At 37.6% G+C, this 512,247-nt stretch overlaps 4 protein-coding genes and 1 long non-coding RNA gene across 16 annotated transcripts; 4 read left to right on the top strand and 1 right to left on the bottom strand.

Annotated features, from left to right (window-relative positions):
* The first annotated feature begins 4,732 nt into the window (after positions 1-4,732).
* On the top strand, positions 4,733-29,357 carry TASOR (transcription activation suppressor). Of its 4 annotated transcripts, XR_009278231.1 has the most exons (24): positions 4,733-5,231; positions 11,339-11,484; positions 12,595-12,687; positions 13,558-13,630; positions 14,647-14,738; positions 15,098-15,256; positions 16,337-16,464; positions 17,129-17,160; positions 17,789-17,894; positions 18,305-18,408; positions 18,518-18,621; positions 18,846-18,918; positions 19,052-19,126; positions 19,486-20,202; positions 21,254-21,693; positions 22,916-23,054; positions 23,874-24,802; positions 25,479-25,601; positions 26,161-26,320; positions 26,892-27,000; positions 27,155-27,333; positions 27,419-27,577; positions 27,945-28,143; positions 28,392-28,513. XR_009278231.1 is itself a non-coding variant. In XM_058844565.1 (23 exons), exons 1-23 carry the CDS (start codon positions 4,844-4,846, stop codon positions 28,778-28,780), a joined length of 4,917 nt encoding a protein of 1,638 aa, XP_058700548.1. In that variant the 5' UTR covers positions 4,733-4,843; the 3' UTR covers positions 28,781-29,357. The 4 variants fall into 4 exon arrangements, 3 of the variants coding, with proteins under 3 accessions (XP_058700548.1, XP_058700547.1, XP_058700549.1); XM_058844565.1 differs by lacking the exon at positions 27,945-28,143 and having other exon boundaries at positions 28,392-29,357; XM_058844564.1 differs by lacking the exon at positions 27,945-28,143 and having other exon boundaries at positions 28,218-29,357.
* Positions 29,358-30,444: 1,087 nt separating this feature from the next.
* On the bottom strand, positions 30,445-54,528 carry CCDC66 (coiled-coil domain containing 66). Of its 8 annotated transcripts, none has more exons than XR_009278232.1 (20): positions 52,125-54,527; positions 50,939-51,003; positions 49,196-49,218; positions 47,950-48,367; positions 47,051-47,186; positions 46,782-46,885; positions 45,732-45,850; positions 44,287-44,463; positions 43,356-43,487; positions 41,341-41,591; positions 40,894-40,978; positions 39,869-40,030; positions 38,267-38,414; positions 37,729-37,851; positions 36,720-37,198; positions 35,912-35,949; positions 35,381-35,664; positions 34,795-34,922; positions 32,113-32,254; positions 30,445-30,811 (listed from the first exon to the last, which is right to left on the bottom strand). XR_009278232.1 is itself a non-coding variant. In XM_058844569.1 (20 exons), exons 1-20 carry the CDS (start codon positions 52,176-52,178, stop codon positions 30,731-30,733), a joined length of 3,147 nt encoding a protein of 1,048 aa, XP_058700552.1. In that variant the 5' UTR covers positions 52,179-52,311; the 3' UTR covers positions 30,445-30,730. The 8 variants fall into 8 exon arrangements, 7 of the variants coding, with proteins under 7 accessions (XP_058700552.1, XP_058700551.1, XP_058700550.1 ...); XM_058844569.1 differs by lacking the exon at positions 32,113-32,254 and adding an exon at positions 51,503-51,642 and having other exon boundaries at positions 52,125-52,311; XM_058844568.1 differs by lacking the exon at positions 32,113-32,254 and having other exon boundaries at positions 37,729-37,812; positions 52,125-54,528.
* A 31,314-nt stretch (positions 54,529-85,842) lies between these two features.
* ERC2 (ELKS/RAB6-interacting/CAST family member 2) lies at positions 85,843-481,840 on the top strand. Its single transcript, XM_058844563.1, has 17 exons — positions 85,843-86,499; positions 124,308-124,724; positions 153,898-153,972; positions 161,542-161,697; positions 167,240-167,407; positions 192,028-192,195; positions 213,849-213,986; positions 218,543-218,683; positions 219,234-219,374; positions 228,800-228,993; positions 245,672-245,807; positions 282,564-282,724; positions 347,357-347,504; positions 360,795-360,926; positions 374,340-374,405; positions 423,928-424,118; positions 478,838-481,840. The coding sequence occupies exons 1-15, from the start codon at positions 85,843-85,845 to the stop codon at positions 374,364-374,366; spliced, it is 2,859 nt and encodes a 952-aa protein (XP_058700546.1). The 3' UTR covers positions 374,367-374,405; positions 423,928-424,118; positions 478,838-481,840.
* On the top strand, positions 127,072-141,859 carry LOC131581928 (uncharacterized). Its single transcript, XR_009278230.1, has 3 exons — positions 127,072-127,140; positions 141,486-141,576; positions 141,759-141,859. It is a non-coding gene; the product is annotated as an uncharacterized LOC131581928 (long non-coding RNA).
* Positions 481,841-496,379: 14,539 nt separating the features above from the next.
* WNT5A (Wnt family member 5A) lies at positions 496,380-511,373 on the top strand. Of its 2 annotated transcripts, none has more exons than XM_058845257.1 (5): positions 496,380-496,802; positions 500,409-500,542; positions 501,683-501,948; positions 506,664-506,956; positions 508,527-511,373. In XM_058845257.1, exons 1-5 carry the CDS (start codon positions 496,797-496,799, stop codon positions 508,983-508,985), a joined length of 1,158 nt encoding a protein of 385 aa, XP_058701240.1. In that variant the 5' UTR covers positions 496,380-496,796; the 3' UTR covers positions 508,986-511,373. The 2 variants fall into 2 exon arrangements, with proteins under 2 accessions (XP_058701240.1, XP_058701241.1); XM_058845258.1 differs by lacking the exon at positions 496,380-496,802 and adding an exon at positions 499,267-499,656.
* Positions 511,374-512,247: the final 874 nt, after the last annotated feature.

Raw genomic sequence — 512,247 nt, 5'->3', positions numbered from 1 at the left:
CAGTTTAAAAATACTGCTATCATGCTGGATTTGGTAAGCTTGTTTTAGTTCTAGCACTTTTAAAATGCCACTGCTTTTGAAAGGATGACTTTTGACTGTGGCAGGAAGGTGGTGGTGGAGGGATGGGGTGGGGTTGGACAATAAATTGTACCAAAAGGGATGGGTAAAATGTAAAATTATGAGTGTGAATTATAAAGAGGAAATATAAAATATATATATATATTATATATATATATTATATTATATATATTATATATATAATACTAGTTATCTATTTAAATAGATATATAAAAATTCAAAAAATAGATATATTTTTTATATATATAAATATAATTTATAAAGAGGAAGAATCATATATATGAATATGTTCAAATGATTGTCACAGTAATTCTGGTGTCCAGAGGGGAGTCTGAGAGGTTGCAGCAGAGGCAAGAGGCAGTGAAAAGCCTGAGGTGTCAAGTGCTTCCAGGATTACCATGAGGAGAGGGATGGAGACACTCATCCAGATCTGAGGCATGAGCACTCTGGATCTCACACTTGGGGAAGGTGAGTGACAAGGTGTCCTGCTCTCAAGAGCAGGATGTCAGTGGTCTGAGAGGGCAGATCCATCCCTTTGTGGCAAATCTTAGCAACCTGTTAGCTCTTCTGCTCCTGCTGAGGAGAGTCAGCTGTAGCTTATGAAAGACCTGATGGACCAGAAGCAATAAATGTGAAAGCAGAAATTGTGACTGAGAAAGAAAGGTGAGCAAAGTGAATGGCCTTGTGACCCTCTGAACTGTGTGGGTCCTCTGAGACTACAACACAAAATTGAACTGTCTGTTGCCTTTGTTTTCCTGGATTTGCTCTGCAGCACTGAAAAGAACAAAGCCAGGGAACATGAAGGTCTATAATGAACAACAGGTTTGAGATCCATGAAGCTCAGTACCAAGAATCAGTTGATAGAATCTGGGTAAGGATAGGGCCAAAATTGCAAGGGTAATAAAAATATTTCTCCTATTAAGCATGACTCACCTGAACCAGGGCTTCTGCCTTAGGAATGCTTCTGTGACAGTGGGAACCAGGTCGCTTGAAATTTCACAGTATTTCTAGAATTTGAAAGCTGTATCAGAGCTTTCAGATAGCAGTTTAATGGATTGTACTTTTTGATAAAAATGATATTTTATGGTGACACTGCCTGGCACTTAGACAAATCTTGATTCCCAGGATCTAACAGTCTGAAACCACGTTACACATATATGGAAGATTATTTGTTTCCTTTTAAAAGGGGGTTTCAGATACAGAATGGGCAGTTCTTCCATATTTAGTACTTCTTTATGAATACTGATTTTAAAATACTGTAACATGTTCTACAGATTGGTGCTGCCATCTGTTGGAAATAATGCTGTAGTTTCATGGCTGATCTGATTTGATTGCACAAAATTTTAAATATTTTAAGATGTTACATGTATTAATTAGAAAATTAAAGTATTAAAAAAATACAAGTAAGTATTTTCAGTCTTTTACCCGAGGATCACATATTTGTTAGGAAAAAAAAGTACTATGTGAACTTCTGCTACTAATTTCTGGTTTTACAGAGCTAGGTCAAGACTACTGCCCCATTTTGTCTCACCTTTTAATATCATAGGCCTATTTTCTCCATGGCTGGTAAATGATAGTAAAGCTCTTTCCAAGTATGTAGATTAAGTTTTGTTTCTGAGTTTTCCAAAGGTTCTTCTCTTTGCATGGTCTAGGAAGAAAGATTCATTATACAGTTATTCTATCCTTGATCTCCTGGCACCTGAACTTTAGTTGGCACAAAATTAGCTCTTAAACTTCTGAAGAAATTAGATGTGTTTTGCATCATTAGAGTAATAAGGGAAAGTAAAATAGTAATTTGTGGTTATTTAAATTGTAACAATATACTCTGATTAATTTCAAATTTCTAATTTAATTTTCAAATTTTACATTTTACATTTGCATTCATAAAAGGCTACTGAAGCAATGTCTGGAGGAAGCACACGAGTTTGCTCCTTGAGCATGCAACCCTCCCTTGTGTCTTACTTTGTGGCTCTTAATATGATCTAAATCTAATCACTAATGTGTTAAAATCATCTGATTTCAGAATCAAAGGGATTTGCAGCTGATTTGTACTGGGGTGGAAAACCACTTGGTGCAAGCCCAGGAATCATGGTCGAATGCTTGGCAAGTACCAAAAACCACAGAAACCAGAAACGAGAGAGAGAATAAGGTGACAGATTTTATAACCTTTTTTTTTTCCCTTCAGAGTATTCAAGTAACCTCTTCCTATGGTGTTTTTTGCTGAACCGTCATTCTGTGGACTGGGATTCTTTGTACATTTTTGATATCTATTGGCATTTAAGATGCAGTGTGGTTCAGTGATCTGGAATTGCTGGAGAATTTATCAATTAGTACTGAGTAATTTTTGTGATGATCTGTCCCAAACTTAGGTAATTAATACAGAAAAATAATTCTGTACAACTGCATAGACATATCTTGTTAAAGCAAGTGATGAGGAAAACTTTGTGTGCTAAATAAGCAAGACTTCAGAGATTGTTTGATCCAAACACCAATCAATTGAACTGCTTGTGTACCGCAGACATGCACAGGCTGAAAGTGATTTTAAAAGCTCTGCCAGTTCAAAATTGATAAAGCAATTTGACATGGTTGGAGATATATAATGGATCAACACGGCCTTAAATGGGACCAGATTGGTATTTCCATTTTTTTCTTGTATATGGAAATTCTATTTAAACAATGTAAAACACAGCAGAATTATTTCAATAATATATCAACACACCTGTAATATTCTCTTCACCAGCATTGAATTCTCACAGAGACCGAACATCAGATTCTTAGACATCGTATTCTCAGGAAGACAGTCTTAATTTAGCCACAGGATGAACACTCTATTTGTGGGGTTTATTACCTCTAGATAATGGAACACCATGTTTCTGCAGTTAGATAAATATTGGGTGTTATGTTTCTGTAATTGATGTAAATTATAGTTACAGATACTAATTTACCTGTTTAGACTTGCTGAGTCCCCAGACACTTCTAAGAACTACTAATAATTATTAGCTTATCTTCTTTTAATATCCTGGAGGCTACCAGGCCATTTGTGAGCAGATGGGTTATTTATATTTTCTGATTTACAGCTAAACTAAAAAGAGATTAATAAAATAAACAGGCCAGACTAAAATGCCTGTTCTTTGCACACCTTGCAAGCATGAAAACTTCCTATTTTTAAGGTAAGTGGCTGCTTTCAAGGTGACATATGTATAGCTACACTTCTGAGGATTGAAGGTAATTGGTGTAAGTAGCTAAGGAATATATGCATCTGTTCAACAACTACAGCACTTGTATACTTGTAATGAAGAAAACAAATGATGGGCTTTTAATATCTTGCTAGTTAATTATAAAACTAAAATCCTGTATTTGCATTTTCTAGTCACTGCAAGAATGGCTATTTTCAGCAGGCACTGTTCACCTCCGTGCATTCCCGGGAGCTGCCAAAGATAGCTTTTTGCTTTGGCTTTCACATTTTCACATCCTTCTTGCACCAAAAGTTGTGAGCCTTACAGGGACACTAAGTGCTCATCTTTTGGCCTCCAATATAGGTTATTTGCTATGCAACTGTGAAAGAATCCTGCTGAAGTAAATGAAGATTTTTTTTTCTTTTGCCTTTCATTCATAACCATGATATGTATTTTTAGTCTTCAAACGTGAAATGTTGTAATTTTGTCCAATGCCTTGGAAAAAACCTTTGAATCTTAGAGTAAGAAGTACACGCTGGCCCTCGATGCAGTGAACTTGTAGGTAAGAGTTGGGAGTTCGCAAAGAACGCTGTGCCAGCCCTGGAGCCGGAGCGCTCCTGGACCCGAAATGCCCAAAGCTAGAGCCCGCTCCCGAGCGCCGTGCCCCGGCCGCAGGGCGGGAGCCTTGTGCCGCCTGCGGCCTTCCCGGGACAGCGCTGTCCCCTCAGGGCAGCGCTCCTGCCCCGCTCCCCCTCACCCGGCCTCGGAGGCGGTGCCGCCGCAGGGCGGGAGGGCGGCGGGTCCCGAGTGGTGCCCGGGGGCGGGAGCAGCGAGTTCAGAGCGGGTCCCGAGAGGTGCCCGGGGGCGGGAGCAGCGAGTTCAGAGCGGTGCCCGGGGGCGGGAGCAGCGAGTTCAGAGCGGGTCCCGAGCGGTGCAGGGGGGCGGGAGCGGCGGGTCCCGAACGGTGCCGGTTTGTGGGAGCGGTGCTGGTTGGCGGGAGCGGCGGGTGGGGAGCGGTGCCGGTTTGTGGGAGCGGCGGGTCCCGAACGGTGCCGGTTGACGGGAGCGGGGCCGGTTGGTGGGAGCGGGGCCGGTTGACGGGAGCGGGGCCGGTTTGTGGGAGCGGCGAGTCCCGAACGGTGCCGGTTGACGGGAGCGGGGCCGGTTTGTGGGAGCGGCGAGTCCCGAACGGTGCCGGTTGACGGGAGCGGGGCCGGTTTGTGGGAGCGGCGGGTCCCGAACGGTGCCGGTTGACGGGAGCGGGGCCGGTTTGTGGGAGCGGCGGGTCCCGAACGGTGCCGGTTGACGGGAGCGGGGCCGGTTGACGGGAGCGTCCCGCCCTATCGCGTGGGCCCCGGCCGCGCCCTTATTTATAACGTGTGCCGCGAGCTGATTGGCTGGGGCGGGCCGGCCGGAGCCCCGCCCCGCGCCGCCGCCATGTTGTGTGGTGGGGCGGGGGTGGCGCGGGGGCCGTCGTGAGGCGGGCGGAGGGGGAGTCGAGGCGGTGCGGGCGCTGCTGGCGCTAGGCAGGGGCGCTGTACTGGGGAGAAGAGAAGGCGCGAGCTGCCGGGCTCGCTTCTCCGGAGGGAATGGCGGATGCCGTGATCCGTAGTGGCGGCGAGATAGAGCCGGAGCAGCATCAGCGGACGGAGAAGACCAGCGCGGGCGTCCTCGGAGCGGAGAGTAACAGAGTAGGAGCCGCTGAGGACACCACACAAAATGGCGGACGCTCTGAGAGCGGTAGCGATGGGGAGGCGCTGCTTGTGGCTGCTGTTGCTGCAGAGGACAAGGTCCCCACAAACCTCAGCATCAGTAGCAGTAGCCAGCGCAGGAGCAGCATCTCGACGGCAAATGAACAGCAGCAGCAGCCGCCCAGCGGTGTACTCGGGGGGCCGCCCCCTCTCCCTAAGCCCCCAGAAGACCAGCAGCCTTTTAGGAGGAATTTTCACATCCCCAGGAAGAGCAGAGAAAAGAAAGGTTGTTCCTTTCCTTCCCCTCCCTTTTCTACCTCGCTCCCTTCTCCATCTGATTCATCAGGCAGCTCTCAGACACCTCACACGGCTGCATGCAAACCCTGCGGTGTGGAGGAGGCTCTGCTGGCTCTCACTTGCGAGGCTGCTGGGGAGCCGATTTTAGTGGCAGGCTTTTACATTCTTTCCCTACCCCTTCTCTTTCCTTTCTCACTTTTATTTTCTCACGAGGATGAAACAAAACCAAAACAAAAACTCGGCTTGAATTTCAGACCTTTGCTTTAAAACGAGGAGAAGCTGGATGCGATCAGGGTGGGCTTGAGTTATCTCAGCTCTGCTTCTGGAGGTGCATTCGCATGTGGAGAAGATGTTTCTTTGAGACACCGACATCAGCGAAGATGGTTCGCTTTTCTCTTCCCCCTAACCTCCTCCGTGCAGGAGAGGGGTGTAATCCTGGTTAGGACAGACTAAGCAAACACAGCAGAGTTGTCCTTCATTGATGATACGCAGAAGACTCTTCTTATCTGGTGGAAGTTCTTTGTAGGGATGAAGGGAGCATCCCATGTTCTCGTGCCTCGCTTTGGAAGCGTTCTGCTTCCAAATATCCAGGGTTTTTTTTTTAGAAACTCTTCCTGTAAAAGCCTGTGGTATTTCTTGCTTTTCACAAAACTCCACTGGTTTCTGCTTCACTTGGTTTTTGTTAAGTGGAGTTGAAGACATGTCTGATTTCCTCCCTGAAGTTTCTTAGTTCTTGCTCTTTTGCAATATGGAGTCAGTAACTTAGTCCATGTCACAGAAATACTTGTTTGAATAGGCTTGTTCTTCAGAGAAGAGGGTAACATCTTGAAATGCTTTCTTCTGTAAGGAAGAGATGAAGGTAGGTTTATTTCATTATCCAGTCTTTTCTTTCCAGTAATAAAATAATTCCTTTTGGCAGTAATGACCCCTTTTTCTTCCTGGTCTTTCCTGTTACCACCCCACTCTGGGGTGATACAAGTCTGACAGAGTTTCATTGTAAAAAGAACTGGGTTGATTTGGAGAAAAAAATCTTTTATAATTCATCTGACAGAAAAATACCTGGTGCCTCGTGAACAACTGAAGTGTCTTGTATGTCACACCCAAGTGTGGTTACTTGTGAATACCTTTAAATGTATTTCAAAAATGTTTAGTACTTAACCAACGATATTTGAAGTTCCTCTTTAGCATTTAGTTCTAATGTGAATGAAAGCCTGCAAAATACCTTTTCAGGTCCTCTGATTCATCATTTGCCTATGCAGAGCCATCTGCAGTGTGCAAGAAGTTTTGGATTGTATAGTTCAAACCTCAGGCTTCTGTGGCCTCTAAGGTAGAAGACGAAGCCATTCTTACCTTACTTCAAAAACTGACTTGCTAATGTCAAGGGCATTTGATCCGTTCTTACCTTTTTTCCTTTTGGCCTGCAGAAAGGCTCTCAGGTATTTTGATCATTCTGATGACTTAGAGCTTCCAAAGCTCTCAAAGCAGACCCTGCTCCATTCAGTCCACAGTGCCAACGGGATTACAGCTGCTGAGTGTTGTTCTCACTGCATGGACTGCCAAACGTGCAGTTTGAGGACAACCAAATTGCTATTGGCATTTGTATCAGAAAATGATGCAGTTCAGTCAGTTCTGGAATTGAACTGGAAGATCAGCACTGTGTGGATCATCTGATGATGAAGTGGCATGTGCTTGCAACATCTTTATTGCTAGTGCTTAAATACATCTTGTTAAATTGAAGGATAATCTGAATGTCACCAGTCCCTCTGAAAAGAGCTCTCTTGGCTTGATTCTAAAGCCCAGCATGAAGCAATACACATGGAAGCTTTCACCATTATTCCGTGCCTTAGAATTGTCCTTGTTTTGCTTTTTAAACCACCATTTCTTTCCTGGACATACCATCCTGAGAGAGAGCTGCTGCCTTGATTGTGAAGTCTTAGTTGCTATGTACAAAGTAGGTACAGAATGACTTTGTCAGACGTGTTCGAGTTTGTTTGGAGGTTAGTTGTTCAGGTGGATTTTAAAATTTTTTTACACCAAAATGTGTTTCAGGAACAATTTTTGGTAACAGAGCAATTAAAAATTGAATCTTAAAAGCACAAATGTAAGAGAAAATTTAAGCTTTAGCTTCCAAAATGTAAGAGAAATATCCTAGAAAATTTAGGCTTTGACTGCTTATTTATCTTACTCAGAATTTATGTCCCCTCTTGGATACTTACAGTAGGGACTGAAAGTCAACAGAAATTCTTTGTAACAATCTGAAGAAATGCATCTGGAGGAAGGATGCCTCTTAAAAACAACTGTGATCAGTTGTTTGGACAGAGAATACTTCTTCTGATTTCCTTGTTCTTTTTCCTGGCATAGGAATTCAGGAAACAAACAAAAGGTTGGCTGCAACATTATTTTTTTAAGGTGTGGCTGCATTTATCTTCTGCCTTAGAAGTCTCTTGAAGGTTTGTTTTCTTGGTACATAGAGTTTAGCAATGGTGTTATGATGCTTTCTTGAGCAGCTTATCTACCATTGGTAGAGATTGTCGTGGCCTCTTACTCATTTGTCAGATCTTGAGAGGTTTCCAAGTTTGCTTGAAACTTGAGAGGTCCTTGATAGGATTAGGAAGGCAAATTTAAGGATAAAGCAGTGTAAGAGCACTTCTAACTTGATGAACTGTGTGAGTGATCCCCTTACCAAAAGATAATTCCAACAATGATGCTGACATTGCAGTCAGTGCCTTTAAGGGGTTGCTTGTTGATTAAAGTTGGATGTTTATTTCTGGAGTCTAAGTAGCAAATGACTGCTGTTTCTCAGGCTGAGTGGGGGAAAAAGGTCTTGCTTATACCTGTTAAACTCTCAGCAATACTTGCATGAGGGTCCAATACTTGCATTGGTTGGCCCTTTTCTACTTCATCATTTTGCCTTGTCTTTTGTCTCCTAACTTTCCTTTTCTTTGGTAGAGATGTGCATCTGCTGTTTGCTACAGGATATTTCTAGGTGGAGAACTCGCTCAGTTGCTGAACTTGGTAACTATTTAGGCCTTTTGAGAGCACAAGACATTTTGGGCTGAAAAAGTCCTAAGGGTAAAAATGTCACAGTTCATGAACATCACAGATTTTTTATCTTGCTCTTAAAAAATGAAGACTGAAAAAAATGAAGATTTTAAAGGGTGCTTCTCAATGAAGCTTTTGTAGCAGGAGCACTTGTGTGTGAAGAATGCTATCATTCTGCCAACTTAGCTGATAAGAAAATCAGTTATTTACTTATCTTCACTTCAAACTTTGTTCAGGATTGCTCAAAGAGGATGGCTCTGTCTTCATATTCTGACTTAAAGCAACCAATCCCAGTAACTCCAGTCTCAGTTTCCTGAAGTTGAAACATCAGACAGCTGTGAAAGAAAAAGTAGAGCCTCTCAGGCATGACATACGTCCAAACATCCAGTCCCTGTCCCTTGACTAGTACTTACTAGCTAAACTCAATTTCCACTTAAAAATAATTGCATATGTTCCAGTGCCCTGGATAGAAGCTGAACAAACCCTGTATTTATTTACTTATTTTTATCTATGTAAAACAAGCCAGCAAACCCCACAACAATAGATTATTATAAGGATGCTGCAGGTTAGTCCTTACTTTAATTACTGTTTAATTAACACAGGGCAGTAAAGGTTCAGCATAGCCCCATCAACTTTGTACAGCAAGCCTGGAAGATCTGTGCATGCACATGGCTGGTCTTTGAAGTGATGGAGGACTGCAGATGAGCTCAGTAATTTCATGGTTTGCCTGGGAGCACAGGCCTTGCTGACTGCTGTACAAGATCGAGTTTAGTACTTCTTGGTTTTGTTTTAATTTTGTCATGTTTCTGCACTCCTTCCTTGAAGTGAAGTACAGGCCCTTCTATGGTGACATTATTGTTTTAAGACCATCACTGTCCTTGAACACCACAGCTCAAGTGACAAAGTGAAAAGTACTGCCTGTCTCCTCATCTCACTGGGGTAGTGTTTCATGTTTTGATTGAGAACATGAAGTCTGCAGTGCCTCATGTTCTGGAAGAAAAAAACTGCAACAATCTTAAAAAAAACCACCTTATTTTCTATTTTCCACAATTTAATGATTAGGTAGGACTTTTCCATAAATGTGTTGTGAACTAAGCGTATACTAATTTGTGCAGGTTCTTCCTACCAGAATAGTGGGACTTGCTGGTTTAGGGCAAGTCTGTCTCAGCTCGCTCCCCAGAGCTTTCCACAGAGCAGATGATGTTTAAACACAAATAGGAACGTGGTTGATAATATTTGCATGTATGGCAAGATCTTAATTCATGTAATACCGTACCTCTTCCTAGATTTGCATCTGGGAAAATAGGTGAGACATTATGTATGGTTTGTGGTAGCTATTTCTAGCTCAACCTGCAATGCTTTCCACTTGTTTGGTCTCGAGATGGGAATGAGAGGCTGATTTTTACTGAGCTTGTGTCCTGGGAGAAGGAGGGAGAAGGGATAAGGTACAGTAAACACTAAGAAAACAGGAAATTTGGTCAAGCAACTGGCACAGATAACCTTCTGCCTTAACTGGCCCTTTTTGAGGCTCTGATAGTGTGTGAAGCCCAGATCTTTCTGACAGGGAGTTAGTGTGGTAGTGTCCAAGGGATATTTGGGGTGAAGCAGGGGGTGCTTTCCCAGGGCATGTGTACCTGCAGCAGGCTTGTTTCCTATTCTATTCATAAGAATTTATCTCTTCAGTACAAGAGCATTCAGTCCCAGTAATACTGAGAATTCTATTCACTCTCAATTCTGTCTCCTCACATACTGCTATCAGCTTTTCAAGAGTGAAGGTATCAGTACTAAAAAGGATTTTACATAAGTATGGTTTCTAAATGATTTTCATAACTTCCACACTTAAAAATTTGCTTTCTCAATGGTGGTGGTGTTGGAATCATTGCTTGAGTTCACTTTGCAGATGTGGTGTTGCTTTCAAAGGTGTGCAGCTTTTACTAGGTAACACAGAGCAGTTCGGTATTCGTTAGGAACATTTGTTTTATATTGAGGCTTATGCAGTAAATTTTTGCAAATGAGGGAAAGATTGCTGCCTAAATCTACTGCCGTATTATTTAATGAAATTGGAGAATATACTCTTGAAGATGTAATTAAATTTAATTTGTTGTAAGAGTGTTGGTAGATTTTTTTTGGTGAGACTAGTACTGTTGTTGTTCTTCCTAGCTGTTGTAAGTACAGTAAAAATCCTGCACTTTTGGTGTACGTTTTGGAAGTTACTTGGAGAATAAAAACCACTTTTTGTGTTGTAGTTCAGTTCTCCCAGAGATGTTATTTTCCTGGCCACTACCCTCAAAACCTGTGGTGCCATCCTCTGCTGGCTCACTCTGAGGTTGCTTCTGTGATCAGTTTGTTGCCTTGGCACCCAAACACAGATAGGAAGCTCAGGGACATGACTGCTTCCCTGTGGGAACTCGGGCAAAGGTTTGCCCAGGAGGGAATTGGTATAACAGCACATGAAGGGCTTTCCTTTTAAAGCAGGTATAGTAAAGGATGACATCATCAAGCATGAACACAGGCAGTGGGGCTTTTTAATAGTAGGAGCTTATCTGTCTTTAAATAGGATTGGATTTCTTCATATTCAGCTTAATTCCCATTAGCAAGCAAACACAAAACCTCATAATAGTTCTGAAGTGAGGCCAAGCTATGAAACTCTTGTTGAGCTTTTCATTAGGACAATTTGTTCCTGCTTCTTAGTTAAAGGAATTAATTAGTAAATTACAGTTTTAAAAGTTTAATTATAGTGTTTTGCAGTACATATCAGATGTTTTTCAAGAGGTAAATTCAGATTTGAGGTGCTTCCCTTACAAACTTCTGAGAATTAGTAGCTGTTCAAGAGCAATATTAAAAAAACATAAATGTGATTTTTTAAAAGATGCTATCATTCTAGGAATTTTTAAGGTAAACTTTCTAAAGTCTGCATTTGCCAAGTATTGTAGGTGTTTTGTATTTGGAATTGAATCACAAACCAGTAATCTTCATGCACAAACTCTCAGTGAAGTGGAAAATTTTGAATGTCTTCACATTTGTATTGGTGCTAATTATTTCTTCTCTTTATAGCACTCTTTCAGCCAGTACTTCCAGGTTCTCGAGAATTTGAGGATATTTTGAAGATTCTGCATTCTTCCTACTTGGATTCAAATTCAGTGTCCAAGTTTAAATATGAGAGAGCCAGCTTAGTTCACAGTGAACTGTTGGAAAAGGAAGTGAGTATGTTTGTGGCTTCTGCTTCTCAATAAGGTACCAGTCAAATGACATTGCTTCTTCTCAATCTAGAGGCAGAGAACTGGGCATTATTTTCAGTTACGTGGTTGTCTTTAATTGCAAACTCACATCCCCAGAAATGTAAGCAGCTGCTTTTCAGGCAAGTTTATTACTGCATAGTTTTAAACTCTTGTCTGCCAGATACTCCAAGAAGAATAAAAGAAAAATTGTATTTGGCACCCCTTAAATATCTGTTTTTAGCTTTCTAAAAGCTTCTTAATTTTTATTAAGGTATTTTAATAACCTGGAAAGATGTTGTAATGTCTTCTTTACAAGGCTGTTTCCTGTGAAAATTAATATTAAACTATGTGCTTGATATAAGTTTCCATAATCTCTGTAGTTTTGTTGTTTTCCAAAGATGTACTTTAACTAAAGTTGATTACTGATCTAGTAAGTGGAGCACCTTGGTTGAAGCCCTTCTGTTTTGCCTTGTGTAGTCTCTTAAATCCAGCCTTGGCTTGTTCTCGTCACTCTCAAATGAAGTTTTCATTCCCAGTGCCAAAAAGCTTCACATATGAAGTAATTGAATATATAATTTGTTGTGTTTATCAGCTTGAAGTTATAAACTAAACTGAAGCATTTTCTGCCATCACATTAATTGTTCTTGGTTACAGCTGAGAAATATTGGTAAAAACCACCTCAGCAGCAGTGAGGTGCATCTGCAAAAATATCTGCACAGTGTATGAGATCTGTCTTCTAAAAAGAGAAAAAGTCTTATTTCTAGAGTTTCAAAGACAATATGGAAGGCATTGGGCTGGGTGGTTCTAGCCAGTTTTGCTACAAAGATCAAATTGAAGCATTACTGCACAGGTTTGTTTGAGGAGTGCCTCTTAAAAAAAACCAAATACTTGGGCAGATTAAGCTAATTAGATTTCCCACAAATATAATGTTTTTGAAATCTAATTATAGCATCCAGTGATTTAATTTGGGTTATCTTTTGATTGTTTTTCTACACTTGGATCTGCTAACATAGATGGGGCCTTAAAACATTGACACTTGACTGTGGCAGCAGCAGTGTATGTACATGTGTTGAGAACTTTCTCTATGAACAGTTCACAGAAAAACGCAGAGAGCTGAGATACGATGGGCGCCTGGAGAAGGAGCTCTCGGAAAGTTACGCATTCCTCATGGTGAATCGGTGCCAGGTGAGGAATGAAACACTGCAGGGAAAATGCTTTCTTCAGCAATTAAGAGGCTTTGGGACTTTGGGTTTTTTTCAGGGTGTTTTTATTGACACAATATATAAGTTACTTTTGCAAAATTCAGCACTGGAAGGTGTAGAAGGATGGGAAAGAGATCTGATATATCACCGTTTAAATCCTCTATTCCCTGCTACTTAAGGTACTCCATTTACGTGTCTCTATATCTTCTCTGGTTTAGGCTCTGTTTTATAAATAAAAGGATAGATTTTCTGGATGGCATGTAAGTTTTTATTTAGTTTGTGTTTGTTTTTTTTTAATTGAGGAGGAATTTTTTGTGTTTTCATTGCATTTGGGTTTTGGTGGTTTTTTAGGTGTTTTGTGGTTTTTGGTTTTTTTTTTTTGCATCACCAAGATAACCTGTAATATTAGAAAATGAACATTGTCTTCTCTGTGTCTTCTTTGATCACATACTTTTAATCAAAGTGATAGAAAGGTGATTTCTGTGCTTTTATCTGCTATTATAGACTCAAGATTTCTTAAGCATGCAATCATTTGACAGGTATACTTCTGTTTTAAATATTAGAATTTTCTGTATTAAGGGCAAGAAATGTTCATAAACAGTGTTTGAGGTATAGGGAGGCTGTGTTTTTTTAAGATACAGGTGAGTCTATGTAGCTATTCCATATCAGAGTTTGATTTGCACAGTTTAATAATTTTATAGAGAATTCAGACTAGGCTTGCCTCTGTTTGTAAGGGTTGGGATTTTGTTTAAATCTCAATTTAAATTCTGTAATTGTAATTTCTCACTGTTTGTTCTGTTCATGTCCTGGCTTTCCTAACAAACTTGCTTAAAAAACTGTCTGTTCTCTTTAGATCCAGAGCATATGTGAAAAGGGGCTGCAGGTTGGCCACTCCAGCATCACAGTTCTCGGCAAACCTTCCATGGGTAACTATCTTTTGATTATAAGGGCTGGTTATTCAGTAGCAGTTGGTAGACAGTGTGATGTAGTTGTGTGAACTTTCAGTCCTTTTTCTATCACTGACTGCAGCAATATCACAGCAAGATGTTTTAGCAAAGGAAATAGACATCAGAACATTATTTCCTAGCTCTGTTTTTGAGTAGTTCAGCTTCCCAAAGGAAAGACCTAATTCTCATTTTGGCTTTAAGTCAAACCCATATCCCATGTCTTTCCAGTAAACCTGGGGGGGCAAAGAGCTAATGCAGCATGTGGCTGGCTGCCTCTGTGTTTGTCTGTAGGTATGTCCATTCAGGGATACCTCATGGACACAGTAGCTCAGCTCAGTTTTGATGTAGATAGAACTAAAATTCTTGAAACCATGAATCCAAGAAGAGTGTAGATAAATTGGAGACTTAGAAGAGTCACAAGGTGTTAAAGAATTTTGAGACTGCAAGACAGTAAGTTCATTTTGCAAAGCTTTTCAAATAGAAAATGAGGAGCTAATTTTGTCATCCTGTGTAAGAGGAACATGGTGCAGAGGTATCATAAATCTTGAAGGCAGACAATATGGATATGAATGAATATCAACATGAATACTGAAAGCAGAAATAGGTTTGGAGAAGAGCAAAGATTATGAGCATATGACTCTTTAGCTGGTAAAGAGTCTGGAGCAATTTGCTAAAGCAGTTAAATACAGACTTGGAATGAGAGGAACCTAAGCAAAATGTATGCTTTTCAGAGTATCTGAATTCAGTTACAGCTCTTTGATCTGAGGTAGTCAGCCAGACTGAAAAATGACGGTGTGTGTTTGCGGCCTTAAACGCTATTAAATAACTAAGTACAGAAAAGCACAAAGTTGTTTTACCTTTGCACTTGAGTGTCAGTTATATCTTTCTTCTTTTGTGTCCATTGAGCTTTAATTCCATGTAATGCTTTTTAAGCCTGTAATAATGTTTTATCATTCAGCATAATGCATTTTGGTTTATTTTTATTCTCTGCTCAGGTGTCTATATCTCCAAGTATGCTGATTTATTGAAGCGTAATCCTCTAGAATCTGGAGCAACTGGAGATGTGATTGTTTTTAAAATAATAAAGGTAATTTTATCTTGCTATTCTTGAAGGATTACGTTACTTACTGATGTAAGTAAACACAAGGGTGGTTTTAACCTTACTTACTTTTAATTTGTGCAATTATATGCATATAGAGAAACTAGACCTCTACTAGATTTAAAATCCAGTGTTTATATTAAGCTTAAATAAAGCATAATAAATTGTTACAAAAGGAAAAAATCTGTTGTTTTTCTTTTTTTAAAGTGTGAAAGTATTATACTTCTAGAAGTGGCTTTCTTAATGGCCTATTTTATTTTCTCTGCTGTTATTTTCTTTGGTACTTGAAGCAATTTGCCAGTTTCCAGGAAAAAGCTCATGCTGACAATTCTTCTGCTTTATTATAGGGAAAAATGAAAAGCATATATGACCACATTGGAATGAAAGCAATGGAATCAACTGTCAAGAGCGTGTTGGATCCCACCCCAAAGCATGAGTGTCATGTTTCAAAGAATGCAAATAAAGTCACCTCCTTGTTGGCTTACCGAGCCTATGAACTTACTCAGGTAAAGCTGGGCCTGTGTTACTTTCTGATATAAAACCTTCATAAACAGAACTTCTGAAATGATGGAGAGAAAATCGCTGAAGATGCAGCAAACCCTGAGCTTCCCTGTGAAGCTGCAGCTGGGTGCAGCCCACAGATGCCTGCCTTAGAAATCCCAGAACAGCATGGCAGCCTCTCCTGTTCGTTCCCATTGTGTGATCCTAAACCTCAGGCGAAGATCTCCCTCAGGCTAGGGTGGAGGTGGAATAGGAAATAACTGGGGAGTGTACAGGAGACTGGAATGGAGGCTGGAAGAGAGGACTTAATGTGGGGAGTTTGAAATGTAAAGGTACAACTGGTTTGTGGTCATTAAGTGAGACTCCTAAAAGAGAAAATATTGGCTAGGAAAGAATAGCATTTTTCTTTATTTTCCTTTTTTTTTTTTTTTTTTTTCCCTTCTTATTCTTCTTTCTAGATTCTCATTTTTGCAGGTGATGGAGGAAGACAGAATGAAGTAATTTCCAAGCATTTATGTTCCTCCAGGTGTTCTGCCTACTACTGCAGTAATTTTTGTTGCAGTCAGTTTATTCTACCAAGTCCACAGGTTTTGGAATCCTTACTTGAAAGCATTCTCTTCAATATTAGCAACTTCTTTTGTCTTCTGTAAATCACTGGGCTGGATACTGATGGCTGAATCAGATGGCTAAAAAATGAATGTATTTTTTCATTTCTTATTACAAATTTGCCTAAATTAACATTTTATATTAGAGTTTTGTAACTGAACTAAGGATAGACTCCAAAACTCATTGCAGTACTTACTTTCCTCTGAATTCTTTTAGTTTTTATTAGTTATCTTTTCTCTTACAAAGAATACTTTCAAGCAAATGTTGCATTTCAGGAATGTTTCATTCTTGATTTGCTTCTGAAGTACTGTCCATATCTAAGTGGTTGACAAAGGAGGGGAGAAGTACCTTAACTGATTGTATTCTATAGTACATATGAGAGGAGCATTTAAAAACTTCTTAATTTTAAATACCAGCTTTTAAAGAAATTGACTGTTGCTCCAGGCTTCTGTTTTAACACTGTCACTTCTTTTTCCCAGTACTACTTTTATGAATACGGCTTTGATGAGATCAGACAAAGACCAAGACATGTTTGTCCTTATGCTGTTGTTTCATTTACTTACAAAGATGATGTGGTACAAGGACCAAAACCTGTGCCCCCGTCAAGGTAAGCTAGGAAATGAGTTTTGGAAAATCTGCACATAGCATGGAGAATTCATAGTTTTTTGCAGTAGCTTTGAGTTTATTTAAATGAACAGTGCTGAAATGAATGGATGTGTGACAGGGACTTAGCATAATAAATATTTTTGATGCAAAGCAAGAGGTGGCAAAGTTGGTTTTATGCAGCAGGGTGGCCCCTGTGGGAAGCAGTTCTGCTGCTCTTCCCACCTGCTTACCTTTTGACCGGGTGGAATCCACAAATAGTGGGGGTTTTACCTAACTGAGGGAATTTGTGGACATAAAAACATTCACAGCATTATCTTTCTTGGTACTCTAAAATGATATCCTGTATATTTTCTCTCTGAGCCCTTCCCTGGTGTCTTAACTGCTTGTGGAGAGAATATGTAGATGGCCAATTGATCAGAGATCCACTGTGATAGCTGTGCTGATAGGAAGATGTCCAGGTGTGGACACTGTACTATGAAATTCTAAAAGCAGTTATCAAGGTATCTAAAGTAGTACAAGATGCTGCAGCAGTGGTAGATTGAGGTTAGAGAGGGAATTACCAGTCTTGCTATTTTGTTAGACTGATAAACTATCCTTAATGTAAAATTCAGTGGCCAGAATTCTGTGTTCCAGCCTAGTCATTCTGTCTGTCTTCTTCTGTTTAGAGCAAACACCTATCACACAGATACAAGTACAGGTAAGTATGAATTCCATTTTTTGGTCTTATGATACAGACAGGGAAGGTTTTGATGTTTTCCCCCATAGTTTTATGTTTGACCATTTTAGTTATGCTGAGTGTATACCTGAACTTTATCCTGAACCATGCTGGATGCTGATCCTGGATGATCAAATAGACATCTTAATGTGTAATGAACCACAAGTGAACAAAATCAAAAGTCTTTTGTCCCTCCTTTCCTATTCAGAGTGTAGTAAGAACTGATCTTCAGTTCCTGAATCTCCTGTTCAGTGGCACTTCAATAATAGGATTCTCTGTCATGCTTTGTTTTGAGCCTCATTCAAGCAAAATTAATATGTATGAAAGTGGTTAAGGTAAGGAAAAAGGATATAGTCCTCAGAAATTGGCATCAAGGGTGTGCTTATACTGACAAGTGTGGGTAACAAACCAACCTCCTTTACTCTGCTCAGAGCAGGTCAAAACATAACAGGGTTGATAACATCCTTTCTCTTACCTTTTAACATTATTGTCTGGTCTGGTATTAGTATGAAAATTTCCCTAAACTGGTTTTGGATATTCAGCAGCCTCTTCTTTCAGTCACAGCTGGCAAGCGATTTCACTTAGTCTTCCTTTCTCCATGTTAATTTAGAGAAACCTAATGTCACATTGTGGAGGGGACAGCTTTGGAATAAAGGCAAACTTGTGTGCCATGTTTCCCTAAAATCAGCAGCACAACTTTTCCTTCCATGCAAGCTGTGAGTATTGCCATTTAGACAGTAAGTTCAAAATACTGCTCAATTAAAACTCTTTTGAGTAGTGACTGTTGAGTTTTGGATATGTTCAGATGAAAATCTGAAATACTTACTAAGTGCCATAAATACATCAAACAAGACTTGAGTCATGTGTGTCCAGAACTTTCTTGAGTTCAGGCACGCAACTCTTTGCTGTTCACTGTTCTGTTGTTTGAGGGCTTGTTGGGGTTTTTTTCCATTGAAGTGACACACACTCTTCTGCAGGAGTAAACGCCCCTGGCTCATGAGATAGTCCAAAGTAGTTGTTCTTAAAAGCATGTATGTAGTAGTTATTATTTTATCAGTGAGAGTAGGAATATAGAAGGTAAAAAAAGAGGTCTTTATATTTATCTCCCCCCACCCTTTTTCTCCAGTCCTGAGAAGCTTGAGGTTGAAAAAGTTGTAAGCATTGATCAGTTGAAGAAAAAAATTTCACCAGCATTGTTCTTTAAAGAAACTTACCAAGGAGGAAAAGAAGGTAAATTGTTCTCGCTTAATTTCTTTAAATTCAGAATTTTCAAGTTTTCTGAATTACAGTTTTGTTTCTTTTTTTCTTACTGTCTCTTTCTCCCCTTGTATCGTGTCAGTGTTGAAGAGTGGCATGTACTGTAGCCTGTATGAAGTTGTGGAGAAGTCCCGTTCTGGGAGTCACTTAGAGGGTTTACTTCAAAAACTAGAGAAAGAGAAACTTGTGAGTGCAACAGATTTGACTATTCCTGTTTTTAAAAATAATTTTACTAGTTAGTAATTTGAGGCATACTACAAGATCCACAATCTCACTGGAATTGCTTAGCTGGCATATGCTTAAGTGTCAGGGCACTTCTCTGCCCATGACAGACTTATCTTACAGTCAGGAAGAGTGCTCATAGTAAACAGATGCCTTTGAAGCAGTTTGCTCTTTTTGCTTGAAAACAGGTCCTTGTGAAACCACTTGTGGACAGAGGATTTATTTTTCTTCTTTCTCCTTGGCAAATGATGTCCCCTTATGGTAAGCATACTCTGGGTTTGTGTTTGAGTTGGGTTTGTTTTGGGGTTTTTTTAGGGGGGTGGGTTTTTGTGTACTAGATTGACTTTTTGATGGTACTCTCCTTTTTAACTGTTTTTATTTTTTTGTGTTCTAGACAGCCAGACTGGACGGTCTCGTGTACTTCATGCATTGTTTCTGTTTCCAGAGCCGAGATGTGTAATTAGCTCAGGTAAGTTTGTTCACTGTTGTGTACAGCTTTATTTAAACAGAGATGATATTCAGTTGAAGACTTTGTAATATTCAGTCAGTGTGAACTAAAAGTAACAGTTTTCATTGGTTGTGGCCATGATGTTGGTGTTTAGAAATATTTGTTTCTTCACAAGAGCAAATATCACACACTGTAGGTTCATTTGTTCATATTTGAGAAAGTAAAACTTGTTGAAATTCTTGATATGGCTTCCCTGGCTTCTGAATTACATTCCAAACTGTGTTTCACCTGGTGTGTATTAACTCAGGGTATTGCTAACTAGTCATCATTTATTTATAGCTTCATGGTTTAATTGTGGATTCCCTTTTCTCCTATGGCAGAACAAAGAAGTGTTCTACATGGAACACAGAAAAATTCAGCTACCCTGGTTTTGCACGAAAAAAAGGAAGTCATTCCAGAATTCATAAAGTTGATTCAGGCTCTGCATTTTGCTTTAATCCAGTCCCGTAAAGACAACAGTGCAGATTTCAATGTTCTTGTGGAAAATTACATGCATGAGTACTTTAAAAAACTCTACAGTAGCCCTGGAAGAGGTAGAGAATTTATATTATATGAGTATTCAACACATCTGGATGACAAAACATTTCTGTTCTCTGCCCCAAGATACAAAGGTCATATTGACCCATGCTTGCAGAACTATATTTTTGGTTGTGAGGCCTATCAGCTCCCCGTTTCCAGAGCTAAGGAACTGATGGATAGAAATCGGAAGCCTCAGCGCTTCAGTCCCATCTCAGGTTGTGAAGCTACAGAAGGCTACTCTGACTTTGCCAAGGCAAAATGCGGGAAAGGAATCCATCCCAAATATCAAGCCACTGCTGCTAAACAAAAACTGCCTCCTTCTGGAGAATATGATACTGAAAAACTCAAAGAACTTATTAACTTGATCCAGTGTAGGAAGAAAAACGTAGGTGGAGATTCTGATTCTGAAGACCCCAGAATTAGAAGTGGTCTGAAAAGAAAGCTGGAAAAACAATCTGAAAATTTGCAGAAATACCTAAAACTGAGTGACTCTTCAGAGAATATTTGTCAGTGCGAAGGTAAGAAAGTCTTTGTTTAGAGTTCTTCTTTAAACATTGTTCTTCAAAGCATATTTAACATTTAATCATAATAGATTGAGTATTTTTTTGCATGCTGTGGCAATTTAATGCTTGATGGTTCATTTAAACCTTGGCCTGAGATCTGTCAGTGGAGATGAAGTTTGTTTTTTGTGGGTTTCCACTTTCTAGGAGAAAAGTTAAGGGGAATTTTCCTGGAAGTTGCTTTTGTTTTGCCTCTTTGGAAAGAAGGCAGACTTTCAAAGAGTTTACTTGCCTGTGGAGCTGTCCAAACACTTTCTAATACAGACCATTCAGCAGACTTGATATTGTTTTGTGTAGAGTTTGACTTTGCTGTAATTCTTTGTGTTTCCAATACCCTATGTCATACCTAAGAAGTTTAGATTGAAGGGAAAAACATAGTTAAGTTTTGAAATAGCCAGTAATGTGTGTTGTGGGACAAAGGAAACAACCCAATAAGGTTAAATTATTCTATACATGAAATTATCTACAGCCAAACCTCAGAGAAGCCTCATCACAGATACCTTCTGACTTAAGACCTGCCAGAAAAAACCCTTTGATTTTTGTTTCCCTGACCCTTTTCACAAAGCAATACAGAGACCTCCTGCAGAAGGGGGAAACGGGAACAGGGTGACATAAAGAGAGGATTTCCATCAAGCACCAGTCACTCTCGTGTATGTGAATCACTGGAAGGTGAAGTGACTGATCTTAGGTATCCTTAGATGTCCTCTTGAGGGGGACAAAAGATACTGACTGGAACGTGGGGATGAAGGAGGCAAAGGGTTCATGGTTGGGATTCCTGCTTGGAATTCTGTGAACCTTCCAAGGTGTTTTTCCATTGATTGTTAATGTAGAATACGTGATGAATGCATGTCTACATTTTTGTTAAAGTAAGGGTGATGCTGAACTAAAGTAACTGATGCTAAAGAGTGAGATTGTGGGTATGTGGCAGATGTTTGAGGGGGGATCTGCTTTTGTTTTTATTTTAAGACTGAGTAATGGATTTCTTTTCTCCTCCTCACCCTGTTTTAAGGGGGCAGAATGCTGGATTCACCACACTCTGTGTTCTCAGTGAATTCTGACCATGTTGGCCATGAGAGTGACTTCAGGCAGGCGGATGTGTCCGACTCTGCTGCCGACAGGCAGGGGCTCATCAAAGTGCTGCTGGAGATGCTGACCACTGCAGGCCACTGGGACCCAGAGGTGGAACAGTCTGTCAGCCAAACCTTAGCACTAGGCACCGATGAAGTTGAAGAGGATATGAGACAAAAATATGAATATGAATCCATTCCAGCTCAGGACAGAGATGATCAGGAGCTTCCTAACGCTGCTCAAGCTGACAGTGTTACCTTCAAGGACCCGGAGAGCCCGGCCATGCTGGAAACTGATGTGCCGTGCTTGCCCTACCCCATTGATGTCGGTCTGCAGCTCCCACCCAACGAAGCAGCCCTTGAGCACACATTACATTTACAAGTAAGTGAAGCTGCCAAGATGCTGACACTGAAAGTACTATTTTCATAAATATTATGAGACTACATGAAAAAAGCGTTCTATTTTTTTTACAGCGGCAAACACAGATAACTTTTCTGTGGAGCTTTTCTGTTTGGTAGGAATATAGATGGAAATTTTCTCCACTCTTAAGCATGTGTTCCTGGTTCTTTATATCTATTCTTTCTGTAATAAAAAAGGAGCAGAGTTTAAGCATTTCACTGCATGCTCAGCTCTCTTTGTGTGCTTTCTTGGTGCAGTGCTGTATATGAGTTCCCGTGTGATTGTTCCATGATCCCTGATACTGGTACTTACACACAAAGCCCGGTTTCTAAGTCACAGAGCAGGAATGAGTGTATCCTGCCTGTAATCTCCATGCTGTTTTGTTTCTACCCATCTGGAATGTGAGATGAAATTGGCTTGTTTAAGGGCCCAATGCTAGTTGTAGGCAGTGCCTCAGCAATGCCAGCATCTCATGGCTTTACTCAAGTATCAAAACAACAGCCTGGAAGGAGTGAGGGTGTTGCCCGATCCGAAGAAAACACAAACAACCGAAGTCGTTTATGCGGTGCTTTATTGAGGGCCCGGGAGCCTGTGGACAAGCGTCCAAAGACAGAGCCCCACTCCACAGAAAAATTACAGGGTTTTTTATATGTTTTCTACATGATTTCTTCATCATAACAATTTCTTACTTCTTTCACTACTTGGTACAATTATCTCTTTGACCTTTAAGTTTTGCCAAAAGGTACATTCCTTAGATTATCTCTTAGCTACACTGCTTACATTGCAATATCTGCTATACAGTTCATCTGCAGGTTACATGAGGCCTACCAAGCCTTAGCATAACTACTACTAATGTCAACTAATGCTAACTATTAACGTTTGCTACTATCTTAATAATACAGTTTATTGAATCAAATGGCAACAAGGGTGCAGCCAGTTCTTCCCTCCCTTCCTCTTTGCCACCCCCAGCTTCCATACCGTAAGGCCAGTGCTCAGGACTGCCTTAGTAATTTCGTGATAGACCAGGGAAGTAACCTCATGGAAAGGTTAACTGGACTAGACTGGAGTAGATTGATGGCAGAATTGCCAGTGTGCTGGTGGCTTCAGGTGTATTCTTTCTGTCAACTGCTCAGAATGTAAAAACTTAATAGTGAGCAAAAGCAGAAGAAGTTGTTTTGAGATGGGCATTTTGTTTGTTTTTTAGGAAGCAGGCACTGAGAGTGCCTTTGAAGACTACAGTGCCTGTCCTAGTGCACCTGTAGAACATGGCTATCACAGGCAACATCCCAACTCAAATAATGTAGGGGAAGTTGGAATGCACTGGAAACTTATCCCAATTACAGGTAAGATGTGTTTTAACTCCTCCTACGAATAGTGAGTGAAAATATATTTTAAAGGTTTGTATCTGGATTCATAGATCCGTTCTTGGATCACATGTTGGTACACAAGCACATCTGTAGCCTGTGCAGTTGTTTCTTGTATTTGATTAATACAGAAATCTGCTGGATGAAAACAGATACTGGTGGAGAATATAGATTTGGCTTCACATTGAAACAAATTAGAAATGTGAATGTTTTAAAAATAAACAAAACTATAGTTTTGAATAGATGGTGAAGAAACTGAGCTGGGGTTATGAGGGGCTTTCAGCACTCCTTGCAGCACCACTGAAGCTGTGTCAGTAATCAGTCAGACTGAGATCCTCCTCTTTCAAGAAAAAAACTTGTGCTCACAATTGCAAGATCAGGTGCAGCTTGCAGTCCAACTCCACAAGGTCATTTGTGTCTAAGCTTTTTAAAAGTGAGGATTTTAACCTAGTAGTAAGTGAAAATACTTGAATAATATGTTGCCCTGTTTGATTTCTAATTTAATTTTTAATTTTTAATGGAGTTTGTGCTTACTCTACCTTATCTCTGGGAAAGCAACTTGTATCCTGCTATTTCAGCAAACTTGGTCTATGTTTTACTGTCCTAGGAGCTGTGAGGTGTACTGTGCTTCTGTACCTCAGCAGACTGTAGCACTTGAGTATTGGGATTTAGGTTGGTTGGTGAGGAAGGCATAACAATAATGCTGTTTCCAGGCTGTGATTTGGAGGTTTTGGTGTATCAGCTGTGTGTCACTTTCAAACATGAGGTGATGATGGATGTTGAACTTTTCCTCTGTAGGTCTGAAATCACCAGAAGAGCCACTGGAGTACTTGCCACCAATGGATGCTCTTCCTAATGACCCCCGGGTAGTAAATCGACAGAGAAATTCTGATTATCAGTTGCCATGCTCTCCATTTTCAGACACACAGAAGGGGACAACAGAAGATGGACATTATGCAGGACAAGTGGAGAAACATGAAGATCAGGATGAGCTAACAGATCAGCCTTTTACAGCTAAGGATTCCATTAGAGCAGTAATAGAGACAACACTGTTAGAAGAATACAAGCTCTTTGCAAGAAAGATTCAAGAAATTTTGCAGCAGAAGAACATCGCTTATGTCAGCAGCGTGTCCACACGAGTCCTTTCTGCCCGGGAAAGGATAATGAGACTTTCTCAACACATCTGTTTGCAGGCATCAGAGATTTCTGTCCAAGAATATATAGAGAGCCTGAGTGAGAAGCTGAATAGTGTCATTTTGGCTTCTTCATGCATGAAGCAGACTCCCCCAGTTTATTCTAGTCCTGAAGCACTGGAGGTGGCGAGCAGCACTGCCCCCCAGCCTGTGCCTGACACGCTGGCCGTGTGCGGGGACAGCGACACAGCGCCGTTCCCAGAGCCGCTGTGCAATAACCTGGGGGGAGAGCTGCGTTCTCATGAGCAGCCTTCAGCAAGCCTCCCCCCAGGGAAGGAGAAAATGGGTCATGGGAATGCTAAACCAGAGGATCAGACTTCTTCTGGTGGTGAATTCATGGAACCACTAGAAAAGACTCAGAAATCCCCTGAGAACTTAAACATTTCAACTCAATCAGCTTTTACTAATTTTATAAGCCAGTTAAATCCTGAAGTAGTTAACAGTTTGGTCGAAATAATGAAAGATGTACAGAAAAACACTGTCAAATTTTATATTCATGAAAAGGAAGAAAGTGTTCTCTGCAGAGAAATCAAGGTAAAGCTGTTTGTGTTCAACCTTTCTCTAGTGTCAGAACAGGGTGTCTTTCAAATCCACTTGTATGAAACTGGACTCACTTTCACTGTGAAAGTAAATTGTGTAAGTAGGTTGTCCTGTCCCATTTCTTCCTTGAGCTTTTGAGGTAGTCTTGATTATATTTAGCTTTTACGTAAGTCTTTTTCTTGGAGCTGGAAGACAGAACAGGCTCTAGGTTGGTCCTTTCTGAAGATCCTGCCAGGGGGTGGCCTTACAGAAAAAAGGTAATAAGGGAAGAAATGATAGCTACCATTTTAGAAAGAATGCATGAAAAGTCACTCTGTGTGCCTTTGGGGTTTTTTCTCTTCCCCTCTAATTAATAATAGAGAGAACATTGAGAAATCACTGTGCTTCTATACTTTAATATGTAAGATGAAAGTTGTAAACTTCTGGCTTTCCTTAAAAGCTCAGGCACTTTGATAGTGTTAGTTGGCTGTGTGTGTGTGATTTGATAGTAATAACTGACTTGCTGAAACAGCTGCTTTGTGTTGCTTCTCATTAATGTATGGGAAAGACAAAGAAGCCAGTCCCTCTGGGATTCACTGAAAGGAAAACCTTCTTGCCATGGGTGTGATCTGGGCATTGTTTTTACCAAACTACCTACTGATTTTTTCTTTGTCTCTTTCTGTGGTGGCAGGAATATCTTAGAAGGTTAGGGAATACAGAGTGCCATCCAGAGCAGTTCCTTAAAAGAAGAGCTAAATTAGATAAACTGATGATCATTATCCAAAATGAAGACATTGCCAACCTCATCCATAAGGTATGTCCCACATAAGTAACAGTGTGCTACAGAAAGCTGTTGGCAATAGTGAGAGGAGCTCTTTTGGAGCAAGGCCGATTCCTTTTAACAGCACAGCATTCAACAGCATCCTCTGTTTAGCTGCTGTTTGAAGAGACAAAATGGTTGTAGTAAAAGTGGTCTTGTCCCAGCATTTACCCAAAACTTCTTCCACCACCATGCATGTGCTAATGCATATTTATTGTTAGTACCTGTAAAGCTGTACAGAGGCCTGAGTAGTTCTGCTTCTGGTTCTGTGATGTTCTAAAAGGAGGTGAAGGCAGGTCTCAGATGACCTGAGCTATTTCTGACAGCTTAAGACCCTGTGCTGGATAGAAAGTAAAATTACTCCAAGTGCTCAATGTCCATTTACCTTATTCCTGTAATGCTCCTGAGAGAGCACCTCCCCAGGCAAGAAAAAAACCCAGTAATTTTGTGAAAATGTGTTTTGGTGCCTGGCATTAGTAGGTAGGAGAGTTGTGTAGTTCCTTTTTCTGTGTGACCTGTGATTACACTTCTGATTTCAAATGTTTTCAAACAGGTCCCTGGGCTGGTGACTCTGAAGAAGCTCTCCTGTGTCAACTTTGCAGGGGTCGATAGTTTGGATGATGTGAAAAATCACACTTACAATGACCTGTTTGTGTCTGGGGGTTTTGTTGTGTCAGATGAATCTGTCCTTAACCCAGAGACCATCACTACAGGTAGGTGTGATCCTTCTGGGAGCTTTAGAACCATAATCCTGACATTTCAGTACCTGAGAGCTCCTGTACTCACCATAGTGAAGGATCAGGTCTTCCAATTTTGTGATGTACTTTGAGAAGAATTTCAGCTAATTCTGTCTCTTTGTTAGCTCAGTGGCCTTCTTGAAGAATACATGAACAGGGAGATTTTTTCTTCAGTTTGTATTACATTGTGTAGTTATGTCTGTGGAGCATTTTATTCCTCCTTCCATCCACAAAAATGCTATATATATTTTTTCTTTATTTGAAACTGAATAGTTAATGAAGTTAAAATATTTTAGCAAGGCAGAGCGTATATGCTGAGGTCAGCTTTTAAATACCACTGCTGGGCACCTGAGGTACAGAAAAGCAGCTCAGTTTTATGATACTGTTGTTGGCCAGCCTGGAAGAAAACTTGAAATAAGTGGCTGCTGTCTGTAATTGTGTGACTGTACTGTAATGAAAACAGAAAATAGCTTTTTGTATACACTAAAGCAGTATTTTCAGTCTACATACCACAAAATTTAACTTTTATTCAATATTTCTGTAACAGATAAACTAAAACAGTTCCTAACATTCCTGGAGGATCTCAGTACCCCAGATGGAAAATGGCAGTGGAAAGTCCACTGCAAAATACAAAAAAAACTGAAAGAGCTGGGGAGGTAAGTAAGATGCTATAATACCAGCTGTTAAAATGCTTCAGCTTTCATTATGTCCTTCAAAACACACTTAAATAGAACTTACTCTTATGTTTGTCTTTTGATGTTTAGATTGACCTTAAATTGTTTCTAATAGTGAGCTTTCCCTCCACTGCAGGATGAATGCCAATGCCCTGAACCTGCTCACTCTTCTGAACACCTATCAAAAGAAGCATTTGGTTGAGATTCTGTCGTACCATAACTGTGATTCTCAAACTCGAAATGCTCCAGAACTTGACTGTCTGATCAGGCTTCAGGCTCAAAACATACAACAGAGACATGTTGTCTTCCTAACAGGTAACCCCACATTTGTGAATACCTCTCCCCCTTTTTTGATAATAGGTGCTAAATATTAATACAAACCCTTCTTTTATGTATTTAGAAAAGAATCTCAAAACGCTCTCGAGTTATGTTGATAATGGCATAGTGGTCGCTGCTGTTGATGATTTTATGCGTAACTTCAAAAGTCTTGTTGGCTATCACAACTCTGTTACTGAGCAGAACCACCTTTCTCCCTGCAGTGCTGGCCAGAGACAATCAGGTAATGTCAAACACTCTTAAACTTTCCTTTCCAAACTGCATGTGTGGGGTAGAGGTTGTGGGACAGTGTGCCTTGACTCTGGTCAATGGCCACTACAGCTGGCAAGGAAAACCCAACTCTCCAGCTACTCTTTTTCTGTTTGAAATGATGGGGGAAAAGCAGTGGGGATGGAGCACCAGAGACCTTATGTGCAGAAGTACAGGCTAAAATGGTATTGGAGGCACTAGACAGGGCATCTGTTTTCAGGAGAAGTATAGATTTGTCTCTACCTGCTTTATCTACTTAGAGTAGATAAACTGTACTGAGATGTCAGTAATTGTACTCCTTTAATTGTCTGATCAAATACTCGCCTGCTGTGTAACTTTAGATGCTGTTTTGACATTGTCCCCTTTGGAGCTGGGAGTTGGGATTTCCCAGCACTAAATGTGAGCACGGTGTGCAGAAGCTTTTAGCACCGAGTAACTGGACACTCCCACAGAGGGTTAAGTGTGTGTGTTGAGTAAGTGAACACGAGTGGCAGAAGACCAAGACTTAAAGTGCTGTTGGACTGGCTGAAGTGTAACACTGTGAGTAGTGTATGGCCTTTTTAACCAAAGTTTGTATTTCAATAGAATAGGACTTTCTCTCTCTTTTAATGTAGTTCTTGTAGAAAAGGATGAAAAGGATGAGGAGGACATGTCTCTGGATTCAGGGGATGAGCTGTCAGAAATAGAAATCTGCAGTGATGCCTCTAAGTGTGATACTCATGTGGAAGCTTTGCAGACAAAGGCCAAGGGCCCACATGGAGTAGATGCTAAAGAAAGCTGCTTATCAGTTACAGAGTTATCTCCTGAAGCACAAACTGGCCTTGTGGGAAAGACTTACAAAACTGACTTGGAAGAGAAGCAGCCAATTACTCCAGTTTCTACAACATGCTCTGCTGAAGGAGAAAAACACAATGCAGTTGAACAAACTCCTTTCAGCAACTTCCAGGTTTATAGCAGACCATTAAACATGTCCCATCAATTCAGCCACTTTAATGTACTCACTCATCAGACTTTTCTGGGAACAACATACCCAATTTCTCCTGCAAATCAAAACCAAGATGAGAGCAATTATTTTCTATCTGCCTACAGTCAGAGCATGGATACAGAAAAGTCATCATCACTTGGTGGCTGGAATAGTTGCTGTGATTCTTCCAGGCCATATTCAGAACAGAAATGAACTCTTTAAGTCTCTTTTTCTAAGTTGCTGTGGACTTCTCTGTTTCTAAAATGTGGGATTAACGATTTCTATTTTATTCTGGAACAAAATGTTTCTTGTTCTTGTTATCTCAGATGTTTTCATGTTCTATTTAAATTCCTGATGGCCTGTCCCTGTTGGAACCATCTGAAAATTTAAATAAATGCATATATTTTTTAACGTCTACTGTACTTGAATTATCTTGTTTGTTGGCACTTTTAAGTTTCTACATTTGTATTTGACCTGTTACCTAGGCTTCAGTTTGAGGTCTGTTAAATGTAAAGCTGAATGTTTGCCTAATATGTGAAAGAGCCAGTTGTTCTCTTTTTTTTAACTGCGAGAGTATCCAAGTCATGTTTCTTTACATAAATATTAAAATTAATGTATTTATTTGACATCGATACAAATTTTGTACAATGTTTTTACATAGCTCTAAGGCAGTGTACTTATTTTCATGATGACATACTGGATTTTGGCTAAATACCTCAATTAGAGTAAACAATGGTGCAGTTCCATTACAAAAACGAAATAAACTCTCAATGCACAAGGGACTTGCTAACACATTGCTTTGTCTGTGGTTTTTCCATTGTTTGCAAAGTGCCTGAGGAACACCCAAGCTTGGTTTCATGCACAGCAGTTATCTGTGGGTCTCATTTGGTGCTCTGTGCCACTGCAGCACCATCTGTGTCCTCCCAGCTTTTATCTGGCCACTGTGATTACTGTAATGAGAGAAGGACAAACCTGGGTTTAATGATTGGGGGAGTTCAGTTTGGGTCAGAAAAATCTCGGTCCTCTCTCACTTCAGCTTAATGATTCCTGGGGCTTTTGGGCTTTTTTTTGTCTGGTTTTGTTTATTTGTTTTGTGAAGTAGCAAGAGGGTAAGTACGGTTTTATCTGTTTCTTAATCCTGCCTTTTAAATTTCACATCTGCTGAGTTCCCAACCTCTTCCCCTCAGCGATTCTCTCCTTTTGTTCATCGTGCTCTGCCCCAGGCTTCTGGAAGGCAGCAGCTCCAGTGAGCAGCTCTGCAGTCTCCAGACGCCCCTTGCTGCTGCACTGCTGGCTTTGCTGAGCCTCCTGCCTTCCACTGCTCATCCTCAGCTTGTCCAAAGTCCTGGGTCTGGGGGAATTTGTAATTTGATTTCAGTGCTTTTCTATGGGATGTGCTGTTTAGTGTCAGCGGAATGTTTGAAACTGCATAACTCTTAAATTCACAAAATTAGTTTGGACAGTTATTGGTTAAAAAGGGCAGTTTTAAACAAAAACAAAACCTGCAGACTTTTGCCTAAAGTTGCTTCTTTCCCTCTATAAACAGTGGATTGGTTTATTCAAGTTAAGAACCAGTACCAGATGAGTTTAACACTCGTTACCCTCCCCCCAAACATGGCAAGTAATCTTTTCAGAAAAAAAGAATTCCCTTCTATCAATGTTTTTTACCAGATTGTGTGATGAACTGTGGTCTGAACACCTGGGTGTACTTGAGTTGATATTCCCTGTGTTAGCCTAAAAGGTGGCTGAATATTGAATAATAATATATAATTATATATTATAGTATATATTTATAATTATATATAATTAAATAATTGAAATACAAGCAGTTTTGTATAGATAAAAACACCAACAAAGACGACTGAAGCCGTTCAGAATACATCTAAATCTTTTTATTTATCAAAATTCAGAGTTCTACAAAAACCCATGTAACGGTTTACTTCCATGTTTTTGGTAGTTTATATTAAATGGCCACATGTCTTCAGGTAGCATGAAAACCATTCTAAACAGACAAACCATCATGAGTTTAACATCACCCTGTAGTCTATCAAAATTCTCATAATTTAATTTTCGTAAAAAAGATAGAGGTGGTTCATAATTAATTACAGTAGCAAAGTGCTGTGCATTTCCATATTAAGAATTCAGAACACTCATATACACCTCTCAAAACGGTGGCATGAAGTTCTCTTGAGCTACAATGGGAATCAGAGTGTTCTCCAACTCCTTCTGCTTCTGCAGGAGGCCCTGAAATAAATATAAATGTGAATGTTTTGTCTTCTTCAAACAGCCTGAACTAATGAAATGTCATTGTTTCACAGTTAAAAACAATTTCCTTGTTAAGGGCCAATGGTTTTTAAGTACACAGCTTCAGAAGCAGCAGTACAGCCTCACAGACTCGGGGGCGAGGGCACTTGGACACCACTCACGTGTGACTGGAGTGGAAGCCAGGCCCGTTGCCAGGGATGTGCACACAGAGGGAAACTTTTCCACTGCATGAAAAGGAACTTTCTCATCCTTTAGTGAACAGTCTCTGCATGTGTAGTGAATTCCTGTATGAAGCAGAACCCAAAACCCTGGTGGGCACTGGCACTGATGATTTAGCCTTAACACAAACAATACCCTTCAGAGCAAGGGCAGCAGAGCCACTGGAACTAGAGCAGTGTCAGACATTTCAGGATAAACAGATTAACTGTCAAAGGGTTCAAGGATTGTGCTGTGTCAATGGTTCTTTCAAGTAATGCTAGAGAAAACCTGTCAAAAAAAAAACCTCCTGGAAATGTATCCTTGTCTATCAGGTCATACACGATAGAACTGTGTCAAGTACATGCATAAATTAAAAATAAGTATTTTTACTGTAATTAACAGGATCATATATATTGATACATCTGGCCTCTTGCTTCTCCATCTAATTTAGACTTGTTAGAAATAATTTGGTACCATGGAAGTTTGCTTTTTAAAAAGAAAAGAAAAGCTAATTATTTTTCTCTGAGTTACAAGGCCTTTCTCAAAGATAAGTTACAGGCTGCTGGCACAGCTCAGTACAGACCTAATGCAAGGCAGCAGCTCCTACAGCAATTCAGACACAGATTCCTGGTGGCACCAAAGGAAAGTCAGCAAAGCAGCCTGTAAGACTCCACTTTGGCTCCTTCTAAGGCAGCAGCTGCCCACTTTCAATCACTTGATGAATTGCTTTCTTATTAAACAGGATCTGCTTATTTCTATTAATGGGTCAGTGTTTTCAGTCTCTGTGTCAGTAATTATTATTTTTACTAAGCATTTTTTGCATTTAGAAGCGCATCACAAAACCAAGTTATAAAAGAAAGTGTCCTAAATAAAGCAAGAGCTGAGGACCGAGTAACCCTGAAAGCTGGCAGTTCAGTGTTTGTCACATGGGTTGCACAGGTACTGGAAAGGTGCTGAGCAATGGGAAATGCCTCCCCAGGGAGCTGTGGGGGAGTGTCCCCACCCAGCCATTGTCACCTGCAGCCCTTGGCAGCGCTGCTGCTGCTGCCTCGGGAACAATGGGGTGCTCTGGAAGTACTGACCTGGGGTGAGGGGGGTGTGCTCCTCTTTCTTAAACTTTGGCCCTTCTTTTTCACAAATAATTCACTTTGCTCGGCTTATCCACTGACTTTTGATTTCAGTGAGGAGAGTGAGTCTGTTGCTAGTTCTTATTCCTGCTGTGACCTGAGACATAGGAAGAGATTTGCTGTCTTGTAGCAAATGCAGTGACAGACTCACCCTCCCTCTGCCCTTTCTATTCCCTGGGTCAGCCAGTCCCACTGGGCTCTTACTGCACCAGCCCAGCTGTATTTAACACTGGCTGGGCGTGGAGTTCAAAGAGCAAAGACTGGTCAAAATTATGTGACCATTATGTGAATTCCCCCAGACAGAACAATGGCTAATATGTTGTAAATAAAGATCTAGATGTATGTATGTAGTCAGAAACTATCAATCCACTCTATATACACATATATAAATGTAAAAGACAAACTCCTGCCCTGTTCATACTTTCTCAGTGAAATAACTGATGTAAAACAGGTGTCATCAGGAGCAGTACACAGGACTTAGGTATACAAGATATACTGAAATGGAACAGTTCATGTTCTAAATGCTTTTTGCAGCTGACAAGGTATTTAAAAAGGAACTCCACATGTTTTAAGTTAACTCTCTTACAGAACCAAGATCCACTGAAAGACTAACCTTGCTTTTTAGCCACTGCAAAATTGACTGTAGGTTCATGTGGCTTCTCTAAGCTTGCCAACTTTAATCTGTTTAAATAACCATGGCTTTTGTATTCTCGGCAAGCGCAAGGATTAAATTGTACCTGGAACCCGGCTTTACTCTTCAGCAAAATGCCACTGGCAAGGGAAGTGAAATACAGAACATGGACCTGTCTCAACAAGGTGAACCACTGCAGGCTGTGAACAGCACAAGGACAGAGGGGCTACTGCAAACTGTAGCTGCTTCCCAAGGAGGGACCCAGCCCTATGCTCAGTGATAACCCTAACTGCTTCCCGAACACGGAGCTAGCCCTGGCCAGCTGGAAGTGAAAACTGCCAAAGTACCTGCAGAAAACAGTGAAGATGCAAAATCACAGGTTCTGCTAGAACAGATACGGAACTACAGAGCAATCAGTGAAGTAGGCATAGGTGGCCCATAAGTCTAAAGTGAAGATCTCTGTATCATAAGGGAAGATGTAGTTATTTATGTTAGTTAAATTGGAATGATGTGTTGTATTTGTAAACTGAAGATAAGAAAACCACAAGTTATGGAAGGCCCCAAGCCCCAGATCTGGGACTCCAAGATAAGTAAGTGGCAGGGACTGGTGTCACACCTGTACAAGTGTAAAAGTTGCTGTGGAATGAACAATAGTGGGAAGTGCAGATTGGGGTGCTGGCCCCTGCGTGCTCCTGGCACCAGCAAAGCTGTCTTTACACTGCTGTGGAGTAGATTCCTTTGGATCAGAAGCCAAAATACTTAACAGCTGTAGATATTTAACAAAAATGTTGATGAGCAGCGAGGAAGACCAGATCCAGTGAAACCAGTGTGGAAGCTGTTAGAAACTGGCAGCTTTTCAGTGTTCTTGGGTCACAACTTTTCTTACTGACCTGGGGAAGAGTCATGAGTCTTTTTCTGCACAAGGAATTTACCTACTGCTGAAACACCATGTGTAATGGCAGTGCTTCTGTCTTTCTAAAGCACAACAGGTAATCAACTACTGTTAATTTTGTTGTGCTTCACTGTCAGCTTGTCTTCCCTTTGTTTTGATTATTTACGAAATTTTCCTCTCTCAATGCAGAGAAAACTGCTGCTAGCAGTAAGGTACATTTGGTTTAGACCCATTCAAAAGCAAGGGAAGATACCGGTACATGTTTATTTTCAGTGTTCTTCACAAGGAAAAGGCAAGCTTGAAGTATTTTTTTTGTCTTGCAGTCCTGTCAGGCCATTTAGAAGCATGAAAGAGAAGTGCTCATGTGCTTGTCCAGACCTGTGGGCCACACCTTGCTGCCAATAGATGCAGTATCCAATTCACTCGGGCTTTAATGATAAGATGTCATTACAAGTACCTGACTACAAAGAGAACAATGTACACAAACACACAGAGGCTTTTATCTCAGGAGCTCGTGTGTCTGTGGCATTAAACTAATTTTAATTTTCTTTTCAGAAAACCTGGCTGATTGACAAATTCTGAATTTTCTTTTTACATGCTAACAAGTAGCAGCTGTCTTGGAAGGATTTTTTAAGTGTTCACACCTCCGGCTTGTAAATTACAGTATTCTTCCAAGCCTGACATGAGACCACCCCACCAACCCTTCTGCACCAACCCCAGTGTTCTGTCCTGACCTAGGAACTGCCGAGGGGAAACCTCATTAACAAATTCTAGTGTTGTGTTAAAAGCCTGTTCTTTTGAAACCGATACATTCCCTATAAACAGCCCTAACCATGGAAACCTGGACACCAAACAAAGTCATTTCTCTGCATTTCAAGTTTGCTCAGGCACTTCACTGTTTCATAGCTGATTTAAGAACTAAGGAGTCCACATTCCTTAAGGACTGTCCAAAGGTGGAAGCAACACGTGAAAAACAATATTAGTAAAATGCAACAAAAGTAGAGGACAGAGCTCAAAACATAAATCAAATTATGGAAATCAAATTAATGATGCAATAATTTTTCCTTCAGTATATATATACACATGCACAGTTACCCAATAAATTTTTGCTTACCTGTCGTAATTTTGACAATCCTTTGAGAATTGCTTGTTGTCTCTCTCTGATTGTAACTACATCAGGATTTAGGAGAGGATCTCTAACATGATCTGAGTTAAAAATCTGTTGTGGCATTTGGTAGGAATCTGAAAGCAAACGTATCAAATCAGTTAATACAACTCTTTATTAATTTTCTTCTCATTTTGAAGCAGCAGATTTTGAAAGTTTGTGAAAATCAAGAAATCAGGGGCCGGTTGCTATCAAGATTATAATCTCTATTTTCATGTCAAACAACATTTAGATTCCTAAATACCAGTCTCTGTCTAGTGAAATCTACCTAATGCAAGGAAGTGCAATCATACTTCATGAAAGGTAAACAAACATACAAAGAATTGATAATAGAATTTTTTTGTTGCTTTTCTGATATTTTGAAACTTTGTCGTTTGTTTTTTTTTTAATACTGAGTGTAATTTGGTTGCACAGCCTGTGCATTGCTGTGATTACTGCACAATTCAGTAAAAATCAAATCTGAAATTGGCTAAAATTGCAGCACTCCAGTGCAAGTCACTGTACCGTTTCTCCTCTCCCTGAACCATTTCAGTACCGTGCAGGTGTGGATGCTGGGGGTGCTGTGTGGAGGGCGGGCTCAGCGGTGCCGCTGGATCGAGGCAGTAAACCTCCCGTGTCCGCAGGAAGGGCACGAACTGCGCCGAGGGAGGTCTGGCAGCCTCCGGGCCGGCAGCGGGGGAGCGCCTCTGCCGGGAGCCTGCCGGGCTGTCCTCTCTTGCACCGCGGTGGTTGAACAGCAGGAAATGAGAAGCCTGCATCTGTCTCTGCTGGACCTGGAGTAATCTGTTCCTAACTGCTGGAACAGGTGGTGATTCAGATCTGTACGGAACAACTGAAGTTATAAAAAAGCCCAAACGATACTTCAGTAAATAACAAAGACTCTTTAGAGGACAGGATTTTTGTTCATTAACTTGGCTTTTATACCTGCAATCTGTATGGTCTTGAGTATTTTTAATAGCAGACAATTAGACAAACCTAAATTCTTTTAAAAAATCAGGAAACAAAAGCACGTGCATTTCAGTAATAATGTATTCCTACATTTCATTGATGCAAAGTACTGACGTACCTTTCTTCATTCAAGTGATTCTTATGAAATTTTTCTTCCTAAGAGAAAACCAAAAAAGTCAAAAGTAAAATAAAAATCTCTGTGTTTTTGATTTTTCAGAGCATGTTTGTTCTGAAATTCCAAAAGGACTGTTTGACCTGGGTTGAGTAGAAAGGTATTTATCGAATATTTCCATTTAAGAGACTGGTAGTGCCCATGACATAAATCAACAAATTACAGGAGGATTTGCTCCAATTTTCTGTCTTTTGGCAGCTCTACATACTATCAAAAATATTATGCATATTTTCCTATGTCCTTGGAACACAGGAATATATAAACCTGAAAGGTTCAATCCAAGATATTAAAGGAAAGGTCCAGAGTATTTGAAGGTGTGGGAAAGTGAGGTGTTTATGCATACAGAAAGTGAGCGAGAGAGAGGGCAAAAGAGAAGCCAAGAATATACTTGATAGTATTTTCTTGAAGACTTTTTTCCAGCCACAGGCTCTACTGATACAATGCTTACTGCAAATGGAAAATGACTCCACTAAGAAGGATGCATTTCTGTGGCAACGGAGTACACTCTCAGTAATCCATATTCTTTGCAGAAATAAACATTGTTTTCTTGAGCAGGTACTGCTGTACCTCACTGGTCAGCACAACACAATGACTGGACAAAAAAAGCAAGTCAGTGATGTCACTGTGTCCTATAGGACAAGTGGGAGAATTTCAATGCTCCAGTTACATAACTGAATTCCCACCCAGGTAAAACTGTGAGGAACAAGAGTCTTAAAAACACGTAATTGTTCTCTAAGGGCAGACAGTGACCCACCTTTCTGCCTCTGTGGCCCTTACTCTTCACAGCTGTTTCCTCCCGAGGTGAGAGAGACCTGGCTGAGTGTCCCCCCCTCCTTGTGCTGAGCTGCCCAGGGCTGTTCCTCTCCACCAGCTGCAGCAGCTCCATTTGGCGGCGCACTTTGTTCTCTTCCCTCTGTTTCTGTAGTGGTTTAGGGTACCTTTCTGAGGCTGGAATGTATCTTTTCCCAGGCTTGTTTATGTTCCAGTCAGGTCTTTTGCTGTATTTTTCTGAAGATTTAATGTGTCTTTCTTTTCTTGCATATTGCTCATATAGGTCACTGTAAATATCACCAGTCTCTTTTCCTGGAAGTTTATTTTTATCCATATACTGCATTTCCTTCTGGTATTTTTTGCTGTTAGAGGTTTCTTTATATTCTATGGAAATATCAGGTGATTCACAATGTGCAGTTCTTTCCTCAGCTGACTCAGTGTGTGCTGAAGTATTAAAACAATCTAAAAAAAAAAAGAAGTATCTTAACTCCAAGTCTGAGCTATTCAAATTGGTTGGCTTTTGTATATGTATTTGTATATGTATCAATCTAATGTTACTTATTTTATTTAAAAAATGGCTGCTACAGTTTTATAATGCTTTCTTATTCTTTTTTTTTTTTCTGGGGAAGACAGGACCTGTAGAAGCAAACTCAGTGAGGAAGAAATAAAATACAGAAGACTGGAGGACTGGAGAACCAAATCAAATTACTTAAAAAATTTGGGCCTGTATGGCTTGTGACTCTAAATTGACACTACATTCCAGACTATGGGATTTTTAACTGGTAAATAACAACTATACAGAAATATCATTTATTTTGAAGAATAAATAGCGATAAATAGAGGAATAAAATGGTACACTGTGATACACCAAGATGACAGTGTCTGTGCTAGCTTTATTCCTTGTGAGTAAAGTGATCTGGCTCAGTTTCACAAGCAGGGTCCCCCTGCCTGTCTGGAGGTCCCTCAGAGTAACTCAGGTGTGGGCTCTGTACCTGTCTGCACTGCCGTGTCCTTCCGAGGGGAAGCCTGCTGCTCAGGGGGACTCTCCACACCATCAGGGAAATCCGTACTTTGTGCTGAAATGCCAGAATTACAGTTTTCAAACCCTGTATCACCTGAAAAGTGGTAAAGTTGGTCCATTTAGTAACCTCTGTTCAATTGCTACAGAGTTATCAGGCTGTTGTGGTTTACAGCCCAAAGCAATACTGAGAACTCTGGTCCAAATCCCAATACTCTCCCTTTTCCACTGAACATCTGACAGCACACTGGTCTGAACATTCCTGTGCATTCCTCCCAATATCTCTGCATTTCTTCCTTTATGTAATACAGTATTTGAAACGTACTAAAGCACAATATTCTCCATAGGAGGTAACGATTCTATTTGTTTGAAAGGTAAATAAATTGTAATGCACTTTGGTTTGAGACTCAAATGCAGACAGGGAAACAAAAAACCAAAAAAACCACAAAACCCAGAAACAACTCACTTTCAACCACAAAAGGAACACGCAGGGGTGTGAGATTTATACTTGCCACCACCAGGATTGTTCTGAAGTGCTGAAATGTCATGTGCCTTCTGAGACAAGTCTGGAATGCGCTGTTCTTGTTTGGATCCCTGGGCTAATTCCTGAGCTTTCTCCACTGTCTGATAAAGCTCTTTGGCCTTAAGAGTTACAAGTTCCTTAAAAAAAAAAAAAAAAGTAAATATGTCATTATTTATTTTGAGAATAAAATCAACTGGATTATTTAATCACCTTATAATCCTCAAGGTTTATATGTATTTTTATCTAGGGAAAGTATTTTTTTTTTTCAAAACAAAAACTAGTTGAGTAAGTGTAGTACATAACCTATAATTTCTATGATTTTAAGTTCAGAACCTCTGCTGTACTAATGAAAGATCTTCAGTCTTAGCATTAAAAAGTGAGCATTTAGATCCTTCAAGTTATCTGGATATTTATTTCTCTTATAATAAATGCCTTTTTAGTAGATGCCATCTGATGTCAGCCATCTGTGACTTCCTATAACATATGGTTTAATGAAATGAAAGGAGCCTAAATAAAAGTAATGAACCCCACCTTACCCCTTGCATGGGAATGAGCCAGTAAAAGCTCCCCAGCAAATGTCAGTGGGTTACAGTTCCCTGACTCAGTGGGTTCAAGGTGCAGGAGACTGGGCCAAGGAAAATAGCATTTCCCAACTGTTATCAGGAGCTGATCCCACTCTCTCCTGCATTTGCAGTTGGAAAGAACAACTGGTGTGTCACACGTTTCAAAGGAGCTGAGCAATTACAGAGGAGGATGACTTTCCTCATGTTATACCAGTCTGTTCCAGCATCTGCAGGCAGATGCTACACATTTCCATCCAGGAAATGCAGAGAAATCAGGAATCCACATTTCTGCAGGCTTTGGAGAAGACTGTTTCTGGAATCACCTTGTCTTATGACACCATGGAATCTGCTATTGTTCCAAAGAGGAAGCAAACAGTAATAGCTCTACTGTGCCAAAAGGAAGAACAAGACATCAGACCAAGTGTTTAACCTTCCACAGAGGTTAAAGGAGAGATAGAAATGCAAAATCTGTATTTACCAAAGGTGAAAACGTACCTTTGGTTTAATTTTCATATGAAAGCACTGTGTAAAGCTCAGCAACAGCTATGCAGGGGAAAGATGGAGAGCTTGAATGACTTCTGAAATGCCTTTTCCAGACTACATCCTAAGAAGTCTTTAATTCAGACTGAAAGCACATTCACTCATATGAACTTCATGGTACTGAAGCACCTTAAAAGCATCAAGTTACCAATAACAATAATTGGATCACATACTTTGAGGTATTTTTTAATTTTAAATTTGCATTTTAAAATGGATGTTTCTGCACTATTTAATTTCTGTTTGTGCCAGTTCCTATTGTTTCTCTTCCTGAAAAGACCCTTGTTCAAAAAAGAATCTGGCCTTATTCTTCTATGGTGTTGCATATTTATTAATTAAGAAAGCAGAATTTTGATTTCGAATTACTACATTTTGGATATTTTCATTTTCAAAATGATGAGCAAAAATTTGCAAGTGGAGAACAAGAACTATTTTCCTCAAAGTTCACTGTTATCACAGACTATTTGCACTAAACATAATGCAAACCCCACCTCCTTTTGTTTTTGTTTCAGCATTTCTTCTTCAAATTGTTTCTGCAGTTGTGCTTTTTCTCGTGCCAGGCGCAGTTCTTCCTGTTGTTCTTCCCATTTTCTCTGCTCTTCCTCCAGTTGCTTTTTTTTCCGTTTTTCTTCCACCTGAGCCATTATTGCTTTCTGGCAGGATCAGAAGAAAAGGGCAAAGTAAGAGATGTAACATTTAACATATTCTAAGGTATTTATTAGTGTAGTTTTGTGTATGCGTAGAATTGGATTTGGACAAGTGAAAAAAAAAAAAAACCAAGCCGAAGACTATTTATTTCAAACACTCCTGGTTTTGTGTCTGGAAAACCACCAGCTCAATTGGGCAGTCTGAAATGAAATACTCAGATAGAAAAAAGGAGCTTTTTATGTTTTAGAAAATAATTTTTTTTTTCTTGTAAAGAGCTGGTGGTCTGATTTTCACCTTGTGCACATACAGTAATCCAGGGGTTTGATCCAGCAGAGTAACAGTGTGATCAGAACAGTCTCTACATTTATACTGAGACTCCTTCATACCGTGCTAGAGACACCAGCATGCAGACACATATTGTTAGAGTGCCACAGAGGCTAGGTAAATGTCAGTAAAGTAGATAAAAAACTAAAGGTTCATGGAGTGGGAATCTGTAAATATCAGATTTCTCCTCCTTATAACAGTGGAGACTGAAGGAAAATGCACACAAACCTGCTAGAGCTCTAAAGACTGAACTGTACATTTTTTGAGGCAGGAATTCAGTTACAGAAATCCAATAATCTCATGCAAATATTGAAAGAGAATTGCAGAGTCTGACTGAGGGAAATACTGCCAAACAATGCACGTCATCTAATGCATAAAAGTCAAGTGCCTCCCTGGTTTTTGGTATTAAATCCTTTAATAATAATATATCATTAATATATTATAATAATCAATTTTAATAATAATCCTTGCTTTACTCATGGGACACTACCTTTCATCCTTTCTTATAATTAAAAAAGTGTGAGGCTTTAAAACCAAAGTCTACCTGATGTTCCAACTGCTTCTGCCTCCTCCTGTCCCTTTCCTCAATCTGTGCAGGGTCCAGCAGAGCCGTCATGGAACGGAGGAAACTGAAGAAATGGACATGTCAATGTTTTTAATAATTAGAAAATAATCCTTAATACTTTCTTAATTAGAATCACTTAGATTTCATTTTCATATTGAGGTTATTCTGTTGTGTTAATTATAAATTAATATAGAAATTAATTAATAGATTATGAGATCCTTTTCATTAAGGAACAAAGTAAGGTTATTTGTGGTAAATTTCATTAATAAACAATGCCAACACTTGTGCCTCTCAATAGTGACACAACAGGTATTTTAAAAAAAGCAAAAGCCAAATGAATGTAAACGATTTTCTTTTTTAAATTTCTGAGGAGGTACAAGAAATGAACTAACTGGGAAAATAATTATGCTTACAAAGCTCACTCACCTGACTCTCTGACTTTGTTCCAAAGCACCATTTTTAGCAGCTTTTTCTGCAGTTCCCCTCTGTAAGGGCATGAGGTTGCCTAAAGCAGCAGGTGACAAACGATGAATGAAAGCAGTCGAGTCCTTGGGGTCAGGTGACAGGGAAAGACTTTCAGGCTTTCTGTGCATTCCATTTAAGGGTTGTTGTGCATTAGCACTTAAGTGGTTCTTAAAAGAATCAAAATGCATTTCCCATCTGTCATGCTCTTCAGCCTAAATAGGTATCAAGCAACAACAACAACAACAACAAAGTAAAAGCATTCAGTTATACTTTTCTATAAAGTGTGGTTAATAAAACACAATACACATTTTGTACACCAGGAACATTTGAAAAGCTACAATGCAGACAGCAGTTAATGCCTTAAGTGAGAAGACAAGTGTCTCAGTTACTTAAAATGCAAGTCAGATCACAGATTATAATGCTGATCCATACCTGGTCAGCACAAACATACTGCTACTACATTTTCATGAAAAAAAGGAACAGGTGCCTGCAGCCCTCCTTCCACAGCACACCTACCCAATTAACAACAAGGCAGCTAATGAAGAAACCTTTCCTAGCCCCTTCACATTAAAAAACTCAGTTTACAAAGGAAGCCTGATCCCTTCAGCAAGTTGGGAAAAGACAAGACTTGGTGTTGTGTGTAGGTCTGTAACCAGGCCTGGCAGCAAGGCTGTCTTTGTGGGGTAAAAAAAGGTAAGGCTATTTTCTTCAATACTTTCTGGAGAAGTGCTGGCTTTTTAACTGTTTTAAAGTTTCATGAGTGGTATGCGTACTAAAAAAATATTTCCAGGAACAGGATTTTAGCATCACTGTGACACATTGTACTTAAATTTTTATTTTGTCTCTCTAGTTAGGTTTGACTTGACTTTGCCTTGGGGAAACGAATTTCCTTTAGTTTTTTATGTAGCATCACTCCAAGAAGATGGGCTAAACATACCAACAGACTGAGAGTAGCCCAAAGACACCCAGAAAGATAAAAGGCCATCAACAGAACATCAACAAAACATCAGTGGCCTGATCTACCCTCAGACGCTGTATGAAAATCTATTTAGCTTCGGAGGCCAGGAGCTTCAGATCCAATGGTGTTAGCGTTCAGGAACACATAATCACAGAATGATTATATGTAGGTGCTTTTATTAAAGAGCTCTGGGTGTCAGGGGTACACACACCCAAATCTGACCCGACCTGGTTTCGAGCTGAACCTATTTTATACTCTATTATTATACAACTTACATATTAATTATTAAACTTACATTGTTCTATTGTATATATTGATTTCATCCAAGCATGGATTTCTAGTGATCCCCCTCAAACCCCTAACATAGTTTCTCATGACTCTTTAAACAATAATTATATCTAATCACATCTAACAATGATATCATTTATCATATACTGACTACACAGGTGCAGTTTCACATGATCTAGCAAGCACAAGACCTAACATTTTCCCAGGGCCTACCAAGCTTAACTTTCTAACTCCCCAAACTTCCTATGATTTTAAAATCTTTTATTATCAATAGGAAACTGAGTAATGAGGGTTGCTCAACTCTGGACCAATGAACTTTAAAACAGTGCATCTCTATTGAGTTTTGACTGTATAAAGTTTGGGGGGAAATAATGCAAAAGTGTGTGTGTTTGGAATATTTTCCTTGGCACATCCTGGCCAGAAAATAAAGTAATGCCTGATTCTCTATCACTTTAAATACAGTGCTAGAGGACTTTATTTTCTCCCCCATTTTCAGTGATGCTACCACTATCTCCATCCCTGCAGTAAGCACTTTAACACACCAGACACTGAAATACTCAACAGCCACTGGCTCAATGTTCACTCATGTGCATCCTTATGGTGAAAACCTGGACATACTACAGAAAACTCCATCTTTGCTGCCACTTCACTAATTACATTTTTTATTTCTTAAAAAAAATAAAGAGAAAGACTTCTCTTATTTCAGAATGTCCCTCTAAACCACAGATACCTTTGATAAATTAAGTTTTTCTTCTATTTTTTGCAATTTAGCTTCTTCCTTCTGCTTGTCCAACTCTTCAAGCCACTTCTTCTGTTGCTCATGTTTCAAAGCACTAAAAGGTTGCTCCTGTGGCACAGCTTCCTGAAATAAGATAACTGCTAGTTTTTTTACAAAAAAATAAGTATCTTGTCTAGCCACATAAAAAAGACCTGACAGAAAGCTCTGACTTTGGTTGGTGAGCAAAACTGGGCCTTTCTTTCACACAATGAAAGGATGTAAGTTTGTAACTGTAGCAAGTGTCAGACTGCCAATAGAATGATGAATTCTGAGTATTACTCTAACTTGACCCATCCGTCTCTCACTCCAGAAAACTGAACTTATTTGTATCATGAGTAGAAATCCCTTTTTCTTCCTATGGTTCACTGCTCAGTCTGTGTTCCACGTAGATTCAGCACCACAATCTAATTAGCAGTGATCTGTCTCAAATTAAGGAGCTACCATCTCCATTCTTCTGTTTCTGCTTCTTAACAGATCTCTGTATTATTTAACAAGCTCCAGTGGCACTGGAACTTCCAATGCCGCTTGACAAAAAGCTCTCTTCAATCACTGCCTACCAGCACAACTTAAGACTTTCTTCTTGAACCTTCTGCCATCAATATCTTTTATTTTATATAGGTTTCCACTTCTCCATTTCTTCAACACATACTTAAAAACTGATTAATACTGCATGTCACATCCCTAGTACTGCTCTTCACATCAGCCTTGAAGGAAATGCTGTCTTCAAAGCATTGATATTTTGGTAAACATTCATTCATTCAAAGTTATTTATACACAACAAAAAGGTCTAAGGAATTCTTCTAGTTTAAAAGAACTTATTGAGACAAACATTTGTTGTTCATAAATAAGTAAAAAAACTCCTGCATGCAATTTAAGACCTTACCCTGAAAGCCAATGCTGTACAACTACCAGCTGGCAAGTCAGAAGAAGTGAAATCAGAAGACTGCCCAGCTGGAGCTCTTGGAACATTCAGTGCAACTCCATCAACCTCTGTGGCTAAAGCAGCTGTACAGGCAGAGCTTTCCTCAGTGCCATGAACTGAGTCAGCTGGAAACACTGTCTGCAAATAAAGGGACCATTCTAAGACTTATGTTATAAACAACTATGTAGCTACAATTTATTTAATTGTCAAATTGCAATTGTTTGCAAATAATTTTTCTAAGTTTTAAAGTGCTTTTTGAGTACGGTAAAATTTGGAATCGCTTGTGAGCACTGTGAAAGGGGAAGTAAGGCTTTCACGAGATGTAAGCAGGCTCGTGAAAGATGTATTTTAAGATATTAATATTACAAAATGTATGTCCAAGATAGCTTAAACAGAGAGCAGAAGACCATGAAAGGAAATGTACCAAGCTTGAAGTGGCATCAGAAGACCACCCTAGACTGCTGATGTCAGCAACTACTGAATTATGCAAACGCTGTGGAAATCTGAAGCAAGATTGTAGTCAACGAGCTCAAAATAAATCTGCAAAATCATTTGAGGAAGTAATACAACTAACAGTATAAAAGCCTGCAGACTGAGGAACTGGGTGTGCCACTGGCTCTGCCATGCACCCAGCACTCTAACTTTTGATTTATGCTTTGTCCCTTATCATTTATTAAAACTCTGAAAAGTTAAGAGTGGGCTTTGTTTATCACACTTATTTAGTTCACCTGCTTTGTTAACAAAATTATACTTCTAGAAGCTGCTGTTCATTAAAATATCAGCTCAAATTTGTAACTAAGCATCTTTTATCCACTATTTATCAATTATGTAGATTAAAACAAATTGTCATGGGACAGAGTCAAAACTTTTTTAGGAATGCTGCGTGTGCCACAAGAAAGTGCAATTTGCTTTTGCTGTAAGAAATGATAGCAGATACAACCCTAACTTCTGTTTAACAGCAATAAATTTCACTGGAGAAGTCTCTTTTGAGTATAATGTATTTATCTAACACAGTGTTTTCAGAATAGCAGCTTTTTAAAAAGCTAGAAGTTATATTGGCTATGCTTATTATGTAAGCAATCAAATATATGTGAGAGCTCATGAACAATGTATATAATTATATAGCCAGGAATTACAGTTGAGATTATTCCCCCAAACAGAGTAAGAAAAGATTTATACTTTTTAGTCAGGAATCCAAATGGAGGGACAAAAATGGGTTGTTCCTGCTGTAAAGATCTTAAGCTGAGAAGTTACAAACTAGAGCAACAAGTGTGGACCAGGGAGCTGCAGCAATTCATGCCCTGATAGGGCTTAAAGCACCACCAATACTGGATTCTAGAAGATTTGTACAGAAAATAAAATCAGTGCTGTGGAAACTGTGCTCTTGTATTTATTGACAGCCTTACCTGGTCTGGGTCAGGTGGTTCCACTTTATGGGTTTTATTACTGCCAAGTTTTGTCCAGAAACAACCCACCTCTCCCTCCAAAGTTTCTTTCAGTTTCTTCTTCAATGCTACCTGTTCATCTTAAACAAACAAAATCAAACTCTAGTAAGAGTTCCTATTGCATTTAAAAAAAATAAAAAGACAGCAATGCATGTCTCCCCTGTCACTTGGACTCTGAAATGGACATGAGAGCTGTCACTAATCAGTCTGACCAACCAGTCATGACCTTGTTCTTAAGAGCAAAGTGAGGATGCCCAGGGATGCAGAGGTAACTTGGGAGTCTCTGAGAAGTCTAAAAAACACTGGAGTAACAATTTCCCAGGGAAAACTAACAAATAACCAAGTATATGAACTCTCTCCATTTTGTTACACCAGTCTTGAACTACTTTAATATTATTAAAACCAATGGAGCTATAATGTAAGCTACTGACAATGCAGAATAAAACCTTGAAACCAAATTGTCTAAATCCAAGTTCAAAACAAAACACAGCACTCCTCCATGTGAATAATAAAAAGCTTGATTTGTCAGAGAGATTCTACTGTATTAAACAGTTTTGGTTTAATATCATCACCTTGACTGGTGATGGGGCTGGACTGCAAACTGTCTCAAGTTCAAATTGCAATTTCACACACTCAGTCATGCTTGCAGATTGGGATGTGCTGTTCCCATTAAAAAACAAATTACTTTTTTAAATGATAATGGCTGTCAACTACTGTTAGAATGTGACAAAACTGCTGGCAAGTAGTGCCTAAAATACAAAGCATAACAATACATTTATATGAGATAATACTTAATTGGCAAATAAGGGTTTCTTGCAAGAATTTATAATCTTTGCATAAACTTCTGAAATTCAAGAATCTTAATCTTGTCTTGGAGACTTATTTACTTTTCAATTTGTAGCAACTGTACTGATACAAGTAAATTTAAAAGGGCATAAGGATTATCAAGTTTCTAGGCATCCTGAGTGTAATAAAAACTGATCAAAAATGTATTTTATACATCATAAATACCTAATTCCTTCTTCCATTGGGTCTTTTTAAATTCCAATAAGGCTTTCTCCCCTTCTCTTTCACCCAAAGTACTAAACAAGTCAGCAGGTTTCCATAAATCCTTTCTAGAAAAAAGGAGGGGGAAGATTTTTATCTAGAAAGCTGATCTGTTAAATTTTAGAGGTAACTTTTTAATTAGCATTTATGAACAATATTAAAGTTATTAAGATCATTTGACACAAACTTTTATTGGAGACAATTTTTGTACACAGTTACACAAATGTACCTACATCACTTTCTGTCCTGGCTGAAGATGTGCTTCTTGTTTCCTGCCTGAATCAGAGTTTGCTTCATCTGGAACTGGGGACACTTCACAGTCTTTTTGGAGTGATGCTATAACATTTTCCTCTGATGCCTCATTAGTAGCTGTGGTAGAACATAAATATATATAAATGTATATATAACCACTAAACCAGCCCTGCTTATATAGTTAAGGCATAAAAGTTACACCTTCACAGGGTATTTTTAAAATGCTAGACTCAGTAAGCACTTATTCTGGGCTAAGGGCTCAGAGTTTGGGACTCTAATTAATTGCAGGATGTCTTATTCTTTGTGCAAAAGCTGACGCCTTCACAGATCCACCAAGGGGAGGAAGGATGCAATAAAGGAAGATAAGCAACAGTTCTTACACTTAAGAGTAGAAGAACTGGGGAGGGAAAAAGAAAAATACTATTTAGCACTAATAGTCCAGTTAGGCAAAATGACACATTCATCTTTGGCCATAGGAAAATGGCAGAACTGCTCTTGAGACACAGAGGATGGCATGAACTCTTCACAAGCCAGAAGGGCCCTTCTCTTTGGGCTGTGGGTACAGTGCAGTTCTACGTTTCACTCCCCAGTGTAATAGGGTTCTTAATTTGCATGGAATAGTGACAACGTTTCTTGCTGGCATGCTCTTCAGAATATTGGAAATGTATTAAACAACCTTTTTCACTGTTCTAATTCTGAAATGCTTGGTTCCTCACAGTAACAATGTCATGTCCATAATGGCAAAGGGTACTTTGTCTGAGACCATCCAATGTAAGTGTAACATCTCTACAATGTGCAAATAAATTATGAACTCAAAGTTAAGTTTTCACATTTTGCTCAGTTTCCATGAAACAAATGCATCCAATGGCTGGTATCTTACCCACTTCCTCTTGCTTTTCATTATGAGTCTCAGAGATGCTTCTTCCTTCTTTAACAATCATCAAAATCTGTTGAAGCTGTGCTTGTGTTAAACACACCAAACTTTTTAAGTCTTCAGCTGATACATGTGGGGCTTGAGGTTTGTGTTTAGTTTTTTTCACAATACTAGGATCCTCTGAATCAGGATATCTGTTTGTCTTATCTCTTTGGAAGATCAAAGAGTAACCTTTACTTGTGGCTTCATGTGAGGAGTGTTTATCAACTTGCAGTTTTTCAGCTTTTGTCATTGATAAGCTTGATTCACTCCTTGGTTTTCTTAAATTTTCCTGCTTGATACAAGCATTTTGTGTTGGCTTCAAGATAAGCCCAGTGTGCTTTATTCTCAATGCCTGTTTAGGTGCTCTGGCTTTATTACCCATCTGTTAAAGTAAAAAGATTTCACCATCTATTAAATAAGGGGGGGAAAAAAAAAGTATCTGTAAAAAATGAAAACAAGATTCAAGAAACAAGGAAAATAAGTGTAATTTTTATTTTCTGTTCCATATGTAGAAACTCTGTATCAGCTAATGAAACATCTTAATGAGTACCAGGAATACTCTGGAAGAGGACACAGCACCTGAATTTGAGTACTTCAAAATGAAGTACGAAAAACAACTTTAGGAATGACATTTAAAGGAATTAACAAGTATTAATTCTGCTTTACTTTGGTGTTTCTGAAGCCTTGCACCTGATAGGTACATGTTTTCACCATGCAGCACTATTTCAACCTTGATTTTTCTGAATTAAAGATTTCTCCTTTCCAAGGTCCTTGGTGCAAACTTGCATTATTTCCTGCGTATTGGAACCTTTTTCTGCATTTTCTCCTTCCCAAACCCACCACAAGTTTACTCAGAGACAACGTGTATGACCAAACTTGAAATTAAACACACTTCAGAGCTCTGTTTTACCAGAATTTCTTTAAGGACTCTGAAAGTTCTGATTTAGGTGATTCCCTCTGCTGCTCTAAGTTGGCCAAGAAAACTAAAGCATTTTGAAAAGGCAAAAATAGTCACAAAACTTTTAATTCATCCTTTTGAACAGCTATTATAAATCTGAGAAATAACAGAATATCTCAAGTTAGAAGGGACTCATAAGCACATCTTTCTCTTTCATAAATATAATTGATTACAAGTATTTAAACAGTTCAATTTCTCAAATTTTCCATTAACAAATAATGAATTTGTGTGTTCTAAGGATTTTACACTTACCTTCATAGCAGGCTTTGATTTATCTTTTGGGAAACAAACACAAACATATGAAAGAAGTATTTAATAACAACTTCCTGAAAAACAATCTCAAGAAATTAGTGAAACTGTAGAGTTAATTTTAAAAATCAGTTAATTACAGAAATTATAGAAATTAGTAAAAATTATATTAATCTGATTTGTATAAACCAGATTATTTATTTCAGTATGCACACTTCAAAAGTATGTTGAAAAAAAATTAGACATATTTCAGTAACTATTTCATGTAAAAAAAACCTGTATGGTTTTATATACATCTAATCAAATTATTGTGCCAGTCTGACCCTCCCTTCACTGCTATTCAATGTTTCTCAGAGAGCCCTGTGGTAATGCCTTCTTTGGTTCCATGTTCTTGTTTGTCTCCATTACTCCCACACCTGTGTCCTGAATTACTCTTCAGTCTTCTAACTCACATCCTTAGAGGTGTAGTAATCTCAAAAATAGTAAGTACCATGTTAAATATAATACTTATGAATAAAGAATGTTCTAATATTAACAGAGGGAATGTGGTACTCAGGAAATCCTGCACACATGGCTATTTTTTTTGATTTTTTTTCTGTGTAAAAGAGAAAAGCTACCTCCAGTAGCAGCCTGCAAAATGTATACTGACTAACAGAATATATCTGCTTGCTTAAATGAACTGTAAAACCAAAAATAATGCTAGTGGAAAAAAGATATTTTAAAGAAAGAATGGAAAGCTGAAGAGACATCAAAAGATCACCTCAGACCACCTGCCCAACAGATCTTCAAAAACCACAACTGCTGATTATGAAGAAAGGCAAGTAGAAAATAAGTGAAAATTTGAGGAAGTGACATGCCTAGAATGGTATTAGAGACTACTGTTGGAGACCTGAATTTGTGCATTGCTTGGGGCGGAGACCCCTGCGCACTCAGCGCTGTCATTGCTCACCCTCTTATTGAACAAATTAATAAACTGGCTATATTGCTTGATGGATTGGCAGATCTGGCTGTTCATTTATAAGAAAAACACCACATAATGTCTAATTAGGCAGCTGTCTGGTAAATGCAGAAAACAAAATATAACTTAAATGGCATTTAATGGAGAATTTCTGTATCCTGACTATGTAGAACACTTTAGGAAAAGCAGACTCGTGCAGAAATGTATGCCTGACAAATCACAAAAAAAGAATTTATTGCAGATACATATGACTGACAAATCATAGAAACAGAGTTTATTAACACTTAATTACCAACATAGTTTTTTCCATTATATCTCAGATGGTAGTAGTGAGATTTGGCCTAAATAAACTGCTTATTGAAAATTAAAAACGTTAATCAGAAATACCAAAGCTACTTTAAAAATGTGATTGCAATGATGTCATGGTGTGTAAATTAAGCAGTTATTAAGCCTCTTTTATCCTGGCAAGTAATGTGCTATAAAGTTACAGAAAATATCAAATTATGCCAGCTGATACACAATAGCACTTAACTTTTTGTTTTAATGATAATCTAAGCAGTGGAGACTATTTGCAAGCTGTTTCCTGGTGCACAGACTATTCAGAATTCATTATCAACCTACTGTTCAGAATTGAGCTGGTGAGAGGAAGGACTTGTAAATAACAATGCAAGAACATTCCTCCTAATCTGAAAAATATTTCAGGAAAGATGGCCTTTATGTCTCTTGGATAGTAGGTTTAACTTCAAGAAGCTTTAAAGATTACTTGAGATAAATAATTAAGAAAATACCAGAAGAAGCTAAAATTAGCCTAGGCTTTCCATCCAGCACTTCAGTTTCAAGCTTCAGTCCATCACTGTAAAACGAGAGAGAGAGGGAAATCTGAAATATTAAGTAACCTGATAACGGTAAGATTTTTACATTAATAACAAGAACAATTGAGTACAATTGTATTGTACTGTACACAGTATTTACTGTTGTTCCAGATGGTCCTTCACATCCCAAACTGTTTTGAGAAGTTACTTAAAACAAAGAAATTAACGTGTTTTGAAGAGGGTAGTTTTATTGATACTGGAAAAAAAATGGATTGGCATGTTGCAAAAAACCATTAAAGGTAGCATTCAGTATCGTTATACAGAGCAATACTCCTCAAGAATTTAATAATCCAACAATATAAACTGGGCGCCACACAAATCTCTATCCAAATCTCCCAGAACACCAGCGCCGATCACAAAGCAGAGCTGTATTCTGGAAACAGCCTTTGGTTGCGCTTCCACTCACAATTCACCTTTGCAAGTGGAACAAGCGCTGTTACAAGCGTTTACGAGAGGAGAAAAACGTGGCGGTGTAAGTACCCAGCTCTGTCTTTCTTCGTGCGCTGGGACAATCCGACACGACGGTAAGCGCTCCAAAGTAACACTTCATCTTCACACTTCGTTATAAAAACGTTAACAAGGAAAAAATCCAGCGCAGTTCGAGCTCGCACGCAACTTTTCTAAGGGGCACCTTAGAAGGGGCACTTCAATAAGCGGAGCCGCCGCCCGGCCCGGCTCCGTCCCGCTTTGTGCCGCAGCCGCCGGGGACCGCGGAGGGTGCGCGCTGCCCTCGCTCCGCCGGAACGCGCTGTCCCGGGCATCCCGCCCCTCCACCGCTCCCCAGAGCCCGTCCCGAGGCCCTCCCACGGGAAGGGCTACTAGTCCCCGGCTCTGTCCCGCAGATCACTCCCTCTCCCTCGGCTGTGCGGCACTGCGCGCCCTGGCGCGGGACCGACGCGTTCCGCGGGGCCGGGCCCGCCCCTCCCCGAAGAGCCGCGTCCCACTGCCCGCCCTTATCCCAGGTCCCCGGCGCCGCCCGCCCTTACCCCAGGTCCCCGGCGCCGCCCGGCCTTACCCCAGGTCCCCGGCGCCGCCCGGCCTTACCCCAGGTCCCCGGTGCCGCCCGCCCTTACCCCAGGTCCCCGGTGCCGCCCGCCCTTACCCCAGGTCCATGGCGCTGCCCGGCGGCCGCGGATCCCCGCGGATCCCCCCGCATCGCCCTCCCTCAGCTCCGCGCCCCGCTGAAGGAGCCGCGCGCCGATTGGCTGCCCGCGGGGGGCTTCCACCAATGAGCACCCGCAGCACTGCGGGGCGGCGCGGCCGGGAGCGCCGGGGATAAGGCCCCGCACACCCCCCGGGCCCGGAGCGCTGGGATGGGGCCCCGCACGCCCCCCGGGCCGGAGTACCCGGGGATGGCATCTCGCAGCCCCGCCGAGGCTGCCAAACAATTGCTGGGCGATTATCCCCGGGCTTGAGAGCTGCGGAGTAAGTGGGGGCCAGGACGGCGCTCTCGGCACTGCGGAGTCCGGAGAGAAGAGAGCGCAATGAAGCTGAGCAGGGAGCGCCGGGGCAGCGGAGCACGGCGGAGCCGAGACACGGCCCGGGCCCGGGGCCGGGCGGCAGCGAAGGGCAGAGAGCTGCCGAGCGAAGCGGTGGAGCCGTGCCCCGCTAGGAGCTGTCCCGTCGCTCTGGCTGCCGTGGCCCGGCCCGGCCCGGTTTCTGCATCACGCTGCGGCCCTTGGCCATCGCCGCTGGGCTGCTGGCTTCCCACACCGCGCTGCAGGCGCTGCTGCGTGCTCCGGGATGGTTTGTGATGCTCCAGAAGTGCGTTTTAGGAGCTGGAGACTGAGCACTGCTGTTGTGGGTATACACCTTCTGGAATAATGGGACTCGTAAACCTGTAAATTAAACGAATCTACGTTTCGCAAAGGAGGATTTAGTTGTATTAAAGAGTATAGTCAGAGTCAATAAAATGCTTCAGAGCCCGTTATTTTACTATTCAAGATGGCATTTAGGCTTATGCCTAAGGCCAAATGCTTACTGAATTCCGTTGTTTCAAAGGAGGTTAAGACCTCAAGATCTGTCTGGAATAGTGCTGCTTCTAGATGTGGTTAATTTTATCTTGCCAAAGGTACCGTAGATAAAGGGGCAGATCCTCTGGTGTGTTCTCCAGCTGACGGTAAGAGAAGTGCTGCCCTTGTGAGATTGCACAGGAAATGAAGCAGTAATTGAGCAGCAGGCAGTTGAGGTGGAGTTTATTGTGTGCACAAAATCTCTGAACTTTTGTGCTTGTATTTCTGTAAAATTATCACTCATCAGACAAAATTATTAATTTTTCCCTCCAAATATTGCTTTGCAGCTTATTGTTTGGTACTTATCTATACATCACCTAAGAAGTCTTTGAAACTTTCATTTAAGGACTAGAACAAGGGAAGAAAACAACAGAAAGCCTGGAGTTTTTCTTAGTAGTGCACTGCTTATGAAGTCCTGTGAAGCACAGAACATACTAGATAAAAGCAGTGAGATTTCCCCCCCTGCTTCACAATGGATTCCCTAAATTAATAGATTTCCATTATACCTGCAGAATTTTAAATAGTATAGCCAACCACACCTGGCTTCTGCTTTTTGTAAGAAACAGCAGGTGGCAATATTTCAATTTCAAGCATCTTTTCAAAACTTTGTCATAGAGAAAATCAAAAGGACTGTAAAACAAGTTTCATGGTCCATTTAGATTTCTTTTTATATTTTGTAAATTATTAGTGTTTTGCTAGGCAAGTGATATGTTCTTTCAAAAAGCTGATAGTAGCTGATTGGTGGTTTCAGAACTTGGGTAAAAAACAGCTGTGTTCTTTGTAGACAAATCAAGACTACCTGCAAAACTTGTACTACACATATGGAACTGGATCTTTCAAAACTGGCAACTCTTTCAGGCATTTGGTAAAACACTACACAAAGAAAATTTTTGGCAAATAAGGAGATAGTAAATTTTGTAAAAGGACTTCCTACATGGTAAAAAGTATTAATTCCATTACTGCACACTTGGCTTTTTGTTACCATGAAGGCCAGGTAACCTTTTTTGCTTCCAGACTGCCTTGGGAATGTCATGTGTCATTCCTGCATTAAGAGTCAAAAGTCTAAAAATATCCCAAGTCCTTTAACAGAGCTGCAATTTCACAAGGAGTGCCTATGGAATGTTTACATATCGGAGAAGGACTGCATCAAAGTGTGCATTTATCAAAGATGGAAAGAAGAATACTCTGTGCCTCAGCAGGCCAGTTACCTGTCTTGCACTGAGGGGACATTGTGCTCTAATGCAGACAGCACAAATTTTAAGGCAGTCTATAAATTGACACATTTTCTTCTATGGGCATGGAAATCTTACCTACAAGCTGTAATTTAAAATGTTTTCTGAAAACCAACAAAGGAGTCTTTGAAGATAAATCCTGTTCTGATATACATTTAAAAAATGCTTCTGCTTTTTCACCCTTAAATATTTGTTACTCGTTGGAACCTTTCAAATTTAAGACAACTGTTTTATTTAAAACTTCTAACATAGGGTGCATCAGGGAGTAAAACTCCAGCCTTAAGCTGGTTTTATCTTCCTTGTATCTTTTCACAAGACATGAAATTAATTTCCTCCAACTGACATATTTTTGTAATATGTGGCTGCAGAATCTACATATTATCACTTGGCATTTTAGTATTTTGGACTGGATTCTTTAGCCACACATTCCAAACTATGGATAATATATCTGTTCATGACAGTAAGTCTGATTGCATGGACTAACTACCTTCTAACTTGTCATGCTTCCATATTATAATTACCTTTAATGGTTTTATTTACTGATTCTTTGTGGAATTTCATGTGGCTATTAGAATCCAACATAATGGACAGCATAGGAGTTGAAATGAAGAAATCTAAAGACCGTTTCCTTTACTGCTTGTCCAGAAATATTATTTACAGTGCTTATACCTTTAGAGAGGAGAATACAGGAGATAAACTTGTTTCTATAATGCAAGGGCTGTTGCAGTGCTTGCAGGAAAAGCGTTACCAGGCTCTATTTTATTTCCTGATAATCACCAGCATTCCCAAATCCTTGATTTATCGTTCTAGAAGACTGAATAAAATGTTTTCAGGCTACATGCATCTCTCCTAAGGATCATGAAACACTATACAAGCACTTCAATCACTCATTAATTAAACTTTTTAATAGCTCATATAAGCAAGGTAAGAGGATGAGATTTCAGTGGGAGGTAGGTGTTACAAAAGCCCCATCAGGTGTCTGTCTTGATCTCCAGACACATAAATACCATTAATATCTGGTCTTAATTGACTTAAGAGAACAAATCACATTGATTTTTCAATCACTTAACTCATGAGAGCCCCACTCAGATTGGTTGTATTTGTTTTCTAGGTGGATAAATGGATTGGCACAATTATTAAATTGAACACTGCTGATGATGCCTTGTGGAAGCTGGAACCATGGGGCTTTGCCTGGAATTCAATTTGCAAATGTATTTACAATGCAAATGCAGCTGAGAGGGTCTCCCAATACATTTCTTTGGGGCTTGCATATGGAATGTAGCCAGATTTGTATTTGGCCTTGTTGCTGCATGAGCAAGTGTTTTTTATAAAGTTGAATATGCTGCTAGTGTGGTTTGAGTCATTTACTTCTGTTTTTTACCTTACTTCTGGAAGAAGGGATTCCCAAACCTTCTCAGAATAATGTGACTTTCGTAGCAAGTGTATCCTTATACCTCACAGTGATGGGCAGAAATCATTACCCTTCCTCTTAATACTTGTATGTAGTTTCTCTACTCTACAGCCATTGCTGTAAAGTAAATCAGGAGTGTCCTTAAAGTTTCAAATTCATACATAGCTTTCAGGGCTTCTGGAGTTAAATGGGAAACGTAAACAGTTTTGGCCTTGCTTCCAATACGTTTTAGATAATGCAAATGGAAGTTTTTAGACTTCTTTCCTTGATTGCTTCCTGAAAAAGCAACACGATGAAGAGTAACTAGCAACTGAATGCAATCAAATGCCAGCATGAGATGATGTTAATCTTTAGCCAGCACACACTTGATGATTAATGGAATGAATGTGTGATCCGCGTGCCAAATAAACTGAGTGGTAAAATAAAAAAAAATCTTTAAAGAAAATAATTTGCTTTTTGATACTCCAGTTGATACAGGACTGCATGTTCTGATTCAAAACTATAGTTCCAAACAGGGGCTTATGTGATGTCCATAAATTAGTCTTTAAATCTGATATCATAGATACTGTCTACATACTGAGAATTTTATAAACACTAGAATATTTCTAAAATATATTCCTCTGTAGCAGAGAAATTCAGTTTCTGAAACCTGCCTTTGTTGCCAAGAAATGTGCAGGCCATCCATACCATACTTTTGTTCTCAGTAGGGGATTTTGCACATTTCCTTCCTTCATACAGATGGATTTAAATGATAGCTATTCTTGAGATTGTGTACATGGGCATTGTTTGCATAACCTGTTTGTGGCGTATATATATTTTTTTATAGTTATATTCTCAAATATGCACAGCTTAGGCCACCAAGAAACACATAAGGAATGTAAAAAAAATATGTTCTTACTGCATATATATTACTGAACAACATTTAACTGTGAGGAAAAACTTGGGAGTAAACAACCCACATTTATGTAAATTGAAACCTGCAGCAGTCTTTTTCTTTCATAACATGCAAGTGCCTGGGATTGATTGGGCTGCAGTCAGAGCAATGGGTGGTAAAAAGGCTGTTGCTCCAGTGGAGTTGTACCATATCAGAACAAGAAATCTTAATTTCCTCTTGAGATAAGCCTTTCAATTGGTTTCTTGGGCTTTATAGCATTTGACATAAGTATTGTGAATTATTTTGTGTATTTGGGTATCTCTTGCACACCTAAGAATGGTAACCTTTGCACTCATCTTTGTTTGCAGGAATTATTCAGAGATTACATAACTGGATCTTTCCCAAAAGGGCTTCTCACTTTTTAAAGTGATTCTGCTTCAAAAGGACAGGTATAGTTGCTGCATATCTGTTTGTGCACAGCACTTTCAAACTTCCAGAACCATAGTTCTCCTCATAGTCAGTTCCTGTACTGTTTCTTCACATGGAAATTTTAACTGAAAAAAAAAGGTCTCAAATCCATCACAAAAATTGTTTTAAAGTTTATGTGACTAAAAAAGGATTTCTATGTAGAGTTATGATAGAGCGGTATAAAGTGTAGAACTTACGTATGGTAAGGCAAAAGGTAATCAAGAAAAGAATGGATTGTGGTCTAAGGTAAGAACCTGAGGAACTGCAGATTTTTACCAAGTTTTCTTTTTACATTCTTACTAGCAAAGAAACAAAACCTCATTGTCCTTTACTGTAATACAGAGTGACTGTCAAAACATGAAGTTGTCATATTCGTTACAAATATATTCCTCAACAAATGTTGGGAAGGAATAAATTTTGCATCAAAATCACAGTATTTTCTGGTAATGAGAGATTAGAGTGCTATTTATATAATGCTAATATGTAGTGTCAACATTGGATTTAAAAAAAAATTAAATTAAAAATGATCAGCTTACTAAGTGGGGATGGACGAGTGTTCCTTTGGAACAATGTAACATCTTTTTGTTCCCCTAAAAATATATTTTGATGTAGTTTATAATTAAACACTATAAAAGCAAGGATTACCACTTAACATTTCATTTTTTGTCAGGAAAGCATCTCCTGCAAAATACTTACAAATGAGTCTCTTCTGCAGTCTTGACTGAAATGCATTATGCAGAAATCTGACAACTGCTCAGTACAATTTGCAAGCTGCAGAGAATTCAAAGTAGTCTTTGATGTCTAGGCAGAAATTCACTGTACAGCAGGGAGTTTAGGTTGGTTCTCTGCATTTTATCAGCCTATGTTGTGTTTAATTAAGACACGGCAAGCATCTCAGGATTAGCCTTTGACAGCTCAGAGTTTTTGCTCCAAGTTAATAAGCCTATTTTTTTTTTCCTCTCCCATTTTTCCCCTTCATAAAATTCCAATAGGTTGTCAAATTTTCTACTACTTTTCTTGAAGGAGCCTTCTTTTGGATAGAGACATCAAATTGCCACTGGTGAGTTCTTCAGCTTTTTGCACAGTAATTGGCCCATGTGAACTGATGAGATTTTACTACCTAGCAGAAGCATTTAATGTTATGAAATTAATATCTCACAGCAGGTATAAAATAAATGTCCAGTATGAGGACTGTGCTCACAAGGAATCAGGTATGGATTGGAACATACACCAATGAAAGCAAAATGAAAAACAAGAACCTTAGCAAGAGCAACAGAAAACAACCAAATAATTGAACTGGTAATGATATTTGTTTGTAATTGTTATCAAATATTAATGATTTTCATGAAACCAGGAAAAACTGTGGTAAATTAAATACTAATAAAGTAAAACTATATTATACTTTAAAAATTGAGAATGTCCTCTTTAAGAGACCAAAGGAATAGAGAAAAGAGGGAGAAAGTTAAGTCCTCTGCATACAAAAAATGGGTCAAGCCACTGAATTTTTTCTGAGCAAGCACTTGATCAGGGCTTATACATTCCCTCCCTTCTTTATTCTGCTTCTGTGTACATACACTTTTAAAGTGCAACTTACCTTAAAAAGAAAACATCCATAAATTAAAAACTCCTAAGATAAAAACAGCTATATACATCGAATGAGAAAAATTTTCATCAGAGCTTGGACAAATTGTTATGTGGAGGATATTCTAGGAGAAAGCACTGAAGCAATCAAACTTAAACCAGCTGCAGAAATAAAAAAGAAAATTATAGCTTTGGCAAATGAATGCTAGTAATTATATTTCCATCACTTTGTATTATACTGTTTGTCTTCTTGGGGTAAGATTTAACTTATTCAGTCTGAACCATTCTGATTGCTAGAACTTGGGCAAAGGGACTGTTCAGAAGAACCCCTGAGGGAAAGTAAAACCATGTGTTCACACTGTAATGGATCATATCTGAAAAGTGAAAGGTATGTTCTGAGCTCCTGGGGCTTTTGTGTTCAATTTTTAAACCCAAAATTTTCAGGGATTTTAGGGTGGACTCAGCACTGAGTTGCAGAGTTCCCTCAACTTGGGAAGTGAGGGCAGGTGTAAAGGGACTTATTTTTATGCAGGAAATAAATAGAGCCCTGACTGTATGTACAAAGTAATATTTTTTCTTCAAAACTGAATGTTTTGCATGCTTTTTTTCAAATTTCTCATTGGAGGGTAACTACAGAAATGCTGCACATGTTAAAATGGTCAGTGAGTGTATAGTAAGTACAAATATTACACTTTATTGTAATGTGACTTAGGAAAATAATTAATATACCATTGTGATGTTTAGGGAATATGGGATTATTTTGTGCATTTTAAAGTTTTGTTGAGATGATCAATCTACATTTAAATACATTTGTCTGATAACGGTAGGGAAGCACATCCATAGACACAGGCAAAAGCGAGCAAGCAGATATCTCTAGAGCCATTATCAGATGCTTTTGTATTTTTGTACTTTTGCCACTCTGATTAGCAAAAATCTTGAGTATCAGCAGACTGAATATAAAGATATTTATGCTGAAGGATAATTACTGGGGTTTTCTACCAAATTTCCTCATTTATCCTTTTCTTTTTACACTGTAAATTGTTGTTTTTGTAGCCATTTCCATATTTCTTGTCTTTCCCTTTATCAGTATTGGTTTCTTCCCAAAATTTCAGCCCATTCTCTTTTCCTTCACTGTTGAACTGTCAATTTAATTTTATTCATACTTATATTTGGAGGGACGAGTGATAAATTATTGCAAACATCACTTGCTGCATTATATGGAGTTAGAATATGAAGGAAAATGTTGTATGTATAGTTAGCACAATTTCCTGTTTGGTTCCATGCTTTTTTTTTTTTTTTTGTTTGGTTGATCATTTATTTCTTATGGCTGTTGCTGGAGTACATAACCTAAATGTAAAAATAATAATAATAAAAAAATGTCCTTTTCCTTGCCATTTTGTTAGTCCCAATGTATGACAATTTCTGTTGGGAAAGCAGAATTTTATATGCATTTTCCAAAGATACTGTTAACATTACAGGTTACATGTCATGGTGAACTTAATCCGTACAATATCATAAATGCTCCCAAATGGAAAGTTTTATTATGATTTTGCCTTCCCTCCTTCAGAATTTGACAGTTGTAATTACAGTTGGCAATAGGTGAAACTTCATTGACTTCTGTAGATTTATGAACTATAACCTAACAGTTCCACTTCCAGAAATTCCTTGGATTTCTTTCATATTTTATGCAGTACTTTGGAGATCTTTTACTGGCTAAATCATGCATTAAAAAGACAACCAAAACAGTAATTGCAGATTCAGCTCTGAGCAGAAGAAATAATTACAGAAATTGATTTGGTTAAAAACCATCAACTACACTGAATTCTTCTGCCTGTTAAATTCAACAATTAAAAAAAAGGCTTTTAGAATTGGAAATATTTTGCTTTTATGCTCATGTCTTGTTTTTAACCTGTCCAAACCTTAGTTATAGCTGAAAGAGAATATAAAGCATAATGGAGATTTAACAAAAAAGAAAAGAGTGACCTACTCTAATGTAATGCTTTCTGTCATCTTTTGTATGAGTATCCCATTTTGTCAAGTTTTCTAAGCAAAGTTCTTCAACTGTAACTTGCTTCTTAAACCAAGTTAGGCTTGATCTTGGATATATTTTAAAATAATTTTAATAAACCTCAACAAATGGTACTTGCTGAGTATTATCATTTTCATTAGCGCTTTAGAATTTCTGAGCATATAAATTAATTTAGTTGTAGTCTTTATCAGTCTTTGAAGAGAATGTTAATTATATTTGGCAATAATTGCTTTGCAGAAAATTGGGAAATCAGCCTGTATCTCTTAAACGGTTTATGATTCAGTCCCACTTCATGAGTAAGCTTTGCCAACTGTTTTGTTTTTTCAATGAAAGCTTTATATATGTGGGGGTGTGTGTACACATGCATACGTATATTAAATATATATAAATATATGGAGTTCTTATAAGTGTACTTACCCAAAAATATGAGTATTTACTGTATTTCTTTTCTGCTCATTCTGAAAGCTTCACACTGTTGAATTAGATAAGCTTGAATAGAAGCAGATTGGGACACGAGTAATTCAGGATATTCTTTTTGAATAGGCAACAGAGCTTTATTAAGAAAAGGAGATAAAACTGTTGTGCCATGGCTTTCAAAATGTTCTGTGCTTCTGCAAAACAATTATTGCCAGATATTATTAACATTCTCTCCAAAGAAAAAACACTTATCCGGCTACTACAGGACGAGCCTGAACATGCCAAGGGTGATGTGGAACCGTCACATTCCTACTGGAGCTCAGGTCAGGCTGGAGTTCCTTCTGTCCTGCTGTAATGCAAGAGCACATCTGATAGTGCTGCTGTAATATTCTGGAACAAATGAAATCTGCCAGCCATTATTCTAGTATCTACAAGTAATTGCTTCATACTTGCACAAATCTTCATGGGTTATAAAAAGTTACAAGTTTCTGAAAGGGAGTTTTGTAGTGTTGTGTCATACCTAGGTTTTTAATTGAGTATGCTTTCACAACATGAGTAATTCAAAAGCATATGTTATTGGATCATAATCATAAGAATGAGCTGAATTCTGTCACTTTTATGTACATTAAGTTGAAAATAACTGGGGTTTAAAAGGATTATTGCCAGACCAATAAACGTTTCAGAAAAGGAATCTATCTGGAAAGCTGCAAGTGTAGAGGCTGCACACTGACACAGTAATGACCAGTTATGTTTCTAACAGTGATTACAAATATTTTCCCTGAAATTTTGGATGATTATTCTTAGCCAATTGTATGTTTGTGAGTGCTTTTTGACTTATATTTTGGGAGTTAGATTACAGAGCTGGAAATACAGTGTGCTACTACTATCTTGTCAGGAATGCCCAAATGGAATTTCCAAAGATAGCCTGTGAAACTGCCCTATGGCCAGGAGCTCAAACACATTGATTGCTATTCCTGAATAATTGGGGCATAACCTCTTCTCTCCCTACTTCAGTCTTCCATTTGCAAAAAACACCAGTATTAATAAACTCTTTGATAAGATTTTTCTTCAAATATGTTAGATTATACTTTAAGTGGCATCTCCTTTTCATAGCATGTACACTGTTCTTGTTTCCAGTAACCCAGAAAAATGCAGTTTCATCTCATCTCTATGGCCACGTGGTGTTATGCAATGTGACTTTTGAAAAATTGTAATTTAATTTTTTTCAAGGTAAATAAATTCTTTTGTTCAGTCTCAGGGAGAAGTAAAACACTGAAAATAATATTATTAGAAAGGCTACGTGGTTCTTCATGTGTATGATAGATAATATTTCATAAATGATTTAAATAATTGGCAAATTGAAGGACTGAAGCTTTTCATAAAAGCTTTTCTGAAAGGGATTCCTTACCCAGACTGTGCTATAAACACATCACCTCTGATAGCTGCAGTATAGAAGGGGTGGTTGTCTGAAGGATATAGAGAGAGAGAGATGATAGAAGGGACCTGTTGCCTGTGTGTCTTTTTTCACTTCCATCTCTTTTCCTTAAAAAAAAGGAGTTACTATGTTTTCTTCTCTCATGCTAAGGAAATCAACAACAACACCTGAGATCTTTCTGAATGACCTTTGTATAGCTGTGAGGTTTGAATAAGCCAAATAACATCATGAGATTAAATTAAATTTTAAGGCCACTTGGGAGATGATAAAATGCTTACATATTTAACTCTTGATCTGGTGAAATGAAAAGAAGGTGATGTCTGTGAAAATTAAAACTTTTTGTCATGGGTGCAAAATTTTCAAAAAGGGAGAAAAATAAGGGCAGTGGGACTGTTGATTGCCTAAAAGGCTGAGGCTGCTGACCAATTTATGAGGAACTGATTTCTGAGAGTTCCAAGCTTAAAATAGATTCTACAGGTGCTTCAGAAACAGAGCTATTTCCATCTTCCTAATAAGTACGATATGGCAATGAAGACTTTCTATTCCCTCCTTCCATCTGTGTTCTACACCCATCTGTCATACTTCATCCCTGTTTAGATTGAAAATGTTCCTGATTTATGCAGTGTTTGTATTTACAAACTAAACAACCAATAGGCTGCATATGACAGAAGCTGTCACATGGATGGCAGCCCTTGGCAGGAGAGCCACTGTTACAAGAGGTCATTTTTGTTCTTGGAGTTGTTAAATTTTCATCTCTAATGTTTATCACAAAATAACTCAGAAAAAGGACAGTTGCACTCTAGTGTCCTTAGGACACACCACCTCTGAATAATAACAGATTGTCCAAAGGTTGTCTGGAAACAACTGAGTGACCAGATAATACTTCTTAAAATATAACTCAGGCTTATCAATAAATAGATATTTTTTCCTCTGATGACAAAGCCAAATGTCTGTTATTGTATATAACATATAGATGCTCTGTAGCCTTTGATGAGCCTTTGACACAAATGGAATTTTAAAGTAAAATTACACAAGAATTTATTTTAGATTTAAAAATGCTATTTGATCTACTGTAAATTTATCCAGTCAATTGTATCTCAGCACTTTAAAGTGTTGTCAAGAATTGTTCCTTTTTCCTAGAGAGATATGTATTTAATATAAACAATAATTTAGATACATGCTTACTTAAAGTATGACTAACAAACAAGTTGAAACTGCAAATAAATAACTTGGGAAACATAAAAATAGCTCAGAAGTATCCTTACTGTGTTCCTATAAAATATGATTGCATCAGGAGAGCAGCAGAGGGAACAGCATACACAAATGAAAATAATGTTTTGACAATTTGGTTTTTTTTGACAGCTTTCCTTCAAAACCAGACCATGTCTTATGAAAAGGGGGGATATAATGTTGAGAGATTCAGTAAAACAAATGAATCTTTAATTTATGTTTCTGCAATAAAAAATAGCACTGAAACTGCTAGAACAGTGCTAGGAAACAGTTCATCTGGTTTTTGAGTACAGGAACCGTGCAGCCTTAGGGATACTGCTCCACCTTGGGTTCTACTGTAAGAAGAAAATAGCAATCTCAGGGACAATATTGTATCCTAAATTCCAACAAACCCTGACTGCCAGAGGTGATTGGTGTAGGCATTATTATCCCTGTACTTGAGATGCTGACCATTGCTGGACCTGGGCTAATATAAAGTACTTCATCAGTAACTTGGTAGCTTTCACTATTCTCCCAGTATCTAGCCACAGCCATAATTCCATTGCAACATGGAGTTTTTTCTTCTACAAATAAAAATTCTAATGATTGCAGTACTTTATTCTGGTCTTTCCCCCACCTCTCTTATTCATATCTTCCGTAGGTTTTTTTCCTCTACTTGTGTCTTAGTCATTTCTACACCTCTGAAAGCATTCTACATTCCAAGCTGCTCTGCCAAAAGCATCTCTAAGATCCACGCAATTATATGGGTGGGTTTGGTGACCGCAGCTGAAATTTCAAATGGCAATATGCAGATCTTGAATATTTTCTGTTCTATATCAGAACTGCATGATTTTGGAACACCTCAGTTTGAGCTTCAGTAGCGTACAGGATTTGTCTTTTAATAACTCGGTGTAGGAGAACTGCAGTACCCCAACCGTCTGCTTTATGCTGAACTCTCTGAAGCAGCCAATTTTGTCTTCCAGAACATGGCTGCTGCACATGCTGGGTGCTGATTGCAAGTATTATCTTAATAGAATCACTTCTCAATATTTAAGAACATGACTCTTCTTTCAAAGACATGCTTTTGGGCTTTTATACCCCTGCTGGCTTCATCTCACCAGGAGCTACTTGTCAAATACCGTCCTTCAGTTCCACAGCTGCCTTTGCTGCTGTGTTGTGTTTATCAAAACATTGGGAGGAAGAAGAGGACTATAAAAAAACCCAACAATCTGCAGCTTCTTAATAAGCAAAGAAAGTAGCCTGGCAAGAAAAAGAAAGCCTGTGCTATAGTGTAACCAGAGTCTGAGAAGGGCCCGAAACCAAGATTCAGAGCCTTTGGACACCCTAATCTGCTTTATAGAGAGCCAATGAAAATTGAATGCAGGTAGGAGCCCTGCAAGAAAAAGTGTAACCAGAATATTTCTGCCAGGCATTTTTCCTTGCCTACCAACCTTTTGTGTTAGCAGGTATGACAGGAAAGCTCAGTAATGGGTGTGCTCGACAGGCACAATAAGAGGTCTTGGAGATCTGAGGGGGTTTATGTGCTCACAGCCTGAACTCACCTTATGCTCCTGAGTACCTGCTGCTGTACCAAACTAAATCCTTCATAAGCCTGATCTTCCTTCTTCACTTGTGTTCCTTATAATACATTGTGAATCAACATAATCTCTGCTCTGTAACGATACCACAGAAGTGCTATTTCACTCAATTAATATAATTGTAAACTATTACAAATTAAATAACTGTCAACTTCCAAAATACTTCATTTTCTCTAGATATGCTCCCATGTTCCTATCTTTTCTTCTCATTAAAAACCACAAAGTAGTTTAGATTACCTTTTATTTCTAAATTAACCCATCTGTCTGTCAAGCACAGGGCATGGAAATGTTTAGGATCCTAAAATTGCAACTGAACCTTAACACCAAAACCATGAATCCAATTAGCTGACATGAAAGAAGCAGACAAAATATTTCCAGTGAGATAAGGTTTGTGCAGAGAGGTAATACATTTTCTTAGACCAATTGCTGTAGCTGCAAAATATTTCTACTAATTTTCAAATGTGCTCCTCTTCATGGCTGCCTAGTCAAGGTATTAAAAAAAAATTAATGCAGGAAATAAAAATATATACTTGAAAATTGAAAATACATTTAAATAAGGAGCAGAGAAATTTAAATTAGTGTAAATAAGATGCAGAGAAATGTTATTTAAAATACTGCTGTTGCTACTTCTGCCTCCTGTTTTATCCCAAGGTCTCTCTGGTTCTTAATTAATGTTAGAGATGGTCATATAGAGCTCTCACACAGCAGTAGCAGCACAGTCTGCTCAGGGATCAAGAAATCATGCTCTGTATTGTAGTCTGATCTTTCATGGTTTATAAAAATCATTTTAACTGAGCTATACTCAAGTGATTAATGCATTTATCCTTCCCTTCACAATGGCTGCTGCTGTAACATATGGTTTGCCTCTCTCTTGTGTTATACATATTCACTTTCTGATTGCCCTGAAGATTTCAGAATAAATTCAGTACTGCAAAATACTGCTTTACCTAACATGAAAAATCATTTTGTTTAGAGTCAATAGTTCACTTGTATATAGGTGCCTGACATCCTGAAGGAGCAAAAAATGGAAATAAGCTGTATTTGTGAGGTTTTCCATTGCTTTTCCCTTACCTTCTCTGTGGCTGATAAATGTAGTGAAATTTTGCATTGCATTGCTTCCTCTAGCTTGTAATTTAACAAAAGAGTTTTACCAATACTTCTATTTGTTTCTATTGCCTGGCTTTTTCTGGGAGCTCTAAATCTGCTTCTCACAATTTATATATTGCTTCAGCATAGATGATGGTTTTCTTCTGCTTTTTTTCACATCTGCCAAAAGAATCCTCGATATAAAAGCATTGACAGGAGCATACATATTTCTTCACCCTTAAAGGTGAGTGAAGGACAGGGTAACAATTCTTTATAGGCTTCATTTTTCTTCCTGTTTTCAGATGCATAATTTTTCAGCTAAATCAAGTAAGTTTTTTTCCCAAGATTATGTCTAAGTGGACAGAAAAATTACAGGGAAATTGAAGTTGCTATGGTATGTTTAATCCATAGCCAGATTTGGTTGTAAAAAAAAAACCCAAATTATTATTTATTTCTATCAAGCTTAAAGTTCGACACTTTCCTGTTGTTTTTTTGTTTGTTTGTAATTTTTTGATTTGACTCTCCAAATAAAGTCAACCAAACATTGAGAAAGTTCACAAAAATGGACAAAGGAAATTAGTAATAGTCATGCATTATTTTTTTTATTTTTTCCTCTAAACAGTACTGTATCACTTGGTAAGAAAAAAACCCCTTGAATTTACAAGAACTTTATTATGAAAGCCACCTTCTCCCTCATGGCACAGTTACACCTCAGGCACAGTCATGCTCACGAATTGCAAATGCTGAGTCTTGCAGTCCACTAGAAATAGAAGTGCTAGACTGGCAGGGAGGAATTCCTGTACTTTAGCTGCCATTTCATACCCAATTGTAGGGAAATGTTATATAATGTTAAGCTGACCATTAAAAATATTTCTCCTTTCTGAACTTTTTTTTTTTTTTTTTTTTTTATTTTTTTTTAATATAGCTCAATAAATTATAAGTCATCATTTGAATTTAGTGTTGACCTCCATTACTGGTATAAACGTATTGGTATAAATGTCTGTTACAATGTGTGGTTGTGTTTCTATCCTGAAGTCACAGATTGCTTCATTAGAAAGATAATCAGCAAACTTTATGAGTGGAATAGGATGTAAAAGTGGGATTGGAGCAATGAAGAAAGCAGAAACTCTCAGGGGAGGAATGCAAAAAAGGCTCTACCAAGTTGATTCGTGGATCTAAAGCTTCCTCTAAGGAAAACACTTCATGTGCAATCATCAGGACTGAATACTCTTTTTTTTAAGGTGCATTTCAGGTTCTGAGGGGAAGTTGCTCATTAGATGCTTTTGCAGTCAGACATCTACCAGACAGGAGTAACTGTAACCTACACTAAATGTAACCTACAGCTACATCTCCACTAGTAATTCAAACACGTTCTTGGCACAGAAACCGAACTGTTGAATTGTTAGAACAGTCATATTTTGGGCCGGAGAAACTCCTATGCCAGTTCTCAAGCATGTTCTGGAAGTTGACATAAGGTTATGCATATTCTCAACTGGAATTCTTCATGGGACTAAGCTATTTTGGGAGTTGAGAGGGTCCAGAGGCACAAATCAAGATAATTCTAAGCCATTTCTTTTTCATACCAGAGAGCTGTTCTATAATGATTTAATTACATGTGCTTACATTGATATAGTTTACAGGCTGGTTCTAAGTGATAAAAATAAATGAGAAGAAGACAATAATCTCTCTTTAGTTCTAGAATTGGTAAAACAAGGGGACATAACCTCTTGAAGTCAGATCCTCAAGTAGTGTTTTGCTCAAATGTGCTCAAAAGTCCTGATATTTTACAACGTGAGGCTAGTAGATGATTGACATAGAAATACTGATAAAAGGATATTTTAAAGCCTATATTTAATCTTTCTTCAATTTTAAAGATCAGAAGTTAAGTGAAGTAGTCAGAATTGGTTGTGCTATTTGTTATTCTGTGTAACAGCACTGACAATCTCAATGACAAAATGGATATCCAATGGTTATGAGATCTTGTTGTGAGTAAAATGTTGTGTTTCTTGTTAGTCAGTTGGTCATGCAGCTCCTCAACAGAATTCACAATGAGCACAAAAGCAGGAAAGCAGCTGTAGGTTTGTTGTCAGTTTCAAAGCAGCCATACAAGGCTACTGTTTTTTAATTATTTTCATATTGTTCCTGAATTTGGTTGATCTAATAGGGCCCTACTCACTGCAGAAATTTGGTTCCACTGGGGACTGCTGTGGTGGATAGAGCTGAGCCCCCCAGCTCAGGCAGTTTTGGTCCTGCCCCTGTCCTCCCACCATGTGAATGTGATCAAGGCTTCAGTACTCAGCTGCTCAAAATTGGAAAAGCCTGTGCTGCCAATAAAAGGTTCCCTCACTGAATAACTGCTCTGTAGTTCTGCTCGGAGAAGGTGATGGACTGGGGGTGATAAATAGTCCTACAATACTAGTGTTTGTACCTGCCAAGTTTGCTGTAGAGGTTGAGGTTGTAAGTAGGGAAGGCGATGTGTTTCCTGCAACTGGAGAACTGGAGAAGAACCTCGGCTGCCTTGAGATGAAGTGCCTCATGTTGACACTTGTAAGTAAAATTTTAGTATCTAGATTTACCTTTCAGGAGTGAAGTTGGTATTTGAAAGCTTAATTCTTACTGAAAAGTCAGTTGGATTTTAGCTCTGATGTGTCTAAAATGATTAAAAATAACCCAAAATCATCATTTAAGACTTTACTAGTCAGTGTTCATTTAGCAGCATTTCTATATAACAGTCACTGTGTATATACACGTGTACAATAGTGCTAACAGTAATACAGTGTTTCCAACCAGGAAAATAAAGGGCCATTGATTTAAAGTGTTACGTGTAATTCAAGATGTTTAAGCTGTATTTGCTACATGCTATTAGAACTTCCTGGAGTTTGAATTTTCCTAAGAAATATTTTTAACTCTCTGACATACCTTGCAGAGTTGGTGCAAAAGCCTATTAATAGCCCTGTTTTGAGATGTGGAAGCTGGAGAACTTCTGTGAGATGGGTTTTTTTTTGCTATTAAATTATTTTAGTATTTTTCTCTATTTGTAGCTATGATATTAATGGTATCTGCCGGAGTGGCTTTATTTCTGTCCTGGATAGATATAAGCTGTGCAGTATACAATAAACTGCTAAATGATGTAATTACAAAAGAGTGTATTTTCCTTGTTTGTTTTTTGCTTTATAATACATTAGAGCAGATTCCTCAATGGCTTCTTGTGTGTTCAGGTATATTCAAGTAACACTTTTCTATCCTTTGGAAGGCATGTGATCATGTAAATTAATAACAAATAAATTATACTAATCATTTTTAAAACTATGATGAGACTGGGGTATTATGCCATGAGGGAAGCAAAACCAGAAGCTTAACATGTAGTGGAAACTATTTTGTAATTCAGTTTGACAGGTATTTGTAGGTGAATATATAAACTGATTAAGAGTTTATATATTCATCAGTCACTGTTACATATTCATGAGTTACTGACTGATGAGTCCACCACCTCTGTGGACTAGACTGGTAGGACCTCATTCTGAAATCGACAGAAAATTTAAATTTATTTCAATTATTTTGTTAGTTTACAGCTTTTTTGTTTCTCTTGGGTCAAATGCTTACTTGAAATCTGATCACCACATCATGGTAAAAGCAATATTTTTTGTTTTTCTAGTTCTGTAACCTTCAGTGTAAATCAAGTAGCACTGGGGAAGCACAGAGGAATCGAGTGGGGCCAGGTTCAATGGCTAAAGCTGAAATACATTTTCCTGGGTTTTTAAAGCACACACCTGCAGTTGCTTGCTAGGAATTATGCAGCAGGAACCAAGCTTCTATTTTTATTTCTGTTTTAAAAGAAATTAAGCACAAAATAACATCCATTTTCACCAAAATATGAAAGAGAGCTAGCTGCTGCTAGAGTCTTAGTACCACAGGTGAGAATAAAGAATTGGGAAGGATGAAGGGATGCACAGGAATTGAAGACAGTAAGTAACCTTATATATTATGTTATTTTGAATTATTTATACTTAGAATAAGTAAACAGAATGGTTATAATAAATGTTTTATACTTTTGTTTCCAAAATCAGTATAGCATAAATGGAGGAAAATAAGAGACTTGAAAAATCTGTATTTCATATTTACTTGACTTGGTTAGGGCCTTAATGTGGGGCTAATTGAAATAAAAAAAAAAAAATTGCCATTAATTTCAGTGAGGTTTCCACAGCTCCTGATGTGAAAGCAGAAAAAACAGTGAATATGCTGTGTTTTTAAGGTAGAAAACAAATAAACTGAGGTCTGCTAGCCAAAAATCTATTTGAAGATAGAAACTGTTGACAAGTGCAAACATTGTATGTTTATAATATAATATAAATAGTGGTTTAAGTTTTACGACAGACTGCTTTCCTCTAACAGTTGGCTGAAATATATGTCTAGTAGTTAATGGAAACCTCTTATAATAAATGAAAGAAAAAAATTGCTAGTTTCCTGATATGATCTTGCTCTTTTTGTGCTTAATGGCACCCACCTGCATCATGGCACTGAGGACAACACAGATGGTCCTGTGGTTAGACTGAAATGAGAGCTTTCATCAGCTGCAAAGAAGTTAGCCTTAAGGACACAATTGTTATTATCCTACCCTGTGGATTTGGATTCCAGCATTGTCTTGAATGTAAGGAATGAATGTTATTGAAGGGTTTGGATTATGTGACCCTGAGGTTCTTTGCATGGATGTTGTTTCTGCTAATACAATAAGTAGATTAGCTGTAAAATTCTGATTACTTCCCCCCCTTCTTTTGAGATGCACATTTTTCTAACAAGTCTTTCTGAATACAATTTGGCAAAATATTTTTTCCCCACAAAGCTCTCCAATGGTATTATACATGGTGGGTATAGTCTGTTCTTTGGCACTGGTAATGCTGACAGTCCCCTGCAGAGGGTCTGCTGCTCTGAGATGGGCTGTGATGAACTCTGCTATAAAGTTTATTGAATGACAGCAAGCTTAATTTATTGCAGTATTGTGGCAGCCTTATGGCAGCTTTCTTATTCCTTGGAAAGGCGATTCTTTGGCTACTGCTCCTCTGTTCAGGATGCTTCTGGCTTTTGCTGGCTATCACCTCAGTCTTTGCCAGTGAATGAGTCACCAAAAAAATAAGGCAGGACCTGATGTTCCTTGTCTTTTCATATAGACAGGAATGGTGTGACATGTTGTTTAAAAAACTGTCAGCAGCTGACACCACTTAGAACAAAAGTCCTGTCATCATTAACAGCACTGAGACAGAACTGGATTTTGCAATATTGAGACAGGTCTGTAAAAGATTCTTATTTCATACTGAATCCAAATGAAGGGCTAAGCTGAAAATGGACACTTCTTGTGCTCTGAAGCGTTCAGTGTAGTGACCCACATTTTGTAGTGCTTATCCATTTTCTTACAGATGCAGGCTTGCTAACTTTTGAGGAATACTTTGTTTGCTTTTCAGATCAAGTGAATTTGTTTGTATACAAAACCGTATCCCTTCTTGTCAATTTCTCCAGGAACAGGTTTTCTCTGTCCATATTTTTCATGGGTTTGAAACTATTTGAACAGAAATGTCTTCAAATACGTATGCAGGTTTAAAAGCAATTGAAGTTTGCATTTTAATAATGGTTATTCCATTACTTTGAACTCAGAAAAAGTATTTGCCCTCTATTGCAATTTATAGCTAAGGTAGGTGGGTACTGTTAAGAGTCCCTTTACTGGGGAAATACAAACCTGCTGGGAATGGCATTCTAGCATCTCCAAATAAATATCTGTGACAGCCAATTATTTCAACTGTCTTTGGATAATTCAGATAAAGTAATAAAATGATTATGCTGATTTTAAACATGATTGGTTGAAATCAATTTGATTTGGCATAGCTTTTAAGAGTAATTCCATAAAAGTTGTTCTTTTCAATAATGTTTAATAGGGGCATTTATAGGTGAATATGTAAGCAAGAGAGAAATAGAAATTATATTAAAGCAACTACAGATCTGAAGTGGTTCTTAAAATCAATGTGACTGCAATCAGATCAAGAGGTGACAAATAAAATGTTTGTGAAATTTTGTGCAGTGTAAGGTATGAAGGTCCATTGAAGCTAAAGCCTGAAGGTGATCACTTGCAATTGTATACCAAGTGATTAAACTAAAAAAAAAATTGAGAGGAGGGAAAAATAGAAGAGGAACAAACCCTCTGTTCTTAGGATTGAGAAGCCAGTTATGTTTATAGACGTTTTCTCACTCTCCTTAATAAAAAACAATAAAATCTCAGGAATAATTTTAATGCTGTTTGCAGTTTTCTTATGAATAAGGCTTTCAGGCTTTGCAAAGAAGCTAATCTGTGTTTGTTGTTTTTCTTTTTTTGCCCTGCATACTGCTTTTGAGAAAAATACAAATAAATGTGGATGTCATCTTAATTCTTTTACACTTAAGCCAAAACACAGATTCAGATTTCTGGGTTTTTTTTCTGTTTCTGTAAATGCACGCATATAGCAATGGATTTTTAGACACCATGTTCTGAAGCACCTACCTTTGAACATCTCTGGCCTTTGGTGAACAGCGGCGAGAAAGCAATTTAGGCTCTGCAGTTTTACGCAGCCATAGGTGTATTTTTAGGCTGTTTGACAGTGAGTAACGCACTCGCAGCCGTTCTCGGGGTGGGGACTGGAAGCCGCGGGCTGGCGGTGAATGGACAGACAGACAGACAGACGCTCGCAGGAATCACGGGCTGCGCTGCGTGTGCTGCTGCTGCTGCTGCCCCCGGCGGCTCCGAGCCGCGCCGCTGGAGCCCCGGCTCCTCGGGAATGCTGGGAATGTTGAGTCAGGGACTGGCAACCCAGACAGCCGGGCTCGCAGCTGACTGAGGGAGACTCGCTGAGGGACGGAAAGACGAGGGACAGGGGCACACGAGCCTCCCCGACTGCAGCAGGTTCCTTCTGGTCAGAGCAGGTTCCGCGGCTCCGGCTCTCCCTGCCGCCTCCTTCCTCCGCGCAAATGGGATGCCAGCTAAACGTGATGTTGTAAAATCCATGTGAGGACGAAAGGCAGATGCAATGATTTGAAAGGTGAGAAGCTTAAGCAAGAATATGGCTGAGATACATGACTGTAAATTTACTGTGATTAAGGAGATGCTGTATATTGCTTTTTATAACTGTCTGGTAGCTGAATCTGGAGATGAATTTGCAAAATAATAGGCTTTTTATATCGCTTTGGAAATACATTGTAATAAATGGGACCAAGTGCATATCTTATTCTGGTAACAGAGTGCCTCTCCCTACAGAATCGTCAACCAGAAACCTCTCTTTCAATTTCTATTAAAAGCAGCCATAGGACTCTATATTTTTTTTTCTTTTTATTCTTAGTGTTTAAAAATATTGTTGTTGTTAAAGTTTTCTAGGATAGATTTGATGAGCTTTGGAAATTCCTAGCTTTATACCTAAATAATGGATAATGTTTGGTGTTTTAAAAACCGTGTCAGGAAAAAGGTGAGAGATTTCTGTTCCCTTCTAGTGGCTGGGAAATGGAAACAGACGCTAACAGGATATTTTTTTTCAGTTATATAATTAATGAATACTTACTAGGGTCCCTCCTTTATGATGCTTGGTTTAATATCTTTTAAAGAAAAGATCATTTTAGGCTGGACAAGTGATGGATGTGATGCATGTGATGAAATCCACGCCTTACCTCACCAAGGATACATATATATTTTTCTGGGAGCACTATAGTAGTAATTTGATGGAGAAGGATTTTTATTATTTTTTTATTAGTGTGTGATTGATTTCTAGGCGACTACCTGCTAAGCCTCGTGATGGATGGATGGGAATCTACTCCCTTAGAGGCGAATTGCTCTTTCCCTGGTGATGGACAGGCCGGCCGACCACTGGCATTGGCAGATACGAGCTCGTTGCACACGAGCGCGGCCAATAAGTGCAGCCAAGGGGAGGGCAAATCCTACTTGCCAGGGTTAGTTTTCTGGTCGGCTTTCTAAATCACTGGTTTCACTTAACTGTTGTCCGTTCGCGATTTGTTTTTATTTCCATCCTCGAACCCCCAGCCCCACGTGCGTGTCCGGGGCGGCCGCCTCGGTCGCGGCCCCCTCCCCGCAGCGGCGCCGGGCGCAGGCCCCGCTCCGCTCCCCCTCCTCGGAGGGCGGGGAAGGGAGGGAGGTTCCCCTCCATCAAGTCGCTTCGCCCCTGGCCCTTCGTTTCCCCGTGGCCAAGCCGAGGACGGAGCAGCTCCCGCGTGTCCGCCCTGCCCTGAGGGGAGATGCTGGAGATGCGCTGCTGCTCTCCTCCTTTCCTCCCCCCGCGGGAATCGCAGAGCTCCACAGGATTGGGGGCGCGGGGGGAGCGCTCCTGCGGCCCTTCCCCAGCCCCGGTGAGGGCGAAGCATCGGGGACTGTCCTCCCAACCTTCCCGCCCGGCAGCGAGGGCTGAGGGAGCCCGGCCGCCCTCCCGGCCCGGCTCCCCGCGGGCGGCTGTGTCAGGGCTGCACGTCCCCACGGGCACCCCAGAGCCATCCCTCTGCCGGGGGGACTGCCTTGGACTCTCCCCATGGACAGGAGGGGGATGGCGAACGCTCCTACAGCTCAAGTGAAGGAAACACCAGCCATAACACCCCAGCAGCAGCAAAGCTTCCTCAGCCGCAGTCCCCTCACGGTCGCATCTGCCTGAGCAGTGCATTCCCCGTTTGTTCCTTTCCCGGAGGAGGAGGAGGAGAAGGGCCCTTTTTTTTTTTTTCAGGGTGTACTTCACACTGAGTGTGCAGTAGTGGCATATCCAGTTCCCTTAAGGAATATGTTTCTGTGGGAAGAGCTTTCTTAGTTTCTCCATGGAAGAAACTTACAGTCCATGCCTTGGCTTCGTGGGGCGGGTACCCAGACTAATCATTTAGTGTTAAGGGCTGTGTGTGAAGGTAACTCCACATCTCAGTGCCTCAAAGGAAGCATTTTTAATACTGTTAGTTTTGTTTGAAAGCTCTTTGTAAAATGGCTTTCAGAGGCATCAAGGTGAGTTAGCATTTTCACTTCTCCTGGAGAAATCTGGGAGGAAGGAGAGGCTTTCTGTCCAGTGAGTGAAGGAATCATAGTTTCTTCTTCCAAAGGTTTATTGAGATATGGGCAGTCCCTGGGGTTTATGGCTGTCCAGCTCAGGTTGAAATGACACGTTTGAGCTGTGGAGAAATCCCGTGCTGTGTTTTATGAGCACACCCAGGGTGGGGCAGATCTTCCGGTTAGGAACAGAGAAATTCCTTGTTTAGTGTTTGGGTGCCTTATTATACTCATTATCCTTGCTCTTGTGGTTTGCCAGCATTTGGAGGAGACCCATGTAACCACCTCTTACCCTGTGGGTGGTTCTTCAGCTCCTCTAATCTACGGGTGGTCAGTTTCTGGTGGATGGTAGTGTGAGATCCATTGTCCATGCTGGTTCCTCTGGCTATTCCTTGCCTGCTCTGAAGGCTGTAGAAATGTGTAGGTCATATTCTTAGCAGCCAAATACCAAAAGAACACATTCAACCATTTCAGAATGGCAAATATATGTGGTACTTAGAGAATTATCTGTTCAGCATGTATGTTTTTGTGTAAGCATGCTCAAGGTGATATTTTTTCTTTTCCTATAGAAAGATGATTGTTACTGACCTTTGAAGGATGACTAAGAAAAAAGAGTGGGTTTTTAACCCCTCAAAGAGGGTGAGGCAACCAGCCTGTGTATCACTTCCAAAGACAACATATGTTACCCCACCTGTATCTCTTAGGGTGTTTGTTATATTTTTATCCACTATGATAATTTGTTATAATCTGTTTAATTTAGATTTTAATGCCTGGGATGTATATATGGAGGATCTTAGATCCACCTAGGAAATATTACTCTGATGCTTTTTTTTTTTTAAAAAAAAAATAATCGTGACTCCTTATCTGTGATACTTGTTTGGTTTAGGATTGTGTTAAAATAATTTTGTGACTTAAGTTTTAATTTTTGAATGACCTCATATGTACTTAGCAATGATGAGCTTGCCTCAATTTATTTATATTTTGCAACACTAACTCTAGCTTATATTTTCTACTAAGTCCTGGCAAAAGGGTAAGAGCTATTTGAAAGTAAAATGACATTATAATTCCTTTTTGAGGATCACAGCTGAAACTAAATTCTGAAAATGAGCTGTGTAGTGCTGCTTCTTTTGAGTGATACTTTCACATTAAGAAAATACAAAGACATATCAGCAGGAACATCAGTTATTTTTTTTTCTGGAGCATTTTGTTTTTAGTCACTTTTTAAAGACATGATGTATTTTATAGAAAGAAACAATCTTTTATAGTCTTTCTGAATCGAGATGGATTTATGTTGGTTTGTTACTGCTTGTATGTAAGATGGAAAAAACCAAACTATTTCCTTGGAAAGCAGCAGCTGACTTACTTGTGGCAGTCCAAGGAGGGTTCTAAGCATGAATATCCAATGTTTCTGTGAGGAGATGAGGTGTCTGATGAATTAGCATTGTGCAATTTCAATTTTGTTGCTGCTTGGTGGTTGATTTCAGGGATTTTTTATGATTTATTTAGTAATAGTGACTTTTAGATTCCCAGCTTGGGAATATCTTACGTAGTCAGGTTTTGTTTTGAAGTAATGGCAACAATTAGGAACTACATCTCCTTTCAGTCTGTCAGGTGCTGAGCTCTGTCAAAGGAGAGAGGAGGAGCTGAGATGTTTTAGCTCTTCTCTGGGTAAGGCTCCATTACTGCTACACCATTTCTATTCATGGAGACTTGGAATTCCTTCATGATAATAGAAATGTGGACTTTGCAATGGACAGGTTATGTGTTGTCTCTTTACTTTAAAATGAGAATAATGGGGAAGATATGTAGAGTTGGAATTTCTGTGCTTTTAGGAAAGCAGAAAGAATGTGTCTTAAGAATTTGAGGTGTATGTCAGTTTCAAGTTGTGATTGGATGTGTGGGAGTCTTTAACATTTTGGATGTTTAGCAAAGCTGGAGCTTTTCTGTGAAATCTTAAGGTTTTTGAAAGGCAATAATTGGGTTCTAGATTATCTTAAATACTCATTCTAAGGCAGTCTTGCAGACTGGCATTCACTGGAAATGTTTCAGACTTGTTACCTTATGTTCAGACTAGCCACTTACGTGGCTTTCTTAATGACCAGTGCATGTTTTATTTGGTTAAAATACCCCACTTTCAGTAAATACTCTGATATTTTTTTTTAATACTTCCAACTATTTGTCCTGCTCATTATCCTATTCCTCTAACTGAAGACACAGTGTAGACTCTAGCAGCTAAATTCTACAAAAATTGAAAATTAAGAGATTTTTAAAGTGATTTAAAAATAAATTCTATCTCATTGTATGATGAATGTTGTGGGACATTGAATGGAGTAAAAGGATTGATGAAAGTGGTGTATATATAAATATATATTGTATAGGTACATGTGGAAATGATGTGCTGTAGTTTCCAGAAGTACTGTGGAGTTGGGGTGGGAAGCCACTACAGAAAGCAATATCTGTAGCGATTGCTTAGTTGGGTATAATGTGCAATTTATTTTGAAGGAAGTGAAAGAAATGTAACAAAAATCTCTGCCATTTCTGAATTTAGTCCAAAAGTGCATTTAGCACAGAGAATTGGTAAAGTGTGGGGTAGTTTCCCTCCAAGTGAATAACTCAGATCACTGAGGATGTTGAGTAATGGGACATAGTCTTCTCCATACATTGAGAGGTTTACAGAGCACATCTTGGCTTCTTCATTCCAATTCCTCATGGAGGTTTAATATATCTGTACTTGTGGTTACACTATTTGGTATGTTTGGATTGTTTCATTGCAAGACTTGGAGGCCACAGTACTTGAATTCTCGGGATCTGTTTTTTCTTTGTCAAATAGGAGTTGAGTCCTGCTAGAAATTTTGCTGATGCCTCTTCAGTTTTCAGTGTTATCTAAACACTTTTCATGGTTAGTAAAATTAATTTACTGGTAAGCTGCTTAGATATATATTTCATTACCTCTTGGCACATGCAGTGTCTGAATTATTTAATTACTTTATAAAACAGCACAGGTCTATGTTATTTCTGTGATGGTGAGGCTTTTGACTTCAAGTTTTCTGTAGTGCATTCTTTTTCTCAAAATGTATTGCTGAAATACACTTCTTACCACTTACGTTCTTTGAACAATTCAGATTAGTGGACAAATATGATCTGGTAAATAAAGCACAGTTCTTTTTGTTGACCTACATCCAATAATAGTGGAAGAAATGGGTACTCTCAGGGGCTTCTCTGGAAGACAGTTTGCTGTGTAAAGCAAGTTTATTTTTGATGGCTGAGTCTTGGCAGTCATGATGTACCTCAGCTTTCATTTATAGACCTCATTTGAAATCTGCTCAAACCATTTGTTTTTCCTTAAGGAAACAGTTACAGTAACATCTGTCATCAACTTCAAATGTTAAGTCAGATGCCTGTGAGGACTTATAAATTGCACTTGTGAACTGGTGTGATTGTGCTTAGCGGAGTGTGAGCCCAAAGGGGGCAGATTGGGCTGTGCTGTGAAGTTAGGAGCCAGCCATCAAGCGCTTGGGGAACTCTTCAACTCTTCTGGTGAATAAATAAATAAATAAAAAGGCAATTCCTGAAGTGCAATGTCTTCTAATGGTTCCAGGATGCTGATTCTATGATGAATTGAAAGCTAATCTGCTAAATCACTTGCATCACTTACAGAGCCTGTAAGTTCCTTGGACAGTTTTGATCTGATGTGGCTGAAGCACAGCCAGTTTTTATTTGGCATGGTACTGAAAAGTGCATACTCCTCTATCTGAGCAAAGAGAACAGAGGAGAGATGTTCTACAGGTTTTTGTGATGGTTTCAAAGCATGCTGAATACACAAATATGCATCTTGGTTTGCAGTTTGAGGAGGCATTTTCTAGAATCAAATAAATGGAAGATGCAGAATGGATATTTAGGCTTGCTAAATATCCTAGTATTTAAGTATTCTAAGAAACTGCTGGAGGCTGCACAGGTAGTCTTAATAGCTGATCCTATGACTATTTTGTTGCCTTTTTAATGGAATGGAAGCTTTGTAGCAAAAAAAAAAAGAAAAATATAGCTTTATTTTGAAAATCTGTAAGCCTGTGTTTAGTAACATTCCTGGGAGTAGCCTTAGTGAATTCAGTTTAAAGTACTCCATCGTGTGGGAGTCTCTCTGTTGGTTTCTAAAACATTAAGAGTTATAAATGCATCTTATAAGTATGACACAGTTTCAAATGACAATATTTTTAAGCATACTTAATGTGAAAATAGACAAATTTACAGGTCTAACCACAAACTCAGTCAATTTCCTTTTACACTATTTTCAGTTCTTAGATTATTTTACTAAAATGAATGTAGTCCTCGATATCCATTTTATATATATATATATGTATTACCAGCTGAACAGACTTCTGTTTCAAAGAATTGGTATAAATGATGACAGTATAGGAATGTCAGAAAAAGTCCAGTCTTTCAGATTTTTCCTAGAAAACTTTTAGGTTTTTTAAATCATGCTTATTTTTAAGCTATGCCTTCTCAAGAGGTAGTTCAGTCTTTAACTGTTTCTGTAAATTATTTAGTCATTCAACTTGGGTAAATGCTGACAAAAGCAAAGCATAACTGTGCTAATAATTAGATGTAACTTTCAAGTAATCCTTAGAAATGCTGTACACTTTTAAATTTTAATATTTTCCCCCAAAGTATACTATTTTAATAAAAAAATCAAGACATATGATTGTTGTTGTTTTTATTTAATAGTCATTAAATGAAAAGTGCCATTTGCCTGGCTTACCTTGTGCCTTAGAATAATCCTCCACAAAATACTGGTGTCTGTAAATGCAGGCTTGCATTGATAAATGAGAGTTCTTATTGAGAAGGGAATAAAAGGCAAGTGATTAACAATGGCAGGATGGAAGGCATGATGAATACAGACTAGGATGCAGAATTTAGCACACAGGACACCTGCATACCTGCAAGGACTGAAATGTTAGGAAATATTTTTCTGGAAAACCAAAAGCTTGCCAGGTCTTTAGAAATATCTGTACGCTGGGAAGGTCATTGCGGTGCGGGGAAGTTGAGAACCAAAAAACTGAAGAGGGACAAGCAGTGTTTTGGAATTTGTTTTTTTGTCCCTTTTTGCTTGTGATTCACACCATCCACCCTCCCACCCATCAATAAAAAATAGAATCCCAATGTTAAGAGCTGCATAGAGCAGATGGGCAGCAAAGCAGTGACACAGGGAGTGTGGGACTGGAAGCTTCAGGCAGTTAAAGCTGAGGTGTTTTAGTGTTTTACCCTGCACCTCTGAAACTGCTGTTGGTGCTTGTGCTTCATACTTTTAACAAAGGGTAGCACTAAATGTCCCTGCTTCTGTGGAGTTGAATCAGAAGGGACAGGAGAGTGAGGAATGCTCAGCACTGGCAGGTAACTTGTACAGACTGTACGTGGTTGTGTTTACCCAGATTTGGCAGATAGGCTGCCCTATAGCTTTTTATAAAGACACAGTGTGTTATCTGGCATAACAATTAAAATTAGATGTGATGGTTCTGCCCTTGCTTGGCTACAGGAGCCTTTTTTTTTTTTTAATGATCCATTTTCAGGTCTTTAATACTTTACACAACATCAGAAAAATAAAATGAAACAAATTTGAAATTTCTCACCTCTCAAGCATCTTAGAAACCCCAGGAAGACTTGTGATATGCAGGACTGCAGGAAATAATTGTTTCACTGGAAGTGTTGGAGACGAAACGTTAAGAATTGAAGTTTGAGCAACAGAGACCTAACTTAAAAGTTAGGAAAAAATGGAGGAGTCAGCTGGAGGAGTTTAAATACTACTTTATAGTATTTAAAGCCTATTATTAACTATTATGATGTTTTAAGACGATTGCAATGTCTCAAACATTGTAATAAAGAGTAAAATGCTTTGAGAGAAATGCGTGTCTCTTGAACACTAAGCTTGTCTTAAACCATGGAATTTTTATAAAAGAGTTAAAAAGGTATTGTTGACCCTTCACTGAAGTACATTTGAGAGAAATATAGTTGACAATCCTGATAATGGTGTCAGAACTGCTTGCTTTTCAAGATTTTTCATATGGCATTTTGAGCAAATATTTCAATTGGTGGAGTTTTCTGATTGCATGACAAGTATTCATTGCTGTCACTGCACCTGACAGCTTTATTTACCATATATATCATTAGATGCATATTGAGCAGCCACTCCTACTTTTGCCTTCATATTTTCTTCTTAAATTAATGTCTGTTAACTAGTGAAAAGACATTTATTGTGCAGACTAGAGTAAAAGGTAAATTGACATAAGAAATGCAGATTCAGGACACTGTAAGGAACCTAAATGAAAATGTTGCTTTTGAAGTTGTCATGTATGCTTTGCTTTTCAAGCTTGTGAGAAATAGTAGAGTAGCAGGAAGAAAGGGATTATTTTCTTTTTTGGATTAAAAGAAGGTGGGGGAGAAGAAGTAACTTGGTCAGCCTGGTAAGTAGGAAAAGAGAGTACTTTGTTCTTCTAATAGAAACAATGCTGGTCTTGTACTAACACCATATGAAGAACATTGTATTTATATTTTTTTTTTTAACTTTATTAAGAGAAGACATGCCTGGCTGCTTACTCAGATTAATGAAGAAAGGAAGGATATCTCTACAACAGATTTGGATTTTCTCTATCTAGTCTGTATCAGCTTGCTGGCTTTTTTTTTTCTTTTGCATCAGCACAGATAATAAAAACATTTAAAGAAAAGAATTTTTGTGCTGTGAGAATGTATTGTGCCACCAGGAAAGCAGTAGAAAACCTAGGTAAACCAAAGGAAAGTGCTAGAAATATTTCTGACTTGGTCATTACTTTTAATACACATATGCTCCTGGTCTTCTGTGTACAGAGATGCTTTTGTTGTGATGAGAGTATTTAAAAGATGTTATCAAACTAGAGAAATCATTATTGTTTCCTAGGATATGGTTTTATGGAACAGATCTTTTTCTGTGAATCTCCTTCCTTTTGTGGTGCCTCAAAGTACAGTCCTGGCAGAGAAAATAGTACTATTGTGTTCTATATCACCTTTGTTTTTTTTTTTTTTTTTTCTATTTTGGTTTATATGTGGGGAGCTGTAATGTACTGAACAGTTGTAGACAGTTTGGAATCAGATTAATTTCTGCACCTTACTGTCACCATATATTATTTGGGGAGGTTAACTCTAAAGGAGAGGTTTCCTTAAAGCTTTTGGTACTTTTACAAATGTCTGAGCTCTTGGCTCAATGTTAATATTGGCAAGTAGTTGTGCAAAGCTATTAAGTATTTGGCTGATACCCAAACTTCCTGCTGACTAGGTGTTTCAGGCCACAGGAGGGGACACTAAAAGCCTAAATCATCCCTCGGCATGTAGGAGTGTGTAACCAGTGAAAATCAGAGCTTACTGGGTACTGTGTGTAGTATTTCAAGGAAGCTCTGTAATTATGTTAAATGTAGAAGTAAGGATTTGGAAACCAAACTGAGATCTTCTAGTAGCATCACATTAGAACTCTATGCTCCAGGTTTCTATAAAAATAGAATGCTAAAAGACAAATGTGATGAGTTGTCAGACTTTAGCCACGTGGGTAATGTGAACCCACGATGTTGCTGTCTGCGGAGTGCAGGTGATCAGGTGGGGAAGGAATGTGGAAAATAAGGCAAGCTGAAGTTTGGAATGGGCATCAAGAGGGACTTTGGCATGAATGGTATTACATTTGCTGGGTTTTCAAGGCTGATGAGAGCATGGGGCAAAGTGTCTGGTGCCTGCTCTCCTGCCCCCAGCTGAGAAATACATGCTTAATTTTATGGATCCTAAAAGGATCCATATAAAACAGAGCTTTGTTTGCAAAGCAGAATAATGAACTCATGACTATAACGGTTAATTTTACATCATGTACATTAAAGGCATTTCTATAAAATAAGAAAATATTGAGCCATGCAAATGGGAATCTAATTGGGTCTGCAGACTGTCCCTACCAGACTGAACAAAGCTGGGGGACTTTTTTTTCTCAGAGAAGCTTTTAGGGGGATATGACCTTTGTGACTCCTTTGTCCTGGTTACTACAACACCTACAGCTTGGGTAAAAATTATTACTTGAGACTATTAGTATTCCTTCCTCCCTGTCCAATTAAAATAGCAATATAAAATAAATTTATCTTTCAAAATAAAATTGTTTATCTCTCACCTGTCCACTCAAACTTCAACTAGAATGGCTCCGTCAGCTGGTTCTGTGGGAAGATGGGATCTCTCCTCTCTCTTTTTCTTCAGGCAGTAGATGATGATCTGTGTGGCAATTGTTTAGGTCCTGAGGCTGATACTGCTTCTTCATATCTCCAAATCCTGATGTGTTGAGACACACAGTAAATCTTCCTGAAGCTAGGAAGGCTCCATGTATAAGCAGTAAAGAGCAGAAAATGATGTAGGTGCTTTTCTCCCCTCTTTCATAAAGAAATGGTGTATGGCTGCTACTGTCTCAGACTTTACAGCCGTAAAGGAAGGCTCCAGTTTTATCCTTAAGAAGTACACATGTGGAAAAGGCATATTTTCATGTGCTTGCCTTTTTCTGAGGTGTTTGCAGGAAAGCCAGTCTGTATAATTCAGGTTGTAGAAAGTAACAAATTGCAAATGAAAATGGAGAAACTCTTAAGAATTTCTTTAAGTCAGGGTTTTCATATTTTGGTCTGTGAGCTGTCCTTAGTAGCCCATTAAAATAATAAAATCAAGCATATCATCAATGTGTTTGTGTATACAGCACAGAGGTCTCTGTTTTGATTAGAATACTTCTAGGGGGAAAATAAATTGAAAATGCTGTGGCAGTAATACCACTTTGGTAGTGTTTTGCTTCTCTTTTTCTGTTACTTTCAGAATTATCACAAGCTTATGGAAGTTACAATGTTCAGTCACCATTTCAACATTATTAATGAAGTTTAGTGAGAAGTTAGCCTCCATTTGGATAAGGAATATGAGGATCCTTTTTTCAGTAGAGCTTAATGGTAGGCACTGGAGTGCTAAGCAGGATAAGTGCTCTCTGATATGAGATAAGGACTTCTAAAACCTCACACAAGTTGAGAAAAGAGAAACCACAACTAATATGCTCTAAAAGGCAAAACAACTATCTAAAAATGCATATCAGAGACATAAACAGAAGGCTAAGTAAGTTATTAACTAACTCCAAGCAAGAAACAGAAATTAGTGATTTATCAGACTGTACAATGAAAAGGAAAAACAGTGTGGATGTGATATAAGATACAATATTCTGTACCTCTCCTTCTGAGGATCAACAAATTTATCCCAAACCCCACTGCCTGGCCATGTGTCATATCTGCTGTATCTAAAAATATTTTCTTCTGTGCAGTTTAAATTGACACTGGCAGTTCCTGCTAGCAGTATTTCAGCAGACCAGACTGTAGTGTTGTTTTTGGGGTGTTTTGTTTTGTTTGTGCTTTTTTTTTAATTGAGTGAGCGAGAGGGTGGGGTGACTTCTATCAATTTAGCAGATTTGTTGTTGCTTTTGCTCAGGCTCTGCCTGGAGCCAGTGGAAGGAAAATGATCTTCAGCTCTGGTCTCATGTCTTTGAAGGAGCTATGGAATTATTTCAGGCAACTAAGAAGGATGCAAGGATGGATTTTTCAGAGGGCTTGATGAGTTGTTTGGCCAGAGGATGGCTGGCACTTCAGAATTAGGATAAGCAGTTGCATTGCCCCAGTCACCATGATGAGAACTTTTTTTTTTTTATTGGTCAGTGTGTTGAAGCTGAGACTGCAGCAGAAAAGCTGCACAAGTTCTTGTGGTGGATCAAGCTGTGGGTCATCTCTTGAATGCTGCATGGCAGCTGAAAAGAGGGACAGATTTGGACAGTGATGTTAAAATGCCAGAACTTGAAAAAGTAAATCTAATTCCTTTATACCGGTGTGCCTTGGGGATGAATTCTGGAGGCTTTAAGAGGGTACTTCTTAATATCAACAATAAATAATTTTCTTTATAAAAATTTCTTATTGTCAGTCATTTAAGTCCATTAACATACTAGCTAAGATCTGTTATTGGGCCCATGTTGTTCATTCCAACTTAGTTTAACAAGCTTTAGCTCAAAGTTTTCTAGCAAGAAAGAAATTGGGAGTTTTGTTTTGATTGAAATTAATTTGAAAATGCATTTTTAACTAATCATACTAAATACAAGATATATAGTAGATTTTATTTTTGAAGTTGCTACTCTAGGAAGCTATTTTTTCTGATATATGGTGATTACTTGTAAGTTTATTTTCTGAAATGAAAACTGAATTTTATAATTTTTTTTTTTCAGGTCTGTCTTTGGAGGAAAACCAGATTTTGCCTACTGGAAGAATGCAGTGAAACTGCCAGTATTTCTAGCTGGAATTATAAATTTAATATTCAACTTTAGCGTTACTAGTTTCTTACTAAATAGTACCTCAAAGTAGAAGAAAAATGTATGGAAGTGCAAGAACAATCAGCAACTTGGAAGGAAGTCCCGCCAGGTCTCCCCGCTTGCCAAGGTCCCCTCGCCTGGGTCACAGGCGAACCAGCAGCGGGGGAGGAGGGGGGACAGGGAAGACTTTATCCATGGAGAACATCCAGTCCCTTAACGCAGCCTATGCAACATCTGGACCAATGTACCTGAGTGACCACGAGGGTGTAGCTTCTACTACTTTCCCAAAGGGCACAATGACTCTTGGAAGGGCTACAAATCGAGCTGTGTATGGTGGCCGAGTCACAGCCATGGGGAGCAGCCCCAATATTGCTTCTGCTGGACTGTCACATACAGATGTCCTTTCTTACGCTGACCAGCACGGAGGGCTGACCACATCCTCACACCACCACCACCACCAGGTTCCTTCCATGCTGAGACAGGTTAGAGATAGCACCATGTCAGATCTGCAGGCTCAGCTTAAGGATCTACAGAGGGAGAATGACCTTCTCAGAAAAGAACTAGACATTAAGGACAGCAAGCTGGGATCCTCTATGAACAGCATCAAAACTTTCTGGAGTCCTGAGCTAAAGAAAGAGAGAGTATTGAGGAAAGAAGAAGCAGCTAGAATGTCAGTTCTAAAAGAACAGATGAGAGTTTCTCATGAGGAAAATCAGGTAATTAATTATGAAAATTTGTGTTGATTTACAACCAAGCACTTGATGTTTTGCTTTTGGTACTGTATCCAAATTTGATATTTGCCACAAGAATTATATGTCTTGGTATATCTGCTTCTGACTGCTAAACTTCAGGAAAGCGCACTGAGAATCCACATGCAGACTATAATTTCCTTCATGCAGCATCCCTTCACATTTTTTGATGGAGAAAATGATTGTTGTTACCCTTTCTCTTACTTTTGAAACTCTCTCTAGAGGTTTTTTTTTTTTTGCAACAACAATCTAAATGTTGTCTAGGCAACACTTTCTGAAGAGGTAAATGAGCCACTTTTGAAAAAGTATAAATAAACACCCAGAGGCATATTTTGTTTAAGCTGTACAGGGGCTTAACAGTTTTTAAGTTAAAAGGAGATAAATCCTCATATTCAACTTTCTGTACTTCTGCGTTACAGAATGAGGTGAAAGTTTTCAGTAACATTTCAGAGACCTGCATTGTAGAAAAGGAGTATCTTGTAAATATGTATTGTATTTCAAGTACTTCTATTCATGATGTAACATTATTTTCCTGAAGTTATAAAAAGATTCAAATATTTTAATCTGGATGGATAAATCCGTAAAGTCAGACTTAGAGACTTTGCTATATCAAATATACAGCTATATATACAAAACTATACAAAACAGCAGCACAGAATAAATAAAAAAAATGATCCTTCCTTTTTCCACACACTTTTTGGCTTCTGGTCTTATTTTAAAGCTGCTCCTTTTTAGACCATCTGTTAACTTTCCACAGACAAAAACACAGTCCTGTGTTTCTCTCACTTCCAGATTCCAAATCTAAACTTCTTAACTGGCAGGCAGCAACAACTGAGATTTTTAGTTTAGTACTAAGTTTGTGATCAATTAGAGCTTCTCAGCAAACTTTCCACCTTTTAGGCATGTCATGAACCTAAATATCTACAGAGCTGGCAAGTCTGTTACCACTTCAGTGGGAAACTGACTGGGTTGTCATCAGGAATTCAGTCCCATGAATTATTAGTTTGTTACTTTCTTGTATAACTTTTGTATCCAGACTGAAGGTAGTAGTTTCTGATTATTTATTTTTAGCACATGAGCTAGGATGCAGCTTGAACCAGTATTACCAAAAAGATGCATGGTGAAGGTTCTGTTTTTCACAAATGTTGTTGGTTAGATATTTTAATGGTGGTAGTTGGTGTCACTTTAGGAGGAGAAATATTCTAATACACTGTCATGTATTTCTTTTGGGAATGTCACATTAATATCTTATACTGACATTTGCAATTTGAATCTGCTGTTTAGAGACTTCATCACACAGCAATGAGGTTATGTTTTGGTTTTTTCCCCCTAAAAGCCAGTTTTCCTTATCTTGAGGGGAAAGTAAACTAGTAACTCAGTTATGAGTTCATTCATGTTGTATCTTTTTGACAAATACTCTTATCTTCTAACAGCAAACCTGGCAAAAACAATGTATTTTGCCCAATGTGTATATTTAACATGAATCCTTACTCTATAACACAATAACATAATTTGGGTAGCTCAGCATTCCATTGCTAACAGTGTCCAAACATTCACAAAAGAAGCCAAGTATATAGTGGTATCCCTCAGAGTATTCCTTATGATCCAGCTGCTGGTTTTTTGTGCTTAATAACTCAGTGGACTTTCAATTCAGCTAGTTCTTTTTGGACCTGTTTAAAATACTGGTATCTGCAGGCTCTTACAGCCCAACATACCTGTGAAGAACCACTGCTTTTTATTCGGTTTTGCACTAGACTTTGGCTGCTTTTGCTAGGATTTCCTGCTCCTTGAAAGAAGTAATAAATAGTTGATGTCTGGTGTCAGTCTCTGTGCCTCTTAGGACTTGACAGTGCCATCATCACATCCCTCCCTCAGTTCTTTCCCAGACAGGAGAATCTTACCATGTGTGATAACTCCTTGTGAAACAATAACATGTTTCTCAGACCTATTACATGTTGGGGATTTTTTTCTTTTTCTTTTTTGAGGTGAGGAGACAAACACATCTTATGTTTTTTGATAAGGTGTAAAATCAGTTGTGTTGATGTTGTAGTGTTTGCCCTTTTATTCTTTATGTCTCTCACAGGAATTCACAACAATTGGTTTGTTCTTTCCAGTTTGGGATGCATTTATTTTTGCTGCTGCTGAGTACTAAGCTAATATCTTAATGGAAACATTTATCATAGTTGAAAAAACCTCTCCATTAATTCTAACTAGTTTAGATCCCAGCTTGTTATGCTTAAAGGCAGGATTATTTTCACTCATGTGCCACTCTTATCTCCCTGAATTTCATCTGCCAGCCTCTATTTGCTTAGTCTTACAAAATTCTTCTTTGCATTTGGTTTTTGTCTTTACTGCCCTGAATAACCAAACACCATGAGGAAAATTAGTCATCTTACTGCTTGCTGTTCTCTGGGTTACTCAGGAAGTGTCAGTCAGCACAAAGCCCAGCCACAGGTTGCAGCAAAACTCCACGGGGACCTTCTGTCGGTTTTAGGAGTCAACCATGTGTTTCTGCTATTTCCTCTCTTGTAATCAAATATTTGTGCATAAAAGCACCCATCCTCTTATGCAATTGCTGCTTTCTTTCCTTGTAAGCATTTGGAGAGGAGCCTTTCTGAGGGAATGGCTTTGGAAGTCCAAGCTGGCTGTCAGCTTGTTTGTCACTCTTTTTCCAGAGCGTTATTGATTCTTTCAAACAACTAATTTAAATTGGAATCATCAAAAAGCTGTAGTTTTAAAGAACCAAAAAAGTGATGTGCTCTCTCTCATCTATCCTAAAAGAGGTCAGTCTGCCTTTGTGTGTCTGAGGTTTGCTGGCTTATAAAACTTTCCTGAAAACTGAGTTGTTTCATACTGAAACACTAAAAAATGTTTTCACACTGGCTGTCCATGATGAAAGTGACCCTGCCTGGATTCCTGGGTCTCCATGCAAAGCTTGGGAATTCCCAGGAGACTGGAGAAGGGCAAATCTACCCTCCTGACAAAAGAGAAGCGAAATGAGAGAATGACTGAAATCTATTTCATATTTTTATAGTGATTTGTCAAAAATAATGTCAAAGGATTTTTCTCGGATGACAGGAAAACACACCTTATGCACGATGGAAAAAAAGTAGCAACGTATTGATGTTAACAAAACTTTGTCTCAAAAGATTTCCCTTGAGTGAGTTGGTGGGAAGCATGACAGGAATTTGCTGCTATGTGGAGGACTATTTGATTGGAAGCCGATGTCAAAGAGTAATCATCAGTGAGTCATGGTGAAATTGGAAAGATTTCCAGTAGGTAGGGATCTGTCATGTGCTTGAGACTTTCATCAGTGTCCTAAAGGATGAATATGTTATCCATCCAGATAATGTCAAGACTGGAAAGGCTTAAAAACATCCTGGAAAGTAGGATTATAAATGAAAATATATTTGCCAAATAAATGAATTAGACTGAGGTAGTAGGATCTGTTTAAACAGGAAAACTGATAAAAAGAAACGTTTCTGGAAGCAGAAAGAGATCCATGAGAAAGTTATGGACAGTAACTTGGACATCCCTTTTTTTCTTTTGAAAGTTGTTATATTTTAGAATGTGTATGCTTTCAGCACCTGTACTTTGGTATCACAGCCCACATTTAGTTGTCTTTTGTTCTTTATATTCTTTGTGAAGAATATGAGTGGAATACTGACTGGAATTATGTATGTGTTGATATACGTAGTGACAGGATGTACTCTACATGTTTTTAACTATTTAAAGTGGTTCTTCATCTTGGAATCATCCATTTGCAATGTCTCAAACAGAGATTTTGTTGGGTTTTTTTTGCTAGGTAGCTAGTTATTCCCTCTGTTCGGACTTGAATAGAAGATCCTAATCATGTGTAATGTATAAAAGAGTTAGTGTAGAAGATTTCAGTGGAGAGCAGAAGGCCAGGAGGTGGGAAGTGCTGGGAAGACATTATTCTGCAATATTCATTTCCAAGGTTGTTGCCTGGCTGTCAAGAGGGAAAACTAATTTATTGATTTGGATTAGCTGCTTCTAATACCATACATTAATGTTTATTAGTTGATATGCTGCTTTTATGACATTGCAAAAACTGAATCACCATTACATTTTCTTAAAATGCATATTAAGCCCGTTTGCACAAAATAAATCTCCGTTTACCTACTTAAAAATGTCATCATTTACTACTACATAATTAATAAAAAATGGGCACTGGGTGCAATGAACAGTGGCTCTTTTTCAGTCATGGCATGGTTTTATGTTCTTGGAAATAAATGGGTGAGCGTGATCCTTTTTTCCCCTACAGAAAGCCAGGTAATTTTAATTGACTTAATGTGTTCTTTGCAAACATATTATGAATTTTGATCTTTTGAAGTTTAGTTCCTATCCTGATACTGCAGGAATTTATTTCTGATTAATGAGATGGAGAGAGGATAAAAAGGATAGTAAGCAGTTCCTCTGAGGCTTATAGTTTTGAATATAAAATTTTCTTGAAGCAGTTTCTTAGAATAACTTTTGTCCATCTGTAGCAATACGAATAACTCAGATGCTGCAATTAGCAGAATGGAGCTGATAAAATAATCAGCAGAGAAGGGAATATGTATTCATGATTAGAACTGTGAGTAGCTCCTCAATGTTACTTCACGTGCTCTTCATTTTCACTTTGATTCGTGACAAGTATCTAAATAGAACAATAAAAGAAAATATACTAAAAATATTCTGACATGGTGTTTCCCTTCTCTGTACTGATTAAACTGTGTTCCTAGTAAAACACTGATTAGGCTAAGGTATACATTATTAAAAAAATAAATATTTTTTAGATATTTTCTTTAAGCCCTTTGAAATTTTTGCGGGTTCATTGTAGTGGAATAGGCAGGGAGTTATCAACACTTGGGTTTAGTGTGGGTTCATAGATAGGTATTGCCTTACTTAATGTGTCAAAGTATGCACTTGATTACTAGTTAGAAAGGACCTTTTATTGTTTGTTAATACCAGATGTGGTCTGAGGAGGATTTTTTGGGGTATAAATAGTTTTCAGCCCATCTTATCGTGCAAATGTGTGAAACAGCAGAGATTTTGAAGCTTATTGTGAATATTAATGAAGTATATAATTACACAACTCAAAGCTAGGAGCCTGAGGAACAGAAATGTTGTGCTTGTAGTTTACTAAGCTACCTGAGGTATGTTTTCATATTAATAATCTTTAAAAAAAAAAAAGAAATTTGCTGTATTTTTACTAAATGGGTCTCTTCAAGAAAAAAATACGTCCAAAGTAAAATTTTAATATAGTGTTTGCAACCAATGAAAGCTTCTTAAGGTGTTTTAGGATGAGTCTGTAAAGCCAATAGGTTCATCACATCCATTCACCTTATTTTATGTTTTTCACTGTACTGTTGTTTCCTGCTTTCTTCAGCTTTTTAAAATATATTTGTCTTCAACTGCATGCATACTTGTTGATTTTAACTTTATTTTGCATGTTTCCACTGTTTTCATCACAAACTCATGTACATTGATGGCAATGTAGGTAAGTGCAAAATATTTCTTCTTTACTTCATTTATTAAATGCTGCAAAGCGCTTAAGCTTTTAACCACACAGAATAGATCAAATGGTCATTACCTGAATGGGAAAGTAGAGTGAAATCAGTGGGTTTTTTTTTATTATATTGAAAATAATAATATCTGTGAAATGGGAAGAGGCCGAAACAGCAGGACTCTTTCCTGAGGAGGGATGGGTGTAGTTGGTGAGGAGCAGTGAGTGAGCTGTGCCAGAAGGGTGGGTGTTGCCCTTGGTTGTTACTGAGGAGGAGGAGGAAAGGTTCCTGGCTCTGGTGAGGAGTAGAATTTGATAAGGAGGGGGCCATGATACTAAAGATAACCAGGAAAATTTCGAGGCCTGCTTTTTGAACTCACTCAAGTTTCCATTTAATTGTATATAGTACAAGTCTTAACTGCAAAAGCCTTCATTTAAATTGAGAGAATCACAGAAAGAGGCAGGGAGCTGTGCTTTGAAAATGAGATCTTTTCTACATATTTTGATTTGAACAGTGTAAATCGATGTATAGCTTTTGCAATTCATAGGTAGAAAGGCTGAAAGAATAGTCCAGTTAGAGTCAACTTTTTCTTGTGTGCAACATTAGCTTTCAGGTACCTGGTTACTGGTAAAGCATAATGGTCTTAACTAATTCAGTGAAGAAATGCACAAATACTGTGGTATTACATTCCCTCTGAATCCTCTAGAAGGTGGAGGTGAGCTAGTGGGTTATATTTAAATCATGATACACCAAAGCATAAATAAAATTTTTCAATCCAAACTTGAAAAATCACTGTTTGCAATCAACATGTCTGTAATAACAACCTGCTGTTCTATTAATGAGTAAAAAATTATACATAGGTTGTGATAATCAGAGTGATTTGCTTTCAGTGGTCACTGAATTTCTTACCTGAGTGACAGAAACTAAGCTGTATCTTGAGGGAAATCAAAATGACCAACTACCTTTTATTTGGAAGCCAAAATTCTTTCCACGCCATTCTGAAAATGTACCTTCTTGTCAGCCCAGCTCTCTGGGCTATGGAGTATGTGCTACCTACAGAAAAATTATTGAGGTTTGTGGTGAATTTAATGTTAATATGAATGCATTTAGGTACATATTATATTGTCTTATCTGTCTTAATATATATTTTGAAAAATCAAAAATAAGCCCACAACCTTTAATATTTCTGAAAATTTATACTGTGATGAAAATTGCAATATACCACTGGAATGATACTACAATAGTCCAGAAATCTGAAGTTCTTCCTAAAGAATTTGTTTTCAGAAGCTCATTGGGTTGTATGCTGGTGTAAGTTTTGCTAGCAAGAGAGATTTGGCATGATTTTTCATCATTGGTTAACCACCACTTCCTACATCACCCTCTGGTAGATAAAACTTATTTTAGTATATTTTAATATATTTAGTATATTTACTTTTAGTGTATTTTTCTATTTATAACTTGTACATTCATAGTGTGGTTGAAATATGGGAATGAATGAGCTGCATAACTGTGTATGAAAGATGTAGTGCTTTCCTTACACTTGAGAGATATTTTTGTCTTCAGATTCCCTGGTGCAGTAAAGGAAGGGGGAGGAGAGAGCTAAGGGGTAGAAATCACAGAAGTTGCTTAAGAAAGCCAAAGCAGGCATTCTTCATCCTGTTCAGGCAACTCATCCCTAGAAGAGGAAGAACTGTCAGACTGAGAACTTGAGCAATTAGATAAGGATGCTTGTGATAGACTTTTCCACCTGAATACACTGCACTGGCTTCAGGATGCAGAATTAACAAGCAGTGCCAGTCAGGCAAAGTCCAAGAAAAAATATTTATAAGTAACATTTTAGAGAAGAGATTTTTTTCATAAAGATGTATATAGATGTAACAATAAAGCATGAATTGAAGGCACCAGTGATTTTGTGTTAAATAGGGCCAGGGCATTATCCTTTTCAGGTCTCGTATAAAGCATTGGCCTCACTGTGTAGAGAAGTGGTGCACTGATGGCTAAACACAGGATCAAATATTAGAGGAAAGATTATGCAAATTTACAGGAAAACAAGATTATCTTTAGGAATATATTTTTCATATTTGTTTCAACTAGAGGATCTCCTTTTTTTTTTAATGTCACAGTGGTCTCAGAAGAACGTGGTAACTTGATCTAGTTGGAAACTGTATTTGAAAACCAAATTTTGTTCCCCAGTTTTTCTAGGTGTTCATTTCCCAACTGTATGGAATAACTCAGGGATAAAACATATTAAAATAGTGCCATATTTATTATATTAAATATTTTATGGCAAATTTTGTAACACAGTGTCACATAATTAATATTTTAAGTACATCTTAATTAAAACCCACTCAAAAAAGGAGAGAAGTAGTTTGGATATAGGAAGACACCTTTGTCTCACACCAAATTGGTACCAACTTCTGGAACTACTTTGTGCAGGTGCCCTTCCCCTAATCTTTCTTTCCAGCAGTCTTCTCTCTGCATTTGCTGCACACATCTGCCAATTCTGGAGATTGGCATTATTGTCCAGCTGGCTGGTTTATTTCAGGGTAACTTTTTGTGTCCTCTTATAGGTTTTAGACAATTGAAAATTTGTGAAGCTGAGCATTGTATTAGATACATTTTAAAAACAAGTCCCATTGTGTGTGAAATTTCTCTTTATATTCTGAGGAAGGTTTACCCTTAATACCTCTCAGGGCATTCTATCACCATTTGAACATCCATTAGGAATGGGTTATTCAGCTTGTAGAATTTTGTAAAAGGAGTGTTTCAGTTATATTTCATTTATTTCAAGTTCTACTTTGTGAGTTGTGACTGTGTTTTAATACCCCAACCCGAAAGTTTGTGCTTTGACAAGTGTGTGGTTTAATGCCTTCTGATCTCTGCCAGCTCATTCTTTTTCTGCAGAACTTTGGACTTGAGCAGGAAGGGGCACAGAGCACTTGCAAAATCACTTTATTTCTGTGCCAACCAGCAATTGCTCACGTTCTTCTCCTCTGCTGTTTTTCCTAAGTTGTCAGTGTCATGTTTAGGGTACTTCAGGTGTTTTACACTTGCATAGCTGCTTCATCAGAATGTTGCATCCTGATGATATTGTCACTGCAGTGAACAGCACAATTTGCCATTGAATTTCACTGTCTTGAGTAGGTCAATAGTGCATTTTAGCTCTAATACAGTGTTTGGTGTTTGCCCTGGGCAAAATATTTATATATATATCCATAAATATATTTCTTTCATTCTGTCTTTATATAATCTGAAGGGTTGGGGTTTTTTTTAGTGTCTTAATTAAGATAATTTTTTTCTACTACTGTGGAAATATGTGGTGTGGTTTTTTTTTCTCCCTAATCCTGGCTTAATAGTGTCTGCAACAAATTTTAGCCTTTAAGACCTTTTTTGTCATACTTTTTTCTAGAATAAAGAAATTATCCATTTTTAATAGTAATCTTAACAGATAAAGAATTCTAGAATGTGTAGAAACAAACAGATTTTACTGCAAAAACTATAGTAAATCTATTTTGCTATGAATTTCCTTTTGTTTTATTGACTAACTCATTTTAGCCAGATGGTAGAAAATTCAGGAAAAACACATAATGAGGCTTGCTGCTGTTTTTGTTTTTAATTCACCTCGCAAAAGGCTACTGGCAGGATTATGTGTGATTAAGAAGAGTGAGTCAATTTGTATAAACTCCTTGTTTATACCATTTACACATCTTACACGTTCATTATTATCCCCCTCTCCTCTGATGTGCTGTTCAGCTTTGACTATGCATTTTCTTTGACTCTTAAATTTAGTCTTCTGTGTCTTGAGGTAGGAATTCTGAGGACAGTGTGGCTACTCACCTCCTTTTCCCAAATTCAAAAGTAACTCTCCTCTTCATCAGTGCTTTCAATCCTGTGGTCATTAAAAGCAGTGCTCCTGTTTGACTGTGCAGGGGAAGAGCTGTAGCAGGCATCACCCCCATGTGAGAGGATAAAGAGCTTAGATGTGAGGAGAGAGGAGAAAAGGCAATGTTTCCTGTTCCCCAGGGTTTGTCCTTCCCTTTTCCCACATTGTCTGCCCATGAGGAAGGGCATGGATGGGGGAAGTGCTGTGCTGCAGGACCAGCACTTAACTGAAACAAGCATTTGGGAACGTGGATTTGGACACAATGGAAGAATTGTAGGTATTTCTAAGCCTTTAAAATAACCATTGTGAAATGGGTTCATCCTGCTGTCTTTGCAGTTCAGGGAAGAGGAACATCCTGACAGTCTGCAACAAATTCTTCTGAGAGAATTTACTTTCTCTAGCAAATGAATAAGGGAAGATAAATAATATCAGTTCAAGCTGTTGAACTTGCTGCTTATAGTGTGAATTTCCAGATGTACACAGATGATTCAAGTACTCAATCAGACATCAGTTTTTTTGGATGAAAAAACTTAAAATTTGCAGTTCATAGGCCATAGAGGAAGGAAAAAAATTTGGTGCAAATTCTGGAAAGAATAAACCACACTTGAAACCAATAAAAAAGCAAGACCCCACCAACAGTCCAAAAGAGAACTGTTACATGAAATAATCATGGCTTGAAATGTTCCTTTCTTTAAAGCACTAAGAAGTGCAGTTATTAAAGACTCCAAACAGAATGATCAGATGAACTTTTCTATTATAAAAGTATTCTGAAACTGTGAAACCTAATGCTTTAGCTGCGAAGCAAGAAAACCCAAACAAATTTGGTAAATAAGTAGTTTCTTTTAAGAAGTGATTCTTTCTTTGGGTGTGAATTGCATTTCCTACAGCTGTTATAGGAGAATAGGGAAGGGGAATATTCTCATGTCACCTGCAGAGGCAAACAAGGAACTTCAGATCAACACCTTTGCAGCTGTTAGATACTTAAAACCAGTGCAGACCATACAATTAAAGTGAACTTGATAATTTAGAATGGTTAACTTAACTAGTAGGTTGTTTTATAAAGTCATGTCCTTCTGCTTTTCTGTTGAATTTTAGCCAGAAGTTGATTGGTTTTGGACCAATATGTGTCACAACTCCTGCTATTCTGTGGGATAAATTACAACTTCAGGAGATTTCAGAGGCTTCAGAGAGGAAGTTATATTTCCTATAACATCAAATATAGATGAAGCTTTATTTCAAATAAGGTATTAATATTTTTTGTATTTCAATAAATTATACTGAAATGTTTACTTATCTTCTAGGGACACATGTAAAACAGCTGAAAGAAGAAAGGCAAGAACCCAGGAGAACCCAGCAGTATCTTTGACAATTTGCACAGTAATGCTGAACAAATGTAGTAGCACTTTTCATAGTGTGCCAGGGTGCACACTTCTGCACTTCACAATTCTATTTACCAGGCTGCTAGATAAGAATCTGAGGGAAAACAGAGCAAGTTGTGATAAATATTAGAATAAATATATGTATGCACATTTGCTCTACTGGTATTTTAAAATTCTGCCTGTGCACAGCTACACTGTAAAACTTTACATTTTAAATTGATAATTCTCATATATGAAGTAAGTCTCCTGATCTGTCTCTGTTGTTGAGATGATACAGCTTTTTCTTTCAATGTCTTTCCATTTTCTGATGTTTTTCTTGTGGACTGTTTTGCCTCAGCAATTTACTCTTTTTACCTATCTAGTACCTAAATAATGAAATAAGTAAGACTGTACACAGTCTCATGATTTTGGTAGTGCTATTCTATTTTAGTTTACAATCTCCTTTAAGCTGGGCAAAACCTGAATGACACAGCAAACCAAGAGGCCTTAGCAATGTTTCCTGTTAAAGGGGAGTGTTCAGTTCTTTGTACAGAATCTTTAAAATAATTTAGCTATGCTGTACTAAGTGTTTAAGGAGCAAATGCTTTAGAAGTGTCTGTATTTGAGAAGTAAATTGTGGAGGTTTTATTTCAGAAAAAAGCCCCTGTATAGCAGCTGAAGGAGTTCATGCTCTGTCATGTCTGGGCATCTGGAAATACTCACTGGATAAATATGTTCATTTTTGGATTTAGCCTCTTGGATCTAGAGAAAAACTTGACGTTCAGAAATGCTATTGGCAAAGGCTTCATAGCATCTAAGCATATGAATTTCATTCCTACATTGCTTTTGAATATGGATCTCTGCCATCAAATAACTTAATTTGCCTTTGTCAATCACGAAAAAGTATTTTTATACTTTAGTGACGGAGGCTTTGATTTTTCTGGTGTGAAATATCACATCAGCTTTCCATCAGCTCAGACTGTTTTAGTTGCATGGTTTCCTGCTGTGCTGTAAGAGATTCAGTGATTAAATCTTACCAAAACTGAACCCAAAGCTGACCTTTAAGACCACTATAAATTTCACTAAATAAATATTCTCATTTACCTTTTGCTAATATTATCCTGTATTGAAATTTATCTCTTTATAGTCATTGATTGCTAAAATATAAATTGGGAGGTTTCATGTAAGTAGGACATCAGAACCGTGATTATGCCTAAAGGGATACAGGAAGTGCTTTCTTTTTGGTGTATCTGATTCCTTACTGTGAATTTAATTTGCCTTTTTGTTTTTTCCACTTGTAATTGATGATCTGGAATTTGCAGAGTAACATTCTAAGTTGCAACTAACTCTATTCTGTTATGCTCTTGGTATACTAACTAACTTGCTCTTGGTATACTAACTCTTGACTAACTTTTCAGGCATGCCTGAGCATAAGTAGCTTTTCCCTTGATAATGGAATTATTACTAATGAAAATTGCACAAATGTCTGGAATAGGTGCTGGCACCTAGCACGTTGTGTGTCTAGCACATTGGATTCCTTTTCACAGCCCTTGCAGCATCTCTGTGACTTTTCATGGTGAGCCTGTTTTTTTTAAGCTGAAACATGAATATGTTAAAGAATGAGTGACATTATTTGCAATGAAGTGGACCAATATAATAAGATATTTCTTCTGACAATTCTCAGAGTACCACAGAAGTATGGAATCACTTTATACAAGTCTGTTTATTGAAATCCAGTTTTACATTGACTCTTAGATATCTGTAGTGTTCTTTGCTTCCATTAGATGGTTGGCAGCCTTTGGCAATTCCAGCATCCTTCTTTGTGAGATTAAAAATATCTTGACACACAAAAGTACTTGCAAGACTGACTGCTGCTCCTGTACTGAGAAACTAGCAATCTCAGGGGTTTGGGTTTTTGGTTTGGTTTGATTCCCTCCACCTTGTGGGGCATATCTCTTTTATTCCAGAAACTGTTACAAGATGGAAGAGCTTTTGTTGAAACTTTCAAGATTTTCACATTTTGTGCAAGCATGCTTAGGAGTTGCATATTTTTTCTGAGAACTTTGACTTTATGAACTAAAGCAAGATCTTAAGGTTTAAAAATTACAACATTTTAGTATTTTCTGGCTGTTAATATAGCAGAAAAGGATTAGAAACTGTTAGTACACCGTCCTGACTGTGCATACTGGAGTAGAACTTTCCACACAATATGAATAAACTAACATAACAAATTTAAAACAACAGGAGAAACAAGAATTGTCTATATTTACCTAATAAAACTTAGCATAATGGGAAAACATAGAACTCTTTTTGAAGCACAACCAAATGTTTTTTATAAAAACCCTCCAAACACTTCTGGGGAGAATAAAAGAGAGGAATTTCTTGGCCTTCATGGCAGAGGCTGAACTAGTGAAGTATTCAAACGAGTTTGTCACCCTAAGAATCAGGCCCTTCAATATTGTTCTTCACAAGTTCTAGCCACTTTCCCAGGAAAGTAACTATAAACCTAATTGTTTATACATTCCATTAAAGATATGCCTTTTGATGGATGTCTCTCAGGGCCAGTGCAGTTGGGAAGGTGCTGACCTGACTATCCAATCCCTGGTCATGGTTGGAAACCTATAAATACCGAAAGAACAAATAAATGAGAATTCTTTCACCACACCTCGAGCTGCGTCTGTGTGAATCGTTTTGTGTCCAACAGTGACACAAGTGTCTTTTATTTGTTTTTTTTGGTTAATTTTTTGTCAGTAGGGCAATGACAAGGCATTAGAAGGGAGGAAAAATATAGTTGACATGCAGAAACAGCCAGAACTGCTCTTTTGGGGTTTGGTACAAACTCAAATGTTTTCCTCATGTCTTAGGTGCTGTCTTAAGTGCCACATGTACAGGCTGTTTTATTTCCTGTGTTATCATGTTGCAGCGGCCTCAGGGAGGCAAAGAGTTAACATTGTTCCACCCCAAACCCCTTGTGAAGGGCGGCCCAGGAGTTCTGATTGGGTTTGAGTCCCTGGGGGGTTCTCCCTTGCTGTGTTTCTAATGGTCCCTGACCCTGAACTCCACCCTCAAAGGTGTAAACCCTCGGGGGTTCTGTCCCTCAAAAACCCCTGCTGTGCCTCTGTTCAGGGCTCTCTGTTCTGGACCTGACTTTGTTCCTATGCTGAATAAATGGTTTCATGAACGGGAGCCCGTCTCGTTGGTGTTTCATGCTGGTCCCCAGAACCCTGCTGCTTCCCTGGACGAGATCCTGAGGTTGCAGGCTGCAACAAATGGTGGAGAATGCGGGCATCCAGGAGAACAGCAGGAGCGGCTCCATGGACACCTCGTAAGTCCCCGGCTGATGGCTTGAGAGCCAGCGAGACCCCCGCCTTGGAAAGGAGGACTCGAGAGTACCTGGCAGGGAGACTGGGTTGAGAGTGCCTCGGGCATGGGGGAAGTAAAGGGATTACGGAGGTGGGGGAGCCGAGACCAGACGCTGAGACAAGCACCTAACATCACCCAACGAGACGTATTATGGACGATATCAAAATTATGGACGATTATATCAACATTATGGACGATTATGGACGGTATAGCTCTTCCAGTGGGCTGTTTTTGTCTTCTGTGGAGTTCCTTTTTTGGTGTATACCTTCCTGTACCTTCCCCTTTCCTCTGTTCCTAAGGGCAGGACAAAGGGTGAAAAAAGCTAAGATGGCTCGGGGTTGCTGCCGTCTGCCCGCCGTTCCGTGTCCTCCTTCACCCCCTGTCTTTCCATATTCCCCGTTCCCGGTCCGGGAAAGTCCGTCCCGGCCTCCCCCCCATCCCAAGATGGCGCCGGCCACGCGGTCTGGGATCCCTTGTTTCCCGCCTTGCTCCTCCTTTTCCGGTCCCGAACCTTCCCTTCCCGAACCTCCCAGTAACTCCTGCTTGGCCCCATCCCTTTGTTCGGTGCTCCACCCCTGGGGGCTGTGCTTTTCCATCGTGGGCAACACCTCCTCTGGGGAAATCGAAACTGTAACCGAGCTCCGAAAGCCAGTGTTTCACCCAGATCATCTAAAGAGGCGACGCCCACATGGGAGCCGGAGCCGAAGCTGGAGATCGAAGAATTCTGCCCCTCGTGAGAGGAGATCTAAGAGCTGCACCCTTCCTAACAAAGAATCCTGAACTGGAAGAGACTGAACAAAAAAAAATATTATGTTTGTATTAAGTACCATCACCGTTTAATTTGCCCGGCGTGGTCCAAGGTTTAAGTGTTTCTTTTTAATTTTGTTTTTTTTCTGTTTGCCTAATGTGTTTTGTGATTGAGCTATTGGTGTCCCACAAAGCAAAGTGGGTGCTCTGTGGAAGAGGTGAGATTTTAAGGTGTATGTTTGGAAACATTTTAAGCTCCTAATTAAAATTTGAAAAAAAAAAAAAAAAAAAAAAAAAATAAAAAAGGAGCAGATGTTGCAGCGGCCTCAGGGAGGCAAAGAGTTAACATTGTTCCACCCCAAACCCCTTGTGAAGGGCGGCCCAGGAGTTCTGATTGGGTTTGAGTCCCTGGGGGGTTCTCCCTTGCTGTGTTTCTAATGGTCCCTGACCCTGAACTCCACCCTCAAAGGTGTAAACCCTCGGGGGTTCTGTCCCTCAAAAACCCCTGCTGTGCCTCTGTTCAGGGCTCTCTGTTCTGGACCTGACTTTGTTCCTATGCTGAATAAATGGTTTCATGAACGGGAGCCCGTCTCGTTGGTGTTTCATGCTGGTCCCCAGAACCCTGCTGCTTCCCTGGACGAGATCCTGAGGTTGCAGGCTGCAACATTATCAGACTTCAGCTGCAATTGCTAAAATCATGTGTTGAGTCCTTAAGGTGGATTAGGTGGGAAGCACTGCAGTTTGTGGGTGAAACTCTGGTTACAAGGGAAGGTAGCACCACATCTCAGGACTAGAGCAGGGAGAGCCTGTGGAGGGTGTGTGCTGATAGAAGGAGGTTTGATCCTAAATGCCCAGTTTTTTCCTTCAGAGAGATGCCAAGAAAGAATTATCTTGATTAATGCCAACCTCAGGTGTACTGGAGACACAGGCAAACTCTGGGCACACCTCAGGGGAATATTAATTAGCACCAGCTCACCTACTGTTCTGTCTTGAGAACTTAATTGCTTTAGCCCAGATGAGAACAGTGATTCATAAAACAGAATTTAATGACTGTATTAGAAAAATGGTTGTGAATAAGAACATAAATTAATCCCTAGAGTAATTCCTTCTATAACATGAAATAGGGAATGTTTCTGCAAATTTAGCTTTATATCGCATACTAATTGAACTTCCTTTTTGCAAAATAATAATTCTGTTTGATTTATTTTTTTAACGTGTACAAAACTGCCTTCTTCCAACATATTAGAGCAATACTAGAATGTTCATTTGAACATTTCATTAGGTGGAGAGAGAAGTGTGTATTTGATGGGTCAAATCCCTTGGTCTCAACTAGTTTCTGTTGGGTGAGGTCATGTCTACCACTAAGAAATTTTATCACCTGAGCATTTGTCACCTGCCAGCTGTGCTGTGCAGCACGTGGGTGCTTGGCTGCTGTGCCTGGTGCCTCTGGTGGTTCCTGCTTGGTTTTGAGATACTCTGGGTATTGTGGAGGCATGGCAAATAGAAGGTAATAGTTTACCAAAAAAATTGGCAACATATGACTCATCTAAAATAAAAGTATTAAGTGATCATTTTAAGGTTGCCTTAATTTAAAAATGTTCATAACATGGTTTCAGAAATGTTTACTTGGAAAAATTTAATTGAGAAATGAAAAAGTTTCATGGGGTAGTCTGTGCTATATTTTAGCTGAATGCCTATAATTGAATTTACTCTGCCCTGAGACTGTTTATATTCTGCTTTCTGTGCACTGAAGTTGGTGGCATAAATACTTATATGGTTAAGGAATAACACGTCTGTCAGCACTGAATGAATGTATGGTGGGAGATGAGGGCTATGGAATAAAAATATTGGTGGAATTATAAATACATGGCAATAAAAATGAGAGTGAGTTGCAAAATTGTGAATGTGATTTTTGGTAGTTTCTATATCTCTTTGGCAACTGCTGCTGCTTATACTTTAATAAAGAAAAAAACCCACATCTAATAGCAGATAGGAGGGTAACTTGTGAGTACATCTGGATAGGCTTGGCACATGAAGGAAGCAGGGCTGTGTAAAGGCCCTGATTTTTCCTTCCTTGGAGTGAATGTTACCCAAACAATGCCACTTTTGAGATAAGCAACATATTTTCATATATCTTTTCTTGAGATAGAGAAGAATGTTCTCTTTAAAATTAGTTTGTGCAAGCTTGTACTTAATGCTTTGAAGGGAGGTTGTGAAAAATGCCTGGGGAAATTGGGAGCAGATCTTGCTAAATTTAGCTATTGAATTCATGCTGTGAAATTCTTTTAAGGTCTTGCAAAATCCTATTCTAAAGTAAAACATAAGTTTTGAAAAAGTGATGCAGTACACACTCTATAGCCTTACACTGCTATATTTTCAGGACTGTGAAGTAAGCAGGAAGAAGAAAGTTGGTAATTAATTGTATTTTGTATATTAATAATGCCCTATTTACTTGCTATTAAAATACTGAGAAAGTATGACCTAGCTCTCCTTTTATGAGTAAAAAATAAAACTTTTTGAAATATTATCTGTAAAAATCCAAATATTATTTTGAGTTTGTTTCTAAAGCTTTTTTCAAAAATTGTTGTACCCTTTCTACCGGGATCCTGTAGAAACAATTTCATAGAGCTTTGTTTTCTGATTAGATATTTATCAACACATATTGATTCTTTATGTATAAAGGACCTTCCATACAGCTAGGAAGCATATTGATATTGTTATATTGGTATGTGGAAATATAATAATATTTCAGCTAAGTGTAGTGCCAATGGCATATCTGGGAAGCTTATTTTTGTCAACAGTCCAATTCATAAAAGACTCTACTGAAACCCATATGTTCTACTGAAATATGAAATATGATAGATGATCTTATGTCAGTATTATCAGTTGGATCAATGAATGTCTAAAAACCCTTTTCCTCCTGTAAATGATGCTGTATTTGCTCAACATGTGCCTAAACCACCTTTCTTGATGAGAATAATTTACTTTTTTTAAAAAATAAAAAAAAATAGATGCCAACTTTTTATTAAAGTGCAGTTATTTTGGTGGTTATGCACAAAGAACAGGGAAGAAACAGTAAGAGGCCCTCAGGTTAGAGCTGGAATAGTTTATTAATTTATGGTATTTACAGAATACTGTAAAATGTGTAATAGGAGGAAACTATTCAGACTCTTTAATGGTGAAGTGTCTGGAGAGTTAAAAGCTCCTTTAGCTTCTACTTCACCGTTTATGACCTAATTCAAAGATTCATCTTTCCATGTGACAAAATTGAAATGGAACCTTTTCAACTTCTGGTGCCAATTTTCACTGTGCCAAATCCAACTTTCCAGCAAAACTACCATCTGCTTCACAAAGAAGTGGGGAGGCTTGAAGTCCTGCAATTAAAATTGGCATTTCAGCAACAGTGCTGTATTATTTTTATTGAATGTTTGTTTATTTAACAAAGTGGCATTCAGGTTTTCCAATCAGTGTCCCATTGTCAAGTGTGACATAAAGCCCATAGGAATAGACAGCTGCAAAGAAGTATTTAGATTTTCTTGGACAGACTGGAGGCAAATTTTTGACATATTAAATTTTTTTTTTGGTTATATTTATTGCTGCATTTTTGATGCAATGACATCAACTTCCAGTATCAGATTCACAAAAGATGGTTATCTTTTGGCTTCTCTCTTTATTTTCCCTGTATTGTCTCTTTTGAGACTTACAGGTTATTCTGTATGCATGTATGTGTAAAAAATTCTCTCTATAATGTGCTCAAACTTATCTTGACTATTTACCTGTTCACTGCTCCCATCTCACTGCCACTATATTGTGCTTTTATTGCCCCTTTCTGGGTCCAGTTTGTCTACAGATTACACATTCTTTGCTGCCAGGTTTATTATTTCTCAGAGAACTTCAATCTGAAAGTTCACCCTACAGATAAAAGCTCTTTTTGTCCTCTCTTTTCCCCCCTTGTGCCTTTTGCTGGCTCATGGCACGTTCTCAGTTCCTCACCGTTCTTTTCTCTGTGCTTTCTCCCAGCTCTTGTCCTGTTTTTGCCTCACAGATGTTTCCACATGGCAGTTGTGCCTGAGGTTGTCTATTCAGTTGGAGAATATGTCTTTGTACAGATTTGAGTGTTAGGCTTTGCTTAAATTTGTTTTAACTATTGTTTCTACTGGTACCATCTCCTTTCCATTGCTGTCACTTCCTCTGTGAATTACAGTGTAGGAGCAAAACCAAACTTCTGGAAGTGAAGGAATGTCGAGTGTTTGATAATGGCTCCTGGTTTCCTCTTGTCTTAATTTTGGTTTTGCTATCTTTATATTCCACTCTACATTTGTACGAGGAGGGAGGAATATCATGTCCCTGGAGTGACAGTAGAGGTGGGCTGTGTTTCATATGCAGCTTAAAAATAATTATTATGAGCCAACAGAAGTGTGTTACTGAATGTTGAGAGAAACAGCACGACAGCAGAAAGACAAAATATGAAACAGATGTACCATATGTTACTGTGCACTTGTTTTCTATAATAAAACCATGAGGCATGCAAGATAAGTATGTAGTAAAAAAAAGTAAATTTGGTTTCTTTTTGTAAGGGTTGGGGAAAGCCCCAAGTTTATATTTGATTCATTCAGAGGAACTACCTTTAGGTCTGAGCATAGTGTTTACTGTATTATAATCACTGATGGTGGGACTTTTTTGCACGTTTTTCTGTGTGCTTTTTGACAGTGGGGAAGGCATAAAATGGGCCTCAAATGCCCTCAAAAGCTGGTATAAATATTATTTTTGCAAGAGGGATCAGACTTCTAGGTGAAGAATTTATCAAATATACTTGTGTGCCACACAAGGTGTTAGGGAAATAATGGATTTTAGAAGGCCTAAATGGCTTTTATGCACTGGAAGGTGGATAGATGTGCTAAGATTTCCCTGCTGTTTCTGGCAGCCTCCAATTATTTTACCATAGCAATGGGTCGAAAATGGGTGTTAATGTTGCCTTTAAGGTTTGCATGTAGGAATTACCTGAATTACAGAGTATATTTATTGGTAAAGTATTTTGTCGCCTCCTACTTGGCATTTGAAAAAAAAAAATAGAAGAAATAGCGTTTTAAAACTTAATGCAAACTGATCCACTACTGAGAAATGAAGACACTATGGATTTCTGTGGAAATTTCTGAGGTCTCTGAGTGTGTCTGAAAATAAGAATGTTTTGTGAAGTCTTCAGGACATTTTCTACCTGTAAAAGAAAGGAAAGCTCCACAGTTTTCTCTTAACAGCCCCACCTAGAAAGCTCCTAGAAAGATCCTAGAAAGCTCCGCAGAAAAGCGACTTTACTTGAGTTAGTCTATAGAGTTTAGCCCTTTGTGTTTTAGAAATTGCAAATGTATTGAAATAGCAGATTAGAAACATGTTAAATAAGATCATCAGCATACTGATTTTTCTTGTTCTGTCTTAATTTTATGTGTCACAGCAATTTGTGAAACACCCACATTACTTTTATGTATGAGTAAAATAACTTGTTCAAAATGTGCCTCCCAGTTTCATATATGCAAGATATTGCACTTTGGTAATTTTTACAGAAATAATGTTAGAAGAGCTTCACTTCATATTTGTAGCTGCAGGTGAATATCCCAATGTGCAAAGTGATCTTGAAGTTCCTTCAAAGTTTAGCCTGATGAAGAGGACTTCACTCTGAAATGAAAGAGAAATAATCTTTGAAACATGTGCAAAGTACCTGTTAAGAAGGGCTAGTAGATTGGTACCGCTATAATGCTATGAATTTCCTATATAGTTAAGTTAAATTCTGTGAAATTTTGCATTTGAATAAAGGCACAAAACCTTATTTAGATGGGCAAAACTTCATACCCATCAATGATCTTTCTTCTTCATGTTGTTTTCAATACAATTTTTCTGTATAACTTGATTCTATGCTAAAAGCAATGACTCGACTTTAGATTTTTGAACAGATGAAGTCTGCATTATAGTATTATTATAGGTGCTCTGTAGTACCTTTAGGTCAAAGATAATTTTTATAGAAAGCAAATAAAAGGGAGCTCATCTCTTTTGTTAAGGGCATTTACCAAAAACTGGAGTCAAAGTTTCTGTATTGAATAGACTAAAATGCCATTTTTTGATATATGTATGTTTTAATGGGTAAAAATGAGGCCATTATAGAAAACCCCTTGGGAGTTTAAAGAGGTTTCATTTATTATCTAGGGAGGTCTGAATTTTGATGTGCTTAAAAGATTTTCATTGTATGTGCTTTTTTATACATGCACATATTCCACTGTGTAGCTGCTGTGCTGATTGACACAATAAAATAGAAAATAAAAAAAACCCTATTTATAATAATGATTTAATTTCTTATATTGCATCTGGACCAGTTTTTGAGAACAGCTTTTTGATCTGTATTGAGAGACTAAATTCTTTAGTAGCCAGGGATAAAGCTTTGTGCTGGATTCTCTTGGGTGTTAGCTCCTATTACCACCTAACAATGAGCTGGGTCTGTGCATTCCCAGTTCATCCAAGGTCACTGGTATTTCAGTTGTTCCAGTTATTTAAACTGTTACTTGCTAAGTAAGCAACTGAGACTCATCATCTAGGATGGTTTTGGGGTTTTTTTTCCCCATTTATTTTCCTTCTTGTTTGGTTTGTAAGACCTTTACTAAGTCATACACTCACAATCTTTTCTATAAAAATATTGCACTCAGCTTGTGTTTGAACTGCATTTAAACTCCATCTCTCCCTGTAAGTAATTAAAAGATTAATTACCTGTGTGGACCTGCCTTGTATCCCAAGCCCCTCCTTAATGAGAGCAGAGTGATCACAGTCATAAACAACAACATCATCAACGAACAGTGACATCATCTAGCAAATACTCCAGTCTGTGTTCCAGACATTCTTTCATCCTGGTTCTCTCAGCCAGAGAATCTGTCTCTAAATCAGGGGAAAAAGGACCAGGAGGACATCTCTGTCTGGAGCCCTGCCGACAGCAAACCTAAATTAATGTTGGCAAACCTGGAGCAGATACTCTCGTTCACAGGCAGCTTGTGGTAGCTCACTTCACAAAAGCTTTTGAACACTGAAAAAGTTTGGTCTCCCAACGGGAGCTGCTGCTATCAAATACAGGCATAATATCAAAGCTGCCATGTAGCTTCATTACAGGATATTTTAGGAGACAATGCATTTGTGTTTAGTAAAGGCAACATTTTATTATAGTGTTGAACTGTGCCATTTGATCAGGACTGTTCTGACCTTTATAGACAAAGCTTCCTTTAAGCGGGTGCCATTTGCTTTGGGAAGCACTCAGAATACAAGGCACCAGATATAAAGTACCCCAAATGGTTCCATTTTACCGTATACGTTTGAATTAAAAAAATAAAATTGAGTTCAGAGGGATGAAGACTGTCAAAAACGTTGTACAGTTTAAAATCAAAAGTCTAAAAGTGCTTCCTTTTCGTGTAACTTAAGTAAGCACATTTTGATGCTTCTTTTGTATGTCATGAAAATTTTGATTTTACTGCTTCCCAGAGTAAGAGCCAGGAAAATGTGCTGAAAAGTCTAATTAGCTTAAGCTATTGCAAATACTTGCATTATTTCTGCTGAAATGAAATTTGAATTCTGGCTGGTGGAAGTATGCTACATTTGGGTATTATTTATAACTGGCTACAGTGCACAGATTTATTTATTGAGTGGTTTTATCAGATGCTTGCATTGAAGCAGGCTTCAGGACAGAAAAATGTATCTGTACATCAGTAATAACAGCCTTCTGCTACTTTGTCTCATACAATTGAATTTAATACCATAAAAACTGTGAGCATATTTTCTTTTGTAGGTAGGTATGTGGTTATCAGTCTTTTGGCACTGGAATAACTTTCAGCACAGATTCATTTTGAAGAAACTTGAGAAGAGGATTTAATATAGAGGAATATACAAATGAAGTTGCACAATAAGTCTGAGTAGAGATGCTTGATTATTAGGATTTATTTTGAAATTCTTGGTTAGATTTAGCACATTTAGCCAAAGAGTGGTCTTAAACCAGGTCCCTGGTGTCTTGTCAGGCTACCCAGGAAAGAAATTATTGAACTCTTTGCCCTGAACTTACAAAGGTTCTAGCATTTCCATTCTAGATATTATTAGTGAAAAAGGTGATAAAAAGACTCTACAGAACAAAATAATTATGTGAAGTCTATTTGATTACAAAAGGCAATTAAATGTTTAATTTCCTTTGTTTTCTGAAGTGCCTGGAGCCATTTTCTCTTCTATTTAGTGATAGTTAAAAATAAATGATCCAGCTGGCTGAAAGCTTTTCACTTGGCAGGTAAACAGTATTACTCTCCAAGGAGGTCAGGATATTTTGCATTTCATCATTCCTGGAATTTGGTTTTTATGGTCCAGCTTGATTAAGCCTCCTGTGGCACTGGAAGAAAAGGAAGCACACTTCTTAAAGCTAGAAAATTGCTATTGACTAATTGAAGATCAGGACAATACAAATTTAATTTCTTTTGGTCCCTTTCTAATACTACTTCTACTAAACACAATACAGAGTAATCACAGAACAGTTAACTAGAAATATGCATTGATTATTTAATTATTTAATTGGCAATTGTCTTGCTTGTGCTTTAAGCCCAGCTGGCACCTGAGCCCCACACACCCACTGCCCTGGGAGAGCATTGGGAGGGTGAAAGTGAGATACAAATAAAAAAGAAATAAAGAGGAGAAATATCTAAAGGAGTAAAAGTGGTTTAAACTCATAGAGAACAAAGCATTGCGAGCTTGATTGGCCCCTCCAAACACTTTTCCTTGAGGACTATTTTTCCTTCTCTTTGAAACTGAAAAAACCAGCAGAGCCCTCAAGTGATTGTAGCATCTCCTAGTACCTTTCCAGAGGAATTTTTTGACTAGTGGATTATGTGAGTAGCCCCCTCTGTTTTTGTCTGAGAAATACCTGAGGAGCAGCAAGTTCTCCCCATGCAAGTACAAGTAATCAGCACAGGTTTCATGGTAATGTGCTGGCAGCTTCTGTGATGTGATGAACTGAGAGATGAAAAGGAATAGGGCTAATCCAAATACATGTTTACATTTTACTGCAGCTAACAAGCTTTTTATATATAAATGTGCATACAAGGAAAATATGTGGGCTTTGGAATGGATGGCCTTTGCCTTTTAAAGTAATCAATAATAACAAAAAAAATCCTTGAGATTTTTTAGATTTAGGTTTGTCAATAAATGTTTGTTATGATGAACTTAGGAAAATGGAAGGGTTATTCACATTATCATATCCAGATACTTATTGAATATGGATAACACTCAGGATTTCTACAGGCTCTGTGTATCAAAGGAAAAAAAAAATCCTCTAATCCTCTCTAAAAAGTATAATGTTTTACTAAGGTTTTTGGCAGTAGAAATGGCAGGGTTCTATTTTAAGGTACACTTTTCTATAAAGGCTTTTTTGCTCCAAGTTTCAGAGCATAAGTGGCCTAGACTTTTTTCTCTTAATAGATAAAATTCAGTATCTAGGACTGAACTTGTGTTTCCAATACAACTGAGAATATTAAAGAGAGGGTCAATGTAACAGATGAATCATGGCACTGATCAAGGTTATTTTAGTAAAAGGCAGTTGGAAAAGGTAAAAAAACCCCAATGAGTACCACTGACATGGCTTGAATAGACTGAATGTGCTGGGTTTTTTGTTAGAAGTGATAGCAAGTGGTTCATTATTCAACTGAATTTTGAATTAGGACTAAAGTTATATTAAATAAAAAGTATGAAATAGGCCTTTGAGCTAAGGCTCTCTGGTTCACTGTTGCAAACATCAATGAGGTCAGTATGTCGTGTTTGTGAGTACAATTGCAGTTTTAATGCTGTAGTCTTCTCATCTTGTTTCTTTTTTTCTTTCTTTTGGTAATAGAATAAGTGATAGTACAGAGGAATTGAAGCAGGAAGAGAAGGGAAAAAAGCTGTAGAATTAATTTCCTGTATTGTCTGAGATAATGGTTTAAGACTTGACAAAAGGAGAGTGTTCCATTGACCACCTGTTTGCTTCTCCCACCATGTGACATCTCTGTATGAGATACAAAAAATGATCATAGGAAAAAAAAAACTGCCTGTAATGCAGTTTTTATGGCCACCGTTTTGGGAAGTGTTCTTGTTAGGGATAAAAGGTAGTGTAATGCCTTTGAAGTTCCATTTTATTTTCATTTCTAGGATTTCTAAACTCTTTCCTGAACTCCATGATCACACTTTTTGATGTCTAGTCCTCTTCTCCTCCATGTCTTTGTACACAGTCTGGCTGGTTTTTTTTTACATCTACCTCATTGGTGACAGTTCCATACCACTGAGTGTGGCATCATTCCTTGGAGGAAAGGCCTTAATTATTTTTTTCTTGTGCTGTTGTTAGCAACTTTATCTTCCCCCTGTAGAGTAAATTTGAAATAAGTAAATTATCCTGTGATCATCAATCCACTTATTTCACCAGAAAGTTGATCTACAGGGTGCACTAAAGAAGACTGTTGTGTTAAATGCTGATTCTCTGTGCATCTCTAATAAAATGTCTCTTGATTGGAGTGATGCTAATGTTTAATTAATGGACTCTTCTGTTTCACATATTTTGAACATAGGGATATACCCAAGCTTGACTTCTTGGGCTAATAGATTTCTGACTGTAAAGATGTGAGATAATATTTACAGAATAAAATCTGCTTTTCCCCCTTTTTCAGTTGAAAAAACAAATACAGTTTTCTTTGTAAGTATAGTGTTACATTTAATGGCTTAAGATGCAGGCTTCTAAATTAATTTATAATAGCTGATGTAAGCTCTCATTTATGGTGGGTTGTATCCTTTACAAGAGCTTTCTTTGAATGGGGCTTTCTCGTCTGCTGAGTAGCATACAGGTTTGATCCAGAGAATTCTGGGGTAGATTTTACACCTCAAGGAGCATCTTGCATTACTGTTTACCTCAGAGGTGATGTAAGTGCATTTGCTTCTTTATAGATTGAGTGAGAAGGCATATTGCAAATTATGGGAGCTGTAGCATGTGAAATAGTAGAGAGCAATTCCCCTGCAATTAATCCTTTGCTGCTACAAATGATCTCATCTGTACAGCATTAGAGTATTTCAGAGCAGGATCTCTTCCAAATCTTAGTGTTTAGATGGCCCTGAATTAGAGAACAATAATTCAATATTTTATTACCTCTGGAAGCAGTGCAGTTGTTTGAAATGTCATCAATATTAATATTTCTGTGCAATTAGTATGTATAAAACTGTTCAAAACAGTGGAATATGCTATTTCTGTTACTAGGAATGTGGTGTGAAAATATCACCTTGTAGAGTGATGATTCTCGTCTTTGTTAGAGGAAGAATCTCAGATGGAGAGGTTGGAATCAGCTCTTCTGGATTTGATGCAAGAATACTAAGGACTGATGAGAGCAATAGCTGAGAGAAGGCATGACGAAGAGTAGTTTGAAATGTGGGAAAACAAAGTAACAATTATAAAGATCATATTGCTTGTCACACTCATCCCTCAGTGGTAGTGCTCTCATCGCCATCCAGGCTCTCAGGTTTGGAGGGGGAGCACTTCATTTTCCAACAGCTTTGCTCTTAAGAATCAACAAATAGTGGCCAGAGCAGGAATGCAATGATGCTTTGCTTCCCTTAGCCCTTATATATACAAATGTAAAGGTTATCCTGTAACCTTTACATTGAAATTAATTCACCTTTGATTATCTAATTTTTTAATACTGTCTTTAGTCTTACAGATTATTATTTAAGTAACTTGTGCAGTAAAATGTGTACTTTTTTGCTAGAACTCTCCTAAAATTCTAGGATGGAATCTGAATGGTGTCTACCAATAGAATAATTTATCTTACAATATCTAGGTTATATAAGAACATGAACCAAGTGTTGTATACTGAACCTAGGCAGTCTGGCTTCTGAGAGATTACTGCAGCAATGTGTGAATTGTGAGCTTGCTAGTTAATTTTAAGTCTTTCATAGAAGTCAGGATACAAATTATAATCAGTGCTGTGAAACAGAACTGAGAAAACACTGAAATGTTTTCCTTGAGAAACACCTCTAGAAGCAGCTGTATCATTAAATAATGATTGTCAGTGCAGTCTTTGAGCACCTGCATATCAGAAACAGCAACATTTGTGAATCTTTGCAACACCACAAAGTAAACATAATAAAGGATCACGGAATTTTCTAAGTCTAGGATGCATCTGAACATGAATTGAAAAGTATAAAGATATTATATAGCTTTTTACAAGGACTATAGCCCATATGTTTTATTCAGTTATTGACAGAAACTCACACTAGCTGAGCAGGATGCATGGAGCATTTTGGATGACAACAGGAGAGTTGATTCTATACTTTCACTTCCTTTTATACAGAATAGAGCAAATCCTCTCTGGTCATACAGTACAAAAACTGGGGATTAAGGGAGGATATGTTGAAGGGGATCACAAATCTGTACTTAAATTGCAATGAGTTTACATTATATAGCCAACAGATGTGTAAGCATGTGATGTGCAGAAACTCCCCCCCCCCAGCAGTTAAAATTAAATAAACATTTTGTACTTCCAGGTGGCCCTGAAATCCCTTACTGACCCCCAGATTTTGGGGTGTCTTAACACCAATGTGGGGTGATTGAGAGAAAGTCAGTAGTACTGGTGTGCTTGTGGAACTTAACACTGGTTTTTGTGTGGCTGTAATGCTTGGAGCAAAGAGCAGATCCTCAAATTGCTTTATTTATTCTTACCTTAATAATTGTTTTCTTTTGCATTTAGTTGAAAAGTATTTGCAGAGATTTAATAACTCCTACCTTTCTTAATACCTGTAAAAATTGAATTTTCCTACTGCATGCTTACTTAAAGCAGTGTGAAAAATGAGGGAAACATCAATGGACTGTTGGAGGAAAGGTAGCTAGTGCTAACAACTTAAAATTCAGCACTGTGGAATGCATTTGGCCTGAAATGACCCCAGTACCTGTTTATTTAATTGAAGTTGGCAACAAAGGGCCCCCTGAAGGCTTCTGGACACTTCAGGAGTTTGAACACCACTAAACATTAGCCCAGCATATGGGTACACTGCTATTCCAGTAATTAAGATTATGCAATGTGCTTGGGGGAAAAAGACTTCACCAACATGCAAGGAAAGGGTGAGGGATAAAAAAGTAGTTTAAAATAGAGTATTTACTGCATATGGTTTCTCCTCTGAAGTGTAATTGTGGATTTGTATTTTAGCTGAGAAATTTCTCATTGCAAAATGATGCCATTACTTTCATACATCTTTCTCCAAAGAAATAGACAAGCTTTCTAATCATGTGTAGAGAATGTTAGGTAGTAGTACTTAAAACTCGAAATCTGAAATACTTAAACGCTTCATGAGAAGTCAAGTGTAAGTATTTTGTGCGGTATCAGTTGTGGAATGGTGTTTAGGAGGCGTGCGGGGGTCGGTGTAGCCGGGCTGGGGGTGCAGGATGGGCACAGGGCTGGGTCCAGCTGCTGCTGCTCGGCTTCAGCGCTGCCCCAGCCGGGCTGGAACCCGCCAGGGACATCGGTTCTACACCAAACACTCGCTTCTGTATCACAGCTTGGAGCAAAGAGCCAGGCTTAACTCGATTTCTTGTGGAGGGATGATTTAAATCAATGTATACATCGAACCTGTGTGTGTGTATATCCACACGCGTGTGGTTTGTGTGTCCGCGTGTCCCCCCCACAACTGCTCCATTATGAGCGGGGAATTTATCTCTTCTTCTAACACAGCTGATTTGTGCTGTTAATGTTATTTTTGTGTCCTGCGGTTTCTGCCCCGTCTGTAGTGCTGTTTGTTGGGGCTCTGTGGGGCCGTGCGGAATTGAACTCCTGCAGGATTTCCCGGCCGGGGATTCAGCGCCACCTTGTGGGAGCGCTCCGGAGCTGCACAGCTCCTCTGGGCCCTGAGGAGACTCCGGTAAATCCACATTTCACAAAGTTCGCCGCGGAAACCGAACTTCTCCCGATTCTTGAAAGCATATGTTTGTTAACTGCAGGGATCTTTTCGAGCTCTAATGATTTCTCTTCCCTGCATATCTGCATTTCTTCAGCAAAGCAGGAAGAAATGTCTTTGCAGATGGTCATCTTGCTTTGTGATGCATCGTTTGTCACTGTTGGATCTAACTCTGTTATGAGTGGAGCCACTGAAATCCCTATATTGATTTTTCTTTTTCATTTTCCTTTAGCTGTATCAGAACACATAGTTCAAAAGCTCCTTTTCAAATTGTTTCAATGGGAAATGATTATGTATTATGGTTAATCAACTCACAGTACTATTCCTAGGAGTGGAAAAGAATTGAAAGCTGAAGAGCGCTCTTTTATGTATTTTACTGATTAAAATAGACCAGGGAGAGGTTGAAATTGGAACTTTTATTTCTGGCTTACTTGAGTTTGGCTGTGCTTGAAGTTGTCACGTGAATAACTTATATTCATATGATTTTTCTAGTGGCTACATTAAAAAAAATATAGTTAGAAAGTTACGAAATGGAAAGGTGGCAAGTGTAAGAAGGTCAGCACAAATGTTAAGGTGGCATCAGTGATGCTCTGCATTTTTCTCTTCTGTGAATGGAGATTTCCTGTATAGAAACTTCAAGCCCCCAGTTCAGATGTAAATTAAACATCAAGGTTTGCAATACAGTGCTGAGGTTTTGTCTGGTCTTCTAACGTTCCTCTTTTGTGTCTTTCAATATAGTGTAAAATAATCACCAAAATCTCCACTGGAGAGACTGTTGGAGTTCCCTGTACTGTTTCTTGGATATGATCTATGAAATGTAAACTTTTACAGTGTATACAGAGTATTAAAGTGCTCTGAGAAACAAGCACATATTGCATATTCTGTGAATAGTTTTTTATTTTTTATAACATTATTCAGTGTTTTGTGGCTTGCTGTTTGCTGAGAGTAGCAACCATATCTGTTATGACTTTATAATTGGAAACACTATTTAGACACCTTCCTTTATCTGCATTTCACTTTGGTAGCTTCAGCAGAACCAGCACTTTGTCCACAGAAATCCCCTTCCTTGGATTTTATTTCTTTAATGAAGGAAGTGGGATGTTTCATTAGAGGCAGACTACTAAATAGGAGAGTAGAACCCAGATCACTTTTTTTTTTTTTAAATCTAGGAAAAGATTAATTTTATTTTTTTTTCCAAGGTAATAATGAGCTCTCTGCCAGAAGCAGAAACTCTATAGCAAAAGTTCAAGCAGATAAAGGGAGGGTCTGAAGATCAAATACCACAAGTTTTTCAGTGTTTGAAATACGACCTTGTTTGCTCTCAATGCACTCCTTTTGTAAGCAATTTCTTGACTTGATGCCTGAAAAAAATTCCTTTAATGTACCCTGACCTCAGTTTTTGAGAAATAAGAAAGTAATAGGTCTGTTTAGCGTCCAAGATTTTTGCTATGCTATTATTTTGACTGAATCAGCAGGCTGCACAATACATTCTACTGTCCAAAAAGAAAGAGAAAAGTACTTGCCAAGTATCTTTTTGCTTATCAGGTTTTCTTTTAAAGCTGGCAATCAGAAACAACAAATTCTTAACTTTCTGTTCTTCATTAACTGCAATTTGCATGAAGGTTCACACTTAACTGGTGTTACAGAACACAGCCCCATGGATATGAAAGTAAGAAGACAAATATTCACAGCTTTTTCAACAGGTGCATTTCAGTTGTCCATGACTATGGAAGCAGGAATAGAGCTCAGTTCCCTAGGACAAATGCATATCTTAATTTACATGCAATCCTGCTTTTAAATTAAATACCCCCATTATGTGCTTTTTGTTTTAATTTCTTGGCCCACTGGGATCATCACTAAACCTTATTTCTCCTCTGGCCCTAAACCAGCAGTGAGGAATGCTGATCCTATGGTGTTCTACAACTGTTTAAAAACCACCCAGATAATTCTGTAGCCCCTGGAGTTTTCTGAGAGAGAAAACTGCTCTCCAGTACATCAGTAATCTATTCTGGAATCTGGCAGGGTAGCGCTCAGTCTGTTGCTGGTCCACAGGGGATGTATATGATTTCACTTTCAGGGAAGCTGTGTATTTTTTTTTTTTCTTTAAAAACCCCTAAAATATCCCTGCAAAACAAAAACATGCTCTTAGCTTCTTCCAACATTTGATTAATCAATTTCCATGTTAATAACAAATATCTAACCAATTTTATGGAATAAAAATTAACTAAAAACCTATAATTTGCAATATTTTAGTAGTTTTTTCAGTCACTTTAGTTACCTGTTTGTGACTTGCTGACTTAATCTGGATATGGTTGTTTCTGTACTAGGCATTGAATACATAGTACCCCACTAATTAAGAAAAAGCTAACTAAAAGAGGAATATAAAGCTATTTGATAAAAAACTTGATGCTGGACATTTCTATGGTAGGAAAAAAATCTGGTTTGTATGTGGAGACTTGTACTTAGAGATCAGAATATTTTTATTTTTATTTCCTGATTTATTTATTTTTTTTAAGTAAAACAAACAAAATTTCAGTCTGTACTAAATACACAGTGAAATATTTTGTTAGTGAACATCACTTATTCAGTTTTAAGAATTTTTTCCACAATGTTTTGAGAGCTTTGTGTATGTCTGCAAATATCTTGTCTAAATAAAACGTATTGAAAACCCGTGATAATGTACTGTTACCTTCTGAAAGCTTGTGATTATTACTTTAGGGGTGTATTTATTGTGTTAAAATATTCTTCACAGGAAAGCTTTAACAGCAGAGAAGGCAATCTCAAAAACCAAGGCTTCCAGAAAGTACTGGTCAGTGCATCAGAAGAATTGAAAACTTACTGTAGCCTCTAGATAAAAGGCTGAGGAGATAACTGGAAGTGTGTTTCATGGGAAACAGAGAGCTAGGAATGATGTGCTCTTGTGCTTTTTGGTTTTCTTTTCATCTTGTATCTGTTTGTTACCAGTGGGGCTTGTGGGTGAGATCAATGGGGGAGTGGAATTTTCTTTGTTGTTTGGACAAGGCCTTGAGTGTTTCCTCACTTTCCTGGAGCTGTGCTGTGGTGATGGGAAACTCAGAGGATGTTTCTGTTCAGTGATTGCAGTTACTCCTGGGGCTTGCAGTAGGACAGGGATTCTGCTCTTTGGTGAGCAGTGGGCAGTCAATACAAATCACAAATATTGATTATGTAGAGCCAAGGCCATGAGGGAAATTTTGTGTTGGGAGGGTAAAGGTTTATCATTCCAAATGATTTAAAAGCTTCCTTGGGAAACCTTAAGTGCTTCAGTCCTGAAAAAAAGGAGAAACTTTTTATGCAGGCAATAAAAGAGTATCAGAAGAGCTGGAGTTCATGAGGGCATTTCTCACAGTTATAGTTGCTTTATTTGTTATGGATAGTTTTAAAATATGAATACCTAAGACTCTGAGTATCCAGGACTTCTAAACTGTGCATTGTTCTTAGCTGGGTAATTAATGTTGCAGACAGAACTATTAGGAAACAAACAATAATCTGTGTTTCTTAAACTGACATTGATTTCCAGGCCTTGTTAAAAAGCATTTTGTGTTTTCCTCCTATAAATTGTAAGAAATAATCTGCAAACAGATTCTTCCACATGTGTTCATATTGGTCAAAATATTTGTTGCTGATGATTTTTCAGTCAACTAATGTACTATTTAGTGACTCTGGCACTACTAGCAGTATTTCTCGAAATGGAAGAGGCAGAAAAAAAGGGGGCTGGTCTTGTCATAGCAGCATAATTGCACTGCTTAGAAGTTGTCATGGTAAGGATCACCTAAATAGAAACACCTGCTTTTTGCTATGATACTGATGACAAAGGTTTTAATAAACTTCCTCTTTTTAATAACTAAAAAACTTGTTGTTTTTTTTTCCCCAACACGTATTTCTGCAGATTATTGCTCTCAAGTCTGGTTTGACTTTTTACATTTCGAAAAGTCCCTTCCTGTCTTGACCTTCTGGTTCTTGCGATTACAGGCTACAAGATGTGGCTCTTCAACATCTCTCAGCCCACAGCAAACAAGGGAATTGGGAAAGAAATGTATTTATAGGTTGTTCCTTAAAAAATAGGTGCAAAAATGCTCTGGAATTTGCAGCACTAAAACTTTTTAGCCTGCACAGGGATGCATTTTCATTCAATGACCTCGAGTCTTTAGGCAATACTTGTTTGTTCACCACAATACTTGGGTGAGATGACCTAGAGAAGCTAACCGAATAGTAGTGAAATGTGATACTTCAGATTAAATATATCTGTATTAAGACGTGGACATTTAAAGGCATATAACCAGATTCCTTTTTTAACTTGCAGAGCACAGGATGAGGGGCAAGCTTAGGGGAGTGATAGAGCAGCTTGGTGGGCACTTGATCAGTAACAGAGAAGGAAGAGGAGGAAAGATTTGAACAAGAAGCTGATGGAGGGGGTGTTTATTGCAATGTTTGCCTTCTGGAGCAGCTGTGCTGAAGTCCTGCTGGCCAGGATTTGGCTGGTATGGCCTGCTCATGGGACATAGAGAGTAAATCTTGTGGTTTCCTTCTCTTCTGTGCATGGCCTTTGCTTTTGTTTTATTAAACTGCCTTTACCTTCACCCACAAGGTTTATGTGATTCCCCTCCTGCCCCCAGTGCTGCTGAGGAGGAGAGTGATAGGGTGGCTTGGTGGAGTCCTGGCCTCCAGCTGAGGTCAGCCCACCACATCTGTGATAAGAAATGCAGATTTAAGTGTAGGTGACAATATTCCTTATTAGACTTGCAAAGCACGGTTGTAAGGGCAAGCTTTATAGAATTAGACAAGACACCAAATTTGAAGGCATAAAGAAAGAAAAAGTAAGGAAAGTCAGACAAGAATTCTCCCTTTTTAAATGTGTGGTTATATCTGCACACAGTGTTATGCAAAAGCTCTCTCACATCTCACGCTCAGAATTTTTCATGCTGAAGATTCATTGTGTGTGGTCAGAATCTCTTGTGATTCCTCACAAATTAGATCTGTCTTCTCCTTCCAATTCTTTCTGTCAGTCCTGTCTTACTCAGGCAAAATTCTAGTCAACTGATTTTCAGTGGTGTGTTTTGGATACCAGATTTATGTATTGTAATAGGCAGATGAGGAAATGCATGAGAGAATCCATTTTCTAATTTATTGTAATGAAGAAAATATCTCCAATTCCTTTTCTCTTTTTCTTTACAGAAGAAAATTAGGATTTGCATGCTTTTCTTTAGCAATACTTAGTTACAAATATTTGCAAGTCTAATGCTCATACTTATTTCAGTAGCACAACTAAATTTAACATACAAATTGATTTAGATGCAGTTCATAAGAAAGCTTTAAGTAGTCTGTTTCCTTTTGATGATAGAATCTCACACTGTGAAGAATTAAAATGGAACAGTGATAGATTATGGAAAAAATAAGGAAGCTTGATTTTAGAGAATGCAAGTATGGTTGGCAGGATAATTTGCTGTTATATTTGTCCAGGTGTATTGTTCAGATATAGCTCTAACTTTCTGTAGCATACAATTACAGAAGAGGATTTTTTTTTCTTCTGTATCATTTTATATTTCTTACTGCCAAGAGACTAGACTGTGTCTGCTGATTCAGCCCTGTCAATTCTCTCTTTACTGGGGTGGGAAAGAAGTAGGAGAATCAGGAGCTAAAATCCAGTGGACTGTGTTCTCGAAAGTGTTCTTTGCTTTTGGTGGCAGTGTGATGGTGCAAAGCACGAGAAGTTGCGTGCTTCTGTAGGTGGACATGCAATTTGAAATCAGTGAGTCTCCTTGTGAATTCATTCTCCAAACCAATCACCACGTTTGCAGCTTTGGGATGCTCTTCAGGCGTTTATGTGGCCCAAAGCACACTGAGGCAGAATAGATCTCAGCAGGCAATTCTTTTGGGTGTAGGTAGTTGGCATCGACGAGAGGAACTTCCTTGTGTAGAACGTGAATTGAAGTCTGGGAAGAGCCATTAGTTAATCTTCCTTTTATAGTTCTGTTTCAGTTTATGGGGCAATTCACAGTTCCATGGATTGCTTCATGGAGCTGGGCTGTGGAGAAGGATTGAAAAAGTTCTGAGAGAACTATTTATATACTGTCAAGAAATTGGCATGGAAATATTTCTGGTCAACTGGTCGATTTTTAATAGAAATTATAAAAAATGTGATAGATCTTGCACGTTTTTTTTTTTAAATCTTGTAAAGTTCTGTGTCTGTAATGACAGCCATGTGACAGATATTCACAGCACTCCTACATCCCTTCCCCTGCAGTTAATTATACAATTTTTTTCCACCCGCACAACATTTGTTCTTTCCTTTCCGTAGCAAGCTGCAGATACAAAAATCTGTGCCAGCAGAAATCTAAATCTGGTCCACCATGATCTAAGTCTTGAAGGTGTACAAAAATGGATTCTTTTATATCAATGTAGCAGTAGTCTGCCACAGTTGAGGCTGTTAGTTTTAACATAATTATGGAGAAGCAGCCAGGATTACTGTCATGCTTAGTGACAAAAGTGAGTCTGGGTAGAGCCCAAGGACATGCACAGGCTGCTGGGGGCAGAAAAGGATATTGTCTCATTTATCTTAACCAGAATTGCTGTTTGAGTTCTGATTGCTAATTATTTTTCTGTTGATCCAACAATTTCTGTTTCTTTAAACGCAGCTTGCATTTAAAAGTGTGTAAACAATGTGTATGTCAAGTTTACTTTTTATTTGTGGGTTAAAACATAATATTTTAGAATTAGTTTTCTTTTGCTCAGCTATATTTTTATAGACATATTGACATTTAATATATAGAGACTACTTGACTTTGGAAAACCATTCATTTGTAAATAGGTGGTAGCATGAATAAATATTGTCTGATTTAACATCAGGAGGATGTATCTTAAATCATTATTCAGATCAGGGAAAAGATTTAGACTGTTTCTGGGGTACTGGTAGTTACTGAATATTGCTGTTGCTTAGTTGTAGCACAGTAGTACAGAGAAGGTTCTTGGTCAGGTGTGAGAAGTAGGACAGTGAAATAATTTTGGAATCCAGAAGGTGCAGTAAGTCTTGGGGTCACAAACAGTTGGCACATCAGTAGGTTCAAAGTGAGGAAGTTTCTACCTCTAAAGGAGTTTTAAGTTTACTGGAGTTTATAACCTTATTGTAGCTAATTAAAAAGATGATGAGATTAAGAAAAGGTAATAATTGCCATTAAATAAAGGGCTCTGAATGAGCGGCCTACATGTGTATGCTCTCAACTGAATGTGTGCCTAATAAGATGCAGGTACTAAGAGAATTAATATCTGGACATACATTAAAGTAGTGCTTCTTTAATGATAGAACGGATTCAGAGTGTCTAACTGAATTCTACCCTGATAATACTTCTTTTCCATTTGAAATAATTGATAAAAAACATTTCAAAAGGTTGGTTTCTTAAGGTGATTTCAAAAGGTTGGTTTGTCAAGGGTTTGAATTTTTGATTTAGTTAAAATAATTGCTAAAACCCGACAGATTTACATGTACTTGTGTAAAACATGAAGGTAGCATCAAATGAAATGAAGTTTTGTTCTTAGTTTGGTGTCTGTGTTTTTGCTGTTTTGGATTTTTTTTTTTAGTGTGGTTTCTGTTGTTGTTCTTGTTTTTAGAATGTGGAGTTGCAGAACATCAATTAAACCTGAAAGGTCTGATGGCATGCTTTTAAGTCCCCTAATTCCTTCAGTTAAACGTCCTCTGGTACAAACAGTGAGACTGTTCAGGAATTGATACTTCTAAAAGCTCAGAATGCTGTGTAGGCAATGAGTAGAGGAAAAAAGATAATACGAAAAACAAATTGTCAGATAAAGACAATCTGAAATGAACATCATAAACCATTGCAATTTAGGCTAATTATCTGTATTCCAACCTTAACATGGGCAAAATCCATTTTGATTTTGATCTGTGTTGAGTAAGGAGTGCAATGTACCTTTGGAACAGAGATAGATCCCTGTACTCAGTTGTAGCATAAATATAGTAAGACAAGTTACAGTGTTCTGAAAAACCTAAAAGTGTAAAAGAACAGCAATGTCCAGTAGGAATGTTGTAATTTACCATGGGACTGATTATTTCAAATATATTTTTCTTTGTCACGTCTATTGAGTAAAGTCTGTCTATAAGTTTATATATTTGAGTACTGTGAATTTGTTGTTGCCTTTCTGTATAACTCAATAAAATTATTTTTTTCTGTTGAAGATACTTTTTGTTGAATTCAGTTCTTTCTGTTGAATCTCCTTTGCTTGCATCTGACCTTTATTTATGTTGATTTTGCTTCATTTTTTCATTTACCATGCTGTTCAGTTTTTGGATGCCAGAAGAACAAAGGTTTGTCCACTATTTGCAGTAAATTTATTTTTCAAAATTCGGTATTGCTTATCGTGAGTTATTTTGTTTGCTTTTGAGAGATACAGTAATCCTGTTTACTAAACTTGTTCATAGCTTTAGCTTCCAAAATGAAAAAAATGAAACCAACCAGCCCCAACTCAGCCCCTCCCCAAAGTCCCCTTTAATTATAGTGAGGGCTTTGATTGACTTTATAAACAGCAGTTCTGTTGAGCGCCTTGAAGAGCAGATTTATCTTTAGTCTATGAAGTAATTTAGAAAACATGGAATACTGAGTCTTTGAGCTTTGTAGGTACACCTTGATTGTTCTAATGGATGTGTCACTGCCTAGTGTTTGTGTTTGTTGCTGTCAATTTTATCTGTAGCTGACATTATTTTGTGTCTGTATATGTTGTCTTCTTTTTTCTTTCTAGAAGCACTTTAAAGATACCATTACAAATATTGTCACCTACATTTGATATTTTATATGGTCATCTGGTATACTTTCATTACTAATTCTAATGACTTTTTATAACAGCATACAAAAAACTTTAATCAAATACTAATTCTACATTCAGATCCTAAGCTAATTTTTTCTTTCTTCTTCTTTATTGCAGCATCTGCAAATGACAATCCAGGCACTTCAAGATGAGCTTAGAACCCAGAGAGACCTTAACCATCTTCTCCAGCAAGAAAGTGGGAACCGAGGGGCTGAGCATTTTACCATTGAGCTGACAGAGGAGAATTTTCGAAGACTTCAGGCAGAGCATGATAGACAAGCTAAAGAGCTCTTTCTGTTGAGAAAAACTCTAGAAGAAATGGAGCTCAGGATTGAAACACAAAAGCAAACACTAAATGCCAGAGATGAATCAATAAAAAAGCTTTTAGAGATGTTGCAAAGTAAAGGTTTGCCTTCTAAAGGAATGGAAGATGACAATGAGAGAACTCGGAGGATGGCAGAGGCTGAATCTCAGGTTAATCATTTAGAAGTGATTTTAGATCAGAAGGAGAAGGAAAACATGCATCTTAGAGAGGTAATGAAAAACTAATTTTGTTTAAAATAACTATTTTTGTTAAAAATAATCACAGAACTTGTTGCAGTTTTAGGCATATAATTAAAGTATTGAAGTGTTTTCTTTATATGCTCTAATTTTTTGATGAGAAGGATAGCATGCATTTGTTTTACATCTGTAATAAGTACTCAGCAGGACTGTATGATATTTGAAAGAAAGAATAAGAATATGGAAGAGAAGTAAGTATATTTGGGCTTATTGTTTCTGAAATGTTGCTTTGCAGACTTTCTTTATCCTTTCATTTTGACGAAGTGATATATCTGGCAAGTCAAGGCTAAACCTACTGAAGAGGGAAGTGATACCTGTTGCTGTTCTAACTGAAGAGTCATGATAGCATGCTACCTTTATATTGGATTTTTGTGCTTCTGGTGTTTGAAAAGAGTGTTTAAAATCATTTGCCCTCCATATAAACAAAGGCTTCTGCCTATGTGGATTTCTAATGTATTTTCATGTGGGGATACTCCAACTTTTTACATAAATATACCATAATGTCACATTAAAACACTGTGCTGCTGGCTGTGCTCTACTTTGAGAAAACCTAAATTTGATCCCAAGCCCACCTCCACCAGCTGCCCACATCACTTGTAAATGCATTTTTGGGACTGCATTTGGTATGATTGGATTAGTACAATTGAAAGAAAATCTGGCCTGGTGTCAAGCCCATCTGCCCCTTTAGATCCCAGCAGTGTTCTCGTGTGGCTCTGTCAGGCAAACAAGGCAGGGCCAGTCTTGCTCACTGATACCCTGCTGAGGAGGGTGAACATTTGTAGGGAGGTGGTGCACAACCTACACGCAGCAAGGGAAGTCAGGAGAAACACGTCTGTTCGCTTAGAAACTCAGCAGCAGTGTGGTCACGAAAAACATCAATTTGCCTGACAGATCAAAGTGCAAATGAAATTAGTGCAAGAGCTTAAGAATTAGTGCTCGAGATTAAGAGCAGCTATTTTCATCTAGAGACTGTTGTCAAAATATTTTCTTTGCTATGGACAAATTGTTTTATATTTCGCTTATGTTCTTTAACCTAGAATATGTATTTGAGGACTCAGTAGTTTCTGCTGCCCGTTTGAAACTTAGAAAGTGGAAAATCTCGTGAAACACTTCAGTAAAGTTTTCTTGTGAAGGTGTGGATCCTGAATCTTTTCACAGGCAGAATTTTAATTAAAACTGATGTAATGGATTAATGGATTCTGAAAGGAGTTGCATAAGGAGCTCATGATACTGAATTTGTGATGAGAGAAGGTTGGGGAATAAGTTCTATAAACTAGCAGACAAGTTTCTGGATTGAGGTCTGCATACACTCTATTTTCAAGGATGGGTGCTTGTATGATTGTATTTCATCTGTTCTATCAGTATGAATTAAGCTTGTGAGCCCTAATTTGCCTAGATATGGGACATGAGGAAATTTGAAGAAAGTTTCTAATGAGAACAATTATCAAGGGCAGGGAGAACTAAATTGAGCTCAAAAAATAGATAAAATGTAAGCTTCCAAGTAAAGTCCAATTGGCATCCAATTTACTGATTAGTCCAAGGCATGCTGAAAGGACATATTATTGCTGCCTATGGACTGTGCATGTTTTTCCTGTATTTATTCTGAATTAATTTGATGTTCCCCCAAGTTGTTCTCAGGGGCAGGGAAAAAAGTTGTTTCTCCTTCAGTTCATATGAGAATATTGAGGTTTTGTCTGGAGTGTTGCAAGTATAGAATGGGAATTACTGCTTAGGACATGCTGATATACCTTGGTAAGTGGTCAAGGTTTAAAATTTTACTAGATTTGTTGCCTGGAATCTGTCCCAGCCAGATTGGCAGGAACTGTCTAATGTTTTAGAGATTCTGGCTCACGATTTCCTTGTTTTTCTAAGAATTCAAGGCTTTGGGTGCAGTCTCTTCTCCAGCTCTCTTTCTGTTGCACATAGTATTTATAGGTTTTATTTTTATTTATTTTTTTAAGTTTCTGCATATTTGATGTTTGTTATAGGGAGCTTGGAAGTATGATGTGTAGGCTGTAGGAACTCTTTAAAAACAAAATGTTTTAGTAAGTGCGTGTTTGTTTATCCAGGACTCTGGATTTTATTGTTCTGGTGGACTCTTGGAAAATGTACAAAGTTTCAAATTTTTTCTTTTGCTTTCTTGTTATGGAAAGTTGTCTGCATGCTTTGAAGTAACATCAGACATTATGTATAGTTTAAAAGTATTATGTATTTGTTAAAAGTCCAAATAGATCAACCTTTGATCTTTACGTGTAGCTTGGTAAATCCTTGTTCTGCAGCGCTCATTTGAATTTCTGTCTCTGCTTTTAGTCTTCGTCCTGCACGATACAGGTTCTCAAGATGATAAAACAAAGGTTACTGGGCTGAATCTTCTGCAGCAGCCTGCCTGGTAGATTGATATTTTTTTCCCTGTACTAGTGTTTGTAGGTTTTCATCCTAAATGTGTAAATCACCTGGCAGAGTTACTGAACTTTTTTTTTTCCTCCAGGGAATGCTTTAAAAGTAAGCTAGAACTTGAATACATTTTTAATGAATTTAATTCATGAATTATTTAGTATTCACTCAAATTGTCTTAATCTTTCTATACCTTTAACAAAATATTTGTCATTTTAAAACATCATTTAAAATATTCTGCTTTCTTTATTTTTACAGGTTGAAGTATAGCTCAAGTGTTGAGTGTGTTTCTGAGAAACTAGTATTGGGTCACGTGTAATGTTCTGTTTGGTCAAATCCTGGATGGCTGTTTCTTCTCTCTAATTAGATTTGCTATTTTATTTCTGGTGCTTCTCTTGAAACTGTCTGTGCCACAGGAGGTTCAGGGGGCATTTCTTCATGGAAAGGGTTGTTAAATGCTGGAATGGACAACTTGGGGAAGTGATGGGGTCACCGTCCCTGAAAGTGTTCAAGAAATGACTGGGTGTGGCACTCAGTGCCATGGTCTGATTGACAAGGTGGAGATTTTCAAAGACTTGATGAACTTGGATGTCTTTTCCAACCTTAATGATTTGGTCATTCTGTGAAGCAAGGATGAGAAAATTCTGTGTAGCATCATATGAAATTATTCAGCAAATAAGGTTTTTGTGTGCCAGTTTACCTTTACAATGATTCTGCTGTAGTTTCCAGCAGAAAGAGTGCTGTCCATGAAAAAATGTTAATGTGGTGCAAATGAAGTTGAATATGGAAAAAATTAACTGAAGACTGCTGATTTTATACAGCCTCAACACTACATTAAAATGTAGTGGAGACATGGACTTCTCATAAGCCCTTTGCTGTTGGTATTTAATTTAAAATTTCTTTGGTTCTGAATTTTTCAGTTCATGAAATCTAATTGTGTACCAGCCTAGCTGGAGAAAGGTCAAGTCTTACATGCATTTTGCTGAGCTTTTGACCATATTTTCCCCTAATGCAGCCATAATTTTCTCTCTTATGCTGTTCATTTCTTAGTCCTTTAAAACAGTGCAAAGCTGGAATTTCTTCTTTTCTTCATTAATTTTGTTCATCTTTTAGATAACTCAACATGGTGGTGTAGAGAGCTATTAATAATCACTGGTGGGTGATATTTTGACCAAACCAGATGAATTAAACTACCAGAGAGAAACTGAAGCAAGTGGTTTTGAAATACTGGGAATTATGGGCAACCCCTCCAACACACTCATATCTGAAATGAATGTCAGTTCCCTCTCCTTGACCTGCACCCCCTGAGCACTGATCCTACAGGGAACTGCATTGTAAGGGAGGTGTTCTTTGTTATTCCACAGCTGCTTTTGTCTAGCTGGTAACTTGATCAAAGTTCACTTAACTAGGTAGAGATAAATAACATCTTGTTGTCTGTAAGCCTCTACCACCTTGTCAATTAATATTTTTTTTTCCATTTCACACAAGAATGCACATTACCAGAAATAAATATTCTACTGTTCTGATTGGCTGATGTCCAAGAATCATGCAAAAATTTCTTGTTTTTAAGCCACTGATTGTTTCTTGCCTTTCCCCCACCCACCCCCATGAGTAGCCTCAGCAGAATTTCATAATTATAGCTGCCTTCAAATATCTGGAATTTCTCCAGGCTTTAGATGGTATTTCTTAGAGAAAGTACAGGCGAGAGTCATGGAATTGGCTAGTGTACTAGAGGCAGAGAAATAACTCCAGAAAATAAAACAATATTTTTTTTCTTCATTTGCTTTCATATCCTTAGGCGATACAGAATAACTGTGATGTGTTGACTTTGTGGCTCTCAAAGATTGTACCTTCTTGTAGTGTGCAATCCATGCATCTTTAAAACTTTGTTTCACAGAAGCAAACTTGTGATGACAGTTTTACACAAGCTTTGTGTTTGAGGGCCTTAGAAATGGCAAATGTGAGGCCCATTATAGAGCAGGAGAAGGAGAATAAAGCTCAAGCTGGAATCCTGCACTTTTACAGGAATAGCAAAGAATGTCAGTGTCGGCAAGGTTCACTAAAATGTTGGGAAATAAGCTGTGCAAAAACTGGGGTTAGATTTCTTTCCCTGTATCAAGGAATTTAAAGTCTAAGCAATAAGCTTTCACAGGGATAGCCAAACTCCCAGCCTGGAGAGAGTTATAGGAAAGGTTTCCTTAGTTTCAGATTCACAAAGCAAGAGAGAACAAATGTAGCTCTGAGTACCGGTGTGAGCATGAGTTTCGGCTTCAGTTTGGGAGACTTAGCCTCTTAAGAGAATGTTGTGCTCTGTTTCATGCTTTCTGCCCAGATTGAACTTGGTTTTCCATCATTGTAAGACTGAATCCTATGTCTTTAATGAACTAAATTCACCCAAGTATTTTTATTAGTGTTTTTCAAAGGTAGATGAAATCGATTGTTGTTTTCTGAAAATAAAAAAGAGAATGGCTTTTGCTTTGATAAGGAAATTAATGTGTCCTGTGTGGAACAAAGTGGTCTTTGCAAGTAGACTTAAGGAACAGGACATTCTTGGTCTGTTTGTGGTTGAAAATTTGTCTTGAAGCCATAATGTCATACTATGGCTTTCTTCATGTTCAGAATTAAGTATCATGAAGATCACTAAATGTACATTCCTGTCAGAAAACACAAAATGCCTGCCTTAAAGTTCTTAAATTGGTTATCACATGTCTCTTCTAGAATTTTAAATAAACATTTGTTTCTCTATAACTTTGGGAGAACTGTAGGTAATATGGGGATTTTATCATGTGGAAATCTAGCACAGATGTTTGGTATTACTTTTTTTTAAACAGAGTGACCACACATTATTTACCCTAAGTACCATTAAGTATTTTTTTATTATTGCTATTAAAATCTTGCCTAGGGCAAAGTCCCACTAAGTCTCTAGTGAAGTCAAATGTTAAAATTCCAGCAAGTATTTTATTATATATACATACACGTATATTACACATGCCCTCTCTGTACAACATACAATTTCACTAAAACAAATTCTGAGATCATATAGGATTTTATACACACATTTTAACTCTTATCTTGCATGTATTCTTAAAATAATGTTGTTCACTGTTTAAAGTTACAGATTTTTCATATTTAGTAGAAAGAAGAACAACGCATCTCTATAATATTTTAAAATGTACTTCTAAACTTTCAAGGGGTTTTTAAAAACTTTGCTCTATCTTTGAACTCAGCTTGGTCAAATAACGAAGGCTGCTGATAGGATTTGAGCTGCCATCATGAATTAGTTATTGCATGTTTTTAAAGTTATTAATGGAGCAAAGTTCCTTCTTCCACTGTGAATAGAACAGATGCCTTGCAGACTTGGGGTGTTTACTGTAAATGTCTTACACTGGAGCCAGTAGTAATTTACTAAGGAAATGCTTTATCGACACCAACCGTTTTTTCCCTGAAGTTGGTTACACAGATTAACAACCATTCTAGACTGAGCTTTTTTATTAGGCTCATTAGTACCTCTTTCCTTTTATTTCTCCTGCCTCAACTCAAAATATTAATCTTATAATTTACTATAAAGACAATTGCTTTTTATCAAAATATCAATAGTAATATGTGTTTTTAAGGTGACCCCTTAAGTATGCAGAAGGACTCTGCAGTGTTGGCAGTTGCTGGAGACATGAGAAAGTAGACAGAACCTGATTATGCTCTAGAGAACAGTTGTTACTTCTAACATAGCCCATTCAGATTTTGCTGTGACCTGTGATATTCTTGCCAGGGTGCTCGCTTGCAATAGTTTTTATAAGTCCATAAATGATTGGAAAGCTTTGTTCATTTAGAAATCAGTTTCTTTAAAAGCAGGACTGACCTACATGACACCACCACCAGTAGTTTGGAATCTCATATATGAGAAAGCTGTCAGTAGGAAACTGCCATTTCTCATGCTCACAACTAAAAGAATTATTTTTGGAAGAGAGAAAAACCAGATCCATAAATAAGCTGGATTTCTGTACCTTTCTATGTATGGAGGTGATGAGTATTGATCCTGCCAGCATTCCTGGAAAGTGCATCCTTTTAGAAGGCAATCTGGGTACTGGCTTGAATTGCTGTAATTCAAGTATTGTCCCCAGATGTAAAATACTGTCTTTGCAAGGCTCTTTTCTCAGTTCACACATTTGCTACTTTCTGGTTCTATGTCAAGATTTTGGAGACAAGCCACAATGAAATAGAGAAAAATGATCAATTTTGGTTTCTTTCATATTCCCTGTTCTGTAAAAATGCCGCTACTAATTTCTGTGCCAGTAACTTCATTATCCTGTAATGTAATTACTTTTCTCCAGCTCTGTCTTCCTCTCCTTTTTTGTAGGAATGGCTGTAGCTTATGGAGGTGACTCACAGCTCTGACATGTTGATTTATTTTCTCACAATCAGAACTGAATTTCCAGGGAAGGGGAGAGCTGGCCACCCTCGAATTCCAGTGTACACTTGTCTGATTTAGACCCTCTGTGTTAGCTAAGTTGAGACTCATTTGTCTTAGGAAACGTTCAGGCAACATTCAGCCTTTTACCTGGACTGGAAATCCATGTATTGTCACATGAGCTGGAGCTCCAGAAAACTGCAAGAGGCCAATCTCCTACCAGAGTCTGTATCTGTATATATACATATATATGTATGAGCACGCTTTTTCCTTTACAAGGATGCAATGACTCAAAAGAAGAAAACGTCTTTTCATCTTGAAAAACAACTTCCTCCCTCCTTCACCCTCCCAGTCTGCTAAAAAAGAAGTTTTTAATTTGCTAAACATTTTCCTTGTACAAGTCTTAAACTCTGTGTAAGAAAATGAGTTTTGCCTTGGTGTGTGCTGGCTTATTTTAGTAATAAAAGTGAAAGTTTTATTGTAGGTAGTAGAACACAGCTAATAATGTAAACCCTTTCCAAAGTTTCACCTAAAACTCAGCTTAATGAAGGAAAAGTGCAATGTTAGATTAAATTATTTTACAAAACAATATTTCTGATTTAGTTAATAGATTATCATATCCTAATTTTATAGATGTAGTTATTGGCTTGTGAGACAATCCTGATAATAGGAATTATTTTTTGTTTTTTAACAGTTGAGGCTGGTATTTCAACATGATTATAATGCTCTCAATATATTTATGCACAAATACAAAATTTGATAATGGCTATAAATATATTCCATCTCCCTATAAAGACTGGACTAAAATATTGATGAATAACCTCAATGTGCTCTGAAAGACATATCCACCAAAAATGTGGATATGCTTGAAAGCACTGAGCACAAAAATCTGTAATTTTTTTTTTTTTTTTTTTTTTTTTTGGAGTCAGATGAGGTCAATGGGATTGACTGATTTAAGGGGAATAGGATTAGAATTGAGGGAATAAATGAATCCAGACTTGGTTATTGCTTAGCTACACTGTTAAAGGAAATAGTTTGCTGTAGCTTCTCCGTAGGTGGAGCCAATATCTTCATCTGCTTGTTTTATTTCTATTTAGCAGCACATCATCTCCTCCCTGAAACATAACCCTTTACAAAACAAAACAATCCAAATGTTTTAGAGCCATTTATGTCTAATAGACATAAAGTAGAGTATATTTAGAATAGTTACTAGTTTTGTATGTTCTTCATTGCCTTGCTTTTTATATATAAAATTTTTCATTTTATAAATAAGAATTGCTTTTTATGCAATTCACTTGAATGTATTCTTTCTAAGTACATGCTTTGTGTTCTCTCCTAGAGACCTGTGATAAAGGAAGATTTTTTACATAGTCCAAATTCCACTGATATTATTAAAAAAAAGGAAAGTAATGTAATTATTGATAGAGAAATGCTGTACATGATACAGAAGTCAGGCTGTACTGGTAACTGCAAACAGGTTCTTAGTGGTGTTCCACTGACTTTTGGCTATTGTATCCTCCATTAACCAAGTTCTTATGCTGCCATTGCTCTGCTCTGTTGTCTCATTCCTAATTCCATCCAAACCAGTATTTTTTGGTTAAGACTTCCCAATGGGGCTAGTAAAGGACTATTTATTAAAGGTAATGAGCTTCACACACCTTTATCCCTAAAATATGCATGTGGAGAATGCATTATTTTCATTTCCTAACAGATAATTAACATCTAGATATCTATTTTTTTGTAGTCACACTGCTTTAATTTGCTTTGGCTCTTACACATTTAATTTCCTTGAATATAAATTTATTTATAAAAGAACCTAGGTCTTAAGTTTTAGATTTATAACAATGAATATAAGCTAAGATGTGTGGGTTTAATTTCTTTAACTCATTATTTGATTAAAAACTAAACATTGGAAAAAATATTTCTCTAATACATGATCTTTAGAAGGAGAACGTCAGGAATTTCTCAGTTCATGAGATCCTTTCAGCAAGTTCCTGCAATTACTGAGTTAATTAAATTTCTACTTTTTCATTATCTGCTGAATTTTTGCCAGGTTTATTAACTAAAGCCATAGTCTTCAGATGCTGAGCAAGAAACAGTGCATTGATTCCAAGGTGTTTGAAAGTATGAGGGAAAATATGAGGCCCTAAATAATTCCTAAAAATCTGCCAGTAGCTAACTTGAAGATTTGCATCCTTCATGTAGAGCATGAAGGCACTAGATGGCTCTCTTGAACGAGGATTGTGTTTCAGTTCTGTTTTCACAGACAATCTCACCCTATTTGTTATATTTCATTGTTCATTTTACAATAGTAGTCAATGTAAAGACATTTTCACACAGATTTTATTTTAGTCTGTGATCTGAATGCAGTTTAGAACAGCGAAGTTACGAACCAAAGCAAGGAGACTGAAATGGATAATGCAGCTTTCTACAGAAAATCAGGAATGCAGTCTGAAGGGATTAGTGGAATTCGGTCCAAATGTGTTAGTCAAGGACTGTAATTTGATTTACAAAAGTGAAAGAGCAAACCTAAGGGGTCATTTTCCTCTTTGAATGGGTTGGAGTTTCACTGTATCTGCTCTGATACTGCAACAGCTAAAACACATCTGAAAGCACATTGGGGAGTGCTCATTTCAGGTGTTAGAAAGTTTTTAGCAGTGCTGAATTAAACCCCCGCCTCTCTCAGCTTGGGGCACCTGTGAGACACTGGGCTCCAGCATTATATGTTTCAATATCTGGAGGAAGAAACTGCCAAAAGAACGGGGATTTCATGGAGAAAGCACATTCATCTGCTACGCCTTAAGAATCATGGGCAATGTCATTGCTGATGAACTTTTCTTTCCCCAGATACAAGCAATTAAGCTTGTTGCTATTTGGTATTTCATAAATGATTGTGCGGGTGTCCAATAGATGAGAACACCCAATATATTGTCTCCTTAATTGTTGTCTTTACTGCCATCTATTAAACATCTGTTTTGATGAAGAGTTACAGTATCATTGAGGTGGAGAATTTTTCCTGATTTTCTAGTGCCTCTAGACATACATGCCACTAACAATTTTTTCCCCTTGTAGAGCTTTCTCACAAAGGAAGTAGAATCTATATTCCATTAAAAGATATATACCACTGTAGCAAAGGAGGAGGGATTTTTATTGCAAATGCATTGTTATCCCAACAAAAATGTTGGTCTGTTTCAGAGCCTTGGTGGACTGAACACCTGCGTGTTTCAGTCAGAACAATCAGTTTGTTCTCACTTGTTCCTGATCTGCCTGGAGAGAGTAATTTTCAGCTCTCAGCTTGCAAATGGCATATTTTCACATAGGAGGACATGTGGCAGAGAAAAGATTTTCTGCTGATAACAAGTTTCAGGAACCATTATCAAAATAATGTTACCTTTCAGGCTCTCAACAGCATTGTGAGTGTTTACAGAGGTCTTGGCAGTGCTTACTCCCCATCTGCATCATTAAAGCACAGCATGATTGGCCAGAAAAAGGAATTCTTACCAAGAGATTGGGAACAGAGGAGCATAGGCCCCCAGGAAAAAGTTCATTGTAACACCAATGCAGATAATAGAATTTATCAAAACAATAGTGGCTTCAGAATGGTAAGACAGAGCTTCTGGAAGGATTCCAAATTGGGGCTACTTTGAGCATTTGTTTCCTCTGTGTTGTTCAGCAGGAGAGGTTTCTTGTCTCTATCACACGTATCTGGAAGCCAGGTGGCAGATGCAAGATTTTTCTTTAATTTATTAACCATTTTTTTCTGAATGGCTTGCTTTCCAGCAAAGGCTAAAATAATACTGGTTTAAACATCCAGAAAACCTGAATGTTCTTTCTCTGAGTGTCTGATAGAAAAAATAGAATTAGAAAGCTTCCTAAAAACTTTCCTTTTATTTCTTTGAAAACAAATTATGAATTCATTATTAGCAGGCTGAGTGTTACCAGTATGTGAATTTATGGTGATTGAAATTCACAAACATCTTTCATTCAATGTTGTGGAGCTTTAGGTCTAATGTCAGATGCATTTGAATATTGCCTATGATCCCTTCCTGCTAGAATCATTGGGCAGAATAGCAGTGATGAACTCCATAAATGAGGGGAAGTGTAGGCTGTGCAATTACAAATGCTGCCAAGCAGGGTTTGGTATATGCATCATGATATTGTGATATTTGTGAAATGCTTACTAGTTATTTACAAAATGCTGACACTTGGAGCAGAAGCTCTCCTGGGAAGAGGAGCAAAAGAGCTGGCCTAACATGTTTAGTTTGCCAGCTCCAGGAGTTATGCAATCTTTTGGATAGATATCTACTGCAGGAAAGTAAAATTTAGGCAATATACAGCATGAAGGAATTTCTCAAGAAAGCTTGTTTTGTCAGATTGAAATAGGTTTTATACATTATTTTAATAATTGCATTTGCCATTATGACAGCTAAATTTATTTGACTGTGTTCCCTCCAGGTCAAAATTATGTATTGTGAGCTTGGCAGTCATTAGGGTTTCTGGTCTTTCACTGGACTTGAGGCTGCAGCGACTTGCAGCTTTATGAAAGAACAAGAACTGCAAGAACTCTTTCCAAGAGAACATCCTCCCCTTCTTTTCCAGAGCTAAATATTCCAGATCTAATGTATTGAAGTTTTGTCTACCATCCCTTTTCCATTTCACCTTGAAGGAGGAATTCACCAGTAACCGTATAAGCCAGTATCAAGATGAAACAATTGAGACTTTTCTGTGAGACTTTTGGCTCTCTTTGGTGTTTACTGTGTCTCATCATCAGGTGATTGTGATGAAGCTGTAATCAAAATTTTTGCCCAAGACAGGTTTCAGAATTACACTTTTAATCAAGCTATATGCTAACCTGTATTCCTTTTGACACACCTTGAAAAAATGAGAAAACTACTTGGCACTTTTAGGTATCAGAAAAGCGTTTTTGTTTGGAGCTTTGCAGCCCTTCTTCCCTGAACTGTTAGTCCTAAGAGCAGCTTTAACATTTTACTGTCTCTCTGAATTCCCCTTGAATTATTGTTAAGTATCTGTGTCTGAATACATTCAGAACTTTTCTTTCCTGAACTGTTACATAGTGCTTGGGCTTCACTGGGAGGGAAGCACCAGGACAAGAAGCTTGGAAAAAGTAAAGTTTACCAGCTTGTCTGTCCTCTGGATTTCTTTGAGATGTTTTGACTCTTTCTGTATTCAACTTCACACCCCCCTCCACTCTCATCTGTACCTGGGGCACAAAGCAGCAGTCATGCCTTGTTCTCCCCTCTTCCATGCTGGCAGTGCAGCCCTGATGCAGGTGCAGAGTAAGTGGCAGCTGTTTTAACTCCATTCCAGGTGTGTGAAGCACAGCAGGAACTTTGTGTGCCTGCCTGCCTCTCACACCTGCCTGGCTGCACAGCTTGGACTACACTTATTTCCCAACCTCCTCAAAAAATCAATTACTTGGGAATGACAGCTGCATCTAGATAAATACAAACACAAAATCCATGTCAATGTACAAGCTATGAATCTTTTCCAAGTGAATTTCCTGGCTACAGGAATATAGTAGTCCATGTAAGTAATATACTATGTATAGCATCTTATATAAAGTGATACTTGTGGTATTAATGGATCTATAAAAATGTTTTGGGGGATGATTTGTATATTTCTTTTGCATCATAGGAGTACTATGTAAAATGTTTAATGAAAAAGATAGATTCTGAAGACCAATACTTTAGACAAGTATTTTATTTTTTTCTCCAGTGTAAATTCAAACTTGTGTTTATTGCATCCATAAATGTTTTCTAATAATTGAGACAGTGATAATACCAATGCTTCTGTCATGAACGTTTCCAAATGCAAAAGTGACTTTTCTTTAGTGACACAATAAAATTTTTATAAATGTTAGAAGTAAATGGCGAGGTTTTGAGTGTAGGAATGTAATTCTCTATAGAACACCTATTTTGTTTGCAGAAATAAATTTGAACTGTCTATATTTTGCACTAATTCCATCTTTTGTGTGCCTTCAGAGCTCTGGATGTCAAAACTGTACCATCCAACATTTAAGATTTGAAGCATTACACATCCTGAGTCTTGGTGTAAAAATAAATTTAAAAATTGACACTTCCTGTGAAGGAGAGGCGATACATGCATGGGGCATGTTGTAACTCTGGAGTCCCTTACAGAACACATGGCACATGTGGAGATGTACTTCAGAAAATAGTTTTTCTAATGCTTTCTTGAGTGAACAGCCTATCAAAACCTTGCTAGGAAAAGGAAATATCTTTAAACATTTTCATTGTATTCTCAGCTGTGTTAAACCAGTTTATTAAGAGTGAATTTATGCACTCTGGTACCTGAACAAAGTAATTTGTATTGGGATTGTTCAATGTGATGACAGAACTGGAAGTCATTATTCCATTACACTTGTATTTCTTGTTGCTGGCAAGCTCCTGAAGGACATGAGATTTTAGATGTTGTCACACTCAGAGACAGAGTCTCACCTAACCTGGAAACCAGCAAGATAAAAAAGCAGGAAATGACCTGTAAAGAACAAAGTTCTTTGGGATTTTTAAGGGACTGGTTGGGGATTTCTTGAAAAGGAACTGAGTTAATGGTTGATTGTGGAAGAGGGAATGAAAATAATGAGGTGTCAATAATTTTTCATAATTGTCAACACTGCAGGTGATAACTGGAAGCAATATATTGCTTTATCTTGAAAGCACATGTCAAAAGCTGTTTTAGATGTCATTGTACCATAACAGCTGAGCCAAAATATAGTGTGCTTATATATGAATCTGTAAATCTTGTCTAATTTAATGCATTGAGAAATCAAATCTAACTTTTTTGTTCATTTTCTCAGTTGGGGTTAAATGAGAAAGCAATTCTTTGACTTTTTAGTGAAAGAAAGTCTGTCTTGCTTTAAGTGTTAAGATAAAATAGCACTGAATTAAAAGATGGTTTTAAACTATTTCTTTTTAGTACCTCATGGATTATTACAGTATGGGTTGTGATTTATTTATTTATTTTCAGTTGGCCATCTGTTCAATGCTTAATAGTAAGAAAACAGGAAAGGCAAAAATATCAGAAAGTAACTGAGAAAAGTCTTATACTGTAGCTTGGTGGGTGACATGTGAAAAATACAAGATCTTCACTGACTTAGACTGTGTGTACATTATCCTAGCAGTAGAAGAATAGCTTTGGAGCTCAGAGTTGGTACTGAGGATATTTTGGGGGTTTATATTGAATGAGTTTTTTTCATCTCTGCCCTTTTTTTCTGGTATGAAGATCGAAACTGAAGGTCTGTAAAATGTTTGAGACCTATTGTGCTAGAGATACTGATGGTTTACAGAACTATTTCTATTATCCTTTAGGCTGTAGTGTTGCTCTTTCATAATTCCTATTACTACAATGCATTGTTTAGTTTATGCACACCATGTTTATTGCCTAAACAAAAATCCAGAGCATGTGGAAAGTTCATTTTCTAGAGGTTTTGGAAAAATCTAATTATATGAGATAATGTGTTACGGTAATGCAAAGGCTTAAGTATAAAATACGTTCACTTGTAACCTGAGCAGTGCCCAGACTGCTTTCTGTTAAATGTTTTCTGTTGGAAATTACTGGCATCAAAATCTCAGCAGTTTTTTTTTTCTGATGAAGGCAAACCCTTTGAACAATGCTGTTTTTATGATTTTGCTTAAAGCCTTGACAAAATCTAATTTCATAACTTAGAATGTTCATGATGCTTTGTTTTCATGTAATATCACCAGAGAAGTAGTCTGAGAAGTAGATGTGAGATGTACCTGTTCCAAATTTTGCTTGGCTTCTTTGAATAGGCTCTGCTGGTATTTTAGGCTATTTGGAACTTAATAGGATGTGATCTTAATTTCTTTATGGTTGAAGGACACTGAGCAAAATTTGAGAAATAAATTTGAGAAAATAAAGACTGCACAAGATGTGTTCAGGGCCAGCACCTTTGAAGCTCAGTGAGCTTTATATGTATTCATGTGAAAATACAGAATTTATACTAAAAAAAAATGTGCAAAACTCTTACAATCTGCAAAAGCTGCGGGGAGAGTTTTCTTTGTGATACTTCAATGTGCCATGAAACTTCTAGTCCTCAAACTCTACTAAAATGGTAAATGCTTTTTCCATAGCACCTTGGGATTTTTCCAGAATTCCTGTAGAGAAAACCCAGTAGCTTTCCAGCAGTTTGACAGAAGCTCTGCATCCATGGTAATCTTGTGTTTCCCAGGTGGATATTTGAGGATGTCCACCCCTAGTGAAGGTAGTCAGTACATGTGTACTGAGCTGAGCTGCTCGAGAGTGGAAGGGCAGTACACAGTCTGAACATCCTCATTAAGCTGAGTTCCACTAGGAACACAAAGAATGTTCTGTAATTCAGATATGTTTCAATTTTGAGCAAGCACTTTGTATCTTAGTGCTGGCAGTATTAGAGGCACTTCTGAACATGTGCAGAAAGGAAGTGATGGATACCTGCAGTTCCTTCCACTGTTGCAAGGAAGTTTTCATGAAAATATTTTATTCTGAGTACCTATACTTAAAAATTACAGTTAAATGTCTGACAGACTTTTGAGCTATCCCACTTTCCAGCCATAAGAATATTCAGATCGTTTGGTTCAGATTTGAGATTCTCAGATTCTGAAGTCACAGGTCTTTGAATAATGAGAGAAGCCCATGAGGTTAATTGCATAAGTTGTGTTATCTGGAAAATAATTTGCCTGCTCTCCAGCTATTGCTGCTGTGTCTGAGTTCTTGCTGTGTTCTTAAGGCCTTACCCTGAGGCAAGATCTCTTCTCACTCAGGCTTGAAAGTTCTGGTCTACTATCACCTCAATCCATATTTAATGACCTTATAGAGCTAATCTAATAACAGAAGTACAGAGTCTGCTTTTTCTTCACCCGATATCTGCCGATAAAGTAAACTTTCCCAGTTCACATGGATATAGGTAAATAATGATTAACAGCCAAATATGGATATGAAAATCTGCATTTAGATGTTGGTAATTGAGCATGACCATGTTTAAACACTGTGCCTAGAATATTTGGTGTGCAAGTATAGGAAACCCACACAACTATCAGGAAAGACCTACCTCATGAGAAAGGCTGTTGAGTAATCTAAGGTAAAAATATGTCATATGAATCTTAATTATTGAAAAAAAAAAACAACATCCCAAACCAACACAACAGTCAACCCCATGAGAAATGCATAAGCAAAACAGCAATGTGTCAAAAAAGTGTCAAAAATTCTTTAATTCTAACCTCTATTGTTTATTGTGAATAAATAATTGCAGACTAATTGTTTATGACCAGACAAGCTGCGATAATTGAGTTAAATTTCCAAGAACTGTTTTTAAAAGCTATTCTAACAAATTTGGTCGCATTAATATGCTCAAAACAAGAGAGAAAGATTCAGTTCCTCTTCCTATAGGTACGAAAGAGAACCAATAAGTTAAATTTTGAACCATATTCAAGTCTGGTTCCTGAGCAAGCCTCATTAACTTGACCATTTCTCATTTTGTAACCAGTCATTGATTAATTCAAAAGAACCCCATAAAATGGTACTTATTCTGTATATAGGGATTGTTCTGTATGCATACATCTGCAGATGGGGAGAACATCAGGGTGTAGCAGAAGAACTAAAGGGGGGCCCTCAGGGTGGCCCATTCCTCACGGTGAACCACAGAAGTCCTACCAGCCTTTCTGTGGTAAGTTTGCTCCGTGAATAAATTATTTGTCAGTCACACTTGTATTTATGTTTGTGATCACAGAGCTAACAATTTGTGCATGTGTCTGGGAATATTTTTGTTTTCTAATTTTTCAGTTAAATTTACCTTATCATTATATTTTAATTTCTCAGTTTACTTTTTGTTTTAAGGGGTTGGATAATGGTATGAGCTACAGATCAATTTAGGGTTTTTTTTTCCTTTTCCTGTCTTGCAGGTTATTAACATCTGATAGGAAATGCATTGCATAGGAGGAAGGTCAGGAAAAGGAATTGACCATCCCAACTTGAAAGACTAAATTGGGGCAGGTAATGATGCAGTTCCTTGGCTTGTAATTCTGCCCATTTGATATGAGGCTATATGGTAGCTGCTTCTTAGAATGCTACATGGTAGATATTAATGAAGTAAAGTACAGAATCAAAATAATTTGACCTAATTGCTGTGTAAGAAAAAATAAATTAAACCATCATTGTATCATTCTCTCTCTCAGATCACCCTGTGATGAGCTCACCCTGTGCACCATCTTTTCCTCACGGAAAGCACGAACAATAAGAGGATCAGAAGAAGCCTGCGAAAAGGATTACATTGCACGCATTTTTTTTTTTTATAAAAATGTTCTTATGTTGTAAACTGTTCTAAAGAAAATGCTGTCATCCGAATGCAATAAGACAAAGGAAATTTACAATAAAAGTATATAAACCGTAGTTATTTTTAAGTATGTTTTTATTACAATTGCAAAGAAACTTTGATGTTAGGTTTTTCATAGAATAATGCACTTCCAGAACTGTGTTAACAGAGATATGGGGTGTGGAGGACTCAAGCAGTGAAAGAGACAAGTGCAAATAAGAGATCTAATGTGGAATGTTGGCATGTTTACTACTAAATGAAAATGTTGCATCCATTTCTTTTTTATTGCCTCTAAATACAGTAAGATCCTCATATTCATGGTTATAGTTAGCAGACTTGCACATGATTTAATCTGAAGTGATTTTGCTGTGGTGATGTCACTGGCTAGAGTACACTTGTGCTGATGTAAATAAAGAAAGAGTCAAACCATTGGTTCACAGAGACCTGCTGAGAGCTAAAGTTCAGCCCTGAAATCCAGTCTTCTGAAAAAAGGCACAGAGCAATATCCAAATAGAAAATGAATAATGCCTGTAAAGGGAGAATTTAGCATGCTGAGGTTCTGACTATGGACCTGTTCCTGAAGATATTGCTGTTAGGTAGGAGTGGATGCCAAGAATTTTTGACATTTGTGGGATAAGTCCATCAATTGGCAAGATATGTGAAGAAGTGATTTTGAAAATGGAGGCTGTGTGGTAAGACATAGGGGCCTAGAAAATCTGCCTGACTCTATTGTGAGAGTCCACAGAGAGCTGTAAATAACCAGATAGTATTTAACCAAGAAATAATGCAGTAAGTAAACTATGAAATAAATTGTTTCTGTAATATGTCAACAGAGTTATGTAGCTGGCAATTTTCCACCAGCTAACTTTTTATACTCTCTAGGTTTCAGTTCTCATTCCACACAGTTTCTCTCTGTACAGTTAACCTACCTCTTATAGTTTTTAACCCTTAAGCTATTTGGAACTCTTTGTTTTGAATTATCTTGTGCCAAAATGTCTGTGTTTATAAGCTTTGTTATCTGATGTCAGTAGAGCTTGGGTAATGGTTGTTATCAGCCTACTGCTATATTTAAATTAAGGAAAATCTGCCAATTCAGAGACTTACTGAGTAACTTAGGGTTTTATTTTTTTTTGTCATTTAGTGACAATTTGGTGCATTCTGTACTTGCTGAGAGCTTCTAAATGTAGCTTAAGCAGTGAATTAAAACGATGGAACGTGTATGAATGACATTTCTATCTAGAATTAAGATTTGGCATGTTCAGTGAGTCCTGTGTGCTTAAACCAGTGACAGATTCAAGCTCCCTAGTGATTTACAGAAGGCCTAGATCAAATTCCTCACAGGGATGTTTGGAAAGGCATAGAAAATAAACTGCCACATTTGAACGAATTGTTAGGACTGACCTTGTCTAAGCCTATAAAAACTTTCAGAAAGAAATACGAAATAAATGTGAAATCAAACATTTCAGGTGGTATTGAGGTTAAGAGTTGTTCTGTAGTGTGAAGGGAGAGTGGAAAGAAAAAAATAGTCAGTATGAGTTAGAGAATCCCCAAAGAGAAGTGTCAGCATTAACAGATGCCTAACTCCTGACAGAAGGATCAGAAGAAAAGTGTTAGAATTGACGGATGGATGAACCATAAATATATTTAAGTGAGGGGTGATCGCTCATTGCAGCCTCAGTGCATAGACATTTTCTGTTATTTGATAATCAGTGAGTTAAAAGCATTAATATTGTTGTTCTAATAACTGGGCTTAAAACTAAATGATGAAAGAAAATTATTTCATCCCCTAAAATATAGTACTCTTTAAGGTGGAGACTTGGAAAGGAACTATTGAGTGAAATCTTGTAGCTTTCACTTATTTAGCACTTTTTGCTCAGCTATTTCAGAGCTATATTATTAATATGTCTGTGAGATGCTTTTTGAAACTTGCTTGTAAGTAAAAGTCAGAAAAAGGTCGGTTCTCCTTTGTTATGCATATCACAGTCCATGTGTCAGCACACAGACTAAAGTTTGTTTTTCATTCTGAGTTTTAGGTCATAGAATATTCTGAAAAGAATTCATTTATTATACACTTACCTACATGTTTTCATTATGCTGATTTTGTCAACAGTATATAGACTGTGAAGTGTTAATGCATCTATTAAGTGCTAAATAGACATCAAGAATTTTTCAAATTTGCTTTTCTCTTTATGGCTAAGGATTCTTCAGCAACATATTGTGTTTTCCAAAGAAAATTGCTCTTTATAAGTGAAACTCTACAAATCAAATCTCCATAGTAACACTGGATTCTTCTGCCAGCCTGTGCTGTTGCAAATTTCCTCGTCAAACTGAAGGTAGTTTCACAGTTGTATAAAACCAATCTTTTTCATGTAGTTAGAATGGAGAAGTAAAGCAACACTTTTATTGGTCATTTTGCTTATATTATTGTATAGCCTTTCTCATTAACATTGCTGGTATTTTATACTTTTGATATTTGGAGGGGGAGCAAAAAATGTTCTGAGGTGGTATTTTAGCATGTAGTTGTACTACAGAGCATGTTTAGTGCAAGATAAACCTCTAAGAAATGGCTTATTGACTGAAATTACTTTAACAAGGTTCTTTTAGCATGTTGAGAATTCTGTTTCTATTCTATATATCTCTGCTCACCAATGAGATAACTGACTTTTGCCTGTTGTGGGGGATCATGAGCTAATTGAATCAAAATGGCATCAAAGTAATTTCTCTAGTTCAGAAGTATTTTCGTAAATAATGAGCTAGACTTGTTCACCCAACTTGCATAAATAAAAGGAATATATTGCCATTAAGACTCCCCTGGGGAGCAGTGCAGTGTTATCCCTGTGCTGCTCAAGGCTGGTCAGCTGAAGGTGGGCACTGTGTGTGGTCTCCTGATCCTGAGAGAAGGCACCACTGTGGATTCCTGACTGTGGATCCTGATTACTTCTGGCACATAAGGTGTCCCATGAGTTGTCTTTCACTGTCCTGGTGGAGAAGCAGTTCTTGAGTGGTACTGCTGGGCCTAGTGCAAGCATTAGTCTGGGTGGATGAGGTAGCTCTGCTGGAAACACCGAATGTGTGTTCTGACCTTCCTGCCCACCTTAAAAAGGGAAGTAGATTGAATAGATGATCAAAATGTTGTTGGAATGACTTAGTGAAAGGATGTGTCTGCTTGTGGATGGGAAATGTCTGTATGTTTACACATAAAATGGATGTGCATTTGGTCTTTTCATTAGTGATGAGTTGCAAGTTTTTCAGGACAATGGTAGTGGTGTGCAGCCTGGCATAAATATCCAGTGAGCAGAAAGGAAGAGGCTAAGGAAGAGGCTGTGGGCTCAATAAATTGTTCTGGTTTCCTACATAGATTGGGAAGTTTGCCACTTGGATGATTAAAAATGCCCATTTTTTGGAATAGCAAACGATATTGTGATATTTATACTTAGCATGGTGTGAAATGTATACAGGTGCATAAAGGTCCATGTAGATGTCTGTTTAATAATGCTGCTGGTCAATATGTGCAAATCCTGCAAGGGGAGAGGAATTTATGCGTAGGCTCTTTTATTCTGGAAGTTCAAAAATACTTAAGTTGAAACTTTTGGCAGCTGTAACCTCTCTGCTTTTTTACATGTTCTTCAGTGTATGAACCAGAGCTTGAAAGGGTTGATGGTGTCTGGTCTATGCATCCCATACTTGCCTTAGACTGAGTAAAGCTCTAATTTCAAGGTATAGGAGAAAGAATAAATGGTAAAGAGAAAGCTGCTTCACGGGTATGAATTGATTTCCCTGCAGTACATCTGGGCTGGTCATGAGCATTGCAATGTTCTATGCTTCACATAGAAGAGAGAATGTCTTCTGAAGGAGGACAGGCTGGCTAAGAGAAGAAAAAATTAAACCTTCATAAAATTCTCCTGAAACAAAGTACTACTCTGAAAATCCTTGAGCTGACTGTGCCTCTCTTTTGAAAAAAATATGACAAAATACGTTTATAATAGCAATAATTCCAAGTTTTTGAGTCTGAAAAGATACAGAAACCAGATAATTGCATAGCATGTATTTTTTTTCTCAGTATATATTAAGACACTTTTATTTGTTGAAACAATACCTGCTGTAGTAAGACCTTCTTCAATAGTGACTCCAAAAGTTATCAGAACAAGCCAAACCCCATGCCTATGTTGAGGTAAGTTTAGTGCCTGAAAAAAGTAAAAAATGGAAAGCACAGATAATGGAGGTTTGTTATTGCTGCCACTTCTGTTCGGTGGATTTTTTAAAATACATGTAATCATGTACAGAATGTGTGTTATCCTATGTCCACATGCAGTTTTCCTCCATTTGCTGGTGTTCTGCTCTTAACCTATGCAAAAAGCACTACATGGATTCGCGAAGTTTCGAAAATTCTCCTTTAGAGTCTGTTTTTAATCACAACAGATAATAGCAGTAATTTTGGTTGAGATTCTTTTGGTTTGGATCTCTGGAGAAAACAAAGCATTTGGATATATTTATAGTATCCGTGTGTTCAGCATTTATTTTGGGTACTGATGTACAGGGAAGTAATTTTTAAACTGTCCCTCCGCCCCTGGTCTATAGGTCTATATGTCAGCACATAGAAACAGGAAAGGTGAAGTCTGAACTGTGTGAGGAAGTGGTGTCTCTCTCCTTGTATTGCCTTGAGGTGAGGAAAAGGAGTAGAAAGAATTTCTTTACCCATTCTTAAAAAATTATCTGAGATATGTTGTTTCTAAGAGACAGCATCAGACACTTTTCACTCTGCCTTAATTTAAAAACAGATAAGGATCTGTTGTATCTTTTATGCAATGATAAAATAGGTGGGGTTTTTTTGTGTTTTTATTTTTTTGTGTGTTTTTGGTTTTTTCGTTTCTTTTTTTTTTTTGGTTTTTTTTTTTTTTTGTTTGTGGGTTTTTTTTTGTTTGTTGGTGGGTTTTTGGGGGTTTTTTTGTGTTTTTTTGTTTTGGGCGTGGTTCCCCACCCCGATCAAATTTTCAGTTCAGGGGTGAGTTTTTCTGTTCTGATAAAAATGGAATACTGGAAGAGGAAATTTGAACAGATGGATTTGAGTTACCAAGCAACACTTAGTTTCCCAGGCAATAGAAAAAGAATTGGAGCAGGTGCTAAGTGGATTTTATTCCTTTTTTTTTTTTTTTTTTTAATTATTGTGAGCTGATGTATGAGTTTCACTTTAACAGATTCTTGGCAAACCTCATAGAATGATAATCAATTAACCTGTGCAGGTTGTTTCTGATGTGACCTGAACAGTTCCTTTCTGTAGTTGTGGTAGAACACAGCCAGTGCAGCAAGGCTATTGTAGGGGACATTGCTGTTGTTTCTTCACTCCAATATTCTCATATACAATAATCTATTTTTCTGATTTTAATATGTTCCTGTTATTTCAGAGTGAAGTCAGTGTTCAGCATTCTGAAATGTTTAGACATTACCTCCTACCTCTTCCTTCTTGAGGAAGACTGACTTGGTTAGCAAATCTCAACTTGATAGGCAGAGCTGCATTGAATTTGTGGGTGCTTTAAATTCAATTTCTGGCAGATCCAAAAATAGTTTTTTTTTTTTAAAGTCAATGCAAACTAATTTCTTGCTTTCTTTTTTTGGTGGGATTGTGGTGTGGTGAGTTCTTTTGACAAGCATAAAATTTTAGCTTTAGGTTAAAAAGCATGCTATTTACAAGTTTGTTTTTTTTTTAAAAAACAAACCAAAATGCCACCTGCCAAAGCATGCCCATCACTCAAATTGTGTGAAAAATTGTCTTATCTCTTTAGGTTACTGCTCTTGTGTCCCTCTCTGCCATACATTTGCATAACCTAACAGCTCTATAGAACACTTGGGAACGTAGGGATGACATTTCCCTGAATATCTAGGGGAGATAATTTTGTTAACTGAGAGCTTTGACATTCTGTTGCATGACAATATGATAACTGTAATCTTTGTTAGAAAAGAATATAGAATTTTTCATCTATCAGTATCTCTTTTTCTGCAGGGCTGGTCTCAGTGCACGCGTTCATCACCCAGCCTGTTCTGACACTGCGCCTTGCCCCCACCCGGGTGCAGCTTCCCAGGAGCACATTCCTGCATCCTGTCACTGTCCCTCTCACCCATCCCTTCCTTCAGCAGTACCAACAGCACTGCTCAGCCTGGTGTTGTCTGTGAGCTTGCTGAGGCTGTGCTCAATCCCATTGATTGAGGCATTGGATAGTGTTGGTCTGAGTATGGGTCCCTGGGATGCCACAAAGATTGTCACAAAGCTTTATTTGCATTTTTAGAAAGCTTGCTATAGCACAGAGCCAATGAACTTGCACATTTGAAGTCTCATTAACTCTGATGTTTGCTGGCTTTGCTGATTAAGTCTAAATGCTAAATAGCCTAAGCCAGCAGTAATTTTAAATGCACGTTAAGTAAAACCCACCGATATTTAGAAAAGCACTTCCTGGAGAATGAGGGAACTGAAAATCAAACCCATAAGTTACTTTAGCTAGTGATTTCACCAGGTCCACATGAAGGGAAAGGAGACACGGAAAGGTAATGACAGTATATCCATTAATAAGTGAGGACATTAGTAGATACAACTATACTTTTCAAAATTAGAAAGTCCCATGCTAAGCAATTTGAAGTATTACTGCAACATGGGGGTGGGTCAGCACTCCTCTGGCATGGCTCAAGCTGTTTATAGTGATTGATGTTTTATCAATGTAAAGTTTATAAAAGGATTTCTAGCAGAAAAGTGAACAGCATGTTTGAAGTTCTGTGCATGTTAACACCAGCTAACACATTTTTCAGTAACCTTAAGAGCTCTGTGCAGTGAGCGTGTGAAATATGTAGTGTTTCTGGCTTCGCGTTGTCGAGTGTGACTCTGGTTTTGGCTGGACTATTTTGCTGCCATTTGAGAACTAAGCTCTTAATTTAATAATTTAAATTGTTTTTGCCTCTTAGGAGGCTGAAGAGGAGTGCTGGTGCAGAGCAGAAATTAAACAAGAATTGCTGGGTGTGTGCATAGGTTGGAAGGTGGGGAAAGCACTAAACAGGATATCACCCTTTGGCTTTTTTGTTTTTTTAGGACAGAATTCTTAGGTTTTGGCTTGTTAAAGGAAACTATCAGGAGGTTAACTGTATGAGTATGGGAGGATCTATTGGAAAACTGCTTTCCTCTATTGAGATGAACTACCCTACAGAAATGCCACAAGCACTGTGTGTTGGCACTGCTGAGCACCCTATCTCACAGTACCATCCACATTTATGTGGTTTTGGTATTTTATTATTTATGAAGAATGGAGCTGGCACACAGCAGCATCTCTACTGTGTGTTCTGGAGCTTGGGATTGTATTTGGTCATCTTTGCTGTGCCTTTACCCTTTTAAGCATTGCGTGTATGCTTTTGATGGCAGGAGCGAGGGAAGTCTATTCTTAGTTACACCCTAAGGTGGAATTCCATTATTACTTCACAGTTAGTGTTACACTTATTCTAAAACTGATGGGATATTGCTTTCTTTTTCAGCCTTATTAAAAAGTTCTTTGTGTGCTTAGGCTTCTAAATGGGAGGGAAGTAGTGGAAATAAGTCTTTAATGGATTTGTTGGAAAAGGATTTTTTAAACACTATGGATTACACAAAGGATTTATTACAATAAGGATTTTGCATTTTAAGAATTTGAAGATGTGATTTTAATAAAAGATAGTAGTCTAAAAAAAGATCCCCACACCCAAAACCAAATAGCTAAAAATCCTGGTTTGTAACTCCCAACAACGCTTCATTACTGTGTCCTGCTGCAAGTTAAGTGACTCTTTTTAGCGTGCCTGTGTTGCTAATAAATGACTATTTAAACGTTTAGTTTTAAAAAAAAGGCATATTTTTCCATGCAGTTTTGAAGCTTTATATGCACCAAAAAGAGAAAGTTTTTTAGCCAGGATGTTTCTAGATGTTTTGCAGAAGTGTAAGCAGCAGTTGGAATGCCTGTTTTCTGATTCTAATTGACTACCCCTGAAAACAAATATATGGCCTTCCTTTACTGCAGACATGCAAGCGTTTTGGTATGCATTCTAAAGAAAATGGTGAAAAGGGAGAAAACTGTTTATTATCAAAGTTTCTTTTTCTGAAAATATGTGTGAAGCAATAACTCTTCCCTTTTCCTAAATTTGGGGAAGTAAATTTGGTAAGAGGAAAAGAGATTAATGATACTGTGCAAAACCGAAATGATGCCCTAGAAGTTTTATTCCTTCTACAAAGAAAAGAAATAAATTTTCAAGAATTCTGGTAAAAGTGGAGTTTCAGTAGCTCCTTTCTAGAAACACTCTGTGTGCTTTCAATTACAAATTAAATTGTCTCACATGCATTTCAAGCTCCATGTACAAATTGTGTTTTCACTTGAAACTTTTTGTACATGGTCTCTTTCCAGAGGACAAACTTCCAGTATGACAATGCACGTGGTTGCTGAAGGTATTTTTGACATACAGGTGAAATAAAAGCTTAGTTTCTCAATGCTCAGATCATTTTTCCTCATAGTCTGTCTTTAGGTATGCTAGTAAGACTTCATAAGCCTCTCTTATATGCATGAGTTCAGGAATATATGGAAGTTTGGTTATTGCAAAGAAGTGCATTGGATTGTGATTCAATATGGTGGTTTTCAAGTGGTGTAAAAATTCCTCCTTTCTCCCTCAGACTCTTCTTTACATCTCCAAGTTTTCTAATGTGGGCCAGGGATGGTGTTAGACTCCTTGTTCAAGAGTAGTACTGAAGCCATTGAGATTATTGCTGGACTTGTCTTTCACGATAGACTACTGACCTTTGTTTTATAGTGTGGTGGTCATCCCTGATTAGTGCAATTTCTTTCATATTCATCAAAATTCATATCTGTTTATTTGAAATGACACGAGGAGAGAATTAGGCATGCATCTGAGTATTTGCTTAACTCTGAGCACTTAACAAATTTAAATACACCTAATTTACAAAGAAAATCTCTGCAAAACTTTTGTAGCTATCAGCCCTTCTTATTTCCTCTAATTTCTCATTTCATGTCCTTATATGGACATTTGAATTTCTTCAAGCTATAAAATTTGTTGGAATTTGACAAAATTTTTTCAATAGGCTTTCCCAGAGTTCAAATACCTATGATGGTTTAAGTTAGTGGTAAGACTGCTAACCTAATATTGTGGAAGGAGAAAGCAATGGCCAAGTTTGGATTGAGGTTCATCTTAACCTAAAAGCAAAGACTATTAAAGTAAATTTAATGTGAAGAAGATCTGACTACCTGCCAGTTTTGTGTGGGTACGTTAATCACCTTGACAACTAAACTTCATCAGGAAATATGAGGTGTGGGCATTTGGTTACACAGCAATATAATTAATTTGCACGTGCAAAGTGGTTACTCAGAATTACTACTATTTGCAGGCGTCATATAGAGGGTTATAAAGAAAATCTAATTTTATAAATGATTGCATCTCTGAGAGATTTTTAGTATATTCCTTGGTTTTTGTAGAGATGATGACACAAGAATTTTTTTTATGAATATAAGAATCAAGAGTTCCCTTCAATACAGTTTAGGTTAAAATAAACCATCCCTGGTAAGTTTTTGATTTTTCCCCCTCATTTTCTTATTTGTCTTCCTGGACTATTTTTTAAAAGAATTTGAAAACAAAAAATACATATCATTCCAGAAATGATGTAATGGATAAAAATCTGGTTTCCTGAGGCTATGAGAACTTTCTGAAATCTCTAGAATATTTCTTGCTTAGCTGTTCAGGCAAATTTGAAAGCCTCCAGATGACCTCAGTAAAACAATCAGGGTAAGGTATCATGCACATAAAGCATATCCTTAAATTAGTACCCCAAAAGTATACCCCTGAATCAGGTACCCTACATGAAAAAGCTCATACATAGAACAACATAAATTCAAGAACTGAGCCTTGTGGGAGTCTCTGAACATTTGAATCTTATTGGAAGAAAACCCACACAAAATAATAAAGTGGGAGTAATTTTCTGATCTTCTCCAGAATCCTAAAGTCTGCTTCATTTTACCATCAGGAATAGAGAAGAAAAGCTTTTAAGTCAGCCAGCATCAGATTGATTCATAAAGCAAACAGGAAAAGCATTATGAGGCAAGGCTTCATGCTATGATAGACATCTCGGAATACGCATCTTTGGCAGTCTATGCATCTTTGGCTAAGGGGGTGGAAACTCTGGTTTGTCTCCCTGGGCAATGTGTGGAATCCTGTTTATATTCCAGCTCAGTTTATATGGCCCTGGGGAGCAAAGTCTGGTCTTAGAATTAGCTGTAATTTTTGCTGATCTGATAGTGGTATGACTGGCCAACTATTCTTTTGTGTAACTGTATGACAAATTCATTACATAGTCTTATTTTTTAAAACATTTGTGCAGTGAAAGTACTTATTTCATCTAAGACAAATGGCTGGTGTTGATTGAGAGATTCCTTGCATAGGTGAATTGCAAAGATTTCTTTCTTTTTATTATATGGAGAGTTGCATTTAAATTAAAAAACAAAATAACCGAGGAAAAAGGTCTAATCAAAGCTACTATTTAATAAACGCAGAAAAAAATATCATAAATGCCTAAGCATCTGAAAAATGCATGAAAGCAAAATTATAATTCACTGTTATCTGTTAATGGTAGTTTAAATATATGTACATGTACCTGCAATATATTTAATCTAATAAGAAAATATTCACACTTAGTGTTAAGTGTACTAATGTGTCTCTTTCAGTTACTTTAATATATTAGGCCATACATTTTTGTAATCTATTTTATAAATATGTTTATTATCAGTAGACTTCAGTTTTATAACACAGAGTAAATCACTCCTACTACTTAGTCTTTGAAAACAGTTGTTTCTCACAGTCATGGATAAGCAGTTTGTTTGTTGCTACACAGAAGAAGAAACTAATTGATAGTTTGTGACACAACAAATTATGACTTTTAATCTTGTGGGTTTGTAAGGTAGGCAAGACCTAGGTGAATGACTTTGGCTCCTTGGCCTCAAGCCTAAATGTCTTTTTCATGGCTAGAAGGTTATTTCAGGAGTATATGTGGAGCACTGCAGTAGAAAGAACTGGGACATAAAGACATCAAGGATAGCACTGCTGTCCTTTAGGGCAGGACTCCAAAGGAGTAGAAATGGGACTTTATCTGTCCTGTTTCAGGTTTTTTTATTAATAAACTTCTCAGATGGTTTATGGGAAGGGAATAAGTATCATCACCAAATACTCAAATGAAAGTGTTTTGTTACACCTTTACTACATTTTTTCCAAGTAATTATGTGAGTTTTTTGTTGGGATATATCATAGAAAGATACAACTCTGGTTTCATGAGGCTGAGTGCTGCTGTCTTCCTACTCTTGGGTTTTTTTTTAATGTTGTTTTTATAATGACCAGTATGTATTGGTACTGTTGACTTTGTCTTAAATAACACAATCCATTTTTCTTTTGCCTGTGTATTAAGATGCATAAAAAACAGTATGAAAATGTGAAAACTGAAATGGAAATGCTACTGTAGCGTGTGCTGCATCAGCCCACTACATAATTATTATCCTTAAAATGTCAAATTTGAATATAATGTGTCTAAATTTCTTATTTAAGACATTAGAGGAGAAATTAGAGAGAAACTGCTAAAAAGGATTTAACACTTACCAGTTTTTGAATTAGTAACAGAATTGAATAAAGTTTGGGTGTTTAAGCAGCAGCAGCAGCAGCAGCAGCAGCATTGTATCTGGACTAAGAAATTCCTGGCTGTGTTGTCACACTTGACGTTAATTATTGATAAGGGGTTTCAGAAATAGCGCATGTGCTGTCAGAGTTGGCTGTAACATAAGATAGGGAGTGCAGTGATGGCAGAGGGGTTACAGCCAGGGAAGCACCTGTAGCACTTGGCATTACCTGCTTCTTGTCATCAGACTTTTATTTTGTTGCGATTAGTTCATGTGAGCAGTTAAAATAATGGAAAGATGAGTCGTCAAGCTTATTTCTATCGTGTCCCTCCACAGGAATTGCATAGAAGAACCCAACTTCAGCCTGAGCCAGCAAAGACGAAGGCTCTGCAGACAGTCATTGAAATGAAGGTATGGTCTTTGCATGTTTCCCTGTGTTGTTTTTACAGCTTGAAGTTGTGTACTGGGTATGGCTGGGACAGAGTTAATTTTCCCTGTAGCAGCCTGTGTGGTGCTGTGTTTTGAATGTCAGACTGAAAATAGTGTTGATAACACGCTGATGTTTTAGCTGTTGTCCAACAGGGCTTACAAAGAGTCGAAGCTTTCCCAGTTTCTCGTCCTGCAAGTGGGGTGGGGGTGGGCAAGGGGCTGGGAGGGAGCACAGCAGGGACAGCTGACCCAAATTCACCAGAGGGATAATCCATAGTGTCATGTCGTGCTCAGCCTCTGCAAACTGAAGGCAGGACATTCAGAGTCACGGCATTTGTCTTCCCAAATAACTCTTGTGCGTGATGAAGCCCTGCTCTCCTGAAAACAGCCAGGCATCTACCTGCCCATGGGAAGGAAGGAGTGCAGGAATTCCATATGTTGCTTTACTTGCATGCACAGCTTTGCTTTGCACATTACACTGACTTTATCTCAAACAATGGGTTTTCCCACTTTCCTCCTCTGCTTCTCTCCCCCGTCCCACTGAGGAGGAGTGAGCAAGCAGCTGTGACACTCAGCTGCCTACCAGGTGTTGATTTATGACTTTTACTCTTTAGTTATCGAATGCTTCCTTTACCATGTCATTTAATTTTGTTATGTAGCTAGTAATAATTAGTTTTTATTTCTCCTGGTCTGTTTTCTAAATAAAATTGATTAAAAAAAATTAAAGTGCAGCATTTCTGAATAATGGGAACAGAATATTGCTTTTTAAAAAGACTGGGGTGTGTGTATGTGCATGATTTAGGAGATCCAAAGTGCATGGAATAAACTGCCTAATGTAAAATGTTTTCCTCCTCAAACTTTAAAACCATTTCTTATGTTGGTTGTTTTTAGGCCATAATTTTACAGCCAACCCAAAGAAAATACTAGTTTCATCAGCTGATATGACAAAATGTGATGGAACAGGTCTCTTAGTCCTGACTCTAGCTTACTCTTTTTGATATATAATATTACTAAATTGTTGTGGATTTCCCCTCCACAATAACAAAGAATAAAAATAGTAATTTAAGAAGTGAAAACTGATATTTTTGCATAATTCTATGAGTTTGGAATGTTCATCTTTAAGAGAAATATCATGAGACTTGAGATAATTTGTGAGTTGGCAACGCTGCCTGTAATTCATTAATGATGGTCTTTCATTTCAGTCTTAAAAGGAAGTGCAAATTAAAGGCCTCATTTTGCCTGTGACTTCTGTTGTGAGAAAATGAGTTCAGCATGTCTGAACATTGTGGTAAACACACGGTTAAAACAACAGCAGGACTTTATAAATACAGTATCTGTCTTTTAATAGATAATAATTAGTTTGGATTATATGAGTAACGAAGAGGGTACATTGATTACAGAACTCCATTTTTAGATGTGTATTTGCTTTGGACATTAGTTCAGAAGTCTTTTTTATGAAATCTATGTTTTTGCAGTAACTCATTGCCCTAAGTAAATGGGAAAGTAAGATACTGGCTGAGAAGCTTTGCTTTTCTACTAATATTCAGAATTATAAATTTAAAAGATCTGGGATACAAAAGCAATGTGTTAGAACAATGTATAACTTTTTATGTGTGTTTTATAACAATGTAAAGGACATGTTGAAATTAATTTTCAGTTCCTGTACCCAAAGTCTTTGAGAAGAACAGGGATGTGGGGTGCAGGACACATGAATGACACATGTGATGTCTGTAGTTGTTCCTGACAGTGTCTGTCCCTGAAGACACTGAAGTGTTTTCTGTTTTATTCCCAGGAGAGGTGGGTGTGGTACAATGTTCCACTTTTACAAATCAGATCTTTATAGTGAGGGCTTTTGTTTGTTGGGAGTGAGGCTGCAGTCCTGTTGCTGGAGTACTGATCCAAAGCTGCTTTTTGCCTCTGAGGCACCCAGTTCTTTCTGTCCCTATGAGCACACACCCCTTTAGGGCTGTCTAAATTAATCCTAATATTGAAAAGAAAAAGGGACAAATGTAAGATGTTGAAATCCACATGATTAAACAGCAATTTTCATTACAAGTTCCAGATTTGGAATGTTTTCAAGTAAATTTGTCTTAATCCAGACAGCATTTGTTTTGAAAAAAAATGTGAGACATTTGTTTTGAATGATCAAGCATTGAAGGAATTGTTTCCCTACAATGTTGAGGGTAGAAGGAGGGAGAGGATTAGCTGTAATATGGCAGACTCAGGCCATCCACTCCCCCATGCAGAGACTCCAAGCAGTTTACATTTTTCTTCACCACACCCAGCCCTTTCCAGCCCCTCACCACTTTAGCTTTTGTCTGAGTGCCTTCCATGGCTCCCCCAGGCTCTGCTAGGATACAGCTTTCCCTCCTTCATAAATCCTTCTATTCTCTCTGTGGTTTTCTTCTGCTCCTTGCCACTGCTGAATTCTTTCTATCCCTTTTCCCAGCCTCTTCTCCCTTTCATCCAATCAAATATTCCCATTTCTCTTACCCATCCTCTCCTTTGTTTATTTGTCCTAGACATCTTCTGTACTGTGTCCTGTCATCTTCTTCATTTCTCTCTAAAGCTTTGCAAGTAATTGCTTATTCTTACAGCAATTGCATTTTCTGCATAACTGCTGTCTTGTTGACCAGTGTTTATCTCCTGTATATTCATGCAAAATAAAAAAAGGGCAAGCAAAAAAAGATGGAAAATTCACATCCTATGCCTTGACTCCTGTTTTTCTTGCCTAATAATTCCTTTCCAGATAGCTATTGTTTTTTCAGATGCTTTGCACAGGCTGTTCTTTCCTAACTTTCTGGTTTTGCTTCATGGACACATTTGCTTCCAGACGTCCCATGTCTTTTGCTTTATTTTTTTTCTCACTACACTCTTAGTTCTCTTTTCTGAAATTGATCTTATTCTCCAGAAGCCATTTTTCTTGGAAATTGAAGTCACAAAACTAAGGGAGGACAGGATGCTCCCCTCTCCCACATGATCCTATTATTCCCTCAAACTAGTCTAGTTTTGATGCAGTGGTTGCTATTGACTTTGTGACTTTGGATATATGTGATTAAACTGCATTTTTCCCCCTCAAACCTAAATATTAGTCTATTTAAGTGTAAAACAAAAGTGGTACATAGAAATCCTTTCCTTTAATTGCAATTGCACCTCTGCATGCTTCCTTGCATATTTTGCAAATGCCAGATGACTGATATCTTTGAGTGTTTTCTGAGTATCAGGGATATTCAATATTGATTAACACCTATTAGTATAATCAAAAAGATTAAAAGGAAACACACTTTTCACTTGATTTTGTGATAAATACTCCTGAGCACGTGGATTGGGTCAGAACTTGCTCTTCTCTCGTGAGGCCCCAGCTGGAGTGCTGCCTTCTGTTCTGGGTTCCACGGGCCAGAGGAGCCATGGAGCAGCTGGAGCAGGTGCAGGAGAGGCACAGCAATGATCACAGGGCTCTTGGGGCAGCTCCAGGCTGGCAGCGTTGGGGCTGAACAGAGGAGAAGGATCCTCATGGCCTGGGAGCCTCTCACTACTCAAAGGGGGCAGATAAGAAAGATGGGGACAGACCTTTCGGTAGGGCCTGCTGTGACACGACAAAGAACAACAGTTTTAAACTGAAATAGGATAAATTTAGATTGGACATATGAAGAAAAGTAATTTTATGATGAGTGTGGTGAGGCCCTGGCACAGGTTGGTTGCCCAGAGAGGCTGTGGATGTCCCTTCCCTGAGGGTGTTCCCAGCCACGTTAGATTGGGCTTGGATCAGCCTGGGAGAGTGGAAGGTGTCCCTGTCCATGGCAGGGGTTGGATTAGATGACCTTTAAATGCTGCTTCCAACGCAGCCATTACATGTTGCTATGGCCTAATTCTATCGTCACTAAAACAGTGATATTACCTGGGAGAGAAAATCAGGAATTGCCTACAGGTATGGCCTAGAATTTATCTTAAGGATAGGATGTTGAAAAATATGTGGAGTCTAGCAACTAGAAAGTCTTTATAAATGGAAGCTGTAAAGTAAATGAAAATATTTGTGGTTTACCTTACTTGCAGAAAGAGCCATCTTTATGTGTTGATCCAGCTGTGATATTTCAGGTATGGGTTTGGTTCTAGAGAAGTGTGTATGTGAGTTTGCAGTGCAACATACTCTATTGTTAAGACTGCATGAACTTTAACTTCTCTTATCTTCAAGGATAAACCTGAATATTCTCTGCATTAAAGTGACAAAGTAAAATTCGTACAATAAGGGTAGTTGTGCATGGTCTGTTGACAGCCTGTGTACATAAGTGTGCTTAAATTCAGGCTTTATTAAATGTGAAGTTTCAAATATTTCCTTCTGATTGCTTGTTGAATGCCCTATGAGCAAAATTTTGCAGACATAATTTAAATTTATTATGTATCTCAAATGATGAACAGTAGCATTTCCTTACTTTTCCTGTCAGAGTAAGACGGGCTGGAATGCTGTATTATATAGGGTTGGACTTGATGATCCTTGTGGGTCCCTTCCAGCTCAGAATTTTCTGTGATTCTGTGGTTATTTACAAATGATTTGCCCTTTTCCTGCCCCTCAGTTTTCAGGAAATGTACTATAGGACTCTTGTAAGGACTGATATGATTTGTGAAACATCATTGTGGAAGCTCACTTGTTAGTCTTTTTCCATTGTGAAATAGTTTAACTAATTTTTTTACATTCCAAAAGAGGAGGGTTTCTGCTAGGTCCAGCCAGCAGAAACCTAAATAGCCCTAACCTCTCACAGAATATCTGCAGCACTATTCTAATAAAGGAGATAAGGAAGAAGTATTGGTTACTGCTGGAAGGAGGGGATAGATTAGGGTGAGTGCCTTGATCTCTATCACAAATCCTGCTACATGATCTTATGTCTTTTAACAGATTTAGAGGGTCTGACTGAAAAAATCAGAACAAATGCTGTATTGTTTCAGAGCTCAGAAGATGTTTATTAGTACCATTTAATACTAAGCTGCTTCCTTAATATTATTGCAAAGGAATCTTCGTTGTGATTCAACACAGACCCATGTAGTTTTTTAGAATGTTGCTAATGGGGATAAATCTTAGAGGTTTGAAGGAAATCTGCATCTGTTCCCATTTCAGTTTCTGAAAGCTTGCCAGACCCTGTGCCCCAACAAGACTGGTTGAAAGTTTTCCAATTGAAATTTTATGTGGGAAAATGCTGATTCAGCTGAATCAGAAGATTTTATGGGAACGTGTCAAAACTTTTGGCAAATACAAAGCTACCTAACTTTCTATGTACCCTGTAAGTCAGCCCAGCTCCCGTGTGGCAGCACCCACTGGGAACTCTGGGCTCTCTGTGTTATTTTTGACCTACAAAGTTCCTCACTTTCCAGCTGTTGTTCAGGCAGGAAACCTGTAAGGTTTTTCCTGGGCAAGCCAGCATGCAATAGGGAACAGTACCTTTGACCTTCACAAAATCTGTGAAATTTCTGGCTTCTGTTTCAATAAAAAGTTAATGTAAAACTTAGTGACAATTTTTCATTAGATAGGAGAATACCCATCTCTAATCACAGTAGGCAGAGATTGATTAAAAATAAACTTTTCCTCTGAGATTTCAATTTTTTGATGAAGCAGAAATACAGAAAATGCTTCCACACATTACTTTAGATACTTCTCATAGAGCTTAAATGTTATTCTGTGATGTATAAAACTTCTAAAGAGTGTAGCAGGCTGTGCTAAAAGTTGTTTCTGCCATATTATATTTGCAAACACGTAAAACACAAAGGCAGTACAAAAAAGCAGACTCTTATAGACTGAGGTGGGGAGATTTGATGAAGACTATTCCCAGATGTCATGCCATAACAGGTCATATAAGCATTAATATATTTTATTGCAAAATCATTCCAAAGTGTAGTGAAGCTTAGATTTTGCTTTTATCTTTAAAAATAGGAGGAAAATATTTCTGAAATGAAGTCTAATGGACCAAGCTGAATTGATTATAGTATCTGTGACATCTACAATTATTTTTTGTGTTGTTTTTAAGTCTTGAGAGCTTTTCAATGCTTCTGTATCTTTTCTTGCAGTGTTTTGCCTTTTGTGCAATTTCTTGAAATGACAAGATTCAATAGAATTTTTCCAATTTTTCATTCCATCTCGATATTTTACTTCCCTGTTTTAGAATTGAAATTAATTTTAAAATTAATTTTTACTGGAATGAGAAAATAAAAAAAAACTTCTCTTAGTTTGAGATTTATTGTTCACTATAAAGATAAAAGCAAAAATGTTAGAGGAATGACAGTAGGCCATGTAAATGACATTCCTTAGTCCTTAGCTTTCGTTCTATATGGATTTATAACAGCGGTCTTCAAAAATAATCTGAGATTCTTTTTCACTTCAGTACCAAAAATTCAGATGCTTTTTGTAACTTCATCCAGGCTCTCCCATGTCTTAAATTGCTACACTTGCCTAGCTTTATTATGAAAGAAGTTATTACAGGAGTTGGAGTTTTTGCTTCTTTTTAGGCAATCTAAACGAAAGCAAGAGGAACAAAGTTGCAGTTATTCAAGTTTAGCTTGTCCTTGTGAAAAGATCAATTCAATTTGTATTTTTTTTCCCAAATTAGCCTTCTAACTGAATTACCTGGTCTTAGTGAATCAGCTTGGTTTGTTTTGTGGCGGTTTTTTTTTTAATTTTATTTTTTTACCTCTTACTTAATATTGATCACAATGGAACAAGAACTTCATCCAGTCTTTGATACTTTATGGGAGGTTGATCCTTTAAGTTGTTGAAGAGATTTCCTAATGAGTAATTATGCAATGTTCTTTAAAACAGAAAATTGTGACAAGTTTGTGTAATCACTTTTGTAATCTTTCTAACCCTCACAAAAGGGACTTAGCCAATTTCTAAATGACTGGAAATAACAAAAAAAACTTCACTGTGCGGGCACACGTGGCAGTCTCATTGGCTGGGATGCAGAAATTTTTAGTGGTTGTGGTTTTGTTTATCTTGGGACTCACAATAACAAGTGCTAAATCCCCTCTCAGTGATGTGGCTAGATTAGTCAAGGAAAAATAAGTGAGGACACAAGGTTTCTCCCTCTTGAGAGCAGGCAGAGCTCCAGAGCAGCAGGGACCCGAGGCTCAGGCTGAGCCATGCAATGAAGCGGCCTTTGCCCTGCAAAGACAGGGACTGCTGTCTCTAGGATAAACTTGGTGTTTAAGGGCTTGGAAGAATAGCCAGGCCTAGATGGTTTCTAATGATAAAAAGCTTTGTTATCATACCTATATGGAAAAATGGGGCATCTGCTATTTTCCCTTCATCCCTGTGTAGGAATTAAATGGAATTTTGACCAGTATGTGTTTTCTACAGTCTGTGCAACAATGGTGAAGGAGGTCTGGTCTGAATTCTGCATTTCTTTAAGCTAAAACCTATAGAATTATTCCTGGTTTATGGGCATTCTCTATTTGTACCATCTATTTTTGCTATCTCATTATTTGGTATTCACTCAAGTACAGATATGCTTCTGTTACTCTTTAATATTGTCTCATATAATTTTCAATACTCTCTTTTTTGTAACTTAGGATACAAAAATAGCTTCACTTGAGCGCAATATAAGAGATCTTGAAGATGAAATACAGATGTTAAAGACAAATGGAGTTCTGAATACAGAGGACCGAGAAGAAGAAATCAAACAAATAGAAGTTTACAAGAGTCACTCAAAGTTCATGAAAAATAAGGTAAGATCTATTTATAAAAGAGATTAAGACTGTTTAAATAATGGAAAGGAAAGCTTTGACATGACCATTTCCTATGCAAGAAGCTGCATGTCTCCTTTTGGTAAATCTCTACTATGTAATAATCAGTGGACATGAAGGAGTGAAGCATTTTGAATAAATGAAAATAATTTGATTTTAGCTTTTGATGTAGTTTTGCAGTAAGGACTTTTGTTTCACAGCTGATACCAAATTGTACTCTGCTCATATTTTCACGTCTAGCAATTTAATGACTTTGTTCCTTTAATTTCAAATTACTGTACATAGACTATTAGGAGTGGACCACGGGCAGGTAGTAAATATGTAGTGATGTGACACATTTCCTGGTTTCAAACTCACAAAACATTATTGCTTGTTCATTGTTTGAGGGTTTTTGCTACAGAAGAAATGAAAGTGTTAGTGCCCATATGGAATTAATCCAGATTTATTACGAAAAAATAATAATCAAAAAACATACTTTTTCTTTTGGAAAAAAGGTAGCTCTTAAGCTACTGAAAAATAACTAAGGCTCCTAAGTGGCATTATCATCAGGAAAATTATTTTGCTAACCTAAATATTAATTTCAAAGCAATTCAGTTTTAGTGATTTACAGCAGAACTCCCAATGAATGTCAACAAACCTGTTGGTGTAAAAATAAAGTACAAAGCCTAGAACTTTAACAATCTCCTGACGTTGTTGTGAGGAAAAGCTTCAGTATATTTCTGTAGCACGGAAAGTAGATGAATGAGAAGAGTATTAAATATGCCTTGTTTTGTCACAGCCTTCTGATCTTTGATAAATGCCACATCTGATGAAGCTTTGGCTGTTTTATTTCTCTGGTCTTTTTCTTCCACTTGAAATTAAGATTTACAGCAGGAGATGACTTTTTTTTCGCTCATTTAAGAACCTTTCAAGGTGGAAATGTATTTATGGATCTGTCAACAAACAGATCATGCTGGAACTGATCTGTGGAACCTGATATCATTGATAAATTCTGATAAACAGGATTGATGGCAAAGAACAGCACAAAACTCTTCTGAGGTGCTTGAAGCTCTTAATACTTTGCATTTATTCTTGAAGTATAACTTGTTTTCTATGTGTTTGTGATTTAAATAAATGGGAAGGTGTTAAATGAAGGCAAATAATGAAAATATAATTTATTTACATGAATGGCAGAGAATGTTTGGAAGTGTTTATTTTCTTGACTTCCTCTTAGTGATATTCACTCCTTCCAAATATATAGGCTTTAATTGTGACTTGCAGTTAAATGAAAGTTGTAAAAATGAGAAAGAAAACTTGCTCAGATTTCTTGCCCACTTGATAAGGCCTCTCCTTGCTCAGTTTTTGAAGGGAGAAAACTTGTAATTACTCACATAATACAGAAACTGTCAAAACAGGTCTTAAAGATTATATGACCAAGAGATCTGCACCTTCAAATATCTTAATTGAGAATATGAATAAAACATATAGGATGATACATACTTTTAATAATAATTTCTGCTTTGGAAGACTTCATCCTTTGGCTGTGAACCACGTAGTTAAATATACACAGATGCAATTTTTTTTCAGGTGTGACTTTGCCCTTGGCATTAAGTAATCCTTTAAGTATTAGAACTCTCATGCTACCCACTGGAATGGGTATGAAAATCTAGTGGTGGATTAGTACAATTTCACCAAATTACCAGTAAGATGAGTTTTGATAAAGCAGTAATAAGGTACTCTGTGATTAATGTCTGCATGTAAGAACTTTCCATACTGAATGAAGCAGGCATGCAAGTTCTAGGAGATCCTGTAGGAAAAAAAAACCCCAAAACACTAAAAACCAAAGCATGAAACAGGGAAAGAACTGCAGGTTTTTGGGTTTTTTTTGGGTAGGCCTGGAAATTTAACAACCAGTTTAAAACCAGACCTTTACCAACATGATCTGTAGAATCTACTGATAGACTTGTAGGGTCTACTGTATGGAGGCACATCACTGGCATTACTGCTCCTTTTCCTTCTCTTAAATCCTTCACTTTAAAAAGCAGTTGTCACTTGTTGCATCAGACCAAACCCTTTTGACGCTGCCCACCGCGGCCCGTCACCCCTGGGCTAGCTCTGCTCACTGGCCGCTGGCAACGCCAGGAGTGGGGAACGATCTGGGAGCAGCTTTCCCCAGACCGAACCTTCAGAGCTTCTCTGCCACTCAAGGCTCTGCGGATATCAGCGTCGTGGGCTTCAGTGAGGGGATGGAGGAGACCCAGAGTCCAAACAGCTTTCCAGGAACAGGATTTATTGAGGGAAAAGGAGCGGTGACAGGATGAGGCCTGGAAAGGCACACAGGGACCCAAGAACTCTGAGCAATGAGCACTTCTGTGCAACTCAATTTAAAGGAGGGAGGGTACAAACTCAGGAACCAATCAGGATAACTCAAGGGAGGAGCTGGGAGGAGGGTTCACAATGCTGGGGACCAATAGGGGTAACATCTGGGAGGGGCGGCAGTCACAATGCCAATGGGGCTTCGAGTGAGGGATGAAAGGCAGGGAACTTACTGGAACAAAGGGTTGGGTTTACATTGACCGACAGGGACTAGGGGCAGGCTAAAGGTGATAGACAAGGAAGGTTCAGGAAAAAGGGGAGGGGTTTACAAAACTGACAAGTGGGTAAAACCATTACAAAACCATAGGGAACAAACCATTAAATTTAACAATAAAATAAACTAAACAGACTGCAACACCCTTTGATGCATTAATCAGCATAGGTTCATTTAAAAGAATTATTTACTTAAAGATTAAGTCCATTAATTTTAATAAGCAATATTTGGAGGAAAAGCTCTGATTTTTTTCTCCTTTTTCTGGTTACTCTGTATAATGTCATGCAAGAATTTGGTGTGTAAAAATAACAGAACAAAACCCATAATGGTTTTCTGGAAATGGAAAATGAATGGATTCTAAAGAACTGAAATTATGGGAGGTGACAGTAAATTGAAAAGGAAGAAAAATGAATTTGGGTTTCAGGAAAGGAGGTGAAGCAAGATCATATTGGGCAATGTCGAAAAAGCTGTGGTAGGCAAATTGCACACATGAAATATGTCAGATAGTGGGAAGGTCAGAGGACAAACTTGGAGTTTTTTGATGCTTATAGGATGCTATAGCACTTGAAGGTTAACTTCATTTTAGTCCTTATAAAGTATAAAAATGTTTTTGTTGTATTACATGAGATAATGGGGTTTCATTGAATCATGACAGTTGGTCTTCCACATCACTTGAGATACAGCAAAAATGTTTGCATATCTGCTAGAGGCAGCAATCTATTTCATGTCATGTTTAATTAGTTTTTTCACACACTGAGATACTGCAGAAGTTTAAAAAAATGAGGATACCCATGCTTAAAATTTCTTCATATTTAAGTTTTATAATTTTTTATTATACCTCTTTATTTTTGTGGCAGTTTTTAAAATGGGAATTTTAGTACTTTTTCACCATGATGCTTTATTTCAAAAAGACATTAGCAAATATTATTCAACACTCTTTCTGTGTTTGGTTTGTGTTTTAACTCTTAATTTTTTCGTTTTTATTTGCGAGCTGTGACACATTTTAAAACTTCTGACAATTTGTAGATCTTGTCACCAGAACTTTACACTAAACAGATTCTGTCTCTTAAACATGAAGAGCACACCTGCAATGAAATCAAAGCTTTTTAATTTTTTTTTTTAATTATTTCTCAGGTGTGGGTTGTGTCATGGAGAGAAGGGGGAAGAGTTTCTAGAAGAGATGAAGCATCTGTGATGTTTGTGTGTGTCTCATATAAAGCCTATGATGTAACTCAGATTGGCTGCAGACCTACCTAGTTTTGTCTGTGTGTCTCATAGACAGATTTTCCCATTGCTTCATTTCCTATCCATTTTCTATTGGTTGCCATACTTGCTTGCATGCTCTGGCAAGGGATGGAGGAGGGTGGTTTTGCATTCCAGAGAAAGGTTTCTTTAGCAGCTTTTAATTGTATTCTTTCCTCATGTCTGTTTTCTGTATGCTTCTTTTCTTATTTTGATAAAGGTGATTTTATTTTAGTGCCAAGGTAGATTCTTGATTTTATGCAGTAGCTCATGGGTGATGATCTGAGCACCTTAAACAACAATGCAAACTTACTGGGATTTATACAAAGAAATAAGGAATAAATCTATTAAGACATGCATATAGACTGTAGTTGGAAGAATCATTGTTTTTAAATTTAATTTGTAAGGTGCAATGAATAAGCACTTGCAATGTAAAACAAAATAGAAGCATTTTTATCAGCAGCGAGTATTTCCCGTACCATACAACACTGAATTCTTAGTGAAATGTTTTAGTATGTGAATCTTTGGAATGTGGTTGAGTAGGATCAACTCATGGATATTTTTTTTCCTGGGGATTTTTGAGTCATCTTCCATCTACCACTTCTCGGTTTCTTGTATCCCAAATGTCTGTTGGGACATAGAAAAGAGCTGTTCATATAAAGGAAGTGATTTCTCTGAGTTATGCAGATGCAGTGAGGCATTTTATTTCAAATAGTTCTCATGAGGTGATGTATCTGGATTCATCCGGTGGCCAGTGTTATACCACAAGAATTTAGGAGTAGTTATATGCCACCTAATTCACCATCCTTTCACCTATACAAATCGTTCTGTATATAGTCCAGTGCTTTGCTCTGATTCATATATTTTAATTCCACTACAATTTTGTGTTCTGTGGCTATTCTTCCCATTTATCATTGTGGAAAGAGGAGAGTAATCACAATTCCATGACATTTACTGATAAACCTTAAATTCACTTAAATTCAGAAGCTCTGTCTTAGTATTGTGTTTCTGCTGTTTCCTCTGGGATAAGCTTTTATAATCTCTCAGCCCTTTCATTGTGTGGAATTTTTTTATAATGTTTTCCCCAGACTTCTCTTAAGTTAGTCTTCTTGGCTTGGCTTTTCTACTACCTGAGAATTCCATGTGAACTGCCAGGGAGAAAAATAGGAGGTGGGGATGGTAGGCAGCAACAAATCTGCAAGAGGAGTAAGGTTAAAAGTCCACTATTTTGTTTTCCTCTCCTTTCTGAGATGCCTGTTTTTTCTTTATCAGACTCCTAAAAAATTCCTGATTCTCTCTGGCCAATGATAAGTCATGGGAATCATGCTATTGGAAGGACTGAATTTATACTTTTATGAACACTTTTTTCCCTATGCATTTTTGCTGTCCTGCCAGACTTGCCTCACATGGGATACATGCCTTTGAACTTAAGTGAGGTCCGTGGTGAATTTATAGGCCAAATCATCAGGTATAATCTTTAGGAGTTTCCTTTTAACTTCAGCAACAAGAGGGCATTCATTCTTAAGACAGAGCGCATTAAATTGCAAGAAACAAAATTCAAAGTGTGAGTGTAAAAAGTCTGAACCTTAATTCTCTTCCAGAATTCACAGGTGTCTGATTTATTATATCATGGTCATTCACACCTCTCAGATTTCCAGCGGAGCTAGGAGTTGGAGACAAAATTAATGACCTAACTTTTTCCCCCCACTGCAGATTGATCAACTGAAACAAGAACTCTCAAAGAAAGAATCAGAACTTCTTGCCTTACAAACTAAGCTTGAAACCCTCAGCAATCAGAATTCAGATTGCAAGCAACACATTGAAGTGCTTAAAGAGTCCCTTACTGCCAAAGAACAGAGAGCTGCCATACTTCAGACAGAGGTATTGTATCTCCTAATCATGAAATGCAATAGAAATACTGAGTTCATGGCCAGTATCAAGGTTTTGATGTGTTTGATTCAAGTCTGTGTGGCAGGAAAGTAGTTAAAGAATACTAAATAACTCAAAGCAATTTAAATGCCAATGTATTTGATGTATATATAATTTTGGTAGTACACCAGCTCTCATTCTAGAACTTTTTTAGAATTGCTAATGATTGCCTTTTAAGGAAATGTTTGTGCCTAATTCTCATAGGCTTCAATGGGGGGAAGTGGACCTTAATGACTTGATTGTTGTGATATCATGACCTGTTTCCTCATCTGTTCGGTGTCTGAGCTGCTCTTTTGGTTGCTCTGGTTGGTGCTTCTTCTGTGTATTTCTGTTCTGAAGGGTGAAGCTACTGATGTAGTTTTAAGGGATCTGCTAAAAGGTGCACATTATTGATTTCTGCTTATTTTTTTCAAGTGCAGTCAACATGTACTTTAAAATATGAATAATTTCATTCTTTAAATAGAGCAGTGCACTAATTATTTATTTATCTACAAAATCAGACCATAAAAATACGAGTAATGGAATACCCATTTGAGATGGTTGTCACATGTAAATCCAGTGTTTAAAATGTTCATTAACTATTTTCCTGGTGTTTTAAAAAACTTCATAGGCTTGGAGCACACAATACTGATTAGATTGATTGCTATTAAAGCATCTTGATTTTATTTGTAATGTGTTTGCTTCCTTCAGGAAACAAATACCTGTGGCATTTAGTTGTACAGTGTAAATGGTTTCTATTCAGAGAAGTATATTATTTAAGGTATACAGGGATCTTGTAGAATGTTTCAAATGTTTGGCTAGTAAAACTCTAGGGAAAAAAATGGCTTAAATTCATCCTTCTTGTAGAAGCAGGAAATAAATATTTCTAAGATTCTGGTCATCCCTTTTTGCTGTATGTCTTGTGCTCTGCATGCTAAGAAGATACAGATGAAATCTGGAATTTCTAGCTTGTTTTTAATGGGCCAACCAGCATATGTATATAATACAAAATAATCATAACAGAACAAGGATAAAACTCCAGCAATGTCCATGACCTCAGTTTAGCATTTGAGTAGGAAAGATTGTGTATGTTAAATCCTGTGCTGTGCAAACCTGTCGCACTGCTGAGGACGGTGATGAATTCCACTGGTTCTCCATCGACTTGACTTCCTAATCCCTTATCAGGGTTTGTATTCAGCGTGTTACAATCTTCCTGCTGGCTGATGGGCCAAAGATGTTACAAAGAACTGAATTACAGTGTTCTTGATGAAGGGCTGCTGGGATTGTGCAGTCCTGATGGAGAAACAATTGTCTTCTGCCAGGCATCTAATTCCTCTTCTCAGTTTCTGCACATGGCTGTTGAGCTTGAACCTTTTACATGATCAGGCCTAGACTGTGCTGTGGTAGCAATCCAGCAGTGCTTCTAGACACAGCAGGTCTGGTTTTCTGCGAATTGGGAAAAGATTTTGGTTGCTTAGAGCAGCTGTATCATCTATCTCCAGGCTTCAGGTCCTATCTAAAGGGAGGGCAGTGGCTTCCAGCAGCAGATGGGAAAGCAGCTGCAGGGGGATGCAGGGCAAATGGCAGCCCTCCAGCAGGTGGAAGTCATTAGGGAAGGAATTTTGTACTGTACAAGCTATTGTTGTTGGTCATTCCCAGATCAGGAAAGCTAATAACATTTGGGCCTGCATTAAGCCACACTTCTTCCTTCCTGCGTGTCTACATTGTCTCTTTTTAGAATAGTTTTTGTACAATTTTGTGTCCTGAAGCATGTTTATAACTTGCCTTGAAGTGCTTCTTTCTGGAGGTGAAAGTAACCATCAAAAGGCAGTTCTAATCCTGTGCTGAGTAAGGTATTCAAAGTTGCAGTGTCAACTTCCTGCCTAAATAGGATTACTTTGTAATCACCTTGTTGTAATTAAATTAGCATAGTAAATCCTGTAATAAAAGAAATCCTCCACAGGCTCTCAGTTATTTCATAAAGAAGCCTTTTATTATTATTTAGCTTAATGATACTCTGCAGGTTATCCTCAGGTTTTGCTGAAGCAGTTGTGTATGATGGAGTGGGATGTGGTTCACAGAATCATGTAAAGGTTCAGGGTGGAAGGGAGCTCTGGAGCTCACCTGGTCCAACATCCCTGCTCGAGCAGGGCCACCTAGAGTCCGCTGTCCAGGACCATATCCAGATGTCTCTTGGATATCTCAAGGCATCACAACCTCTTTGGTTGTTGGATTCTACAACCTCTTTGGGCCACGTGGATCAGTGTGAGTGCTTCCAATGTTCAGAGGGAACCCCCTGTGTTTCACTTTGTGCCCATTGCATCTTGTCCTCTCACTGGGCACCACTGAAGAGTCTGGTTCCATCTTTACAGCCTTCCTTCAGACATTTATACACAGTGATAAGACGCCCTCATCACTTTTCTAGGCTAAACAGTTCAGCTCTCTCAGGCTTTTGTCATATGAGAGATGCTTCGATGCTTTAATAAAGCCCTTAATTAATCCTTTAGTTTCTTTATGGCCTTTCCCTGGGCTGTCTCCAGTATGCCCAGAACTGGACGTGGTATCTGAGGTGTGGCCTGAGCAATGATGATAGAGGAGAGGGATCACCTCCCTAAACCTTCTGGCAGTACCCTTCCTAATGAGCCCAGGGTGCTGTTAGTGTGTCCCTGCAGGGCCACATTGCTGGTGTTCACCATCGTGACCACCAGGACCCCAAGGTCCTTTTCTGCAAAGCTGCTTTCCAGCTGAGTGGAGTCCAGCATGTGCAGGTGCTCGCTGTTGTTCCTTTCCTGGTTCAGGACTTTACATTTCCTTTCCCTGAACTCCATGAGGATCATGTCAGCACATTTCTCCACTTTGTCAAGGTCCCTCTGAACAGCAGCAAGACCCTCTGGTGTCTCAGCTGCCCTTTTCATGTTTTTCCCACAGCACACTTGCAAAGACTGCACCCTACCCCATCATCCAGATCATTAATGAAGCCATGGGACTGGATGCATTATTAACCCCTGGGATGCAATACTGGTCCTGCTGGAGTGTCCTGATCCCACTTGATAGCCAGCCCTCCACCTACCTGCATGGTTCTCACAAGCCAGGTCTGATGGGGCATGAGGCTGTGAAGGAATATGTTAATATTAATGACAGGTTTTCCGTAGTTCATGTGGCCCTGGAAGTTCATTTGTTTCCCTCTATTTATTGCCAGATTCTACCAGTGTTTGTTATTCAGTAGAATGGATTATTTTGGGGTATAATTTCATGTTTGGAATTTTCATAATGTCTTAGCACAATTAGCTTAGAAAAGATTACTGCTTTAAAAGTGTAGTTAAAGTTTGAGCTCTAGCTTACACAGCTGGTTTCAACAGTAAGAAATGAAGTGTAAGCAGAGTTATTATGATCTTCATCCCGAAGAATACTGACTACTATTGAGGCATGACTAGCAGATTTAGTTGGCTTACATGTGTTATACCAAATCTTCAGAAATAAGAGGGCACTTGAATTTTTTTGATGAATTTTTGATCAGGTTTCAGGTGCAATGGCACTTTGTGATATAATGTGATAAGGTTTAAACCATTGGTAAACAAGCCTAGAATCTAAACACAATGTTCTTTTGGCACTGTGTATCTGTTGTCCCAGTGATGTCAGTGTTTTGTTTTGATTTAAATATGTTTAGTTGACTTAAAAAGCTATCACTTGAAGTTTTTATTGACAGCTGAAACAAAAAGAAATAAACCCTGTACAGCAGTAACTATCACGGTGGCCAGAGTTGGGAGGTCTGAGAATGGTTTACTGCCAGTAGGAAAATGTTTGGAAGCAGTGCTTAGAAGGTTCACCACCTCTGCTACGTGCATTTCATTTTGTTCCATTTTTAAGGTTATATATGATAATAGTGCCAAACTATGCAAACTTTTCCTACCCTAATGTATATACCCTTTATTTTGATTATCTCTTTATTAATGATGTGAAACTCTGAGGTCAGATAAAAATGAGCCAATGTAAGGCTAGTCCAGCTATAGAAAACTGAAAATGTCACTGTGCTCCATAGAGAATTGTTGAAAGGGAGAATACAACACTTGATGAGGTTTTCCCTGCTGTGTGAAAAAACTGTTAAAAGCTGTTAATTTTTAAATGAAGTCTTGTAGTGTTACTGCAGAAGGAAAGAAGTTAGAGTGAATGATCCTTTTCAATTATTTAAAAATATTAAACTCTGCCATTTGTATACTTTAAAAAGTGGCAGACAGTACAGTTTGATTCTTTTTTGTGCATATTTGCAGTGACTGGCGCTCAACTACTGCACTTAGCATCAGGAAAACAGCTTATTATAGATTGATGCAAATAAATTCAACTCAGCTGGGTAGCTCACTGGAGAAAAACATTTGTTTCATAAGCATTTCTGACACAAACATACTTTAGCACTTAGTGTATCATTGCTTTAGATAACACACCTGCAAACTGGCAGGTGTGCTGTTTGAAGGTTAATGAACTGTGAAATAAGTAAAATGTCTACAAAGAAGTTTTGTAAATAGTGAGCATAGTCCTGTCAATGGAAAGAATGGATTAGAAAAATAGGTAAAGTCTGTACTGTAACTGAATACTGATGTGTTCAGCATACACATATTAATAAAGAAATCCTAATAAAAATGAAGAGGAAGGGTGATTATAGCAGTTATTTATTGCAATCTGCTCTTTTGTTTAAACAAATCTGTTTATAGAGAAGGGTTGTGAAATGATTGACTTCTTGGCAGTTCTTAGTTTGCATAAAGAGCAAATAAAAGCAGACAGCACAAAATACTTGGAACAAGACAAAAAAAAGCTTTATTTTTCTTTCTATTACAATGTTGATATTTGATATTTCTTGAAATGCAAATCTGCTTTCAATTTTACAGCAATAATGGTATAACTACGGTTATTTCACTCTCACATTTTTATTTTTCTAAGTAAGAGTTTTACTTTGAAATTGTGTTTTTCTATTGTTTTGTGATTTTTCTTGTTTCAAATCAGGCTGGGCCAGATCTTTCAGTGTGGTCTCTTTGCTGTGCTGCCAGGGCATTGTTCTGGTAGATGTGCTGTGCGTGCGAAGGGAGGATCACCCACGGCACAAAGCACCGACCTGGACACCCGGCTGCCATTTGCTCTCTGTCCCTCTGCAGATGTCCACTGCCTTCTTGACAAAGGCTTCCATATTTCAAGCAGCAGCTTTGGCTCAGGTGGAACGTGCCAGACATTTCAGGTTCTGTGCAGCACTCATGTTTTGTAGGCCCTATGTTCAGAACTGGAGAGAGGAGCGTGGTGGCAGAGCAGTAAATTCAGAGTTAAGCTGAAAGAACATCTATGCTATATCTGAACAGAAGTAAACTGTGGAGCAAAGGTGGGAGGGTTTTAATTTGTTATTTTGTCTCTTGGTGTCTATCCACCTATTGGATTCCAAAGTCTGTTCAGAGGCACATCAAATGGCCTGGTCTGATTTCAGGGATCTCTGTGCTTTGAGCAGCAGGTTGCACCTGTGACCTCCTGAGACCCATTCCAGTGACTTTATGGTATTACAAATGAAGCTCTCTCAAATACCTGATAGGTATTGCACACACAACCCCATCCCCCTCGACTGAATTTATTCTTAATTATTGCTTTGAATATTCTTTCTTTCTTATGGAGACACCATTATTTTCATTTCAAAGAAACTGAAATAGAATTTCCTGTGAGCAAGGCGACTGAAAGAGTAGGGAGTTCCATTTGCAGGGTCTGTGGAAAGTAGTTCCCAGAGGCAGGAAAACGGTGTTAAAAAGAAAATGGGAAGGTAGAAAGAATGGGCTGTATATTCAGTATGTAAAGACTTTTTGCACGTTATTTGGGACAAATAGTTTGATGATTGTTAGATTTACCTTGCTGTCAAAACACTTCTCATTTTCATCTATTTTAGTGAATTAAAATGAAAATTCCCTCCTGCCCACCACCCCGGTTCTTAGTTCTAAAGAAAATTACCTTGTTGCCATTGAAAACAATATTCAGTTGGACAGCTTTAATGGGCTTTTATAACCAAGCAAAATTTACTCAGATAAGATAAGTCACTAGTTAATGGAAATGATTAGAAAAATATTAGTACTGTTAGCTACTAATTTAAATTATTTGCTCTAACTGGAGATGTTTGAAGAGGAACTTGGGTAGTATTACTTCAGAAATGATTCATTGTATACCCTAAATAGTGCTTAAATTGTGGTTGATCTAAAGGGGCCTAGTTATGATCCTGGTGTACTGGCACCCTATACAAGAAATGGAAAAAAAAAATACACTTCAAAACAGCATTGAAATTTCACTAGGTAGATGCAAACCCAAGGGGAATGCAGAAATGCTGTAATTAGCAGAATAAGCAGTAGATGTAACAATAACCTGTCTGAAACAGTTAACGATGTTTTACACATATTGCTATAGTGATGAAGTGCGTGGAGAAGTTACTGAAGTATTTTTGCATGTTTTTGGGTTTTCTTAAGAGACAGCTGGGGAGAAAAGGCTAGAGCCAGTTGGACTTTCTAAATTCATTATTTCCTTTTTCAGGATGTCCTCTTTCTAACACAGGTGACAGTCCTTAACTCACAATTGCTCAAATGGTAGGAGGTGCAAAGATAGATTCTCAGCGTTCCTCTGTCTCTGCTGAGGAAAAAAACCCATGCTTACAACAGAAGCAGAGTTTAAATAGGAGTATGGTACATCTGGAATGAAAAAGCTTCTGCAGCTGTGGTCATCCAGAAATCTTTAGAGATGCTTATACTGACAGTAGACCCCATATGGCTTTTTGATTATTTTCTTGGTAGGATTCTGAATAATATTTTCCTTTATGGCTATGTGATGTGGATTGTTTGTTTCCTTCCTTTTCCCCTTGTTTAACTTTTAGAAGGAAAGAATTTTCTAGTTCTTGATATCACAGTGGACAATGAAAGTATAAGGATCTGAGCTTCTAAAAGATCAGTGATTTCAGAGGTAATCTGCTAATATTTAGAGAAATGTTCAAATAAGATCAGCTTGGGCAAACAGAACTTATACACTTCATGTCCCAAGTGATAACATGATATAATTACATAGTATTTTACATTTCTCTAATTTTTTCCACACTTAAAATCAAGTAATACAGTCTGTGAAATTTTTTGGAAGATTTGTCGTTGTTATAGGTAAAAAGTATTTACAAATTATCACTTGCAAAAGAAACAGCAGCTGCATTTTCTCTGGAATAGTTTAATTCTACCATTACTTCGTATGTTTTCAGCTAGCTGATGTGATAAACTTAATGGAATTCCAGTTTTGAGGCTTCCATTTTTGTTTTCTTTCCATTTAAGTCTAAGCTGCTTTTTGATTTCACGAATTGGATGGAATAGAAACCCAGACAGAAATGCTCTAGTTCGTTTAGACAAGCAAAGGATAACACAAGTTTGGCAAAGGCTGTCTTTCTGAAATACATTTGGTGTTTCTCAGCTCTACCCTGCTAAGTCATGGCACTTAAGTTGTGTAGCCTTAAGGCTTTAGTAAATAAAGACCTTGAGGGCTGTTGGCTGGCACAGACATGTGGGAACAATCATCTTGGTTTCAAGTTGTTGCAGGGAGGAATTGCAGTTGTGCACACAGAGCCATGAAAACAGTGGCCTGACACTTAAAAAGGAACTGGGCTAAACAACTGCTGTGCGTGATAGCACCTAGTTAAAAAGAATGTCCTTGGAGCAAAAATTTTAAAGATATGTAGTTATTGAGATGGCTCTGAATTGAATTCAATTAAAACACAAAATGCTCTCAAATGCAGGGTGCTAATTAACATAGGTTTGACTTGAAAAAGTGCTTGTAAAAAAGATATGAAATCATCCGCCTCCTTTGAAATCTTAAATAATGGAAGTGGTTAATGGTGTTAGTAAACTTTTCAGTTAGATGACTGTGCCACAGTTCTCCATTTGTTTGATTCTTTGATCTTTTCCTGGGATTTTTTAAAAATATGGCATTATAACTTAGCTCTTCAAACAAATCCTTCACTTTTGCCTTTCCTACAGGAACACACACTTTCTCCTTGCTAACATTAAATGATTTCTATGCCATAAAATTTGCAATGCAGTAAACTCTTTGCTACAGATCTGTCTCTGTTTTTGAAGTTCTTGTTCCCAGTAACTGGGAATGTTTCTAGTTTTACAGAAGAAACTGTGTAAGCTAGAAAAAATGAGAGCTTACAGAAGTGGAAAAAAAGAAATGGTTTAAGAATACAAACAAATATTTCTGATACATTTGAAGAAATAAGTTACAAAACAAGGAAACAAGAGGACATTTTTGTCAAGTGTTAAGAATAAATCTAAAGAAGAAAGCGAGGCATTCTACAAAATCAGCGGGAAATGAGTGAAAAAAGAGCATGAAATTGTGGAGGGGGGTTGTAGAAGATGCTGTTACATAAGAGCACTGGGACAGGAAAATCTGTGCTCATATATAGAGCTGCTTAAACAATGTCTGAATCAGGGAAGTTCTGTTTAAATTTATGTTAGAAATGTGTTTAAGTATTGTAAAACTAAGACCTAACAAGATAAAATCAGGGATTTGCAAATCAAGTATTTAGAGTTTTGAAAATGTTGGTATGTGTCAAGTTGGATTGAGAAGTAGATTAGAAGAGGGAATAAACGGATAAGGATGCTTTGGTTTCTGTTACTGCAATGTTCATCTGGCTGCCTGTTTTAGCATAAGAGATTAGACTGTGTTTGAGAGACCAGACTGTATTTGTAGAGGCAAATCTTAATTCTGATATTTTGTAATGTGTGGTATTGGTTCTTCCTCACCCTCGTTGATTTATAATTTTCCTTTAAAAAAGGTTGATTTTGGAGATTTTCATAAAGGGCTCGTGAACCACTATTGCCTTTACTGGATTCTCTTTTTCTTCTGTCTTTCAGTGGAAGTAAGTTTGATACAAGCAAGGTGCATGTCAGACACTGTTACCAGGGCTGGCTGGAAATAGGCTGGAGCAATTCTGCAAGCACTGCTTTTATGAGGACTCATTTAGTTCTTATGTCGTTTTGCTTTTGTTTTTCAAATTCTTCCTCAGGTCAAACAAGCATAACAGCTGTTTCTTATCTGTAAAGACTGCCTTCTTCCAGCTGCCCTGTGCTGTGAGATCAGGCACAAGATCTGTCCAGGATGGGAAAGACTGAGGAGTATGTAAATAAAAACAGTTCAGGCTCACATTCACTGCATGCTTATTTTCCCCTTTCAACTCTTTAAACAAGTTCCAAGAAAATACTTAAAATACTTTCCATTAGTAAATTAGTTTTACACTGTATCACTTACTCATTGTTCTGAACGTTGTTGGAGCAACACTAATTTGCATTCTGGAAAAGATTATAATATTTATAAATACTGTAGAGTCTTCCTATAATTCCTAATTGAAATTAAAATCAGTATCTATTATATCTGCCTATTTGTACATATACCTAATCTTTTGCATAGTATATTGCAATACATGCATAATATTTTCCTGTTTTCCAAATATAGGTACTATTTGTGGTTGAAGTTAAATTGCTACATTTTTGTGGCAAGACCAGAGAAAGTGACTTTCTGTTCCAAAATATTTAGTGTTTTTCTGTAGTAAGTTTGGTGGAACATTGTCATTGAAATACTCTGCATGGAGGACACAAATGTTGCCTTAAAACTTAGGAGAAATAATAAAATAAGAAAATTGTCAATAAATAGCAATAGGAATTGCTAAGTTTCTTTTTTCTTTTCTCTCTACAAGAAATGTTCATGAAGTCACTGTGCCCTATCCAGGGTAGCAGAAGAGATTCTTTGGTCAGGGGCTTGCATGGACGAAGGAATACTGCTGGAAAGAGTCGTACTGGAGACTCATCTTTCAGCTTTAAATTTAGATAAATACCAAAATCATGTAAAAAAAAAGCAGAGGAAAGGCAAGGCAAGAAGCTTGGCAAGGCAGGAAACTGTAGAGGAAAGTGTGCTCAGGTATATTTGAGCTCCAGATTGCACTTCACTGATCTTTTGCATGTTTCAACTCTAAAATGTAACGTAGTGCACAGTTGTAAATGGAGTATCTCTTACACTGAATTTCAAACAGAACATGTATTTTTGTGTCATGGTTCCACATTCTTTTCTATCATTGAATATCTATAGCTAAATTTCTGTGTTTTATGTCAGGAGCGATAAAGTTCCTGAGATGAGAATGTGTGGGAATAAAAGATGGAAATCTTAATTTTCCCCAATACCTAGTCAGTTCCATATTACTGGAATACAGTAAAGCAATCTTTTCTTTTACTATTAATTTAATTTTTTAGTCAAGTGTAAATTTCATTTCACTCTTTCACATTTCACAGCCAAAAAAATTCCATTTTCTTCGTTCATAGGCACAGGTAATTACTAAGATATTTCATTGTAGAGCTGTTTAATCTTTCTGCATGTATGATACAAGAGAAAATTTGTTTCCTCTTACTAAATAATATATTTATGTTTGTTTTAGGCCAGTTTTATCTTTCCTTGACTCAGGTGCTGGTTGACCTGTCAGTAGAAGCACTGGTTTGGTTCCTTGTTTATTTTGAAATGTTGCCAGAAGTTGGGGGGAAAGGGAGGAGGGGAAGAGAAGTTTCCTTTATTTTATCCCATTTTAGGATTTTATGCATGATTTCATAACGTTGGGGTAAATACAATAGTACATATTTAATACAGCTTGTAGTTTTATGTTTGCAACAGACTGGAAACAATTGACAGTACTTTTCTTAAGCATAATCAAAAACATAATGAAGTTTATTCTGCCAAGTGTCAGGCCACAAATAAAGACAGGCACATGTGTGGTCAACCTGCCCTCCATTTCTAGAAAACTGCCATTGGACCAAATAAACTCATTTTAAATCAGGCAGGAAATCTTTGCCAGACTTGACCTGGACTCGTGTGCGTTGGTGACTCATGGTTCTGCCCAGCCCTGCAGCTGAGTTGGCTTCTGAGCCAAACAAAAGTCCAGCTCTCTCTGCTCTGAGGTGCCAGTGGCCTCTGTTACCTTTTTGTCTTCCAGGGTGATTCTGTGTTCCAGCAGTCTGGCAGCAGGCTCCACTCTGTGCCACCTTCTGTCATAAATTTTGAAGCATGCTGTCACATACTTAGTGAGAGGATAAGCTTAAATGATATATTATTTTCCTGGACAAAGAATGCTTTCAGGAATTGTTCAAAATAGAGGAAGATGCTTTGCTATCGTGCATTTTTATAAATGATCAATTTTGTATAATTGAAATCAGCTTTTGTACTTCTCTAATTATGAAGCTAAATGAAAACGAATTACATGGGGGGTGGGAGCAGGCACAAGTGTCTGGGAGGAATAGGGAGACCCTCTCTGAGAATCAGGTTTAGGGTTAAGAAAGACAAAGCCCATCTGGACTTGAATGCAACAGGAGACAGAAAGGACAAGAAAGGTTTCTACAGGTAGAGCAATAGGAGAAGACTAAGGAAAATATGGATGATGAATGGGAGGGGAGATCTGATCCTAAAGGAGATGGAGACAGTCTAGGTACTGAATGCCTTGTTCACCTTGATCATTACTGGAAAGATCAACCTTCAGCAATCCCAGGTCTCTGAAATCACTACAGAAGTCCAGTGCCAGGTAAACTTATCCTCGATGGAGGAGGATCAACTCAGGGGATATTTGGGGAAACTAGACACATACACGTCCCTTGGTCTTGCTGGAATGCACCTGCAAGGGCTGAAGGCATCGTGTGAATTACCCTTGGAAAGTCATGGAACTGGGAGAAAGCTAATGTCTTACAGAAGACAAGAAGGATGATCCAGGAAACTACACTGATTACATTGATCCCTGGAAAGGTTGTAGTAAAGAAAGAATAATGCTGGAAGCCATTTCCAGATATATGACAGACAAGAAAGTGATTTCTAATAACTAGCAAGGATTTATGAATTTCTGAGTAGCTTGATTTGAAATCTTTTCCCCTGTGTTTATGTTCGTTGGATAATTCTTAAGCATTTTTTGTTATAGTATTTATCTTTTGCAGTTACTGACAAACTCTCTTTTTTCAATAATCCTTTCTGTAGTGGTTCTAATAGCTTTTAGGCAACTAGAGGTCTTGAGATATCATCTTTGTTCAACTTCATTGTGTAAAGGATAGTAAAAGCTCAGGTACACAATAAATCCTTACCACTTACCTTATGAACAAAATTACAATGATTACAGAAATTACAGGATAGCTGGAATTCTGGGACCTTCTAACTCTCTCTTCTGTGTGCATTTCATACTCAATTCACCCAGTTGCTGTGTGCCCATGGGGAAATCCTCAGAGAGAATTTGGCTGTGGGTGCTTCACAGGGTGGTGTCAGATTTGGTTAGAGGTTGTCTAGCCCAAGCTTCTGATCTAAGCAGGTTTTGGTTATTGCAGGCTGCTCAGGATGGCATCCAGCCACGTTTTGGATACCTCAGGGATGCATTTTCCGTAACCTATTTAGACCTGTTGCAGTAGTTGACCAAGCTGGTGGTTAAAAAAAACCAAAACCAAACCAAAAATACATTTTCCTTATGTCAGGGTGGAATTTCCATGTTCCATTTGTCTCACCTGTGCCTCGTGCTCTGTTGAGAAGGGTCTGGCTCTGCCTTCTCATACCCTTCCACTCGGTAACTGCTGAAGACAGCACTGAGATCTCACTGTGGCTCTTCTGTCAGGGTGCACAGAGCTGGTGCTCTGCAGGTACATTCTGTGTGTCAGTTCCTGACCATCCAGTTGGGACCTTCAGCTGGACTCCCACCAAGTCTGAGCTGAGCTCTGTGTTCCAGAGACTGGCTCCACATCCCCAAGGCATGTGCTGCCTGTTCCAGTTAGCTGGCTTTGTTTCCTGCTGGCTTAGCTGTTGTGAGGAATCTTGTGTTCTGATGCATAATCAAAAGAAGCATTTCTAGAGCATGAGTTTGGAGGGGCAATGTGTTATTAATTCCAATAGTTATTATTAGTCATACATAAGTCCAAGAACTATTATCCACTTACTGTTCGAAGAGAAACACTTTGATGAAAAGCTTATCTTAACATTTGATATAGTATTTAACAGTTCAGCATATTAAAAAAATCCCCAACATAGTAGTCTGTCAATAAAAATAGAACCTTTCCTATCCCAAGAAAATCCTTGTGGCAGCTATAGCACAAATATAATTGGGAAATTATCTTTCTTCACAAAGGTAGATGTAGTTTTTATGATTTGAAGATGAGGGTATGTTTTTCAAGCCCTGTCTTGGGCAGCTGCAGGGTTACTGCTTGATGGGTTTTGTTGACCTTGTTGTATTTTCCTTGTTTGCTTCTGTTGGAACAGTGAGCAAATGGTTTTGGTGAGCAGCTTCTCAAAAAGATCATGTAAAGAAGCTGTGGCAGCAGTTTATGTCAGTCTGATAACACCTGCTGTCACCTGGCTTCACCCCTGCATGGAGGAGAGAGATCCAGGGCAGGGTGATGTGGTTCTCTGCTTCCATCTCCAGTTACTGCACTGAGCCCCATAACCATCCCAAAGGGCACAGGAATAAGGACATGGCATATTTTGAAATTCAGAGCCTCTCTTTATTTATTTCATTATTTTTGAGCTGGCTGAAAAGTGCAGTCACATGCGCATGGGGTTTGGCCAAATGGGTAAGAATCAAACACAGAGATTTCAGATCTGTAATGTTGGATTTTGCCCATCTAGGAAAGAGTTCTTGCATGGTTGTTATGGTTTTGTGGGTTTAAAATATAGTGGCAAGAGTGCAAAATTTAAAAATATAAACTATCATCATTTAAAATGTCAAATGCAGCAGCTGAGAGAGAATTCAGGATGGCAGCTGTGATGTGCCATATTGATAAATCAAAAAAATAAATTGAAAACACATGATCTCAATAATGTAATCCAGATTATGTACTAGAGGGTAACAGTTGTGCATTTTCAGTGCTAGAAGTTTACTTTGCCTTTGACCCGGTGCCTTGATGTGCACTTAAGGTACAGTGTTGCTGCAGTGGGATGAGCCATTTTTGTGCTCAAGTGGTACAAACAAGCCAAGTTTCTATTCAAGTGAAACTTAAAGTTTGATTTGTAGTGTAAAACTATAAATATGCTTATTCCATAAGAATTATATTTTCTTTCCTTTGTTGCATAAGATGCAGAGAGGACTTTAAGGTATCGAAATTTGAGTGTGGGGGAGGTACTTTGTTAAAGTCTTAGAGTGAGTGTGAGAGCATTTTTACACAAGTGATGAGAACCTCCTGGACATGATTGACTTAAATTAGCTTGATTGGTTTTTATCAATTGCAGCTGCACTATTTAGCATAAAAATGCAAAACATCCAAAAATCATTTGCCTTGCAGTGTAGTAGGAAGATGGTTTTAGTTAGTCTTTAAGATGTTTCAAATGTTTATTCTACACAGATTCTCTGAGAATAGATCCAGCACATATCCAGTTACAGAGAATTAGTAAAGATATTGTAAACCTCGAGAAAATTAATTAAGGAAAATATGCTGCTTTATGAATTGCGTATTAAGAATTTTGGTTTTTTCTTTTACTTTAACTGTGTTATTAAGTCAAACAGTTCAAAGATATTTGTTGTAGTGTCATAATCAGGCACCTGCTGTTAAAAGCTAAAAGAGAAAGACTGGAACTTTTGTGTCATGTACAATTGTCTGACTTGCTCTCTCAACCAGTGTCATGCTTGAGAGAAATCCTGAATAAATTTCTTTCTAAATAAGACAAGAAATTTTTTGCCAGTGTTGAGGGTTGCAACTCAGTGTTGAAAACTTGACCAGGGAAAGGCTGCTACTGTTATTTAAAGGCTGTATTCTGTACATTGAGTTTTGATATATGATGCACATTTTCCTTTTTGTAGAGCTGTACTTGCAAACTCCTGATCCTGCCTTTGTTTCAAAGTTTCCTCTTTTTCAGTGGCTTAATGATTTTTATAGCATGTGACCTTAAGGCTAATTAAGGGCATCTGTGTGTTCCTTGGATTCTTAATGTTTTCTAACTCGTAGGAAAAATATGAATATATAAAAGCTTGCATAATTTACTATTATTAATTATAGCCAGCAGTTGTGCTGAAAAAGAGCTCTTATTCATACGTGAAATAATAGATTATGTTAAAGAGTGAAATTACCTGAAGTTAATATTTTTCACACTTTTAAGTGTTTCTCATACAGGAGGCCTGTTAAGGTCAAAACATTTTATTATTCCTAGATTTATTTACTCTTACGTGTTCCTAGGATAATGATGCCAATTTAAATCTTTAGACAGATACTTGGAATCAAGATGTAGAGAACAGAAAACCATGCAGTTAAGAGCATACTTAGTGGTATAATTTCAGTGGCTAAAGAAATTAAATATTTATACATATATGTATATAAAATTTATAAATTTGTACATATATGTAAAGAAATCACAAGAAAGTATGGAGACTGTTTTATTTTATCCCTGTGCTATCAATTTTATACCTGGTTGACACTGAAAATCACATCTATATATATAATTCACTAAATAATTTTTTTAGTCCTCTGTTAGGTCTTGCAGTCCAGTAGAGGGATGAATGAGGCTAGAAGATTATATTTCTTCTTGCATAAATAATGCAAAGGTTTAGAAAGTTTCAGTTACAGATTCTCTTAATTGCATCTGCATGTTTACAGACAGCCTGGTGAGGTATTATTGGGGATATAACATAAGCAGGAAGAACAAAGGCTGACTTTGCTATCCTAAATTTAATTTTCAGGAATGATAGGCATAAACTTCTCTGTTTTTTGTAGAGGTGGAAATCAAAGAGGCTAATACATCTATGTATTCAAAGAGATGCTTTTGGAATGTAATGTTAAGGCAGATGTAAATTTAATGATCTGATGTATGTTTACTATCTGATGATAGTAAATCTATCCTAAACTTTACATTGAGATTCCTTTTGTGTGCTTGCATTGTCCTGTTTCTTGAAATGTATCTTTATTTTCTCAATCTTTTGAGGAGATTGAAAAAAGGAGCAGAATTTCTGCCATATGCAGAATTATCCATGTCTGGGAAAAAGATTACTTTCAGAATGCTTTCCAGGAAAAGAAACACAGATGAGGAATAGTACTTTATTTATTTATTTACTTACTTTTAGAATTTTCTTAAAGGGTAGAGTTATAAGGCTCCATGTTGATGTCAGCTGTCAGAGATTGGGGAATGAATTTTCCTACTCAGGTTTCATTCCTATGACTCGTAAATCTGATTTCATGTAGCCTCTCCTGTGTTAAATTATTTATACTCTGATTTTTTAGCAGTAATATTTGTTTATACATGAATATGCATATACATGTGTATATATATATATGTACTATTTATATATAAACTGAATAGAATAAACTCAAAATATATATGCTATAGACACAAAATAGAATGTTAAGAATGACAAAATAGTAAAATTTAAAAAAAAAATAATTTTTACTTCTATGTTTTCTATAGCACATTAGGAAAATAATTTCCACCGTTGAATGTATCTTTATACTTTAGGATAACCTTTGTTGAATGGGTTGAAATCCTAGAAGAATCAACCCTAGAAGTATTTCAAAGACACACTTTCAAGTCCAAAGACTTTAACAGAAGTCTTTTGAACATAATCAATTGAAAAAGCAGGAATTCTGGTGGTATTTTTGGAATGAAATCCAAAGTTTGCAACTTCATTGGTAACATAGGATTTAGAATTGAATTTTACCACTCCCATTCCCAGACAGGCTAGCAAGCTTGAACACAGAGTAAAAATCCATTTATGCCTAAAGTGAAAACATGTCTCATTCTGATTATCCCCCTTTGGATTTTCTATAAAAGATTATTTTTCTGATGTAGAAAAAAACCTTTTCAGTTTTAGAGAGCCACTGTACATCCATTTTGGTTGTGAATTTGGCTAAACTAGGCTAAAGCAGTATCTTTTTCTTTGATAAGACTGATAATCTTTAAACAACAAATATACATAATGCGTAATTAACTGAATCTTAGGAGGGCTTTCAGATTCCATGTTCATATGTTTATGTTTGTGCCATATTCAGATGTTTAAAGTGGGACATGCTTCAGTCTAAGACTGCTAGAAGTGGTGAAATATTGATTAACAGAGGAGCAGTGGAGGTAGCAGGAAGAGGAAAGACCAGGTTAGGGAAAAATATTGGTGAAACATCTCAAGATCTGATATTGCAATGAGGCTTATTTTATATTTACATTGCTCAGCTTGCTGGAATTTGGAAGGATGCACCTGAAGACACAGAGATTGGAGTCACTGGTGATGATCCTGAGCTCAGAAGTGAGAAAAATGGATGAGATAGGGTAGCACAAAATGCAGGGTTCTGTCCTTTGGGACAAAAACCAGAACTTTATAGTGTAAAGTTTTAGGTAAAGGTAATAATAGTGTGTTAGAGGATTGCTGTTAGTCACCAATAAAATGGGACTTTAGAAAATCTGATACAAGAATGTATCAGGAGTGAGATTTCTGTTACAGAAATTGGGGAATATTTTTATGTACTCTCTGAAATCTTGTCTGAAATGCAATCATCCAGGTTCAAGAAAGATGAATTCCAGTTAGATAGCAGAGATGAAGAGGAAGGTTAGGGGGATGATCAGGAAAATAAAATAACCTTCTCATGATGCTGAAAAGGCTCAAATCTATCATTGCATTGTGTTTTCATTTGCAGGAATTATTGCAGCCAATATATTTTGCTTATCACTATTGTGAACTGGTGACATTCTTCATTCTTTCAGCTATGATGTATTGGCTAAGGAATAGTAATTTCCAGTTCAAGGATGAACAAGTTTTTAAACAACTTTAATTTTTTTATGAGGTAATCTGACTGGACTCTAAAATACATTAAAAAAAATAAATCTTGTTTTCATCAAGGTAAAATTGTCAGTCTGTCCTCAGCATCTTGTAGCTTAAGTGTTATTTGACAATTTAGTATTATTAAGATGTCATACTCTGGTGTTTCAACAAACTGAATTTGTTTTGTGCACAAAAAATTGTAGAGATTTCTTTTCCTATCCCCTTAAAAAATGGAATCTATTTGTCTTTACATGAGAATTTTGTTCATGCTTTTCCCACATTTGCTTTTTTTAGGAACCAAAATGAAGGAAGGGTTTAATTCTGATAGAAATTATTTGAAATGGCCTTTTTTTTTTGGTTTTTTTTTTGTTTTTTTTTTTTTTTTTTTTGTTTTTTTTTTTTTCCTTAGCTGAACTTTTGCTTCAAGTTTTTGAATATGGGAAACTTTTCACAGGCTACCTGAGTAGAAGTACACTGCACTTTCTAGGGACATTGATGAGATTTTTTGCATAATCTTTATAATAATGCTAGCAGAAGTTGGTCTGGAGGGTATCTGCTCTGTAGAGGCTGCACATCAAATTGCAGGTTTCCTTCTAACCTACTGTTATAAATTATAATAGCAGTTCTTTATGGTTTATCAGAAATCTTGAAAATACTTCACAAGTTTCAGTGGGACAACTATCATTATGAGACTATGGATATTTCCTTCAGAATTTTTGGAAGAGATTTTGTTCCTAAAGATCTTTCCAGAAATTGCTCAAGTTTCCTGCTGTCCTAATTCTACAAGTATTTGAATATATAAAATTAATGGCTATTTACTGATGATTCTTTCATGGAATTCTACCCATTTTTTTTTCATGAAGCAGTTAAACACATTGGTTTGACTTCAAAAAAGAACACCATGGCCTTCTAATTAGCTTTCTATTAATCTGTTACAGTACAATGAAATTTGAATGTTATTGAAGACAGAAATTTCAAAAGTTAAAAGCCTCCAAGATTGATAGTTTTGTAAATTGGTTTTAAGTATTTTGATTTTATAAATATCATTTTTATATTGCTAAATAACATTGACTCTGGACTGACTTCCTTTTTCAGTAATTCAAAAGTATTATGATAGTTATAGTTTTATAGTGAGCATAAAAATCAGTGAGGTAAATTCAATGAGGTAAGGTTAGTGTTGGAACTTTTATTAACAAAAACTCTAAGTATTAGCACATGAGTTACAGTTCCCATGTGCTTTCCAAAATTTGCTGGAACTAAACTGAATGTTAAATGCTGAACTTTGGAGTAGCTGCTTTAAACCACTTGATTTTAGTGGTAAGAATAGGCAGAGATATAAATTAGAATAAACCAGCTGGTAGGCAGTTGGCTGCATTGGTAAGGTTGACTGATCAGAATTCCTTGTGGCATGAGATGTTCCTCAAGGACAAGCTTCCTACTGCCTGAGAAAACCATTCATATCTTGTTTACAATCTCTGGTTCAGCTGAAACCTTTTCTGGTGTAGTTTGACCCATCACTTTACCAATTTTCTGTTTTAAAGAGCAGCATAATCTGGACTGGTGGATAAAAAGAATGTAAGAAGAATAAAGATAGATTAGTAGAGCTCCTAAAGCTGTTGAGGATGGAGGCTGGGAAGTTTATGAAAATTGTAGGTGTCACCTGCAAGGATTAAGTGATTTTGAGGTGTTGCAGCACTGGGTGCTTCTCCTGCCCTTGTACTGGAGGACTGAAAGAGCTCATGACAGGAATTCTGTCAGGGAAATGGCAGCAGTTTGTTCTCCTCATGTGAGCATGAGTTTGCAAATATCTCCTGTTGCTCATTGTCTGTTTCCCTGGACTACAAAGTACTCACCTGCTTTAAGCACCTCCCCTTGTGTCAGTTCTTAAATACTGAAGTTGTGGATATGAAACAATAAACTATATTATGCTTTAAAGAATATAAAGCCTATAAACTATCCTTGAATTAAAATGTGAGCAACCATAATACTTAGAGCAGTAGACAGGTGAGGATGTTTGACATAATGCCTGAAAGTGGAATTTTCCTCTGAGGAGTGAAAAAGCTAGCTAGCTCACTAGAGTTGAAATTTGGAACAGAGTGTAAAGGATATTAACTGTGCAAAATTCAAGTGTCTGCAGCTTCAAAATGTTCTGCCCTTTCTGCCTGGAATTTTAGGTACATCAGATGTTTTTGATGGAAATGAATGTACGGCTTGCCAGGTACAGCTATTGCTTTGAAAAAGATAATCTTTATCACATCATATCAGACTAAAAAAATGAGGGACAAATATGATGAGGAGATAGTTTTAATTACATTTTCTTATTTTGGAACACAGGTTTTTTTGGCCCTTTTTTTTTTATTTTTGTGGCTCTGGAGAGTACAGTTGGGACACATGATATCCTCTCTATTCCTGTAGTGAAGTTCTCATATTTGCAAAAAGACCCGTGTGAGAATATGCTGTCTGTACTAATAATTCAGTACTCCTGTATGGAAAATTGGAGTGACAGCTCTTTTATTCTTGGTTTAAATGGGTTTTCATAGTAACAGCTTAGAATTTCCCCAGGTATATGTGGATGCATCAACACAGGCACTAAGGTCTTTATTAGAAATTTGGGGTTATTTTATTAACTGAAATTTTTCCTCAAAAGATGGCTGCATAATATACTAAGAGAGCAAATAATAGCCCAGAAGATGTCTAGAGGCCTGTGGAGGCTGTGGTGATGATGAGGAAGGGAGAGGATGGTGGTGGGGAAGGGGAGGAGCCGGATTCGGGCGCAGTGGCGGATGTTGGTGGCAGCGTGTGCTGGAACAGGGGTGGCTCAGACGGGGAATAACAGTGGGTGTTATTTTTTCTCATTACCCCAGCTGTGGTACTACAGCACACTTAGGACTTCAGTAGGATCTTCAGGCATAGTTTAAAAAAATACAGTCAAACATTTGCTTTAAATGTATCTATTTATGATGGTAAAGTAAATAATTCTTAACAGTGCAACACAGTAGTGCTGCTTCCTGTTTTACTTCCCCATGGAGCTCCTTAGAGCTAAACCACTTTAATAAATGATATATGTAATATGGCATCTAAATTAAACAGTTAACAGTAAGGAACTTCAAGGAATAGGCATCACTACTGAAGCTGGTCATGAGTGGCAGGTGATGACATGAAGATTAATAAAGTTTGACTTCGAATTTGGCAATTTTTACCAGTTACGTGAACTCTTTTTTTCCAAAAGTATAACCCAATTCTAAAGATTTTACAGTGTGTTGTATATTTCCAGAGCAAGTGTCAGAGTTTATTGTATTAAATAGTAGAAACAAGTAGCTGCTGAGGAAAAAGAAGTTAGACAAAATTAGAAAGCTGTTTACGTGGAGAGGGGTCTCTGAAATGCTTTGTGTTAGCTATTAGATCTGGTCTTGCTTTATTTTTCTTGAAAATTACGATGCTCTTCAGAATGCTAAGTTTTACTAGTAAATATACTGCCAGAGCTTGGGTAAAATAAGTGAAAGACTCTTAAAGTTAGATAATGAAAAGCCAAAGAGAGAGGGGTTTTGTCTACGAGAAATCCTTATTTTTTCAAATATAAGCACATATATATGTGTGTGTGTGTGTATCTTGCTGTAAAATGACCTGAATTGAATTTCCTTTCAAATCTTATTTTAAATGCCTTAGATGGAAAAGAAGTAGTAACAAAATGGCAGACATTCCTCATAGTGTGCTGGCATGCTCCATCTAGAATACTTCATTGCTGTGTTATTTTTGGGAGATGTGATTTCACAGTACCATTTTCAGGGAAGAGGTAATTTCTTATATTGGCAAATTCACCCTGGCCAAAAATGAAGTAGTAGATTTTGCTTCTGGTAGTCCACAAGATGAGGAATTAATTTAACAGCATTTTGTTTTTTTACCATCTGGAGGTTCTTATTTGACTTATAACATGATGTCATATGTGCTTAGTGCTGAACAGATAGTGAAAGTTCACCTGCAGTTCAGGCTGAGTTAGTTTTGTTTCCTGTTCTGAGAAATGTAAAAGTCTTGGTTAACGGTTTCTAGAGGCACAAAGATGACTTTAGGGAAGGAGAAAATGACTGACATTACCAATGTTCTCCTAAAGCTCCACATTGCATTCCTGTGAATAGAAAAATCAATCTGCACACCCAAGACCACACACTGTCTGAGTTGTCTATTCCCTCGTCCAGGCTGGCACTGGCTCAGAATTCTTCCTCCACTTTCAGAATGGCTCCTTGATGTGAAAGTTAGTTTGGGGATGATATATTTATTCCATCAAAATACTTCATTGTGTAGGTGGAGTTTTGAATTAAGGTGCTGTGCTGTATTAGTCTCAAGATGAGACGTAAGAAACAAGATATGTATCTGGCAGATTTTTTTCAGCCAACTAAGGCTGTGCTTGGCATGTTGTGCTCTTTCCTTCCCAACTCTTACACTGTCCTTGTGTGAATTGGGGTTGATGGGATTGAGATTCTTTGTCTGTTTCTCAGTGTGATTGAAGCTGCACTTTGGTTGTCCTTTATTTGAAGCTAAAGCAGGATTTGAGTCTGAGAAGCTGGAGTTGACAGGAGCTCTGCTCCTGTGTCCAACACAGGTTGTCACTCTGGTCATTCAGAGCCATGTGCTCATCTTCTCCTTGAGGATTCCTTGTGCTCCCAAGTTTTATTGCCTAAAATCCCCCCCTGACTCCTGAGTTGAATCTAGAGAGCCATGCTGACAGGGTGTGTGGGAAGAAATCAGTGAAGAAGTTTGTGAGAATTGTCTGCTGAGCCCTTGGGGGCTTGGATGGGCAGAGAAGGAAAGATCATTGACTCAGATGCTGCTGGGTTCAGCCAAGCAGGACAGAAGTGCATCAGAGCTGTGGGCGCTGCTGTGATATCCCAGGCACGGGGAATGGTGCCAGTGCTTTGTTTAGCTGCAGATCTGAGCACCTCCACTTGAAGCTTTAGGTTCTGCCTCGTGGCAGCTGGAAAATGAGCCTGGCAGTGCCTGACAGGGGAGAGCTCCTTCTGGGGAGTCTGCTCCAAGGTCCTGATGAGCTCCTCAGCTGCAGCTGAAAAGCCCAACAGAGATTTCTGTGTTTTGATGTCAAGGATTTCAAATAAGTGATTAAGTATAAAGAAGATGTGGTAACGAGATTCAGATGAGGTCTTTTATGTTTATTAAAGGAGGTCTGAAAGCTTGCTGCTACTATTATTTCTTGTTTTCTAATTGAAAAAGAATCTTTGAATCCCTTACTGCATGCTGCTTACAAACTGAGAGATCCTATTACTGTAATATTGTAAAAAAAGTCTTAAAAATAAAGTAAATCCAGTGGAATATAAATCTTTTTTCCGGTGTATAGAAAGGCAATGAGCCATTTTAAAAGCAAGAAGAACATGCATTTTGAGATCCAATAGATCATCTAAATTGGTCCCAAACCAAGATTTAAAGTGGCACTGGAAATACTTTTGCTTTGAATAAATTCAGTGTTACAAAACTCCAAATATACATAAATACAGATTTGCTGATTGTTTTGCACTTTGATAGTATTCCAAATAACTAGGGAACAAATTGCTTAATAGAGAAGACCCTTTCTGACTGTTCCATCTGCAGAACTTAAAAATGCTAAGCCTCTGTTTATGTCCTTTCAGTTTCTTCCATCTAGCTTTTTATTATGAATTAATCTTATGCCTGTCTAGGAAATATAAACTTTAACCTCTTATTCTTTATTTTCTAAAATTTATATGTTTGAAATTTGCATTAGTGAATCTAATATTTCTTAATATTACTTGCCTGACTGGCTGCAATACTCTTGTAGATGGAGTATTATTGTGAATTGCCACATCATACATTTTCAGTCTAAACCTTGACTTCTCAGTGGTGAACCTTGCAGCCAAGGAAAGCCTGTGAGTCCACTTAATGTGAACATCTCATGGTTCAGAGGTGCAGAAAAACCCTCTTTACAGGGAAACCTGTCTCTGTAACAAAAAATGATTGCACTCCCTTTATCTTAGTTCTCTACTTTCTATGATGTTTATTAGCACTGACTGAATTTTGTGAATTTTATGTTTTTTTGTATTATTTTATTTACAAATAAGCTTTCAACAATATGAAGCTCACAGTGGAAAAAAAGTCTTGGTTTTCAAAAACTTCATATATGATGAAATCTGTTCTTTACTCCCAAGTATTCCCCACTCCCCTGCATTATATGCTGAGAGCTGCTCAGCACTTCATCTGTAGCTGCTTTTCTGAACCAAAGTATGTAAACAGTGGGAGCGTTCCTGAAGGCAGCAATAAAGATCAGGTGTGATTCTTGTAGTAAAAATGGTTAAAACCAAACATATTCTCTTTCTTTAATGAATTGAGATTTCTGTTATTTTATTACTGTTTGGATTGCATTAAGAGAATAACAAATTTGCATACTTGAATATTTACACATCAAGAAATGAGAAAATCAAGGGTGCTTACACATTCTGTGCTGTTGGAATTCTTTTGGGTTTTGTTTTTTCTTCTTTTTAGTATTTTTTTTTTAAAAACAACCCCCCCATTATATATGCAGAGCATTTTGCTTAGGAAAATCCTTGAATATCCCTTATTTTATTTGATGGGGATTTGTCCTTACTACAGAGAAGTCGTCAGACCCATTTGGTAAGAGACTTGTGAAATAAACACTGGAGAAAAGTGTAAGAAGTAAAACAATGTCTTAGAGTTCAGTTTGGAAAATTACATAAAAGTGAGGTAAAACATTTCTTAAGTGTGAAAAAAAGAGTATTAGAAAAAAAATATGCTAATGATCGATACTGAACCCTAGATATGTTTGATTTACTTACTGTAGGTTGATGCCTTGCGGTTACGATTAGAAGAAAAAGAAACCTTTCTGAATAAAAAAACAAAACAACTTCAAGACCTCACAGAAGAGAAAGGAACACTTGCTGGAGAAATTCGAGATATGAAAGACATGTTGGAAGTAAAAGAAAGAAAAATTAATGTCCTTCAGAAGAAGGTAAGATCACCGATGAAAGGATATGTTATACTACTTGTGAGACACATTTAAAGGAAATACTTATGTTCCTTGAAGTGTATTACTTTTAAAATATTAAAAAAGATGCAGAGAATCTTTAATAGTAAAATTCTCTATTATAAGATGCCTTACTGTTATCCATGGGTACATTTTTTATAGTATTACATCATATATATTATATCAGAAAAATATTAGATGCTGCAGTTGGCCCAAAGTTATTGGAGTTAAAGGAAAGTACTAAAAATCCTGATAAAACTTCTTATCCCTCAACATAAGGGATTCCAGTATCCTTGTGAACACTGATTACTACTCTTTCCAAATAATGTAAATAAAATGTGTGGGCCTGCTAAAAGATTGGGATAATGTGTTTTTAGCCTGAAGGACTTTCTTTTCTGGGGGAAGATGAGGGGAGTGGAGAAGAAACCTAAATTAAGTCAGTTATCTGCTTTCCCTGTGGTCTAAAGACATTAAGAAGGAAGGCTCCCTCCAAACAACCAAATAATCTTATTTCTAATTTTCCACAGCTTTAACTAACTGCATTTGCTCTCTTTGGAAGTTGGATTCAATCACACAGTTTCCACCTGGGGGAGTGGGGAGGGAATTTCCTGTAGAGGCAGCTCTGCAAGGGTTCTGAATACAGTAATAGAGTGTTCATTTCCATATCCTCTTTCTCACACTCACAAAAATATTTCTGCTACCAGGTGTGTACTGTTTGTGTCCTGTGTGTCACTGTTTACCATACAGAAATGCACCTGTGAGCATACAGAGAAATGGAGTCCAAATTCCTGCCATCACCTATATTTTACTCTTCTCCCCTCTTTTTACAGCCACTCAAAGAATGCCTACTCCTCCTTACTCTATTATTTTGTAGGTAGTTCATGTTACTGTGGTTTTCCTCCAGGATTCATACAGGGTTCGCATAGTCTAGTTGTGCTTCTGTCTGCAGTTGCTTAAGCACTGAATTAAAAAAGCCAAGTTCTTATTTTCCAGAAACTGAGAGGGCTGTTTTTTCAGGCCTGGGAAATAAGGTCTATCAAAGCTGAATATAAGTACTCATCCATTTTAATCCTATTTCTGAATATTTGCCTTGTTAGCAACGCTGATCATGTAAACTTCAAGGCTGTTGTCCTGAATGCTAACTACTTTTGGATGTTTCTTGAGCATTCTGAATAATAGAATGCATCTTTTCATATTGTTTGCATTCTAAAAAAAACCCCAAAAAACAAACCCAAACCCCTGAACAAGCCAACAATTTACAATTTCTCTTGTACTTAGATCTTGAGAAACTGGGTCGGTAAGAGGAATGTATATTCCGTGGTGAAAATGTTGTGATGAGTAACTACCACAGAGTTGTCAGCACTATCTGTCATGGCTTTGTCCTCAGAAATATGCAGCATAGCACTTTTTCTGTTTTTAATAAATCATGGCCGTTTTATTAGGGTGTGCAGATGGCCTTGCCTCTTTTCCACTTGCTTCTTAATGGACATAATCATTCTCAAACTGCACTCTCTCTCTTCACTATATCATGGAGTAAAATATCTCATAGCCTCATGAGCTCTAGTATACAAGGAGATAAATCCTGCTAACAGCTGGGTGGAAAATTGGAGCTAGTACTGAACTGATTTTTTTAAAACTGGAAGTAGCATTTTCAGTAGCATTTTCTATTTTGGAGGTTTTTATTTCCTTTAATTAGGTCACTTGTGAAGTTCAGTTTTTCTGTTATGGACTAAATACTGGGTTTACTTAGAGAAGAATGAATTTGGAGGATTACTTTAAAAAAAACCAATAAATATTATGTTTGCAGCACATAAGTTATGTGTAGAATTGTTTCTCTGAAGCATTTTTAGTAACCACGTTCTTTTAATGTGTAGATGTTAGCATGTCCAGAAGTACTAGTGCCAGATTGTCATAATACCATTATTTTGTTTATAAAAGAAGAATATTGTATTTGGAAAATACATTTTTAAAATTACCCTTAAGTCACATTTTCAGATTTGGATCTTTATTTTACTTCTGTTTCTCTTCCAATATTCACTCACAGATCATTTGACTAAAGAGAAATTTGATTGAAATATTGTCCAGCTCTGCTTACCCCTCTTTTAAGTAAATCTAGGCTATGATGCTATAAATGATGCTTTCAGTGTTTACTTTTCATGTGCCTGGTGTGCAAATCTGAAGTAGAAAATGCTATATGTCACCAATGCAATCCCAGGCTTTTACATTCATCTGGAAAAAAACCCAAAACACTCTACTTGTCTGGTTAACCCAAGTGTTCAGCTTCATTCTGGCAGTGCTTATTAGATAATGACTTCTCATATTTAGTGTCCTTGAGCATTCCAGTGTCCTTGGCAGCAGATGAAATCTCATCCCTGGGTGACAGTACATGTGTGCAGAAGGAAAGGTGTTCTGTGTCTATTTTGTTTTTCAAGAAGCTTTCCTGGCATTAGTGCCTTTCAGTTCTAGATAACTTTACCCTCACCAGGTGAAGCTGTGTCCCAGGGCATTCACACCTTGTCCAGTCCACACGTTCTGCCAAGGGCAAAGGGAGCACAGCTCCTTTTGGAGCACAGGCACATTGTTCTTTTGGTCATGTGTTATTTCTGAAGTATGTTGTACTATGCACAGTACTCATTCCTAGTGCTGTAGTATTGCTATTGCAGTATTTTCTAACAGGCCCTTTTCAGGGGTTTTCAGAGAGTGTAATAGTGGATGCTGTGCTTTAAGAAAAATATTGTCCAATATACCTGTTTTCTTTCCAGTTTTGATTACATGCCTTTTCAATTGCGAACACAACTAAGAATAAATTTTGATAGAAAAGTATTTAATCTATCCTAATTCTAGTAATTTTATCCTTTATTTTAATGTAATTATAGTTTTATCTTTTACTCCTTTCTGGATTGCACATGGCTTTTGCTTTCCCCAGTTTTTGCTTATCATCTGAACTTTTGGTCACATCTTCCAGTATTGATTTTACTTTGGCAGCCAGACATGTCTGTGTTGAGCATTTAGAAACTTGTTCCCATTGTGTGTGTGTATGTGGAGAATTCAGGGAGTGGAAAGCAGGATTGACCATTTCCTGTGGCACTCAGGAGGTGGAACAAGGACTGGGCCTCACAGTGGATTGCCCTATGTTTACACACCCTCACTCCTTCATGCTCTGGTTCTGCTTATTCTCCTGGAAACCATTCTGAGAATGAAGGAAGTGCTTCTAGTTCTTTGCAGGTTCTATCTGGACATCAGATTCTTCTGACTGTAATATTATAATGCTTGTCTCTATTTTCTTTTTTCTACTCAGTACCAAATTTTTATTTCTGCTTACTTTTGATACGAGACTTATGAATAACCAGTTGTGTTCCTGCCTTCAGTTGTTGATGCAAGATAGATGGCTACATCTCTCTCCACTCAGCCTGAAGTACCTCACAAGCCTAAAATAACATTTGTTTTAATGGTTGTATTCAAGTAACTGAAGAAGGAAGAATTTGTGTATAGTGCCTAAAAATATTTCTGTCAGTAATAACCTGAAAGTGAGTAGGAAGGAATACGTAGCTTGGAAATATGTAATTTCTAATCTGTATTCCTTCTCTTATATACATTATCTGCTGTATGGAAAAAAAAATACAAAGGAGACAAAACCAAACCCTGAAAAACTCCCTGTGGAAACCGGAACAGTTCCTTCTCTTTTCTGGCTAGCTGTCACACTGGGAGGGCAGGACAGGTTCTGTAGGGTGCTCCCTACCAAAGGAGTGGAAGAATAAAACCCAAAATAGCTGTGGTGAGTCCCATGGGATACCATAGGAATGAACACAGGGTAACAAGGCATAGAAAATATATGGGCTAGATAAGGATCTGATGGTGCATCGTCCTTCCATGCAGAAATTTGGGTGTAATTTTTGACCGAATTGAAAAGCTACTTCACTATTCAGTATAATTTGTAGGCTTAAGGGAGGCCCAGCACTGGAGCAGCATGTGTTTAGAGGATTTGGATCAAGGTAGATTGGCATGGAGTAATAATAAACTTATGTCAATGTCAGAGGTGCAATATTACTTAATATTTCTTTCTTTTAGAACCTTTGGCACCACTGTTCCATTTTAGTGCCAGTAAAGTTGGGTATGCTGTTTTAATAGCCTTGTTTAACCTGGCAAAGCTAGTCTTACACCTCATATCTGTCAGTTTAGCATGCAGAGGGGCAGACCTCAGAAATCTTTATGTATTTCTTACCAGAGCATTCCAGTTCTATGAATGTGGCCGAGTTGTAGGCTGGAGGGCAAAAGTGCTGAGCTGGATGATGTCCCTTTTTGCTCCCAAATTTCGCCTTCTGTACAGTAGGTAGAAGTGGAGTGTTCCATCCTCTAGGAATCTACATGTACTTAAAAACTCCAATTATATCCTCTGAAGGAGGAGTCTGACTGATGAAAACAGTAGCTGCTGAGACAAGAGCAGTGTGCAGGATGTAGACCTGGATCATATTAGGACAACAGCTTGTGGAAATTCTTTTGTGGGGGCTATCATAAAAGAACACCGGCTAAAGGGGGCTAATATAATATTCTACCTTGACTTGCTACATAACTTTTCATGTAAAATGTTACAGTTTCCATCTTTAATGGTTTAAACTTTGTGATTGATGAAGTGCTACATGACTAAGGGCCTTAACCTACCAGCTAATTAGCATTTGTAGGAAATGTCATAAAGTCTTCGTTCTCTTGTAATAATTGGAATCTGTACCTGGAGTGGCTGGACTATGCACTTTAGGTGATATTGTCCAGTTTGTGTTAAATTGTGTTGCACAATTAATTGGATGCATTGCTGTTGGCTGTCTTCTACGAAAGAGGAAATGTACATGTGGTGAGGTTAGGAGTGATTGGTGTAAACAAAGGAGTCCAACTCTTGGGCTGAGAAATTTACATCAGTATTATTGCTTCATGCAGCCTACAAGTAGAATGTGCAAGCACATTGCTGATAGAAGATGCCTTTGGATCTTTTTTTCCCATGGTTTAATCACCTGGGAGCATGTTTTCATTTTCCTGGGGAGGGATTAGGGCATGACAAAGGACATTTTTTATTAACAGTGTCAAATTCTATCAACACTGTAAATAGGCTGTGATGTGAACTGGTGTTTTGCAATCACAAATCAGAGATCTATTGTATTTCTGGAGCCAGATGGCAAATTCTGAGCGAGTTGCTCTGCAAAACAGATCAGTGCTCCCACTGTAGATTTCAGGTGTTAAAAACAATAAAATTAGGAAGTCTTTCTGGTGTAGCATGAAAGTTTTGATGTTATAAAGGTACAGATATGGTAACTATAAACTTCTGTACTATTTAAGAATTGAATCTTTAATAGTATATGTCCATTTTAAGAGTGCAGTGTTCAGTGTACTGAGTATTAGAAAACTGAACTTTGTTGGCTTCTTAGGCTTGTAGCTTTGCCAAATCATGGTATGTTTATCAGAACAGTCTGAAGGTGAATTTGAACTAAATATAGTCAATAGTTCATCCTGGGTGGTGCTGTTACTGATCCCAATACATTTTCAGAAAAATGGGTCCTCAAGGATTCTGCACAATCAAGTGCAACTTTGGGACTGTTTGGTGAGCACAAATCCCCCTTAAGCCTAACCAGAACAGGTTGGGATGCTCTCAACCTGTACACAGAGACTGAGAACAATGTCAGAGGTAGGGATCATTTTCATTTTTCTTTAGCTTAATTTCCCATTCTTTGTAACACATTATGCTACAAAGTTTTTACGGTTTATAAAAGATCACTAGAAATGTGACCTAGTATACATTCACTTAGGGAAGTCAACCTGAATGTTCATCCAGCCTAAAACATAGTTATGAGTCTAGGTAAATCCTTGCACATTGAAATTCAGGATGATTACAAACTTTTCCAGCCTTTGCTTGAATGGATTGTCCTTTCCAATGAATGTGGAGGCTAGAAGTCCAGAATTTTGTTGTTCTTCCTTCCTCTATTATCCATGACCTGCTTGCTACTGCTATTCTTTTTCAAGCCTACCCTGCAAAAGGAGAACAGATGGATTACACACTTCTGCTTACTGGCCTATTTGAAAATAATTTTACTTACCTTTGTGGTAGAAAATCACAAAATTCCTCAAATAGAGTTTCATGAGATTACAAAATTTAAAAACTTTTGTGCAATGGCAGTTCTGTAAACATGGCAATTTTTGAATATCATGTGTATTGTAAATCATGGACTCTCAAGTAAGAAATATTGACTACAATTGTCTACACTACAAAAATAAGTTATTGTAGATCAAGTTATGCTGGTTGGTTTTGAGAGGATTCCTCACACGATGAAGAGAATAGGATCACTGATCCCTCAGTTGTTCATGGCATGCACAAGTGCTCCTAGACACATTGTGTCGTCTGCAAAGTGGGACTGAGCTTAATGAGGCACTTACATAAGGATTTCACACTGCTGGTGTGACACCAGCTCCTGGAGGGGAAGGAAGCTGCCCTTCAGCTCTGAAATGTCAATACTAATTAACAAATTATCTTTAAATAAGATACTAAGTTTTATTCATGCTGAGAAAACAGCCAACTCACATGCTGGGAATTTTAAGCTGTGTGAAGAGTAACATTTTCTTTTTAATGGAGTTGGGGGAACTTTTGAAGTGTGAAAGAGCACAGTTTTATGTAGTGTGACTGGGCAAAAGGAAGTAGAAGCTGCCATATTTTGGAGGTTCAGTAGACCATCAAAGGATTATTTAAGGAAATTGATGGCTACCTATTTATTTGAAAAAGAATCAAGGAAAATCAGAATTGTTTAGGATAAAAATATTTTTCTTGGAAGAAATGAAATTTCTTTCCAAAAAATGTAATAGAAGCCTACTGATTGGAATTAAAAATTCTAAGGGAGAGTTTTATAAGTGTAATAAAATAATTTTACATAGAGAGGTATCCTGCTGTCATGACTCACTTAGAATTTTTAGCTGCTGACTGAGGGTGTATTCATGTGATTCCCTACTCTTGGAACTGCATCTTTGAGTGGCAGCCTGGCTATTTCCCCACTGTCTCAACATGACAGATTCAGCTGGTTTTGTATCTGCCAGCAGTTTAGCACTGAATCCTTGACAACTCATTGAAATGACACAAAATCAGATCCCCCAAGAAGCAGTGCACGGAATAAAGAATTGCACAAGCCCAAAAGGCTTGTATGTCTGATTACATGCTGATGTTTTTCTTGGAAACCCTTTCAGGGTTCATGCTCCAGGTCGGTAATTTATGGCAGGGAGGAAGGAAGTTGAGTGGCTTCTCACCTTCAGTGACTGACACAGGCATTGATGAGAGGGATTCACAGGGATAAGCAGATCTCAAATCATAATTTTATTAAATGCTCCTTAGGAAAAGAAATGAATCAGCTTGTTAATTATGTGCAGTAACGCCCATGAGAAGACAGTTTTAAATCTTAAGTGATGTAGAAATCATATATTTTATGTATGAGAGATAAATTTTTATAGTCTGATGTGCAAAATATTCAGCAATATAGCGACTGAATAACTTATTAATCAGGATAAACCATCCTAATCCTGAAATAAATAGATCCCACTGCCCTTGTTCACCTACTTGCTAGGATAGGCAGTTACGCTTGATCTGCAGCTTTACCTAATGTATATCCAAGTTTGTTATATCTGGAAATGAAAAAGAAACATTTCCTACTAACTATAAAAAGTAGGGTTATGCGTTAGCAGTTGGGTTTTAGCAATTTTTCTAGTACATTAAAACTCTACTCTTCTGTTGGCATAGACTCAACCACCCTAATTTATACATTGCTAGAGCTCCTTGATGCTGGCAGTTGTGCTTCCCTGGTGGTATTCCACTGCTGTCCCCCTAACTGAGCACTCTGGGACTGGAGACTCTTAATACCTCAATAAATTGGGTATTTAATCACATTTGGAAAAGCATCACCCTTCACCTTTGAGTGAAGCTGTTATTGGCTTTATGAAATCATGAAGTTCAAAGACTCAGGAGTATGCATGCAGATAAGTTTAATGGTAACAATAAATGAGAATTGTTATCTTCATACTTCTCCCTTTGTATTATTGTTACCAGATGTGGCCAGAGCTAGTGGTGCCAATTTGGTCAGATTGCTTTGATAATTTTCTTGTTGCCAAGTAGTATGTATTTCTTGGTGGGAGAATCAGCAGTGGTATGTTTGAATATGAGTAGAATAAGTCCAACTTTAGAATGGAATCTGAATCTAATTCACTTCCTTCTAACACACCTGACTTTAATTTTTAACGCCCAGCCAGGCACAGTGCTAAGATCAAAGTGAAACAAAGAGAAGGGAGTAAAGCAATTCTTGGAAAGTAAAAAAGAAAAATGGCATAACATTGTGTAATCTTTCATGTATGAAAGAAATATTTGGCTTATTTACCATTCACTCAAGAATAAATCTGCAGTAAATTTGCTAAAGGTAATTATGCCAGCACCCCCCCTTACTTAACAGGGAGAAAAATCAGACCTGCTATATTTATTGCCTAAGAGATGCCTTAATTTGACAGCAGAAATCTGCAAGAATGTCCCCAGAAAGGCACATAGTCCTTTATTGCTCTGTGCTTAACCCCATGCCAAAGTGACTGTACACCGTGGGAAGCTCTGCACGCTGCTCTCTGTAGAACCTTCTGCTGATCTTGAGAGAGAAGCTGCTAAAGGTCCACAGGAATCTGTCAAGTCTTTGTCTTCAACTTGTTAACAGACAGGATTGGGAGGGTGTTAAAGCATAATTTAAATTGGAGTGAAGTACCTGCTGTGTCCTGTCCCAAAATCTTCATTCATGGTTAAGTCTGATATTTTGTTGTGGCTGCCATGGGAACCATAAATAGTTTGATTTGAATGTTTATTTAATAAAAATCCATGACTTTTGAGATTCTTTGAATGTTAGGAGGGTACTAAACAGCTGATTAAATGGGAAGAACTTCAAAGTACAAATTAGAATACAGTAATAGAAAACAGGAAAACAGGAGTTAGCTAATTGAGTTGCAAAAGAGGTCACCCCTGTAAACTGTCCCTGGGAGCTTCTCTTGTTGTGTTAGAATTACAATAATTTCTTGCATGACATTTTGTGTTCCTCAGTTCTCACTGTTTGCACACATTAACTGTTACTGATTTCTATGTACTTCAATTTATGAAATGCAATATAATTTATCCTCTGACTTGAAATTTCTGGATTGCAACTCTTTCCATGAGTCCTTATAAATCTCTTCCTTTGGGGAGGGGGAAGAAGTTGCACCTATGGACAGGCAGCCCTTTTCTGTCTCTGACTGCTGTGTAGCATTGAACTTGTCATGATTCCATCCAAACTGCCAGTGGTATCTCCATCTGAATGGGAGACACTGGCAATGGCTCTTGTCAGACTATTGTAGCTTCATCCATAAATTGATTAACAAATTGTAGGCATCAGTGTCCTGGTGAAAACTGATTCAGGGAGAAAAGTATTTCTGTCATAGGTGTACTTTATAAAAATTTTCCTTTATTTTTGTGTAGTTGATGGTATTAGAGGGAGGCTAAGTTTCACATACCTCATATCAACCTGCTGGTTTTGAGGTAAAGGAAAAGGTAAAGGAAAGTCAGTCTTTTTTTTTCTTTTTTTAAAGGACAATTTTCATACCAAAACCAAACTATCTTAAACACAAAACTATATCAGATTACAGATTACTTCCTATTCAGACATTTTCATAGAAGCATTGCTGTCTTACCTTTGCTGCCATAGAGAAACTAAACTGTTCAGCAGATGTTGATTAAAGACATCCAAGTTGCTGCGTTTAACATTTCAGTTTAAGTTTAGTGGTGCTTTGATAGTTTATATGTAGAAAGACTCTGTCTGGCCTGCAGTAACTAATGGTGAAACTCAATATGTGCATTGTCTTTGGTGCAGCTATAGTGAAAATATTAAATTACATCTCATAGCAACAGGAATCTGAGTTCTCTGATGAACATTTTGAATACTTCAACTCTTAATGGGTCTAAACCTATGTACATTGGCCATTTGTTAATTTAGAATGATTTAGAAAAGACATCTCTAAATAAGGGGGCAGGGATCTGTTATCCTTCTGCAAAAGCTTTTCTTTCATGTAAATGTATTCCACTGTCCCTTATATATGAATATAAATGGTTTCTGTAACCAAGGAGCTGAAAGGAAACTTTCCAATTGGAAGAATATTATTATTTCTGATTAATTACTACCTAACCATTTCAGCTTTGCTGCTCTGGGGTTTTTTCCTACTTTTTACCACTAGTACTTCAGGAAACTCATATAAAATGATACCATGTGAAACTGGATTCTCCATTACAACATTTTAAATGGAATTTCTAAGGCCAGGGTGTTCTTAAAGTAGCAATCAACATAGCTTTATTGAATTCCTATATCCATTTTTTGTAGTAGTGAGGGGATGGGGCTGTTATTTGTACTTTTAATGTAAAATTTTTTGCTAATACTAATTTTTAAAAATTATTTTCATTTAAAATTAATTTCAATTTTTAGGGCATCCCTCCTCCCTTTTTAAACTTTCTGCCTCTTTATGCCTTAATTTGAGAATTAAGAATTAGTGTGAAGTTCAATATTTTCCTCTGTTGATGATGTATTATATTGTTAAGTAGAATATTTTATAAGAAAACTGAAAAAAAAGAGAATATGAGAGATCTCAAGAAAATTTGTAGGAGTATGGAAAGAGGTATGGAATTAAGGACTAAATAGGATTGAGCAGTTCTAAAGCACCATACTTGCAATGTTTTTTCCCTTCAGGTGTGAAATGTCTGTGATTTACAAGTTCTATGCAATTAATTTATTGTTTCAAATTAGGAGCAGTTCATTTATCTGAAAGTTTCTCAGTTAATGAAAGTATACTGGGATTTCTCTGTGTTCTGAAACAATCAAATAGAGCATTATCAACATTATCTGTTGAGGGAATTATCTGTCTATACTTTTGAAGTCTCTGAACCCAATATGTTTAATATTGTCACACAGTTCTGTGTTTAAGGGATGTTGTGAAACTGCTCATATAAGGAGATATAAAATTATGGTTATAATTTAATTTATAGCCAGGTCTTCTGAAAAAATTCGTGGCATGTTGCAATTAAGCATTTGCTATTTTTAGAATTGTGTATGATCTGAGTTACACTGTCCTTTGGAACAGTGTGATGATATTTGAATATGCATTTATTTTGCTTTTGTCTAGACTCTTGTATCTTTTATAGCTTTGCATTGGAATCAAAATTACAGGAGTTGTTCAAATGGGAAATGTATTGAGTTTCAAATTCAAACCTTACAAAGCATGTTAAATATCTCTTTAAACTTTCCAGGAAAGGAAATAAAGGTATTCTTTTCTTTCACCCAGACTGGTGATTTAAAGAGTAACCTTAAGCCATCAATAGAAATATATAGTGGTGTTAGTAAAAATAAAACAGATATTTTGAAAGTATTATAGTGCACATGTGCATAAGCTAAAATATGAAAAATAGGCAAGAAAAACTGGGATACTGCAAATTATGATACAGCTTAAAATTGGTGTCAATTCCTTAACTGGATTGCTTACATTAGTATATGGTATTTTAGTGGAGCAATGACTTTATAGATTTGAAATATTTTATTATAAATCATAATTCTGGATTGAATATGAAAAAAATACAAGAGAGCAAAATACAAGTGAAAAAATATTTTAGGTATTAAAAAAACTATTGAAGTTGATTAAAGAGTGTTCAAAAAGAATAAAAACTGCAGTTGAGTGGGATTTGGAGTGAGAAGGCAGACTTTTATCTCAGATATCACTTTATTAGGAATTTTCATTTAGAAAATATTCTTCAGTGTTTCAATTAGGGAAAAATACCTCAACCACCTTTGAATGTAGATGAAGAAAAGCAGATGATGACTAGCCCAAAAAGAAATTTGGAGTGTTAATGCCAGGAGGCTGAAGGCAGTGATTAATACAGTTTTGAAAAGTATTTCAAAAGGGATGTGGTAGTGAAAATTGCCAATATTCTGTCTGCAGAAATAATGGGTAGTGGAGCAGAAGATGATAACTGCTCTCTAAATGATTTTTGTGTCATCCCACCTGAAAAACCATGTGTGGTTTCAGACATCTCGTGGTCAGAAGAAGGATGGAAATGTGAAAGTGTCAGACAAGAAGAATGGTTAGAAACCTGTTGGGTTTGAGTATCTGTCTAAAGTCAGGAGAGCTTAGTTTTTTATTTTAACATTCTGAAGGTATAAATATCACAAATGAGAATAAATTATTTTGGACAGTGTAAATCTTAGAATATGAGTAGCATGAAATCAGATTGACAAGGTCATCTATTAAGTGATTGGATAGCCTTCAAATGCGAAAGGAAATTCAATTATCATAGGTTTTTCATTGCTGGCTAACATAGGCAGTCCTGGAAAGGATCTTAGGGTATTATAGTATGTTCCACTGCCCACAAGCAGGATTTGAAGGAGATTCTTACAGTGAATGAAAACATTGCTTTTTCTCTAGGGATGAAGTCAGGCTTCGAGCTTTTCCACATCACAACCTGCTCAAACTTTTCACTTTGAAATGAAGCAGTTTGTAAGGTTTCTGTCTTTTATTCAGAACTCAAGGTTATGGCTCTTTTCTGTAATGGAAATCTTTTTTTTCAGGATGTCTCTCTGTTTTCCTATCTTAATAGTTTTCCGAAGGATATAAAATGACTATATTGCTCTTTATAACATGTTATTAAAAGAAGTATAGTTATTAAGGTGAAATAATTGAAATTAAAAGTAAGGTAATATGCCTTTTAGTGCTTTTTTTGTAATACTTTGCCTATCCAAACTAAATCTGCTTTCAGAACAGAATGGACATTTATTTCACAGCTTATGTTGTTTTTCCTTTTCTATGCATATATTTGCCTTTATGTATTTCTGTATTTTGAAGCACAGCACACACCAAACACCTTTTGTTACTCCCTGTTCTTGTCCAGCCTTTTGCTTTCTGTGTTCATTGCTCTGGAAAACTTCCCAAGCTACTGTCGAACTGGCTCCTACTCCCTTTTTGCAGCCTCTTGAGGTGCCTATTCTTACTCTTTTTCTTTTGTAGCTTCCCTTTTCAGTGTTCCCTGCTGCCCAACACTTGTCTGTACAACTTGTCAGCCGCCTCTCTTCTCACCATCTGTTAACTTTTTTATGAGATGTGCTGTTACTTTTCAATCTGGACAGAGGCCCCCAAGTCTTCCCAACTAATACAGACATAGTAGGAATGACAAGATACACACTAAAAATCACATTCAACTTCAATGATCTGTATTAAAAGCATTAAAATGCCAAAGCAGTGGGTTTTTTTTTCCCTCCATGTGAATTTACATTACGGTATATTAAACTAGATGTACTTCTCTCACTGGCATATGACATAGTGTAATAGTTTCTCATGCAAAGTCTCTTTAAAAAATTTTTGTGTAAGCCAACATAGACTATTTTATAGGCATGTACACCAAATAGTACAAAACTAGGCATGAGTAAAATATCACCAGATGTTTTCAAGCACCAAAAAGGTAGTACTGAGCAGAAAGGTATGATTTTTCATGGTTAACTTTGACAAGTAGATCATGTGCTCTCAATGTGCAAATTGGGCTAGACTTCAAAAACATTTCAGTAATCAGCCTGTAACTCAAAATATTGTGAGATGTAGGTACCCAACCAACCCAGCTTGAAAATCTGGCCCTCATCTATACAGACAGGCACTATAAGAAGCATTAGCTTGTTAAGAATGAATGTCTGCCTCCTCTTGTCATAAATGGAATTATGTGTTAGTCTATTTTGTATTCCTGTATTTACTATCTGGAAAATGCCTATTGCATTCTGAATTACAGCACAGTAAATACATATAATGAGAGCAAAAGCTTTTCAATGCACGTCTCACAAGATTGTGAGTCCCGCTTAGGAGAGTCCAAGAGTCAGGCTGTTTTGTTCAGAGAATTTATTGGCCCCTGAGGAGAAGGAGACAGAGACTGAGTATTTCCAGATACACAAGTGGATATTATCAGCCCAGGCTTCTTTTGGCTAGCTTCCTGGTGAAGGTTAATTTTAGCATTAAGTTCCAGCTCTTTCTCAGCTGGAGTCTGGCAACAGAAGCCAAGCGTTCAGTCCAGGAGCTCCTTTCTGTGTGACAGCCTTCTCCTCTCTTGGCTCGTTTGCCCACTGACCTGCTTTTATAGCCCTGTAAAAGTATCAGCTGGCTTGAGGGCAGAGCTCTTCCCTAAGCAGCCCCGGGGGAGTTTTCTTCTGCTGTCTGTATGAAAACTCAGCGCACACCTCTTCTTTCTTAATGCTTCTTGATTCCTCTGAATCCTTCCTGTACCTGTACCTTTGGATCCTGTATTATGGAAGGATCTGGAATCTTACAGTAAGTAAAAATGGATGAACTATTTCCTTCAGTGACTGCACAATAAAACATACATACATGCTTGTTTTGGAAGAAGAAGAAAAGATACTTATCACTTTTGATCTCCAGTTTTAGTTGCATTTGCTTCTATTTATTGATGCAATAGGATACTCTCAATTTCTGTGTGTACATGAGACAGTAGAGTGATGTTTCCAATCATGGAATAAAGAGAATTTTTTAAAGTCACATATAACAGGTACTGACCAGAGAATATTACTGCATATGCCAGTAAATAACATACATTTTTCCCTACTGATGAAGAGTTCATAGGTTCTTTTCCTTCTTTATATATATATTTTTTTCCTCTCTTCAAAATTTTCTATTTAGGTAAACTTCAAATCCTATTGGATTTTTTAATATGCTGTAATAATACTTTATGCTTCTGTACTGTGCTCTTTTCCCTCTAATCCTCAGTTGATGCATTTAACAAATTGAATCATACATAAGAAATAATGACGTGGGAAATACTTGCACATGATGTGAGCAGATCTTTGGATTCTACCACAGACTTGCTTTCCTTACCATACTCTGGGAAAGTTTAATTACTGTGTAGCAGCTGTTCAGAAGCTTGATATCAATTTCATGTCTTCATTAATATAATTTTTTTGTATTTGCAGCTTTACGACTATAATGTGGTGGATGTGTTGAGTAGACTATCAAATGGATGGATAGTCAGAGTGAACATATGGGACTAAACTGTTTATAGCAAGAATGTCTTCTAGATCTTAAAATATTCCTTTATTCCTAAATTGCTTACTCCTTAGGACAGAGATTTGTTGTAAGAAAATGTGACATTTTTAGTAAGATCCACTATAAAAGCAACTCTTAGTGCTGCTCAGGTGGCAGAACCCCACAGCTGTGATTCTGCTGTCAGCATTAATTGCTTCATCATACTTCATCATTTTATACCATTCCCTTCTTTTTGACTGTTCTATTTTCTTCAATTAATTCTGTGTAAATTCCCATTTCCACATATCAGCATCTGTGTATACTTGCTTTTTTTTTGCCTCGTATTTTCTTTATATTAGGTTGCTACTACAGCTTTAATGTTCAATTAAACACCAGTTGGAATTTGAAGCCTTCTTTTGCTTAAATACTATGTAAACTAACATCCTCCTGGCCCAAAGCACTTGCTGCTTCTTTAGAGACAAATTGCATGTAAAAATCAGCAACTTCAAATAAAGGAAGAAGGAAGATGGTGGTTCTGAATTGAATAAAATGGACACCATCGTGTGGTTGATAATGTAAATGAATATATAGAATATAATGGTTTACATATATATAATATTGATGTAAAAATAATGATCAACCATAAAAATAAGTTTTCAAACTCCAGCATTAATCTGATCAGCTGTGTGATCCTAACAGCAAAAATATGAGTTTAAGGAAGTAGAAAAAGGATTGTATTGGATTGCTGTAACTTTGGGGGGAAGCAGTGCCAGTGTACACCAGGAAAAATGCTCCGATTACCTTTTTTTTGTTGTTGTGGTTTCCTATTCTGTTCTTATGTATATTTCTGTTTTTTAAGCTTGTCAAGTAGAGCAAGATTCTGAAGGATTGTTTTCTTCCTGCTCAGATTAGGCTGGGAATGTGGCAGTGGGGTGATCACCAGCTCATGGCTCTGCTCTATCCCCTTGTCATCAGGTTGATGTGGGGCTGATGTCTGCAGCAGTGCTGGCTCCTTTAGCTCCTTTGTGACTTTAGTCACTTTGCAGCTGCACTGTGCCACTCTGTAGTGTCCTCCTGAGGGCAGCTTGAGGCAAAGTCTCCAGACTGATCTGCAGATCCATCACTTTGTGTGGAAACCTACTGAACTGCAGACTGCTTTCTCCTTGGGCACGCAGCATATCCATAGCTGGAGATGTTTTACATAACCTAAAGGGCTATGTAATATTTATGAACAGCTTTAAAAAGACCTTTCCTGTCTCTGATTCTGATTTAGTAATCCAGTAGGACTGAGCTGCCCATATGCTCTGGGCCATCTAGAACCTCTGGTGTTGAAGGAAACCTCATGGGGAAAAATAATAAAAGAATGCAGAGTTAGAAAGTACTATTGAACAATGATCACTATTGTAATCTGAAATAAGTAAAATGCTGCTGTATTACTTCAATTTGGAAAATATAAATTTGTAAGGTAGTAACAGGAAGGCACTTTGGAAATAGCTTAAATTGAGAACATACTGCACAATAAGCAGCTATCAGGAAGAAGTGTTATTCTTTTGAGACATAATCAAGCACTCTAGTGGATATTGGATCTGCTTATGGAATCCAAGAGTATTTTATCATGTCATTATAAGATTAACAGGCTTTTTTTCCAGTTACATTAGTCAAGCAAAAGATTAGTACAAATCTTGCACTTTAATGAACATAATCAGCTGCAAGAAGCAGCCCCCTATTTTATAATATTTGAAGGAGTTTTATATTATAGGACAATTTTTTAGCATAATATGTATTTTAATTTTTGGAATCTAAAAGGATGTGATAGTTAATGCTTCTCCATCTACCTACTTAAAAGGAAGAAAAACAAAGTGAAAGTTACTGGCACTGGTTGAGGAAGCACTTCTGGGGCAGTCTCAAGTCCAAAGGCAATCTGCAATGTCAAACTGTTGGAGCAGGAGTCTTTCAATGGGCTCATTTTATTATTGGAAATTCTGCTTAAACTAAAAACTGCATTTAGGTGGTTTTGTGACTCTAAGGAAAATTTCCCTTCACTCCATAGGCTGAAACTTCAAATAGCTGCTGTAAAGCCTGTTGATTTTCAAATACTTTGGCTGATATAATATTTGGTAACTGTACACCATTTTGTAAAAAAATTCTTGCTAAAAATCAGTTGTGCTCTCCACAAACAATACCTCTCTATTAAGTCTACTAGTACTACTCAGGTAGTAATATTTTTACAGCCATGATAGGGTAAAGTAATTTCATTTTTTCCAGCTGTTTCATTACAAATTAAGCATGCACATGTCCACACACACCAAAAGGAGATGTTGGGATGTCTGTAGACATCTATTTTGCTGAGTCACTAACAAAGCTGGTTCCATGTTCTGGGCCATCCTGAGATGTCAATGGAAAGGACCATATATGAACCAGAACATTTACCATGAGTCTTACTAATAAAAATAAATTATGTGCAAGTAGCCATTTAGTTTTATGTTTGAACTGTTTTTTTCTGTTTTGATTAATAGTTACATTACTTTTGTCTTCTGTTATCTATGTCTATAAGGCAGAAGCTAAAGTCTGAAAAGGAATACTGAGTTTTAAAGTTGTCATAGATAATGCTCATGTTGGATGAATGCTGCTTATTAAATCACATTTCCTTGTAATGAACTTGTTTCAAGTAGACTGTAATAGTACTTGGAAAATTGTTTAGTACTATTTACTTTCTTAAAATACAAAGACTTTTTTTTTTTTTTGTAAGTTATGCAAATGATACATACAAAAGTTCTGTTTACTCACCTAGGCTTCAATTTTAAATTTATATAAAAATAAACTTATGCTATTGACCTACTTCACTGGAATTGACATGGTCTGCACTTCAGTATGAAACAAATCTCGAAGACTTCTGCCTACAGAAATTTAGAATAGAGCAAAATGAACTTTTGGAGTAAAAAAACCCACTGTTACAAAATACTTAGCATCTGAGTTATTTAAAATTCAAATACAGAGCAGAGAGGGAAATCTTTTCAGCTAAGTTTAAATATAAAGCTTAATGGTTTCATTAGCTAGGCCCAAGAAGTCTTAGGTTATTTCTCTCTTACAGATTCTTAAATTCTCTTATACTTTAATGCATATCTCTGAAGGCAAATTGTTACAGCATGGAACATTATTTTTGATTATGTAATTTTCTTGCTAGTTCCATAGTTCAGTACCTTAATTTTGACAATGAAAGGAATTTTCTTTTGAGAACTTGAGTTACTGGAGAATTTTAAAGCCTGTCTGCAGGTGAGATTTAATTTAATCCCTTGAGTATTTAATAAGCATTCCTAAAACTGTTGCCAAAAGGTGACAAGATTAGCACTTGAGGTTTATTGACAGGATGCCTCATAGGAAAGACATTTATCTGTAAGGGTGTTGTTTTAAAAGAAGGAATAAAGTCTGGGTTAAGCCCTGGGAAAATACTTTCTGAAATACAGAAGGAATAGAGCAGTTTCTTTTCATCCTGGCACAGGGACATAGCAGTTTACAGAGGTAAGAAATAGATGTTGAAAAAACTTCACAGTAACTACCTATCAGAAAAGAAATATAAGTACTTTAGGATTAAGAAGGTCTTAACAGTCCCTGCCATAAATTGAATTCAGGCATGCTCAAAAATCATTATTCAATAACAGAATTGTATCCTTACATGGATGCTTGTACCCAAATAAATATGTGTGTTGGAGAATGCAGAGGTTACCAGAGGGTTTGCAGTTCCTTCTGGATTTAAAACAACTCAGGAAGAACAAAATGTACCTTGTGTTCCATGATTTTAGCATGTGAGACCTTTCAACCTTCTTGTCTCCTGTAATCTTGTTGAGAGAACTCCGTGATTAACTGGTCATAAACTCTCATCTACATCAGTAGGTCTTTGCTAATCCTGTGCCCATCCCAACAAACAAATACTCTGTGGTGCTGATTCTACTTTTGCATGTCCCAGTGTGGTCCTGTTCCCATCAAAGTATTTCCTTCAGGTTTATATAGCACAAATAGAAGAATAATTAGATCCTTTCCTCTTATTTTATCTATGAGTATGTATTGAGTGACTTATTTTAAAGCAGTTGTGATTCAATGGGGATGTTTTTAATTTGCTGCTTGTTCTCTTTTACCTCTGAGGAAAGAATTTTGTAAATGCTGAATAATTTTAGAACATGTTTTCTTGGTTAAGGGTTGGCTCATATTTTCAATTAGTTTTAAGAGGAAGGAAATCGTGTAAATGCTGTGGAATTCAGATAAGCACTGTGCATAGGAAATAAGTACTTTAATTTAGGGTGCCTAGAATTGGTAGGTCAAGCTGATGATAGTAAAGGACCAGATCTTAACTTTGTTTCAAAGAACATGTAATCAATATTCACTCTCCTGTTTTATTTCCCTTTTACTTGAGAATTTGTTTTGGTGAAGCTGAAATGTGCAATTGCTTAAGTATTCCACAGGGTGTCATGAGGTAGTTGTTGGAATCATTAATACTTGGATGAAGTAAAGAAAGAAACAGTGTGCAGTCCTCTGAATGCCAGTTAATGTAATTTTAGATGTGACTAATACACATGCCATAAAATAAAAGTTCTTAACTCATTAACACGTGTATCATGTTTCTGTATCTGTATAAAATACACACACGAAGAAAAATATTGCAAGAGGTCATTCACAAGAGTAAGCTATTCTATGTCAGGTCTTCCCAAAAAGACCTTTCTATATATTCCTTAGTATTTTATAGTTTACACAGCAAGTGGAATCTTTGGCTCATAGCAGTAATCTGATATACCAAACTATGTATATGTAAAAAAAAAAAGGGGAAAAGAAAAAATGGTACAAGACTTGTATTTGCCATACTATAAAGAATTTCTAATTGAATTGTGCTCATCCAAATTCACCTTCAAAATTTATTTTATATTTAAATTCTTTTAAGATTTAATTTTTTAAAAACATACTTTATACAGTGCACACGGCTGTACTGTGGATTTTATGACTTGTTAATTGTGGATATATATGATGTCAAAACTTCAGGATTTTTTTCTCCTGCACTTGTATAATGTAGTAGGAGGAGAATTTTTACCAAGGTGTGCCCCAAATTAAAGTGTATTTGATTATGGTGGTATGTTCTAGCATGTGGAGATCAAATTTTTATTGACATAACTGTTGACTTCTGCAGAGTTGCACATGCATTGAACTCAACTTCAGGTTTGTAAAGAAATCTTTAAAGTAACTGTAAAAGTTCCCGCTTCTGTTAAAATATGAATTCATTTAAATGGAAAGATATTGACTATGTGAAAAACAAAATAATTGCATTATAAAATGAACAGGCAAACTGAATTCATTTCAGTAGCAAGAGAGTGTGATCCAAAGTGAAAAATCTCTGATGAAAGTAAAAATTCAACAAATCTGTTGACAGTAATAATTTGTCTAATGTTGACAATGTATTTAAAACCAGTTTTGAACAAATGATACTTCATGGATTTTGGCATATTTTTTTATATTATCCAAAGTGGCATACTAAAATAACAGACCAGTTAATTTTCTTGTAACTATTTATTTATACAAAGTCTTAAGTAACAAATCTTGGGTTTGTGCCAGTTTGTGCATAATAATGAGTGGCACTGAAAGCCCAGGATGGAGGGAGGGGAGTTCTTCCGACAGACAATTAATGAAGTTTTGCACATCTGACGTAGCACACATCCCCTGCATTCTGCCCAGAGGCCATGTTCTGCCTTACACCACAGAAGGGGATTGCCATGACAATCAGCAGCTGAGTGCTTTTATTCACATTTGCTTCCGAAATCCACATTGCTCTGTGGTCAACTTTTGGTGCAGAACCTTTGTGATTTAACTCTTCTTGATTTAAGCTTTATAAATCATGACAGTGTGCTTATAGGTACTTTAGCAATATGGTCACATAGTTTCTAGATGAGTAACCAGATTTATTTAAAGAAGTTAAAACATCCAAAATAGAGTGACATACTTTAAATGTTCCTAGAGGTGAAGAAGGTGAACGGAAGTGCTGTCCCATGAGAATTTTTTTTGTTTGGCTGTTTGTGGGTTTGGCCTGTTTAAGAATAAACATCCTGATCTCTGCCCAGCTGAGTTTTCTTTACAGCAGGGCATCATGGAAGAAGAGATTTTTAGATAGGCAGGTTATAATATTCTTCCTCATTTTAAGGCTCACTTAACTTGCTTTGCCTCACCCTTTCTTTGTCCTTCTCATTGAACTAGAATAAGGGTTAATTCCAGACATACTTTGAATTACTGAGATAATGCAGTACCTTAAACTAGAGTGATTAATATCAGAAAATATTTAAATAATAAAATACCTGACTACACTGAGATTTTTTTCCTATATTCTATTAGAAAATTATACTTCTTCAGCAAAAGAAAACAAAACAGAAAAGAATGAAGTATAAAACTGTTGATGATACAGCAGCTCCAAACCTGGCAGTATACTGGGGCACGTGTACCATATGTGTGATGTGTATGCACTCAGCACCCAAGACCCTCTTGGAATGTTATGACAAGGTTGATGACTATTGTGATGTTTTTATTTACAGATTGAAAATCTACAGGAGCAACTTAGGGACAAAGACAAACAGTTAACTAATCTGAAAGACAGAGTGAAGTCGCTGCAGACGGATTCCAGTAATACAGACACAGCACTAGCAACCTTAGAGGAAGCTCTATCAGAAAAGGTAACGTTTTCTCATGAAAAGCTTTATGTGCTGCTCTTGGGGGTGAAGTGTGTGCAGAAAATGTCCTTCTAAGTCAGCCTGACAGCTCTCCCAAAGGCTATGGGCCTTTTCAGGGAAGCAGTGGCCCTGTTCTGCTAGGATGAGCAGGGTGTGACTGCCGGGGGTGAACTGACACAGGACTTGCAGGGGAAGGAGTGATGTGCTTTGAATGCTCATGGAGAAAATGGCCCAGGACATGGCAACATTCTGCCTAAATCCAGAAGGTGAGTGGTTATTCCCTGAAAGAACTGAAAGGTGTCAGACACCTGACATAAAGAAGGTAGAGTTTTGGACATTTTTGGCATTTGGAAATTGCTATGAGCGTTATTGGCTTCCTACGTTTCATTTTTAAAGGAAACTATTTCATAAAAAAAAAAAATTCTTTTTTTTTTTTTTTCCCTTTACAAACTCTATGCCTTTAATTTGAAAATACCTAGGAGAAGGGATAAATCTAGACTGTTTAAATTGGAGGCAACATTCCTACCAGTTTCAGTGAGGTCAGGTTTCTTCTTTCAGTTGACTTTGAATACGAGGTAATGCAAGTGAATTTATATGCCCAAAAAATTAGTACAAATATCCACATTTGGCAGCTCACAGATCTTAATATATACTACTTAAATGTGAACAGGTGAGTGTGACTAATTAAAGTTATATGTGCCATTCTGCAGTGTGTAGTCCTATGAAGGTATTTATGACTGTACATGACTTGAAAATGCTGCTGTGGTGTTGGCACTGACACATAAAATGTTAATATCAGATGTTTTTTATTTCTTCTGTGTTTAATTGCTTTCCTAGCATTTGCTTGGTCAACAACAGTGAAAAAAGTTGTCATTATTATTGATTCATGTGGATAAGCATTTACTTATACAGTAAAATTACATATTTCTCTAATCTTTCACTGCTAATCTGGATACAGTGTTCATCAATTTCACAACATATTAATAAAAAATGACAGAAAATACTTTTTAATCTGTTTTTGTTCCTTGTAAACGGTCTTTTCTGGATTATTCACTTTCCCAAAATGGCCATAGAGGCAGCTGAAGGGTTTTTAAAACAGTCCTTTTGGAAGCAGAGGGACTGCCACAATGGAGACTTGCATTGGAGTAGGAGACAAGCAACACTGCAGAGTTAGGATTCAGATTAGCTTTTGAAAAATGGGCTGCTTGATCTGAGAGCATGAGATGCAATGAGGAGAAAATTTCCAAGGTAAAGGCATCTCTGTGTATGATTCTGATTGTTTGTTGAACAGGGAAAGGCCACACTTGGAAGGGCAGATTTTTTTGAAGTCAAGTGTGATTTCTGGGATGTACTTACACATTGAAAGAAGCCAGTAGCCATCTTCTAGAAATTCCAAATGGACAATTACGCCTGGCTTTCTTCTGTCTTCTGGCAGCTAAATAGTTTGACAGTGTATGTTTACACATGTGCCTCATTCCTTTCTGTGTCCAGCTTCCCAGTTCCTCCTAACAGCTCTCAGTAACTTTCTTATCCCTATTCCCCTCTGCATTCTTAAGACCTACAGATTTCATCAGTAGTTATTAAATGTTCCCACTGGGAATACTGGTAGAAATGTGGAATAGAGGTTTGTCCAAATGGAACAAAACAGGAACCCTTAGTGAGTTTTTGCTAAACAAGTGCATCAAATAAGTACTTTTAGCAATTCAATATGCAATGCTGTCAGGAAAGGATGATGCTTCCATTTAAGAATACCTGATTTCCATTTCCATGGAAATGCATTGTTTGCGTGCTTTGTTTTTCTTTCTAGAAATTGTACCAGACCTACTTTTCAACTATATAATATTTTGTTTATATTCTGTGATTAGGCTGCTTTTTGTGTTATATTGATTCTTTGTCCATTCAACAGATTTTAGAATTTCATTTTAAAAATAATGAATAAAATTCTTCAAGGACATCATGGGAAGCTCTTTTAAAATAAAATTTATCTATACTAGTTTAACTAACCACAATTTACTGGAATTTGATTGAATTGATTTTCTTAGCTTCTATAGGAAGAAAAACAAATTAAAACATGATGATATATTAATGAATTATAAAGCTATTTTTAAGTCTAAAACTCAAATATTTTCCTGTATTTTTCTTGAAAATACACAGATTAATATTTTGGCTCCTAATTAGAAAACATGTCTCCTTATTCTTTATGAAAATAGATTTTTCCAAATATCTCTTTCTTGATTTTCTTTCTCATTTAGTGATTAGGTATCTTGGGAACACTAGATGAGAAATTAATGTAGACATCATAAAACAATGCCAATTTTTCCTTCTTTTAATCTTAGTATTTTTCTGATGATATTGCTGGTGTGATTTTTCCTCTTGTCAGTAATCAGAAACAAATCAACTTCATTTGCATTTGAGATAATTTTGCAATTGAGCTGCAAAACATATCCATTCAACTATTTATCCCTAGTTTTAGAGTCTCTCCTAAGCACTGAAAACTTGTAACAACAACAACACCAACAAGGATTACATTGCATTTAAAAAAGAAAAAAGAAGTTTGAAAATCAGACTATGCAAAAGTGCTATCAGCTGCCTTGATGTTATAACAAGAAACTTTTCAAAGAATATCTCAGCTCTTGGACTGGCCCAAAGCAGCTCAAGAGGTTGCTTTCATGAAGCTGATATTTATAAAGTTGGTCCTACTGTAGCAGCATACAGCAGATAAGCAATGGAGTATGTCTGATAATGGAGCTATATGCTGGGGCAATTCAGTTCCTGCTTCTGTGATAAAGTGCAAATAGATTAGACCTGTGAGGTCCCAGATTAGTGCACAAGGAAAGCTGGCCAATGCAAATAAGACTGAAACAAGAACACATTGTTGGGATTTCTGCAAGTTAGCTGTTAATCAAGTAAAACATGGTATATTAGGGCCTTTTAACACGTTTTTGACATTTAGCCTTATGCAGCTGACAGATAAATTAGTCTTCTTTTGTGATTGACTGAGAAAAAAAAAAAAACACTGTTCATTAAAAAGATGAAATAGTGTTACATTTAATTTGTTATAGATGAAAAAATAATTTTGGTAAATAAATCCTCAAGAAGGAATTGGTATAAAACTAATTCTGAATATAACCAGGTGGAATCTGAATGTTCATGATTATTAAGCTATTGTAATTTATGGAGGCTGGCCTCTTAATATTTATATTCAAAGTATTAAGAATTTATATTGTTTGTTATTAGGAATAAACCTGAAGTTATTTAGTGTCACAAGTTTAGGCTGGGAGGATGTTAAAGATCATCACCTAGTTCAAACCCCCTTGCTGTGGGCAGGGACACTTTCCATTAGACCAGGTTGCTGCAGCCCTTAGACCTTCCTGGCCCTCCTCAGGACCCTCTCCAGCTCATCTGTGTCCTTGTGTTGGGGCCCCAGAGCTGGAAGCAGATCTTCCCCAGGTGGGGGTGAGCAGGGCAGGACAGAGCTGCAGTCACCTCCCCTGACCTGCTGGCCACACTGCTTGGTGGTTTTCATGGCTGAGTGATGTTCCACTTTCTGTCACTGTGCACAGCCAAGTTCCTCCTCCTCTGGGCTGCTTTGCTTTCTGCTGAGCCTGGGATTGCCCTGACCCAGGTGCAGGACCCAAATGATGCTGCTTCTACTGCCCCCCCTGACTGCCACCACCCAAATGATACCAGTAGTGCTCTGATACTCTGCTTAAAGACCTGCTTCCAACTGAAATGCAATTCTAGTGCTTATTTCATTGTACTCTAAGTATTTCTCTCTGCTTAGCATTTGCATCCTTCAACTATTGATGAAATGTGATTTTGTAGAACATAATCAGAGCTTAACAAAACCATACTACTGTGTCTGTTTCACCCTTCGAATTAATCACCCAATCAATTCAGCAAAGCTTGAAATAGTTATTGGAAATCATCAAAATATGCAAAAACATGGTTGAGTTTAGATGTCTGTAGGGTTACTATTAATTAGACAGAAATAAAGCTTCCTTTGCATTTTAGAATTTGTATCAGGGTACTTTCTCTGTGTCTGGGACATCTGGTTTTTTGACATCTCAAAATATAATACCTGTAAACTCCAAGTTACTGATAGTTATCAAGTGGCTGATTTCTGATTAGATCTGAAATCTTGGCATCTTATTGCAAGCATTGTAGGGTAATAACAAAATTGAAGTGGAGTAAACTGGTCATGGCCTCTGAGGAAACTGTCCATGGCTTGTTTTGAACTTTTATTCAAGATTTCAATCACTTGTGAATACAGGAAATGCATTATTGAAGGGAATATCTTCCTACATCTATCACAAAACTAAACCTAGTCATATCTGTATAGCTCTTTAATGAAGTTCCTGTAACATACTTTTATCAAGTATTTAAAACTTGATCTTATGATTTTGAAATCTTGCATTGACTTTAATACCATTAACTTAATTATCCTCTGCTTCTGAAGGTTTTTTTTAATATGTGCTACATAATGCAAACAAATTTAATTATGTATTTTCTTAAAATGATTCTGAACCTTTCTGTTATGCAATTCTTTCCCTTGTTAGGAAAGAATAATAGAGCGTCTGAAGGAGCAAAGGGATCGAGATGACAGAGAAAGACTTGAAGAAATTGAATCTTATAAAAAAGAAAACAAGGACCTGAAGGAGAAAGTTAATGCTTTACAAGCTGAACTGACAGAAAAAGAGGTCAGTCTTTTCTTTCTAAGAAAAACTCTGCTTTTCTATCTATGTCATTATGATGAAAGAAAGTGCATTAGGATTACTCTTGAATCGTGTCAAGTACTGAAATTCTGCCACTTCAGTGTTCAGCTTCAGAACTGCTGTTTTCTTAAGCATTCTTCACAGTCCTCATTTGTACATAAAATATTGCTTCAGTTTTTACATAGTTGTGCCTCATAATCTCTACTTTGTTCTTTACCTAAGCTTCCACTAGGCTCAAATATTCCATTACTGCTCCTGTTTTCTTTTGTCAGTTAGAGAAATAGTTTTCAGTGTGTTTGTACCTCCAGAATATGACTCGAGCTTGTCTGTATGATGAATGTTTCTGTGTTTCACTGCATGCCAGCTGCTGTGGTTCAGCTGTATGCACAAAATGGTGTCTTTTGCTATCAATGCTTATCTTTGAGTCAACTCTGTTTTGGGGGAGGGGGAACAGGATCCAAGTGATTGCTAAGTTGGCAATGAGTTAGTGTCCTGGTGACTAGGAATTAACTTTTTACTCTTGGTCATTTTCCAGTCTAGTTTAATCGATCTCAAAGAACATGCATCTTCATTGGCATCAGCAGGGCTGAAAAGAGACTCCAAACTTAAGTCTTTAGAAATAGCCATAGAACAAAAGAAGGAAGAGTGTAGTAAGTTGGAAGCACAGTTGAAAAAGGTAAGTTCATCTTCAAACAAACAAACAATCAGCAAAACAAAAATCAGCATCCCATACCCTCATTTTGAAATGATGAGCTTATTTACTCCTCTGGAGTAAATCTAGAATCTACCCATCCTATGCTGTTTGCTGATGCTTGCATCAAATACTGCTTTTTCTCTAGAGGTTTGTACCAAAGCCACTAGTGAGCCTCAGAAATTGTCCTGAGTACCTCTATGAGGGAATTCTGAGAAGCTGCAACAAATAGATGAACTGAGAGCAGGACATTGGAGGGAAAAGGGCAGAAAGAAATTATCAAACCAGCAATTTAAATGTATGTGAATTAACACCACTTTTAGAAGTAAACTGAAATGTTTGCAGGATAAGAAAAAAATTTAAGGCTAGTCCAAGAAATGCTGGAATTCCTAATCAAAAAAATCAGCTTCCAAAATGAAAACTCTAGCTAGATTTTATTTTGATGTATTTTTGGCTTTGTTGGTGAACACGTTTGTCATAATTAAGCAAAATAATCAAAAGTTTATATCAGCAGGCAATTCAGTATTTCTATCCAGCAAGAAGTGGAAGCAAGCATTTAAAGGAAAACATACAAACCCTGTATTTTATTACATGGTTTTACTTAAATTGCTGCAATAAACTAGATTTTGCTTAAATGATTTGCAAGTGTTTTGATACCATTGTTTCTTTGACCTTTCTCTGTGTTGTTTGGTAATGTCTGCTCTCATTGTTCTCATTCTGTATTTGATGGGGTCAGGCATTACGTTTGCCTTCTGCAATTCATGACTAAATGTACATCAAGCATTATTTTTTTTTTTACATATTGATATAGTTTTTTGTTTTCTGGTGAATAATATTTGTTCTGTGAGTGTTATCACTGTTAGCATAATATTCTGACACTCTTTTTACCCAGGTTGAGTAGTATCCTGCTCAGTGATTAAGCGTTGTTTCAATAGCCTGACCTGTGAAGAAGGTATTGCCAAGTATGAAGGATACCAGCGTGTAAACCTTATGCTTGCATTCTTTCTTAGTTCAGAATGAATATGTGCAATTAGGTGCCTGCATTTGATCTTTAGTTCAAAGGAAGGGAAGCTTTTTTCAATAAACATGTACAAATGGAAACACAAATAGTTTAAATGTCCAGTAGCTTAAAAATGGTATTGATGGCAGAATTAAAATCTCCAAAGGAAAGGTTTCTCTGGAAGTCATTTAGTTTGCTTTAGTTTGTTAGAATATATATTTGTTTACTTTGCACTCCACTACTACAGATACTTCATTACAATCTGAAATATCTTTTTTTCTTCATTAAATAAATATAGTTAAAAGAGCACTGGAAGCACAGATCACTTAAAAAACCCTCCTGAAAATCCTCTTGAAAGACTTGAAATCCTAAGTCAATCGTTTATGACTGTACATATAAACACATCATAGAGTCATGGAAAAACAAGCACTTATAAAAGTCAGAAAGTGTCTGGGATGTCTTTTGTATAAAAAGGGAGCATGTTTCTTGTGTATAAATACAAACAATTATTGAATGAAAGTTGAAAACATAATAGTTTCATTATATCATAAATACAGCAAAAAGCCCCAATGGAAATTCACCCACCATTTGTAGGAGACCAGGTATTTCCACAATAAAATGTAGTTACAACCTTCTTTCTGGCCATGCTTAATTGAACAGAAACAGTGACTGTTAATGACAGTAGACTCCAAACAGTCATTTTCAATTCACATTTTCTTTAATGAAATACTTTATGTTCAAACCTGTAAATACCCCGCGTTAAAAGTAATTGGTCCCCAGAAAAATACCTGCACCGTGTTCTCACTCCTCAGGACTGTGAGTGAAACAGAAAGCTGGGTCACTCTTGCACATGTCTGGGTCAGAGGAGGAGGGGACAGCCCCAGGGTCAAAAATGAACCCACGTGTCCCATGAGTGTGCTCACGTGTGAGCATCAGCCGCTGCAGGAGCGCAGGGCTCTGGCACCGTTCACATTTCTGTCTCATAACCCACTCCAAGGGGCTGTCCCCTTGAAAAGATTCCAAGTAGCTTACACAGTATTCCTCTCTAAAAATATCACAGAGGAGGTGCTTTGCAATGCTGCTGTAAAATGGCCATAGTTCAGTGTTGATTTGTACGGTTTAACAAATTAAGAAATATGAAGATAGCTCTCTGTGCGTGCTTGCTGGGAGTCAGTTTTTCATGAGCACTCATGGTGGTAAGTGTGATGTCTGAAGGAAAATGTGCACAAGGGGCAAGTCCAAAATAAAACTGTAAATAAAAAACACCACAACAGCTTCTAGAGTTTCTCCTCCCCATCTTTCCCTGATTTCTGTTTTATGGAGAAAATAAGATAAATTTATTGATAATAAAGATGGATTTTATTGGATCTGATTAGATCCTAATATTTTCCAGTGCTGCATAACTGGATTTTTTGCATTTTTTTTTCTGATTCTAAACCCATGATTTTACAAATTAGGCATATTTCAAAAATAATGAAGAGGGTATTTGTACAAAGTAATTATTCAAGTGACTGTGCTATATTTTGGTGTTAAAAGTAATGTTTTAAATTATAGACATGCTTATTGAACACTTTGTGACCAATATTATGGTTTGAAATTCATAAAAAATTTTAAAAGAAAAAGTTCTAAATACCAGAGAAGGTTTTTTGCCCCAAAATTTGACATATTTTTGTTGACTTAAGTTGTATTGCTACTTGTGAAAGAACAGAAGGAATTCCCTAATAGGTAGCAAAGTGTTTTATATATATGTGTGTATATATAATCTTTATTATCCACTCTCGAATTTCCTCCTTTTGTTGATTTTCATGATCTTAAATGTACTTGCTTACTGACATATTTGCAGTTGCTAAAGCACTATTTGCCAAGCTGTACTGTTTGAAAGTCATTCTGCATAGAAAATTCAGTATTGTATTAAACAAAAGGAAAGTAATAAATTTAATGATACTATTTAATTAATCTTTTATTATTGCTGTCTTTGAAGCTTTGGTGATAAATTGCAGCCTCAGCCAAAAGCACTTCTCGTGATTCATTGCTTGAGACCAGCACTTAATGTATCATCAAAAGTGGACACCTCTCTTTATTTCATGGGTTATTTAACTTGAGAAAGGGAAAGTAACACAAACCTTAAATTTCTTACTCCAGCTATTCTTTTTTAGGAACCAAAGTCAACATTTATGTTTCCCCAGTGCCTCTCACTTTCACCAAGGAATGTTTAGAAACTTAAATTTCTACTTTTTTTTTTCTTTTTTTTTTTTTCTTAATGACAAGTTCTTCTGTGCAAATGCACTGGTTTTGTTGAGCTAATGCTGTTTTCCTGGATCTTTCCTTCTTTTCCTGTCTGTGCTTCACTCCCTACCAACTTTGCAATGTAGCAAGCTGAGCAGTTGTTCAATCAGATGTACAATCCAGTAAGTTCGTTTTTAAAATGCCCGCTGTAACATATGGAAGCATGAGGATCCATTCCTTTACTGTGTTGTGCTCTTCCTCTGTGGAGCTTTGCAGAACACTCCTGATGCTCACTATGCTTTATCCATTATATCCAAATAAATGAACTTTGTGGACTTGAAGGCCATTTTAAGAATCTGAGATGTATTAAATAGGTACATTCTGTGTTTCTGAGAAAACAAACGTCCTTTAGGTCCTCAACTTCTCCATGAGAAAACGCATGCAAAATTTTGTTTTCCTTTTGCTTTGCTTTTTAATTCCTCCTTGTGCAATACTTTATTTGATCCTTCAAACTTATATAACTCCTAACTTAATTCAGTTTACCTTCAGTGACTGAGTTAATTAGATGAATAGTAATATCTAGGAAATGACTGGCAATATTTTCAAAAGTCCATATGACTAAAATAGATCAGTTCTATTCATGGAAGAGTGTATACATTTAGCATATATACATTAGGAACGTGGAAACTTTGTATTTAAGTGAAGAAAATACTAAAATATAAAATGATAAATGCAAAAGGCCGTTTTTGCAAAAGCACAGTATTGTTTTGGCTTGTTCAGCATTAATATTCTTGCCAATGCCTGCTTTAATTGCACAATATCTCTTTTGACTTGACTCCTTTTTCTGTTTGAGGAAGAGTAGCAAAAAACTTCCTCTGCAGAGAGGAGTTTCCAGCTTTTTGGCTGAGACTGTTAACATTTAATGTGCTGTGAGCATCACAGGACAGAAAAATGATGTAACTCGAAGAGCAATTTAAAAACTTTAGTTTACATAGTAATCCTGCTCAGAGTCACTACATAATTGGGATAGTGAATGTTTAGAAGAACTGGGTTTGTAGCTTAAGTAATGTGATACGACACGTTTGAGGAGGTATTGCCATCGCTGGAGTCAATGGGAGCTTTGCCATGAGTGTCCATGGACCGGGATTCCAGCTTTGGAATGTATCATGGTTAGGTTTTGTAGTTCTAACTATGTAATGTATATGTCATGACTTTTGTATGGGAAAAGAGAGTCTCACAGAATGTGCTGTATTTACTTTTAAAGTTATTGGTTACCTGTGTTTAGAATGTAGTCATAAATTGAAGCACAATAGCATAAAACCTGATGTTATCACCTCTACCCTCTGGCACAGTGCTGGGGAAAGAGCTTGTCCCTTTAATGATAACCCCCTTTTTTTCTGTATCATCTTGGGTAATTTTTGTGGTAGCTGTGTTTCAATTCACATCATTTGCACTGCTCCTGTTCGTGTCTTCTCAGACTGGAGTCTTTTTACTGTTAGTTTTCAGCTTGGTTTTCATAAATTCTGGCCAGTCATTAGCTGAATATTAGCGATACTGCTCTACAGAATTCATTTGTTACTTCCTAATCTGTTTGTGTGCAGTATTCCAAAGTCAGTCCTTTTCCTAATTGTTTTTTCTGCCTTTTTGTGGTTAATTTTCAAAAGGACAGCCTGTTGGAAGTTGCAAAACAATGGATGCAAGATCCTTTTCCTTTGGCACTGGGCAACAATCGTACTATACCCACAAGATGATTCTTTTAAAACAAACTTCTCTTGCTCACCTTCTTTCTTCTCCTATATATATAAGGATAAGTTGTAAATACAATTGGACATACATTTCTTCATGCTTTAGAGGTGAACTTTTTGAAATACCCAATGAGATTTTGTGCAAAATTGATTATAAGAAATTACATGCCTTTGTGCTGTAATGAAAATACCATGCTGTACTGAGTCTGGAGTTCAGGTGAACCTTTTTCTGAATATTAAAGACTAAATTTTCCAAGATCTTCTATCAGAGAAATGTCAGATTAAAATTTAAATTTACTTGCAGAATACACTATAAATTACTTAGAGCAGTCCTTAAAGTTAAATGAAAACCTCCTGAGTGTTAAGGAGACAAGAAGAGTTCATGTGACAGCAATCTTTTTTTTCCCATTTATTCTTGAAAGTAATAAAATTTGAAGGATCTTACAAAGTAATATCTTGCATGTAAATTCTGCTGTTCCTTTTCTTTTTTTTATATATATTTAAGTATCCACTTGATTTCTGTGTATGTTTGTGTCTGAAGCTTTAAAAATGAAATACTTATCTAACCATCCATTTCTGTTATGAAGAATAATACATGCATGACAGTACTGTAAGACTTTAATAGCCTAAATAATTCATGTTGCATGTCTGTGCCACACTGTTATGATGTTTCTGTAGGACATTTGTGGTTTACATAAGGAAATAGTACTTTTCTTCTAAAGGATTTGCAGTGCTTATGGAGCAAAGACCAGAACAGATATATAATTAATGTAAGAATTTGTGAAATTCTAATGGTAGAGTGATATGCTATTTTTACTCAGTTGTAAAAATAACATACAACATCACACTCATAATATTGGAGAGAAAAGGCATCATGAAGTGAGTGGGTTAGTTTGAAATTAACGTAATCACCACACACAAAGGTTATAACTTGCAGATACAGATTTAAGAGAGCTGAAAAATACACATGGACCAGTCCCTCTTACCCATAAAACCTATTGGAACAGAAAATGTCTTTTCTGAGGTAAAGAGAACTTAGGGAGTAAACAGAGGACAGAAATTAAACAGGAAAAGGAAAGCACAGCAGAAATGGGCAGAAACTTTGACTCGTATGATAACCATGCATCCTCTGTCTAGAACTGATCCAACAGTTCAGTCTACAGCCTAAAAAAAGCCAAAGAAATCTGCCCTGTCCTGGCATCAGCAGGGTCAGTATCAACTGAGCTGCCTTTTAACTCCTTGGGGCCTACTGTTTGACCTCAAAAGTCAAGTTCCATCTGTCAACAAATCACCCCTGATCTGTACACAACAAATTCAAAAACGTGCCTAGTTCAGATCCAAGCACATCTTTTGAAGCCATAAAATAAAATGGGGCCTTATAAGTAATTCTGTGCCTTTGTCCTGGCAATGTCAGATGGATTGTGGTTTGCTCTTTTCTAGTATTGGCAGCTCTGTTTACAATGTGAGGATTCCCTTAAAGGGAATTGCAGGTTAAAGTACCACCTGCAGAGAGCTCCTTGTAAAAATTACTTTTTGTTCTTGCTCTCCATTTTTAACTAACTTTCTATTACTTCTTCATTTGGGCAATACTCTTGTAGAAATCTGGTTCCTGCCAATAGTCCAAAAGAGGTTCTCTAAGTGCTTTGAAAAGGACAGGCAATCAGCTAAATTGGTGGTATGCAATACTGGTTATCTTTTTTTTTTTTTTTTTTTCCTTTTTAACAAGAATAACCTTGTAGAAACTGAATGCTTACATTGATTTATATGTGATATTGGTTGGATGCTTAATCACATTTAATCATACTTTAGAAGTTCCACTTCATGTTGGGGAAATGCAGTGACCCAGTTTGTGCAGGAGAATTTTCCAAAAACACATCCCACAAATATACAACAGCATGAGTACCACAGAAAACACAAGAACTGAAAATATTTTTTCAGCTTAATGTTGAATTCCTTAGCAGACTGTTGAGCAAAGATTTAAAGGGCTAAACTGAAAATCTATTATTTCAGGTGATGATTTGCTTATCAGCTATGCAGCAGATAATTTTTTGAGTATTTACTAATACTCAAATACTCAGCTCAGTAATTTCTGAGCTGCTGTGTGACAAGAATGCTCCATGGTAGTAGAACATTTTGACACCTGTGCATTGATGACGCTATCATGTTCTTGCCCAGTTATGTATTTTCCTTGTAGAAAGTGCAATGTGTCAATAAAACATAAAAAAGAGACAGGCTTCTCTCTCCCATCTGCATTGCTTCTTGCCCTGGGGTATGAGAAGGGTAGAGGGACACGGGGAAAAAAACATTTGGGCTGAAGCTGAGACTTTATGCTGAAGTGAAGACTGCTTAGAGGAAGGAAGGTGGGTCTTTTTCCTCTTTATGAAATGATGGCTGTTATGTAATTAATTGTGTACCAAAGGGAAGGGACAGAAAGGTGACAGGGAGCTACATGAAAGAGCAATAGCCTTCAGAGAGAAACTGAAATTCTGGATTTATCCTTGGGAGAGGAGGAGACATCTGATGAATAGGGAACAATATGCTTTTTGTGTGAGTTTCTTAGTATCTTGAAGATGGGAGCTGTATTTCTTTTTTTAGAGTGAATTTACTTATGGAATTAATTTATTCCTGTCAAAATTACATAATGATAGAAAAGTGTATATTGTAATAGCTCTGGTGGACAATCAAAGTGTTTTCTCAGATAATTGGCCTTCAGTCAATTGTTTACTTTCAGTTGAAAGTAAATTTCTTGATACAATTAACAATGGGTATAAAAGAAATCCAAGTTTATTATTAAGGAAGATTACGAACCTGAAAAGGAATCTGTTGCTGGCATCTCACTCAAAATTAAGATACTTAAGATACAAAATCAAGATACTCCTTGAATGTTACCTTGAAACAAGTTCTGGGTTTAAAAAGTCCTGCATCTGCATGGAATTCAGGACTGGAGCATGTATCAAAACAGAAATTCTGAAGAGCAACGTCAGTAGGGTTTTTAGGCTCCTCGTGTCATTCCCTTAGCTTTTTTTTCTGTGATGAAATACTTTTTCTGAATAAAAACCTCAAAGTAGGATAAATAACATGTCAAATCTACTATGTTTTCCTTATTATCCTCATGCTTAAATGATATGTTACATGCAAACACCCTAAGTTTCTTCCCTACTAATTTCAATTTTTTTGTTGTATTTATAGTAAACTCAGACTTGTTCTTTATTTATACAGAAAATTTTAACCATTGCAAAGAGTATGGACCTTCAAGTATCTGTAGTTTATATTGATCCTTTCCCAAACATGCATGCTTCATTTTGATCTACATTTCTTTCATTGCTTGCTTGCATTGTCCATTCCCTGAAATTAAGAAGGATAATTAAGTCTACGTCTTCTCTGCATACTAAGATGGTTGGAGGACCTCCAGTTCTGAATATCATGAACTTCTGTAAAAATCCTGTTTGTTACCTGAATTTTCTATGTTTAATGTGCACTGCCTTAAACGACTTGTTTTTTCCTTGCCTGCTCTTTCAAGATGCCAATTAGGAATAATGGGAAGCAAGGGGTAGGCTAAGCATTGCAGTGCATCGTTGTTTCCATCTGTCTGTGATTATTCCAGCCAACAGTTTAAAGCACTCGCTGCCAGGTCATGCTCCCATTGAAGTTAATTGGGTTTTTGCCATTAGGTTTGATGGGAGTTGGGCTGGGCTCTGCACTGTTGTTGTTTTCATTGCGTTCTCTCTTGTCTGTGAAACTGCCACCCATCCATGCATGTGTTTGCCAGGTTTGTGCTGTTTTCACCAACGGGTTTGTTCCTCTGATGTTTCAGGTTAAGTATTAATGATAAGATAAAAAGGATTATTGGGTAATTTGTCTGCTGAAAACAGCTTTTTAGTTTATTGATTCATCTTTTAAGTTCACCTCTGCATTATAAACGATTTCTTTATTTTAAATTCTTTTTATCAAACTGCATTTGAGACATCTGGTGATACAGACATATACAATATGTATGTATGTATCTGTGTTTGTATATTTATACATGGACAAAGTGTGTGTGTTTATATATAGGGAAAGACAATATGATTTGTTAAGAAATTGCCTACATATTTAAACCACACTTATCTTAATGTGAATTTAATGAATTACAAGGTGAGTTTTTTCTAAATTTGAAAAAGCAGCTTTAAAATGGGGTCACTTTAATATGTAAAAACACCCTTAATAAATCCCCTCCCCTTTCAAGATGATAAAATTTGACTACATAGATATTTTAATTTATTTTTATAATCTATTATCTATGTGTTTATAATTTTATTATCTGTAGAAAAGCATCATCAGACAGGAATACCCATAATCCTTTTTAATGAAAACTTGAACTCTGAGACTGAAGAAGTAAAGCTCTTAAAGCTCTTTAAGTTACTGTCATCCTTATCTTTTTTGAAATATTGATTCTGAAGGCTCATGAAGCTGAAGAGGAGGCACGGATGAATCCAGAATTTGCAGACAGAATGAAACAGCTCGACAAAGAGGCATCATACTATAGAGAAGAATGTGGCAAAGCTCAGGCTGAGGTTGACAGACTTCTAGAAATACTCAAGGAAGTAGAGAATGAGAAGAATGACAAAGATAAGAAAATTGCTGAGTTAGAAAGGTAATTTTTGTATTATTTGTCTTACATTGAGCAGCATTTTTGCTTACTTGATCTTCTTTTCAGAATCAGAGACGTTCAAAGCAAAGTATGTTTTTTTAAGAGAATATTTGTTTTGCTTTGTAAAAGAACAAAAAAGGGCTGCTTGAGAACTGCATTTCCTGCTGGCTGACTTGGAAAAATTTAAGGTTTCTGTTTTTTAATACTCTTCATGAAACAAACATATATAGGAAAAGTCATGTGCAATTTACAGGCACAAACAACCCCCCAGAAAACCATGATGGGGAACAAGCCTGTCTTTTAGTAACTGGTGAATCAGGCCTATCCCCCCATGTTTCTTCAAGTGTGAGCATCACCAGTCATTCTCAGAGGTCCTGTAAGTAAGAAAAGCATTGGTAAGTATTTCTAACCCGTCTCATGACTATTTCATAGTAGTTGTAACTATTTCTCAGTGTTCCCATAGTCTTTGTTTGCTTCAAAGGAGCATTTTCTGATGTTGACCAGGCAACGATTGTCTTGTTTCTGGGAAGGTTGTAGAAGCTTTCCATAATGGAGAGAGGAGGGTTTTGGGATTTGTCTCATGCCCTTTGTAATTAAATGGACCTTGGGACCTTCTCCCATCTGGTGTCCTGCTATTTGTTTGATTGATCAGTTTTCTTTATTCTCTTCCTTTAATTAGACACTCTTGCATGAATGAAAGAAGGAATTCTGAGTTTTCAAATAATTTATATAATTGTTTGATTGTGATCAAGTCAGAAGAAAACTGTTTCATGGTTCCGAAAAAGAAGTTTAAGTGATTTCATTTTTGTGATCACTGTTACAGTTACAGTCAAGACAGAACACCCATTAGGGAGAATTACCATTAAAGAGAGGAACATGTCAGAAGTTTTAGTTACCTTGGGGGGCAGAAAACAGCCAGCATGGAAATAAGGACGTGTAGGATGTAAGGATCCTTTTACTGAGGATGACATCAACCTTCAGAGCTACCTGCTGCCAAAATTTGTTACTTTTTGCAGATGTCTGGTAAAGTTTAGTAATGGTTAAGTGTTATGAGAATGGAAACCTCAAATTCAAAGTGAGAGAAGATTTTTATTTAAAATAGAACTGATTATTTACATAAGGACAACTTCAATTGGCAATTGTCTCTCTCACCACATCAGAGTTTAGAATACTCAAGTGTTTGCACCTATTTTAATCTGTAAAGGAGGTCCCAGAGGAAGCGAGTAATCAAGAGTGGTCACTTTGTTCACTGTGCCTGTGAGCTCTGCCTACACTCTCCAAAGTCCTAAAGCAGCACACTGGAAAAGATACCACAGTTAGGAGCTTTGTGTGGGTGAGAAAGTGCTGCCTGTTCCATGCAGTGGTGTAGGGGCTGAGGGGCAGTGACAGACCCACGCTTGTAATGCAGCAACTCCAGGTGTGAGCACCAGGTGTAAACAGGACCTGATCCCCTCCTTGCACTGTAAAAGTGAATTATTTATTATGTGACACCAGACTCACTGGTAGGCACAGGAATCTTTTGTTCAAGAGAATAATCTTAAGACCTTCGTTAGACAGCAATCATGAACGTGTTGAATGTTTGACTATTAAAATGACAAAATTAAACTGTGATCATGAAGTACTGGAGATTTTGATCTCAAATTTCTTGAAATGTTAATTTGATTTAAACAGTTTATGTAAAAAGAGATAAAGATTTGATAAAGAGCGGTAAATTAATTTGAATTGAGAATTATTGGTTACAAAACAACAATTACAAAGATACAAGGATCTAAGAGGTTCAGAGATACTGATACAGCACTATCAGCAAATAATCTGTTCTTATTGTCTGAGAATCCTGCAGTGGGTGATGCAATGGAGAGAATTTTCTCTTTTTGTATTAATTTTATTTTCAAATTTGTTATACCCTTAGCAGTGAAGTTTTGAAACACCAAAATCTGTTATTGTTATGAGGGTGTTGACCCTGAAATAACTTTTCAGAAAATAATGTGGTACTGCTGAGTGAACACAGACTTTTGAAGAGGATGAACTGTACACAGAATGTGATGGAGTGGTTAAACTTTGTTATGGAGCTTTAGCAAGTTATTTGACATTTCCTCAAACTTCAGATGCAAGGGCATCTCCAGGGCCCTGTGTGAAAATGAATGTGATGTTAAAATGCATTTATTCATTCATAGCTTGCTGGGACCCATGTTCACTGCTATGCCAACATCATTACATTGCAAGATAATTGCAGCCACGTAAATTTTCAAAATATATCAACATAAATTTCTGAGGAAGTGATAATCTAGACTATTGCAAGCTGTGGTATCCTCACAATATTTATTATATTCACATATGAATTCTTCAACATAATGGGGTATGCTTGTATAAATAAGTTTGAAAAGTAAAAATTGATGTAATGAAGTTATCATTTACAAATTCAAACAAAAATTAAAACAAGATGATGAATACTAACATTCACTAGTCAGAAAGTATCGACACACAAAGTGTCAAATACTTGGGTAGAAATATCTGTTTTGAGATATGGGCAGTTAAATTTATAAATGTGTTCTACTTGGCAGATGAACATTACTCATAATTATGAAGTCTTCATATGAATGGTAATTCTTTTGGTTTTAAAGTTATTTTCTTGGCTCAGAAACTATCACACTCCTGAGCGTCATCACTTCAGATTAATATTATTGCTCCTATAAAATCACATTAATCTGTTTTTTATATGTCTCTCTCTGTATTAACTTTGAATTTTACAGTTACTTATTACTACACAGGAGAACCACCTCCTTCTTCTATGCTAAAGCTATTTGATAACTTTTATTACAATTTTCACAATTTATCTGTTTATAATTAAAAAAAGTTTAAAATTAAATGCAAGATGTTACATTTAATGCTTAATGTGCTTTAGTTAAACTTAGCTTGCTGTTTTTCTCTGGTTTTCTTGATGAAGGAAATGTGGTTCAGGGTTTTTTTGTTTTTATTTCTGTGGGTTTTTTTAATAATGTAAATGAAACTGGATAAGACAGTGATCATCTCAAGTTTTAATGCAAAGAGCCTCACCAAGGAGAGGGAGCTGAAGCTGAAACAGAACTGTCAGGATTGAAGGAGTACATTGTTTAAAGGTTTTATTAATGGTGTTAAAATGAGAAGTATATTTATGAAATGTGATAGTTTGAATAACTAAATGAGGTGAAATACAATGGCATAAAATGCATGTTTGTGAAGTTAGGACCAGTAAGGCTGCCTGATATAAACTAAGAATATCCTTGACTACAGTTCAGGAAAAGAAAGATTGGGTGAATTTTCTTCTGGCTGTGTCATTATGAACCATCTGAATAATGAAGCAGAGATGTAAAGAATGAGGAGTGAATCCTGGTATGTCAGAATGAATACCTGCAGTAAGGATAGGAAGGTATTAATGTCATCAGGTGCTGGCAAGGCTCTATGTGGAACACTGCTGTGTACTTCTCATCAGTCATATGCCAGGAATTTGAATTAAAACTGGAAACAGGTGCAGAGAAGGCTGGTAAGGAGGAATGAAGTGCTCATGACACAGGAGGAGTCTAAGGAACAGTGGTTTATTTCTCTGGCCAAACAAAGCTGGGTAGAGATGCTTGTTCTGTATATATGTGGGAAGGGGTAAGCACTGCTGGGAAAGAAGGGTGATTTCAGTAAAAGAGCACTGGCACATAATACAGTATAAATTATCCATTGGTAAATTTAGATTGAAAAGAGAAAGGAAGTAATGACGAAGTGAAGATCGCAAAACCTTGGATCCACTTTTCTCCAGTGATATGTGAGATAGTTGGTCATGTTTGGCTAAGTGTAGCTTCTCAGCAAGGATGGCAACTATATAAAAGTCCATTTAAAAATATTATATTAACTATGGGACAAACCTGTTTGTTCTTAACCAAGAAGTTTTGGGTTTTTTTGTTACCGACTTCTCATATGCAGGGGGTATGTAACACTATAGATGTGTATTCAAGCTCTTGGGGTATTCAGACTACAATTAACTCATTCTGAATTGATTTGGATTTGAATTCTAATGAAGGTAAGTCCACACAGCAGTGACAAGTCATGGCACAAGAGACAAAACATCAGCATGTGGAATAACTGCATTTTAAAAAAAAGTACTTTTATGGCTGTTAAATATGCTCCTTTTCCTAAATGCACAAAGTACTGTGTGTCAGGGACAGATTTCAGGACTAGTCTAGCTGGGTGGGGATTGTTTTTGCCTTCCTTATTTGAGAAGGGTGTGTTAGGTATATTTAAACAAGCAAAGTTATCAAAAATCAGAGTATTTTCAATGCTGAAGTGTTAATTCTCTTCTTCATACTGAATTAAAAATTTTCTGTCAGCATTGGAAGGGGCTGCATTTCCTGGGTTGTGTGGGGTGTCAAATCTTCATCTTTGATTATTAGCTACAGTGCTTTGTGAACTTCTAAATACCTTTGAACAAGTTGCCAAATTGTTTAGCTGTTTTAACTTCCATTGGAAGACTTGATGAATGAGGGTCACCAGCCTATGATAGTTCCAATGAAAGACTTTGTGGCATATGATGAGATGTTTGTGTGGCAGCAAACACTGCCAATGTTCATCCAATTTATTTGTTCTATTTGGTGTTTATATGAATTTGGAATTGGATGGTTATAAATATGGATGTCTTTCCACTGTCCACCAGTGACAAGATGGCCTTTTGATTTAAAGTTTGTTTTCTTCAGTACACAGGAAGGATATAGCTCTGCAGAAATTTCATTTTAGTTCTTGCTTTCCCTTCCCTTCCCTTTATTTTTTTTCTTTCTTTTTTTTTTCCCTAATAATCTGCTAATATAACATCTGCTTGTTATATTTTTAAAGAACTAATGTGTTCCTACCTTTATTCTCTTTTGCTGTCTTCCTCCCTATCTGTTTTCCTCCAAACTGCTGCTTTCATCCCTACTCCAACCAGCTTGACTTCCAGGTCAGTATTTTCTGCTCTCCTACTTAATGCTCCTTCCACAATGAAGGTTTTCATTGATGCTTCATTTATTTAGTTGTTTTGATTCCACATTATTAACTTCTGTTTGTGTTTTGTTGTTTTTATTCTACTTGTCCCTATTGTGAAGTTTTTGGTCATTTCATTTCTAGACCAGAAACTTTCCAGTAAATGAATATTTTTTCTTAAACGCCTATAAGAAAAAAAAATGCTTATCAACAACATATTCAATTCATATGTTGTTTTGTGTGAAGATTTTTTTCTTCTTTTGGTTTTGCTTATGTTGTCTTTGTTTTGAGAGTTCAACATTGGGAATAATTTTTTGGTAGATAACCCAACCCAGCAGGTAATGAACAGTGACAATTGTATGCAGAGAGATTTATACCTAAGATCAGAGACTTATTCTTAATACTTTGCCATTGCCCCTTTTACTGCTTACAGAGTATGAACAGTTGCAGTGGTTCAGAGACTTTTAGCTGGTTTTGCTGCCCAGATTCTGGACAAGCACATAACTTTAAAGGAGTTGTCTGTATGTGTTTTTATGCTGTGTTTGTATGTAACCTCATCTAGTCAGGCTTGTGTATAAATTCTTCCAGGTTGTAGATTAGTTTAGCTGTTTGCACACTGTTTCTGAGTAAACTTTTCAAGTATAACATGTCTTGTGTTGCTTGTTGGAAGTAAAAATTGATCAAGTTGACATTTTTTTCTCTTAGTAGCACTTGATGTTAATTTTCTTTCTCATGCTTATGGGTGGCTGTAAATTGTAAGTTAGCAAAGTCTTAAAACATCTTTTTGATGTTTTCTCTTGGGAAAGTTTTGGTCTCAGCCTCAAAACCAAGCACAATTCATGTTTCACAGTTCAGACATGTCAGAGAAGTCTCTGACAGGGATGCCTTCAAACTGTACAGCTAAAGATGGCCCATTGCAAAAAGATTGACAAGACTTTTTTCCCCCTGATGTACTTTAGTACATGTTACAATCACAAGTTACTTTCCAGCTGAAAAGGTTTGTTTCTGAAATTTGAGGCTTATTGATTGAAGTAAAGACTTAGATGAACTCTAAATTTACTGTCTATCCACTTCAAGACTTTTTTATGTGCTTGAAGGGATAGTTATTACATGCAGATTGTGAAAATACTTCAAGAATTTATTTTCAGAATCTTTCTTTCTTCCAGAAGTTAATTGAATGTATTTATTATGGAATTGGCCATGATGAAATTATTGTCTGAATGTAACCACTTTGCATTTCTATCACAGCATACTCATCATTGATTGAAAATCTCTCTAGCTCAAGAGACCTTAAAGAAAGGTATTATTATGCTATGTGGTTGACATTATGGTTGATTTCACTGGAATTCAATGATTGGTATGCAGAAACATTTGTTCAGCAGTTGGAGGTGCAATTTCTGTTATGTTTTATTGACCTAAAAAACCAACTGACCTTGTTGAAGCAAACTGTCCTCATTACTCTGCCAACTTCCATCCCTAGAGTCCCAGATAACTTGTACAGTACGATTAGAATTTATTGTGGGAATTCAGTGAAGTGTTACGTTTTCTCAGCTTGAATCTTCATTAAGGTCAAAGCTTAATTTAAGAAACAGATCTATTAATTTCCATAATTTCTGCTGGTCAGTATGGTCTTAGCTGTCATTTTAGCCATCCATACTCCTATAAGGTTTCCATGGTTAGAAAAATGCTGCCTCTGTTCCATGACATGGTAGGCTATTGATACTGATGACAACAAAATAATCCAACACATTGGCATAATGCCCCCATGTGCACCTGCTTGTAAAAGACAAAAATATTCTGAGTACAACCATCAGTACATTGACATCCCCACACCTGCAGGTTACAGCATTTTTTATACTCCCCAAACTTTTCTATCTGCAGATAAGGAGGAGATGGATATTTTTTCCATGTGAACTCTACTGACCAGTGCTAGAAAGTTTCCCACCAGCTCTGATGTTGGCCTTCCGAATTGTTTCTGTGGGAGGCCAGAGCGCAGTGAGATGTGCAAGGGAAGGTTCAATGGAGTTTTAAATTTAACCTCCAAGCCGTCCACAGTTTTGTCAAATGTCAGTTTGATGGTTCCAAGGGCAGAGTGATATGTTGTTCAAAGATAATTTCCCTGGAGAAATTGAGATAGTGTACTACTGAAAACTGAGAGAATCCGTGATATACATTACTCTTCTGAGAGACTGGTTATTCTGAGTGAGAAACATAGTTGTCACGTTGGATAACAGGCAGATTGCTGACATGTCATTCTCTTTTAGTCTATTTGCTACATATGCAAAACCAATGTTTTAGCATTTAAACAATTTGAAAGAGATGACATTTTGAGATGAGATTATTTCAATTTATCTGATTCTATGTGTGGTTTTAAACTTTTGTAAATTTAATTTTTAAAGAAATAATCAAGTAGAAAGTTTATTTCTTTGGTATTCTTCTTTAAAGGGGAAAAAAAGAAAATATTATATTACAAAATAAGCAGTGAACAATAGAAAGATACAAACAGAGCCCTGGGACAAGATGATGCACTCTTGTTCAATTTCATCCCACTCACTACTGAATTTGTCAGCATTGTTCTGTACTTTCCCTTTCAGTTTGCTGAAAAACCATGCAAAGGTTAAAGTAGAAAGGAATTATTTAAATAAGGAAGAATATTTTGTAATTTCTCAGTGATCTGCTTTTTTTGAGATTTGATTTGGAGGGTAAATACTCTGTAAAGTAAGAATGCAGAATGAAGTGATGTGAGGAGGAAAGAGCTCTGCCTCGCTGAAGGAAAAATATCAACTTTGGATTTGGTTGGATGTGACACCACAACTCTGTGTAGGGGAAGAGAGAACAGAAGGAGCTGTCACTCTTCCCTTTCACGATTACTGGTTCAAGAAATCAATATTTCTTATGCTTCTCCAGACCTGCTGCCTCCATGAGTTTTCCTCAGGGGCAAGATCTGGAGGGCAGATTTCTTTACCTCTTGAACCTGTTCATGAATAGCCCCAGAGCATTCCCTGGGGAGCTTGGTGACTGCCTGGGCTCAATGCTGTCAGGATTCCCTGTGCATGGTGGAGGGGCGTGTGAGTGAAGAATCATTGTGAGATAGCACAGCTTGCCCTCCAAAAGCTGTCACTGAAAGGAGACAGGGGCACTAAATTTAGGAATTGGGTTGTTGGTGGAACCACTCCTTCCACTCATATTGTTTGCTTTCACAGTTTGCAGGAGCAACATGCCTGGGCAACGTGATGGTGCTCTGATCTGAAGTTATAATAAGGGGAAGTTTGTATGTCTAAATAAGAGTCATACAAAGTGTACCTGATTTATTTGGGGGTCTGAAGAAGTTACTGCAAAAGTATGGAAAACTTGATTTATGTGTTGGATGGTAATGGCTGGATTGATCCTGAGAACTTCTAGGGTGAGCCAGGAGTTGCAGTCAAAAGATTTGATCCAGAAGGAAATTGCAATGAAATGTGGAGTGCTGCAGAGGAGATGTGATCCTGATTGCTGTCAGGCTGGGCTGGACATGCTGTGGAGCAGTGGATGCAGAGAAAAACTGGAGAGTCAGGAGGTGGTGGAGCTTTTTTTTATGTTTTTTTGTTTGTTTGTGTGGAGATGCTTTGTTAGTTTGGTATTTTAAAGAGAAACTTTTCTGGACTACAGCTGGGAAGGACTTGATGGACCAGTAGCAGGGCTGCAACTTCTTGGTTGCAAATTTCAGGCAACAAATTATTTCCAGTAACTGGTTACAGTTATTGCTAATGGTCTCAATTAAAATAATAGCTGAGCAAGCAATTGCCATATTAAATCAGATCAAATATCCTTCTCATCTAGTGTGCTGTCATCAGCAGTGCTTTTTCTTTTTTCTTTTTTTTTAAAGAAGTACATCAGAGGAAAATGCACGGCAATGCTGGGTGTATGAGAAAGATGTGTGACAGATGAGTCTTCTGGTATGAATTTCACACATGTTCATGTAAAGTGTCATCCAGCAGGAATGTGCTGAGGAAGGCAGCAGTGCAGTGCGCTGGGTCGGAGTTTCCGTGGTTGCAGTGCCGGTCTGCGTTGAAACAAAGTGACATGAACCATAGTTTGGAACAGGATTTTAGTACGTCTCTTTCATTCATGCATTATCCTCACGTGGTTATTTCTAGCATCTCTCCAGGGCTTTGGAGGGAACTGTGTCAGACTAAACAGTTCTTAAATAAAGATTTTGGAAAACTTCCCAGAGTGTGTGTTAGGTAAAGCCCTTCCTCCCACATTTTTGCCTTTGAGGTGAGAAATGTTTCAGTGACTTCTGTGACACTTGCTTTATTTCTACCAGGCAGAGCTCTCAGTTGTCCCAGGACAATAATATTTTCTTGTGGTGCATTTGGAGGCAAAATAATTGTCTCACCGAAGAATTGTCATAATATGAGTATTATGAAACTTGAAGCCAGCCTTTAGGCAATTGAAATGATGAGATTTAGAAGAGGGAGGGAGTTTAAGGGAACTGGAAGAAGAGTGTTTTTGAGACCTACAGGTCTCTGTGGGCTACAAGCCTGCTCCTTAGGGTGAAACTGAAATAGCTATGTAACCTACCAGTAATAGGAGCTGGGAATGTAATGAAAACATTGAATTTACTAAAATTCATTTCTCTTAGCTGCTAGTTCTGGGCATGATGGCCTTTTTGCATTCAACTGGAGAATTAGGGATATATGAATTAAATTTTTTCTTTTTTAGATATTAATTATTTTTTTTTTAATACTACTTGCTTTGGATGACTTTTTTTTTGTCCCATGTTTGTGTTGGTCATTTTGTTTCCAGTTCTTTCTGTCAAAGACATGTGGAGGGAACACAAAGGGGAACCTCCCAGGTCTGATGAGCAGATGAACTGTGACATGGAGTTTGCCACAGTCTGAGCATCAAGTCAATGGCAGAAAGAAGAGCAAGTATTCCTCTTCAGTCAGGGACAATATTCATTTCTTGTGATAGTATTTTCTCAGCCGTGTGGAAAATAGTGGCCTTTATTACCTAAAGATAAAGCCAGTTTGGCCAAGGTTAATCAGCCAGAGAATTACCAGATTCCAAATTCTTTCGCTAAAAAAACACGAAAATTTTACTCAGTTTTCAGAAGCTTCATTGCTATGGGAAGTTCCCTCACGTCCCATTAGCCCTCCTGGGAACAGGGGAGATCCAGCCACAGGCTGATAACATTTCCTCTCTCCAGGGGGCACCCACTCAAGCTTGCTTTCTCATCCCAAATGACAATAGACATGCTAAGGAAGCTGAGCTACTTCCCTTTATGCCACTGTAGAATATTTTTTTTTAGTTACAAGATCAAATAGCACAATTGTAAAAATGAAATATTGTGGGGTTGTAGATTATGTTGTCACACAGGTTAGGTGTTGTAAGCGATTGTAAAGGGAGTTGAAGTCTTGCTCCTGCTCCTTTTCAGTGGGAAACAGAGGAGAAAATGTAGTTCTTTAAAGAGAAAAGGAAAAGAGGGAATAAGGTCTGCTAGTTTTGCTGCTTTGGAATTATGAGAGCAAGAAGGGCAATGCTGAGACAGGATATACAGTATATTTTCTTCTATAGAATGGCAGTAGTTTAGGCAGATATGCAAAGAAAGAAATTCCTTGAGATCTGGGATGAAGTATTCCTGCCAAGTGATGTGGCCTTTATGACAACAGACATGTAAAAAAAATCTTGATTTTTTGGGGTTTGTTTTCTTTTGATTATGTTTAGCAAAACCAAGGAATACTTATTTATTTATTATTTATTTCTCTGTTAAGAAGAAATAAATTCAAATTCAAAACACTTTATTACTCAGTGCCTATGTAGTGGTCTGTATTAATCTGTGAGCTTTTTAAAGGGTCTTTGACTGTAGGAGTATTCCTGCTTTTAATATTTAAATTTAATAGACCAATTCATTTCTTAATGGTTGGGATGGTTCCTTTCATTTGTTTGTATAAGATATTTAATTTGTTACCAGTGTGATAATTGTATGAATTAACAGAAGAAAAAGAAGAAAAGCTAAGAATAAGGAGAGACACCAGATTTTAGAAGATGTCTTGGACACTAACAATTATGACCTTTGTTCAATCAAAATCATATAACCTAATTAATAATTCTTTAGGTATTATGGACTTGATGGAAAAACAAAGAGTGAAAATTTTACATGCAAATGACAGCACAGGAAGTCACTCAGTTTTTTTATTACCATATTATAAAACTTCCAGTGACTATAGTCTAGCTTATTAAATCAATTCACCAGTCAAGCATGAGGGCTTTCTTTTAGAAAAAATTACCTTTGTTCAAGATTTGTTGTCTTTGTTATATTAAAAATTCACAGGTAGAGGTTTTCTTATCCTGATAATATTTGTTTTCTACAGAAAAATCCATCTCTGGGCTGTAAGTGAATAAGCAGTGTCCTTGTTTGTGTCAGGAATGTGTCTGTCAGTACCCCTCTTAACATGTCTTGTGGTGATTTTAGTCTCTTTGAGTCCAACCCAGCTTTGTTTCTCAGGTTTATAGATAGGTAGTAGCAAATGCATTTGTATTCCATGAAAATGCCAGAAACAATACTTAACTCGCTTATATCAATAAAATTCTAGTTTTTGGATTTCAATTAAATTAGACGTGAATTTTGAAGCATTACCCTTATGCTGGTTTAGTCATGACTCAGTGAAGCACCTGCATGGACTCTGAATATTTCTACTGAGTCTCACTGAAGTATTGTAATTTGGAATGGACATTCACATGGTTGGGATTTACAGGATCAGGTCTTCTGCATGACTAACTGCTGAGACCCAGAGCGCCTAGGAAGATGTTAAGATTTGTTTCATTGATCACATACATGAATTCTTTCTAAAAGTGTGGACTATTTATAAAGGAGAAAGAGATAATAATTTCAAATAATGTTGATGGTAATATTCTATCCAGTGCCTGCCTAGAACATTGGGTGATGTTTGTTTATTTAAAACAAATGTACTATATTGAATTTTAAAACACATTTTTGAGAATTTTTTATTTTATATAGATTATTTGTTTTGACTAATTTGTATTTCATAAAAAAGATCTAGTTAGTTTGGTTTGGAGTTGATATCTTTTTTTACTTGTTTCCCTGAAAACATTCTTTGCACTCTGATTTTTTTAACTTTTATTTGCTGAGGAGCACAGCTTCCTAGAACACTGTAGAATTTATTTGATTGACTTGCAGACAGCTGGTCCCATTGCAATGCTGTTTAAAGTGATTAAAATTATTCCAGGGACATATTCCTGTAGAAAATGTTACATATTTTGCTCTTGGGAGTATTTTGCATGTCTGCATTTTTTGGATGCTTTGTGGGGAAAAAAACCCTTTGTGAAATAAAGGCTGTACTAACATGTAACGCTTATTTTTGGCTGACGTTACCAGCTTTGTGGCCAAGGTACCCAGGTGGCTAATTAAAGCAGGGAATTTAATGAAATAGTGTGATTTTCTATAGCTATCAGAGATGAAAGCTTTGGAGGTTAGAGAACATGCTCTACTGTAAAATAACATCTCAATGCTATGCACGGATATGCAGGAACTTAGTGTTTAATATTTGTCTTAAAAAGCTGAACTAAAGGAACTAAATGTCCTATAGTTAGACCTGTGAGATCAATTTGTGTGCAGTTCCAGAACAAGAAAAAGCCCCAAACATGGTTAAAGTGTAGTCATTACAGTTATATTCCATTATATACCAATTATATACCAGCAGAAACTGAGTGGTGCTACTGTTTTGCTGCTGGTCCAGGGTCTGGGTCTCTATGGCACTGAGGACATTTCAGTTAAAAGATTAAATAGAATGAAAAATGCATTTGAAGTAAGGGCATCTTGCTGTTTGCTCAGGAAGACTGATGGGCTCTAAGTCCTTTGGACTGGATGTCAAGAGATAAAGCCAAAGGGTTTGGGGATGTTTTGTCTTTTCCTGTCTTGCTTGGACCTGTGATACACCAAGTGTATCTAAACATTTAGCAGTCATAGATGATGGTTCTTCAGCAGCAGGGAAGTCAGAGCTGCTGCAGTCTGACTCCAGCACTAGCATTCTGAGGCCACTTCTCTTGAAAAACAGGAAAACAGAGGTGTAGGCATTGCTGTCATTTAGATACCTGATTTTAAGTCTAGTTCCCAATTGAGGTGCTAATTAGTTACTCTGGAGCATTCTGTTTATTGAGAAAGATTATAAACAATTATCCCAGGTCAGAAAGCTTCAGTAAGAGGCTGATTTTTACAGAGTACCTTATCTAAGGTGAATTTAGTTAAGAGCAATCGCTTAATCTAGGTATAACAAATTAATAAGCTTAATTTAATGAGTAGTAAGGTAGCTTCTAGAAGAGTATGTTGCTTTATATTAGCTTTTTCTCTTCTTCAGGAGCAAGAGAATGTCTAATGTACTAAAATAAGATTTTATTTAGATGTTTTATTTTTCCTAGTGTTCATATTTTCTTTATTAACTGCCAATATTATTGGTATCTAGTATTTATGTGGCATGGAGTGTTTGCCTAGATATGGCTTCTCTGATATTGAGTTATCTAAAGAGTTAGGAGATGCCTAGGATATCATCCTTTAATTCATAATTCTGGAACAGAACAGAACTAATTTCCCTACAATTTTCTTTTTTTAAAATTTATTTTTATTTTAAACTATTCAAGATATATTTATATTCTACCTCTGTTTTTAAGATTAGTTTAGTTTCACTCTGAATTCTTTGGATTTCTTCTTTGGAACATTTGAATGTTCCTAAGCTGCTCGATATTCTATAACAGTTGCTGACTGACTTTAACCAGAGGGACACAAACAAATGTAAATTTATCTTGAAAACTGTCATTAACCCTACTTTTAAGCATCTGTGCAGAGAGTTAGTCATCTATGCTGCTTTTTAAAGTCTGCTTTGTTTCTTAAATGTTTTTGAGCTCAGAAAATAATTTCTTTAAGCGAAATGTGGTGTTGGCACTGCTTCAGTGTACTATGGACTGGAGTCCACAGCTTCAGAACTGGTTTGTAGCCTGGCTTCTCCAGTTCCATGAAGTTTGTAAAATCAAAAATGCGGCAGAGTGGTGGTTTTAACTAGCTTGGGATGACTGTAATGTCTGGTCAGATGTTAAAGAATGAACCTCAAATATAGAAAAATAATAGTAATAAAATAATAAAATTAACCCTAGAAGAGAATAGATGCTCGACTTCAAAATGAAGTATAACAATGTGGAGAAAGAGAGAGCTGTGGATTTCATCTTCCTGCTCTGGGGCAATTACACTATCAGAAAATGCTACATTAGCAGAAAATTATTATCTTGTGATGGTAAGAGGAATTCTACTGACCAGACCCCGAAATATAAACTTCAGATTTTAAAAAGATATTTCTTAAGTGATAATCTTTTATTTATTTTATTCTGCCTAATGAATTTTGTGGTCTTAGAGCTTTAAATTCAAGCAGTGTAGCAGAACAAATGAAATGAAATGAAATTCCACATGATATAGAGTAATGTAGACTCAACTGTGCACATCAGCTTTGTTACTAGTAAGTTATATGGATATTTTATCATATATCCTAGGTGGTCATGGCATATGATATTTTATGCTGATTGGGTGCTGTTCCCAAATATTTTTCTATTTCTCATGCACATTTTTTACTTATCCTAATCTTCTATTTTATTCAAAAACATTTTCAAAACAGAAGAGCCACATAAAAACATAGCAGAGCAAGCAAATCAAAAATTCTACTGAACCAAGGATTATATTTGCTATTTAAAAAAAAAAAAAAAAAAAGCTGCTGGGAAATATATTTTTGTACTTATTTGCACTTATTTTGCACTGAACTCCCCCAGTACTTTTAAAGCAGGCCTAAAAAAGACCTCCTCAGCTAGGCTTTTTAACTGTAGCATTCTCTTTTCATTTCCATAGGTGTGTAGCCAGTTGCAGGGTACTGAGAGTCTATGACAGAGCTTTTATTTCCTTCTCTTCAAGATTTTGCATATCACAGGCACCAGATGTTTTCCCTTTGCAGCTTTACCGTGTTCTGCTTTTCAGTGTGGCATTAGAGGGAAGGTGAAATGGGAAGTTGTGTGAGGTAGGGGTGATGAAAGAAGCAGCTAGCATTGGCATAAAATGGAACTTCTTACAGTGATTAAATGTAAATGAATTTATCATTTACTCAACATGAGATTGGAAACCAATTTATGTTTCAACAGCACAAAGCCATATTACACCACCAAAATTTCTGCCAAGAACATTTATATATGAAGTTGTGGAAGTAGTTTTTTTCCAATATTCATTTTGGTTTTATGCTGAGTAACTCTGTGCTTACAATTATGAGACAGACTTGTGACACTGAACTGATTTTTTTGGAGTTGCAAGCAAATAACCTATATTCAAACTAGTTGTCCATGGGTTTTTTTCCTGGGCAAGTTTATGGCACTTTTTTTTTTAGTTATAATTGATTGGATTTTCTCTAATTGCTGTACTTACAAACTTTTACATGAAGTGTCTTTTAAGAATTTTTAATACCATGACACATTTATTGATTGCAAATTAATGGTTAATTTTTTGGCATAAATTAATAGTGAAAAAAAACTGGTAGGACAAAAAAAAAATCAGTGGTAGGAGTAAATATTGAATGACCCAATTTCTTTAGCATACTGAAATTTGTGCAAGAAATGTATTCTATAACTTTTTTCACTGCTTCTGATGTAGAAGCAAAGGAGTGATTCTCAGTGATCCTTTTGGGCATTGAATAATATTCTCTTCATTTGCCACAATAGGATTAGTGAGTAGATCTCATTAGGAATTTGCACGTGACTTTTATTTTTTATAGATAAAAGGGAGAAAATTCCTCCAAGTCAAAGAAAGTCTGGAAAATAAGAATTCAAGCAGGTAGGAAGTATTATGCAAAGATATGCTTTCATCACCTGACAGAAAAAAATTAGTTTGCCTTCTTTCTTAAAAAGGTGTATGCTAAGTCTCAGAAATACTTCTGGTAACTTAATGAATAACAAGCACACTAAAAGATAATTAAAATTGAAACAATTAATTATTTTTTATTACTACAGTCTTAGCAAAAGAAAACATATAAGGGTGGCAAAGATTGTTTAATTTCCTTAGGAATAGCTCATAAATTTGTTTGTTGATTATCTTTTGTAGAAAGAAGTCCCATTATTAAAAATGATAGAAACGTTTTTTTCATTTACAAAGCTATTTGTAAAGGCATCCTTTATTTTTCATGGCATATTTATGACCTGACCTTCTACCCCATTACACTTTAATCCTGAACACTCTATTTGTAGTCCAGGTTTTAAAAAACATAATTTTACAATGTACATTAGTCATCACCTTCACCTTCTGCTTCCTTTGAAATTAATGCTCCTTGAAGCCCCTATTAAAATTGTTTCTGAATGCAGAATGTGTAAGGATTGTTAGATAATCTCTCTTTCAACAATTTTTCTGCACAGAGCTCAGAATATGTATGAGTTTTTGTGAGAAATCATAAAAAAGGGGGAAATCTTGTAAACCCAAATAATTGCTTTACTGTTCTATACTTGAAAGCTGTTTTGATATGCCATCTTGAAAACAAGATGAAGTTTTATTGTTATAAGTGATGCTTGGAAAGCTTGTGTCTGCTGGAGAATCGTTGTCCTGTGTTATAGTCACAAAATTAATCTCTATTGCAGAAGAGGTGATTGCAGTCATTAACACTAATGGGTGTGTGTGTGCAATTCTTAGACATATGAAGGACCAAAACAAGAAGGTTGCCAATCTGAAGCACAATCAGCAACTGGAGAAAAAGAAGAATGCACAGCTGTTGGAAGAAGTTCGTAGGCGAGAGGACAACATGACCGACAACTCTCAACATTTGCAAGTGAGTTTATTTCTCAATTTTTTGAAAAGTTTTCTAAGAAAATTCACTTCTGTTCCAGTGTGTGTCTTCCAGAATGTGTAATGGATCTGTTCCCACAAAGAGCTGGTGGTTTCTTCCTTTTCTACCAGAGGATACGTTGCTCACCCCAGTTGTATCCATGAAATATTTGCTGTTTAGGGTGAGGAAAAAACCAATAGAATTTGAAGACCTCTGCACAGTTACTACATCAGCACCTGTGTTTTCTTACAGTTGGAAAGAAAAGCTTCAAGTATATCTCTTCTGTATTTCACATAGACTTTGAGCCTTATTCCAGGAGAATTTCTACAGTTTGTAAGTTACTGAGTTAGGTGGTTGAAAAATGAATGTTCTTAAACTGATCTGTTTAAGTGATACATTACATACTAGGGAACTTGTATTCAAGGCCACAAATTTGATGCTTGACTTAAAAAGTATTCTCTGAGATCTGACTGTGAAAAACCACGAAGAGAAGTGCTGATTTCTGTTGACAACATCAATGTCTCCATGCCCAGTGTTTATAGGCAATTTACAGTGCAAAATATCAATTTTGCCTCGATCTGGTTAATATAATGTGTTTCTGGAAAATTTCCAGTGGATGGAATTTGACCCTCTCATGCTTCATATGGTTGTATTTCTCATGTGTTCCTATATGCAAAATGGAAAAATTAACACCACATCTCTCTTTAAGCTTGTGTTGGTGAAACCTTATGTCAGAATGGAGTTCAGGAAATGATACATTATTTATGCATCTGTGTGGTGTTATGTTTACTTTTCAGCCTTGGTCATTACATACTGATTGCATCACCGTGCATTCCACTGCACAGGATAGAGCAATGAAAGCTTGTGAAGGATTTGGTCTGACAATACGATATATCAAAATTAAATTTAAGTGTTGAGCAGCTACTTGTAATTATAGTGGTTGAATAAAGAGAATAAATTATTTTTCAGTATTGTTTTGGAAATCTATTACAGTGGGGTGATGACTAGAGAATAGAAGCCATTCTCAGGGTTCCTGATGTAACTGCTACACTTGGAGGTTTCTACTTGTGAGATGAGATTGGGTCTAGTAAACGAAGGTAGTGTGGCTGAATGGCTTGAATTTAGAAAGAAAATACCTGTCTGGTGTATAGTTCTTCTGTTCCATTCACTTCATGTAAAGCACTAAGAACAGTTTATGAAAATGAGTTAACCAAGAACGGTAATTTCTTGTTACTATGCCTTAAAATGTCAATATTTTTAAATTATGTCCTTCAACATTACTTTCAGTAATATATATATATATTAGGTAATATATTACATTCCCAGTAGGTGCAAGAACAGCAGGAGAAAGGGAGCCTGAGTTGTCTGTGCTGCTGGATTGCTGGTAGAAATAATCCTGCCTTTTCTGCCATAAAGGCAATCAGCTGCCCTTATCAGTTTGCTGATACAAATGGTTGTTGTATTTCCTCTGTCAAAGATTTCCACATCTCCTTGACTTATTCCTTCTCAAGCATTTCTTAATGCTGAAGAGTGCATGGAAGCCTGAGGTTTCCCTGGGATTGCAAGATTTTGCAAGGTTTTATTGCTCTACAAAAACACTGTAGTGAATCTTGCAAATAAAGTAAATGTTCTGACATTAAATTGCCATGTCACAGTGAAGGTGACATGACTCTGATATACATTTATTCTGCTGATGGGAAAATATTTTTATTTGAAGTTTTTCACTTTCATTACAGATTTATTTATTTTATTACAGTTTATTTGTTTTATATGTGTAAGGTAATTGCAAATGCTAGGTGAGAGCATCAAGTCTTGTTACATAAATCTGGTAAGCAGGTGATTGACTTGTTGAAAAGCCAAACAAATTCTAAAGCTCCAGTCAATTAGTCTTGGTATAGAAAGGAATTATTTTTCATAATTTTTTAGGAAAACCTTACCTCCTTCATGGAGATTTGTAAAACATAAAAGCAGTGATCTAAGGATTTAAATGAGGCAGCATTTTTGGGGAGACAAATGATGTGACATACATGATAAACTTTGAAAAAAAAATTCTAGGAGTACTACGCATCTGCTAATTAAAAACAATATTAGCTGGTGTTTCAATAAATTTTTAATGAACATCTTAGTAAACCACAGGGACCTGACTTCTTTTTCTTACTGTTCATAACTTCTACTGCTTTTAGTGGAAACACCCAGCATTTATATGCATTTATAATACTCAGTGCGTGTGTCTACAGTGTAGTTGTTACATTTGTGAATGATGTATTGAGCTGTTAGGGGAAAAGTGTATCCTAAAATTCTCTGGCCTGATGTCATGACTGTATTTGTTGGCTAGCTGTGATAAGCTGGCTGTTGGCTGGCTATGATAAGCTCAGCTGAGAACTGAAGAGCAGTCAGACTGGTCAAATTCCATTTACTCCAGCCAAGTCTCGGTTCCTTTTGTGGAAGTAGTGGAAAAGATGAAATAAGAAAGTGAATACTGTCCATGGACCACTCAGGGGCTGCTCAGGGCAAGCCAAGACAATCAAGTGCCAGCCTTTCTGTACAGCTCATGCAGGGGCAGAAGCTCTGCCCATTCAGCTGTTCATCTGATTTGTGATGGCTGTGAAGAGGTTCAGAAGTCTGTAGTTTCTTGGAAGCTTCCATAGTATGTGATAGTAGCTGAGGATTGTAGCATCATGTATTTTGGTGACACTTTTCACAGTCTTTTCAGGTAAAAGCCTCTCAGAGCTGGTTCATGTCCCAGTGTCAGTGCTTGCAGGGCAAGTTTGAGTCTCTGGTGGCCCCATCTCACAGCACTCCAGGGCCACTGATGTGATGGAGAGTACTCTAGGATGCCTGGGGAGGAAATTCACTTTGGTCTCCCTCAGCTATCATCTGTAATTGTGAGTGATGCTTCAGGTGTGGTTTTTGGGGCTTCTTTGGATCACTGTAAAATTGGAAACATCAGGGAGCCAGATTAATTCTTGGGAATGAAGAATAGTTGTGAGGTTTTCTGTTTTTTTCCTAACACAAATCAAGGGCAGATCTGTGCAAATCTTGCCAGACATGATGGTCATATATTACACAAAGCATCACAGCAGGAGAGCTGGACCTTGAACACTTTATCATGAATTTTTTTGAGAATGGTGTATCTAACATGACTTCATTTTTCTCTCTTTTTTTGGTCTGTCTTAAAAGTGATAAGCCTTTTTGAGAAACACTGAGCTAAGAAATATACAGATATCATGTCATAGATTTGTGCATAATTTTTCCAGTCTCTTTACAGGATCTTGAAACATTAGATATGTGAAACTTGTTTATTCTCTGAGATTATTGTTTCTTGTGTGGAATGTTTCTTCCAGTAACACTAGTACCTCAGTAGAACTGGGAAAGGAAACCTTTGCTTAATGTTGAGAACTTGAATGCATTTGGTTTCGATTCTGATTTTCAAATCTGCTGTAACAACAACAACAACAAAGTCTTTTTGTTTCTCTAGAGTAAGCAGTAAGAGGGTGCACTAATAATATTCCCATGTGTCTTATGACATAGCCTCAAAGGGAATTGAATACACACTTTTGTCTGAGTATGCTTTTCATAGAAGTAATGTATCAAGTGATCTAAGTCTAGAAACACTGCTTTGTGGAAATTCTATGCAAACTGTCCAATGCATATGCATCACAAAAAAAGTGCAGGGATGAACCTGAAAAAAAGGTAATAAGTTTAATACCCTATTCTGCCCTGATCAGCAGCTTCTGGGTGTTTCCCCCCTTTCTTCCAGTTCCTCTGCTGGCTAAGTTTTTGACTCTCCTTATGTTTTAAATGTTTGAGGTAATTTGTCACAATTCTCTTTGAGGTAGCTTGCGTTTTCTTTGGCTGGAAATCCACATGCGGAAAAGAGATATTTCACTAACAAAATTGTTTTTGAATGAGACAATGTGTAGTGCTCATTGATTTCAAATATCATATACAGGCAGCTTGATCAATGGTTTGTGCCTGCAGTACTGTGGAACAGATTGTGTACACATGTATGTTTTCCAGGTGTAAATACCTCACTTTTTAAGCACAGTTCAGCTTGTCAGTCGTGCTTTTTCATGGGATGTAGTGAGGCAAGGCAATTGTTCCAGTATTCCAATAGCTCTGTACTGGCTGGAAATTTAGGTAATGAATAAAACATGATCAGGAGGAAGTCCTGTCAAAAGAGATAAAAAAACTCTCTAGTTACTATTAATGCTTTCTGATTCTTGTCATGTGAATATCTGATGTCTTAATCACTGAAAATAGCTCCCAAGAGGTTTCACAGCTAGTCAGCATGAATCCTTCACCCTGGATTTGTTTCTTTATTTGTCACTGTGTGCTTTGCCATATAATTTTCAACTTCATAATAGCTCAAAAAATACCAAATGTACCCAAGACATTGCACATTTCTGTATGTTATTTCTGTGTTTTATAAAGTAGCATGGCCTAAACATGAGGTATATCTGACATTACTATGAATTTGCTATGACTTCTCTTAATGCAGCGTATTTCCTACTGCATTGTCTCCAAAGCTTTGATACTATAATATAAATAAAAAGAGGAAGCTAGGGAGTGAGATGAAGTCTTGCAAGCAAAAATGAGCAGAGCAGTGTAATCAGTTCAGAGACAGAGGAAGCAGTCCTGACTGCTATGTGGACAGGCATTAGTGTATGGAGCTGACACAAGGCAGGAGAGAATTCACTGCATAAACACACAGCTTTGTATTAGTCGTGCTGAAATTCATATGCAGTGACAGAATGCAACCTTTTAAGAGGTTAATATCATGATCTATTGTATTAAAGGTAAATTCTAATTTAAGCATCTGTCCTAAGGTGGACCAATACTTTTCTGGACAGCTTTAATAATTCTCAGTGTTTAATAATTCTCAGGGTTCTGTATGTTTCTGTTTTTAAAAGGTTGGTAATTGTTGTGGGGGGCGGACAGAGGTAAGATAGGGATTTTACCTATTTACACCACTCCTGTGATTTTCACAATGTGCATGAGTGAATTGTAAGTTGTGGTCTAGCTCTGACATGCAGAATTGCAGAATTGCTCAGTACCTCTTATTCTGTTGTGGGCAGAGGATGAAGGGAACAAGGTGACCTCTCTCTATTTTCCTTTCTTAATAATGTGAGCAACCAAAACACACAGATGAGATATATTGTAGATAGGCTTTTGAAATATGTTCAGAGGCAACAAGAGGAATAAGATATGGTCTGAAATGGTTGTGAAGATTTTTCTTCTCCCCTTTCTGCTTCCTTCTTCTTCCTTTCTGCTCTCAGATATGAATATTTTGAAACAAAAGCTGGGTTTTTTTTGTAAGTCTGCATAAGAGTCAGCTACACCAAGTCTTTCAGTCCTTGTACAAGATGTTGTTGGAGCCAGTTCAGTGACAAATTCAGAAGGTGAGGAAAGGAACAGTGAGAATTAAGTTCTCCCTTAAAAGTACCCATGATCTTGTCTGGGGAAAATGCAGAATAGAAATTAATTTCTATTATGGTTGTAATGAGTTAAAAACTTCATTTTACCAAAACTTTTCTATGATTAAAGCAGAAGTGTAATGATGCATCTGACATTTAAGATTCAGGACTGTGATTGTCTTGTGTTACAGGTGTCCTCTTTAATATTGCAGCCCATACAGAAATAATTTTAGCAACATTTTTATTTACAAAGTTTTGCCCTAGATTTCTTGGTTTCTATTTTTTTTTCTGAATAGATATATTCTTTCAAGGTGTTGCAAATACTTTTTAACAAGTGAGTTGATTTCAAGTGCAAGTAAGTAATTTTTGGCTGAGTTCCCTCTATATAGTCTAGAAGAACTAGTCAAGAAGAAATGTGAAAGTCAATATTTTATGCCAGTTTTCTCTAACATATCTATGTAATTATCTTCATTTTAATGCCTTAAAGCAAGCATATGGTATTGTATGCTTTTATTGTATGTATGTTTCAAACTAAAGTTTCTTTGGGGACTGTAACATTTGGTATTTAAGCTGAAGTTTGGTCAGTTTGTAAGAAAATGAGTGTTCATGTGCATATCAGTTAGTTTCACCCTTATAAAGCAAGAGTTATGTACTAGAAAATGGAGAGAACTTAGCAAAGTGCACAATTGTGAGCAGTAGTAATGTGGTCATAGCTACTTCCTTTGGCATTTTTCTGCTTCTTGAATTGTAAGTGGATTTTGCCAAGACAAATAACTACAAGTTCAAAAATAATCAGCCTTCAGCAAAATGTATAGCATATTCTAAGCTTCACACAATTCAGGGAACTTTTTTTTCCTTTTGTAAATATCTAGGAAAAAGGTGGGAATTGCATTTTCTTGAATTGCTTATTTTCCTGGAGCTGAACATAAATTTTTAATAGACATTTAACAAGTCTTTTCTGGATTCATTGATAATGAATCTGTAAAAACCCCACAACTTTGAGTGGAGATGAGGCAATAGGAAAAAAAAAATGAATAAACCTATGAAGCTGTAGTGCAATATATTAACAAATTACCAGATTAGGAATGCATAGTTACAAATCTGAGGATAATCCACTCAAACCCATGAAAGACTATTGAAGACACAGCTAGTGTACTTATCTTCAGACTTCCAGCATAATATAAATATAAATTTGGATTGTAAACATGGATGGATAGTTAGGAATTTTCCTTCCTTGGCCTGTGGAAGTTCCTTATGCTGTGGATAAATTCCATATGTGTTGCTGAAACGTGTGTTGAACTTCAGCCAGTAGTTTAAGATTATGTTGAAGAAAATATTTCTAAAAGGTTTCAGATGAAGAAAGGTATTTGAGAATCTACAGAGGGCAGGAAGGTTGATTGGTAAGTCTGAAGATCAATACCAGAAGAGGTTTTTTGGGGGGATTTACTTTGACATTTGTTTTCATTGTGTAGTGTAATCCCCAGAAGCCAAAACCACTGCTGTTATAAAGTGTCCCTGTAGACAATATGTGAAAATCTCACTTGGAGATCAATTTCTACTAGAATCAGAACCTCTTAACTTTTTTTTTTTCTTTGTGAGTTTTCAGAAGTGGTGGGTTGACAGAAGTTCTGCAGTGTTCTGTGCTGTGTTGATCTAACCACATATAATATGAAAAAAAAATATTGTAGTGGGCAAATTATTATCAGCAAAACTATTCTATGCAATTGTCATATCCTTTCTTTTGACTAGTGTATTCCATTATACAAGTAAGTATAAAATATAATTTTTATTCTTAGAAATATCACAATGACTTTTGGGGTTTTATGCAAGCACACAGTATAGCAGAATAGTATGTATAATTTTTAATACACTTTTTGCATTATTACAAAGACTTGTAGGGCATCCCATATCCCTGAATAATGACATTCTCATCTTTCTCAGTTTCTATAGTTAAGTCAGAAACTTCATGTTTTTCAGTATTTTCTCTGTAATGTTAATTCCCTGGCTTTAGTTACCCAGGAATAAAACCTGGACTTCCTGATTTGCAGTTATTTAGAAATCTATGAACTGCAACTATTGACAAGTACTTTATGTTTAAATTAAATCAGTTATTTCTGCTATGTGCTTTAGTATGTTTTGTTAGTTGAAAAGGGCATATATATAGCAAGACACTGGAAGGGAATGTTGTCGGAAAAAACAAAACTGCAACAATAGGAAACAGAAAAAATTTAATGTGATACAACTTTCTTTTCTCCCCCTCACTATGTAATAACTCACACATGCAGGACTCCTGTAGTCTCCAGGGGGCAATTGCATTCACATGCATCAAAAGAAATAGTTCAGTTAAACCAACTCTCCCTACCCAGCAATAATTACCACAGGTTTACACTGAGATATAGTTGCAAAAGGTTAGTCAGTAGGGCATCTGCAAATCAAGTTATATGTCAACTCTACATCAATAACCTCATTATATTAGATGTTAGTATTTCAGCACATGACTGTCCAATATAGTATTCCACATATAGCTCATTTTTAGCTTCTACATTGAGTTATAGCTCATCTAATATGCTACTAAATTATGTATTTAAACACTCTATATTACATAAATTATAATCAACGACAAAACCAATGATTTAGATTGAAATTCTACAAAGTGAAATTGCAGTAAAATGTCTGACCCTATTTGTGTGACTGCCTTCAATATAAGATGAATATAGGATGTTTAACCCCGTAATATAAAAGAAGTATAATGGCAATTAGTATTAGCATAGATTTTCCAATTTAGGCTTAAAAATGTTACCTGTAGTTTTTTCATTTTCATTTTCAGTTATTGCAAGTGAAAGCTGTTTTTCTATATATAAAGAAGCAAAAAAAGTAAACATGTTCTGAAAGTACTCCAATTACCTAAATTCTGTGCAAACTCACTCCATATACATCCTTATATTTGTAGCTTATCCATAAGCTACAACATTTTTGCTGAAAGCTTGATAGGCTGGAAGAAAATATGAAAAGGTTTTCAAAAACCTTCTTGTGGTCTGCATCAAGCTCAGATTTCTACCTGGTTCCATAATTTGGTTTTGTATTTACCTGGTTAGTGACCAGTGAGAGCTGCTGCTGCTGTTTGCCTCTCTATAGATCATTTTGGAGTCTGTTACTAATACATCTGGTCAGCAACAAAAGTTCTGCTTGAGTAAGTCTAAGTAAAACTATTTTGGTTGGTTGTTAATAAGCCAGATTTATACTTATCTCTCATTATGAGTGTTCTGTAATAACCTTATACATTATTACTTACAGACTCCCTTGTGTGCAGACCAGAAAGAGAAGAAAGGCAAAGCACCTAGACATATAGTCTTGTTCTACCTTGGAAATTATTATTATTTATTATAATTCCATCTTTGCTCTGAGAAGCTTTTGTGTGAGAGATGAAAAATCCGTCTTTCAGTAGAAAAATCCAGGGCCAAATTTCATTGTAAGGTAAAAAAAAAAAAGTGTTAAATTAGACTTACAAGTAATATATTGAATTAAACTGAGGCATAAGAAATAAAGGTTGTGTGCAAGGTGTCCCAGATGGTTGATGGAATCATTAAGGAACACCTTTACTTGTCTGAACTGTTGATTCACAATATTTTACTCATTATACTAAAAATATTGCTGATTAATTGTTACAGATTGCAGTACTTAGTGCAGGGGAAGTTGATACAGTATTTGGTCCAGTGAGTGATCAAAAGTTTGTGTTTAGGACGTGAAAGACAGGGGGCTTTAGTCGTCTCTTGATTCTCAGAGGATGGGGAATAGTAGCTGCGCATGAAGAAATAGAAGAGTACTGATATTACACTTTAGAGACAGCTGTCCTTTTAAGCAGAATTGGCAAGATAATCAGATAATTCAACACTACTGGAGTGCAGTGTATTAAATTTTATAGAAGGCTCTTTTGAATTACAGCAGAGGTCCTTAACATGCATTTCTTTGATCCATTACTTCTGTTTATATTTTTCCATTTCTCCTTTTCCATGGGAAAGTCTATTTAGTTTCTGCATCTGATGAAGACTTCTGTACAAACACTTTGGAGAAAGCTTGACAGTTAGGGATATTGTTGAATCCAATGTTTTCACTATATAAATGTATTAATACAATTGGAGCTTTTTTTCCTATGACACCTTTAATAATTGTAACTAGGGAAAAATGAACTTGTTTTAAAATATTTGTCCAATGTAGATGAACTATAAAAATGGTAACTTTGAATCTGAAAAATCACAACTATGCACAAAATACAGATTTTTTTTATATTGCTTTTTAAAAATACATTTTGAGTTATCCTTTGTATTTCTATGATATTTTAGTGACATGAATTAGAAATGCTTTTTCAAATGCATTTGTTCTTTAATGGAATAAAGGTTTATTGAGCAATGCTATTTGGCATCAGATAGTTACGTTTCTTTTCACAGTTGCATATTGGCGTAATGAAAGAAGCAATTTACACCTCCTCTTTAGCTGTCACATACCTTTGTCATATTGAGAACTACCATAGTTTGGCCATCTAGAAGTTATGACAGAGATAAAAGCCAGGTGTCTGTGATCCCCTCCTCCTCTTTGTTTTTTTAAACTTCAAAAGGACATTATAACAATGTGAACAGTGTGTCACATGAGTGCTATAGGTCTCTTCATTTTGAAGAAAGAATTTTGTGCTTTCCTGGATATGGGGTGAATTCCTGGCTCTACTAAAGTTAATGTGATTTTTGCCACTGCCTTGTCAGACAAAGATTTTTCACATGAAGAAAAAATAATTAAAAAAACCCTGTACAGACAAAAAATAAACTTAAAAGGTCATTGAGAAAGCAGATCTCAAGTAAAAATGGAAACAGTCCATTGTCATTCATGATTTACATCTGATCTGTTGATGGGAATTGTAATTTGTGAGAAAGTCCTTCTGCAGTCAGCTGTAAGGCTTGTCAAAATTGGCTTTTCTGTCTGGGTGTTCTTTTATAAGAGCATTTGGCTGCCAAGTCCTAGCAAATATAATTATTTCTCTTAATACAGACATTAGAAAAGATTGCTCAGAGGTTGCTGTCTGGCTCTTGTGCTTTCAACATAGGCTTTGATCCTTTATATGTGATGGCTTTTTTAACCTTTTTCTTATGAAACTGATAAATTCTAAAATAATTACTGTTATAAGCAGGATAACTAGTAGCTTGAACTCCTCTTTTGTCTCTCTTTTCTCAGTGTGAAGTAAGTGCATCACAAAAATACTAGAAAGCTATCATATAAAACATCCCCTAGTAGCTTCCTGCACAGAAACCTTTGCTGTGAAACCATTAACTGGATACCTGGGTGAAAATATCCTAAATCCATTCTGGTGGATGGATATGAATTACAAGCTATGCTTAGCTGGCTAACATAAGCAAACTTGTATACTGCTGGTGCTCTAAGATGCTCCATTCCCATTTTCAGCTGCAAATTGCATTATTTTCTTATCCAGTTGATCTCTGGTGACCAGTGACAGGATGAGTAACTGGCCTGAAGTTGTGTCAGAGCATTTAGGTTGGATATTAGATAAAGGTTTTTGGCTGGGAACTGAACAGGCTCCCGAGGGCAGTGGTCACAGCCCCAAAGGCTGTCAGAGTTCAAATGTTTGGACAATGCTCTCAGGAGCACTCTGTGATTCTTTGGGATTGTCCTTTGCACGACCAGGATTAGACTCGGTGATACTTATGGGCCCCTTCCAACTCAACATATTTGGAATTCTGTGATTCTGCAACTGATATGTGTATGAAGGACCTGTTAAATTAAAACACAAATTATCCAGTGGACAGTCAAGTGAAATAATTTATCTTGCATCCTGAAAATGTTTCTTAGAAGTTAAAAGGGAAAGTTTCATGCAATTGTCCTGGATGATTCCACAAATTGTGATTCCCCTGTTCTCTGTGCTGTGGTACTTTGAAAAGCCAGGACATGATAACAGATATGTGAAGATTTTGAAGAACATTTATTTCTGCCACTTTCCAGTGCAGAATTCCCCTGCAGTAGCACTCTCCCAGAACCAGCACATTCTGCTGCTGATGCTGGTGGTGGTAGTGAGGAAGCTGCAGCTGGACTTGGGGGGACTCAAGGGACAGCACTGGGGCTGAGCTGAACAGAGGGCAAGAGGCAGGTTTGGGAAGGTGCCAGGAGGAGCCATCAGGGCCAGTGGCACTGACAGCAGCAGTGTCCTTCCTCCTGCCTCTGACAGGGCTGCCTGAGCAGTGACACCTTTGCTGTCAATTTGTCAATATGACAATTTGACACCAAGTGAGCTCTTCAGGGTCTGTCCGGGAGCCGGGGCAGCACCGTGGCAGGGACACCTGAGAAATCCCCCCCAGCACACCGAGGAGCCCAGGAGACCGGGGACAGCTGCTGAGGGCCCAGGGCCCTGTGGAGAGGGGACACAGGGCCATGTGGAGAGGGGACACAGGGCCATGTGGAGAGGGGACACAGAGCCCTGTGGAGAAGGGACACAGAGTCCTGTGGAGAGGGGACACAGGGCCGTGTGGAGAGGGGACACAGGGCCCTGTGGAGAAGGGACACAGAGCCCTGTGGAGAGGGGACACAGAGCCATGTGGAGAGGGGACACAGGGCCATGTGGAGAGGGGACACAGAGCCCTGTGGAGAGGGGACACAGAGTCCTCTGGAGAGGGGACACAGAGCCCTGTGGAGAGGGGACACAGGCAGTCATTCCTGGCTCACAGCCTGGTCATGGGGATGTGTCCCTCAGGGACTGAGGCACGAGGCCACCCGGGCCCGGGCTGAGCCCTCGCTGTTGGGTGCAGTCCCACAGGATCTGGGGTGGGCTGAGCTGGAGGCTGCCAGGAGTGACCGGTGGTGGATGGGCCCAAGGGCCTTGCGGAACCTGGACAGCAGCTCCAGGAGGTGGGAGCAGAGGCTGCCATGTATCCACATGTACCAAATGCTGACAACCAAGGGCTGAGCTCTGCCCAGGGACAGGGATGGAGGTGGAAAACCTACACCTATATTATGTACACGATATCCTTCACCATACATTTGGTTTGACCTACTTATTTCACACCAAATAAGGAGTCCTTCAGTCTGTAAAGGAGAAATGGTGAAAGGTAAAGAGTTTCTGGAGCCTCTGTACATCCTTTGCTCTGTTTCCACTCTTAGTATTTCAACCAAGCAGAGCCTACCGGAAATATCCTGTAGCCCACTGAGTTTTATCTCAGTTGGAAACTTCACCCAAATACAAAGCAAAAACCTCAAGATCAAAGGGGAACATTTTACATAAAATCAGGGTTGGAATTTAAAATAGTTGAGTGGTAGTCATTCAGTTAAAACATTTTAATTTCATTTAATTTCAGTATTACTATGTGGTATATATATTTTCCTTATCTTTTACAATGAAGAGGTATCAGATTAGTATTGCTACATGAGAGTTCTGAGAAAGGAGAAAGAAGTTTTAATAGGTAGTCTAGAAATCTCTTTGATGCACATGTATTAAATTTTCCACAGGTTTTACCACATGTACAGTGACCATTTGTTCTCTAACCCAGATATCGATATAGCAAGTATAAACCTGTGTTATCTATCAAGGTTCTGAAGGTCCTGGTGTGTCTGATTGGGTTTGTGTTTTGTTTTGTCATCTGATTTCTTAATTTTTTTCCCCTCAAATTTATTGTTCCTCAAACTAGCTCTTGAGTATAAAGCAGGTGGCCAGATGTTTCAAGTAGTGATTGAAAGCCAGTTAATCAGGCAGAATGTAACTATAGCATTTGTGCTTTAAAGGAAAGCGTAATCAGTAATAAACTCAGTGAGCTAGTAAATGTTTTTTGGAATGTTAGGATGCTGAAAAGTAACTCAGTATTTGGGTGAAAATTTGAGATATTTAGTGCTGAATATGTATTCCTAAGGGAAAAATAACCACTTTTCCACTACCTTTTTTAATATAATTAAACAAAATCTAGTCCATAATAATGAATATGTCATCTATAGTATGAATCCAGAATCAATTTTACAAATAATGTAGACTACTTCTGTTAGTGTAGAAGTGTGTGTGTGTTTCTGGAAAGTATCTCTAGTTCATAGGATTAATATTTGAAATATGAACCAATGGAAGTCTGCTTAAGAGAACATGCATTTTCTCAGACTTTTAGCCACATTCAGCATCCATATTGCTGTTACACGTCAAAAAGTGTTTAAAAAAGACAGTCAAAGGAATAAAATCTTTACAGGCATCATGAAGGCTATTTAAAGAAAATTATATTGGCTCAGAGGAAATGGATACCACCTATCATAAACTGCTTTAATAAGACCAAACGGAAACCAGCACAATTAAACAGCAGGATAAAGGAAGCTATCAAAAAAACCCCAAACAACTAAAACAACAAAACCAAAACCAACTTTCTCAAAACTGAAATTTGTCTACTCAAAAAACCCAGAATCATAAAATCTGGCAAGTAAAAAGGTAGACCATGAAATGCATGAAGAACAATAAGGAATAAGTAATGAAATGCACTCAAACTGGTAGTTTTCAAATGTGTCAGAAGGCAGAAGCCAGCCAGAGAATCTCTAGGGCCAAAGATAATCAAGGCATATAAAGAATGCTTTCAGAAAATGGGGTCATGAAGTCAAAAATATTTCTTGTTCTGGTGTTCACAGAAAAATAACTTGGGTAGGTTCTACTTCTAGAACTCCTTTATACAGGTGAAATATTGGAAGATGTATCTCAGAGTGAGATGACAGCAGAAGACACTGCACAAGTTACTAAAATCATCATCATGGGATCAGAGGATAATTCAGGTTGAAAGGCACCACCAAGTTCAAACTCTTGTTAAAGGTAGGATGAGCTTGTAATCAGGCCAAGTTTCTCTCAGTACCTAACCGTTTTCATGCTAACTTTCTTGAATATTAAAGGTGAAATATTGTTGCAGTCAGCAACCTCAGGATCTTGTCCAGGAAGCCACAGGATTCTGGGGACCAGCATGGAACACCAACCGAGACGGGCTCCCGTTCATGAAACCATTTGTTCAGCATTGGAACAAAGTCAGGTCCAGAACAGAGAGCTCCGAACAGGCACAGCAGGGGTTTTTGAGGGACAGAACTCTTGAGGGTTTCCACCTTTAAGGGTGGAGTTCAGGGTCAGGGACCAGTAGAAGCACACCAAGGGAGAACCCCCCAGGGACTCAAACCCAATCAGAGCACCTGGGCTGCCCTTCACAAGGGGTTTGGGGTGGGAAAGTGTAACCCTTTGTCTCCCGTGAGGCTGCTGCCACAAAATATGTGAATTTTCAGCTTGCCTAAGAACTGGAGGGTGGCTAATGTGACCTCTCTTTCTAAAAAGAGTTCCATGTAAGTTTTGGAAAACTCCCTCCACATGTGATGTCTTTATTGAAAAGTCAAGAGATTTTTTTTTTTTTTTTTTTAAGTAGAATTAGTGGGCATTTGACCAACTAATTTGCCAACATGGTATGTTGGTAAAGAAGCCAAGTGCTTTTCTAAAAAATTAAGTCATTCTTCCTCATAAGTTTACGACTCATTATATTTTTCAGAAGTCCCACAGGAATATGCATGGAGACTATGTCATGTGTTTAAAATGCCTGGAAAAGAGTGAATAGTTTAAAGAAAGCAAGCATCATCCACTTGAAGACCAAAGATTGCTTCTTTAGTTGTCCTTCTCTTCAAACTCAGGACACTGGATAGTATTTCAAAACAAACCCCATTGGAGAAAGTTAAAACAAAAATGACAACTGTTATAGAATAAGAAAGCCATTATATGAAGCCATGTAATCATGTTACTAAGTGCAGTTACTGATGGCTAAAATTTTAAATGTTACTGGGAAAAGTTTAGTAAAAAAGGTTATGCAGAACAGAAAACATTTTGGCAAACTCAGGCTGATTTATGATGGTAGGAGGAATTCTGTGGGTTTACATGGTTTTGACCTTAAACCTGCAAAAATATGTTGGATTTGGCAATGTTTCACTTGGAGTTTTGGCTTTTTTCAAGCTCAGAAGTCAAAGAAACATTTAGGATGTGAACCAAAGCCAAAGAAACGTTTTGGATGAACCATACATTCCATAACAGCCAAGTTTCACACAACTCTGATTTTCATTTTTCCTCTTTCTTTGTTTCTTAATGCTTTTTTCCAGAGCTGCTTTTCTATTTCCGAGTGTTAATGGATAGGAATCTCTATACCCAGTAAAAGCCTTTTTACTCTCCATGGAGTGCAGATGAGAAGGGAGAACTCAGAAGGTTTTGTCTCTCATTTTTGTATTACAACAGAATTTGAACAAAATGTTGCACCTGCATCTTCATGTCCATTTGGGGAATATTTTTAGTGGAAGTGTTAATGTTAGATACTTAGCCTTCCTTGTGTATCTTTTAGATGACAAAATGACATAATTAAGACACCCAACACACTAAACGGTTTAAGAAAAGGATATAGTTTTGTTTCTTTCTATCACTTATTAACAAGTCTCTTAAATCTGGTCATGTAAATACCATTTTCCATGAAGACAGACATGCCTATACAGTAAATGGTGCATGTTCTGTGTCTCATTTGGATCTCGTGAAGCTGGAGGATACGATGGGTTCAAGCTGCTGATCTGAGATGTGTCTCAAATCCATGGTCTTTATATGCACATCAGACACTACACATATGGTAAATGATAAACACACCATATGGGATTTGGGAAGTTAAGACTATTGAATTCCTATCCCATTATTTTTTCTTACATTGTATGGTCAAATCAAAAACATATTATTCTTCACATTATTAAGGGGTTATGTTTGTGGCTCCATCTATAAGGTTAAAAAACTGATCACGCTTTAAACTTTCCTTTGGCCTAGAAATTTTCCTGGTTACACTCAGGTTGTCATTTAAAAAAAAAGAAAAGAAAGGGGGCTGGTAGTGCTTGTGAAGTTTGCAGAGTTCAGCCACTTTTTGAATTACAGTTTTGAAAACTTGACATGTAACCTTAGCCAAGTATTACAGCTCAAACCAGCTGAGCCTAAGGTTAATTTTGAAAACTTAGTTTTCCAGATTTTTATTGTGTGCATTATGAAGGTGTTATCTAAAAACTAAAAATAGTTTCAGGCCTGACAGTATGGTGACTATATGTGCACTTTCACAATTGTTTTATTTTCTGTGTTGGCTTTGTGGACTGGAATGACTTAGTATCCTCAGCTGAACTATCAAATATTTATCTAAAAATTACCTTCACTTACTTTCAGATAGAAAAGTTATTTTCATCTTCAGTGAAGACTTAAATTAGTTACTCTGTTGAAGAGTTTCCCAAAACTTTACTTACTCTTTTGAAGATATGTGAATTTACATTAGGTTTGTAAATCATCTTGGAACTCTACTATTTCTTAAGCAACAATTTACCTTCAGTTCATTAAAGAGAAATTGGAAAAGCAGCATTGCCACAGTAAACCATGGCAATAGGAACCTGTGGGTAAGAGCGAAGGAACTAGAAAAAAAAAAAGCTTCTTGAAAAGTGTGTCAGGAATCATGGGGAGGGAGGAGATTTTGTTCCTCTTACTGCTGCACAACCAGCCTCGTACTACTTGGAAAGCAAGGACAGTGTCCTGAAAGCATCAGAGTGCAGCTATTCTTGTGTTCCCTTCCTGTGGTAAGTCAATAACTGAAACAGGTTAGGGGGGAAGCTTTCATGCTACATGTCTGCGGCTGAAAACTGCATTTCAGTGAGACTTCCCCCCACCTGTTTTGTTGTTTTATTTTATTTTGGAGGTGCATGCAGAATGTCCCAGAAGGTTTCTGCTATAACTAAGAATAAAAAAGCTGGAATTATGTTCCCTTTGATGTTTCTCTCTTTTTTATTTTCTAGATCAGTTTTTCTCCAAGAGATATGTGCAATTTGTAAGCAGCAGGAATATGGCTGGGTAAAGCTTGTTACTTGTGGGGTGTGTAGTAATTTCTTTCCATGAAGATGTCATACTGATGCTGAGGAATGTGTAAAAAAAATTATATTGCACCCTTATTTTATGTTCTTCACAGCATCCTTTTCTCCAGGGACAGGCAGTAGAGAGAAGGTTCTGTCTGCATGTGGCCTTTATGTAGATTCATAAACATGTGAAAGGCTTCTGCACTCTTATACTGATACTTTGGGTGTTTGGACAGTTTTGTCCTGTTACAGACATTTCATCAGTGAGCACACTCCCTGTAAACTGCCCAGGAAAAGAGAGTCAGACACCTAATAGTGTAGCCTTGGGGGAAGTTACATAGAAGTTTCAGGAGAGATGGAATACTAGAAATACATGAATTATATGAAATATCAGGCTACCAACACAGAGAATTCTAAAGTTATTTTTTAAAACTTACTGTAAACAATGAAAATGTCTGGGTTTTTTTGGAAGCAAGTTAGGGCACCAATACAAACCTGCAGCTTTTGATGGTGGGCTGAATTCTGTGCAGCGTACTTAGCTAAGAAAGCAGCTGAATAAAAGGAACAGAAATGATGTTTTGAATTCCCACTTCATATATCATGACCTTGTCTCATCAGTTGAGCTAGAATTGAAGAACATTGTGTGTAAACTATACTTTTGCTCATTGTATTTATTAATAAAAGCTGCAATAATGTGTTAGAAAGGAGATTGAGGTTTGTCTGTAGGGTGGGTGAGACTGTATACATGACCTGACTGGATTCCTTAATCTGAAAACCTTTGGACCAAAAAATTATACAGATGAGAGCCACAGGACTTACACCTTGGAATATCAAATATGGGGAGGTAGAAGATGGGCTCTTATTTTTGTTTACCAAATAGGAAATGACTCCATCTCTAGCGGTTCTCTGACTGAATCTACTTTATCCATGGAACTGGCATATAAATCAATCTCATAATTTTAACAGGTTCTTTTTCTTGCCAGACAGGGATTCAGATTATCCAGCTGTATTCCTACTGCAAAGCACTGTTATCAGTTGTGTAATGAAACCCGGTTAGGAGAACTTTATTTGACCTATCCACTATATATGTGGCTCAAGAGTCACAGTCAGCAGACCCATTTCACATACAGCCAAAATGTGCCTTATGTTAAACAAAAATAAGCATGTATAAATCTTTTAAAGACAGTCAATTCAAACAAGGAAACTCTTATAACTAAAGAATTAAGCATCTCCTGCTCTCACTGAGCATACATTTGGATCTGAAGCTTAATTGAGCTATGTTTGAATCCATTGCAATTTTCCCTTTAGAATAAAAGAACAACACACTGATTTAATTGGTTCTTTAATTATGCAAAACAGAAACATTTATGAAATATGAAAAATTATGAACATGTTATGATGAAAAATTATCTGGTGACAACAGAAGAAGCAGTAAAATTGATCTAGAAGGAATGGTATCTTATACAGCATTTTGGGGGAAATCTGTACCTAGACAATTGTTGAGAATTTTTTCATAGCCTGTAAGAAAGGTAAAATTAATTTTTTAATGATTTTCAGGAGACTATGACCCTACAGAAACTAGAATGACCCCAAGACTGAAAAGATGATCAATTTCTTTCTGCAGGACCCTAAAATTGATACTGATTGAAGGCAGGGAAATTATCAGGCAAAAGCTAGAAATGTGAAAAGGAACTGGAATATGTAAGAAAGGTGTTCTTAGGCTGCAAAAGTGAAATGGAGGTGCAAAGTACTGCCCTGTTTCAGAAATTCTGGAATTGTTCAATGCCCAGCTAATGCCTAAGTAAGGAGGATGTGCTTTAACTGCTCCGTGGGTACATCAAATCTGTTGCTCAGTTACTTCAGACTTAGGTAGCAGAAGATTATTAAATTTAAGACCCTTGTTTTATAACCTTGAGCATACTGCCAGTTAGCACTGTATTTTCTGAAACATTATGGAAATTTGTATGAAAATGTTTTAGAAGATCTATGACTGCAGGAAAAAGCTAAAAATATTATGCTTGAATCTTTCTAAGTGTTTGTGAAATAAATTTAGTTTTCATAGAGCTTTTAAAATTTTTTTCTTTACTGTTTTAAATTGAAACAAAAGACTTAAAATTTTGTACCTGGAGAAGAATTGATACAATTTTCTCTGTTCTTCTGCCCCAGCTCCCCCAACCATATCCTGAACATGAAAAAAACTTCATGAAATCACCAATTGCTTGTAAAATCCCAGAATAAACTCTAGACATCAAGGCCCATAATCAATCCGGCTGGTGTCTTACTTTCCAAGGAAAGAATCCAAAATGGCAGCTCAAATGACTCTGTTTCGTGAGTCATCTGAACTGTGGTACAGTCTTTTGGAGAAAAATGGTTTCCTGAGATTTTCATACGATCATTACACTCCAGTAGAGTAATAAGGTATGTAATGATATGGTATATATACATTTTAAATTCCAGTGTTGTCAAGGAAAAATGTGCATTGCATTAGTGTAACATATTGTGATTTACAGTGGGGCACTTCTGTCCGCGTTACTGAATACCGGAGGACCAAGAGTGTCTGTCGGCTCTTATCTATCTACTCACAGCTGTATTTAAGCAACTAATACACGTTTCTATAAACAACTTGATTTATAGAAAAGGTTGGCCACTGAGAAGTGAAGTTTTCCTGAAGGGTAGGAGACATGTCATTCTTCAGGTTACTGGGGAGATCACGAATGTCCAGCTCCTGTCTTGCCTTCTGGTGTTCAGTACTAACCACTTCACTCTCCATACTTCTGTGTCCTTTTAAATGTATGATATATTCTGTCCTTTCCTAAATATTTATTTTATTTTCATGAAACTAAAGTGCTTTTTGTACTTTTATTCTAATTCCTATCATTAACTCTTTGATACCCTTACTTGATTTTAGGTAGAAACGTAAAGGGATTTGACTTTTAGTTTTCTGTTTTGGAAACTTAGTTGATTAAGATCTGTAATGGTTTCACCAAAAGTGTTTTCTTTGCACCATGCAAAGATTGACTGCAAATTTTCTTCAAGATATGAATATTTTTGCATTTTTCTAAGCACTTTTTACCCAAGGTGGTTTTGGGTTCATGGGCTTTTTATTTATATATTTTTAAAACCTGATTCCATATAAGGTCATACATTACATAAGGCTCTGAGGGTGAATTAGTGTAACTTGTGTCACAAACCTAAGTGGTTTTTAGGTATTTCCCCAGAATGACTCTTAGACTCCAAGCCATGCACAGCAGTAATTTTAATTAACATCTGCAGTTTTTGTGATCAGTCCCCACAGCTTGAAAACTCATTCTGTAATTTTGCATAACGCTACCCTCTGGGGGTATGATAAATATGCCCTCCCAATGAATTGAGAATGTGTTGGTTGCAGCAGTGTTTTTAAAGAAGGAATCATCAGCACAATAACTGGATCAGATAAGAGATACATCTTCTTAATATTTTTGTCCTGGTCAGCAGAAAAAAAAATTAAGTAAAATAATCCATGAATTGGTGCATGAAAAAAATAAGATTAGGCACAGCGAGTTTTCCTCTATATCCTGGCTCAGGTTTACCAGTGGGTAGCTTTTGAGTTGGAAATAGCACATATATTGCCATGTTTAGAAGCCAAAGAACTTATAATCAATAAAGCATTTAAAACTTTCGGGCACTCATTTTGGGGCTGATAACCACCCCAGATCCTTGACATGTACAACATAAAATGCAATATTAAGAGTTTTGCCTTTTATGTGGTTTTTAAGCCTGTTGCCTAGTAATGTCCTTAGGTGCCCATAATTCTTCAGCTGTGAGAAACAGTGAACAATAGTTCCCAGTTCACCTTTTCCGTAGCATTTATAGTCCCTTGCTTCTTTTTCAGTAGTGCATTTTCCAAGGTGAAAAATCCTGCTTGAAAGTCTGCCTTTCCTCATTGCAGATGGCTTTCTTTGCCTTTCTTAATTGGGAGAATAGATTCTTCTAAAATTATTTGTAGCAGGTTTGGAATGTTTTGTCTAGTGATTCTTTTGTGCATTTTATACTAGGAAATAATATAAACAGGCTTTATATACATTTTAAATTGAAATTTCATAGAAAACAAGTCCAGAAGGGATGAGACAGTATCTTTTAGTGCGCCCCTAGTTCAAAGTGAGTATCAATTATACCACTGTTTTTTCTGAGATGTTTGTCTTGGTTTTAGTGGCATGTATAGTGACTTTTTTTATTATTCATAGTCCACACGTATGAAAAAAATTCTCTATTATCTTACTGTAGTCTCTTTTTCTTGGTCTTGGCATAATCATTTAATAAATTTATAGATGTGCCAAAGAGAGTAAACTTGGTAGAGGCAAGCCTCACTCAGTATAGCTTTAGTCATTTTGTTTGTAAGTTTATTCATAACATTCTTTTAAAAATTTGTAAATAAAAGAGATAATGCTGTCTCATCTAGTAAAAAAATACCTGGACATGAAAAGGCAACAGGACAGTGGAGAATCCATTTAATAATTATGATAGTTAACGATCCCAGTGGGGTTTGATATCTACCAGCATCCAGTAACTTTAGCACAGACAGATGGTAAAAGATGGGGGAAATATAGTTGTAGCCTCAGGCAGATACTCAGCTCATGCAGCTGTTTCATGCATTCTGGCAACATGACTCAGTTAAAATCAAATAACATTCCTTATGCCAATATTTCTTACCTGCATATGAAACCAGTTGTCTTTCATTTTGCAAAAACATGATAATTCAAAGAGCATTAAAAAATGTACTGTTTCTCACACAGAATTTATATCTTGCAGCTGCACACTAATCCAAGTGCAATGGAGTAGAGTTTCACTTTATCAGCCAATCATAACTTTAAACTGTTTTCACAATTCATCGTACAGTTTTTAAAGCCAGATTTAAGTCTGTATATGAAAAATAGTCTACTTGATGTATGAAACCATAGATTAGTCAATATGTATTTAAAGAAGTACTTCAGTAATAGCAGAAAAATGACTTCAGAGAATTTACGGACTTAACTCTGAATTATACATGTGGAATGTAAGTGTTAGGCCATCAGTACATATAGGACTATGTGTGAGAGGAGTAGCTGAAAAATACAGTTAATTACCTAAAATAATACGTGATCCAGCTTCTTTTACAGCTGTCATATCAAGATTATTTGTCTATCCCATATCAGAGAATCATAGTATCATTTGGGTTGGAAAAGACCGCTAAGATCACTGTTTACCCATCACTAACCCATGTCCCTCAGTGCCACAGTTAAATGGTTTTAAACACCTTCAGGGAGGGTGACTCCACTGCACTGGGCAGCAGCGCTTGACAGCATTTTTGGTGGAGAGTATTTTCCCAATATCCAATCTAAACCTCTCCTGGTTTCTTCTTGTCCTGTCACTTGTTAACTGGAAGGAGAGACCAACCCCCACCTGACTAGAATCTCCTTTCAGGTGTTTTGAGTGATAAGGTCCCCTTCAGCCTTCTTTTCTCCAGGCTAAACACCCCCAGCTCCCTCAGCTGCTCCTCATCAGACTTGTGCTCCAGCCCCTTCCCCAGCTCCACTGCCCTTCTCTGGGCACACTCCAGCACCTCAATGTCTTTTGTGTACTGAGGGGCCCAAATCTGAACCCAGGATTTGAGCTGTGGCCCCAACAGTGCCCAGTGCAGGGGGACAATCACTGCCCTGGTCCTGCTGGCCACACATTGCTGATACAGCCAGGATGCCACTGGCCTTCTTGGCCATCTGGGCTCATGGTCAGCTGCTGTCAAGCAGCACCCCCAGAGCTTTTCCTGCCAGGCAGCTTTCCAGCCACTCTGCCCCCAGTCTGGAGATGCAGGGGGTTGTGACCCAAAGGCAGGATCCACCTTTACCTTATTGAACCTCACACCACTGCTCTTGGCCCATTGACCCAGCCTATCCAGACCTCTCTGCAGAGCCCTTCTATCCCCCAGCAACTCAACACTCCCACCCAGCTTGGAGTCATCTTCAAATTTACTGAGGGTGCCCTCGATCCCCTCACCCAGAGCATTGATAAAGACATTGATGGAACTGGCACAAATGTGGAGCCCTGGGGAATGCCACTTGTGCCCCTGATCCCTTAACCAACCGTCTCAAGGCATTGGCTTCTAGTTTGCTCCTTTATTTCTGAGAGAAGATTCAGACTAGGTACTAGCTAGAGTAGATGTGTTGTGTCTGGATATTGCTGAACCTGTTCATTATTGCCTTAGTTAGGATCATTGAAGAAGATAAACAAACAAATTTCTGCTTGTGATGACAAGTCCCATGTAAATATGCTAGGAGATTATCTTTGTTCTCACAAGACACTGCTGAGAATTGAATTACACTTCTACAAAAAAAAGGCACGTCATGGTCCCTATGACTTCTTTAATTCTCTCTTAGTGATTATTAGAATTAAAGAAATATTAATTCTTGCATTTGGGAATAAGGGGGAAAATCATAATGCACATAGTCAGCACTCCTCCTCACACACCAATGGTCAGGTTGTGGCCAAGAGTCTGTCACATAGATGGGACTGGATTGTGTATCCAGAGAAATGTTTCATACTTCATCTTCTCTGTCTGAAAGTCTCAGGAGAATTCTGAGATATCATATCATCATATCATATCATATCATATCATCATATCATATATAATAATATGATGATTTGACATTATTTTCCATGGGTCAAGCTTGTGTTTTAATAGGAAAAGAAGGAAGAAAAATTTTGTTTTTCACACTCATATTATTTTAACATACTTTTGGTTCTTATTTTTATTCTATGGTTCTTCACTCTTTTTATTCTATACAAGCTCAGATAAATTTGTTTTAATATGGGAAAAGGTTTTTTTCTGTTCTTAGAGGTTTATGGTGCTTAGTCATGTGGTTGTAGAGTAAAAATTACAGCAGTGACTCTATGTGTGACTGTAGTGATCTCCATTTACACAACACAATTAAATATACTCAGACTTAGGTACACCCTCATGTACCAATTTATTAACGAACTCTAAGTATGACTTAGAAAAGAGAGCTTCCAGCAATAAAAAACTATTCAAGCTTTATACCTATTCCATATTTTAAAAATCTTTTTACTGTAATGTCTGACACATTTTCTAATTGATGCCAATTAACATATTTGTCTATTTTTGCTGTTATCAGGCTATTAAACATATTACTATTTAGCCTTTTTTGGGTATGAAAAACGTCTTTCCTATTTCAACTTTATTTTTTTATAAGTAACTTCCTGCTACAACAATATTTTCTGGAAAAAAGTCAAGAATATATAAATATCTTAAACAGGTTTTACAAGTTAACAATTCTGCTGTAATTAGTCTTCAGGCTACCTCTGGCTCCATGGATTTAAAGCTATCAGAGTTTACTGTTTTGTGAAAAATATGTTTTACTTTGTTTGGACATGCTTGTCATAAGTTTCTCAGTATATCATTATGCTTTAAAACCTCCCACTGGCAGTGTCTGGAAGGAAAAAATGTAGTGTAAACTATAGAAGACCTAATGGCAGCTTCCTGCCAATGTTCATTCTTGAGTCAACAACGCTAGTTTTTGTTTTTGCTTTTGTGAAAATATGTCACAATCTAGTCTTTCATATAAGTTGGCTATTTTTTTAGCAGCCTAGTAGAGCATATATCTGAATCTTCTACTTTCCCCCATTTTTTCTCCTTTTCATTCCGTGGTATCTGTGTTTCTGGTCATGCCACCAGTGAGTGAACACATAAATTATACACCTAAAAACACTCATCGCTAGAAAATTTATTGCTTCTAATATCTTTCTCATGAACAGTTGTGTTTATTTCTGAGTTGACTTCTCTGGTAAAGACAGCAATGTGCTTAGCTTTGGTTCAGTTCTTTGTTTTTTCAAGACTTTCATTTTAGATATTACAGTGTATATGGGACCGTGTGGGCTTAAGCCTGTGCTGGGAATAGGAGAATGTTTTAAACTTATAATTACAATGCTGAGTAAGAATAATAGTGGATTGCTGTCCTTATTAACTCTACTACTTCTGTCTTGCTGAAGCAACAGGCAGCACATGTGAGAAGACTATATCCTCCTGACAGAGTATATAATTGGCATTTTTTCTTTTTCCCTTTGAAATGCTATTTGGAGAAGGCAGGAGGCAGGGAGGAAGGTTGCTGTCCTTTTAGATAAGGAACTTGAACCTTCTTTCCTATGTTCAGGAAACTTAAGTTATTTGGTTTGGGAAATCTTTTATCTTCTGGGCCTCCCTCTGGCAGCTTAATTACTAACTCGGCTTAGTTAAAGTAAAGGAGAGACATACAAAAAATACTGTCTTTTAAAAGTAGATGCTCTTCTTTTTTCTTCTTCAAAAAACAAAAATCAAATCAAAGCAAACTTATTCAAGTATTCTTTGCCAGTATTTTGGCTTTTTTTCTATGAAATACTAGTTTATTTGTAGTATTAGAATAACATAGTAAGTCAATATTATCTCATGTTCGTGTGCATTTATAACAGTGAGAGTTACTCTTTTGTGATGGCTAATTTTCCCTACTCTTGGCTTGGAATGGTGTATAACATTACATCAAGTACCATGACAGATTAAACTATATTCATAATGCAGTACAGTAGGATAGCACTTATTCAAACAACTTGTATCACACCCCATTTATCCAGGGGACTCATGGGTTTGTATTATGAGGAGTCACTGTTGGACAGGAAGACATGTACAGCAGGGAAGTTTGGATAACCAGGATCATACTGTGATTATTTAGGCTTTCTGTTGACCAAATCCATTATATGTAGAAAGGCTATATATCTTTTTTGTTCATTTATAGAGACCCTCTGTAAGATTTCTGTAAGATTATGCTATGAATTTACAGAACAGATGTTGAATTATAAACTATTATTTTTGATCTTTTCATGAACAGTAGATTTTAGATAAGCACCAGCACAAAAAAGATCCCAGACTGAAAAAGCCAACTTAGAACAAGAGAATTGCTGATCTTTACTTTTGAAAAATATTTTTTTTTACCCATTGTAAACAGTGTTTCTTAAACACTTAAAACACTTAACTTTTAAGTGCCAAGCTCTCTTCCTGGATAAGAAAATATTCAAAGCACATCTTATAGGTATGCAGCATTATTTTTCTCAGTATCCCTTATACCAATCAAGATCAAGAAAAATCCAAGATCTTTTATTAAAAAACACTTGTAGTTGTGTAAACTGTGTTGCCTAAATGAATGAGAATTATTGAAAGTTCCTGTATCTCTCTCTCTGTGGAGGTTTTGCTTTGTAGGTGTTTCTTGTGAAATTCGTCTTAGAGAGGGGAAGGAATTTATATGTCATTTATGTGCACATGTGTGTTCTCACTGAAGTGATTTTGAAGCTATTATGTATCCACAAGAAACTGGAGAAATTAGATATTTGGAAATGGAAATTGGTGGTCTTCCAGGCAATATTGGATCTAAAAGTGCTAAATCCTTTAATAAATAAACCTTGATTCAGACTGGAATGTCTTGGCTTGATCCTAAAGGTGATATTATGAAGGCCTTCTAGCTGTTGACTAGCCTCAAAGATAATTATCTGCACATTCCAATCTTGTTCTGCCATCAGCAGTGTCTGAGGCCTAAATGGAGCAAATGTTATTTCCACTAGAAATATATTATATTTAGACTATCCTCATTCCCAAACATTTAAAAAATATTTGTATCTGATTTTAAATACAAGGAATAAAATAAGTATATGACCTGCTTCTAGCAGTCCTGTGTGCTTAATTTCAGCCATTGTAGGCAGTTTTCTAAGTGAAACTATGTTAGGGGCACACAGTTATATTTTTTTTTTTTTTTTTTTTTTTTGGTTGGGCTCTAGATGAAAGAATAACCTTTTCTTTCCTGAACATATTGGAGAAAATATTTCCTAAAACACATCAATACAATGTAAATTTCATTTACTGTAGCAGGTACTGGAGCTAATTTGAGGGACTGACTAGCCCTTCTGGAATGGAATATAGGCAGTATCAGGAATCTTTAAATGGATAGGAAAGCTTTCCTGCCTTGAAAAACTGACACCTTAGTTCATACTTCATCACTGCTTATTTACTATACGATAAGTCTAAGGATCTTCTGAGTTTGTACTCTTAAGTTCTGCTTGCACAATTGAAATGTAAGTTTGATTCCTTTAAGAACTGCTGGTTATAGCAGAGACTTCTGTAATAAGGTTTTTCTGTAGGACAAAGGCCTGTAAAAGTTGGAAAAGAAGGGAAACATCAGTTTATAAATACTGTTTAAATATGTATGTTTGCAAGTGCACTCTAACATAGTTTTAATATATTCTCCTTGTGGGATTGCGTGTTCCATGGATACAGACTCTAGATGTTAAAAAATCCTTCAAATGAACAACTTGATGTGTCTGTCATCTCTGTTCTCCAAAGCCAAGCCTGCCTTTAGAAGGGAGGGATGTAAAAATAATAAAATATGTCTCCATGCCATGAGAGTTATTATACAGAATATGGGCAGTGACAAGTGAGTTAGTTTACAGGAAAGGCTAAGCAAATAGAAAATAAAATTCTCATCAAGGCCAGTTTAATTCTCCCCTCTGTTAGTTTTGTAAGTCCTGACATTTAGCTTGTGGTCTGAATGCCCATATATTTTGCTTCAAAACTGAGGGAATAATATCAAGTTGTAGATCTGCATTTTTTCTCTCTATACTCTCCTGAATGTTGCCTCATGTGGAAAGAGACTTGAGAGACTTAAAAGGAAAACAAAACTTTTAGATGAGGAATAAAAGGCTGCTTATCTTAGTTAAAGCTTCTGTGACTTCTGTACTCTTCCTTTTTTCATCTGGTTAGAAATACTATTATTCTCATCAAAGTCTGTCTAATATATTTTGCCTACAAAAATACAAAGCTATATAAGACTTGTATTTTTGTATAAGCCTAACTTATAAAAAGCCTGTTACTTTGGTATCTAAATAATGCCCAAACAAGAGGAGTTACAATAGTAAAACCTTCAGTAAATTCCACAGAGAAGTTATTATGGTTCAGACCAATACTTTAGAATATTATTTTGGTTGGGTTTCTTCTAATTAGCTGGTTCATAATTTATCTGTACAGAAAATTTCTTCATAAACAGAATTTCTGCATTTTATGAGACTGCCTTTCATAAGGCTTCCCTTTGTAATATATTGTAAAGTGCAATTTAAGAAACACAAATGCTCAACCTAAATACTGATAACTGCTCTTCTTCACTATTTACTCTAACAGATGGTAAAAAATGCTTGTATTCACTGAGTGAGAAAAGCTGCCTTACCCAAGGTTTTGAGCATATAACCCACTGACAAGCTGAGCAATAACTGCTTCCTAAGGCCTGGGAAATCAATGATCTTCCATAGGGAAGATTTGTTAGAATATTTCAACTTTCAGAGAGTGGAATAGTATTTTCTGCTGCCTCTTCCTAGTATTTTATTGTACCTGGTAGATCCTATGGAAGAGCCCAGTAATGTGAAGAGTGGTATAAATATTACAAACTTCTGCTCCCCTTTTTCAGTTTAGCAAAACAGAATCTTTCACTCCATGGAAATGTATTTGGCTGGTCTATCATTAGCTATGAGACAAAAAGTTTAGGTTGTACAACATTGAGTTGCAATATTTGTATTTTTATTCTTGCTCCAAATTCTCATGAACTGATGTGACAGACTTGAAATATTTGTTTTCTTTGTAGATGAAGCAAAGGTTTAAGTGGCAGTTCTTTTTCTTCACCGAGGTATACTCACTGAAATTTGCTTTGATTTAGTAAAGTGTTTTGATTTAGTGTAATAGACAGTGTGGCTTTGTTGCTTGGAAAAGTGCAAGTTCTAGAATTCAGAATCTTAGTTTTTTTCCCAAAAAATGTGAACTATTGCTCAGTTTCCCAAAGAGATGGAGGTGAACTTTTCAGGAGCTTACCTGGTAAAAAAACATTGTTCTGAAGTCTTTTACTTCCCTTTCCTTCAAATAGTTATTGAGAAAAAATGTTCAGTTTCAGAAAGATGTTATTTCTTGGGCTATCTTCCTTCAGTGCTCTCTCCCTCCACCTGATTTTCTTCTCCCACCTCTGTAATCTCAGCAAACCATTCTTACAGTTTCTTTTCTGCACCGTGTGTGTGGCATTGTGCCCATGGTGTCTCTGTGTGGCCGTGCAGTTGTGTGGAAGGACCTGTTCAGTTGCTGCACAGTTTCCTCCTGATGAGCTCGTGCGGCTGCAGAGCTGTGGAGCCATGGAAGGGCTCTGCTCCTGCCCTTGGCTTTTGCTGAATGCTGGCAGTGCTGCTTCCAGAGGCAGCTGAGCCTGTGCCCCCACCTGCCATCCAGCTCCCTTTTCACACAAGTTCTGTTTCCTAGGGCTGATGTTGAATTCAGCTCAGCATCCTGAAAATTTCCACCCAGGGGAATTTCTCTGTCCTGTGTCAGCTGAGGGAGGCCCTGTGACCTGGGGCTGATGTACCCAGTGAGGTTGTTCCTGTGTAGTAGCTCTGGGGATGGTTTCATGGACAGGCAGCTACAGTTTGAGCAAGATTTCTCTTTAGTGCACTGAAAAATTGACATGCTGATTGTGAACTGCCTTCATGGAGGAATTCCTGTTGACAAAATCTGGGTTGATATTTTTGCTCCATCATGTGATCATTCCTAGCTTATCATGTGTTAATAATGGAGTCCAGTTGTCAGACATTTTGTTGTCCCCCTCAGGCCTCCCTGACTGTCCCACGGGCTGCCCTACCCTGGACAGTCTCATAAGCACTTCAGTTCTTTTCCTATTGACTAGTCTCTTCCTGAAGTAACTCTCCAAAGCTGTTTTTAATTGCTTTATTTTTAATTATTATATTACCCTATTAGTAAACTTGTGTTGCTTGTGTTCTTTCTGTATCTGAAAAATTAAATTAGTCAGCTGTTGGTAGTTCTGCTCCATGTATTCTCCAGTACTTTCCCCATGGCTCTGAATAAATTTGAGTCAGGTTGTAACTATCAATTGCTACACCAAGTATTAAAATTTTTCTTAAGATTGATCTGTAACTGGGTGTGCTAGAGCTAAAATTTGACTCTTTCATGAAAGACATATTTGACTTTTTTAAAGTTATTGATAGAGTCGATATTGTACTATATAATTGTACTGTATACAATTTTAAGGAGATAGCATGTCCATGCCAATGACTTTATGTATGCCAAGCCAATAAAATATTACATAAATAATTTCATAGCAGAAATGCCATAAGAGTAAGTAAACAGGACAATATTATCTGTATTAAGAGAAGAGCACAGATATGTCTGTTGGGCACTCAGTCGTCACTTGAACTTTTAAAGTCACAGAACTTTTAAAGATGGCATGAAATTTTTATTGATGCAGAAGCTATATCTTCCAATCAGTTGCATGAATCTTTATATTTCTGCCTATCAATATGATTTATTAATATTCATTGTGTCAAACCTTGTTAGGAAATTGTTTTTTCTGAGATTCCTCACATAAATTTTCCAAGTATTTTCATATAATAACATTTTCACTTTAGTAAGTCTTACTTGCTATTTCACAATATGTAAGCACAGTTCAGAGTGTGGAAAACCTCATGCTTACATAAACTACCTGCTTGCAGTAAGACTTTGCACACATCACGTGAATCCCTGCTGTGTTTGGATACATTCTAAGGAAGCATTTCTAACTTTAATAATATATTGGGATTATGGATTAAAAGCAGTGAGGAAATAGCTTTGTGCAGTGTAACCTAACAAGCGTGCTAAGAATCAACTTTTGGCAAGAAAACTCCCAATTTGCCCTCTCTCCCAGAAGTTGACCTGGTGGATGAAATAGTAGATGTGTGCATGATTCTAGGCATGCCTTCTCCAAAGATCAACATTTGTACACACTTTAGTCACCTTTTATACGCAGTGCTATTGACATTAACCAGGGAGGCTGCTCTGACAGCGCTGGGCTTTAACACCAGCTAAAGAGTTGCTCTGCTCTGCTTGCATGGTTTATCTGAAAGGACTCAACACCAAAATCACACAGCCTAATTGTTTTCAGCCCATAAGGGTTCTCTTACAGATGCAATATCCTTTAGGACAATTGAGTGTCCTACTGAAATCAGCATATGTTCAATAGTCACTCAATTTACTTTACTTTTACTCTTCTGAAAACATTAGATTGAGCCCTGTAATTTACCAATACATTATATCAAATTTGCTTTCACTTGCCTAACTATAAAACACTTTTCATACTACTTTGTAATTAGGTTTGGACAGTATCAAACAAGTGTAAGAGCAGGAGGATTAAAATACTTTAAATCCTACTTTTGGTAATGAAGTAATCTCAGTGGGGTTTTTGATGTCAAATTCTGCAGCATGGCATCCCATTTGATAATTGTGCTGTTGTGTTCCTGAGGACATGGCCCTTCCCTGGGGACTGCTGCTTCAGTGTATCTGGTGCTCTGTGCTGAACTGCCGCTGCATTGCTGGCTGATGTCACTGGCCCTATGCATCCAGTCTTTTACGGGTTGAAAAACCAACCTGGAATTTATAAATTCTGCTTAATATTCTGCTAAATCCTTCACTTATGATGTTTATTTTAAAGCTTTTATGCATTCTAGGGTACAGTTACTTTTCTTTGACAATTTCCAATGTTGTAACATGAGTCTAATTTCTTTGTTTGGAAGGGTTCAGCAGCATCAGCCTTCATAACTGTACTGGTTTTGTTAGACCTGTTTCCTGGGTTTCAGAACTGTGATGGAAGTCAGAGGTGAGGAATTTGTCTATGGATGACAAACAGGATGAGAAGAGAGTAGAGGGGGGGGGTGACAAAATTTATTTCCATGTCTTGCAAAGCTCAGGATGACACTGCTATGTCTGTTTGCTTTTGTAAAAAACACCTTTGCAGTGAAACTGTAGAGGTAGTTGCACGCTGGAGAAATTTGCATTAGGAACAGGAAGAAACAAGGTATTTACAGCCCATATTGCAGGACAGCACTGGCAATTTTAAAAGCAGTAGGTCCCCATGGCTGGTTGTGGCCCTCCTGTAGGTGTATAATTGAATTAGCCATGAGATAAAGTGGTTCCCTGCGTGGCCAGCAGCTGCTGGCACAGGATCCTGGCATGCCTGGCGCTCACCTTCACTGTGCGAGGCACAGGCAGTGATGTCAAGGGCTGAGATCTCCAGCCTGAGAGTTGGAAGAGCTGGTAGGTGGATATTTGGTGTGTACAAATTCTGGCTTTTATCTGTGTTCCCTCATCACTGTGAGTGGGTTTTCTATGCCCTCTTAGTCCAGTGACAGAATAAATTTGTAGGAAAGCCACAAAGAGAAAGTTTGAGGATTATAGTCTTTCCTTTTTTGCAATCTCATGCTTAATCTTGAGGGAAAACCTCCAAATATTATTTTTATTAAATTAATCTTCACAGGGCTGGAGATAACAGAAATTTATGTAGTGTGTAACTTGGAGTAGAGAAAAGAAATGCATCTCCTTAGGAAATGAAAAAAAAATCCTTTCAAAACAACTGGATGGATTCTTACACTGAATGACTTATTATCAAAATGTATCCAGCTTTACTGAATGAATGTAATTGTTTGTTAAACTTTTAAAAAAATTAATGGTTAATATTTTAATATTAAAGTAAAAGAATCTCTAAATAGATGGATTTCTTTTTTTTTTTTTACTATATAAAATTCATAAATGATCTGTGTGCTAACACAAGATTAGTTTTTAAAATAAAATAGGTGTGAAATTTTTGTAGAGCTACTGATACTTGAAAAAGTCAGTTAGGGGAATCCAAAATTCTTGTATTTATCACCAATATTGTTGCCAAAATGAAATGCCAACCCTTTAAAGGTAGTAGTAGTAACCATACTAACCTTGACTGCTGGAATGTTGCCAGCTCTTCGTCATCCTGCAGAAATATGTTATACTTGAACTGAGAAAACATGCAATTGTCCCTCCCCCTGTTCATTCCCACAAACTGGAGCAGTATTATGTTAGCCTAAGTTGTACTGAGCCGAATCCAATCTGGAATTAAGAATGCTCCAGGGCATTTTTAATAAACTGTCATTCATTTGAACTCTAACCTCCTTTAATTTGCAGAATCTGGTAACGCAGATGTATTCTTCAGCCACATTCATTTCTTTTTCTTTTCTTATCTTGGTGTGGAACACTGCTGATAGCACTTAAAAATGTGAAGCTGCAGAACAAGTAAAAAGTGTTCGTTGACAATAGACTCAAATCCAAGAAACAATTACTGTAGTTTAGTTTGCTGGGTTTCTGCCATTCTGAAATGTAAACTTAATTCTAGTGCAGATTTTAATAAAATCCTCAAAGTGCCGAGGTCAGTTAAGCTATTTCTGAAAGTATATAAAAAAAAGGCTTTTATTACAAAATGCAAAGGATAAAATGGGCCATTGTCTTGCAAAAGGGAAGAAAACCTAGCTAATAACATATTCAGGGCATAGAATACTCTTCAGCTAAGTGCATTCACTGAGGTTCTCACTGTAAACTCTTTCAAAACTTGTATTCCTGGGAATTCAAAACATGCAGGGTTTGTGATTAGGAGCATTTACACTGAGGGATAGGGGTGGGAAAAGGGGGCAGCTTCCAAGTGGGAACTTGGAAGCCCCCAGTGCCTCTGCCCCTGCCAGGTGGTATTGCTGGGCTGGGGCTGGGGTTGCCCAAACCCAGAATTTTCATCTGTAATACTGCCTTCAGTGGTAAATTTTCCATTGTAACAAGTCTGCTACAGCTATAAAATTGACATGGTGAGAGGATGGTTTGTGCAACTTCAACATCCACAGGTTTACATTTGATAGGAGTTGAATAAAAAAAAAAACCAAACCAGTTTCTTGTGCACATGCCCACCAGTTAAATTCAAGCTGTAGGTGTTGGTAGAACAGGTAGGAAAACGTGCAACCATGAACTTGGGTCACATTCAAAAAATGAAGGAAGAACTAGCTTGCAAATACTGTGTTGAAAGTGTAAATGACAATAAAACTTTCAAGTCGACACATGTTAGCGATTTATGGTTTGAAAAAGTTTTCATATTTAAGTTTTAAAAGATTTTTTCCCTTCTCATTTAAATTTTGATCTCTTTTGTATGGTAATGTAAGACTATGTTATTAATAGATATTAACAAATCCACAGCTTTTTTTTCCACAAGTCTTTAATTCTCTTAAATGTTTTGAAATGTAAATCATGTGATATATGTAATGTGAACTTGGGTGAGGATTCAGTCAATCATCAGGTTGGGTACCAAACTGAGAACATGGAAAGGGAGCAAAATAATACTAAAAATACGGAAGTGCAAGAATTCTGCTTTTTTACATTCTCATTTGCCCAACAAATCTGCAAGTGCAGAGTTCCTTGGTGTTTAAAGATACTGTCTCAAAGCTGGAGTCTGTATGAATTAATGACTTTTCAGTTCTGATTCCTTACTACATTTCCATTAAGATATGTTTCCTGGAATTAAATAATAGAGTGGATGCTCAGCAGAAACTAGATGCAGTTTTTAAAAGGTAAAAGGACAAGCCTAAGAAATAACCCAGAAAACAGTTAGAAATATATATTTTAGTAGTTGACTCTTGAAGTTGTTGGACACAGCATGGGTTTATGTTCTTGAACTAAAGCAGAAGATGAAATATCTGGTGTTATATTAGAAATTGGATCTGTTTTTAAAGAAACATGATCTGACTCCTTCTGGCCTGTTAATTCCTTTTTTTCATGGGATTTAAGTGTAAATTCAGCTTTTATATTTCTTTAATTCCCTCAAATATATTTTCTCTCAGCTATTTCTACTATGAATGTTCACTAGACAGTCATTTCACAAAGGAATCTCAAGTCATCATCTTTCTTCGTGGTTTCTTCAGGGGAATCTTGCATCTGCAGAAACTCATGATTGGCACTCCTTACTATTTCATGGGTAGCACCATTACACTGCTTTTACTTTCTGAGTGGAAGGTTGAAGATCCTTAGTTTCAATGCTATTGGTAATTCTGATCTGCATTCATGAAGTACAGCTTCTTATGCACTGCAGGGTATCAGACACATTCTAGTATTTCATTGTTTGTATTAGAGTGTTTGTATAGATGGTGTGGAAGGAGCAAGTAATCAGTGTATCATTGGCAAATTGGCTGAGTCCTCATGGTAATTCATGACAACTCTATTGTTTATTTGTATTATTTACTGAACTTTTTATATGAAAGCCCATGTATATTGGAATCCAAACAAAACTGTGACTTACAAGCACTGCTTGCTAGGAGGCTTTGGAGAACAACAGTTAAGCATGAGCTTGGGAGAAGCAGCCACACTGATGATATGAGCACTGTGGAATTTGGTCAGAATTTTCAATTTACAGCAAAATTGAACTCCTTTCAATGCTTTGCATGGAATGGATGAATGGAATATATCTTCTTCCCCATTTTATTTTATTTTATTTCATTTAGAAGTTCTTCCTGAAGTGTTTTCTAGTTTATAAAATAATAATATTTGGACAAAGGAGGTGAGAAAGAACATACAGGAAATAGACATTCATTATTCAAATCATTTTGTCTCACTAAAAAAAAATCTATTCCACTTTATGTAAAGTGTATCAGTTGAAGAGAGGGAATCCCTCTGGCATGCTCTTTACTGGAGGCCATTCACATAAAATGATTCCCCCCACAAGTAAAGTTTCTGCTGTCAGACAGGAGTCTGTAAAGTCTCCATTCTTCAGTGTGTTCTTTAAATTTCTCCATGCTAAGGAAAGAGTGGGATCACCACGACTTTCCTACACCTCATGCTTCAGAGCTTCTCACAGTTACCAGGAGGAAAATAACTTGCTTGTTATTGGAGCAGTTACAGACATTTAAAGTTCAGGATGATAGAATAATTTGATTAGAAGGGACCACTTGAGGCAATGCACTATAAACCTCTACTCAAAGCAGGAATAACTTCAAAGTTGGATCAGATTCTCCAGGCTTCATTCAATCAAAATCTTAAAATACTCAAGGACTGCAGAGTTTACAGTTTCCCTGAGCAACCTGTTTTGCAAAGGTGTGCATTTTTAATGAAAAGTGTTGGATTTTCATGAACACTTTCATATTAAAACATATTAAAACATGCATCTATAGCTGTATTTAAAATTTCTGAAATTACTTCTATGATGAATTACCACCACACTGAATTTAAATAACACAAAGTGTGCAGGACATATTTATAAATTGTATCTATATGTGGCAGTGGCCCAGGTTAAATAGGTTTCTGGTGATCTGTGTTAGTTCTATTCTGTATAAATATTGTTTATTACTAACGGATTAATGGAAACTTTGAGGGTTTTTTTTTTTGGTTTTGAAACACCACTGTTAGTTTTTAAAACAGTTATGATAGGAAGAGATTTGAACAGCCATTTATGGAAAATAATTCATTTACTATGTTCCCCCCCCCCCGCATTTATATAGATTTAATATTTTCTTGTTGTAAAGAATATGGAGTTTAAAATGTCCTCTCCCTTAGGTAGAAGAGCTGATGAATGCACTGGAAAAGACTAGACAAGAATTAGATTCTACCAAAGCCCGTCTTGCCTCAACACAGCAATCTTTGGCTGAAAAAGAAGCACATCTGGCTAACCTGAGAATAGAGCGAAGAAAACAACTTGAAGAAATTCTAGAAATGAAGTAAGTCCCTTGATTTCTCTAATTTCTAGAAAAAAAAAAGAAAAAAGAAAATAATTACTTTTGCCATAGGAGAATGTTTTGATGGGTTTTTTTTGGTGTAATTTTTTATTTTTCTCTGCGTATATGTAAGTCTGAATCTAAGGACTGGTAATAGTTTTAAGACAAATACATTTAAAAACACAGAATTGCAAAAATCTTCATTTTAGAAGTACTCAACATTTTTTTTAAATTGTTCTTTGTTACATGCAAATAAAAATATCAGCACTATGTAACTTGTATGAGAAACTGAGAATCTAAAGCCCCATCTCTCAGTGGGAATGGAATGCTGGAATCTCTGCCACATTCAAGGGAAGGGAGTTATTAACTTTCTATTGTTGGTGCAAAGCTTATTGCTTTGAATTGGTTAAAAACACCCCCAAATTAACAAAGAAGTTTTTGCATACACTGTATCACTGTGTATATGTGTTCAGAATAAAAAAGGAAGAGAGACATATAATTTAAATCTAACTTCCTCCATGCAAAGAAAAGTAAATATCTGTAATTATGGGGCATTAAGGCTCTGATTTGATCTTTAAAATTGGCAAAAAGGGTGAGCCTGCTATGGTAATTGTGTACTTAACATTCAACAATGAAATTTCACAGCTGTAATTTTGAAACAATTTTTTGAGAGACAAAGACATATATAACTTCAGGTGAATTGTTGTAGTTATCCTTGCATTTTTTGAGAGACAAAGACATATATAACTTCAGGTGAATTGTTGTAGTTATCCTTGCATTTTAAGGGAAGTGAAATAATCAGAAAAAATGGTTTTCATAAAGTTATTTTAAATAAGACAAAGTGGAAATGGAGTCACATACTTAGCAGGGTTTTATAAAAGTGTATTTTAAGAATGTCTGCCATGTAATACAGGTGCAGAAATACTGTAATGGAAGAACAAACGTTTCCAGGGATATCTAAAGAATTTCTGGTTTTGAGTTTAATGAGGTCTATATCCATACAGAAAAATGGATATGTGAGTTAGAATACTATGTGACATTATATTCTATTATCTTCTATAACAGATAAATTTTTAAAGTTTTTTTAAAAAAATTCTGTTCTATGTACACAGTAATTGTCCCATCTTAACTCAGATGCTCAGTACCAGTCACGTATTTTCTGTATAATGCTTTGGTCTGTTTCCTGAAGTGCTTTTTTTTTTTTTTCCTAATAAGATTTTTTTTTTTAATCATAATTTACAGTTGGTGAATGAAATAGAGAAAAAATCTTTAATTCTGTTACTTTGACTTTTTAAATTTGGTACACAAAATCTCACAAAACAGTCTGGAAAATGAGGTTGGTGAAAACTGGTGAGGTAGAACTCATTTTGACAAAAGCGATTCTATTTTATGAGTGAGGGGCTGGGTGAGGGGTATTAGAGGTGAAAGACTTAGTAGCAAAGATCCTAGTTAGGAATAGTGTGGAATTTAAAATGAGATATAAACATGTAAAGTGTTTCTCGGTGTAAATCCCAAGACTAAAATAATAGACTTACCAACCTAGTCCAATGGAAGGTGTTCCTCCCATGGCAGGGATTTGGGAAATAGATAATCTTCAGGGTCCCTTCAAACCCAAAACATTTTATGATTCTGCTCATAAATGTCTTTTAGAAACAATTCAGATATTTAATTGCAGTAGTGTAATTTTTGCAAATGCTCACTGAAATAAGTGAAGCAAACCTTATAAAACTGCTTCATTATTACAGAATATGCTCAATATTGTTTTTTAAAAAATGAACAAGATATTTTCAAAAACAGATTTTTGATGCTAGTTAGGACCTAGACAGCTTTAAGATAACTTATTTATTGGAAGCATTGACCGTAATTTCTATTTATCATTTAAAATATTCAATATTGAGTGATTACAGTTTTTGGCTACTAGTTTCCAGTTAAATAGGCATGAACTGTGTGTTTAAGAACATTCATTATCATTTCCTATGCTTGTATTATGTTCAAGTTCCAACCATAGCTCTGCATTCTAGGCCCATCTGGCTGTCATTATAAAGATCCATCTCAATTTACTGGCCACAATCAGTTGTCAGTTTTAGGTAACTTCTTCAATTGTCATTTCTTGTTCCCATATAAATTTGGTTATTTATGGAAGCTTAGAATAAAAATGGATAGCAGCTTAGTCTTGCTCATACCTGGTTGGTCTTTTTGAACTGGAAACAAGATAAGTACCCATTAAATGAAAGGTAATTGGATAAAATCAACTCTTTAACTTGATGCTAATTTGTGAAAAAATACGGTTTATTTAAAGAGTTTGAAAGTGTAAGTTTGAAGAAGGAGTTACATTTGCATGTTATTTTCTGAATATGTGATTTTTTTAAAAATGTCTATTAAAAATATTACTTTATTAGTTCTGGAGGAAATATTTTTGTTATGGTGATATTGCTTTAGCAGTGCACACATAACTCATACTGACATTAATGGAAGTTATGCATACATTTTAACAGTAAAATGCAGCATATGCTCAAATCCATCATTTTGTCTAATTGTATTCTTACTTTGTACTCTTTCTATCTTTGAGCATAAAAAAAAATCAATGAACTTTTTATTTTCTAGTAAGTGATACTTTAAAAAAATCTATATTGCATAGTGTGACAAAAGCCATGATAATGTTTTTTTAAAAGATGTATTTATCATCCATAGAAATATTTCAGTTGGCCTGAACTTTAAATATGTTAGCTAGAAATATATTTTAAGACTACTTTTTCCAGATATTGTTTTTATTTTCTGAGAGTGCACAAGTAGGAGCACAACCTCCTGAGAACTTCACAAGGCTTGCCTAGAAAAGCTTATTCATTTTGTAACATGAAGAGCTTGAGGGTAGGAGAAGTTTCAGTGCTGTGATGTGGTGGAGGTTTGTCAGATGTTTCAGAAATGCCATATTTATGGAGCATACTTTCATGACCACAACACAGATCTCCTTTCCTATGTGGTGGTTCCTTCCAAAACTCATAAACCTGCTTGTAACAAAACTAGGTGGCTGTATAGATAGATAAATGAGTGTTTATATAATATTAAAAGTGCCTTATATATATATATGTATGTGAAATAAATGCCTGCCCTCATGGAAAGTGGGTTTTGCTCCATGGGACAGATCATCTTTTTAGAAATGGTCAAAATTATTTTCTCTTTGGAAGATATAAAATTTGACCTGAAGAGCCAAAAGTCATAAAAGAGTCTAATGGCATGTGGCTGAAAAGAGGAAAAATGATTGTCACTTTTCTTGTAAGTTCAAGTTTTAAATTATACGCATTTTATCTTCAACTGCAACCTCTAAAGCTAGAAAGAAAACACAAAACTCCAACACTCACTCTCCCCCCAACTTTGTTATCAAAATTATTATTTTCTTGGTTGATAATCTTTAAGTTAACTTTATGTGATGTTTACTCTATTTATGGTTTAAATACAAGGTTAGAAAATATTTCATTGTGGCTTTGCATTAATTTGATTATCTTTCAGTGACTTAGTTCCATGTGACAAACTTAGTGAGTGGCCATGTGATTAATGCCCCAAAAGACCGAACTTCATGTTTTGACCTGAAGATCTGACAAGTCTTAATTTTTGAGATTTAGTTGTTAATTACTGAGTATTTCCTCTGTTAACTCAGCATACTCACTGCTCTGAAGCTTTCGTAGTATCCTGAATGAAATGCTTGCCAAGAGTTTGAAAGGCAATTTCCTTGCCTTTAATAGAGTTCATGCCATCACCTGTGGGTATTGCTAAATCAGTTTTGTTGGAAGTGACTTCACCCTGAAATTCACTACAAATTTCCAGAAGAAAATATATTTTCCCTTATGTGGAATAAATCAGATGATTAGCAATGAAGCATTAAATATCTCCTAAGAAAACCCCAGCTACTAGTTATTTTATTCAGTAACAAAAATAGAACATTGCTGTGCTGTCAAAATAATATATATTTTAAGTTAGATTTTGCAGTAAACTTTTTTACCGTGACAGTATAAAATTAAACATCCCTTCCTTTGTTTAAGTATGGTCACCATTTCTTCACTGAAAATAATAAATGAATATTTCTTATCTTTGTTTTTCAGTAGGTTTATTCATTTAACAGCACCTGTGTACAGTCAGGGATGGATCAGTTGTGGGAAGAAGGGGATAAAATGTCTTTTCCACCAAGCATTCAGTCCCAGCAGCTGCCACTCTTTGCAGAAGTGCTGAACACACAGTGCCCTTTGCCTGCTGGGTCAGTGGCTCTGCCAGACAAGGAGGGGGCACTTGGATTTGCCACTAGATGCCAGTCTTGGGTGCAACACCATGGTCTGGAGCTGCTTGGTTTGACAAAGTGAGAATGAGCAGCTCCACAGGGTGAGGAGGAGGCTGGTCCTGTTGGGATGAGAATGTGCTTTGTCCCCTTGTCTGTCACCTGGTCTGGCTGGTGTCCTCCCACCACCTAGAGCAAGAGCTTCAGGCATGGACAAGCATACAAATGGCTTCAAGTGGACTTCTCAGAATATTGCAGGCTTGAAGAGGGGCTTTGAATGGATTCTGAAAGCCAGGGGTCACAGCCTACAGGAAAGATTGTGTAAAATATAAAACTAAGGAGTCAGAATTTGTATAGAAGTCAAAATGCTTTATGAAGTACTAGTGGCAGAAGTATAAGGAAGTTTACCATTCATCTGGTTTTCTGCAGACATACCCTTTTTTTTCCATCTATAAATTTTACTGGAGTAGAAGTTGTGGATTTCACATCTGTGTAGCAGCTCAGCAGGAGCTGCAGCTCTGACAAGAGTCGTTGGATATCCAGAGAATCTATCTAGATGTGTTTCCAGCACCTGGACAAATCAGCTCATGTCCCTGCCTTACATTATCCTATTACTATTTCAATCCATCACCATCTGAAACTGACACCTGGGGAGGGAACTCAACATGTTTGCCTTTATTTATGTCTTAATTGCTCAACCCTAAGAGGTTCTGACACCCACAGGAGAGTGGTTTCTTCCTCATTGCTGTGGGTGAAAAGTGCTTCTGAAATCTCTGTGTGGGTAGTAAATCCAGTGCATCTGGAATGTTTCAGAGTAATTACGTGTACAATTCACCTGTTCAGGGCAAGCACAGGCCAGAGGCATGACACAGGAAAACCCTTGATGAAATTGCAGGGACTCTACTTGCATGTAGTCATGAAATTAATTTTCTTTTTTTTGGGGGGGTTCTTCAATACAACATGGAGGACAAGGAAAGGAATATAGCAAGGTAGGAGAAACTGGCAGAGTGATTTAGGGTTGGAACTGCCCTTTGAAATGTGTAGAACTTCTTAAAATCACTTAAAAGGATGGTTTCCCTACAGACCCACCTGCTTTCTGTGTTACAGCCAGGCAGAGCTTTCCCCTTCACCGATCTTGTCCAAAAGGAAAACAGGAAGGGAGATAATCAGTTCTCTTGCCTATGCTGGAACCTGAGGTGTTTCACTCAAAGGTGTGGGCAAAGTTGCTTAGTTTATTCTCCTTTTTAAATGCTGGTATATTCTAAAAACAGCCAGCATCTACCTTGGCAATAGTTCTAGGCTGAATGAACAGTAGTGGATACATGGCATTAAATGAGTCTCTTTGAAGTTCAAGCAAACACAACAAGGATTAGATTTCTTGTATTATTAATAAAGTATTATTTTGAAAGAAGAATAATTTTAATTTTTTTCTACTTTTCCAGCTATATTTCAGCTTATATTTTGAGAGTGATATCTATGATAGTTTCTCTGATGTGAATTCTTTAGTATGTCTTTATTCAATAGGTTAGATAAAAGAACAGTGTATAAATAGCTGTAAAGAAAAGATAATTATCTGGAAGAAATTTACTATTTTTTATAATTTTATTAGAAAGATTATTTTGACTTGTTTCAGCTGTGGTAATATATTCTATAAACATGTTCAGATAGCAAGTTGATTGTCTCAAAAATTGTACTATTTCAAATGCAGAACACTAGACTGTTTTTTAGTAACCTGTGGACTGCTTCAATTTAATTGTAGGATTCATGCTGAGAGTGTAGAGAGTCATATCCCAAGTTAAATACAAACAAAACAGCAGGATGTTGATACAACTGTGACTTCCATAGGAAGTAGTTAGAATGGTAATGTGGTCTCCTAACTTGGGTGGAAAGTCTCTTGTGGCTGTTTTTGCCCAGCAGACCTGTAACACAGCATGCCTTGACTAACATATTTGACACCAACTTGCAAACACTATAAAGATTAGAGAAGGCCAAATGAAGGCTTTGTTCTCTGGAACAGAAGCTTTCTTGACTAAAATGAAAAGATGTTTTTCTTTTGTAAACAACAAAGAGGCACTAAGCAATTAAACGTTTCTCTCTGTGAGAATAGAATGAGTGAGCTGTTTACTTGTCACAGCGCTTCTCTTAAAGACATACAAGTGTCACCAAGGTCCTACTTACTTGAGAGTCTCCTATGCTCAGACTAAAGGATAGTATACTTTGATTTTTTTCTATAAGATTCAGAATTCATCAGCATGGGAAGCAAGTTTTGTTTTTTCATTTTGTTCTTTCTAAGATCATAATTTACTTTCAAAGTAGGTTGTCACCTGCTATTGAAGGTTAGCAACAAGTTTAGGATTTCTACAAACTATGATATGAGAGCCAGTGTTTGGCCTACTTTCATATCAATATCCAAGTAAAGGAAGTTGGGTCCTCTCCCACTGTTTCTCACCCCTTTAGACAGTGGGAGAGGGCAGTAGCAACCTTTTCTAAGTGTTTCCAAGGAGACAGTGTCTTCCTCTCTGGCATGGAAAGGTAGCAGTGCTTATGTTACAAGAGGAATGTCTGAAGGCAAACCAGGAGTTCAAACATATTCCAGACAATGCACATTATGGTCATAATAATTAAGCATACTTTTCTGAGCTAGAAAACAAGTCTGGCTTGTTTTCTTCATTTTATAAGGATTTTCCCTCTAGTAGTACAAGTGGTCTTTCAGGTTCCTTTGATCCACATGATTTAAGGCACCTGGCAGGCAGAAGGAGAATTTGATGGTCATTCTCACTCTGTGTCCTAGGAGTGCACTTTGCTTTCCAGCTTTGTTGCCATTGTTCTTTACCTGTTCTGGTACCTTGCTTCAAGAGAAATATGACAGTCAGTGCTCCAGCAAACATTTTATGTTTTAAATTCTACAATAGTTTTCAGGGGTTTAGTGCTTTCCCCAGGACCTGAATATTAGAGAGATCAAGGGGATCCTGTAGCTACTTTATGAGGGAGAGACTTAAAAGACTTCTGACTCTAGGGAAGGTAAGGCAGGGGGAGGATATGTTTGAAGTTTGAAGAATCAGGAAGGCAGGCATAAACTCAATGTGGAGTTTAGTCAGATCTCCCAGCGTGAGGAGTATCAGGCACTTGCTGAATTTAATCAGTGATCGATTTGAAGGGGAGAAGTGCTGCCTTGTGGAGTGGTTGGTTGGTGATCTTCTGGAACTTGCTTCCACAGAGACATCAGCTGATTCCAAAAGGGGTTAGACAAATTCATAGACAAGAACTGGCTCCTTATGGGCTTCTTTATAGTCTTTGGCTGTTGTTCTTGACCTGTGTTCCCAAAATTTATTTTCTATCTGCAGTACCAGCTCTTTCCTTCCACATTGCTCATTTTCACTGAAACACACAGAGTGATGATTTCAAACCCCTTTTCAATTTTATTTTTTTTAAGAACCGGTTAAAATCAATGGCCACACTTTGAATGGCCTTTTGTGTCTTCTGTTGCCCTATAGTGTACAAGTGGATTTACAAGATGATGTAAGTGACAAAATGATTGGTTTAAAGTGCAGGTTATAAGTGAGATATGACAGTTACATGACATTCTCTAGTGATTTAACCACTTAGAAGACAGGCAGGATTAACAGTGTTTCAGGTTTACAGGTGTTTCAAACTGCTGGAAGGATGTGGAGATGCAAAATATTCTAGCCTTTTGTAATGTGAATGAAAATTTGAAGAAACAATTGCAGTTGAAATTCATTTCCTTTAGTTCTCCCATTATTTTCTTTTTCCTTTTAAATCAATATCTTTAAATTAAAATGCTTTTCTGTTTTTATGTATAAATGTGCCAGGGGTTAAAATTTTCTAAGGAAGCTTCTTATTTTTATCTGAATTTAAATTACTGAGCAGTTTAGCAATCCTAACTTCTAGATAAAGAAGAAAAAGTGAATATGCTATCTACTAAGTATTAAACTTTTTGGTTTCTGTTGGACAACTTCTTTATTTGCAATTTTAGAAAATATAAAGAATAGAAAAAATTGTATCCTGCAATCAGTGATCTTGACAAAGCTGTATATACTTTGTTTTAAACTTATCTTAAAAATGCTTTTCTTAGGTAAAAAAATTAATGATGGTAAAAATTATTAGATAGGATGGCATTTGTTTTGAAGCTCAGCCAGCATGGGAATGTAGAGGCCTCCACCTCTGATAATACACTCAAAAGAGCAAATGGCTCAAAAATCAGAAAGGAAGGAGTAGGAGGCTGAAAGCAAAAAAAAAAAAGAAAGAAAAAGTTAGGCTTCTGTTTCATGGATTTTTTTAAAGCTGACTGAATTACGCCCTTGTCTACTGAAACCCTCTTAGTGTAATTCCCATTGGCCTCTGTGACACCTAGGGCAGCGCTGATCAACTGCAGGCTCCCATATTCCTAACCTTGGCCAGCTCAATATGATTCTAGCAGATGTTTCTGCATTTTAAACCTCAGAATATTATGGGTCAGGTTTTCGGTTGTATTTTTTTTTTTTTTTTCCTTTTTCTAGTGGAAAATCTTGCATACTTGAGATGCAGGCCATGCAAATCAATGATAGGAATTCTGAACTGAAGGTGTCCCCAGTGGGATAATGCTGAATTTAATGTAATCTCAAAATCTTTGAGATGGAGAACCAAATTTTAAAGGTTTGGATCGTTTAAACTAAACTGGTAGATTATTTTTTAATATTGTATAAAACGACAAAATATAAAATGTGCTTAGAAATGCATGTTTTCTGTTAGCAGGAAAATGCCTTATAAAGTCAGGAGAGAAGAGAGTCAGAAGCAATCAAACAGAAGTTTTCTTAGCAGCAGAAGGGAAAGGTTTGATTAGCTTTCTCTGTTTTCCCATCACTTCTAAGGTGCTGCAAAGTAAATCCACTGCTACCTTCTTCCTGTGCTTCCTTAGTCCTTCCCATGCCCCCAGCAAAACAACTACTTCTCTCTGTGCTGTGGGAGAACACATCTAAATTCCCATTCCTTAGTTCCCTCTAGCTGTGTTCTCTTGTGTAGTAAGGTGCAAGGTGTGCTTGAAGGTTTGCTCTCTCTTGTGTGGGAGGGTTCACTGGTGGCTCTCCAGTGTGCCTTCTCTTTGCTTTGTAAAGTGTGAGCTCACAGGGCAGCCCTTCTGCCTGCAGGGCCATAAGTAACATTTACTCTTTTATTTAACTTATATAGTGACACCTGTAGAAATTTATCCTCCTAGAGATCTGTAGGTCTATTTTGAAATGAGGAAAAAAATTTGCCTTTTGGAGTTGGAGGCACACTTGTGGTGATGGTGTTTGTGCCCTCGCATTGAACCGTGTCTAGATTACTGATTGTGACCTTGACAAGACTGATCCATCCCCTTTATTAATGCAGTGCCAGGTATAATGGGTTCTCATCCATCATAACTATAATAAACAAGATAATAATAAAAGCATGCATGACGTTATGACTGTCAACACTATCTGAATATGGAAACATTGCGGCAAAAAGAGAATTCTTCAAATGTGATTGGTAAAATATGACACAGTGCACAAAAATGTGCTAAAGCACTACCTTTTCAAGGAACAACACCTCTCCTTTCAATGTTGTGTTGCTGTTTAGCAGGGACTAACAGATCATGAATTATGTGATGGCAGTGGAAATCAGGATGAGCTCATCTCAATTTTCTCTGATTGTGAACAAAGCTGGCTAAGTCCACACTGTTGTGCAGTGTACCAGGGTATCTCAGCAAAGAAAACCCCTATTTAAGAAAATACATTATATAAGTCTGTGCTAAGTCCTATAGTCAAGCTGTTTTGTTCAGCATAAATATCACCTTAAAAGGACACCTTGGCTTGCTTCTTTAGGGTAATGTGGCTTCAACTGAACACACAAACTTTTCAAGGTGAAACAAAAGCTGGGTGACAGGACAAGCTTAGAATATCTTTGGTGAAAGATTTTATGGTTGTTGGTAAATAGAAATGTTACTTTTGCAGAGGAGCTTGCATCATTTTAATAGGAGCACTATGCTTACTGTGTTACATTTTCGTACTAAAAGTTTTGTTGGGGGATGCAAGTGAAGGGTTTGATATATTTTTTCCATCATATTTAATAATGATTTTCTCAAAACCCATCCAGTTTCAGTTATGTAAATGTGCAGATACTGAAGGGCAAACAGTGTTTTATTGCCTTACATTAGGAATGTGAAATACTTTTTTGTGGCTAAACTCTTCCCATTTTCTAACCACTCCTACCTCAAACATGTAGTTTATCATTGTTGCATTCAGCTCTGACCAAAATTAGGCCACACAGGACTCTGATAATGACCATATTGCTAAAATCATTCTAGTTATGATGGATTATTCTTCTGTGCTTCCTAACAAACTTCTTGCATAGCTTGAAAACTGGCTTCCATGATTCTCATCTTCTAGGTGGGAGGGTGAAATACAGAGTGATCTAACAAAGACAGCCATTAAATCTGGTGCTTTGTTCTTTTGGTTTATGACCTCCTTGCCTTTATTATGGTCAGGTAACAGAGATAGGTACTGAGTAGAAAATGCCAAAGGAAGGGTTTTTTTTGTGAGGGGATTCTGTGGTAGTTATGGTCACCTGTCTGCATGTTATGGCAAGTGTCCCAGGGGCTGGTGAAGTGCAGTTGATTGGGAGAGCTTTTAAACTGAAAGGAACATTTACCCCCACTCTAAAAGCCCCAAAATACAGAATTCTCTCATTTTGTTAACTTGTGAATGTTTTTTTATGAGCTGGACAACTTCATCCAGCTCTTGCATGACTACCTTGGGAAGTTTCTTGTGTGGTCAATAAACAAAAACATTTGATGTCTGTGAGGTTTAGAGCAGGAGCTGGCTTTGGGACTAGTGTGAAATTCAGTAGCAAAAAGTAGGGATTATTACATAACACCTAAAGAGTAGAAGCAGGGTAGATCATCATCTAACATCCAGCAACCTGATACCCTCTTAGCAGAGTGCAAAATGCTCTGACATTCATGAGCTTAGAAGACTTTTCACCTAATGAAAAATGTCTGAACTTGCAGCAGACATGAAACAAAGTTGACTGCTTTCCAATTTTGTTTTGGGTGCCCATTAACTTCTGTGCCCACCTGGATTATTTTGTTAACAACTGACAGAAAACTGCTGAAATTAAACCAGTGTTCCTGGTTCTTGTGCCTGTGCATCCCTCCCAGGTACCCACTGCTCTCTTATAAAAGTACTACAAGGATCCAGTCAGGAAGGAAATTTACCTACAGGATTTTCACAATTCTATTAAAAACCAGAATTTATAATTTTTTCTCTCAGAATAATCTTCCTTCGACACTTTAGTACTGTGATGTTTTGTTTAGTCTAATGTGGGGTTTTGGTAGTATCTAGTCTAAAAATGAATCTAATTAACAGATGAGTTTAGGAAATCCCTCCTGTAATTTAGCAGCTAAATGAATAGGGGATATCAGTGTCTGACAAGCAAGTTCCACTTAAGGCTAATGTAACTATTACCTCATTAGTACAAGTTTCCACTTTTCAAATAAAACCTTTATTGAATTTAAATATGTATTTGACGAAGGACTAGCTGAACTTAGGTGAAATTGGCTTTGTGAAATTATGCTGCCTTTATTGATACTGACTAGCTTTATAAATGTTTATCTTAATTATGTTTTATTGTGATTTAAAAAGATTGCAGATACTCTGCCATTTTTGTAAAGTGAGCTGTTGGAGCTTTTTTTGTTCAAGAGGGGGGGTAGGGTATGGAGAATAGTCCAGCTCCAGAGAGGAGGCCCCTCACAGGCCATATGAATCCACTTACATGTAAATTGCTTGTCTATATGAATTAAGGTGAAGGTTATGAAAGAACTGCATTTCTGTGTTTATTGTGGGATTTTTGACAGTCTCTTTCCTCTTTCAAGTAAATTTGGCTTAAGTCCACAGTCAGTACAGTTTTAAGTAAACTCCTCTTTTGTTACATTAACAAGGTTATAACATCACTGAGGCAGATTTCCAGCTGCATGAATTGAGGCCTGAGCATGCAGACTGAGGGGATAATTAAAACCTTAGGGTGAGCAAGTTAAACTACCAGCTAAAATTGGATAAAAGGCTAATTGTTCATAGCAACATAGTGTGTGTTTCTAAATATCTGTGAAATAAAGATAAATATTCGTGGTCTTTTAATTCCTTTTAAAATGCTCAGATTCAGATTCTATTTTAGGGCATAACAAAAAATCAAGAGAAAGTAAATAGAAGGCCAAAGAATTATTTCCCAGATATTGTTTTATTTTAGTTATTAATTGAAAAACAGAATCGTTTTGAAGAGTTCAGTGATTTTCTGACTTTTTTTACAGTTCAGGAAGCATTTTTGTGTAGGAAGTGTGAGCCTCACTGTGTGATACAGTATATCAGGATGGACTGGTCGGTGCTTTGTCAAAATTTGTCATATCTCTTTTTCCTTCCTCCTTTTTTTCATTATTGAGAGTGGAGTTACATACCTTTGGTGACCCTCAAGAAGATGACATAGAGTCAGGCAAGATGATACATTACCACAAAGTTAAAAAAACAGAATGGGTTGTAATGGCAGCTTGTACTGAACTAAATGAATTGTGAAGGCCCATTTGTTATTCATTAGGAGAAGCAGAGCAGATACTGTTCTGCCTTCATAGGGAGCCTTTAAACTTAAGGTCATTTTACACTAGTACCCTTGTGGCATGGACAGCATTTAATACATTTTTAACAGCTTTTACATTTCCATGGTTTGCAGCAGTGCTTGTTGAATCATTTCTCTAATGAAGGTGTTTTAAAGTAGTTTAGAGTTACTTTGGGGGAAAAACTGGGAAAAAAAAGAAATAATTGGGTTGATGAAGTGACTTTATATACTAAAGAGCTAAGCAGGCAGAACATATTGCTCTAAAGTAATGCATGCTAATTCCCTCTGCTACAGAAGTACAGCCCTGGGGAACTGTGCTTTCTTGTTGTTGTTGATTTTGTTTGGGAAGGGCTGTTTTTAAAATGTAAGTAGAATTAAAGTTGGTTTTTTTCACAGTGGTCATTCCTCTGGGGAAGTAAGGTTTGAAGATAAAAATTTAGGCATAGTTTTGAGCTATTTCTGAGTTGCTCAGGAGTCTGATGGAGAACATTCAACATTTTGGCATTTTTTTTGGGAAAGTGTGCATAATGTCTATAATAACCCTTGATGTGGGCATCTAAAGAACCCATCATAAAATGAACATGGAGTGGAGGGTAGAATTCTACTGATCAAAATAAATTTTGATTATTTCATTGCCTCTCAAATGGTTCAGTGATGCTGTGGAAAGTCGAAGCAGAAAGGTAGGTACCAATATCAAACACTGTGAGAATAATTTTTTCAAAAGTGCTGAACAATTCTAAAATTCTATTAGCTGGAAGAATGATTTGCAACTCTAAAGAAAGGTTTAATAAACCCAGCTAAAGGAAGTAATCATTTCACAAGCTCACTTTTTATTTTAGCTGATAGCCTTTCATATTTACTACCTTCAAATTACACTGTGAATTTTGCTGTCAAGAGCCAACTTAGTGACTTCATTTCCGTTCAAAGTATTAGAACACAATGGTGTACTGAATTTCAAGAGTTGTTTACAAATAAACTTAATTAAGAAAATGCAAATTTAAATGTAAGATGGCTTTTCTTCCTGAAACCAGTCCATCCTTTATTTTCTTTATATAAGCAACATTCATCCTTTGCTTCACTGCAGATGGTTTTCACTGCAGTTTCTGAATTCATTTTACTGTTATGTGAGGGTAAATTCTGACAAAGTGCATGTGGATCACAATCAGCATTTGAGGAAGAAAAATGACTTATTCTTTTGGAGTAGAACTGTGTTTTCTTCTGAGATTTTGAAGAATATGTATTTTAACATTGAAAAGCTATCCATCTTTAGAAAATATCTAGCTTTAAATAACATTATAAAGGCAACCATGATTGCTTTTATTTAAGAAAAGCCAGAGTATCGTGTAAGAAGCTGTGAACTCTAAAAATCTTGTTGTTTGAACTATATGTGTTTTCAATAAAATGAAATTCCTTTAATGTAAGTTTAATGTTCAGTTGCAGCAGTATTACTGACTTTTCCTCTTAGAGAAATATTTGCCTTCTTTTACCTTTTCACTAGCTCCACACAGTCGTTGGTGGTTCATGAATTAAAGCTGTTTTAATGAAAACTGCTTTAATCTCTCTAAGGTTTTACAAGTTCTTCACACATTTGAAAATATACACTGGCAATATACGTCCATTCAACATGTCAAGAGCAGTTTTGTTTGGTCAGAAAATGAACTCCATCACTTTTGTTATTCTAGATTTCTGAAAATGCAGTGGAGGCACTCTTATCATCCTGTGTCCAGGTGATACCCTGAGAAAGGCATAGCACCTACTTTCATTTGTAAGAGTCTGTAAAGAGAATATGAAGAATTCTTCACATACTTACCCGAGGAATTCTAAACTGGGCTACAGTATTAATTCCATTTTTTTTTTTTTTTTAATCAAGCTAAATACATGTAATTAGTGGTAGTCATACAGCATTGCCTGAAACTGTTTATTTTTAATTTATGATACCTTACAACTTTATTTTCATGGCTTTAACTTACTTGTCAGAAATGTGAGATAAAGAAAATGCCTGTAAAAGTAGAGTTCCAATATTAAATACATGAAACACTTTAATATTGTCCCTTTAGCACAGAGGTGTCTCCTAAGCTGAGGATTTTACTCTCCCCAGTTCTGAAGCTACTTCTGGTGCAGTCCTGATTCAAACACCTCTTGGGTTGCCTTGCTTGGGCATCTTATTTACATCTTCAGATGGATTTTGTAGCAGCTGTGATCAATAAAACACGAGGCAGCCAAAACAATTCCTGTGTGCCTCCAGAACGTTCTCTGCATTGTGTGTCATTAGGATGGTTCCTGTGACAGTAGTGTGCCAACTGGGGCTTTCCTAGAGCAATTCCAGATGTTTATTCTGCCACTGGAAAGCAATACATTCTGTCACATGTTTTGGCTCAGGCAAAAGTTCCAGAGTTTGAACTGGTTAAAAAGCCAACAAATCAAAGCAAATGAAACAATAATAATCTTTTGAACACAGACACACATCACACAGTTCACAGTAATGCCTATTGAATCAAGTAGAGACACTAGGAGAAAAATCTTTTCCAGAAGGGACGTTGATATTAACATCCTGTTAAAGTGAATCTGTTGAGACCTTCAAAATTAAATTAATATTCACTAAAATAAGACACTAAATTTGACTTAGCTGATGTGCAGTTGAGTTTGCCTTCTATAAGTAGTGTAAGAAGAGTTTGCTTGTAGAACTAAATTTTTAGCTTGTTTTACGTAGTGGTGACTGTATGTGTGCATCCTTGACTGAAATTTGATTATAAAAGTCAACCCCAGTCTCTGGAAAGGCATGTAAAAACCCCAGACACAGGTGATAGCAGGCCAACTTTTATAAGAAACAGCTTTTTTCCTACCCTGCATTTTAAAAAAGTAGCTTGGTTTTGAGATAGTAGTACCTATGGTGGCTTATTTTCTTTGATCCTGTGCAAGTCAGCACTATGAGTGATCCAGTGCATCCGGGCAGACTGACAGTTTTACCTCTTGTTCAGAATAAAGTGGCTCCTTTTGCTGTGGCACAGAAGAGACATAGTGTGGTAGGATTTGTGGGAATCTGCTAATGGTTAGAGCTTTGCAGCTGCAAATTGTGCCTGCTTCCACCTAGGATAGCTGAATTGAAGCCTGTGCGAATAATCAAATTTGAATGAATAGTTATTAGGTATTATAAAAATATATTGAAAAACATATTGAAAGGCTAGGTACATGGTAATCCACAAGCAAAATCTAGCAGTGGTTGTGGTTTTTTCTGTGTCATTCTATTATCATAAAGCAAGTAGGGAGTTGCTTTAAAGAAAGTATAGGGAAAATGGACTAATTTGGAAGACTCAGTATTGTGGTAAATCTGGTAAGACTATGAGAGGAAGAAAATCTTCTTCATTTATATTCCTTCAGGTGGCTAAACCTCAGACTGATAACAGCAGCGGCAGATGATTGACCACCAGGTAAAAGATTCATGTTGAGAGCAGGTATCTTGCCTTATGAAGGAATTAACTGATTTCTGTACCAAGTGATTCTTTTGATCCTGACCATTGTGGTTGGAGCATGTTTTGTAGATGAGAGAGATCACAAATTCTTCTATGTAGAATTTACATGAAAACAAATGCCTACAGTACTTAATGTGTTCTAATCCCAGTGCTGCTACACCACTTGTTTCTAAACCAGTTGAGGCAGGCAGGTTGGGGTCTCCAAAAACAAAGCAGGCATTGGTAATACACAGAGTGCAATATCACTCCTGTGTATGTATAGACAAGAGTTTGTGCTGGCTCAAGATGATGGACAGCAGGTTCCAGGGTCCTACTTGCCAAATCTTGTGGAAAGCCTGGAAAACTCAAGAGTTCCCCAAGTGAAGGAAGCAGTACTGGGACAAGAGCTGAGCTCAAATGAACTGCACAATGCTGTGCTGAATGTTCTTTCTGAAATGTTAATGTACTACACTTTGTAGGCAGGTGGTACTAACACATAAAAGTCAGTTGTTGGAGTCAAAGTCAAGAAAAGGAAGGTGAAGACATTAATTAATTAAGGTGTATAAGAGGGAAAAGCTTTGGTAAAACAAAAGGAAACACTCACGAGCAAGTAAAAAGTATTTGTCTGAAATCTGGCATGAGCTAGTGTTTCCTCCATTGGAAGGTAGGGGAATTGTCTATGAAATTTTGAGACTCTGGAGGTTTTAAGCTGTATGACCTTCAGATGTTTTGACAGTGTGACTGGCTCCCTCTCAGTCACAGATGAGACAGTCTGGGGATAGCAAAACATGTTTTCTTGAGAAAGTAATAAAGGTACCAGCTGTTGTTAGGAGCCATCATGGCAGTAACATGGGGTGAACGAACATGGTTGATAACTGTTGCTTTAAAATTCCTGGTATCACAGATGATTTGTTTTAGATTATTTTTTTTCCACTAGTGAAAATGAGTGACCTGATTTTCAGCTAGTTTATACCTAGAGTTTAGATTTTGTAATACAACAAAACAGGCTGACAGATTTCAGTGGGGAAAAGCTCCTGGTTAAATGAAGTGAGCTACAAGAAGCAATAGTCATGACACAGTTGGGCAGAGACAGATGTGCGGATGAATAACTGAAATTAAAGGCAGGCTTAGAGGTCTGGTTAATCTGCCAGGAGAGAGTCTGTCTCTTTTCTACCCACTAGTACATCAGCTCATAAAAAATACAAATGAGCCCAATAGCAGCAAGAGCCTTAAGATCTCCTTCCTCATTAGTGAAACTTGAGAGAAACATTTCCTATAGCTCAGTGTCTTTTTCTACCTTTTAAGCAAAGTTGTTAGTCAGAAGCATGAAGACTGAGTTCTTGGGGAAGGGAAAGGGAGAGTAGTGGAATGAATCAATAAAAAGAAGAGTTTATCTTGAATTCTTTTGATAAAGAGTATATTTAAGTGTTTTAATGATGAAAAAGATATTAATATATTTGATAACTGTTTTTTGTATACTGGAGATGGACTGTCTTGTATGGTTTATATTTTTATTCATATTGTAGCCCATTAAGAGCAGCACTATTAGTAGATCATGTGATATTTTTCATTCTGAGCTATTAGGGTAGCAAATTCTCCTGTTATGCACAGCTAGGGCCAACCTAAGAAGAGATGATCCAAGGATGCCTTTTCCTGACAGTATAGAAAATTCATGAACTGTAAGTTTTGTGTATAATGTTGAAAGAAAAATTAAGTTGCCAGTTGGGGTGGGAGGAAATGTCCTTTCCAGAAGATGAAAATAAAATAAAAGGGTAGAGAAGGCTGAGAAAAAAAAAAAATCCACTGATATTCAGGTTTAGAATGATTCTTTTTTCTGTAGTTGTGGAAAAGCTAAAGAAAAAAAAGTGAGATCGACAAGCAGAAAGAAGAGGTCACTGGTCAAGAGGTACATTAGGGGTTGTTCAATTGTAGTGATAACTGGAACTGATAAAATTAGCTAAGGGGGTTTCTAGCACTGAAAAGCCCCAGAGGATGTAAACAATTTTCTTCCCTCTGTCTTCCTTCTGAAATTGCCCAGTGAAAGCTAGAGCTTGCTTCAACCACTCTCTCACAATTTATCTTCTTTGACCTTTTGTTTGCATATGCTGCCTAATATATAGCAATTACCTCAAAGCTATTTGTAGTCATCATTTGGGATCACGTGGCTGGTTATGTGAGCTGCTCTTTTTGAAAAGTTGGAATAAAAATTGTTCCAGGCAAAACAACCAAAAAGCAGAATTGTAAAACTGGTTGCACATGTGTTCAGTGTAACGAAATTTATGCCTGACTCTTTCCCTAATGCTACATAATAGATCATTATGATCTTATTTCTGTACAATGTAATCTTCTGTGTGTCTGGTTTATCTGACTGTTACACTATTGTTCAAATTGATTTGGGTGCTTCTTTCCTTTTCTCCTCTCTCTCATAAAGACTAATCAGTGGACTTACATGTTTCTGTATTTCTTCTAATGAACTAGTTTATGCTTATCAGCATCTCTTATGAAGATTTTCATGTACTTTCCTAAATTGACATACACTGCCCCTTCACAAGTTCTTTGACTGTGTATTTATCCACAGCCATGTTTAGAGGAAAGGGCCTCCAAGCATGTAAGATCCAGCTGCTGACAACAATAGACAGCAATGATGCAGATTTGAAGTTATTACAGTGACTTGTAAACCTGTATGGTTCACTTTGGAATTTTGTTCATTCAGTTTTACAAGATCTTTGTCAATTTTTCTGTGCCTGTCTACATCTATGAAACACATTCATGCACGCACATACATTTTGTATTTGTTTGTGATGTGAAAGACCCTTCTGCTGTCTAATAGGTTCAGGAATTACTGCTTTTAAAAGCACTTATTGACCTGGTGGAGTCAGGAAAATCACATACTTCTAAAATGCAAGGTTTTCTATGTCAGGAATATTATTCATTAGCAAAATTGTTCATTTATCTAAATTTATCCTTAGCCTATGCTTAAGTACTTCCTATAGGTCTGTAATTACCAGCTGACATGCCAGTTCCATGCAGATAGAGTGTCAAGAGATTCGAAAGCTTTGCTTCCTCTAGGGAACCTCAGAGACCAAGAAACAAATTATCCATTTGGAATAAAAGTAGTTGTATAATTTCACAAACTTTACAACATTTATGGAATTACTTAAATTATTCCTATTTAGGAACAAAAGCATTTGTGTTTCCTTACCTACCTTACACAACAAATATGTTGGCTGCCAGTTTCATATAGAGTTTGTTTATGTTTGACACAGTAGGGATGGCCTGCACTTTCTCAATCATCTGCTGTATTTGCATAACCTTGCAGAGTTAATGGCTGCCATTCTGACAAATTAAGCTAGTTTCCTATGTCTTTAATGGATTAAGTCCTCTTGGACAAGTTATACTTTATTTTAATCCATGAATAGTGCTTCCTAAGTGTTGTAAATAATACATTCATTTGTTTAATTCTATTGTCTTCTGACTTGTGTGCTAGAAAACATATATATGAAGAATGCTAAACAAATATGGAACAAAACAAGTAATCTATATAAAGATAGAATTAACGATTATCAGTGCTTAATAGAAGAAAAAATCAAGTTATACTCTGATTACTGTCAAATATTTAAAAACATTAAAGGGTATTCATACTTTTTAAGCTTTGATTTCATTACAGTAGACTCTTAGTTCCTGATTCCTGAAAATTACATAATTTACACTGTGTGCTCCAAGTGCAGCAGGAACATTGCAGCATATGGTTCTTATGATAAACGAGTTCCCTGACAGCTGCAATATACACTGGAGCTGTCAATATGTGTGAACAGGTTAGAGGCAAAATATCGGAATGGAATGCATGCTAATGTTAGAAATTCCTGAAAATGTCATGGATTGCAGGTAAGGTTGTGTTTAAAAATAGCCATCTGTGGGAATTGAACAGCACTGAATCTGAGGCAACATCATCTACCTATTTATAGAGCAGTATTTTTACAATTCACAAATAATCTATAATGGACATATTCTTGAAGCATTCTGGTATGGCAGAGGGGTAGTGCTTCTGCAGTTTTTACTCTGCAGATAACTGGAGGTATACAGCTACTTCTTTCATGTAAATGAAACTTTTTGCTGGAGTTTTTTTCAGTGTAAACATTAGGCAATACACTAATTTCAGACTACTTCAGGCAGTGCATTTCCCACTTTGCTGCCTGTGCATTTCTTCAGAACTACACCTGAAGTGTTGGACATACAAATATGCATCTGTGTTCATCACACTGGCATTCATGTAGATAAATAAGACTTTTTCAACTCCACAAAGTAAGTGATATGATGCTTGGATTAGAGCTGCCTTGTAACTGAAATATTGTATTTAACCACATAATAGAGCTAAGTGCAGAGGAATTGAATTGTTCCTGGCTACCAGACCTTCGTTCAATTCATTAGACCACACATACACTGCACTGATTATTTTTTTTATTTTTTTTTGTTTTTTTGGGTAACATGTCATATCTCTGGCAGTGTTCCCAAATGCTCTATGTTTTTTGTGCACAGGCTTATAACCTAACTCTTCTGTGTAAGCAAATCTGAAAATTCTGTTTCTTCCATATAAGTATGAGATTTCTCCAAGGACTATAGAGTAAAACAGTGCTATTTGTGAGATATGACATAACAACAAAATATTAAACAGGAGCTTAATTCTCCCCATCCTCCTCGGGACCATGACAGTGGGCCTCCTACTGGGAAATACAATGATTATTAAAATGACAGCCCCACCTAGGGAGACAGCAGCCCAATTCAAAGGACAGAGCCAAAAGCGCCTCCACTCCCACCAGCAGCAATTGGGATCAGCTGGTGCACTAACAATCCCTGGATTTAAACATCTGGTGGCAGGGCTGTCTCAGTGGAGGTCTGTTGACTGTGGAATTCTCTTACACAGACACATACATGGTTTAACAAAGCCAAAGTTTTTTTATCCTCAGGGTACAGTGTCAGGCGATTTCCTTTCCCAGGCAGCAGCATTTGCTGATGGTTCCACTGGCATCCAGTGCTGCATTACAAGGATTGTCCTGGAGGGATACAGCCAGTCTTGCCAGAGGATGAGCTGCTCTGCAATGTCAGTTCCTCACCAGCTCTCCACAACTAGCAGAGCCCTTGAGGGAGTGCAGTGTCAGAATACCTCTTATATTCCCATGGGAATTTGTCATTTTTGTACATTATCTCAGTTTTACATGGGGGCTGCACACAGCTGGGAACTAGGAAGTCAGGATGTATGTGCTCTCCTGTTCTTCATCCTACAGCTTATGTTCAATTGCCCGAATTCCCAGGGTGCTTCTTTAATTAATCTGCCCAAAATGGGAAAACTTCATTTTTATTTTGCAGGTATGGTTCTGCAGTGCTTTTTCCTGTCTGTATCATACCCATAAAATATGTCTGTGTTAAAAACAACAGCTCAAAAACATTTGAGGTTACTGTAAAAAAAAATAACCAAGCTACTACAAGCACCCAGTTGCAATGGCAAAGAGAAGACAATGAATTTATCTTCCAGCTGTGGCCTGTTGTCAAACCTCATGGAGGAGGGGTTGTTGTTCTCCTAGGTTGTCTCTGGACACTTTTTTCCTAAAAATTGAGTGTTTCTTTTAGGATCAGGTGAAATCTGCAATTGCCATCATTTATTTGGTACTATTGTACATATTTCAATTTATGAGCTCCTAAATCAAACATAACATGACTTATTTCATGTCATGGTTTATTTCAGGGTGTTAGGAAATTAAGACCACACAGAGGAAACAATACTCAACACAAAAAAATGAATGAAGAAAACTGTGATGGAGGAATTAATACATATCCATGGGTTTGTGATATAGCATGACAGAGGAGTGTAACACAGTACTAAGTGCTGTGATGTAGATGCAAAGCAGGACAATTCCTCCTCGCTGCTCCCAAATCTTCTACTTTGCTAAGTAAACATAAGAAAGAAGTTTAGCTGAAGAAGATGAAATATGTGTACTGAGTTTTGAGTGGTTTTCAACCACCTTTTAACTGCTTATCAGCATGATGAAAATCCATTGTGAAGCCTTCATTATCTACATGATGAAAATTCATTATGAAGCCTGTGATAAGGAGATGCTGCTGCTCTAAAAAATGTCTGTAAAACTTTAGGTGTAACTATAGTCTAGACTAGTGCATTGCATTGGCTTTCACTGCAAAAGGAAAAGCTTAAGTGAGGAAAAGTAGAAATGTCTTCTGTGCTGTTTTAACCAGCCTTGGTTTGAAGACTGTGGTAGAAAGTACATGCAAGTAACTTTTCCATATCTCTCTCAGCTGGTTATGAATGGAAATGGCAGAGGCCAGGACACCAACAACACATTTACATACAACACCCTTGAAAAGATGATTGAGATGTACTAATTTCAGCAAGTCAGTTAAAAAAAATAGCCTGTCTTTTAAGTAGTTATGTAGTTTAAGATTTAGTTTCTTTTATTACTTTTATGTACTTTGTGTAGCTACGTTTACACACATTCTTCTTAGTGTAACTGCTAGTTTATATCGAAATAAATAAATATGCTTTTTTATGTTAGTGTAGAGGGAAATATATTTAACAATACTACAGAATATGTGATGTTGATGTTGATGGAAGATAAATACTTGAAAGACACAAGTGTATACCCTTCATTTAGATTTTTTAAATTTTTTTTTACTTTTAGACTAGACCGGCCATTACTATTAATTTTAATTCTCTTTTGCCTTTTTCTTTGAACTCAGTGCTGTACTTTTGAACAAAAGAAACCAGTGCAGGGCAGGGCAAAATTTAAGATGGTTTTGTATTTACTGTATAGAAGAAGGACATTCATTTCTTTTTGTGAAAAACCATGTTGATTGTCTTGGGTATTTGAGAAAATACTGTGTTAATTTCTCAAATAATGGATGTCCAGGCTTTAAAAAGGGGATAGAAACTAGTTTTATGAGCTTACACTAAAAGCCCTTATTGAATGTGTGCAAGTAAAAAAAAATAATGCAAATAGCAGAATTCAAAATATTCTTGAAGTCATATTAGCAAACTTAGCTAATACCTACTCTTATATAAAATAAACACCGAGCTTCACCACCTTCCCTCAGGCATAGTTAAGAGGTAGTGGAATGTTGTTCCAAAATGGCACGTGTCTTTACAGTTCTAATATCATCATTATCCAATAGATACTATCCCACAAGTGGGAAAACAAAAATGTATTCCAGAACCTTTTCTGCTGTCTACATGTGTGGTAAAAAATTTCCATGCACCACATGTCTCTTCACCATATCTATATGGTATCTGCCAAAATAAATATTTTATTCCATTTATTTTCAGTTGGTATTGAACAGGTCCTTCTAAGATTAAACAGTCAAAGGTCAAATAAGTTGAGATGAACTATAGTTTTAAAATAGTTGTGCTGCTCATAATTGTGTGTATAGAGGTTTTTAGATATATAGACATATACATACATACATCTATAGATACACAGACATATTTGATTAAAAGATGAGGATGTTTGCTCAGCAGAGAAGCAAAACCATCATTATCTGATTGTACATGGAATCCAGTGGCTGCTAATCAAACCCGGGGCTGCATCTGGTTAAACATACTTGGCATGGACTTGTTACAATTAGAGGTTTTGCCATGTCAAGGGAATCTTTCACTCAAAGCAGCGACCCATATTGTACTGAACAAACACATGAGTTTTTAATTGAGAACAATAGCTTAACAAACCACTTCCCAGGACCACTGAAAGAAAAAAATGTGCCTGTGGCAATTCTGGCACTGAATTGTGTTTATTTGAATCCATTTATTCCGAGCCAGTGTTCAATATACCAAGCAAATAAAAAAAAAAATTAAAGTCAACATGGAAAACAGAGTTAAAGTGAGAAAAACATAGTATGCTGAAATGTAATGCTAATCTGTAACTGAAATACTTGTGATTTAGCAGAACTGAGTGTATATACTTGTGCCCTCTACTCTCATAACTTTTAAACTTGAAGATCTGCACTTAAATTATTTTGTTTCATATGTGTATGAATTTCACAATGTATATGGCTGTGATGTAGTATGTATTTACATTATAAAGTGAGCACTGAATATGGCTTTTGTTATGTAGAATTTATGCTACATCTGTATTTCACAAAACAACTTGGTATAAATTATTGTATATTTAGAAATAGCTGGTAACAAGAGCATAATAAACAGTGAAGAACAAAATGTTTAGTTTGGTGGGTTAGGTGTTATATACACTAACCAGTGCCCCAGATTTTTAACTGGTACATGTGGTATTCTAAATTCAATAATATCTAAAGTGTGAGTATATTTCTAAAGATATTAGTTAGCCCAAGGTAAATGACTGAAAAAGAATAGCAAAAACTTAACACAGTATTTATGATACTGGAATAAAGATTAGGATATTTTATTCTCTGTTTTTCTACAGCTTTCTCAAGATCTTGAAGTCACAGTTTAATAATTTTTCAGCCTGAGGTTTCCAGTAGAAAAATATTATCATCTGCTGATTACATGCAGCTGTAGGTAAAGTTGGTTTATTAAGTAAGCTCAAAAAAGGAGGCGATTAGATTAGTAGAGACTTTTAAAGGTTCTAAATCCGATTTTTAAAGGTTTGTCATCTTGACAGTTGGTCTTATACTCAAAGCATTAATTTTTTTCCACTCTGCCAGCCTGTTGGTTAAGTTTCTGAGTCATGACTGGAGCTTCATACCAACTTCATACCAGGGACACAAAGGTAGAAGGAAAAAGCAGGGAGGAGAGTGAAGGGGAAAGGTAGCTTGGACTGGAAAAGGTGTGTGCTGTAGTCACTGTGGACATAGCTCAGTTTAACTGTTTGATACAGCTCGTGAAATGTTACTGAGGGGCTCAGCATGCATCATGAAAATGCTGTAGGCAGCTCTACAAAAGATGGAAATTCTGCAAGTGTGGCCACTAAATCAGTAATAGCAAAGCAGCAGAATCTTACAGGTGAGTTCACTGTTATGGAAATGCAGTGTAAAGTTTGTAAAGGAGGATGTGTGTATAGAGGACATGGAGTACCTGTAGTTGTGTGAGCTACTGACTCAGGGAGCACATGCTTGGGAAGCTCTACAAGTAGGGAACTGATGGTGGAAGGGATGCGTAATCCCAAAACTTTTTGTTTTGAGTAGGAATTTAAGGCCATTTTACCTGGAAGAAGTATGGCCCAATCTTGCTGCAGTATCAAATTTGGATTTTTCTTTCAGGAGACACTAAATACAGTTTTAGAGGAGTTATTAACAGATCAATAATGTTAGTAGGTATGAACTCTGTAGAAACTTTCTCTTGTGGTTCTTCTTTTCTTTGGAAAGCATGTTGCTTCTGGTAGACCCTACTGTATATTAGATATTGTCTGACTGTGTGACTGCTGTGCCCTGGCATCCAAGAGGACAAACTGCACTCTGGGGTGCATGAAACACAGTATAAACAGGTGTTTAAAGGAGAGTATGCTCCCATTATATTCAGCACTGGTGTACTCACCTGGAGTACTGTGAGCAGTTCTGGGACCCACCATTTAAAAGGACATTAAGGTGTTGGAATGCATCTGGAGGAGGGCAGCAATGCTGATGAAAGGTTGGAAGCTATGTCCTGTGAGAACAGCCTAAGGACTTTGACTTTTCCAGTTTAGAATAGGAGACTGAGGGACAATCTCTTGGCTCTCTACAGCTTCCTAAAGGAGGGGAATGAGGAGGGAGGTGCCGATCTCTCCTCTCTGGGATTCGGTGATGGGATTTATCATGTGGGAATAGCTCAAAGCTGCACCAAGGGACGTTTATACTGGATATTAGGAAGCATTTTTTTACAGACAGGGTGCTCAAACACTAGGACAGCTTCCTAGAGAGGTGTTCAGTGTGCTTGGACAATGCCCTTAACATGCACTAGCTTTTCATTGGACAGTTGGACTACATGGTCACTGTAGGTCCCTCCCTGATGAACTATTCCATACAGGAAGCATTTCTTTCCTCCTGCAGGTAATTTAAAATTGGAATAACACCCTGTTTTATGAGCAGCTGGCGTGATGGAAATGCAGATGTTCACACTTCAGCCTTTTTGCACCACTGGACTCCAACACTGCATCTGCACTGCACAGACTTTTGAGCATTTAGAGCTATGGTGTTTAAAACAAAGCAGAAATGTTTTCCTAATCAAGGAAAACTACTTGCTTGTATCATAATCAGAATGTATGTAATTGTGATTTTGTATCACAAGTGCAGTTTCATCTCATTATTTTTAGTAGTATTATGTAACTTCTGTGTTAGGATTGTTTTGATGGTGCTACTGATGTTTACATTGGACTCTACTGCAAATAGCATTGCTTAAGCTTTGTGTTGGGTGATTGGCAATGAAAGATTCTTGAACTAGAGAGTGTGGGTTTTTTGTCCTGTGGGCACATGACACCTCAATAACATGGAAAGAGTTACCTAAGAATTAAGTTACTTGACTGGATGTTGAAAATTAAGTATTTTTTTATTCTTCTATGTAATATTGATAATAAGATAACACTGAAGCATGAATTTATTCAAGTAATACAAACTTTGTGCAATCCTACTTCTCGCAGGCTGTCACAGTAAGTCACTGCAGCTTAGAATTTTCTTACTGATTTCCTGAAGACTTATTTCATCACTGGAATCTCCTCCTGGCCATAACATAGTTTTTTTTCATTACTGTTTCTTTACACATTTGTCCCAGAATAAATTCCAACTTGTTGACAGCACAGCCTTGTACTAACAGAATAGGAGAACTGAAATATTATGATAAAACTGCCAAAACGGAGTAGAGGGACACATTGACTGGTTTTTATCTTAGAGATGGCTTATCTTATCCATGTTGGGGTTTTGTTTATTTTGAATGTAGCTTGTTTTTAAGTTAGTCTGAAAATGCAATAGTCAATGGATTTAATTTTTAACTTTGTACTATAATCTCAGTGGATGGAGTAAAAATGTTGGTAAATTTTCCACAATTAATTTAACCATCCTGTGTGTCTTAGTCTCCATTCATACACCCTGTTCTAGCAGCAGATGAATCTGGTTATGGAGTTACCACCTCAAGTTCAGCACTGCATGTTTATACACTGCTAGTGGTGGTGGTCCTTTGTACTTATATTTGCTTTCTATCCTAATTCTATCAAAATTATCAAAGTCATGTTAAATTCTTTAATAATATTGAATGATTTTTCTAAACCAGATATTTTTGATAGAAACAGATTTACAATTACAGTTGTTTTCATATGAAATCTGAGGTGATGGGGATGCTCCCTCTCATGATACTTTGGGAATGTTGTGCATTTAAGATTTAGGAAAATGGAAGTTGGGCAGTTCCATTTTACAGGATCTTCGGTGCTGTGGCAAGTGAGGCTACTGGTGAAAGTTAGCAGAAAACTGGGATTTGTTTGCAATATGTGGGTCTGCCTATGCTCATGTGAACATTTGAAATGAGGTTATGGTTTATATGTATCGTTATTTATTTGCAGGAATACTTTGAGTCAGTCTTCCCTGATCCACAGGATATGATTTCCTCATTTACCGTAACCCACTGTCTTGCTTGTTTCTTTTGGCATCACCACAAAAGACTCATGTTTTTTATAACAGCACCTCCTTGCTCCATCCACATTCTCCTAACTTACTAACACGCAAAAAATATGGAATCACCTGCCCCTAGTTTCCTAATAGCAGCTTTGCCAATGCAAGTTAGTGCAAGCCTAAGTGAGCCAGGGTGCTTTGAATTGATTCTTCATGCCTCAGTGAGTATCAGTCTGTGTAGCTGAGATAAAATGATGTAACTTTTATATTCAATTAAGAGGAAATTTTTTTTCTTTCAAATGATTGTTGGTTCACAGGCCACTAGGCACTTTCAGCAGCATTAGCGTGTGAACTGTAAGTCATTCGGGTTCTAAGGAAGAGGGGTTTCAAAGCATCAATAAAAAATTTAGCATCCTTGAAAACTGCCATTTGGAAATTATTTTTACTTTTTCAGGCAGGATGGTATCTCTAGCTATCTCTAGCAAAATTACAGTGCATGTCAATTGATAATATAGGGTGAAATGTGTGGAAAAATTTTGTTGTAGTCTTGTTACTTCAGTATGCACAGATGAGCTTTTCCTTGGGCTGTTGAGAGTGGGTCATTCATCACTTCTTCTAATGGAAGTCATATGTTGTGGAAATGTACTTTAGCTTTTCCTATCTGGGAGAAATAAATATACATTGAAAGGTGCAGTTATCATTTGGAGATAACAGAGCATAAAGGAGCTTTCAGTCATTCTGGAAAGAGTCATAGGCTTTGCTCTAGTTCTGAGAATAAATTTTGTAGAATCCTTCCAGCTGCATTAGTTAAAATTCATCAGAACTTGATAAAGGAAGAAGTGAAGAAGGAAGATTCATGGTGATACGTAGGCATTAGACTCACGGACACATTTTTTATGTAGTCATTTAATGATATATCATAAAAAGAGCAGTAGACTTCATACTAGGAAAGTAAGAAGAGTTAATATATCTTCATGCATGTAATGCACAACATTGAATCACGTTTTATTTTAAAAGTGATTTTAGTTCTGCTGTGATGGATTCCACAGTATTCCTTGTGTAAAGGAAACATTAACCCCCCCCCCAACCAACCAGTTTTAGGTACTATAGGTACTGTAATGTAGTCCAGGAAGTTCAATAGGAGCAAAAAGATAAGTGACTTTTATTTAATGCCATGTAAGGGTAATTATTTAATCTTGGTAGAAACCTTAAATATATATTAACGGATGTTCTATTTTCTTTTTTATTATTTATTGTCTTGTGAGCTGTATTAGTTTATAAATTAGGGTTTTCTTTAAGCTGAGAAAAAATATAGTTATGCCTCAGTTAGCAGTATGTTATACTCTGTACAGTTAGATGACCTAGAATGTGAGACTTAATGGAACATAGCTGGAGGTTATGGTTAAACTCACTTTTATTATAGCCATTTTATACACTGTTAGGATGATTTAATTAGCTAATAAGCAAAGGAAGTTATTTCAACCCTCATCTGTTAAGGGGTTGAAAGAATCAGATGGTCCATATGGCTGCATTTAAGCTTCCTGTTGTGTTTTTTTTTTCACAGTTCAGATATCTTCTTTGTATTAATCTGGGGGATCAAATAAGCCAGACATGCCTTTACTGGCACCAACAACAAAGACAAACGCCTTGTAGCTGTGAGACCTCATGAAAGCCAGACTTTGGTCTCTTTGACCTTTTTAATACCATTTACACGTGTACAGAGTCTATTAGTGACATTTTTCCTAATGTGGAATTACTCACCTTTGAGCTTAATATAAACTAAGAACTAAAGATTAGGTATTTCATATGACACAAAGTAGATGGTGATAATAACGTGGGTTTTATTGAATGCATGATGCTTACAGAATATTTAAGGAAATAAACTATTGTAGAATATGCATGGTTCCTGTTTCTTTTGGAATTTTATTTCACTTAAGATAATCACTAAAAATAACTTACTGTAATGGATAAATAGCTCTATAAAGCAATCTTCCATTCAGGAAATGACTCATTACATGTAATTTTCAAGTTCAAAAAGAGACTGAGCTCTATCCTATGACAATACAAATAGTGGGTCTACCACACAATCTGAATTCCAGCACATTTAGTAGTCTAAATAATCACTGTTCAGCTAAGTAATGAGTTACAAAAAAAAAGTCAAAGTGATATGATTGTAGATTTGCTACGCAAAGAGGAAGTTAGCTACCTTGACATCTATTCCCTGGAAGAACAAATAGTCTTTCAGTTACTTTATAGCTTGGCCCACTAGTAAAACTCAGTTGTCTGACATTTTGAATAAGTATTTATGAAGGGTGCCCTGCACAGTTCCATTGTGAATTAAGAAATATCAGCAGTTCAAGGACCAGAGACATTTCTTTTGATCTCTGTCTTACTAAGACCTTGTAAAAATGACCAGAACCTGATAGCCCAGTCTCATCTCATAGAGGCTGATCTGCTGAAGAAGTCCTGTGGGACATGATTTTGCTGAAGGGCAGTCACAGGTCCTGAGCATGTCACAGTCTCTACTTTGCATTTATTCCATAAAGCTTCAGAATTGCTTTGTGGGAATATATTTTTTCTAAGAAATTAATTTATTCCCTGGAAATTTTTGATGAACCATGAAATCTCAGCATAGCACTGCAGCCAGTAGGTTTTTTACTGTCCCCTAATAATATTTTAAAATATTTTAGAAAAATAAATAAAGATCTGTATTTTGCCTTTCATAGCCATGTACCATAAAAGAGAAGCAGTAAGTTTTGCTGTAGCACGATCTGCAGCTTTTCTTTAAAGCTTGTGTATTCTAGTAGAGAAGTCTGTGTTTACCTGTGTTTGGTAGTTGAGAAATCAACATTTCTTTGTTCTGACATTCTCTGTCTGACCTGAGAAACTTAAGTGTTTGCAGTGTATCTTGTAGTTACGTTAGAACACAGGCAGAAAAAGTCAAGCTGCGTGAGTCCCACTCAAGTGGGAATAAAGTAATGCCCTGAGTTCTGTTACAATTTTGTATGTGAAAGGCATATCCTGTTACATCTATTGAACATTGTGCAGACAAATTTTGTTATCCAATCCTTGCTCATTGTCTCATTTTTTAAGTTGGACTTTTGTGAACAAAACCATGGGAATGCTTGCTTCCACTGTTGAAGTACGCTGACTGACATGTCTTAGTGATCTCAAGGGTAATCCTTAATCGTAGCATTGCAATAATACAGGATGGAGGTCAAATGGAGTGATGACCTGCAATTTTTCAGCAGCAGAAGGCTAATACAGGCTTGTTGTAATGGAAAATGAGCTGTAAAGTGTAAGCAAATTCAGCAACAGGCGGGAATCACAATTATTTCGGTAAAAGCATCAGTGTGTGACCACATTTTGCTAATCAAATAAGTTTTCATATTTATATCTATAGAATTGTTTTGCAGTTTGTTCAATGATGGGAGGAAAGGGTTTCTTTCTGCTCAAAACAAACAACATTTTTTTTTTGTTTCACTCCTTCAGTCGTTGTAGCAAAAAGAAAGGCAGTGCTTAGGTTCTCAAAGAAGGGTACTTATTTCATTTTAATTGATAGGTTATGGTTGAATCCACAGAGTTCATCTGCCTAGAAAATGTTGTAACCTGCTGACTGGTAATCAGTTTGCAATAATAATCTGGAAAGAGAAAAAAAATATCACTCTGTTTGTGGGACACCTGGATTCCAATCCTTGTATCAGTGAATTTAAAGAAAAAACACCCAAAACATTTAACTTTAATCCTTCACTTAGTCTAATTGTTTTACTTTTGTGATTTTTTTTTCCTTTGGATTGATTTGCAGTCAATTTTTGTCCAAGTCTCTTTCTACTGGACTAAGATATTGGGAAAGCAGGGATACTGAGGTGCTGAGTTCAATTTCTGATGCACCTCTGATCACACAAGTGGTATTTGAGTGTGTTGCTTTTCCGATTTTGTGGTTTTGTCTCTGAGCTGCACTCTTGTGTTGAGCTCTGCCTTTAACTTCCAAAGAAAATTTAGTCCTATTGCTGGAAACCTCTCTATTTTAACAGTCTGTATATGTGCACAAGCCTGCAACCCCATATTAATGAGGACAGACTTGATTTCCTGAGTTCTTTTCCAAACTTTTAATTGAGGAAAAAAGCATACTGTGTTCAATAATAGTGATCTCCCTCACAGTTCAACACAAAGCCTTAGCTACAATCTTAAGAACATCAACAGATATTCAGGGTTGACATATGTATGGTTTGGGTCTGTGGTATGTTGTGTGTTTGTGGGGGGAAGCATGAGGTTGTAATTAAGGTTTTACATTGTACTGTGTGGAAAGATTAATGTGTTTGTCTGTAATGTGTTTCTTCATCACTGGGGGACAGGGGAAGTTCTCAATAATGATGACAAGCCTGTCACTGAAAATATGCCATTTGGGCACTGGCATGAAATTAAGTATTGTCCCATAATTTGTCATATCCTGGGTTTGCCTTGTGAGTGATGCATTTATTCATCTTTTTTGTTTTTCTTTAACATGGAACTTTTATTTAGAAATTTGACACTAAAGAAAAGGAAGACTAGTACTTATTTCAATTTAAATTCTTGTAACTAAAATTTAAAATGGAATATTAATTTTAAAAGTGCATGAATAAGAGACATCCTTTTTGAGATGCTTGATCAGAGACTACTCCCTCTATCTCAAATCTCAGATGTCAAAAATGGAAATAAAACATAAAAATATTTATTTTCTTTTATAAATACTTTAATTTAGTTTATAAAAGATAGTTTACAGCATATGTTTATCATCCTAAACAACTCTGCTTGACTTTGGTCTCGTGGGCAGTACTCTGAAATTCAGGCTGGAAGAAATATAGAAATATGCAAGGCATTTCATGACTAAGTTAAAATACAACTGCTGTTCAATTTAAATGGCTGGAACACCTGAAGTAGTTCTGTCACACAACAATTAATAGAGGAGGTAAGAATCATATAACAAAGTTTACTTAATAAAATTTTCCAAGTTTTGTGCCTAAAGATATTTAAGTCTATTTAGGAAGTGGAGTGAATGTTGGGGAAAAGGTAGCTAGTGGAACATGTCCCTGTATGTGGCAGGGTTGTAGCAAGATGGTCTTTAAGACCTCTTCCAACCCAACCCAAACTATTCTATTCTATTCTATTCTATTCTATTCTATTCTATTCTATTCTATTCTATTCTATTCTATTCTATTCTATTCTATTCTATTCTATTCTATTCTATTCTATTCTATTCTATTCTATTCTATTCTATTCTATTCTATTCTATTCTATTCTATTCTATTCTATTCTATTCTATTCTATTCTATTCTATTCTATTCTATTCTATTCTATTCTATTCTATTCTATTCTATTCTATTCTATTCTATTCTATTCTATTCTATTCTATTCTATTCTATTCTATTCTATTCTATTCTATTCTATTCTATTCTATTCTATTCTATTCTATTCTATTCTATTCTATTCTATTCTATTCTATTCTATTCTATTCTATTCTATTCCATTCCATTCCATTCCATTCCATTCCATTCCATTCCATTCCATTCCATTCCATTCCATTCCATTCCATTCCATTCCATTCCATTCCATTCCATTCCATTCCATTCCATTTCTATTCATCTAGTCTAGTCTAGTCCAGTCCATTCCATTCTGTTCCATTCTATTCTTAGATAAGTCTGTGATTTTAGAATGTTAGAAAATGAGAAGAAAAGAAAAAGATTAGGATGAGTAAATTCTTGGTGATGTGTATGGAAAATAGAAATGCCAATGATATAGCTAAACCAGGGAGGAAATACTGGAGAGAAAAATAGGTTAGTATGGGGATACTGGAAAACAATTAGGAGAGTCAGTACTAAAGAGCAGCACTTCTTCTATGAAAGTGTTTATTTTAATGTAAAATGTTTTTAAACCAGTTTTTTTCACCTCAGGGAGACTTTGTAAGTAACAGTCAACTTTTCCCATCAGTGCTCTGGACTGCTGCAGTGACATTTTACCAGTTAAGTACTTGTGGAAGTTGTTTCACTACAGGGTCTTAACGTAGTTCTCAACTCTGGGTTGCCACTAAAGAACCATATGTGAGGTGACTCCATCCCATGTGATCCTATTGTTATGATTTAAAAATAGTGTCATTTTATTTCCTTTTAAATATGTGGCCTATGGAGATTGAGGAATTGTCAGAACCAGTGCCAGATTCTTCATCCCATAGAGAAAGCATTTGTGGTGCAAGCACCTGAACTGAGCTGAGCCCTGAATGTTGGCAAGGAAGCTGAACTGCTCAGGAATCATAGCCCCTGGCTTAGACCTGGGAGATGAGTGCAAAGTAGACATTGCAGTCTTCTATCTCCACCCCAAGTGTCCTTCTCCCTCTTACTGCATTCCCACATCCTTCATAGGCTCCTAAAACCTTGGTAGCCTCCTTACACTCTGTGTGATGGATTTATATTGTGCCCTCTGCAGATGAACGGGTCTTTCTTTAATAAGGTTGTTTATGTTTCAGCTGGCAGTGTCCAGAAGGATGGATGCTGGGGAAAGCCAATGATAAGGGAAAAAGCCTTTGCTAACAATCATAATGGAATGACATAAAGCAATATATGTAGGAATGTGGCAGTGAGAGCAGGGTACAAATAATTTAGCAATAAATTTCTGTGTTTAATTATACACAGATTCAGGCCAGATTTTTTTTTTTTCAGGCATTCCTATCATGGGAGAGATAGCACTGTAGAGGCTTAAAAAAAAAAAAAAAAAAAGGTGGAAGTTTCTCATGACTTTTGCTGAATTAGTGAGTGAACAATGCTTTAATACACCAGACCTCTCTCTGAGTAAGAAATATTGCAATAAGTTATAAACTTCGTTCAGCACTGAATTATGCATTGTGTACTTAGGCTATGCTAGACCTATAGTATGTTTATCTGTTGACTTCCACTAAGATTTAGGGTCTATTTTGACTTAATAACTTGCTTTATTTTGTTTGACATATATTTTATGTCTTCCATGTGTATGGATACATAAGATACACAATCGTGGGTGAGGGTCTTGAGAGAAAGTACAGTGCTTTAAGTGCTAATAATAGTGGTTGTTGCAAAAAAAGTAACACATTCCTGTTTTTGTTTCTGGTGTCTTGTCACCCCTTAACTGGTGTAGAAGCCTTAATAAATGGTAAGAAGCAGAAAATAAATGTCTTTAATGCTTTTATTATATTTTACTTAGCAAGTCCAAAACATAAAAAACACAAATAAATAAATGAATAAATAAAAATTAAAAATATATCTTCTATTCTGCTGACACACAACTATTGTGTTCAGTGAAAAAATCATTCTGCAGAGTGTACTGGTGATTGGCATCCTATTCTACACCTCAGTTTCTCTTTCTGCTACTAAGAAAGATTAGCAAGCAACTGTATGAGCAAATGGAGTTCTCTTAATTTTAGATATGATTTATAATACTATGCAGATTAAATTGTAGTTATTTGGAAATTGTAAGGATACATATGTTTTAGAAAGCAAGAAGTTTTCAACGGCTTGATCTTTGTTGTTAAATAGAGAAAGATTAAAGCTAAACTACTGTATCTAGAAATTCTTCATTATTCCTGTATTTTAGCTTTTCCATGTTTGGCTTCCTTTTTCTTCATGGTTTATAAAGGAAGTCGAGGGCAACTGCTGTTGTTATGGACCCCTTGTGTTTCAGAACAGAGCTGAAGCTAATCATTGCTTTCTTTGAGATGTATATAAGAAGATTAAATTTAAAAAATTGGGACTTCTAGTGGAGGAAGCATAATCCTCAGGGTTTATTAAAGTTTTCACTGAGGTGACAGAGCAATCCTTGCCATTTTGTCAGAGATGATAGAGGAATAAACAAAAAGAAAGAAAAATCCAGAAGCAAGCCCAAAACAAGGAATCAATCTGTCCAAAGACAACTTTCAGTTCAGAGGAGTTCATAGGGGAAATTGGGAAACTTGCTTTGGTCTTGCTTTTCTGACATGCTGTGCTCCTCCAGAAGTGCTGGTAAAAAGCACTGATGAGATTCTGTGTGGGGACGCTGATTTTAGAGCGTTACTGTGGGCAGGCTTTGGCTGTTTGGCAGATTTGAGAATTTGGCTTCTTTCCTGTCCTCCACCACAGATGAGCAGCTCTGAATGCAGGGATGTGAGTGTGGAATTGTGGGACAGGACTGGAGGTGTGTTTGTCCACCTGGTTCCTTTTTTATTAAGTCCATCAAAAGACAGAACTTGAGAGCTGTGGGGTGCCTTTTAGGACCATCCCTCCAATGTCCATTGAATGCTATGAAATAAGCATAAAATGTTTTATTCTGCAGAATAAATTTCATTCTGTACAGAATGGGACTTCTGCTGCGGGGTTGAAATGTTGTTAGTATGGACATTAGCAACAAAAAACGCTGATAAGTAGGTCCTTCTGTATGGTGGGGTTTTTAAATTGAGGTGGTTGGCATAATAATGAATAATTCAAATCTATCTTCTGAGAAACTTTATGCATTCTGGTGTAGAAGACAGATGTGAGTGATTTTTACAAATGCTGTCTCAATTTTAATGGAAAGCTGTTGGAAAAGTTAGCAGGAATGCAGTGTCAGAAACACTTATTAACTGAGGATGATCTTCCTGTTCTACAGAGCAATGTGAGTTTCAAGTCTAGGAATTCTAGAAACTGCAGCAATACATCACAATGTGAAGCAATTAACCTTGCCAGGTCTTGTTAGCTGGATTGCAGCTCTAAGCCAACAGAGCTGGAGTCCTTTTTTGAGTTTTGGAGTTATTAAATTTGTGCTGTGCCAGGGCTGCACACAAGCCCTTTGAGCCAGCAAACCAAATGTGAGGCAAGATAGATCCCACTGCTGTTCTTGCCTTTGCCCAATCTTTGAACTACATTACCTGAGGATCGTGGTTTACAAAGCCAATTTCACTTTTATATTGCTGTGTTTATCGTATTGCCTGACACTGTAGCTTTTCAAAGGCAAAGGAAAAAGCATATCCGAAGAATACTCTATTGAAACACTGAACTATTTGTGGAGACTTTGCAATGGAAATATCATCTATCTTCCTGTGCTGTGATTTCAAGATCAAGCTGAGGGCGATGTTCCAGGCAATGTAATATGATTATTCTTGGGAGCTGGACAATATATCCTTTTTGAAAAATTATTATATATTGATGACTGAAAAGGAAAACTTGACAAACTGCAGTGAAAATAACACCCCCCTTGAGGAAGGTTGTTTGATAAAATTATGATGTCCCAGTATAAATTCATTATTGCACTTTTTCCAGATTTTTTGATCCTGGGGAAAAAAATTCTGTGATCAAAATAAAACTGAAGTGTTGAAAGTAGAAACTCTTCCTTACCTGATATAAAACCATGGCTTTTATGATTTCAGGATTTTGTCCAATATTTTATTGTGGTTTGTTTTTCATATGCAAAATTAATTTTGAACTGCTGCTTCACCAATAAAAAGTATCAGTTATAGTATAGGTATTCATGTAGGAGCTGAGAAAAAATTCTGTTAATGCACTCCTGAGTAAAGATCTGTTAATTTTTTTGTTCCCCCTTTGTGTTACATTCCTCTAAAAAATGAAGTGAAGGAAGAAAGTGCATAAGAAATAGTTGTAAGTAAATAGAATTTAGGTATTTTTAAAATTATAATCGAACCAAACTATGATCCACCCCTGCCAATGTTTAAGTATTACTTGATTTTTAGAATGCAAATACTTCCCCTGATTTTTGTCATGTACATTTGTTAACACTGGCAGAATCAAAGCTTCTGGATGTTCCCAAATGAGAGCTGTAAAATTCATTATTAATACAGAAAATTATGTTTAATATGTTTCTGAGAACAAAACAAAATTTAGAATTGTTTCATGAAGCTAGTAGAGGAAGCTTTGAAATCTCTATTGAGATGATGTTGTAAAATTGAAGCTGCTCAAATATAGACTTACCATATATAGTTTTTTAAGAGGAAAGGCCTTTTCCTAGGTGAACAGGGGCATAATTTATTGACAATATGTGTCTGCACAGTGAGGGATAATAAATCTACATAGAAAAGCAGCCACAAAATAATTTTACTATTACAGTTGGTGTCCTGGGCCAGATTAATCCCTGTTTTTTTTCTGGTAGATCAGTAGAATGGCACTAGGGATTCATTTATCGCTTATAAAAACACCCATTCCTCAACTGTAACTCCCAAAGCCATCACCTTCTCTTGTATCAGAATATAGCCAAATGTTGTGTATCTATGTATATGTATGCTGATTTTACGTGCTTTTTGGCAAAAGTTACCATAACATACCATTGCTCATTCCAGATGTTGTAAAAAATAAAAGGCTTAAGCTAGAATTGCAAACAGAGAAGAATTTGCACTTTTTGGATATTTTTGCATCCCTGGATATCTGAATGCTTTACATTGCGATCAGTCCTTCTGCATAGGGGTTACTGAAAGCCAGATTTTCTAAGTTCTCCAAGTAAGATAAAGTTTTTGCAGTTGCATAATGTTTAGTGCTAAGGTCTGGTATTTCTGGTCTTGCTATATGAGGAGCTAATACTGACTTCTAAGGAATGAAAGCTGTCTAAGTCACAGAAACACATATATGCATGAAAAGATTGTTTAAATTAGTCAGTCTCCTTGTGCAAATTTTAGGATATTTTGAATTTTGGAGGAAGAATAAAGGGGTCTTTCTTTAGCAAAAATATAAATAAAAAATGCTGTAAGTGGCATAATATCTCTATTTTATATATATACATCATCCAGGTGTGTTTGCATTTAAGTGTCATAGCATCAGTGCAGGTAACTTGTGTGATGTTCCTAATGTGATTCTGATTTGGTAGATTGGAGTTGATATAGAAAGAGACAAGCAGATTTGAACAATTGTGTGTATATCTACACAAGAAACAGATCTTCAGTATTTTCTAAAATGACAGAGTCAGTGGTGGAAATCTTTTTCATGATATGATCTGGAAGTATTATCAGCACTAGCTTCATACCTTGGGTCACCCATGGTGAGCAAATTCCTATGGGATATCCATCACTATATAGAAAAGAGAGCTTTATAAATGTAGGTAGCCTTCCCTTCTTTCCTCTGGAACAGGAGTGTCTTCATTACTCAAACTCTCAGGGAAGTTTGGTAGAAAAGATGCAAACAAGGCATATCACTGTGTTGAAAGCCCACGAGTTTCCAGCTCCCCTGATGAAGATTTGAGATGTAATTAACAATGTGTTCTGTTTGCTGTGAATTGGTTACTACTTACCAGGAATTATATATTTTTCAGAATATATTTTTCAGAAATTCTGTTGAGTTTCTATTTAGATCTTTAAATATTTAAATATAATCTTTTTCATTTAAAAAATTTTAAGTATTTTTTCTTATTTTTTCTTTAAGTACCTTTACCCAAGTGAATTGTAGAACCTAGAACAGAGGCAAGAGACACATAATTATCTCGTGCCTCGTCCTCTAACTGTACTGGGCTGTTAGTAATGGGCATGTTAGTTCTGGACTAGCCAGTACTAGACATGAGAATGTGAAGCTGTGCTCTGGAGAGATTGTTAAGAATGCTGTGAGCAGGTAAGGACATCCAAGGTGTATGACAATATTCAGTCATTGTGTCCACAGGCACATAGCAGCTCTCTTTTGTATTGTGCATGTTCTGTTAACAGTTCATCCTTCTCTGGAAACCCTGCCCTCCTTGCAGTTAACAAAGATTCATTACCTCCACTCCAGCATTCCATGTCTGCACGGCAAGAGGTGCTGACTTATCTTCCTGTTTTCATCATCTACCTTCAAAAGTACCTAATGCATTGCCTGTTGACAATAATTGTAGCCTGGATTACTTTTGCATATGTTGGCAGGGATATGAGAACATAGAAATATAAAACTCTATCATCTTATATAATGTCAAAGACTTCAAATAACATTCATTTATGCAGCAAATTGGAGAAGGGAGATGTTATGCATCCTTTTGTGGAATTATTTTTATGATTTCAACACAGAAAGAGAGCGTATTAATTTTTTAAATTTTCAGTGATATCAGTACAAAATTTCCTTATGATGTGTTAAGATATTAATAATGAAACTGCCTTAAGCATTAGTTCACATGGGATCATTTCAAGATACATATGTTATTGAGAGTAGTCTATCACGCAGACAGCTTGAGGAGTTTATTAAAATTCAAAGTACTTACAGGCCAGTTAGTCAAATTTGTGTCCCAAAAGGGGTGAGCTGCAGCTAAATATTTGATCTTACTACTCTGCTCTAAAATTATTTCTCCAATTTTGTGCCACAGTTCTTTATTACTTAGCATAGTAGTGAGGAATTTATAAATAAATAATAACAAGACACTGAATCTTTTTGAAAGTAGTTATTCCTGAGAGGAAAATACAGAACGAATGACTATCATAATTCTAGATCTTTTAAATTAAGGAACAATCACCCTCTAATATTTAATTTGGAGAAAATTAAGATAGAGAACAAGTCTTTTGTTAGTTCACTTTTTTTTTTTGATTCCCTGTCTGTGTTTTGCAAAGTTCAGCAGTCAAGCATGACTTAAAAAACAGTAAAGTTCCCTTAGGGACACTTTGGGGATTAGAGACATACTGTAGTAGAAAATGTAAACATGATAGAGCAAAGAGCAAGGTCATGCAGAGCACTGTCTGTTAGCAGAAGATCTTAAAATTGATTCACTGCTTCTCTATAAATTCTCTCTGCAGAGAAATACTGATCCCTGACACATAGACTGGGTGATCATTCTTGCAGGAAGGTTTTGCATAAAGTACAGTTGTTTAAGAAGACTGGAAAGATGAAAAGACAATTTCAAATAATTGAAAGATACTTTCAAATAATCATTTGTGTTATTCCAGTATAGAATTAATGGTCTTAGTGTAAAGGCTTGTTAGACTTAAAAACTATCAAAATAAAGTGAATTGCTGTAACCTAAAGAAGTTTCTAAAGGTGCAAGGATTATATATTTATATTGTGCTTTAAAGTAGAACATGAAGTGCAGCCCAGGTGAGGACCAGTGCAGTATAGCTGATCAAACTTACCAATAAATCCCAAACTCCTTGAACCCAACTTTTGGCCAAACCATCAAAAGGTGCCATTTATTTTTAATATAAAATTGGTTTTCTTTAGGTGTATTGTTTTTTAGAGCAGTCAGGCATCATCAGTGTTAAGTGTGTGTGTTCATCACCTCTTGCAATCATTATCATCATATTTTAGTTTGGAGCAATATTTCTCTTGCTTTCTGCACATATTTTTAAAGTGATAGCGAGCCTCTCTCCTGTGGGCAGCACAGACAAGTGACTGACTCTTATGTGGGTCTGAACTAACATCCACTGTGAAAAAGGCACAAGTGCCATGTCTGCCTGCCAATGTTGAGGTTTGCCACTGGAAGTAGGTAGGATTGCAAAGGATTAAAATTTTCTAAGGTATCCTTACCTTAACCTGCTGCATCATAGCAGTTTTTGACCACTGAGCTTTTGAAAAGAGCAGATTTGTTTTCTCAAAGAGCTTGGTAAATTTTATGGTTGTTTTGAGATGTAATTTTTATTCAGGGAACAGAACAGGGATATCAGGATGCTAAAACAGCTGATAGTTGTTCTTATCTGAAGATCAAATAAGATTCTGAGGAACATGAAAACTGTTGAAGAATATCTGTGGCCCTTTACCAACTCCTACAACCACAAATGGATGGGATTTAGGGGAGGACCTTACAAGTAGGAATCTTGCTGTTCCTGACTAGCAAAGCACTTAAGCACTTTCTCAGCTGAAGCGTGTGGGTAGTTCTACTGAATCCACATCTGATTTGCTTGTGAGAAAGCATAGGCTGAAACGCTTTAGTGAACAGAAGACCACTCTGTGGCTTTGACTTGACACTAGCAGTCAAGAAAAGAATTCTCAAAGGGATTCTGCAGAGTTGGAGTAGAATCCCTAAAGCTGAGTGCAGGTTTTTGCCTTCATCTTTGTACCCCCTGACTGAATGAACTCTCAGAGTCACTTGTTCCTGTTAAGACTTCTGTAAATGTGTGTATCTCTTTCACAGTGTTTCTCTCTTTCCATATAAACTGTATCTTCATTAATTTGAGTTTTGAATGAAAAATTTCTTTGGCTCATTCTAACCCAGTGGCACTGTTTGGAAAATTTTCACTGCTTGTTTAACAACGGGCATGTGGGGGGACTTCACATTTGAGTGAAGAGAAAACCATATTTGATTGGTGTATTTCAAATATATTATACAAGGAAATAGTCATAACCCAGAAATTCTAGAATAGGGAAATGATGGAAATTCTGGGTAGAGGTTGAAATTCTGGATAGGAAAACTATTTTGGCAGCTTTGATCATGGTGAAAAGCCCCTGATCGTTGCAAAGTAATTTTTATAATTATGAAGTTTTAGATGGACCTCTTCATTCTATTGCATTTGTATGATGTTTCATTTCTTCCACTTAGAATTACCAATTTTAAAATGCTTATTTGAAATAGAACAATGGTTAGTCTAACTTTTGTAATAAAGATTGTATTTTATTTTGCTTTCTCACAGTTGTTCTCTATTATAAAAGTAGAATATGCAAATATATTCTTTGTTATTGCATTATACATGATTAACTCATAGCACAGAATCAATAGATTTGGTAAAAAGGTACTGTATATAAAGCAAACCTGAGGATTTAATAAGCTTTGGAGATGGACAGCTATTTTTAGTGCATTTGGCTAAATGTATGTATTTTGCTCAATAATGGGTAAGAGTAAAGAGGGTATCTGACATCTTACATGCATGAGATCAGTAAAATTGAACTTTTATTTTGGACGATTTTGCACTGCAGATTAATTAGCTGCACACAGGTTGTGCAATTACAATTTTAATAGCATGATCAGCTTTGAAAAAAAGAAGAAGCTGGGTTCTTGGTGTAACTGGGGAAAGAATCTCGAGAATACAAGCACAAATGGGTGAACAAAATTCCTGATGCTCTTTTCCATTTATTCTAATCTTCCTTTTTCCCTGTTATCTGAACCCTGTTTGTCTGAGACATGTACCTGGTCCCACTGGCATTAAGCAAAATGAATTTTTTTCCTTTTCACTGCTTGCTTAAATAACAGGACTGGGTGTCTCCTGAACTCACTTTTGCTCTGTGCTTCAGTCTCCTTCCCTTGTAAGTCATTCCATATGTTTATTGTATGTGTCAAATTGTTCAAACTGTTATTTTTAGATTGTTTTATTTAAGATTTATTTTTAAACTGGCAAATACAAATTTAGTGAGCCTGCCTCTGTGTGGACTAGTGTTGACACCCTGTGGCTAACTAGATTAAATCACAGAGGAGTGTTTAGCAGGGGTGTCCTGAGGGACATCTCCCAGGCTTTAGCCACTGCTCGAATACAGTAGTCTCATAAGTGAGCTGTGTACTACCTGCACAGCAGGCTTCTGCTCTCATTTCCATGAGGGAATATGTGAAAGTAGTACAATAATATATTGAATAACAACTGGATTTTCCTTCCTAACAGCTACTTTTCCTGATCCTGATTTGATGTCTTTTAACTGCATCTATGCTAAGGGAAGAGCTGGATGCCAAGTGTGCAAAAGCATTGTGTGATGGGTGTCTTTCAAACAGTCATAAAAGCAGTGTTCTAGTCACTGACCATTCTAAACATTCAGTTACAAAATCTGTAAGTCTCTTTTATTGCTGTTGAGAACACGACCTTTCTCTGGAAATTGTTGCTATGTAATTTATTTTATATCTGAATGTCTGTCTTTACACTAAGTGCAGTGCTTCAACCTTAAAGCAGCAAATTCAGAGCAGCACTGCTGAATACAGAGGCTTTAATCAACTGGGAGCAAGGTGTATTTTAAGCACTGATTAAAATATGGATTTTTAATAATATACATTTGAATTTTACTATGGATTTAAGACATCATGTGGAAATATAAAGCCTTGATATTACTTTTGTTACTTAGCTGTGTAATGATGGCTTTAAAAAAAATTATGTATCACTCAAAGTACATTTTTATCATTCTTTAAGGAAACGCCACAAGTGAAACCAAGTAATAAAGAAAACCACAGAATAATTTCACCATTTATGAAGTCAAAGGCTGAATTTTTGCCAGCAGTTAGTGTGTTCATTGAGTAGTCATGAATAGGAAATCATACCCTATTCAGGCACTTAGGTGAAGTGGTGGTCCTTACAGCATAGCCTCTGGTTTGTGACTGGTTCACATCAAGGTGTGCAGTGTTTTCCCTCCTTCCTTTATCGCTGTTCCTCTTTCTTCCCTGCTGCCTCCTGGCACTCACACTTCCATTGGGCATTCTCTCACACCACGTCTCTTAAGCTGCCCAGCACAAAGGAAGGGAAAGAGGGAATCTTCCAAGGGAGCAGGTGCCCAGCTATTTAAGACTTTGGATCAAAACTAGAACTTGCAGTTTCATCCAGAAACTGGCAGACAGACAGTGAAGGTCACAGAGTATTGGAGTAAAAATCTTTTTCTGAAATGCACAATTTGGTAAATGGATTGCTGCTTCTGCATTAGCTCAGATCTCCCCTTGCATCAGCCCTGGATTCCCTTACGCTGAGCAAATCACAGTAATTAGCCCAAGAGGGCATTTTAGACTAAATTCTTACCTGACTTTACACTTTCTACAGCTCCAGCCATCTCAGGGTATATGGTATCTAAATTAGAACAGTTCTGATATTAGTTGTTAAACTGGCACCATTGGGAGCTGTTTGCTCTCCATAATTGCTAATTAGAAACCTTCCCCTCTTCCCTAAATAAACTGTATTCCAGCCTTTTTGGGACATTGTACCCACTGATGCCACATGACTTGTGTTATCCAATAAGAATAATAAATAGATCTTTTAAACCTTCTGTGATTTCAATTTTTTTTATGATCTAAAGAAGTACCAAAAAAAAATCTATATTCTTGGGTTAACTGAGGAGTTCTGAGGCAGTATATTTTTGGAAAATACCTAGTTGAGCCTTTCTTCCTCCCTATCTCTCCATGGGTAATTCACAGCACCAGTCCTTGAGGTAAAGTTATTTTAATATGGTCTTTTTGATATTTCTCCTTTCATTTTAACCGTTAAGGCTGGGCAGAAAGCTGTCCCTCTTTAGTACTCTGTGGGTTCCTGCCATCCCCCAAAAAGATTCTTCCACTTTAAATAACACCACAGTCCAAAAGGCTCTGTCACTTCAAATTTATGCAACCCATACTGCTTTTGCTGTACTGAAGATTTTTCTTATGGTTTTGAGGGAGAACAGGTCTGCCTTGTGAGCTTTCCACCCTATCTCCCTTTAACCTCTCAAATCTCTTTGCCTCGTTTCAAGTTTCATTACTTATACTTTGACCAGCTTTACTTGTTGCTAGTTTTAGACTTTTGCATTCCAGTTATTATATTCTCTTGGGAATAAAAGCTTGGTGTGCTATAAATTTACTTTTCTTTTACAAGAAACAGCATATAGTTCTTTGGAAGTTAATCTATTGTCCCCATTCATCTGATAACCTTTGGGCTGTTTTTATCTTTGAGAAAGTGAGTGAAAACATATTTTAGTGTTCTTGTAACAAAGTATTTTAGTATAAGAAACCAAAATATATGGATTTACTTTGTGTTTTTACATTTTTGTACAATTATATGTATTTTAATATAGTCTTACATGCAAGGATCTCGAAGATGTAGCATTTAGGAATTTTTAGACAATGACAGCAAATTTAACCAAAAACTCACTGTGAATTCTCTTTAAATTTTCTTTTTCATTTAGCATGGGAAAATGTATTTCTCTTTAAGTGTTTTACTCTTCATAATCCTCCATAAAACTTGAAAGTGTCAGTCATCTAGATAATTGAAAACATATAATAAATATGAGTTATATAGTTGTTTAATTAATTACTAAGTACATTTAAAGACAAACATTTATAGCAAAAAGGTTTTTACCCAAAAATTTTTTGCTTCTAATTATGCATATAGGAAAAAAAATATTTTACAGTTAGTGAGGTTAAAATATTCTCTTCTGTTTAGTCTTTCATCTTGAGTTTTGAGAAGATGAACTGCCATGTTTATCATACTTATTTTGACCTTAACCTTTTTTTAATGAAAGAGACTTAAAATGTCCCAGCTGGCATGTCTCCCACTGTTGTGAAAAAAAAAAGGAGAAAGAAAACTTTGAGTAGCTCTTCCTGTGCAGTAGTCATAGCTGGCTGAATAAAACCATATAATGTATTAAGCAGAGAGTCAGTAATCTGTTATTTGGAGATGGAATTTGAGACATGTCTTGCCCCCACTTTATTATGAAACCTATAAAGAAACAGTGTAGAGAAAAAAAGGGTATAAAACATATTAGTAAGTATACAAAACCATTAAAATATGCTTTACTTTTATAATTTTTCATCAATAAATACAATCCCAACAATCATCCTAACATCTTTATAATTTTAAGGTAAGGTAGTTTAAATCAGGGCAAGGTTTATGTACCAGGCCATTAAATTTGAACTAGGACATTACCTGTGTTTTTAGTGGAATTTACAAAATGTGTACCAGCTGGAGATCTGATTCAAGGAACATTATGTAAACCTCTGTACATTGCTTACAAAAGCACACCAAAATTACAGGTGAGAACTAGCTCTGAGAATATGTTCTTGTATGAGGATCAAAAGGGCATCACTTCCCATAAATCAGAAGATTCTGCCTTCATGCAAAATTAATGAAATACAATCTTTCTTTTTAAATTAGTTTATGTTTTTTTTCACAAGTGGTCTTGCATCAAATTTAAAAGAGATGAGGTGCAGTTATCTTGCTGTCTATATCAGATATCTGTTAGTGAATATTGGCTGAGAGAGCTTCTGAATGGAGAACACCTTGCTCCAGATTGCATCCAGACGCGTGTGGGAACCAGTGTAAGGCTTCCCAAATAACAGCAGCATTTGGTCAGGGTCAAAGATGAGAAATCAGTGCCTTGGGTCTTTTTCTAGTGATGAGCATTCTGTTCTGGTACTCAGAACCTGAAATGTATCCTTTCACAGTTCCTGCAATTCTAGAAAAGTAAATAACATTTTTTCCTTTGGAACAGAGACAGAATCAAGCAGACATACCCTGTAGCTTATGAATAAGGGTTAGGAGTAACTCCTTATAGGAATACTTCCCCTAAAAGCTGTTAGTAGCTACATGCTCTAGCTGTGTATAAAACCTGTGTATGTTGCTGATTTTATATGCAGAATTAGAATTTTATCTGGATAAAAATTCTCTTCTCTTAGAGTACTAGAAAGAGCATCCTTCCTGATTCCATTAAAATTATCCATGCTTTATAGGTATCACTGTTAATTATTGCAGTATAAACTTCTTGAAAGCCATTCTTGAAAGAAGTAAAAACCTATGTTTTGTTAAAAAGCCTATCAAGTAGCAGTATGTTTTAATCCAATGTTTTCTAAATAAGAAAGAAGTAAATGAATAAGGTATAACTATCTAAAAAGTATTTTCTTGAAAGCTGTGAATGTCCTGGTAACTTGAAAAAAATGTCCTCAATGAACATTAAAGGAATATACCATATTTAAGCATTAGATGTTCATTATCATATTAGTAGATATCCTAATTTATTTTTCTGTTTGTGATACTATTGCATGAGGGATAGGTAGCGGTAAAGTGATGTTGAAAAGCTTGGTTATGGTGGCATTATGTAACAGTCACTTTTCAACATGGTTATAGTGTTTCAATTTGCAAATTTTACATACTAAAAAAAAAAATCAGTTCAGCAAGCTGCAAACTTTTAAAGACTTTAAATCTGCCAAATTATAGCCACTTATTTTTGCCTGACATATTTTCAGCTTAGACCCACATAGGAGCTGCCAAACTTGTTTCTTTTCATTACCTGTTCTATGTCTGGCTTGAAGTTTAGATTTTAGAAAATGGAAAAAAGCTGCTTGTGAAATCACAAGGCTCCTGAGCTCTTAGTTTCCTCTTAGTATCAACGTTTATTTATTTAGGTTTGGGCTGGGTTTCAAAAGATTGAAATTGGAAACAGAGAAGGTGACTCTGAATACCATTTATCTGTATGTAAGCGAACATTCAATGTACATTTAATTTAAAAAATTGCTGTTTCCTACAAGAGGGAGATATTTTTCACATTGTTAAAACATTTTTAGAGGTCACTAGGTGGTCATGTCACCAGCAGGGAGTTTTTGTTTGGCAGGCTGCATTAGCAGTTAGTAACAAATGCCTCCCATGATTCTGCTTTCAAAAGGAGTTGCTTTGCAAGTAACAAATACTTACAACCTGAGAACTGAAGTATAAAAAGTAGTGACAGGGGAAAATGTTTGGAAATGTAAAACAGCATCTTTAGTGGCCAAATTGGAGTGTTTAGGGAGTTGAAGATTACATATCTACTTTATACTTGTGCTTGGAGTTTACAGAAGCAATAACATTTTCACTACTGCAGTTGTGAGTCTCATCATTTCTAAGGAACTGTAATTTTGCAGCTTGCAGAAGTCCTTGGTTTGGGCTGTAATTAACTCTTTCAATATAATTGTCATCAGAGCCTTCACACTAATTTTAAATTTTGTTTCCTTATGTGGATTTGCATTTTTTATGAATGCCTATAAATATTATGACTTAATTTTCCTCAGATTTAAAATGTTTTAAAAATTAAAAAGAAATAAAACTGAGTAACACCAAATGTATATAGAAAGTTTGGCCGAATCTTACAGACAGAGGGAGAGAATGGCAGCCACATTTGAGAAATTCTTTGTAATCTCTTACTTTGTTGTCTTTCTGGATTGAGATATGGTGTGTAAACATTTGCTAGTGGGAGTACAATGCAAATATTATTTGGAAAGTAAAAGTACTGAGAGTTGGACTGAAAATATCAATTTGTTATATGTGTAATACAGTTCACTTTTAAACAAATGTCATTAGTAGCTGGAACAGCTAAGGATTTCTTCCCTTAAATATAGGGTTCACTTTCTCCTGATGAATGTAATAGAGACATTCTGATTATTCAAGTCTATCATTTAGGCCCATGTCATCTCACCATGCAAAAGAAATTAGGGAAGGACTCTAGAAGAAGATAATGCCCATGGTGATGCTAATCTGAAGCAGCTGCTTGATTTAGGAGTGCAGTGATTCACACCTACGCTCTGACCCTGGCGCCTCTGCTGTTGTATTGCCAAAATCCCCACAGTCCCTAGGCTTTGTGCACTCAGGTATCCTTCATAGGCTGGTTGTGTTTTTCATTTGAGCTGACCATGTCCAGAGTGAGAACCTCTTGGTAGGAGAGGATCTGCTGTTGGACACACTGCTTCCCCTGTGTCACATGCACCTCCTATGGTGAGGCTGCAAGGGAAGGGCAAAGCCAGAACCGGGATGAATTGGGCACGTGGTCTTTTCCTTTGGCACCTTGAAATACATGTTTTCTTAAAAAAGAGCTTTGCACTTTCTCCAAGAGCGTCTCTTGTTGATGGACAGTGCTGAAAGTCTGCGAATGGAGATTCTCTGAAGGATGGCAGGATGAGATCTGCAAGTAATCCCATCAACTCACCTTTACGCTCAGCTTCCACAGGAAGGAAACTCTAGAATATATGAGATAGAAGAGAGTTGCTGTGCCCTCTGATCCTGTGACCTTGTTAAAACCAGGCCCCCAATCTGGATGAGCTGAAGAATAATGTGCGCCAGCTGTGCAGGCTGCATGGAGCATGGGGAACCAAGAATCTTCGACAAAAAAAAAGGTGCTTGGAAAGGCACATTAGGCCAATTGATACCACATGGTGACCTTATGAGGACTAGAGTCCTTGGGGTCCCTTTTCAGAATTAGACTTGGACCAAATCTAGCAGCTGGATATTTTTTACTCTGGAGGGTTGCTGTGGTTTAGTTAGCTATACCAGTGCTTGTCTGTATTGAATAAGAAAAAAACATGCCTGGAATTCTCAATATCTCTGTTTTATTATACTCAGAAGACACATTCTGATAATTTTTTCTGGGGATTCCTGGCAGAAGCAACGTGAAACTTAATCTTTACCTCAAGTTCTGCGGTACTAGTGCAGCTTGTGCATTACTGTGGTTAGGGCTCGTGAAGGTGCAGGGGAGCATTTTCACAGGTCCATGAGCCAGTGATAGATCAAGCAAGGAGCAAAGGATTTATGTTCCTCGTGTGTGAGTGTTACCTGTTGCTTTAAAACCTGCCAGCAAGTTCTCCTGTTCTCCTGTTTCAGCGTGGACATTCTGCTCAGGTGACCTGGTCTGGCTCCTGAGAGAGATGGTTATGTTCATTATTGGAATATAATCACACAACACTTGGAAGCAGTGACTTTGTGCTGGATACTGACACAGTCTATGGCTAATGAGATTTACTTAAAATATTTTCTTGATTAGGATTTCCTAAACTCTGTTCTTAGCTGATTGGAATAAACAACACTAAACTCAGTCCAAGAGTTTTATGGCCTTTTGTAGGTTTCTCACCAGTTTCTGTGCTAAAAGGATCTGTGGGATATTTTGAATGTTTTTCAATAACTTCATTTTTCTTTAATCAATTAGGCTGAATTTACAGGTGTTTTTAGGAATATGTGGACATATATTTTGCTATGTATATTATGAAATAATTTGAAATTTGGTAGGTTTGTAATTGTATATTAAAGAACAGTAGTTTACCTTGAAGGTGACAATTGAAAATTGATCTGTCAGTCGGTAAATGTTGGGAATGGTTATTTTTTCTTTTGGTAGCTTCTCTCCTGCAGCAGTTGAGGTTTTGCTGTTGGAATATATTAATTTAAGGTGATTTGTATTAGATTGATCTTATGGAAATAAATGCCAAGCTTTTAACTAGCAAATTTTATCAACATCTTTAGCAATTTGCCAGTGAGGTGCAGTAGGCATTGTCAGTAATTGTTTCTTTGTGGGCTTGGAAATAGTTCCTGTGTCTCTGTTCTGTTAGTTGAAAAACAAAGGCCTCTCTGAACAATCAAAACATGTGCTTGGGTCCTTGGAGGAATTAAGTGTTTCTGGATAGGAGTTGGGGACACCATTGGGGTTCTCTCTGTCTCACAGTTCAAGAATTGGTCATTTTTAAGCAGTCTTAAACTTTGGGTATTGTTTTCAGCAGATTTTGATCGTGCTCTGATTTATTCATCTCACTGCATTATGACTGCTAGTTTAGTTACCAGATAATGACAGAAACTTAATGATGAGGCCCCACAGAGAGTAAACTGCTCTGATAGCTCTGCCAGATAGGTTTTAGGTTTATGGAGTTTGTCCATCACATGCACATTGTCTGTGTATCAGCTGGCTGGAACTGGGGATACTGGGGTTCATGGGACAGAGATTTCAAGCCAGCCACCTTTCTGGCTAAGTGACAGTGCTGGCACAGCTGCAGGGTGCAGAGGAGCTGCTGGCACTGACATTAAGTGGAAGTGGCAGCAGTACCTGCTAGGACAGGTGGGAACACCTGTGGGTTCACGGGGCTGTGAATGGGCAGGGTGTCAAGTTGGATCACTCAGTTGGACATTACTCCTTAAGAGATTTTCAGATGCAAAAAGGTTGGCAACTAGTGACATTGGTTACAGCCAAATGGAAAGTACTAAAAAATTAATCTCCATTTAGTATTCGATATCCATTAAAAATTCACTGGCTACCACCAGGATTTAATTATAACCAGTACGAGTTATGCTACCTATTGAAAAAACAGCTATTGAGGAAATACGTATAAGCAGTTCCTCCTTTTATTATATTGTACATGTGGCTTATTCCCTGTATAGACTACAGAGAAACAGAAATAATTTTCTTTATTATAGAAGTGTCTGGGACAGTGTTTTCTTAGAAAACATATTTTGGAGGTATTGTCAACACATGTGAAACTGTGTTCCCATACACTTTGCTGATTTGCTTTTCTCTTAGGTAGTCAACACTGATATGATGAGTTCAGTGTTCAGGTCTCTTGCTTCAAGCTACTCTGCTTCCTGCAAATGTGAACTGAATATGTCAGCCTTTATAAACATCATATGGATTCTGTTCCTCCCAAACAATTGTAGCTGTTAGTAATTGTTCATTACAGAGTAACTTCCACTGATGTTCAGAAGCATGGAAGTAATTTGGGGAGAAACATACTTTGTTCCTTTGTACTTTGTATAATACCCATCTCTGCCTTAAGGATAAGCTGAAGTCAACTGTAGAACCATGAGAAGCGTTCAAAAAGTAGCTTTAAAACCAAACCAACTATGTCTTTGCCAGGTTTTTAATACTTGAATGTAGTTTTAAAATGTTTTAAATATTTTAGTTATTAGATTTTTACATAGTGTTTCCTACATTTAAAAATACCTCAGTTATTTGTTAACTAAAACTTCATTTTCTGTTGTTAAATCACAGGGTTTTGTAATCAATACAATGACAATATGTATGCCTTTCTCTTTTTTTGGAAAAAATAAGGCAGACATAGATAAAATTTCTTTGTGCTCTATTCTGATGTGAATTTTTGTTTTTTTTTTTTTCCTTAATCCTTTAGTCCACAAAGGATTGCATTCTCTCTTTCACCATCTTTTTGGCGAGTATTTGGGTTGCTTTCTTACTTGGGGAAGCATTGTTGTAGCCAGCTGGCCTGATTCTCATATGTCTAGAATATTTCACATCATTTTGTATTCTGAGAGCGTGCATTATCTTTTGTACTGGAGTGAACATTCAGCAGCAGAGGTACCTGCAGAGTTGGGCTGTAGCGACTAAGGAGGTCCCTTTTATGCAAGAGGAAAAAAATCCTGCAGCTACTTTTGTATCCAGACTTTGATTTGGTTACTTCTGGCTTCTTTGAGCAGCCGAGGTGCCATTATTTTCTCCCACCTGTACTGAATCTCTGCTCATTGTAGAAATTAACAGCTGCTGTTTCATTTCTCATAGCAATGGCACTTCTATTAGCATTCCTCCTTCTAGTGACAGCTCATCTGAAAATGGATCACATTATTTGTGTGAGTCACAAGGCCACCCGCACAGCAATTTCAGCCAGCATTTTCCATAGCAACTACTTCTTAGGCTGATTCTGCCACAATTCTTTCCAGATGTGCTGTTGATTCAGGTAATGTTCAAAATCCTACTGAGAAATATTTAATTTTTTTTGTTGTCTTGGATTCTAGAGCTCATCCATTGTGGGATATGGGCTATAATTGTTGAAGTTGTTAAGGTTCATGCCCACCAGAAGGCCCTGTGGCAGGGCACAGCTGCAGGCTGCATGGTTGGCAGTGGGCTGGGGGTGAGAGGCAATTGTGACTCGTGGAGAGCAGCACTGCAGCTGAGCCAGCCCGTGGGTGCCCTTCTTCTGTTGAGCTTTGGTTTTGTCTGGTTGAAGTTAAAGGTATAAAGGTATAAATAAAAATTTATCTACAATAAAAAGATCTTCTTTGGATGTGCAGGAGGATCCATGTCTCTTTGTTCCCTATTGCTACAATCCATGGTTGCAGTAAGTGTACAACTTTGTACAAAGCTTAAAAAAAATCAACCATGGGCATGCAGAGGCCCTAGAAGATGTTCTCTATTTGATTCTAAAGAGGTCTTTGGTTTTTTTTTTAATTGCTGAATTTGGTTATTTTTCCAAAAGCACTACTGATATTTGTTAGATGGACAGTCCACGTCTTATGTTTTGGAAGGAATGTATAGATTTTTGTACCATAGCCACTGCAGAAACTTAGCAATCTTTATTAATTCAAATATTCTTGCAAAATACCTCTTACAGGACTATCCCTGGGGAAATGTGATTTTGCTATCTGACCTGTGTTTAGTAGCTGCTTCTGGGAGAGTCTCAATACCCTCTTTTCCCAAGAAGATTCACTTAAGTTATTTAACATATAATGAGAATACCTGACCAGATGAGTTAATTTCTGATGCAGACCTGGCTGATAGCTTAAGAAGGAAGTATTCTAACAATGGAAAGAGATGATGGCTAAAGTATTGACAAGAAAGAAAAATAGGTTTGACTGACTTACCCAACGAACAATAAGAGCCATATAGTTTTTTAATTCTAGTGCACTGATTTTAATAATTTCAAAAGTATCATCTAGTACTGATTTTCAGTAACCAGTCTAGTCCTATGGATTAAGTAATTTTATTATCAATTTTTGTAGTAGAATTTGAACCAACTTGATTTAGCACAACAGCAAACCCTTTTTTCCCCAGAATAAAAGTCATTCAGTTTAAGATGTTTTGCTAAAGACTGACAGAAATATTATTGAAATCAATAAGGACTTCATGTGTTAGTTTGTTATGACGTATAGGAAGTTGTTTATCAAGGCTAACACTTGAAGCAATTCCCTGTGGAACTGGATTAAGACAGTTCTGTTATTTGTACTGTGATTCCTTATTGCCATTCCAGCGTCTGTCCTGTGGGCTCTAAACCTGATCAGAGATGGTTCATACCTCTTCAGTCTTGAGAAAGTCAGCACAGTGTCTTCACTGTGAGCCAGTGTGGGTTATTTTAGAGCTCCAAGACTCTACATATGCATTTTCTAAAATGTTTCCTTAGTCAGAAACAGATTTTGAAACTGTTAACCCACCAAAGAAGATCAATGAGGAAACTTCTTTATGCAAAGTTGAATCATGTGAGGTCCTCATGCTTCTGGCAATGCTTGTGAATAGCTCCATTAGTGGGGAACTCATATAATAAATAACATCATGTGGTATCCTATCTCTGTAATTCCCAATCTTTTAAGAGACTAATTGGAGAAATATTTGTGTGCTGCTGCCTAATTTCCTCTCTCCTTGTAAATAAAATATCTTGTTCCTACTCCAGGCTTTCATTGTCTTTACTGATACTTTTCTATTTTATAGTTATTAATTTCATATGCTGTATTTAAGGGTGCAGCATTTTATTAAAAATGAAGCTTGGGGTTTTTTTCCACTGAGATAAAGTAATGGTGGCAGGGTTTGAATAAATATTCTTGATAAAACGCTCTTAGGCAATTAGGTCTTTAGACATCCTGCACCTAAAGGAATTGTGGCCTGCTAGTTAGAGAAGAAATAAAAATAACTTATCTTCTTTATCCAGGTATTAACTACTTTTTTTTTTTATTTTTTAATACTAACTTCAATAATTATTGGTGTTAATACTTGATTTTCTGTGGCTTGTTCCAGTAGTTCCAGATATAATGAAATTGTCAGAAATGTTATGTTAAAGTTTCTCCTGTGCCTAGCAGGAGAAACCAGGCAAATTTAACAAAAACATAATATTAGAAAATAAAAATGTGGAGTTGTAATAATTGGTAGAATTTCCAGTATCAGTAAAGTTAAGATATGTAGCTTTTAATACACACTCATAATGCAGAAATTAGTGATGAATGCCATCATGTTAATAAAGGTAAATGACGTTTCTGACTTCACAGATCTAAATTTAAGTAGTTAAAATATGAAAATATCAGCCTTCTTGGGGGTGTGTGTCAGGGGTGTTTGTTCAAACATCTGAGGGGTTTCCTGGTTTCAGATTCACATACAGAGTGTACTCTGACAGGTATTTGTGACTGGTGGAATTTATATGGCACTGGTCTGATGCCCTATTTAGTAAGTGAGCATTTCAACTGTGCCCTCAGGTCAGTTATCAAATATGAATTATATGCCCTGCCAAGAGAATGCATTCTGTTAATTCTGTAGGTGCCCTGGCAGTTTTGTTTGTCAAAATTGCCTTCTAATGCACAAATTCTTCTAAGGCATAAATTCTAATCTATTCATACTGATTTCTGTCTTTTGTTTCACAATGGAGCCAATTTGTGACATATTTTCAAGTTCAGTGTGATCTGCATTGGATTTCATGAGTTTTGTGTTTGTTCCAAGAGCAGCTCTGTGTAGCATTGTGAAAATTAGAAGGAAGACTTCTCTAAGTTACTCTCTTAAAACCAGATTAATCTTCCTCTTAAATTTCCAGTGGAAGGGATGGAAATAGAGTTTGGTATATTTTTGTTTGTGTGGATAATTTTCTTGATCAGCATTTATTAAAAGTTGAAAAAAGCCCCACTGATTCTTTGGTATAACCTACTTTGTAACAAATGCTTATTTGGAATATATTATCAATCCAATATTAAGGACAGATTACAATTAATAAAAGTTAAAAAACAAAGATTGGGTTTTTTTAATATCACATTTCTGTTTCATATATCTTTGACTCAAATATTTTGAATTCTCTGCAAATTCATTAAAACCATAATAACTCTAAATAGTAATGTTTTTTCCAAGCTTCAACCTTTATTTGGCAGTTCAAAAACATTACCAAGAACTATATTCTAAAGATCAAACCATTCCTCCTCCAAAGCACTTTTATCTTTGTCTTCTATAAACAAAAAAAGTGGTGTTGAAGGATGAGGGGGCTGACAATGACAGATTACCTGTAGTTTTGTTTTCCTGTTTAACTTAGGTGGACCCTGTGCAGTTCCATGTTGTGCTGTAACACAATCCCATGTGCTCAGATCCCATTGTTCTTCCCAGCAATCCCCATTTCTGCACCCTTTTGGGCTGTGGCACAAAGCAGGGAGGTATTTTATCCAAGTGTTGATGTCATTCCTGTGGAGAATCAAACAAAGCCAAATGAGCAACAGAAGTAGTTCCAGCAAAAAGCTGCAGAACTCAGGAATAATTGTCATCTCATTTCTTCTGCTGTGCTTTGCAGGACTGTGATTTTTTTTTTTCTCTGCATTTCTCACACAATCTGAAGCTTGTTACATCTACTGTGTGAGTGATGCTGCCTATTTGAATGAAATGATAATGCAGTGGTTATGGAAGCATCATCTATGGAACTATGATGTAATTGCTTTCACAATGTCTTTTCTGGAGCATCTGTTTTACTTACCTGTCATTTCTAAAATACAATACATCAGAAGTACAATGTTACAGGGCTTGAAAATGTTCCAAGAATTCAAAGGGCAGTTGAGTGGCTACTTCTTACTTGGAAACTAGTCCCAAAAGATGGGCATGAAGTTCCTTCTTTGCCTTTTAATATCTGGACTAATTTTGTTTCCTTAACAAAGGACCTATATGCACATTTCTAATTGCTGTTAAGTAGGAAAAAAGTGAATAATTTGAAATTGCCAATGCAAAGGCAATGTGGAAGATGTAAGTCAATGTGTGATTATGGGAGTAATGAACAGTGACTCTGTGGAGGTAGAATGGAGGAAAAGGAGAGATGGATAAGGAAGCTTCTTTGTCAGGAAACTCCTCTTAAGATTATTCAGAATCGGGTCCTCTCTTTTGCTTCTTTCCTTTCACTCTGAAATTTCGCATTAGGAACAGATGAATCTTCCCTTTTCTGCTTGATTTTTAGTCTGTTCTACATCTAATATAAATCTAATACAGGTGTAATATAGAGACTTTGTTCATCTCACATCCTGTAAACATTGATATTCATCCTCACACCTGCTTCTAGCAGAAGACTTGATCAGATGAAAAATTAAAGATTTGATACTCAGATAACGTGAGGAAAAGTGCTTGGTGGATTGGAGTGTGATGTGGGGTGTGTAAGAGCAGGTCCCCCTTTTTCTGTCCCACACTTAATGGAGCAGCCCTTTCTTGGTGTGTTTGGGCTGTGGAGCATCAATAGCTGTCTGTGTTTGCTGTTAAGGGAACCAGGACGACCCAAAACGCCATTTCATGCTGCCTTTGTCTTCTGAAAGTATTTTGGAGGGGTTTGTCCTTTGAATACAGTACAGGATAATTGTTCATTTAAAAGCAGTAATCTATAAATGTGCTTTTGTCAAGCAGTTGAAGAGATAAATTTTCTGTCGGAGAAAGCTTTAAAATACCAATAATATTCTGAAGTTTATTTTCTAAGATGCATGCACATCCATAATGGATTAACAGCATGTTTTAACAAACCATTTATTTGCTTTAGGAGTGACAGAGAGAAGCTGTTTCAAACAGGATCTCTCATCACCGTCTATCTCTAGTCACCTCCTACTGAACTTAAGGTTGAATACCGGGGGTCACAAGGGAAAGAAAACAATAATTAAAGTGAAAAAGTTGATTGAACTGTTTTTTTTTTTTATCCTTCAGTATGATTAGCATGTAAGAAGCTGGCTGAGTACTGTACTGTATATCATTAGTTCAAACATTTCTGACTTGATTTAGCTTTAATAGTGACTTTTTAAATTGCATTTCTGTATTTTGTGGAGAGCAGTTTAAGTAGTAAAGGCAGTAAAAGTTCTCGTTAGAAGGTCTTGTTTCTATAAATCTTTATCTTGGAATTCTGTTAGGTTACAATTGGGCTGTTTCTAAGAACTCACCCCACCTCCCAAAAAGTTGTCATGGCTTCTTTTATTAAAGCTCAAAAAATTATTCTTAGACTAACAGAGGTGGGGAGTAAGGCAGGAGTGTTTACAGAGCTCACTTCTAAATTGACTGTGATAAGTGGCAATGCAATGTATTATGATTAGAGGTTTCTGGGAGACTCTTTAAGAAGGTTAACTGCAAGGCAGCTCTCAAAAGAAAGCATTTATCTTAGTGGTCATCCTTCAGTGTTTTATACTACTGAGATTTTTTTGTGGGTGGTTAGAACCATTTTTTTGTGTTTTATTAGCTGTATCTTGAATACCTCCTACTAGCTGAATGACAGTTTAGGGTTATTAAATCTGTTCTTAGTACATTTTTTTATCCTTAGTTAATCTTGACTAAATATATGCTAGTGAGCAACCCTTTTTTCTCAGTTGTTGCCCATATTTGTTAAAGAAATTATTCCATTTGACATTTGTTTAGGCTGAAGTTTGATAAAATACTGTATACAATATACTTTTTCAGTTTGGCATTCAACAGAGACTTTCATGGATTTATTTCTTCTTGCATTATCTTATCTTCCCTTCTAGAATGCTAAGACTTCCTTTTCATATTAAGTAATTTTTTCACTCCAGGACAGATGCTTTCACAAATGCAAACTCTGTGTATGTATTGCTAGAGATCTTTAAGATTGCATTTTTCAGGTGTTATGTAACATTTATAACTGAGTTACTTTGCTATCATCTGCTTTCTCTAATCCTATGTAAGGTATTTTTTTTAATTCAGATTTTTCTTTGACACCATTTCCACTGACTTTACTAAAAGATTTATATTATTTTATACTTTATACTTTCTGTTTGTTTTAAAGCTATCTCTATTATCAAATTAATAATCGATCATTCCGCCAAGAGAAGGAATCTCTGTATTTGACTATAACGGAGGAATGGCTATTATTATTATCACACCTTGGCTAGATATTAGGAGGAAAAAATTTGCTGCTTTCTTCTGCAATTTATGGACATTGCTTCGTGTTCTGTGTGCCGTGAATGTAGAAAAATGCAGCTCTATTTGAATTTGACGTAGCATTTTAGGTTCTCATTATCATGTTATTGCTCACAGACTATTGTAGTTTTTCCTGATGTTTTCTCATCAATCATTTCTCTGTCTTTTCCCACATTTTTCAGAGAATACTGGATTCAGTATTTCAGCCAAGACCTTTGTGTAGATGAAAAGACTTTTACCTTGCAATCTATTTTTGGTTTTACTTCTTAATATGATACTTGCCTTATTCACAACAGATCATCAATATGGAGTTTCTTTCTCCTTTCTTTTCCAGACAGCATCTTTGGTTTGTAAAGACCAATTTTATTCCTGTCTTCATGGCACATGAAAATCTTTCCATTCTGAAGCCTCATTGAAATGTAACAAGTAGATTTTCTGGTCCATCATTCATTAGTTAATGAAAACATTATACAAACTGGAATTTTGGATAGAATACAACTTGTGTAAATAAATTAATTCCTGGTCATCAGAGTGGTAGTGTTTCTTTCATCTGTTCTTTTGTATTTAATATGAAGTGACATTAAGAACTGTCAGATTTTTGTGCAAATTTTCTTGGTACCTCTTAGTGGAAGCTCTCAGACTGTCAGCCCAGATCCCTCAGCTCTGAGTGTGCTTGTTAAGGGACTCTTGAGTTCGCTGGCTCTGTGTTAAGGAGACTTGCCTGAGGTTGCTGTGGGTTCTTGCAGCCAGCCTTTGCCAGGGGAGGAGAAATTTAATTTCAAAAGTTTTGCTTTTCCAGGGAAAAGTTATCCTTCTCCTTTCAATAAGCAGCATATTATAGTGGAAGATAGATGAATTGGGAATCTTAGGAATGACTTTATGCAGGTGAAAGAAAAATGTACAGAATAATTACTGATGTGGAGCATTTGCTGTAAGGTTTAATGTGTATTTTTTAATTTGAGAGTGTACTTACTTTTACTGTGAAAAGTTAGTGATTTTTTATTTTTTGGTGTTAAAAATACTACCCTGTTAGTTGTATAACAGATTAGTTTGCCAAAAAAAGAGAGGAAAAACTACTAATAACAAAAGGGATTACTCTTTATAAATATTACTGTTAAAGAATGTCATTTAATCCACTGCTCTAATAAATTATTTTAAAATGTATTTTATTGCTATAATTTATTAAACAATAAGGAGACATTTTGGCTGCAAATAGTGATAACATCTCTGTAAGACTGTATTTGGATAGTCATTTTTTTTCCTGACACAGTTGATAATTAGGAATTATAAATTATGCTTACACTCTTAGGCACATTAGCTGAGAGTATATCACACTGTATGTTGTTCTTGGTGCCAATTCAGGTCTTGATTTTCAAAAATTCTTGCACTGAAACTCATGATGAATTTCATTTTCTAGCAGCAAAGTAGAAGTATATGACTTACCTGAGAGATTTAGGTAAAAACCCTGCCACCAGCTTACATTTTTGAATGAAGTTACTTCACGTTTGTAAAGGTGAGAAAAATCATTACTGTTAGCCACTTTGCTGGCATCTTAACCTTGTTCCTAGTGGGCACATTGTCTCATTTCAAATGTTTGCTGCAAAAACTGCGATGTTAATTTTTTAACAAGATCACTGGATAGCTAAAATAAATAAATTTCTTCTGTCCATTAGGTTTTGTTCTTCCATAGGAAACTTGAAGTACGATGACAGGCTAGCATAACAACTCTCACAGGTGTGGGTAAACTAGTGTGTAATACGTAATAAATAGGATATAATAATGTAGGTAATATATAATAATGTAGAGATCCCAATCTGTCCTGAGAAGCAGCTTCATAAATGCTTGGATCTCTTCACTTCCAGTGCTTCACAAGTGCAGGCAAGGTCTTTTTCAACCTCACTTCCAGGGACTTAGTAGGGGCTGGATCCTACGCCATACAGGAGTGAAGGAGGACATGGCTTTCTTCAGTCACAACCTGCAACTTTATTTTGTACTCTGAAAAATAATAATAAAATCTGTTGAGCTTCTCTGTCTTCCCTGTGTACAGAAGTAGTTAATTAAAAAGAATTAAAGCAACCAACATATCATTTGATAGAATATACAGTCCAGCTATGCCAACCTCTTGTTAACCCGGATGCCTGGTTAAACGCCACTTATATTTGAGGTTATTGCTGTTCAGATTATCCATGATAATAAACATGGATAACATGCTGACACATGCAGGGATATGTCTGTGCAGACAGGTGCCGTGGCCGTGCTGGGCAGGCTGTGTGAGCCAGCCCCAGTCTGGAAGCCATCAGCACGTTGTGTGGCACCATGCCCGAGCTAAAACACCTTGTCTCTCACATTGCTGCGGCTTTGCAGCTTCTGAACAGAGCCTGACTCATGTTTGGGTGGCTCCAAAAGTGCTGGCACTGTGAGTTTGCACTTGGTGTGTTCATTATTCCACGTGGCTGGGGAACCATTTCCACAGAAATCCCCACCCTCATATCGAGCAGTCATCCCTCCACATTCATAGGTTTAACGTCTCCCACCTCCACTTAAATTAACAAAAAAGATAAGATTTAAAAAATATGTTGGCAATAATTTTGGTGGGGAGGAGGGTGGGAAGTTCAAGCATATATATGGTGTGGGTTTGATTCAAATCTTGGAGTGTCTCAGTGGACCACTTGTGGTGTCATTTGACAGCAGCTATTTCACATGACTATGATCCACCATTTCCTGGAAGTGCTTGATATGAGTCATTGTTTCCTGGAATAAAGTGTTTGGTTACATATTTTCCCAAGCATTTTCCCAAGATAGGAAAATCCCCATCAGCTGAGAAAATACCTGCTAGGGTCTGCAAAATTTTGTGGGTTTGGGGCTGCAGAATCCAGAGTGCAGATTTTTCAAAGGATGCTGACTGGCTCTCCTTTCCCATGAAAGGTTTCACCCCATCTGTTACTTTAAAGTGGAGTGGAGAATGTGGCACAGCTGAACAGTTAAAATCACAAGAATGTGTGATCATTTTGGCTGGCCATGCAAAAAATATGGATGTGACTGAATCCTATTATCAGAAGTTGAAATGATAAAAATAATTCAGTAGTTCTGACTATTCCTCACTAGTCAGGTTTGCGTTTTTACTGCAAATTTAGAGGCAGTGACACGATCTAAAATTCAGAGAAGTAAAATTTCAGTATAGCTTCATGTCTTTTTCAACCTATAATTTTAACTTCTATTCAGCTTTTGGCTTTTTACAGCTGTAATATGTGTTAAATAACTGTATATCATTTAAAACCTCATTGGTGACAAGTATTTACTGTGGAATTTACTATTAGAGAGCAGACATTATACTGGGGCTGGCTGACATGGAGTTAACCTACAGAACATAAGAATGAACCTAAATATATTCTATAACCTTGGAAATTCTGAGATGTAGATTTCTTTAACAAACTCACAATGAAAATAGGTAGGTTTGTGATGGTAGTATTAATGTTTATCTTCAGATGTTTATAACTGGAACATTATTACACTTCTAACTAACTTATCTCTGTAACTTTATGACAGTGTTCTTTCAGAGAACTGCAGAGGAGCTAACTTCATTTAATTTGGAAGAACATTTAATGCCTATATGCAATATGCTGTTTCTTTTTCTTTGGCTTTAAATTCACAGAATACCTTTATTTCTGCTAGAGAACTTGTGTTGTCACGCCTGACATCTGTGAGGATGGGCAGGCCCTGGCACAGGGTGCCCAGAGCAGCTGTGGCTGCCCCTGGATCCCTGGCAGTGCCCAAGGCCAGGCTGGACAGGGCTTGGAGCAGCTGGGACAGTGGGAAGTGCCTCTGACCATGGCAGGGGTGGCACTGGATGAGCTTTAAGGTCCCCTCCCAACCCAAACTACTCCATGATTTTATGATAAATTGCTTGCTTTCTGCAAGTTCAGAGGAAATGAATACAATAGCAAATCTTTCTTCTATTTTGGTGCATTAAAAAATTAATATTTTAATGAAAATGTTATGGAGTAGGTAGGTACTTGAGCACAATGCATGGACAAACTGAGTCTTTTACAAATTACTACATAGAAATTTTTATGCATTATTATGAGGTTTATAGAAAAACAATATACCTATATTTAATTTCAAATTAGCATTATGGATATGCAACCCCTCTGATATATATATATACTTTGTTTAATATTGGTTATTTAAAATAATACATATCTATAATTTCAGACTGTTACAGTCTTATGACATGATCTTTTAAACATCATGTAACTGAGATTTGAATGAAGACAGAATAATAAATGAGACTATTAAAGTGTATGAATAAAATGCCACTGTTTATCTAAAATTGATCCATGTCGCATAACTTTGACTAAAATAAATGGGTTGTTTTTCTTTGACTCCATCAGAAATATTGTCCTATAAATATTTATATTAATACATTAAGAACTTTAAAATAAAAGTGAAATAACTTTCTTGACATTTTTTCTGGCAAGCAAAGGACTGAGAATTCCAAACTTTTTGCTCACCTTGACTGTATGAAGTTCACGAGCCGTATTCTTACATTTATTAGCAGTTGGAGCCCAAGGTTAATTTATGATTCATTTATCCATGTTTATTTTTTAATGATTGATCTTATATAGTTCTGGGAAAAGGTGCAGGCCATAGCATATTATTTTCTAAAGGCTATTAGGTATTATATGCTCTTTCTTGGCTGATAAGTCATAGTCTGTCGCTGAATACATTGCAGAAGGTGAATATATTTCTTTTATTTATAAAATTAAAGGACAGATTATGGCCTTGCCAGAGCACGAGCATTTTAGGGTATAAGATACTGCAAGATCTGTGCTTTCAACTGCATGTTATAAAAATTGCCTTTGTCTTATGTCCTCACAAACGATTTGTGATGTTCCCCTGTGAGTGTCTATGTTATCCTGTACATATCTGAACGCTGTAAGATTCTGTTTTCTCTCTAAAACTGAGGGGTCAAGATTGCAAAGGAAATGATTTCTCATGAACAATCAGATCAAAAAACTTGTATTTTACTGCTAGAAATACATTTTTGTGTTGACACTGAATAATAATAAATCCATAGGAAAACATGTCAGTAAATATGAGGAAGATATCCAGAGATTCCTGCACTGAGGATCCTAGGATGCCAAGTTAATAGGATAATATAAAACTGGTTTTACCTATACCACTTTTCTTTCTATTATTCAATCTCTATGATCTGAATAATTCAAAAGAGATTTGTGTAAGGGATTCTAGAATTCAGGAAAGTGAACCGCAAAAAAATCAAAGATTTTTAAAAGCAAGAAATGTCACAGAACTATTGTTAGACATAGACATCATATTGTAGTAAAATAGACTGTGTTTGATGAAACAATTAAAAATCTATAAGGAAAAATTTTTGGCTAATCAGTTTATTTAATGATTTGGCTAGACCTGACAATGTTTGTTATTTAGAGTGTTCAGAAGGTAGGTGATTGTTCTCCTGTGAAAGAAAACATCTCACACAGTGTGATATAGTAGAATATATTCTGTTTTAATGAGAATGTAACAATTTAAATTTTATTTATTTTACCAGACAGGAAGCTTTGCTTGCTGCAATTAGTGAAAAAGATGCAAATATTGCCTTGCTTGAGCTGTCTGCTTCAAAGAAAAAGAAGACTCAAGATGAAGTAATGGCTCTTAAACGAGAGAAGGACAGATTAGTACATCAGTTAAAACAGCAGGTGGGGAGACATTACTTTTTATTCTTTCATGGCATCAGAAAACTGGCATTATTTTCATTTGTACTGTTTTATGTTGATGTCCTTTTGGAAGTGTTCAAGCCAGGTCTGACATGTGACAGCAGTTGGAAAAGGTAGGATGTGTTCCTTTCAAGTGTTTATTGCTTCTCTGGAGTTTGCTGCATGTTTGCTTGGCTCATTATATGCAGCCAATACATTTTGTTTTCCCTCTTCATATAGTTTCCAACCTTCTTAATTCTGTGAGAGAAGAGCAGATGCACTTTGCATAAAGCAAGATCTATCCACTCTGTTAACTCTTTTTAACCTCCTCTTGTTCAGTTATTTGCTTGTTTGTTGTAAAATAATTGTGTTTTCAGAAGGCTTCGAGCTGTTATCTAGATGTTATCTAGATGTTATTCGAGATGTTATCTAGAAATTGTGATTATCCTTAAAATAAATTCTCAAATGGGTAAAAATCACCTTGTCTTCAACACTACAAGTAATTTGAGGTTTAAAAAAACCACAATAGTTAAAAAACCCTCTAGAACCAGGTATTATCACATATGTTCCACCATGATGCAATTGTGTCTCAGGTCAGTCAGCTGCTCAGGAGACATTTCACCAAAATTTATATGATGAATAGGCAGATATGCCTCATGCTATTTATCATTTCATCCCGCTGTGCTGCACCAGAGCAGTTGATGTTCAGTTCCAAATAATTTTAGGGATTTGTGTTTTGTTTTGCTTTGGAAAAGAGAGGGTAGTTATTTTCGTTTTTAAAATATCTTCCTTTTTTACCTTCATCTTAGGTTACAGAAGAGTAAATGAATACACTGCTTTGCCATATTCCATGATACCTATCATGGATATTTTAAAAATGTTCATCAGAGACCTGGGTTTTATTGTTGTGTTTATTTTGATTTGGTGTTGTACCTTTAAACTATTGCTGGAAAGTGTTCAAAACATTCGGAACTTTCTTCAGCCAGAGAGAAGGAACAGCAGAAGGGGATTGCTAGAGGAGCATTGTGTTGGATAATTTCAGTTAGAATTGTAACCAAATACTTCATCTACCTCCATTATTTATGGTGATAAAGATCTTCAGTAAAGCCATTTAACTAGATTAAATGGATGCCAAAATAATCTCCCTGTTATCTCAGACACCACAAAAAAAGAGTCACCAGGAGCAGGAATGTGGTTTAACTAGGTCACCCCTTTATTACACTTAAGAATTATCTGATAATAGAGATTGTAGACTTCACTCATACTTCTTTAATCCCTTTGGGGAGAACCACTGTCAACCCCCAAAGGTTTCTCAAGTGCATCCACCACAAAGGCTTGCTCTGACTTTGCTGGGCAGGGGGCAGTGGCAGATTCCCCCCTGTGTGGTTCATGCCCCCAGATCCTCATCTCTTTGGGAGGTGCTGTCTCTTGAGCTGTTTCTGGTTCACAAGAACTTCACTGAATGATCTGCAGCATCGCTTGTTTTCTTCTGCTCTTATTTGTCCCATCCTCCATTTCCACAGCTGTTACACTGCTGAACAAGAGAATTCAAAAAAGCCCAACTTCTCCAGCCTAATGTGATCATCAAAGGAGAAATATTTATAAATATTAGAAGATGAATTGCTAGATAATGCTAAACATTAACATAAAGCCCTAAATTCATTCCTGTCTTTATTGTAAGAGGAATTTTTGCTTTGAGAGGCAAAACAACATGTTGGTCCATGATAAAAAGTCTATATTCCTCTCATATATATATCCACATTTTCTGGCCTTTGGGAATGTTGAACACATTGTAAACTCCTATTAAGACATTGATTTTAAAGAAATTTGTCACAATTTTTCACACTGCAGAAGAAAAAGAGGCATCTTAGAGAAATGAAATATCCTGCCTTTGTCAGGAAATGAGAATATTTATGATTTATTTTAATAAAGCTAAAGATAGGTATATGATATTTTAAAGATTAAAATGTCATTTATATGAATGAGTTGAGCCATCTTTTTATGGACTGTGACTGTGTAAGTAAAAGTTCTGTTTTTTTTAAGCTGGAAGAAGAGAATTTTTTTTATGTCAAAACCTAGATAACCTAGAAAAATTATTTGTGTCACAGTGTATTCAGTTGTAAAATTAGTAGTAATAATTCTGACCTCTGTGGTGCAAACAATTTCTCACAAGAAACAAACATATTTAATTATAATGATTTAAATGCAAATTAGCATCTGCAATCTGTCATTTAAATATTTATTGTTTAGTGCTTAAATAATTAGCAAGCATAGTAATACACCCTCAGCAAAAACAAAAATCACTGGAATTGCTTTGATTCATACACCAAATGCTGTATTTTGAGAGCTGTAGAATTTCGTAGTAGGCTTTAAAAAACCATTCAGAAATATAATATTAAACAAAATTACCTTGTGGCCTTGGCCGTGTGATTACATAATGTGTATAATCACCCTGGCCAAGATTCTTCTGAGAATTCTGAGAAGCTATTTTTAGATAAATTTGTACAATGATGCAATCCTTCATGAAATAATTAGCTAAAAAGTCCATTTTTAGAACATCTCAAGAGATTTTGGTAAGAGCAGAAGACACTGCTGTGTTATTGATTCATCCTTAACTTGGATACTGTGAGAAAATTTCCCAGTTGTCTCTTTTCACTTTTAGGATATAGTTCCAAAAATGTAAGTGCAGTTGGCCAAAATGCAAGGTCTTCTAGCTCGAGAGCATTTTATTTTTATTCTCAAAACATGAAATTAGAAACCTTCCCAGTGCTTTCAGGACTGCAGGTGTACAGAATACTCTGGCCAGAGGCAAAGCTGGTGCTTGGCAGAGTTCTCAGTCTTTTAGTTCACTGCTCTATATTTCATCACATCAACATATTGCTAATGTAACAAAGGGTGAGGAACAATCAGGGAATTTAAAAAATGTGTGTAATCACACTTCCTCAGCAAACTAACAACTAGCAATATTTTCTCCTGCTTGCAATACGCAGAATTATTTCTTACTAATTACCTGGTAAATATTTTTAAAAAGCTTTTCAGCAGCAAATGACTAAAGTGGAGTTGGAGGCAGTGTGTTACATTCCATATACTGTTCTAGTTAAATACTTCAGAGACCTTGCTACTGTGATATTATAGTGGTGACATCAAGCATTCAAGAATAACAAAATACCCCAAATTGCATTTTCCCTGATAGATTAATTCAGCTTTATTGCACTGTGTGTTTTATGATATTGAAAGTGTTTATATTACTGTATGAGAAAAAGAATATTATTAGAAGTTGTTGTGATTGTGATTATTCTGGCAGCCCGAAACATTGTTCTGCAGCACTGTGAATTAGTTAATTGCATTTAAGCTCTCTATATGTTTAACAAGCGTGGGAGCAAAAGAGTCATGCAATGGTTTCTTACAGTGTACACACATTGTCATTGTGAACATTGTCACTGTGAACAGCAGCAGCTCCAGCCTTGCTTCCTTAATCACTGCTGCTTCAGCTTCTGCTGCTGTACTAAATCTCTCTGATTGCCTTGAATTTCACAGGTGTGAATACGACAGGACCACATAATTTTTTTATTCTTCCAGTTGTTCTTATTATTGTTGTTATTGCTATTGTGTTGCTGCTGTGTTGTTTACACAGATTTGCTTCAGAAAGACATTTATTATACCACTGAATCCAACTATTACTGCACAGTGAGTAGAATCCATGTTAAGAAGCCATTCACATAGGTACTGCAGACATAATTGACCACTCTGCTTCTTTTTTACCTCTTCCATTTATGCTGTTTACTATTATTTACAATATTGGTCTTTTTCAAGGTTTAAACACCTAATTTTGAACAGAAAAGTCTGAGACCCTTAAATTTTAGTTTTATTTTTGTTGCACTTATGCTACACAGGTTCTTTTTTTAACTTTGAAAAGGTAAGAATAGATGTCCTAATAGCGTCATAATCAGCCCTGGTTATTTTTTCCTCAAAAGTTCTCTGAAAATATAGTAAAAAGGCTTTTACTCTTTTAGTTTAAATGTGGCTGTTCAGATCCCATTTATGTCAATACAATGCATTCAGTGGCCTTACTATCTTAAAAACTTTTTGGTTTATACTTTTCTATTAGTTAGAAATATCCTAAAGTAATATTTCTGCATGCCTTAACATTGGGCTTTATTCTAATTTTTAACCTGATTTTTGAATCTGTGTTTTTGAACATGGGTCATGACAGTCAGTTCAATTGAATTGCATTTCAGCTGTGCCCTGTGCAGATTCCTGTGGGGATGAAAGTGCAGAGTGTCACTTCTCCCCTTAGCTTCACACAGGAGGGACACAAGGTAGGAAAGGCAGTGTGTGAGTGGAGCTAAAAGTCTTTTCCTGAACAGCTTCGTTGATTCAAAAGACATTCTGTGTTGGAAAAACACTGAAAATGTTGGCAGTGCTCTCATAACACTTTTCACATATTCTCGGTAAGATTTGACAATTTATACTATAAAATTTGATGGACTTGGGTTGTAGCTAGATATGGCATCACTTTTTCCTCCTCATGCTCTCAGGAATCCAAAGTCTTTGCATGGTATTTTTACACAAACCTTTTCCAATGAGAGGGGCTTTTTTTGCCTATGGCAGTCAGCCCCTGAAAGCACCACAGGCTTGGTACATAAGCCCTTTCCTGCTTTAAAATCTGGTTCTCTTTGTTCTCTGTTCAGTTTTTTGATTCTTGAAGAATCTGTGTCACAACTTCAGCCTGGCCATGGCTCAAGGCAGCCTTTTTTCACTGGTGATAATCTGCTTGTGAACTTATCCTAGAACTTCGTTCAGACAAATGGTTTAATTTCACTGAGACTGAAATCTTAAATGGAAAAAGTAGGTAATGCAGATATAAAATAATGTATCTATTAGCACTGGAACTTCTGTAATTCTGGGTCTGGCTTGCTTGGTAGGTGAAAATGATTATTAAGTATCTCAAATAAGAATAGTGAATATCTCCACTATAACACTCTGAAATACTAAGCCAAAAGGATTTTTCTCCACATTACATGTTTTAAACAAATCCTTATGTTCTACTGCAACGTACCCCATGATAATAAGACTAAATATAGTTCAATACTTGATCTCAAATGCAGTGCTAAGTAACCAGCTATTAAAAAAAATACTGTAAAAACTGGGTGTCAGATATTTCTGATGCTGTAATTGTGGATAAAACTGGTAATTTTTACAATCCAGCATCAAAAAGAAATTAGTTATATAGAAGGTGTCTCTATTAAGCATATCACAACAGTGGTGTGATGTTGTCTCTATTTCAGCCCATATTTAAATATACAACCCATGTGTTGAAATGTATGTTTTATTTAGCAATTTTTGTTGCATGCAATGGAAGAAATGTAGTAATTCCAACTTAAACTATATTCTGTATATGATACAAATGGGACACCTAAGCTTGGTATTGAAATTGTAAAAATTACAAGTGAAACTCACTATTCAGACATTAAAGATGTTGAAAAATGACCAGTGCTGCTAACCAGAGATTTGCAGTTTCTAAGGTGTTATTTAGCTGCTGAAGTTTCTGATTCATGTCTGGTTTAAAATAATTATTATGGGGAAGTATCTTTTTAATGAGTTATTTCCTGTTGTAAAAAGGAAAAAAAGAGAACCTTCCTTCTTCCGTCACTTGTCTGTTTTTAGTAGGACCTGGCCTGAGATGTCCTCAGGCAGCTACAGTTTCAGAGCTTTAATTATGCTTTTTAACCCACTTCTATGTTCTTACATACTTCTATGTAATTACCAAGTTTAGTAGTAGGACTGAGACAAATACCTTTAGCATGACTTGAGCCTATACATTACTGAGTATACTGTATTATTACAAGATATTTCCTGTGCTTCAAGCCATACTTTTAATTCACAGAGCTTTAAAAGACTTCAAAACCACAAATTCTAAATGCAGGAAAATGCACAAAAAAAAGTCAGACGGGCCATGTTCAATTCAACATAGCTTTGTTTAATCACAAGTGTCAGAAAAGTTGAAATTTGGCCTCAGTACTTTAGATAAGTGTCTGCTTGGCACTTGGAAGTGCTGCCTGTCTCTGTCTGCCAAGTGTCCAATATCCCAGCTGGTGTTTGGGAGGCTGTTGTCCTTCAGCTGGTGAAGAGGGAGGCTTACTCTGAGCTTTAACTTCTTTCAGGGTAAGTCAGACACATTTTGTAATCTTGCAAAGCAGCAGGTGTATGGTTGTTCATACCAGTTAAATAGTGCTCTAATTAAAAAAGAACTGAAATGTCTGTAAAACTTCTATGCTCATGTTCTACACTAAATTACCAGACCTGAGTCTTTGAAAAGATTTACACAGAAGTTGTTTTGCACTGCTGCAGAGGAGTCAGAGTACTAATTTGACCAGCAATTGATTTTGTATTTTCCTTGGGAGGAATGTTGGATTTAATGAAATCTTGAGAAATAGTCAATACCTTTTCTTAATCCCTGTTTTCTGTCCTGTGAGGGCAGACAGGGCCTGAACATCTACTGCTCTGGATTACACGTTACAGATGATAAGAATTCTAAGATTTAAATGTAAAAACGCCATGTGAATGAAGTTTAGTATATAACTAAATATAGATGTAAAAAAGAAAAATATGTATGCTTCCTTAGCATGAAAATTTGACTGTGTTCCTTACAATGTATGGAACAGTCTTATCATTAATGAGGTAAAACCTAAAGAGAGTTAAATGCAGAGTAGCCAAGCTTTTCTGCAGTAAGATATCATGCACACTCTGAGCCTGCATGCATCCTGTCTCTCACACTTTCCAAGACAAGTCATACACTATAACAGGAAAAGAAAAACATGCTTATTAGCCCATTTGGAATTTTAACAGGGAAAAATTTGTGTTCTTCAATGGAGGCAGGAAACAAAGCAGCAAAACCCATGTTAAAATGTAGTTAAGAGTAAGAATATAAGAACAGATTACATTACAGGGATGTTATAAAAAGAAAACGCATAATTAAAGCACTCAGTAAAACATAACACTGCCCCATAGTGATGCATTCCAACACCCATATGGTTATGATTATCATACTTATTTAGCATTTGGAGTTGCTGGTTAGTTAACATACTGCAGTGTTTTTGTTATCATTCTCTTACTGATGAGTGCTTGCAAACTTAAGAGTCTTAACCTCCTTTTTTTTCCATTGGAGTTTTCTTGGTGTCTAAAACCTCCCTGCATAAACAACAAAGAGGCCTGAATTGAATATTATTGTATATTTATACTCATTAAAGACAAGAGTATAATTTATTTAGGAAATAATTAGCATGATGTTGTTAATATTACACTGCTAAAAGCAGCCTGAATAATTAGCATAAAGTAATACAATCTCTGGAAGTCTATTGAAGTCCACTCCTTCCATGCAGCTCTAGTACTGGCAAAAGATCCTTGAAAGCAATAACTGATTTACAGATCCTCTGGCTTGTGGAAAAATGACACTTCTGTCAAAACCATACTTATGGATGTGTTTTAACAATTTGTCTCATTCAATCATGTGGATTCAAGAAGAGTGCTACCATTAAAGATGGAGCAGTCTCAAGGTTTGGCTTTCTAGCAATAGCCTTGGAATTTCCTTTTTTTCTACAGCTGGATAGTTTGTGAAACAGTGCCTCAAAGTATATCAAGAAGTTATAACAAAAGTTTTAACTGAAACATTGCAAAGGAATCTCTCCTAAGTATCTTTTCTAGATGGCAAATTAATCTCACCTGTTCAGGATGCAGGTATCTCTATAGCTTGAGATGCTAAAAGCAGCTAGAGCAATGACAGTGAGGTTGAACATGATTTTTAAGAGGCTCCAAGGTTGGAACTTGAACCTGTTATTTTTGACTCAGAAAAATATTTAATTACAATGAGAGGCCAGAAGTGGAATAAAGGAAAACTTGCTTAGGAGAGTTAAAAAAAAAAGAAAATAAAAAAGAATTAGCGAGCTTTGTTAGGTTCTGCAAATACAGGCTTTACATGGCATTTAATTTTAGTTTTCTGTGTAGATTTGATGACTCTCCTGTTATCAAAAGTCACCATAAGGGTTACTTAGAAGCACGGGATTTGGTGGTGCCTTCTGAAATACCTTTTGTAGCTGCTTTCCAAGACTGTCTTCCTCTGTTACACAAAGGTGGTACTCTACATTGTTTTATTGTAATATTTTGGGTTTCTTTTTAATAAGAAAATACACTGTCTTTATAAAGTCATGATTTTGTGCAAACTTTTATAGTCTCTTAAAAGATTGTGAGTGACAAGTGTAATTTCTTGAACTTCAGGGGTGTTTGAGGTCAAGTACAGCATTTGCTGTCCAACATTTAATGAACTGTAACTTGCCAAATAACAAATCCATTATAAGTTGTATTCTGTGGCAGCTAGTAACTTCTGAGTTGTGTAGCAGTAGACATGGTAAGAAATTCTTCCCTTCTCTTCAGACAACAACATTTTTCATATTGTTCTAATGTGAAAACCGATTTTTTTTGGAGGGACTAAGGCCAGAGCTGGCTTAATTAGCAAATATTTTGTTAACCCCCTGTTAATGCAACTCAGGCCTGAAACACTGGATTTATACAGGGAAACCTGTTGCAGTTGCACATTCTTTCATTAAATCTAGGTTCATTCCAATTAGTTCATACAGCTTCTGGATTAACTTGGTGAACTCTGTAGTCTGAAGAATACAATTTTTTTTGATCATTGCCCTTTTCTGTTTTCTAAAATAATCTCAGGAGAAAAACAGCTCAGATAAAATAACTTATTACTAAAAATCATGAAGACTAGAACTAAACACCTGCCACATAAAGTTTTTAGAGTTTTTTGTGGGAATATTAGAATACTAATTTTCAAACAGTGAGATTGCAAGAAAAGTTTCTGTGTCATTGAGGACAAGAAGAGGCCATTGCAGAATCAAACCTAGAATGTGGGTCCCTAGACTTTAAATTTTGTGCTTTAAGAATTAGACCCCAGGATAGCTCCAGTACAGCTTGCAGGCCTTATATCTGCCTCCTTCTCATATAGGAAAAAAATCCTACCCTATTGAAAGTGAATATTCTAGAAATATTTCAAATTCCATTAAATGAAGAGAGACTGAGTAGAAAATCCAAAGGAAAGTAATAGCTCTTAAATTGTATTACAGCTATATCCCAGAGCAACAAATCTTACTATTTTTCCTCATTTGAACCTCATTCATGAGAGTTTCATTGTTAACTTGATCCAGATGACAGATGAAAGCATAGTTCCCTATTGCCACCTTGCTAAAATATTTTGTAAAAGACAGTTTTAATATTACAGTTTTACAGTTACAGATTGCTGTTAAGCTATTTAGTCTGTTACCAGTCAATCAAAGACTTTCATTTCACTTTGGTATATCCTTCCTTAAACTCAAAAGACTTTTAGGAGGACGAGAAATATCTGTCAGTTTTCTTACAGTGCTAGGTCATAAATTCTTTGGTAAGTGGGTTAAAAATTCAGTTACACATACCATTCATGACCTTGACAGCTTAGCAAATAGTGATATTGAATGATCAAAGACAATTGTTTCAAGCCCTAAGGGTTAATATACCTGTGCAGGTAGATCTAAGCTGCTTATAATTCCTCAATCATTCCTTTATTTCAAAATGGAGGCAGTATTTTTTGAATGTAGTTGATAAACTAAGAGCAAAAAAATCTGAGGCCATTCCTTAGGCTAGAACTAATAAGGCCATACATGGTCTTTAGGAGACAGAATTAATTAATTGTTGTATTTTACAAGTTAACATGTTCTTCTTTTCTAGAATACATCCAAATTAAAACCTGTTCCTTCTCAGGTGTGGGTCTGTTTTTCTCTAGACATTTTCTCGAAGAACTGTTGGCATGACAATTTTTTTGTCAGAGCTTTGGCTAGGTAAATGTTGTGAAACCCCATTTTCAAGTTTGAGAGGAGAATGTGAATAAAAGTTTGCCCTGTGCAACATAACTGTTTCAGATAAGGTGTGACTCGTGCACAGTAACGAGTGGTGCACATTAGATATTACACAGTTTGAATTCATGAGTGATCACCACTCTAATTTTCATTAATTGCATATTTCAAGATTCAATTTCTTGATCATCCAGAAAAGTCACATTGAGTAATGTGCTGTGCTTTCTAAGGAATGTAAGAAAAGGTCTTGGGAGTCCTTGAATAGGAACTTTTCAGGCATGCTGAAGATGTTGCAGGAAGTGATGGCATTGCCAGGTCACTGTGTGTTATTTTCCCCTCTCAGGCAGCACTGAAGCAGTCCCTGAATGTGTTGATCTGGCAGCCAGACCATGAGGATTTTCCTCTGACTGGTAAACCAGTGTCCCAACATGTGCACACCTTTCTGTGTGTGCCTCTATGTAGGTGTAGGGGTGTGAAGCCCTGGGGTCCTGAACAAATTCCAATGTGGTTAATTAATTCCTTCCTCAAATAAAAATATAGTTGGCATTTCAAAGCCTGCTAAACATCTAAAGCCAGCAAAGGGAGCAAACAGAAGCAATGATACAGATTTTTGTTTAGAAGGAAGTGAAAAGAATGGTATTGTTCCTCAGGATAGCTTTACTTTTGTTCTCCTCCAGAAATCCTCCTTCTTTTCCTCCTCAAAAGTCTTGCTTTTAAAAGTTTGACATCATAAGGTGTTTGTACTTGTTAAATCAAAGCTAAGCATACCTGGAAAATACAGTTCAGCGTGGAAGTGTAAGCACTAGCAGTAGCTAAAGCAAAGACAAACGGAACGTAAAAATTATATTTGCTATCATTTGAAGAGCTAAAGAATAAAAATTAAAAGCTTTTAATATTTTGCCAGATAAATTGCATAATTTTAAGAATTAATGACAGTTACAAGTCATGTTGAAATTTAGATGGTTTGATGGTTACTTGAGTGGAAAAGAAATTCTCTTTTCATATTTCTTGTATATTTTGCTCCCAGAACAGTCACACTAAAGGAAGGCTACTAGAGCATTAACATTTCTTTGTGCACTTTTTACTGCAATCTGGCATGCAAAAGGAAGAAACATTAGAAGTAGTTTATTTATATTTCAGCACCAAATTAGAAAGATGACATCATTCATTTACAGTTCTTATCCCATGACACGCCTAATCCCCAACACCTCATTACAGAGGACACTTATAGGATTGCATATATCATCTTGTTTAACTTTTGCATTCTTTATGGAATACAGTTGAAAGGTAGGAAATTTAAGGCTGTTCATTGATAAGAAAATAAACTAATAAAATTTTAGGAGCTTCCCCAAAGAGGCAGGGTATGACAGTGTTTATAGTAAGAGGCTTATTATTTGTCTATTAATTCTCCATCTTTTCTACTCTTTTGTTCGAAGGGCCTTCCTCTTTGAATCTAAAGACAAACAGACCAACTATGATGATCCAGACTGAGATGATCTTTTTAGCAAAATTGGTAGAAAATCACAACTGAAATTAATACAGCTGTTTACTTCCATCTTTGTATTTGGGAAGGAGAAAATGAAATATCTACAACTGTGCAGATTCTTCTCTATAACATACTGAGAAAATCCTCTTACAGTGCTATGGAGATGCTCAGAAGGTCTGACAGTGCACATCTGACCTGAGATTTGTTTTCCTCTGTCTTTTTGTTATGGATGCCTTGAGGGTTTGGTTGGAGTAGTTGGTTCTTTTTACTTGAACTGAGTACAGCTCCCCTCCTGTAAAGCAGTTTTCTATGATCCTCTCTTGAGCATCATGTGAAGTGCTTGAGAAACATTGTGACAACTGAAAAAAATTCATTGCTGAAAAGGCACATCAGGATTTCCTAGGATTCTGTGGCTGTTTTCCTTGCATTAGGCTTTATTAAACTTGAAATGTTATGTAGTGCGAATATTTAGTTCGCTTGTTTTTTTTAATTCCTTTTTCAACTTCAGCAAAAAACATTAAAGGCGGGGAATTTAATAGCAATCTCAAAGTTTTAAATTTTTAATTAAAATATACTTGCCAGTGAAATTTTTCAAACAGAGGCTTTGACATAAGATTGTTGTGAAAGGAAAACCAAATTACAGCAGTCCCACAAAGTAAAGTCAGTAAATTTACCATGTACTAGCTATGGGACATGAGTTATCTCAGGGGCACTTTGCATTGGAAGGCAGTTAGACCAGTGAATATGGGAACATACTGAACAAATGACTTGTGTTCAAATTCATCTGCTTCTGTTGCTCCTTTGGAACCCATTAATCTGGGCAAAGTCCTGGGGGATGTGTTTAGCTCCCATCCTCATTGGGGTTAACCGTGGATCCTGCTGCCTTGGAGCATGACATCGAGTGTCTTTCCTTCAGTCATCTATGTGGTATTAATTGTATATTCCTCTAACTGATTATTTGAATTTTGGAAGAGATCTTTGGGAGTTGACAGCATTTTTTTCTGGGTTTTTTTAGTGCAAAATTTATTAGAACTTGATTGCCGTTTGGCAGGTTTGCCTCAGGGAGTCTTCTGTCGTGGTACCACAAAAAAATAATGACTGTATCCATTGGTATCAGACTATTGGTAGTAAGATATTTTTGGTGTTATGAGCAAGGTTTGAATTATTCCAGTGTATGTATTTCATGGTATGGAATAATTGTAACAGTGATAAAGAGCAGCAATGTATCTTGTTGTCCCATGGTGACATAGATTTTATTATCAGTACACTGCTGTAGCTGAAGTGTTGATCTCTTTTTCAAGATCTATATCGTAGATGTACTTCCATTCAGTAATGTGTCAAGTTCCATAATCACTTATTTCTCTAAGTGCCTGTGTCTCTATCACTTAGTTTTCAGATTCGTTTTACTTATTGTTTAGCAGGGTGATGCTGGTGTATAATTAAAATTAATTACCCAAAATAGAATTTTTAGAACAACTACTCATGATTGTTGCTGACATGCCTTGGTAGCTAGCTGTAAATATCTGAAGTACACTTAATATTCCTTTCAGTGAGATTTAAGAAGTTAATTTCTAATACATGTTAGACTGGAAAAAATAGGAAACAGCTCTAAAATAATATATTTGAAAAGCTGAATATCTTTTGCCTTTCAAACACATCATCCGTCATCTTTTACTTTTCTGACTTCTTCATGCCATTCTCTGGATGTGAAAGCTGAAACAGAGGATGTGTTCACATAATTTATTTTTCTATTTCTCTTTCCTTTTTTTTGTGAGACAGCAATCTGGATTTCTATCCTTAGATCCTTCAGCTCAAAAAAACTCCTAAAAAACCCTAGAGCCAAGATCTTCCTAAAACACTGTCAGAATAATCCATTCCAACATATAATAAAATTGTCTTGCTTTACATCCTAAACAGACCCAAAACAGAATGAAGCTGATGGCAGATAACTATGATGATGACCATCACCACTACCACCACCATCACCACCACCACCACCATCGATCTCCTGGGAGGACACAACACAACCACAGACCCTCTCCAGACCAGGTTGGTCACCTCTTTTTCACCCACAGTTTTATAACTTCTTTATTTTGCTATTTCAGAATAAAATACATTTTCAAAAGAACTAAACAGCAATGATGCATTATTTGAATTGAAACTAATAGCTCTGGTATTTATTTCCACTCTGGAATAGTTTAAAATTTTGGCTTTTTGTCTGATGCCTTATTTTTCTGGAGTAGAAAAACAGTCTGTAGAAACAAGAAACTCATTTTCAGATGAAGGAGCCTGAGGAAAAATTTAACATTGCTTTTATATGAAAAAATCATTTTTTGATACTAAAATAGGTCATAATGTCTGGGTAGAAATAAAAGGGAAAAACAGGGATGAAAACACAATGGGGATGTATGATAGACTGCTTAGTTGGGAGAAGGAAGATAAGAGGCAAATTACACTTCTTTTCAGAATAATCAATGGAATTATGTTAGAGTCAGGAACAGGTAAGAATGAGAAAACATGATTTCTTGGATACTAACACAAGGAAAAAAAACCAAAATCACAAACCACAACCCTGAACAACATAACACATAATCCTTTGAATTCTTGGAATGTGTTAAGAACAATTTTTTTCTGTCAGAAAGAGGAGAAGGGAATTAAGGACTTGCTGTCTTGGTTTGGTTCTGTTTCTGATTAACACAGATAAGTAGGCTCAGTTTATAAAAGAAGGAAAAATTGTATGGAAATATCTGTAAAATAAAAAAGATTTTGGCTTAATGCAAGGAACGGAATGAAAAAACCCTAGAAGGAAGGCAAGAGATGTGAAAAAGCAGGTAATAACCACCACAGTGTTACTGAAACCCAGACACTGTTTTAAGAGCTGATTTAAGAAACCTGAACCTGTGAAAAAAAATTTTAGGCACAAGACAATGTAAGAGAGTCAAGTGCTTTTCAATGCATGGTAACAGCTTATTCAGGGAAGAGAATGGATAAGAAGCATAAGGAAAATCAGTATGAAAACATTCAAGAACATTGAGGTGTTATATGAATCGTGGAAATAGGTACATGATTAGAGATAGAGCACATAAAACAGTAGCTATTTTACTAGTATTTACTAGCACTTGTACTCTCAGCTGTTTTCCTAGGTGATAGTTTTGGGCCATTCTCTAAAAGAAAATTCAGGTTTAGTATACACATCCTATATTTAGGCTGCTTTAATGTGCCAAGGAAAATTATGTCAAGCAAATCTAATTTCCTTTGATAGGGTAATTGGTTTTGTGGTTAAAGCAGAAAGTGGTAGCTTTTAATTCATCAGGCCTTTAACACTGTCCCACTGGATATTTGTAATATGCAAATAAATACATAATTTTTTAATGTAATGAATAACTAATGTAAAATGAATTGCGATAATAAAAGCTTTAATTAAAAATGGTATTTTTAAATTTAAATAATTATGAGATTGACATGAGATGGGTGTACAATCAATAGACAAATTTTCCATTGCTCATTTTCAGACTGGAGGGCTGGTTACAGCTGGGTTCCAAAGAGATCTGTCCTTTATCTGATGCTGTGGAGTATTTTTTTTAGAGATTATTTCCATAGTGAAATAGAAATGCCGCTAATATTGTTGATCATAAATTAAGCTGTAAGAAGCTCCAAGCACAGTAGGAACTGTCAAACTGCTCAATAAGCTGCTCCAGTCTTGATAAAGTGGAGAGAATCTAGAATAAGTAATTTGAAATTTGGCAAAGACAAGTCTGCTTACAGGGGAGAAGTCACATGTGCTGATGAGCTAATAGCATGGAAAAAGGAATCTAAATTGCTCAGTGGAATACCATTGCAATGAAGCTGGATCTAATTCTGGGATAGATATAATACTGGAGAAGAAGAAGGAAGCAATTATTCTGTTCCTTTGAGCACTGGTGAGAGCTCATCTGAAAAGCTGTTTACAGTTTTGATCTCCATGCTTTAGGAAACATAGACAGAGTAGAAAGGGACAAAAGGAGAGCAACAAGAATGATAGAAGTTTTAGAGAACATGACCTGTGGGGAAGGCTTAAAGAACATGGTTTGTTTAGTCTAGAAAGTACCAAAGGGAGACATAAGTCTTCTAATACATAAAATGTTGTTGTAAAGAAGACAATGATCAATTGTATACCAGTACCCAATGGAGAAAGGGTAGGAGCAGTAAATTTAATTTTGCCAAGAATAACTAGGTTAGTTGTTAAGAAGAAGACTTTTTCACAATGAGTCTAATGAATCTGTAAGTGGAAACAAAATGTGGACATTCTTTCATATGCATGTAATGGAAGGTCCTTTCTTGGAGGTTTCTTAACAGGTTAAATGAATACAGCTTTATTTCATCTTGTGCTGGACTCAGAATAGGTGTTCCCCTGAAGTGCTGTCATCCCAAAATTTCCACAGACTCTGTGATCAATTAGCCCAGATTACTTGTAAAGGAAGCAAATAGGAGATTCATAGCAAAATCCTTGCTAAAATAACCTTTGAGAACAGCACAGTCAAGGGTAATCATGAGTGAACTCTAGGCGTTGCTTTATCTTACATTTTTTAATAATGGATTTTATTTTTTTCTTTACTTTTTGTGTTGTTATTTACCCCTCTATTCGTTTGTGCAGCAGTTTGATTGCTGTGTGCTAGCCTGCATTTCCCATTCAATATTACACACAGATTCTAGATATGTGACTATAATCCAACATGTGGTTTAAAAGCCCAGAATAAACTGGGAAAATAATAAACCTACAAATCATTAGAAGGCATTTTTAGTTTCAAAGATGAAGAAGTTGTGCATGTTGTAGCATAAATACCGTTTAATTTGGTGAATGCTAAGGAGGGAGTTTTCTCCCAACTTCCTGAGTGGCAGAGTTGAACAGTGTGAATTTAAAACATTCCTCATTTCTATAGCTAATATAGATAACATAGATAATACTGGATTTTGTAATCTACATGCTATATTAATATAGAGAAATGCATGCTATTATATGTTCGTAAAGGAATGTACATGGGCACTGGAATGCATGTTTGTAACAAAGAATAAGACATTTCTGTACCCTTTGTAAAGAGAAAGGTGTGCCAGCAGGTGCTTGGAAGACCTTGGAAGACACACATCCTGTTTGAAATAGGTGTAATTTTTATGAGAAGCTTTCCTGTTCAGGTATTGACATTTTTTTATATGATAGATATTTTTGTTATAGTGCTTACCTGATTTCCCATCCTGCAATAACTGTGGACTTAGTGAAGGATAGGATCTCTTGAAGGAACTGGTTGAGCACCTTTTTTCAGATGCAGTGTTTAGGTCTGGCTGCTGCTAGGGAACAAATTTCCAGCCACTTTTTGCCTTGATTCCCTCTTTTTTTTTTTCTCTCTAGGGAGAGGCATAAATGGGTGACCTTTTTTTGCTATCCTTGTGTAGCCCTAACTGCTCAAGTTGTAAGGGAACTTCATAAACAGTAGGACTGTTCTAATTCTCATCTGCCCATACACATGGTCTTGTTACAGTTGCTCATGGTGTGATCCCTGGTTATGTTGGTGCATCTGATTTTATTTGACATAAATAAATTTCTGGGGACTGAGTGCTGCTATGTCAATAACATATATTAACCATTTTTTACTAGCCTTTAAAAAAAAACAGGAAAAAAGGATAATTTTGTAGCTTTGCACAAAAAATTTAAATTTAGTCTCTTCAGTTTTGGCTTGAGAGTTGGCAATCTTTCTTAATTTCCACCTGGAAACATTTTGGCAGTCAGTGTGTATCCTGAAGTGTGGGTGTAACACTCCTAGAGTGAAAATAAGCTTAATAAGCATTTTGCTCTAGCTTCAGTTTCCAAGGAGCTGTAGTATGTAGCCACTTGTAGAGTGCATTGCAGTAATCTAATCTAGATTGTTGCATCCAAGAGCTATCTGGAACAGAAAAACCCCATGGCTAAATAAATTTGAACTTCCAGATTCAGCAGCTATCTTGCCCCACAGCTTAGACTTTCTCCTAAACCCTACTGTTCAGCTCCCTGCCTCTCGTATTTCTCACCTCTACATCATTACTGTTTTTCCTTAAAAACTTTCTGTCTTGGCCTCAGTTGCCTCAGTTGTATCCTTTCAGTTTGGGAACAGCCTGTGAGATACCAGCCAGCAGAGAATTCTGCCCTGCTAACCACAATTCTGGTCAATTTGTGCCATCTCGTTCCCTTTGGTTTTCTCATCTCAGGAGCCTCTCAGTCCCTCCCTGTTTGTTTCCTGCTCTGAGTTTGAGGCTCAGTCACCCATATTCACTTACAGCTCATTTCTGTGGGCGTTTTCACTCCCTGCTGAGTGTCCTTACAGTCCTCAAGTTACTGGCATGTATCACCAATCTCTAACCCCAGGATGGTCTCCACACAATGAAGAGCAATCTTTGGTCATTACCCAGGACTTCTTCAACTTCATGAGAATATTAAGAAGTGGTTGAAGGTCCTAAATTCAAGATTCTGCTTACGGACTACTTAGTAAAAAACTGTAATTGATTATTAAATTAGAAGTGGTATCTCTACATAAAAAAAGAAGTGTAGATAATCTGACAAGTGTATGTCTCAGATACACTCAGATACTTAAATTATTGTGGTGGCATTCTTAATAGGAAATCAGGCTATTTGAGAGGTCATAGGGAAGAACTTGATTTTGCATTAACACAGGGTAAGGCTAGAGGTATAATATCTGAAGTATTTTCATACTTTAGGTTTTATTGCCAGCCCTGATGATTATAACACCTATCAAATCCTCTTACTTCCCATAGCACTGGAGATTTTTAAAGAAATAAAATGTACAGTGTTCTTAATCTCCTAAGTTTCCTGAATACCTGAGCTGTAGTAGATTCAAAGCTGAACGCCTTACTCTGTGGTCACCAGGGCTACAAATATATTTTAATTTTGTTTTATGAGAGATTATGTGCTCATAGAAAAGAATCTGATTTTAAGAAAAATGTGCATATCATAGGGTGTGCTTTAGGAACTGGCTGCTTTCCAAAAAGTTGGCCCTATTCTTTGAAGCTGTAATTGAGGATGGAATGTCACATGGTGCCTAAGCATGTAAAAAGATGTCCTTTTACATCTTTTAATCCTGTCTGGCTACATAGAGATTTTTTTTTTCCTACTTAAAACATTTTTGATGGCCCTTCTACAAGATTTAGTGTTTAGAAGTAATTTGTTACAAAGTCACCAACATGTTTTCTGTTCCTCTGAGATCTCAGCAAGGAGGCCTAAAAGGTAGTTTAAGGTTTCTGAACTATCCTCTTATCTAAAGGAAAAGTCCTTCTTATCAGGACAGCGATGGGGCAGGGTGTATCTCTGGAGCTTCCCTTCCTGCCACAGTCCAGTCACAAAGCCAACTGTTCCAGAGCGAGCCTGTAGCTGTCTTACTATTAAATGTGCCTCGTTTTAAACAGGCTTTTAAAAAGTATGCTGGTAGACTCCAGCATTTGAGAAAAAAAATCACATGCAGTGATGCCTGAAACTCGACAACAAACTGACTCTCGCCAAGTGGGCGTATGCCACTAAAAACTAACTTTTTGAAGAAGACCATGTGCTCTGGAAAAAAAGTGTTTATTGATTTGTAAAGTGGTGACTGGTCTTGGCAACAGGTCTTTATTCATCAGCTGGAACTGCTAAATATCCTTGGAGCTGCTGAAAGATGATATGTGACAAACTCTGAACAGGTCAGATGGGATCCTGTTTGAGGTGGATGACTTGGAAATCAGAACCACAGGACAGACAAACAACGATTATTATTTTAGTGTCTGGATCCTGATCTACAAATCACTGTATTGATCCATATGTAATTTTAGGGGAAGGGAGAGCATGCTACTTTGTGTATTTTGGCAGTCCTGGTTGTTAGCATAATGCCTTATGTTCTGTGGCCACCCTGGAAAATTGCCAACCTCAAACTCCTGAACAGGCGTCAGGAATATCGAAACAGATTTTTTCCTTAAAAAAAAGAACCAACACAAAACCCCACAACAAAAACTAAAAGCCATAAAAACACAACCCAAAATGGATTATTTTAACTAATGCAAATAACCGTGGTGATTTGAAAAGCATAAAATTCTTCAAATTTCTTTAGCCTGTGAGTAGAAAGTTCAGTCAGACCAGAAGCTTAGTACCTGGAAAAATTAAATATTTTGTTTGGGAGTTTTCTGCATCATTTAAATTTGTCTTTTAGTTGTTCAAGAAAAAAGAAGAAAAAAGAAAAGAAGGAGAAAACCAATGATATTGTCCTACATAAGAAGAGTGATATGATATAGCTGCCTGATGCACTAGACTGGAATTACTGCCTTCCTCCCTGACCCAGATTTTGTTTAATATTCTGTGTGTTTCTTTATCCTTTATGTTTACACATTGTTTTTGGGCAGGTGTGAGCTTGTTCTTGTCTGTTCCCCGAGTGGATGTGAACTTGTTCTGCTGGTGCCTCAAGCTGCAGGGCAGCACACAGTTACATTAGCACCGAGCTGAGCCTGCACTAAGCTCTTTGGAGTCACATGGATTTATTTAATTTAGGAATTTGGGCAGGGCAAGGTTTGCTTGTCAGTACATTCAGTATAAACAATCCCAGACATATGCACTGTAAATAACTAGTATTGTGCTGAATTAGTGTTTTGAGAATTCCGAAGTGCGGTGCAAATTATTCATATAAATGCTTTCAAATTTCAAATCTTTCCTCTAATTTCTCATCTTTGCTACACATATTATTCTTCTGGAACAAAGAACTTGTGATTCATATCATACATTGTTCAGACTTGTTGAACTGAATGCAATAAAATCCTATTTGTATCATGGTCACCTTTAAAATGCCAATGTTCCGATTAAGTTATATGCAGTTACCATAGCTATATTGTTTATTATAAACAGCTGCTGAATGGAAAATACTTCTCTTCTAATGAGGAAGTAATTTCTGTCTAAACATTTCCCAAAACTCAGTGAGTATTATCATGTGCTTATTTCAGTAGATAAAGAAAATTTTGCCTGCCTCTGACATCTGTCTAGGTATTTCTGTCTACTTTACCCTAAAAAGAAAACTGAAATAGCTTTTCACAGAGGCTTGCCCACACTTTGAGATTTTGGCTTCAAACCTAAGGTTCATTGTGAGTTCCATTGTACTTGTGATGGAAGAAAAGAAAGAGCCTTGAAATTTGGAAGAGTCTCTTGAAATTTGAATTTATCTTTCAGGCATACTCTGGTTCTTGATTTTGATTTTCTGCCATTTTGCAGTTACAAACATTGTGAGCTACTCAAGATTTCTCACTTGAAAGTAAAAGTCAATAGAAATTTGGAATATTTATTAATGTTTTTGTTATTCCTGCCTCTTAATTGCAATTGTATTGTAGCCAGGTTACTTTTCAGACATCTTTAAATGATATTAAATTTTTAATTTACAAAAAGACCTGCTAAACTGGAGTTGTATTAAGAACAATAAATAAGAAATAGGTTTTGCTGTCTTTGATACTCCAGGAGATGGATTTTGCACATTGAAAAGTTATACCTCTCCTTTGCTTACAGAAATGAATTTATTTTATATTTTGAGGTTTAATGAATGTGATATAAATGTACACACACTGAGCAGTGTGTATATTTATATATATCTATATTTATATGTTAGCTTTCCAGTCTTTTCCACATATGGAAGAATTTTTTGAGATCATGTTTAGCAATAGAAATCTCTCCCCTTCATTTCCCCTGAATGTGTGTGTTATAATATACAACACTTATATAGAGGTTTACATTTATCTTGTATTTCTTAGCAGAAAAATTATCTGCCACCATCATAGTCTAAAATAGGTCTTTAGACCAACTGAGAGAGCCAAAAATGCATTTCTGGGAGACAGTAACTTGATAACAAAAGTTGCATATCTGGCGCTGCTTACTTAAGTGAGATAACATGTCACAGGCTTTCACTACAAAGGGGACCATAAATTTTTGCATTGCAAATCTGATTTCACGGACCACTTCTTGTAAGAAGCATTGAGTTTCCGCTTCATCTAATGATAAAACTTTAGAATGCATGAGTATCTGGTGAGACATCTTACTCATGTTAACGCTAGTCTGGGTGCTGTAAAGTAAATGGTCAGAAACAACATTTTGCTTTCCCCCATGGCCATATTTGTGATTGATTTTAACCCAGCTATATACAAATAGAACAAATGGTGAGATGGGATTTAAGGCCATTTTCATAACTGGGTGATGCATGGTCACTTGTGACCCCTTCTGTTATGGATAACTTTGAAAATAGACCTCTGACATAAATACATATTGCTGAAGCAATTTTTAAGATTTATTCAGCTTTTTGAATATACAAATGAAACATAAAATAAAGACCTTTTAAAGCTGTATGCCCCAAACACTTAAATGAATCCACTGTTAGTCTTTCCACTTTTTAGCTGCAGGCACAGTTCTTCAAATCATTCATCCACAAAACTCTTCTGTAGTCAGTTGTTCTGTGCATGGAGAGTTTGTGTGATTAGTCCTCAGCTATGTTTGCTCCTAGAAACTGAGCAGCAGATAAAAGTCTCTTTAAGCTCTGAAATATCCTGATTTTTGGACTAAATTCCTGATTTGAAAGAAATGCCATTGCTTAGCAGGTAGATTTCTTTGTAAAAAGGGGAAATTAATATTTGTTAATGTAAGTATTGCTGTAAGTAGGACAATTTCACAGTTCAGAGCCAGCAGTTACACGTTTAATGACCCATTAGTAGCCGTAGATAATAAGGAGAGCAGCATAAATCAGTCATCAGAAAGTCAGTTGCAGAGATGAGCAGGTTATTGCTAGATTTATTTAACCCAAGTTAAGACATTAATTCTTAGCATGTAGCACATGAAAGAGAAATGTGATGAGCCTTGTCAGGAAGGGTCTCCTATTGTGGGAAGAGAGCCAGAAAAGCTTAACTCATTGAGTTTAATGTTGCCTGTACTGGGAAAGCTATAAGGAAATCAGGAATTTTTTTTTTTTCTTTTTAGTTTCTTTTCTTTTTTTTTTTTTTAAGAATAGATTTTATAAAGATACTTGCATGCCACAGGACTGCAGGGGATTGTGCTGTAACCAAACTTTATACACAAAAGTATATTATATATATAATATATAAAATATCTATTTATATACAAATTTATTATTTCATGAGGTGGCCACATAGTAATGCAGACTTTTGCACCTACATTAGGGTTTTAGTTCTCATCAAGAATACAGATTTGAATCAAATTCTTCTGGTCACTGATGCTTCTTGCATATGGTTCATATCCAGATATAGTGTTGGATTGGGCAACCCAAGTTGGGCAAACCCCTGTTTGATTTAACTTAAATGAAAGATACATTCCAGGAGGTCCTCCAACACTGTGAAATCACTAAAGGCAATTCAGTTTTGGGTGAAAATAATTCCCCTGAGACAGGTGTACTGTACAGAGGCGACTCTCAGGACCATGGTAGTGGCTGTAGATCTGTTGCTGTTGGAGCACACTGCTAAATATTGCCTCCTGCAGCTGCTCCATGTTCACCAGTAATCAAGAATATGCTATATGCAGAATGGCTATGACTGGGCTGATAATTTCTGGCATCTGATTATCAAAATTTTGTAGATAGACCTAATTGTGTAGGTCATGATTAGAGCTCTCTTTTGTTTCTAACCTGGAGTGTAAGGTAGCCCCTGCTATCTGAAGGCCACTGTCTCAAATTTACTGATGACACTGATGAATCACTGATGAGAGAATGAGAGAATTGATGGATGAGAAATCTGCCTGCAAGGCTTGCACTGAGATACATTTCAATAACAAACCAGAAAATGTCTCTATACAAGCCTTCTACATCTGTGTGTGGTGTTTTCCGAGCACTATTTTTTAAGTTCCTAATTTTGATTTTTTGAAGCCATATTTGAGGTTTTGTGGCAATCTGATCAGAGCAGTAATCACATTTAGTGACAGCAGATACTTGTTTTTAAGACAGTAGGCAATTATGATAAATAGCAGCACAGAAATAATAAAAAAGAAACAACTAGAAAAACGATGAAATAGAATCAATGATTTGTAAAAGGCCTTAGTAGTATTTAAGACTATTCCACTTTACTGTAAATACAGGTCCAAATTAGATACAGAGATGTCTGTCCTAAAAATTCAAGGCATTCAATATTTTAAACACTGAGTTGATAAAAATTTTATAACAACTGTTTATACTAGTTTCTCAAGTCAAATGGTATCTCTCAAGTTTTGGGGTTCTTCCTGTTTTGCTTGTCAGTAACTGAGATTTTGCTTTGCAGTTTTTGTCATTGAATTGCTTCTTGACCTTTTAAACCAATGAAAGCTCCAAGTTTAAAAATCAGTTAATGTACACAAACATTAATGAAAAATTGCTTGATTGTAGTTTATTGTTTGAAAGAGCCATAGATTAATGATTCTGTAGGATACACATTGATATGAAAAACTAAGCATACTTCTGGAATCCTCTGTTCCAATATTAATAAGTGATAAGGCATAACTGCTTCTTTTGTTTTGCTTCACTGTGTGTCAAGAATGCAAAATTAAGTAGTGAATTTCATTTGTCTCAGAACTTTGGTGAAGAATTCTGTATTCCCTCCATTATCTGTTTGCACTGAGGCACCAAACCTTAGCTTCTTGATACAATATTTTCATGGAACCTATCAAAATTGCAGTCCTAATTCAGTGATTTTTATCCAGTGCAGGAGCTACTCCTGGTCAGGCCCATAAACCTCTACTTGCTTCTATCTGTACAGAAAAATTTGTAACTGGAAGTTAGGATTTATACCAGTTGAGACTGGTTTTGAGATTGCTCTTAGTATTAAAAGTTCAAAATACAGTGATATTATTGTTTGGGGTGTTTTTTTTGTTTTTTTTTTAATTATTTTTGTTTAATTTTTTTTGTCAAAACAGAACACTGTGCTTAATTTTATGAAATTGCTAATAAAAAATTGGAAATTACATAATAAACTTTTTGCGTACAGGATAAGATGGATCATGGCACACACATTCTCCTTGAGACAGATGTGAAGAAAAAATGATGGAATAGGATTTTTATTAATTGTGGCTGTTGAAGGTTAAGTGGACCGTGGTCATAATTGGGACTACTCAATAATTTCTTCATCAAATCCATAATTTTTAAAAAATAGTTTGAATATAATTAACCATACCTTTTAGAAAGTGTCTAAGACTTGATAGGAAATCTTCAAATCATCCTGAAATTATGAGTTAATGAAAAATATGCCCTGTATTTGCAGTGTAACTACATCCTCTAAATCTCTATCTAGATTTTTTTTACTAGAGGTAAGATCTGTCGCCTTTTGTCTGTGTTAGTAATAATGGCCAGAAAATCTTTTAATGTTTTCTAAGGAATCATTTAGGTTGAATCTCGTTTCTCACAGCCAAGTTTATTTTTCAATAATTTTCTAGCTGTTTTTTGATCTGGTTACAGTCTTTCAAATAATCACGAGAGTGTGACATGAGCACCAGATGTGTAATTCTCTTAATGGCCTTATGCTACTGTATAGAGATCCAGCAAAAGTTCTGAGTTTTCTTTCTCTGCCCATCTTTGTCTTGCTAAATCCAACACTCAAACCAAATCCAATATCTAACCATGTTTTCATTTCCACCATGACCTGTAAAGACCTTTTTGATGTCCTTGATTTCAGAAGCAGTTCCCTTTCTTCTAAACCTCCCTATATGTTTTCCAATTATGATTTCAGGCATATGTGTATGTGTCTGTTACCATTAATTAATTCAAATCTGTTCACTTTTCCATGAAAACTTCGTCAGGATTTTCTTTCAGATCATGGAAATATGGAACAAGTTTGGGATGAGAAGAATACCTATGGGTCCCCTTCCTTCTTCAGCAAACATTCATTCAGTACAGAGCTAATTGTTCTGACACTGTATCATGTGGCACATAATCAAATGCCTTCCAGAAATCACAGCATATTATTTCAAAGCACTTACCTTCTCAAAAAGAGTCTCTCTGTAATTGGAAAAGATAGAAAGTTATTTTGACAGGACAGGCGCTCAATAAAGCCACGTTGATTGACATTAACTGAGCTCCAGCTTTTAATTTATTGCTTTTTATGTATCAGGATCAGTGTCAAAATATATTTTTCTTTACTTTCCCATAAGAATCTTTACATATATTTGACAATATTTGATTTTTCAACTCTTCTAGAATTCTGCCAAAATAAGATCGCACAAATAATTGGCATAAAAATGAACACCTGCCTGTTTGAAGAATTGCAATGCTCCAAAACAGCAAAGCAGCCATGTCTAGTTAGGGGAGGAGTCACTTGGAAACCTGTTGCATTGTTAATTTTGTTGATTTCTACCTTTTCTTAAGGATATCACCAAAGATAAACCTAACTCATTATGTTAGTGAAATATGATCAAACTACGCAGTGGAAAAGAAATCTTTCATCCTTTCTTCAACCTTTGGCAAAAAATCTTGTCAGCTAGAAAATCAGTTTAGTTAGTGTTTGTGGCCTCCCCAGGAGTGGCTCCTGCAGAATTCAGAGGGAATAACTTGTGTTTTCAGTGAGGCAAACCCAGCTTATTGGAAGTTTTACAGAACCTGTTCCTTTGTTTCAAAAATAGAAAAAGATACTCAGGCCTTACTCTGCCTTTGCTGTGTGGTGTATTTGTGCAGACTTTGTAACTCAGATGTGTTCCAAGTTAGCTGTAAAAGATTTACCCACATTTCTTCTGTGTTAAATGATAGCTAAGTTTATAGTGGACTGTCAGATTTCTTTACTTGATTCAGCAACATGCAAGACATCTATCTTAACATCTGTTTTTTAATAACAGTTGACATCTGGGAGCTCTTTTTTATTCCAAGAATGGGCTAGGAACAGTAGTGATACTGGCAGTGTATATTTTCAGGCTAAAATTCCTGTCCATTTCAATCATAATTAATTACCTCTCATTTTATTAAATTTTTAGATTTAATTAAGTGCCAGTGTTATGTTACACTAGCTAACTTCCAAGGTTTTGAAATTTTTTAGTTATTCAGCATTCAATTTTCAGTTTATTTAAAACATTCAGTTTTGTATCTTTTAACAAAATGGAAGACAATATGATTCTTCTTTTCCTTTCTTAAAGTTTTGACCTTTTCATTGCTGTCAGTGTTGGTTTAAATTGTGTTCAATTAAAAAATAGATAATCTGTTAATATTTAATCTCGTAATCACCTTCCTACACACCGTTTTAACTGGGAGGGAAAAAATTTTACATCACTGTTGTTGTTTTTTCAGTTGCTATAGATGCAGGTTCTTGTATACGTAACGCAAGCTTGTTCAGTTGTGTTCACTGGCTTACATTAAAAATAAAGTCATGCTGATAACAGCCAAGAAAATTATATTTTATGTGCAGCAAAGTAACTAACCTTTCTTTCTTTCTTTCTTTCATTCCAATGCCAACACCTTCTCTGTGCATCTCCTCATGTCTGGCACCCAGGATGATGAGGAGGGTATATGGGCATAGCCGTTCCTATAAACCAAAGTTCCAGTTTTGTTTTGAGGGGTGAGAAACTCTCTTTTCTCTCTTTTTAATGTTGCAGCCTGTTATATTTTGTTTTATACTGCATGGAGCTATGTGTTATTGACAAGTGTGTGAATGCTGTAAGGATGTTTTCTCATATGCAGTGAAAAATGAGAAACTGTGTCTAATGTTTTAATGGTCTAGTGGTTTAGTTTCTTTCATAACTTATTGTGGTTAAAGGTTTAGGTGGGTATAAAACTTTAAAATACATCTGTTTGTCTCTGTATAAACAGTTTTCTTTTTTTCGGTAGGTAAGTTCTTTAAACTAGTATTAATTTGCTGGATCATCTCTAAAATCTAAAATACAGTACGAGCACTGTAATATCTTTGCAGAATGTGTATGAAAGTTTGATATTTAAGAAATTTTGTCACAGATTAAGCATGCAGTTTTAGAAGAATAGAATTTATGATATGCATGGAAAAACATGAGACTACCTCTTAAGCTAAAATGTTTTAATGAAATTTTAAAACAAGTAGCAGATGTTTAATAAGGGAAGTACAATCTCTCTGTGTAATACATGCTCTTTGACTGAAATATTATCATGGAGTAACATCCATGTAATAATTTGCTTGTGATATTCAAGGGTGCAAAGTGCAGTTTGTACTGTTTGTCTCTCAAATTCTGAGTAAATGCTGCATTATCATGGTGTCTCAGGTATGGGTTGATGCATAGCCACTTGTTTGGGGCTTGCCTTTGAAGCTGTGGGTAATTTGTAGCTCAGAATCACTGTGGTCTCAGCATTGCTGAGGACACCAGGCTTTGGTGGACTGCTTGTAGAAAATGTTGCTCACTACTTAACAGAACAATTTTATTTGCTGCAATAAATAAATTTGGCCTGTTTAGAGGAGCAAAATCTACTCACATAAGCAAAGATTAATGTCTTATTAAAGCTTCCACACATTATATTGCTTTTGGCGTTTTACCATTCTACCTCGCACACTCTCTGCTGATTTTCATAACAAGTAGTGTGGCTGAGGGAAATCAAATCTCTCAGACAACTGAGTGTATATTAAAACACAACATTAATAAAATTAAATTTGGTGTACATCCATCTTATTTAGAAAGGCTTCTATGTATTTGCTTTGTTACTGCAGACATCTATCAAAAGTTAATTGTGAACATGAAGAAATCAAGAGACCCAATGCAAATGAACATGAGGAATATATTTTATGTTGGAGAAGAAAATAGAATACAAACAATTTAATTTTAAAAGTATTTTAACTGCAAGAATGTGGGTTTCTAATAAAAGATATTCACCTTACTATTTTATACTTTATATATTTGTCATAATTTATGGGTTTACAGTTTAAATTATTTAAACTATGAATGTATTTCCTTTGAAATATGGAACATGTTTGTGAGCCAAAGCATATTTTTGTCCTTTTAGAGACTCAAAATTTGATTTGGTTTAAGAAAGGATAAAGTGCATAAAGAATACAATGATTTTGAAAGCTAGCTGACAAGAGACTGAGGGAATATTTATTAGAGCAGTGTAAAACAGATTATATGCTTTTGCATTTTACTTGATCTTTAAGAGGATTTTTTCCCTACCAAAAAAAAAAAAAAAGTGCCTGATATACCAAAACATTTGTTTGATTCCATGACTGTTATAATTGATTTATACAATCAAAGCTTTTCCAGAGGCCATGAGGTGGGACTCTGCCTCAGTAAAGATAGCACAGGCTGGTCCTCTAATTATGTTTATAATAATAACACAGTTAAAAATAAGTGAAGTCTCTTTAAACTTTCCCACTTCAGCTCTCAGCTGCTGCACGGGAGTGCCATGAAATGCTGGTGGAGATGCAGCAGGGCAGGATGAGAAGTTGCTGTAAGGTTCCAGGAGCTGGTTACTGGTTAAGGAACAGGCAAGGTGCTCAGGGAAATCTCACGGGCCAGCCCATTCAGGAGCTGCAGTGGTAGAAACAGGATCTCTTCCCCTCTCCTCTGCCTTACAGAGGAAAAAAAAGAAAGGAAATCATGAGGTGATGATAAGTTTTAAGAATTAATCCTCTATAGCAATCTGTCACGGGTAACTGAAGCCATGTGACCCTCAGAAAATGTGTTTTGTGGCACAGCTGAGGAGTGCAGGTAGAGCACAAGTGCTTGTTTCCCTTTCCAGTTCCAACCACTGAAGTGCAGCAGAACCTGGGAAAACAGTTTAGACTTTGCCACAAGCTGTCCATGTGTGTGTGAGAGAACTCGGCACAAAACCTGTTTGTACAGTATTTTGTTTGTACAGTACTGCAAACTCGGTTCTGTGTCAGATGTGAGGTAGATGGGATGTTTGAAAAGATGCTGAGGAATGTTTGGACAAATTTATTGTCTGTTACATCCTCAAAAAGGGTTACCTTCACACGTGAAACAAAGAGACACTGAAGCCTGGCAGCAGCTGATGTCTAGTGCTTTTGAAAACAGGATCATAATGCTAGACTGCTAAATTTGGATTAAGGAGCAGCCCATAAAGCCTGTAAATTTAAAATTTGGTCTTAGTGGCACTGTATAGGTGTTCTTCAGAAGGCAACACTGCCATTCAGTAAAAAACCCCTTCAAAACAGAAATTATCTGCAACATGCACAGAAGAATATTGCTCAGGCAAATATTCACTGTTCACTTGGCACTATTGGATGTGTTTCATATGCTTCAGGGAGGAGGAGGAGGAGGAGAAGGCTGTTATAAAACAAATGTGGTGCCTAGATTTGTCTTTGCTGAGATGTGGTGAACAGTTCTCTTTCATGATGTGCTTACTAACAGTACAAAGCACAACAAAATTTGGTCATGTTGCTATATAAGGATATGTTTAAAGACATTAACTGTGAGCTATTGTTCTGCTTTTTGTTTCATTATTTCGAGTTATGACTTTTGTAAATAATTTATTTTTCTTTTTGTTTGGACTGTTTTGGAAAAAACATGCTAACTTTGAAGTGAGCATCAGTAGCATGCATGGCAAGGGAAAAATAAGGAACATGACAGTTTGCAGTGTTCATTTTAATTTTCTCATTGAGTGTGTGAATACCAGCTCTATGCTTAATTAGATAAATGATGTTGCTACATTGACTGGAGCTCAAGTACATTTTGGATTTGTGAATTTGTTTTACTGTTTACTTAGTTTTCACTAAACAAAAGGAGGAACCTCCTAAGCAATGTTTGTTTTCCAGACCATGGACAGATTTGTGACTAGTCTTTATTCCTGTTAAAATACTTTTATTCTTAATGAAAGAAATTTATAGCTTTTATTTTTATTGGGACATTTTATATTAGTTAAAAATTTACCTTTCTTTTATTGTTAAAGATTTCATTACTACTGCTAGTACTTTTAGGTATTAATTGCTCACAGCTGAAGACAGAGGGTTTTCATTAAAAGTAGGAATTTGTTTAGCTGTACATATTTGGTTCTTTTTATTGATTATATACTGGCAATATGTCAAACACTTGATGTGAGAGTTAAGGCTGGAAGTTGAAACCCTGGGACTGTTAATGAAAGCCCTGTTATTTATTTCAGTACTGGTCAGTTTTTACTCAGAGGAGTTTCTTCCTTTTGATTGCGCTATTCATAGTAGAAAAGCACCTGTGCATATACAAAAATGTATTCTCAAAAGTATTTGTATAAACTAGTTGTTCTTTGGCAAGCATTTATCTCATCTTAAACATTGTGTTTATGAGGCACCTAATCACCCTCACGTGTAGCTGTAGAAATGAATTATATAAATTCAATAGTTTTTTGTCTCTCACTTGTATTTTAGCTGTGTGAGTCAGGCCATTCTGCCTGAACTTTGGCCTCAGCTTTTTCACTGCAGCTGCAGAAGGTGTCCAAAAACAGAGAAAATGTAGCTGATGAACTAAACTTTGAAGCTTTTGATGTAGTCAGTCTGAAGACAACAGTCTACCATCATCATCAGTTGTGCTCTTTTATAATCTTCCATAGTAAAAATAAATAACATACCAGAGAAGTTTTAAACACTGGAAAGTGAGAAAAGGCTGTATGTGTTTTTACAGCTTTCATCTTTGTTTTGAAATGCTAGAGTTGCTGTAAACTGGAGTAGTTAATTACTGATTTCACACAAGTAATCAAATAATCTAGTTGTTGTTTAAAATCTGAAGCTAAATTGACATCTTGGAAAAAAAGTAGCAAAAATCTGCTCTAAAGATATGAATTCAGGGATGAATTGCATTGTGTTAGATTTCACTTCTACAAATTATCACGTGAAATTACTATTATTTTGTCTTGAAAACAGTTTTGAAGAGTTATTACTACATATTTAGGGTATGTGAATGTGGGACTGCCTGCAAGTCACTCTGATTGGAAGGTCCTGGTTTGTTTGGAAGCAAAAGTATCTTCTGACCTAATCAAAAGTCATGTGGCATAAACTTTTGAATGTAAGATTTTACAATTTAACACTAAAAGATGAAACTCCCCAATTTTAAATAAACTAGACTTACATAAATTGTTCTGAGAAGTTTATGAAAAAATGCAAGAGAAAATATTCATTAAAGGATGGAAAATTTATATCTAATTATAATCTTCCAATATCTATTTTTAACATTCTATTAGTTACAACACTATAATACCACTTTAAAAATAAGAAAAGAAGTAAGAAAACCTCCCTGTGCTGACCTACTTAACATCAATGAAATACCAGTTGTCATTGCATTTGTCTCTTGGTTTTCTCAAGGAAACCTGTGAGAGGTGCTGACTGCTGGGAGAGATAGATGGCCAGTCCCACCAGCCACAAGCCTGGAGCCAGTTTGGAGTCACATCCACGCTCTCTGTTATGCTTTCTGCTCTTCTGGCACTGGTTTTACATGGAAGCAGGTTTTCAGATCACACACCTTCAATAATGGAAACTCCTCTTCAGGCAGTGGTGTCTGGAGCTCAGGCTGACCCGAGGGAGGTGTAGGTGCAAAGAAACAAATCAAAGCATTTGGCTGTTCCAGCAGGCATCCTTGCATACTCCTTTCCTTTTTCTGACAGAGTAAAGGCAGTGGGCAGGACAGGATTGTCTTGAGTGTGAGCCTCAAATCAGTGGCTGAAACATGATAATTTATAAATAATTCTGCAACAGAGAGTAAAGACACAGACATCTAAGAAAAATACTGGTTTGTGTGATTTAATTAAGTTCAGTATTTGCATCTTTTTTTGACAATATTAAGCTATTTGTATACTTTTGCTCTAATAGTAAATACTAATGTAATAAATTAGAAATAGCTAAGAAATGCCTGCTAAGATTTTTGATTTCACTATACTGTCCCACTCTAATTAGTCATCTGTTTTGGCATCAGTATTCTTATCTGTTAAAAAAATCTCTTGGGCTAGTTGCTGATTTCCAGTGGTGATGGAGTGTCCCTGCAATCAGAAATGGCAGAGCTGTGCTGTTTCTGTTTTGATCTTTGCTTTACAGACAATTAACCAGTGAAAATGTGTACAGGTCTGTTTTCCAGAAGAGCTGTGACAATTTCACTGGTTCCCTCCTGGAGCCTTTCAGCACATCTGGCTGGCCAGACCACGAACTCCTCTTCAGCTTGGCTCTGAGTTCTACCAAAGCCAGCCAAGCTGGCTAAACAGTTTATGTACTAGTTTTGCTTTAAACCAGGACTTTTTTACTGAAATGAGCAAGCTACTCACTTGAACAGCATAACTGCAGGGTTTGAAGAGGTCATTGTCTTGTAAGGGTGAGGGATGAGAAGATGGATTCCTTCTACAGCACATCTGAATGGATGAGGAAATCTGTCCCCAGCCTAAACTGTGCAGCTGTGCCGGGTGAGGACATTACTGCACCCACCATTACCCACTGCTGATATTTTTCTGCTGAGATTGTAACCCCCCAGATCCATCAGAAGAAGAAATCAATCCCTTGTCAATGCTGAGCCAGGTTAGCATCAGTAGTGATGAGTGCCCATTCCTCAGGACAGCCTGGTTGTCCTTGCTGGGTGTGGATAAGGGAGCAGGAGGAGCAGTGGTGACATCCAGCTGATGGCTGGGGGACAGCAGCCAGTGGCACTGACATCTTCAAGTGGAAAAGCTTCGTCCATAAGAGAATTATACCCATAAGTTAAAAACAAAATGACCCTTCCTAAAATCTCTTTGTCTTCAAAGGCTGTAGCATCAGTTTAGGTAATAAGGATATTAAAATAATTTAAATTTATCCAGTGCAGTTTTCTTGGTTAACTAATTAGAATCAGAAACTCTTTGTTTTGCAGATAGACATATTTCTACCAGATGCAAACATGGAGATCAGTAATAAATGATATTTTCCATGGAGCTATAATTTTGGAGAGTAAATCTGCATCATGTTTTAGAAAAAACAAGTTCTTCTAAATCTTTTTTTTGGTTGGGATTTTTTGATAGACCTTGCAACAAGCTTTTTCTGAGCCAATTATATTAATAATATGATTAATTTTGTCACACATGGTTCTAGAACCTTGAAATTAGGTGATAAATCTCAAACAAAGCTGGAAGCTTACAAATGGCTACTGTTCCCAATGTGTCTGAGGCCTAAATCTGAGTTTTCTGGGGCCATCAAAGCAGCACAGTCACATTCTTTGTGTTGTGTCTTACATCTGCTGACCTGGCCTGCTTGGGAGCTTTTCATGAGGATTCATTTTAGCTCTAACAACATGGTGAGGGTCAAATGTAAACACCGAGGTAAGTTTTTAATGATCTGGGGATTCTGTTAGCTGGGGTGATTTTGATTATGGCACTTAGAGGCTTTAGGTCTGACTTTGGTTCTACAGGCCAATAGGAATTTATACCTGAGTAAGTAATAACAGATTCCAACATTCTGACTGAATTGTGTTCAAGCCTTTTGCATTGAAAGTGCTCTGAGATTGCCTTTATGTTTTTTTAAGTAATTGAGTATTATATCCTTCTTTACATTAATTGGAGGGCAAAAGAATGATAAAGGTTTTTTGCCTTCAGTATTATACTGCTGAAAGAAGTGTCTTTACCAAGTTTCTAAGGTCTCTTGTGTGCCTTACTCTCTGTTGCAGCAGTGATAGAAATCTATAGTTACATTTAATGAAAGCATCCACCCTATTTAACTTACACTCATACTATGTCTGAGATTGATAAAATTGTTGAGAAACTTATTTAGATCCTGCAGCACTCATTTGTAAAATATTTATGAATGATAGGACATTTTAAAAAAAATCTTGTAAAACTGATTGAAATTTGCTAGCTGCTTTTCTTCACCAGATTTATTTACCAAACCACACTCAGCTTTTAATCTGTTACACAATTCACCTTCTAGGAGATCTTATTCTCCATTTGTGAATTTGCTCAAATTCTAAAGCCAGTAGCAGAAACTTTAATTAGAAACTGTTGTATTGTTATCGGTTTTATAATTGAAATGAGCTATTTTACAGTTGCAGTGTTGGAAATATCTTTACCTTGAGGCTTATAATCTATTTCCATTGTGTAATTAGTAAGTGGAAGCATATTTAGAACTAGAATGACTCTTCATTTTTAGGAAAACTAATAATCCTCAAAAATATCTGCTAGTACTAATAGTTCTTAGAATTGAACCTGTCAACCAAAGAAGCCTGCAACTGATGCCAAGTGAGAAAAGCTCAGAGTGCTAATTCCCTTTTTAAAATTTATCTCTTTTACTTAGTAAGTTTTCTAATTTTCAGTTAGAAGAAGTGAAGACAGCTTGCTCCAAATTTTCAGTGTCTCAGGATACCTTTTCTTTGGGTTTTGTGGGAAAGAGAGGTCTTAGCATGAAAACTACTGAACTTAAAGTTTTATCTGGAAGTGATCCTTCAGAAGAAAAATGCCCTGTCCTTTACTCTTAAAAGCAGTGCAGCTCCAAAAATGTACTTTAAACAAGCCGAGTGAGAGAACCCTACCTCAGTTACAGAGAAAAGTTACAGAGAAAAAGAGTACAGAGTAAAGCCATGAGCACTCTGGCTGCATTTGACTGCTGTTAGCACCGAGACAAAACGAGTACTGTCAACTGTACTTTTACCAATGTGCCCTGTTTTTCCTTGAGGATTGATAGGTTTAAATGTGCTGATTCTCTCCTTGAGTCTGTCTGTCAAACTTTGATCTGATGCTGAAGTGTTCAAAAGCTTCATGCGTTGCAGGGTTTCAGCGAACTTGATCTTCCAGGTTTAACTGAAATATTGTTTCCATTTTGAAGTCTGTCATATGGGTGTACCACAAAGAGTGTTTGGTTTTAGCCCTGATGCCTTGAGTGGTGGTATGCAGCCAGTAACAGAATACTTGGAATAAAGAAAAATCCTGAAATGAATCCCTCCAGCTATGGGCCAGTTGAGAGGGAGAGAGACAGGATGTAAAGTAAAACCAGTATGTCTCCCTTTGATCAAAGCATAGATTCCCCACCACCACCCAGCAGGTGATTAACACATAAGTACATTCTCCCCTAAGTGGGTGGAGGGACAAAGCTGAGTATCTGCTTAGCACCCATAAAGCAAACTTCAGTTAATAACTGATTTTAGAAATATTTCAGATGTTGTCTTTGTGCATTCAGTTTCATGGTTTTATGTGATATGATGCAATTAAAATGTCTAATGCAACTAAATTGTCTTAGAATAGGAGCTTCTCTAAAGGAAGAATTGCTAAGCACCTTATGGAACTGTATTTTTATTTTCAGAAAAAAAAAGCTCTTTCCACATATTAGTGGTTACGTATTTTTCATTTGTGTATGCTTTCTATATTTGCAAAAATTCATTGATAGTCAACTGTACCATGGAGTATGGTGCAACAGCCCCACAGGGTGTGGTGGTACATGGTTTTATACATGAAAGCTGCTCAGAAACAGACTTGACCAGCTGGAAGATCTGAAAGCCACAGACTGTTTTTACTTCAGAAGTAATGACAGTGGGTGTTTCAATTTTTTTTTTTTTTTCTGAAACTATAATACTGGCTTTCGAAATCTTTATTTTCTCATGGTTTCATCATATTTTATTTATTAAGTGCCAACTACGTGCTTGTTGAAGAGGAAAAATGTAGCACATGAAGCTCCCACTGTCCTGGAGGATTTACAGTTTACAGCATGGCAAAACTTTGATGTCAGTAAACTCTGCCATTGTCCTGCTGACTTTTTGAGGACAAGATTTCACACCAGAACTTTTGGAGAGAATGTCAGCAATGCTGTTCTCATTTTCATGATTTTGACTCTCTGCAGTATAAATCAGAATGCAGTGACCAAAATCTAAATATAACACATTTTCCTGTATTCTACTCCAGGTATGATAGAAAAATCTCATCACTGAGTCTTTTTAATAAGTGGCCTCACTTGAATTGCCTGATGGAACATCATCTTAAGAAAAAAATATATTAAAAATTAATTGTAGTATAGAATTTTTTTATGGGAAAGAAAATAAAAACATGTCTCACCAAGTGGGATCTACCACATGCCATCATTCAGAGGCCACTCAGCTAATTACAAAGCCCAGTATTTTTTTTCATAATTTTATTGTGTGAGATCAAATGTAGGTATACATATGACACAGATGATTTTTACTAGGATCCTGCAAACGCTATTTATTCTGTTGCCCAAAAACTCTTACATTCTTTTAATATCATGATGGAATTTTTGAAATGGACAGAGATCCATTTCCAGATTCTAAAACAACATGGAATATATAAATCCAAAATAAAGAAAGATGCAAATATTCAAAAAATCAAGTGTGAATATAGTTTTCTATAAAATAAAGCTCCTAAATCTATGAAAGCTGCACTGGCTTTGTTGCAAGACTGCACTGTGGATGGTCTAAATTTTTTGCTTTGCTGTTGGTATTATAATGCAATTTTTAGCAAGCTTCAATATAAGAAAAATATTGTTTATCAGCTAATCACTTTTCCTTAGATCAAAAGCAATAGTTGGAATATAAAACCTCCAAATCTGCGGGAGAGGTGTTTGACAAAACAACGTAATTTAATAAGATGGAATAACATTGGTTTAAAATGTTATTTACATATTGTTTTTCTATATTCTTCCCAGAAGCAGTGGGTAGAGGGTGCAGAGTTTGCAAGAACTAGTTACTCTCTTGTCGTGTTTCCAAGACTGATGGTCCAGTAGTTCCAGCAGCGTAGTTTTTAAATGATGACAGGTAAAGGCTCTGTGGAAAGGTAAAAACAGGTGCTGAGCATCAGAACAACTTATTCTGTGTCTTTGGGGGCTTTTTTTAATAGCAGAAAAACTGCTTTCTTCTTCAGTGCGCAGTTTTATGCTGCTTCATTAGCTGAAGACTCCATATTTTGTGAGACGCTGCCCAAAGCCATGTCACGACACGCTTGTGACAAAGCATCCCCGATCTCCTGAGCGCAGCCCTGGCTGCCAATCTCACGGGCCTGAGCAGGTCTGCTCTGTCCCCAGTATCCCGAATATCCCGGGGCTGAGCTCTTGTTTGCATTTCCTGTACAGAAAGCCTGCGGTTGTTATTACACCTGCTGGTGTTCAGTGTCACTGACCTCTCACCTAAAGCAAGATCAGGTGCTCTTTTTGAACAGGCGGTCTGGCATCCAGCCCACTTCAATTAGGTTCATTTGTCATGTACTCCTATCTGCCAGCAAGCAAACTGGGGAAAAAGAGGTCAAAGTAGGGATTTTTCAAATGTAAATGTTTCCTGCAAGCTGCTGTTGAAACTTAGACATGTCATTCAAAATGCATGTTGCTGCCTGCCCTCTCAGCAAACTAATTGTCTTTTACAAGAGCTTGCTTTTCTCAGTGTCTTTGCAAGTGTTGTCGGGGGTTGTTGCATGCAGATTCCTATTGCCAAGTATTGTTGCAGGCAATAAATAAATCACTATATTTAGAGCATATTTCACCCAGATGCTGCTTTGAAATACTGAATGAAAATGGGGGGGAAAAAAGTTTTAAACCACAAACAGGAAGTATCCAAGTATCTTGTTCCAACTGGTGCTTTTTTTTATATGGGATGTGTTCAAATTTATATGACAATATGATATTAAATCTGGATTTTAATTTTAAAAAAAATTATTCCCCTTTATGATTTGGGATTTTTTGCTTGGTTTCAATGTTTGACTTTTTGGTTTATTTTGCTAATTTAGTCCCTAGGGCCACCAGATGAGTAGCACAGTAATATGAAGTTTCTGGTAGTTGATGATCTTTCATAACTTAGTGGCAATTAATGTCCTGAAGAGTTGAGTGGATTCTATGAAATTACTAAATGTTTCAATGCCTATGACAACAGTACAGCTTGTATAGAGTAGTGGTCCTTGAATTAAAATTACTGCAGGAAGACACTGCTATTCCCAGGAACTGAAATGAAGCATGATGAGGTGAGGGAAAATATTCTTCCTGCCTTATAGAATAATAATTTCTTTTTGGTTTTGCCATTCTTATAAAGGAACTGAAACTTCATCAAAAAACTATACAGTTGTACTTGGATCAAGATTTAGCAATTTTGGCTAAAATGCTGGCTTTCTTCTTCTGCTTTTTCATTCCCAGTGCCAGTAGTGAGGAGGAGATTTGGCTTGGTGAGATGGGAGTGAGAAGGAAGAGATTGGTTGAGAAGCTGGGAATTGGCTTTCTGGGACTGCAGATTGAGGAAAAGAGCCCTCTCCAAACCTGTGATTGTCGGATGTGATTAATGACAGGGCTGCACTCCCGAGAGCGTTTTCAGCAGGAGGAAGCAGGCAGGAGCTGGAGAACTGGGTTAGTTTTAGCACTAGGGCAGGGTGTAGTTTGTTTTGGCAGGATTGAAGTTCTGAGATGGAGTGAAAAGGTGAATGGCAAAACAGGTTATTTGGGTTATGTCCAATGAGAAGGGGTAGGTAAACTGTGTGCTAAGAGCATTTGGGGTAGAATTAGGATACAGGGAGAACAACAAAGTGCTGAGAGAAAAACAGTCAGTATTTCTTTCAACTCTTCCAGTTCTTCTTTGGTGGATTTTCTTCATCATTCTTTTGAATTCATTGTTTCCATTTTCTCCTGTTTTCCTTTTCTTGTGTTTTTTCCCTCTTGTCTTTGGATAATCTCACTTGAAAGCAGAATTTAATTACTGTTGCTTTGCTATCGTTCATAATCTGCATTCCTACCCCAGATCCAACTTGTTTTCTCCCAGTTAAAATCATGGCTTCTGCAACCTTAAGTATCCAGTTATGAACTCCAGGAAATGTATGTAAAATAGATCATCTACCTTTTGCTTCTGTTTCCTTATTTCGTAATTTAACTTTTGTAATAATCTATTTTAATTTTGGTTAGATTCCCCAAATAGTCAAATTGCCACAATTTGTAATTTACTTTTGTGGGTATGTAAAATGAACAGCGAACAGCTGAAGCTTCAAAGCAGGAAAGGAGAGGGAAGTGAGGTCTAGAACACAAAGGAGGAGGAGGTTTTCCTTCTGCCTTTGTTTTGTCTGTGAAGTGCTAAAGCAGCTTTTGTTTTGTTGATTACTTCGGGCTATGAATGTGAAAGCCCGTTTAGAAAACTGACTTTCAGAATAAAAAGCAATTGTTTTATTCATTGCTAAAGGTAATAACTAACACATATATATTGTCTGCTACTCTAGGTGAGTCACTACACAGTGTGTTAAGGAGTTTTAACACGAAATAAACTGCCTGGGATTTAGTAGGGATGGAGATACAGCATACACAGCGTCTTGCCAGCCCAAAGACAAATCTGCTGAAAGGCTCTTCAAATTGAGTTAGACAATATACATTGGTTACATTAGTATAATAAAGCATGAAAAAACTATGTAGGCAGTAAGAAATAGTCATAATTGGCACAGTGAGTTAAATTATCTTCAAATGTATACAGAACAGAGCATTGAAAAAGAAGTAGCTGAAGAACACATCATATTTTAAGTAAAAAAAGACCCACAAGCTATTAAGCCAATAGTATTGTAACTGATATTATTTGTTTCAGAGGCTTTTATTTGCTTTTGTGAGCTACCAATATTGCATGGACAGTGAGAACTTTTCTTCTTTCATTGTGCCTTTTTGCCAATTTTTGCAAAGCTCTATTTCCTTCAGGAAGGACTAAAAAATTCTTCTTTTGTTCTCCACATCTAACTGAAACTATACTGGAAAAACATATTACCTGGTTTTTCTTGTCAGGTGTCTAAATTCAGTAAGATAGCCAGGCTGCATTTAGGTTTTGAATTTGTTTTTTTTTTAAGAATTGTCCATTAATGGGTGGAGAATATATAATGGATTTAGAAACTCACATGTACAATGCACATAGACATAGAACATAAAATATAACATATAATAAGATTAGAGATTCACTTTTATTACCTAATGAGTTTTTGAATTCTATTGCTTAATGAGTTTTTGAATTAAGCCCTCAACTTTATGGGCTAGTAATACCCACTAGCATAAAAAAATAAAACCCAAATTTTCCACTTGCTAGAATAAAGACTTTGAAAGATCTTCACAGAATTTAACAAATGCTAAATAATTTTCAGGAGCTAAGGAGTAATCAAGAATGGTGTAGGAAGTTGTACAGAAGATAAAGTAAAGTACTTTTACCCTCAGTGTGGACGGAGCATCATTGACACTCTGCTTTTCATTTCTAAGAGCCAGGGCTGTGTCTGCTGGACTCCACTCTACAAAGACAGTCAAAAGCTGCCACTTGGCAGACTTTCAAGTCCACTCCAAATGTAGTTTAGTCATAGGAATCCATCCTACTGTTCTCCCTCCAAACAAGCAGATGCATCCTAATTTCTCTTTGTCTCTTTTCCTGTAGAACACGAAGAAGAGGTTTTAGAAAGAATCTGTGAATACAGAGTGCACAGTGTAAATTTACTCCTATGAAATCAGGAATGACTCAAAACTTTGGGTGTGTGGTAGAGAAAGAATTTTGGATCTTTATTGCCAATTTCCAAGGCAACTGCTGAAATGAGTTTTGAACACTTGTTCTCAATTTAGCAATTTCTGGCAGAGATAACATTATATTGTATAGGACAGCTTGTATGATATCCAAAGCAGGACAAAAATTTGGAAACAATGGAAGAATTTGGCACTTACTAATCTGTAGGGTGTGCACATAGTTTAAATAATTTTACAATGTGAAATCTCTGTGCTTGGAGTCAACAATCAAAAGCTTTACAGGTTTAGCAGAAAGAATTCCATTTTAAAACAAAATTAACATGTCATAAAAAAATCTCAACATGAAACTGGAGTGCAGTATGATGTAGTGCACCAAGGCTTACAAGTCCAAATCTTATTTTGTCTCCTTTCTGAACAAAGGCCAGTACACACATGCAGACTGAAAGAATTAATCAAATGTAAGTTCAGCGTTAATAAGTTTGGTGCACATGATTTTATATCTGTATTTGAAAATAGTGATTTCCTTAACTTAATATGACATGTACATTTACATTTATTATAATGTTGTTTTTACAAACTGTCATTGACAGCAGATGGAGGGATCTCATGCTTAAGTAAGAACCTACACTCTCTTTTGATAGCTGCTCTTTTGCCATTTGACATCTACTAAATTTCTCTTTTCTTCTGATTTTCTTAGAATCGTGCACTATTTGCATTACTGTGGTATAAGAGCTGTATGATGGTAAAGAACATGACCAAAATGTCCATACACCATCAAAGAATTCCCAATGCTAAAAAACTGTGAGTGGGTTTGATTCACCAAATTTAAGCTCTCTTTATGTCCGGGCAGAAATCAGCTCTACCAGATTCCAGATCAGGTCTGTAGTGTTTTCCCAGGGGTTTGCCACTTAGTAAAAAGGCAGCTTGTTGTGCAGAAGTCTTAAAAGTATAAACTCAGCTATTTTGGTTTTGTGGTTAGGACAGCGCTGTTTATTGAGTTTCCAGGTAGGAATCTGGTAGGTTATCTAGCACTCAATAAATTACAATATGGCCATTGAGCTAAAGAACCCCCAAGATACCTGCAGTGTCATCACTGGAAATTAATCAACTGGTCAATCTTCTTATTTAAAACAATATTTCAAAAATTATGAGATGCCCTCTGGCATGACTGCCTGGTTCTATAAGGGCATATTTGCATTTGCTTCCTATTAACACCAACTTCAAAGAAAACACATTAATTGCCCAGACGTATATGCTGTGTTTTGTTGGTTTATTTTATGTTTGCAAGCACGCTATAAGCCCAAGTTGTAAATATATTGTACTGATTAGATTTGGAATTTCCTAATTACTTTATTTTCTGAAGGCTTGAAAATTTGGCATGCATTGGAAAATAAATATATCAACATTTGAGGCTGAAGGAATGCATGTCATGGCTCTTTCTTTAGTGATTAAGATATATTTTTTAATGGACTCTTTTATTATCCTGACATGTTCAAGGAAGTCCAGATCTAAATTCCTTTGGCCAGTTGGTTTGACTCGTCTTCCAGGGACTGAGCAGAAGTGCCAGTTTTTTTTATTCCCCCTTATTTACACAGAGTGACTGGAAGCTTTCAGAGTCAATCATTCCAATCACTCATACCTGAGCTGAACCCACATGAATGCAAATCCATCTGGCATTTACCCATCCCATTTAATTTGCATTTTGAGCTGTATGGGTTGCATGTTTCTCACAGGATTAGTCAAATAGTGTTTATTATTTTGTGAGGCCAGCTTGACCAGGAGCATCCTCCGTGAGGCAGGGAAAAAAGAAGGGCTTATAAAGGACACACTGAGGAGCAGTGGCCCAGCTCTGTTCCCCCAGGGCTCAGGCAGAACATGTTTGTGCTGGAATAGGTGATGCTGAATGTCCCTTCAGCTGCCTGGGCGGTGTGAGGGCCAGGGTGACGAGGCAGAGCACGCCAGCTTTCCCTCCCAAAGGATGGAGCTGTTCATATTGGCAGGAAGTTTTACTTACCAAAGTGGTTAGCAGCTGGCAAAGTGAGCACATCCAGGCCTGAGGTGTTCCTTGCACACAGTTCTTCATGGGAATTTCTGGTGTTAACAAAGGTACAGTATGCAGCGTGCTTAATATTCTGTTTTATTTATCAAGGCAAAGGAACAACTCTATGAAGAAGGTCAATATAAAGTAAAAGTTATTTTAGGTTGAAGGTCGATATGTTGGTCCTTGTGGTTTGTTGTTCAAATCTTATGAGATTTTATGTATTAGCAGTTATTTCCTGGAAGTTATAGGAATGATGTGAAATCCTAGAAGGCTTTTCACTTTTCATTTTCCCTATCTTCCTTTGAGAAGAGAATGGTACTCAGCCTCCTAAAATTAATTCATTACTTGTAAATTTTATAAAACTTTTGAGGACTTTAATATTTTGCATGTATTAAAGAAAATGTGTGACTGTTTTAAAAAGTACACAGATCTCATTCATATAAAAACTGAATAAAATTAGATCAATTGAAGTGTTATGTTTATGAAACTTTCACTTTCTTCTTGTCTGCACCAAATAAAAAATTACAGATGATCCTTGTTACAGGTAGCAAGTCCAAGGAATTCCCTCCTTTCTCCAGGACATGATGTCTCAATGGACTGTCCTACCATTAAGTGATTTCTTTTCACTACTGCATTTGATCTAGAACATTATTTTTACTGAAACTACTAGGGTTTAAATCTTTTTTCTAAGGGGAAGTTTCTCCAAATAATTCACTGAATGGTAGAATTAATTTCCACACCTATTAAAAAGTCCTAAAACACAAAACTGTTGTCAGACAAAACAACACCAAATAGCAGTTTAATAGTTTATTTTAAAAAATAACTTTTTGCTTATATTATTGTCAATATTAAGACCTACCATGCTTTGTCGTAAAGGCTTTTGATGGGGCTCTGGTGGATTTAGTAGTTTGTGATCATTGTGACAGGCTGGCTGCTTACAGACCATCCCTGTGGTTATCTGGAGATCAAGGTGCAGCAGCTGGAGAACAAGGTCTTGGATCTGAGCAGTCCTTCTGGAAAAGGGAGAACAGTCTTTGAAAGAATGTCCCAGCTACCTCCATCCTTTCACCTCATTCCCAAGCTTTGCTCTATGTGAAGTTTAAGGGCAGATGAGTTATTTCCACAACAGAGGAAAAAATTCCACAAAGGCCCCTGTGTTAGCAGGTTTTAAGGCTGGCTCCATGTTCTGCTATCACTGTTTTCTCAGGAGGATGACAGCAGCTGTTCTTTGATTGAAATATGAAGAAAGATGTGTTGAAGTCAGATAAGCATCACTGCTAAAGCAGCTTTACCTCCCAATTTGTTGGTCTTTGTAACACGGCTACTAATAAGGGATGCTGAAACTGAGCTTTGTGCTTGATTTAAATTAAAATACTACAAGTCATGTAAATCTCAAAAACTTTTTCTTCACGTATCTCTGCTTCTTGAGACAAAACACACCCGTGTCATTGTAAAATAAAAGGCAGGGAATAAGAGGGCCTCATCTGACTCTTGGTAATAGTTCTGTAGGATTTTTTCTTGTCATTCCTTATGATTATGATTTACCTTTTTGATGATTTATTGTTTTGGGTTTTTTTCTTTTTGTTTTTGGTATTTGAAGTGATTTGTGGTTGGCCAGCAGTAGCTCCTTTTATCTTCATTTCCAAAGCTGCACTTGTAGGGCCACATTCAGGAGCAGATTAATTCTCAAATACCTTGGTTCAGTTTTCACAGTTGCTGCCAAGCAGCCCTTCTTTCACAGACCATTTTGTACTTTGTGATACTTGTAATTAACAATTACTTATAGCAAGTTTGCCTCTGTATTCTCCACAATGGGAAGTAAGCCTTGCTGATATAAAATACTAATGATGATAAAGAACATGAAAATTTACAGGAAACTTTCTGGCTCTTAATTTAAGTGCTTTGAGGTAGAGTGGACAAATAATCTCTTGGTGATACGGCCCCTAAGTGCTCTGGCAGATACTGAAGATTTTTAAGATATAAGTAGGACTGAAGAAGTGGTCAGATCTGGTTTCTTCTGATCTCATTAGTTTTTTGGTTATGTACAATAATAAATGGAATTCTTTTAAAAATGGAGTAGTGCTTCTAGTGTCTACTTAAATCCACTGGATGCCATTAAAATTGTGTTAAGAATAAATGGGTCTGGTAAGGTGTATTTCCACACAATACATCCGGTGAGAAACTAACCTCCCAACTTTTTAATGACTTCAAAACATATATATCATTGCCAAATTTTCTTGCCGTGACACTGAACCAGTACATTTTTCAGTTCATCTCTAGAGCAGGTTTTACTGCATTAGAAATTGCCTTTCAGCTTTTATTCAACATATGTAAAAACATTATCAAAATAACAAAACTTTATATTCAGTTGCAGTCAAAGTTGAAAAAAAACAAACTTGTTTTCAGTATGGTTTAGTTTCTCTCCATGATGATCTGTTTCTAATCTTTGTATTGCAATTAAAATAAGAAATGTAGAACTTTTTGGTATTTTAAATATGCAGTACTCTCAAGAATGTAGCTGCACAGAGTACACAACAAATCTGAAGCAAGCATTCTGCTCTAAGCTCTTCCTTCTGCTCCTTTCTGGGGCTCCCAGAGCCTGCTGTCATTAAACAACTTTATATTATGCACAGGCTTTAAGGAGAATGGAAAGATGAAGTGAACTAGAGCCCCCATAGTGGGAAAATCCTGAGTTGTTTGGTGAAATACTGTGAGGTCATTATAGGAAAGAATTTACAATAAATTTGGATGAAATAAAGAAATTGTGCTCTATTTTAAATCCTTTAAAATTTTAATAAGGCTGTAGTTCATGATTTGAGAAGCTCTGGTGTCACTTCAAGCCAATTAGCTCCACAAAAAGCAATTAGAACAATGAGATTTTCTAGACTTTTTTCCCCTCCTACATTGTTTTTAAGGAAACTGACTCTAAAACATTTAGGAATAGCTACCCTCACTGTATCCATTATCGCTCTTTCTTTTCTCTTATGTATTAGTGAATGTAAACCAAGACATTTTTAGCCTCCCTGGTTTTCATTCAGTTTTTCAAACAAAGTGGTAGTGACTAAACAGCTCTATCAGCCTCTCAAGGAGGCCAATTGAAGCACTGGCAACTTGCCATAAAAATACTGTTTTATTTATTAATTTACCAGGTGGGGGGCTAAGATGGAACAAGTGCCCCCCTTGCTTTTTTCTTAAACAAAAATTAAATTTGAATTACTTTGAATCTTCCTCAGTAGTAAATAATTCTCATTCAAATTTCAATATTAAATAATAGCAAAAATTAAAAATGCTTTAAGGAGATTGCTAGGCTGAGTACCTAAATCCATTATATGGTGGAAAGAAGGTCTCAAGTTTGTGTATGTAGCTTTGCCACCCAGTTTAGGCCCTGCTTTGCTCCTAGGTGTGACCCCAGACTTGAAAGGCTCCATTTTCAAGTGCTTGTTGCATTTATGGCTGGGTAGCATTTTCTGGTGGGACTTCACTTCATGGGGATAAAGTAATCCATCTCAATTTCTGAAAACAGTTTGCAAAAATTCCCACCTGATTTTTGAATCCAGCCCATCAACTGCATGCTTGGATTGACACCTGGTAATCATTTTGTCATACTGTGAATTAAAAAACTGACACCTCAGTTGGTCTCTGGATTTTATTTTCCAAGCTGTAAATAATAGTGGTGCTTTTTTAAAAAAAATATTCTCAGTAGCATTGATATCACATTTGCTTTTTCCTTGTCAAAGATATTTGTGTTTTAAACTATGAAAATAAAAGTCCATGGAATCAAAAAGGCATATGTTCATTCTAGGAGGATCATCTATGATGTTCGTCTTTTAGCATAATTTTTAAGCAGTATGGTGCTTCCTTTGAAACACAAATCAGGGATTTTTGATGATTTAACAAAGTGCACACTATGGAGGGTTGGCTGATAAAAAACTTAGAAGCAGATGTGCTTCAGAATACAAGAAACCTTATGTATCATGGATAAGTTGTAACAGGGATCCTTAGAGGAAAGTGATACACTGTTGATTTTAGGGTTTAGGAAAAGCATCCTGCTGGATTTTATTTAGGAATTGATACAGCTGCACAGACTGCAGACTCTGAACTGGTCCTTATTCTGTTGGAATAAGTGAGACATTTTTTAGTGTTACCTGGACCCCATTTTCCCAGGTAGCCTCTGCCATGGGGAACTGCACTGTTCAGTGCAGTTAGGATCAGTCTTAGTGGAATGGAGCTGATATTTCAGCTGGTTTCTTGGAGCAAGGAAAGATGCTTACTGTGTGCTTTATTGTACTGCCTAAAATAATGACCATAAAAAAATTTCCCCTAGGTGGAGTGAATGACAACAATTTGTTCTTCCAGCAAGTTACTGTTTTCTGTCTTCTTATTGGAACAGGAGTTTATGTAATTCTCAAGGTTAATGCTCACAAACTGTGATTCCATAACAAATGCAGAATTAAATGCACATTTTCAAGCCTTATGGAGACAAACTTTTGTGACAGTAGAGACACAAGTTGTTCTGAGATGTTTGTCAGGTTGCAAAGCTGTGCTGCTTCTGGTGGTCAAACATTCAGGTGTAAGCTAATACATTAATGAAAGCAAGGTATTACTTTATGTTACATAGGCTTGCCTTTGGATCAGAGTGGAAGCTGGGGTTGGTATTTTGTGCTAGAAGAAGGTGTAGGATAGTTTTGGGGGGAAAATTGTTTCTGGGGGATTAGAGCTCTATGCTTATATACCTACAGCAGCTCATGCCCTGACAGGAAATTTCCAAATTGCATTCTAGGGGATGCTACATCTGTACTGTGCTGACTACAAGAGTCACAGATAAAAAGTTTGATGCTTCCTAATGAGTCAAAAAATGCTCCCTAAATAGGTTAAGTGATGGTAAGACAGCAGCAGGGTTGCACAGTGTTTTAAACATCGCATGAGATGAGAGAGATGTAGCCTGGTTACTGCTGTTCTGTCTGATGATGGAAAATTCAAGCCAACTCCATTTTATGCCAATATTTTGCCTTACTCATTGTGAAGTCATGATGATAACACTGCTTCTGACAAAAGAATATGTTAGTTTGCTTGCTGTCATATTGGGTATGTCACCATTTTCAGTTTGTCTTCGGATCACCACATTTTTCATGAAAGTATTGCTCTTTAGGGCCAAATCTAACTAAGGCAGTCATTTTCTTGATATTCTGCTTCACTTAAAACTCTGCATTGTATTTTTTGCTGGAGCCAGTACACTCTAATTTTTTTTCCTAAACTATTCAATCACATTGATAGTTTTATTTAACTTTTGTTGATTGAACCCAAAACGAGGTGTGGCTTGAAGTGTCTTGGTTCATATATAGTTGGTTTAAAGGGAGGGTGGATACCCGTCTGGATGACAGATGTTACAAAGATAAACTACTGTCATATGCCCTAATATTGTTTCTTCAGATGATTAATCAAGTGATTAGCAGAGCTGTCAGAATTAGCTTATATTTAGTTCCTCTAGAAAGCCTTTTTTAGCCACTGACTTGTCTTTAATTCTGAACTAGTAACCTCTCCTGTTCCTGTAGGGAGACAATGTAGAGATCTCTGCTTCCCAAGAGGTAGTTTTTGAGGGTAGTTTTTGAGGCATAAATTCTTTACCTTTAAAGAACAACATGTCAGTGCAAAGGATTTTCTAAAGTAAAATTTGAAAAAAATTAATTACAGAAGACATTATGAAATAATATTTTTTGGTTACACTGAGCTGTAAATGTATTTTCTTGGAAATATTTGCTTACTAGTGATTAATGATATAGTTATCTATTTGGTTGATTTATGCAGAACTTTTGTTTCATGTGGGACTTTAACTAGCCTGCATTAAAATAAAGCTGATAACTGGATTCCTGATTAGAAGTTTTTCTTGGAAATATAATGATTTCGGTCCTGCTGCCAGTAATTACTTGGACATATGATCAGTGTTAATGCACAAAGGTGACCGTTGTATTTTCAGATATGTATTTGTTAATTCAAAAGAAAAATTGTCACAATTTAAGGACAATGGAGCTCTTGATATCTTGCTTAGTGGTTAAGCCTTATATACTTGTTCTGGAGGAAGGACATGAATGGAAGTAGATTTTTAGAGACAAAACTAAACAGGAATTTGTGAACAAAATTGGATTTTTTATTTACATTTTGCAATGCAATTTGTTTCTGAATTTCTGTACAGGCATGAAAATGTGAAAGGTTTAACTGAGAGTCTAAGAGAAGCTTTGGAAAAGGAATGAATCCCTCGTTCTAATGACAGATTATAAAGGTGGTTTAATCTTACACTGTGAGTGAGTGTTCTCCTGGCAGGTTCTCATGTGGACAGATTAGACATCCATCTGAGACACTGTTATCATATTGATTCCTTCCCTTGGAAGAATGCAGGCTTTTACTCATTGCAGAGATGATTCCAAGTGGCTTGCTGAGATTACATCTTGCACGTGAATTTTAGCTGGGATTATGTTCCATGGGAGTGACAATTTTTAACAGGCATGGTTCAGGTGCTGCTGCAGGAAAGGAGCAGCTTTGCTCAAGGGGAAAAATACACACAGGTAGAAAGCAGCTCCATGGAATTCCTCAGACAATGTTCTTGAACAGTGCACGTGTTCATAGAGAGTAATATCACAAAAATTGCTGCTGATTTATGTTTTCAGAGAATAGGCAGTTGTGTATAAACCACCCTCATGTCTGGGCATTTCACAGCCACGTGGCAGCTCAGATCACTTTTAAAGGCATGTTCATTGATGGGCAAAGGGGAGTAAATGTCTCCTGAGCCAAACTTGATTAATAGTCTGGATTGCTGTGGCACTCAGTCCTATTCAGGCAGATTTCATGGATAAATCAAAATCTTATGTAAAACTCAGCAGTTGATATTTTGCATAAATTTTCCACTATATGTTAGCATAAACAGATTTTTACTTAAGGTGACATTCCTGCTTGAAGCAGAGCTGACTTCAGAGTTAGATTAGGCTTGTTTGGACTGTGATATTTTACCAAGAACTCAGAGTATATGGTCAGTGAAATTTATAGACATATATAGACAGGTAATACAGAAATGAGAATACTTTATACATTTGTCTATCTGCCTTTCATGCCAGCAAATGTGAAGCTCAGATTCAGAGGTTATAATAAAGTACCAGATGTAACTTAAAGGTCTTTGCTGGCATCACAAGTTAAATTTAAATGAGTCTTCTCAGCAGGAGAACTTGGGGCTTGTATCAAAGAGACTTCAGTTCATCAGCAGTCAGTCAGGAACAGGGAATTTAAGAATCACTCTTACCTGTATATCTTGCATATCTACAGATCATTAAATGCCCTTTTTCTATGTGAGATTGAGCTGCTCTGGGGGGAATTTTGCACATAACTTCCTGGTGACGCCACGAGTGCCAATACACTTTGGGATGTGAATTTATTAGAGAAGTCAGAAGAACCCTATGAATGAACCTCTTTTCTCTGTTTGCAAGCCCTGAATTTTGTCTTCTCTCCTTGATTTTTCCCTTTAGATTTCTAATAATACTGTACTGGCCAATATATAGTACTAATTAGTGTCTCTTGGGACCTCAGATCATAGATGATAGTAACTAATTCAGTGTTAGCCAGCTATAAGGTTGTTATTAGGCTAAAGTAATTTTTCAATAATTATTAACTGGAATCTCTTACCTAAAGAAGAGCTCTGCATTCCTTTATCAATAGCCTGCCTTGTCCATTTTCCTACCTTCATAACACAGAAATCAAAGGAACTTGCGAACTTCTTTAATATTTTGTAGGAGAGTAGGACATTCTATTTAATCTTAGTTTGTTATTTTATAGCCATATGCTATGAATAATCAAAAAATACCTCTCAGAAGGCAGCAATTATGCATGAAAAAGGAGAGACAGAACAGTGTATATGGAAGGAACAAAATATGAAAGCTGATCTAAGTGTACTGGTGCTTCTGTGAAGGATTCTCCTGCCCTTTCCTTGACTCCTGGGTCCTTTCTGCCATTATTAGTAGTCATGCTCAGCCTAAAGATCTGGCTGAACTCTAAGCCTTACCCAAAAAATAAAAAAAGATTGCTTTGTTGAATCAGTGAGTTTATCAAGCTCACCAGTTGCCAAAAGTATATTGAAGCCAAAGAAGGTCAATGATGAGAACTGCAGTCTGTGTCTGGGAGGCTCAGGGAGAGGGGGCATAGGAAGGCAGGATGTCCACTTTTAGCAGAAGAGCAGATAAACTGAAGGCAATTATAAAACTATATCCACTGGCATCCAGTGAAATATTCAGAGTTACTGCATGTTGGTGCTGGTTTAAGAAGATGCTGCTAAAACAAACAAAAAATAGTCCAAGGAGTTTGGATTTCTGATGTTTTCAACCAATCAGGGGGGTTTTGTTTCCTCTAAACAGTTCACTAACATTGGATTTTACCTACATAACCCATTCTTTAGAGGTCAAATACAAATTCACCCTGTCATGTCTTTACTGATTCAGCATAACAAAAATGGATTTTTCCCATCATTGCCAGCTGTAAATCATTCCGACGAGTCTTTCTTTGGATAGATTTCAGTTGTCATTTCTTATATATAGCACTTGAAAAATTATTTCTAACCAGAAGTTGAACTTCAGAAACAAAGTGCCTATTCATTAGACATGATATTTCCTGGATATCAGAAGGGTATCTGCAATAGCTTTTTATCAAAGAAAAGATAAGATTCCTCCTTTCCCTGTGACTGAGCCAACCCCAGCAAGGAGCAAAAAGGGGAGTTCTGTAAGAGAGTTTTGTATCCTGTTCCAGGTAGTTAAGTCAATTGCTTTTCAGTTGGCATTAATAAAACATTTCTTTCAGTGGTAGATTAATCCCTGGCAACAGATGTCTTTACATAGTAAAGCATTAAGTATTTTAAAGTTTAAATATATTGAAGATGCTTACACTTGAACTAGGATTGGATTTAAATATCCATTATTTTAAGCACAGAGAAAGTTTTCTGTTTGTCACAATCATAAATATGTGCAGACTTTTCAGGGAAAACTGAGAAACACAATGAGTGAAGTTAAAGTAGAGGGAAATAGAATTACTTCTACATAATGGGCCATTCCAGTTGTAGAAAAGAGGATTTGAAACTTTAAAAACACAAAAATATATAAATAAGTGACAGCCATTGGTCTGTTGTAATTTACATTCCAAAAGGTGACCTACAATTTAAACCCTTGGTCCTGCAGAACTCAATAAAAACAATAGAAGTCACAGCAAACTCCCTGGCTTGCCATGACAATCCCCTAACATGGAAGAGAAAAAGGCATCTGAGATGATGCAAACTGAGAAGTGCTTCATCACTACACTGAATTTTGTAGGTCTTTCAAATAACAAAAAATCCTTTAGGAAAAAATGCAGTTTACACAGATTTCTTTTATTTACTGATTCATTTGTCTTAATATGATAGAATTTAGTCTGATGTTAGAGGTTTAAAAATAGTCTTGAAAATTGCTGTTAAATTGCTTTGCTTAGATGTGTGAAACCCACACTCAACTCATGGTATTTGGCAAGTCTGTAGGCATGAATTTTGCATGAGATTATTTCATGTGTTCCTACAAGAGAATGACAAAATGGTTGTTGTTGTTTTCTTTTAAAGTGGTTTGATTTAGTAATTGTTTGCTTACTAATGGACCTTTTCCAGTGCTTTTATTAAAGTCATTTATGTATATTGCATGTATGAATAAGTGTTTTAACAGGGAGTGCTGTAAGGAATGCAACAGAGACAGAATTTTTTATGGGAAAAAAAAAAAAATCACAACATAGAAGGTCAGCAGAATGTGGTGACCTTCATCCCCAGCACAGCATTGCCAGGAGCAGGAGGAGGCAGGGCCTGCTCAGCAGGGGACAGTGGCCAGCAGGACCAGGGGAGGACTCACGTGTAGCTCTTGTACCTGGCTGTGGATTGCAGTGTCCCCAGCCAGAGCAAATGCACTCACAAGGCATGAAGCACCTTCTGTGGCTTCAATCCCACCACATATTTCCCCATCCTTTCTTTGCTATTCAAGCTGTTTAAGGATTCAAGGTAAAAGTCAATCTATACCTATCTTGTAAATACCTCTTTGTGAATGGCTTGTAGTTAAGTCTGGATAGTCTTATCTCTGTTGTCTTAAATCTCATTTTTTATCCTTAAGATGTCCCTCATGACGGTTTATGTTTCTAGACACCGTGTACATCCACCTCCACTCTGTGTGTAAATAACACTCTTCATTGCCTCTGAATGTAGTAACAGTGCAAAGATGTCTTAAGTAGCATAAGTGGGTTTAATCATAATATTGGGGGATAGCAGAGGAAGAACTCTCAGAAATGTGTGTTATAGTGTGGATGTAGGGATGGTGTTCACTTACATTCCCTTGCACATTTCTGTTTGCAAAGTGCAGTCAGCACAAATTCTACTTCACTGTGGTTGGGTGGTCAAAAATGAAATGCTGCTTCATTTTATTTTTTCTCTCCCACTCGATTTTCCACTGTATCTTCTAAGATATTTAAACCTACTGTAATTATACTGAAGTTGATTTAGTACACTGTTTCATTATTTGGATGAGATAACCTGCAAATCTGAGCTTGTCTGCCACATCTGCTTTATCACAGAATCATAGAATGGTTTGGGTTGGAAGGGACCCTCAAAGGCCTTGTCATTGTCCCTCTGCCATGGGCAGGGATGTCATCCTCCCTCCACCAGCATCCTTCTCTTCAGTTAAAATGTGCTCGTTTTGCAAGCCCCAGGATTCCTCTTGGTGGAAGTAAACAAATAACCTTGCACATTATTTCATACTGTTTTATTGTTATTGCTTCTTATGTATAGTTTCTTATGGTACTCCCTAGACATTAATTCTTTTGTTACTAACATCACTTGCCTTTCATTTATTCAATTTCACCAGTGACAGACAGGGTAGAAAAGAAAAATAAATGGAAAGGAGGATCACTTCTAGGGTAGGTCAAATTTTAGGCCTTGGTCTTAAAAAAAACAAACCCACAACAAAACCACCACCCTGTGATTCTGTGAAGACATTACAGTCTATTAAGTTAACAGTGTAAATGTTTATTTAATGAATATTTTTATAAAAACTCGTCACTGACCCAGTGTGATAAATAACCAAGGCTGGATTAATTTAAAAACTGTATCCAGCCATAAGCCACAGGTCATAAGAAGTTTATGTGAAGAATGCAAAGCCATAGTCTCAGACACTTGCACTGTGGAGCTTACAAGCTGCAGGATCTTGCTCTTACAAAGTTTTGGCTGGATTTTGTCATATACACAATTGAGGAGTGCTCCAGAAGCATTAACATCAGCACTTTAGTTGAGATTGTGTTGCATGTGCCAAAATGTCTTCCTGTTCCCAACATTTTTCCTAGTTTAATTTGGCAGTGGGAAGACATACAGGGCCCATGGTACAGCTGTCACTGGCCAGAGGAGACGAAATCAGGAGAAAGAAGTGCTTGGCCTTCCACTAATGTTTGAATTACAGCTGGTCTGGTTAAATTAAGTTTAAAACTACTGTTCTAAACCAAGAACTTGCTCTGTAGTATAGAGTGAGTCTGTCTGCTGGGAATGGCACTGGAATGTGCCTCGGAGGGAACGGAATGAGGCATTCTCTGTCTCCTGGAGGCTGCTGAAATGGGCCCTATCTTGGAGCACTTAGATCAGTGTCATTCCTGAGCTTTAGAAAACCTGCCTGCAGTTGTTCTTTAAAGACAAAGTGCACTGGGTTTGTGTATCTCAATCCAGGTTTCACAAGCACAGAATCTCTACTGAAAGTCCCTTGTCTGGTCTGGCTCCCAGCTGTGCTGGGTTGTGCAGTGGTGTGTGTGTATAAAGGCAGATACGTTCTGTGCAGAAATAGAGTGATGTGTCCTCTTAATGCAAACCTACAGTAGCATTTTAAAGGGAATGCAAACTTATTTTTTTTCTGTGATGATGTCTACTAAATCCTTACACATTATATATTGTTTTTCTCATGGCCGTACTTGATGGGGAATTTGGAAGACAGGTTGTTAGGAATATGAAATCTTTCAAATCCTTTCTTAAAGATCAAATTGAAGAAGACTATCTGCCCCTTTTCTCTCCACCCCCAAGAAGCGATTTATTTATGGGAAAACAAACACGTCAGTGTTTCACTGTGGACTGTATCACCACTTGATGTTTTATGTGCCTCAATTGTTGTGTTTTCAGATTGCAAGCCCCAAGGGGCAGGGACCATGTCTTCTTTTGTTTGCACAGCACTGAGCCTACTGTCAGCACTCCATAAATAAGAAGTAATTATAGTGTAATGCACCCATGTATTTTGAAAGCTTGGATCTGCTCCTGTTGAAATCCAAGGAAATTTTTCCCTTCTTACTTCAGGGACAAAGGATAACATACTGTATTAGCTAGCGGATTTTTTTTTTACACTGGGGCAGAGTGTTTATGTGAGGAAAATAGACTCAAAAACTATAATGCATCCTTTTGATTATGCTAAATGAATATATAGGAGCTGTTGTGAATTACAAATGCTATTTCAAAAGATGATAACCAGTTTTCCAATGCTAACGACTTAGCTTATTAATGCGATAGTAAAATAAGAAATGGAATTGCTCCCAACTATGGAAAATTGTAATTAGAATGGAAAATTCCATCATTCTACTCAGTAGACACAAAGGTTTTTCTGAGTGCAAGGAGTGCAGAGAATACTAGAACAAGAATGAGAAACCTGTTTTGAGCTACCATGTAATCTGAAAGGCACACCATTTTTTTAATATATGTGAAACATACTTTAATGCTGAGACCTTGTGTGTTAAGGTTCTGCCTGAAGTGAAGTTTTACGGCCAATTTATAAGGTCTTGCAAACAGGAGTTTACAGTGGAAACAGTGACTCTTACCTTAATTGTAGCAATGTCAATAGCATTGCTGTAATGAGCATCTGGCTGCATTCCATCTGTTGACCACACCAATGGGTTTTGTGCATCATAAAAGAAGTGTTTCCCCTCCATATTTGATTTTCCACATGTCAATCCCTCCTACATGGTCCAGTCCTCTCAGTTTATTGGAATCCCAGCACATGAGCCGTGTGAGTGGGAGATGGGTGTTTCTCCCATGGCAGAGACAGCCCAGCCCGTGCAGGTCCCAGCTTCCCTTGTCACTTCCCCACTGCATGAACTTGGCTGATCATCCTGTCAGTGGTGTGCAGCACATTAGGTTATGGATTTGGAGAGAAAAAACAGCACCATGCACTAAATGCATGAGCTCTTGCAGCAGGAGAGCATGAGATGGGTTCAAAGAATGAATTTCATGTTTAGCACATAAGACTTGGCAGGTATGCTTACTGGGATGTGCTTGGGGGTTGCTCACGTGTGCATTTGTCCAAGCTGTGTATTTCAAAATGTTGTAAAAGTCAAACTGTGTAATTTTAAATTAGTGCTTTTTAGTTCTAAGTCACCTCATTACTTCTTTAATCAAATTAATAATTGAATACATGTCCCCACTTAACTAGGTAAATAATTTGGAATAAAATATATTTCATATGAAATACAAATAAAATATTTTTGTATGAAACCCCAGATGTGCATGTAATGTTTCACAGTAGTACAAACAGCTGCTTTTCTTCTTCAAAGGTATGTTCTCCTGTTACTACAACTTTTAAGGGATGATCTCTTCCCATATCAGTGGCTCTTCCATCTCCCCCATTGAGATGCTTTGAGTATCCAAGCTGTTTAATGCAGTGACTCACTTTTAACTTGTTCATGTTTGGGGCCTCCTGCACTTATTCTAGGAGAAGAGACAGTTTATAGTGACCTGCCTCTTTTACAGACTTGTACCTGCATTCTAATATAAACAACTTGGCTTCCTAAGCACAGAAGAAAGAAAGTAGAAATGCTGTAGCTACTTGGTGTCCTTCCCTGGTTTTGTCATTATTCAGTCCCCATGGCTTAACAGATCACACCATCAGTTTCTCTCATATTTCTTCAAGGTGAGGGGAAGCTCTGTACGAATTTATAAACTCACCAGCATGTCTCCCTTTAAATCCCTAATCATAATCCTTAGAGGCTATTCCCTCCTGTCTGAAAAAAAGTGGGTCAGGTGATGAGCAAAGCTGATAAATACTCATTCAGATCAGGGATGTATCTTCCTATTTCTCTCACCTTTATTTGTTTCTTTATAATTTTATCTGAAGTTGTAAAAGTTTGAAGGGGCTGAAGTCCTTGAATGGATAATAAGTACAATTGTAATGGAAATGACTAATTCTGAATGTTATGATCTGTGTGATTTTGAATTTTCTTTTTCAGTTAATCACAGGGCATCACAAATTGGGAGATGTGCACCAAGGGAAATTTATTGAAAGCAATTCCATAAAATAGCAGTTCTTGGTCATTCTCGTGCAGATCCTTTTTTGGAGGGGAGAGAGGGTAGGGGAGATTTTACCCCACAATTTCTTAGGATTGTGACAGTCTTTGGAGAGCTGGGAAAGCTCTCACCCTTACAGCCATTGCATTCCCTTGCTCTGAAGCAGACGATTTCCTACCTTCCATAAAGTTTCAAGTGTTACTTTTGGTTGCATGGGGCAAATAGAAACTTCATGTAAATATCTCTTCCAGCACCCTAAATGTTTGCTCACAACAGAAGTCAGTCCTTATCTAATAAACCATAGAAGGACTATGAATTTTTGAAATGTTGGAGGAATCATGTAATCATAGCTGCTCTTTTTACAGACATGTGAATAATTCCTGTCAGTGAAAAATGTGGACTGAGGAAGGGACCACTGAAACAAGAGGCTGAGCAGTTGAGGTTCCCAGTTTAATGGGGTCCCTTGGCTCTGCTGTGTGTCCTGTAGGTATTCACTGTGCAGTCCTGGCAGAGCTATAAAGGTGTAGTTTACATTACTGAGCATGTTGCTTAGTCCTGGATCATTTTGTGCCTCCTCTAAGTGCTGTCTCCCACATCACTTAGGAGTGATTAGAATTTAGGAGTGGAATTAATGTTTTATTTTTCCATTTGTATGTGCCTGCCTCGTAACTGCTGACAGTGGCAGTGAAAATATAGGGGGCTAACCATGCAAATACAAGGCATTGAGAAAGATAGTTCATGAAAGAGTTCCACAGATCTTGGCTGATAATTTTCTTTGTAAACCAATCTTTGATTCTTGATTTTGCTTTTGCCCTATATTTAGAAATAATTTAAAAAACAGTATTCCAATGATCAAAAGCAGAATAGAAAAAAAGGGCATATATCTAATGTGCATCATATTGACTTATAAGATGCTTCATGTGTTTAGAGAGAATTAAAAAAATGGTATTGTTGTGTATAGTGGCTTTCATTTCTCTTGTTCTAAGCATGTCCATGGTATTGTTTCTGTGATATTTGGGTTCTTACTGTAACACACTTCAGTCAAGTATTGTTGTTTGCTACCTGAAGGTCTTAGGTGTACCAGTTCAAAGTTGCTTTATTTATTTGTTTGTTTATTTTCCTTGATGTGTTCAGAGAAGATAAGTATTCAGAGAATCAAAGACTTAGATGCTTATTTTCATAGCCAAAGGTTTTGGAGTCTTTGAGGATATATCTCTTGGAACAACAATAAAGAAATTTAATTTTTTTGGAGCCCAAATATTTTTCAAATGTTGTTAATTAAATTTAGTCCATAAAAAGGCTGGGATATTAATAACAAGGGTGGATATTTCAATATTAGGAGAGATGGCAAATTGCAAGATTCATGATTAGGAATGTGGTTCAAAACTACCATCATTATACCTTTAACCTACCAACAGTCCTATTTTAAATTATAAGCCCTACATAACCAGGGCATGCCAGTGGCCTTTTTGTACTTTACTGTACTATAACAGAGGAAGTCACAGGGGTAGGAGGCTTTTCCAGTAATATTTTGCAAAAAGAGGGCAGGAATAGAGAATGTGGAAATCAGAAATACACTCTTGCAGGAAGCAGAATTTAAGGAGTCTGATGAATGAAGAAAGAGTATGAATCAGACAGAACATGTCTGTAGAAGAAAATAGGGGATGAAATGCTGAGAAGCACTCTTAGAACATTCATGGACTGAAAATTGTAAATAGCCACTTAGGATGACTAGAAAACTGTGATGGAACTCATTGCAGCATGTATTTCACACACATGCACACACACAAAGTTAAATGGGCACATAAGAGAGAAATCTGTGACTGGAAACAACTGAACATCAAAAAAGTGTGGTGGATTCTGTCATTCTGAAATTTTCATAGAAGATACACTGCTAAACAAATAGATAAACAAAAAATTCTGGATCTGCTGAAGGAATCACTTGAAGACATATTATACATGATGCCATGAGGGTTCTTTGTCAGTTTTCTTGTGGCTTTAGCCATGAGGGCAATTACACAGGCCAGAGGACCTGGAGAAGTCCTCTTCTGAAGAAAAATAATTTTGCTATAGAGAACAGTCAATTGAACTTGCTCACCACCCACACACTACTGTCCCCCAGGACCAAGGTTTTTCTCTGGAAGCTCATGCACAAAGACATACTCAACAGTTAGTTTTTACACACCTGTTCATAGTTTTTAGTACCCAGTATAAGGGAGATGTGATCAATTCTACACTTGTGGATAGTTTTGATTTCAATTAGAATTAGCAGGTGATCTGAAAATGTTCATAACACCATGTTTAGATGACTGCTGAAGTCCCTTTTTTGTCTTAAAAATTATAAACCTGAGAGCAAAACCTCTGCTGCGTGTGTGCAACAGGAGCAAGAGCAGAGGAGTGAGGAGAAAACTCCATTGCCCAAGTTCAGCTTCACAGTGGGAGGCAGACAAGGCAGTGTCTGACATTTCCAAAGGAAAAGGAGCAGTGGTGAAAGCCCAGCAGCCCCATTTTGATCTGATTTCGGATACTGGGCATGTAGGATAAGGGACCTGCACAGGCATGACCGTGGAGAAAGTGACTGAAGTGCAGCCTTCTTTTCTCCAGGTAGACCTCTGCACAAGTTTGGGAGCATAATTTCTATCCCAGAATTAAAAAATAGTTGAATGCATTCCTAGTCAGTAGGAGATCAGTTTGTGGAATGAAGGGGCTTTCGTGGTGTAATATTTCAGCTGGTGTCTACCAGTGCCAGGGAGGTAATTATCACCATTACTGTTTTCCAGGGTGTCAACAGAGGGGGTCCAAAATGCTTTTTCTGTCTGATAATGTGCTTAACTAGCTTTCAATGAAGTTGCACATCATGGTTCATCGCCCTTGAATTTTTTTGAGGACCCTAAGTGACTGGTTTAGTGACTAGCAGCAATGTATCAGTGCAGATCAGCAGCAGATAATTTAGTCTGATCTTGTTTGATTTTATGGGTCTCCTAAAAACTTTGTTTCCACATACCAGCAGCTTAACGGACAGACATATGATTTCAAGCTGCTGCACTTCAAGGCTTGTTGTAGAAGGGGCAAGAATGCATGGTGGAGGAAAAAAGGCTGGAATTAATGCTGGGAAAGAATTTGACTCTGGCTCATACTCTGATGCCTTTCATTATTAGACACACAGAATATTATACATTTCTGCATTGGCTTGTGGTACAAAAAAACAGAAATGAGATGACTAAATTTTAATAAATAAAAATGTTTTCATATGTATATGGTTGTCCATGGTCCTCTAAAAGGAAAACATAAAGTTCTATACAATACTAAATATAACTCAATATCTCCAGCGATTCTTGAAGTTGGTATTGTTTAAAAGTAACCTTTTTAGAAATAAGGACTTATCTTATAAATACTTAATAAATAGAGAATATGAGTGGACTTAGCTTGGCTTTCAGACTGTGTTGATCTTGAGATGTAACTAAAGGGATTAAAGTGTATTTTGGACTTTTTACCTTTGAAGTGAGAAAATCCAAGGCTTTTGTGTTTTTACTTCATTCATACAGTTAGAAAAACTCTTGTGCCTAAGCACTTTACAAATAATGGAGCCCAAGAAAGATAAAATATGTTTGTATTTTTATGAATTGTCTTTGTCCTGAGAAATAAGATGATGTACTTGTTGAGTTCAACAGACATTGTCCACAAACATTTTTTTGGTCAGCAAATAAATCTGATTTTTAAATATCTTATATTTTAATCTTAAAATTATATGTTGAAAAATTACAAATATTTATATTTCAAATGTCTCTAATTCCTGTCACATCTTCCACTTAGTTGTTTTTCTCTTACAGTAAGAATTCACATTCAATAAAGTAAATAATAGCATTACTTTAATTTTTGGCAGGATTAATTTGAATCAAATTTAATGGTGGTGTGTGTGTAGAAGGAGCCAAAATACTGTAACAGAGATCTGTCTGGTATTAACCAGGGATTGCAGGGTCTCACTTTTATGTGCCTAAGAGCTTGATGTATTTATGGAGTGTAGGATAGTGGATAGTTTCCTTCTAGTTTTTTTTACAGTTTGACAAGGTATTACTGGTACGAGCAGGTATTTCCTATATGCAGAATAGGAAATACTGCTAATACAGTTAATAACCCACCTAACAGAGGGGAAAAAAAATGAAAAGGAAATGCTTTAAGGGCTCTCATGGTACACTGTAGTATTAAACACATGGCAGCCCATGGCCTCCAAATAAAATCTTACAATTTGGGTGTGATGTCACTGGTCAATTATTTGACTGTGGCAGCAATACTGATAGTGATATCACACCTATGAAAACTGGAATTCCTCCAGCTGGGTTTGAGGTGTGATCTCCAATCCATCAATGTCAGCTGAGAGTCAACCATTACCTTTTCCATCAAACCATAAAAGCAAGTTTTACCTTCTCTGCTGAAGCGTGAGGGTGCTGTTCAAGCAGCCCATTCTTTTTAGGTGTTATGTGTACAGTTCATGCATTATGTTCCTCTATGAGGACTTTGCATCTTCAATCATAATCAGTAGCTGATGTTAATTGCTGCTGCTCATTTGTTCTTTTTTCAATAAATTTAAACTTCACAAAACAACATGTAAGACGGAGTAATTATATTTCCATTTTGAAATTGAATTGTGAAGACCTGTAGATAAGTTATTTGGTATTTATTTATATATATCTGTATTAACCTGGTCTGTGGCAAATTGTGTCCCTAATTTCACCATGGACACTAATATAGTACAACATATTAAAAGAAAAAACATTGTTATGATAGATTTAAATCTATTTAAATATTTATTAAGTAATGCAATACTGTAGCTTGAAAGTGTTATATATTTGTTTTCCTTCTATTGAATATATGGATGCAATCATTTTGTATTTCTATCATTCTTTTAAAGAAGAATATCAAAATTGTATAAATATCTGACAATTTAAATCAATATGGGATAAATATATAAATATATAAAAAATTAATTGTCAATAAAATTTGTTAATAATAATTTAAACTATATTTATTGTTGTTCTGCATATTAATAGAGTTTTTCAGCTACTTTAACATCATTATTAAACAAGATTTTCCAAATCTTTTTTATTTTATAATTGTAGCACTTCAGAATTTCCTTTCTGACAGAAAAAATTAAATAATAAAAATAAGTCATTACAGTAAAGCAGTGGTATGGGGTTTATTTATCTGCATTATGTATTCCCAGTTTACAGTCCTGCCTAGTTATCCTTTCTTCTTTTAAAGGTTGTCTGACCTTTCCCATAAAGAAATCCTTTCTTTTAGCTGATAATTTTATAAAATTACTTGGGACACTTGCCAAGTGAGGTATCTGTCTGAAGAGTTTATACTCTGCACAAATGATTCCAGGTGCTTAGCTGGAAAGTCTCAGCTATTTCCAACACAGTGAATAGAGGAAAAAAACAAACCAAAGCCAACAAACTTGTAAATAATACTTGTTTTAAAAGATTTCCTGATCCAATTGCTTCAAAATAGTGTCCTGAGTGTTAGCAGTTGGATTGTATTAATTTCATGGATGTATTTTCTGCTGTCCAAGAAAATGTTGGTTAAATTTGGTTGCTATAGAGGAATTGTGCTTTCTGTGAGATTCTTAGGGAATTTATCTGCGTGATAAAGAGAGGATAAGTCACTTATGGGGTGAGATATAGCTGAGGTACCTGTGCAGACAGGTGGGAATAAAGGCTGGGGCTTCAGGAGACAGGCAGGAAGCTGCTAAACTCTTCAGGAAAGGGTGGGGAGATGGGAATTGGAGGGAAAAAAAAGTGATTGAAGATGGAGTCAATATTGGAACTGACAGCAAAATCCCCAATGGTAGGAGCTGAAGAGAGTCTGGAGAGATGAGGATAAGTGCGAGTGGATCAAGTAGTGGGCAGTGACAGCCAGGTAAATGGATGCTATAATGTCACAATAAAGGATGCCCTAGAAAAGCCTGAATGAATCAATATCTGACATTTGTTTCTGAGCAATATTCAGTTACCCAGTTTGAGGATATGATGGATCAAACATCTTGGCTAGGTGATCATAGCCTGATATTCCTTCTGTGTACTGACGGGGGCAGGAGTCCTGGGGAAAAACAAAATATGCAGAATTAAGGGCTGTATCATAACTAATATCTAATAAGGTTCAAAATTCAAGCTGAAGAGATGATCTTAGATCTGGAACTTTCTACATTTTGTTCGTTTCAACTCATAAGCTGATAATGTTGTTATACCATAGCAGTTTTTCCTGTGCCTAGAGAACACATGAAGTACATTGTATGCAAGATAAAAAATGTGATGAATATCTAGGCTTTAATTGTATTATGCAGTTAACATTAAGGTTGGTAGCAGAAAGAAAAAAAGATCAACTTCTCAGTATCTTTTTAATCAGCAAAATATTTACTTGTTCATTCCTGAAAGAGGTTAAATATACAGCAAGAGATCTGCTAATTAACAAAAGCTGTAATATGTTTCATCTTCAGTATGTATACCTGTATCAGTCAACTTGTAACAGTTTTAATAATTATTTTGTAATCAATTGCACTGTTCTGCTAAGACACTGTTTCCTTGAGTGAGCTGCATGGCCTGACAGCTTTTACTACAGAACCTAAGTGTGTCAACATCAGCAAATAGTTCTGTCACTTTTTTTGTTTTTAATTTACAACATAAAATCTTGAACTCAGAAAAGCAAAGCAAATGAAACAAATAGGCTAAAAGAGACAGCTGTGTGCTTTTGTGAAGAGAAACAGTAACAGAGGATAAATCAGAGAGCTGAGGATGACGTGCTGCAAATAAACCTTAGTACATATGACAGTTCTCTGTTTAGGATTTTCTCATAAAGGTTCAAGGTATAAAAAACTTAAAGGTGGAATAGAGTACTGCCAGAATATCTGACTTTTCCTGTAGGCAACTTTTTGAGGCAATGGAAGTATTTAGTTTATCTAAATATGTAGAATTTATTGTCCAAGAAGACAAGGTCCATGCATGAGCAGTGTTTACAAAACAGTGGATATCAGACTCCACGATGGAGTTTTTATTTGACAGAATCTGCTCAGTAAGGTAGGACATAGAGTAAACATGATGGAATGGAGGGGAATTCAAGAATCCTTTTTTGTGAGTCTGATGTAGAAGTCTGAAATCTGCAGTGAGCAGGAACCAGAGCTTCTCTTCTGGAAAGTTAGAGAGTATCTGGTTATTCAGAAAATTGATGCCAAGGTGCTTGCCCTTGATTTGGGAAATTTTCTGTGTGTTCACACAGAACATTATTTTTCATGTCATCAGGGCAGCATTGTGCACTAAAAGAGGTAGAAAGTGTAATACACTGTAAGCTATTTCATAAGTCTGTAAGTTATGTTTGTAGGGTTGGTTTTTTTTATCCTTTTTTTCTCCCTAAATAAGGAGATGAACATTCATCCTAATGGAAGAAACCAAAGATTTCTCTTAACCATCAACTAAAATTCTGGAGTTAAAATCAGAAAATGTGTCTCAGAATTTCAGCAGAGGTTGAGAAAGTCTTAAGCAATGTTTTCCTCTTCACATTACTATTGTCACAGGCTCTGGAGGACCTGCTATTATGACAGAGGCTGTGTACATCTGTCTGAATTTTATATTGTTAAAGCCTCCAGTTCTTCTTGCCTTATGATTATCTTCAAAATTCTATGTACAAATTAGATGTTGCTTAAGCACTGTGTGCAGTACCACCTGGAAATACTAAGTACAGTCAACAAGGGGAAAAATATCAGAAATGGTGACTTTGAATTCTGTAGAAATAGTTAATTACTGATTTTGTAACTGGATTTTAAAAAATCTGTGCTTCCAGGTTGTTTATTTTTTTCATTTTTCAAAGTATTTCTAAGGATATAAACATAAAGATATGTTTAAATAAGGCTTTTGGTGCAAGAATAAAATAATTAATGCCGCCAAAAGAGCTTCAAAGTCAGTCTGTCAGGTTCTTTATGGCAGTGAAGCTCTCACATTATCTTTTAAATGTTAAAATCAGTTCAAGTCAGTGAAATTTCTTTAATGAACTTTAGGGCACATCTTCAAAGAAACCTGCAATTGAACCTGTGGAAAGGCCAATGCCTTTGAACTGTGGAAAAGAAGTTTATCCTAGATTAGCTTGATCTTTTAGTTTACTCTGCCTTCTAATCTAGTAAGAAAGATCTAAGCTTTAAGAATACCCCTGAACTGCAGTGACAACCTAAAAGTCGTGCATTGTTAGGGAGAAATTCATTGCTTGCCTTAGGTATTTGCATTTCAAATTCAGAAGGACAGCAAAGTTGTTTATTTTGTACTGTGAACATGACCACTCTGGGTGTCCCTGAGCACTTTTTTTATTTGTTAAGAGATGTTTATTTGTTTTTTTGTTGATTTCTTTCACTTGTTAGTACCTTATAAATTGAAAATTTAACCTCATTTTTGTTTCGTTCTCCCTCTACCATTTCAGTGTACTTCCATCCAGTTCAGTCTTTCATCACTCAAATGTGGAACAATGTACCTTCAAATGTGAAAGAAATAACAAAATCTGGAACAAATTATAAAGTGATGGAGAAGGGAAATGCAGAGCTCTATGGAAATAAGTGCATTAATGCATAGGCTCTGATGCACATGAGTCTGTTTTGAAGGATACTTCATTTTTAGTTTGAACTTCTGTTTTTAAATTTTACTGTAATATGATACAACATTTGCTTGGGTGAGTACCTGAGGAACTTTCTGTGTTAACAGTATTCTTTTCAATAGAAATTCCACTGGATTTCAGATTTTGTACTCTTTCCAGGTTACAATAAGAAAAACATGGAAGAGATTTTTAATAGAAAAAAACAACACTCAGTGGTTTGCAGCTGGCAATCACAATGCCTCTACTGCTGCTTTTATTTTATTTTATTAAGTGGAACAGGTCAGTTCACTATCAGAGCTGACAGTGTTCCTTCTCTGGTGAAAGTAAAAATACAGGTCTAGCAAAAAAAAAGAAATTAAATGACCACTAGTTTCTTCTTTTCAATCATTCTGAGAAATGTCTTTTAGCAACTGTCTCATTTTGTGGAATCAAGGAGGACAAGGATGGTTATCACTCTGCTGGCAAAGGAAAATGCACCTTTTGTCTATAGCACTGACTTCCATAAGTGACATTATTCAACATCTACTTTTAATTATGGATTAATAAGCATTTACACTATGAAGAAAGTGCAGAAAGGCAGAGTTAGGTAGAAAGTCTGGTTCAGATGAAAGAAATCATATTTATAAAACTGGATTTTTGAAAAGCAAAGTATTGAAGAGAATAATATAAAATGTATTTGAAGGGAAATAGAAGAAATGAAAATTATATGCTTATTTAGTTTATAAATTATGCTATATTTTCCTGTATTTTATTTTTTTAAAGTTAATTCCTTGACCTTTTAAGGTTAATGGGATTTTCATCACTGGCTTGATTGGTGCTGTTTCACCCTTCATCTGTGAGAAGCAGTTTCTGCTTTTTATTACAATTTCAAAATGGCATCCTTCCTTTCCTTCCCTCACTCCAGTTTCCTAAGGATTTATAATCTTTTGCATCAAAAGGAAATTTTTTTCCTGGTACATACTGTATAGCTGAAATCAAGTACCAGGCAAAAAGCTGGCTGACCTAATGGGCTGATTCCAGCAGAGCAGACGTTTTGAATCTGGACTTCTTAGTTATTGAGGGTACAGGATTTTGAATGCTTTTATCCTTTTATTGGTGAATGCACTAAAGTGCACGCAGACAGAGAATGTTAAAGTGGCAGTCAGATAAACTTGTTAAAGCAGTGGGAGTTTTTCCTTTCTTTCTACATGACTTTATCATCACAGTGGAGTTAAAAGGCAATTAGCCCTTCAGCTCTTTTCTGGCCAGTTTATTGGCATTTTACACACAACTGTTGAATAGACAGTGCCATATTAAAAATTCCAACGAAGCTGGCCTGGGGATAACAGACTCTAAATTTCTGGTTAATGTAGGTTTCCTTGGGAGGAACTATTGCCAAAAAGCTCGGGTGAAATTATCTAAAAACAGTACCTATGCTGCATGTACTCATAGCTGATGGAAAATTGTAGTAGTCTTGCTACATGCTGTGTTACATTTCCAGGGAAATATTTTTATAAAGAGTGTTTGATGAAAAAGTTTATTCCTTTAGTAATAACAGGCTACCCACTGTGTTACTTAAGGCAATGAACATGGTGAGCAGAACGAGACGTTTTCATCATCAGAACAACAATCATACTTGCTTTGCATTTCTGTAATTTTCATCTGAGGCCATTAAAACACTTTACAAACATAGATTACTTGTTTCTTTCAGTGTGTGGGAAGATGGGAAATAGATTATTATGTCAAAGTTTTGACCAAATGTAGTCCAGATTTGTTTATTTTTTGTTTGTTTTGTTTTTGTTTGTGTTTTTGTTGGTTTTGTTTGTTTGTTTTGGTTTTTTTGTGGGTTTTTTTTTCTGTTCAGGGTTTTCTTTGTTGTTATTTTGGGGGGGGGACATGAATTTAGAATTGTAAAGAAACTTTGTGGGGTTTTTGCTCATTTCAGGGTCAGTAGAAAACGTGTATTTTGAAGTTCTTGCATCCCAAAGTATTAAGAATCAAAAATTTGACTGTAATATTCTTCATGACTGAGGAGAATTAAGTACAAACACAAGACATATAAGCTCACTACTGGAGAATAAATTGGATTTTTCATACCATTTCAGTTTTAATCTGGTCTTGCCAAAGAAAATAGAATATTTTTGATAGACGTGACTGAGATTATTAGTGCATCTTAATGATGCATTCATTGCTTCTATGAATAAATTTATTTAGTTAAATTTTTTAGCTGATTTTAATTTACTGACATTAGATCATGAGAAGTTCATTGAGGTCTATGAGTGTGATTGAGAGCCAGAAGGTAAAATCCTTAGAGAGTAGATCTGATTTTTAACCTGACCATAGGCATTGCTCCAAGCTGCGCTGGGAATCTGCAAAAAGGCTCCTTAGAGAAGTCCAGCTGATTTTTGGATCAGATCTCTTTCAAAGTAGGGAAAGAAAGCTGGTCAGTTTAAAGAATCAGAAGTCCTATTTTCTCTGTGTTTTAGTTTGCATGACAACTCCAGAGGGGACTCAGATTTTGTTCAGAGAGCAAGTGATGGATTTATGCTCCAATGTGCCTTAACAATAAACAAAGCAAACCAAAATGCCTTCAGGTATGTAAGTTAGAATTTCTTTCAGTGCACAACACTGATTTGAAGTGATCCCCAATAGCAGCAGGTCTATTTTAAATGGTGTCTACATGTATTTCAACTCTGTTAAAAACTCAAACTTTGCTTCTGATATGCACAAGCGATCATTAAAGTAATCTACAACTTTTGTCTTTTAATACAGCAAATACACATTGCAAGACAGCACAATGGTTTCATTAAATTGTTATTCACATGTAAATTGAAAGTCTGGAAGTTGGAAAGTGCCAGATTTAAAGTATCTCATATAATTATTTTTTTTTTAGGTGTCCTTTTGATTACATGTTGCACTTTTCAGTTGCACAGACATTTACTGCCTTTTCTGTAACACCTCTCTGCTGTTCCATGCTTGCTTCCCATTGCCCTGACTCCGTTCTTGAGCTCATTTTAAATGGGATTAACTGTGGCAGAGAAAAGTTGTGTTATTGGGCAACGTAGCCCCATCCATGCTCCTGCTTCAGATTTCTTATGTGCTAAAAAATTGTGTAGACCAAAATGCAGGCATTGTGTGAACTTCTGTTTAATTCAGTCAGGGCCTGTCTGAGATGCAGAGAGCACCCTCAACAACTTCAGAGTGATAAAATCTTTGCCATGATGACAGGAAGAGTGTCTGGTCATCAGGAACAAAACCAGTACTGAGGCAGGAGTGGTTCTGTGCTTTAGGCCGTCTCTGAGATTTCTGGGCTGCCAGGAAAAAAAACAATTTTTTTTCACATCTACAAAGTGAGGAAAATAAAAAAATACAATTTTATTTTATAGAGATGTGTCAAATATAACATCTTGAAGTCTCTTCAACTGTTTTAAAAATGAAAAGGACTATAAAAACTGAAGAACTTTACACAAGTAAGACTAACACATCAGAGCAAATGACCAAGACATCTGCAAGAAAGGCTTTTGAAACTGTGCCCAGTGTCTGTGCACCATCTTTTCCCACTCAGATAATAATGCTCTTCTCCTGTCACAAAAAAGAAGGTGGATTGTTGGTGCTCTAGAGAGATCCAGAAAGGGTGATGAGCAGCCCAGGAAGCTCAGGAAGCAAACAGCACTATAGTTTCAGGGAGATGCTTAGAAAAAGCAGCATTTTAAAAACGGGTAGAGCTGAAAGCAACTGCACTGTGTAAGGAATATTTGTCCTGTGGACAGAGCAACACAGACCCTGGAGTGAAAAATAACGTGTGATCATTAGTTAGAAATAGCCATAATTTATAGACACCAGGGGGCAGAATTAAGGTTGCAAGGACACCTATAAACCTGGAATTCCCATGCAGAAGGTTATTTATGTTCAAACTCAAACACACTTTTAAATTTAGATATTTGAATGGTATAGAATTTGTTACAAACAGCATTCTGTTTGTGGAAACAAAAACATTTAAATGCAGTTGGAAGAGAAGTGTGATTGTACATTTGTTACAAATGTGAATTTAACTAAAAGCTAATTTTAATTAGTTTCAGCCAATGTTCAACATTTTATTGTTTGGGCATAAATTAGTCCAGCTTTCTAAAGGAGAAAGATCAAACAAATCCTTTCTTGAAGGTTAGGCCTCTTTTTCTTACTTTCTGAACTGCAGAAAACACTGTAGATAACTGCAGCTTTTTATTTCCAACCTGACCTTCCACGTTCTGAAACTAATTTGCCATACTGCTTCTCAAAGTCTGCTCAAGGACTTCCTTTAGCAGAATAATGTGGTTCTTATTAAGCACATCCTATAAGACCCAGGAGGATTGCATGCAAAGAAAATAAGACGGAAACACAAATGAATTTCCATCCTCCAGTCAGATATATGATATTGATGACCAGGATGCATATGAAGGATATTGTAAAGAAGACAAAGAAAAAAAGAATTAAAGCAAATGTCTGACAAATTGGCTGTCTTCAGATGCGAGGATGACAAGTGGTCTGTGCAGCTCGGTGGAGGACATGGAGGCATCAAGCCAAATTGTTATGTAGTCAACAAGTCTCTTTGAATCACATGGTTATGTATAACCTCTCTTTTAAATAAGGCCTCAATTTAAATTACATCATCATGAAAGACTTAAAAGCCGTGAAGTTCTATGTGAAAGCTGATATAACTCCGAATGTTGTTTTTTGCAGTTATGAATTTTATATTTTTACAGGCATAATGATATATTCTGTTCAAGTGGAATTTCTTTCAGATATTATTTCTCTAATTTTTGAGTAGATGCACCAAATACAAGTAATTGTGAAAATAGGAGCTTTAACTTCAAATCAGTTGCTTCCTTTTTTTTTTCTGCAAGGTGACAAAATAATTTCATGCTAGCATAATTAAATGGAAAAATGCACTGAAATAGCTTCGCTGTACTATAATCCCTAAAATTTGTGATGTTCTCATTCCAACGTGGCTAAACATAGATTTCAGAGGTTTTACAAGGTTAATGAGAAATATTTATCCTCTGTACGCAACTCAGTGCAAGTGTAATTTAGTGAATTGGCTCCAGAATTATCACTACTTTTTCATTTCATTCTTCAAAAAGATGCAGAATTTGGGTAATCAGAATTATAATATGATTTTCCTATTAATCTGTTTTAAATCTGATATTTTCACCATGACTAATCCATGAAATTTGTCAACTTTGTCTGTGATTTACACAAGCTCTATTTATAAAGAGAACTTGTTTGAGACCTAAGGCATGGAATATTATTTCCCAGCATGCTTTTAGTGACTTTTTACTAACAAGTATAAACAAAATGTGCTCATTGACTATATTATTATTTCAAGATCAGGAGGTAAAACATGAGGAATGTTGAAGAGTATTCCCTGTAGCAGTGTATATTAGTCTTAAGCCATTAAGAAGAAAATAGCCTATCATATCAGAGTTGGTAAGGATGGTTGTGATCTTAAAGTTTACCTAAAATAATTGGATAACTTGCTTGTAGATTAAAAACATATGTGATTCTTGTATGTCTTTATGCTGAGGCTTTAGAATTAATTGCTGTCAGCATAAACCAGACCAAACAAAAATAGATTTGCATCAATTCTTTGTAATGGGTGAAAAAGAAAGGCTTGAATGACAGTGAAGATAATTCTGTTTTGTATTTGGGGGGAAATGGCTACACAATGTTCACATACAGGAGTGCAATTTACTATATATGGGAAAGAACAAAGCTGCTTTATGTAAATGTAATAACAGGCAAGTAATACCTTCAAAGGAAAGAAAAACAGTCTCTTGGGTACAGAAAGTTCGTCTGCTCCAGCTGTCCTCTCTCACTTGTTGGGGGAAGACATTTGGGGAAAGGCCAAAACACAGATATCCACAAAGCATCCAGTTTTTAGCTCAGCACAATGTCTCAATCAGCTTTTCCTGAGCTGCTCTGCTCCGTACCAAGCAAGCCATGGATGTGCAGCACAGCCGTGCATGTGAGGATGTCCCACTGCCCCTGGTGACGAGAGCAAGGTGACCCTGGCCCTCAGGAGCAGCGCTGCAGCTGAGGGACAGGCAGCATCGCCTCCTCTTCCAGCTGAGCTGGGGCCTCCTGCAGGAACTGCTGAGTGCTGTGGCTCTCTCCATGTCATCTCAGATTCCTGATTGTATGGTTTGATCAAAGATCTCCAGAAATCACACACATTGAGATCACAGATCTTGTTACAAGTCCATAGACTGAAGGCAGATAGCACAAGCTTGGCCTGCTCTTCAGTCTGGTCTTTCTCCAGCAGAAATTCAGTAGGTTATTCAAATGTCCATCAAGTTATCAAAATACACACATCCTCTCTCATGGTTCCTGGGGTGGGAAATGCCCCCTTTGTGGTCAGATCATAGGTGAGCTGCTGGCCATGTGGAGAAGGTGTTCACAAGTGTCAGTGCCATGGTGTTCTTATGTGATTGTTCAAGCCATGGCAGGGGAATTCTGTGCACTTGTGCTTCTGGTTGGCCTTCTCTCTTCTCATCCTTAATCACTGTAGCTCATGTTCCCAAAGGCCCAACTGCCTCTTAATCTGATTTCTGAATGAAAACAGACAGCTACACCATGTAGAAATTCTTATTTCACAATGCCCTAAGAGTCTGGGGGAAGTTTGGTCTCTACTCCAGGCTGGAAGCTGACCACATAATTACAATTTATTTCAGACTTGCAAAAGTATTTAGCCCAAAAGGGTATTTTGTGGAGGACAGAGAAGAATTTGGGGTAGACAGATGAGTGTTTTGCACATGATGTTTTGCACTTCCCTAGCTAAAAAGCAATTGAATAAATTTTCTTTTAATTGATCATAGCATAAAATGGAAAACAAGTGGAATCTCAGCCTTTTAAAAGATATTTTTAAAATAGAAGTGAAAGATAGATAATTGCAATTAAAGTCTGATTTAATATAATACCTTAAAATTCAGAAACCAAAATTATTTAATGATCATCTTACTTTAATATCTCAATGTCTCATTACTAATGCAACTGTTACCTTCAGAGCCTTGAAACTTGTCTAATGATACTGATATATGCAATTTATGAATAACCAATGGGGCTACGTGGCATCTGTTATTCTTTCTGGATATCCTAGATATTTGGAGTTAATATTTTTATGTGTATCATTCTAATGTATTATCCCCAGAATCGCTGGGGAAACACTTGAAGCTGCATCAAACGATGAAAGCTCTTTGTTTAATCCATTTACTGAATAATTGAGAAAAGACTCCTGTTTTCTACATTTAGGCTCTTAAAATTACTGTCTTTATGTCATAAAGAATTCTGCTCTGCATGGTTAATGTGACATGTTTGTATAAGAAAAAATGTTCTCCTGTAAATTAGGTCTGCAGAATTTGCTTAAATATTTGTTGCTTATGAAAGTTCTACAGCAAGGCCTTTTCCTCAGGCATACATTTATCAGCTGAAATCTTGATTGTTTTGCCTGTATTATGTCACTCACGTCTGGCAAGAACAGCATCCTGCTGTTTGTGAAGCTGACCTCCTGCTGCTGCTTAGCCACTTGTAGGATTCTATCCCAATTCCTCTAATCCACTGTGTTTCAATAGCACCATATTTGGGCTCCTTCACAGATTCTTTTGCTGCTCTGTTTGGGATGCTCTATGAGCTGAATTAGAATTTTAATGTTCCGTCAAAACAGAAGGAACCTTTTTATTAAATGAGAATATAAGGAATAATCTCCTCCAGTCCCTTGGACAGAATTTCTACACATGCACTGTATTATTTTCCTTCAAAGTTTTGTCCAGAAGTTTGGGGCACTCTTTCAATATATTGGTTTGCTTTGTGTAAAACAGATCAAATTTGAGGTTTAATGTTGCAATACAGCCTGCTACCGTCCTAAATTGTTTCTTTCCTGTTGTAACTCCTCATTCAGAGTTCAGTGCTCCTTGTTTCCATTATGTCAAGGGTTTACTGAAATCTTTTCAAGCTCCTTGTGCAAGTCAGGCCTAATTAAAGCAGAGAACTGAAAGGACTCCAAAAATGGTGTTAGAAACGACACCAAAGCACAAAGTGCACTGTAGGTATATTTGCCATACTTTCAAGAAGTCAGGAAAGATTTTCATATGTGTTTTTCCAGAAGCTATCCCCACATGAGAAGAGATTTAGAGAAAACAACTTAAAGCTTGATTGGTATATGTAGGTATGTATGCGTACATATATATGGGATGTATATATATATATAGGGAATATTTATATATATGTGGTCTGTCCCTTTGCTTCACATCTAGGCCTGTTAACTTTGCTGGATCCATTTGTGGTCAATACAACAATTGAAAAAAACAGGATAACATGATCCTGTTTAATACAGAGCTCCTGGGCTTATACTTGCTTTAAGAATTATTCTTTAGAGAATAGGATTTAGTTTACTGAAGAGTAAACATATGGTTAAGTGATAATCCTAATTTTATTCTTTGAACAAGTTCTTTGGACAAAATGTAATATTGCATGAATCTTTCTTGTACAATTTGAAAAACCTTCAGTGCAGTATATAGAGCTTACCTAAGTGTTTAAAGAGAAAAAAGATATTATCGAGGTGGAACATATTTCAACAATTTCATAAAGTGTCTCTCACTTGTACCAAATTTCCCTCTGTGGAAAATTCATTTTAGAGCATGTGCCATATTTGCTTCAGCTGTAGCTTTCTGCAGCCCAAAGTTCCCTCTCAGCTGGATCAGCATCCTCAGAAGCCACCTGGTGCCAAGACCTGTGAATGGGGTCAGGGATGCAGATGGAAACTGGAAAAGGCAACAGCTACAACAGTTTGATATTAATGATAAACTTTACAGCTAAAAATGGAACAGAGGAGATAATGAAGAAAACAGGAGAAAGAAAAAGACTTCAGAAAGAGGAGGTGAAACAGGGATAGAGGCAGTGAAGTATGGGAGGAAGCAGACGAAACAACACTGAAGAAAAGAAGCGGGACAAAGAAAACATTGTTGGTCTCCTTTCTTGCATTTAGCAAGTAATGTGTATATATGATTTGTTCACAAATGTGTTAACATTTCTAATGATATCAGCATAGAAGAATGATGTTTAAAGAGATGTTTAAACAGCTTTTATCAAGGGATTTAATCTATGGAATCCAAAATGAAGAGGTTTGTAAGTGATCCCTCCATGCAGTATCAATGTGAAGATTTGCTGTTCTGCTGCTCCTTCTCTGTACTTTAAAATTAATTGAAAGCCACATTGTTTTGTTTAAACTGTGAAAGCTTCCAAAGTCAATGAGTGAGGTAATTGACCTGCCTGTTGTAGGACAAAAATATGTATGTTAAATTGCATAATTAGTTTTAATTACATAATTATGGTGTTTAATATGAGGGGTCAAAGGTTACTATTACATTTAGAAGTCATGGCAAGAAACACAAAAATAAGCAACATAGTTTAATTCTGTGTTTCTTTGGGTTTTAAAAAAGGGGTCCACTGTGATCTATCCTTGACCTTGGATATTTGATGATTATAGCAAATAATATATTGCTGTTACCCTTTTTTGGAATCATAGAGACACCTTTGTAAATGACTAAGTGACTTTACTAAAGACTTCATTTAGGTTCAGAGTACACAAAAGTTAATCAACAGTGGGAACTCAACTGACAGCAATTTAATCTGATTGGGTAAGGTAATTACATGATTACCAGGAGTGTTTATATATGGACAAGGATATTTTTATTGGAAAAAATCCTAATTGCTTTCTTACTGAGAAGAGAAAAAAACAAACAAATTTGTTGTTGCAGGTTAAGAGGACATCCTTCGTTCCTTGAAATAGCTCCTTTTCATATTTAGTGACAAAATGAACGCATACTTTGCAAATTTGCACTGGGATTATGTTAGGAGTTCCTCTGTTTCTGAACTTGAAATAATGCCATCAATATCTTGTTTCATTTAAGCAGCTCGTTGCTTATACATTGTGTGATAGCCTAAAGATGTCATGATGCTTGTAATTAATTATCTCTTTTACTGTGTGTAAACACTGTTGCTTAAATACAGGTTGGTTTCACCAAACTTAAACCTAAAGATCCATTATACTAATGGATATTTCTGGGAAGGAGGACAGTATTTGTTTTTCCATGATGGTAAAAAAAACCCAAATGGGGGCACCATGTAAAAGATAGGTAGATAAAAGATGGTGTTCCTAAATGCTGGAAGAAAAGGTATCATTCAAGTTCTCTGAATGGTCCTTTAGAAAATTTTCAATAGAATCTTTCATTCTATTGAAATAGGAGGGAGTGTTGGGAGATGTATCTTCATTAACAAACATTAACCTCTGTGCTTACCTCCTGAAGAGCACTGCAGAGTAGAATCCCATTTGGCTGATAAATACTGGCTTGCTCCAAAACCTGATTAAGGAATGGGCTGGGCCTGGCCCTGGCACTTTGTAGGGTTGTGTCTAAATCTAAATGCCAAAAAAAAATAAAAATATTGACACAAGAGTAACTTCATATCACACCGGTAACTTTTGAACACATTCTGCCAGTGGAAATGGGATGCAGTCCTCTCAAGACTGACTTCTAAGGAATTGAAAAGTTAATGAACTAAATGTTAAATAAGAAATAAATGAATTTTTGAAATTAAATATATAATTATGGAAAGAAGTTCTGTGATATTTTTCATGTTATAAAAATTACATGTTCTCCCTTTTGCTAATTTTTCCCTTACGAGTGCTTTAGAAAATATTACAATTTTGAATTGTTTTTCTAAACCAGATGATCCAGTCACTGTTGGAGGCACATAGCCACGGCAAAATCTCATGCTGTACATTGATCACCTGTCCAACCTTTGCCTAGAGTGTGATCCCCAGTTCCTTCAAGAGATCCATCTTTACCTGTCTATAAAGAAGAAGAGGAGGAGGGAGACATCTGGGATATTCAAGTATCAAAGTTTAACACCAGAGCAGGTCGAATCTTGATTTATATTATTCTCTATATGTGTTGCTAGTTTTGACTTGGATATTTGGCTGGAGATTTTTTCAGTGATTGTATAGTATGGGTGGAAGTTGCTCCAGTGTTAAAGCATTTTCGTTTGGACTGCTCACTTGTTGAAACTGCATATGCATTTCTCATAGCTCTGTGGTGTGAAATTGAACCCAAAGTCACTGCTGTTGAGGAAGCTGGCTAATACTGAGCATGCCTGGAGTCTGCACTCCTCCCTTGAACATGTGCTGACCACAGAGACTAAAATGTGGCAGCTTGTTTCAAGCTGTTCAGTGTAGTCTAGCTGGACCATTCCGTATTTAGTGCACAACCAAATCCAGGTCCCCAGCCAGTGCAATCGTGTTCATTCACTTGTTAAACTTTCTTCCTCTTCCCTTTGCAAGAGGACTTTGATATCCCCAAAAAGCCAAGGTTTTGCTTACTGTCCTAAGGACTGCCCCTTTAGGAGTGTAGCACAGCCCACACACAAACCTGGAATATGTCCAACTTGTTCTTTGAGCAGAATGTGAACCCCTGACCTCCTGGGCCTCCGGCAAGAGTGCTGCCTACTGAGCCACCAATACCCAGGCCATCAATAAGTTTTAAATGCCAGTTGCAGACTTCACAGAGATAATGACTTCAGTGTGTAAAGGTTTTGTTGTGGAGGCTGCAGTCTCACACATGGCGTGACAGAGTAAATATGCTAAAACCATAGAGAGCCCTTGCATAACTCGCCCTGATATAACAGTTTTTGTAATATGTTTCAAGGCATGGAATATTATTTAAAGGGACCCTGTTATGTAGGCTTAGGCCCAAAATGAAGCTATTATGAAAAGAATGTTTAGCAAAACCAGAAATATGTCCATGAAATCGTTGGAGTGGGAATTTCAGGGTAACCTTGCTTGGATTTAAAGTTGCCTGCATGACATTGCACTGTTGTGCTAGGGAATGAGAACCAGCAAATGAAAATACTGTCAAGTGAGAATCAGAAACTGAGCAGAATAAAGACATTAGAAAGCTATTACTATTGTTATAACTTCTTAAAAATGTTACGTCACCCTGAGAAAGATGAAATGAAAAAATGAATTACAATCTAGTGATTCAAGATAGCATTATTGACACAGGTAAAACCATGTATTTGCATTTTAATAGTATTTTTAACATGATCACAAGTAAGTTCTTGTATTTTCAGTATTTATAAAGGAAAATGAATATGAAATTAGCTTTCAGGTTTTGACACATTTCAGTTTTATTGATGTTTCCTATTTAAAATTTAGCGTTAAAAGCATACAAGAGATATGTTGATGTTTGCCAACAAAGTGTTATTTATAGACTTGGATCAGGAAGGAAAACATGGCCAGATTCAAGCTAAGACTTAAATTGTTGAAAGGCTGTTAGATAAATTGCATGAACCTTCTATGGAGCACAGGCCAAGAACCCAGGACTCCTTTTCCCATCTGAGTGCCCAAATCACTAGGCTACAGACTCTTGCTCCCTCTTGTGTTCTTTCTCTGGCCCAATGAATCTTGAATTATTTTCTGTACAATGAAAGAGCTTCTGTGGTAGAACTTTGCTATCTCCTCTCCTTACCCCAGCATTTACTGCAGCCTGTAGCTGACTGGAATGTTCTGCTAGGAGACATTGCTGGGTCCAAGGCTGAAGAAGGAATGGGACAAGGGGATTTGGCTTCTGGCACGAGCAGTGCTGCTGCCAGGCTGGGAATGACTGGTCTCATGTGCTGTTTTAGAAAGAAACAGCGCCTGAAGGATTCTGTAGGGAGCCCACCTGGTTGGTGTTTTCAGGCTGGCTCTGAGAGCACCTGGTGGGTCAAACTCCTCAGATCAGCTGTGCAGCTCCCCTCAGGATCTGGCATAAACTGAGCCATGAGATGAAGCACCCTGGATGAGCAGGAAAACTCTGGCCATGCACAGAGATGCAGCTTCTGGGTCTGCATTGCCATCAAAGCCTTTATTGGCCACCAGAAACATCTCCAGGGTGGGATAGGGGCCTCCAGGATCAGCATTTTGACTACACATGCCTAAATTCTTCTCATGACCCGTTTTGAATTCCTACATTTTTAGTCTTTTAATTAATTTAATTTAACAGCTCTTTTGAATGTGGAACTGAGAAATTTTATAAACCTGTTTTTCAAACAAAAGTTAAGTTTTAAAGAATGTGTTCTAATTAGGCAAGATGATAGGAAAAATAAGTGGTTCAAAAGTGCATCAACACTTATGAACCAGAAGCAAACATAGTGTGTTTTGAAGCTTAAAAGTGAAATTGCTTTGATCATTTTAATGCTGTTCAGGCAGTATTGTAGAGCAGTGTGTATTAGATCTGAAATTAGGAATAGCCAACTAAACTGACTGCATTGCAGTTATAAAACAAGTTTGTCAAAATGACTGACTTAATTCCTAGGCTCTTTTTGTCCCACATGTATGTTTTTATGAAGTCCTGCAGTGTAGATCCTTTTCATGCAAATGTATTTATCTGCCTCAGTGGAATTATTCTAGTGAATAAGTGTGTAACATCAACTAGGATGAGTCTGGTTTTCTTTTTAATAGAAATGTTAATTTTGAAAATGACACGTGTGCATTAGTTTTAGTCTGAAGACCTACAGACAGTATAAAATTGGAACTGTAGATTTCCTTGGCAGTTCTTCTGTAATTGTTTCTACCTGTTTAAAACGCTGTACGAGTAATGTGATTCATTACACATTACTTTCCTGGCAGTAGATGTAGCACCTAGTTTGGTATCCAAATGTGAGCTATTGCTGCTTTGTAATGTGGTGAATTGGGGTGGTGGAGGTGGGAATAGAAGCTTTTATTCATGACAGGTGGTTGGTTTTAAAGACAAGTATTTTCTGCCTTGCTAGTATCTATTGTCATTGCAAGGGGACTTTTTATGTAGTAGGAAAACACTCCTAAGTAGGAAGGATGCAGTCTGTACCCAGTTGTTGATGGTTTAACTGCAGTTCCTTTGGCAGCATTTCTGGTTCCACACACAGGACTTTCACTGTCCCTTAATCTGTCTCTCCTTTCCCAGTGAACAGAAGTTAAATTGATAAAGTCTGTAATGTTAACAATTCTGTGTGCATTGGTGTAGGGAACTGCTTAGCACGGTGTTGACTTAATTGCTTTAAAGTGGGTGTGTTAAAGGGGGTCTTTAGATACCTCTGCTATGAATCTGGGATAAATAGCTAAAAAACACACCATAGTAACACACATGATGACAGAGAAAAGTTGAGAGGACTGGATGAAAGCCAGAGTGAGAAAATTGAGAATGAGCAAGGAGGAAAAAACACTGCTACAGAAAGCTATGAGTTGGAGTGGTAAACTTTGGAGATGAGTAGAGGTTTTAAAAAATTAATAACTTTTCTACAACTGTGGATAAACTATATTACATGATTTTGGTTGGTTTCAATCGGTGTAATTTGGGAAACCCTGCATAAGGCAGTTACAATAATTAAGTTGTGCTCAATAAGTATCTTGATGGAGGCAATAGTCAAATGCAAGATCAGCAACAGAAGAGCAAGCTAAGAAAAACAGACTTGTAGTTCAAATCACATGAAAATTGCTATTTCAGTTGGGAACAGCATACTTCCAAGATTATAGATTGGAAGGGTAAAAGTAAATCATTGTAAATATGACTCATATGTTAGTGAAAGCCCACATAAAATACATTATCCTCCCCACTATAAAAATAGTCAACTTCATTGTCAGGAAAAAAAAGTAGTGTGAACACTGTCATTTTTCCCTTGATCAATTTTACACAAAAACATTGTTAATTTTGATACATATTTTCTTATTTTCATTTTATAGGAGAGGTTGATTTGTGTGTGATTAGTAGCAATGATTCCTCAGCCTTAAATCACTTGATATCTTGAGGAGGAAAAGATTGCATGACATGGTCTTGCTGTCCTCTTTTTAGTGCTGCCACAAAGGATAAAGATTGTTTACAAATGTCTGCAATTTTTTGCATCTGCTCTCAGAAATACTAAACCTAATAGGGATTTTTCCAAGTTGACAGAGTTTTTGATAGAAATTGCTGCTTTATCAAACCTGAAACCTCTTTCATGTCAAGTGTAGTTTAAAAAAAATTCCTTTGAAAAGCTTTAATTTCAAATAGCAAATAAATAATTTATTGGAAATGGAACTGCTCAAAAAGAAACCTTGAGAGAAATCTGCATTACAATACCCAGAGCCTAATAGTTAGGGCATTATCCTTTAAGACATGCGACTTTGGTTCAATTTCCTTTTCTGAATCCAGCTGAATAGAGACTTAAATCCAGCTGAATATCTAATGCATCCAAGGCAACTGTCTTTACCACTGGACTATTGTCTGTAATAGGTTGGGTATCTCTGCTTTTGTGAAAATTGTGAAAGGATTTGTCCTAATACTAACAAGACCTTTCTGAAATCTTCAGAATTCTTATAGGCTGGGAAAGAACTTTTGTGCTTAGCTTTATTCATAACCCCCAGGCTCTGAAGAAATGCCTGTAATAATCATTATTTTATATATTCATACCAGGCAACATTTGTTAATCTGGACTCTAAACTAAATCTCAGTCTCAGACTCCTATAGAACTGTCTTTCCATGCCTCTGGTTATTCCTGTCAGCTGTCTTGGGTTTTTCTGTTTTTCCTATATCCATTCTTTTAACAGTTCAACCAACTTTGCCTAAAAGTAGTACTTGGGTTATAATGAATTTAACACCATTTTTCAATATTGTCTTTTGTATTCTTTGCACACTTTATTTTGATAAGCTAATTCTTTGATTGCTGCTGAAGGTACTTCTGGTTGAGATATCCACTTAATGAAAAAAATAAAAAAAATAAAAAAAATTCCAAAACATGTTGAAAGCAATTTGATGGTGGTTAGGAGTCTGCAGTCGTGATGGATTCCATGAAACCAGAGGAACTGGGACTGTTTGGTGGCCTGTCAGAGTGTAGGTATTCTTTTGAGATTACCAAAAGGGATCAGTTACCTTGGTAATGTGTCCACCAATATTTATTGTGTCTATTTCTTTACACAGGCTAACAAACATTCATCATGTGGGAATGTTGGTCATGATCAACTTGAGCTGAATTTAAATTGATGACCTAAAGGTTAAAGTCTCTGTATCCCATTACCTCTCCCTTGGGCTGTCCAGTCTCCCTACAAATGGGTTTAACTCCACTTTTAGTTTATCAGCGTCTTTGGAGGAAGAGCGCTCTTTAGAAGTGTTGATCTGACAAATACCATGGATGTCCTGTTAAAAAAAAAACCCAAACCAAATCAATCTGACTGTTGCAGCTTGTCAATACTTGCTGAGGAAGGTTCTGAACAAAGATTCAGATGCTGGACTAATAACTTCACCAGCCTGTTAGATAGCTTTAATCTAGTCATATGGGAACATAATGCAGTGTAGCAGTCCCATGAAACATGAAACTATGAGAACAGCTGAATAAATTTAAACACATTTTTGAACATTCTAACCTTTGTCATAAAAATCTGATAATATAGAAGAAAAACTAGTACCACTTGCTTTTGGCTTTGTTATTTTGTACAGTAGTTGAGAAGACAACATTTCTTGTGGCTGCTGACTTGAAAGCAGTGACAATTTCTAGCACTGCTTTTTGCCCCATATGAAGTTTATTCTTTCTCACTCATTAAGGAATGAATCTGGTTTCTGTTTTATTCAATACTGTATATACATCTCACCCATAAATATTTAAACTGAGTAAATATAGAATCTTAAACATGGAATATGCTTTCATTCTAAACTGGTGACTGTGGGGGAAGGTAAAAATATTTTATTCAAAGACCAGTGGTTCCTTTGGATGAAGGAAAAAAAAAAAGTGTTTTGTGCTTGCTGTAGGGCAGTGAACTTTTTACCAGATTATGCCTTTATTGTTATAAAGTTCAGACTATAAAGGATCTATAGGAAAGGGTTTGCAGATACTCACTTCAAAAACACATGGCTAGTATTCAGCCCCTATATCTGGGGCTAATTTAATTCTTCTTCTCCATTCAAAGTGCCTCTCTCCTGTCTACAAATGCAGAACAGATTCCCGGGTAATTTTCTTTCTTGGAAGTACCGTCATTTTATTCCTAACTGGGAATAGCATGAAATGGAAATACATTCATGACTCTACTTAAAAACAAACACCAAAGAAAATAAAAGCAGGGGTAATATGAAAGATAGTTCCATAACAAATTGATGCAGAAAAATGCAGAAATTTGAAGCATATTGGAAAAAACCACATATTCACTGGGAAGATTTCCTTTAGCAAACTGATTTTTGGAAATGGTGTAATCTGTCATACTTAGAGTAGTTAATAAATTTTGGCCAAACTGGTAATTCCAATTAATGGTTTTAACTTGATTCAGCAAGAAAAATCCAATATATTTCTAGGTATGCAGCAGGCCTAGATCCTATTCTAAAGATACAATGAAGAGGGTTGCAAAATTAGAGTTTTATTAGTCTGAATGCAATGAGCAATGGACATTTGTGCTTTAGATTGTTACGACTGTGTGACTCCTGCATGCATTACCCACTCTTCCTTCGTGTACCTTGTGCAGCCAGAAGTGCTGAGGGATACTGGAGGTTACATCCTGAGTCCTGCTGAGGTTTTCTTGAACAAAGTCAAGGTTTTTGTTACGTTTGGGAGTCAGAGGTTCAAGCTGTTGCCTGGGTAGGTGGCAAAGGGCTTGGACCAGCCTCTTCCATAAACTCTGAATCCTTTTGTGGGTAGTGTCCTGTAGAAATGTAAAATAAGCTTTGATAATAAAAGGTGACCAAGAAAGTTGCAAAAGTTGGACTTTGTGTTTAGAACACAAAATCAGATCAAGCCTCAAAACAGAAATGGAAAGTAGATAATATTTTATTATGCATTATAAATACATATTAGCTGATCAAAATGTATATCCTTTGGTGATTTTGATAAGGTGACAAAATTGATTTTAAAGGGGAAAAAAAATCCACCCTTTAATTTATTTTTAACTGGACAAGTAGGAAGGACTGTTTTACTAAATTTAGTATTTCTCCTAATTTTTTTTTTTTTTATTTTCTTTTTTCATGTGGAATGGAAACAGGGGGGTAGAACAGTATTTTTAACAAGATTCAGTGCCTCTTGTTGACCTTTTTATGTTAAACCTATGTTTATGGAGCACAAAGGCAAAAGTTTTACTGATTTCTAAAAGAAAGATTGGAATATCTTAGTTATTTAGTTAGTTTTTGCCTACCGTAATTAACATAATAAAGACTTTTTTTGATGTCGAGTTTTTTAAACAGCTTGGTTTGGAGCTGCCCTGTCAAGGTCTGCTGGTTAAAGTGTTACAGTAATGAATCCTAAATTCAAAGATGATTTCTTAGGAGTGTGGCTTTGTTCTCCTGTGCAGACTGACAGATACAGGGAGGAAAAAACCTTTTTTTGGTCTTAGATCAATACTGTCATGAACATGCAAATACTTGTGTATGTTACCACAGCTCCCATAGAAGCACCATTCACATGTTGGATTTTTTCTCCCACTTTGATTATCTGTACTGGCTCACAAATTCAGTCTGTGTTGGCATAGAGCCCTGGAAAATCAAGGCAGACAGAAACTGTCCTGTCATGTCTGTCTGTGCTTTTATTTTCCAGCTCTTCGAACTGTCCTGCTGAAATTCTCCACTTCAGCTTTGTGGTTACTCTAAGTACTCCATTTTACTAAATTTGTTAAGTGAATCTAGACTTTTGAGCTCCAAGCACCATTTCCACATTAACATAAACTTTTTTTTTTTTTTTTTTTGTGGGCATCTTAACTCTGCTGTGCAGAATGAAGTACAGTTCCTTTCTCTGTAGTTGTAATATACTTCATCAGTTTCCAAAAGACAATAACTCACTTTATTCCCATTTTATAAGGATTAATTATACTCAGAAAAATCTCTCAAATAGCAAACAGAAAAGGAAACCAGATGTTGCAGAGTTATTTAACCAGTGTTATTTGCAGACAAATATTTAAGGTATGTGATTTAATTTTTTGTGGAACCTTTAGAAGCTGGCTAGTGAGTGAATAAAACATCCACAGTGTATGTGAAAACATATTTTACCTGATAGTATCATTTTTTCACCTATAACAGGTAAATACTTTTTCAGTTCTTGGCAACAAATTTGCAAAAGTATTTGATTAGAACAGGAACAATCCCCAAGGCATATTGTGTATAGAGTCATAATTTATAAATAGGCTTTTGTTGCATAAAGCACAGTTGTGCATTTCCAGCAGTTTAAGATTTCTGCGCACTATTGAAATGGAGTAGTGATAAACCCTTGTGCAAACTTGTTTTCCTTATAGATGCAGAACCAAATAATGAATCCTTAGAACAAGCAAGTGAATTTATCATCTGAACACAAATATTTGTCTATGTTTCAATGAGACTGAGCTGCACTTCTGAAAACGGTGTTTTGCATAACAGATGAGGGCAATTTCTCTTATAGCAATGATTTGTATAAAACCATTGAAGTTAAAGGCAAATTTAAAATGTGGCATATGTTCCTAAAACTGATCTGTTTTAGCTAATTTTCATGTTGTTTAGTACCTGCAAGATTTGTAAGACATTGTTCTAAAATATAGAAGCTTCCTGTTCTAGACTTTATAGGGCAAACAAGAATATCTCTTTCTTTTTCATCATTTCTACACTCTTGACATCCAAGAAATCCTGAATTGTGATATCTCTCCAAATTTGTCTCCCAGTTTTCTTCTTGAGAACCAAGAGCTTTCCATCTGCCAGCCACTCCTGTCAAAATCAATCTGCCTCATGTCATTAAGAGAAATTTTCTAAATGAAAAATGTTGCACTATTCTAGTTACTAATATCTCAACACTTGCATGGATATGTCTCAGTTTCAACTTTGTCATCCTAATTCAAGGAAGCACATTATCCTTAGTTTCCCAGGTTTGCTCTTATAAAATTTTATATCCAGGATTTCAGTGTCTCCTTTCTTGGAGCCTCTAGTGACTCTGCATTCTCTTATCTGCTTTCCCTCTACAGCCTTTTCCAGCTGCAATATTCCTTCCAGGGTTTCAGGCTCATTTGATTTCTTTTCAATCCTATCTCCAGCCTCTTTCCCCTTCTTTCCTCATTATTGCCCTGCAGGTTCTTCAAACCTTCTTTTTCCAAACTTAAAACCTCACTTTCCCAGGTTACATCATTTCTTCTGCCTCTTCAGCCTTTCCCTACTGATCTCCAGTGGCCACAACTTCTGCCACAGTTGAGTTACAGAAACTTCCACTGTTCTCTTCTGACCTTGCCATTTCCTGTTATTCAGTCTGTGCAAGTGCTCAACTTGATGGACTTTGAACTGAACATAATCAGAAGAAAGTATGTATGTAGTTTCTGTCATCAGAGATGATAATAATTTGTTCCTATTTTTAAAATACCATTTCCTGTTTATGGAAACCCATTATTGCTGACAGGTTTTTGCAAAGAGGCATCACTCTTAAATATGCATCCATTTTTTAAGAAGTTCCTGCATTTTTATTTTTTTTTTACTCTATACAAGATTGTTTGCTTTATGTAACTATTTCCCTTGTCTAAATGTAATTTGCAGGATGTGATGATAAATGTTTAATGGTTCTTGTAAAACTCTTACATTGTCAGTTTCAAAGTTTAGTGAAACATCAATGTTTTCATTTGATCCCAGCACTGAGGAATGTCCAGCTTTCATCACAACAGGGTTGTTTAGTTCCCTAAATGTCTAAATACTCTGCCTTTGGGAGGTATCTCACTGTCACAAGCTCCTAAATTGAAAATTAGGTGTTTGGCCAAAGGTTGGGGGAAGGGATTTAAGAAAAGAATCTTTCTTTAACAGACATCTTTGATGTGGGACAAAGTCCCTTCAATGTGAAATAAATCAAAGCCTGAGAAACCATTAAACAACCCTGTAGTTTGAATATATCCAGTTCTAGATAACCAAAAAAATGTTCCATCCTGCCCTTGTTTCTTTCTCTATTGAAGATGTGTAGATTTTCATACAAACAGTTCTGTTGACTACATCATGAGCTTCTAATCAGTAGCACTTTTATTGATGAATAAAATGCAGTGCTAGATAAATTTATGTAGAACACATTCTCAGTAAAAATATTTAGAAACATTTATCTTGAACAAGAGGTGTAACCATCAAAGTCAATAAGTTAATGTCATTCAGCATAAAATATTATGAAAGAGCTGAATGTTTCTCATCTTTGCTAAACAATTAACAGAATCAATTTGACTTATAATGTCAGAAAACCCTTAAAACTGCATAGTGCAAATACAGTCTTGGTTTACTTGTGCATAAATAAGAACTGTTGTCATATTCACCAAGGTGCATTTGGCTTAAGCCTAAACAAGAATGTTTTTTTAATAATGCCCTGTTTATCTTTAAGAAACATAAGATGTAGGGCCAAATCAGATTTTGCTTGAAAGGAATGAAGGAATGCATAAATAAATGTATCAGTACCTAGTTGAACAATATTGTTTTGAATTCTGTAGCATTTTTTTTCTTTTTTAAATAATGTTTGAGAATATTAGCAGGTAAGCTCTTCCAGAAGATATGGCTCCTTAGGATGAAAAAGGAACACGATGAACAGGACTAGAAAAAGAATTTTGCAGAGAACAAGAAAGGAGGAAAGAGATATTGAAGTGTTTTAAATTTATTTTCCTAGTCCGTGTACAACCAAGACAGCCCAAAATAAAAACCCTACAGAAAGCTCTTGCAAGCCTGAGGTGTAGTGTAACTCTGAAATCTTAATCTATACATCTTAAAATACCTTGGACTATTCTGCCTAGAAACCTATGGACTAACAAGAGTTTGGCATCTGGGCTCAGAGTTTTCCCTTTGGTACAGACCTCTTATTTTTTTGTCTTCCTGATCTGATGGTGGTATGTCCATTTGGCTGGGGAACCTTTATCTTTTTAGAAACAACTTGTGACAACTCTTCTTCTTTTCTTCCCCCATTTCTTTTTCACTTTTGACACTGTAAATACTTCATTGCTTAGACCTTGTTTTCAAAACAAGAAGCAATTCTGTTGTCAATAGATGCTGCTCTGCTGGCACAGGGCTGTGGATTTTTGGTGGCCTTTTTATGCAGCATCAGACATCTAAATCTTAGGCGTCTCTTCCTGACACTAGAAAAATGCCAATTAAAGAGGTGATGATTGGGGAAGACCTAATTAACAGAGATCTCATCATGGAACTAAGATATATAGATTTATCTTTCTGCCTTCCCTCCCCTTCAGATTGCAGACACAGATACGAAACTTAAATTGTCACAAGGTGCAAAGTGATTTACAGAGAGAGTCATGTGTCCAGGCTAATCTGTGGACTTGATGGGCACAGTGGAACATAATATTCTGCAATTCTGGACAGAATTGAAGGGTGTTCTTATGTGCCTAGTTCAGACAGCTGCTGTGAATCCATGTCTGCATGTCTTGTAATGTGAGGTATAAGGAAAATATCCTATTTAAGGGATTTTACCTTAGTCTTGATCAAGTATTTGCTACAGGGGCTCAGCAATGAGAAAGTAGAAGAAAAATATGTCTACCTTATCCCATGTTCAAAATATTGGTCAGATCACGAGCAAAGAGGTATAACTTGATATTTTCTTTATATATTATGAATTTATAAAATTGAGAAGAGAGAGGAAAATAATTAATGCTGAAATGTATATGACCTCTATTCCTGTGAGTACTGAGAACTTTGCTTACAAAACTAGCAGGTCTCAGATGATTTTGTGCTTTTCAAATAAAACAAGTGTCTACTCAGCCCACCTACAGACCGAGAGGTCATTGCATTATACAGGATACAAAAACATGTATTTATCTGTGATCCTGGCAGTGTAAAGTCATGGGCTGGAGTATGCAGATAAGGCCTGTATGTTTGTGTGTGCAGTCAGCAGGGCTGGTGTGTGTACACAAACATGTTCATTTGTGTACACATACCGATTCAACAAGCTTAGACAACACCACGCAAAGAGCTGTCGGAACTCGTTTCCATGTTCCAATCCTGTTTACGGCCTCTGGGCATCATTTTAATGTAAATAACAAATGGGGGGGGAGAGCGGGGACCAAGATTTCCACTATGGTTCCTTTTTCAGGGCATTTTTCATGCTGCTTTATAATATGTGATGGAAAGCACTGGACAGGACAGGGCTCACTTGTCAGCTTCCAGTTTGACAACTGTTGCTTGATGGAATTGGGCTTTCTAGAATCCTAATCCAAAGCTTGCTGTGAAGTGATTTTTGTCAGATATTCAGATTTCCTAGTATTTAATATCTTTTTTTCCTGGTTATTTTTGACTGTATTTATTTGTATATAGATATTTTTTTTTTTTCCCAGTTTTTGCTTTCTATTATATATGCAAGTCAGAACTTCAGCACCCTCCCCTTATCCTCATATTGAGAGATTTACTATTCCTGTAGAGAACTTAGAGTCCATTTGATACATATACACCCATATAGGAATTTCTCTGATCACTGAAGCCTTGCATCTTCCAGACAACATTAAACTCCTCCTGACCTTACATATAAAACCAGTATGTGTAAATTCAAGCAACATTTTCAGTAATGAGAATTTATTCAATACGGAATGTACAGAAATGTTTCATCAGTCAGACTTAAGCCTTTCAACTTGCATATCTTAAATAAAATTGTTAATAAAAATGAATCTTGATGATGCTTGAAAGAGGGTCCATTTTATATGACCTTCTCCTCCATTGTACATTAGGTTTGATATGAGCCTGTTACAAGATTCCAGGTATTGTACATCTTTGAATAAAGGAATATGAATGGAAATTAAAAGGGCTCTCTAGAGTAACTGTTTGATCAATTAATTAGAATTTATCAGCAATGAAAAACTTGGTATATAATTGTTGCTTATTGTTTATAAATTTATTTGATACAAAATGCCTCTGCATGAAATGCATTTATATGTATTTAATATTGAGTCTACATTTAGCTTATGTTTATTTTAAGATTCAGGAGTAATACAAAGTATAGAAATTGTTTTTTCTTTCAACTGAAAAAAAATATAAATTGAAGTTGGCTGTGGTCACTGAATTCCTTAGTTACACTTATTTATTAAATCCATTCACTACATGACTTAAGTATATAATAGTTAAAAAAAAAAAATAGTATTTGGCAACTTTGAATTTTCATGAGACCAGGAACGATTTATAGAAGCCCTGAAACAATGCCAATCACAGAACAATCTAAATCCTTCCCTGCTTTTGTGTCATTCACAAGGAAAGCGCTTATTATCTGTTTTCAATTTCTAGTCTACATTCCTGCTCTGTACCCTCAATTTGGATACAGAAGGTCTGGAAATATCCAATGGCAAATCTGAAGTTTCTTGAAGCTTACTGATTAATTTTTTAACTCCTCATAAAACAATTAGTAATTAATAATATTGCAGCATGAAACTAAGCATTAATAAAATACCTAAATTATAAAAGACAGGAAATTAACTGGTACATGAGTTGCATTTTTTCTTTCTGAGTTGAAGGGCATAGCATGACTATCAAAGCTCAGTCATGTATGACTCCCAGGAATGACTCTGCCAAATGCATGAACAGCTCTGCTGTGCTGTGGGGATGGAGCTGCTGAACAGGGAGCTGGGAGCAAAGGACGTTCCTTCAAAAGCTTTTAACTTAGCTCTGCCACAGGATATGTAGTTAATAACAAAAACAGCTGCACAAGCATTCTGGGATGCCATAATTAAATTGATAAATCTGCAGTGACATATCTGTGATGAAGGGATCTGCCATTAGTGGATTTTTTTCTTTACTGATGGTCTGTATATCTATAGCATCTGGCTGAAGAATAAAGCTCCATGCTTAAAATCCACTTGGCATTTTTTATGAAAGTAAAGAAGAAGTTTTTTGTTTTAGTACTTTGTTAGGAAATACTTTCAAATAGCAAAATTGATAGTTTTCCTTACCTTTTTGGTAAACTGAATAGTTTTACAGCAAAAATCTCTGACCAGTGTTAGTTTTGTCATCACGAACCCATGAAGCAAGTGTACAAACATGTACAGAACAAGTTTGTTTTGAAGAAAAATTACTCTGTATATGACACAAGTAATTGCTGGAAAAATCACTGAATTCTTAAGGTTATGGCTTGGATAGGAGTGTGATTACTTTTATCTCCACAACTCAACTTTCATTTTAATGGATATAAAATTCTCTGAAGCAAGAACCATGTCCATTATTATAAATTCTGTGCATTATTGCCAGGTAATTTTCAGATGCCAGCTGTATTTCCCAGTCCCTGTACAAGTGTGGAAGTATGAACACAAACGATACTATTTTGGACAGAATTCTGGGGCCACAGAAGGCTGTGGTCACTGTATGCAAGCTTGTGTTTCCATTGAACACTCTGAAAGCTCTCTCTTGAGCAGTATTGAACTGCTGACTGCAGATCAGAGGGTCACATCCATATCTTGTGTCCTGGAAGTTGTCCAGCTTCCCAACAGACACTCGTAAATTCAAGGAGTCTGTTCTAATTCTGAGACCAGTTGGAAACTGCAGTAGCAGATGAGAGCTTGGACTGGCTCATGTACATTTCCAAGTAAGGAAATGTTCCTTACTGAGTTAGGATTGTCCACAGTGATGAGGAATTTTCCACAATAAGGATGACTGCTTTGGCTAATGGGTTCAATCAATGTTATCATCTGCTTTTAGGTTGTTTGGGTTTTTTCTTCTGTTGCAAAGGTAATTAGCAATTAATTTTATTGAAATAACAACTGTAGTAAATGGCTATAGAATTGTCAACAAAACTTTGTTTTAGCAGGTGTTTATATCTAGATTATGGACCATACAGATTGATTCTTTTCCTAATTGATGTACAAAGCAGATGGATGGATGAATAGAGATGGGGTTTTATTTTAAAATTTCTCTATTCTTTAATGATAAATCAGTGCTGCTTTTGGAGATGGGTTTTTGAGCACTTTGAGGGAGAATTGCTTTCAACCCATGTTCCTTATTATCATGGATCAATGTGGTCTGCATTTTACAAATCTTTCTTCATAGGTGGTCATTACAAACTATTTTCACTTTCTTCTTGTTATGATATGTAACAAATTAGGAAAGTAAATGCCTTAGGCTAGATGGAAATCTGTAATGAGTCATCATCATAGATGCTGTGATCGTGGTTCAGAAACCCTGTGGAAATTGTGGCCTGAAGTATTTTGGGAAACGTTTCCAAAATCTGCTGTGCTCTTTTCTTTCAGATTAGTGCTTTCTCTTAAAATGCAGGTTAACTTTCTAATTTTTATTCTCAGTTCTATGCTAAACTACTGATGTACTTCAAAAGTCACTGTTCATGAAAGCAAAGCTTTTATTAATTATTTGTATAAAAAGATAACCAACAGCTAAGCCATGAGATTCCAAATGCCATTCCTGTTTCCAAAAGCAGCCAGCCATAGGAAAGGTGGTATGGTGCCAGTTTCAGGGACTGATGTGAGGTGCAGAGTGCAGCAGGACTGCAGGGCTCCAGCTGTTTTGGCCCTGCAGGCTGGGAGCCCCAGAGGTGCCTGCCAAGGGTGATCACCCTTGGTCACCTCTCTGCTGTCCCCTGAGCAGGGGGAGCTGCCACTCGCTGGGCTCTGGCTGTGCAGGTGACAGCCCCTCTCTCCATCTGTTCCCAGCATTATCAGCCCTGCTGAAGGGCAGGATTCTTTGGGGCTGCTGTGCTCAGGAGGAGCTGGACAGCTGCTGGAGATGCCTTTTGCCCACAGCAGGAGAGCCGCAGTTGTCCTTTCCGTGCCAGGAGCAGGGTGTGAGGCAGGGCTGTGCGGCACATGGCTCCCATCGGGATCACGCCACGGGAAATCAGGAAAGCGACACAGTGAAACCATGGAGAGCTAATCATCAGGTTTGCCTGTGCTCCTGAGGGATTGCTTTGGAAGCAGTGTGACATCTTGCTGTGGGTGTTAGAATACTTGTGACATTCTGTGAGCCGAGAGTTGTGCGTGGGTGACACCATGACTAAAATGTTGTACCTCAGCACTGGCCCTCATTGCCTGCTCAAGGGCCTCTGGGTGTGTGCGGCTTTCAAACTCTTGTAGAAAAGTGCCTGGGCACACAGATAAGAGACAAATCTGCTTCCTTTTCCTAGGATTCTGGTTTTGTTGCTACTTTGGGCCTCATTGTCTTCTAGTGTATTAAAATTATCTTTGTATGGGGATAATTAGGAACGTTTTTGTTGAAAAATTGAAATTTGTTTAAAAAAATAAAAGTTTTGAAGGATGTCATGCAGTGTGCAAATTCAGGTCAGACTTGCTGAACAGATGTGCGCTTTCTTTGAAAAAGAGGGTTTTATAAAAAGTTTTAAACATTTGTTTTGTTCTATAGATGAGACAAGTTCAGATAAATTCATAGACGAGCACAGCAGGTTTTTTACCACAGTGTTGAACCTTGTGTGCATTAACCACCATAGTTTTGCAATTTTTTTCTTTTACAATATGTCTAACTTTACTGCATGTTTGTATGAATTTACATACATTTCATATACATATGGTCTGTCATTTAATTCTCCGCTGCGTCATTACACAAGAATGCCAAAGCTGATTCTAATTGTTCAGCAAACTAAAGGAATTTAGGGAGGTTGCCCAGAAATTCAACGTTTCTTAAATAAAATGCACATGTATTTTAAACCTTTTAACAGACACATTCTGTGCCATGCCCCCTTTACTAATATTAAAATAAGGCTTATCAGCACAAGCTGCATAAGTTTGTGCTGCTGGAGCCAAATCCTGGGATCAGCATCCAGGCCACGAGCCTGCAATCAGTTACACTTGTGTTGAACTTCATGCACATTTGTCATTCTTTTGAAATCAGCAGGATTATTCACCTCCATAAGACATGTATGTGTGGAACTGATTCCGTGAGCAGACCCTCCATTTTTATTGGCTTTGTTATGAATTTGAGAGCAGGAAGAAAAAAAAAAAATAAACCAATCTGCATTAGAACCAGAGAATTTAGCTGCTAAGGATAAGTCTGGAGACAAAAGTGTGGCACTCGGGCTGCTGGTGTCAGTGAAGGAGAAAAGGATCACGCAGATGACACGCATGGCCAGTGGTGGGAGGTGTTCTGGGGATAAAAGAGATTATGAGAACAAGAGAGCAGAAAGTTATTCCATTGGTTCCCTGGCTGAGCTGAACCTTTTGAGCCCCTGTGAAAAATCACAAGCACATCATGAAATGGTAGGAATGGTAGGAAAACAGTAGAAGTGTGGAAAGAAGGATTATAAAGGGGTTTTTTTTTGTTTGTAAGTTCATAACATCTGTATCCAGTAAATATTTTGATCCCACACTTTCCCAAACAGTTTAATTGAACCTGCAGAAGGATATTTTTTGGCTCATCCTAAATGATAACATTTTATCTTCCCTCGACACTTATTTTTTTACATCACTTTGGAAGTGCTGTGTGCATTTTCAGAGCCATGTGCAGTAGTTACAGAATCTTTTGTTATCTGTGCCAGTATTTAGCAATAAAATGTTAAATATATGTGCAAGTATGATATTAATAATCTGATTTCCTTTGATCCTTGAGGAATTTTTGTTTGCATATTTGTGATTGATTCTGTTCATAACAGCATGCATTCCCTCCCTTCACTGCCCAAATAAAAGTCCAATAGCAGCACTGAGGAGGTTGGACAGGCTAAATGAGATCTGGTTGCATTGGATGAACGTAACTGCTGCAGGTAATTAACACTTTTCATTTTGAAGAATGAGTTCAAGCACTTGAGGGAATTTGGAACAATATTTTATGTTTTATTCCAACTAGTAATGTAGAAAGGAAATGAAATAAGACTAATTTTATTTTCCGTTTTTGCTGTCTCTCCTCTCTCTCTGTTCTTTCTCTTGTTGAAAAACTATTGTCATTTATGTCATTAAAACACAGAATTATTGCCCCCAGACTTTCAGTGAACCACAGCTGTTGACCTTTTTGTCAAAAGCTTTGAATACAAAGCTACATTGGGAACATTTGTAGCCTGTGGACCATGACAGTACTGTAGACTTCTCTCCTGTCCTAACACAAGAGAGTGCCAGAGGGTGTGCTCACATTGTGACTACATTATTTTCTGGCAATTGTGGTAAAGATTTCCTTGCTTTGGGTTTTTCTGCCTCCTCTCAAGTGTACAGTCATCCTTCAAACCTATTATACCACCTTCTGAATGCTGTGGCTTTGTCCCTTAGGCTGCATAATCCATTGTGTAAAATGTTTACCCGTCCTGTACAGATATTAAATTAAGCATTGAAGCTTAACATGAAGTGTGTAGATATTCAAAGCTGGATTTTAAAGACATCTTGATTTCCTCACTGTGTAACAGTATATTACATTGAACGGGTTAGAGAGTTAAAAATTAAAATTAACCTTTTATAGTACAAAAAGTGCTGATTTTCAGTGAAGACTTATGAATATTAAAGTAAAAAAATAGTGAATACTAAGCATGTGAAAAATTCAAGATGTCTTCACTTGAAATATGCCATAAACTATTTTATTTTTTCTGGCTGAATAAAATAAGCACTTGTGAGCAGTGCACACCAGCTGCTGCATCTGTAGGGAAACCCAAGTATTTTCCCACAGTACATGCTGTATATTTCATTCTTACAGCATTTTATTTTGACAGGTAATCTTCATTCTTCTGCATATGGAGACAAAATTTAGAGCATAAGTAAAAAGTAAAGGCAATATTTAGTGTGTTCACAGTTTCTGTGAATTTAAGTAGAGCCATATTTTTATTGACAAATATGAGCACATGTAAAGCTCTCATAGATACACAATTTACATGTAGCATGAAATGTCAAGTTTGGACCTAATTTCTTCCTTCTCTGTGCAACTGATACTACCTCAGTCTTTCTCTTGTATGAGGGAAGCAGAAAGGCTGGTAGTGGAAGGGAATTCTGCTTTTTTTCTTAGGCTAATTTTCCCAGTGAAACTTGATCTGTCTTGGTTACATTTATGAGACTTTGTGAACAGAGAAGGAGCAGTGTGATGTGAATGCAGAAATCATGCATTTTCAATACATTTCATTAGATTTCACTGCAACTTATATACAGAAAAAAACCAACCCAAACCAAATCCTTTCATAACTGAGGTTTCTAAGCATTACCATAATTGTAAGCATACACTTATTCTAAATAGTCTTCCCTTAGAGAATAAACAGGTACATTTTTTTTGAATCCACAGTCAAGTCCACTTAGAGGTGCAAGGAACAGAAATTGTACTTGCAATTCAACTGGTATTTTGAAATTATTCTGGCAGAAAATAGGCTGCCTTTCAGAAAACTGTTTTCTATACGCTTCCCCCTCCCATCCCCCCTTTTCTATAATAGGACAATACACTTCTTTCAGCTGAGCCTCAAAGTTCTTGAATATCCTGAAAATCAAAATCGGGATTAATGCTGGAAATGTATGCACATATCCCTGAGAGTTTAACCTGTGACCCACAGGATTCTGGTCATTCCATATCCCAGGAAACAATGCTGGGCACATCAGGCTCTTCTGCTTAGGTAAAACCAAAGAGCTACAGCAATGTCCAAAAGACTTTGTAGAAAAAAGGACAAAGAGCACCAACAGGCACTGAAGACATGGTTTAAGACCATTTCATCCAATAACCTCTTCTAAATTTACAGCAATTTTACTGGAAGCTCTGAGTGTTTGAAATGTCTATGGCTATTTATAATTAGAATGCCTGTTCTACTCTTATACAAGGGTATATTAATTGAGAAGGTAAATGACATCAAATTCCTCGAGGGTGTGTGATAGCATGTGGATCTCTGGCTGAGGATGCACTTCAAAGCCCAGGGATGAGTGAGGGTTCCTCAGTGCTGAAGACTGTGATGGGGAAAGGGAGTAGGTGCATCAGGACATTGGCTCCTGACACTAATTCTGACACAAGCACTTATGTTGAGTCAGATTTGTGGCAGTATTTGAGCAGAAAAAGTACATTGTTTCCACACAAATCCATCTTCTTTTCCTAATTTAATCCATTTAATCCATTATCTCCTGACTGACACTTGTTTCTGTGGATGGCTTTCTGTGACCCAAAAGTGCTTGCAAGAGCACTCGGTGGAGTGTAATTCCACTGGGCATCGCCTTATCCTGGGGAAGAACTCACAAGTCCCAGAATACAGGTCAGAAAAAAGGCTGAATTGCTGAGTCCTGCAAAGGTGGAGTTTCCTGTGCAGAGCAGGGTATAGCAAACATGGGAGAACTTGAAATTGTGAGGGCAGAGTAGGAAAAGGCGAGAGAGAAGGAACAGAGAAGGTTTCTGAGTGCGAGATGGGAGTTCTCAACTCCTGCTCTTGTTACCTAAGTGCATTCATTACTTTGTTGTGCATTTCACTTCCTGAATCTTTTCAGGGTGATCTTTTTACCACCTTATTTTTTTTCTTTTTTTTTATTTTTTTCAGAGAAAAGGAATCTCTGTTTCCAGAAAGGAAAAAAATGCCTTACTGCTATTACTGAAATTTTTGGGAGGAAAAAAATTATTAAAGCATTGCTTTTGAAACACAGAGCTAAATTTTTGAGGTCATATGTGAGATGTTAAACACTGACAAATCTCCCAACTCAGATGTGCCTCTCCGCTTTGCACTCAGTGTTCTATTTTGTGTCCCAAAATTGAGCTTTATCAGGGAATTACTGTGTTGTGTTACTTCATTACTTTTGCTAATATCAGAAGCACACCAAGGCAATAGAATTTTTTAGACTAAAAAAGCTCAAGACAATGGTCAGTCTTTATGGACAATATTTTAATAATTAAAATAAGAAAATTCTCACTGGACAAAATAGGAAATAAGTAGGAATTAACTGACAGATTTTCTCCCTGTGCAATATCCTTGAAAAAAAATATTGGAAACAAATTAATTATTTGTTATGCTATAAACTAGATTCATAGGCTGAGATCTTATAAATTCTTGACAAAACTGAAATCAGTCTATATATGCATTGCCAAAATAAAATACACGGATGACAGATCCATAATATGAGCAAAACAACATTTTTGAGCACATTTGATGCAAAAACATTGGAAACTATTCATCTGATTTAATTGTAATCTTTTGCCAAAAACATTAACGCATTATCTTTGAAGAGTAATTGGTATAAAGAATATCCTCAAAGAGGAGCATTTCCACATGCCTAGGCTTTATTTTGCCCTCATTAAACTTTATTCTGAGTTGAATATTTCCTGTCTACAGCATAAGGATTATTCTTGCTCTGCAAATCTCTTAACCTATTAGTTTTGTCACATTATGTTCTCTGATGTCTTTTCCAGATGTAAATCAGTTAATGACAATCAAAGGGAATGTTTAAGCCCTTTAATGTTTTCAGGTTTGCCTTTCTCCTTTGTTTAACCAGACAGGTTGGAAGCTCATTCTGGTCAGCCTGTTCATCAGGTGAAATGGGCACATTTTTAAACATTAATTGTTTTCAGGCTGAATAGGAATATGTACAATATGTCCAGTACAACAGAAGTTCAACACAACCATGAAATAAGGACTGATCAATGCTAAGAATGGAAGGAACCTTGGGCAGTACTGTCATTTATGTTACTTTTAGTCCCAGCTTTGACTGAAGGACTCACTTAAGGAAATTCTGGTGGCTTAGCATCATATTTATGCATTTCTGTGTGACCCTGGCTTGCAGTATTTCTCTGCAATTTTGAATTGATCCTTTTTTTGAGTTAGGCATTTGCTATACATACATCACGATGAATCCCTGGGCATTAGATGCTCAAACTGGATAAAATCAAGGATTGTTTTTATCAATTTGTATCATGGTCAAATGAACTGATGCCATTGCCTGTGAATTGGATTTATTTCGTTATGAGCTCAAGATCAACCAGATCCTTAGAAGTCAAGATGATATCACAAAATGAAAGATATATTAAAAATAGAGTCTAGACTTACTAGCTCTCTCTCTTCCCTCTCCCTCCCCTCAACATCCTCTTGTCTCCGCCCACATTATCTCATGAACTTTGCTTCTCACCATAAATTTGTCTGATACTGACATTTCCAAGATAGTAAGTCTAGACTTCTGGAAACTCTGGAGACAAATGAAAAAGTCATCGAGGTGGTTCTTAAGTGTCTTGGGCAGTGTTCCCAAGGCACCTTTGACAATCAGTGTTACTTTCCCGTTTCCACTCCACAGTTAGAGGTCTTCTCCATTCGCTTCTGCCTGAAGCTGACTCTATGGACCAGCCAAAATCTCTGATAGGGATTTTGTGGGTGTTTGGCCCAGTAGGAAATTTCCTTAGCTTCTCATGGCCTCTATAGTCACAACAATTCTTAAGGATCTTTGTAATTTTTTTATTATTATTTTTATATTTTTTTATTTTTTGAGCTGAAAGTTCCCAGTCCTGGGGGATAATCCTGCCCACACGAAGCCTGGTAAAGGACACTGGCTGCCTTTGCCTGCTGCTGATCAATCACTAGCAGCAGATGTTAGACTCTCTCTGCACATGATGTACAACCTCTGCTGTGAAAGTACCTGTTGTTATCTGGGGGACCTGAATTTGAGGTGTTTGGACACTTGTGCAGCCATAATTAATTATTTGGCTGGTACTTATCAGGATTTAATTTGGGTTTTAGTTTACTTGTTTCATTACAGCTTGTAAAGTGCTGACAAAAGCCAAAGGGGCAGAATTGCACGAGAGGAGATCTGTTTGGGTAAGACAGGAGCCCAAGGGCCACAGGAAGGGGTCAGGCTGCCTGCAGACACAAAATGTGCAAGCTCATTAAAAATATCTCCCTTGTTAATGTCTTTTATCACTTACTGCTAACAAGCCTTGGACAGATAAAACTTTGAGAGATGTCATATGTTTTTTTAAAAGAAGAGTTCTGTCTGACAGTGGGTTTGAAAGTTATAGCAGAGGATCTCAAAGCCTTGGCTAGGTTCCCTTTTTTCACAGATCTTATATTGCTTTGTGATTAAATAATGTCTGGAGATGAATATTCCAAGAGGTCAATTCTTCCAGGTACCAGGTGTTTTCTGCTAACTAAAGAACTTGATTTTTGGGACATGAAGAAACACTGTATACCACAGTCTCTAAGTGTGGCAAATGTCACATTTCCTTTTGAGAACTGGAACTGATTATATAAAAAAGAGTTAATAGAATAACTCTTTGGATGTATATTTCCATCCATTCTGAAAACTGCTAATTGCCAACGACTATATTTTTAGAAGTATAAAATTGGGTAATATAATGATTTCTTCTTTTCAAAACCTTTCAGCTCAAATGATTTAACAAAATTTTCAACTGTACTGTGCTTTTTTCCCTGCTGTTATGAGTGTCAACTTTATATTGCCTATATTACACATAGTAGACTTGAGTATATTTATAAAGATATTTCAGAGGGGTGTTTGAGTGTCTGTAATGCAGTCACTGGTGCACAGAGGTTTGGTTTACAGAGATTTGGTTCAGAAGTGCCTGTGCACAGTCTGCTGGCATTAACATCAGCAGCATCTGCAAAGCCTTGCTCACATTTTCCTGATGTTAGATACATTTTTTACTTCTAGTCAGCGCTGAGGAACCTGTGCAGAAGGTTTGATTCATCTGTCTGTGTGTTAGTTTTCAACCAATGTCTTTGCTGCACCAGTTCCTCTTGTGTCTGCTCTGCCCATGTGTTCCTTTGACCTTTCTGGGGAGGTTGATGGATGTTTTTTTAAGTATCTGCAACTGAATTGTACTATATGCTAAAATTTTATATTTTTGCAAAATTTCTGCCAAAATGGACTACAGTGGATGGCTTGTGTCCACATTACTTTGGAATGTGCATGCTCATAAAATTTTACACCGGACATTTGACATTTTGCCAACATTCATTTGCTATCACATCACCATCGCTTCCTACTTTAAACTTGTCAGTACCAAGTGCGTGTACAAGCAGAGCTGTAGGGTGCTTAGGGCACGGTGCATTTAGAGGGGAAGAGGAGATGAAGTCACAAAGTCTGTATGAAAGTCTATATAAGCAGCATAGGAATGTTTGAGTTTTGCTCATCCTGCCTTAGACAACTGCATGAGATGGGTAAAAAAATTTTAAAAATCCGTAAGTAAACTTTCTGGTATTTCTGGTGTTTGCATTCTAAGATCTTATCTCTCATTAAGTTAAGAAAAATTTTTGCCAATAACAAGTAAGAGATTCATTAATATGCACATAAGCTGTAGTCCAGGAAATCACAGGTCAGAGGCATCTCTGTTGTCGGAAGAGATTTTCATGATTATTTTATTTCAAACAGTATTTCTTCCTTAAAATAGAATTATTGCTAGAGAATATAAAGGAATGCTGTTAAGGTAAACTATGTAGCTCCTATTTGTAACTAATATTTTGGGATTCTGCAACAGAAGAGAGTACCAAAATCTGTATTGATTCTAACACTTAGTTCAGTTGCACATTTTCATTTCATTTTGGCAATTACCTAACTGGTCTTTTTGTTCATAATTCTGTTGTATTCAGGTTCACAGCACAGGCTAGGGGCATGCAATACAAAATCATTTAAATTAATACATTATTTTTAAATTTCAAAGGCATTTCTACTCTACTATGTTACAAAATATCTTTTTCTTTTTAATTTGTTTTCAAACTGTACAAAGTTATTACTGTTGGACCTGATCTAGATATGCCATATGGGAAATCTGCCATACACCTACACATTCATACCAGCAAAGATCTACACATCCACAGGGGCTTTCAGCTGGCAGGAGGATAGATGGGCTTTTCTGGAAATGTACATCCTTGTTGTCAAGATAACCTTTAAAGAGGTGGACTTATAAGCCCTTAATAGCAAGGTATTCTCAGTTGTAGGGGAAAGAGAAAATTTCATTCTGAGAGGAAAGAATATGAAGTTAGGAGGAGAGAAAAAAAGTTTCTACTAGTTTGAAATAAAAAGAAAATACAGAGATATGTAAATATGAGAAAAATAAAAGGGAATAAAAGAGTAATGAATGATCCCCTTCTGATGATTCTTCAGTTGTCCAAATTTTTGTACTTTACCTGAACCATCTAGATTTTTATACTGATTTTCTATATTACATCTGTATGAGCTCATGCTATAAGAAACAGAAGAACTTGAAAGAAAATGAATAAACAAGTCTGGTCTTTATTAGCAAACAAAAACAAAGGACTAAAGCAAAATTAATCCCCTTTGTAACCATATAAAGTTAAGAGGCACAGTATTATGAGACAAACAACAGAACAATTACATCTGAAGTCTATAATAAGATTTACAGCATTATATTTGAAGTAGCTTAAAACCATATTTATGAATGTTTTGCATTTTATATGAATCTTATGAAAATATATAATTTTTCCAATGTTTCTGTACTTTAGGAGTAAAACCTGTAGAAGAGGATAACTTGCTTCACTGCAGTCAGTTAAAAATTTCCTTCTAACCCCTTTGTTGCTTTGCTACTTGATTGCATTTATTTTGTGCCATGCAGTCACTGTCTGCTTAAAAGATAAATGTCAGATGTTGCATGAGAGAGAGCACATTTCATATGCAATGTTCTGTTGCTCACCCCCCTCTGAAGACAGAAATGCTTCTCATAGTGTCTAGGGCATTGTAGTGCTCCTCAAATATTTGAGTAACAGGCATGTGAGATAGAACTGATTGAAAGCAGGAAAAAGGGGATTTTAACAAAACCAGCTATATTTTTGTTTCTTCTGAAACTCATGATAAATTCCTTGTAGCATCTTTTTTAGGCAGAAGCTTTTCTCCCTACCTTGCTTCTGGAAGAGACAGACCTCACCCCTCTTCATGGGTTCTTCCTGTGGTAAATAGGCCATGGACAAACTATCAAATGCCATTTATTGCCACAGAGTTTGAGGGATTCCTTCTGATTTTCTTACTAAAAAAAACTGCAATAGACTTCTATCCAGGACTGAGGATAGCAGGACTGAAATTGAGGCTTTGGTAGGATTTGGCACACTCCAGCAGGGAGGCTGTGAGTCCTCTAAAGCTCATACAGACTAAAGCCAGCCCTAGGTCTTGACCAGGAATTATGCAAGTGCAGTGGATATCTTCTTTCTTCAATGCTTTTGTAAGTAAATAAAATCCCCATGGGCTATTCTGAGAATGAGACAAATTTGAGTTAAATACCAACTGCATTATGTGTTTTAATATATGGGTGGGTAACAGTAAGTATTATGTAACTACTAAATTTTGGACAAAAAACAATGCCTTGCTATCCCCTTGTTAGGCCCTCGTTCCCTGGGGTACTGAACACTCATTTTCTGTAATAATAACTCAGCCCATTAATTTCATCAAATGATTGCATCAGATGATACATTTTAGTTTGCGTAGTTAAAACTAGTAATCCCAAGAGATTAATAAGGTTATAAAAGTAACTAGAATTAGTCAAATTTTATGAAGAGAAAAATTTATCATGGTACTATTTTTATTCTTGTTGTCAATCTATCAAAAACAGACAAGCCAGAATTTAACCCTGTGTGGTGTAGCAACATTTCAGGATTTCAAAACTTCCCAATTTCCAGAAATTCTGCTTTGCAATGGTGACTGTACAAAACAGAATGAAGATCAATGTCCAGTGCATTAATGTTCTTTGCATCTTAAAACAAGGTGCAGTTAATAATATAAAATAATACCAGATATAATGCATGAAAATGCAGACATGGCATTGATAAATTGATTTGAACTTGTCACTTAATGTGTAGTTCATCTACAAAGAATATCTGATGATGGATGTCTTGGACTTCCATTTTGAGAAGAGCAATGTTGATTAGTAGAGATCCAAGACAACTTTTTCTGACTTTTTACTTCATATTGTTTTGTTTTTTCAGAATAAGTTTGCATACCTATCTTTGAAGTAAAATGTTGACTCTCTGATCATTAATCTTGTTCTAAAGAGAAAGTTAATTGTACTCTCTTTGATCTTACTGGGAATGCAGCCTTCATGGTCAATTTTTGTCCACATGGAAGCATGGACAACTGAAATTAAAAAATATATGTATCAGTTCACCCATTCCATCTTCCTACTCCCCAAGCAACAACTTCTGCTGTCATGTTCCCAAACCTATTAATTTTGGATAATATCTCACCTTCAAAGACAGATTTTTAGAGTGTGCAAGACCAGAATCAAAAACAAAATAAGTAAGTTTGTCTTCCACTTATGCCTAAATTTTTAGCTGGATTGTGTTCTGAGTGACTAATTTATGCTAATTTAAGGATCTACATTTCTTTGGGGTGGAACATCACTGCAGGGAGCAAGGCCCTATAGTCCAACAGTTGTAGCAATGAGTGGGCCATTATTCTACTGTAGGAGGTGGAACAGACTGTGTCACCTCTGCCTTTGATGCTGCTTTATTTGTCTTATCTGTTTAGAATGCTTTTCACTGTGCTTGTACAGCCATTCCAAAGGCTACTTATTATACAAATTTATGATAACCATGGAGTTAGTTATAGACCCTTCCTCCCTTTGGACGAAAATTTCTCTTCATCTCATATCCCACTGCAGAGTGAAGATCTGGAAAGGCCCACATTGGCACTGACACATATTGCGCTTTTGACTTCAAGATAAATGAAAAGCAAACAAACACGTCTTTGTCTGACGAGTTTTGTCTTGGGCACACCCACCAATCCCTCATCAGCCAAGATAAATTGCTTCAGAGGGAGGACTTCCATGTTCACAGAAGGAATGCAGAAATTCTTTCTATTTTGTACATTCTTGGCGTCTTTCCTTTGTTATCAATTTCACGTCCTCTTTGTGTTTTGAAGCTCTGCTTGGGAAAAGAGGTTATAAATATTAAAGCTCTGCATAAATTCTTAAGAATTATTTGGGATTTTTTTTTTTTTTGTCTTAAATATTTTTTGTTTCTGCTATTTTTAGCTCAAAGCTATCCTTCCTCATCCAAGCTGAGCATTTTTAGCTCATCCAAATAGTTGAAAATGTTGTTATTCATTAAACAGAGATTACTTTCTTTTTTCTTTTCCAATAGAAAAATGCTGTAGTATTATCAGCACTTAGAAACACACATTTAAAGCAGATTTTGTAATTGTTATATGAAAGATACAGAATTTATATTTTGAAAGTACTTTAATGAATCCCTTACCATATACAGCAAGAATTTTTAAGTACTGGAATGTGTGTCTTAAGTTGGACTTCATGAAGAAACATCCAAAGACTTTGTTCATAGTTGCATAGGATTGTGTAATTAAAAATTTTAATATGATCAGGCTGTGCTTGATATGGTTTCTATATCACTGTATTCAATGCAAATATATTTCTGGCATGACTTGAATTAGATGAGAATTTCCATTTTCTCTTCTCACAAACATTTACAGCAGTTATTGACACCTAAAAGGTCAGGATTTCTACACTTAGATTTCAATATTTAACTACGGGCAAGTGCATATATTATACTGAACCTCTAGCTCTGAACCCCATTTTTTAGCTCACATCCCTTTTTGCACCATTCTAGGGGAAAAAAAAAGTTACCTGGAACATTTCTGCATAAACTTCTCCACAATTTCTGTATTTTGTTTGCCAGGTTTGTAAAAAAATAGACCCTTTTCCCTCACATGTGTGGGTCATGTACATCTCCCTCTGTCATTTCCCACAATCACCTGAAGCTCCAGCAGGGAATGGGGGGAAAAGATATGGAGTAAGTAAGAAAAGGAGCAGTCCAAGTGCAAAGCAAAAGAAGAAAGAGTACATTCTGTAATTGGGAGGTCCATAAATTATTGCAGCCCCGGGGTCAAATATTTGTGTGTGGAATTGCTGGACCATTTAAGCAGCTACTCATTAAAACCATGTAAGTACTTCAACAATCAGGCTATCATTTTACACTGATAGTGGTACCTGCTCCCAAGGAGGGAAAGCAAATGCGTATGGATAAGGATACCCTAAGGTAGATTCCCACAAACATAGCCCTTCTCCACACAAATATTTCCTTAAAGGCATGCTGTCATTGCAGATTCTCAGCCAGACATCTGTATCCTGATGTTAGGACCTGCTTTAACACTAAAGGGAAAGAAACCTACAAGAAAGCCAGAAAACTTCCCTGCTGGTTGCTCCATTTCTTGGTGTTTCAGCCTGTAGAGCAGCAGGAGCAGTGTGGTTTGCCCGCATGAAGGGAGCAGCAAATATCCCAGCGGATCCTCCAGAGCCACAAAGCCATCCTCAGGGTGATGGGTGCTCCTTCATGACCTCTGCACTTTAGTCTTCTCTCTTCCAGTTTCTCAGGCACAGGGAGGAGAGAAGGATTTGCTCAGCAATGGTAGTTTGCTCACGGTTTAATTAATCCTCAACTGTGTTCACTTTTTGGCAGCCTTCCAGCAGAGTTCAGCAGGGATGGTGGATATCACTCGTGCCTGTACCTGCCCTCTTCTTCTTCCAGAGCTGGGGAATTGCTCTGCAGGCTCAGAAGCAGCAGTGCCACCCCTCTGTCCCCTCAGTGTCCCTGGCACAGAGGGTCCCTGAGATGTAAGTCTGCTGCTGCCATTGTTTAACACGCTGGGCTAACTCCTGCTTTTCTGCCAATGAAGTCTTCCCTCTTTAATTGCCTGGGGTGTTTTATCTCTTCTTTCTTTCTCCATCTCTGTATTTCAATTCAGTTTTTCAATTTTCCCTGAGCTTTTCCCTTCCAATTTTCAGCTGTAACTGTTATGATCAGCTGCTGCTTTGTTCTTTCTTCTGATCCTTTCACCACCCTGCTGAGGTGAGGTCCCTCATTCTTCAGCCCCACGTGATGTGAGTGGGTGAGCAGGGAGCAGATGACAGAATTAATTTGCAGGTGTCTCCCTCCTTTTGCTTTTGACATCCTGTCATTTGCCATGTCCTTATGTCTAGGGGGTTATTTGTCAGTGTTGTGCAATCCTTTTCTAGGTTAGCATTGAGCAATCTTAATAATTTCACAGACAATCTTTATATAAAGAGATATTTGTTGAGGAAAAAGACCTTCAAATGTGTTTCCTTTAAAAACAGTTGACTACAGTAAAATGGAAAAGGCAGGGAAGTAGTGGCATAATTTTATGGCTTGTCTCCAGCTCCTTTAAGCCATGAGAATGGAGTAGCTTGCAACAGAACAAAAATGTACAACTTGAAAAAGTAAAGATAATAACAGTAAGATAGTGCTGTGTGTTCCTTTTTAATCTTAGGAGATGACATATGAAAGGTTTGGTGTACTGTGCATGCAGCTGCCTCCTGCTGAGGTGGGGCATGTCTGTTTGCAGGAGTGCAGGGTGGTTGACTTGTGTGTGAACTTCTTTGCACTCTCATTTGTTTAAAAAAACTGGGAGGATTTACTACATGTATTAAGTGCACACTTCAATACATTCATATTTATTTAATTGCTCTTTGATTTTAGTGAGCTTTTTATTATTTGTTGGGTTTTGTTTTTCAAACTTCTGTTGGGTCATCTATGAAAAATTCATTGTTCTTGATCATTGATATTCTGCCTCACTTTGGAAGAAGACTGGAAATAAAAATGTCCAAAACTGTAGGTCTTGTGAAAGATCATTCGTCTCTGAGCACTATAGATACTATTTCCTTGGAATGCTTCAGTTATACCTAGCCTAATCTTAAGGAAAATCGTCTTTCTCCTTAAGGAGTTTCTTTTCATTATTTTAAAGATTTCTGAGACTGACAAGTGAGATTATGTGAACACAGTACACATTTGGGGAAAGGAAGGAAGAATAAGAAATTTCAATGACATGAGCACCAATATTCCTTTCTATGGGCTTCATGCTATATATTGTTGTATGATTATGAAAAGCAGGTATTGCTAACAGGTCATTAGAAGGAGACCCCATTTTCTTTAACTGTGGCCTTAAATGCATTAGGATTTTAGGAAAATAAATGTGCACATCAGTGATGTAATAGCTAAAGGAAATAACAGCTGGAAACAAATTTGTAATTCTTCAGTGTTCACTCTGAATGATAGTCGCTTTTTATGTTCAATATTACAGTTCATATCTGGCAGGGAAATAAGAATCCAAAGTGAATTATAAAAACCAGAAATATTTGTCTTGATTTTTTTTTTTTAAGCTTTCAAGCTCTGTGCTGAAACTCTTGCTGCAAATTATGAATAACATCTAGAATTTAATGTGGTTGCAGGCCACATTTCAAGACTAAATGGATTGATGATAATTTATTCTTCATAAATTACATAAAGGTTCAGATTCTTTTCACTGGTTGCATGTTCCCAGTGACTTTAGTGGGAATTATTGGTACTACGAGTCTTTGAAAACTAGGGCAACGATAATGTTGTGAAATGTCCCTTTTGGGGTGGTTTGCAGACAGATGTGCAAAATTCAATTCTGACACAACCAGGAATCTCCAGGAAGCTCCAGCCTCTCCCAATAACTTTGTGGGAAGATGGTCTCTTTTCTACAAAGCTATTTCCAAGCATCCCAGATTGTTTAAATTGTATTTGACATCATGTGAGGCTTTTACAGCAAAGCTGACATCCCTTCTGTGAAGCTGAAAAAGTCTTAACACATTTGTGCTGGTGCTTGTTTTGCTTTTTAAAGTAACTCTCTGATAAATCACCCTTTTAATATTAACCTAAAGGTGGGCCAGGCAAAGCTGAGCAAGCTGAGCTCACTTTGAGCTGGGCAGAGCATTTGACCAACTGGGGAGGGTGACAGAGGCAATGCTTAAGCTGACCTGTCTAATAAGGGCGTCTGTCACAGTTCTCCGTGTCACAGAAGGCTCTTTTACATGCTCTATTTATAATGTCGTGTTGCCATTTTATTGTGCCTTTAACAGCTATGCAAGGGTGATTAAAAACAGTCCCTAAGTTTCCTGTGTCACTTTTCACTCATCATGACTGCTCTGAATGGTAACAGTTTAAACCTTTCCATGCCCCTTAGCTAATGCCTGTTAAGAACATAACATCGGCCTCTTTCTTTTTATTGCAAACTTCATGAATCCGTATTATTAATTTTTCATTGTCAAGCTTATGGGAGCAATCCAAGACTGGAAATTTAAATAACAATTAATCTTCCTTGTTTTCTGGTCTTTGAATTCGTCTGTGCAAAACTCTACTTGACACGGCATTACTCTAGAATTAGTTTCAGTGCCTTTGCCTAGCAACACAAATACGTTTCACACTTTCCAGGTTTCTCCTGTTAGCTTCTGAAGCTGATCGCTGTCCCCGGCACATCTTTGTTTGCTGTTTATTTGTAGCTGGGTGTCACGGCTCTGGACAGGCTCCCTGGATGCTCCCCAGGCAGTGTCCCAGGTGCCACCAGGCTGGGGCTGTGCTGGCTCAGTCTCCCTGGCTCGGGGTTCTCTGCTCGCTGTCCCGGCTGCTCAGACCTGCTCTCCACTGCCGGGGCCTGCGCTCGCTCTGCGTCCCCAGGAACAACCTCCCGCTTGCACAAAACTCAAATATTTGCGCTCTTCGTCTTCAGGCTGAGGTGGAAATGTTCTCACTGAACTTTTGACATTGCACAGACTATGCTGGATCCAAAACACAGAAACATCTCTATGTCCTCGCATCACTTTCTTCCTTCATTAGGAACACAGCTTTCCCAATTTTTCTGTCCCTCTTTGCAGCATTTCTTGCTGGCAGCCAGCTCCCCTTCACCTTTGCCATTACACGGCAAGGAGGGTTTATTCTTTGGCCCAAAGCCTGTGCCTTTGTTCATCCCTCTCCTGCTTTTTGCATCATCTGTCTTCTTGACCCACCCTATCTTCATGGATTTAAAAACAGTGTTTAATACTGTGCTCCCTTCAGATTGCCCCAGGAGGGTGGTTCTGCCTTCTCAGGCAATCCTTAGCAAACTCACTGCCCAGCTCAGCACATTCTTGGAGTGTTAGCAACATCTTTGCTTGTTCTGTAGTTTCTCTGGAACAGAGGTGTCAGAGGACAGTGTCCTCATCAGATTTCCTTGGGGTGTGTAATGGAGGGGAAAGAGTGAGGAGGTGAGGGCACAGCACAGGTTTGCTGCCTGTCTGAGGCTCGGTGGGGGCTGGCATTGCTATTTTCCCCAGCAGCATCTGTCCTGCGTGTGCCATCCCTGGCTGGGAGGGCTGGCTTTGTGCCCCAGGGACCGTGTCCTGCCCAGGCAGGGAAACAGCACCTGAGCAGCACTGCAGACCTGGGGCTGGGATCCTGGATGTGTGGGACAGCGGCTCCTGGCAGCGTGCAGAGTGACTCAGAAGGGGAAAAAGCGGCAGCAGGTAAATCAGTGCTGGGGCTCGGTAAGAGCCCTATAGCCACACCCCAGATTTGTCATTTCAGAGCTACCTCCAACACATCCTGCACCCAGCTGATGCCAGCGGTGCTGGGAGCCCTGAGCTCTGGCCTGATTTCCCTGACTGTGTCTTCTCCTCTTGCTGGTCACAGCCCCAGAGGTGTCACCCATGGCAGCCCCTCTCACACAGGATTTCAAACAGGGACGAGAGGGACAAAGCTGAGAGCGGAGCCTGTGCTGAGCTGTCTGCGAGGGGCTGGTGCTCATGGTGGCCCTCAGTGTTTATATCTCCTTGAGAGAGTCAATCCCTTTCAGGAACATAAATGAAATGTTACTGTAGGATATCCTGAGTGTGGGTGTGGGTGTGTGGTTTTGGTGGTTTTGCATAATATATGTGATTCTCAGTTTTGATGATTTTTAACAGTGTGCTGTGTATACATGCTGTGTAACATGTGAGGTTACCTATTTGTTCTTTCTGTGGACAAAAAAAAAGACATTTGACTAGAGATTGCTTTTCAGTGCACGTGCCTCTGCTACACACACTTTCATGAATCAGCTACAGCCTGTATTGGAAAATATATTGTGAATATAATTGGCTTGGTGAAATGGAACATTTACAATGAGTAATAGAAAGATAGTAAAGAATTTATAATAAAAAAAATATTAAAAGCAGGAAAGGACACGACCTTCTTATGTTAGTGATTGTTTTTGTTATTATAGGAATGAGAAGCTTAATTCCTGGAAGTGCTAGTTTTTTTTTTGTTGGCTGAATGCGTCCTTCATAGTAGTCTGTTTGTCATCCCAACCTTTTTCTGAAAATGGAATTCAGGTTTGTAGCCAAAACCAGAATATTTTTTACTTTGTATTGAGGTTATGTAACAGATGGTGAGCTAAAATGTGCTCAGTACTTCAAAATTATTTGATGAATCATAAAACTGAATAACACTTTTTCCCTCAGATCATGTTTTCATTTTATCTAGGGATGAATAAAACTGTTAAATTAGAGAAAACTCTATCTGAAATATTAAGCACGTATTTGAATCATGAAAATCTGTTGGGATTTTTATTAATTCGTTTGCCTGTGGCTTGTCTTGTAGTAAGAAGTACTTGAGATCACCAGAGAAAAATGTGCAATTTCTGAAATGCTTAAAGAATTGCTATAGTTTAGTCAACATTGAAACTGCAAACAAAACCTTCAAGTTCTCGGAGAGTTCAGCTGCTCTGTTTTAACTGGAACCAACATAAAGTGCCTCTCTTTAAAACGGCTGTTTTCTTGTGTATTTGGAATCGGTGGGAACCAGATTCCTTTGGAAATTCTTTAGCAGGTCTGTTGGGAAATGAGGTGTCCAGCTCACTGAACGTCTGTCCCTAATGCTGGTGTGATGGACAAACTGAAAGGGCACAATGTCCTGTGTGGGGAGTTTGACACCATGGACGTATCCAGCTCCTGCTGGCACGATCCATCATTTTCTTGGATGTCCTGGTAGGTGCCCTTAGGTGCCTCTGTGGATGTAGGAAAATGTCACTGACTTAATTAGGTCTCAGCAATGCACCTTTGGTCCAAACACCCCCTGTTTGGCCCTTTTAAGAAGCGAGGCTAATCACAATATTCTCCTTGGGCTAGGAGGGAAAAGGAGCAGTTTGTGGTTTTAGCACACATTGATGGGTGTGTGAGGTCTGAGCAGATCCCAGTGCCCACAGAACTGCCTGAACCAAGGGGCCAGGACAGGTCTCTGAACGGGTGCTCTGACAAAGGAGTTGGCCACCAGCCAGCCCTTGAGTTCAGCTTAAGGATTTTCATTCAGAACAAAATCTATTTATCCAGGCCTAAGAGAAAACCTCCTTTATCATACCTTACTGTGGATATATTTTTAAGGCAATATACACATTGCTATGGAAGAAAGCAGGAAACACAGAGCACTTCTATCTCACAAGTACATAAAAGTATATTATATATACAAAGAATACACAATTTTGAAAGGGCTCTTAGGCCTGATTGTGATGTTTACATAGAGACTTAGGGTTGCTATTCTAGGTGTATTGGCCATATTTGCCTGAAAAAGAGATGCTGTCCCTTGATTTTTTGTTTTTTAAGTTATATTTTCACTCCATCTAGTAGCTCAAAGCTTGTTTTTCTACAATTGTTCTATTCTCAGAGGTGATAGGTAGATGTTAGAGTTCCAGGTTTTTGTCCTGGTATTCCATGTGTGTCTCTATTTGCATTCTCTCAGCTCATGTTTTCTCAGATGCAGAAAATTATGTAATTAGTTGTGGGGTCTCATACCATCGTTTCAGAGATGTTTCCCATTTAAATTAAAGGCCTGTTCTTCTACCCAATCAGTAATTGCCTAGATCTTTTAAGATCTCCTTCAGCTTGATTTAATTGTTAAACATTAATTTAGTGGGAAAAAAGGCTTCAAAGGGGAAAAAAAGAACTGCTGGAGGGGCAAAATATTAATAGGTGCTTAAAAGCAAAACAGTAATTCTTCCCTTTCTAAGCTTGCAGCCCTTCAGGCCTAGTGGAAAAGAAACAATTGACTGTATTACAGGATTATATAGGTTTCATTGACTTAAAATGAACTGAAAGCAGCTGTAGGGAGATTTACCTCAAGTCTTTATTATTAGTCATATGAGGCAGAAAGAAAAACAATGTTTTGTTTGAGTCAGAAAATACAATTTTCAATGGTGGTTTAGAAAAGGTTAGATAAAGAGAGCACTGCTTTTCAATAGAGAAAAGGTGAATAGAAAAATTCTGTTTTGCCAGCATTATATACCATATGGAATATTTCAGCCAGCAGAAAAAGAGCCTATCTTATACTTGTAGGGTCTTTGTTTTGTTTCATTTCTAATGGATAATCTTGGAGTTTAGTACACTTGATATCTCTTTTACTTACTAATGACTGTAATACTTCACTCCTTTGAATACTTCTACCATGCAAATGGAGATAGAGATCAAAAAACTGTTGCTTTTAAACAAAGAAAATCCTTCTAAGGTCTGCCTCTCATTGAAAAATACATTGGTACAGATTTCCCTCTAAGTTTTGTGTCTTTGGTTGTTAAAAATTCTAATTAAGAAAAAACTGAAGAGTTTTTAGAGAAAACAGTTGAGAAAGTAGAGTCAGAATCTATTCTAAAGATCCAGAATATTTCCTTACTGTGAAATATTTAAAATACTTAGGATTATTTTACCTACCACAGACCTTTTTTTTGAACCATACATATAATTAAAATGTAGTTAACACTAGTTGTTTTATGAACTGTCTATACTCAGTTACTTCTGCAGTTCAGGATGTTGCTTTAACTCCAGTGATGTGCTGAGAATGGGAACTGCTCCCTCTCAGATAAAAGTGCCCTGATGTGATCCAGTGTTGGGGGATAAGGAATCTGTAACCCTACACAACATCAATAAAAACCGACGCCTGATGTCAGTAATAAGATACTCCTTTATCAGAAAATATAAAACTTGCTGTGGTATTGGGATTTTTCATACAAGTTTCTTATTTCTTAAAATTTACCATTGTCCAAGGTCACGTGTGTTTTGTTAGGTGGTGGTACTGAAGAGATTCTGAAATGCCTAATAGGCTTTTTCTTCCTCTGGGTTGCTCAAGTGAAGTGCAGGATGGAATTATGCAATTTTGGACATTATGTTAGCGGTGCATTATATTATATATTGGCATTGCAGCAGTGACATTTCAGCAGAACTGAACTTGATTTAGCGATATGAAAAATAAATTAAAAAAAAAATCTATGGCCATTGAGGAAAAGCTGGAATTAAATTCTCACTGATATCCAAAAATATTTTCTTAACTTATAGAGCAGCCACTCTTTAGCTGCTGTTTTTGACAGGAGCAAAATGAAGTGCGCTGGTATAAGGATGAACAACTTTGTGTTGCTGTGAGTGGTTATGCACCCACTTACCCATAAAGTTCCTTCTTCAAAGGAAAGTCTACAAAGAAATCTGTGGCTGGTTCTGTCCGCAGCAATGTAGCTTTGAAGTGTATATTGCTGCATCTGGTATTCTGTGCATGCAGAGGTGGAGTTTTCCCATGTTTGGGAGTTGTTTTACACTCATATTCAATTAAAATTGGTATGCTATTGTGTCATTTCTCAAACTCTTTAAGACAGTATCTTTTTGAGGTATTAGAAATGGGAACTTTTAGAACCTGCAGAACTGTCATCTTAAATGTCTGGTTTGATTTTGGCCTACTTATGATGCTCTTAGCTCTAACATTCATGGAGCCAACATGGCACTGAAGTGCCAGTTTTTCTCTTCAGTTCATAGAATCATAGAATGGTTTGGGTCAGAAGGGACCTTTAAGTTCATCCAGTTCCACCCCCTGCTGTGGGCAAGGACACCTTCCACTAGAGCAGCAGCTCAAAGCCCCAACCTGGCCTTAAACACTTCCAAGGATGAGGTGTCTTTCTAATTCTTATATAAATCCTTCAGTAAAAGGTTATCTTTCCACAGCTACATAGCAGTTATTAAAAACCTGACTTCAAACTGGACCTCAGTTTTAGATCTTTAGTTATGGAGAGTGAATAATTTGTGAAAGTTAAACAATTACCTTTTTTTCACATTTGCTATCCAGATCCACTGTTTATGCTTTTAAAAGGTAAGCCAAGGTTCCTCAACCTGAATTCAGATACTACTGCATATGTTTATCGGCCTAAAGAAACTGAAAATGGTGTAATAGTGCAGAAGAAAGTGTAGAATTTACATTCTGCTTTGATTTGGAACTTGGAAGGGACTCCTCCAGGTTTAGTAGCAGCTTTTTTGGTTTTCACAGTTGAGAAAATCTTGATAGAGATTAAGCAACTTGCCCAAGGTCTCAAAAGGAGCCACTGACACAATCAGAGCTGAGCACTGAACTCCTGTCTTGTTCACTACATTTAGGTCACAGATGGGGAAGGTACACTTGCTCTGGTGTTTGGAGGAGTTCTGTCCTAGAATCTCACCCCATTTGCTTCTCCAGCAAGAAATCCCAATCTTATCTCCTGTAATTCCAGTAGGGTCCTCCTCCCTCATGATATCAGCAGACACTCATTATCAATGTTTCTTCTAACAAGATGTCCATGTACCTGCTACTGTGTGTGTGTAGGAAGTTGATGCTTTCATTCAGGCTGATGGGTTTCATGCTCTAAAGTATTCACTTCTAATTGAGACCTCCAAAAGATAAGAGCTCAACAAGAATTTGATGTATTTGCTGTAGAGGTGTTGTCAGACTGGCTAAGTCCCATCCCAAACACTGGTGGGGCTGGGAAGTGGAGAGTGGAGACAAGTGACCTGAAACACCCCTGAATGGTTTGCACAACTCCACATGTAATTACTGGATATGTGCATGCATTTACAGCGCTGTAATTGCATGTCTGATGCACTTTTAGCTACCTGTTCATCTGTTAATCTGCTGAAGAGAACAGAAATATTGAACGAAATGAAACGTTTCCAGCAAGCAATTGGATTTCATGCACGTGCTCACAAAGAGAAAACTAACCTGGGTGTACTGTGAATTTGGGTTTGTGCTCCTGACAGAGTAGATGCTGCTCATAGGACAGGAGTGACCTCCCTTCTGGGAAGTCACTTGCAAGTATTTGTGTTTAGGATGTCCAGGATGTTCAGCTTCCTTGGGCAATGTTCTCTGTTCAGAAGGGTGAGGAACACGCTCACTGTGCTGTTCGTGATCAACAGGAGTTCTGAATTATTGAGAGTTAGCACGCCTGCCAGGCATTTCAGGGCAGTAACCTGTAACAAGAAGAGGCACATTTCCCTAAATGAATACATTTTCATTCAGAGGGTTATTCACTTAGCCAGCATTAAATGTAATCCTCTTTGAATCTCATGGCCATCTCCTACTCTATTCCTGTCAGTTTTCATCTCCTGCAAAATCATGAATCCAGCATTCAAAAGAATAATAGTTTGGTTAATTCACTGTGTAGCTTTCTGTAAGAAATACAAGAGGAACTTTATAGAATTTGTGCAAAATAGCTCAAGGTCAGTGGCTCCAATATTTACATCATAATTAAAGTATTCTCTTACTCTTTTTCTTTTTTTTTTTTTAATTTTCTTTTTCCTCTCCTCTCCTCATTTATTTGCTTTTCTTCTTTCCTTTATTTTTTCACTTTTTTTTTTTTTTTTTAAGATGGAAAGGTGTTTGTCTCTAATACAGCCTCATCACCTCTTTTTATGCTGATTTCATTGTCAGACAAGGCAGATAACACTGCTGGTCACTGCAATTTGCTGCACACCAGCTTTGCAGAATATAATGGAATGGGACAATATTCTTTTTGATGTGGTTAATCTCTGTTGTACTTATGCCTCTCCTGAAAACTGCACTGTGTCAGAGGGTCTTTTGTAGCCAATGGTGACAGGAAGATCAACAGAGAAAGGTTGCTCCATTAACCTCTGAAGTAATGAAGTTGCTTTGCAGGCAGTCAACACTCACACTGCCAATTTATTATCATTTAAGAGGAAGTGAAACTACTTCAAGCCACTCTTGTGTCCACATTTTGATAAATACCCAGAGTGCTAATGTTCTGAGGCTAACAATCAGCCTTGAAGGGACCTCTAATGGCACAGGATGCTGTGGCTGTGTCTTCTTGCTCTTGCAGAATGACCCTCACAGAATCAGCACCAAGGGAACAGGCCAAGTCTATTTGCTTCCATACTGAATATGCAGGTGTAGTTCTGCTGGTACTGCCCACCTGTATCTGTCCATGTGGAAAGGCTGAAAGTAGATAAATTATTTGATAACAAATTTGTGTAAACTTTCAAGGGTACTGAATTCAGATCTCCAGATTTACTTTTATTGAATTCTTGTTTCCCAGGCGATGCACATTGCTTTCCATCTTATAAACGGATATAACCGAGATCTTGGGAACACATTTAAACCTTCAATTCATTAAAATCTTGCAGGATTGTCTGACCTTATAAGATTTTCATGACCAATAGTCAAATCCTGTGAGAACAGCTTTGTGAGGAAGCAATAACACTAGTCCCCCCCACCTCAGCAGTAAAACAGGCTTGTAAAAGAAAACATTGCAAAGCTGGCATGACCATACCCCCATTCTTCCTGAGTTCTGCTCCTAGGCATGGTCTTTGGCACATATTTTTTCCTGCTAAGGGCAGTGTAATTTACATGTCTGGCTTTCCATAAGTACTGAAAACACTTCTTATATATAAAAAATCCAGGTGGTTTCATAGCCATATCATACATTCCTTTTCTCCCAGGGTGACATAAGTAGTTATTTATCCACGGTATTTGAGAGACACAGAATCAAGGTGGTCAGCTGAGTGCAGTATGTTTCTGCTGGTTCCTTGCAGGATTTCTGATGTATTTGTGTTTGTGCTGTGGGCCCAGTTTTGGCTGCAGATGGGGCTCTGAGTGTTTGCTTCCTGAGATTGCTTGATGTATCTCCACCGAAATAATTTGGAAGACTCTGGATGGATCGTTTTAGTGTCTGGGAAGAGAAAGTACTCAGTAAAGCGCAGGGAATGTTACCTGCATTGTGTGAAAGATCATTGTTTATGAGGAGAATACTCAGCCGTGGCCTGGTGCCCACGGTGTGTGGTCACTGTTTCCTTGCCTGGGCTGTGGATAGCCTGAACTATCCTGCTCTCCCTCTGAGCTGCAGCTCAAAGCAGATCCCCTGCCCTTGCTCCTGCCTCCTGCCTCTGCCCAAGGAGGGCTGCAGCTCCTGCTCGGAGCAGTGGTTATTCCCTGGAGCCCATATCCAGTGAGCTCTGCTGTGGGCCTGAGCAGCGGCTGTGGGGTCTGGATGAGTGCCCTGTGCTCGGCTGCTGGCCAGAGCTCAGGACAGAGCTGGTGCCAGGGTGAGGACCACAAGCATCCCCCACGTGCGCCACAGAGCTGCATCCAGCAGCGCAGCCTGAGAAGCTTCCCGGGTTTTTCTCCCACTCCTTCTCTGCCCCTGCCGTGACACATTTTTCTCTGTGCTGAGACAACAGGTGTCTCAAACCCCTCCCTTTTGTTTTCGGGCAGACAGGTTTGGGAAGGGCCCCCTGCCAGCTTCCAGCACAAGGTCGCTTTTGAGCGCCTGGCTCCACGCACAGTTGTTGGCTTTTTCAGCTGCTCGGGGCTGGGAGCTCTGCCCTGGCTGCCACAGGGGTGGACCTGGAGAGGAACCCACACTGCTGCTGGGGCAGCACATCTGGGGAGCACAGCAAGGGTTATGGGCCTCAACAGCACTGCAGGAAAGTGTTGGGATATTGGGATGTGGAGCCTCTGGGGTGCGCAGCCGGTGCTGCCGCAGAGCTCTCACACCGCCCGAGTGTCCCCACACCATCCCCAGCTTCTCCAAGCACAGAGATGGGAAAAGCTGTCAGGAATTCCACAGCAAAGCTAAAGCCAGGGAAACACGGGCAATCCTCTGTGGGTCAGTACTGTTACAGCACCCTCTGCCCTCTCAGCCCCTTCCTTATTGTCCCTACCAGCATTCCCAAAACACACAAAAGGCACCGTGTTTGGGAAAGAGAAAAGAGATGGAGTCTGTGCTCTTGAGAATTGCAGAAAGATGTTCTTGGCACCGTTATCAGATTTTTAGGTAGTAAAGATCTTTTCATTTAACACTGAATTAGTTTATATGTTGTATCTGTTTTCAAAAAAGTGGGATAAGATTAGGCAATTCCGAATTATAAATTGTAAATCTACAACTTGTAATTAGTTTGCATGTTAATTCTTTATGTGCTTTAAATATACAGCCCACTGTTCTTAGTTTCCCTTCTATGTTTAGCCAAAGCGAACTGCTGAAAAATATGAAATATATTATTTTATTGGCACTGAATCACAAATGAGTCAGTGAACTTTTTTGCACTTACAACTAAAATTGGATTCTAGGTTCCAAAAATTTATGACAATTGCTCCTTCTTGTGGCTTGAATGTTGACATATAATTAATTTAGGATTTCTTCTTGAGATTTCCTGTCTAGGTTTGTACCTGTCACAAAAATATCCTTGGAAGTTTATCTAACAGCTGGAACACCACGAGAGTCGATTGAAATTTAGCAGAGATTTACTGGGGCCAACAGGAAGTGCTCAGAGCAGGATGGCATAAATATGCAGAAAGAGCTCTTTTATTTCAGCTGTTTTAAAGGGTCCCAGTACAAGCTGATAGTGGTGTAATGCTGAAAAATGCTGACACACTGTCAGCCAGCAGCACCAGCGCAGCAAAGGATTCCACAAGCATGGCTTGGCACTTTGTTGAATTATGCACAGAATGGAGCTGTGTCTGCTGCCTCCCCTCCATCCCCACTGCCCTGCAGGATTCAGCTCATCCTTTTGAGAAACCAGACATATTTAATGGGAATTTCCCGCAAAATGGTTTTGAAACTTATTTTGTTGTTCTGCAGGACTGAAGGAATTCTGAAAATGCAAGATCTAGGTTGCAGTGACTTGAGGGACTGGCAGGTGTAATTACCTTTAGATAAATGTAAAATGAAGCATATGGAAGAGAAGCAATCCCAAACTCTAAGACTGCACAGTAATTACCAGGATATAATATTAGCTATTACTCTTCAGGATGGAGATGTTGGAATTCTTGTGCACAGTCCTCTAAAGTCTCTAAACCTTTACTTGCAGCAGCAATAAAAAAAGGGAAACTATGTAATAAATAGTTGGAAAAGAAAAAGTTATTTAAACACATATCCATTTTTAACCCCTGAACCTGCTCAAGGCTTGCCACATCTTTGCTATTCTACCCATTTCTGAGTGATAAATTTCCCTGCAGTGTGGACAGTCAGTGAAACGGGCTGGCATTGGTTCTGGATAGGACACAAGCAATGCTGACTCGGATATCATGGAACTGTTGGCCAGGCTTGCCATGCCAGCTGCAGAGACCTCGAGGATAAATGGAATTGGAACTGTGCTAAGTGCTTTGTGGATGGTATTGGCCTCCTGAGGATCATGAAATGCCATGTTCTGGGTTTAGCAGGAGCCCTGAGCTCTCAGGGCCAGGAGCATTGCAGGGAGGGTTCATTCCCTATTTCCTTCTGCAGAGGGACAGTGGAAGGTGTGAATTGTTCCTGACCCGCACTTGGAAATTTGGGAGTCAGATAAATTAGAGGTTATTGTTGGAACAAACTGCATTTTCTACAATGAGCCTACAAAATATTTTCTTATCATTACTGCGGTAATGCCTTTGATGGAAGGTGCATACCTTGGGGAATTAAAAATAAGATTTCATTTAATGAAATTAGAGATCCCCAAATATTCTACTGGAAAAAAATATCTGCAAAGGACACAGGTGATGCCCTTCCTCCTCTGCTCCTTTTCACATCCTCTGTTTGTGAACTTGCATGAGAAATTACTATTTTTTTTTGTTTTGTTTTATTTTGTCTTGTTTTGGCTTCTTTTTTTTTGTTTTGTTTTTGCATGATTAACTATTGAACTCTGCTAAAAAGCTATTCCTGGCTTAAACAATAACTTTTGATTATAAAAAAAATGATAAATTACAGTTGGGGTATATTCTAAAAAAAAAGACTTGTTTAAAATAACAAGTAGCTTAGATAAATTAGTAAAAAGTTAGCTTGATTTGATTAGTTAGCTGGAAATGTTTGTAAAATAAGATTTCCTCATAAAAAAATGCAGTGAAACTGCATTCTTTGACTTAATCCTTACATTTTCATAATACAACATGCTGCATTCAGATATGAAATAATGATCCAGCTGTGCTTTTTTTGCTGAATTTCACACATCTTTTTGTCCAAATACAATGTTCTTTATACAGCACAGGCCACTGTGTCTCATTTCCAGACTGTAGAAATATGAATTTAGAGGTGTTGATGTCTATATGTATTATATTATATCTTACATATTATATATAAAGATATATATCTTTAAGTTCCTGTTATCTAGTTATCTAGACATCTAATCTTTAAGTTCATAGGAAAATCAGGCAAGATATGGAAGTGTGAGAAAAGAAAAATCCAGAAAATTAGAATGAAATGGGGTAGATAATTTTGTTTGCATTTAGAGTATTTAATGAGAAATTAGGATATGCTGTCAAATATGGTTTTACCTTCTTGAATTAGAGAGTTGGTGAAAACAAGTTTCTGGAAAGTAGCCCTAAAACTATCTTGTCCTTCTTGTAGTTGTTTCAGTGGGAAAGATTTTTTTATAAGTACCTTTTTAATTGTTGCTCTCTCTAAAATTAATGGAGGAATGAACAATTTTTGTCCAGCCATCATTATTCTTATTTTCCAAGTTGTTTCTGTTCATTAAGTTCCACTCTGAGCTTTACCTTTTCCTCAGTGGCTTGACACACTTGTGCGTGCACATCAAAGTATCTTCTGGGTTTGTTTTTGTGTTTTTAATTAGCAAGTTACTGTCCTCAAAACTGCTTTTGTGAGCTACTCTTCTCATGTTTTATCTTGTTCCAGAACTGCAAGATGCAGGGAAAGTAGAGGGTGATGGTGTCACCCCATTTCCAGCTGCTGTCCAAAGTCATCACTCAGCATGAGCTGGGCAAAGGTTGGCAGCAGAGGCTGATAGAGTGGGAAAAGCTCTGCTGTAGAGAATGGAATAAAAAAAAAGTGGGAAGAAATAAAGTTTAAGCAAGTAGAAAAATAGAGAAGTCAGACAAGGTTTGTGCAGAGCTGGAATGAGAGATTGAGAGGAGAAAGAAAATGGGCATAGAGAAATAGGTGTTTTCTAGGAAAAAAAGGTACTACTCTGTAAATTTTAGTTAGCAATGAATTGTGGTGATTGCTCTTGCTCATTAATTTCCTTTTCTTGTTTTGCTAAACAGTTTAATTGCAATGCATCATTTTTTATAATAGTATAGAGTAGAAAATGCCACCATTGTAGTTTTATATGATTTCATAATGAAGTTCATGTTTTTGGTTGTACATGTTTACCTGTCACTTGACACTTGCATGGATGGTTTGAGTATCTTTGGAAATCTTTTAGTCAAAGCCTCTGATCTCTCCAACTCTTACACACATGTATGTTTTTGAGTGTACAGTGGTTATAAAGGTGGTGTTTGAAGATTGGGAGGGAGAAAAATTTTGCTTACTGCTATTTTATCATTTCCCTTTATGTAATACTCATTATCATTGGAATGCTGATAAATGTGGGTCCTCAGTCTGCATGGCATTGTATACGTGTGCCTTTAGTTAAATGAAAGCCTCTAAGGTCCTCTTCAGGATAGACTCTTAAGCCTTCTCTTAATATTAAGTGCATTTTTAAATCTCACATAGAGTAAAAATTTAAAAATTAAAACATATACTTGTATGTTTAACAGAGCTGGCCCCTAAGTCTTCCCTATCATGCACTGAGAAATGCGTGGGCAGAGCCATAATTGTGGGGAAGCTCATAATATTGGGGCCTAAATTATAAAAATTATTGCATAATTAGACCACACAAGTTAGATTTCAAAATGCTGCGTGTTACTTGGATGGGTATTTAAAAAATAAGTAGCTGTCGAGCATGTATGGTCCTGTTCCCAGTGCCACACACAGTCATTGTAATTCTTTAGCAGTTTGAAGGGTTTAAATGGATTCAGCATTGGTCTTCAAACAGACCAAACCTACAACACTTGCCTTAGTTGTACCTTTCTTCTTAACATTAAAAGATACCACTGTAACATCAGACTCCATTTATATAAGCAGTTTCATATCATGAGCCATGCAAAATAATATATATATATATATATATATGTTTAGGATCATTTGGTGGGGATGAAGGTGAGAGCATATCTCATGTACTGTACAACAGGCTTTTTGTGTACAGTAGAACTCTGACTATGCTTTGACATATTGATTTCATTTACACTGTTGTTACTAATGCAATAAACATACCTCAAAATGCCTTCCACAGCACAATCAGTATTTAGATACACCTGATAGGACAACTTCAGTGAGTTCTGGGTTATTAACTAGCAGAACAGACTAAGGAAATGGCATGTTAATGGTTTATCTAAATTATGAAGTATAGGTGGGACAATATTCAGATCCACAGAGCAATACCATAAAGCTCTTTAGTCTATTTTCAGCTTTAGAAGATGAGAAATCTGAGGTGATTGGGAAAGCAGGCACAAGCCATGAGCTGCATCTTCATTAAATTTCTTGTTATTGCTTGGTTAAGGAAAAAATAACCCCAGCAAACTTTCAGTAACCTACTAGAGTCATGTGCCTGAAGGACACCATGCTTATGTCCAGCATTTCCAAGAAGACTTTTCTGTTCTGGCCAAGGATCCACCCTTTTCCTAAAGGCAGAAATAGGCACGCACATAAAACACTTCAAACCTGCACTCAGCCCTCACCACCTCTCTTCTGCCCCACTCTGTCCAGCCTTTGGGTGCATCACAACAAGGACTACAGCCCTTGTGTGCCTCCTTGCTGGCTGGGATGCTTTTGGATTAAACTTCCTCTCCACAACCACCAAATTTATTAGTATTTACTCTGGTACAACATCTAGTAACCAATATGCTTCTAACAACAGTGTGGTAGCAGCCACAGTAACTAGAGTTATCCAAGCACAACAACCAGCCAATTTTAGCTATTAAATATTGACTGACTCTGCTAGGATGCATGAAATAAAACCCAAATCATACTCTCTACAACCAGACAAATATGTATGAGATTTTAAGAATTTCCTTCTAGTCACAAATTATCATCAAATCTCAAAAGATGGCAGAAAAAAAACTCCACCTCCTACAAATTCTAGAAATTTCCCTTATCCAGAGAAAAGCCACAGCTCTGACCTTGCTTGGCTCAGGCAAACTCTTTAAGACAGAAAAGAAATGCTCCTTCATCACTGGTGGCCAAAGAAAGAATGTGCTTTGCCCCTGACATAATTTTTATGCCTCCAAAAGGAGTGGCCAGCGATTTCTGTGGATCAGCAAGCAGGGAGCTGGGGGCACCCAAAGGGCGACCATGCCTCAGCAAAAAACCCTGGAAAAAACAGGGGACAGCACCAGGGAAATGCCTGTGCTGCAGACACAAAGAACAAAAGATTGCCAAACCCTCCCCTCCTTCAGCTGTGACCTGTTTTTATCCCTCTCTGCACATTTCACCTCTTACATAAGCTTTGGCTCATCTGGGGAGGAGGGCAGAGGCAGCACGTAACAGGCTCGAGGGGGAGACAAATGTTTCACATGCACGAGTGTGCAGCCAACTCATCCTTTGCTCCATATCTACAGACTGGTAGCTCTTGGCAGAGATGAATCTGCAAGGACTCATAAAACCTGGGAGCACAACACAGTTTGGAGAGGCAAACAGAGCTCTCGGAGCTGAGGGACCACGAGCATCCTCATCAATGTGCAACAGAAACCTTGCACTGTTCCCTGAAAAAGTGGGGTGCACAAGGAGATGGGAATGTGTATTCTTCTGCATATTAGGGTTTAGAACTTAAATCTACCCCTCGTTATGTCCATAATACCTCCTTTCATTAATTTAATTAATCTTTCTTGTCCATTTCACAACCCAGTTTTTAGAATCTGAATTTAATGTATATTTTATCTTAAAGAAATGGAAAAAAAATGTACAGTGGGGAGTTGATATTTAAATAAGGGGATGCTTGTAAGTGAAACTTATCCCAGCTGAGTTTTTATTGGGTTTTTTTCTGGTTTCATTTTGCAGTGAATTTCTAGCAACAAAGATTTCTCTCTCCAGTGAAAATTTTCTCTTTTAAGAGAAAACAGCATCTTGAGGTTTCCTGTCTCTTTCTTTTTTTTTTTTTTTCCTTAATTAAACAAAACATGCAGCAAGTTGCAATTAAATTTCAGTTAACAAAGTGCAAAAATACACCCACCCTCCATCTGCCAAAAATAAATAGTTTGAAAAGTAATTTCACATCCCTGACAATGATGACTGTGTTTATGACATATTTCTGGTGCCATATTCCACTCTCCTATCGCTGCCAGCTCGCATCCAGTATTTAGAAATAAACCAGAAACACATTGAACTTGCTGAACTAGATGTTGCCACACTGCAGCTCTAATGGGCTTAGTGACCACAACCTACAGGGGCCAGAATGTGTCAACAGCAAAAGGGCCAACCTCAATCACTGTCTGTGCTTTTACAAAGTTGTTACATGTTTAATTCTTTGCAGCTTAGTTCTCCTGCTGTTTTGGCTGCTCCAAACCAAGGCTCATATATTGCAGCAGCCCTCTCTACCTCGTATAATGCCACAAAGGTCCCAGCAGGAGACCTTTCAGTGGAGCAGACAAGCCACAGGCGAGGGCAAACAGGGCATCACAACTTCCTAATAAGATGACTTATTAGATTGGGGGTTTGACACAGCGTTTGTTTAACCACTTCTTTTCCCAGGCGCCGGGCGCGGGTTCCGCTCGGGCTCTCAGGCGAGCGCGCTCCGTCCCGAGCCGGGCGCGGGGGCTGCTCCAGCTCCGTCCCCTGGCCGTGCCCTGAGCTCGGGCTCCGAGGGGCATTTTTGGCCTCGGGGTGGCTGCTGGGTGGCGGGGCGGGCTGAGGGCCGGCAGAGCGCGGGTTAAGCGCGGCCGTGGCGGCGTTTCCTGCCCGCACTTGCCGTGGCCCGGGGCGGTGCCGCCGCCGCAGCCGCAGCCGCAGCCGCGCCGGGCCAGGTGGCGGGCAGGCACACCGTGTTATTAGGCTGCAGCGAGCGCGAAACCTTCATCTTCAAAAAAAACCCACCAAAACAACACAAAAAGGCCCCTAATTAATCCCGCTCATGAGAATAAATGGCATTCCGCGTCAGCCAGGATGGAAAAGGCACCTTCCAATTCAAGTGGTCCCGGCTATCGACGGCTTTCAGGATCACGTTGGGAGCGTCGCTGTTTGAGGCGCTTTAACACAAGAAATCTTTTTTTCTTGTCACTTCAATTCGATTTAAACAACAACAATAACAAAAAGTAACGATGGTCTCAGCGTGCTCTGTCTTTAGGAAGTCATAAAAGTGTTAACAAAGCGCTGCTGAATCCCGGCCGCCCCCGCTGCGGCTCCGGGTCCCTGGATCCGATGGAAACTCTTCCATCACCTTCACTCCAGCTCAGCCCATTGAAAAGTCCTGCTCTGGAGCATCCTTCACACTCCCTCTTTTTAATTCAGTGTCCAAGCGGCAGATTGCAGGATATCTACCGAGTTTTCTCATATTTCTTTGATTCGGACTGGACTTGTTTTCTGAAAAGAAAAAGGTTCTAAGAAAAAATAGCTGTCTTTTAACTCATATAGCACTTGTCTAATTTTGATTTATAAACATTCCCAGTAGAGAAGGCATCCTTGTCCAAATAGTCTCAAGGTTCATAAACTTCATCTAATTTTATGATATAATTGTACAGTAGTTTTCAAGGACTCTTACTGTCTAGAGGGCTTGAATCCATTTGATTTTATTCATCCCAATGGTATCTGCTTTTATCCTTAACTAAGATTAACAATTCTGGCATTATAGCAATATGGAAAGTTCATCACATTCGTGCAGTGATTCCACCACCAGCTGCAGATTCTTCTGAAGTTTACTGTGTAATGAATTGAAAACATAAATAGCAACAAATGGGATAAATAATTTCTTTGCCAGAATTGGAGCAAAGTTAATTCTGTCTTTATAAATAACTTTTTATACTGGTGGTTTTTTGTAAACCTTTCAATATTTAATTAAGTCACACAGTTTCTGGATCTTTCTTTTTGAATATGTTTTACTTACGTATTTATCATTTTAAAACTTTTTTTTTTGTAAGTAGCTATAAATCATTGAAAAAAAATATAGAGAAAAATGATTTTAGTTTTACAATGTAGCTAAGAAGATATTTTCTAGCATCTAAGAAATAGACCTCAGGATTGCTTATTCAATATCAAGAGTTATCATTACCAGTGATATTTCACATTATTATTAAAAGGGATTTGTTACTGAGATGTTGTAAACTAGGTCTGAGCTCTTTGTTTTCTGAAAGGAGTAGAGCAGAGCACCTTCTGCTGAGGTGAACCTGAGTGTTGTCAGACAGTTGCAGATCTCCCAGGTAACATTTCCTTAAGTGGAGTTTTTAAGAATGACTAAAATTTGTTCTCCTCCAAGCAGGGTGTTTACTTTCTGTGTCCAGTGTTCTCCAGATAATGTGCAGCGCTGCACTTACCTTTTGAATCAAGAAACTTCCTTGAGCATTACTTTAACCCGTGGGCTTTGTTGATTTGAGATGTAAAAAAATTGTATGGCAAAACTTTGGTTATTACAACTAGATCTAAACAAGAAAGACTAACATCAGTTTTGACAACAAACAAAACCAGTTTTTGTTCTATCGGTTATGTTTAAGAGATTCCAATTTCAAACCAAACACAACTTGTGGTTATTCTGTCAGATATTTATATAGCCACTGGGGCGCCATAGTTATGCGCCGCATACATCATTGTATTTTTAAAATGTACTTAATGAACATTTTTTCTTTTCTGGTAACTACTTCATTGCCTTAAATGAATGCATTCCAATAGAATTTGTAACAAATGAGCACTTTGTGTTTGCATTAATGCCAAACACGTTTAACAAATTTTTAACAAGGAACTCTGGCAAAAAGCCAAACTCCTAGAGGGACACTGAAGGAATGCTATAAATTTAAACTGGATTTTACCTTTTCACTCTGCTCAACAAGTGTCTTAGGTGTCTTTGGCATCTCAGCATTGAAAATTTTCTACGTAGGTTGGATACAAATTTATGCCTTAATTATTTTTCTTCTTGGCCCTCCTCACTAGAGATTTCCGTGTTGATATAACAGGCTTCAACAGGTTACTGTATTCTTTAGAAAGTGAGGGGTGGGTTTTCTTTCTTTCCTCAAGAGGTAGGCCAGGAGGAAGTAGCAAAAACAGTATTTATTGTCAGGGCTGTAATGACAGGGAGGTTCAAACAGCACACATCATGCCATTGTCACATCCTGTGTTAAGGGACCTATGGAGTGGCGAGCACTCCAGCAGATCTGTGCTACCCAATTTTGTTGCTCGTGCTGAGTTGCAAATATCTGGGCTGTGATGGTGTTCACAACTGCACTTGAGGGGCAGGGAAAGCACCCCACCGTGCTCCTGCTGGCCCAGGCTCTGAGCTCACACAGAAGCCATGAACAGATTTTTGGCTGAATCAAACTTCTGGGGGGTTTTTCAGTTGTCAAGTTATGCCCACATGGTACATGTCAGTACAGACCTTGGGAATCACCTACTCTGTAGTACATGTTGGTGTTAAAAGTGTTACAAGTAGCTCTGCAAACCACATGCTTGCTCTTTACTTGTAACTTAATATATTAATTTAATTTTTACTGTGTTATTTCAGTTTTAATCAAATGCAGGAACTGAAAAATAATAATACTTAGCACTCATCCAAGACTCTTAAGGCACATTACAAACACTAAGCCTTGCAAATTCCTGTGAGGAGGCTGATGTTATGCCTGCTGTAGCAAAGAGCAAGTTAAGGACAGAAAAATGACTTTTTCCTTAGTCCCAAAACAGGCTGGTGGCAGGGACAGAATTTAGAGTGTCAGGGCTTTGTCTTAATTAATAGAGTCATCCTTTTCATGATTTTGCACAAAGGTAAAGATTGAAAATGCTTTTTTTTTCTCCTTCCTATAATTTACATTATGTTGTTGCAAGAGGCACAGGCAAATCCCGGGACATCACTTGAGAAAGAGTTTATGAGTTATAGCCTTACTGCAGTCTAGTTACTTGTTTCCAGAAAATGAAATAATTTCCTATCATTTGTTAGTACTCTGATTGCAGTAATGATGAATGAGTCTGGAGAAGGAAACTGAGGAATTCATCCTGACAGCTTTTCCAAGGATGTCACGTTATAGTACAGAGGCCTTGTCATAGATTAGGGAGCAGAAATAGCCCTCACAGGTTTTCATTAATGATATCCTTCTCTACTAACATTTGGTCAGATACCAATTCCCTGCCATAAAGTGTCTATTCCCTCTCTTTCTTACTCACTAATTACCATATCAGTTGTTGGCCTTTTATGTAGGTACCATGTGTAACAGGTTAGGAGAGGGCAATTTAAGCCTATGTGAATGGGTATCTGTTTTTGTATCTGGGTGCTTGTTGCAAACATTTGGAAAGCATATGGAGCATAATGGACATTAACCCAGATGTCAAAAATAGCCTGCATTTTACTACTGTTATTAAACAGTTTCCCCTTTAACCCCTTTGTGTTTACCCACCCTCTCCAGCTTGTTTCTGCAAATCACTGCTGAGAGGAAAGGATTGGAGGGAAAAAGTACTAATCAGGCAGGTGTCTTTATCCAAAGGAAAAACAATCTGAACAAATATTTGTGGGCTACTACACTTTTATATCTTCACATCCTTCTGCTGTTTTCATTGACTGGTATCTAATGGACTGACAGAGGTGCCAAATTCATAAGACATTAATTTCAGCTGAAGCACTGCTGAGTTCAGGTCCAATGCATGTTACCAAACTTTATTTCTGTTTTAGAGGTTCAGTGACTTTTCCCAAGTACAGCATTGAAGAAACAAATATAAATTTAATTTACTCAACCTCAGTTGGTATTTGACAGCAATATCCTTTTATATATTTATTTGACTTACTGGAGAAATACTTTGCATTTCCTACCTGTGGTGAACAAGTTTTTGTTACACTTCCAATACATATATGGCTTCCTGATGAATGGGTGGGTTGATTAAGTGGGTGAGGTTTATTTGGGGGCTTTCATTCTGTAGTAAAACACCAATGAAAATCTGAGGAACAGGCTGGAGAGGGAGTGCATTTTGTGCTTTGCTGCTGTTCCTCAAATTGGACATTTTATTCTGGGTTCTTATTTTTTCCGAGCATAAAAGTGTTAATTGCAGAGGAACTTCAGCTTGTAAAACAGCAACTGCATTGAAGATTTGCTGTGATTATGTTTTGGTTTAAAAAACCTAGGCATTATTGTGCTGCAGTTTCTGGGATGTGCTCTCCCCATTAATTTATAGGTGTGCTTCCTCTGCCCAAGTATCTCTTTGAATGATGATTAAGAAATTCTCGGCACAGAAAAGAATGGGAGCTATGCACAGTTCACCAAACGTAATGCATGCGCTGACTTACAGTTTTCATAAAAAGTTTGCAACGATTTTATGTGCCAGAACTAGTAACATGATCTACTTTAGGAACTCCCTGGCTTTCCAGCTCTGCAGAAGTCATTTTTAGGCTGTTCAAGGGCCAGATCCAAAACTTGTTAAAATCGGTGGGAACCTTTCCACGTTTCAGTGGGCTTTGGATTAGTCCCTAAGTGTTTTAACCAGAAGAATTGTACCAACCTCTCACTGCAAAAGCAGAACTATTAATCTACATTTGTATGATATAAACTCTTACATGTGCTTTCCAGCAAGATGGGAACTTAAAAATAGGGATTTAAAATAATATGATAGTTTATTCTGTAAACAGCGTTTCACTTTACTCACAGAATAATTTCTCTGATAAATATTAGATTCTGAAATTTTAAAGGGGAATTTTAGTCAAATAGTACTATTTGAAAAACATAACAACTTTTCTGCTGTATACAAAACCCTAAGCATTGTATGGCAAATTGTTTTTCCTAAAATGGGATGTTTTGGAAACTTTTAAGGTTACATAAATGGAAGGGCAATAATGGAGAATCCCATACATAATGCATTTCAAATTTTCTAGAAACAAAGTCAGTGGATAAATGAACAGCTGCCCTCTAAAGGAATAATTTAATTCCTCCCACTCATCTGATATACAGATAATGTGAATAAGACCAATTCACTGCTGTCTGTTCAAGAATACCTTGTTGCTTTCTTGCAACACAACTAAAGTAACAATAAAAATCACTGAGGCCTCTCTCTGTAGTCACAATCAGACAGGTTCAATGAATCAGATCAGACACAATCCAAAGTTGGTGGGAGGCAGGAAGATTCTTCCCACTGGCTGAGCTGTGCTGACACCAGCTCCCTCTTGCAGTCCCCAGGGTTTCAGCAGTGCCAGCCAAGCCAGGCAGAGCACCTGTGATCAGTGGGTGTGTGGCTGAAAACCTCCAAACACATTGCTCTGTGTTCTAATTTCTGCAAATCTGAGCTTCTTGTATCCATAAAACCTTTCTTCACTGTTCTGCAAATTAAAGCGAACTTAAAGTGCTTAAAATATGACAGGAAAATGGTACTACAATTTTGGAAGGCTGGTAGAGGTACTGCACATTCCCACCTGCCACAGAACTGAGTGGAAATAAATGAATTATTCCCTTGGTTCCCACAGAAAAATATTTAATTTTATTCATAGCATTTCCCTTTCAAAGTTACTGTGCTTATAGACAAGATCAGAAAATTCACTGTTTACAGAATCACAAGCACAACAGAATTTGACATCTTAGGAATTTAAAATATTTCCCATTTAGGGGGAGTCATGTCATACAAATCAGCAATAAAGCTAATTGCCACCCTATGAACGTGAGTTCAAATTGAATTTAAATGCCTTACTTATTTATTTACTTATTTATTTACTTATTTAAATCCCCTAGAAAAGCATTATCTCCACTCCTGTGTATGAGAATCTTGATTAGATGAGAACTATGATGTTCTGGATGCTTCAGTCATGTTGGTAATTGGAATATTTTTTTCCCTTGTTACAGTTGTCAGAGGAACTAGTGAAAAAGGAAGAAAAAACTGTAGCACTGGAAGGTAACAATGATAATCTATTGCATTGGATCTCCAAACATGACCATGATATCCTGGAGAAGATCACAGATGCAGAAAATGAATGCTAAGGTTGATATCTAATGAAATGCTGCATTAATTAGCATTTTCTCCATTATTTCTTGTAGTCTATTGTGAAATTAGATACTTTGGAAAATAATGAAGGAGACTCAAGCAGAAATTATAAGAGCTTCATTTCTGTCTTTAATGGGTCTTTAATGTTTTTACAAAGAAACCATCTGTTCAGAATATAGTTGTTTCATGAAGTTCAGTTAAACAGGTTATTTAGCTAATTTTTGGTAAATGAATATTGATTTTAATAGGTAATTCAGATTCCCTTAGATGTGGTATCTGCATTTGCTGATTTTACCTAGTCTATTCTAAAGTATCACTTCTATTGCACTAGATTATCAAAGAGGTATTAGTAAAATGCTATATAAGGGTGTTGGCATTAACTTTACCCCCAGTTAGATACAGGCTTTTCCAAAAAACAAAAACAAGCCTTTACCCTCCTCTGTTTTCTTTTATCTACTGATAAAATAATAAAAATTAAAAACAAACCAAAACCAAATATTGATACTATAACCGGTATTAAGCTCTGGGCCAGGTTGGAAATGAAATCAATTTTTGGTACTAATAACTGATGACAAAGCTTAGTTTTATGAAAATATGGTGTGTGTCTCTGACAATGCATAGGACATCTAATTTGAACATAAATATATGATTATATACAAGATGTATCTATTCCTGGATGGTAAAAGCTTGAGGTGTATATAAATACATATGTGTATATATATATATGGACACGTACACAAGGATGTATCAACCTTTTACCATCCAAATGCATACATGTTTTCAACAATAAAAGCTGGGACTCTTAAAGAAACAAACAAAAACAAAAATAAAGATAATATTGCTGTGAATACAGTATATGCACTAGGTCTCCTGTAAATGTGGAACTGTTTGTTATTGTTCTCTACACTGAAAAACAGTCTCCGACACAGACCCCAAGGAATCTTAGATGTTAAAGAAAATACCAATGAACAAACAGCACTTGAAGGCTGTCTGTGTCAACAAAATGTGTCTAGTAAAACAAATTTAAAGCACATGCAAGGAAAAATAAAAATGTGACGTTGTCACATTCAATGAGAGACTCTTAAGTGACAGTCAGATCTCTGCCACTTCCCAAGGAGAGCTTCCTTCTGACTCCACAAACATTTTCAGTCAGTCTGGCAAACATGTGCAAATGTTTGGCTGTTTTGTTGAGGCATCTTTTTTGTCCATGGAAGGAAGAAATGCTTCCATGCTGATGGCAGTGGAAATAGAATATCTGCATTTTTAAAGGACAAACAATAAATTTAAGCATGGGTGGCCTTAATCCTTAGTAGTTTTTCTTTGCTGCTGTTAAAAAAAAAAAAAAAAAAGAAAAAGAAAAAAAAAAAGAAATTTAAATGGATACTCCTAAAGTCTTGCACTGAATTTAGAAAAATTATTTTTTGAACCTGTGGTGCGATTAACCCTAAACATCCTACATGAGCCATACATAGCAATCCCCTTAAAATGATTGTCTAGAGATGATGTTTTATTTATTTGTACCATGATTCTCGGTGCAATCAAAGAGCAATTTATTTGAGCAGGAGTCCTGCTGGATGTTACTGTCTTCAGTAAATAGAATAAAATGTATAGAATTAGCATAGCGTAGATAATCCCAATTTCATTCATGTTTAAAAAGTTTGTCCTTTAACTATCAATGGCATTTTAGATCTTTGTTTTTGAAACAGCAAAGCTTTTGGGAGTATATTTAGCACATATGACAAATGTTGCACTTGGAAACTCAGACAACAAAACTGGTTTCTCATGACAAATTTGTTGTCGCAGTAGGGGACAATCGTCTGTGTCTCTTACAATCAGGTCTTTACCTTAACTCTGCAACCGAATACTTGAAGTAGGATATAAACTAGGGGGGAAATAGGGTCACAAAGCTGTATAGTTAGATATTTATATGTATGTGCCAATTTTGTCACAGTTATTATTTTAGGGGCATTTTTGCTCCATTCATGTTGGTATGAGTATTGATCTAAACTTTTATCAGGGCCTAAAAGTTAGCCCCTAAAGAGGAAAATTTTGTCTAACATTGATTTTTTTCTTTCTTGCTTTGGGGTTTTGGGTTTTTTTCCTCCTTCTTTTCATTTCATGTGATATTCTATGATGTTTGGAGAAAATCTTTTCATATCCTAAAACAGAATCTCGGGGTTTACAATAAACACTGTGATGTTGGGAAATATTTTATTTGAGCAATGTTTGGTAGATTTCCCCCCTCCCCTCTGAGTGTAATGAAGCAAACCAACTTTTGCTTAACATTTAAGATAATGGTTATTATTTTAACGTGAGATCAGTCTTGTACTGCACATCCTTTCTTTCATTTAAATGTACAGTATGAATTTTGTATTTAATGAATTTTGTGTATCCAGTATGCACGTACCTGCACATTGACTTTCATTTGAAAGTGGGTTTCAATTTACTTTTTAAACAGTGTTTATGAAAAGACCTCAGATGTGTTGACACAAACTATATCCGCAAAGTTTCTTTTGTGTGTGTAGGGTGACGTTTGAATGTGACGTTCCGCAGCAATGGGTCAGTATCCCCTATTTACCTTAGATCCTCATTTGATAGTGCTTCTTGTAATAATTTTTTCAAGTGAGTGGCATGTTCTGGATTGTGATATTGATATATGGTTAAGGACATTGATATGAAACTAAGGAATTCCTAGAAATTACCAGTGGGGCATGTATTAGACAGTCATTGTAATTTAATGTCTTGTAGAAGTGTAAAGTACCAAGGTATTTAGAGTTCATAACATTGTTATCATGTGTATGGGAAGTATTTAGTGTTGATCAGCTTGTTTATTTTCATCAAATAAACTTTGTTTCTTTCTGAAATCAGTGTTGTGTCATTAAAAGCAGGTTTAATGACTGTAGGAAAATGTGTGAGAGATGTTTTCCACATGGTAAATCTATCACACTCCTTATTTCTCTAATTGCTACCATTCAAAGTAATTTATCTTCCTGTTGTTACTATCACATAAACTGTTTAAGAAAGCATGAAAAGGAAAATGTCTCGTAGGCCCCATTCCCAGAAATGCTTACGAGCAACTTTACAAAAGTGAGGAACCATTTTCTGGATTGGGCTCTTAGAGAGCAATATGCTTTTGAGTGGGTTTCTAAAACATAATATTCTTGTGTGACCCCGTGTAATTGCATAGAAAATTACATTTTGTTTATGTACTTTACTGACCAAAAGCCATAAGGTGTGAAATTCTCTGCACAGTCAGCTCCTTTTTCAGCTGCCTGGTAAGTGGTTCCCCATTTCCATTATGTTCACTTTTTTTAGAAAAGGAACTTTTGTTGACCAGGAATTTCTTACCTCATAGAACTCCCTGGACCAGCTCAGGGCACACACAGCAGGAGAATAAATGGTAAGTAAGTATGCATTTTACTTAACTTATTTGAAAACACAGTCTCTTAGTTTTAAGCTCCGTTTCTTTACCTATAAATTAGTTTTCTTCGTAAGAGAGTACTATGCACTAACATAGGATATTAAGTTTCACTTTTAACTACAGCTAAATATACATTTATTGTGTATTCTACTTATGCCTACTTAGCTTTGAGCTGCAATGGTACAAATTGAGTAGCAGTAGCTTCTGTCTTCTTTCCAGACCTGCACAATTATTTGGAGCAGCTTGTTCTGTGTTCTCTTGCTGTCTGTGTCAGGGGGCTGCCCATCCCATTGGAGACACATTTTCCATTCTGGTTTCAGTATTGATCACTCCCTTCTCTAAAGGCAGCTCCTGCTTCCCCACCTGGTGACAGGGACAGTACATGCCAACGTCTTACTAAGGAGCTGGAGAGGACCACAGTGGATTTGGGGAAACTGGCCAAGGCCCTTAAAGCCTATTTTCTATAAGATGGTTTTCAGTAAGGATTTTTCCTCTGTAAAAAGTGGTTGTGAGGAGCCCAGGGGAGGGGCAGGACCAGCATGTTTGTATCTGCAGGTGCTGCAGAGGTGGGGAGCTCCCCAGACAGCAACTCTGGATGCAGGAACATCTCCACTAATGTTGAAGTTTGAGTTCATACAGTGAAGAGCTCCTCCAGCTGAGAGAGCCTGTTAAGGATCAAGCTCTTCTGAGCTTGAGGTTTCCTCCTCAGAGGGGCTGTTTGTTCACTCCAGACTTGAGCCAGCTCCAGGTTTGAGCAAGCAGGAGTAGAAGCAGTGGGGGATGCTCAGGGGGTGAAGCTGTGTCAGCTTGCATTTCAAGCCAACATGTCAGTCTCACATTTTGAGAGTCCCAAACAACTCCATGCCAACATGAGTTGGATAAAGCTGAACTCCTACTGCATCCCAGGTTGTTGACACTGTGCTCAAGGTCCAGGATTTGTTCCTGGAAGAGCCTCACTAACTAGCACACACTGGGTCCTGCCCCATGCAGAAACCTGTCAGAAAGTACAGAACTGAGTGGTAAAGAAGGGTGTGTGTCACCTGTTGATATTCCTTCTCCAAACCACAAAACTTTTAATAATCAAAGTATTAAATCACTCTAAATAAAGCCAAGTCAGCTCTAAATAAGTAATACATTTCCCATTATGAAGTCAGTGGGAGCTCTGCACGTCGCCAGGGCATGATTTGACCCACAGATGAAAAGTACAGCTGATGAGGGGCTGCTGTGCAGATTTTCCTTCTGTGAGATTACAATGATGTTATTTCATGCTTGTAACTTGCCAAATAAGATATCTCATTTTCAAATGCACTTTTTCAAACAAAAGGCAACCTTTGCCTTCATCAGGAATAGCCCAGGGCACATTGTTTCACCTTTTGCATGAGGCTGGAGGCACTGGTGCAGTAGAAGCCCACCCTTGATGGATGAAGATTCAAGGACTAATTGCATTTGAGTTTGCACTTCTTCCACTCTTTGCTCTTGAAAATGACTCTTTTTTTCAGAATGAGACTATTCTAAGCCCAAATCTCCACAGATGCAGGGGAAGAGCAGGCACAATGCCAGTGCATCCTAAAGACAATGCATTGTATCCCTTTGAAACAAGCACTTGAATTTGTGTTGCAGACAGTTGTCTATTCCCATGAAGCTGCAAGTCTCAGGACAAAGAGAAGAACTTTGAACTCATCCAGTTTCAAATGGATGAGAGTGTCCAACTTTAAAAAGGCCGTGCCTTTGGTCCTCACCCCAGCAAGGCCAGGAGACAGCAGATGTTCTGGCAGCTGCAGCTGCCGTGCACTCGGGGAGCTGGGGCTGGAGGAGAGCAGCCAAGCTCGCTGCAGATGGAGCAGACAGGGAAGAGGCGAGTGGGAGGCTGCACAAGGAAGTCAGATAGCTCCAGATAGCAGTGGACTGATGATATGTGGCTCCAGAGCACCTAACCAGCTTCACAGAGGCTGCACAAGAGAAATCAGCACCAATCCACAGCCAACCTGCGTTCAGCGAGAAGCCTTCTTGCCGTGGGAAAATCGATAGGGAGGAAATATCTGTGCAGAACACATGATAATGGAGCATGGTAACTACTTTTTATTTGAATGTAATTTGGACAAATGCATTACTCATAAGTGAGTTATCCAGGGCTTGCCAAATATGTGGTTAAGCAGTTATTATAGCAAATTACACCATCATCTAAACACCTCTGTTTTGGCTCTTAGTTGTCTCCTTTTGCAATGAGGTTCAGTTTTTTTGCTCTTGTTCTTGTTGTTTGCTTTTTTTATTACTATTATTGCTGTCTAATATTGCTGTCTTTACTGTTTTAGTTACCATAGAAATAAATAATGACACAAACACAACATGCATACCAGTGAATAAGAGCATTTTCTGAATTTCATGAGTAGAAGACCCTTGTTAATGAAGACATCTATGGTTGCATAGTTCTTAACAGAGTTCTCAGTCTATTGATTTGTGTCCTCATATGCATTTTATTATGGGCTTTATATTTCATTTTCAACTTCCAAAAATAAAGTAAAACAGCTGAAGTACATTTTTTTTTTAAAAAGTGGCCAGATTTTGGTTAGAGGTTAACACAGGCCAAAAGAGAACACAAATCTGCCCCCAAGCTCTTGCAGTTTTGTTTTGTTTTAATAAAAAGATCGTTATTACAATCCACAAAGGGTCACAAAAATGCAGCCATTACAGACCAGCTATATTCCTTGTGCAGCTCTCCTGCCCTCTGCACCTTCTCCAGGCTTAGATCACCCAAATGTGTGAAGGCAGGACTGTTGTCAGTCATGATAAGCGTGTGCATTAAGGGGCTAATCCAAACTTTACCAAAGTGAAATGAAAGACCATTGATTAAAAGTAAATTTCTGATTGTAACCCACTTTCTTCTTTCTGAAGCAAATGTGTACATTTACAGGAGCATGGGGCCAAACTGTTTCCTCTATATATCAAAATTCCAGCTAAATGTAAGTCAGATGAACAGACTGCCTGACTTTTTGAATGTTTTGTGATAAGAAAATAGATCTTAAGTCTCATTACTGAAGTTCATTTGCAGTGTATTTTGTCTATAGTTTTCCTGACTCTGTATCTAAGCCAGCACTCAACTCTTAGCAACTCTTACCACAATCATTCATTGTGGTGTCTTTACATTATGATCACTTATCTCTTTGAATTTGTTACAATTTAATAAATATAATTCAGTCCATTGGTTACTTTCCTATTGCTAAAGGTAGGTCTGCTATTGCCTAGAGGAGTAAAATGCATTTTTTTTAGAAGTCTGTTTTCTAAAAAAAAAAATTAATTCTGAGCAATCTTGTAGCTGGAGTTACTACAGGAGAAAGAAGAGGCAAACCCCCCCACCATAATTATTAACTCCCAGGACTGTCCATGTAGCCAGTTTCTAGAGGATTTGTTCCAGTTCTGATGCCATTCACCATGTCAGAGTTGTTCCCTCTGAAGTTAAACAACCAGTCTCCGTATCTGAAAGCTGAAGGTTGTAAATCTCCCTTGTGAATGTTGCCCATGACAGGGAAGGAAAGACTTGCATAATTACCACTTGTACTTCCTCAGAGAACATGAGCTCAAGTCTAAAACAACGAGTTTGGTCAATAAAACATCAGAGTCTGAAAACTACAGGAAAAGACCTGTCCAGCTCATATGATAAGGATTTTTTTTCTTGGTTAAAAGAAAATTAATATTTCAGAGGAAGCTTCTTCCTCAGACATGATTATTTTGCAGATATTCTTAATTTTTCTTCAAGGTTACCATCAGTTAATGCAATTCATAACTAAATTAACTGAAATGTCTTACAATCTTCCTTCTCTGTGAGGCATAGCAGGCTGAATATAGTTATTCTGCTAAAATACAGAGAACCATTTACTAAGCTGGCTACAAATGTTATTATATTCAGTAGTGCCTGTGAAACAGGTTACAAGTTTAAAATCAGGAAGCAGGAGAAACACCTTGTTCCCACGCTACTGAAGTCAGAAGGAATTACTCTCAGTCCTCCAGTGAGTGGGGGATATCAGTGCTTGGTATTTGGGGCTATAATTGGTCAGATAGCTTGCAGAAGAATACAAGTACTCATGTGAGCAAATTTTTACAGGACTTAGAGCCTGAAATCAATTATAAATGCATTTGGGTTAATGTGAATGCTCGTGGTGATACTGGTACCTTTTCACAGCAACCCTTGTCCACATCTGTTCTCTACATAGGTCACAGGGAAAGATTTAGGTTAAAATGTTTATGCATTGCTGCTCTTCTCCACTGGTTTTTTCTACTTCCTGTGCTGGTTTGCACATTTTTTAGCTCCAAATTCCCTCTCACAGAAGTTCCATGTGCAGTCTTTGAAAACTTCCTCATGAAGGAACCCTGTGATTCTTTAGCTGCTTTGCCATCTTCTCTGGGGGTGCACAGAGAACTTGGCATGAGGTAGGAGGCACCTAAGGTAAGACTGACTGAAATTAAACACATGCTTCAGACTTGGACTACCCATGTGTCCTGTGCAGTATGAAACGCCCTCCTCCCTTTGATTGTTGTGGGATTTGAATATAATCAGCATCTGGCACAACAAAGACTGAAATACAAAAAATTAAAAAAAAAACAACTTAAAAAGTTTCTTGATATGTATTAAATTGCCATCATCAGTGTCCCAAGGAATCAGGCAAAGTGGGGAAAATCAAAATTGGTTGTTTAGAAATGTGGTTGGTTTTTTTTTTTTCAGAATTCACCTGCCTAGTTTGGCTCAATTATTTTACCCTCTCAGTTCCAAAATTCCAAATATAAATTGTGATGCCTGCATATTTGGTAAACTCTGAGGGATTAGAGAGAAATTGGACTGGAGGGGCATTTTCTGCAACTGGTTTGTTCGGCCTTGCCACCAGAGCAAGTTTGGAGAAGGATTTATGTTACTTACCAACAAATGTACCAAACCGCAGGCTGAAAATGAGGTAAATGCATTTGAATTGAGTAATCTGTGAGAAAGGAACAATGCCTTGATGTGTGATAGCTCAGTACTTCCAGGAAGGTCAAGCACCAGAGGAATGGGACAAATTTAAAAAATCAGATGTTTTGACTTTTCTAAATTTCTTCCTATTTGCATATTCATTTCCAAGTCGCTGCCTTAGACTGTGTTGTAAACAAAATGGCCATTGAAGAGATAGTTTTGATGTGATGCACATCCTACTTGCACCGCAGGAATGAAGATGAAAAGGACACTTCCTTTGAGTGCCACATCTTAGTACAGTTTTGTAATTATGCTACACAGACAATATTAACAATTCTTATTAAATACAGGATATCATCTTGAAATGAATACCAGACTTTTAGGAAGGGCTTTGTAACAAACATTTCAAAAATCTGATTTTACTTTGAGTTAGTTTTCAAAATCCAGTCCAGATATATGTAAAGAATATAGAACATAAATATATTTTCGAAAGTACTACAGTATGTGAAATTTATAAATTGTTACATGCCTTCCTTTCCTAATGCAGCTGGGTGAAGCTTAGTCTCAGATCAGATAGAATCTTTTAGATAAATCATTTATGACTAGATGACTTCTTATCCAAAAGTCAAATATGTGATCATTTACAGAGGTCACTGGCTGTATTCTGCTCTGTGTTCCATAATCAGCTGAAATAAACCCCAGAAGTCCCTCCTGAATGTATGCTCACAGGGTCACAGTATAATAAAATACTGCTGAAATTGTGTTTCAGACAAGGAATGCTTTCCCCAAAAGTGCTCTGGTCCCAGGGACAGGACTGTCAATATGCATTGCAGTGCAAATGGCAAGTATAAAGTCCAGCATTTGGGAGTGCCCTGCCCACTTAGTGGCAAAAAGCCCTGCTGTGACACACATTTAACTATTTAAGTGACTTTTACAATGTATATTCTATACTCTTTTTACAGAGTCAAGCTGGGACTTATAACTAAGGCACCTTTTTGATACAGATGAAAAGTACAAAGAAAATACTGAAAACCTTGGGAACATTTTCTGAACAAATACAAGCTGATGCTGTGGGGTAGTGGAGAAATTATATCAGATTTGATGGAAATACCCTCAGAATATCTTACCCATGATAATGCAGCCCCCACAATAACATCATAAACATACTGTCAAAAAAACCCCAAAAAACAACAACCAATAAACAAACAAAAAAATCCCACACAAAACAAAACAAAAAAGGTTGTAGAAAAACACCCAACTGATGATGGAAATGCAATAAATGTTCTGTATAAAACCTTACAGAAAGGAATGAGGTTTGGCTTTCCTCTGAAGTTAACTACAAGCAGCAGTGGATCAATCAGTACATCCACCTCTGTTCTGGGTAAGCTCCCCAGATAATGCCTCAGACAATCTGGAAGGAAGTGTTTTATGAAAACATTGGCAAGACAGCTGACTAAATAAGGAAAAATGCAAAGTTGGCAACCTGTAATAAAGACTATTAGATAAAGTAAGTGCAATGACTATTATCAAGCAATTAAGTGGCTACTCCTGTAGCTGTTCCTTTGCTTTGTTGAAAGTGATACCATGGAGTCACCACTCTGCTTGGAATGACAGGTTATTACTGGCTGGGTGGAAGAAATGATGCCACCAGGACAGGTGCCAGCAAGGCAGAGCTGGGCAATTACCATCACACTGGGCAGTAATGAGTACCTGTCATGCTCTCCCAGAAGCAAAAACACAGCTACTTGATGCAAATGCTGACATTGTTCTGTACCATTATAAAGGACAGAAGATCACCTTCCATCCCTGTGGCACTGTCAGCCCCAGGAGCTGCTCTGATGGTGTTTCTCTGCCTTTGGGTGGAAAAGCAGAACAAGAGGGGTCACACACACACACACAGACTATGGACTTTGTCACCAGGACCTAGAGAGGTTGGAGGGCAGTGAAGGCCTCAACTCATCCACCGTGTTGCCAGGTCCTGCCTGGAAACACAATGCACTTTTCACTACTCTGGTCCTTGTTTCCTCCAAGATTACAGTATGAACATATTTTGTCAGGTCACACCTCATAAAGTGACACTCTAGAGGCTCTAAAGAGCAGAAGAAAATAAGAAGTGGTTCATAATAAATGGATTTCTAACTTTTCAAGTTACTGATTTTAGCAGGAGAACCAAGGGCTAAGTGCCCCTTTCACCTGTTCTGTGTACAATCTTAGTACATATTCCTCAGCCTGGTCCCATGTGTCTGCTGTCAGTGTATCCTTGTGTTCTTCACTGTGGGAAAATATTCACACTGTCAGTGCCATTTCCAAAAGTCTTCCTATTTTTTAGATTGAGGAAAATAATGTAGAGCTAAAATAGTACCTTGATCATGAAAAATAAAGACAATCATATGACCAGGGCAACAAGTCACATGGTTTGCCTGATCAAATATCTAAAATGAAGAGCTCAAAACTCATCTTAACCTCAAATATATTTTAAAATGAGTTTTAAATAATGCCATATTCTAAATAAACTGGAAGAATCAAGGTCAATTGATAGGCTTCTATGGAGCTTGAAAGATAGGGTTAAATTTATCAGATGTTTTGCTCATGGTGCCTAGATTAATAGCTATCTTCAGAATGATATTGGCTTTAAGCAGTCATGGACAAATATACATTGGCTTAGCTGTTATGGCATATCTCTAGTCCTAAGGAAATGATGAATTAGTTAAGTACTCTTTAAGATAAGTGTCATATAGGGGCTAACCAAGATCCCTTCTCTCACTCTTAAACACACTTTACTGATGACATGTGTGTGTACATATACTAAAGAAATCCTTGGAGATATTTCAGATGAGATCTTCAAACAACATCCACCTACATTCCTCCTTGAGCTATGAGGAATCTGAGGATCTAATATTGCTACAATTATAAACTCCAGCCTAATCTTCTAATCTTCTCAGAGGTAAGGAGTGCTATTCAGGAGCCGGTGTGGCCCCAGGCAACGACACATGGTTGTGACCATGTCAGGAGTGGGTGTCAGTCTGCCTATAGAAAACCTGTGGAGCCCTTTCCTCTCTTCTCCTTTTTCCCAGTTCAAGGTCTGCTCCTTTGCTGTCACTAAAATCTCCTGAGAATCCTCATTACCTGCAGTTTATGAGTGCAGCACAGCGACCACACCAACGCCACGAAAATATGCTAGCAGAAAATGGGATTTAAAAGCCTCCTAAGGTAGGAGTCCTACCAAGGGGTGTGCTCAAAGAGCAGAGATCCCAGTGTGATCCTTCCCCTCTCCAGCTGTTCCCCCAGCCCTTTGTGAGACCTGCACGGAGAGCAGGACTGGCTGTTCCATGGCAGGGATGCAGCTGGGCTGTGGAAAAGAGCCTTGTGCTGTCCTTGTCCCACTGTCTCCCACGCTGCCATGGCCTTCCATGTGCCACCCATCGTGCAGCTCCCTGAGGAGGAGCCAGGACAGGGCTGTAGTCTGTGACAAAACTCCCTGCCTGGCCATCTCTGGAAAATGAAGTCTCTGTGTGCCTTTGTGTGTGTGCACTGGGGAGAGTTGTGTTCAGGGCACTCAGAAGAAACATGTAAGAGCCCTCCAGAGTTTATGGGAGGTGCCTTTGGCCTCAGTGAAAGAAGGAACTGGTAGCATTAGGAGAGGGTAAGTACTCTGTTGTTAAGGAGTGGTGGTGGGATTGTTTATTTTTCCTCCCATAAACGGTTTTTTTTTAAGGTCCTAATGGAAACAAAGCAAAGTATTATTCCTCTAAAAGCACTATTCTTTAAGTAAACCAGACTCACTACTTGAAACATTCCAATGACATATGGTGGCAGCAGGGGGATGGCCGAGATGTGGACGGGTGAGGTATCACCGAGATAAAGACCCACACACAAAGGTACAAGGTGTGAGGAGAGGGACACGTGCCCCAGAGAGAGGCAGGACACGAGAGAAAACAGCACATTCTTCTAGGGGTGTAAATTTATCCCTTTGATGGTTACCTTCAACAACCTTACTATTCCAGAGATCAAATTAAAACATGTCAGAACCCTCCCACAGTCTCTCTGACTCCAGAGGTCCAAGGCAGCTTTTCCATGTCCTGTTGGCTGCAAGGAGTCATGTCCTCCTTGAACACCTTCAGACACCTCCACTGCCATCAGCACCTGCACCTCAGCTCCCTGAGCTCAGTGTGCCACAGCCAGGGCAGGGCACATGCTGCTGCCCGTGGTACCAGTCTTCCAGAACAGCAATCAAAAACAAAACACAGCCTTCCCTGCTCTTGTAAGAGCATTTGACCATTTTTTTTGTCTCATTATCCATTGACTAACATTTTTGACTATCTTCCACCTGGCTGTGCTCATGGCAGTGGAGCCCCACGCTGCAATAGATGTTCATCCAATTGGCATTCTGGTTCAATAGCTTTTAGTTACTTCTGCTTTTTGGGTTTTTTTTGTGAATTATTTTCTCATCTCTTTATTTTCCTCCGTGACTCAGCACATGTCTTGTACCTGGGCTGTGGTTTCTGCAGTGGCACTGGGGTTTATTAGACATCAAAAGAAGAATATGGAAAGAACCTGCCTGTGTGTTGCACATGAAACATGAAAAATTAGTCCACAGCTGTCTTTCTCCAGCTGATAATGCAGACAAATGGGGGCTGTTTGCTATGCAGTTCATTACTAGTATAATAAATTGGTATAGTTATCATCAATTTAAATGTAAAGTGGTATTTTTTTTTCTACAGGCTTTGCAGGTTTGGAGATTGGTGTATTCACCCGAATTTGTGAGTGCATTCACACTTCATTACCCTGTAAACTTTCCTCTCTTGCCTGCTGCCTCTTATTTGTATCTTACTGCATCTAAAACATGTCTTCATCTGGTAAAGATGAATGCTAATCTAGACTCTTATTTCTTCCTCTCTAGTGGTTTATTGCTGCTCCAAAATATGCTGGCATCTTTCAACATCATGAATTTGGGATTTGAGAGACGGGAGAGGAACAGGGTGGGGGTGCATCCATACATGGACATGCATCCATACTTTTTTCTTTGTCTTCTAGTCTCTTAACTTGTCAAAGTCTGTTCAGAATTTAGGCAAGCTAGAAATACAGAATTATTGTCTAAAAAGAGAGTTTCCCATGCTATTTCTTGCCTCTACTGGATGAGGATTAGGAAAATAACACTTATTGCAAGATTTGGCTTAAAATTATCATCTTTGGCATTTCTTTTGTAGTTTAGCCATCTTTTGGATGACAGGGTTGTGTGTAGAAAAAAAAGGGAACATCATGTTTTGGGAAAGAAAACAGCCTTAGGAAAGTAATCTGCAATTTCAAGGCAGTTATATCTCAATCTCTAGGAGCTTAAAGTCAAGTCATACCTGGAGTAGATGGTCTGGAGTGCAGGTTACATGTTCAAAGTGATGTGACATCTTTGCTCTGTCAAATGGGCATTATGGTATAACCCTCACCTAAAAAAGCAGATTCGCTGTAATAATCCCAAACCAGCTGCTCATGGGCTGTGCCTTCACAATGGTTCAGTGTGAGATGTGTCATAATTCCTACATTATATACTCAAACTCCATAATGAGCTAAAAAGACATATAGGAAAAATCCTCCTTTCCTTGGAAGTTCTGTTTCCCAAACGGGTTCTTCATGATGAAAACCGTGCCATTGGCCAAGGTGGAAAGGTGTAAATCACACAGCACCACACATTCCAATGAACACAGCAGTGCAAGGTTTTGATGTGACCACTCCTTTGTTAAATTACATTACCCTGCAGAAACAGATCGAAAAGACCAGAAATAATTTACTTCTGCACTACAAAGAATTGCAGACCTACATCTCTAAAATCTTGCAGTGCTGTTTTTTGAGGTTCTGCTGTTTGGGCATTCAACAATATTGTCACACTTCTTATGACATTACTCTGAGAATTAAAGTTTTTCTCCAGAAAACACTTCGATGTTGGCAGTAAAGCCAGACAGATCAACTGTCTGATTACCTGTAGAGATCCATCACTGACAAACCTGGAAAACAAAACCTTGGGCAGCACGAATGCCTGCAATATTGTCAATACTTCTCCCTCCTGCCCCCTCTAGCTTCACCCAGCTGTTTTAAATAGTGAGGAGAAATTAAAATTCTTAAAGCCTTGCAGGATGTTTGGATTTCTGCCCTTTATTTCCACTTATATGCGCCATAGATTGAAAATTTGCCCGTGATTTATAAATTCCCTCTTCAGTTCTCTTTTGAAAAGGAGTGACTAGGAATCCCGGCAAAGAAAATGATCTGGTGTTGGCTTCGCCCATGGCCAAGCTGCCACTCACCGCCCGTGTGGACCGTCCCGGGCTTGGCGTTTCCTTGTACCCGATGACATTATGCAATTACACGATGATAATCATTTGGGAATACAAATGCGAGAGGTAAACAGCTCGGGGCTCTTTATTAGTTTATTCCAGGCGATCTTTTTTTGTTTTACTGCGCGGCTCCTCCCCCTTTTACAGTTTTGTGCTATTCTTTACTAATTCTAGTGATTTGAGAAATGACCTTTAACCTACGCAGTTTGCAGACTCCTAAAGGGGATAATTGAAATGCCACAGTAAAACAAAGGCAATAAAATATTATTTACTAGGCATAAAACTAAGGTTGGTCTTCTTAAAGAAACGAACACCCCCCCCCCCCCCGCCCCCCCTCTCATTCCTTCCCCATCCCTGGACCTGGTGCTACATCTAATTTATAAATTCCTCACCAGGCGTCCCGAGGAGTGAACAGCAGCCCGGGCAGTGAGGATTCCTAATGGAAAGGCTCTCTGGATATGAGAGAGTAAAGAAACTTGCCGGGAGCGATGCTGCGGCCCCGGGCCCCGCCGGGGCGCTCAGGTGTCACAGAGTCCCGGGCTGACCCCCCGCCCACCCCGGTACCCCGAGGGGTTCCCCGCTCCCGTTCCGTGCCCGCCCGGGCCCCGCGCCCCTCTCGGCGGCCCCTGCGGTGCGACTGCTCCCGGCCGGGCCACAGCGACCGAGGGAGGGGCAGCCCGGGGGGCGCAGGGCCGGGGGCGGCCGTGGCGATGGGGCCTGGCGGGGGCTGCTGGCCCGCCGGTGCCGCCGCAGGCTGCGCTTACCTGGCGGGCAGCGCCCCGGCGGGGCGGACGAGCTCTTGGCCCGGGAGCAGGTGGGCAGCGGCTCGGCACGGCTGGGATGTGCCTTTTCCCTCATCGACCTCCTGAAGGGATTTTGTTTGCGCTGGAATGGCTTTGCAGGAGTGAATGCATTTATTGATAGCGGAGCTGCTCTCGCAGCCTGGTTGGATTTCCCAGGGCTGCTTTGATAATGTGCCCCCTCCCCCTGCATCCCCTCGTGGTCCCACAGTTGCAGACGGATACAGGGGAAATGCTGCGGACTTAACGGCGTGGCTGGGGGAACGTTCCCATTTCCTGTGCTTGGGTGCACACGGGACGGGAGAGGTGCAATAAAAACCCGAGGGCTGCAGAGCGGGGAAAGAGCGGGGAGGTGCAAAGGGTCCGCGAAGCCCCTCTCCCCTGTAGCTCTCATTGGGTCCTACTTGATTTAACTCAATTTTGTCAACAACTTGCCAAATTTACAGCGGCAAAGAAGCCGCTGCAGAAACAGCAACACGAGCCGTCGAGCTCGCTTGGGCAGGCGGTACCCGCAGCCGCCTCGGAGCATGCGGCAGACAAGCAGGAGTTGTCAGCGAACGCCGGCAGGAACGCTGGGGCCATGTGCGCCGCACATTGTGTGCACATGTGTGCGAGGGGGAGCGCCGCGGGGCCGGCCCGGCAGAGCCCGTGTGTGCACATGGGTGTACATGTGTGTATATGGGTGTTCGTATGTGTATATAGGTGTACATGTGTGTATATGGATGTACATGGGTGTATATGGGTGTACATGTGTGTATATGGGTGTTCGTATGTGTATATAGGTGTTCATGCGTGTATATAGGTGTACATGGGTGTTATATCTCTATATAGGTGTACATGTGTGTTTATGTGTGTATACAGGTGTACACGGGTGTATATAGGTGTTTGTGTGTGCACATGGGTGTAGGTGGGTGTACATGTGCCCCCATCGCGGTCCAGGACGAGCAGCGGCGGTGCTGGAGGGCCGTGCACCCCTCACACAGCCCTCCGGCCGGGCTGGGCGCACAGTGCTCTGTAGGGAGAGTTTGCTCTCCCGGGGCCTCAGGCCGAGCTGGAGCAGCGAGAAGGGCGCGGTGCTGCGGGCCGGGGGCGCGGAGCGCGGCCGCTCGCCGCCCGCCCCGGGGCTGCGCGGGGTCCCGGTCGCTGCCGTACAGCTTTAAAATCCAGCCCCGTCTGCAATAGGCCGGCCCTGGGCGCATGCGCTGCCGAGAAAGTTTTCCAGCTGCCGTTGGCTCTCTTAACTTTTTTTTTCTTTTCTTTTTTTTTTTCCCTTTCGCAGTTTTAAGCAGCGGGGTGAAGAGGAGCGAGGGAGAGACGCGGGGGGAGCGGGGCCGGCTGCAGCGGGCGGGGGCAGAGCCCCGCGGAGGAAGGGTCGGCTGCCGCGACGCCGCCTGCCCCGGCTTGCTCTCCCGGCTCTTCTCCCGGCTCTTCTCCCGCGTATCCCGCTCCCCGGCGCTGGGCGCCTCTGGCACCGATGGATTGGGGGAGCCGCAGCTCCTGAAGCCCGGACTGCTCCCCTCCCCCTGCCCCTGCTCGCCTTGCAGGATCAGTCGCCCCGTAAGACAGACACACGCGTGCACAGCCCCCCTCCCCCTTCCCGCTTGTGCAGAAACTTTTTTCTGTTTGGGCTTTTTCTTCTCAGTGTAAAATGGAGGGAGCCGGCCCCGGGATGGCTCTGCAGCGGCGGACCCCCGGCTCTGCGCCGCCCAGCCTTTAAGCGAGTGAAGGGGGGCGGGCAGGGGGAAGCCCTGCACCCGCTCGGCTCCATCGTCCCCCTCTGGCGGGCCGGTCCGCGCCGAGCTGCGGAGGGGGCGGTCGGCGGCCCGAGCGCCGGCGGAGCCGGGTGGGAGCGCGGGGAGCCCCGCGGCGGCACCACCTGGGCTGGTGGGACGGATCGTCGCCCGCGGCGCTTTCGCTGCCGCTTGTGAAGATTTTTATTTGCTTCCGCACAATCACGCCCACGGGCGCTGTGTGCGTGTGTTGGGTTGGCTTTTTTTTTTTTGGCTTTTTTTTTTTTTTTGGCTTTTTTTTTTTTTTTTTTCTACCTCCTTCTTCTTCTGCTGGTGGAAAGCCCTAATTACTGCGATTGCTGATGGACCTTGGAAAGAAGGCTGCACTGGTGCCCCGCTCCGCAGTCGGACACGCTCGGTTTGCGCCGGACAGGGCGGCCGCTCGCCCGCCGCCCCCCGCCAGCTCCGCGGGCCCCCGCGCTCCCCCGGCCGCGGCTCGGGACGATACCGCCCGGCTCCTGCGAGCCAGGATTTTACTTTCGTCTCGCCGTTTCTCCTCCTGCTCCGCTTGGATTACTTGGCTGCTCCGTCTCGGTGATCCCGCGCGATGGAGGTGAGTCCGCGCGGGGCTCGGGGGCTCCGCGCCGCGGGGGCGGCGGGCGCGCAGGGTGGGCTGCGCTCGGCGGGGAGCGGGGCCCCGGCGCGGGTCGGCCTCTCCTCCCCTCCTCGGCTACCGCCGGGCGCTCCCACCTCTCCGCTCTCACCCGCCGCGGAGAGCTCTGCTCCCCACTTGGGAAAAGGCTCTTGTGTTTTCTGGTTTTCCTTCTCTTTTTAAATTTCCCCCCGAAGAGAGGCTGCCCGCCGCAGGGACACTTGCTGGGCTCGCTTTGCCCGCCGCGTCCCGGTGCATCTTTCTGGCAGCTGCTCCTAACGCGAGTTTAAAGACATCTTTCCAAACTTCCCAAACTTTCCCGAGGAAGATCGCTGTGGAGGAGCCCAACGTCGGCGCTAATGGTGGCCTGTACCTTTAAGGAGAACTGGCTGGGGGCCAGCGGAGGACCCGGAGTCAACCCCCCCTCCTCCCCCCCATTTAATTTTATTCTCAGTTTCTGGAGATTATCACTCTGCATCTGCAGCGGGTCCCGCCTGGGTCAGCGCGGAGGAGCGCGGCTCCTCGGGGTCCCCTTGGCGCTGCGAGGACTCCATGTTGGAAAGGCTGTTGGCTTTTTGTTGTTTGTTTGTTTTTAATTGTCAATTGTATGGTAAATGGGCTGCGCTCGGAGGGTCACGGGGAGTTCAGCGGGGCCGAGGAGCGAGGCTGTCCCCGGGCACCGAGGGAAGGACACGATGTGCCTTCACCCCCGGGAAAACAACCCCTCTGCGCCTCCGGTGGGGAGAGCTGGGCCGGGACCCGGCCAGTGCCTTTCCTGCAAACGTGAGACGTGGTCTCGCCCCTCCAAATGGCTGGGAAGGCGCAGCGGGGAGCAGGGGGCGGCCGGGGGGTCCCCGCGGAGCCGCTGCGCCTCCCGCGGTTTACAGCCCCCCGGAGCCGGGCTCTGGATGCCTCCTGCCCGCTGGTAGTGCTTCTAGAAAACCAGATGCCTTCGCAGGCTTTCCAGACACCCCGTGTAAAACAGGATCAGAGGCGATCCCGCGGTGCAGGATCTGTAAAAGCCTCTCTTTTCATCTCGGCTGGAGCGCGGGCTCCGCATGGGGTGCGTTAAATACCAAAACCCAATCTCCGCGGCCCTACAAAGTTGAACACGGTGCCTCACACTCCCGATCTCCAGTGCTCCGTGCTGCTGGGCAGTCTGCCTTTTTTTCCCTTTCTTTCTTTTTCTTTTTTTTTTTTAACTTTTTTTTTTTTTTTAGATGTTGGCTTTTTTTTTTTTTTTTTTTTTTTTTTGTGTTCTTTCTGGTGGCACCTTGTCAGCTGCTGCGTGCAGAAGGGCTGGGCTGGGAGGGCCGGGCCCGGGCGCAGGTGCCTCCTCCGCCTCGCTGCTCGGCGCGGTGTCCGCAGCCGAGGCGGGCAGCGGGCCCGGGGCGCGGAGGTGCCGTCGGAAGGGCAGAGCCGCCGGGCGAGGCCGCCCCCTGTTGGGAGCGGGCCGCCACCGCTCCCCGGGGCGCCGCCACCGCGCTGGGGGCTCCGGCGCAGCGACGGCCGAGCTCGGCGGGGCACACGGGCCCTCGCAGCGGGGCAGCAGCGTTGGTCCTGCCGAACGCGTCTTGCAGCGGGGGCAGCGCCCCGCTCCCGGCGCTGTCCCGGGCCCCCGCTCCCTCCGCGGCCGCCCGCCCCGCCGGGCAGTGCGGCGTGCCCGGGCTGACTGCCGGGCCGGGCGGCTGCACGGCTGTCGGCGTGTCCCGCACGGGCACCGGCGCCTGCGACCTGCTCAGGGCTCGGGCAGTGTCATGGACTTCTTTGTTACTGTCATTATGTCAAGAAGTAACAGAAGGAAAAAGAGCAGCGCGTCGTGCGCTGTTGGGTGTCGCGGTTTGCCCTGCGCGCATCTCGCTTCTCCTCGTCCCTCGCTCAAGACGCCCTCGGCGTTCGCACCTCTGGCGGGACTGAGCCCCTGTGGGGCGGGCGGGCTCCTTCTGCTGCAGGAGACCGGCCCCCATTTACCCACCCCCGGCAATGGGGACTTGGGGGAGCTCATTTGCCCCGGGCAGTGGATGTTTAACCCGCACGGCTTCGCCTCCGGGCTGCAGCCCCGGAGCGGTGTCGGGGAGCGGCTCATGGGGGTCCCCGCGCTGCAGCAGCTTCCCCGAGTGTGCCCGGGCACACTGCGTGTCCCTGCTGCCAGCGCCCCGCTCCTCCCGGCCCTTCGCAAACAGAAATAAATTAGAATTAAGAACACCTTCAATTCAGCGTTAAGGGCCTTTGGAGAATGAATAGGGAATAGGGAGCCCCCAAGTGTCGAAATGTCCTTTTTTTTTTCTTTTTTTTTTTTTTTTTTTCTTCTTTTCCTTTTTTTTTTTTTTTTTTTTCCTTCCGAGGGGAGGGGAAATAAACCCCGGGAATGGCTCTGGGGAGCGAGTGAGAGAGTCCCGTGTGAGGACCAGACGGTGATCGCGGGACCTGTCGGGGGAAGCGTTTGACTTCCAAGACGGCAGCCCGGTTGCTGCAGGGTCCGGGTCGGGACGCGGAGCTGTTCCTTGTCGCTCCTGGTACCTCCCCGAGCCGGTTCCGGCCCTGGGGCTGCCGTCGGGGCAATCACCGCGGTGCCAGCGCGGAGCTCGGGGCTGCCTCGGCGATCGCGGACGACGGGAGCCCCGAGGCTGCGCCGAGATGTTTTAGGGGGCGGCGGGGAAGGGCGAGGAGCGGCCGTATCATCCCCGGGCGGGAGCCCTCGGGTCCCCCGCGGAACAGGCACCGGCCCCGCTCCCTCTCGGGCTCGCTTTGCAAACCTGAAGCCGCCTTTAGCCAGCCGAGAGCCTTTGGTGTCCCCGGCGCGGGCAGCGATGGGGTAATGCCCGGCCCGGGTCCGCAGGTCGCTGTGGCCCCGGGGCAGCGGGAATGGATGGGTGCCGTGTCCGGGGCAGCGGGGATGGATGGGTGCCGTGTCCGGAGCAGAGGGGATGGATGGGTGCCGTGTCCGGGGCAGCGGGAATGGATGGGTGCCGTGTCCGGGGCAGCGGGGATGGATGGGTGCCGTGTCCGGAGCAGAGGGGATGGATGGGTGCCGTGTCCGGAGCAGAGGGGATGGATGGGTGCCGTGTCCGGAGCAGAGGGGATGGATGGGTGCCGTGTCCGGGGCAGAGGGGATGGATGGGTGCCGTGTCCGGGGCAGAGGGGATGGATGGGTGCCGTGTCCGGAGCAGAGGGGATGGATGGGTGCCGTGTCCGGGGCAGCGGGGATGGATGGGTGCCGTGTCCGGGACAGCGGGGATGGATGGGTGCCGTGTCCGGGGCAGTGTCGCGGCCGGTGCCGTCCCGCGGCGGGCGGGGTGCGGCAGCGGCGGGGCCGGGGCAGAGGGCCGGGCGGGCGGCCCGGGAAGGCGGTGTCCGGGGGTGGTGGGGGGTGCGGGGGTGGGTTCTGCCCGCTGGAGCGGGAGCTGCGACGTGCCTGTGTCTGGCACCAAAGCCTCGGCGGGGAGAAGGGCCGGCGAGTCAGAGTCAAGTTAAAAGGGGCCCGGAGACTTCCGTTGTTTAAACTTGAATGCTCGAAAATGGTCTGAGAAGCAATAAACAATCTGATCCTTTTTCTCCCCCCTCTAGAAATCCAGTGCAGTATTAATCCACGGAGGTGCTGTGGGGACAGTTGGCAGTACAATGGCTTCTCAGTACCTCGTAGTGGCTCTGGCCGTTTTCTCCTCTTTTACCCAGGTTGTAATAGAAGCCAGCTCTTGGTGGTAAGCATCTCGTATCGACTTGCTTTTGGAAGGGGGTGTCAAGATTTGCTTGCTTCAATGTCTCTGTGCTTCTTCTGTACTTTGTTTCTGCGGGAGTGCGGCAGGAGCGAGGCAGCAGGGGAGAAGTGCAGGAATATGTTGTGCAGGAAAAGGAACGGGTCTGTCGAATAAGGGTAAATGTGCAACATCTCGTCTTGTAAAATACAGTTTTTAGAATGCTGTCTGGTAGATTATGAGATTTATCATCTTTAAATTGCTGTAATAGTTTCTTTTTCAAAAGAGACATTTCAGCTCCCTTACGTTAAGACATTTTGCATGTACAAGAGAAAATGCTGATTTGCAAGGATAAAGTTAAAGTTTCGGTTTGAAGTTTTCTGTGACTGAAATATACAAATATATTTTATTACAAAGGAGTACATTTAAATTCCTGCTTTGGCAAATTATCTGTGAAGTGTACGATGTTGAGAGTTCTTGAAATAGGTGTTTCTCTGCTTTTTCCAGTGATGCCTTTTGGATTAATAGCCACTTTTTAATTGAAATGTATCATGTGAAGAGCACTTTAAGAATTAAGAAAACAAAGTTGATTTTGTTTAGAATTAGTATACTTGCCTGTATGTTTCTGTGTTGTCATTTGGAAGAAGCTAGAAGTAGTCTGTAGCAAGTTTCTAACTTCTGGCTTCTTGCTAAAGGTTTCCCTATTTGTTTATAGTAGATCAGATTGAAAAACCCAGACTTAAATATAAAATATGTGTTAAGACAAATTGGGATTTGGAGAGCTTTTTTCAGTTTTGCTTTATTTATTTTCCTGGCCTTGCAATTGTTTGGAGCTTCTGTTATTTTGACTGTGTCAATTTAAGCTGGTAAAAGACTGCCTAGATGCAAGTCTTCCAAGTCTGTGTCGTACTTCAGTCTCTAATGTATGGTGATAACCACATGGGTGGAAACTAGTAACTTCTGTCCTGTTCTTAAAACAAAAGTTTCATATTTAAGTGTCTGGGGTTTTTCCTCACTTGTTAACAAAACCAGGAGTTGTATACTCACAATGTATAAGACACAATTCTGTCTGGGATTTAGATTTTTTTTCAAATTTATTTCATTTTGAAGTTTTCTGTTTATTAATGCAAATCTTTCTTTGTGCAGGTCTTTAGGGATGAACCCCATGAACCCCATGAACCCTGTTCAGATGTCAGAGGTGTACATTATAGGAGCCCAGCCACTATGTAGCCAGCTAGCAGGGCTTTCCCAAGGACAGAAGAAACTCTGCCAATTGTATCAGGACCATATGCAGTTCATTGGAGAGGGTGCAAAGACGGGCATTAAGGAGTGCCAGTATCAATTCAGACACAGAAGATGGAATTGCAGCACTGTGGACAACAACTCTGTTTTTGGCAGAGTCATGCAGATAGGTAGGAAGCAACATCTTTATGATTAAACTCTTGTCTAAGGATATGTATGGCACACACTGTTCTGCACTTGAATCTCTTGCCAGGTTCTTACTGAGTACTGTATACAATCAAGTGTTTCTAAAAGTTGGCAAAGGAGTTGGATTATTTTTAGCTGGAGGTGATTTCCCACCACTGTCCAGCCATATGTCTTGGAAAACAAAGTAGGAATATATTTGCATATGGGAATAGGGGAGAAAGGAAAATGAGGCCCTGAAATCTCTTTTTTAGAAAACCTGAGACAAAATGAAGGCAACCTACAAGAATTAAAACCAGCAGCGTCTTGTAAAATTAAAGATGTCCATGTCTAGTTCCAAAGTTAGCAGCTGGATAATAAATCGCTCTTGGTCCAGAGGTTAACTGAAAATTGCTGCTCTGTCGATTAGTGTTTATAGGCAATTCCTCCTTGCTTATTTCCAGATACAGTATTTTTTTTTTCTCTTTTTAAGGAAAACAGATTTATTTTTAAATTGCTGTAGCAGGGTAATTTTCATGAGATGAGTTCTATCATGGTAAAATGTGTGATCCGTGTAACTGACATTTAATGGAATCACATCGCTGGTAAGAGATAGATTCTTACTTAACATCTTCTCACATTTTGGTGGACACCCAACCCTTCCCCTATCAGATCCTCTTTAAAATGGCCTTCTCCAGTGCTCATGTGCTGCCTGCCTTTCCAGCCATTTAAGGACCTCATAGTATTTTAAAGTCCTTGGCAAAATTTTAACCAGTGCTCTTGAATGAGGTCCATGGTGAAACCTTCCTCTGGCTTTCTCAAGTCAGATTGCTGATTTTGTGTAATCAATGGAAAAAATGCCTGTTTTTCTGGGTGACACTTGTGGTCTTTTAAGTAGTGAGTGGTACACTGGCAAAGGCAGCACTGCTTTTTAGTTGAAGTTGTAAAGTAAAGCTTTTATGGCAGTGTTTTTCTGTCCTGCTTTAGAAAAAGAAAAGGTTTTAAAATCGGTCTCAATCTTGGTTTGTCTGTAAATGGGCTGACTCCAGTTAAAGTTGAAGGATTCACATTTGGTCTTGGTTTTTGTTAAAAGAAGTTTTCATTTGGAGATTGTCAGACAACTTGAAAAAAAAAAATCTATTGCATGAAAGTACTGGATTGAAACATTTGATTTTAGGTGAACACCTTCCCTAGGCTTTTTTAAAGCACGGTACTAACCCTCCATAGAGTTGTTTTTTTTTTACCTTACCCAAGAAAAAGTCTGAAAACATGAAAGCAAGCTTCTTCTGTACACCTCTCTGTTCTAGTAATCTAACACGTCAGAAAATTAATCTGTTTAAAATTTAGGCCTTCATCCTTCAGCCCTTATTTATTATCCAAGCAAGTGAAAATTAGCTCAGGGGGACTGTTGGTGTGAAGGAGTGTACAGGATGGGGCCTGTGATTTGTGGTGTCTGTCTCTGGAATCCATGTTTCTGCCCTCCCCAAGTATGACAGATCTATTTAAAGGTGGTTCCTTTCAAGTGAAATAACTGCCGCACCCTTTTGCTGGATATGACTGTATTAGCTGATGTCTACACAGCAATTCATCATGTAATTAAGCCACTTATTCTAATTGCAGATGGAAGCAAGGTTAATAGCCATATTCAGGAGTTAGAGCATGAAGAGTGTATTCACTGAGAGCAAGGAAGGAGGTGTAACAGTTGTACCATTTCACGCTGACCCTCAGTAATGACCAGTTGGTGTTCCTCTGCGTGGCAGGAAGAGTGGACACTTTTAGAGCCTGATTGCATTGCCTTCAGCCTGGCATGGCCTGTGTGATGGGCTGTCAGATATGCCTTGCTCCCAGCGCTGCAGGAGGTGCAGGCTCTGAGTGCACATTGTTTGGGAGGTTTTGCCATGTGCCCTTGGTTGCGCCCCAGAGAGTTCCCGGGCACGGCGCTGCCCGCCGGCACAGCCACGGCCCCGTGTGTCAATGGGCAGTCTTTCTTCCAGGGTTTACCCTGCAGTTAGCTAAAGCTGTACAAATAAACCTGCCGTTGGGTTTGGAAACTTGCTCTGTGGCTTATTGAACTGTAAAATTTTAGGGCCTGTGTTCTGCAGTGCTCTCCTTGGGTGCTGGTTCCCAGGTCGGGCCACGGTGCTCACTGCCATCTCCTGGCTTTGTGGCCAGCCCTGTGCAGGCTGCACAAGGGCTTTGCACACACAGCTAAGTGCCAACAGGAAACAAAATCGCTGATCCTCCCCCTACAGCTCTGTGTGGTTGGGGTCCAGTTTATTCTGCCTTCAGCCTGATGTCGAATGCTTTTAAAATGCAAGACAAAGAACATTTTGTATCTTATGTTCAGGTATTTAAAAAAAAAAAAAGTTCTGTTCTTGTAGACTTATTCAGATCAAGTGTAAAGCTCAGCGCCTTGCTCTGTGGGTGGCTTCCTACAGTGTGTGTATATTGAACAGTTCCATTTCTATGTTTTATATATATGGGAGAGAGGGGACTCGAACGTGTTTGGAATGTGTGTTTGCTTGCCATGGCTACAATAGAGAGAAATCCTGGACTGTGGGAAAAGACAGATATGTTTGACAGTGAAGGAAAGCACAGTTGTGCCTAAAAACTGAAAAAAGAAGAAAAAAAAAAAAACCTCAGAGTAACTCATCCTTGTGGAAACATCACTCTTAATGTATTCCTGGGGTCCATGACTTGAGGCAGTATTGGCTTGAACTGTACTCCAGCAGCTGATGCTATTTTATAAATTTACCTAAATGTTCAAGGAGGGAACTTGCATGGACCCAAGCCTTTCTTTCTCCTTCCCACAAAGAGTAAGTTCTTTAAAATCTGTTCCAGGGTAATAATGAAAAATAGTCAAAAATAGTCAGCTTTATGAGTTTAAATCCCACAATAAGCGGCAGAGTTAACCGTGTGAAAGCATGAGCTAACTGAACCTGAAAAAGAACAAAAATGGAACAGAAGAGTCGAGTCCTGTGGTCCAAAGTCGACCACGTTTCTTTCCTCTCAATATAGTGGAAATTTTGCTTAAGGAATTAATCCAAAAATGTGTGTTACAGAGCAAAAGGGAACATTAAAATCTGTATGAGGTTCCCCCTGCTATAGTTTGCAGTAGATGCAAGGCCTAAGTCACCACATAAAGCCAATGTTTTTTTAACTGAAAATGCTACTCCTGTAACCCTTTATACCCACAATTTATGTAGATACTTCCAAGAGCAGCAGGTGTCTATGAGTATAGACCATGATAAAGTAGCAAAGTGCTTCTGATCTTCCTTAAGTCTCATCTTTCCTGAAATAAGATTTCTGATTTTTCCCACTTAAACCCAGAATCTATTACTAAAATTAATCCAGAGGATGACAGCTGTTGTATTAACAAAGCTGCTCTGATCATGGTGTCATCTTGATGTTAAATATGAACCAGACTTCTAATTATTTATGTTTCAGAAGTGCTTGAAAGCTCCTATTAGATTTGACCTGTCATGATATGTCTTGTACAAAGAGATTTGCCTAGAAATGTTGCTGTCTAAATAGACATGACCTGCCCACAACACGGCCTCATAAAGTCCTAATTTTTCAAAGGCCCATGACTTTCTCTAAGTAAAATCACATAAAATCAAAATTAAAAGCTATCTTGATCTATTGATTAGACTAAAGATTAGAAATAAAACTTAAGTCATGTAAACAGGAAAAAAAAAAGTATTTAGTCTATTCTTAGTCATTCTGAGAATGTTTCTTGGAAAAGACCCATTGGGATGCTGTCTCTTCAGGAGAAAAACAAACTTCAAGTGTTGCTCTCTGGTGCAAGTTTTGTGTTTGTTCATCTGCAAGCTCTGCTAGTTGTACTCAGAACTCGTGGCACTCTTGGAAAAGTGATTGGGGAAGTCAGACACTTAATGAGGTGGGATCAGATACTGTCAATGGGATGGTATGTGGCCATGTCTTACATTATGGGTATTGTAACTTTTTCTTAACAAAAGTTGGAAACTTGAGGTTTTCAATTTCCATTTAAGGGCACCAGATGCAGGAGAAAACCTTCAAAGCCACCTTGTGCCAAGGGTTTTTTCTTCCCTGTAATTTGTAAAAATGATTGTCCATGGGCTCCCTTGCCATATTTGCAAGAGCTGGAGTGTTGGATAATAACCAGCTCAGGTTGTTGTTAGTTTTAAATAGTCTCCTCCAGCAGCATCTGGCTAATGTGTGGGGTGGAAAGTTGTGTGTTATTCTGTTGCACGTTTCTTTTGATACCAGGAGACTTTGTAAAACACTTGAACTTTAAATAAATTGGAATAAGAGGGTGAAGTGCATCAATCATGTTTGAGAAGTAGTAATTTAACAACCAGAGTTTTAAAAGTTGTATTTAGCATCTCTTTCTTCTGAAGGACAGGGAGCCTCTTGCCCTTTCCTCCCCTCACTTGCAGCATGGCTGCTTTGGCCCCGCTGGCCTCGCTGCCCTGATCCACCTCTGCTCTGCTCTCTCATCCGGGCATTCACCAGCATGAGTGAGAAGTGATTTTGGCTCTTGACAAGCCGTGTGTGCTCCAATGGCTTGGGTTCGCTTGGTTCTTTCAGTGTGAGGACGTTTGGGGCAGCGTGGCTCAGGGTTACTCTACCCTTTACCGTGCGAGTGAACTCGGTGGCTCTGGAGAGCCCTTGTCCTCCTGGCCCGTCAGGGGGCCGGGAGCGGTGGCTGTGCCCTAACCCCGCTTGTGTCTCTGTGCAGGCAGCCGGGAGACGGCGTTCACCTACGCGGTGAGCGCAGCCGGCGTGGTCAACGCCATGAGCCGCGCCTGCCGGGAGGGCGAGCTGTCCTCCTGCGGCTGCAGCCGCGCCGCGCGGCCCAAGGACCTGCCCCGGGACTGGCTGTGGGGCGGCTGCGGGGACAACATCGAGTACGGATATCGCTTCGCCAAGGAGTTCGTGGATGCCCGGGAGCGCGAGCGAGTTTACCAGCGAGGCTCCTACGAGAGCGCCCGCATCTTGATGAACCTGCACAACAACGAGGCCGGCAGAAGAGTGAGTGTCTGTCTGCAACAGCAGCATGTCCCTCCATGCTCCTCCTCATCCCTTCTCTTTGGGAAAAGTGTGGTTCAGCGGGGCACGGAGCAGCCACCATGGCTTGCCTTTGGTTTGATGCACAAAACAAGAAAACGGCAAATACGGGGTGTGGGTGGGTGGAGAGCGCACGAGTTGGTTTTGCTTTTGGTTGTCTGACAGTCCTGTTGCTTTCCTCATGGGGGAGGCTGGGACCAAAGCGTGTTGTGTTTCCCTCTGTATTGTTTCATAAAAAGTGCCCTGCTCGCTGTGGAGTCTCTGTAGAGCAGAATTTTATTAGTTGGTATTTCCAACCAGGACAGTGTGTGTTGGAAGGAAGAGGGGTGTGCTGGGCTTCCCAGGCTGGAAGTGTGCCACAGGATTGTTCTGACTTCTTCTTTGCCTGGTTCAAGAATATATGAAAAGCTTTTCTATGCTATTAGAAAACATGGTCTTCTGTGGTTGAACATGTCTTCATGGTTTCTTTAATCTCAAAAATGCTTTAAATGAATGGGTGTAAACTTTTTTTTAATAGTCTGAATATGAAGAGCCAAAGTCATTATTTTCCTAGAGCTTGAAGTGCCAGCAATAGTCAGCTGAGACTTTACACTTGTGTTCTAAGGTGAAGAAGGATGAAAGATAATTTAAAATTAATAGTATTTAGATGTAAGAGGAGGGTGTCTGAAAGCAATGGACAGGCCATTTACTATTAGCAAGAAGAAAAATGACACTTTTGCAGTTGCTTACGGAGACTCGAGGAGTTTTTTCCTTCCTCAGCCTCATCTTTGCAGTGCCATTTGGCAGCATTAAGACTCTGTAACTGCTGGGTGGAAGCTGTCTACGGTATCATCTAATGTGTCAGACCCCAGGATTTTTGGGGCAGTGTCAACACTGACTCTTATTTTATTTGTACAGGGCAAACGACTGAGGTTTCCTTGCCAAAGCTTTGTAAAGAGGATATTACTATGTAGCTCTGACTCCCACCCATAGGTGTTTGGGGGTTTCTTCTTGGATGAAGTCTGTCTTACAGAGCAGTATTTGGGATAGGAGGAGGATGCTGAGCCAAGAGTAGACAATCAGCTGCAGCTGAGCCAGGAGCAAGAGGAATCTTAACTCCTTCCCTAATTGCAGCCGCAAGCAGAGATCAATAGGGAGAGTAACTCAGATAGAAAATAAGGGGATGTTTTACATTTCTCAATGAAACAGCAAAATCCTTTGCTGGCGTGAGAGCGAATTCCTAAAATTTGAGCACAGCCTGAGTGATGCTGCTGTCTGGGCTGTGTGTGCTGTTGTAGCTGTCTCTGTTGTGGGGAGAGGCTGGTGAGACTCCTCCTCCTCCTCCTTCTCCTCCTGGCTCTTCGGGGTGCTGGGGGTACATGGGTGTGTCAGCTGAGTCGTCCTTCCCGCTGTACTGGAGGAGGGGAGGGGATGCTAAGGTGAACAGTGCAGAGGGTGGGAATACAAGAGAGGGCAGGAGATGAGGGCTATAAATGTTCTCACAGCCATGCTAGTCTTTCATCATGGTTTTTGTTTCTCTCCCCGACTCCTGCAGACGGTGTACAACCTGGCTGACGTGGCCTGTAAGTGCCACGGCGTCTCGGGCTCCTGCAGCCTGAAGACCTGCTGGCTGCAGCTCGCCGATTTCCGCAAGGTGGGCGACGCCTTGAAGGAGAAATACGACAGCGCCGCCGCCATGAAGCTCAACAGCCGGGGGAAGCTGGTGCAGGTGAACAGCCGCTTCAACGCCCCCACCATCCACGACCTGGTGTACATCGACCCCAGCCCTGACTACTGCGTGCGCAACGAGAGCACCGGCTCCCTGGGCACCCAGGGCCGCCTGTGCAACAAGACCTCGGAGGGCATGGACGGCTGTGAACTCATGTGCTGCGGCCGGGGCTACGACCAGTTCAAGACGGTGCAGCGAGAGCGCTGCCACTGCAAGTTCCACTGGTGCTGCTACGTGAAATGCAAGTTGTGCACAGAGATCGTGGACCAGTTTGTGTGCAAATAGGGCACGGACGAGGTGGGAGGAACTGCAGCCGCCTGCCAGCAAGGGGTGCAGGCCCCTCTCCCTTTCCGCAGGACTATCTCCACTTTATTTATAGAGTCCAACGAGTTTTCGTCTTCTTTTATGAGAAAAAAAAAAAAAAAAAAAAAGAAAATAAAAAAAAAGGGTGGGGAAGGGAAAAAAATGAAAGAAAAGAGAAAAATATAAAGGTTGCAAAGAGAAGTGCCTGGAAACCCTCTCTGCATCCATCCCAGAACTGTGTGAGGCTTATATTTTTGGCAATAATGGGGGAGAATCTGAGAATATTTATTTTTCAAAGTTAAAAAATTGACTTTTCTTACAAACAATAGAGTAGTTTGAGGGGAAAATCTGACATATTCTAATTTAGATCCATGGAACGTAATACATGTGCAGTAGGCAGAGCAACCATGTAATGTGCTTGGGATGTTAGAACAATCCTTATGGATGTGAGGAACACACAGACCTGTCCATGACTTTTAGGTTCAGACACTAGAAGTTCCTAGAATAGGGTGTATAAAGCTGTTCAGTGCATGTAGGGCTCTGTAAATAAGGGGTATGTTCATCACGAGGTGCGGTGTCGGTTCCCTGCCGAGGGTCACCGGAGGGCAAAGAGCAAAGGATCAGAAAGGCTTCAACTGCGCTATCCCTGAGTCACCGGGGCTGGTTCCAGAACCGAGCAAGACAGGAAAAAAAAACACAGAAAAAAAAAAAAAAGCCTGCCTTGGTGAATAATAAAGATATTATTCGAGGCAGAGCTTGGCCTCATCAGCTCATTGTGACGTGCGAGTGTCTCGTGTGGCGGAGCGGCGGTTCCCTGCTGCCGGGTGTGGAGCAGCCCGGGGCAGGCTGCCCGCAGCACTGGAGCTGGGCAACGCTTACAAACAGCTCTGGTTTCCCAGCCTGGAAAGCCCATGGAAAGGAGAGTTCCCCAAATTTGAAAATGCCTTAAAATGGTGTAATAGCTGGCTGTCTTTCAAAACACAGCTTGACAAATAGCTCCTCTAATTTTATGTGAGAAAATAAATCATTAGATATCCGCTCTTGGAATTATTGATTTTTATTTTTTTTGCAGATTTTGGGAACGCTTTCACTCAAGGAGACAATAGTTTCGTATTTTAATAACATTAACTGACTATTATAGTTCAATGAAACGTTGCAGCAATACCAAATTTATCATCCTATGTCTTTAATACACATGCTTTAGATAATATATTGCAGATATACACTACAACTGTTCAGACTATACTCGAGCAGTTACATATATATGGGAGAACTGTGGTCTCTGGTGTCTGATACTTCAAAGCTTTTTGTACATATATATTTTTAATGATTTAGAAAATAATAAAACATCTAAATTAAAGGGGCAGTTCATCCCTTATTTTCTTTTTCAGATCTCTTCAGGTGTTTCGATTGATTCTAAGCTTTTGGTGGGTTTTTATTTTTAATTATTATATTTTTAAGAACATCCAACATTCAAAAGTTTTAAGGGTAATCACAAAGCAGTAAGCCTCTTCCCAGTTTCAGGGCTTCCTTGGGTGGTTGGTAGAGGCAGCACCCTGCACCTGAATCGATGCCAGTCTGGAGATCGCTTCTATTCCACTCTCACATTAAGGGCATTATTGATTATTGCTGAAAGGAGACACCTTGCAACTCCAAAATGTGCTGCATTCGGCCCTTGCTTTTCAGTTTTTGAACAGAGAATTGTTATTTGCCAAACAGTATGTGTTCCCCCCGTGCTGTGTGCTTACACAGGATTTCATTTTTGGTTCAGATGCCATTTTCCAGCTCAGTCCCATCCTACAAGTTAAAGAAAATGGTTTTGCAGATACCACTTGAGGAAAACCTTCCACTTTAGCCTAGTTGTACTAAAGCCTTGACTTTTCACAAGCCTTTAAGCTGTATCATTAAATTCATCTTGATCATTTATCAGCTTCTTAATGGCGCTTTATTGCTCTTAATTTATTGTACAAGGACATATTTACCCCTCATCTTCAGATGTTTGCAAAGAATATCTTTAAAGTAAGAGAAATAAATAAAGCACTAATTCATTGAATATGTCACTTTGGTTTTTATTGTACAAAAACCATTATCTTTTTTTTTCATGTGCTGAACCACCTCATGTTCTTTTTTAGTGACTTCTGTCTGAGCAGAATTGAATCTCATGATCCTAGCTATTAAAACCCTATTTAATGTAAAATATTTTACTTGTCATTCAGATATGTAAATCTTCTATGTCCTTTCCTCTGTTCTGTACATTTAATGTACATATTTCTGTCTTGTGTGATTTGTATATTTCACTGGTTAAAAAAAAAGAAAGGATTATGCCATAATTGAAGATAGACTATAAAAATAAAACTTTGGTTGTATATTGGGAAGTGGTTTTAATTATCTTTCAGAGGAGGGTTTGTTAAGACAATGAGTAGAGCTGACTTAAATTTGCTACATGGTAAAACAGGGAAGTGCTTATTGGCCAAACATACCAAGTAGAGTTTGAAGTTTTATTTCAATATTAAGAAGACTTGCAGATATAACTGCTTCTTAAGTAGAGGGGGGGGGGGGGGACCCTAAAACCAAAAACACACCAAAGAACCACTCAGAACCCCCTGTGACTCTGAGCTAGGAAGCATTTTAGAGATGGGTAACTACTGAATTGCCAGTGGACAGGGACCTGGCTTGTTACTTGTGTGCTGACAGCTTCCAGGGCTGTCTTCAGGGATTTTGGGGCAGCTGCCTTCAGCAGTGCCAGTGAGGGCAGCAGGATCCTGCTGTGAACAAAGGTTTCCAGCAGGAAAAGTGCTTGGTGCTGGGTCTGTGTGCTCTGGCTCTGTGCAGGTGCTTCCCCACACCGCTCCGACCGCGCTGGCTGGAGCTGCAAGGTGGAAGCTCACCAGAAACTGGGAACAAGTGAAGGGAAGAATCCTTAAAAAAAAAACAGGAAGGCAAAGTGCAATGAAAGATGAATGAAGTATTCATATTAAGGAGGTAAAGACAAAACAAGAATTAATATGAACCCCAAGCTTTCTGAGACTGGCTTGTCTTTGAACATTTCTTAAGTCGTGATTTTTTTTTTTGCTATAGGTAACTTGATGAATTAGTGGCCCTTCTTTACCTCTCTTCTCCTTTTTTCTTTTTTCCTTTTTTTTTTTTCCTTTTGCTCAAGGATAACCTTCTAACATATCGAAACTCCTTCTGGCTGCCAAGAATGTATTATCCCACAAACCAGTAGACCAACATCATGTGTTTA

This window comes from Poecile atricapillus, chromosome 9, assembly GCF_030490865.1.
Source record: "Poecile atricapillus isolate bPoeAtr1 chromosome 9, bPoeAtr1.hap1, whole genome shotgun sequence".
NCBI lineage: Eukaryota > Metazoa > Chordata > Aves > Passeriformes > Paridae > Poecile > Poecile atricapillus.
The sequence above is the reverse complement of the archived record's forward strand: the minus strand, read 5'-3'. Positions and strand labels throughout refer to the sequence as shown.

Coding starts and splice junctions, on each gene's coding strand:
- ERC2 (XM_058844563.1), top strand. CDS start 85,843: ATGTATGGAAGTGCAAGAACAATCAGCAACTTGGAAGGAAGTCCCGCC. Junction 86,500..124,307: donor TTTCTCATGAGGAAAATCAG/GTAATTAATTAT, acceptor TCTTTATTGCAG/CATCTGCAAATGACAATCCA. Junction 218,684..219,233: donor CTGAACTGACAGAAAAAGAG/GTCAGTCTTTTC, acceptor GTCATTTTCCAG/TCTAGTTTAATCGATCTCAA.
- WNT5A (XM_058845257.1), top strand. Junction 500,543..501,682: donor ATAGAAGCCAGCTCTTGGTG/GTAAGCATCTCG, acceptor TTCTTTGTGCAG/GTCTTTAGGGATGAACCCCA. Junction 501,949..506,663: donor TGGCAGAGTCATGCAGATAG/GTAGGAAGCAAC, acceptor GTCTCTGTGCAG/GCAGCCGGGAGACGGCGTTC.
- TASOR (XM_058844564.1), top strand. CDS start 4,844: ATGGCGGATGCCGTGATCCGTAGTGGCGGCGAGATAGAGCCGGAGCAG. Junction 17,161..17,788: donor TCACACAGATACAAGTACAG/GTAAGTATGAAT, acceptor ATGTTAATTTAG/AGAAACCTAATGTCACATTG. Junction 17,895..18,304: donor CTTTTCCTTCCATGCAAGCT/GTGAGTATTGCC, acceptor CTTTTTCTCCAG/TCCTGAGAAGCTTGAGGTTG.
- CCDC66 (XM_058844567.1), bottom strand. CDS start 52,381: ATGCCATCCCCGGGTACTCCGGCCCGGGGGGCGTGCGGGGCCCCATCC. Junction 37,199..37,728: donor GGACACGGCAGTGCAGACAG/GTACAGAGCCCA, acceptor TTTTTTTTTTAG/ATTGTTTTAATACTTCAGCA. Junction 35,665..35,911: donor AATCACTTGAATGAAGAAAG/GTACGTCAGTAC, acceptor TGTTCCGTACAG/ATCTGAATCACCACCTGTTC.